The sequence below is a fragment of the Lynx canadensis genome, chromosome E1 (assembly GCF_007474595.2).
Source record: "Lynx canadensis isolate LIC74 chromosome E1, mLynCan4.pri.v2, whole genome shotgun sequence".
Taxonomy (NCBI): Eukaryota; Metazoa; Chordata; class Mammalia; order Carnivora; family Felidae; genus Lynx; species Lynx canadensis.
In genome coordinates, this window is record NC_044316.2 from 23,170,002 (window position 1) to 23,676,218 (window position 506,217).

General features: G+C 39.9%; 6 protein-coding genes and 1 non-coding gene across 30 annotated transcripts; 4 read left to right on the forward strand and 3 right to left on the reverse strand.

Annotated features, from left to right (window-relative positions):
• Window positions 1-2,474: 2,474 nt before the first annotated feature.
• DDX52 (DExD-box helicase 52) lies at window positions 2,475-23,901 on the forward strand. The gene is made up of 15 exons (XM_030296150.2): window positions 2,475-2,586; window positions 3,640-3,835; window positions 8,051-8,178; window positions 9,112-9,297; window positions 11,098-11,241; window positions 11,901-12,012; window positions 12,864-12,936; window positions 13,416-13,619; window positions 15,261-15,351; window positions 17,830-17,952; window positions 18,086-18,236; window positions 18,430-18,505; window positions 19,782-19,853; window positions 20,431-20,523; window positions 23,259-23,901. Exons 1-15 carry the CDS (start codon window positions 2,500-2,502, stop codon window positions 23,314-23,316), a joined length of 1,794 nt encoding a protein of 597 aa, XP_030152010.1. The 5' UTR covers window positions 2,475-2,499; the 3' UTR covers window positions 23,317-23,901.
• Window positions 23,902-26,867: 2,966 nt separating this feature from the next.
• Window positions 26,868-128,320, forward strand: SYNRG (synergin gamma). 15 transcript variants are annotated; one of them, XR_003964506.1, is made up of 25 exons: window positions 26,868-26,980; window positions 33,766-33,806; window positions 37,309-37,430; window positions 51,642-51,772; window positions 52,412-52,517; window positions 53,054-53,165; window positions 60,730-61,032; window positions 61,942-62,175; window positions 63,085-63,162; window positions 66,088-66,284; window positions 66,859-67,107; window positions 68,979-69,112; window positions 74,007-74,125; window positions 74,328-74,390; window positions 78,712-79,659; window positions 89,466-90,059; window positions 91,835-91,998; window positions 92,797-92,850; window positions 93,688-93,784; window positions 95,609-95,757; window positions 110,134-110,244; window positions 110,597-110,632; window positions 111,638-112,785; window positions 117,050-117,210; window positions 127,207-128,320. XR_003964506.1 is itself a non-coding variant. In XM_030294663.1 (23 exons), the coding sequence occupies exons 1-23, from the start codon at window positions 26,904-26,906 to the stop codon at window positions 111,767-111,769; spliced, it is 4,251 nt and encodes a 1,416-aa protein (XP_030150523.1). In that variant the 5' UTR covers window positions 26,868-26,903; the 3' UTR covers window positions 111,770-113,168. The 15 variants fall into 15 exon arrangements, 13 of the variants coding, with proteins under 13 accessions (XP_030150523.1, XP_030150527.1, XP_030150528.1 ...); XR_003964505.1 differs by lacking the exon at window positions 127,207-128,320 and having other exon boundaries at window positions 117,050-117,420; XM_030294663.1 differs by lacking the exons at window positions 117,050-117,210; window positions 127,207-128,320 and having other exon boundaries at window positions 111,638-113,168.
• On the reverse strand, window positions 115,842-141,074 carry DUSP14 (dual specificity phosphatase 14). The gene is made up of 3 exons (XM_030294676.2): window positions 140,957-141,074; window positions 118,595-118,683; window positions 115,842-117,197 (listed from the first exon to the last, which is right to left on the reverse strand). Exon 3 carries the CDS (start codon window positions 117,105-117,107, stop codon window positions 116,511-116,513), a length of 597 nt encoding a protein of 198 aa, XP_030150536.1. The 5' UTR covers window positions 117,108-117,197; window positions 118,595-118,683; window positions 140,957-141,074; the 3' UTR covers window positions 115,842-116,510.
• Window positions 141,075-151,447: 10,373 nt separating this feature from the next.
• On the reverse strand, window positions 151,448-203,556 carry TADA2A (transcriptional adaptor 2A). Of its 3 annotated transcripts, XM_030296968.1 has the most exons (17): window positions 203,510-203,556; window positions 201,228-201,354; window positions 192,872-192,984; window positions 191,749-191,855; window positions 190,674-190,733; window positions 180,958-181,049; window positions 179,076-179,233; window positions 177,734-177,822; window positions 176,239-176,311; window positions 167,377-167,440; window positions 165,283-165,326; window positions 162,122-162,232; window positions 159,930-160,001; window positions 156,568-156,700; window positions 155,972-156,015; window positions 153,834-153,907; window positions 151,448-152,316 (listed from the first exon to the last, which is right to left on the reverse strand). In XM_030296968.1, exons 4-17 carry the CDS (start codon window positions 191,806-191,808, stop codon window positions 152,131-152,133), a joined length of 1,260 nt encoding a protein of 419 aa, XP_030152828.1. In that variant the 5' UTR covers window positions 191,809-191,855; window positions 192,872-192,984; window positions 201,228-201,354; window positions 203,510-203,556; the 3' UTR covers window positions 151,448-152,130. The 3 variants fall into 3 exon arrangements, with proteins under 3 accessions (XP_030152828.1, XP_030152827.1, XP_030152829.1); XM_030296967.1 differs by lacking the exon at window positions 192,872-192,984; XM_030296969.1 differs by lacking the exons at window positions 176,239-176,311; window positions 177,734-177,822; window positions 192,872-192,984.
• Window positions 203,557-203,759: 203 nt separating this feature from the next.
• ACACA (acetyl-CoA carboxylase alpha) lies at window positions 203,760-478,682 on the forward strand. Of its 8 annotated transcripts, none has more exons than XM_030296955.1 (56): window positions 203,760-204,186; window positions 251,063-251,109; window positions 254,136-254,388; window positions 284,322-284,454; window positions 285,982-286,120; window positions 292,712-292,821; window positions 293,645-293,726; window positions 294,953-295,051; window positions 296,366-296,472; window positions 300,439-300,549; window positions 306,075-306,284; window positions 309,703-309,873; window positions 310,770-310,931; window positions 311,257-311,420; window positions 315,476-315,626; window positions 316,811-316,914; window positions 318,898-318,979; window positions 319,378-319,523; window positions 320,372-320,522; window positions 322,232-322,366; window positions 322,721-322,867; window positions 323,205-323,393; window positions 324,314-324,414; window positions 325,106-325,194; window positions 330,250-330,374; window positions 337,662-337,775; window positions 339,283-339,396; window positions 340,388-340,477; window positions 342,255-342,373; window positions 354,366-354,389; window positions 357,034-357,177; window positions 357,963-358,059; window positions 359,207-359,314; window positions 363,593-363,649; window positions 363,883-363,927; window positions 371,267-371,308; window positions 372,137-372,352; window positions 373,464-373,619; window positions 375,761-375,964; window positions 380,540-380,695; window positions 382,456-382,602; window positions 397,875-398,144; window positions 402,291-402,388; window positions 406,421-406,541; window positions 407,373-407,483; window positions 435,870-436,013; window positions 436,604-436,724; window positions 439,927-440,023; window positions 443,140-443,236; window positions 444,341-444,476; window positions 451,307-451,484; window positions 453,236-453,348; window positions 466,245-466,399; window positions 467,068-467,238; window positions 474,592-474,728; window positions 476,304-478,682. In XM_030296955.1, the coding sequence occupies exons 1-56, from the start codon at window positions 204,149-204,151 to the stop codon at window positions 476,425-476,427; spliced, it is 7,152 nt and encodes a 2,383-aa protein (XP_030152815.1). In that variant the 5' UTR covers window positions 203,760-204,148; the 3' UTR covers window positions 476,428-478,682. The 8 variants fall into 8 exon arrangements, with proteins under 8 accessions (XP_030152815.1, XP_030152819.1, XP_030152818.1 ...); XM_030296958.2 differs by lacking the exons at window positions 203,760-204,186; window positions 251,063-251,109 and adding exons at window positions 246,901-247,022; window positions 247,365-247,541; XM_030296964.1 differs by lacking the exon at window positions 203,760-204,186 and adding an exon at window positions 247,434-247,541.
• On the reverse strand, window positions 222,185-235,044 carry CE1H17orf78 (chromosome E1 C17orf78 homolog). The gene is given in 6 exon segments (XM_030296248.1): window positions 222,185-222,427; window positions 225,584-225,802; window positions 226,246-226,364; window positions 227,353-227,555; window positions 232,841-233,007; window positions 234,988-235,044. Coding segments are annotated over 6 exon segments (843 nt in total). The 3' UTR covers window positions 222,185-222,349.
• Window positions 459,216-459,406, forward strand: LOC115501931. The gene has a single exon (XR_003964981.1). It is a non-coding gene; the product is annotated as a U2 spliceosomal RNA (small nuclear RNA).
• Window positions 478,683-506,217: the final 27,535 nt, after the last annotated feature.

The following is a 506,217-nucleotide window of genomic DNA, read 5'->3' on the forward strand; positions in this document are numbered from 1 at the left end:
TGGCAAGATTTCATTCTTTTTATGACTAATATTCCCATATATATATAATGACAAATATGTATCTAGATAGATAGATGATAGATAGATAAATAGACAGATAGTTATCTCACAGTTCCTTTATCCATTCATCTATCAATGAACACTTGGGCTGCTTCCATACTTTTGCTATTATAAATAATGCTGCAATAAACATAGAGTTGTATGTATCCCTTTGAATTAATGTTTTTGTATTTGGGGGGTAAATACTCAGTAGTGCAATTCCTGGATCATATGGTAGTTCTATTTTTAATTTTTTGAGGGACCTCCATACAGTTTCCCACAATGGCTGCACCAATTTGCATTTCCTTTTTCTCTATATCGTTGCCAACACCTGTTGTTTCTTATGGTTTTGATTTTAGCCATTCTGACAGGTGTGAGGTGATATCTCATTGTAGTTTTGATTTGCATTTCCCTGATGATGAGTAATGTTGAGCATCTTTTCATGAGTCTGTTGGCCACATGATTATGCTTTTAGATATGGCTTGTCACCACTTACATAGGGATTGGGTTCTGAAGTCAATTCATGAAGAGAAGAAAATTCATGAAATAGAATTATTCTTGGAAATTCCTTAAATCTCCTATAAAGTATGGTAGTTGTGGTTTCACATGTTGATTTTTTAAATAGTTATGACCATATTTATGTGCCAAATTGAAGGCCAACATTTCACTTCCTAATAAGCTCTACGTCAATTATTTTCCTCCCATGTTGAGATAAACTGTTTTCATGAAGCAACAGATAAAGTACTTCGGGCTTTCACTTATGGGTCAGGTTTCATGAAAAATACTTATTTTTTAAAAGTGGACACAAGTTGAACATCACGATTCTCCTTCTATGAGAGGGAAATGGGGGGGGCTGATTCCATCTGAGAATACAGCAGATTTACATTCCCCATCTCATGCTTACCCCACACTTGCTTTCCTTGAATGTAAAGGAATTACCCACACTATTTAAAGTATTTCTTACACTCTTTGGTTGAATATGTATAACTCAATTTTAATAAGTTAAATGCTTTTTAGATAGTATTCCATTGTACCATTTATATTTTGATGGCTCCTAGATTTATTTCTCCAGCCTTTACCTTTCTCCCTGAGATTCAGACTTAGGGAAACAACTACCTACCCAGACTTCTCCGCTTAAAGTCAATTAGGTATCTTAACATGTCCAAAACATAGCGATTAATTCCTCACCACCACCACCACTCCCATGCCTCATCCTCACCAAAAACCTGTTCTTCCATAGTGGTTCCTAGCTCAGTAAATGGCATACCATCTACCCAGGGGTCTAGGCAAAAAACCTTGGAGTGATTTGTGTGATTCCTCCCTTTCCATTACCTCCACATAAAATCAATCAGGTGCATTTAGCTCTACCTGCAAATAGATCCCAAATCCATCCATTCATCTCTATCCACACAGAGACCCACACTAAACTAAGCCACCATCATCATTTCTACTTTGACTAGCCTTCCTGTTTCCAGTCTTAGCCTTTCTGCATCCATTCTCTAAATAGCCAGAGTAATCTTTTATAAAACATTCACTCATTCAGTCATCAAATATTTATTGAAGAGTGCACAGAAACTGGGAATACAGCAGTGAAGCAAATTAGATTCCTGTGCTCATGGACTTTCATTCTAGAACGGGGAGAGGCAATGCATAAGTGAATAATTTTGTACAGTACCAATACAATGAAGAAAATAAATATAATGTAGTATGCTAAATCATGTTCTCGCAGCAAAAAATAATAATAATAATAATAATTAAATAATTAATACCTTCACAGCAAGTTTAGATTAAAATCCAAACTCCTTACTATGACCTCCTTATACGACTCAATGAGATCTGGTTTCTATTTGTCCCTCCAACCTTATCTGTACTACACTTCCTCATTGCAACTTGGCTCCAGTCACCCTGACCTTTCTATTTCCTCAATGTTTCAAACCTTTTCCCCCCTTCTTCAAATACATGTTTCCTCTACCTGGAATGCTGTTCCCGGATCTGGGAAAGACTGCCTTCTCTTAGCTCAAATATCACTTCTTCAGAATGAACCTGACTAATTTGCCTAGAAGTTGCTCCCGGTGCCTTTCTCTATCAATTACACTGTTACTTGTTTCATTCACAGCCTTTTCACTTTCGAAATTATCTTGCTTAGTTAACAATTATATGTAAGTTTCCTGAGGTGGGGAATCTTATATGTAAGTTTCCTGAGGTGGGGAATCGTAAGGTGTCGTTCACCAAACTACCCATAAAAGTCTAGAACAGTGCCCGGCATAAGAGCATCTTGATAAATAATTTTTTTAATCAACAAAGACAGGCTATACAATCCAGCCTCTCAGAATCGCCAGGCTCCGCCCCCTCCTCCCCGCCCCCCCCCGCAACCACTTCCGCCCATGGCTCGGGCCCCAGACTTTCTAGGAGAAGTTCTCTGCGCAGGCGCCCTGCGGTCGCGGAGCTGTCTGGGTAAAAATGGATGCTCACGATCTCTTTCGCCGGCTTGGCGTGGGGGCCAAATTCGACGTGAGACGTTTCTCGGCGGACGCGGCGCGATTCCAGGTACTGTGCGCAGAGCAACAAGTCTGAGTAACAGAGAAGGCGCAGGAGCCCGAAAATGATCTGGCTACTGGTAGAGCCGGCACGCGGAGGCCGTGGCCTGGTCGTGAGGCATTTCCCTTCTTTTTGCGTTGGGTTCGAGCGCAGACCTATCCGGTCAAGTCCTGCCTTCCGAGTGAACTCTTACTCCTCTTTTATAGTCTTAGGTGGGCCTGGCACGGAAACCCTTGCCCCCTCACCGGTTTCTAGTTTATTCAGAGCACAATTAGAATCCTTTCAAAAGTAGCTATTTCTCCAAAACTGTTGGAAAGGGATTTCAAAAACAGAATTAACCCAAAATGAAGAGAACAGTTTCTTTCACTGTAGTCTACCCAGGTTGGCTTGCCGTGCGTATAGCTTTAATGGGCATGGGTCTTTTTATTCCCACAACCTCATGGCGTGTAAAGTTACCTATGAGAAGAGTGATTTAGAAATGGGGAATCTTACATAGGGAAGTGGCGGGTGAATGATAAGCCAGGAGAAGTTAGTTGGGGCCCGATTATGGAAAATCTTAAGTATCAACCTTGTCATTGGGCGACACGTGTGTTTCACCTTTCTCTGGCCGTATGGTGTTAGTTAAGAGTCTGAACTCGAGACAGATTTTTGGGGTCCAAATACTTTTGAGGCCTTGGTCAAGTTGTTTGACCTCCAAATGCCGAGAATTTTTTCATTGGTAATATCGCTGTTTACCTCTTACCGTTGTTGAAGGCTGAGGTAATTTAATATATACAAACATGCTTAGAAATCTGCCTGACAGCATATAGATGTTATGCTGATAAGCATATATGTGTTAACTGCTATTGTGATTGTTATTACTGTTAAAAGGTCAGGAAAGTTGTCATCTTGTGTTCTATTTGCCCAAAACACACTTGTCAGTTCAACAAACACCTTTCACCCTTGGTGAAAGGGTAAAAAAAAGATGGTGAGTTATTATACCCACATCCTTACTTGCCAATACTGCTTGGGTGAAAGCAATGTCAGTCGGTTAGATTGCTTTTTAATTTTTTTGGGTTTTAGGTAGGAAAAAGGAAATATGACTTTGATTCTTCAGAGGTGCTGCAGGGACTGGACTTCTTTGGAAACAAGAAGTCTGTCCCAGGTGAGTTTGGAGCATCAAGAACTCGTCAGGAGCTTCAAGATGAAGAGAAAAAAGAAAGCCTAACTGAAAGGAAGAGGGAGCAGAACAAAAAAAAGAGGAAGATGATGACTTCAGGTTAGTTCTTGGTTTCTTTTTTTCCTTCTTTATTATTTTTTTTTCAGTTACAAAAATATTAATACAGGCTTAAGGTCAGATAATATACTGTCATTCCATTAGTTAATGGCATTCAGGTTGTTTCCAGGTATTTCCCATTACAGATATTGTTACAATAAAGATACTTGTGGAGGGCCTTAGATATTTGTGGTTCATTGGTTGAGCCTCCGACTCTTGATTTCGGGCTGAGATTATAATCCCAGGGTTGTGGGATTGAGCTCCAAGTTGGACTCCCCACTGAGTGTGGAGCCTGCTTAAGATTCTTTCTCTCTCTGCCCCTTTCCCCCTGCTCACTCACACTCTCTTTCTCTCTCCAAACAAACAAAAAAAAATACTTGTACATATATCCTTTTGTCCTGTTATTTCTTTTTTTTTTTTTAAAGTAAAAATTTAAATAAATGTTTATTTACTTATTTTTGAGGGTGGGGAGGGGCAGAGAGAGAGGGAGAGAGAATCCCAAGCAAGCTCCACACTGTCAGCTGTCAGTGCAGAGCCTGACTTGGGGCTTGAATTAACGAACCTAGAGATCATGACCTGAGCCAAAATCAAGAGTCCTCAAAGGACTGAGCTACCCAGGTGCTCCATAGGTCCTGTTATTTCTGTAATTAGCATCCCAAAAGTGGAATCACTGGCTGAAAGAGTATGCTCACTTCTTTCTCTAAACATATACTGAAAAATGACTTCCCACACCCTTGTCAATGCTGGATACTACTGGTCTTAAATTCTTTGTCAATCTAATGAATTAAACTTTTTTTTGTTTACATTTTCTTGATAACTGGTGAGGTTGAGCATTTTTTTATGCTTTAGTGGATATTTACATTTCAACATTTGTGAACCATCTGTTCTTACTCTTTGCCTATTTTTCATAGGTTTTTTTTTTCTGTACTGTATCTTCTTCGTTATAGCTGTTAAGTTTCCTAGCTATTTACCTTTTTCAATAAAATCCTTATACATGGTTTTTAAAAGTTATACAGTGGTTAGAAGTAAATCTTCTTCTCATTCTTCTATTTCTAGTCCCCTATTTCTCCAGAGGCAACCACTATTAATCATTTTCTTATGTATTTTTGTAAAGATATATATTCATTATAATTATACTTCCTTTTATTACCTGAATAATAGCATACTGTATATGTTATTCTAGTCTGAACCCTTCCTCCTCCTACACTTTGTTAAAACAACAACAACATATTTTGGAGATTGTTTGCAACCAGTAGGAATTGCACTGCCTTTCTCATTTTAACAAAATAGTATCCCATTGTACATTCCATAATCAATTTAACAAATTCCTTTGTGATGGACATTTAGTTTGTTTCCTCACTTTTGCTATTATCGTGTTGGCAATAAATGCCATTCCACTTATCTTTGTGTGTATGTGGGGGTTATATCTGATAAATTCTTAGAAAAGAAATTTCAGGGGCACCTGGGTGGCTCAGTTGGTTAAGCGTTTGACTCTTGATTTCGACTCAGGTCATGATCTCATGTTCCTGAGATGGAGCCCCACGTTGGGCTGTTGGGCTCTGTGCTGAGTGTAGAGCCTGCTTGGAATTCTCTCCCCCAGCCCCTCCCCTGCTTGTATGCACTGGCAATCTCTTTCTTTTTCTCTCTGTCTCTCTCTCTCTCTCAAACTCAAAATAAATAAACATTAAAAGAAAAAGAAATGGAATTTCAAATAGATTAACAAATTTGTTAATCTATTGTTAATTTCAAATAGATTAACAAATTTGTTAGTAGATTAACAAATAGATTTAAATTTAGGTATTTTGGAATTGTCCACCAGAAACATTGTATCAACAGGAAGTCCACTGCTGTGTTCATTGAATCATACTATAGGGTATGCCATTACACATTGTAGGGATGTTATTACATAATTGACTTGACAAGTCCTTGTATAAGGACATTTACTTTGTTTCCACAGTTTTGCTGTTACAGTGTTATAATAAAAGTCATTTTACTTCCCTGGCTGCAAAGCTTCCACCAACATTAGTTAAAAGAAAAAAAAAAAATGACCAGCCACAAATTTGGGAAAAGGATTCAAATGTTAAGCAACCAGAAATATAACTTAGCACATATGTGGCATAGTACAGAGTGGTGTGGCACACCATGTTTTTGTTTTTGTTTTTGTTTGAGAAAGAGAGAAAGCACATGCACACATGTGTGGAAGAGGGACAGAGGTAGAGAGTCTCAATCCTACTACCTTAAGATCATGACCTGAGCCAAAATCAAGAGTCAGACGCTCAACTGACTGAGGCACCTGGGTGCCCCATGGCATATCATGCTTTGATTGTTCAACTAAATATTTTCTCCCTAAAATGATAATGTAGAATCAATGTAAAACAAACTCAGTTAAAATTCCAGTAGGCTTTTTGGGTAGAAATTGACAAAGGAATTAAAAAAAAAAAAAGTTAGACATACACCTACCATATGATGCACGTATTTCACTCCAAGAATTTACCTAAGAGAAAGGAAAGCCTATGTCCTCACGAAGACTTGTACACGCATGTTCACAGCAGCTTTATTTTCAGTAGCTAAAAACTGGAAATGACCCAAATGTCCTTCAATAGGTGAAGGATAAACAATTTGTATATCCATACAATGGAATGCTACGTATAAGTAAAAAAGTTAACTATTGATACATGCTCAACATGGATGAATCTCAAAATAACTATTCTGAGTGAAAGAAGCCAGACTAAATTGAGCATATACTACATGATTCCATTTATATAAAATTCCAGAAAAAGCAAATTATTCTCAGTGCAGGCTCTGCACTGTCAGCACAGAGCCCAACACGGGGCTCAAACCCATGAACCGTGAGATCATGACCTGAGCAGAAATCAAGAGTCGGACATTCAACCGACTAAGCTACCCAGGCGCCTCTCAAATTTATACTTCAAATAAATGCAATTTATTGTATGTCAATTGTGCCTCAGTGAAGTGAAAAAATTTTAAAAGAAATATCAGAAGTGGTCTTGCTTGTTGTTCTTAGAATTTTTAAGGTTATTCTTACATATTTATTTTGCCACGTGAACTTTATTTTTTTTTTACGTTTATTTTTGAGAGGCAGAGAGAGCTCAAGCTGGGGAGGGGCAGAGAGAGCGAGGGAGACACAGAATCCGAAGCAGACTCCAGGGTCTGAGCTGTCAGCACAGAGCCCGACACAGGGCTCGAACTCATGAATCATGAGATCATGACCTGAGCAGAAGTCAGACACTCAACTGACTGAGCCACCCAGGTGTCTGCCACATGAATTTTAAAGTCAGCTAGTCTGGTTTCCAAAACAATCCTGTCATGACTTTTCGTTAAACTAATTTTAGTTATAGTGAGAATTGCTATCTTTATATTACAGTAGTCCTTACTATGCTGTGTTCATTGCTATTATATTTTCTTTCATATTTTCATATGAAATATTTTCTTTCATAGTATTTATTTTCTAACTGGTTACATACAGAAAAACTGGTTGTCTCATTGAAATCTCTCTTAAAATTTTTTAAATGTTTTTATTTATTTGGAGACAGAGCAAGAGGGGGAGGGTCAGAGAGGGGGGCAGGGAGAGAATCCCAAGCAGGCTCCAAGTTGTCAATGCAGAGCCCCATGTGGGGCTCAATCTCAGGGACCATGAGATCATGACTTGGGCTGATATCAAAAGTCAGACACTTAACTGACTGAGCCACAGAGGCGCCCCTGGAATCTGTTATTTAAGTATTTTCAATTTGATCTCTTGTTGTTTTCAAGTATACAGTCATCTACATATTACACAGCTGAAATAACTTCAGAGCTCTGATTTTACCAACAGAGAACTTGCCTCTCCGTTTCCAATTTTTATACCTCTTATTACTTTCTTTTCTCTAGTTGTATTAGCTAGTGCTTTACTTTAGTGTGAAGCTATGGCCTGTTTGCTACACTCAAGAATGTTGCACTTAAGGGGCGCCTAGGTGGCTCAGTTGGTTAAGGATCTGACTTCGACTCAGGTCATGATATCACAGTTCATGGGTTCTAGCCTCACATTGGTCTCTGTGCTGACAGCTCAGAGCCTGGAGCCTGCTTTGGATCCTCTGTCTCCCTCTCTCTCTCTGCCCTTCCCTGCTCATGTTCACTCTCTCTCTCTCAAAAATAAATAAACATTAAGAAAAAAAAGGATGTTGCATTTAAAATCTTTTAATTTTTTGATATATATTTTAGAAATTACTTCTCAAGAAGAAGGTTCTATACAGTGGATATCATCTGTGGAAGCAAAAATTGAAGATAAAAAAATTAAAAGAGAAAATAAACTAACTTCAGGGAAGTTGGAGAATCTCAGAAAAGAAAAGGTTAGAAAAATGTCTTAGCCCCAGTTGATCTTCTGACATAGTGAATTTTCCCTTGTCCTTGGAGTGTTCTGTTGGTAAAAGTGAATACAGTATGTGTGTATACACACATACACACTATTCTTATATAGTATACTATATTTATATACTACATACTATGTAATTTCTTGACCTGTTCAAATTTCAAGATTGATAATGTATTTGGAATGAATCTTTTTAAATTTCATATCCCCTTTGATAAACAAAATTTTCCCCCTTTCTAATCTTTGTTAAGCTGGTTTAGAAAGATTTCCTCTGACAGGGATTTGAGAGTTAGAAATCTTAAGAAACCTATTTTATACCTTGGGACTAGGGGGAGTAGAATACAGAAAAAACAACAAATATATCATTGTCATGTCTGTTGCACGCCTGCCATGTTACAGATGGAGAATATTGTTCAGCTCACTTCAGGAACCCAGAATCCAGAATTTGGCTCTCTATCAGAGAATGGAAAATAAACCAAATCAACACTCTAGACTCTGTTTTTGTCCCAGTTTTAATAAGTAGAGTTTAGAATAAATCATCAAAAAGCATTGGCACTTGTGTGGTTAAGTGGCATATAAAGAAAAATACTAGATGGATTCAATTTCTGCCTTCTAGAAGCTTATATAAAATTACAAGTTAATAATTATCATGGTAGCATATTAATATGAATAACACATTACTCATGGTATTGACACATTAATATGAAGAAAGTGGATGGATGGGTTTTATTGTTATGAAGGTCTTCTGTCTATGAAAGAGCATGAAATATATCTAGTATCTGTATGCTTTAGTGCTTGGAATTTCACCAAAAAGTTTCATGCTACTAAAGCTTATCCTGGAAACTGTTACTGTTGCTTTATAACATAAAGTATATGACCATAGTTATGGTGACCCCTTTCTTTCACTTTTCAGATAAACTTCTTCCGGAATAAACACAAAATTCATGTCCAAGGAACTGATCTTCCTGACCCAATTGCTACATTTCAGCAACTTGACCAGGAATATAAAATCAATTCTCGACTACTTCAGAACATTCTAGATGCAGGCTTCCAGATGCCTACACCAATCCAAATGCAAGCCATTCCAGTTATGCTGCATGTGAGTATGAAGGTCTATGATGCCTCTAACATTCCTTCCTCTGTGTATTAGCTCATTCTCTTCCATATTTGAAGTTTTCCTTTCTACCTTATCTCCCCCTGTTGAAATCCTCCCTTTACTTTTAAGGTCCATCTCAAACGTCTGTGCCACCATATCACTATAATTCGATGTGATCTTTTTCTTTTACCAACCCTGTTTCCTCTACCACCAGTTCTCCAAGGTATTCAGTGTGTTCTTTTTCTTACCACATTTATCTTACACTTTACTCTATGTTTATACTAATTATGTTTACCTTTTGCATTTTTCTAGAGTGTAAACCCTCTGAGGATAAGGACTGTTCTGTTTATTCATCCCTGATTAATTTATAATTCCCAGGAACTATTTGTGAAATATAGAATTCTTGTACAGCCTGACTTTTTTTTTCCCAATACTTTTTGCTATTGAAGTATACTTTATATATTAAAATGCATACATTGTAAGTTCACGGTTCAGTGAATTCCAACAAGGCATACCCTATGTAACTGTCACCCCAGTGGGGATGTGTAACATTTCTGTTGCTCCAGAAAATTCTGTGCCCTTTCCATTCAGTCCTCACTCCTGCCCAGAGGTAACCACTGTTCTAGTTTCTATTGCATGTATATTAGTTTTGCCTCTTTTAGAATGTCATATAGGTGGTATCGTCCATTATTTATTTTTATTTTTTTTATCTCTGGTTTCTTTCACTCTGCATAGATTGTTTTTGAGATTTATCCATGTTGCATTGATCAGTAATTTGTGAGTAGAATTCTGTTGTTTGAAAATACCACAATTTGTTTATCTACTGGTTGATAGAGGTATGGATTAATTTAAGAGTTTTGGAAATGAAATTTTTCTGAGGTTTCTTTTTGTACTAACGAGAGCTGACTTTTCCCCCCGCATGTAGCCAAGATGGCCTTTGGTTCTGGTAGCCAAAAGATATGTGTTACCTTTTCATCCATACTTGTCTTTTCTGTTTTCTTTGGGAACTGAAGTGAGAGTACTTTTGAATGATATAGACTCACATTATAGTAAATTTGCTTCTAATTTTCATTTAAGATTATTTCTGTTGCAACTTAAAGCTTTAAAATCATAGTGACTTTTTGAAGACTGTCACATAAATTACTGTCACTCAGGATATTGCCAGTTTTTATTTATTACCTTCAGCCATTCTGTTATTTATTAAAACCTTCGCTATGGAGGGGCGTCTGGGTGGCTCAGCTGGTTAAGTGTCCGGCTCTTAATTTTCAGGTCAGGTCATGATTTCATGGTTCATGAGATCAAGCCACGAGTTGAGCTCTGTGCTGATGGCATGGAGCCTGCTTAGGATTCTCTCTCTGCCTCTCCCCCCACACTCACTTGCTAACTCGCTCTCTCTTAAAATAAATAAATAAACTTAAAAAAAAAAAAAAAAACCATCTTCCCTAGGGATTGAGCAATACTGATATTGGGAGAAAAGTTGGTTTTAGAATTTTGCTTTGATAAGAGTTTATGCAAAAGAAAAATTGAAGTAATGGAAATACTTGAGGTTTTGAATTATCTTTGGATTTTAGTTATCCATATTCTTTACCCAATTCAAATGGAATTTGGTGGCAATGCTCAGAAACTCCACTGGGGCACTGGTGGATGATGTTAGAAAAGCAAATGTGGGAAAAGTTAGATTAGCAGTGGGAATATGAATGACTGCATTCATTATGATTATTTTATTATTTCTGTGGCTGGTTGCATTACTTAACCACGCTCTGAAAAGTTTATGTACTTATATGTAATATGCCTTGTTTTTAGGGTCGAGAACTTCTGGCTTCTGCTCCTACTGGATCTGGAAAGACTTTGGCTTTTAGCATTCCCATTTTGATGCAACTAAAACAACCCACAAATAAAGGCTTCAGAGCCCTGATTATATCACCAACACGAGAACTTGCCAACCAGGTATGACTTGTAGCTTTGAAAGAGGATGGGTTTGGTGTTTGCTTCAGTCATTTCTTTTATGAGGGTAATAAAAAGATCTCAAAAAGAGTAAGGTCCTTGTTTTTTGGCATGGGCAAGTATTCTGTACAGGCACTCTATTCTGTATCTTACTGTTCATAGGCAAGTTTTTTGTCTTTTTATGATCTAAAACAACGATTTTAACATTAATGATTCTTTGGTAAATACTCTAAGACCTTTTAAGCTTAGGCTACGGTAATATATAGTTCCTCTCTAAAATGTATTTTTCTCACCTAGATGAATGAAACCTCATCTCAGGTTTGAGAGGAAAAAAAAAAAAAAACATACAGTGACCTGTTCTACCCTTCCAATGTGCTTAGTAGAAAATACATGCCAAGCATGAAATAGTTTTATAATAGCACTATGTTCTAAAAACAGTACATAGCAGATTAGAAAATGCCGAGATTCCAGGTTAATGTACATGTTATTATGGGTTTAATTTCCCACATTGAGTATAGGGTTTACTTAAATAAATAAAACTTTAAGATAAATAAATAACTTATTCATGGGTTGGTAATAGATTTATTTTAATAATGTAAACAAGACAATACATCTCATTTAAGTATCTTAGCAGCTAATGTTTTTATCATTTTCCATTTTAGATTCACCGAGAGTTAGTAAAAATCTCTGAGGGAACAGGATTCAGGATACACATGATACACAAAGCAGCAGTGGCAGCCAAGAAATTTGGACCTAAATCATCTAAGAAGTTTGGTAAGGGATTCGTGTTTGAGCTGTAGAGCATGCAAGGGACTTGCAAATTACAGATACTCTGTCACCTAAGAGTTCTTAAAAATGTAGGCATGCACACAATCAGTTTGGTTTTTAGAGAAGCTAAAAGAGATCTCCCCGTTCCCACTCAGTAGTTATATAAATATATACCAGTGATTCTCAACCAGAGGCAATTTTGCCCCCACCCACCTTCCACCCCAGGGACATTTGGCAATATCTGGAGACACTTTAAGTTGTCAGAACTGGGGTGCTACTAACCTGTGGTAGGTAGAGGCCAGGGATGCTGTTAAACATCTTGCAATGCACAAGACTGTCCCCTACAACAAAACATTATCTGGACCATAATGTCAGTAGTGCTAAGGCTGAGAAACCCTGCCTTATATTATTGATTTTTAATCTGCCATGGAAATACTCTGCAGGTAAGAATGGCTCACATCCCTACCCTTGTATCAGTCAGAAAACCAGCTTTTACCTGTCTCTCATCTTGAGCTTCTAAGTAAAATTTCATTTAAAGAAAGGATTTTTCTGAAAAACAAAATGAAGTATTTGAAAATAACACTGTTGGGTTATAGTGTTCTTGCTTCTTAGAAGTTGAGTAGGCAGATCAAATATAAAAGGAGAGTAAGCATAATTTGTGCTATCATGGATTAAAAAAATATATATGTTAGTTTACAAATAAGAAAGAACTTGTGTTGGTGTAGTAAGATAGCGAGTATAACCTCCCCCTCCTCTCCCCTCTTCAGGTTATTCACTGAAATTCAGGAGACTTAATTCCCTAGTTTGAGGGAGATGAATCTTGCTTTCACAATCTGTACTATTTGTTTCTCCTATAGATATTCTTGTGACTACTCCAAATCGACTAATCTACTTATTAAAGCAGGATCCTCCAGGAATAGATTTAACAAGGTACAGATAACATTTTAATCTCTCTTATGTGTATTTTCACTTGGTTGATTATATTTTGTCCTTGATTGCTTGTATTATTGCCTTTTGGAGCTTGCAATCTACCAACTTCTAGTCAGTGTTTGTGCTGAGAACAATGGTTTTTATTAAACACAGGAAAATAACTGTCTGGTCTAGAAGAAAGTTACAGATTCTGATAAGCAGTTAGTACAGAATTCCCTTAGATGTTTTCATAGCTTTCAGCAGTGGTGATGGAGTTTATAAGGTCTATATGAAGCTCTGTTGTTGCTATTGGGACCTCCTTTCTTTGAGGCTAACAGAATAGAACACTACTTTATGTTTATCTTGTTTTTACCTTTTTCTGGTATGATGTGTGGATCTGAGAAGGAGCATAATGGTTTGACTTCTTGTGTCCCCACAATTTAGTGAAGCGTCTTAGATCTTCCAGTTCAATACCCACAAATTGTGTTGTTATTTCTTAGTGTTGAGTGGCTGGTGGTAGATGAATCAGACAAACTGTTTGAAGATGGCAAAACTGGGTTCAGAGACCAGCTGGCTTCCATTTTCCTGGCCTGCACATCCCATAAGGTCAGAAGAGCTATGTTCAGTGCGACTTTTGCATATGATGTGGAGCAGTGGTGCAAACTCAACCTGGACAATGTCATCACTGTATCCATTGGAGCAAGGTAATTGTTCTTCTGTGTTATCCACTGATTTTTGTTTTTTTAATACAAGTCCTTTCTTTTTTAGATTCAAGGAGATAGGTTTGGCCTTAGATTAATAACAGGGAAAGTTTTACTGAATTCTTTAAAGTCAAGATTGATTAAGCATTTTCTATTTTAGAATAATCCAAGGGGAGATTCTCAAGTTGTCATGTTAGTATTTCTGTCATTCAGTTGATTTTTCCCATCCACAAAGCATGACCTGAGTTCTGTAGCCACCCAGGGGATTTAGTTTCTTGGATGGCTTAATTAAGTAGGACGACAGAGGAGAAAGCTGATATTACCTAGCCCCTTGATTTATAATTCCTTTAAAAAAAATACTTGGGGGAGCATTTTATGCTAAGTGAATGTGCACTAGTAGAAAAAAGTTGTAGGAAATTATAGCCACTTGATAGAATATTGTGCAACCTAAGAAATGATAAGTATGAAAATTATTATGAAAAAGTTCTTTATAATACCATATTAAGTAAAAAAAAAAAAAAAAAAAAGCCAAATGGGACAATAAAAAATACCCTGCCTACTTTAAACTTAAAACTTCTGTTATATAAAAAGAAAGTAGGGGCACCTGGGTGGCTCTGTCAGTTGAACGTCCGGCTCTTGGTTTCAGCTCAGGTCATGATCTCACAGTTTGTAGTTCAAGCCCGGCATTGGGCTGTGCAGTGACTTCCCAGAGCCTGCTTGGGATTCTTGGTCTCCCTCTCTCTTTGGCCCTCCCCCACTCTTGCACAAAATAACTCTTTCTCTCTCAAAATAAGTAAACTTGAGAAAAAAAAAGAAAGCAGAACAAATTCACCATAAATATAAAGGCAGACAACAGAAGGGAAAAAATATTTATGACATAGTGTAATGTACTACAGCATCCTACAATGTTTATAAAGCCTTAAGATACCTCCCCCCCAACTGTCTACTAAAAAACTCTTGCTAATCATTAAGAAAAAAAGCTCAGACAAGTAATAACGACCTTAAAATTGTTCTAATTATTTGATCCAGTAATTTTATTTTTAGAATTTTTTTGTAATGAAATGCATGAAAATTTATGACCAGACTACAAAAACATGTCAAAATTTATTCTAAAATGGTAGAATTATGGACAATTGGTTGTTTATTTTTGATTGAGAGAGAGAGACAGAGTGCAAGCAGGGGAGGGGCAGAGAGAGAGAGAGGGAGACACAGAATCTGAAGCAGGTTCCAGGCTCTGAGCTGTCAGCACAGAGCCCAACGCGGGGCTCAAACTCACGAATCATGATATCATGACCTGAGCCAAAGTTGGACGCTTAACTGACTGAGCCACCCAGGTGCCCCAAATTTTCTTTAGATAACATTTATAGTTAGAATAAAACATTTAAAAATAACTTTGGGGCACCTGGATGGCTCAGTTGGAAGATTGTGCGACTCTTGATCTCGGGGTTGTGAGTTCAAGTCCCCCCTTGGGTATAGGGTTTATTTTGTCTTCAGATTAAGGTATAAATAATTAAATGCTTATATTGACAATGGAAAGGTTGATTCTTTGGGGGTTATATGTAAGTTTTTTCATTTATTTAGAATTCACGCTGTGGGGAAACAAAAATTGGTTCTTGCAATCTTCAAGGTATGTTTTCCTTTCAGGAATTCTGCAGTAGAGACTGTAGAACAAGAGCTTCTCTTTGTTGGGTCTGAGACTGGGAAGCTTCTGGCCATGAGAGAACTTGTTAAAAAGGTATATTTGGATTATCTTCTTGAATTTGGACGAAACTCATCAAGTCTTAGATGACTGGTGGGAGGCTGAGCACTATTCCTATATCATATTAGTAATCCAGTGGTAAATTTGTAAGCACATTAGGTCAACTGTTGTCCCAAAGCTGGGAGGCTCACCACTTAGAATATGCTAAGTTTTCTGATCCAGGTCAGGGTGGGCTAGGAAAAGACCTACCTCCTGCCCTGAAAGCCTCTTTTTTCCACATCTTCCACATCTGTATTGGCTCCCTTCATCTCCCGCCATCCTTCTGCTGGTTTCTCATAGAACTGGAGCACTGTAGAACGAGTAGGACACTGAGTACAGTTTTCTGTTTTTATCCCTTCAGTAAGTATTGAGTAGAAGCCATAGTTAAAAAGTTAACTATGAGGGGTCAGGGCAGGGAATAATAAAACAAATAGAAATCCTAAGCCCTGCCCTTAGAATTTGTTCTTTTTTAGGGGATAAAAGAAATATACTTGTGTAAGATAGTTTGCAATAAAAGTGTCATAAAAGGGTTTTTCTTAAAAAAAATTTTTTTTCCTAACGTTTATTTATTATTGAGAGGCAGAGAGAGACAGAGTATGAGCATGGGGGCGCAGAGAGAGGAGGAGACACAGAATCTGAAACAGGCTTCAGGCTCTGAGCCGTCACCACAGAGCCCGATGTGGGGCTTAAACTCACAAACTGCGAGATCCTGACTTGAGCCAAAGTCGGACGCTCAACCGACTGAGCCACCCAGGTGCCCCATAAAAGCATTTTTCTTAAGCATCCCTGTAGTCTTCCTGGGGCCAAGAGGGAGAGTTGAATTGGTTGGGGATAGCCTTATGGAGGAAATGCTACTACTGTGGGCCTTGAAGGATCTGTGAGATAAAAGGGTGGGGGAAGTTAGTGGTTGGAGAAGTAGCTAGAGCAAAGTCTAAGCAGTGCACGTGAACACAGTGGATTTGGGAGACTCATGAAGAGGTCACCTGTCTAAGGCAAAGAGTTTAAGGTGAGAATTGAAGATCAAGTTGGACAGGAAAGTAGGGGTCACCTTAAGAGAAACCACCAGACATTTTAAGGAAATGAATTTTAAGGAAAATTACTTAAACAGTGACTAAAAGTAAGGAAACCAATTAGTACGTTGTTAAATTAGGCTGCTTAGAGATGAGGAGGAAATAAATGAGGGAAATGAGGGTGACAGCCTCAGTGGTGGAAAATTAAGAGTAGTTGGAGGATGAAAGGGAAAGGCGTTTGCAAGTACCTAGTGACTATAGAAGGGGTGAAGAGCTTCAACTTTGGAGCCAGACTACCTGGACTGGAATTCTCACTTTAGGCAAATTAGCCTCATGCCTTTGTCATGTATAAAATGGAAATAATAATATTTCCCTCAGGGAATAGTTTTAGTATTAATGAGTTAATATAAATATAGCGCTTACAATAGTGCTTGGCACATGATGCTTGTGCATTAGTTTCATCAATATTCTTAAAGATATCATTTGGCTCTAGGAAATTTAAGGTTTTCCACATGGATACTCAACCTATAGATTATACATCAGGGATCTCTAGCCATGTCTGGTCCTTAGGAAGTCTGTAAACCCTCTGATGATATGTCAGATTTTGTGTGAATGCATGGTTGCCTATTAGAAAGCTTCATAGCCTCGGTAGATTCCAAAAGGGGAGTTTGTGAACCAAAGTAAAAAGGTTAAGCCCTGGGGCGCCTGGGTGGCTTGGTCGGTTAAGCATCCAACTTTGGCTCAGGTCATGATCTCACGGTCCGTGAGTTCGAACCCCGCATCAGGCTCTGTGCTGACAGCTCAGAGCCTGGAGCCTATTTCAGATTCTGCGTCTCCCTCTCTCTCTGTCCCTCCCCTGTTCATGCTCTGTCTCTCTCTGTCTCAAAAATAAATAAACGTTAAAAAAAAAAATTAAAAAAAAAAAAGGCTAAGCCCTAATACAGCAGTTGAAAATATAGAAAGCTGGTTTGAAAGAGACATGGGGTTTGATGATAGAAATGTAAACATCTGGTTAGAGCTGGTAGTTGATAACAGATTCTGTCTAACATAATAAGATAGCGGTTATATTGAGAGACCGGAGAACCAAAGACTAAGCTTTGGAGGAATACCCACAATTAGGATAAACAATGAATTAAAAAGAGAGTTAATACATTTTAGCAGAATTTAAAAATCTCTGAGGCACAGAAGCCAAGAGATGATTGTTTTAAGGAGTGGGCATCTATCATTGTAAAAGAGTAAAGGGGATTAATTAGATATTATTGGAATTGGCAAGATGAAATAAGAGTTCAAGCTGAGAATGGATGGTGAAGAAGATGGAAGCAGGTGTAGACCACTGATCTGAGAAATTGGCAATAAAAAGTGCATTAAATTGAATTTGGTGCTTTTATGAACTAAAATCATATGAAATACTGTGATTTTATTCTTGATTATGGGTTATATGTGCTGATTTTTGCCTTTCTTTTAGGGTTTCAACCCACCCGTTCTTGTTTTTGTTCAGTCCATTGAAAGGGCTAAAGAACTATTTCATGAGCTCATATATGAAGGTATAAATGTGGATGTTATTCATGCTGAGAGAACACAGCAACAGGTAAAGCCAAATGTGTACTTTGAAAATGATAAAGAACGACTAAATTTTAAAATATTGGCATGAAATTTATGAAGTACTTGTTTTCTGTTCCCAGAGTGGTACTAAAACATATAACACGTGTTTTATTAAACAGAGAGATAACACAGTCCACAGCTTCAGAGCTGGAAAAATCTGGGTTCTTATTTGTACAGCCTTGCTGGCCAGAGGGATTGATTTTAAAGGTGTGAACTTGGTGATCAACTATGACTTTCCAACCAGCTCAGTGGAATATATCCACAGGATCGGTGAGTTGTGTCTCCTGTCCCCACCCCTGCCACCACCGTTGGGCACCACTCATTTTAATGCCTCCTGTTCTCTTCTAATGTGCTTATTTTTTTAGTGCTCATTTTAGTGAAAAGCCAGGGCCTTATATGTAAATCTTGAAGTTCCCTTTCCCCAGAAAAGTGTTTTTATGGTCTGATTTTTTTTTTTCCTTAGGTCGAACTGGAAGAGCAGGGCATAAAGGAAAAGCTGTTACATTTTTCACTGAGGATGATAAGCCATTATTAAGAAGGTAAATTAGGAAAAATAACTTAGTATTAAGATGGCAAGATCACTTCATAAGTATATGCACACACAATTAACAGATAATTACAAGATGGTCAGGTCCCAAATTCTGTTATGGTGTTAGTCAACCAGATTTTAGCCATGACCAAGGGAAAAATGATCAAAGGGCCTTGATTTTGCCTATCCATTATTAGATTTTGGAAGTACTCATAACGGAATGTTCGTTGTTAAATTTCAGACTCAGGATTCTCCCAATAGCCATTGGTTAATATTACTTATAATTTAATAGTGAGGTTTTTGGTTTAGTGAATAAAGTTAACCCCTGAATCTTGTCATCCCAGTCAAAATTATTCCTTAACCATGGTGCATCCTTCCCTTTAATCTTAGGGGCATATGGAATTTTATGTTTAGTCCTAGGAAAAACTATTTTAGTAACATATTCCAGTATTATTCAGTTGCAGCCCCTTGAAGCCTGGGTAACATAAGATATACTTTTAGAACCTTGGGTCTTAATTTAGCCCATCATCATAGATTTTAAAATAAAAGCGGTTTCCTACATTTTAGCTGCCTACAGTGAATTTAGACTCACGATAATTGATAGCACTTCACATTTCTAAGAAATGAGTTATGGCCAAAGGCAGTTTGTACTTTGATCTGTTCAATTTGTGCCTTCTGAACCTTGGCTCTGGCAGCCTTGGATTCACTTTGAGCAGACTTTTCACAAGTTCATGTGTAGAGTAGTATATTCCAACAGCCTAGATTGATCTACAGTCTCCTCAGTAACTCCAAGCATGTGAATATGATGACCTCCATATCAACATAACTATGCCTCTCAGTTTTCCATCTGGGAAATGGGGATAATGATAGTATTTCATTAGTAAAGGGTTGTTGTGTATGTTGAATAAGTTATTATATATGTGAAAAGCCTAAGATAATGCCAAGTGCATAGGTAAGCACTAGTATCTAATAAATTGAAGCTTGTGCCTTCTTTAGTTCGTGCCTCATCCAGGATCGGGTTTAGTAGCTTTTTAGGGCTTGATAAATGTTGAGGAGAAATAGCTGCTAGATAAAATTCCTCATCGTCACATGGATTTCAGTCCTGCAGATAGTTCTAATTCAGTGTGATTACATCTGGTGGTAATTTACAGCAGAACACTATACTACATTAGTTTTTTTTGTGTAGTTTTAGTTCCTCTTGAGTTGCACAGAGGATTTAATGCATAAGCATCACTTTAATGCTTTATGGGTTTATACAGATTTATGCTTATGGGTTCCTTTTTCAGTGTTGCCAATGTTATACAGCAGGCCGGATGTCCTGTACCAGAATACATAAAGGGTTTCCAAAAACTACCAAGGTACAGTCTTGAATTTACCTAGATCTTCTCCCTCTCTTTCTCTCTCTCTGTATGCATTCTTGCTTTCACACTCTTACAATTACAGTTCTAGCAATACTACTACTTTTAGAAATTTTAAAATAAAAGTTAATTCCTTTTTAATATCTGTGAATGTTATATCTTCTTCCCTTGTCAGTTTTTTCATTCTTGAAATATTAAGTATTCAGATTTTTAAAAAATTATTCAATGTAAGTGACGAAATATGCTTAGAATTCATTTTAGTTCATAGCACTAATAGAAAACAGTTGCTCAAAATCAAACTGTAATGCTTGTTGGCACAGGCTATAAGTGTGACACAGGACATATTTTAATCATAATCAGTGGCTTTTTAAGAAATTGAATTTATCATCCCTTTGGGTTACCTCTCTAAATGCTATTAGGTAATTTGGCATTTTAAAGTGGATACAGTGTCATCATAAACCCGTAAGTAGATTAAAAAGTGAATTTTTATGATCAAGAATCAAAACCAGTTTTAGCTTTAGCTATTTTTGATTAAGTTCCACTGAATTTAATTCTTTCCTCTCTTTGTAACTTTCAGCAAACAAAAGAAAAAGATGATTAAGAAGCCATTGGAAAGGGAGAGCATTAGTACAACTCCAAAATATTTCTTAGAAAAAGCTAAGAATAAACAGTAAGTATATGATGAGAAAAGTTGCTGTTCGACTCTGTCATATAGTAGGCGCTATTTTTCCTTAGGATAAATTTTTTGAGGTAGAATTGATAGGTTCAGTCTGTTATATAGAATGTGATGAAAGTAATACATCTTAGGTTGCCTGTGATTTGGGAACTTGGATGATTCAATCTTGGAATTTTTCTGTATTTGTATATTAATAATCGGGTTTTTTCTATCTTTGAAAGTATGATTTCAGTTCACTTTGAATTAGGATTGCACTGCCCACCACCTCCACACAGCCTACACCAGGACATTTTGCTGAGGCAGTTAGGGCTATTGACTCACATTGATGGAGTCGTCCCTGAAGCTCTCTATTCAGGCAGGATTTCAGTATGATCTTAGGCTTATGCTGAAGCATACTGTAACACCTCTAAAAAGTATGCTTTGGGTAAATTTGTAGTGGTTTAGCTGAGTTTTATGAGGATGTTAAAGCATTGATTTTTTTTGGCACACACAAGACTACCTTTTGATAGGGGTAGTCAAAACCATGCTAATCAATCCTACTCTTTATTGAAGGAAAATGACACTTCAAATTCTGCTGGTACCAGTTAATATATAATATATATAAAATGTAGGCATTTACCAAGTACCTTTTCTCCTGCCAGGTGCTTGCGTAAATGAATGATTATAAAATGAGGCTCCTTTCCTAGAGTTAGGGAAAGGAGATTAGTATACATGAAAAAAATTAGAGAATAATTAAAAAAAAAATTTTTTTTAACGTGTATTTATTTTTGAGACAGAGAGAGACAGAGCATGAATGGGGGAGGGTCACAGAGAGAGGGAGACACAGAATCTGAAACAGGCTCCAGGCTCTGAGCTGTCGGCACAGAGCCCAACGCGGGGCTCGAACCCACGGACCGTGAGATCATGACCTGAGCCAAAGTCGGACGCTTAACCGACCGAGCCACCCAGGCGCCCCTAGAGAATAATTTTTAAATAAAAGTTTAGAGATGAGAAATATTTTGAATTGGTGTCATTACAAAAAGCTTCAAGGAGGTAGAACTGTCTTTAAGGACAGGTAACATTTAGGCCATATAAAAGAGACAGGCATGAAAACTGGCATTGCACTTTCCTTCTAAGTCTTACTTGACATTTTGTATTGACTATGAGAAAGTGATGTTTGGTTCAAGTATATAGAGTGAACACAGTGTCCCAAAGTTTTAGTGAAGTTTTAAGCTTTAATAACTTGGTAAAAATAAATGCTACAAACTTACAAAAGTGTCATTTGAAAACTTAAAACATTTTGTTTGTACTTATTTTTGTTAATTCTTAATATGTTTTTAAATTTTTTTGTGACAGCAGTTCTGGGTAACACTTAAACCAGTGGATTGGTAGAAACAGTCACCCTGCTTGGCCACCTTGGTCACCTAACCTGTCTTGTTAGACGTTTTCTTGTGGTGGGCTGTATCATAACTGTTGTGTATGCATCAGAACCTTATTCTTTGAGTGATCTTAAAGCAAGAATTAGAAATGTAATCTCTTCAGGCACTGAGCAGCAGCTGATGAAAGTTTTAACAAGTCAGAAATCAACTGGAGTATAAGATGCTGGCTATGTTGAATGTTAATTAGAAACTTCAGTATTTTAAAGAATTATACTTTGTTGATTTTTTAAGTTTGTAGCATTTACACTTGAGGTGTTAAAGCTTCAAGCTGTGCTTTGAGACTTTGAGGACACTTGGTATAAATCTCATCATTGCAGCCCCCCATGTACAATGCTATGGCTGTCTCCATTGTCCTTACATTTAAAAGCCATCCTTCATAGAGCATGTAAACAACACCTGATCTGACCCTTGCTCACCTTTTTGGTGTTTCTTTAATGACCCTAGACCCAACACTAGATGTTCCTTTAATGACCCTACCCACACCTTGCTGATAACTCTGAAATTCATATCTTCAGGCCCAGCTTTCCATATCAACCTGAATCCTGTTGCCTAGTGGACCTGACTTTAGTCCCTATAAACTCAATCTGGTATAGTGGAGGGAAAAATTGGATTTGGAGTCAGAAGAACTGTCTCTAATACCACCTGTTCTTGGGGTATTAGTGACTTTGGACAAGTCACTTATCCCTATGTCTGATGGAAATAAGTATGTAAATCATTGCCAACTCTGCTACTCAAGGTTGGTTGAGGATTAAATGAGTTAGTATACATCCAGGAGCTTTGCATTACTAAACTATAGTATGAAAACATTGGTTATCTTCTCAAAACTTTTTTCCTTTTTCTTTGTTAAACACCTAATTGATGGGATTCATCAAACTCTAAAATCAGATAGTCAGGGTTCATATTTAACGTTAATTACCAGTGTGTGATAATCAGCAAGTTAACCCCTTTGCCTCATAAAATAAGGGTAATAATCGAATCTTTTTCATAAGTTTGGGAGATTATCTGAGTTGATACATATGAAGCACTTATAGCAGTATCTAGCTCTTAATCAATGTGAACCCTTATTAGGCCACAGTCAGGCTGTCTTTTATACCATGTTGTAGTGTGGTTTCCTGTGATGTTCTGTCTTACTTAGGGGGTTGTGGTTTTCTAAAGGGCAAAAACCACATCTAATGCATCCTTGTGTTCCTAGTGCCTCATGTACTTGATTATACAGTAGGCTTCAGGAAACGTTTATTAAACTGGCAGAGTTTTAGACAGTACGTATATCTGGAATGTTAGATTCAACTTTCTTTAATTTTCTTGTCACAGGAAAAAGGTCACTGGTCAGAACAGCAAGAAGAAAGTAACTCTTGAAGACAAAAGTTAAAAACCAACTTTCTAAAAGACTTTATCAGAAATGGAGTTTAATGATCCCAGCATGAATGTTGTTTTCATGGAATACTTCAAATCCTGTAATCACCTGTAACATTTGAAAGCAACTACAAGAACATGGGACTGATGAAAAATGATCCTAAACTATCAATGCATCATGTCAAATTTCAATCTGTAGGTGACTTTTAACTGATTACACAATGGAAATAACATTCATTGACATTTCTGCGGTTTGAATCCAGAGAGATACTTCTTATAGAAGAACAAAAGCTTATGCTAAAATTAACACCCAAATGTGGTGAACTCTTAAGGATTTTTCCCTTCAAGTATGAAGGAAGGTGTGATGTATGCTGTGGAGAGTCATCTGGAACCAGATTTAAAAGTAAAGCCTTGAGGGGCGCCTGGGTGGCTCAGTCGGTTAAACGTCCGACTTCGGCTCAGGTCATGATCTCACGGTCCGTGAGTTCGAGCCCCGCGTCGGGCTCTGTGCTGACAGCTCAGAGCCTGGAGCCTGCTTCAGATTCTGTGTCTCCCTCTCTCTCTGACCTTCCCCCGTTCATGCTCTGTCTCTCTCTGTCTCAAAAATAAATAAACATTAAAAAAAAAAAAAAGTAAAGCCTTGAGACTGAATGCCCCTTTCTACCACCACCACCCATTCCACCGTCACTTTTTGAGGAGGGGAGGGTGCTGGACAAGAAGCAGCACAGGCTGTCTACCAAGATTAAACCATCTACTGCTCTCTTTATTTTACTATTTCTTACTTTGTTGATGGCCTTTTGTGGCATGAGCCACAACAAACAGCCTCTTCTGTGGCTGATTATTCAAGTTTCCTAGGATTTTAAATTCTTTGGTCTATTAAATATCCTTCTACCTCATTGGTAAAATAGCTTATACCTTACTTGTCATAGTGTTGCAACTGCGAGATTATGGTCAGCCTCTCCCTTTCTTTCTTCCATTTTCTATCACTTAATCATGCCCTTTCCTGTCTCTTTCCATTCAAGATTACTTTGCTCGAAAACTGATAAACACTTTATCCTGATAAGGAAGAATGTTCCTGTTACTTGATATACCTGTGGCTGCATTCTCTTACAGCTTGTCTTTCCTGAGGTTTTATGGCCCTGTATCCATTTAGTAAACAGGTCTCTGCCAAAGCTAAAGAATTAAGGTTATATAGTGATGGAGACTATTCACTCTTAGCAGATTTTTCTTAGTTGCTAGTTTTGTACAGCTGGAATAAAAAATCAACTCCATACATGTGAAGTACTTAGAGTGGCATCTGAGAAGATTGCTAGTTATTATCAGTACTACTACAGTACTATAATTTAAATAATCTTAGCTTAGTAGCATTTGAATTACACTTAATAATTTCCTTTATTGTCAGCCTTTTACTCGAAAGTCAGAACAGGTAGATTCCAACTTGAGTATTTTAAATGAGACAAATTGTTCACCTTCAGAATTTATGTAAATGGAGACCATTTGCTATAAGGTGCAAAAAAATAACTTACAAGCATGTGATTTTTCTCTGTTCTTGCAAACACATCCTTGACACTATATATCCTGGAGGTAGTTGTGATGTGCCACCTCTTTGCCAGCTGTGTGACTTTGAATAGGTTCTTTAATTTCTCAGAGCTTCTGTTTTTTCATGTATGAAATGGGGGTAATACCAACTATGTCTCAACATTGGAAGGACCCAGCTCTGTGCCTGATATGTTACAAACTCCTGCCAAATATTCCTTAAACAAACATGATATATTTGGTGAGGAATACAAAGTTTAATAACACAGTCTGTGCCCTTAGAGTGTAGCAGTGGCTATAAAGTAAGGGAACAAATAGTGTGGCAAATGTTGTGTTAGACGCAAGGCCAAGGTGCTGAAGCAAGGGAGGATTGGCATCTAACATGTCATGGAAGGCTGACATCCTGTGCTGAGTCTAGCAGATGTAGGAATCCACAGGCAAAGGAGAACAAAGTATCCAGGCAGAAACAAGAGATCACATCTTGATCCTTCATATAGTCCCTTCATTTGACTTTATTTCCTTTTTTTTTTTTTTTTTTTTTTTTACTATTTTCTTCTGTGTAACTACCCATCCTTAAATAACAGTGGCGACATCAACTTGTATCAACTTGGTTTGTCAATGGATTCATACTGAATTTAGCATATTTATGTCATTTGGAACTATATGCTACACAAATTTCAGTTTCACCTAAAGAGGAGGAATGAAATTAGTTATGAAAAGAGAACAGGTGATAACAAATAGCTGGTCTAGTGAAATGAGCAAGGACTTTTATGTGAAACGTGGGCTTGAATCCTGGTGCTGCTGCTTTGCAGCTCTATGACCTGGACAAATTACAACTTCTTTTAACCTTGGTTTTCTCATCTGTAAAATTCCAATACTAACTCTTAGGGCCACGGAGGATTTGAAAAAATGCAGTAAGGCTCCCCACCAATGATTTGTGCCCAATAAAGGATAACTATTATAAATGGTTTCCCTGGGGGTACCTGGGTGGCTTAGTTAAGCATCCGTCTTACATTCAGGTCATGATCTCACAGTTCGTGTGTTCCAGACTGGCATCGGGCTCTCTGCTTAGTGAGCAGATCTCGCTTCAGATCCTCTGTCTTCCTCCCGCTGACCCTCCCTAGCTCCGCGTGTGCGCGTGCTCTCTCTCAAAAATAAACCTTAAAAAAAAAGTGGTTTCCTTGTAAAACACCTGAGGCAAGAGTGAAAGATAAAGCCAGTTATAATTAATCCACTACTTGCTAATAAGCAAACTGCTTTAAGACTTGAAAAAGTTTACACTGGACTTTTGTATTTTACTCACAGTAGTTCGCACAGGGGAAAAAAAATACAAGTAAAAATATGCCCAATTGGGTTCAGAATAATGATGACCTGCTTTCCAAACACCGTTGTTTTGCCCTGCTTGCAAGTACAGGGAAAGCGGATTTTGGGTGGCTTGGTGGCAGAACCAAACACAAGCACGTTGGAGGTTTCTACGTGGGTTGGGTTTATGTGCGTTAGGCTGCTTTACTAAGTTAAAATTTAAATACCTGCATCTTCTGGGGTGGGTACCAAATGGAAGCTGCCGGGTTCTGGGGGAGAGAGATGATCACTCATCAGGGCTGTGAAGCTATCAAAGGAGCGTCCAGGATCCATCTATTCTTTACGGGTAAAAATCATAAAGGAATACCCGTGCACTCATCATTGCAGTTTTCAAAGCAGGATTCGATCTTCTCTTTACTAACCAACAAGGTGCTTTTTCAAACTGAGGAACGACAGTGCTTTACCACTGGGCCGCCAGCCGGGCCCTGCAGAGAGCCTTGCCAGACAATGAATCAGCTACCCGAGCCGCCCAGACAGCCTCAGAACTAGAAACACACGTGGAGGACCCCGGGGAGCTGTTGAGTCACGGGGCGAGAGCGCGCGGCCGCCGCTCCTGCCTCCGCCTCTGGGGCGCGGAGGATCACGTGGGCGCAGGCCCCGCCCCGTCGCCGAGTTCGCGGCTTGGTGGGGCTGGCTTTTGCCCCGGAAGTGGCTGTCTTCAGCTGACAGCTGCTTGTAAGGTGGCGACGGCGGGCCCGGAGAAAGATGGCGCTGCGGCCGGGAACGGGAGCTGGGGGCGGCGGCGCCGCGGGAGCCGGCGCGGGGGCCGCCGGGGCAGGCAGGTGGGTGTGAAGAGCCGAGTCGGGTCCCAGGGCTGGCTCCGCAGGGGCGAGGACTGTTTGGAGGTTATGACGGTTTTCGCCCGCTTCGACCCCTTTTTCCTTTGGCACTGGGCTACGGGAGAAAGGGGTCCCCCGGGGATCTAGGCCGAGTGGGTGGAGGAGCCCGACATCCGTGTCCTGTTTCCCAGGCTCAGGGGCACTGGTGCTGGGGCCGAGCAGTGAGCGAGAGCGTCCCAGTGCGGGGAGGAGAAGAGGAGGAGCAGGAGGTGAGGGTCCGCTTGGCAGAGCTGGCACCCAGCCAGGCTGGGGAGAGCAGCAACCCCGACGCCTCGCTCCGAACGACCAGACTTCCCTTTCCCAGGGCTTGCCGGGCTTGAGCAGGGATAGAGTCGGGAAGGCTCTGGTCACAAAGGGAAAGATCGGTCACAAAGCTGAATAGCTGTTTGCAAGAGGTGTGTGTACTATTCGTCTTCCCCCCCCCCCCCCCCCTTTAGAATGTTCTGTCCTTTTTATCTCCTTAACACACGACAAACAGCAGGAAAATCTGAAGACGTTTGAATGGGCTCGTGTAGACGTAACCCTTAAGTCTTGTCTCCTTATTAAAATCAAATCACTATTAAACAGCAGTTATGCAGTTATTAAAACAAAGCTTCCAGGCTTTTACTTAGACCTTAAACAAATCTGCCCTCTGCCATATAAGTAATTGCCTGTGGTTCTCATGTCCAGAATGATAAAGGAGAAGAACGTTTGCAACTTGACAAGTTCATCACTGAAGAAAATAATTTTGTTCTGGGAAGTTTTCACCCCACTTGTATAATGACCTAGGCTGAGTTTGTTTTGTTAGCCAACACATAGTGCATACACATTTGAAGATAAAATTAGCGCTTTATCTTCAGCATCCTAAATTATTTTTGGAAAACAAAGTGTTAGTTTTTTGATAGGCAGTGTTTTAATTTTGGAGTCACAAACACTACTGAAGTGTAGTCTTTAAAATTATCACCTCCTGCAGGTGTTTATATATAGGCTAGGAAAAAAAGGCGGTGGCTGTTGAATAAACCACCTGTGTGCAGCCCCATTTTCCGTTTCCTCTACACATCTTTCACTTTAGATTTAAAACTTTTTCTAATTTACGCTGTTTCATCACAGTCTTTTATGAATACTTGATATAAGTCAGGTTTTGGCTGCAGAAGACACGTGTAATAATGTCTTTTCTATATGTGATAACAGTTTCTAAAATGTTCTCAAGTGGCATTAATTTGATCAAGTATATGATTAATCATACCACGAAGTTCTGGGAAAAATATAAACTTAAAAGAATTTAGTATTTTAGGCCCAGGGGTTTTCTTTTGGTTGTTTGGTTTCGTTTCTGTTTTGGGTGGGTGGGGAAGACCTTAGGTGCAGAAACTTGAGTGGATCATTCTCCTTAGTTTACAGTATTTTAATGTCACCAGTCCATGAACACACATTTTCAAAAATAAGTGTGGCCTGAGTTGTGATAGAAGTTAGAATGATTGATTTTAAAATTTCTTTCATCTATAAAATTTGTTTAGAGTAACATCTGCCTTCTAAAACTAGAGGATATATATGAGAAGGAAAAGGAGTTAAAATGATCCTTGCCTCGAAAAATGTGTGGTGAGCGTTACATGTATTGGAAACTTTCTGGGGCTGAAAAGCTGTATGCTGAATAAAGAAAGGATAGTATGGTTTTTAACATTATGGTAGCCTAAGTATATTTCTAAGGGAAGAGCCAGGCATCATTTCTTAGCTTTTAGTGGAGAAAATCCAGAAGCTGTAAGGTACCATTTTTCTTAGATACTTGTTTCTATTCTGAGAGACTAAACAAAAAGCAGTGGCATTTTCCAGCTTTATTAATGTTAGCCTACTTTTGATAGGTATCCTGATTGGGCTACTTTAAAATAAATGGTAGAGTTACATAAAAAGGGCAAAATTTACCCAAGAGATGTGAAGTAGAAAAAAAAATTTTTTTAAGACAACTACAACAGAAAAAATTGTTGAAAGATCTTGATTAGTCTGTATCCTTCTGGGATATTATCATTTGTCTATTTTTTTCCTGCTCTTTTATAAACTCCTTAAGGGCTTCCTCATCTTTTTCTCTTCCACTTTCTCTTCCACTGCTTCTGGCACATTCTAACATAGAAAACATTCTAGGGGCGCCTGGGTGGCTCAGTCGGTTAAGCGTCCGACTCTGGCTCAGGTCATGATCTCATGGTCCGTGAGTTCGAGCCCGGTGTCGGGCTCTGTGCTGACAGCCTGGAGCCTGCTTCGGATTCTGTGTCTCCCTCTCTCTGACCCTTCCCCGTTCATGCTCTGTCTCTGTCTCTCTCAAAAATAAGCATTAAAAAAATTTTTTTTAAAAAAGAAAACATTCTATAAATATTTGTGGATTCAAGACACATTGAAAGCAAAGGACTATTTTATCTGGGCCTCAGTTGGAGGAAGAGAAAGTGGTCAAGGGATTGTCATAGGAGATGTGAAGGCCTACTGAACGCAAGGGGAATAGCACATAGGCCAGATGGATTGTGACACTAAGTGGGAGATGAGATTTATGAGATAAAACTGAAAAAAAATTGTGCTGAAACAGGGGGCCTTGGATATAAACTAAGGAAATTCCATATAAGGGGGAATTATTGCATAGTTTTAACCCCAGGAATAGCCTTATCAAATGGTCCTTTAGGAAGATGCGCCTCACCTCTGCTATATGAGCTGTATCTTGTAGAGTCTGGAGGTAGGGAGATCCTTGAGGAAGTGTTGCTGGAGTCCATGCCTGAGAAGTGCAGGTTAGTAGCAAAGGTAACTGAAAGGGGGAATGAGTGAGGTACGCATGTGGCAAGTAGACATCAATTCTGCTTTCGTGCTAGGCTATCAGTAAAAATAGTGGGTTTTACCTTTGAAAATAAATTGTTGGTCATCTTGCTGCCCAGTTTTGGGGGGCTTTTGTTTGGTTGGTTTTGGCTTTTTTTTTTTTTTTTTTTTTTTGCCAAACTTATGCTTTCTTATCAGTGTCTTAGCTGCTTGTCCAACCACTCTTGAAGCACGTTGCTGTTAGTCTAAACATTCCAGAGAATCATACGAATGGTACATAGGTCACTAAGGAGTTTGGGTTGCTAAATAATTACTGGAGCAAATCATGTTTGTCAGTAATGTTCTTCATTCAGTTTTTGTTTGTGTTTTCAAGGTAACCTTTATGTGTGTACATTTATTCTTGTCTATTTGATTGTCTTAGTTGGGACCTTGGCAGACTTGCAGTTCTGTGTCCTCATTTGACAGAGGGGAAACAGGACAGGGTGGTGAAGGGGTTTGCATGGAGCTTTACAGTTAATTTATGGCTGAACTGGAAAAAATGTAACTTCAGTTTCCAGTTTTTACTTAGCCACTAAGACATACTGGTAATTGTAAATCTTTAAGATTTGGAAAAGTCTTGACAAGTTGATTATCTAAATGCATTGTTTCTAAGTTTATAAATCTTAGTGTATGTGAGTACCTTTAAAAAAAAACGATACTACTGAATTTCAACTTGCAGTTTAAACATTCTATCCAGTTAACAAATTACTTAGCTAATACATCTTGTGTGCAGTACAGAAAAGTCCTCTCTTTGGGTGCAGGCCTGCTTGTCAGCAGTAGAATTTGCTAACAGTTCAGATCCTCTTCAAAGCTATAAATAACATATAGTCAGATAGATGTCCAACTAGAACTTGGTAAACCACCTGACAACTTTTTTTTTTTTTAATTAAAAATATGTTAGAGCCAAAAGACTGTAAAGTTTGGTTTTTAGCCTTTTTCCTGGGAAGGGGGGGTATTACACACTAGAAAAATGCAAGGACACATAAATTTGGCAAATAATTTCTAGCTTTCACTAGGTTCTAAAGATTGCCTGAAACCCCCTTCAGATCCTTGACTCCCAGATTAAGAATCTTTCCCACTCAGACATTTTCTTCCTTGAATTGTTCCATTTTCTTTCCCTCCATTCTCAAAGAAAGAAGTCCCTCTTCCTTTTCAAAGCAGATCCCTTTTGCTGCCAGGCTGTGTCTAAGCATATCTTTTGTATCCTAAACCTTTCTCCCTACAGATCCAAGAGTTTCTCCTCCTCTTAAAACTGTTTACTCAAAGATCGGCATTTTCGGAAGCAGTGATCTTTTTTTGTTAATCCTCATTCTGATCAGCTTTTCTACAGCATTAAATACTGGTGACTACTTCCTTCTTCCTGAAATATGGTTCTTCCTTAGTTATAACTTGCAGTTATAACCAAGTCCCTTGGTTCTCAATGACCATTCTCTACTCAGTTTCACCATAAGAATTCTCCAAGTTGCTCGTTGTTGTCGTCTCCCTATATATGCACATTCCCTTGGCTATTTCATTCACAACCAGAGCTTAATTTTTTTTTTTAACCTTTATTTAAAAGAGCCTAGCCATGGGCCCCTGGGTGGCTCAGTCTGTTAAGCGTCGGACTTCAGCTCAGGTCATGATTTCGAGGTCCGTGGGTTCAAGCCCCGCCCTGCGTTGGGCTCTGTACTGACAGCTCAGAACCTGGAGCCTGCTTCAGATTCAGTGTCTCCCTTTCTCTCTACCCCTCCCCTGCTCATGTTCTGTCTCTCTCTCTCTCTCTCTCTCAAATAAATAAATGTTAAAATAAAAGAGCCTAGCTAGATTGATCTGGACTCTTCTCCTGAGCTTGAGTTACTTTTCTGATTGCCTGCTAGATCGCTCCTGAGGGATGCACATCTACTGCCCTTCCCCCCAAACCTAGTCAAGGGTTCCTTCTTTTAGGAAACAGTATTACCATCCTTGCCATTTGCTCAGGCTCAGAATCTCAGCAATGTCTTCAGCTCTTTCTGCTGCTTCACTGCTTTTCCGCATTCTGCCAATTGCCAGGTCCTCTTCATTCTTCCTTTTGAATAGCTTTCATTCACCGCCTCTTTTCCAGTATCACTATTCTGGTTATAGCTCTTTTCATCTCTTATTAAGATTATTGTGGTAGAGGGTGCCTGGGTGGCTCAGTTGGTTGAGCGAGCGACTCTTGGTCTCACAGGTCATGCATGATCCCATGGTCTGTGAGATTGAGCCCCACTCTGGGCTCTGCACCGACAGCATGGAACCTGCTTGGGATTCTCTCTCCCTCTCTCTCTGCTCCTCCCCTGCTCACGTGCACATTCTCTCAAAATAAATAGGTTCTCCCAGAGTAAACTTAAAAAAAAAACATTATTGTGCTAGTTTCTTTGCTGATTCTTTTTGCTTCAAAGCTCTGCCTTACCGTGTTTCTAGAAAAACCTAAACTACATTTCTGATCATTTCACTCTCCTGCTTAGAACCTCTCACATCAGGGAAATGCAGATCTATATCATGAGGTAATACTTCATACCCCTTAGCATAACCATTATCAAACAAACAAAAACAAAGTAACTAATGTTGGTGAGGATGTGGAGAAATTGGAACCCCATGCATTGCTGGTGAGAATGTAAAATGGTGCAGCTGTTGTGGAAAACAGTTTGGCAGTTTCTCAGAGAATAAACACAGAATTACTATATGACCCAGCAATTCTACTCCTAGGTATATGCCCAAAATAATTGAAAGAGGGACTTACACAGATACTTGTATACTAATGTTCATAGCATTATTTACAACAGCCGAAAGGTGGAAACAACCCAAGTGTCCATCAGCAGATGAATGGATAAGCAAAAGGTGGTATGTACACACAATGGAGTATTTGTTATTCAGCCATAAAAAGGAATGAAATGCTAATACCTGCTACAACATGGATGCACCTTGAAAATACTATGCTAAGTGAAATAAGCTAGCTATGAAGTATAAAAGTATCATATGATTTCACTTAGTGTGAGGTAGCTAGAATAGCAAATTCATAGAAACAAAAAGTGGTAGCTACCAGGGGTTGGGGGAGGGAGTGATCGCGAGTTCTTGTTTAATTGGTATAGTCTTTGTTAGGGATAATGAAAACATTCTTGAAATGGATCATGGTGATGGTCGTACAACATTGTGAGTGTACTTAATGGTACACACTATACACTTAAAAATGGTTAAAATGGTAAAATTTTGTCATGTGTGTTGTACCACAATTAATAATCTCTGACTTCATACAATATTCAAAGTAAAATCAAACAGCTTAAAGGTCCTCTACTGTCTGCTTGCCTCTCTAATCCTGTATCTTATATTCAATCCTAAATCTCTAAACACAAAGCTCTGGCCTCAGAGCTTTTGCTCAAATTATATAGTATGACTGTCTTCAAGGTTCAGTTTAAAAGATAACTTCACAAAAGTCCCCGAGATATAACCCATCAAATTAATCTTTTTCTTTTCATCTCTATTAGTATTGGGGGCCTCTCATAGCACTTAGCACACTTTATTTGATGCTGCAGTTAGTAGCTTGCGTGCGTGTCTTCAACAAGACTGTGCACTAATTCAGTTCCCTCATGTAGTAGTTACTCAGTAAATGTTCGCCAAATTGAATATAATCCAACCTTCTCAATTTATGGATGGAGAAATTGGAATCCAAGGAAGTCACATAGTGACAGACCAGGACTAGTTTCAACGTCTTGTTTTCTAGTTCACAACTTTTCTCCCTGCACTGACATGCCTGCCGTCATGCATCCTGTGGATGTTCGATCTGTGTTGATATCGGGTAGTTCAGTATCGTACTACAGAACAAATGGCAGGACCCTGTCCACAATTCTTTTGTGTATATAAAGAATTACATGTTTTGTTTGAAATCTTTGCACATAGAAGATCCTGATACGTTTTTCTTCTGTTTTTAGCTTCATGTTTCCGGTTGCAGGTGGAATAAGACCCCCACAAGGTATGTGAAAGCTGAAATTTTAAACTTTTTATTTTTCACTGTTATGTTTCTGAACTTGGGAACTAATTGGATAAAGAAGTCCTACTGCTGCGAAATAGAGTAAAATTTTCCTATAGTCTTGAACCCGTATGCCAGCTATGCTTGAAATTTCTCAAAAATTGTGTAATTCTAGATTGTTAGCTCCATAGGGCAGAGGCTATGTCTGCCTTATGCTAGTCGGTATCTACAGCACCCGGTATGCTGACAGAAAATTATAGGGGCTCTGTGGATGTTTGTTGAGTCGATAAAAGAACCTCTTTAATTGTTTGATACTACCGTGTTTTCTCTGTATGAATTCGGTCTTATGTATAACAAGAGATCACATATTCTGATTCAGTATAAATTATTTTAAGTCTCAGGTTTATTCTCTTCAATTTCTTTAGTGGGTATATTCCTTCTCTCTGTTTCAGACAAGGCCCCACCAAAGTCAGTTCTAGCTGTGTCTTCAGGGAAACCATAGTGAACTGATCTAATCTTGACTCATGGTACTGTGCGACTGGGACACAGTGTTGAAGAAAGAATATGTCTGCCCTTCTCTTCTTTCTGCTCACACCCTCTTCACTGTACCCCCGACACATACCAGTCTGCTTCTGAAAGCTGGCCCTTCTCACAAAGCCAATGTTGATTGCTTATGGTAGAATTGCTGGAGAAACAGAGACTCCCAGATCACCAATAGAGATGAAGGATAACGAGTGGCTCAGTAGCAGGTGGTCAGTGCCTCATACTGACTTTGTCACCGTTTGTAATCAGTGATGGAGGTTGAGTTTCAGGTAAATTTTTCCAGGAGTCAGTTGTATTCCTTTCATTGTGCTCACATTTATGCATTATTTAAGCTATCTGTAATTAGATATGTCCCAGATTTGGATAGAATAGTTTGAGATCTTTTGTTCTTTAGGAAAGCATTACAGTTATTCATTTTCATGGCTCAAGATTTTGCATTTTTATAAACTTTAAAGTAAGACTCTGTATGTAGAGCAAGAAGAGAGCCCCAAAGATTGCCCAAAGATATTTTTTCTGTTGGAATTGTTTTGAGATTTTTTTCTTTTTATGAAGTATGTTAGAGTAGACTTTTCAGTCATTAGAAGACTTTAAATTATGCATGGATTGTTTCTCAAAGCATATACGAGAAGCTGACAGGAAGAGTCGCCAAAAGATCATGAGTAGGTGAACAGGAGATGAGAGAGACCAGAGTTTGCACTGTGCATACTTTTACGCTTTTAAACGTTGTACCAAATACCTAAATTACCCATTCAAGAATTAAATAACAATAATTCAAATGAATAAGACTGTAGGTCCAAAGAGGCGAAAGGGAAAACATGTAAGTTCCATGAGGGTAAGAACCTCTTGGAACTTGTTCACTGCTATGTCCCTAGAATGATGCCTGACAAGGAGTAGGCCCTCAAATATTTGAATAAATGATTGAATGAATAAGTGAATGCCAATACTTCTGTTACTTACAAATGTGGATGTTCATGCTTCTAAAATTAAACTGTGAATAAGTAACCTTTAAGGTACACAGAACCCACAAGATAAGCATGGTTACTTTCTCAGACCTTTAATTTTTTTTTAACTAGTTAGAACCAACATTGATGTAATAAAATGCAAAATTGGATTGAAATTTGTGTTCGGCACGGGTAGGGAGTTTTGTTTTTTAAGTTTATCTGTTTATTTCAAGAAAGAGAGAGAGAGAGAGAGAGAAAATCCCAAGCAGGCTCCGCATTGTGAGCTCAGAGCCTGACATGGGGCTCAATTTCATGAACCATAAGATCATGACCTGAGCTGAAATCAAGAGCCAGATGCTTAACTAACTGAGCCACTCAGGCACCCTGGGATTTTATTTTATTCACAGTTGAATACCAGCTCTCTAGAACTGTGCCTAAAATATAGTAGGCACTTAGTATTTATTAAATTCCCAAAGGGATGTTTCTTCAGTCTCCTCCCCTCTTGGGAATACTAAATTGAAAAAATTTGGGAGATAACTATCCTCATGATCATTTTCCTGCCATTGCATCATTTAATTGTCATGCTGATGGTTATTTGTGGTAAATGTTATATTAACTATTCATATAAGGAAAGACAAGAGGAAGATCATTCCTTCAAGCATATTAGGTATTAAACAGTTATACAGATGAGAAACCGAGGCATAGAAGTTAAGCAAGTTACTCAAAGTCCCAGAGGTACCAAGTGACATTTCTAGTTGGCATCCAGAGTTCATGCTATTTAGTATATGTGTTATTGTATTAGTTATATGCTGCTGTGTAAAAAATACCGCAAAACTTTTTTTTAAAAATCCATTTTATTATTTGACACTGTGTCTGCAGATCAGGTATCTGGAAATGTCTTCACTTGGGTGGTTTTGGCTCAGGGCCAGAGAGATTGCAGTAAAGATGTCAACTAGGGCTGTGGGCATCTTAAGGTTTGTTAGGGCTGGGTCGTCTGTTTCCAAGATGGCTCACTCTCATGGATGACAAATTGTGCTGCCTTTTGGCAAGAGGTTTCAGTTCCATGCCACATGGATTCTCTGTAGGACTGCTTGAGTATTCTTTTTTTTTTTTTTTAATGTTTATCTTTATTTAAAAAAAAAATTTTTTTTAACGTTTATTTATTTTTGAGACAGGGAGAGACAGAGCATGAACGGGGGAGGGTCAGAGAGAGGGAGACACAGAATATGAAGCAGGCTCCAGGCTCTGAGCTGTCAGCACAGAGCCCGACGCGGGGCTAGAACTCACGGACCACGAGATCATGACCTGAGCCGAAGTCGGCTGCCTAACCGACTGAGCCACCCAGGCGCCCCTATCTTTATTTTTGAGACAGAGCATGAGCGGGGGAGAGGCAGAGAGAGAGGGAGACACAGAATCAGAAGCAGCCTCCAGGCTCTGAGCTGTCAGCACAGAGCCCGACACGGGGCTCGAACTCGTCAACTGTGAGATCATGACCCGAGCCGAAGTCGGACGCTCAACCAACTGAGCCACCCAGGCGCCCCTTGAGTATTCTTATGATGTGGCAGTAGCTTTCCTCAGAGCAAGAAGGAAGATACATTGGCTTTTAAGAACTAGCCTTGGAAGTTACACACTGTCATTTCCACCATACCCTATTGGTTATACTGGTGAGCCCTATTCAATGAGGGAGGGAATTATAAAAGGTATGAATATGAAAGGGCAGAGATTGCTGGAGCCCATCTTGAAGGCCAAATGTCACAATTAGGTCATATATTAGTTTTTTTAATATGCACAAAAATTCTGTTATCTTCGCTTTACAGATGAAGTTTTGTAACTTGCCTAAGATCTCATAGCTAAGTAATTAATGGAGTTGGAATTCATATTCAAGTCTGTCCCACTTCACGGCCTGTGCTTTTCCACTAAACTGTGCTGCTTCCCAAGTAACAAGTTGTTTATGTACTTACAGTTTTTGGAAAATAGACTGTAAAATATATTGACTTTAATGATGCCCTTATGTTTTTCAGCAGGACTGATGCCAATGCAGCAACAAGGATTTCCTATGGTCTCTGTCGTGCAGCCTAATATGCAGGGCATGATAGGGATGAGTTACAGCTCTCAGATGCCCCAAGGACCTATGGCCATGCAGGTACTGGCTTCTTTAACCAATAGTTTACACAGTTATTGTTTGTTGGTATGTGTCACATACTAAGAGCTGCATACTAGGAGCCTAATGTTCTATTTGGCAGTAAATGTAGTCTGAATGTTAGGTGGCTTCCTTCAAAATGAAATGAAGATATGTTCATAAGAGTGTGGGGGGAAACCAAGATAAATCATTTAAGGAAAATCTGGTGGCTACTTTATTTGATTAGTGACTTAGAATTATTATTATTATTATTATTATTATTATTAGAAGAAGAAGAAGAAGAAGAAGAAGAAGAAGAAGAAGAAGAAGAAGAAGAAGAAGAATTTTAGAATGACATCTTGGGAAGTTCAGGGACCTAATGCCATGAAGTAGCATTGATAGAAGTAGCATTGCTCTCATGAAAGGAACAGTGTCATTGTTTGGAAGACTTAGGGCCTTCTTTATATTGAATTATGTAATCCCCATAACAACTTTTAAGAGGTAGTGTCTCCATTTTTCTGAGGAGGAATCTGCAGCTTTGTGAGGATGCTCACATTGCATAGGAAGTTGGGATTTGAACCTAAGTCTTGAGTAAGTTTGTATTATCCAAATTATACATTGAATTCTCTCTTAAGAGCATTAGGGAGCCACTGAATAGTTTGAAGCAGTGGAATGACACAATCAGATTTGTATTTCAGAAAGATCATCCTGACTGCTGACTAGAGAATGATTGGAGGGAGAGAGGAGGGCAAAAATGGATGGAAGGAGAATCATTAAAAGGCTGATGTAGTGAGAGCAGGTGAGATGTTGACTGATTAAAGCAAATACTATTACATCTTTATTTTAGAATCGGTAAATGAAATTGATGGTATCAGGATTTAGTAAGCACATCCTAAGATGGGCTGATTCATTTTGGATCTCCATGTCTTTGTAAATTATCTTCTCTAGCTATGATATCCATTTAAACCAAGTAACCAAATAAACTGAATCCAGGAGTCTGATCTTTGAATGGTTGAATGCAAAGTGTTACGGTGTTATTTTTTAAGTAAACATATTCATTCACAAATCAGCCAGAATAAAAAGTTTCCATACTGTTAAAAAATATTTTCATGCCATATATTTTGATTTTACCCAATTATTTAAAATTTTCTATTTCAGTGCGTTTATCATGTATAAACACATATATATGATTTATAAATAAGTAATATTTGGGATTTATAAGCAGAATTTAAGTTGAAACTTGTTATGTTGAAGTTGTATAGGCAAATGAGGCTTCATTTGTATGTAAAGATTTGGGAGGACTTTTGGAATCATTCCTTATTCCTCTCTAATAGAAAGAAATAGGAATAAATTGAGCTTTTGTAGGTTTTTTTTTTTTAACGTTTATTCGTTTTGAGTGGAAGAGAGTGCGCATTCACAAGCAGGGAGGGACAGAGAGAGAGAATCCCAAGCAGGCTCCGCGCTTAGCACAGATGTGGGTCTCGATCTCACCATGACATCATGACCTGAGCCAAAAACAAGATTTGGACGCTTAACCAGCCGAGCCACCCAGGCACCCTGAACTTTTGTAGGTTTTAAATCCGTGTTACTCAGTTTTTGCTAGGTTATGCTGTAGAAAAAGCAATCCCAAAGTCTCTGACTTACAAAAACAAAGGCATGTCCTTTGAAGGTTGGCTATGACCCCGCTCTGTGTTCTCTTTATCCTGAGACTCTTACCTAGGACATCCCAGACTTTTGGCATAGGGCAAAGAGATGGCCAAACGCTGTTATAACTTTTAAAGCTTCTTCTCAGAGGTTGCATTCATTAGTCACTTCTACTTACCAAAGTAGTGTGACCAAAACGAACATCAGTAAGGGGAAGAACATACCAGGAAGAATGCACATCACATAGGAATGTGTAATCTTAGAGTAAAGGCAGCAAATAACTGGAAACAGTTTACCAGAGAATGCAATATTATGTTTTTTATTGAAAAGTGTACAGTATAATGATTAAATAATTCTATATAGGGAGCCTGCTTGGGATTCTCTCCCTTTCTCTCTGCCTCTCCCCCACTTGTGTGCTATCTCTCTCTCTCAAAATAAATAAACTAAAAAGAAAACAATTCTATACATTACTCAGTGCTCATCAAGATAAGTGTACTCTTGATCCCCTTTTTTCCAACCCTCCTCCCAGCCACCTCCATCTAGCAACCACTAGTTCCCTTTATTTATTTAAAATTTTTTTACATTTATTTATTTTTGAGAGAGACAGAAAGACAGAGAGAGGGAGGGAGGGGCAGAGAGAGATGGAGACACAGAACCCGAAGCAGGCTCCAGGCTCTGAGCTGTCAGCACAGAGCCCCGTGCGGGGCTCAAACCCATGAACTGCAAGATCATGACCTGAGCTGAAGTCAGACACTCGACTGACTGAGCCACCCAGGCACCCCTAGTTCTCTTTATTTAAGAGTCTGTTTTGGGCACCTGGCTGGTGCAGTCGGTTAGCGTCTGACTTCGGCTCAGGTCATGATCTCACGGTCTGTGAGTTCAAGCCCCGCGTCCGGCTCTGTGCTGACAGCTCAGAGCCTGGACCCTGTTTCAGATTCTGTGTCTCCCTCTCTCTCTGCCCCTCCCCCACTCATGCTCTGTCTCTCTCTGCCTCTCAAAAATAAAGAAAACTAATAAAAAAATTTTTAAAAACAGACTCTGTTTTTTGGATTGTCTCTCTTTTCTTTCTTTTCTCTTTTTTTTTTTTTCTTGGTTGGGGGTGGTGGAGGGAGCTGTACCTTTGTTCTGTTTCTTAAATTCCACATATGAGTGAAATCATGTAGTATTTGTGTTTCTCTGAGTGACTTGTTTCACTTGGCATCATAATCCCTAGGGTCTTTCTATATCATTACAAATGGCAAGATCTCATTCTTTTTTTTGGCTGAGTAATATTACGTTATATATTTATATATATATATATATATAAAAGATGTCATAAATATGTATATTACGTCTCTATCCATCTATCAGTAGACACTTGGGCTGCTTTCATATCTTGGCTATTGTAAATAATGCAGCACTAAACATAGGAGTGCATAGTGTTTTCATTTTCTTTGGATAAAAAATACCCAGTAGTAGAATTCCTGGATCATATGGTAACTCTATTTTTAATTTTTTGAGGAACCTCCATACTGTTTTCCACAGTGGCTGCACCAATTTGCATTCCCACCAAAGGTGCAGGAAGGTTCCTTTTGCTCCACATCTTATCAACACTTGTTATTTCTTGTATTTTTTATTTCAGCCATTCTGACTGGTGTGAGGTGATGATCTCATTGTAGTTTTGATTTGCATTTCTCTGATGATAAGGGATGTTGAGCATCTTTTCATGTGTCTGTTGGCCATCTGGATGTCTTCCTTGGAAAAATGTCTATTGAGGTCCCATTTTTAATAGCCTTGTTGTTTTTATGGTATTGAAGTATATAAGTTCTTTATGTAGTACTTTGGATATTAACCCCTTATCGGGTATATTATTTGCAAGTATCTTCTTACATTCAGTAGGTTGCCTTTTCATTTTGTTGATGATTTCCTTTGCTTTGCACAAGATTTTTATTTTGGCGTAGTCCCAAAAGTTTAATTTTCCTTTTGTTTCCCTTGCCTGAGGGGACATATCTAGAAAAATGTTTCTGTGGCCAATTTCAAAGAAATTATTGCCTGTGTTTTCTTCTAGGAGTTTTACAGTTTCAGGTCTTAAATTTAGGTCTTCAATCCATTTTGAACTTATTTTTCTGTATGGTGTAAGGAAGTGGCCCAGTTTCATTATTTTGCATGTAGCTGTCTAGTTTCCTAGCACCATTTGTTGGAGAGGCTGTCTTTTCCCTATTGTATGAACTTGCCTCTTTTATTGTAGATTAACTGACTATATAAGCATGGGTTTATTTCTAGGAGCTCTGTCCTGTTCCAGTTGATCTTTACGTCACTTTTTGTACCGGCACCATATTGTTTTGATTACTACAGCTTTGTAATATATCTTGAAATTTGGGATTGTGATACCTCCAACTTTCTCAAGATTGCTTTGGCAAATAGAGCTCTTTCGTGGTTCCATATAAGTACATTTTAGTATATTATTTGTTATAGTTCTCTGAAAAAATGTTGGTATTTTGATAGGGATTGCATTGAATCTGCAGGTTGCTTTGGGTAATATGAATATTTTAACAACATTAATTCTTCCAATCTATGAGCTTGGACTATCTTTCCATTTGTTTGTGTCATCTTCAGTTACTTTTATCAGTATCTTATAGTTTTCAGAGTATGAGTCTTTTGCCTCCTTGTTTAAATTTATTCCTAGGTATTTTATGACTTCTGGTGTAATTGTAAATGAGATTGTTTTCTTCATTTCTTTCTGCTACTTCCATTATTAGTGTGTAGAAAAGCAACGGTTTTCTGTATATTAATTTTGTATCCTGAAACTTTACTGAGTTCATTTATCAGTTATCATAGTTTTTTGGTGGACTCTTTAGGGTTTCCTATTGATAGTATCATGTCATCTGCAAATAGTAGCAGTTTTACTTCTTCCTTATTTTGGATGCTTTTTATTTCTTTTTCTTCTCTGTTTGCTGTGACTAAGACTCCCAATACTATGTTGAATAAAAGTGGTGAGAATGAATACTCTTGTCTTGTTCCTAATGTTAGAGGAAAAGCTCTCAGTTTTTCACTGTTGAATATAGCTGTGGGTTTTGGGTATATGGCCTTTATTATGTTGAGATATGTTCCCTCTAAACACATTTTGTTGAGTTTTTACTAATGAATGGATGTTGTATTTTGTCAAGTGCTTTTTCTGCTTCTACTGAAATTATCATACAGTTTTTATCCTTTCTCTTGTTAATGTGATTTATCAGTGTTGATTGCAGATATTGAGCCACTCTTACATCCCTGGAATAAACCCCATTTGATCATGGTGAATGATTTTTTTAACGTGTTGTTAGATTTGGTTTGCTAATATTTTGTTGAGGATTTTTATATCTATGTTTTGCAGACATATTTGCCTATAGTTTTCTCTCTCTCTCTTTTTTTTTGTTTTGTTTTTGTTTTTGTTTGTTTTTGTTTTTTGGTAGTGACTTTATCTGGTTTTGGTATATGGGTAATCCTGGCCTCATAGAATGAATTTGGAAGCTTTCCTTCCTGTTCTATTTTTTGGAATTGTTTGAGAAGAATAGGCATTAACTCTTCTTTAAATGTTTGGTAGAATTCACCTGTGAAGCTGTCTGGTCCTGGACTTCTGTTTTTTTGGGAGTTTTTGATCACTGATTCGATTTCATTGCAAGTAATCAGTGTTCAAATTTTCTATTTCTTCTTTCTCATTCAGTTTTAGAATGTTACATATCCCTAGGAATTTATCCATTTCTTGTAGGTTGCCCATTTGTTGGTATATAATTTTTCATAGTATTCTCTTATAATCCTTTGTGTGGTTTTTTTCTCCTTCATTTCTGGCTTTATTTATTTAGAGTCTTCCCTTTTTTCTTGGTGAGTCTGGCTAAAGGTTTATCAATTTTGTTTACCTTTTGAAAGAACCAGCTCCTGGTGTCATTAATCTGTTCTATTGGGTTGTTGGGTTTTTTTTTTTTTTTTTTTTTTTCAGTCTCTATTTCACTTATTTCTGCTGTAATCTTTATTATTTCCTTCCTTTTACTGTCTTTGGGCTTTTTTTTTTTCCTAGTTTCTTCAGATGTAAGGTTAGGTTATTTATTTGAGTTTTTCTGGTTTCTTGATGTAAGACTATATTGCTATAATCTTCCCTCTTAGAACAGCTTTTGCTGCATCCCAAAGATTTTGGACAATTGTGTTTTCATTTTCATTTGTCTCCATCTATTTTGAGATTTCCTCTTTGATTACTTGATTGACCCATTCATTGTTAAGTATGTTATTTAGTCTCCATATATTTGTATTTTTTTTTTCAGATTTTTGCTTGTAGTTGATTGTTAGTTTCATACTGTTGTGTTTGGAAAAACTGCATAATATGATTTCAGTTTTTTTAATTTATTGAGATTTGTGGACTAATATGTCATCTGTCCTGGGGAATGTTCCATGTGCACTTGAAAAGAATGTGTAGTCCACTGTCTTGCGGCCAAATGTTCCAAATATGTCTGTTAGATCCCTCTGATCCACGTGTCATTCAGAGCCACTGTTTCCTTGTTGATTTCTCTCTGGATGATCTCTACATGGATGTAAGTGGAGTGTTAAAGTCTCTTACTATTTTTGTATTACTGTCAATTTTTTCCCTTTATGTCTGTTAATATTTGCTTTATGTATTTAGGTACTTCTATGTTGTGTATAGGTATTGGCGATTGTTATATTCCCTTGTTGTCCTTTTGTCTCTTGTTAAAGTCTGTCTTGTACGATGAAAAGAAAGCTAAGTTAACAACATTTACACTTCCATTTGCATGGCAAATGTTTTTACATCCCTTATTACTTTCAGTCTGCATGTATCTTTAGCTCTGAAGTGAGTCTTTTGTAGGCAGCATATAAATGGATCTTGTTTTTTATCCATTCAGTCGCCCTGTGTTTTTTGATTTGAAAGTTTAGTCCATTTACATTTAAAGTAATTACCGAGGGGCTCTTGGCTGGCTCAGTCAGTAAAGCATGCAACTCTTAATCTTAGGGTTGTGAGTTCAAGCTCCCTGTTGGACATAGAGCTTACTTTAAAAAAATAAAACAGGGGCGCCTGAGTGGCTCAGTCGGTTAAGCGTCTGACTCTGGCTCAGGTCATGATCTCACGGTCCGTGAGTTTGAGCCCCACGTCGGGCTCTGTGCTAACAGCTCAGAGCCTGGAGCCTGTTTCAGATTCTGTGTCTCCCTCTCTCTCTGACCCTCCCCCATTCATGCTCTGTCTCTCCCTGTCTCAAAAATAAATATAAACGTTAAAAAAAAATTTTTTTTTAAAATAAAACAGGGGCACCTCGGTGGCTCAGTCGGTTAAGTGTCCGACTTTGGCTGAGGTCATGATCTCGCAGTTTGTGAGTTTGAGCCCCACATTGGGCTCTGTGCTGACAACTCAGAGCCTGGAGCCTGCTTCAGATTCTGTGTCTCCTCCTCTCTGCCCCTCCCATGCTCATGCTCTGTCTCTCAATAATAAACGTTAAAAAATAAATAAATAAAATAAAATAATTATTGATAGGCATGTACTCATTGCCATTTTGTTACTTCTTTATGATTGTTTTTGTCATTCTTTGTTCCTTTTTCTCTTGCTCTTTTTCCTTGTGGTTTGATGGCTTTCTTTAGTGTTATGTTTGGATTCTTCTCTATTTTTTTCTATTATAGGTTTTTGATTTGTGGTTACCATTAGGTTCTTTTATAACATGTTTTGCGTGTAGCAGTCTATATGAAGTTGATGGTCACTTAAGTTTGAGCCCATACTAATAGCACTAGATTTTTACTCCCCACCCCCACTTTTTATGAATATAATGTCATATTTTACATCCTTCTATTTTGCAAATCACTTGACTGATTCGTATAATTCTCTTTACTGCTTTTGAGCTTTAACCTCCATGCTGGTTTTATAAGTGATTAATCTGCTTTTATTATATGTTTGTATTTACCTGTGAAATTGTTTTCCTTTCATAATTTTCTTACTCCTGATTATGGCTTTTTTTTTCTTTCCAAAGAATTCCCTTTAACATTTCTTGTAAGGCTGGTTTAGTGATGAAGTCCTTTAACTTCTGTATGTTTGGGGAACTGTTTATTGCTCCTATTCTGAATAATAACCTTACTGGGTAGAGTATGTTGTTCACAGGATTTTTTCTTTCAGCACTTTGAGTTTGAGTATTTCATGCCACTCACTTCTGGCCTGCAAAGTGTCTGCTGAAAAGTCAGCGGATAGCTTTATGTAAACTGTTTTCTTCTGATGTTTTTAAAATTCTCTCTTTATCACTACTTTTTAAATTATTTTGTGCCTTGGTGTGGACCTTCTTGGGTTCCTCTTATTGGGGGCTCTCTTATTTCTGGATCTGGATGTCTGTTTCCTTCCACAGATTAGGGAAGTTTTCAGGTATTATTTCTTCAAATAAGTTTTCTGACCTCTTCTCTCTGTCTTCTCCTTCTGGGATCCCTGTACAGCGAATGTTACTTCGCTTGATGATGTCACAGAGTTTGCTGAACCTGTTTTTATTTTTTTATTACTCTGTTGTTTTTGCTGTTCAGCTCGGTTGCATTCCATTACTCTGTCTTCCAGGTTGCTGATCCATTCTTCTGCTTCCTCTAATTTGCTGTTGATTTCTCCAAGTGTATGTTTAAATTTCAGTTACTGAATTCTTTAGCCCTGACTAGTTCTTTTTTATATTTTCTATAACTTCATTGATGGTCTCACTTAGATTCTCACTATTTTCTCAAGTCCAGAGAGTATCTTTGTGACCATTACTTTGAATTCTTCATCAGGCATATTGCTTATTTCCATCTCATTTAGCTCCCCTCCTACCCCTTTTGATGTGGTTTTCTCTCTGTAATTCACTGTGGAAGGTCTATTCTGTCAGTCTGCAGGTTGTTTTCAGAATTAGTCGCATAGATGTAGCTCCTGTCTTGATGTGCCCATGGGAGGAGGTGAGCTCAGGATCCTCCTACTCTGCTATCTTTCCCAAACTACTCCCATTCTGGTTTGTTGTTGTTGTTGTTTGTTTGTTTTGTTTTTTCCTTATGCAGGCTCTACACCCAATGTGGGGCTTCAACTTGTGACCCTGAGATCAAGTCGTATGCTCTACCAACCGAGTCAGCCAGGTGTCCCCTGGTGTTTTTGGTTTTGTTTTGTTTTTTGTTTTTTTTATAGTAGCTGTCCTAATGTGCGTGAGGTAGTATATCATTGTAGTTTTGGTTTTCATTTCTCTAGTAAATGATGTTGAGTATCTTTTCATGTGGTTATTGGCCATTTGTATATCTTCACTGGAGAAATGTTTAAGTCTTTTGCCCTTCTTTGAATTGGGTTTTTTGTTGGTGAATTAATTGTGAGAGTTGTGTCTATATTTTGGATATTAATCCCTTATCAGATATATGATTTGCAAATATTTTCTCCCATTCTGTGGGTTTCCCTTTTACTCTGTGGGTAGTGTCTCTTAATGTACAAATTTTTAAAGTTTCATGAAGTCTAAGTTGTTTGTTTTTTCTTTAAACGTTTGGTAGAATTCAGTAGCAAAGCCATTAGGTCCAGGACTTTTCTTGTTGGGAGATTTTGATTACTGACTAAATCTGTGTAGCTGTATAACAAGTTCTCCCATGTTATTCTTCTTTTCAAAATTATTTTAACTCTTCTGGTTTATCTGTCTTTGCATATAAGTTTTAGAATAACGTTGCCTATATCTATCTATGAAAAGTCTGGTTGGAGTTTTGATAGGAATTACGGTAAACCTTTTTATCAATTTGGGGAAAATTGACATCTTTAATATGTAGATTCTTGCAATATATGAGCATGGTATGTCTCTCCATTTGTTTAGATCTTTGATTTCTGTCATCAGCACTGTATAGTTTTTGGCATTTAAGTTCCTTAAATTTTTTGTTAGATTTACATCTAAGTTTTTGAGTAATTATAAATGGCATTGTAGTTTTTATTTCAATGTTCTGTTCATTGCCAGTATATAGAAATGTGGTTGATTTGGGCATACTTGTTTTGTAACCTGCAACCTTGCTGAACTCACTTATTCTAGGAATTTTTTTGTAGATTCCTTGGAATTTTCTATGGAGATAGTCTTGTCCTTTCATCAAATGTTAACATGCTGTATTTGCTTCACATTTTTAAAAGAAATGAACAAAACAGTTATAATTTCTTTCTTCTACTTCCCCAGAGATAGTTATCACTATCATGAATTGAGTGCTTAGTGTTTTCATATGTCTTCTTGTACTTCTCCTGTTTTACATGTTTGAATATTCATGAATATTATATATTGTCCAGGTTTTAAAGGTTTATGTAAGCATGTACCCTTCTGCATTTGAGTTTTTTAGTTAACATTGTTTTGCCCCAGAATTTATCCCTGTTATAGAGTGCTGCCAAATATATTCATATAGCTACTGTGTAGTGTTCCACTGCATGAGTATATATTCTTCTGTTGGTGGACATGTAAGTTGCTTCCAATTTGTTGCTATTTGTTTTGTTTTTATTGATTTCTAAGAGTTCATTATATATTCCAGATTCTTACCTTTGTGGTTATTTGTGTTGCCAATATCTCCTCCTATACTTTGGCTTGTTTTTTAATTTTTTGGTGAGGTCATGTAGAAGTTAAGTCAGATGGATAAATCATTTTTTTTTTTTTTTTTTTTTTTTTTTTTTTTTTAATTTTTTTTTTCAACGTTTATTTATTTTTGGGACAGAGAGAGACAGAGCATGAACGGGGGAGGGGCAGAGAGAGAGGGAGACACAGAATCGGAAACAGGCTCCAGGCTCTGAGCCATCAGCCCAGAGCCCGACGCGGGGCTCGAACTCACGGACCGCGAGATCGTGACCTGGCTGAAGTCGGACGCTTAACCGACTGCGCCACCCAGGCGCCCCTAAATCATTTCTTTTATGGTCTGATCTCTTGTGTGCCTCATTAGACCTAGTCGTACCCTGCGATCATAATATTATTCTTCTTACTAAATCAACCTGGAATTGTTCTGTGCTATCAGATATGTGAGTCTAAAGGTCTAATTTTATTATTTTCCATTTGAGTAGCCAGTTTTCTCCAAATCATTTATCAATATCCCATTCTTTACTCATTGATTTCCAAAATGCTGTACTATCCAATTTCTTGATATGCTTTGGATTAGTTTCTGAGCTCTTCTGTTTGTCCCATTGCTATTTCTGTCTGTCCCTGCATCAATAAGTATCTTAGTCTCCTAATCTAGCCTAAGATAAGCCTTGATATCTGCTAGTGTGGATCCTCCTTGTTCTTCTTTTAAAGAATTATAGCTATTCATGGTTCTTTCCTCTTCATGATAAGTTTTAAGATCAGCTTGTCAAATTCCACATAAAATCTGCTGGGATTTTTATTGAAACTGACATTTTTAACTTTTTTGGTCTGTGATATCTCTCCAGTCACTCAAATCTTCAGTAGCCTTCAATATTCTTCATCTTGGGAGTGAACTTCTTTATCTTGAATGTCTTTAGCAGTTGATTGGATGTATCTCAGATTTCTGAGTTATTTCTTTTGTCCTGTCATTCACCCAGCATATAACTAATGATTAGTATTTCTTAACCTTTAGGTTTATCTAGATTTTAAAAGAATTAGACTGTATGAATGTACAAACTAACTTTTCAGGAATTCGAAAAAGACAAAATGCCATTTAGCAAGTTTGAATCTTCTTGAAGAACAGAATTTTCTAAATAGGAAGGCAAAGTGTATAATACCTTTCCTTCTTTTATTCTTTATTATTTTTGTGGAATATCTGGTCTGTTAGTCTGTATGAGTTGAGTGGTTTCTTTTGCATTTTATGTGCCTTGGGTAAATGAAGTCAATTTAAAAAGGAACTTAATCCCTCACCACAAAAAAGAAATGGTGATTATGTGACATGATGGAGATATTCGTTAATGCTGTGGTGGTAATCATTTTGCAGTATATAAGTGTATCAAATCAATAGGCTGCATACCTTAAAATTACAGTGTTATATCAACTGTAGCTCAGTAAAGCTGGAAAAAGTAAAAAATAAAATAAATTATTTTATTTAAATAAAGCTAGAAAAAAAAATGTAGTCCTAGGACTATGGTGCTAATTTTTAGCACCAGGAGAACCACGCTGTGATTAAACGTAAGTATACATTGCCATCCCCACTCAAGATTTACAATAGAGAGTGTTAGTAATTAAGTAATATGTATTACTTATAACTCCTATTGTAAAGTCCTAAAGCCATTCATAAGGCTTCCAAGCTACTACTATTCATTGAGCAGGTATATGCCTAAGCATATGAATAGACACAAAAACAGATTAAAATTTGTTTTAAGTCTGAATCTGTGGTTGTTGTTGGTAATTGGAGAGGCAGCGTAACATAATGATGGAGAATATGCACTTTGGAACCAGAAGCTGCCTGTTTCTAATCTTGGCTCTGTCACTTACAAGCAGTAAGTAAGGTAGTTAACTCTTTTGTACTTCCGTTTCCTCATCTGTAAAATGAGAATAATAGTAGCACCTACTGCATAGGTTTGTTATAAGGATTAAGTTAATTAATATACATAAAACCCTTAGAAGATCCCTGGGACATAGTAGGGGCTTCATTAGTGTTATTAATAAGACATTCTTATTAATAAGATATTCTTGTTGATCATTATCAGAAATTCTCTAACTCTAAGGATCTTACGTATATTGAGAATAATGTATGTAAATGCCTAATTCTATAGCTGGCATATGGCATGAACACAATAAAATGATACCTATATTATAACTGTTAAGTGTTCATTTTTCTTATCTTAATTCTTAATTCTGTATTTGCTTGCAGAATCTTATTTTGTTCCGGGAAAAAAATGGGATCATTATTGTTTTTGAGAGAGTACTTCTTTGTTGTCAGTAACTTTTAATAATTATAATAGCTGCTATTTACTCATATATGCTACACAGTGCTCTAAGTGCTTTACCTATATTATTTGTAATCTCCAATCCTCTGCTATTACAGGGAGGTGCACTTTTTTCAAGATTCAGTATGAGGTGACATTTTTTAAGTTTTTTTTTCAATGTTTATTTTTGAGAGAGAGAGAGAGAAAGAGAGAGATTATAAGCAGGGGAGGGGCAGAGAGAGAGAGAGAGAGAGAGAGAGAGAGAGAGACATAGAATCCAAAACAGGCTCCAGGCTCTGAGCTGTCAGCACAGAGCACAACGCAGGGCTTGAACCCATGACCTGTGAGATCATGACCTGAGCCAAAGTCAGATGCTTAACTGACTTAGCCACCCAGATACCCCATGGTGGTATTTTTGATAATTTCTAAAATAAATATTTTGAGGGAAACACTTAACAGGATTTCTTCAACAAACATTGTTAGATTAAAATTGATATCTTAGGGGTGCATGGGTGGCTCAGTCGGTTGGGTGGCTGACTTCAGCTCAGGTCATGATCTCGCGGTCTGTGAGTTCAAGCTCCGTGTCGGGCTCTGTGCTGATAGCTCGGAGCCTGGAGCCTGCTTTGGATTCTGTGTCTCCCTCTCTCTCTGCTCCTCCCCTGCTTGTGCTCTATCTCTCTCTGTCTCTCAGAAATAAATAAATGTTAAAAAATTTTTTTAATTTTGATATCTTAGTCTTGTTAAAAAAAAACACTTCACTAAAAATGAATTGATGAAAGTCTGAATATATTAAATCCAATAGTGTGAATATAATCTTTACCTTAAGGTAATTTAACTTTTGGTGGTTTACATTAATTTTATATAAGTAGGGGAGTTGCACTTTATTGCAAACACATTCTTCACTCACTATAACTGAAAGAATCCTGGAATCATAGACTAGGCAATCTGGGCAACTAACATAGCTGGATGCATGCAGTCAGGTTTTTGAAGGAAGAGAGGATAGGTTTAGAAGACACAAGGAGAAATATTCCCCTTTTACAGGAAATGTGGAAGAGAAGCAGCAATCTCCAGATAAGAGGGCTTCCAGGGATAGCCATATTTCAATTAGGGAACAGAAGGGGAGCCTTTCAAGGAGAAGGCTGAGGCATAGGAGAATTTCCACTCAGTATAAATTATTCATTATCATTCTTATCAGTGCCATCATCATTATTATTAGATTTTGTGATTAGCTATAGTGTGATACTATTTTTACTTCCAGACACTTGAGTAAACTTTATACTGTGGTATTAGTATGTAAGTTATTACTGATTAAATATATTTTATTTTCTGTATAAGTTTGGCCATCAGGCCTGTGATACTGAACATCAAAATATTCATTATCCTATCATGCATATCAGAAAAGCATGTTTTAATCTCATTTTTGGATTAACTACTGTATGCCAGCCTCTTACCTATTGCTGGAAAATACAAAGACAGGTAAGATATGATACCTCTTTTCAAAGAGTAGAATATATCTCGTGTGTGCACGTGTGCTTCCGTGCACACACACCCTCAGACTGTTAGCAGTGGTCACATCTCAGACAATGAAGGAAATGAAAGGGGTGAGATAGTAAGGGGAACTTTACATTTTTTGCCTGTGTTTTTTGACTCTATTGTTTAAGAAAGTCCTATAGTTCGTTAATAAAAATATTAAGAAAGAATTTATGGAAGTTATAGTTTTTCTTTGTAATAATTAAGAGGAAGAATTGTATTTTCTAAGCCTTTGTTTCTTTCAGGCAGGGATACCAATGGGGCCAATGCCAGCAGCAGGAATGCCTTACCTTGGACAAACACCGTTCCTGGGAATGCGTCCCCCGGGCCCACAGTACACCCCAGACATGCAGAAGCAGTTCGCTGAAGAGCAGCAGTAAGAGACCTCGGGATTCAAACCTGAGGACACATGATAGCAGTTATTTTAGGAACAGTCCCATGGTTTCTAATGCACATTTGAAGCCCAAACCGTCATGTTACCTTTAAGATTCGTGAAATACTTCATTATATATAAGTTTTAAGCAAGGACAGACGTTAGAGAGCCTCTCATTCTCTAATTTTACATCTAGAGAAAGTGCAGTTCGGAGAAATGAAGCGACTTTGTCAGGCCAGATTACACAATTACTAGCAAATGTAGACTTTCTGATGCCCAAAGCATTGTTCTTTCTCCTGTGAGACACTGCCTTCCCAAGTTGGAGTTTTCTTTTTTGTCTACTTGCCTGTTTTTTGAGATTACATTTGAATGCAAAAGATTTGTCTCTTCCCCTTCCAAATTAGACAAGGAATAAATTCATGTCTATAATTTAAGCATATATTTTTTTGGACACCTTTCATATATTTTGAAATTAACATATTGGGGAAATAGTATTGTCATAAGGAAATTAGATCTAATTAGCGATGAAGTTGTTAGTTCTAGAAATGTAAGGCAATACTGCTGAAACTGTTAGAAGTATGAATAGAACACAATTGATAATGCCCCTGCAGTTAGTTCTTTACTATGTTGCTTTTCCTTCAGAAAACGATTTGAACAGCAACAGAAGCTCTTAGAAGAAGAAAGAAAAAGACGCCAGTTTGAAGAGCAGAAGCAAAAGCTCAGGCTTTTGAGTAGTGTGAAACCCAAGGTAATCTTTTCCACTGCCACAGCGCACACACGCCTTGCATGTGCCTCATGCTCATTCAGTGGATTCTGTCACTGGGGCAGAAGGCCAAGCTTATGCTGTGGTTGGTTGATTTTGCTTTATCTGATTCCACAAGTGAAGAATTCTCCTTTTCTTATAAGACGCTGTATGGTTGAGGAGGGTGGGCTATCAACCATCATCTTCTCAACTCCTTTTTACTACCACTGGTGTTTGTGATCTTTTCTTGGGAAGGTTAATCATGGATCTTGATATTAATTAATTCAGGATACTTAATATCAGTTGTATCCTGAAGTATTTATAAATGGACCTTTTAATATTTTTTGTATTTTATAGTGTTGTTTTATGCCTTTGGTATACTTATAACACGTACCAGCGTTTTTCTGATTCAGAGAATTCCCTATCAGAAGTATGCGGTAAAAATTTTGAAAATAGACCAATCTCTGTACTTTTAATTTGGGAGGATCTAGGATGAAGTGAGACATAAGTGAAGATATATCCATACATTTATTGTCTTCTAGACAGGAGAGAAGAGTAGAGATGATGCTTTGGAAGCCATAAAAGGAAACTTAGATGGGTTTTCCAGAGATGCTAAAATGCATCCTACTCCAGCATCGCACCCTAAGAAACCAGGTAATTTTAATTTAAAATTTTCTTTTGGAGGGGCACCTGGGTGGCTCAATCTGTTGAGCGTCCGATTTCGGCTCAGGTCATAATCTGTGCTGACAGCTCAGAGCCGGGAGCCTGCTTCGGATTCTGTCTCCCTCTCTCTGCCCCTCTCCGGCTCGTGCTCCGTTTCTCTCTGTCTTTCAAAAATGAATAAACGTTAAAAAAAATTTTTTTTTTATTTTATTTTGGAGGCGCTTGGGTGGCCCAGTCAGTTAACCATCTGGCTCTTGGTTTCAGCTCAGGTCATGATCTCAAGGTTCGTGAGTTTGAGTCCCACATCAGGCTTTGCGCTGGCAGTGCAGAGCCTGCTGGGGATTCGCTCTCTCCACCCCTCCCGTTCATGCACACATGTGTTCTCTTTCTCTCTCAAAATAAATAAAACTTAAAAAAACTTTTTTCTTTCATTGGAAGGTGATTTTCTGTGTGTTTAATTGACCAGTATGTGTGGGTATTATGTCAGTGCTCATCTAATCCTTCAAGCTAAGTGAAGATTTGGATGTTTAAAATTTACAGGGGGTTAAGAATAACATATCATTAATAGGTGAAGAGTTGTCAAATCATTCAGCCAACCGAGTACTTTTTTCTACTGGCATATATTACATTAATAAATTTTATCCTAAACCCTTATATTGTAGTACCTTTTATAGATGGGATCAGGAGGGAATAATCTAATATTGGCACAGTAACCAGTTCTTGACTTTCTGGGACAGCTTTAACTCTGTCCTATTAATTTCACTTGTTAGATTATATACTCGGATGCAAAGTAAAATATACAGCAAGATTGAAAAGAGAATGGATATTAGGAATCAGATTGAGTTCAGAGAGGAAAAACATAAGTAAAAATGAAAATTTTAAGCTGAATAAGCCAGTCAAGAAGTAATTTAAAAATAGATTTTGGAATGCTGAAACTGAACCCTGCGTGGAACTTAGAAGAAGGAGAAGACAGGAGTGGTCATTGTTAGGGCATGTTCTGACCATAGAGAATGACCTTTTTGGACAACTAGGTGTAGTTTAACAATCTCATTGTTAAATAATAAATTGGTGTTTTGATATTTAAATAGACTCATGAGTTCAGTCAACATACATGCAGTTAGTTGCTTCTTATCCAAAAAAATAGTTTTCTGAAGCAAACCCAAGAAGTTTCCAGAGTTTCTCCAGTTAGAGACTTTAACCTAGGCCTAAAGTATATAAAAAGAGTTTCCAGCCTTTTACCCACCAAAGTCATCTTTTAATCTCCCCCCCATATCATAAAATATTGACTATACAAATTATCACATAATTTTGTACTTATCACATATATAACTGTGAGAGTTTATAAGCCAAAATATGTACCACGTAGGATTAACATAATTCCAGTCAAATGCAAAGAAACATTTATTTAGCCTTTGCAGCCTTATTGCTTATTAAGTAGGATCCATTTAAAAAATACTCATAGTAGGGCCACCTGGGTGGCTCAGTTGGTTGAGCGTCCGACTTCAGCTCAGGTCATGATCTCACAGTTTGTGAGTTGGAGCCCTGTGTCGGGCTCTGTGCTGACAGCTGAGATCCTGGAGCCTACTTCAGATTCTGTGTCTCCTTCTCTCTCTGACCCTCCCCTGCTTGTACTCTGTCTCTCTGTCCCTCAAAATAAATAAACATAATTTTTTTTTTTTAATACTCATAGTAGCTCTTAGTTTTCCATTACTGCTGTTTTCTACCAGTGCTGCTCTGAGAACCCAAATTGAGAGCTTAAATCCACACTCTCCTAACCATTATTGGGAAGGGTTGGAATTCATTGGATCATAGCTTTTTTTTTTTTTTTAACAAAATTAATTAATTTTGGATACTCATTTTGCATTACCTGGAAGCATTAAAGGTTCTATTTCATGGATCTGAAAGAGAAGCATGTAGTATTCCCATTTTTCAGATAAGAACCTTTTTTTTTTTTTTAATTTACATCCAAGTTAGCATATAGTGCAATGATGATTTAAGGAGTAGATTCCTTAGTGCCCCTTACCCATTTATCTCATCCTCCCTTCCACAGCCTTTCCAGTAACCCTCTGTTTGTTCTCCATATTTAAGAGTCTCGTATGTTTTGTCCCCCTCCCTGTTTTTATATTTTTGCTTTCCTTCCCTTATATTCATCTGTTTTGTATCTTAAAGTCCTCATTTGAGTGAAGCCATATGGTATTTGTCTTTCTCTGACTAATTTCGCTTAGCATAACACCCTCTAGTTCCATCCACATGGTTGCAAATGGCAAGATTTCATTCTTTTTGATTGCCGAGTAAAACTCCACTGTATATATATACCACATTATCTTTATCCATTCATCCATCGATGGACATTTAGGTTCTTTCTATACTTTGGCTATTGTTGATAGTGCTGCTATAAACATTGGGCTGCATGTGCCCCTTTGAAACAGCACACCTGTATCCCTTGGACAAATACCTACTAGTGCAATTGCTAGGTCGTAGGGTAGTTCTATTTTTAATTTTTTGAGGAACCTCCATACTGTTTTCCAGAGTGGCTGCACCAGTTTGCATTCCCATCAGCAGTGCAAAAGAGATCCTCTTTCTCTGTATCCTCACCAACATCTGTTGTTGCCTGAGTTGTTAATGTTAGCCATTCTGACCGGTGTGAGGTGGTATCTCATTGTGGTTTTGATCTGTATTTCCCTGATGATGAGTGACATTGAGCATTTTTTCATGGGTCAGTTGGCCATCTGGATGTCTTCTTTGGAGAAGTGTTTATTCATGTCTTTTGCCCATTTCTTCACTGGATTGGTTTTTGGGTGTTGAGTTTGATCAGTTCTCCATAGATTTTGGATACTAACCCTTTATCTGATATGTCGTTTGCAAATATCTTCTCCCATTCCGTTGATTGCCTTTTAGTTTTGCTGATTGTTTCCTTTGCTGTGCAGCAGCTTTTTGTTTTGATGAGGTCCCAAAATTCATTTTTGCTTTTGTGTCCCTTGCCTCTGGAGATGTGTTGGGTAAGAAGTTGCTGTGGCCAAGGTCAAAGAGGTTTTTGCCTGCTTTCTCCTCAAGGACTTTGGTAGCTTCCTGTCTTACATTTAGGTCTTTCATCCATTTTGAGTTTATTTTTGTGGATGGTATAAGAAAGTGGTCCAGCTTCATTTTTGTGCATGTTGCTGTCCAGTTTTCCCAGCACCACTTGCTGAAGAGACTGTCTTTATTCCATTGGATATTCTTTCCTGCTTTGTCAAAGATTAGTTGGCCATACATTTGTGGGTCCATTTCTGGGTTCTCTATTCTGTTCCACTGATCTGAGTGTCTGTTTTTGTGCCAGTACCATACTGTCTTAATGATTACAGCTTTGTAATACAGCTTGAAGTCTGGCAGATGAGAACCTTTTTAAAAAAAGACTACTTCTGTGACATTAGACTTTCATGAATGTTAAAACAACTTAAAGTAGTTAAAAATGTGAAAAAGCTTTACATATAGAAAACCCTAAAGACTACCAAAAGAATGTTAGAACAGGTAAACGAATTCAATGAAGTTATAGGGTACAAAGTCAACATGCAAAAATCTGTTGCGCTTATATATACTAAGAGCAAACTATCAGAGAAATTAAGAGAACAGTTTCATTTACCCTTGAATCAAATAGAATTAAATAGTAATAAAAATGGTAATAAATTTAACCAACGAGATGAAAGACCTGTATGCTAAAAACTTTAAGACATTGATGAAAGAAATTAAGGAAGACACATACAAAAAAAGGAAAGATGTTTTTGTGCTCATGAATTGGAAGAATTAATTTTGTTAAAAATGTCTCCCAAAGCATTCAACAGATTCAGTGCAATTCCTATCAAATTCCAGTGGCATTTTTCACAAAAATAGAACCATCCTAAAATGTGTATAGAACCACGAAAGACCTTGAATAGCCAAAACAGTCTTAAGAAAGAAAGCTCAAAGCGTGATGTACCCTGATTTCAAACTATATCAAAGAGCTGTGGTAATCAAAACAGTATGATATTGGCATAAAAATGGAAACATAGATCAGTGGAACAGAATAGAGAGCCCAGAGAATTAAATCCAACTGTACATGGTCAATTAATTTATGACAAAGGAAGCAAGAACACACAATGGGGAAAGTACAGTCTGTTCAATAAACAGTGTTGAGAAAACTGAACAGCCCATGCAAAAGAATGAAACTAGAGCACTGTTTCACACCATACACAGAAATTAACTCAACATATATTAAAGACTTGAATGTAAGACCTGAAACCATAGAACTCTTCAATGAAAACATAGGCAATAAGGTCTTTGATGTTGGTTTTGGCCATATTTTTTTGGACCTGATTCCAAAATCAAAGGCAACAAAAGCAAAAATAAACAAGTGACTTGGGGCACCTGGCTGTCTCAGTCAGTGGAGCATATGACTCTTGATCTCGGGATTGTGAGTTTGAGCCCCACATTGGGTGTAGAGATTACTTTAAAAAATCTTTTTTTTTTTTAAATTTTTTTTAATGTTTATTTATTTTTGAGACAGAGAGAGATGGAACATGAATGGGGGAGGGTCAGAGAGAGAGGGAGACACAGAATCTGAAGCAGGCTCCAGGCTCTGAGCTGTCAGCACAGAGCCCAACGTGGGGCTCGAACTCACGGACCGTGAGATCATGACCTGAACCGAAGTCAGACGCTTAACCGACTGAGCCACCCAGGCACCCCAGCTTTAAAAAATCTTTTTAAAGAATGGGACTGTATCAAATTAAAAAGCTTCTGCACAGCAAAGGAAACCATCAACAAAATAAAAAGGCAACCAGCTGGGTGGGAGAAAATAATTTGCAAATCATAGATCCATAAGGGCTGATACCCAAAATATAAAAGAACTACAACTCAATAGCAAAAAAAATCTAATGGAAAAAAATGGACAGAGGATCTGAATAAACATTTTGCCAAAGAAGACATACAGATGTTCAACAGGCACATGAAAAGATGTTCAACATCACTAATCATTAGGGAAATGCAAATCACATTGCAAACCACAATGAGATACCACTTTATACCTGTTAGAATGGCTGGTATCAAAAAGACAAGAAACAACAAGTATTGGCAAGGATGTGGAGAAAAGGGAACCCTCACGCATTGTTGGTGGGGATATAAGTTGGTGCAACCACTGTGGAAAACAGCATGGAGGTTCCTCAAAAACTTAAAAATAGAGCTACCATATGATCCAGCAATTCCACAAGTGGATATTTATCCAAAGAAAATGAAAACACTGACAAAAAAATATACTCACCCCTATGCTCATTGCATCATTATTTAGCCAAGGTATGGGGCCAAGGTGTGGGGGCAACCTATGTGTACCTTGATGAATGAATGGGTAAAGAAGATGTGGTATATGTATACAACGGAATACTACTCAGCCATAAAAAAGAATGGAATCTTGCCATTTGCAACAATGTAGATAGATCTTGAGGGTATTAGACTTAGTAAAATAAGTCAGACAGAGAAAGAAATCCCATATGATTTCACTTGTATGTGGAATCTGAAAAAAAACAAAACAAAACAGAAAAATATAATAGAATGGTAGTTGCCAGGGTGGAGTGGGGAGGTGGGTGAAATGGGTGAAGATAGTCAAGAGGTTCAAACTTCCAATTATAAAATAAGTCATGGGTAAATAAGATGTGGTATGTATATATAATGGAGTATTACTTGGCAATCAAAAAGAATGAAATTTTGCCATTTGCAACTACGTGGATGGAACTGGAGGGTATTATGCTAAGTGAAATTAGAGAAAGACAAATATTATATGACTTCACTCATATGAGAACTTTAAGAGACAAAACACATGAACATAAGGGAAGGGAAACAAAAATAATATAAAAACAAGGAGGGGGATAAAACATAAAAGACTCATAAATATGGAGAACAAACAGGGTTACAGGAGGGGGTGTGGGAGGGGGGATGGGCTAAATGGGTAAGGGGCACTAAGGAATCTACTACTGAAATCATTGTTGCACTATATGCTAACTAATTAGGATGTAAATTTAAAAAATAATAAAAAATTAAAAATTAAACAAAAGAAAAAATAAGTCATGGGGTTGTAAGGTACAGCATGGGAACTGTAGTCAATAATATCGTAATGCATATTTGAAAGTTGGCTTAAAGTTCTCATGAGGGGAAAATTTTTTTGTAACTTTGGTGAAATGGTAATGAGACTGTGGTGATCATCTCACAGTGTGTACTAATATCGAATCACTGTGTTGTGCACCTGAAACTATAATGTTATGTGTTAGCTGTACCTCAACAGTAATAAAAAGGGCAGATTGAGAGGTACTTAGTTCAGTTTGAATCTGGATGTAGATGATGGAAGGACAGAGATGGAGATAGGGATGATGTTACCTTTATCTGCCTATGTGTAACTCTAGTTTTTATGTATTAGTTTTTAAATGTTTATTTATTTATCTTAAGAAAGAGGTAGAGAGAGAGAATCCCAAACAGGCTCCACACTGTCACTGCAGAGCCTGACGGAGGTGGGGAGGGGTGGGGGAGGGGGGATCTCATGGCTGGATCTCATGAACCGCGAGATCGTGACCTGAGCCGAAATCAAGAGTTGGACGCCTAACTGACTGAGCCACCCCAGGCACCCCTCTATGTGACTCTAGTTTTTTAAAGTTGCTTTATTTAAATTTTGTGGATTTTTAAAAAAGAATATGAAGAAGCAAAAATGATATTGTTAAATGATGCCCCTGTAGAGAAGGTTTATTACATAAGTAAATCTCACATTTAACAGTAAAAAGCCCCAATGATGTTGATAGACATTAGAGCCAAAGATCTTTTAAACATAGTCCTCAGTCAGGGTTTACTTTCTTAAAAGGACTGTTGAGTTGTTTGATTTAGCTCTTTATGGCATCCTGATTTTGATGCTTTTTATAATATCACCTTGGTAATGTGTGTAATATTCTTTAGTAATTTTCATTCCTCATGTGGTAACTTCACTGATGTGAACTACATATGCAAAGTGTATGGATTAGTCATGATACATCAAAAAAGACAAGTATGTATCATACATTGTTTCTGACTGGCATAATTAATCATCAGAGTATATATTTGTCCAAAACATATTCAGCAACATATAGGTAGATTTTCTAATATATGGAACATATTGGTTGAGAGGATATTATGCAACAGATCACTTGGGTGTCAAAAGTAATCACCACTTAAAAAAAAAAAAAGTAATCACTACTTTCATGTAAATTATTAGTGGTCTCAGAGGAAAAAAGTGGTATTAACCTAATAAAAGAAGTAAAGAAGTTTTGAGTTTTACATTTTTCTGTTTTTGAACAAAATGCAAAATAGCTATAAAACTGCTTTTTGAAAAGAAATGAATTATGTGTAAATAGCCATCAAAGTGTTTTTCATTCACTTAATAATTCCATTTGGCTGTCATTACATGTTATTTCTTGTTCACTTCTGTTATTCATGTTTCAGTATATTCTTTTGGGATTGTACTGCATCTTAATTTCTTTTTCCTTGTTGATTTTCATTTCCGTGTGTTTCATTGCCATTTTCCGTTTTGCAGATTATCCCACACCATCTCATTCTACTAAAACTGTCTCCCCATCACCTGCCTTTCTTGATGAAGAAGAATTCAGTGACTTTATGCAGGGGCCCGTTGAAGTTCCCACATGTGGTCCTTCTTCCACTTCCCAGCCTTTTCAGTCTTTCCATCCCACCACCCCATTTGGCCAGTTGCATACACAGAAGGCTGGAGCACAGCCTCTCCCTCCAGGTCAGATTCCAGTGTCTTTTGCCTTACATGGTGTCCCTGGGCAAATTCCTTCTTTCTCTACTGCTGCAGCCTCATACAATGTACAGAAAGCAGGTAACTCCTAGAATGTTAATGAAAGTATTCTTAAAATAATCTAGGATAATTTACTTCTCTTATATAAGTAGAGTAATACACTGATGTTGGTAAGGAAATGTGTACTGGAATATATTAGTACTATTGAAATTCACCAAAATAAGAATATCGATTTTTTAATTCTGGGAGCTTCACATTCTGGAAAAATGATTTAAAACTTTGGCTCCTAAATTAGGAGCTATTTAAATCACTTTCGAACTTTAAAAGCAAACTGATTTCTACATGAGATTTCTCTTGTTTGGGAAAATCACCAATATTTTGTTCAGAGTAACGAGCCAAGAAGAGTTGCTTTAGAAAGTGCTCTCTGGTTCAGTGGTAGAACACTTGGGGGTCAGATGCCTGGTTCTCCATTTATTGTCAGTGTGTCCTTGGACAAATTTTGAAACTGAACCTCAGGTGTATCACTTGTGAACTAAAGGGGATGGGAGGCACTAATACACTGCTTCTTGAGACATTGTGCTGAGAAAGATCGTAGCAGATATGGACTTAGTCCGAACTTCCTCAGTTGGCAGACGTAGAAACAGACCCAGAGGTGATGTTACTGGTCAGGGGCCTCCCCAGCCGTGAGGGGAAGTGTCTCTCTCTGGTATAAGTCACCAGATTTCTAAGGTAGTACTCCTTCCACTATACCGTTCGACCTGCTGGCTTACAGAATTCCTGAGAACCAAAGTAGGTAATGATGTTTTAAGTTCTCTAAACTCTCTAAAGCCTTTCAGGTCCTATACAAGTGTGTAGTGATTGGATTATTTCAAAAATCTACATTATGTGTGGCAGGGTCTACCCTTTAGAACCTGGGGGTGGAAATGGATGATTGAAAAAAATCAGAAATTTGCAATTATATACAAATAACCCTTCATGCTGTTTGTTTAGGCCCTTCCTTGGAGGAGAAGCTCCTAGTATCTTGTGATATAAGTTCATCTGGGCAGGAACAAATTAAATTAAATACCTCTGACGTTGGTCACAAAGCCCTAGGCCCAGGTTGCAGTAAGAACCATCCCAGTTTAACGGCCAAAAACGGGGGTGCTATAGATGGACGTGTAAGTGGTACCACCATTGCAGAGGCAGAAAAGACTTCAGACCAAAACCTATCCATTGAAGAGAGTGGTGAGCTCATGAAATATTCAGCCGAAGTTTATTTAACCAAATATCGCTCAAATGCTAACACCTTAAGCATTAATCTTAAAATGAATGCTGCTTGATTTTTGCTAATCAGTATTGTGCTTAAAATATTTTTAATGCATTCCTTTCTCCAATTAACCCCTACGATTTTGCTCTGAATTCTTTCCGCAGTTATTCCTTTTAAAAATGTTTGATAACCAGTTTTTTTAATCAGAATTATTCCTGATTTAAAATTTCTTTTCCTTTTATTTTATAAAAGCTTTTTCCTTTCTTACACTTTCTATTCTTCCATGAGGGTTGAAAGTTAAAATTTAACTGGAAAAGTCACCAATGAGAATATGATTTTGCTTCTGTGAAATAAATCATACACACTGCTGCCTAAAAGGTCCAAATTTTTATAAACTTAGCTTGCAGAGATGAATTAGAATTTGGGCAGCCTAGGAGGCAAACTTTTGGAGGATATTTTACTGAACAGAATAAAAAAATCCTATACATCCAAGGCAGCAGTGTCATATTCAGGTGGAAAAAAGTCAGACTGTACAAAGAAATATTATTAAAAGCTGCAGGTAAAGCTTGAGCAATTACATTTTTTTACATAGGTAATTTTTAAACCACCAGCTGTCATGTTTTCTTCTTTAATTTGTAATACACATGAAATGGTGCAAGCCTTGTATGATTCAGAATATTGATTTGGAACATCTTAGGGGTTTTTTTTTGTTTACTCTTTAGGGCATAGTTAACGTACAAGAGAAATTTAGAAACCAAATATTTTCATTGTATTGGTGACTTTTTTTTAGTATCTCCAGCCAGCGCTCTTATAAAAAACAGTGACTCTGTTTCCCCATCTTCTGCATGGACTGTTATGTACATTAAATAATGTTTCTTATCTTCTAGGTGTGGGAGTATTTCCCTCACAGGATCCTGTTCAGCCCAGAATGCCGCCTTGGATTTACAATGAGAGTTTGGTTCCAGGTAAAAAAGCTACTTTGTCTAGGATTCCCATCTGGATATTTTGCTTCAGATGTTGAAAACGTAGTTGTGAATATTTACTGTTGTGATTACAAAATATGCAGAAGAAATTTTTACTTTTTTCTTGTTTATTCTTTTCTGAAAGAGTACAGAAAATTGAAAAGGATCCAGTATTTAAGACAGCCTTATAGGTGAAATGGTTATATAAATGTAGGAGAAATGTTTTGCTTTAATGTTTTATTGACCATCATAGACTTTTATTTCTAAAAGCTTTACCTAGATTTACCATGCTTTAAAAGATATGGTTATTGGGGTGCCTGGATGGCTCAGTTGGTTGAATGTCCAACTCTTGATATTGGCTCAGGTCATGATCCCTAGGGTCATGGGATCATGCCCTGTGTCAGGCTCCACACTGAGCGTGGAGCCTGCTTGAGATTCTCTCTCTCCCTCTCTCTCTTGCTCATGCATGCACATGCTCTCTTTCATGTATGCGCTCTCTAAAATTAAAAAAAAATTATTATAAATAAAAGATATTATTTATTTCATAGATTATTAATAACTTACCAATAATAGTATTAATACATTTAATGTAATTTTATGAACTCTTGGTGATTATATATTTTAAAAATCTATTCTTTTTTTTTTTTTTTAATTTTTTTTTTTTAATGTTTATTTATTTTTGAGACAGAGAGAGACAGAGCATGAACAGGGGAGGGGCAGAGAGAGGGAGACACAGAATCCGAAATGGGCTCCAGGCTCTGAGCTGTCAGCACAGAGCCCAACGCGGGGCTCGAACCCACAGACCGTGAGATCATGACCTGGGCGAAGTCGGACGCTTAACCGACTGAGCCACCCAGGCGCCCCTAAAAATCTATTCTTATGACTTATCATGTAATATATGAAGTGAAAGACTAAGTGGCATCTTTTTCAGTCAACATTGGGAGGTGATGTTTACTTTTCTCTTTATAGAGATTATTACTGTTGAGCCAATAAAATCACCAAGGTGCATATTTTGTGATAATATTTAGTTGATACCAGAAAATAGTCTAAGCCATGGCTGATGTGAATACAGTAATGACTATTACAGCAGCATATGTTAATCAGTTTTAATATATTGTGTCTTGTTCATTTTGCTCTATTTTGCCAACCCCTTGAAATCTAAAGGTAACTTTCATCAGATCTTTGGTTTTCTAGATTGATCATTAGACTAAAGTTCTATGCTTGATTAAATAAAAGTCATGCAAGGGTCCCTGAAATTCTGTTTGGAAAAAAACCAGTAATATCTACTTTACATCATTATCACATACTCAGTTGAAAGGCTAATTTCCCCAAATCCTGTGAGACTTCAGCTATACATAAAAACAATAGGTTTTCTTCCAAGTGCCCATTAGATAATTTGCATCATCTTCTTCTCTGTCTTCAAGCCAAACAAACAAAAAGCCAGATCTGGTAAATTTTGGAGTTCTGTCCATTTTCTGCCAGCTTATATTCATTTTGTACCCTCCTTGTGAACATACATGCACACATAGTTTCCTAGCCAAAATATGTGTTCTTATGGCCAGCCTACTGACCTATAATCCATATTTAAATATTAGATGTAGAGGCACCTGGGTGGCTCAGTCGGTTGAGCATCTGACTTCAGCTCAGGTCATGATCTCACGATTCATGGGTTCAAGCCCTGCGTGGGGCTCTGTGCTGACAGCTGAGAGCCTGGAGCGTACTTTGGGTTCTGTGTCTCCCTCTCTCTCTGCCCCTTTCCCGCTCACATGCTGATTGTTTCTATCTCTCAAAAATAAACAAACGTTAAAAAATTTAAATTTGAATTTCAGGTAAATAGTAAATTATTAATTAGTACAGAAGTGTGTCCCATGCAGTATTGGCATCCTAAATTTTATATGACAACCTCGTCTCTAATAGCCTTTCCCAACTTGTCCTTTGGAAACCCCATTTTATTGTGGAAAAACTCCCAACAGTCCCTTCCTTTTTTCAAACATATTCTGCTTTCTCACCTTTACTGAAACTGCCTTTCTCTGAAGGCTCTATTCCCATAGCACCTTACCCAGTGATGTTTTCTCTCACAGACTCTGACTGAGGCAGGAGATAGATGGTATAATTCTTGCCTCCCCACCACTGTTTTCAAACTATTCCCACCATCATTATTCTACAACTTGTCTTTTAAAGCATCTAGGGGTGCCTAGGTGGCTCAGTCGGTTGAGCGTCTGACTCTTGATTTCAGCTCAGGTCACAATCTCACGGTTTGTGAGTCTGAGCCTTGTGTTGAGCTCTGCAGTGGCAGCACAGTGCCTACTTGGGATTCTTTCTCCCTCTCCCTCTCTCTCTTCCCCTCACCTGCTTGAGCTATTTTTCTTCTCTCTCTCTCTCAGAATAAATAAATAAACATTAAAAATAAAGTCCAAAGCATCTGTTTATACCACCTCCATTTTAGTGTTGTTACTTTCTCTGACCTTTGGCCCCAGATCTTCATTTTACCACGCTCCATCCTGTCTTCTAAGCTCCAGACCCTAATTATATTGGATATTTCCAATTGAATGATCTTTATAGCAGTTCAAACCCTGACACATTTTCAGTTCTATTAAAGCAGTTTGACCTAAGATTGTTCTTTTTAAAAAAAATTTTTTTAATATTTGTTTATTTTTGAGAGAGACAGAGTGTGAGCAGGGAAGGGACAGAGAGAGACAGAGACACAGAATCCAAAGCAGGCTCTAGGCTGTGAGATGTCAGCACAGAGCCCAACTTGGGGCTTGAACCCACAAGCTATGAGACTATGACCTGACTCAAAGTAGGACACTTAACAAACTGAGCCACCCAGGCACCCCAAGATTATTCTTATATAAGCAACAATGACGACAGAAAATAGCAATCACTTATAATATGTTTACATTTGTAATCTGGTCTTTCCTTTGATAGATGCCTATAAGAAAATTTTAGAAATCACAGTGACTCCAACTGGAATAGATACTGCTAAACTTTATCCCATTCTGATGTCATCTGGACTGCCCAGGGAAACTCTTGGACAGATATGGGCCTTGGCTAATCGAACTACACCTGGCAAACTTACTAAGGAAGAACTTTATACTGTTCTCGCCATGATAGCGGTAACACAGGTAAGAGACTGTTTCTTAAGTTAGATCAAATAACTTTTCAATATAAATCCTTTTGACTACAACCATGTAGAACTCCTTGTATATTAAAGTTTAGATTATTTTTAGGATACAGTACTTCAAAAATGTACAGTTTGCATCATGCACATACTAGTAAAATGTTCCTTTGTTTAAAGACTATTAAATATATTAACATTCTCTGACCTAACTGTATCCTTTATGAACTTGAAAGTTAGTAATAGATGAAATGACTCTTTATGTTTTTGAAGTCCTTGTTTAAAAACAATTTTTGTCATAATACAGAATCACTTTAAATGATTTGATTACAATGAATTAACCAAACGTGTCAGAGAGTGCATTGCCACAATTGTTATATGTCATCCATTTCTTTGCCTAATACTAGGTCTACATTAACCTTGTAAGTTCTTTTCTTATATCAAATTCATGAGTTTTGGGAGTCAAAGTGGAAACATACCAGGATTACAGATTTTACACTTAGGTCTCTCTTTGCTGGATTTAGACTGTATGTGGTTTGCAGTCCCCTAAAATGTTTCCATTTTCCTTCTGCTCTGTGTAGAGAGGTGTTCCTGCCATGAGTCCTGATGCTTTAAACCAATTTCCAGCTGCTCCTGTTCCAACTTTAAGTGGATTTCCTATGACTTTGCCTGCTGCGGTGAGTCAGCCAACTGGGATGTCTTCAGGCCCTGCCGGCTCCATACCCCTCAACCTTGGACAGCCGGTCATGGGCATTAACCTTGTTGGACCAGTTGGGGGAGCTGCAGCCCAGGCTTCCAGTGGCTTCATGCCAACTTACCCTGCAAATCAGGTAAATGCAGAAGCTGTATGTATTCCAAAGAATCCCTGAAAGTGAATCTGGGCAGCTTTTTTCCAAGGATGCAGAGAAGATTGCTGTATTATGATGGACATTGGAGGTGAAAATTAGGCAGTATTAAAATAATACAAAATTTAATTTTTTATTATTTAAAAAAAAATTTCTTAAGCCTTAAGAGATTTGAATTTTGGCTAGAAGTTTATAGTTCCTTATAGTATATACGTTTTAAACATCAAGCTTAATAAGGTTAACTAAATTCCTAGACTGTGTCTTTTGGGGAAGCTACTAAACCTGAAATTTAAATGCTTCCATTTATTTTTCACTTCTCAGATTAGCAAAAAATTTAGAAAACATAATGTTTAGTGAAAATGTGGGGGAAAATAGTTTGTTGGTACAGCCTTTTTGGAAGGCAGGTTTGGTAATAGCGACCTAAATTCTAAATGTCTGTATCTTCTGACCTAGCAGTCACACTATTAAGGATCTATCCTACAGAAATAGTAACTTAAATTAGCAAAAATATGCAAAGATATTTGTTATAGCATTGTTTGTTAGAGTAAACAGTTATAAATAGCTTAATGTCCATCAGAAGAAGGAAGGTTAGGGGCTCCTGGGTGGCTCAGTCGGTTAAGCATCCAACTTCGGCTCAGGTCTTGATCTTGTGGTTTGTGAGTTCAAGACCCTCATCAGGGTCTTGCTATGCTATGCTAACAGCTCAGAGCCTAGAGCCTGCTTCAGATTTTGTGTCTCCCTCTCTCTCTGCCCCTCCCCTGCTTACACTGTCTTTCTCTCTATCCCTTTCCCTCTCTCTCTCTCTCAAAAATTAAATAATAAACATTTTAAAAATTTAAAAAAAAAAAGAAGGAAAGTTATGGGGCACCTGGGTGGCTCAGTTGGTTAAGCGTCCAGCTCTTGATTTTGGCTCAGGTCATGATCTCATGGTTCATGGGTTTGAGCTGAGAGTGTAGAGTCTGGGATTCTCTCTCTGCCCCTCTACCACTCATGCTCTCTCTCTCACACTCTCAAAATAAATAAATAAACATTAACAAAAAGGAAGGTTAGATAAAATTTGCTTCATTAATACAGTGGTAAACATTTGATTATTAAAATGAATGAACTACTACATGTGCAACGTGGAAAAGTCCACTTTATAGATATTATTATATCTTTTTAAAGAGCGGAACAGTGTAGTATAAACTCATTTTTTAATAAAACAAATGAACTATCATGTGATTAGGAGTCAGTGTTCACTGTTGACTTTATACATACACATGATGGATTATAACAAGCTTGCATCACTCATGTAATTTACATCATGTATAAAATGTTTTTTTAAAGATGGCAGTAATCTATTAAATGTAATTTGTCTATTTAAAAATTGTATAGATTAGTTCTTTAAACAGTCTTTTACAATTTGTGCAAGAGAGTATCTAAAAATTCAAGACAGATTCTTGTCCTAGATACTTGAATTGGTATTATATCTAAAGTGCGTTCTTTTTTTTTTTATTTTTTTTAATGTTTATTTATTTTTGAGAGAGAGAGCATGAGCAGGGAAGGGGCAAAAAGAGAAGGAGACACAGAATCTGAAGCAGGCTCCAGACTCCTAGGTATCAGCACATAGCCCGACGCAGAGCTCGAACCCTCGAACTGAGAGATCATGACTTGAGCTGAAGTTGGATGCTTAACCGATTAAGCCACCCAGGCGCCCCTAAAGTGCATTCTTCTAAACTTAGGCAGTCACACCTACCTAATATAGGTACCTAAATGGGGAGATTTAAAAGGTAATTTTTGAGGTTGACAGTTATGAATTTGTTAGTTACTATTTTATCAATTCAGTCTTTCTATTTAAATGTCCTCTACAAACCTAGGTGGTAAAACCAGAAGAAGACGACTTCCAGGATTTTCAAGATGCTTCTAAGTCAGGATCCCTTGATGATTCATTCAGTGATTTCCAAGAGTTGCCTGCTTCTTCAAAAACAAGTAATTCCCAGCATGGAAGCAGGTAGAAAAGAGCTGAATATAGTTAACATTGTATTTAATAATTGAGAAAGAGGCATCAATAGTAAGAAGCCTAAGTAAGAAAAATTAAGACTTCTTACTCTCATGCTTTCCTTGATTATTCCCTCGTTATTCATACTTGTACCTTTGAAACTTTTCTCCCCTTAGTCCACCTAACAATTGAGCACCACCATTTCCTCCCAGTATACAGCTGCTTGCTAATATATATATATATATATTTTTTTAATTTAATTTAATTTTTTTTTTTTTTTTTTTTTTTTGCCTGTCCTAAACCTGATTATAGCAGAGTGCACCTTTGCAGTGATGACTTCATGTACTTGTAGCAAATGCAAGCCTTTGGCTGTTGAAAAACTTTTTAGGCAGGGGAACATAATTTGATATATTTGTAATATAATGTACTGCTGATTCTCCACAGAAATCCTAATTCAGAAATCTAAATATGTCACCAATACCTTTCCATCATTTTTTAAAAGTTTTTAGATAGTACTTCTTCCACAGAGTAGAATATACCAGGCTTTGAGCAAGCAATATGAATTTCTTCAGTTATTTTTGGAACTTGTTTTTGTCAGGATACATGCATCATTTTTCTTATGTTCCTTGTTTGTGCAGTATCATTCATCTTTTCCATTTTAACGAAATGAGTATCTTTTGACGCTTCCTGCATGTACACTGTAACAAGAACCAAGGGATAGGTATTATAGGGAATGACACATAGAAACATTTGAGTGGTGGGACTATAAAGTACTGGGATTTCCAAGCCCACTACACCAGCACACACATGTTGACCTGATAGACACGTAATATTTTTCAGATCTTTTCCTTTGAATAAAATGTGTAAGTTCTGCTATCTATAACATATCTGAATGACCCCAAGGCATCTCACATTACCTGCATAAAATTAGATTCATTATTTTGCTACTCAAAGCTAAATAAAAATTTGTTAAATTAGCATTCCCTCCCTTGGTGAATCATGTCACCATGTCCAGTCACCAAATCAGAAACATGCTATTTATTTTTGGCTCCTCACTCTCTCCTTTAACCACCATCGACTCTGTACTCTCTGCTTGCCGTGGAAAAAGGCTGTGTCTGATCTTGCTCCTGCCTAGTCTCTTGACTGTTGCCCTTTCCCTACAGCTCATGTCCCAACCATGCCAGAACAACTCCAGACTAATGCTCTTTCAGGCTTCTGACCCTTTACCTTCTTCAATCTGAAATTCTCTCTATAGTTAATTCTAGTTCTATTTCAAAAATCAGTTTAACATAGGAGGTTTTTACTAACCCCACCACTTCAGTCCCCACCTCAAAGATGAGGGCCACTTACTGCCCTGGTGCATTTTGGACGTCTGTGCCCTGATTATAATTACTGGTTTATCTGACTCTCTGTCTCACTTGGCTGTCATCCCTGAAGATAGTCTTTCACGGCTACATATGTAGTACTTAGCCATGATATATAATTAATAAAGGTTTGTTGGGTGAGTGTGATGTAGCATGAAGGTTATAAACCAGATTGACCAAATTAGTGGTTTACTCCTCTGGAAAAAAACACTCAGTAGATGGAATTGAAATTTGGGCATAGAAAGTTGTAAGATGGTGGCCAGACCTGAGATATGTGGAATATTAGCAATTTTGTGTGGCATTATCTCCACATAATAGTTTACTTTCATACACAGTCATACTTTGTAGACTTGTTTTTCAGTTCTGACTTGATTACTTCCATGCTTACATGAAAACATTTTGCTCATGTCTAAGAATCCACATTCACTGTTTATTTACTCATTCAAAAACATTTACTTACCATCTGCTGTATGCCAGACATTGGGGTAGGCACTAGAAATACAGAAGCAGAAAGCACAGTTCCTGCTGTAAAGAAGCTTAGTTTTATCTCAGTATTTATATTATCTGATGAAATTCTCTTAGAATTGGTCCCTCAGTGTGTGTGTGTGTGTGTGTGTGTGTGTGTGTGTGTGTGTGTGTACATATATAATGAATTCCCTAGTTTATGATCTGTAATGCATATTATGAGTTTATTTTAAGGGATATTTATTAAATCATGGTATAAATAGCTGAGCTTAAGTGAGACTGCTTTGGGCAGCATTTTAAAGCAAAAAATGGGCATTATTTTTCAGAGAAGATGAAAAGGCAAGTATGGTGTTAGAAGTAGGCTGGAGTAGAGAGTATTGTTAGTCTGTGAAAAAAATCTCATTAGTTAAGGGCAGCACCAATGTGGGATGTCTTAGGATTTGTGACGTAATCTGTCAAGCATTTTAGAAATAAGTGGCATGATGAAAGTGATCTTGGTACTGTGTGGGATAAATTCAGCTGCCATAGTAATCCTGTTGTGAGATGATGAGGTGTACTCTGGGTTTAGAGTTAGGCACTGAAAAGTGTGCGTGTGAGAAATTGGTCAGGCTCAGGGTTGAACTGGATGTCAAAGGAGAAAGAGCACTTGAGCCAGCATGAAAGGGGATCTGGAAGTCAGCAATGTCTTTCATTTATCCATCCAGAAAATACTTACTGTGTGCTGGGCACTGGGGAGCTTAGAACAATAAACATCACAGATATGGGGCACTGATAATAAAACAGTTCACAAAGAATTAAGGTGTAGTAGGGGTTTGAGTTGGTTAGTTTCATTTTACTTTTTAAATGGCTGTATTTAGTGTGGTGTCTGTCCAGTCGGATGGGAGCCCCCAAATGCCAGGCAGTGATCTGGTGGAAGCTGGTGATGTGGGGAGGTGAAAGGATTCACCCAAAGATAGTTTACTGAATGCACTGCAAGGGAGGGGCAGGCAAGACTGCAAAGGAGAGACCATCTGCCAGGAGGCAGTGGGTGGGGGCCGTTTTTAAAGGGGGAAGAGGAGTAGTTATGGCTGGTGAAGAATGGAATTTGCCCTTTTTGGTAACTGTGCCTGCCTGGTTGTAAGTAGCCCATTGGTCCCTTAGGGCCTATAGATAATTTGAGGTGGTCACCCCATGGGCATGTCTATTCAGCCAGGTGGTCGCTGTGGGTCCTTTTGCCTTGATCAAATTTCCATCGGTCACGCCTGTTTTCTAAAATGTCTCTACATTTAGCAGGGTAAGCAACTAAGTAAAAGCATCTACTACAGCCACACGGAGTGGTTGTAAAACAAATGGATTCACTAGAGAAAAAGCAAATACTTTTTTTTTTTTTTGGCCAAATTCTCTTAAGGTTCTTAAATTTTAAAACCGTATGCCTCCTCACTGAGTACCTTTCATTAGTATTAAAGAGTAGAAGTAACAGTTCTCATGTTTGGAATAGATAACTACTTTATATAACTGGCATAAACACTGTCATGGTGATTACGGTTTTTTGGGTTTTTTTAAATAATTTCAGGGAACTAGAATGAATTATTCATTTGTAATATGCATAAAATTACAGTCTGAGTCTGCTTTTTTTTGAGTGGAATTTTATTTTGTTGACTTCCGTCAGTATTTCATTACCTTGGAGTTCCTCTATTTTTTTTCCAATTCTGAAAAGAATTTTAAACAATAATAATCAATTAAATGTCACATTTAGTAGAAGATTTTACCAATGGGCTTTATAAGACCACAACTAAAGTTGGCTATTCATGAAAAACAAATTGATTGTTCAACTTTGTGATGTTTTTTCTCAAATATTAATTACTTTTATTTATATGTAACATGCTGTTCAATGAGTTGTAGTTTAATTACTTATGAAACTTAAAAATCCACCTATGATGTATAGGCAATGACCTGTTTGTCAAGATCAAATATGTAGCAGCTATTTGGTAGTGATGTGAAATTCTAATATTTGATACACTGAGTCCTAAAGCACTGTGGACCTCCATTAGCATGCCTGTGCAAGAGCTGGGTTTTTTACCTTGCTTGTAGGCTCCTGATAAGACGATTTAAATGACTGTGGAAAGATTTTTGCTTCAGGGCAGAGAACTCAATAGAAATCCATTTCTATAACTTGTGTGTGTGGTATTGAATGACACAAACTAGTGGGGGAAGGTAGTCATTCATATGTAAAGTTGTTCTTCCAGGGAGCTGCCTGGGTGTGATAAGAAGGAGAAAAAAGGCAATGCTTTTATAGTATGTGTTTAAGCCATCCAAGAATTACCCACACAGATACTACTCATTACACTATTTTTCCATCCAGCGAGAAATATGTCCACAGGCAAAAGTATCTTTATCTAATTTTGAAGTGATTGTTGTTTTGCTACAAAGATAGCTTCTGGAACCGCTGATGTGATCCTTGTAAAAATGTAAATTGTATTAACTCCACCGCTGCTTATCAGATGTGTGAACTTCTGCCAGTAAGCAATGCAATAAGATCAAATAAGAACAATTTACATCCTGGCTTGAACAACATTTCATAAATAGATTTTTATCTTAACTATTCCACCTCTGCATTCTGAACCCATTTTAAAGAATGATTTGTACTAAGGTTAACATAATTTACTCTAAAATATTGGGTTTACATATTTGGAACAGTTTACTTTTCCAGTGTTACGGACCTTAAGTTAACATTCTAGGAGGTCATCATTCTATGAGAATCTATTTCCAGTGCCATTCCAATTGTTTTTGTGGTTTATAAAGATGATTAGGTGGTCAGCATCGGTCTGACCCATCTTGAAATAATCAAGATTTGATTGAAATCTTGAAATAATCAATAATCAATAATCCCTCTCACATGGAAGGTATTTCAATATATTTTCCCAAGAGAAAGAGTTTAAACCTCTGTGGTGAATATATATAGTTTCTGAGTTTTAAGGCAGGGAACCATGAATTTTAATCAGGTACCTACTTGCCATTTTAATTCTAAGCTCCTACTTGATGATAAGGGAAGGATTCAATGTTCTAGTCATTAAGAAATATTTCATTTTCCCTTTTAGTGCCCCTTCTTTGTTGATGCCCCTTCCTGGCACTAAAGCATCAGCTTCGATGGATAAGTATGCTGTGTTTAAAGGAATTGCAGCTGACAAATCCTCTGAAAGTAACATTCCATTTGGAGGTAAAAACACGTTGTCAGTTCACAAACTTATGAATGTAACCTATGAATGTAAACCTTTTTAATGGTGGCCTTTTATGAGAAATGTATAAAATGCTTACACCACTTGTCAAGTATGTGCGGTTAACCCAGTCCGCCTTACTTATTTCCTTGAGTTTTAATCTCAAGTTTCGTATTCTTAATAGACTCTGTCTTTTCATCATAGAGCCTGGTGATAAATACAGTGCTTTCAGAGAACTTGAACAGACAGCAGAGGGTAAAACTTCAGGTAAGTTTTTGATTCCTTGAATGGATAAATTTCAATTTTTAAAAAATTTTATTCATTTATTTTTAAGTAAACTCTACACCCAACATGGGTCTCAACCTCACGAGCCGGAGATCAAGAGTCATGTGCTCCTCTGACTTAGCCAGCCAGGCGCCCCTCAGTTTTTAATAAAAGATATTTTTGATGATTCTTTCAGGGACATTCCTGAACATGTCTTTATTATATTGTGTGGGTGAGGTTTTTTGGCTTTGTGCCTCTGGAAATTACAAGGAAACAAAATATGGTTCAGTTATTGGAAATTCTTTTCTAAAATTTAGGGCAAACTCCAAATTGAGGCAATTTCTTCTGAAGCTAGTTATGTTCCCTTTCACTGGAAACCTTCAAGCCCGGATAGACTTCTGTATCAAATGGAAGGCTGTGACTGTCCTCAGTTATTTTAATGTTTAACAAGAACTGGAACTGTTGGCAGTGCAGCGATCTGTGGACTGTGCAGAAGTTTTGCAGCAACCAGTCTTTTCAAGATTTTCAAACGTGGCTATAATTTAATAAGATGAAGTAAGCGGGATTTATAGAAGGGCTTAAAGAGAGTAGAAGGGAATACAGAATGATAGTTTAAGAACCGTATGTGTGAAGACCAAAAGTTATGTTTGTGGTTAAATCCTAACCGGATGTGTAGGGTTTAAATAATCATAGGTCAAATCATGTCCTTCAGAGCTTAACTGCGCATGCTACGAAATTTGCATACTCTCATGAGGATTTCTTTGTGTACTGAATGCTCAAATTTAGAATATCCTTCACTCATTTGTTGTCACCCTTCTGTCCAAGGGAGGGGGATGAGAGGAGATTGTAGGAAAGGTAATGTAGGAGTAAAAGTTCAAGGAAAAAGTGTACTACTTAAATATCTCTAAAAAGGAAAAATCCACCTGTCCTAAAAATATTCATTCCTTGGGAATCCTGGGTGGCTCAGTCGGTTAAATGTCCCACTCTTGATTTCAGCTCAGGTCATGGTCTCACGGTTCATGGGATCAAGCCCCATGTGGGCTCTCTGCAGGTAGCCTGCTTGGGATTCTGCCCCCCTTACCCCCCAACGCCAACCCCACATTTTCCCTGCTCATGCACATGCTCTCATGTGTGCGCGCTCGCTCTCTCTCTCTCTCTCTCAAAAATAAATAAAACACTGAAAAAAAAAATATTCAATCCCTTATAGTTGTCAGATTCTAGAAGTATTTCCTTCTGTTGCATTCAAGCCTTTAGGATGTAATAACTTTGTTCCTCAGTGCCTAGATTAGGCACTAGGAGTACAGAGATAAAACCCTACAGGAACTTTTGGCTTGTTAATTGGTCTTTGACTCCTAGCAGTTCTTTCATCACCTCTTGGACCAAACTGAGTTTGGAGTAAAGAGCATGGTTTACAATCAGAGTTTTTTGTGTAGTGTGGTATTAATGATCATATCATAGGGGTGTTATTCCTGGGAAAAAAGGAAATATCACTAAGCTCTGTCACTTAGTAACCTACAAAACGCACAGTTCTGAACACAATACTATATGAATTTTTTGTAAGTTCTAAGACACCAACACACTTGATGCATTCAGGCCGATGTATTTTTAATGAGAATAAAATAAAATATATTCTCCTAAAATGAACAAAAAGTTGGCACCTCTACTGGAAGTCCTTAAAGTTAAGTCAGGAATGAAAGCACATCAACAAAAATGTCAGCAACAATCTGGGGTTCTGTTACTAAAGTACTATAAAAGCAGCACTAAGGTACTGCTTACATTTTGATGACAAATGTGATCTCTTTTGAAATGTTTTTAGGACGTAAAAAGTGACAAGTAGAGAGGGGAACTTATGAGGATTCAGAAGGATTCAGAGGATTAATGTACCCTCTGATATGCAAGCTTCCAATGACTGCAACTAATTTATTTGCTCCCAAATTCATTTTGCTTTTGAACTTGTAAACCCACCCATTTTATCTCTTTTTGACCCTTTCACCCAGCTTACATTTCTTTTTTTTTTTTTTAATTTTTTTTTTCAACGTTTATTTATTTTTGGGACAGAGAGAGACAGAGCATGAACGGGCGAGGGGCAGAGAGAGAGGGAGACACAGAATCAGAAACAGGCTCCAGGCTCTGAGCCATCAGCCCAGAGCCCGACGCGGGGCTCGAACTCACGGACCGCGAGATCGTGACCTGGCTGAAGTCGGACGCTGAACCGACTGCGCCACCCAGGCGCCCCATCACCCAGCTTACATTTCTAATGGAAACGTTTACAATTCCTCAGTAAGTTTAGTTTGCTGTGGTGATTTCTTTTTAAAAATAACAAAACAGGGGCGCCTGGGTGGCGCAGTCGGTTAAGCGTCCGACTTCAGCCAGGTCACGATCTCGCGGTCCGTGAGTTCGAGCCCCGCGTCGGGCTCTGGGCTGATGGCTCAGAGCCTGGAGCCTGTTTCCGATTCTGTGTCTCCCTCTCTCTCTGCCCCTCCCCCGTTCATGCTCTGTCTCTCTCTGTCCCAAAAATAAATAAATGTTGAAAAAAAAAAATTTAAAAAAAAAAAAAATAACAAAACAAAACTTGTCAATTTCACAGATATTTCAAAGTAGCACATCAAAAATTTAGACTGACAAAATCGGCTGCTTATGACGTTTTCATTTAGGGAAATGATACAAATATTATCAGTGATATACTTACCTAAAACAGGGTAATTTTTTTTAAGTTTTACATCTGCTTCTCCTGTCAATTTGTGAAATTGACTTTAGTCTTATTAGTGGTATGTCTTAAAAGCATAAAATACAGAAATTATGAATGCTGTTCCTCTCTTTCTAAAATTTCCCTAATAATATTAAATAGATTTCTCTGTGTTGATAAATTATGCTGGTGAATTAAGCCTCAGATTAAGAGGAAAAATCAGCTTCCATTGTTTCCTATGCTTTTTTCTTATATTAAAGTATTATCGTGTTATAAGCACTAAATATTTAAAGCCTGTTTTATTATAATGACAGTTTTAAGAATCAGATTTTGGTTTGAAGTACACTTTTATGGCTCATATGTCTCTATATCTCATTTTTAGGGACAAATAGAATTTGAAAAATGGATGAAGAATTACAGCCTATGTTTTAGAATAGCATTAATATTTTTAAATAATAAGTGATGTTGGTGTAGCTATATTTATATTTGGTTTAGCTCTGATTTTCACTACCTGGTAAAATCTAGTAGATTTTATGGAAGACCTTCAGACACCATTAGAAAAATTGAGATCATCTGCTTCCTAACCTCATACTTAAGAGTGATAATGTCACTCTCATAATAAAGAAAAGAAACTCTGTTTAGAATCATGGATTCAGATTTTTATCAACATCTTAACTGAGTCTATTTAATTGTTTATTAGAAACACATTAGTACCTATTTTCTCTAAAAAATAATAACAAAACATTTCAGTAACTCCTTTTTCATAGTAGCACAGTATAAAGTTTAAATACTGTCCCTTGAAATTTTTAATAGTGGAGTTGGTATTTATTCAAATCCTTTTGAATTTTAATAAATAAGAGTAATTACTAGTTGGTACAGTGACATGGCTGATTTCGAGATAAACCCAAGTGCTCACAGATTTTTTTTCTGTGAGATTCAACTTATTTGTTATATAGAGAAGCCACTTTAAAATGTGTCCTTAGCTGGAATGAATGCTTTGCAAATAAGTAGATACCTTTTCATAATTTTTCATCAAAGTTAGCTTCAAATTAATGCCTCCACGTACTTGAGCAAGACCACTTAATATCTAACAGTATGCTTGAATGTACCTAGTTGAGCAAGGTGTTTCACATCCTAAATATTAGATGCAGGATTTTTCATAATACTTCACTAGAGCACCCATGATACTTTTTTCCTGATTGATCACCATGTAAAACATTTTATCTTTAAAGGATCATCTTAATGTCTCTCTCTTCAGGAACCTCCAGCACCCATTTCTTCTTCTCTTGTGTGCTTGGCCAGCTGGCTGTAGTGAGAAAAAAGTCCTGAGAGCAGTGCTTTTGGCCACTTGAAGGGTATGGCACTAGGACACGTATCATGTTAAAATGAGCAAACGAAACTGACATGGTTAGGTGCTCTCGGTTTGATTTTTATTTATTTTGGTATCATTAGCCTTTGGCATGGAAACAGATGTGTAGTGTCCAAAGAGCTGTTTTGGTAGGGTGTAAGCTGTGGTTGAATAATGTCAAGCTAGTGAGGGGCAAGTCTTTAAAAGTATGCTTGTAATTTAATATGCTGTGCATCATGTGGTGTTCAGCTCAGCATTCTTATTTATTTTGCCGTGTTTTTCTCTTTCAGGAGAAAACTTTGCAGAATTCAGATCTGCGAGCACTGATGACGGTTTCACCGATTTTAAAACTGCCGATAGTCTATCACCACTAGAGCCACCAACAAAAGACCAAACTTTTCCAGCATCCTTCCCCTCAGGAGCTGTACAACAGAAACAACAAACACAAGTGAAGAATCCTCTGAACTTAGCAGACCTTGATATGTTTTCCTCAGTTAACTGCAGCAGCGAGAAACCATTATCTTTTTCAGCTGCTTTTAGTGCATCCAAATCTGTTTCCACACGGCCACAGCCAACAGGATCTGCTGCAGCTACGACAGCACTGGCATCAACTAAGATGTCTAGTTTGGCTGATGATTTTGGAGAATTCAACCTTTTTGGGGAATATTCGAGTCCAGCATCTGTTGGGGAACAGGATGACTTTGCAGATTTTATGGCTTTCAGTAATAGCTCTGTTTCACCTGAGCAAAAGGCAGATGATAAATATGACGCCCTTAAAGAGGAGGCTAGTCCTGTTCCTCTAAGTGGCAGCTCGAGCAGCACAGTGAAGAGTGGACAAAACTCCGCTGCCACGTCCACCAAATACGATGTCTTCAAACAACTTTCTCTGGAAGGATCTGGACTGGGTATTGAAGAACTGAAGGATAATACCCCTTCAGGAAAAAGTGATGATGATTTTGCTGACTTCCACTCTAGTAAATTTTCTTCCATGAACTCAGACAAATCTCTGGGTGAGAAATCAGTGGCTTTCAGACACACCAAAGAAGACTCTGCTTCAGTGAAGTCCTTGGATCTCCCTTCCATTGGTGGCAGCAGTGTTGGCAAGGAGGACTCTGAAGATGCACTCTCTGTTCAGTTTGACATGAAACTGGCTGATGTGGGAGGAGATCTTAAGCATGTCATGTCTGATAGCTCTTTGGATTTACCAACAGTTAGTGGCCAGCATCCTCCTGCTGCAGGTGAGGAATTGGTGAGACTACTCTGGTAATGGTGATGTAGATTTCAAAGATGGTTCGGTGGGTGTTGACTTATAGTAGAGTAAGGCTCTGGCTCTTAACCTTAATGGATTTCTAATAACCTCTTCATTGCCAGTCCCATTGAAGCAGTGTTTAAATTAGATTCTGTGGGTACTTGGATATATGGATCCCATGAGTACTCTGGAACTTAGACTGGATAGCTAAAATGTTTTTATTTTCAAACTCTAACCCCAACTTGGTGTTAGAGGCACATAAAAATCCACTGCTAAATGAACCCTACATCACCAGGAATTTTATAAAGACTTTTGCAGTGTGGGTACTGTTCCTCCATTTCTGTGAGTGAGGTCAGTGTTTTCCTCTCCTTTTCTCTTCTCTTGGGTCTGTTTGGCAGCAGCCAATATAGTATTCTGTTTGGCTGACAGAACTGATTCTTGTTAGGCCAAGTCTTAGTAAAAATTAGTTTAGCCAGTCGTACTGTGGTTTGCCACATCCCCACAAGAGAGGATGGAAAGAGCTTGTGTGTGGATGTCCTGTGTGCCAGGGTCTGGCAAGGAGGAGGGCATGAGTCGTTAGTGGAGTTCAGGTACGGTTTTCAGCGTTAACTCTATTACTGAAAGTATTAAATTGTAACACATCTGTAGATGGTAGAATAGGGTAACTACTCACTTTCTCATAAAATGTTTGAAAACATCCTATAAGGGAGCCCTCTTTAAATTCTGTATGGATTTACATGTAGCAGTTTATTCTCTAGTCCAACTTCCTGACATAAAATCTAGATTCCCAAGTGTCCTCGTTTTTATTTTGTTTTGTTATTTGCTATGTTATATAGAAAGATAAACCCATTTTGTGGCCTTTAATAATGAGAACTATCTCAATATTACTGTATTATTCTAGAAAACGTATTATGCTTATGAAGGGTTTGTTGTTTTTCTAACTAGAGAGGGACATGTAAGACACTTCCAAGTTTACAGATTCCAGCAGAAATGTTAAAGAGTATTACGGCTTTTGCATAGATCACATTGGTAAGTCAGAAAACAAAATCGCCTCCATCCTTTGGCTATTGAAATGTTGGAGGTATCCTTATAAACGGGGTGCCGAATCGAGAGCAGGTGTTCAGAGACCGTGTGTGTCTCCCGTGGCGGCTTGCTGAGGCTTTGTCTAAGGGCGGTGGGCTGTCTGCGGGGCTCCTTGTGCCCCTGACTGTTGACTTCCTTTTTTTGTACTTTTCCTCAGACGTTTTCCTATTTTTTTGCTGCTCTTTGTTTGATAGGGTGATTTTGTTTCTCTTTTTTGTACGAGCTGCTTGAGCCACCGTGGTTGGTTGCAGAGTGCTCTGTTTTTTTTGAACAATATTTGATTTTTATTTAAAAATCTCATAACATGTATACTAGCCTTCTGGACTCTCAAGTTACTAATTAGAAGCTATTTTTCTGAAAGTGAATCTATATTCTTTCATAGTGCCAAGCTAGATGTCTTTATGAGATGAGTCTAATCAGGTTTGTGATGTCTTTCTTTTTCCTTCTTTTAAAATTTTTCCATTTTATTTGGGGAGGGGAGGTTTTTTGACTGAGCTTGTTCTGATTGACCTGTTAAAATAATCTTCTGTGCACATGTTCTTTTATGTATGTTTGGAACATTCCCAGCTTGGAACCTGTAATGTTCAAGCCAAGTCTCTTCAGTTTGAGGATATCCTTAAAAGCAGATTGTTTCCTCTTTTTGATCTGTAAACCTCCTGTCAGAAAGAGCAGTATCCCTTTAGAGCGGTTGTCACAAGGGGTTGATGTCTGACCAATGGGCTATATTGTTGTTGGACAAAACTGCTGCATAAATGTACTGTAGAAGGTAAATGGCAGGGACTTCTTCAACGCAGTTTGGTTTTTCTTTATCCTCACATTGACTGCAGTATCTCATGCTCTCTTGGTCTGAGGGTTAAAGATAACTTCTCATTGGAGAAATAAAAAGTGGGCTGATGAAAAGAGAATAAAACCTAGCAAATTGCTATCTCTGGACCTTAGTGTTGTTGAGAAACCCTAACTTAACTCTGAAAGGGATACTGTCTCTTTTAACTCTTACAATTATTCTTTGTATGGAAGGTAGATAATACTAATAATAACATTGCCTGATTTCTCTGCGTATTATTACATTTAACCCTTTGGGCCCTTGCTGCAATATAATTTCATCTAGGCTGCTTTATCCCCACCACTAAATTTAATCTGGCCCCAAAGCATCTTGATGTGCAGTCATTACAATCATCTGGTTTTGTTGGCAGCAAGAGCTTACCCTCATTTGTGACACTCTCAAAGGGTTAGTGAGACTTCTGTAGCTCCCTGCCTACCTGTAAAGTAGCTCTTCTTTGACATTGAAAATCGTTGTATTTTAATCAGCGCCTTATTATCAGTATTTTTTTCTTTTTGGCTGCTTTTCTGATGTCTTTTTTTCAATTTAGACATTTTCTGTGTGAATGTGCCTTTTCGAACTTGCTTTGGTATATTCCTCTGCAAATACTGATCTGCATGCTTATTCTGATGACTTCTTTTCCAGCTCTTCTGTACCACTCTCTTTTGTGATCTGTAAGTCCTATGTTAATAAATAATTCTTTGGCATATTTTGAAAGTGTGGGGATGTGTGTAATTTGTACTTTTTCAGGATTAGACCAAAGAAATACCTGGTCCATATCAAGTGTAAAATAATAGCACTTCCTGTGATTAAAGGGTTTTCCCTTTTGTCTCTTCAAATACCTTTCTCCTAAGAAAGTATTGGTTTAGCCCTTTCCCCTAATAATCCCATTGATATAAATTTTTAACATGGCACTGGATTAAAACATAACTTTAAATGTTTAAAAAATAAATGTAAACCTTACACACTGTGTAATAGGGAAAAGTTACTCCTTTCTTCTAGTGAGAAAATGGGAGTCGATTTTATTGCTTAGTAAACCTCACAGAGCCCATCACCACGAGGAGTTAGTTGCACTGTGAAGAGGGGCAGGTGAGACAGATCTAATAGTTGAGTGTTGGGGACAGGGGATACATCTGTTAATAACTAGATGTCTGTAAATTTAAAATAAATCATGAAATGGTGTTGAGATGGGCTTCTGAGCACAGTACATGCAAACTGAATTTCAATTGATAATCTTTGTGATGGAGAGTGTTCAGTGTTAACATCAGGAAGTCTTCAGGTCTGAATTCAGTGTGGGTCTGAAATAGGTGCTCACCCTCTACTTGTAGAGCCTGTTATCTTTCCAACTTCAGAATGTATTATAAAGCTCACAGTCCATAAAGCAAGTTCTTAAAACGATTTTAGGATATCTTCAAAGCAAGCTTTAAATCACTTTCATTTTTTGAGAAAATAATTCTAGAAAGATGCACAAAAGTTAGCAATAAGAGAATGCTAAGTTTGGAAAATATTTTTTCTATCTTAGAGAATATTAATAGCAAAAAACCTTAGGAATACTATTGTTTTTTAGATCATAAACCCAAGACCAATAAAAACCTTGGAAAAAAGGATTGTTTCCATGGTTTCCATTTTTTTCTTATATTTTGAAATTTTAGTTCTTTTTTTAAGAATTTGAGGCAGAAAGAAATTAAACCATTGAAAATGAGGATTTTTCAAGAGGATTCCAGAGAGATCACTTACAGTATCTGCAATAGGCCATTTGGGAAAGAAAAAAGTTGCATGTTGGGGGTTAGATTAATTCAAAGAGGGGTACCCAGGTGGCTCAGTCAGTTAAACGTCCAACTTTAGCTCGGGTCACGATCTCACAGTTCGTGAGTTCGAGCCCTGCATCGGGCTCTGTGCTGACAGCTCCGAGCCTGGAACCTGCTTCAGATTCTTTGTCTCCCTCTCTCTCTGCCCCTTCCCTTCTCATGCTCTGTCTCTCTCACTCTCTCTGTCTCTCAAAAATAAATACATTTAAAAAAAATTTTTTAAAGTAATGTTTAGATTAATGCAAAGAAAAGCTGAATCTGCCATTCAAACTACTGTGTTTTCCAGAAATTAATGCTTTAGAAAGTTGGATAATACTTGGTTTCAGAAACCTTGTGTAAATTATATTACATTTTAATTATGATGTATGCTGCTAACTAATTTGGAAGAAAGAGATCTTGGTGTAGCTTCCATCTAGTGATAATACCAACTGCCCTTTATTTAGAATTTTCTAGGGGCGCCTGGGTGGCGCAGTCGGTTAAGCGTCCGACTTCAGCCAGGTCACGATCTCACGGTCCGGGAGTTCGAGCCCCGCGTCAGGCTCTGGGCTGATGGCTCGGAGCCTGGAGCCTGTTTCCGATTCTGTGTCTCCCTCTCTCTCTGCCCCTCCCCCGTTCATGCTCTGTCTCTCTCTGTCCCAAAAATAAATAAACGTTGAGGGAAAAAAAAAAAAAAAAAATTAAAAAAAAAAAAAAAAGAATTTTCTAGCGCTGTGTATGAGACTAATCTTGTGGTGGCTTTGGCTAAGAAATTGCTTTGTCAATGGAATTATCTAATGCTAAATTGGTCCATCTGGGACTGCTTTATTTTGTCCTTTCTGCATTTATCTGAGCAGGCTGAACTGTGTGTAAAACATAATCACGTTCATAAACTGAACAGTTAATTTTTCTAGAGTAACATTACTTTTCGGGAGGAAGTCTTAATAATATGGTAATATGAACTTGCAACAAAGACTTGAAGAACTCTATGCTACAGGTTCAAGCAAACAAACAAATACTGTTGTGTTTACTCCTGTGCCAAGTAAAGTAATCCAGTTACTGCTGATGTCACACATCAGTGCCTGAGCAAATGTACAAGTGTATTCATATTCTACATTCACTCTGTTGTTCACGTTAAAATCTCTATGGATTTTTAAAAGTAGCAAATGAACAGGAAGGGGATGCTGGCAGTATTGAAGAAGCTGGGCTAAATCCAAAAATGATTCAAAGAATCAAATTATTTTTATTTATTATTTATTTTTAGTCTTTTTAAAATTTTTTTTTAATGTTTATTTTTGAGAGAGAGACAGAGTACGAGTGGGGGAGGAGCAGAGAGAGAGGGAGACACAGAATCTGAAGTAGGCTCCAGGTTCAGCACAGAGCCCAAAATGGGGCTCGAACCCATGAACCGTGAGATCATGACCTGAGTGGAAGTTGGACGCTTAACCGACTGAGCCACCCAGGCACCCCAATTTAAAAAAGAAAAAAAAAAAAGTTTGGGAAAGAGAGAGTACAAGTGGGGGAGGGGCAGAAAAAGAGAGAATCCCACGCAGGCTCTGCACTGACAGTGCAGGGCCCAAACTCATGAACCGGGGAGATCATGACCTGAGCCCAGACCAAGAGTTAGACACTTAATCGACTGAGCCACCCAGGTGCCCCAGAATCAAATTATGTTTAAAGAGCTGCTTCTAGCTTTGTTTTTCCATCAGTTGAACTCTTTTGATAAGTTGTTTTGGAAAATGTTGGCCCAGTGGCTTTGAGAGCATGATAAGATTATGTGCATAAGAGGGTCTTCCGGGTGCTGCTCTCTCCCTTGCATGGCCAAAAGGCCCTAAATGTAATTGCCATCTTCTATGCTCATTTGGTGAGATTGTTAATGGTGACCATGAGCAGTCCTGCTGTACATACAGTTGATCCTTGAACAACATGGGGGTTAGGGACATTGACCCCCAGTGCAGTCCAGAATCCACATACAACTTTTGACTAATAGCCTACCATTGACCAGAAGCCTTACCGTATAAAGTTCGTTAACACATGTATTGTATTATATATTGTATTCCAATAAAGTAAGCTAGCAAAAAGAGTTATTAAGAAAATCACAAGGACAAGAAAATACATTTACAGTACTAAACTGTATTTATTTTTAAAGATCCATGTATAAGTGGACCTATGCAATTCAAACCCATGTTGTTCAAGGGTCAGCTGTATGTCCTGACACCATTCCTTAGCCTTCCAGCCCCCTCTGACTTAAAATACCCACAGAGTAACTGCTTTTCTTTATTGAACTTAAAGCACTGACAGGAACCTGAAGGTGCTTACAGATAGCATGGGTATCATTTAAACCCTGGATGTATGTGAGTCGGTACAAATGAAGAATGGGAGGTATCTGTGCAAATTAGAAAACACTAGAAGGCAATCATACAGCAGCCTTTTGTAGCCTGTCATACTTAACACTGTGATCACTTTCCTCTTTTCTTCAATAACTCTCAGAGTATTTGAGACTTACAGGACACAACCCAGGTTTTATAGTTAATAGAGAATGTAAAGGCAGGATAGGGCCAGGGGTAGAAAGAAGTTGAAATGTACACATATTTCATGGTTTGCGTTGGTAAGTGAAGTTTGGATTAAATCAGCATTGGAAATTAAAAGATATTTCTTCCTCAGTCCAATGTACATTTTTATTGCTATATAAAACACTGGAGAATAGTGGATTTTGCACATGTATCCTTTCTTCTTTTTCTAAACCCCCATCTCAAAAGCCAGTAACGTAATCATCTGGGCATATGCTTACGGCTTTAGAAAAGGTCCATGGGAATTGGTATGGCCTTTGTGTCTTGTGGCAGCTCACATTCTTTGTTCCAAGAAATACCTTGTTTTTGTGTTCAACATCCGTTCAGAAGGGATTTGAATAGAGGTTATGGAAAAGACTGATAGGGTTACTTGCCAGCATAAGCAAGAAATCCATGTCTTGATTTAAGATCCATGATGGAAAGGAGCTAGCATAGTTTATTCTTTTGGCCTCTGTAATAGGACATTCCTGGTTGCAAACAAATATCTGTATTACAGCACACAATTTGGCCTATTATCCGTGTGCAATAGCAGTTCGACTTGGCACAGCCTAAGTAAGAGTTCTCCTGTAGACTTGGAGGTACAGTAGTGATTCTCTGTTCGTTTTATTGCAGCCCTTCTGCTTTCTTTTTCCTTTTTCTTTTGCAATTTTCAAACTTCAGCTATCGAATGGAAGACCCAGCAATAGAAACTTCAGTGATTACAAAGTGTGGGTTATTCCATATCATTTTTGTAGACAGGGCTTCCATCACTTATGTTGTACTTCTCCCAGAATCTTTAATATTTTGAAGACTGTCATACAATAATACATGTAATTTGCTTAGAAAATGTAAAACAGTTATCATGGGCAATGAGAAATTTCCTTGGCTTACCCTACCCTCAGTGAATTGATTTACCACAGTTTTCTTAGAAAATGGTTTACTAATATTCACCATGCCAGGAAATACTACTCAGTTTAATATTATTTATAGATACTAAGATTTAGGAATACCATGTTCTCATATTCCTTATGTAATTCAGTTTTAGTATTTCCTTATGCGTTCAAATGAATTGCACTTCAGTACATTTTTTTTACATAATAATGGCCAATAAATAAGCAAAAGTAAACTTTTAAAATCAGCCTTGATTTTGGTATCCAGCTTGATCAGCTGGATTTTGGCATATCTTATATATTTACACTTCATTTTTTTTATATATAATTTTTTTATATAATTCATTTTTTAAAAATCTTTCGTTTGGTCATTTCTGTGAGTTGCTCTAAAAGGCAAAATGTTATGTCTCTCATTTTTAATAAAAATAAGATTTGTTGAAGATCTGTAGTATTATAAAAATATTTAAAAGCTCTTCAGCTAAGGTAATCCCTTATTGCTCATAATGCCTTTTACCTCATTATATTGCAATCATTTCTGGTTGTTTTTTTAACCCTTTTTTTCTTATTGCATAAGTGCACAAAAGGGTCTTTTTATTACCATAGCAACTGGATTGTGGTTTTCGAACTAGAGCCTAACTTTCTAATAAATTTACCTTCAGTCTTTGGGGAAATTGCTACCCTTTTAGGAGGTGAGATTCTTAAAGCAGTTCATAATACAGCTTCCCCAAAAAGCTTTCTGGTAGGGTCCAATAATAAAAATATCTGTATTCTGAGACATTTTTCTGAACGCACACGTTGAAGACCACTCTCGTGTGTCACTGCGTCTGCCCCTTGATTGAAGTTTCCCTCACTGGAGTCAGGGCACCTTCTGATCCCTTTAAATAATAGTAGCTGGGGGTGGGAGGCACGAAACGCTACAGCCGGAGATTAAGAAAGCATTTTGCCTGAAGCCTTGTTTTATTCATTCTAAACTGTACAGTTTTCACCTGAATCTTTGTCTCCCTCTTGTTCAATAAGCCAAATTTGAAAGGGTACCATTTGCACCACAGAGGTTTAAAATATACTGTTCTATGAAAGCTGGTACCCGCTTTTGGCTGGTTCGCCTTTTGTGTAATCTAGGGTTTTCCACTGTTATTATTCATTTAGTACCCTTTTCCTACTTGAGTTTAAAGCGAGAGAGGTTTGGTTTATACTGTCAGGAGAGCCATGGACATGGCAGGAGCCCCTTAACCTTCAGAGGAAAAAAAGAGAAAATGACTGAGTGTGGTTCACCTGTTGACTTAGTTTGGAAAACCTGGATCACCGAACTCGTGAGCATTTGCCTTGTAAAGTATACTTGTGGCCGTCAGAGAGAGGGAAGCTGCCTTTGGCCCTCCGGCCTCGTAGACAGCGACCAGGATGAAACTCAGCCCGCCAACCAGGCTGCATAGACCGCGCTGCTGAAACCGGGGTGCTCCGCACGAGCGGCTTTCGGCCTCAGCTGGGTGTGCTTTTTGAAAATGGGCAAGAAACTTTCCCTTGTCAGACCATTAAAGTGATGAGTTGGCCCTTCATTTGCACTCTGAGATAACTCCATCGTAGACCCTAAAGCCGCACCTAAATGTCAAATGGAGGCCCGGGGCAACTATGCTGTACAGATGTTGCTATTATGTACTGCTCACCGGGCATCAAGCGGGGCGGCCCTTTCCACACATTACTGGGGAGTCGACACAACACGGGCCCTTCCGTGAGCAAGACAAGGTTAAGAAACGTTAAATAACTTGCCTAGTGTCACACAAGTAGTAGGTGGCAGCACTAGAGTCGAACCCTGATGTGTCTAAATCAAAAACCTACATTTTTTCTGGTGTTTTATGCTACCTCTCAGATGATCTAAATGTGTATTAAGAATGCTTTGTGAAATGAGTCTTCTGCCCCAGCATTTCCTTCTTTTTCTTCTTTATTTATTTATTTTTTTTTAATGAGGGGCTGATACATAGTTGAAGGAGAAACAGGAGCCCACCAGGACCCAGACCTTTGATTCTATTTTTTAGAGGCTAAAGTAGATTAGGTTGATTTTTCTTTCCTCATACTCCATCACAGCAGTATGACATCATATTGACCAAAATAACAACTAGGTAAGTAACTGCTTAATTAAAATCTATCGTTCGATCTTGCGAGACAGAGACTCCTGAGAACTGGCTAAAAGTTAGGTGACATTACTTAGACTTTACTTTTGAGAAATTGTCAGTTTTTCACTAGTTTGTCATGTACATTCTGTCCATCCGTGTGTTAAAGGAACATTTCCCAACCAAGCTGGGGCAAAAGGCACCAGTTGTAGGCAGGGGGTATTGTAAGTACATCTTAAAACTTGTAAGTGAACAGTTTATCAAATAACCCTAATCATGTCATATGTTGGTAGATGATATTCCTGTCTTTTATAGTAATCTTTATATGCAAAGAAAATAACTCTGTAACTAAATATAAATGCCAACTCAAAGCTAATGTGGGTTTTTAAAGATCAGATTTTATAGCCCAATTCCTTTAATTTTAGTACAAGCTCTAAATGTAGTTAACTCCAACATAGCATAAAACTAATCAAATATGCTAGACATTTTGCTTCTGCAGAGTTTAGGGCATTTTGCCTAAATCATGAGCTTGCCTCTAATTGTGGGGTCTTATTTCCCTTTCAGATATAGAGGACTTAAAATATGCTGCTTTTGGAACCTACAGTAGCAATTTTGCAGTGAGCACACTTACGAGCTATGACTGGTCAGACAGGGATGATGCGTCTCAGGGCAGAAAACTCTCTCCATTTGTCCTCTCAGCAGGAAGCGGGTCCTCCTCAGCTGCCTCGGTTCTTCAAAAGAAAGAGACTTCATTCGGCAGTTCCGAAAACATCACCATGACCTCTCTCTCCAGAGTAACAACCTTCACAAATGAAGATGCTCTTCCAGAGGCCACCTTCCCAGCTTTTGCCAGTTTTAAAGATGTGATTCCTCAGACCAGTGAGCAAAAGGAATATGAAAGTGGGGACTATAAAGATTTCACGAGACAGGACTTGCCTACAGCCGAACGGAGCCCGGACGCCACCTGTCCAAGCCCGGCCTCCAGCGGCACTTCTCACGACACTCCCAAAGAATGTGCAGATGACTTTGGAGAGTTTCAAAGTGAAAAGCCCAAAATCAGCAAATTTGACTTTTTGGTGGCCAATTCACAGAGCAAAATGAAATCCAGTGAAGAAATGATCAAAAGTGAGCTGGCGACCTTTGACCTTTCTGTTCAAGGTGAGTTGCTTTCAGTGTCGACTGTACTGTGGTGGTTTCTTCCACTGAGATATTAGATGTTCTTTCTAACAGAAAGTTGGTCTCTGGTTTAGTGGGAAATGGATTTGCAGCCTCTGAAATCAGGGTCTATTATAGATGGCTATACAAAAGGGTTTGCAGCTAAACTGAAGTCAAGGCTGTATCCCTCAGATAATTGCTTTTTGGGCTAAAAACAAGCACAGCATACAGTCTGTTCATTAGCTTGTTGGCTAGAGGGGTACTGTGTTAAAAGAGCCAGAGAAATGGATTTGATGCACTTGGGGACAAGTCAACCCTGCTCTTATTCCCTGGCTATGGACTGTGTTTTTTAATCCAGAGGCTGCAACATGGGTCTGGATCCAGTCTGCAGACTGTTTTGTTTTTTTTTTTTTTTTTTTTTTAAGTTTATTGATTTATTTTGAAAGAGCGAGCACGAGTGAAGGAGGGGCAGAGAGAGAGGGTGACAGAGAATCCCAAGTAAGCTCTGCACTGTCAGCACAGAGCCTGATGAGGGGCTCGAACTCACGAAACCATGTAAACATGGCCTGAACTAAAACCAAGAGTCAGACGCTTAAATGACCGAGCCAGCCAGGTTGCCCCTGCAGACTTGCTTTGATTGAGCCACACAGAAGGTTTTTTTAATGTGCTGCCAGCCAATAAGAATCATGAGATTTCACAATCTGGATTTCTAGCTTTTCTTGAAAAGTAATATCTGGCAATACTAGGCCTGTATCCCCCCTTTTGACAATCAGGTAGAGCTGAATGGCACTGCCCCCTCTAACAGATGGGGTATGCTGTCCTCCTTGTCACAGTCCCCATCACCTCTTCTCTCTGGCTGACCCACTTCAGTTATGCACTTGACCTGCCTGCTCTCTGAAAGCATTTGAGTTTGCCCCTTCTGCTTTAAGCCCATCCTGACAGAAGGCATCATTGATTTCTGTTGGATCGAGAGTATGTAGGAGCTCAGTGCAAATCTGTGACTAATGACTGGAAAGGCAACACGACTCTTACGCACTGATATTTAAAAAGACACTTTGTCCTCCAGACTCCAGTGGCTTTGCACTTGTGCTAGATCAGGGAAGAGTAATGGAGAAAATTAAAGTCAGGGAAACCAAGCAGAAGTGAACAACCAGAAGGATTCAACATAGGGCATACTTCATTTTATTGCGCCTCCTGGGTACTGTGTTTTTTACAGTTTGAAGATTTGTCACAGCCTTAGGTCAAGCAAGTCTGTCAGTGCCCTTGTTGCAACAGCATTTGCTCACTTGTGTCGCCGTGTCACGTTTTGGTGATTCTTGCAACATGTCAAACTTTTTCATTATTACATTGTTATGGTGATCTGTGATCAGTGATTACAACTCACTGAAAGCTCAGATGATGGCTGAGCTTGTGATTTTTTTCAATGAAGTATTTTTTAATCTTTGCACATTGATTTTTTTTTTTGGACATAATGCTATTTATTGCCCACTTAGTAGACTATAGCGTAGGGCAAACATAACTTTTATCTGTACTGGGAAACCCCAAAATTCATTTGACTCACCTTATTGCAATACTCACTTTATTGATGTGGTTGGGAGTCAAACCCGCAACATCTCCGAGATATGCCTGGATAGCTTGCCAGAGGAGAATAAACACGGATTGTGTTTCTGAATGCCTCATGACAGAAGCATCTAAAGAAGAGGGTCATGTTAGCAAGGAAGAGCCTCGGCTTGAATTAAGCTGAGTAATCAGAACCTTTGTGCCATCCACTTCTCCAGGATCACACAAAAGGAGTTTGAGCCTTGGTGATAAAGAAATAAGCCGTTCTTCTCCTTCTCCGGCTTTGGAGCAGCCTTTCAGGGACCGTTCCAACACTCTGAGTGAGAAGCCAGCTCTGCCTGTCATCCGTGACAAATACAAAGATCTGACAGGAGAGGTGGAGGTGAGCAGGGGAGTTTTCTACAGAGGGGCAGGGAAAAGACCAACTGAGCACTGAGGGCCTCAAGAAAAACTGCTTTCAACTTTCTGTGGGGAAGCGAGGGACAGAAAGTCATAAGGCACCAGACACAAAATATTCAATTAAAGTGAGAGAATGGCAGCATTAGCCCTGGATGAAAATACTTCTCAGGTGGGACATCTGCTGAAAGGAGTCAGCGGCCCTAAAATTGAAATTGTTCAGGAGACTTCACGAGGAGGGGTGTTTGGGGGAGTTTTTCTTTGAGCACTTAGACTTTATCACTTTAGAATTAGTGAATGTTAAAACACCAGATAGAGGAGATGAGGAAAGTCTGGATTTGCTGCGTCTTAGTCCCACACTGTCTTCCTCCTACAGCCGATACCCTTATGTCTCCTCTGTGCCCTCCTTGTCGTTCATACATGCTCACACACACACGGCGTCATAACTGTGGAGTGGGAAGCTGGTGGTTTAGTATTAGCTCTTGTACTAGACACCTATGTGGCGAGTGCCTTTGGAGAAGCTTAAACTATTCCTAGAACCAGTGAGCCAACATTTGCAGAGGGAAGCTGCTACAAAACATTCCCCTCAGACTCACAGATCATGTGCTCAGAAGGTGCACTTAGTAATTGTGAAGAGTCATCAGTGGTTTCAAGAGATAAACCATGCTTGAAGTAGAATGTTTTTAATAAAAAGTAAAGCCTTCCAATGCTCTGTACATTGACAGAAATCATAGAGGACTCCAGTCCTGCCTGTTTAACCCCGTTGTTTTTATAAATTTCACAGGAGAATGAGAGATATGCATATGAATGGCAGAGGTGCCTGGGGAGCGCCCTAGATGTGAGTATGTCACTTTTGCGGTGCTTTCACATGTGTGAGTGCTGTCTTGTGCCGTTTTGCCCTCTCCTTGGTGCCTTTGAATGGACAGAGGAAAACTTGAGGAGAGCCCTTCCTCCATGGCCTTGTGCAAAGGGAAGCTGGAGGGAAAGCCACACGGCTTAAGTGAGGCTTCTTTCACGTGTATGATAGCAAAAGTGGCTCATTTGTCCCTTGTGCCCTCACCTGTCACTGTGTTTAAGAAATAACAGTGAGGGGCGCCTGGGTGGCTCAGTTGGTTGAGCATCTGACTCTTGATTTTGGCTCAGGTCGTGATCCCAGGGTCATGGGATTGAGCCCTTTGTCGCAAGGGCTCCATGCTGAGCATGGAGCTTGCTCAAGATATTCTCTCTCTCTCTCTCTCTCTCTCTCTCTCTCTCTCTCTCTCTCTCCCTCCCCTTCCCCCTTTCTCTCTCTCTCTCTGTCTCTCCCTCTCTCCCCCTCCCTCCCTTTCCCTCTCCCTCCCTCTCCCCCCCACCTCTCCCCTTCTCACATGCACACGAGCACATTTTCTCTCTAAAGAAGAAAAAAGAAAATAACAAAATGATATCATTAATGCTGCCTAAATTAAAATAATATTTAAACTTAAAGAACCTCTGTCTTTTCCAAAGAAATGGAGGATGGTTTCTTCAAGGTTAAAATTAAATTCTCACATTTGTTTCAGCATGGTCATATACATATATCAGTCAGTCATGCTTTTTCACACCTCCTGGCTTCTCTGTTGGGTTCTCTACTAATAGTAAATTGATTTGCAATGACTTTTCTCAATTATATAAGGTGATGTGATTTCATTTCTTATAGGTCATTAAGAAGGCAAATGATACCTTAAATGGAATCAGTAGTAGTTCTGTGTGCACAGAAGTAATTCAGTCAGCCCAAGGCATGGAATATTTATTAGGTATGTTCATTTATGTTTTACTTATTCAAAATCCTGACACTTGACAGTATTTTCAGTTTTCCCTTACATTAAGTATTTTAATCTAGATCTTTCAAGTTACATATGACTTCACTAAGTAGTATCTGCGTTTGTGGGTGAGATGCTTAAGTCACAGACAGAAACCACACTATTTGACTTAAGGTATCTGTGGCAAAGTTTTTCAGTCCTTACTATACACATACTAGCAGCAACAATGTAAAATTGCATCTGTGTTACTGGTTTACTAGAATGAAAACATTGGGTCTCTAATTAATGCCTTACCATGCTCTGTTGATTCTTCCTCTCCACCCCTTCACTTCATCACCAATTCCTTACTTCCCTGACTACCTTCAGCTGTTAAATGTCCCAGTCCAGCTTGAAATTCCGGTCTCTGTCCAATCTGGTGTTCTTTGCCTCCTGAAGCTCCCGCTTGGCCCGTAGCCAGAGCCACATGCACTGGACCCTAGTCTTTTTCACATCTCTGCTCAGGTGTCACCCGCTAAGGGAGGCCTTCCCTGGCCTCTCTTTCTCAAAACTGTGCCCTCTCACCCCACCCTCATCCTTCCTCTCCCATTCTCTGCTTGATTTGTCTTTTGTCCCGTCAGCTTTAATATCTTGTATATTTTACCTTTTCTTATTTGTTATCTGTCTCCCTCCCCTGCAAGGAACCTCTAAGAAGGGAGTGATTTGGTCTGTTTTGTCCCCTGGGAATGTCTGTAATACGTACCTGAGCGCCTGGCACGTAGTAGTCCCTCACCAATACCTGCTGGATGAGTGGGTGGTGGGGGGACGTGGTCTCTCCTGCAGTTCCACTGCCGCGCTCTTGTTCCTCCTTCCTGCTCAGACGGCCACGGCTCTACTGCGGGAACACACCAGGTGGTAGGGCACCTGTCTTTCCTTGCACACATCGCCTAGTGTCTGTGAGGGGTTGTCTGAGAAGTCCCCTCACTTGGCGTAGGATAGGCAGTGACTCCTGCCCTTCCTCTGGGGAAAGAAGAGGAAAAGCCACAGTGGGCTGTACACAGGTTGATGAGGTACTGCTCTGCAGACAACTCCTCCAGTCCTCGCTTCTAGAGGCTCAGGTAAAGGTTGGGGATGTGTCTGGTGACCGTCCTTAGAATGTGAAGATACTTGGCACCTGTCCTCCTTGCTTGACGAACTCAGCCGCAATTCAGAGACCACGGGAAAAGAGCCGTCCTGTGTTCTGTTAGGTTTATAAAAGATGAGTGAAGCCACAGGGTTTGTAAATCATTGGGCATTCGGAGAAGTGAGTTGTTTCTTAATTACTTTGTGGTGATACTGACATTCAGATTCTTTTAAGCTTTTGATATTCCCATTTTCAGCCAGTTAAATGGGATTTCCCAAACTTAAACAGATGGGCTTACAAAGAAGCCAGAAAGAAAATGAGCTAATTAATACTGCATAGTGCCTAATGTTCTATGGGCACTCTTCTAAGCCTTTTACAGTATGAACCCATTTAATTCTCTTTGGTGAGGTGCTTTTAGTATCCCCATCTTACAGATGAGGAAAGTGAGGCTCAGAGAAGTTATGTGACTGGCCCAGGGTTACACAGCTAGTAAGCGGCAGAACTGGGATTGGAACCCAGGTAGTGTAGCTATAGGCTGTGCTCTTACCAGTAAGTTACCCTGCAGCACTGGAGGTGGACTGGTCCCAAAGAGTGGTAAGTTCACTTCTGTTGAGAAACAATCCATATTTCCACCTAAGATACCTGCACGTAGTAGTGCCGCCTTGTGCCGCCCACCTCTCTGCACTGCCCGCGCCCAACTCCACTCTCTCACTCTGTAGGTGTTGTTGAGGTGTACAGGGTGACGAAGCGTGTGGAGCTGGGGATAAAAGCCACCGCGGTGTGCAGTGAGAAACTCCAGCAGCTGCTGAAGGACATCGATAAAGTGTGGAATAACCTCATTGGCTTTATGTCCCTGGCCACACTCACGGTAAGTCCGTTAGATGTTCAGCACTTGCTTTCCTTTCCAGAAACCTCAGTGGTAAAGCAAAGTGTACGTTCTTGTGGTGGCCCTGACTGAAGGGTGACGGTGAGGTGCCTGCTGGGTCGTGTTACGTTAAAGGAAGGAGATAATTGTGTGGTTCACTGAGTAGCACCAGCTTGGCTTCTGGATTGCACAAAGGCCTGTGGGCCTCCATAAAATAAGACTGTAGGAGGACATTCACTCTGTCAACATCCTTCTTCTTTTTTCTTCTTTTAGAGATCATTTATTTAGTCATCTCTACACCCAACGTGGGGCTTAAACTCACAACCCCAAGATCAAGAATCACACGCTCTTCCGCCTGAGTCAGCCAGGCTCCCTGTCTGCATCCTTCTTAAGTCACATGCATATATGCACGTTTTGCAAAGCATCGATGTGAGTTCCTCTGTTCGCACTTCTAGTTCTTTATGACCCTGCATGTGTCTTTAGAAACTGTTCAGTGTGACTTTCTTAAACACCTTTTCCGTTTTTTAGGTCTGTGGATTATTTCCACTTCTTCCTGTTCTGAATGGTTCTACTCTGAGTATCGTTAAACAAATGACTGTGTGTCCTTTCAGGGATATAGTTCCTCCAAGACCTAAGAGGTCGGAGTGTGTGTTTGCACACGGATGTGCGTGCGTTCGTATGTAGCTGTTTCTTTTATTGCGTGGCTCTCCACAGAGCTCAGGCTAGTTGGCAGTGCTGCCAGCAACATGCAAGCATACTTTTCTTTACACTGTGTTCTAGCTTTCTTTGTCCGCTTTTTCATTTAGCAAGTGTATATTGAGTCCCTAACGGTGTTTTTATAGGTCTTTCATTTTGTAGGGGCTGTGCAGTATTCCAAATGATAATTTACTCTTTCTGTTTCCTTTACGTGTAAATTGATTACCTGTCTTGGCCATTTGACCATATGTTCAATGAGATATGGTTATTGACCTTACATATTTCACATTTGTAATGGATGTACACACACACACACACACCCACGCACACACATACATCTATGGGAAAGCTTATATCAGTTATTTTCGTCACCTGTTCCCTTCGTTTTCCATTTCATTGGGTAAAACTACTTTATTTTTATATATTCACACCATTCAGTTTGTCTCTCTGATAATATCCTTTATTTCACAAAAGTCAGAAATTTATCTTCCTTCCACAGCTGGAAGAAATACGCTATTCCATTTTCTTTCTTTTTTTCCTTACATATAACTAGGTGGCCCATCTGAGCAGGACTGCGGCCACGTGGTAGGTAGCAGTTGTCCCTGAGCTGTGCCCACAGCCAGGCAGGGAGTAGCTGTCCCAGCACATGTCTCCCCAGTGTTCATTGTTTCTGGTTTGCAGTATTAAGTTCTTAAAGAGTTTAAATCATTGCCAAATTCTCTGTTTTGTTCCCTTGGACTATTTTTCAGTTTCTACAGTTTGGGTCATTATTTGTTAAAAAAAATACAGTTCTGGCCAGTACAATAAGGATATAAATATTTGAAAATAAGAGATAAAATTATGCTTGTTTGGTGATATGAAATATTTATAGAAATCTGAATTCAAGAGGTTAAATTTATTGAGTTTGGCAAAAATTCATAGCATTCTTACATATTAATAATAGCTAGAAAGTGTAATAAAAATGGGAACCTTATTTTGTTAATGCATTCAATCACTCCAGTCCTTATCACTTCTGACCGCATAGCTGGAGTTGCTGGTTCATTTTGTTATCCCCTGTCGTAATCTATTCTGCATGCCCTTCTAGCCCATTCTTTCTGAAATGCAAGTCTGGTCATGTCATTCAAATCCCATTTAAAATCTTGCAGTGGGCTCTCCATAGTCTTCAGGATCAAGTTTCAGCTCCTTAGCTCAGTGTATAAGGCCTCTTCTATCCCCTGGATTGCCTTTGCTTCTCATTCTCTGTTAGACTGCTTTTCCCTCTGGCCTCTGCATCGTTTCCCCAGAAGTCATTCCAGAGAGCCCTTCAGTCTGAATTCAACGCCCTTCCGGTGTGTGTCCACAGCACCTTTCTCTCTGTCCTCGCACTTACTGCGCTTATTGGTAATCCTGTGCTTGCTTCTTGCCTGGTTGTCTGCCCCTTAAAAGCCAGACTGTGTCCTTTTTTTTTTTTTTTAATTTTTTTTTAACGTTTATTCATTTTTTTGATAGAGAGAGACAGAGTGTGAGTGGGGTAGGGGCAGAGAGAGAGGGAGACACAGAATCTGAAGCAGGCTCCAGGCTTTGGACTGACAGCACAGACCCCGACGTGGGGCTCGAACTCACAAACCGTGAGATCATGACCTGAGCCGAAGACAGACGCCTAACCGACTGAGCCACCCAGGCGCCCCCAGACTGTGTCCTTTATTTCTTGGTGTTCTAACACAGTGTTTTGTGGGACTTTGTACTTTTTCTTTTATACCTTTTGACCCTTCCAATTTTTTCAAACTTTTATACCTCATAATGTTAATAACTGGTTTAAATTTTAAAAAAAAATTTTTTTTACATTTATTTATTTTTGAGAGACAGAGCACAAGTGGGGGAGGGGCAGAGATAGAAGGAGACACAGAGGGGCGCCTGGGTGGCGCAGTCGGTTAAGCGTCCGACTTCAGCCAGGTCACGATCTCGCGGTCCGTGAGTTCGAGCCCCGCGTCAGGCTCTGGGCTGATGGCTCAGAGCCTGGAGCCTGTTTCCGATTCTGTGTCTCCCTCTCTCTCTGCCCCTCCCCCGTTCATGCTCTGTCTCTCTCTGTCCCAAAAATAAATAAACATTGAAAAAAAATTAAAAAAAAAAAAAAAAAAGAAGGAGACACAGAATCCGAAGCAGGCTCCAGGCTCTAAGCTGTCAGCACAGAGCCCAATGCGGGGCTCAAACTCACGAGCTGTGAGATCATGACCTGAGCCCAAGTCAGACACTTAACCGACTGAGCCACCCAGTCGCCCCCTGGTTTAAATTTTTTAAATAAATGCATAAGAAAAATGAAATGGGGGAAAAAGAAAGGAAGAGAGTGAAGGTGAAGTGCTTTTAAAGTGCTTTACATTTGCTAGTGGTGAGCGGTAGTTAGTTGACTTTACCCTTTCTAGGAAGGGTAAGGAAGACACGATGAGTTCCATGATTCACTGTGTTCATAACATAAAAATAAACCCACTACTCAGGAGACACATAATTATTCCTGGTACTGATACCAGAAAGAAATTTCTTTTGTGGGCTCTTGTAAAGAGGAAACTAATGTAACCTGTGTTATCCTCAACATCCTTTCAGCAGATGAAGCAATAGATTTCACTGAGTCATTTCTTATGAAATCTCTCAGTATAGGCCAATTTGCAGAGCTCCAAGTACAAATTAGTGAGAGTCATTCAAGTGTGGAAAAATAGACTAAACGGGAAACTAGGAAATAGCACGGCAGTGCATCCTAATGGTGGGCTCACATCTTTGCTCCATAAAGAAAACATAGCAAATCCATGAGAAATACACCAATATCCCAGTAGAAGCTGAGCAAGACCATGAAGTGATTCATACAAGAGGAGGCACAGCTAACCAGTAAACATTAATTCAAATTCAAGCAAGATTTCATTTTTTTACCTAATAGTAAACCCAGTTTTTGTTTGGCTTGTTTATTGGAATCCTAATAGTGTTGATGTGGTAAAATGGGGACTGTTTATTAGAAAACATAAATTGGTACCACCCTATATAAAGGGTATTTAGCAACATACTTCCCACACCCACCCCCACCTGTGAAGTCCTTGAGGACAAGGACCAAGACCACGTTTTATTCTCAGTCTGATCACAGTGCTAGGCACTGCATAAATACCCAATGAAAGTTGAATGAATAAAAGGACTCACATTCTGAGTAGTTAACTCAGCAACTTCACTTACAGAATAACTTCCTGAGGCAGCAGTTCTAATACAAGCTCACAAAAAGAAGCAAGTTAAATGCACAAGTTGTTCTTTGTAAAAGTGAGAACTCGCGAGGGTCAATCAAGTAAATTGTGTGAAGCATCATATATTGGGATGTTGTGCAGCCATTTTTTAAAGGAACACAGAGTTTGAAATAACACAGAATTGTTACTATGGGGCTGGAAGGGAATGTGCCAGAGTGGCAACAGGGTTGTGCTTGGATGATGAAACCATGGGTTTTTTAATATTTCTAAGCTCCAGCTACAAATAAAGTGGGTTGACTAATGACGTATTCAAGGGTGGCTGTGGAATAGAGGAGGCTCTGTTACCAGTTGTTGATCGTAGAGTTCAGTGTGTTGTTACCTTTGCTTCATCAGAGCCTCTGTACCCAGTCTTACAGAGGTCTTACCTCAAAACTCATTCGTGGCATGTTTTTAGGGCAACAAGATGTATAAGACCAAGCATTAGCAGTCTAGAGGTCAGCACGTGTCTGGTTCTCTCCTAATTCATCCATCTTTTGCTTCCTAACTTTGTGCTGGTATGAACCAGGTAAAAGCCTAAATATCTTCATCATCATTAGCCAACTTTTACTGAGTGCTTACCATGTGCTGTACCCTATTCTTAACTCTTTATATTGTATAATTTACTTAATACAGAAGTGTTGAGGGTAGATACTATTATTCTTCACCTTTTACAGATGAAGAAAATGGGGGCACCAAGGTATTAGACCTGGATTCAATGTAAAAGACCTCTGCTTCTCCCCCACTATACTCTGTTGCCTCCTTGAAATGGGCAAGCTGGGTGGGTAAAACCAGAGATGAGCAAAAGCCTTTCTGGGGAAAGAGGGTTGTTACTTACTTAGTCGATGAGGTGAAACGCCAGGCATCTCTCCTGGCAGCAACTTGATAGAAAGAGTCAAGTTCTTTTCTGTACATTTCCTCCCTGTTGTTATAGCCCAGGACTAAAAACCAGTTTAAGATTAGCCTTGCCTTTTCCATTTAGATTTTCAGATTCTTTCTTTCTTTCTTTCTTTCTTTCTTTCTTTCTTTCTTTCTTTCTTTCTTTCTTTCTTTCATAATTAAAGCTTTTAATTTTTTTCATTGTACAATGCTTTGAAAACTAGATTTCTATACAGACCCTCAAATCAGCCACCCATCTCTTCTCTTCTAGCGCTGGTAGAAAAAAAAATGGCCACGATAGCAAAGCTTCTTTCTTTGCCATGAGCTTTTTGAAGAAAAATTATCACAAAAGACCCAGTGCACTAACCAAGCTCATTATGTATTAATCCTTTTCAGTTTGGGGCAAAGGATAATTGAGGAGAATCCTGGCTTGAGTTGCTTGCTATCTTGTGTTTCCTTCTTGAGGTAGCTGCTGCCACTGGGTGAGGTGGAAGCTAGTTTCATCCTTGTACAACTTCTTAGACATCCAAGCTCCGCACAGTGCCACCGCTGCTCATGAGAAAGGCTTGCCTTCTGGACTCTGCCCTTCCAGGCCTTCCTTCCTGCCTTCCTTCCTGTAGGAAAATGCAAAAAGCTCAGTTGTATCATTCAGTAAGTTTTGTTACTTAAATCATTCAGTGCACACCCCAAATAATAACCAACAGTAACCAATGCCCCTATACAAGTTAGAGGATATCCCATCATTCCAGGTTTCCTTGTGCTCCTTCTTCGTCATCATTCCACTCTGAGATGATCCCTATTCTGATTTTTTATACCAAGGGTTAGTTTTGTTCAGACCTTTTTAAAGAAACCATAGAGGGGCACCTGGCTGGCTCAGTCGTTAGAGCCTGCAACTCAATCTCGGGGTCGTAACTTTGAGCCCCGCATGGAGTGTAGAGGTTACTTAAAGATAAAATCTTAAAAAAACAAACAAACAAACATAGAATTTGCTTTTGTGATCTTGGAGAAAGCCTGTTGGGTCTGGTTACCCATCTAACCTGGGAAGTGTTGCTCTGTTCACATATGGTGATTTTAATCCCTCAGTGTGTCAGAACGTGAGGTAAATGGGAAGAGTTGCCAGGCATTCATGCCCTCTCATTCAAACTCCCCTTAAGGAACTTTCATATCTAGCATCAGGGTCTAGTGAGTGATTTTACCTGACATTTTTTTAGACACTGGATTACAGTATAGAGATTAATTAGTCTGCAACTACACAACACAGGAATGCATTCAAATTGTATATGAACACCGCTGAGTATTCATTGTTGTATTTACCCATGCTTTTCCAGTTATAAGTGCCTTTCTTCACCGAATTAGCTGGGACAGAAGAACAACCATTCTCTGCTCAGATATTATTCCTAATTATACCGTGTCATTTTCTCTTGATAACTGATAGGTCTTTGGTCTATAAAACTTACTTGAATTGCCTGCTGCTTGAAGAATAGCATATAGTCTCCAGAGGAAGTCTAAGTCTTGTCACAAAGAAGCTTTTACCCTAAAAATAGATAGATGTGTGAATGTAAATGACACAAACCAACATGTGTGGAGTTCACTTAGTTGCAGCAAAACTGTGCAAGCCCCAGGGACTCTGGGAGCAGAGAAGTCACTAGAGAGGGGTGTGGCTGATGTTGTGGTGGAAGCTTTTAACTCTTTATATCACTGCTTCGTTTTAGGTAGAATTTAAAGTTCCTTAATGAACCAAATTGCCAGTGCCAGGCTCTTTGATTCCAGTAATATAATAGTTTATTTGCACCTGGATCCTGCCGGGCATTGTGCCATATTCTTGACATTCATTCTCATTTAATCCTGGTAACAATCCTGTAAGGTCAGTAGTATAATCCCCATTTTTATGGGTGAAGAAATTGGGGCTCAGAGATGAAACTTGCCCGAAACTGACAGAGCAGGGATTTGAATGTGTATCGTAGTTTTAAAAGTCCATTTTTCCTATTGTGTCAGTGCCAGCTTCGAGGATGCTTTTCCTCCATGAAGACATCATGAAACTGTTCCCATCAAAAAGTGACCGCATTGCCTCTCTTCGGTGAAAAAGTCCTAGACTATTAGTGCTACATCACAGTAGTAATGCTTGGGCTAAGGAAAGCAAAGTACACAATCCTAAACTCCAAACTGTGGCTCCTTGATATTTATTGAAGCTAGAAGTTACAGTGCAAAGTTTCCTGCTTCCCTTTCCCTGCAGCACGCATGTCATTGTGGACCAAAACCCCCCCTTGTGGTACAAGTACATCTCCTCTGGGCACAGACTGAAGGTACTGGTTGTTTCTCGGGAGGTGGGAATCACCAGTTTCAGGGAGATGACTGAATTGTTGCCTAAGGGTTGAAGTTCAGTAGGTTTGGAGCAAAGAGAGATTCATCCCTGGAAAACAAAACTGATCCACTTTTGCCATATAAAATCTCCAAAAAGAGACTGCGATCTTATTCTCCTGACCTCTAGTTGACTGAAAATCACACAGGCTTTGATGTCACTGTTATCCTCAGTATAATATAATCCTTTATTTCCTTTCTTTTTTGTTTTTTGTTTTTATTTATTTATTTTGAGAGAGAGAGAGAGCACTCACAATTGGGCGAGGGGCAGAGAGGGAGGGAGAGGGAGAATCCCAAACAGGCTCCACGCCAGCAGCCCAGAGCTTGACATGGGGCTCGAACTCCCGAACCATGAGATCATGACCTGAGCCAAAACCCAAGAATCAGACACTTAACCTACTCAGTCACCCAGGCCCCCCTGTACTTCTTTTCAACGTGAAATAAGCAGTGAGTTTCAGAGTATATACTTCGTGTTGCTGTGGCATTTTAGGAGATCAGTTTATTTTTAGTAATGATAACATTTTTGTCATCTTGCCAGTGCCACACAATGTTTTAGAGACAGAATCTTTTTTTTTTTTTTTTTTAAGTTTCTTTACTTAGAGAGAGGGTGTGTTTGCAGGGGAGGGGCAGGGGGAGAGAAAAAATCCCAAGCAGGCTCTGCACCACCAGCACAGAGCTCGATACAGGGCTTGAACTCATGAACCATGAGAGCATGACCTGAGCTGAAATCCAGAGTTGGATGCTTAACCAACAGAGCCACCCAGGCACCCCGAGACAGAATCTTCATTGTGTTTCTGCATGGCTGTCCTCGTTGACAGAAGGTGATATGGTAGATGGAATAATGTGCCCCTCCCTTGCCAAAGATAACCATATCCTAATCCCTGGAACCTGAATTTGTTACCTTAGGTAGAAGGGACTTTACAGATGTGATGAAATTAAGGGTCTTTTGATAGGGGATTTATCCTGGATTATCTGGGTGGGCCCAGTGTCTCACAAAGAGGAAGGCAGGAGAGTGAGCATGAGAAATAGAGATATGACAGAGCAAAGAGAAAGACTGGCACATTCTGCGCTATTGGCTTTGAAGATGGAAGGTGGGACCTTGATTCAAGGAATGTACAGGTGGTCTCTAGAAGCTAGACAAGGTAAAGAAACAGATTCTCCCATAGAATTTCCAGAAAGTACACTGTATTTCCAGCCCATTTTAGAATTCTGACCTGCAGAACTCTAAGAGAATGTGTTGTTTTAAGCAGCTAAATTTTTGCTACTTTGTTATAGCAGCTATAGGAAAAATTAGACAAAACATTGCAACTAAGAATCCAGATGGTTACATTGTAACCCAAACCAAAAGTCTAGAATTGCTTGTGGAACCTGTGTCCAGATAGTTTTTTTGTATCAGATTAGGCTGGTTTATGCTGCAGTAACAACTCCCCCCCCCAACCCGTTTTAGTGATGTAACACAGTAGAGCTGTATTGCTCCTGCTACATGTCCATCTCAAATTGGAGGGGTCTCTGTGGACGGGTCCTTCACTCAGGGACCTAGCTGACAAAGCCTCTACCACGTGGATCATAGCTGATCCCTGTGAGAGGGTCAAGGGAACATGACAAAGAGCACATCGGTTTTAAAGGCTTCCTCCCAGAAGTGCCACATGTGACTCACATGTACAAATTATGCAGCTCTGCACAATTTAAGGGGATCGGAAAGGCCCCATCCTACCATTTGTCCAGAAGAATTATAATGAGGATGTTTGTAAAGAACACTAATTACTACCAAATTCTTCTTCTTCAATAATGATTTTCTTGGACACCATTTTAGCAGCTTATTATTGGCTAAAGATTCAGGATTATGTATCCCAGTCTGACTCTGGGACTCAGTGTATGCAGGTCATTTGTAATAGAACTACTTTTAGAAATCTTTACTAAATGCATGAAACACTTGCTAACTGATGTAGATGATGTTCAATTTAAAATGGCCTGTAGAGGGCGTACCTTCTTAAAGAATTATGGCCGAGAATTGGTGTCACTTTGTTACTGTGTACTACGGCAACCTCCCCCAACCCCCTGCTTCCCCCCCTCCCCCCGGGTTATGGCAGTGTATTTATAAAGGTTAATTTTTATCATTTCAAAGATTAATTTGACCACAGGATAGTTTATGCAGAGTCTTATGATTTTTACGGGAGATTACAAAATGACCTTTTCATTCGTTTTCCTTATGCCTTTGGTCAAACAGATACCTAAAGGGCTGGTATTGGATTGATTTCAAGATTCAGAGTTTTCCTAGATTCTAGTTATTTCTCAAATAGTCCTTATTCAGTAACATGATAAATATCTACAACGTAGGTTTATGGAAGTGCTGCTATGTTTTTAACCTCTTAAAAAAGCTTTTTAGATTTTGTCAAAGTGAGTAATTTTTATCATTTAGGGCATTTCAGAGCACTTTTTTTTTAATGTTTATTTTTGAGAAAGAGCAAGAGTGAGAGCGAGCACAAGCAAGCAGGAGAGGGGCAGAGAGAGATGGAGACACAGAATCCGAACAGGCCCAGGCTCTGAGCTGTCAGCACAGAGCCCGACACAGGGCTCGAACTCACAAACCGCGAGATCATGACCTGAGCCAAAGTCAGACGCTTAACTGACTGAGCCATCCAGGTGTCCCTCAGAGCACTTTTTATATATCTCTGAAGGTCCCAACAGCAACTGAGGAAGGCAGGTAAGACAATGAAACTGTTAACCATTTAAAGGTGACAGAATGGGACAGCAAACAAATAATAGCACCAGCTGCCTCTAGGGTTGACCAGACTTGGTCATGATTGCACTAGAGAAGAAAAAAGGGGAAAAAGTGTGTGTGTGGGGGGGGGGGGGGTTGGATTATCATCTGGATTGGTTAAGACCATGTAGATTCACTTCAAGGTCAGAGTCCTCATGCACATAGTTGAAACATCTGCCTCTTCTTTCTTTGAGAACTGTCTGTCCTTCCTTCCCTAGGTGTGATCTGAATGCAGCTCAAGTTAGTTTAAGAAAGGTTTGTGGGGGGGGGTGGGGGCGGGGGGTGGGGCACCAGGGTGGCTCAGTCTTTTGAACATCCAGCTCTTGGGGCGCCTGGGTGGCACAGTCGGTTAAGCGTCCGACTTCAGCCAGGTCACGATCTCACGGTCCGTGAGTTCGAGCCCCGCGTCGGGCTCTGGGCTGATGGCTCAGAGCCTGGAGCCTGTTCCCGATTCTGTGTCTCCCTCTCTCTCTGCCCCTCCCCCGTTCATGCTCTGTCTCTCTCTGTCCCAAAAAAAAAAAATAAATAAATAAATAAACGTTGAACATCCAGCTCTTGATTTTAGCTCAGGTCATGATCCCAGGGTCGTGGGTTCGAGCCCCAAGTGGGGCTCCACACTGAGCATGGAGCCTGCTTAAGATTCCCACCCCCTTTCTAAACAAACAAACAAGTAAACAATATCATCTGTTTCTTAAAAAAAAAAAAGGTTTGTGGACCTAATGCATGGTTTATTATTTCAAATTAGAAAGGGACGGTCAAACATCATATATAATCTATACACTTTTATAGGGAGAATCCCATTTTTTTCTCCTAGGGAAAAAATAATACAATTTTTCAAATACAAAATAATAACTCCTCAGTGGTTCAGCCTCAACTAATTATAGAAAATGTGGCCATTATTTTGGCAGGAATTTGCCATCATCCTGGGTCACATCAGTATCCTTTAGGACAAACCAGCCAACATGCCGGGCTCCCGGATCCTTGACCCCTGGACTCCGGGACCCTTGTCTCCATGGCACTTCCGCCACCCACTCACGTGATCACATCACACCGCAGTACCTGTGCCCTCTTAATTCAGACCTGTTCTGAACCCAGATTGGTAACCCTCTAACTTGCTTATGCTTGGCTTACGCTGCTTTTGTTTCAGGTCCTCAAGATAGGACAGTTGTTTGATCCTTTTACTTCGTTCCTACAGACTCCCATCCTCACTTCCTTTCTACCTGCTTAGTCCTTAGCAGTTCTTTGTGTCTGTCCTTGGACGACCCCTGATGCCAGTTTGCTTAGAGCTGAGGGATTTTCTCAGAGCTGAAATTGGGACGGTCTTGAGCAAACTAGGAAGTTGGTCACCCTGGTCAGCATCCCTTCCCAGTGCCAGGTTCAGTGACCTCACATTGGTGCTTTGACACAGCCGTGGTGGGAGTATTTTTATACCATGGAAATCCGCAACTGCTACAGATCAGTGCTTAATTTGTTGTACTGTTGATTGTCTAGACTTATGAAGGTTATCGAGCAGATGTTAATAATGCAGATCAGACATCAAAGTATACTGTGTCTATAGCCATTGTATTGTGAATACATCACAAAGCTGAGGGAATGTTCTCCAGCGTTTGAGAACAGTTACCCAATTCAACATAGTCACTCACGTATTTGACAGAGGGGGGACATTCTGAAATGTGCTGCCTCATTTCAGTCTTAGCCCTTCACTGAGAAACACCAGCCTGCCCTTACAGCATCCACACTCTGGTGAGAGCAAGCACAGGCTGACTGTGGATCCCAGGATTGGGCAGACATTTTCAGAGAAAGCATTGTGAGAATCAAAGGATTATATGGAATTTTCAGTAAAGATAATTGTATATTTATTATTTGTAAATTATGTGCTACTCAGTCTTTATATCAATAAGAATTTATAATAAGCTCATGTACGCACGTGTGTGTGTGTGTGTGTGTGTGTGTGTGTGTGTGTGTGTGTATATTTGTATGTGTGCACGTTTCTTTCTCTTTGGAAAGTCATTTTTTTTTTTTTTTTTTTTTTTTGGAAAGTGGAAGAAGGGGATGATTTTGCCCCCAAATTGTCCACAGGTCTTGCTAAACATCCTACAGTGCAGAGGACAGGCCCCACAACAAGGAATTATCCAGTTTAGAATGTCAATGGTGCCAAGTGTGAGAAGCCTCTGCTCTAGGGCATATATAAGCAAAACAAATTGGTTTCGGTATATCTAAAACTTAGTACACTAAGAATGTAACTCTTCTGGGGCGCCTGGCTGGCTCTGTTGGTGGAACATGCAATTCTTGAACTCGGGGTTGTGAGTTCCTTGAGCCCCGTGTTGAGTGTAGAGAGATTACTTAAAAAGAAAATCTTGAAAAAATATATACAGCTCTTCTGGAACTTTTTTTTTCCTTTTTTTGTTTTTGTTTTGTAATTCAAGTGCTTTTCGTAATTGAGGGATAACTTACAGTGAAATGCATAGATCTTAAATATATAGTTGGATCAGTTTTGACAAATGTATTTAGCCATGTAAGCCCACACCCCCAGCAATGTATGGAGTATTTTCATCACCTCCTAAAGTTCCCTCTTGTCCTGATCTGATTCCAGAAATAACCACCATTTTCCGTAGACTTCTGTCATCAGAGAGTTGCCTGTTCTAGAACTTTATATAAAATTAATATATATGTGCTTTTCTGTCTGGCTTCTTCACATGTTTTAAAAATTCATCTAAAAAGAAAAAAATTCATTAAAAAAAAAAAAAAGGCGCCCCTGGCCAGCTCAGTTGGTAGAGCATGCGACTCTTGATCTTAAGGGCGTGAGTTCAAAAACCCACGTTGGGCATGGCACTTACTTAAGAAGGGGTGGGGGGGAATTCATCTACATTGTTGCATGTATCAATTTGGTTCCTTTTATCAGTGAGTAATATTCCATTGTACTAATATACCATGAGTTTTTAACCCACTTTCTTATTTATAGATAGGTGCTATTTCCAGTTTGGCTTATGTGAATAGAGCTACCATGAGCACTTTTTGTGCAAACTTTTGTTAACATGTTTTCGTTTCTCTTGGATAAATACCAAGGAGTGGAATTGCGTATAAGTTCATATAGTAGATACGTATTTTAACTTTTAAGAAATGAACAGCTTTCCACAGGTGCCTGGCTGGCTCCATTGGTAGAGCGTGTGACTCTTGATCTCGGGGCTGTGAGTTCGAGCCCCACAGTGGGCGTAGAGATTACTTAAATAAATAAAACTTTTAAAAATTAAAAAAAAAATTGATAGCTTTCCAAAGTTGGGGCCTGCCCTCTTACCCCATATTCCACAGATTTGTTGTAAGGAAGAAATTAGATAATGCACCTGAAGAGCTTAGCGTGGTGCCTGGCAAGTAAGGGCTTCACTGATAATAGCTGTATGTGTATGTACTCTCTAGCTGATAATGCCTCATTCTTCCATCCTTGAGCAGTAGGCCCATGTATCTGTCTTCCTGCTTCTCTGATGTCGGAACTTGGCTGCCCCCACACAACTCCAACTCCGCTTAGACCAAACCGAACTCCTCCCAGCCCTCAGCCCCAAATGTGGGTCTCCTTTCGCATGCCTACTATGCCGAGCCCTCCCAGCTGCCTAAGCCTCACCCCTCCTTGCACATCCCACACATGACCCGGGCTTCTTCAGGTGGCCGGCCCCCGCCATTACTTCCCTAGTTCTAACTTTCCTCACTGTCTCCCGGACCCCTTACAGTGGCGTTGTAACTGAGGTGCATGCCTTGAGGATTGCCATCCACAGTTCATTGCCCACACCTCACCCAGAGGGATCTGTCCATAACACAATCCTGATCCTGTCCCGGTCCAGTCAGAACCCTTAATGGCTTCCCAAGATACAGTCTCTTTTAGTCCTTCCAAGACCTTCATGCTGGAGTTCCATCTCCTCCCTCCTTTCATAAGCACGGCTCCCACACGCTTATGAGTGTTCTTCCCACACTCTATCTTCTGCTTAGAGGCCTTGCCCTTGCCTGTGTTGCTTGTTCTACACAGAATAAATACCGTCCCCTCCCTTACCTCGCCCTTCCCTGTCCCCTCACCTAGCATCTACCTGTCAAGACTCAGGATGTTTGTAAGTGCCAGGAAGCTTTCTCTGTCATCCAGCTCTTTTCCCCTCGGGTTGGAGTAAGTGCCGCCCAGCCCATGTGCTCTGGGGTAGTCCTTGTGGCCCTGTGCTGCCTGCTACCCGCCTGTCCCCACCCTCGACTGTGAGTTCTCAGAGGACGGGTACCGGGTTTTGCTCATGCTAGTGTCCCAAGCACCTAGAACACAGCAACTCTCAGTAAATGTTTGGGAAATTGAACAATTGTATCGATGGTATTAGAAGTTACTTCACTTGCTGCTGGACCTACTGGGGATGAGTGATCAGGGAGTGGAACCAGCAGCATTTGGAATTGCCGAGTCCTTACTTGTTTGTCTTGTTCTCCTAGCCCGATGAGAATTCACTGGATTTTTCCTCTTGTATGCTACGGCCTGGGATTAAAAATGCTCAGGAACTTGCCTGTGGGGTGTGCCTTTTAAATGTGGACTCCAGAAGCCGGGTGAGTGACACACCTTCCCCCTGCAGATGGCACAGCGCTTCCCTGACATGACCCCTGGGGATGACCCCATCCAGCCCACTTCACTGCAAGGTCTACGACCACAGGTGGGGATTTTTATAAAGCCCTGAAGTCTGACACGGAAGTACATGTACTCTTACAAAAGGGCAGTAGGGGAAGCCATTGAGTGAATGGAGGTAGTTCCTCCCTCTCTAACAGAATGCTGTCTGCACTGTGCCCGCGCCCTGTGCACAGTGGGGTGGTAGAGAGAGGTGAAGCCTGTAAGGCTTTGTTTGGGGGCAGGAGGCCCTGTCCTGGGAATTTTGTTGACCTTATGGTTTCAACGTTATTTCAGAAAGAAGAGAAGCCTGCAGAAGAACATCCCAAAAAAGTATGAACCAGTTATACACGATCTTAGCATCTCCATCTTAATTTTGAGTGTGGAAAGCCAATCAGATGATTCCACTGCCATCCTGAACTGTTGTGACCATGAATCCTCCCTTTACTGTCTGTTCCCATAGTCTGTTTGATTTGACCAGCTAGTGTGTCTGCGTGGGTCCACTTGTCTTGTTTGCATGTTCGTAGCTCTTGTAATTGGCTTCTGGTGTTACAAGTCATTTTTCCCTCTGTGATGAACAAGGTAACAGAATGAGCAACTTCTGGAAGACTGGAAGTTGTGACGTGGAGCGAGATCAGAGAGCGTCACGATTTGGCAGTGATCAAAAACAAATTGGGGTTCAGAGTTCTGTGTTACTTGTTTACTTGTAGTGCTTTAGGACACCCTCCAGGGAACTGAGGTGAGGACTGGCTGGCTGTGACTTACCTGTAAGCATTAGTCATCTGGAAGTAATTCTGACCTGTTCAATGTCTTTATTTTTACAAATCCTATACCTATTTGGACTTTTTAATTACGTTGATTCCGTTATCAGGTCCCAGTGGCATTCGACCCTGAGAATTTTTAATCTTTTGTTTTTTCCATGAGAGGACTGTAATCAGCCCCAGAAATGGAAGGGACTGTACGTATCATTCAGTGCCAGCCTGAGGGCAGGGCTCCCTTCGGCACAACGAGGGATAAAAATCCTCCACAGCTATTTTAGTTCCCCGTAACATGAACACCCCCGCACACAACCCCCCGTAGCCTCGGTCTGCCTTTGCTATGAACCATTTGGCCTTCTTTTGCTGAAACTGGGTTTAATGGTAAAGATTTTTTTATGCCTTTAATTAGCAGCAAAAAACTTTCTCACTTGAACCCCTGTAGCCACCTGCTCAGCTTTTGTGTGTGTGCCAGTGTGGCCTCAGCCTCTGTGACCTGGCGAGGGATGCGTGCAGGGTGCCGACCAGCTCTTAGGTGCAGAAGCAGCCTGACTCGCCCCACATATCTGTTTATTTTTGGCAGGCATTCAACTCCGAAACAGACAGCTTCAAGCTGGCATATGGAGGACACCAGTATCACGCCAGCTGTGCCAACTTCTGGATCAACTGTGTTGAACCAAAACCTCCCGGCCTCATCCTGCCTGATTTGCTCTGAAAAGTACCTCTTTGAAGTACCTACTGGGTCTGTTTTCCCATCATACCCCAGGAGGAGACAGGGACCAATGAACAGAATGCAGGACTGTGCAGTTCGCTTCCACGAAGCTATAGGAGGAGTTCCCTGCACGGTCAGGGGCGAGAAAGAAGCTGCGAGCTCCCAGTCGTTCCTGCAGACATTTGTCCCCTAGGTCCCACCGCAAGTCTTAGGGATTTGAGGTAAAATTGCCCTGCCCAAACTGCATGTGGCACCAGAAGTTTGCTAACTTCTCTCTAGTTCTGCTAAGATGTTTTAAAATATGGCACGGTTTTCTTTAAGGAATCATTTGCTGCTGCCGTATATTGAAACTGTGAAGAATTGACATTTTGACGTTTGAAGAAAAATAAATTGTAATAGGATTGGAATTGGCAAGAACGTTTTGAGCCAGTGCTCGCTTCTATCTAGAACCCTGCTGTCCTGTGAAGTAGAATGCATTTACCCACATGTAGCTTGTTGATATCTGAAATGAATAAAAAGGGGACATTGTGACTAAACTGATGTTCTTTTTATCGAAAAACTTCCGCTCATCTCCATCAGACGATGGAAGTGGGTGAGGGCAGATTTACCGACTTTGCGGTCACAGCTGAACCAGTTCTTCTTTTGTTCATTTCTCAAACTATCAGCGTTCAAGAAGGCATTTTCTCAAAACACGCCTGGGCACTTTGCAATGGATTGAATGTTCATTTTGACAGAGGCCCAAATCTTTGTGTATCAGGATGAATAAACACCCTTCCCCTTTCGGAGCCTTCACTGAAAACTTTCTTTTACCTCAAAGACTGTGAACGTGGTATTTTTTGCAGACAAGTTTTGGAAAGGCAGCTGGATGAAACCTCTTGGCAGTGGCCTTTGTCCAAATGTCCAGAAATGACTGACTGCATAGGGACCAGTACTGCCTGACTTCGCAGTATTATGTGAGAGACCTGAAAATTCATTCACAGTTGGAAGGTGGAGTTCCTGGCCTACTGAGGCAAACAGATGTATGTATATTTATGGTTGAGGTATATGACTTAGAAACAGTGGAAGCAAAGTGTTCAAAAACTGCATGGAATTCTGGAAGGAAAAGGCTCATGCTTGCTATCTGGTGTAGGGAGTTTGCCGCTTAGAACTGAATGCATAAAATCAGAAAGAAAGAAAAAAAAAAGCGAAGTGGCTAAGGACTGTGAAGCTGTGAAGCCCTGGGAAGAACAGGCCAACCTAGGACATACACGTCTCTGACTTGTAAATTCTGTGCTTTACAAAGAGATTTTGACTCTTGTGTTTCACAAGTTGTGTGACTTAGGCTCTCTGACCTCGAGTCAGTTTTTATTTGTGAACTGAACAAGGTCGTTTTGGGTATAAAATTGCCGTTTTACATAATTAAGTAGGTGGTTTTCCCTTCCTGGCACTAAACTTGAGGGGATCCTGTTCTATTCCCTTAGTGGTGTCTTCTCCAAGGAAGGTATAGGACGTTTTTGTTAAACAGCTGTTGATGAGGCTTCTGCTTTACCTTGCTGGGCCCCAGAATGCACAGGGAAGTGTTGACGAGATAAATCTGCTTCTCATTTTCTCCAGATTCCCTTCCAGCTGGGTGACTGACACAGCCTGAGTTATTACCCTCAGGGCCTTTGTCCTCCACAGGGCTACCTGACTTAGTACCCACAGCATCAGGCTGGGTCCTCAGGCTTCCCTGAGGCCTCTGTCTCCACTTCAGCCTGAGCAGCACCTAGAGTTTCATCACGGCGCCAGGACTGAAGCGGGCCCCTGACCCGTCTGGTACATTCCATGGTAGAGCAGGATGACCGAATCTGCCTTTGTTTGCAGTTAAGAATGTCTCCCAGTTTGACAGGATTCACAGCGCTGAGACAGTTTCTGGAAATGCCATATGGGCTGCTATTCTGTCGCAATGGCCTGTGTCAATGACATTTTTAACGTGTGCTCACCTGCTAACCAGAATGGTTCCATTCCTAGAGAGGTTGCAGAGCGCAAGGATAATCACTGCCGGCCTCACCAGGTCCGGCAGGTCTGGTCACTCCATGGGAGGCACTAGAGGCATATACAGCAGACGCCAAAAGGCTTTGCTATGAAAAATACTGTTTAGGGGCGCCTGGGTGGCGCAGTCAGTTAAGCGTCCGACTTCAGCCAGGTCACGATCTCGCGGTCAGTGAGTTCCAGCCCCGCGTCGGGCTCTGGGCTGATGGCTCAGAGCCTGGAGCCTGTTTCCGATTCTGTGTCTCCCTCTCTCTCTGCCCCTCCCCCGTTCATGCTCTGTCTCTCTCTGTCCCAAAAATAAATAAACATTCAAAAAAAAAATTTAAAAAAAAAAAAAAAAAGAAAAATACTGTTTAGTAGTGGAAATGTTCACTCACATACCACCAGTAAGGATTTCCAGAGTGTGGAACCATACCCTTGCACTTTCTTTATGTGTGCAAGTTTATTCAGACGACTCAACACTGCGCTCGTCTACATCTCGGCTCTGACGTGCCGAGTCCAGTGTCCTTGGAAACAGTAACCAAGGTTACTTCTTTCCGTACTGTGTGAGGTGCCGACAGCTCCCGCCCCGCTGCCTGAGTGGCGGTGAATAAGCGCTTTTCTCTTTTGGTATTGTGTTTTGCTTTTAGACGTTTTATGGCTTAGTGTGTAACTTAATTTTTGTCTGGACGTGCTCAATGTAGAGGCGGCACAGGGTATGTTATTATCCGTGCCTTATTTGTCCTGTGACTACTAGTTAACACTCTAAATAGGTTGCATATTCTAAATTACTTGAATATTTTGTATGCATGTACCTATGTCTTGTTTAAAGATGCCTTCTACTTGCCTTTTGATAACTTGTGTGATCCTAAGCTTTGGTAAGATTATAGGGCCTCTACATTATAGAAACTTGAAATGCTTGCCCTGCACTGGGGATCACCACAGAAATTCCCCTAACACCTTCTAGGTCACACGCCTTCCTTTTGTGACCAGCTAATAAACTCTGACATTTAGATTAGAAAGGTGTTAGGCTTCTTAAGTACTAAGAATGCTTAGTTACATCCCAGTAGTGGTGTTGGCCGGGATTTCTGCCGGAAATTTTCCTACCAAGAACATCTGTCACCCAGTGTTCTCTTACTGTAGTACAGTGGTTATTTTTGGACTCTTATCCAAAGACTACAGGACTTACAGTTTGCCTTCATACTAGAGAAGCCATAGCCTCCACAGCCACGAATTGCTTTGTTCTTTTGACTGCTTTTCGATCATGTGCTAATTGATGCAGCATTCATTTATGGGTTCCTCTGATTTCCCACACAAACTATTAACCTCATTTTAATTTTCCTAGACTGTAGTACATGTTTATAAAAGTGAATGACTGGGAAGAAACAAGGTAGAATTTGGATGAAACCACTGCCACGGACCAGATAAAAATCTAGAAAATATATAACCACCGGCATATTTATGGCTTCTTGTCAAGACGGGCCAAAAGCCTAGAAAATTATTCCACAGAGAAGCAAGCTACAACCTACGTGGCAAATGAAGAAAGATAAAGCAGCACTGTGAGCAGGGGCAATCTGATGGTTCCCAATAGTTTGTGAGGAGTGTGGAATAGGGAAGAACTAATTACACTTCTCCCAAGTCCCTGATGAGTTATGCTGTCATATTTATTAGGAGCAGTGAACCGGATGACATGGTTCCAAGTTTCAACAAAAGAAGTCGTTGTTTGATGGTCACTTCTATGGAGGTTTGGTTTAGGACATTTTATGTGGAGCAAAGGCATAGCTTTTGTTAAAAAACAATTTCTTTGATGGAGGACTCACTGCTTTGGTGCACTCCAGTTGCCAAAGACATCCGAAAACTGTATCTTTTATCAGAGTGGACACTCTGTGCTGTTTTCCACAGCTTTAGCACTGTGACTGATATTAACGTCTGCCCATCTGCAAGGATGTGAAACGTTGACACAGTTCAGCCGAGAGGTCTATTTTAAGTGGCATAGTTGTCACCGGAGCCGGATTTTAATGCAGTTACTGGAGAGCATCTTTCTTCCAGCATCAACACACACATACACACACCCTGGAGTTCTTAGTAAAAATTCTAATAGGTTATGCAGATATATTTATTAAAAATAATGCTAATGTAGTCCTGGGGCACAATGATTCCAAGAGGGTGTTTGCAGCAGATTTCATTATAATTACTTAACAACTAGATAACAAAGGTTTTTTTTTTGTTTGTTTTTGTTTTTTAACTTACAGAGTCACTAAATAGGAAAGGAAAGAGTAGGGCTAATCCAGTAGAGACTGAAGCTGGTATCAATCTTCCCTAAGCATTTGTGTGGTCAGCAGCCTTGGGCAAAGCTTGTCTCTAAAGGGTTAATCAGGACCCAAAGTGATTTTTGCACTGAGCTCCTCTGGCACCTGCCATGATGCCTAAAGGCATGGGATTCAGAATATAGCAGAACCAAACAGTTTATTAAACTGTTCAAATTGTTAAAAATGATTAAAAGCCAGTTAAAGATTTTCATAAACACTATTCCAAAATGTTAGTTTTAAAAATGTTACTAGCAATGTATGCATTCCCCTTATGTTCCTCCCCCCCACCCCCCATCTTTTAAAATAAACCTGAACACCCAGTGTAAAAAACACTTCAGGGAGAGCCAGGAGTCAACCATTTGAAAAGAAAGGTGAAGAGGGGAACAGACGGTGTGTAGCAGATGCTGGTACTGCTCAAGGGGCTGCTGATGCAGGCTTTGGTGGCATTATATCCCCCAGTAAGGCATCAGGTGTCGGGACTCTTTCTCATAAACGTCTGGAACTATGCCATAAGGTGTCTGTACCATTTTAACTGTCGACTTCCCAAAGAGCTGGCGCTCGTAGTCTATCAACTGCCTCCAGAAACCTACGTTGGGCCTGATGACAGGCCTACGGGCTTTCACCCAGTTGTACGCCTCCAGCAGGCACACACTGTGGAATTTCATCAGGTAAGCGATGCAGAGAGTGGCCGAGCGGCTCACCCCCGCGGCACAGTGCACCAACGTGGCCCCATGCTTCCTGCTCACACTGTGGATCTTGTCGGCCACAGTGTCAAAGTACAGTCCAATGGGGGCATGGGGCATGTCAGCCAGAGGCACTTTAACATATTCAAATTGGGGCCAGTTGAAATTGGGGATCTCAATGGTAGCATTAACGATGCAGGTGATGCCACGAGCTTGGAGGAGGTGCCGGTTGGAGGCCACACTGCCTCTGCCCAGGAAGAGAGAGGAGGTAATTTGAGCGATGCCTCCTATGTCTCCCTCAGAAATCATCCGAGGGGCCATGAGAGTCCGTGGGAGCGTGCTGTGACCTCTGGAGCCCATGAAGATGCCAGCAATCACACTTGCATCGTTGGCAGCAAGACCAGAGGGTTTTGTGTTCCTCCACCAAGGAATCCAAAATCAGTGTCCTTCCTGCAAAACACAGGTATCTGTCAGTACTTTAAATGCTATCGATTCTTGATTCATCACGGCCTTCTATAGTTTTGTGGAATGGGAAGGTGAAAGGATTAGAAGTGGTCATTTTCTATAATAGACTCCATTCTTTCAAGGATGTAGACAAATCATTTCCTATTGATTAACAGGAAAAGTAGCCTAAAATCAAGGTTAAAACTCAGCTCTCTGGTGATTCTAAAAAAAAAAAAAAAAAAGAGGCACTAAATGGAAATAGTCATTCTATTTTAGAAGTAGTCTAAACTCAGAAACATGCCCAACTGGTTCCTGAACAGCAATCCTGCAGGGCCTTGCTCGAACTGAAGGGAGTGGTGTTCCTTGGTAATTAGGAAGAAACGAGAAATTCTGATCACTCCTGTAGCCATGTTCTTTCATACACTTCTTGCCTACTTATGCTGCTATGATTGCTATTATCTTCCTAAACCTAGTTCTAGACATAGCAATCTTATAAAGGTATAAAAATGATCACATTAGGTAATATATTAAAGAAGCTGCCTTTATGAACTAAAAAGATACTGAATTCAGAATGAGTTCCAGAAAAGCCAGGACATTTGGTCACCTTAGCCCTTCGTTATTTAAAAAACAAAATAGCTAAATAGTAACTTGTGCTGTGGTGTCTCCATGGGAATAACCCAAGGCACTTTGAAGGCCATGATCTCAAAAATACAATAGTCTCGGGCCACCTGGGTGTCTCAGTTAAGCGCCCGACTTCAGCAGGGGTCATGATCTCACAGTCCGAGAGTTTGGGCCCCACATCAGGGTCACTGCTATCAAAGCAGAGTCTGCTTTGGATCCTCTGTCCCCATCTCTCTGCCCCTCCCTAGCTTGCGTGCTCTTAGTCAGCAGAGCATGCAACTCTTGATCTCAGGGTTGTGAGTTCGACCCCCCAAGTTGGGTATAGAGATTACTTAGATGAGTTACATAATTAAAAAAAATACATTAGTCTAAGTTCATGAGCAATTTCGGCTGACCTGACCCTGGGTGTGGTTAAATGAGAACGTCACCTTCCTCAGACAATTCTCAGCAGCAAGATGAATCCCACTGGCTTCAGATGCGTGTTGAAATTAAAATGTAGTTTAATATTTGAAAATCTACATTTAAATTAGTAGAGTATTTGATATAAAAGACTTTAATATTATATAATGCCCATAGAGTAAACCAGTAACAAAAGAAATGGAAAATATTGGTTTCCTGAGATTTCAGACACATCACTTTCTCACACTGACTGCTTTATAGTCTGGGCCCACTGGGAAGTGTGTTCATCCCCACCCAGGGTAGGGTAGGGGCACCTAAAGTGATTTCAGGTGAATAAGAACACTTTCAGTTCCACGGACAGAAGTGGTGCTGGAGCCACTCACTTGTGAGGAATCTGGTTACTCTGCAGTCCTGGGTCAGGATCTGGAAAGTCCTAATTCAGAGTGTTGATCACAGTGGATACAAATCAGATCTGCAAAAAGACAAAGAGGCAACAATGTAGCCAATCAGGAAGTTCAAAAGAATTCCTCCTGGGTTTTTACTACTAAATTGGGTTTGACTGGAATAAATCTAGGGAGTGGAAAGCACGCTAAATATATCTAGATGTGCATTTAAAGGATGTGCCAGTTTGGAAGTATCAATCTAAGTCTCAGCTTTTTGTGAATGACATGTAACCCACGGTGTGACAAACATTAACTGCAGTTTGGGCCATAACAAGTTTTTTGAAAGGAAATGTAAGGCACTGCTCAATGGGCCCAGAAGAGAGGCAGAACAAGCTAGAGTCTCTTCCACGTGCCTTCAGCTAAGCCAGGCGCAGGGGGCCAGCTTCACAAATGCTACCTGCAGGAGGTGCTGGTGCTGCGGACAGCATCGGAAATCTCATTCTCTCTTCCAAATTGGACATCTTAGTTTTTTGTTTATGTAACAGTATGATGACCACCAACAAGCATTGTTAAAAATGGGTTCCTCCCTTGGGGCGCCTGGGTGGCGCAGTCGGTTGAGCGTCCGACTTCAGCCAGGTCACGATCTCGCGCTCTGCGAGTTCGAGCCCCGCGTCAGGCTCTGGGCTGATGGCTCAGAGCCTGGAGCCTGCTTCCGATTCTGTGTTTCCCTCTCTCTCTGCCCCTCCCCTGTTCATGCTCTGTCTCTCTCTGTCCCAAAAATAAATAAACATTGAAAAAAAAAAAAAAATGGGTTCCTCCCCTACCTGTCCCTCTGCTTTTCCCAGGTAACCATCACATTTAACTTTTTCCACAGCTCTGTTGAGGTATGACTGACATACAAGTTGATACACAACTTGACCAAGTGTACAATTTGAGGAGTTTTCAATTTTTGAATTCTTTTTTATTTTTGGAGAGAGGAAGAGAGAATGTGTGCAGGGGAGGGAGAGAAGGAGGGAGAGCATCCCAAGCAGGATCCACACTCAGCATGGATCTTGATCCCTTGACTCTGAGATCATGACCTGAGCCGAAATCAAGAGTCAGATGCTTAACTGACCGAGCCACTCAGGCGCCAATGAGTTTTGAATTCTGTGTATATTCGACACACCATGACCTCAACATAATTTGATCCATCACCACCTCCAAATTTCCTCATGCTGCTTTATAATTCATTCCTCCCTCACCCTCTAGCCCCATTTCCAAGCAACCACTGATGTTTTCTGTCATTATTTTTACATTTCCTAGATGTTTATAAAACAGAATGATAATATAGGTTTTTTTGTTTGGCCTGGCTTTCTCACTCGCCATAGTTTGACATTCCTCTATGTTGTTGCATGTATCAACAGTTCATTCCTTTTTACTGCTGAGTAGTATTCCATGGTATAGATGGTTTATTCACTTACTGATGGAAACTGGGTTGTTTGTAGCTTGAGGCTATTACAAGCAAAGCTGATGTATAAAATGGTGTAAAACATTCATATATAGGTATCTGTGGTATGCCTTCCTTTCTCTTGGTTAAATACCTAGGACTAGAAGGGCTGGATCATCTGACATGTTACTATTTAACATTTTTGAAAAGCTTTAAAAATAGTTATAGCATGCGGCTTGAGGGGCAGGCTTCTAATTAAACACACATGGATGTAATAAGCATCCACTGTCATCCTCTCCCTCCTCTCCCAGCGAGGAACTTGGGATTAACTGTTAAGTGCCCAGACATGTGTCTGGTGTCCTGGTTTTGGTGGCTGCCACCAGGGGACCCACTGCCTGCCAGCTCTGGTGGTCAGCAGGGCTTGCGCCTCTGCACCCCATGAGATTGTTGGAACTGAAGAGACTTCAGCTGGCTACCCCCAGGGCACTGCACAGACAGCCAACTGAAACATACCCTCTGCCTTTCTGTGAAAAAGGCTATTGCTTGTTCTGGAGCTTGAGCCTCGGGTGGAGGCCAGGGGATACCGTCTCTGTGCTTTCCCTCTGCCCCACTCTAGGTCTCCAGTATCTCCTGGAAAGGAACTTGTATACCTGTCTGGTGCCCTGATTTTTGTGACTGCTGCCCAGGGGGGCACCTCTAGACCACCTGGCTTGGCTGGCCAGTGGGACAGACAACTTTTGCAGTCCCACAGGGTTATTATGTATATCTGCATATGTTAAAAGCTGCTGACTGAGATCCTCCCCTTTAGAACATGACCTGTCACATGGCCAACTACTAGGGGCCACTAAAAATAAATAGGCTGCTTGGACAATCACAAAGGTTTGAGAGAAAACCAAAACTAAGGCAGTATTGAACAATCAGGTTTATCTCCTGCACGAGGCCACTCCTTCAAGACTGGGAGAGGTGGCTATCTAATGCATAGAAATCAACACAGAGTTGAGGAAAATAAAGAAACAGGAATATGTTCCAAATGAAAGAACAAGATAAAATCTCAGGAAACGAGATTGAAGTGATTTACCTAATAAAGACTTCAAAATAAGAGTCATAAAGATGCTCACTAAACTTGAGAGAAGAGTGAACACAGAGCTTCAACAGATAGATGATATAAGAAAGTACCAAATAGAAATCATAGCACTGAAGAACACACTAACTGAACTGGAAAATATACTAGAAATATATTAGAGGGTTTCAACAGGAGACCTGTATGACACAATCAGAGCAGCAAAAGAATGAGAAAAGTGAAGACAGCTTAAGATACTTATGGGACAACATCAAGTGGACCAACATTCACATTATAAGAGAAAGTAACACAAAATGTATTTGGAGAAATGATGGCTGAAAGCTTCCCTAACCTGGCTGGAGAAGGAAACAGATATCCAGACTGAGGAAGCTCAGAGAATTCCAAAGAAGAACCTAAAGGGACTCACACTAAGATACATTATAATCAAGCTGTTGAATGTTAAAAGACAAGGAGAGAATAAAAGCAGTAAAACAACTTGCTACATAAAAGGGAACCCCCCCCCCCAAAAGAGTATCAGATTTTTTAGCAGAAACTTTGCAGGCCAGAGGGGTGTGGCACAACATACTCAGGGCAGTAAAAAAAAAACTTCCAAGAATACCCAGCAAAGCTGTCATTCAGAAGTAAAGGAGAGAGTTTTCCAGACAAGCAAAAGCAAAGGAAGGAGTTCATCACCACTAAACTAGCCTTCCAAGAAATATTAAAGGACTTCTTTAAGCCAAAAAGAAAGTAATGGGAAAACACGTAAAAGTATAAATCTCACTGGTGAAGGTAAATATAGTAAAATTTAGAATAACAATGTAAAGGTGGTAGATTAATCACAAGCTAGTATAAAGGTTAAAAAAACAAAAGTAATAAAATTGTAAATACAATAATTAGTTAAGGGATATACAAGATAAAAAGATGTAAATGTTGGGGCGCCTGGGTGGCTCAGTCGGTTAAGCGTCCGACTTTGGCTCAGGTCATGATCTCACGGTCCGTGAGTTCGAGCCCCGCGTCGGGCTCTGTGCTGACAGCTCAGAGCCTGGAGCCTGCTTCGGATTCTGTGTCTCCCTCTCTCTCTGACCTTCCCCCGTTCATGCTCTGTCTCTCTCTGTCTCAAAAATAAATAAACTTAAAAAAAAAAAAAAAGATGTAAAATGTGACATCAAAAATATAGAATGGAAAAAATGTATATATAAAGTGGGGGGGGGGGGAGTAAAACCATAGAGCTTTAGCATGTATTCAAACTTAAGTTGTTATCAGCTTAAGACAGACTCTTGTAAGTTGTTATAAATAAGCCACATGGTAGCCACAAAACAAAAGCCTATAATAGGTACACAAAAGGTAAAGGAATCTAAGCATACCACAAAATCATCAAATCACAAAGACAAAAGTAACAGAATTTACAAACAGCCAGGAAACAATTAACAATAATGGCAATAAGTATGTACCTGTCAGTAATTAGATATAAATGAACTAAGTTCTTCAATCAAAAGATAAAATGGCTGAATGAAAAAAGACTCATGTTGCCTACAAAAGACTGACTTCAGATGTAAGGACACAAGCATACTGAAAGTGAAGGGACAGAAAAAGACATTACATGTAAATGGAAACCAAAAGGAGGCTGGGATAACTATATTTACATCAGACAAAAAAACACTTTAAAACAAAGGCTGTAATAAGAGACAAGAAGGGCATGACATAATGATACAGGGGTGCCTGGTGGACTCTGTCGGTGGAGTATGCTTGAACTCAGGGTTTTGAGTTCAAGCCCCATGTTGGGCTTAGAGATTACTTTTTAAAAACATGAAAAGTAGTTATGTACCTAACATAGGGACACCTAAGGATACAAAACAATATTAATAAACCCAAAGGAAGAAATAGACAGCAATATAATAGTAGTAGGGGACTTTAACACCCCACTTTCAATAATGGATAGATCATCCAGTTCAAAAATCAATTCAAAAATCAATAAGGAGGGGCGCCTGGGTGGCGCAGTCGGTTAAGCGTCCGACTTCAGCCAGGTCACGATCTCGCGGTCCGTGAGTTCGAGCCCCGCGTCAGGCTCTGGGCTGATGGCTCGGAGCCTGGAGCCTGTTTCCGATTCTGTGTCTCCCTCTCTCTCTGCCCCTCCCCCGTTCATGCTCTGTCTCTCTCTGTCCCAAAAATAAATAAAAACGTTGAAAAAAAAATTAAAAAAAAAAATCAATAAGGAAACATTGGCCTTAAACAACACCTTAGACCAGATGGACTTAAACCCAAAAGCAAGAGAAAACATATTATCAAGAGCACATGGAACATTCTCCAGGATGGATTATACATTAGGCCATAAAACAAGTCTTAATAAAAGAGGACTGAAGTGATATCTAGCATCTTTTCTGACCACAATGGTATGAAACTAGAAATCAATTACAGGAAGAACACTATAAAATTAACAAATATGTGGAGATTAAACAACATGCTACTGAACTAATGGGTCATAAAAAATAAAAAACTACCTTGAGACAAATGAAAATGGAAATCTAGCATACCAAAACTTATGGAATACAGCAAAAGCAGTTCTGAGAAGGAAGTTCATAATGACAAATACCTACATCAAGAATCAAGAGAGCTCTCAAAAAAAATCTAACTTTACACCTCAAGAAACTAGATTTTAAAAAAAGCCCAAAATTAGTAGAAGGAGGGAAATAACAAAGGTCAAAGCGAAAATAAATGAGACTAAAAAAATAGAGACTAAAAAGACAATAGAAAAGATCAATGAAACTGAAAGCTTGTTCTTTAAAAGGATAATAAAATTGCAAGCCTTCAACTAGGCTAAGAAAAAAAGAGGACTCAAATTAATAAAATCAGAAATGCAAGAAGTTATGACTGATACCACAGAAATACCAAAGATCATAAGAGACTATATTAAATAATTATATCCCAACAAACTGGACAACTTAAATGGACAAATTCCTAGAAACATACAACCTGCCAAGAATGAATCATGAAGAAGTAGAAAATATGAATGGACCAGTAACTAGGAAGGAGATTGAATCAGTAATCAAAAACTTTCCAACAAACAAAAGTCCAGGACCACAGAGCTTCACTGGTGAATTCTACCAAACATTTAAGAATTAATACCACTCTTCTCAAACTCTTCCAAAACATACAAAAGGAAGGAACACTTCCAAACTCATTTTACAAGGTCAGGATTATGTTGATACTAAAACCAGACAAAGACATCACAAGAAAATTACAGGCCAATATCCCTAATGAACATAATACAAAAATCCTCAACAAAGTATCAGCAAACTAAATTCAATACATTAAAAGAACAATACATCACAATCAAGTGGGATTCGTTCCCCAGGGATGCATGGATGGTTCAACATCTGTAAAACAATGTGATATATCACAATGAGATATCATTAGATATCTCATAGTTATAGTTAGAATGACTATTATCAAAAAGACAAGAAACAACAGGTGTTAGCAAGAATGTGGAGAAAAAGGAACCTGTGGACACTGTTGGTGAGAATGGAAACTGGTGCAGCCACCATGGAAAACAGTACGGAGGCACCTCAAGAAATTAAAAATAGAATTCCCAGGGGCAGCTGGCTGGTTCAGTCGGTAGAGCATGTGACTCTTTCTTTTTTTAAAAAATTTTTGTATGTTTATTAATTTTTGAGAGACAGAGCACAAGCAGGGGAGGGGCAGAGAGAGAGGAAGACACAGAATCCGAAGCAGGCTCCAGGCTCTGAGCTGTTAGCACAAAGCCCAACTCAGGGCTCGAACCCACAAGCCGTGAGATTGTGACCTGAGCCAAAGTCAGACATTCAACCAACTGAGGCAACCAGGCGCCCCAGAGCATGTGACTCTTGATCTTGGGGTCATGAGTTTGAGCCCCTCATTGGGGGTAGAGGTTACTTTAAAAAAAAAAGAAAATAGGAGTACCATATGATCCAGCAGTCCACTTCCAGGTATTTATCTTAAGAAAATGAAAACACTCACTTGAAAAAACATATGCACCCCCATGTTCATTGCCAAGACACAGAAACAACCTGAAGATCCACTGACAGATTGAAGAGACAAAGAAAATGTGGTATAAATACACAGTGGAATATTATTCAGCCATAAGGAAAATCTTACATTTGAGATAACATGAGCACATCTTGAGGGAGATTTGCTAAGTGAAATAAGTCAGAAAAAGACAAATACTGTATCAGTTGTATGTGGAATCAAAAAAGAAAACAAAAACTGGAGCTCACAGATACAGAAAGCAGACTGATCATTGCCAGAAGTGGGGGGAAGGGGCACTAGATGGGTGAAGGGCGTTTAAAGATACACTTCCAGGTATAAATAAATCATGGGGATGTAATGTACAAATTAATAATACTGTATAGCATATTTGACAGTTGCTAAGAGTAAATCCTTAAAATTCTCATCACACACAAAAAACTTATAACTATGTATAGTGATGCATATTAACTAGACTTATTGTGATCATCATTTTATACTAATAGAAATATCAAATCAGGGGCGCCTAGATGGCTTGGTTAAGCGTCTAACGTCAGCTCAGGTTATGATCTCGAGGTCTGTGAGTTTGAGCCCCACGTCAGGCTCAGTGCTGACAACTCAGAGCCTGGAGCCTGCTTCAGATTCTGTGTGCCCCTCTCTCTCTGCCCCTCCCCCACTCATACTCTGTCTCTGTCTCCAAAAATGAATAAACATTAAAAAAAATTTTTTTAATAACTTGAAAAAAAAGAAATATCACATTATGTTGGGGGCACCTGGGTGGCTCAGTCAGTTAAGCATCCGACTCTTAATTTCAGCTCAGGTCATGATCTCACGGTTCATGAGTTCGAGCCCCACACGGGGCTCTGCACTGACAGTGTGGAGCCTGCTTGGGATTCTCTCTCTCCCCCCACCTCTTACTCTGCCCTCCCCTGCTCATGCTGTCTCTGTCTCTCTGAAAATAAACTTAAAAACATTTTTTTTAAATCATTATGTTGTACACCTGAAATGTTATATATCAATTATACCTCAATAAAAAAAATAGTAAAAGTTATAGCTTCATAATGGAGTGGTTCTCAAACTTTAACATATTTCAGAATCTTGTTAAAACACAGACTGCTGAACCACACCCCAAGAGTTTCCACTTCAGTAGTTCCAGAGTGGAGCTGGAACTCAGTAACTGGCATTTTGTAGGTGATGCTGCCAGTCAGAGGACACATCCTGTAGAGGTCATCTTGTAGAGGTCAATGCTGGAGTGAGCCACCCAGATTCCCTGCTTCAAGACTGGGGCACTCAGAGTGCTGGAACACAGAGATCCTAAGTCCCTCCCCAGAAAGAGCCCTTGTCTGAAGGGTTCTGCCCCACCCAAGGTTACAACTTTCTTGGGGACCCCTTCTGATGGCAGCATACATGAAGTGTACAGGTGAGATCACATCCTGAAGAGAAACAAGAAATAGTTGCATAAGGAAATGTGTACAGATGTGTGTGTTAGTTGTAAATGGAAATGGGCAGAACTTTTATGAGAACATCCTGTCCTGCCGCAGAACACAGTCTCGTGCCACTTCCAAGTTTTTCCCTGGCACGATCCTAGTGATTTAAAAAGCAAAGTCACTGCAGTAACAAACACAGAATTAGGCTCTCAAACTGCTGGTGATCACTCCCTTCCTGAATGTGGAAAATCTGGAAGATGCTAATCAAATTTCCAACCAGGTTACTTGGTTACTGTCTAATTAATAGTGACTCAGTCTTATGGTCTCCCAAATCATCATTCTGTTTGGGAAGTCACTTGCCCTCCTGAGGAAAGGGTTCCAGACTTGCTGGTCTTTTCATCAAGGATAAGTAATGGGTGGCCTGGAAGCCTAACTTACTCTGTTAACTCTCCTTTGTTGGGCAGTGCTAAGCCACTTGGTACTGCAGAGACAACAGATTGTGAGTCCTCAGGGCAGAATCCAAGTGAGACAGACATGATGCTCCCTCCCTGCTGCTGCTAGTCAGTCTTGTGCCAACAAACCTGCATAAAATGCTAAAGCTAGGTCCAAGGTTTAGAAAAACAACGTCTGCCAAAGAGCACTCAGAGGGCACAAATATAACTGATGCTCCTCTGACAAACACTCCTGACCCGTTTTACAGATCAGAAAATAGAAGGTTCAGAAAGCGTGAGATGATTTCAACTTAGAGAAGATACATAACAGAACCAGGAAGAGAACCAAGGTTCCGGGCTCCTAGCTCAAGCCCACACACCGCCTTTCTGTGAGACTGTGGAGAGTGGCTCAGCACCTGCCTTACAGCACTCCCAACACCACCAGCCGACGCCTTCAGTGTGTCCAAAGGGTCTTGGATCTGCCTACGAAGAATGTGTGTAAGTGCTACTTACAGAAATGCCCAGATGGGCTGAGCTACTCCAGTTTCTCCTATCGCCCAGAAAAGGGACATACTGCTGCAGACCCAGGTAGCCGTCAGGACACAGAAAGCTCCCTGACAGCAGAGGGACCTCACCAAGGAGCAGCTCCACAACAAGAAGCCCTAGTGTCAGTGCCAAGCTCAGGAGAGTCTGATCATGAAGGATACATGTGTATTCCATCATAGCTTTGTCAAAATCAACTTAGTAAATGTGTACTGGAAGACAGAGGAAGGGCATCTATTAGCGGAGTAAGAGACTGAGCCATGGTTGAGGGATCAAAGACTGCAAGGTACTGAGTGAACATACCACTCCCCCTGCAGCACACTTGTCTCTGAGATGACCAGAGGGCTCGCCAAGGAATGGCCACGTCGCTGTCCATGGTGTTCAACTCAGTTCTTCCAAGTTGCTCTGGCAGCTTCATTTACTTCTTGGAGGGAAAAAATGCTTTCCTGGCAAGGGGAACGGGGGTGGGGGGGTGTGTGATGCAAGACAAAAAGGAGGAGCTGTCCTAAGCCAACCTCAGAGAGGTACTTCTTTGTTTACAAGTTACAAGAAACATCTTGCTGGTCTGAATAATAACCATCAAAGCACTAAAGTGCTAAGCAAAATGCAGAATTAGTGTCTGTCCAGGTGGCCTGTAATCTCAGTGCATAAGCTATTAACACCTGATAGCTCCCTGCACTGGAGAACTCCTGGGGCACAAGCCTGGTGTTAGCACTGGGTATCCATACCTGGAGCTACCTGGAGTCACAATCTACTCAGGGCATCCATCCCCAGGCCATAGGGGCTAGTTTTCCTTCTTCTTCTTTTTTTTTTTTTTTTTTTTTTTTTTTTAAGTCATAGCAAATAACCACTAGCATTAGCAATTAAAAACTGAAATTGTATCTACTGCCTTCTCTCTTCTCACATTGAATAAGCAGAAAATGGCCATAATGATGCTAGAAATGACTGTGTTAAATGATCTAAATTATTTTTAACTTTAGGAATTTCAGGAGGGCATAGTATATACTGGAGGCCTGCAGAGTTATTTTTTTAATACCTGAAAAGCGTATGTAATCACATTTTCTCCTTCAGTTAAATGTTCAAGGTTTTTTTTGTTTGTTTTTTAGAACTAGATAAAGTCACCCTTTTTAAAATAGAAGCATGTTAGCCTCCATTGCCATAAATAAATAAATGTTACTTTTCTCATTAATTTTCATGATTAAATTGGAAATGTGTTCCATTGGGGGAAAAATTAAAATACTCTTACAAATAAAAATCATAATGTAGCAATCTTTCAACCCTTCTGATAGCACACTAAGAATAAAATTCAAACAAATGCTGAGTTAAATTTGTATTAAAATAAAATGAGGGGCACCTGGATGGCTCAGTCAGTTAAGCATTCGACTTTGGCTCAGGTCATGATCTCATGGTTCGTGGGTTCAATCCCCCCCGTCGGGCTCTGTGCTGACAGCAAGGAGCCTGGAACCTCCTTCGGATTCTGTGTCTCCCTGTCTCTTCCCCTTCCCCACTTGCACTCTGTCTCTCAAATATAAACATTAAAAAAAATAAATAAATGAAATAAAAGATACTCACAATCTGTTCTTGCTCATCTGTCAAGCTTTAGTAATTTGGCTAAACCACCTCAACATCTTACTTCTGGAGGAAGGGTTGTTTTTGCTTTTCCCACTACATAAATTAACTGATAGGAAGGTGTGCTGGAATGAGGATAAATATCCATAATACATACAAAGCTAACAACAGAGACACCATTCTGGTTTGGCCACAGATATTGCCCCAGTGTGACACACAGAGCACATGTAATGTGCTGTACAGCAACTGCCTGTGTAGTGATCTGACTGGCCATCTCAATGTGCTCATGTGGACCACCATCCCAAGAACTAAAAGGCCAATCATTTTAAGGCTGTAACCAGCTGCTGGATGGAGAATATACCACACTCCAAAGAATGACATGGGCAGTCCACCTGAAGAGAGCAGGTTTATGAAGTTTAGCTCCAGGGGCGCCTGAGTGACTCAGTTAGTTGAACGCCCAACTCTTGATTTCTTGGCTCAGGTCATAATCCCAAGGTCATGGGATCAAGCCCCATGTCAAGCTCTGTGCTGAGCATGGAGCCTGCTTAAAATTCTCTGGTTTTCCCTCTGCCCTCTCCCCCACTTGCACACTCTCTAAAAAAAAAAAAAAAAAAAAAGTTCAGCTCTGTAAATTCAGAGATTATTCCCGTGTATGGAGAAGAGACTGTCAATAACTATAAAAAGTGAGAACACATACTTATTTTGGTATCCTGGGGTAATCTGTTCATATTTGGAACTGAATCTTTTAATTTAGTCTTCATCCACTTAGGTGTTTAAATTACTTGTCACTCATTCACATAACAGTATTTACTGAGTTCAAGTCATGTGTTCAACACTATTCTAAGTGTTGTGAGGATTGTGGCAAGATGTCTTTGCCACAAATGACAATATCTCCCCCATCCCACTTGAACTTCTTACTGTGTGACCAACTCACCCTGAAGAGTACAGCAGGAATAACCCTTCTGAAGCTAGATTATAAACGTGGCACACACTTCTACCTTGTTGTCTTGGGACTTGCTCTTAGGACCCAGCTGCTATGCTCAACAGGGTTACCACGTGCAGAGGTCATACATAGGTCTTCTAGCCAGTGGCCCAGCTGATAGCCAGGATCAGCTATGAAATATGTGAGTAAAGACAAATTGATGATTCTAGCCCCCAGCCACTGAGTCACCTACAGTCTTTGAATATCCCACTAGAGGCCCCAGACATTATGGAGCAAAGACAAGTTGTTCCCACTACATGAGGTCCAAATTCCTGACCTATAGGAATCTGTGAGCAACATAAAAAATGGTTGTTTTTACACCACCGAGTTTTGGAATGGTGTGCTACGCAGCAATAGCTACAACAGGGATAAAAAGGTAATATAAGCCATCACCCTGCGCTAGGATTTTATCATCCTAAAGAGATGATACAAGATACACATATAAAACTGTTGAATAACAATAAAAGATTGACTAACATTAAGTGAGTCAAACGAGCAGTGCAAACAGTGGGTGCCTTGGCAATTCAGAGAAGGCACGGGGTCAAAGCAAAGTAAAACAGTCGATGGGGCTGGAAAGGAAAGCTGTTTCTTGGGGAGGTGCCTCATAGATGATACTATCATCCTTTTTCTCCAATCCATTTAAAACATACTGCCATTCTTGGGGCGCCTGGGTGGCGCAGTCGGTTAAGCGTCCGACTTCAGCCAGGTCACGATCTCACGGTCCGGGAGTTCGAGCCCCGCGTCGGGCTCTGGGCTGATGGCTCAGAGCCTGGAGCCTGTTTCCGATTCTGTGTCTCCCTCTCTCTCTGTCCCTCCCCCGTTCATGCTCTGTCTCTCTCTGTCCCAAAAATAAATAAACGTTGAGGGAAAAAAAATTTAAAAAAAAAAAAAACAAAAAAACATACTGCCATTCTTGCTATTCAAGAGCCTTCTTACTTTCAGATCCCAAATGGAGAACATAAGCCCTTTTCTACAAACCCTCACTACAAGTAAGATCCAAAACCCAGCAGTGCCAACCTGGAGTTTAACAGAAATGCATAATCTCGGGCCCCGTCCCAGACCTACGGAATGGGATTCAACAGCTGATCTATATACACAGTAAAGTGTGAGAAGCATCACTTTCAACCTGCCTTGGTCTGTCCCGCTGGACTTGCTGGAAAAATCTCAAATGCCTGTTTTGCTTAAGCTACATAAACACAATCAGCCTCACGTGGATCAGTATCCTTCTGCTGTCATATGGTTCCCAGACGAGGAATCAGAGGTAAATGGAGGTTAAGAGGCTTTGCCAGACTCTACAGAGAAAAGTAGTAACCCCACTGGGGCCAGAACCCCTTTTCCATGAGTTGTCTGTTGATTAGTCATACAATCTGACCACAACAGGTCAACTGATCTAAAGACTACTAAAATGTCCCCATTTCATTGGGGAAGAAAATAAAAACTACAAAGAAATTAAGGAACATAAGGTCAGTCTGATTGTGCTTTATCTATAATCTGGATATGAATCTAAAAAATCCTAAACTGCTATGTGGTATGAGATAGTCTCAGGGTGTGAAAAAATCTGATAAACCTGAACCAAGAAAATGCTTGCAAAATCCACAATCATATTTAAATTTGTTTGGTGATAACTAGCAACCAATTTGTGGCAAAGCCTGTAAAATCTTCAAGGAGTTAAGTGGTAAAAATTAAATATGACTCATAGATTCTTGGTTAAGCAGTGAACTTTGATTTATATAAGTCAGAACATCAACATGCAGAATACTTAAAAAGAAAAAAAAAAGCATAAACAGCAATTAAACCCAAAATAAGTATAAATGTGCCTCAAAATTGCCAGTCACTACTACCTTCTGAGAGGCAAGACTATGAAATCTCAAAAATGCAGGTTTTTTTTCATAAATAAGATCTCAGTCCTTGAAAGTTCATTATTACTTTAAGGAAGACAAAAAAGAATTTATAAATCAGAATGAAGTTCACAGAACTAAGAGCTCAACATTGAATAGCTGACCTCCCTTTGATCATTTTATTCCCATGTCTTATTGGATGTAACAACATCCTTAAAACCCAATCAGTGAGCTTCAATTTTCTCCCTACAAGGATTTCTTTATCATACCTATGTCCCAATTCCACATTTTGGGGGATTTTATAGCAAATTAACTTCATTTATAAAGTACTGATAAATTAATTTCCCGTTTTTCTTTATAAATTAAAGAAATTAATTACTCACTACAGTTTTGGAGCAGAGTAAGATAACTAGGTAAATCTCTTGAATTAACTAGAAAGAAGGAACCCCATGAAGCTCCATACCCTTTCCCTGTGTAGGGATAACAGGCCTACTGCACTGAGGACAACTGGCTGTCTCCCTATAGCAAAGGGTGGAATCAAGTTTTATTTATGTTTTTTCTTCAATATATGAAATTTATTGTCAAATTGGTTTCCATACAACACCCAGTGCTCATCCCAAAAGGTGCCCAACTCAATACCCCTCACCCACCCTCCCCTCCCTCCCACCCCCCATCAACCCTCAGTTTGTTCTCAGTTTTTAAGTCTCTCTTATGCTTTGGCTCTCTCCCACTCTAACCTCTTTTTTTTTTTTCCTTCCCCTCCCCCATGGGTTTCTGTTAAGTTTCTCAGGATCCACATAAGAGTGAAAACATATGGTATCTGTCCTTCTCTGTATGGCTTATTTCACTTAGCATCACACTCTCCAGTTCCATCCACGTTGCTACAAAGGGCCATATTTCATTCTTTCTCATTGCCACGTAGTATTCCATTGTGTATATAAACCACACTTTCTTTATCCATTCTTCAGTTGATGGACATTTAGGCTCTTTCCATAATTTGGCTATTGTTGAGAGTGCTGCTATAAACATTGGGGTACAAGCGCCCCTATGCATCAGTACTCCTGTATCCCTTGGGTAAATTCCTAGCAGTGCTATTGCTGGGTCATAGGGTAGGTCTATTTTTAATTTTTTGAGGAACCTCCACACTGTTTTCCAGAGTGGCTGCACCAATTTGCATGGAATCAAGTTTTAGCTAAATGGAAGTCCAAAGGCAGAGGACCCTGAAGTTATTCTCTTGTCTTGAATTGTCCCCTGAAAAAATTGTCTAATACAATAAGACAATATATATAAATCTTTTTAGATTATATTACTGTTATTTACATGCTATGAGAGAATGCAATGGCCTTGCAACCTCACTCTACTCTTGTTCAAATCAAGGGTTGGCTAACTGGCAGCCAGATCATGTCTAGCCAGCCACATGCTTTTGTACAGCCCATGAGCTAAGAATGCTAACAAATCAAAAGAACGGTATCTCATGACATATTAAAACAATATGAAACTAAATGACAGTGTTTGTGAATGAAGTTTTACTGTAACACAGATGCATTCATTTGTTACATATTAACTATGGTTGCTTTCTTGCCACAAAGGTGAGTTAAGCAGTTGCTGCAGAAACTGTATGGCCCACAGGCCTAGGATATTTACTACCTGGCCCTTTACAGAAAAGGCTTGGCTGAAATTATGTTATGAAGTCATCAGAGTATGGCAAAGGAATATTTTCAAAGTGTGGTCCCAAGGACTCCTGCATGTGAGCTTCTGGTTACCATCCATGTTCCGAGGCCCCACCTCAGACATAATAATCAGAATTTCTAGGGGTAAAGGTCTGAGAATTTATATTTCTAGCAAGTATCTTTGTAAAAGGAATTTAAAATAAAACTAAGCTATTGTGGAAAAGAGAAACATAATTTACTGTAATTTGTATGAGCATAAATGGAACAAGAAACTCCATAAATATACATGTCTAAAAATTATTTTCAAATAAAGTAATACAGTAGTTATTTGGACTTAAGACATAATCCAGTATGAAACAAGTTGCATTTCACTTATATTTTGGATTCTCTTTAGCTCAAAGTTTAAACCAGGTAGTTGAGACTCCGTCAAACATTGAACTTCTCCAGTTTTTAGCAAGAACCATGTGAAATGAAATACAACTTCTAACCCTGAAAGTTCTGTCCCCTAAACATGACATATGTGATGGTACAAATTAAAGGCTATTGAAGATTTCTGTGTCCTTCTGACATTCACTAAAACTGTACTGTTTTAGGGGCGCCTGGGTGGCTCCATCAGTTAAGCATCTGACTCTTTGATTTCAGCTCAGGTCATGATCTCACAGTTTGTGGGTTCGAGCCCTGCTTTGGGCTCTATACTGACAGTGCAGAGCCTGCTTGGGATTCTCTCTCCCTCTCTCTGCCCCTCCCCACTCATGTGCTCGCTATCTCCCTCTCTCTCTCTCAAAATAAATAAATAAATTAATTAATTAATTAAAAAAAAAAAGGAAAAATGCAGTTTAATTTTAAATAAGCAGATATAAATAAATCAAGTGGGTTGGAGTGAAACCTATCATATTCATGGGGGATGGCCGTCTCAGTGGAGAAGGAAGGGAAGGAGCCCAAGGAAGCTTCAACTTTATAATCCTCACCCCACTTTTTTTTAATAAAATAGAGAAAGTATGACCAATTTGTTCTTTGTAATTTTCTGTATGATTGCAATTTCTAAAAATAAAAATTACTGGGAATAGAAGAAAATTAATTGTAACAAATGGCTGTCAACTCGAACCCACCCCCCCCCCACCCCCTCCAGACTCTGGCCTGCACCTGCTCTTCACATGGGAGCCAGACTAACAGTTGATCTGGTAAGAGAACTTGGCAAGGATACCAGAGTGGCACAATGGCTAAATTAGTGAAATTCTTAATTATAAATTTTGATTTCAGATTTGTATGTAACTTGTATGCTGACAGTACTCTACTGGATTTTATTTTTATCAGTACTTTCTCAAAACTTCAGGCAAGCTCACCTCATAGTCTCTCTCTTCCAAGCAAGGAAGGTTGGTGCTTGGCGTGCTCTCTATCTGCCACATTAAGTGTTTACCAGTCAAAAGAAGCAACATGCTCTACTGGAAGAATTTTCTCATGTGTACCCACAAACTCAAAGACCTAAAGAGTCAAGAAGAGCTGCGCCTAAGGCCTTTGATGCTCAAACTATTCTGAGACAAAGGCAGAAGTTAAGACCAGCAGTTGCATGTGAATTTCAAAAGGACCTTTCGGTCCACTGAGACTTTGAGAAGGCAGGGGGAAAAGCTGGCCAAACTGGACGGGAGGTCACTCTCTGTCAGTGCTAAGAGCAAGAATTCGAAGTGAGCTGCGAGGGCTGTGGGTGGATGTGACATTATGCAGCCAGTATGGCCATGACCTCAGCACCCACACTCCACCCCGTTCCCTGCAACAGGTGAACACAGAGCTCCTCCGCAAATCACTGCCCGCCCAAAGGGACACCAAAAGAACACAAATAGGATTTCTACCCCCATCACTCAAATGAAGAAGCTCTGACACTACTTTTGATCCTTCCTTTAAAACTTTTTTTTAAATTTTTTTTTCCAACGTTTTTTATTTATTTTTGGGACAGAGAGAGACAGAGCATGAACGGGGGAGGGGCAGAGAGAGAGGGAGACACAGAATCGGAAACAGGCTCCAGGCTCTGAGCCATCAGCCCAGAGCCCGACGCGGGGCTCGAACTCACGGACCGCGAGATCGTGACCTGGCTGAAGTCGGACGCTTAACCGACTGCGCCACCCAGGCGCCCCTAAAACTTTTTAACTTATAGTTAAGTAGTTTTTATAATCATGATTATTTTAAAGAATCTGAATAAAAACTTTAATACAAAAGTTAAAAAAGTACTCATGATTTATGTAAAGCCAGAAAATGGAGCATACACAGCCATTTTCTAAGATGCCTTACAGAATAAAAAAGGAACTACAAATCTCACATTCCTTGGGCTATTTATTCATCCTTTATCCCTCCAACTAAGAAAAAGGATATCCCTGAGGGTATTTTCTAAACCTACAGAACTGTAGAACATTCTACTCTAAGGACAGAAACAAACTGTTAGCAGTTAATACTAGGCACTATAGATACTCAAAAAATACCTGAATTTAATCATTTAATAACTGTCCTGACATAACCTCCTTATCTCTCCCTACCCTCTCTTTCTCCCTTCCTTCCCCTTGCTCCCCTCCCCCAGATCTCTCTCAAGCACACTAGCTGCCACCGCTCCCCCCCCCCAGCTTTAAACCCAGCTAGCAACACCAAACACAAGCAATTGAAGTTAACCCGGCAACTGTCTACTCAAAAGCAGAAATTCTCTATTTCAAATCCAGTTTTAATTACCTCTACTATGGTATACCAAGGCAGAGGGGGGGGGGGGGGGGGAGTACATTTTAAAGATCGTAAAAGAGAAACTTACCCCGTAGCCAAGAAGCTGTGGTTCCTTTGGAAATGCCAAGGAAGCATGAGCCTTGGTCTGTTGCTCAATGCCTTTAAAAGGATCTGCACATGCACAAAGCATACTCAGAGGGTCCTTAGAGGATACTTAAACAAGGACTGGCCTGGGTTCCTGCACCCATCCACACCAAAGCCAGCACTGCTGGTCTACACATTCAGGGCTGGGCACATGGCAGGCATTCACCAGCATAATTCAAGTCACCAAGTCACAGCATATAGTGGCCTGAGAGGTAGGATTCACCCAAAGACATCTAGTCAGGATACCTGGCTGGCTCAGTTGGAAAAGCATTCAACTCTTGATCTAGGGGTTGTAAGTTCAAGCCTCACATTGAGGGTGTAGAGATTACTAAAAAAATAATAAACCCCCCAAAAAATGTTTAAAAAAATAAGACTTCTAGGTAACTAGACACTTATTTTTAATACTATATTTAATACTATATTTAAATTTTCCTATAACTACACATCTGTTAAAAAAAAAAAAAAAGAAGGGGGGGCACCTGAGTGACTCAGTCGGTTAAGCATCCAACTTCGGCTCAGGTCATGATCTTATGGTTAGTGAGTTCGAGCCCCGCGTCGGGCTCTGGGCTGACAGCTCTGAGCCTGGAGCCTGCTTCAGATTCTGTGTCTCCCTCTGTCTGCCCCTCCCCTGCTTGCACTCTGTCTCTTGCATGGTCTCAAAAATAAATAAACATTAAAAAAAAAAAAAATGAAGGAATGATTCTCTTGGGTATTTGCCAACTAAATAGAGTAGAAAAACCATCTCTGGCCTTTGGGTGGTATGTCAGTCCAAACCATACAATTAAACACAAGGATATATAAATACACTAGTACACAAAGGGCCAGGGATCAGACCACCTAGGTGACATTCATTCATTCATTCATTCATTCACACTGTGGTTATCCAAACACACTGTGGTTAAACAACAAATACTGCAGATTATAAATTCAAGGCTGACACCACTGGAGGAATGTAAATTGGTACCAACTATTTTGGAAATTAGGCATCAGCTAATAAAGCTGCAGATACACACACGTGTGACCCCTGTTCATAACTGCCCTAGACCAGAAACAACCCAGATATCCACCAACAGATGGATAAATAACTTATGGTATGTTCATATAAAAATGCACCAATCACAGTCACAGGTAACAATGTGAATGAATCATAAAAAGAAACACCATGCTACAAGAATTTTAAAAAATTATGAGTGGGTATATATATTTACATATATACATGTATACAATGTTGATTCCCCCAAAAAAATATTTAAAAGAATACCTACTTTGATTCCATTTGCATAAAAGTAAAAACAGGAAAACTGTAACTTGTTTAGATATTAATATTTAGGGGATGAAAATGACAGACAAGAAAGGAAGTGATTTCTACAAAAAGGCTAGGTTACCTCTGAGGTGAGGTGAGGGGAGATGCTGTCACTGGGAAATTATAGGAGGAAGGTGCTTCTGTGTTGTTGTTTTTTTTTTTAATTTTTTTTTAACGTTTATTTATTTTTGAGACAGAGAGAGACAGCATGAACGGGGGAAGGTCAGAGAGAGGGAGACACAGAATCTGAAACAGGCTCCAGGCTCTGAGCTGTCAGCACAGAGCCCGACGCGGGGCCCGAACTCACAGACTGAGAGATCATGACCTGAGCTGAAGTCGGACGCCCAACCGACTGAGCCACCCAGGCGCCCCGATGCTTCTGTGTTCTTAAAAAAATTCATTAACTTATCCATTTACGTTTTATACATTTTTTTCTGTATTATAATTCACAATAAAAAAGTTAAGTAAATAAAACATTGATGTCCAGGAATTCAGAACCATTACAATTCTGGCCAATGTGGGGAAAGAACATTTCCTCTCTAAATGTCACTCTTGGCCTGTCAGTTTCATGAGGTCAGGGACCTTATTCGCCTGCTACCCCAATATTCAGCACTTAATGATTTTACTTTTGGCATGGCAAAAGTCCTCTAACATATAAACTCTTGATAGGAATTCTGTTTGAACTCACCCATCTCCTGAAACTACTGATTTGAACTGTGCCCACATTAACACTTCCTTTTGTCTCCCAGTGAAGCTTTCATAAATAACTAAAGCTACTACCTTAAATGTTCGCTCTGTAAGTTTATACCCAGGTGCTGTTGCTTTAGCAACACCCCTCCGCCCACCCCACCCCCCACCGCCTTCCGCTCCCTTTTATGCTTCCTTATAAGCAAAGAAAAGATGAATACACTAGTATTCCAAGATACTTTTTTAATGGGAAAATCTTCATTTCAACCGAGAGTAATACCTAGGATCTTAATGATTTAACTGCTTTGAGGTTGTTTAAGAAGGGGCCATTTGCCCATCATCCTGAGAAATACTACCATGCTACAGAAATAATAAATAAGCCTTTACAACCATCTGTACTTAAAACACATGCTACCTATTCTAGACAGAAACCAATTCTCTATGAACAGGACTGGCTAATTTTATAATAATTCATTTCAATTAAAAAATCACTTTGTGCAAACAGACATAAAAATGCTTAGAAAAGTCTAAGAGGATACACACAGACCGATAAAGAAACACACAGCAGTTACTTTTGGGAACGATACTCAGAAGAAGGCTTTAACCTTATCTGTGAAGTTTTAATTTTTACACAGAGAATGATTAATGAATTTCTGGTGATAGTGGGAAAAAGCATTTTTAATCCACCTTGCCTTAAAATCCCAGTTGCAAAGGAATTCACCAAACACACATTCCTCCCCTAAAGACCATCATTTAAAAATGCTAAAGTTTTCATGCTAAAGTTTTAAAAGATTTCCTGGGTTTATACACCTGACCAGTTTATCCATATATATATCCATATATATGTACACAGACACACATTTATGCCATTCTATTAAGGAATATTACAGAAATCGTACCTGCATTCAACCAATATGAAAGGTTTCAGATGAGAACTCAGCATAGACACGTTTGACGCTGACGTTAAAAAGACTTGGAATGAAGGAAACTGTCTCCTGTTTTATGGGGGAAAGCCAAAAATATCAAGCAACTACCTCTCCTCCCCCAAGCGTCAGAAGATGAGTCAGAGCTGGAGGCAGGAATAGGGCCCATGTGTCAAGCCGCCTGTGCAGGGTGCCTTCCTACCTCCAGCCGGCAACCCTCTCCTCCCACCCAGGTCGGGGTCTCTGCCTCAGCCTGTCCCTGACATGAGTTCTCAGGTGTCCCTAGTGAAAAAGAGGCACTTATTTATTCTGGGGGCACCTCGTTCCCTGCATTTCTAAAGGGAGCCCAAGAATGGGAACCTTTATGAGTCCACAACAACTAACAATCACCAAATGCAGCTCAAGGGAGTGAGTGGAACTTCCAGACACACTCACACAACTTTGCAAAGAATACAGCACCTTTGTTCCCCTCATTTTAAACAACAGGAAACACGCAGGGAGCAGCTGTGACTTGTCCAGTATCACTTAACTTCGTGACAGAGCTGAGTCTCTCACAAGGAGCTGCTGATGCCTGTCCCCGCCTCTTTGACTTTTTAATTGATCTATACAATCTCAGGGAAGATGTTCCAACATTCCATTATACTTCTGTGTGGCCTTATGGACTAGGAATTCCAGGAAACTCAGGGTTAAGTTTCTTGGTCCACATTCCTTTAAGATTAGTAGAGAATCAGGATTTGGTTCTTTGCCTCCGTTTTTACATCTGTAAAACGGGATGGTAATGCTCTCTACCTACCTCTCCTATAAAACTACAATGAACAGCTAGATAACACATGCCAAATGCCTTGAGGTCCTGCTGGATGAAAAGTACAAGGTAGTAAAAAAAAAAAAGAAAGAAAAAAATTCCTACACTGTAGAATTGCATTTGTGCCTCTGGGATGCCCAGTTACCATAACACTGGCTGGTACCATTGGCAACATCCACCTAAATAAAATATAGTTATACAATCCACTTAAGGCAGCTCCAGCAGGCGACTCCTCTCGCACACAAACAACTCAACTTCGCTTTGAAGCGAGGGTACTTAGGAGAAACGAAAAGACACGTTAGCACTGTGCACCCCAATCTACCACCGCAGAGAACGCTCAAGTTGAGTACTTGGCATTGCTGAAAGTCAAGTTGCTCCTATCAATGCACCAGAAACCTATGGAAGATGCAAAAAGCCACCGACGGCTCCAGTGGCTCAGAGCGGGTGGATGCTGACGGCGGGTGAGGAGGTGGAGAGACCATGGCGCAGCCGGAGAGCAGAGGGTCAGGAAGGAGGAGGAGGAGGAGGGAAGGGGGGCCGACAGGATGCTGGCGAAAAAGCCCTAGGGCCGGTACGCGGGGCCGGGGCGTCGGCCGCACCGGGGAGCGGCCGGGGGCGCGCGCCCAGATCCGGCGAGGAGGGGGCGCTGCGGAGGGCCCCGGGCCTCACCGCTCCCGGTCGCCCAAAGGATGCGAGAACCGCCGGGGGGGGGCAGGTGTGGGCACCGACACAAAGTTTCCAGAGACTAGGGTCGCGCGGGGCTCCGGCCGCGGGGTCCTGCCAGCCCCCTGGAGCCGCGTTAGCCTCAAGTCCCGCCCGCCCCCGGCCCCGTCCCCTGCCCGGCCCGCGGCCCCCTACCCGCTCGGCCGGGCGGCGGCTGGCGCTCCGTTCTCCTGCGCGGCTCCCGGCTTCTGCGGGCTGCCCGCCGCGCGCGCCCCTCCTTCTCCCCTCCGCCCGCGCCCGGGGCGGGCCGCGCGCACGCTCCCTGCGCCCCGCCGCCCTCTCCCGGGAAGGGGGGGGGGGGCGCTTGGGGCGGGGGAGGGGCCTCGGCGCAAGAGGCGCGCTGCGGGGGGGAAGCCGGCGGGGGACGCGCTGAGCGGCGGGCGGCGCGCGTGCGCACTGCGCCGTCCGCCGCCGAGCGGAGCTGCGGGTCGCGCCCCTCCGCTCGCCTGGACGCCCCTCTGTTCAGGTGTCAGGCGTCCTCTGTGGTCTCAAGTGTTTCACAACATAAGACCCCTATTGTCGCCACTTCAGCGTCTACCTGCAAACCGGGTCTGGGGGGCGGGGGCGCAGGGGTGGTGTACTGGGATACCTTCTGGATGCGAGAGGGTTAAGGACAACAATACAAATATAAAAGGTGTGAAGACTGCAGTAAGTGACTAATCACCGCCTCTCACCCCACCCCCACTTTGTATCCAGCACGAGAGCGCCCAGGAGTTGGGACCAAAGAGTGAAGGGAAAATAAATGGCAACTGTTGGATGAATTTTGCTTGGGCAGGTACAGTTTCTAGTAACTCTGGGAGACTGTTTTGTCCGAGACTCGAAAGTAGCTACAGATTTGAGTCCCGAGACCGGCAACCCACCGCCAGACACCGCAGGTGCGGTCGGAGTCTCAAAACACCAGATCCACAACCCGTGCCTCCCAAGGTAGAGCCATAAGGCGTCCGATACCTGGCTCAACACATGGATTCGCTGAGGGCTTATCTGCTGTGTCACTGTGAGGGTCTTTTTAAACTTAGGTTTGTTCGTCTGTAACATGAGTAGATGCAAACGGACTTTTTCAGCCCAACCTGCCCCGGCAGGTGAGGGGAGGTATGAAGGACTTCCTCAAAGCTCCGCAGTGAGTCATACACCTAAGGGTCCTGACCACGCCCAGCCAGCCCTTTACTCACCAGACCCAGCTCCTCACCGTTGTAAATCGTTGGCATCAGAACTGCTGAACAAACGAGTAGTCCTAGCCTTGGGGGGAGGGGTTGGGGAGGGAAGAAAAAAAAAAAAAAAAAAAGAAAGGAAAGAAAAGAAAAGAAAAAACGCGCTTTGGGTTTACGTCTCCCCGGCATCTTCAACCAAAAGCTGAGGCTTTTTCATGCTCTTTCTGATCTCTGACTGGATTCAGCGTCATCCCGTGGGTGCAGGAATGTCTAAAAGTTCTGTTTCCCAGACAAAAATACAACACGAAGGCATTTTAGTGATAATCTTAGGGGAGCTAAAAAGGCCTGCAATGGAGAGATTTTGTTTATTTTTGCCTTCATAAAAAAGAATTAAAACTTTAAAGTTAGGCAAAATTAATCTTTCTGCAAGAGAACAAACCAGAATCTGATTCAGGATGAAAACACTAGGAGTTCAAATCTTGCCTGGGAAAGGCATCTTCCGAGCACTAAACTTCTCCAACATCAATTCATCTAGTAACTTATTTTGACATGCGAACACCAAAATAGCAAAATCTCTAATAGAAACGATTGTATGCCGCTTCACTGGTGTCTCCGCCCCCCCCCCCCCCCCTTCCTTCAGTCAATTCAATGACTCAGCAACACAAATAGATACATCCCTCTTCAGATTCAAGCTTGTTTGTTACACAGAAGGCAGGTTTCCAGTACAGCTCTAGTTAGCGACAAGGAGCTGGGCATTTTCATGGATTATAGGAACTAAGTCTACCTTAAAGAATCATATCCTCATCAGTAAAAAGGAAGGAGGAGGGCTAAAATAGTGTTCAATGTGATGTATGTGTAAAGATCTAGAGATTAAGGAAAAGTAGGAAGAAGTGCTAAAGTCAGTAAAACCATTTAGTGACTGTATATGCCTGTGGGCAGGGAGGTGCTTTATGTTTTTTTTTACAGAATGTGTGAGTATGCCTCTACAAAAATGCAATTTGAGGGGCGCCTGGGTGGTTTAGTTGGTTGAGCATCCAACTTTTCATTTCAGCTCAAATCATGATGCCAGGATTGTGGGATCAAGCCCAGCGTTGGGCTCCACACTGAGAGTGGAGCCTGCTTAAGCTTCTCTCGCTCTGGGGTGCCTGGGTGGCTCAGGTGGTTAAGCATCCGACTTTGGTGTCAGGTCATGATCTCATGGTACCTGGGTTCAAGCCCATGTTGGACTCTCTGGTGTCAGCACAGAGGCACTTCACATCCTCTGCCCCCTCTCTCTGCCCCTCCCCTGCTCGTTCTTTCTGTCTAAATAACTTAAAAAAAAATAAAGTCTCTCTCTCCACCGTCTCCCCCAACTTGCATTCTCTCTTAAAAACACACACATACAAGGGCGCCTGGGTGGCTCAGTCGGTTGGGCATCTGACTTCAGCCAGGTCACGATCTCGCGGTCCGTGAGTTCGAGCCCTGCGTCGGGCTCTGGGCTGATGGCTCGGAGCCTGGAGCCTGCTTCGGATTCTGTGTCTCCCTCTCTCTCTGCCCCTCCCCCTTTCATGCTCTGTCTCTCTCTGTCTCAAAAATAAATAAACGTTAAAAAAATTAAACACACACACACACACACACACAAAACAAAAATGCAATTTGAAGGTATTCTCTTCTAGATCAGCACTGTCTAATACAACCTGGTATGATAGAAATATCCTGTATCTGCACTGTCCAGTAGAGTAGCCACTAGCCTCATGTGGCATTTGGGCTCTTGAAATGTGGCTCTAGTGTGCCTGAGACACTGAATTTTTGGTTTTAATTAATTTTAATAAATTTAAATAGCCACATGAGCCTGGTGACACATGAGGCTATCTTATTGGACAGCACATTACTAGACTGTAGGTAGGTATTTTTAGAGGTATCAATTATCTTAGATGTAAATACATCTTAGAAGCCATCTGCTACAAAAGTAAGACTTGTCTATGCCCAGGGAAGGGGTGGGTGCTCCCAACTACATCTAAATAAGCAGTGCTTTAGAGCAGTGCAGCTTTGGTGCAGAATGAGAGCTAATCTGATTAGATGCAGTAAGTAGAGGGTGGAAACTTCTACTCTGTTTGGCTACTGAAGTCTGCCTTTCCAAAAATATTCTCCTTAATTGCTTGGGCAATGACTTAAATTAATCAGACCTTTATGAGTCCCTTAGAAAGAATGGTTGCATCTTCCATTCGTATCATTGCTTCTGGTTAACAAACTGGCAGCAGCTTTGCTGTATCTGTCAGCATTGGGGAATAGCTGTGATCAGGGGTCCCCTGTCTACAGAAGTCTGATTTCAGGGTGCCATCAGGGCTCATGGCTCACAGATGTTTTGAACACCTGCTTGCTAATGTTCATAATTCCAGAGTATATGCTATCGATAGCTACAAAGATGCAAATCCCCTAAAGAAGTAAATCTTTGTCTTTTGAACAGTGGATTCCAGACATATGGGAGGACACTCTATAAATATGGAAAAGATAAAAGAACTAGGAGGATAGAAGTCCCCAAACACATTTTATCTACTACAGAAATTTGCCTAAGGCTTGTGCTATTTTGTAAGTTGAAAGATAGCACCTTATATGTAAAATATCCTAAACTGCTACTTTGAGAGTTTTCATAATTCTCATAAAATTTATTTTCCCATTAACAAAGAAATGTCACATTACCGAAAAAGAGAGAAAGAGAAAGCATCACCCATAAACTTACCAGAACAACAAATAGCAACTCTTCTTTCTGGTCTTTTTTCTATGCATGATTTTTTAGTTTTATTTATACAGTTACAATCATAGTGTATATACAGTTTTCTACCCTGACTTCAAACTCCTTGAGCTAGGTATTATATAAGGGAATATTACAACATGCCTGTGATAACTAGGTCATTTAATATCTGTCTCTGAAGTTTTCTGCCCTTAATTCAACCCTGGGGCTGTAGCAATGATACACAGTGCTGAGAATCCCAATATAAACATTCTTGGAAAACACACATCTGCCTGTTTTAGGATTTGCTCTGTGTCTTTCAGATCTGTGAGACTTTAGCATGGTTCTGAATTGTATGGTACAGGAAAATCAAGTGCTTGTTCATACCTGGCTGGAGTTAAATGAAAATATCAAAGTCTTGGGGCGCCTGGGTGGCGCAGTCGGTTAAGCGGCCGACTTCAGCCAGGTCACGATCTCGCGGTCCGTGAGTTCGAGCCCCGCGTCAGGCTCTGGGCTGATGGCTCGGAGCCTGGAGCCTGTTTCCGACTCTGTGTCTCCCTCTCTCTCTGCCCCTCCCCCGTTCATGCTCTGTCTCTCTCTGCCCCCCAAATAAATAAACGTTGAAAAAAAAAATTAAAAAAAAATATCAAAGTCTTGATGGGAAGGAAAAAGAAAGGTGCCAGATGTGTTATCCCATTTCATTTTTATCACACCAGTCAAGTAGATATTATCAACCACACTTTAGACATGAGGGGTTGAGAAACTTGCCCAAGGTTGCATTATTATTAAGTAGCAGAACAAAGATTAGCCAGCCCTCAGGTCTTTCCAATACATTGGGGCAGTAAGCAAGAAAGCATATAAACGTCATTAAAAAAGGAGAAAAGACGGGTTAATTTTTTTTACAACCAGAATATATTCATGTACTTCTTGAAAAACATGTTTTTGAAGAAACCTTTAAGAAACAGTAAATGAAAAAATAAAATTAATTCCCCCCAAGAGACAGTTAATCATCTCTGGTAGTAACAATACCAGAATTGGTAAGAGATACACTTTTAAAGACATCCTAGGTAATTAATGCCATTTTGCATAATCTGACATCAAAGAGAAAAAACCTGGTCCTATTCAAGGGGAGTAAAAGTCCATGTTAACTCAAGAACCTGAAGACTTCTCCTATAGTTACAAATTGCTACTTGAAGTCAAGTCTGACTTTGTAAATGAGAGTGGAATGTGTATGGGGGAGGGGATAGCAGAAGTTCTTACATTGGTTAAAAGGCAGCATCTAACCTATGTTGCTCATCTGCTCTCTGCTTTGCCAAATAGTAGCAAATCTACATTACAGGAAGTTGGCTGCCTCAAATAATTCTTCACCAGACCTAGGATGTATACATTGTTGTTGCAAACATATCTTGGCTGCAAAGTGTATCCCCACTGCCCTGGAGTAACGGCTGGTTACATTCTGGATGCTAATCAGGGGTATCCCATTTCACCAGAGGGCCTCTAAGCTCCTGCCCCCGATATCTTCCCCATCTTGCCACATCTGCTGGAAATCTATGGCTTGCTTTTATCCCTCTCCTAGTTTCCATGGAGACCCAACAGTTTACTTTTTTCCCCCAACTCTAAGCCACAGTTATTTTTAACTGTAAAACTCTGAGCCAGGTCACAGCTGGGATCTGGAAGATGCAATGACGTCTATAGCCACCCTTCTCTCCCACAGACGCCTTCTTTTCTGCAGTTGCTGGGGGCGGAGGCACTCCTGGGAGATTTTGCTCTCAAAAGCATTTTGCTTTGCATCATGAAGTTAAACCTATGCTGACTTAGATCTGACAGGTGTCCTGAATCTGAAACCATGCACGCCCTAAACAAGGCAAAGATTTTCTTTGGGTGGGAGAGGAGGGCTGCCAGGTGAGGTTGCCGTTGTTGTCACAGTATCTGTGGCTAGCGATTAGGTAAATGCCCTTTGGTAAAAATAAATCAAAGTGCTATCTATCCTCTAGGCAAAAAAAAGAAGGGCTCTGGCTCCTGCCCCCAGGAGAGTGACTTTTCCTGCAGCCTGCCCTTGGTTAGAAAGAGGCTCCTAAGCAGGATACTGTGCGAAGCTGTTCTACCTTCTCCAAAGCAGACAGCAAATTCCCAGGGGGTCAGGGCTGGCACATTGCTGCCCCCTTCTCCTCTACGGAGAGTTCAAATCAGTCCACCCATCTCTAAGGCCGCTGGTACTTGGGAGCTAGTGTCTTCACGGCATTTCTAAACTTTTCACTCCTTTTCAGTATTTTGTCGGGGGGAAGTCTATTAAATTACCCTTGAAAACTGCCCTTTTCATCTTAGACAACCTCCTAAGATCGGAAAGGGCAATAAAACATAAAACAGCCCCAATTCAATACCAGTTTTCTCACAGGAGACATTGATTGGGAATATTAAAATTAAGCCCCACAGTGCAGGTTCCATTAATGTTTTATTTCTTAAAATATTAAATGTTGGGTTTTTAAGGAATTCTCTAAATGAAGGGTGCTAAATAGGAGGGGGAAATCCAAATCAGGAGTTATCCATTGTTAAATGGGAGAAAACAGGTTAGGTCATTGCAAACAATTTCAGAAACAGAATACACTTGGCAGACAGCTCTCCAAGAAGAGAGATGTATTAGAAGTGTCACGAGTTGGCACTTGGCTGTCAGTTCACCGAAGACAGGTGATAAGATGACAGCATTTCAGCATTTTTACTTTGATTAATAAAATGTTGGTTTCTTAAAACAACTATGAGGTCTTCTCCTTTCTACACTTCCTAAAATGCTACTTCTGTTCAACATAACCTGCACCAAGGCAGGATTGTCAGCAAGGTACCTGGAAGCTTTCTGTCACATTAAGACCTCAGGGGAAACCAGAGCAAGCTGAAAAAGTGTTGCTTGGTTAAGAATGAGATTAATTCCACCAAATAATTAGTGTGGTGCCACAGAAGTCTGCCTCCTGTGCTCCAAAGTAGAAAATGAGCACACCAGACTTAATTATCCAGTCCTAAAAGACAGGAAACAAGCCTGGGCCGGCAAAGGGTAACTACAGGGCTTGCAAAGACAAAGGGAGGTACATCTATTAAATCAAAAATTTTTGTAGCTCTCAGTTTGGGGTTTTAAACCTTTTGATGGTCACTTTCTGGATTCTTATCTCAACTTCCTTATTATTCTTACTCCTAACCGGGAAGAGGGCCCAGCATACAATACATAACATGCAAGTAACTCATAGTGACAAAGGAATTTTAATGCCAGATGTTAAGACATTCACCATTCCCTTAAATACCTGTCTCTTGACTTGTAAGCCTAGTCAGTCAAATCAAAGAGCATTTGATATTCTTATCAAGGCAGCTGCTGGGGGCGGAGGTACTCCTGACAGAAGCCAAGGCAGTAGGCAAAACTGAACAGGAAAAGAACTCCCTCCCATTAGATTTAGAAACTGGCCTTCCAGACTCCTCAGGAATGACTCACCTGTGTCCCCACCCCCCAGCCCCCAACCACTCAAAAGCAGCAAACTAAGTTCTGATGCATACTTCACGGATAGGCTTCTTTCCAAAACACTCACTAAATAAATGCTCCCTACTGTTCTCCCAAATTAAGTGCCAATATCAGCACGCCCATTACTCCCTAGCCAGGCTGCTCTGACTCTGCTTGCACATGGAGATCCTGCTCAATCTCCCTTACTACGTTGTGCTCTGAAGAGCTGGTTATTGTGTCTGCTTGAAGAGAAATTCTCTTAGCTTCTACACAAGGCCACACAGTGCCCCACTGTACCAGACATGATCCTTTCCAGCAGATCAGGGAGAGGTTAACCACATCTGGCTAGGTATATTGGAAAGGAAAGCAAAACTTCTACATCAGTACCTTCTGAATCAAACTTTAATTTTTATAAATCCAGACAAACGAAACATAGTTGTGGGAAAGCCTTTTGTGTTAACAATAATATAGGGGCGCCTGGGTGGCTCAGTCATTTGAGTATCTGACTCTTGATTTTGGCTGAGGTCACGATCCCAGGGTCATGGGATTGAGCCCCGCATTGGGCTCCACGCTGAGTGTGGAGCATGATTCTCTCTCTCTCTCCCCCCTCCTGCCCTTCGCCCCTACTCATGCTCTGTCTCTAAAAAAATCCCCCAAAAGACCACAACAAAACAAAAATACAGTGTACATCTAGAAGGTACTCACAAAGATATCCTGAAAGATGGACAGTATTCCAGAATGCTGTTTAGAACACAGTACCACTCTCTTGCCCAGAGACAAGTGTTAGAGTATTATGAATGAGTTTTTCCAAGCTTTTCTTTACAATTTGGGCCTCTGATTCTTTACACTGGAAAGTCTAGTTCTCTTATTACATATCTACAGATTTCCTTAAGCTAGAGTGATTTACCACCTGGAATTCTGTTGTTCTTGATGAATGTCATTGGTTTGCTCCCCTTTCCAGCTAACCACAAGCTGGTTTCATTACTGAAAACTGGAAGCTTGTTTTTACCTCTCAACAAGGACTGGTTAACTGACTTCAGATTTAAATGGGGGGTTGGGGAGCAGGGAGAGACTAAAAAGAAGAATAAAAACTGGAACCCAAAAAGAGATAAACCATTGAGTTAGTTGGTCTCAAGAGAGACAGTCTAGATCTTTGAGCATGGGAAGGGTCTTGACATAGGAAGAAATTCTCTATTTCTCACCACTGGCAAAGAAGGATATGCACAGAATTCCAGCAGAAACCTTTAAATTGCAATAAAAATTCCTAACAGTAAAAGATCTTTACTGATGTCATTGAATTTCAGGGTAAACGTTCCCTCTTTGTTTGTTTTTTTTTTTTAATTTTTTTTTTTTTCCAACGTTTATTTATTTTTGGGACAGAGAGAGACAGAGCATGAACGGGGGAGGGGCAGAGAGAGAGGGAGACACAGAATCGGAAACAGGCTCCAGGCTCCGAGCCATCAGCCCAGAGCCTGACGCGGGGCTCGAACTCACGGAACGCGAGATCGTGACCTGGCTGAAGTCGGCCGCTTAACCGACTGCGCCACCCAGGCGCCCCAAACGTTCCCTCTTTGTAATGATATGGCCTAAGAGAGACCTCGATTAGTGTAGCTGGTTTAAGGCCAACTCCATCTAGCAGCAAAGGGGAAGGATGGAATATACTTTGAAGGCCCTTGCTAGCTCTGAATTTTTAAGAACAAGAAAGGCCTTCCTTTGGTGATACGAACATGGAAGAAAATAATGTACTTAAGCCAGCCACATCAAATATCAGCAAGTGCTTTTCTGTTATAAATGCACAAAGATGGTGATGCAGTGACTGAAGAGTAACCTTTACCCCAAATATGGCTTGATCCTTGAGAAACCTTAACCACAGTAATAATCCTACTTTCTAAAATCCAGTCATTTGAAATCACAGCCTTATTTTACTGTCACTGTTTTCAACTCTGCCATTTTCCTCATCAAATCAACTGATTCCCCAGTTTTTTCAGAGTTGACTGGTTCCAAAGTTTCTACGAGACTATCCTCCCATCTCCCACTCCTAACTACTACAGCTGCCCCCATGTCCTAGCCAACTACACCTCTTGGTACCATCTTCCTCACTCCTACTGCTGCCTCCACATCATCCTCCACCCACCATGTCTGGAACAGTCTCCCACTTCCATCTGCCGTTTTCTCTCTTCTCGATTGTTTCATTGCTTCAAGAGCTCACCTCTCTCAGGAAGCCTTCCTGAATCAAGGCTAAGGACTCTTGGGACTACAACAGACATCACTTGACATCCATGTCTAATGCACCCCCCACTTTAGAAGAGGAATTAGTTTTCAGGAACAAGAGGCAATCCCTTTATAACCAAGTAGGGGTGATGGTGGTAGAAGAGTACATTTTCTAAGAGATATGACAATGCAAAGAAAAGAGAGCATTTCCACAAGCCACCCTTTTTCAGATTGAAATCCTTTATTCCAATTCCCTCTGATCCTAAGAGTTTCCTTTTTTTTTTTTTTAAACGTTTATTTATTTTTGAGACAGAGAGAGACAGAGCATGAACGGGGGAGGGTCAGAGAGAGGGAGACACAGAATCTGAAACAGGCTCCAGGCTCTGAGCTGTCAGCACAGAGCCCGACGCGGGGCTCGAACCCACGGACCGCGAGATGACCCGAGCCGAAGTCGGCCGCCTAACCGACTGAGCCACCCAGGTGCCCCAAGAGTTTCCTTTTCATTTATAACCCCCTAGATAAGTCTATCAGCAAGCTGCATGCATATTTGTATCAGTCAAAAAGTTTGAGCAAATACTTCCACCAAAGTATATATTTTAATTAGATATGTTGAATGCTGAAAGAATTAAGGAATCAGTGAGCTACTGAAGGCTATTTGTGCAGATTCTGAAATTCTTTCTATATACAGCTTTGTTTCTAGCAGAAATGGAATAACCATGACTCTGCGTTTGGCTTATTTTGTAGGAAGGTTTGAGGATCGTTTCAGATATGGTGGGGCTACTCACCCTCATATCTAGTGAGTCTCATATATGAAACTGCTTTACTTTTGTTTTAAAAGTAGCTTTTATTGCAGGCTAGCCTGTCACCATTGAGAAATCAGGGCTCAGGTCTCAATCCAAGCAAAGCTGAGGTTAGTTGTGTCATCTCCATCCTCAAGGGCCTGGTATCCTGGGAAACCCACGGTAAGACCAGGGTGACTCCGGGACACACATGTTAGCAGAGACAGTGCAGCGTGATGAGGCAGGCATTCAACACCCTAAGTGTGCTTTAGTTACCAGAATATTTGACACACCCACAAATTAAGTAGCAAAACATTTTAATCCATTAATTCTAAAAATAACAGAGACATTTTAACATCCGGTGCCACCTCCTCAAAAGTCTACTGCAGATTAGACAGTCAGACAGCAATGTACAAAGCCAGACATTAAAGGGAAAGATGTAGTTTGGGACAAGACCATCACGGGGAAATTTTCCTTCCCTTTGCTCATAAACAGAAGTTGTCAGCTTAAGAAATCTTCAGAAGAGAAAGCTTTCTCATGCTCCATAACCTTTCTCTTTATTTTAAATCTTTCTGTAATGTTTGAAGGTGAAACAGACAATCAGAAAACCAACCTCCCAAGTACAAAGATCTGAGCTGGACTCCTGGGACTAAAGACTGGTTCATTTCTATTTCTACCAACACTCTGATGTGAGGTACTATGGTTCTTGTTTTAGCTACAAGAGGTGTTAGGAATAAATGCCCACTCACATTTAATAATAGCTTATCTAGCACATAACTCTGCAGCACAATACCAACAACAGGAGTGTTTTAAAGCAGGGCAGAGAAAAAAGTAGGTATTAATACAACTTAAGGTTTCCTTTGTCCTTCCCCTCTTTTTACAATGAGAATTCAGCTCAGAAATGAAACTCTCCAGAATGCCCGTACTGTCCTTTGGCCCACACATTCCAAACTTGTGATTTCTGATAGCAAGCCCCCAGAGCCTCAGGCTTTAGTGATGTATCCTTCTCGGATGAGGAAATCATAGATTTTCCGCGTTTTGTTCACATCTATCTTGATGAGTGCTCTTGCCTGTGCCAGTCTCAAGCCTCCTTGCTTGTTACATTCGTTCAATAGAGCAGATTTGTATTCTAAATAGGCTCCTGGGACCAACCTCACCATCTGACAGAGCTGCAAGACACGGCAAATTTAATAAACATTAACATCTGTCATTCTCGTAATTTAATCCAGTAGGTATAGCCAAAATAAAATTTAAAAAGTGACATCAACCTCCAACTATTTATAGGAGCTACTGGGTGGCTGGACCACATTCCATTTAGTCTCTTCCTTGGAGAGAATACTCCCTAACGACAGACACTCAGGAAGAGAAAACCAGAGTATGATGCTGGGAGAGCCTTTAGTACCTGTCAGCTGGCTCACCTGGGTTTGTCAAGGAGTCCCAAGTTTGTGTCCAGAGGAGCAGCCTGGGTCCACACAACTCTTGGCCCAGCACATTCCAACACAGCCAGTCAAGGAAGAGCCACAAGGCACAGTAGGGGCGGGGGTGCAGATACTTGGATTCCCAAGTGTGAATCACATTATTTTTAGTATCAGCATAAAGTAGTTGTCCCTGCTTTTGTGATTACATTTCCTACTTTGGAGGAGGAGGAAATACAGAGACCTTGCAAAGAGGCTATTTCAGCTGCTGAAAATCTAGAAAGCTGGCTCCATTCCAGTTCACCTGCCACAGCATCTCATGACAATGAGCAGGGTGAGGTCACCGTTTGTGGGTAAGGATAAAAACTGCTTGAAACCCCAGGCCATTCAATACTTGACTTAGAATGGCCTGTGACCTTCTTCAGCAATACTTAAATATAACATATACTTCTGTCTACTCCCAAACTAATCTTTACTGTTCCTGGGGGATAAATTAAAAGACTAACAGCCCCTACCTACTCCATGACTCTTCCTCACTTGTCTGGAGTGGCAGATGGGGTGACTAATCTTGGGAACTGGAAGAGGAGCACATGAGGAGCAAAAGAGGAACCCCTCTTTTGGAATAGACTTCAGCACTGTGCACATTTTTTTTGAAAATACTAGAGGAGGACTCTTTTGAGGCTGGATTTAAATTTTTAAAACAACCAAAAGTAATATGAAGACGAGTCTGATGATTATAGTGGAAAACAAAAGTAGGACATGGCATTTTTAATCAAAATTTGTATGTGATTATATATGATGATGCAGCCCTTTCTTTACGGCTTATATACACGCTATGGAGACAATTCCAAACATCTTTTAAGTAAGGTTATATTATTTGAATAAGTGTAGGACTTATCTAAGTGACCATTCTAATAGGAAATAAACATTTTCATATAGGAGTTATTTTAGATTTATGAAAAATTAATTTCATTCACATGAAGCACTTAGTAAAGTATTTGGTACATGGTAATGCTCAATAAATGATGGTTGCCTTGATTAGATTTATATATCATATGGTCTTCGAATGGTAGCAGGGTGCTAAGGAAAGGAATTCTCTGAAACTTGCTGAGGATAGCTCTTCAGCTCTTTAAATTGCAGGACAGACTACAGCTATACATGTATGTCACATGAGCAGAGCCAAACGGGTTGGATCCTATAATGTGTTTTCATGACAATTCAATGAATAATCAACTCTACTCTCTTTCCTTTAGCTCCCTTCTTTTTGTTACCTCCTTTTCTTTTTCATTCAGCTTCTCTGTGCCAGGGAGGCCAGTGAGGTTCAAGGGTGGTGCACTTCGTCTACCTACAGACACAGAAAAAGGTATATATTTTATAGGAGTGCCAATTCCTCAAGTGTAAAGTAGCAAAGTCCACTACAGCCAGGCCACTTAGGTACAAGATCACTATGTCCAGCTGTAAGAAATCTCTCCCCATCACCTCCAGCCTCAGTCTGGTGTGCAACGCAGGCACCCCAACGTTCACCTGAAAATATAAATGGTAATTCACATGCCCTTTGCTCTGCTAAAATACACAATTACATATACCTAAACATCAAATATGACTATTCTTCCTAACCCAGTAGGAGATTCTAAAATCTAAAGCCCAGATGTTATCCAGTTAAAAAAGGTCATATGCTGCCTCACTTGACAGCTGATGAGTGGAAATAACAACTCTGCAGGAGAGACATTTCCTAATCCTCACTACTCTGCCAGGAGTACAAGGCAAACATGGTAATTAACCAAGTACCATTTGCCTTCAGATCAAAGGCAGACTGTTAGGCCAGCAAAAGGCCCTTCTTATTTATTATGTGAGGGAATATCTGTTCCTTCCAAAGTAGTCCTGTTTACCTGAAAGATACACACAGAGGAACAATGAGCCATTATATGGCAAACTAGAAGCTGAGGTGAACTCACACACGGGGAAAGAAGCCCAAGTATGAGGTCACTGCTCAGGATGGGAAGTTTGATGGACAAAAGTTTTTGGTTTTGTTTTGAATGTATATTTGGGATTAGTGGGGAGATAGATGGGCTGGGTTAGGCAAAAGAAAAGTTTCATTGGTGTTGACTTTTAAGAGGTGGGGAGAGAGAGGAGGGACTGTTATAGGCTGCTCTGCTAGAAAACAGGCTTCTCTATAGGATCAACAATGGGATAAGGGGTTCTCCATAACCAACAGGTCTAGACTCACCCTAAACACTAAAAAAGGGAGACTAAAATCATTTAGTACCTCAACAAAGTTACCAGAGGCTAGGTTGTAATTAATGATCCAGACTTTCTACTTTGCACTGCCTTAGGACCAACTGAGAACATGAAGAGGAGCAAGGAGTCTCCTCAACCTAAACACAGGGGGTGAGAAAGGCTAACACCAGCCTTGGAAGCAACAAAGAATAAATCAGTACAGAATAAATGGTTCAGAAAACACAAATGCCAAATTATTAATTATTATCATGTCACATTATTGCTGTTTGTATTTCTGTATGTAGATTCAGGGGGCAGGATTAGAAGTATGAAATTTGTAAAAAAAAGTTGGATTCAGCTGTCCTGACTACTCTCTAAAAGGCTCTCTTTTCTAAGTATTAAGAAATAATCACCTGAAACAAAGGAATACATTTTTTAAAAAGTATTCCTAAAGTAGCCTTCTCTGAGCCTGGTCTAGACCCTGAACCTGAGAGACTTTAAATGGGATCAAAGGTCTACTGTTTCAAGCGTGGTAAAAGTGCAGGTGCATCATCTTTCTGACCAGCTCAGGCTCCACAGTAGCATGGTCTGTGTGCTTTAATAAGGGAAAGTGGCAAATACAGCATATGGAGCAGGGGTGAGAATAACCACCAACAGAACTGGCAAACAAACACCACAATTTTGGATCAGAACTCTAGAACTTATTCCACTCCAAATTACCATTCACTGATTACCAAGAACAAAGGATTACCAGATTATCATATGGCTTAATCTTGCTCTGTCAACTAACCCCAAAATAGAGGACACACCCAAAGAGGTAAAGATAACAAACAAATACCTCAAGTCTCCAAATTATTAAGAAATCCTTGAATTTCTGCTCAGGATACAAAGTCTTTAATTTACCCACTGTGGGACAAATCTCAAAAGCTGTGGTAGGTACAACTGCAGCAAATGAACTGCTCATGAGCATTGGTAAAATAAAGAAAACACCTCTCTGGAGCTCTTTCTTCCCTTGTCTCTGTACTCAAACCCTGAAGAGGCTGAAACTTGCTAATGTTTACAAACTGGGATAACACTTACCATTCCTCTGCCTAAGCACACTGCTCACAGAAAGGGGGAAGGGACTACTGGGTGAATCCCTAGAATGAAAACTTCACCATCAAGTCTTGCTCCAGCCTGGAAAAATAATTACCTGAATTCGAAGCCATCGGAATAGAAGGGCTCAGGCCAGAATCACTAGAACAAAGAAGAGGAATTTAACTAATGTCACACCAAAGATGGCAATTTCCAAAAGCCCATGTGGACTGGGTGCCATTTATTAGGTTGGTTACTTTAAAGGGATGTAATGAGACAGACTTCACTGTTTTACAGGATATCCTACTATACTAAACAGGAAGGGAAATCTGTTCCGTGGGGTATAAGAAATTACTTGGATTTGTTAAGAAGACCTCTTAGTCTGGAACATAATGGAGACCAATCACAGGGAAAGGACAAGGACATGATTCACCAAGGGAAATCATTCCAGTAGATATGGGGGAGAGAGGAGGCATGGGTGGAGGAATTTTCTAATTTTTAAAAATAAGATCAAAGTAGCAAAGTGGGCTATGTTCCTCAAAACAGTCAGTACCACAGTTCTGAGACAGACTGCTAAAGTTTTCTGAGTTTTTCTAGCTACCCAATTATTACTCTTCTGCCATGTGGGTGGGGTACCCACGGAAATGTCTGAAACTACAAATAAAAGCCAAAGCATCCAAGAAGATGCTCCTTCTTCCTGGACTAATTACTCACATGTCAGCTTGCCGGCGGAGCCACTGCTGGCAAGCACTACTGTCCTGGATGTACTGGAGAACTTCGGAGAGCATGGTGCGTTTAAGGCGCTCCTCCTCTCGTGTCTTCTTGAGGTGATCATAGGTTCTGGCACCTGAAGGTGTAGATGACACATAATTGCAATGACAATGCAGAACTAACTGAAGGGCTTCCAAACTGACCAGCAAGCAGTTTGCCTTTTTTTGGTTTCCTTTGCAAAACTGCTTCCACAATTATTGTTCTAAGGGCAACGTGATTTCCCTTAGTTTGAAATCCCTTTTTTGACAAGAAATGATTAATATTTTTATTCTTTTTCTAGCTTTAAGAAATCTGTGGACAGGGGGGTGCCTGGGTGGCTCAATTGGTTAAGTGTCTGACTTCAGCTCAGGTCATGATCTTTTGGTTTATAGGTTTGAGTCCCACATTGGGCTCTGTGCTGACAGCTCAGAGTCTTGAGCCTGCTTTGGATTCTGCGTCTCTCTCTATGTCCCTTCTCCACTCATACTCCGTCTCTCTCAAAATCAATAAATAAACATTAAAAAAAGGAAAAGAAAGGAAAAGGAAAGGAAAGAAAAAAGAGAAGAAAAGAGAAGAGAAAAGAAAAGAGAAGAAAAACAAAAGGAAAGGAAAGAAATAGAAGTTTGGGGGCAGGGGCACCTGGCTGGCTCACTCGGTGGAACACGCAACTCTTGATCTTGGGGCTGTAAGTTCCAGCCCCATGTCAGGTGTAGAGATTACTTAAAAATAAAATCTTAAAGAAAAAAAGAAAGAGAAATATGGGGGCAAAAACCTGCAAAACAGAGAAGTACAAAGAAATTAAGAGTCACTCATATATCCCACTTCCAAAGAGTAACTTAAAATACTATCATATTTGCATCCTGTTGTATTTTTTCTATCTATATGTTTTCCGAAGTTACACAAGGGCTATGAGCATACTCTGCTTTAAAAACCAATTAAAATTACAAATAAAAATCAGTCCTCATTGATTAGCACTATTTCTTTCCCTTCTTTCCCAGAGGCAATCAATATTGGGTAATCAAAACCTGGTATCAGTGTCTCTTACGTACATCTTGTCAAACAAAACCTTTGTGGTGTTTTCTACATGTTAACAAAGCTGTACAGATTCCAAAGTTCCAAACCATATTCCATAAAGCCCAGGATATCATGAAAATATTTCTGGGGTTACTGTAAAGAGCAAAGGCACCACCACGTACTGGTGGTCCTGGGTTCCATACATGACCTGTACCACCGGAATTCAAAATAGTTTCACTTTCATCTTATTTATAGACTAGGCTCTACATAAAATTCCAGTTTGAAATGGTTTCTGTTGTTAAAAATAAAGAACCATTACACGAGGCTGAATTTACACCCAATAAGGCTACTTCTTATGGGAAGTGGGCAGTAGCTTTCAACCAACAGGAAGGAGGGAATGTTAAAGATCTTTCCAATAAAACAACAGAAATTGCCATTTATTGAGCATTTGAGCCAGGTACTGTGCTATGTGTTTATGCATTATTTTAATTTAACCTTATTAGCTCTAAGAGACTTGGAAAACTGAAATCTAAACAGAGTTACAAATCTGGTAAACAAGACAGCCAGAATCCAAACCCAACTGGCCCAAGTCTAGACCTCAAGCTCTTAACTACTGTAATCCACTGCCTTCCCTTATGACCTGGGTCTACTACCTCTTTAACCACTTTATTATTTTATTATTTTTTATTTTTTAAAATTTACATCCAAATTAGTTAGCATACAGTGCAACAATGATTTCAGGAGTAGATTCCTTTGTGCCCCTTACCCATTTAGACCATCCCCCCTCCCACAACCCCTCCAGTAACCCTGTTTGTTCTCCATATTTATGAGTCTCTTCTGTTTTGTCCCCCTCCCGTTTTTATATTATTTTTTTCCCTTCCCTTATGTTCATCCGTTTTGTTTCTTAAAGTCCTCATATGAGTGAAGTCATATGATTTTTGTCTTTCTCTAATTTCACTTAGCATAATACCCTCCAGTTCCATCCACGTAGTTGCAAATGGCAAGATTTCATTCTCTTTTATTGCCGAGTAATACTCCATTGTATGTATGTGTGTATATATATATATATATACACCACATCTTCTTTATCCATTCATCCATCGATGGACATTTGGGCTCTTTCCATACTTTGGCTGTTGTTGATAGTGCATGTGTCCCTTCAAAACAGTACACCTGTATCCCGTGGATAAATGCCTAGTACTGCAAATTGCTGGGTTGTAGGGTAGTTCTATTTTTAGTTTTTTTTTTTTTTAATTTTTTTTTTCAATGTTTATTTATTTTTGGGACAGAGAGAGACAGAGCATGAACGGGGGAGGGGCAGAGAGAGAGGGAGACACAGAATCGGAAACAGGCTCCAGGCTCTGAGCCATCAGCCCAGAGCCTGACGCGGGGCTCGAACTCACAGACCGCGAGATCGTGACCTGGCTGAAGTCGGACGCTTAACCGACTGCGCCACCCAGGCGCCCCTCTATTTTTAGTTTTTTGAGGAACTTCCATACTGTTTTCCAGAGTGGCTGCACCAGCTTGCATTCCCATCTTTAACCACTTTAAATCTGTTTCTTCATTACATGGAAATAACAGTGCCGATCTCATAAGTCTGTTATAAGAATCATAGTGTAGGGCCTGGTGCATGGTGAAAGATGCTGGCTGCTATTAATATAAGTATTATTACTACCTCAAAGAACTGGGATGCAAGCATGTAGAACCATTTGAAGCTTGGTTAATACAAATGATCAGACCATGCATTCACAAAATTTTAAAAGGTTGAGGCTAAAATTCAGAATATAAAATCCTTTTCTTAGAGGCCATAGCAGATTCCCACATCTAAAACAGCACCTCTCTTTTGTGTTGTCACTTCTATTTTACCTGAGATAACCATATAAGGGTATTTATAAGGATTATACACATGAAACTTTACTGGAAAGATCAAAAACTCATTTCAAAAAAGGAAAACTTGTTTTAAAAAAATTCACAAAGCCAAAAAAAAAAAAAATCCACAAAGCCTCAGAGACTTCCTTTATGTGTTTAGAAGACACTTGCAGGGAAACCTGGGTGGGTTAGCCGGCTGAGCATCTGACTCTTGACTTCAGCTCAGGTCATGATCTCATGGTTGTAAGATAGAGCCCTGCATTGGGCTCTGCAGTGGACATGGAGCCTGCTTGGCATTCTCTCTTACTCTCCCTCTCTCTCTGCCCCTCCCCCACTCACATTCTCTTTCTTTCCCTCTCTTTTTCTCAAAAAAAAAAAAAAAAAAAAAAAATTCTAAGAAGACACTTGCCCACTGATATAATGTGTAACTTAAGCATACTTACTACAAAAATTGGTAATGCCTGCTGTTCTGTATTCCTGGAGCCTCTTGATCTCCCTTCGGAGTTCAAATTCCACTGTTTATCCCAAAAAGAACCAAGGAGAAAAATTGGAAAGCCAAAATCAACATTAAGAGGAATACTTCTGCTTTTGAGTATTTTCAGTAATTCTGTCTTATATAAAAGACTGGGCAATTACATTTGGGAAATCCTATATAATAATGACATTTCATTAGAAATTTTACTCAAGAGGGGTGCCTGGGTGGCTCAGTTGGTTAAGCATCCAACTCTTGATTTCAGCTCAGGTCATGATCTCATGGTTCATGAGTCTGAGCTCCACATCAGGCTCTGTGCTGACAGTGTGGAGCCTGCTTGGGATTCCCTCTCCCTCTCTCTCTCCCCTCCCCTACTCACACTCTCTCTCCCTCAAAATAAATAAACTTAAAAAAAAAAAAAAAAAAAAGAAATGTTACCCAAGAGCTCAGAAAAACCTACTCTAGCTATCTTTTGGCTACCATCTCCAGCTGGAGAAAGCAGCTGGAAACGTCTCCCAGAAGGTGGTACAATGAACTGGCTGAATTCATTAGCTACAGAAGTAACGAATTAATTTTTTTAAACAACTAAGTTTCCTTGCTCTGTTTATCCTCTATTTATCTATCCAAATAACCAAATTCTTTTATAAAAGCTATCTCTGCTATTACTTGATGTGGCCCTTTTATAAGCAAAGGACAAAAGCTCTGTGCTCAAGTCCCAGATAGCTTCTTTACAGCTTTTCTCCTATAGGAACAAAAGAGCATTGTTTTCCATAAACCAAAGATTTCTGCTTCCTCTGAGTGGACAGATCAGGTTGTATTGCTTGCGTTATTATGTGATAGAACATTCAAATTTGGGTGCTTTGAAACAGAGGATGAAGGAAGAGCCCAGACAATTCATGGGGTGTAGTTCTTTGGAGTGACACATGAACCAGGGATGGCACAAACTGGGACAGGAAGTAAAGGATCAGTCACCTAGTGCAAACCACACAAAGAATGCCAACCAAACAGGGTGTTTGATGAGGACAACCAACCAGGATCAGATAAATGCCTATAATGCCATGCAACAAATAATTGCATGATGAGAACAGGATAAGAGTCTTGGTAAAGCATTTTCCCTAAATTTGAGGGTCAAATACATAAATCTCACAATGAAACATACAGACTAAGCTGCCCAGTCCAGATTATTTTAAAGTGTAGGCCTTACTGCCTTAACAACTTCAATTTTTTTATAGTGAAAAATCAAATAGTAACTGGGCAAAGGTCTCTCAGAAAGATAGGCAAGAGAATGATGGAAGTACTGGGTTGGCTCAGTCAGTAGAGCATGAGACTGAGCTCAGGGCTGTGAGTTCGAGCCCCATGTTGGGCACAGAGATTACTTAAGGAAATAAAAAAACATTGTTTTCAATTAAAAAAGAGAAAGAAAGGGGGAGGGGAGGGGTACCTGGGTGGCTCAGTCGGTTAAGCATCAGACTTCAGCTCAGGTCATGATCTTATAGCTTACGGGTTCGAGCCCCGCACTGGGCTCTGTGCTGACAGCTCGGGTTGTGTGTCTCCCTCTCTCTCTGACCCTCCCCCGCTCATGCTCTGTCTCTCTCTCTCTCTCTCTCAAGACCAAATAAACATTAAAAATAAATACATTAAAAAAAAAAGAGAGAGAGAATGATCGAAGTACTATCTCCATGAGTCATCCAAATCTTGTCCCCATTTTAAGAACTACTTTTAATGCTAACGTATTTATGAATAAAATGATTCGATGTCTTGGATTTGCTTCAAAATAATCCAGTTGAGCGCGGGAGAAGAGGGGGTGATAGAAATGAAACTGGATGTGTTAATTGCTGAAGCTGAGTGATGGATACATGGGGGTTCATTACACTGTCAGACCTACTTTTATATATATTTGAAAACTCCCATAATAAAAAGTCAGGGGAGAAACTATAAAACTACTTTTTATCTGGGGAAAAAAGAAAGCTTCCAGGCTTTTAACCTCTTTTGTCCCACCCCCAAGTCATTTCAAGGTAATAAAGGGGAAGAAAAGATAAAAATATTCATTTAGTTATTATTTATTCATAGAACTTCACCTAAAACATACCATTATCTCTATTTATATAAACACACACATACACAAACACACAAATACTTGCACAAAGTTTAAAAAGCACCTACATGCATGGCTTTCAATGAACTTGTCATGTTCCACTGGCCCCACTATCCTTGCAAATCGCCTCATTGTTTCATAAAGGTCTTGGACTTCCTTGGGATACCGCCGTTCCATTACTACAGAGAAAATAAAACACAACCATGCCATAGAGAATATAAAAATCTCTAAGTTAGAGTCTGTGTTTCTTTTACTAGAAGTCAAATGGAAGGATACTATGCCTAACCTCACATGACTAATTTATCCATGACAGGAAGCAAACAGGAAAGCCAAGAATGCAAAACATTAATCATAATGATAACAGCATCACAGTGACTATCACACAGGGATGCTGTTATCACTGGAGAATTGAAGGTCATCTGCATTACTGAGCACCCAGCTGACCTCCGCACCTCAGTCTGTTAATCTGTACAGGGGCAGGGACTGCTGGCAGTAATGGGAAAGACAATTAAAGGCAGATCATGCATTCTTAGGAACAATGTTGGGCAGAATTTTGGTATGAACTACCACAGGAAAACAAGGGAAGTGCATGTAGAAGAGGTAGGTTAGCCTAGAAAAAAATGTGTGCTCTCTTTCTAATGAAGTTATATTTTGATAATTATCATCTAAGTAAATGGTCATAGCATCCTGTGTATACAGGTTCCTGATCCTCAGGTAGTTAACTCTGAGGATCACTAATGACCAAATTTCTAATAAAAAGAAGTATCAGCGAAGAGGATGGGGAGTAAAACCTACAAACAATTAAGTGGTAGGTTGGAAGTGCCAGGAACTGCTACTTGGTCATTTCCATCAGAAGAACTACACCAAAACCAGGTGATTAGATGAATTAGTAACTACTGATTAGATGAGCTGATCAGTAACTAAACTAATTCTGCGTACTTTTCCACTATAGATACAGGCTTTCAGTTAAGATCGTTATTGAAATTGAGTCTCTTTTCAGCTCCATCTCTTCCCTTGTAGGAGACACTCTTATCCACAAATTCCAGGTGCTGATTTGATGGGCAGCCACAGATTATTTTCACTACCAAAAAACTCCCAAAACCAAAAGCAAAAAAAAAACCCCTGCAGGGATAGTACAGAAAAATTTGGAGTAAAAATTTTAAATTTGATGGAAAAACCCTCTGTCTATGATATGAAGGTCACATACACTCACTATAATGGTAGTTGAAAACTCTGAAATCACATTGCACATGCTGCTTTTTTTCTCAGAAGCAACAGAGCCTCCTCTCAGCTCTACACGTACAGTTAAAAGAATAATCAAGCTAAACTGACCTGTGTTTACCAGCTGAGAACAGAATTTACATGAGTCAAGTTCTACTACGAGTAAAGGTCAAAATCCTATTGACCTGCTATTGAAAACCCAGGCATTCAGACACAGGAACCCACTACTGTAGCTACAAGAATATGACCAATTATTGTCTATAAAAAGGGCAATGGAAATCTGATCGTGAGTTATTTTTGCAAACCCACAGTTCTCAATGAGGTTAAACAGGCAAGGAATATAAATTGATACAACCATTTTTTGGAAAGCAATCTGGCAGCACATGTCAAGCATTTTTAATGATCATATTCTTTGACCTATTAACTCCACTTCTGGGAATCCACCTTAAAAAATTCTATGGGACACGTGAGTGGCTCTGTCGATTAAACTTCCGACTCTTAAAAAAAATTTTTTTTTAATGTTTATTTATTTTTGACAGAGAGAGAGACAGAGCACAAGCGGGGGAGGGGCAGAGAGAGAGAGAGGGAGACACAGAATCCGAAGCAGGCTCTGGGCTCCGAGCTGTCAGCACAGAGCCCAACATGGGGCTCGAACTCACGGACAGTGAGATCATGACCTGGGCCGAAGTCAGACACCCAACCGACGGAGCCACCCAGGCGCCCCTAAACTTCTGACTCATGATTTTGGCTCAGATCATGATCTCACGGTTTGTGAGCTCGAGCCCTGCACTGGGCTCCGTGCTGACAGCAGGGAGCCTGTTTGGGATTCTCTCTCTGTCTCTCTCTTTCTCTCCCTGACCCTCCCTCGCTCACTCTCTCTCTCAAAATAAATAAACATTAAAAAATTCTAAATATATATAAAGCTTTATTCACAAATGCATCAGAGAATTATGTATGATGATTTAAAAAACTAAATATCTAATAATAAAAGATAAGCCTATTATTTAACTATTAAGAGTGACATCCTCAAAACACCACAATCACTTGAAAAAGTGTAACAGAAAGTGAAAAAAAATGTCACATTATGATCACAAAAACATTTAACTCATGACTGGCTGACCTGAACCCTATAATGGCACAGAGTGTCAAGCCCTATAAAATTCTATCAACTAGGATACAAAGCACAATAATCATCAGGTACTTTTACAAAAAAGAATACTGTGACATATGAGTATTATAAACATTTCTATAAAAATGTTGTAATTATGAGATCATAATTCTTATTTGCTGAACAAACTGCAGTGTAGAAGAAGAAAAAGTACAGGGACTCTTTCTGCTCAGCCTAGGTAACTTCAATATTTAAAACAGTAACATCAAAGTGAACATTCACTTAAAAATCATTATAGTTTCACTCTCACCATCATACAGAGCTAAATGTCTTCTGTGTCCACTACCATGCACAATACGGGTTGACTTTTTCCATAAAAATGTTTAACAACCTGATGATCACGGTTGTGTTTAACATATAGTTCCTATCCAGTTCCAGAAAATGACCCATTAATATTCATGCTGTAATTACTATACTACTTGAAAAAAAGGAATTATCATATAAATGTTGATCAGATATTTATTAATGATTCTTAACTCTCACTATGTAACAGAACTGCCTTAAAGATATTTTAAAAATAAAGATGTTCTAGCACTAATCCTCAGAGATTCTGAATTAATAGTCTGAGTTGATACCCAGGCATGAGAATTTTTTAAAGCTTCTTACATGATATGCTGGGGCGCCTGGCTGGCTCAGTCAGTAGGTCATGTGACTCTTGATCTTGGGGTCACGTATTAAGCCCCATGCTAAGTGTGAAGATTGCTTAAAAAAAAAAAAAAAGGCTCCCGATTGATGCTAATATGCAAGTTGAATTAAGAACTACTGCCATAAATGATTTGTTCAAAACTGTTCAATAATGTTGGAAGAAATTTTAAAATAAAGAAAGCAGCTAATACTTACACTGAAACTTTCTAAGGTTGATTAATCCATGGTCTCTTATAATTCTAGGATGAAAACCACAATAATGTTTATTATAATTAGTTTCACATTTAATACTTCTTCCACATGCAGCTTTCACTAGGCATATGAAACACTATGGGGTGGAATATTGCGGTTCAAAGACGTTACTCCTCACAAGTTTCTGAAGGGCAGTGAGTCTGCTAACACAATTTTAGGCTTTCAACCATCATATATTTTTCCTTTCCTTGGACATGGTAGACTCTCAATAACTATTTGCTGGATGAATGAATGAACACTCAAAAATACTGAAAAACACATCTGTAACTTGGCATGAAACAGAAGGGAATCTGTGTCCATGTGATAAGAATTAAACTATTCAATTTAGGGAATTGATAATTGAGAATAGCCATTTAAGGGAAATAGCTAAACCATAAAATGGCACCATGATCATACATTCAACATTTATAACCGTACATGTGTACATTCACATAATGCTTTAAACCTATTTGAAATAAGTATCATGCATGTTTAATGGAAGTATCTCCATAAAACATAAGATCAAACAGCAACCTCAACCACTGAGTTCTACAATACTGTTGAGCTTGAATTATGTGTTTTAAGCAAAACAGAATTTAAGTAAACCATGTGTCTGGAACCTTTCATTTTATATCACATGTATTTATTTATTTTTTTAATGTTTACTATTTTTGAGAAAGAGAGACAGAGAGCAAGCAGGGAAGGGGCAGAGAGAGAGGGAGACACAGAATAGGAAGCAGGCTCCAGGCTCTAAGCTGTCAGCAGAGGCCGATGCGGGGCTCAAACTCACAGACCGTGAGATCATGACCTGAGCTGTAGTCGGCCGCCCAACCGACTGAGCCACCCAGGCGCCCTATCACGCGTATTTATCACTAGTAATGAAGCTTCTCACAACAACTGGATAATTTTCTTCAGCACTTCCCAGAACACACAGAGAATAAGCTTTACTTTAGGTCACATCTTGGTCCCTCAAGAGTGCCCCCCAAGTCCTATTCCTGTTTTTGTTGTTGTGATGTTACTGTGTTTCTACTCTGTAACATCATGACAACACGCATTCACACTCATACCCTCTGCATACCCTTCTCTGAATTGTTAAAAGTCTCTGTAATCTAACTGCTAAAATTGTCTGGGATCCATTAATTTCTCAATCTGAATGTATGCTTTTTGTTCTGCTGCAAAGAGAAGGAAGGACTTGAGAGTGTCTGAAAATTGTTCAGAATTTTTTGAAATCCTCCTAAGACTTCTCAAAAAAATGAGCCATTAGAATGGAGCATTAAAGGAGCACTTAGGTGGCTCTGTTGGGTAAGTGTCTGACTCTTCATTTCAGCTCAGGCCATGATCTCATGGTTTGTGATATCAAGCCCCGTACTGGGCTCTATATTAATAGCATGGAGCCTGCTTAGGATTCATTCTCTCTCTCTCTCTCTCTCTCTCTCTCTCTCTCTCTCTGCCCCAATACCCTGTTTGCACTCTCTCTCAAAATAAATAAATAAACATTAAAAAAAATGAGAGCATTAAAAGAAGCATAACAATTTGATAACAACTTGAATTTAACTGTTCCTGTTTTCTTTAAAATAGTGTACCCATATTAGGGGTGCCTGGGTGGCTCAGTCGGTTAAGGGTCTGACTCTTGGTTTCGGCTCAGGTCATGATCTCATGGTTCATGGGTTTGAGCCCCACATCAGGCTTCATGCTGACAGTGTGGATCCTGCTTGGGTTTCTCTCCCTTTCCTTCTTTCTGCCCCTCCCCTACTTGCTCTGTCTGTCAAAAAAAACAAAAAAAAACCAAAAAACCACAAAACAAACAAAAAAACAGTGTACCCATATTACTCAATGACCATCATAACATCAAGAAAAGGTAAGGAAGGTGGAGGCAAAAAAGCAAAAAAAGGACAAGTATTATTACCTCCATTTGACAGATGGAAAAATTAAGGATCAAGGAATATCATTGTCTTCCTCAAGGTGACAAGATGAGTCACAAGTAGAATGTTCTTATGGGCTATATGTGGTATTCAATACTGCATACCTGAAGAAGGCAGGATGGTTTTCTGTACTTACTTTTTTCGCCTTTGTCTCTCCTTTAACCTGGAATGATAGATATCTACTACAGCCATCTTCAGAGCTATAAACAAACAGACATACGCATAGATATAAAGCCAAGACAAAAATAAGTCTTTTACCCAAACTGTCCTAAACTTTGAACGTCATATTGCTTACTATTCCACACACACTGGTCTAGGCAATTTGTCTCTTGGAAACAAAAATGTCCTAGGATACTGAATTTCTTTATCAGTAAATTACAGTGAAGTTCTTTTTTTCCTGTGTACACATCTTATATGGCATATCCTACAGATAACAACTTGTACTTTTTACTGAATACCTCTTTTGGCCATGCCTTGTCAGGTATATTACTAGCTTTAATATAATAGGAGTCTGAACTTTGGTGACACACAGGCTAGACATTGCATCTATTAGAATAGCCATAAAAATGAATACTGACTGGAGTTATGACCTCACAGGTACAAGTTCAGTAGACAATGTCAAAACAAGACTGATGTAAATATCGTATAGGAGAGACATTTTCCCGGAGTAGCAGTTTTGAGTTGGGGAGCAACAACTATTTACGGGATGGTTTTGCATTCAGTACTAAAAAGTTCCACTAAATAGCCTAACAACCCCAAAGCTATGGCCTGCTTTGCCACCCATGTTCCAATCCTTTCCTGGCTTTAGTCTCATGTTAAGGGCATGGGGAATTAGGAGAAAACAGACAGCAAAAGGTTTCCTCAATATAATAGTTCTGGTTCTCTTTCTTTCCCCAGCCAATTTTTCCATCTTCAGAGTTCTTCAGGGTTCTATTCTCATCTTTCTTTTCACCCCTTACCTTATTCCTATAAACTCAGCCACTCCTATGGTTCTGGGTACCATCAAAAATATAATCTCACACTCAGATATTTATTTTAAGCTCCAGACCCTATCTGGATATCTCTACTCACATGTCTTCAGTTACAAACTTATACTCTACCTCTTCCCCAAACTCTGCTGTCCAAGACAGAAATCAATGGGACTCTCCCTCCTGTCTCTCCATATCTAGTCAGTGAGTCTTATCTATTCTGAATGCTTCAGTCTCTCAAATTTCTCTCTTCCTATTTGTCCCTAATCCTATTCTTTAGCTTAGCCATCTTGTGTCCCCTAGATCACTTCATGTACTGTTTTAATAACTCCATTCCTGCCTTATTCTAATTCAACCCTTCATGTGGTACCAGGGTAATGTTTTTAAGCATAATCCGCAGGTGTATTTCCCTTGTTGATAATTTTTCAGTGGCTTCCCATCTACTCACTGGAGTTCAAACCCTCGCATATTATATAAAACCTCTTACTGTCTTGAATCTGCCTATTTTCCCAGTCTCATGTCCTACCATTCCCTTATATGCCCTATATGCCATGCACGCAAAACACTCTGCCCTAGATCACACAGCTGCTAAGTGCAGAGCAGGTATCCAAACCCAGACAGTCTGGTTCTAAGGCCTCGAGTAGGAAAGACACTGAAACCGCCCAACATGTTTACTTTCTCTGTGTTAGTCTGAAATTCTAAATCTGGCTTATCTAACAATGAAATATGTGTTAAAAAAACACTCAGAAGTAAAAAGTCCCACAAGTTTACAATCTGAAGACCCTCTAAAGTTATGAAATAAAGACCAACCATTAACAGCTCTAGAAGAAAATATGAAGACTACTTAACTTAGCACTATGCTATATTAAACAATTCTTCTTATCCATAATCTACGATTCTGAAGGAAACTTAAAATTTAATGATTTTAGTAGATTCTGGAACTATCTTAAGTTGTTAACTTGTTATCTCCTTAGAATTTGTGTAAGTTGAGAGTTTGGTGGGTTTTACTTTAATTACTGAATGTATTCACAGAAGAAAGAGGTTCTAGAGCAAACATAATGACCTGACACGTGTCCTTTGAAAAATAAAATATGCTATTCAAAGGTCAGGTAGTATAATTCTTAACACACCAAGTCTCACAGCAAAGGATTTATTAGATATGACAATCACATCTTCCAGGATAGGGAGCTTCATTCCAAAATAGAGCCTAGAGCCTCTGTAATACTGATAAACAAAAAAGGTAATAGAATATCATTGCTCATCAGAAGGATGTGTGATACAAATTCAAGTTTAGCCTATGGATGTGTGATACAAATTCAAGTTTACCCTATGGGGGCAATGAATCAACACAGATTTACATGTTATTCTAGAGTAACTTTTAAATCTTATTTTCAAATATGTTCCTATTTGGAACAGACAAGTTAGATCTACTGTAGTTGAACCTCTTCTCCCATTCTATCTCCAGCTACCTTTCCCAGTAGTAGTCCCTGAGGGTACCTCCATGAACAGTCTGAAACCCACACTTCTGCTTCCTTGAAACTAGATTTTCAGGCAGGAAAAAAAATGGAACCAATCAAGTAAAACAGTACACAATGGCTCATTAGAATCATCAATTTCTTTCACCAGTAAAAGCAATAAAAGTTGAACAATGTACAATTCTAATGCACTGTCAATATGGTATCCCTGGATAAGATAATAGAAATAAATTCTGGATACTCCATCCTGACTCATTCCTGTGTATCCCACTGCTACCTGCCCTCAAGATAGTCTCAGATTAGAAGGAAGAAATACCAAAATCTAACAAAATCTAATCTATGAGCAAATGTACTCTATATGTAGATAACTTCAATCACTGGGAAATGACCAGGAATATTTTATATAGGCCATTCTGCCTTGAGTCTGAGATAAAAATAACATAAGTTCTAGCTGGGTGATGTGAAGAGGTGAGTGGATGCATCATTTTTTAAAGTTTATGTATAAAGAAAAAAGTATTAACTACTATGGATTTTTTGTTCATTTCTAGTAAGTTCAAAAATTAAACACTCCTTTATTTTTCCTTACAACTGCCCACAATTAAAACAAATCAATAGTATCAGAATCAAGATTTAAGGCAATGGTTTTCAATTTTTTTTTAGGTAGGGGCACCTGGGCGGTTCAGTTGGTCGAGCATCTGACTCTTGATTTCGGCTCAAGTCATGATCTTACGGTTCCTGAGTTCGAGCCCCACATTGGGCTCTGTGCTGACAGCATGGAGCCTGCTTGGGATTCTCTCTCTCCCTCTCTTTGCCCCTCCTGTGCTCTCTCTAAAAATAAATAAATAAACTTAAAAAAAAAAAAAAAACCTTTTTCACTCTCTCTGTAAGTGAATTCTTGATTTATAGGGCTGTTCCATATAAAAGCCCAAGTACCATGAAATACCCCATATACTGCCATTGCTTTCTAACACACTGCTGTAGAATGATAGGCTCCAGACTGCTATGCTGGTGGAGATGCACTTTACATGCCTGTGTGGTGGAATAGGCAGGTAGGATCAGGGAGAAGGTATGTCTCTAACCAAACACAGGTTTTATATCGGACTCTCTTTTTCAGATGAGAAATGGAATTATGTAGTCAACAGTTCAAGACAGAAAGAGAAACCAAAAACAACAACAACACAAAAAACTAAGTAAACAGCTAACACACCCTGAGTATTTATCACGTTCTAAGCTCTTTGTATATCTTATCTCATTTATCTATCTAATAATAAGATGACTTCAACAGGAAAAACATGACTTGAAGGTCCAGTGAAATTATTGGTAATTCTGAAAAAACATTTCTGTAATTTTTCTAAGATGTTAACATCTTATCACATTGTTTCCTGAGACTTGGGTGGGAATGACTTAATTAAAACAGGAAAAAGGGGTGCCTGGGTGGCTCAGTCGGTTAAGTATCCAACTCTTAATCTCAGCTCGGGTCTTGATTCAGGGTCATGAGTTCAAGCCCCACTTTGGTGGAGCCTACTTAAAAAAAAACCAAAACCCCAAAAAACAGGAAAAAAACAAAGAGACTATGTTACCAAAAAAAATCTGTAAGTACTGATGACTGGTTTCACTGCTGGATCATTTCAGCAGTTTGAACTGTGCAACTGGTTCTGGAGAACAAAGGGAAGGAAAGGCACACACAGAAACAAATGGAGAACTGGAATTCTCCCAGAGGAAAATGCATATTTGAAGCTGTCTCTTTTCTTTATAAAGCACACAGATAGCAGCAACTGATTAGAAAATCTCAACTACATGAATAACCCAGGGAGGACCACAGCACAGCAGGCAGACAGAAATGAGAAGGCAGACAATGAAAGAATGAGAATCACTTGGTTCACATTCTACTTAAAGTGACTGGAAGTTCCAGCAAAGCGGGCAAAGAACCAGAGATCATTAAAAACAAACAAACCCAAACCACCCCTAACCTATTCACTCCTGAAATCTCAGCTTTGGGATAAGAATTGTCTCCCTGTGATTACAATGGGGACTGATAACAAAGTTTCCAAACGGCTAGCCTTAAAATATTTCAAGAAGTGGGCAGAAGTCAGAGGCAGTTCCTTCCCACTGCAGTGTATTTCTAACATTGTTCAAAATAGCTGGCAACATGTCTCTGTTTTCCTGACAGAAGGCACTTACTGCTTGCTTGGCAAGAAAACCAACTCAGAGGCCTTAACTGCAACAAAGCCAATCAAAATCCTGTGCACAAACCTGTGACTCAGGTATTCCCCAGAAGCAAAGCTTTTTAAAAGTCATCTTTCCCAAAACCTTGTGGTCAAGATGTACACAATTAATTCTAGGAGGGAAGGAAGACTATGTGACCTAATGGTTAAAGTCAGGAACTAGGAAGCCTAGGCAAGTTACTTAAAGTCCTTTGTGTACTTTCCTGAATGTAAAATGAGAAAATACCCACCCCTACTTCTGAGCAATGTGGTGAAGCTATAACAAATGTGACATCTCACAAACACAAACACAAAAATCCAGCAACAAAAATGCAAGGTTGTAAAGACAATAAGTATAGAACAGTATTAAGAACATAGGCTCTGGAGATGGCTCTGCCACTAGCAGGCTAAATGACCTTAGGCAAGTTACTTGATATTTCCATTCTTTAATTTCCTCATCTATAAAATGGAGATGATGATGATGATGATGATACTGAACTCACAGAGTTTTGCTAGGATCAAATGAGGTCACATGTGTGAAAGGCTTAGCATGGCAAACAGTAAGGGCTATATGTAATAGCTATCATTAGTAGTAGCATTTATGTCTAAAATATCACAAAACTTTACATGCTTTACATGCCTTTAAAGGAAAGGGCACTGCCAGTAGGTAGGTAAGTAATATGTAGTGACAAGGCTGGACCTCTGATCTACAAACCATTAAGGGATCTAAAGGCTGATGATATGAGCCAAAGAAGTTAAGGGGGGGGGGGGGGAAGGCAGGGGAGTATCCATGCTTAGTCAAGAAATTTTGCTGAAATTAGCTTTCCAAAAAGAGGGAGTGTAAACTGTCCTAATGGGCAACCCTATGAAGTGGTGAAAACACCAACCCAACACATAGCAAGGAGCTCATAACGTCTGTTGCTTGCCTAGGTTATGGGACAGCAATTAGAAGATGCTGCACTCAGGATTTTAGAGCCTGTGAAACCCTGGGAAAGGGGAATCCATAAACCTAGAAGATATTTTCCCAAATGAAAGCAGACTAGGGGGAGATGGCCCCCCAGAAAAAAGGTACAATACTGTGTCATCTGCACTGAGATCCCAAACATACCATGATACAGTAGAGTGCCAAGTTATGTCTTCTGCATCTCTCTTTCTGAACCAATAATTTCTGCTTATTTCAGTAAAATATATGATGGTGTCATTTAGGGATCCCAGAACTTCCTTATTTTCTTCCTTAGACACTGCTTCACCTGCAGTATCCTCTCCAGGCCCAGCCTTCTGGTATGGCTGGAATGCAATTAACCTCCATTGTGTCCCAGGCCTCTATAATGGACCATTCAAACCCATCATATTAGACAAATTCCATGAATCATAGCAAAAGTCTTTGGGTGATGAAAACGGCTTGGTGGCATCAGCTCGGCATAGAATACAAAACCCAGCCAGTCTATTTCCTTGCAGTAGTTATGTAAGTGAGGGAACATAAAAGGAATGTTATTAATGCTCAGTAATATTGAAAATATAATGGTGTAATGGAATGGTAATAATACCAATCTCAATTATGTACCATCTTTCATTGGAGACATTCACACTCTGACTAATCAGTGTTACCCCTTCTTTACAGGCAGTGGACACAAAGAAACAGCAAGCAAGATTGCAAGGACTTGCCCAAGATCACAGTGACTCAGAAGCAAGCCTGAGGTAGAATCACTGCACAAAATATGTGCCCCTCTCTCTGTTCTAAGTATGTTTAAAAAGCTCCTTCTTGTTCCTTCTTGAGTGTTTGTAGGCTCCAGTCCCTCCCCTTCATGGAGTGTTCTGGGAGAAAGCATTCAGCTCAGGGACCATACAAATGTCACACTGGACAGAGGGTCACGCTGCCAGAGAAGAGAATATAAGAACTCTAGAGCCATAAGCAAAGCATTCTTTTGTGATACCAGCATGTCATCCCTCAGATCTCAAGCACTGCCAAACTTCTTTCAAATGTTAACATCTTTTAAAAAGCACCCATCTAGGGGCGCCTGTGTGACTCAGTCAGTCAAGCATCCAACTCTTGATCTTGGCTCAGGTCATGATCTCATGGTTGGTGAGTTTGAGCCCTGTGTCAGGCTCTGTGCTGACAGCACTGAGCCTGCTGGGGATTCTCTCTCTCTCTCTCTCTCTCTCTCTCTCTCTCTCTCTCTCTCTCTCTCTCTCCTCCTCCTCCTCCTCCTCCTCCTCCTCCTCCTCCTCCCCTGCTTGTGCTTTCTCTCTTTCTTAAAATATGTAAATAAACTTAAGAAAAAAAAAAAGCACCCATCTCAACATCTTATAGTTCCCTACTAGGCAGAGGGAAAAAGGAGGCAGGGATTATTATTTACATTGTGTTACAGCTGCTTTATATGTAACAATCAGTAACTGATGTTTCGATTCTAATTCAAATTAACTAGAATCAAATGACTTACAAGGCTGTAGAAATTGTAGGAAGAACACAAATCAAGTATGTTATAGGTCTGAAATGCTAACTGAAATAAGAATTGCTAATCAATAGCTTCTTTCTGATTTTTTCCTGTTGCCCCCACTAATTACAGAAAGGACCACAAAAGCACCAGAAGAAACTGCAAATCTTGCTTCTACAAAGAATGAAGAGTGAAATTAAATACCAACCATTACTACCGTTTTCTTGATAATGTTGAAGCTAAAGAATTTGAAGACCTTGGAGAAGTGACTTGGCAAATCTTTGACATAGCTGAGCCATTATTGGCATAAAAAATTCTGACTTTCAAAAGCAGGTATTTTTGAATAGTATCTCAAAGGCTGATGTTTATGTAGCTTTTTTGTTTTTTGTTTTTGCATTAGGAATAAGAAAGATACAAGCCAGGAAACAATACAATTAATGAAAACTGGTATGTATTAGAAATACTGAATGGCAATTTGCACATTGTGTTCAAAGAGACACCAGATGAGGTGAGAAAGACCATCACATGAGTTACTAGGCTTGAAAAGAAGGCTGACATGGAAGACTGAACAAATACTGTGTTATCATCTAGTGAACGCTCAAGTGGTTTGCTTTCAAGCTTTCCTCTTTTAGTTCCATCCATATCACTTCAACTTTCCTTAAAGTTGTGTGGGAGAAAAGGGGACGAATGAAATTTTGAGAAGAGAACAGCTTAAGAAATATGTAGACAGCAAATCCTGAAGATAAAATTTTTATGAAGACTCTTTCTGGTCCCAGCTCTGGTGTAACAAATAACTAAATAGTTCTTCTATGGAGAGAAGAATCAAATTCCCTTTCTAGTGACAGAGTCCCAGTTAATGCATCATGAAAACCTGATTTACAAGTCAACAAGGATTCTACTTGCCTTTACTGCCTGGGATACAGATTTAAGAGAAACAATGGGGGCACCTGCATGGCTCAGTTGGTTAAGCATCCAACTTTGGCTCAGGTCATGATCTCCCAGTTCAGGAGTTTGAGCCCCCTGTTGGGCTCTGTGCTGACAGCTTGGAGCCTGGAGCTTGCTTCAGATTCTGTGTCTCCCTCTCTCTCTGCCCTTCCCCTGCTTATGTTCTTTCTCTCTCTCTCTCAAAAATTAATAAACATTAAAAAAATCTTAAAAAAAAAGAGAGAGAAACAATGAAGATGCTGTTTGGGAAATACAGAATCCAAGGAAGCATTATTCACCTACTGTACCACATAATTCTGGAACAAAATGAAAGAAGATTGGGGATTATTTTAAATATATAGTTCAATGTACATGGAAAGAGGAAAAAAAAGAGATTCAATGAAAGTCTAACCATCACTTTTAAGAGCCCTGTTGGCATTAAGTACTAACATTTTAACAAAAGAATTGACATAAATCCTTAGACTGACTAATCTTAGATGAGAATTCAGAAGTGCTAAAAATTCAACAGTTCTGAGAAATAAGAAATTCCCAATCTTGGTCTAAAAAACCTCAAGGAAATTCCATTCTTTTTCTCTGCTATGGGAAATTTGGGGTAACAAATTTACAGCGAGCATCTAGCACCATCAGTTGCTACTGAAGTCCCAAGGTGTTCACACTGATTCCTTTCCTCCTAAGGGGGCAGTGAGAGCCATTCAACCTCAGTATAGGTTCGCCTCAGTCAAAAGATCACACAGTCCAAGACTGGGAACCAGCTATCATTACATGATACTCTCATCATTATCACAAATGATCTTTTTTATTGAGGTCAAAAAACAACAACAGGGTAAATTTAGCAACTTAACCACCAGATTTTGACTCCCATAAGGGCAGGGAACATGTTTTATTCATCCTTATATTCCTAGCACCAACACAACACAGTGTCACCATGTACTTTACAATCAATAAAAATATTTGCTAAAATAAAATGTTACCATGTAAAATGTCCGAGTCATCTTCAACAAAATCGATGTCTCTCAAGTCCCATTCTGCATAATTGTCAAACTCCTGTTTGGGGAAAAAAAATTCCCACCCCAAACCCATCAGCACTGAGTAATGGCTTCACAGTAGCCATGCTTTAGAAGCAAACAGAAAATAAATAAACACTTGTTAAAAAGCACTGAATGGAGGGGCGCCTGGGTGGCTCAGTCGGTTGAGCATCCAACTCTTGATTTCAGCTCAGATCATGATCCCGGGGTTGTGGGATCAAGACCTGCATTGGGCTCTGTGCTGAGCATGGAGCCTGCTTGGGATTCTCTCTCTCTCTCTCTCTCCCTCTACCCCTCTCCCTGCTCATGCTCTCTTTCTAAAATAAAAAATATATATTAAAAAAAAAAAAAAAGACTGAATGGAATACGAGGTTAGGATACTACTATAAGAAATAGGAAGTCATGGGAAAAATCTTGAGACTTTCAGGCAGTAGAGACAGCAAAAATATGAGAAAGTTATGAATCCAAGAATAAAGCCAAACCTAGTATACTAAAAATTAAAAGTAGTCTGTTCATAAAATCTAAACTCTGAATGTGTCATCAAGTATTTAGATAAGAAAATTATCTGCATTAATTCATTTACCTTTTTACTACCTTCTGAAGGCTCTATTTATTTGATAATATTACTTACATAGTTTAATGGGTAGATGTTCATATTCTACTCAATGAGTACAATTTGTAGGAGCAGTATTTATGCGGTAGCTCTACAGTAACAGCTGCCATAAACAAAATACTAACCTGGGTAGGGCTAGCAAAATTATTTGTAGTTTGCTAAACTTTCAAATTATCTCCAGCAGCACTGTAACTGTGGCTCAGATTATAAATCAAGAGACTTGTAATTACTTTCACATGGCTTTTAACTCCATGGGTGAACAAGTAACATACAGTTTTTATCTACATTCATCATTCTTTATACACTTGTGAATACAAAACAGAGGTCAGCCCACTGTAGCCTCTGGACCAAATTCAACCCACTGCCTGTTTTTGTAAATAAAACTATATTGGAGTATAGGCATGTTTGTTTGTTTACTTATTATTTATGCCACTTTTACACAATAATGGCAAAGTTTAGTTACAAGAGAGACTTTGTGGTCTACAGAAAATATTTACTATCTGGTCCTTAAAAGAAAAAGTGTACCAACTCTTGATCCTGCACAACTTTGAAACCCCCTAAGAGTGGAATGAGAACCAGGAACCCAATACCTATTAAGGAAGGGAGAGCCAACACCCTGCAACCTAAGAAATAGGTTTTTGGTCTGAAGAACTTTTACATTTTACATGTGAACATGTTTACAAATGAGAAAAGGTACTCAAATGGAAGAAAATGTGGCTGCCTAAGGCCCTACAAATTACAGTGCTTCAAAAATCTCTTTTTCAGTGGTATGGAACCTGTAGGGAAGAGATATACGCCTCATGCAAAACAAAAACAAGTTTCTCCTACCTCGATGAAATCTGCTCGAGCTGGCATGTACCCTGCCATGTCCCGAGAAAGCAAGGAGTCAAAGGTAGGTCGGGGAGGGTCATCTGTAGCTGGAAGAATTTAGGTTTTCTTAGTTACTTAATAAAGTATTGGCATGAAAATGTGACACAGAAATAGTCTTCATTTACACTCTGAAATATTTTTGTTTGGAGAAAAACAGTGTCTGAGAGAATAAATAAAATTCAAAAGATTTTTATAAATGGAAAAGTGAGAAAGATAAAGTATAATGGAAACAGACTGATTCCTTAAAAAGGAAACTAAGACTTAGGGAATTCTCTAAATAAAATGGGGAAATTCCCTCTGATTTGTACTTGCTTAACGTAAGAGAAAACCAAGGATCTTTTCTTTTATATTATAGAACAAAAGTTATTTATCCTGTCTGCTTCAGCTCCCTTACCCTTCAAGAACAATTTCAATTTACAAATCTCACCCAACTGAGAAGCAAAAAAACCCCACAGGATTTGGAATTTAGTTGGAGTTGGGTCCCAGTTCTATCTGCTAGTCCCATGAGGCACAAATTTAACCTTTCTGAATCTCAGTTTCCTCATGTATAAAACAAAAGCACTTGCTCTGCTATCTCACTGGGTTCCTATGAGAACAAATGATCTAATGGATTTGAGAACAAAATGCTAACATCCAAAGTGTTTTCCAAATAGGTATCATCAGGCTTTGAGTCAGTCAGCTATGAAACCATTTCTAGAGTATGAGGAAAGGGGTGGGGGGTCATGGTGGTGGTGAAGAAACATTCAGATCTTATTACTTGTGCTCTGGGAGCCATTTAGGAAGGATGTCCATTTATAATTCAACACAGGTTTAGTTATGTTTTGTTAGAGGACCCATGAGTCCCTTAGCCACATGAGATTTTTTTTTTTTTAATTAGCTATTACTACCACAACTAAATGAAGTAAATAACACATTGCTTCTTGGACTTAACACTGGGATGATTAATAATGAGTTCAATACTGGACTCTCCTAAGTAACTAATATCTATAATCATAAACCCTCCAAAGCTTGGAAGATTGGTTCATTTTGGACATCTCATCTCCAAGAAGCATTAATGTTGACTGACATATTCACAACCCTCAGAGTGGGTGGGACACCACTGCAGATCTGGGCACCATGATTTCCAGTATAGAATTCCAATCCCTCCTTAGCCCATTATAGCCTTGACTCTTAGTAACTGCCATGCCAACTCCTCCCATCTTCCATAAGCTCTTTACTTGCCCAAACCACTATTTATCTGCTACTGCAACAGGGCCCAAGGTGAGCTAAGTATCTCTTACCAATACCGGGAGGCACTTACACAGAAACGGAATGGCTGTATCAGCAGTTTTTGCCTCCTCTGCTTGCTTCAGGTTCAGGAGGGTAGATGCAAACAGAGGGTTATTGATGAAATGCTTCATATAGTGTTTTTCACACTCTTCCTTGGTCTTGGTGCACATCTGATTGGCTACATCCTGCCTACAGGATTGTGAGAAAAAGAGAGGTTTGTTCTTTCCAAATTTTAAGTCCCATCTACATAACGTCTGGAATTTGATACCTCCAAACCAACATCATGGAGATATCAGCAGAACAACGAAAGAAATATAAGCCCAATTTTAGTGTAAACTGACATGCTAAATCTTGCTATTCCAAGATACAGAAACAATATCCGAAAAACCCTTTCCTTTCTACCAAAAAAAAGGAAGATCACTAGAAAATCTGTAGATTTCCATGTGAGCTAGGCCTCAGGAAAAGAATTGCTATCATAAGCCACTTTAGAACATTCATAATGTACATAAGTACAGTTTTATATTTGCATAATGTTTTATATTTTACAAAACACTTCACATCAACAAACATTTCTTTACTAGAGTGCCTATGATAGGCCAAGCACTAAGCTAGAAACACTCACAACATAAGTTAATCCTTGCGTTATCCATGTAGTGTTGAGTACTTCCTATCATCTCACTTTCACAGAGAAAAAATTAGGCCCAAAGAGATTAAAAAACTTGCTCAAGAAAATTAAACACATAAATGCACAAAACCAGAATCTATGCACAAAACCAGAATGCTGACTCCTACGCTCAGATGATGGAGAGGTAGAGGTAAAAGCTCTCCAGTTCCCTCTCAACCCCTTTCTTCTCCAGCACTTAACTTGTCCTTTTCCTATGCTCTGCTTTGTGTACTCCAATCATCTGTATGTATATTTTGATTTTCCTCCTGGACTATAAGCTTCTTGAGGACAGGATACATGTCATAATTTTTAGCTCTACCACCTTCACCACCAGGCTTCGTGTCTTACCCACAGTTGATAGAGAAACAATAGAAATTATTCATGAGAAATTATCTTAACTCCCTAAGCTTCAGATTATTTGTGAACAAAATGAAGTTTTGTTTGGAAGTTAGTTGGAGTTGGGTCCCAGTTCTATCTGCTAGTCCCATGAGGCACAAATTTAACCTTTCTGAATCTCAGTTTCTTCATGTATAAAACAAAAGCACTTGCTCTATCTCATTGGGTTCCTATGAGGAACAAATGAGCTAATGGATTTGAGAACAAAATGCTAACATCCAAAGTGTTTTCCAAATAGATATCATCAGGCTTTGAGTCAGTCAGTGTTATCTACTTCACAAAATGAAATCATCAGTGTGAAAATATTCCCAAAAGGTAAAAATGCAAGTGGTAATATTATTAGGTCACACTGCCTCCTAGGGCAACACCAATTAGGGCTATTCACTTCTACTAGGCTTGGACTGATGTAGGTATTTGCAAGCTAAAAACAGGGAATGTGAATAAGAAGTCTCCCAAACTCAAGTCTCAAGTAAACTATGGCCATCTACTTAAAGTCTGACTCACTTAAATGATAAGGATATCTAGAGTCAAGAAAAATTCATATAAATTAGAAAGGAGAAGTAACTAATGTGTCTCAACTTCCGTACTATTCAGAGAGAAATAACCAACCTTCCCCCTGTTGATATAAACCAAAGTAGCCTTTTAGAACTGCCTAGTTATGGACAACTAAACACACCATGTCCCTGTGAGGCATTTCAGAGTAGATGATAACTTATCTCTAAGTCATGAATCAATAGAAAAGTAACATACGGCTCCCAAACTCCTCTTTCTAAGACTCCTCCCTTTACCCTTCAACAGCACCTTCTACTTGGAGCCCACTAGGGCAGGACAATCCTTAATACCAAGCTCTTACCAATTTCCAAAGCCACAGTCCATCACAGCTTCTAAAAGGGCCATTTCTTCTTGAGCAGTCCAGCTGGGGTCAAGAACAGGAAAATCTGAGGTCTAAGGAGGAAAAAATTTTGCCTAAGAACAGATATAGAAAGGGAACACAGCAAACTGAAATGTAATGCTAATTCATACTCAAATGACTGTCATTCTCATGGTTTTGAGAGGTTCCTAAAGTACATTCTTCTTCTTTTTTTTATATGTTTATTTATTTTCAGAGAGAGAGAGAGAGAGAGACCACGAGCAGGGGAGGGGATAGAGAGGAGAGAGAGAATCCCAAGCAGGCCCTAAGAGCTGTCAGTGCAGAGCCTGACCCAGGGCTTGAACTCATGAATTGGGGCTCGAACTCACAAGTTGTGAGATCATGACCTGAGTGGAAATCAAGAGTTAGCTGCTTAATCTACTGAGCTACCCAAGTGTCCCCTGAAGTACAATCTTATAAGTTGTCCATCTCCCTCACCTCTATTTCCACCATTTGCTAAAAAGTTTCCAAGAAATATTATCACTCATAAATGTCATGTAACTCATGTAGAGATATATATTTTTTAAACTTAGCACAAAGGTAAAGATAAATATTATACTATGCTCCCACTCAGCTACGAAAGAGGGCAACACAAATATGTACGTATTTATATTTTTCTTATAATAGAAGAATAAACCTTACATTAAAAAAATGGTTACCTATGGCAAAGGGAGGGAGAAAACAAGGTGAAAAGGACAAGGATAGAAGCTAAACCTCTCTGAATATTCCTTATTTTGAGATCTGACTGAAATATATACATTGGATGCTAATTACTAAATTTAAAATCCTAAGAATCAGTGGCACCTGGGTGGCTCAGTCGGTAAGCGTCCGACTCAGCTCAGGTCACGATCTCGCGGTTTGTGAGTTCAAGCCCCACGTTGGGATCTGCGCTGACAGCTCGGAGCCTGGAGCCTGAATCAGATTCTGTGTCTCCCTCTCTCTCTCTGCTCCTCCCCCACTCACACTCTGTCTCTCTCTCAAAAATAAATAAACATTAAAAATAAATAAAATAAAATCCTAAGAATCAAAAGCAAAATGTAACAAAGAAACCTATGAATTAATTTCAAGGCATAATCAAAGAAAGAAACTATCCCAAATAACTTTAAAACAGTGATTTCATTATACATCTCTAGTAGAATACACCTTAAAAGTAAAAAGAACTGCCAAAAAAAAATCTTGCGGCACCTGGGTGGCTTAGTTGGCTGACTATTTCGGCTCAGGTCATGATCTCAGGTATAAGATTCAGCCCTGTGTTGGGCTGGGTGCTGGGAGGGAAATGGCTTAAGATTCTCTCTCTCTCTCTCTCTCTCTCTCTCTCTCTCTGCCCCTCCCCCACTCACATGAGCACTCCCACACACTTTCTCTCTCTCTCTCAAAAAAAAAAAAAAAACTGCAATAGCATTGGTCTAGTTTTTCTGAGATTATTGTACGCGGATGTGTTACGGGATAAAGCAAAGCAAGTAAGTAATTGTGCTGTGGGTTAAAAGGATATAAGATCTATGAGATTATGTAAAAACCTTATAATCTTATATTTGAATTGAAAGTTTTAGTATCAACTTACGATATATTTTGTCTCAAAAGAATAACTTCCTAACACTGTTCAATGAAAAAATCCAGAAACAATGACCAACCCAGTAGCAACGAACACCTCTAATGCGCAGTATGCAGCCACTAAATACTATTCCCCACGAAAGGAAACAGGATTCTTTAAAGAAAGACCTGATTCTAAGTTAGAAAATGTACCAGATGAGACCAGAATATTTTGTCATAATGAACAGCAAAGACACTCAAAGACTACAAGAGTCATGTCAAAAAGATTTGCAGGCCAACTTATAGATGCTCCCATTAACCATTTTGAGCATCAATAAGGATAATAACTGCAAAGGAATGAAACACATCAACTCTTCTAAATATCTAGAAGATGCCAGGGAATCAACTCATACTTTCAAACCTAGAACACAAAGGGAAATAATGTTATTTATCCTGCCTTTCTTGTACAAACTTTACCTCAGGGTAACCACATAATGATGAGGTGTTTCTTTTTACAGAATTGCTTTATCTCATAAATTAAGAGTGCTAGGATTAAAAAGATAACTATTTTGCAATCCCTAATGAACAGATCTACACAATGATCATAAATAAACCTGATGTAGCCGCTATATGTAACTACCAATTTATAGGAAACACAGAACACAGAAAAATATGTTAATCAGCAAAATCCAAACTGTACTAATATCTGTAAGACAAAGAACTCATATTTTTAAAAAAATCAAATAAACCAAAAGAAACAAGAGAAAGAGTGAGGGTAGGGGAGAGGGAGAGGGAGCACCCACAGAATAGAAAACAGGTAAGAGGGGTGCCTGGGTAGCTCAGTGGGATAAGTGGCTGATTTCAGTTCAGGTCATGTTCTCTCAGTTCATGAGTTTGAGCCTTGCATTGGGTTCTGTGGTGACAGCTCAGAGCCTGGAGCCTGCTTCGGATTCTGTGTCTCCCTCTCTCTCTGCCTCTCCCCCACTTGTGCTCTCTCTCTTTCTCTCAAAAGTGAATAAACACTAAAAAAGAAAAAGAACATGTAAGAAACAACCAATTGGAATGTATGGACCTCATTTGTAATCCAATGAAAACACACTGCAAAAGTTAAAAACATGTATGATGCCACTACACACTCACAAAACCCACTAAAAAAGCTAAAAGTTGGCAAGCATGTCGGTCGAACAATCAGAATTCTCATTCACTGCTAGCAGAGGTATAAAACACTACAACTACTCAAGAAACTTTCTGACAGTTTCTTAAAAAGTTAAAAATGTACAATCATTTATTCTATGACCCAGAAATTCCAGTCTTAAGCATTTATCCAAGAAAGACAAAAATATATGTCCACAGAAAGCCTTATACAAGAATGTTCATCATCTGCAACTACATGGATGGAACTGGAGGGTATTATGCTAAGTGAAATTAGTCAGAGAAAGACAAAAATCATATGACTTCACTCATATGAGGACTTTAAGAGACAAAACAGATGAACATAAGGGAAGGGAAACAAAAATAATATAAAAATAGGGAGGGGGACAACACATAAGAGACTGTTAAATATGGAGAACAAACAGAGGGTTACTGGAGGGGGTGTGGGAGGGGGGATGGGCTAAATGGGTAAGGGACAGTAAGGAATCTACTCCTGAAATCATTGTTACACTATATGCTAACTAATTTGGATGTAAATTTAAAAGAATAAAATTAAAAAAAAAAAAAAGAATGTCAATAACAGCTTTATTCATAAAAGCCCCAAACTAGGCAAAGCCCAGGTAACCATCAACAGTGTCATATTCATAACAGTGTCATATTCATGGAATATTATTCAGTAATAAAAAGGAATGAACTACTATACACAATATGAACAAATCTCAAAAATATGCTGAAGGAAACCAGAAACAAGAGTACATACAATATGAATCCACTTATATACAGTTCTAGAATATGCATAACTGATCTATGGTGATAAAAACCAGAACAGTAATTATTTCAGGGGCAGAGAAGGGAACAGAGATATTTTTAAAAAGCTTTTATGACATGACTGGGAAACATGAAAAGTGATTGAATTACTTTTAAATTTTAGAGAGATCTAGTAAAACATTTATAGATTAACTGGTATGAAATCTGAGGGATCTGCTTCAAAATAATCTGGAAAAGTGGGAGTTTAGATGAAACAACATAGGCTATGAGTTGACAGTTTAAGAGGTAGTTAACAATCACATCCTGGTGCAGTCCCTTCTCACTTAATATGGGCTGGACCTGTGACTTGCTCAAGGCCTGGCCACTTCCATTTTTGTGGTCTTGGGAGCCCTGAACCACCATGTAAGAAACCTAGCTTCCTTGCTGGAAAGACCAGGTGTATAGGCCACATGGGGAGGAAGAAGCCCCAAGGCTACCTGATGAAGTAACAGTTAAGATGTCCCAGATGACTCCTAACCAAGCCATTCTGAGGTGCCAGCAGTGGTGTGAAAAAAGCCCCGTGGACTTCCAGCCTCAAACACATCATGTGGAACTGAAAGCCACCCTCACTGTGCCCAATCTGAATTCCTGACTCTTAGTTATTTTACACCACAAAGTTTTGAAATAACTATTCGGTAGCAACAGATAACTGAAACATACTCTATTTTAGTATACACATAAAATTTTCTATAAGTTTTTTTAAAAAGGTGACACAAGAGATCTTCAGATTTCATAGGCATTCAGAAATTGTTGTACCTTTTGCTGATGACCAAAAAAAAATTTTCTGTGATTTGTGAAATTACACTGCTATAAGCAATATGTTTTTATCTGAGCACATACTATGAATATGCCCAGCACATGAGGTACCAGAAGATCCAAAAGAGAAGCCTAAATCATACATTCAGAGTCTATGTCTATATTCATAATAATCAATCTGGCAAGTATCATAATAAATACATATGACAATTCATGGTTGAAGAGCCTATGTTATTTCTAAAACAGTATTTAGAATATTAATTAGCCCTCACGAGCTTTACTGTGAGAAAAGACTTTCTATACCAAATAAATAAATAGGCATAAGATAGTTTTCTTAAAGTTGAATCAGTGTTATTCAAATCCTGAACCCAATCTCAGCCTTACTAACCAGAATCTCTTAAGAGCAGGGTCTAGGAATCTATAATTTGAAGAAGCTCCCAGGTGATTCTTAGGCACCAAAGTTTAAGATCACTGGTATAAAGGGTGTGGCAGAAGGAGGTGCCTTGACTTATTCAAGGTTCTAAGAATTATAAGACAAAAATAGGCATAGAACTCAGAAATCTTGATTAATGCACCACCTACCACAGCATGAGTAACTTCCAAAAATACAGCACTGTGAGATGACAAAAGTACTAAAAAACCATTTAAAGTTTTCTGTGGTTTCAAATGAAAAAAAAAAAGGAAAAAATCAGGTTTTTAGTGGCTTCATGTGTAGAAAGCCAAAATTTGGTCATCAATCCTACAGAAGGAAAGATTCTTCTTTTCCTTATCTGGGAATAGATAAGACTGCAGGAAAAAAGGGAGTATTAGGAACCTCCAAAAACTCCCCAAAGGGCAGAATTCTGAAATGTGTTTGTATGGGTGTTGAATATGTGAGAAAAGGATGATGTAATCAGAAGAATTAATTGGACTTAGAGTGAAATTTAGTGCTTTCAGCATTATGCAGAAGGCAAGGTGCCCAGAACAGCTAGAGAGAGCTCATGGTCACTTTTCCTACAGTGGATAACCATCAATCTACCCTGCCTACACTAAATTATCTTTTAAGGAATTGTTTTCACAATTCAAATGAATAAATCTGTTTCGGTTCCAGGCATTTTGGTGTGAATATGAGAAAAATAAACCACCTTTCTAAAGATCTGATGTGTTAGTGAAACGAACTCAAAGTCATAGATAGCTTGACCATATTTTCCCAACCCTTCATTTATTTTGCAATGACAAAAGAGGAAAAAATTTTCATATGAGAAGATGTTTCACATCATATCTTATCAGAGAAATGTCACATCAATTAAAAGAGATGCCACTATATGCCTATTAGAATGGCCAAAATGCATAACAATGACTGGTATGAAATGCAGGCAAAGATGTGGAGCAACAGGAACTCTCATTGTTGCTGGTGGGATGCAAAATGATACTGACACTTCAGAAGACAAGTTTGGAGGTTTTCTTACAAAACTAAACATACTCATACATGTGATCCAGCAATTGCACTCCTTTGTATTTACTCAAAGGAGTTGAAAACTTATGTACACACAAAAACTTGTACATGAATGTTCATAACAGCTTTATTCACAATTGCCAAAACTTGGAAGCAACCAAGATGTCCTTCAGTAGGTGGATGGATAACCTGTGGTATGTCCAGACAATGCAGTATCATTTTTAAATTTTTTTTAACGTTTATTTATTTTTGAGAGAGACAGAATGCGAGTGGGTTAGGGCAGAGAGAGGGAGACACAGAATCTGAAGCAGGCTCCAGGCTCTGAGCTGTCAGCACAGATCCCGACGCAGGGCTCGAGAACTCACGAGCTGTGAGATCATGACCTGAGCCAAAGTCAGATGCTCAACCGACTGAGCCACCCAGGAGTCCCTGACAATGCAGTATTATTTAGTGCTAAAAACAAAAACAAATAATCAAGCCTGAAAAGACATGGAGGAAACTCAAACAAGTATTATCAAGTGAAAGAAGTCAATTTGAAAGACTATATACCATAGGATTCCGATTTTAAGACATTCTGGGAAAAGCAACTCAAAAACCATAGAAACTGTAAAAAGATCAGTGGTTGCCAGAGGTGGGGGTTTGGGGGGATGGATGAACAGGCAGGGCACAGAGGATTTTTAAGGCCATGAAACTACTCTGTAAGACATTATAACGGTGGATATGTGACATTATATATTACATTAGAGAATGTACAACACCAAGTTGTAATATATACATCACAGAATGTACAACACCAAGAGTGAACTCTGATGTAAACAGGCACTCTGGATAACAATGCAGTGTCAATGTAGGTTCATCAGTTATAATAAATGTACTACTCTGATGGGGGATGTTGTTAATGGGAGAGGCTATGCATGGGTGGGGGCAGAAGTATATGGGAAATCCCTATACTTTCTACTCAATTTTGCTGCAAACCTATAAATGCTCCATGAAACAAAGTCTAATATAAAAAAAATTTATTCCAAATCTTACAATGAGTGGAGAAACTATTTAGAAGACTGAAAGTGTTAAGAGAGAGATAGCCGAAGTCTATCCAGTTGGTTGCCAAGAACTCTTACTAAGGAGCATTTCTTTAATTAATTATGGACCAGGCTCTGAGTCTCAGCATTGTAGGCCCAGAAACTCATCTTAAACAGGACCCCACAAATAATCAGACTCAGAGATACTAAAATCCACCCTTTCTAAACTTTTAAGAGACTGAAGTAGATACATTATGGCACTTTGGTAGGCAGAATTCCAAAGATGTGCCCCTTTCCTCCCAAGATTCCTGATCCCTCATTATTCAATCAAATACTAACTAGATACTGCTGATGGGATTATGCTGATGGGATTAAGGCACTAATCAGTTGACCTTAAAATAGGGAGAGCAGCCTGGATAATTCAGGTGGGCCCAATGTAATCACAGGAGCCTTTAAAAGTAAAAGATGGAGGGGCGCCTGGGTGGCTCAGTCGAATAAGCGGGGACTCTTGGTTTTGGCTCATGTCATGGTCTCATGAACTGTGAGCTCTGAATCAAGCCCTGTGTGATGCTCTGTGCTAACAGCACGGAGCCTGCTTGGGATTCTTTCTCTCTCTCTCTCTCTCTCTCTCTCTCTCTCTCTCTCTCTCCCCTCTCTGCTCCTCCCCCACTCACACTCTGATCTCTCTAAATAAACATACTTAAAAAAAAAAAAAAAAAAGTAGAAGAGGGAGACAAGAGAAGGGCACCTGGCTGGCTTAGTTGGAAGAAGATGAGACTCTTAATCTCGAGGTTGTAAATTCAAGCCCCTTGTGTGTAGAGATTACTTATAATCGGGGCGCCTGGATGGCGCAGTCGGTTAAGCATCCGACTTCAGCCAGGTCACGATCTCGCGGTCCTTGAGTTCGAGCCCCACGTCAGGCTCTGGGCTGATGGCTCGGAGCCTGGAGCCTGTTTCCGATTCTGTGTCTCCCTCTCTCTCTGCCCTTCCCCCGTTCATGCTCTGTCTCTCTCTGTCCCAAAAAATAAATAAATGTTGAGATTACTTATAATAAATAAATAAAATTTCCTTTAAAAAAAAAAGAAGAAGGGAGGCAGGAGAGTTGGAGAAATTCAGCAAAGATTGGCAGGAGAGGTCAGAGGGGCTCTAGGCATTTCATCAATAACCCTCAAGAACTCCTGGCCATTGCTAGCTTCAAATATGGAGGAAGTGAGGCCTCTAGAGGCCTAGAGCAAGCCCGGGCCAACAGCCAATTGAGGGAAGAGAGTAGCATCAGTCCTAAAACCTCAAGGCAGTGAATACTGTCAATAACCTGAGTGAGAATGGAAGCAGATTGGAAGCTGACTGGAAGCAGACTTTCTCCCAATGCATCTAGATAAAAGCCCAGGCTGTCAATACCCTCATTTTGACATTATGGGACCTATAGCAAGCTGGGTGAGCTTAATGGCCTACTGACCTACAGAATTGCAAGATGATAAATTTGTGTTGTCTTAGGCCACTTAATTTCTGATAATATGCTATGGCAGCAATAGAAAACTAATACAAATATCAATGGATTAATCCACAGTGTGAAATTATTACTGTTAAGATGCCTAGCCAGTCTTCTTTCTTGTAAGAAAAAGTCAATGGGAGGGCAAATGTAAGAAAACTACTTGGTGAACTAAGAGTGATGTTCTAATAACTGACAAAACTATCTTGACAAAGATACATATACCTGCCAGGTAGACCATATATTCATTTTTGTTTATTAAAGGGCCCATTCCTCTGACTAGAACTTGGAAGGACACTACCAGCATCTGCCTCTCATTCTTTCTTTAGAGGTGGCAATACAACCAATCAAGTTACTGCCAAGTCTTATTCTGGCCTATAAGCCAGTCTGTCTCTTCAAAGTAATTTTGTGTCTTATACCATTCACTCTATGTTCATTTTATAACTTAACTCTCAGAGGGTAACTAATTTCTCCAATGCAAGAGGAGGGAGTGCCAGACATAAACTTCACTACTGCCCACAGGAACCACATGGTATCATTAGCCAAAACACAGCAACAATACATTCACTACATGTTCATCAGTAAACCTAAAATGCCCTATACCTCTTAAACTTATATCAGTAAAACTCAGTATTTTTTTTTCATTTTTAAATTTTATTTATTTATTTTGGGGTAAAGTTTGTTTGTTTATTTATTTATTTTGAGATAGAGTTCAAAAATGGAAAAGGGCAGAGAGAGAGGAGAGAGGGAATCCCAAGCAGGCCCTGTGCTGTTAGTGCAGACCCTGTCTCAGGGTTCAAACCCATGAACTGTGAGATCATGACCTGAGCTAAAACCAAGAGTCAGACGTTTAACTGACTGAACCACCCAGATGCCCCTACTTTTTTTTTTTTTTTATAATCTTTAAAACTATTTAACATAAACTCTACCTTCAACATGGGGCTCGAACTCACAACACCAAGATCAAGAGTCATGCTCTACTAACTGAGCCAGCCAGGTGTCCCTCAATAAGTACTCTTATATTCTTTTTAAATTTGAAACAAAAATCTGAGTATATAAAATGATTTTTTGACTTAAATGCCTTAGTAGATCCATAAGACCCTAAAACACTTACTGGCGGGGAGGGTGCCTGGGTGGCTCAGTCAGTTAAGCCTTCGACTTTTCATTTTGGCTCAGATCATGATCTTGCGGTTCGCTGGATGGAGCCCCCTGTCAAGCTCTGTGCTAACAGTGTGGAGACTGCTTGGGATTCTCTCTCTCTGCCCCTCCCTCCCACATGCACACACACACACACTCTCTCTCTCTTTCAAAATAAGTAACTTAAAAAAAAAAACACTCACTGGGAAATGATTACCTAATTCAGAAGAAGAGGAAAGAAAAGGCAAGGAGATACTTGAAGATGAAGAAAAAAAGACATTCTCAGTACAATACTTGACAAATGAATGGAAATTCCCTGCAACTTCATCATTACCATTATTTCATAAGTATGATCACTTTGATGTTTCTTGTACTCAAATCCTCGAGTGAAACACTGCAAAAGAAAGGAAAATTAAGTTACCAAAAAACTACTTTTTGAAATGCTTTCTTACAAGGTAGAAGATGGTTTGGGGATACTCTACTCTTGTGATGAGTTTTTAAGAATTCATTCAATTTTGTCTACAGCCACAAGAGGATGGCTACGTTCATGACCATAGCTCTTCAGTGGCCCTCACAATCTGGGGGAAAAAACCAGACTTTTTCCTAAGACATCTTCTCTTTTGATTACAGCATAAGCCCTGGAATCAGATGGACTAAATTTGAATCCTGGCTCCATACTTAAAGTATTTAGGCAACTCTGAGACATGTATTTTTTTTATATTTTAAAACTGTGAAATGAGGATTCATCTTGTAATAAAAAGTATATTACAACTTCCATCAGCCATTTAACATTTCTAAAACTGGGATGCTTCATATAATCAACAGTTCCCTGGGTCCAATAAAATACGTATTTGCTGTGTGACCTTGAGTAAATTACTTAACCTCTCTTTGCCTGAGTTTCCTCTATAAAATGGGGATGCTAATCATACCTACTTCATAGGGTTATAGTGATAAACTAAAGGTTAATTCATATAAATTACTCAAAAGAGTGTCTGACAATAGAGTAAGCATTTATAATTACTATTATTATTATCATCAATTACAGAATGATTATTCCCTTGTTTGTCACCTGCCCAAAGACCACTCTGCAGTAAGACAATAAACAATGTCATAGGTGCCATCAAAAGGAATAATCCTCCAATTCTGTTTCCTGTATCTCAATACTTTAAATCTACTGGCAAAAACAGTTTTGAGCATTAGGTTGATACAGAAATGTGGAATATTCAACAGTTTGTGTCATTCATCTGCTCTATTCCCCAACTTTTCACTGATAAAATGTGTAATGAAAGACAAAGTAGAAGGAACTGATTTAAGAAAGTATGATCCTCTGAATAATCTACAGTGATCTCTGAATTTACTATATCCATAAAATTAAGCCAGGAGAAGCAAGCATGTCCTTAATGAGTTACCTGTAAGCAGAGGAAAAAAGGGGGTGGCCCACATTCAGCACACTTGATGTAAGGCTCCATGAGGTAGGAGGAGCAGCCTCGGCAAGGTGGTTTATCAGAGGGATCATCTAGAACAAAAAGAAAAATATACTAGTTTCAAAACATGATTACCTTAAGTGCCAAGAAGGTGAAAATTTGCAAATAACCATACAGGTGGTGAGCTACACGGAAGACTCCATTTGTCTTGGAAACAAGATGAGCTCATTCTAAGTAAGAAAAAACGAAAATTATGTTCCTTTTTCTTCAGTGCAGCTTTGTTTCTTCCTACAGTAGTATCTACTACTATACATAGCATTTAAGTAGATAAGTAATTTCCCCTGCAGAGAAATTTACAAACACAAGCCGCGCCCCCCCCCCCCCCCCCGGTTATTTCTGCAAGGGAGAAAATGTCACATACCTATACAACACATAGGTATTCTTAGGTAAAACAAATCTGACAAAATGTTAATGATTGTTAAATGTAGGTAGCAGCCAACAAGTAATCACTGTAGTGTTCTTTCAACTTTTCCTTAAGTTTGCAAATTTTCATAATGAAAGTTGGAGGGAAAAACTTTAAATGTATGTCTTGAGGGGTGCCTGGGACGCTCAGTCGGTTGAGTGTCCAACTCTTCATTTCATCCTGGGTCATGATCTCAAGGTTCATGAGTTTGAGCTCCACACTGAGCTTGGGATTCTGTCTCTCACTCTCTCTGCCCCTCCCTCTCTCTCTCAAAATGAATGAATAAATGTAACAAACAAATAAATAAATGTCTTGGGATATACAGCTTTATATCTGAGTTGAAATTTAAACCCAGGAAAGCTCCCTTCCTTTCTCTCACAGTAGAGAACAAAGCAGACCTTCCTCCATTTCCAATGACCATATCATCTCTGAAATATTAAGGCAAGAAGTACAATCCAAACTCTTTCAAGTGATTTAAAGGCCGATATGTGTGTCCCTGGTTGCTCCAAACTCTGCCCCTCTAGAGTTAGGGCAACTTAGCCAAGTAGTTCTCTATGATCAACAGCAGAAGTCTTAAGAAAATACAGGCTTTGAAGGAAGATGAAAGGATTTAATTTGCTTATAGCCTAGGGCAGGATTTCTCACATTCTGTAATAGCATTTTCCTTCCTAGAGTCCAAGAAACACTCTTCAAGGCACCTTTCCCTCCTTCAAGTGATGATTATTTATTGTTCTTTTCATTTGTTTCTAAATGAAGACCTGGAGGAAAATAACAGGGGAAAGAAACATAATCCTTCTGGCAATAGCTTCAAAATAAATATAGGGAACAGCAACTACCCCACTTGTCCCATTTTAAATTTTGACATGGAACAACAAAAATTGTTTTATATTAAGTCAGATGACAATTTTTACCAAATTACCTTCTTCCTCACATTCTTTTATTTTAATGATGTAAGCTTGTTTTTCTTTCTTCAGGAAAAAAAGTCAGTCCTGGATCCAAGTAAAAGAGCTTTTAAACCTTTACATCAAGAAGTAATTTTTTATTTTTTTATAGAGAGAGACCACTTGTGAGCAGGAGAGAGGTACAGAGGAAGAGAGAGAATCTTAAACTGGCTCCACACTTAGTGGAGAGCTCGACATGGGGCTCGATCTCACAACCGGGAGACTATGACCTGAGACGAAATCAAGAGTCAGATGCTTAACCTACTGAGCCACCTAGGTGCCCCAAGAAGGGATTATTTAGTAAAAATCCAATTTATAGTTAAAAAATTTTAGACAACAAAGGCATAAAGTCATCCTCTATTAATATTTTGATTTCTAGTCTTTTATGTATGTGTGTATATATATTTAGCAAAAGTGAGATACCATACACGATGTTTTGTAGCCTTTTTTTTTCACTCGACAATATACTGTCAAACATCTTTCATGATAGTACACATACATCGTTCTTTTTAATGGATGAATAATATTCCACTGTAACAACCATCTAACCTTATGGTTTTCCACTGCCCCGTAAGAAGGCATTTTGGAAATCTGAGGAAATGTTTTTTCGTTGGCCACAATGACTAGAGAGCACTACTGGCATCTAGCAGGTTTGGGACCATGGATGCTAGATATCCTACAAGACTCAAGACATACCTACACAACAAAAAAGTGGCCTGTGTCCTACATAACTTTCAAATGTCCCAACAGACATTCAAGGTGGTGGAAAACCTGTTCATAATTACATGACCTAGAACTTAATTCCATATTACATATAAAACAAAATGTTTTTGATAGTTTTAAAATACATTTAATTTTCTAAGAAGGCAACTGCACATACTTCTACAGGAGATTATATCTTGTTTTGTTCAGAACTTTACCAAGAGTTATTCAAGCTTGTGGGGTTTCTGAGTCACCAATACAACACACATGAATCATTGTGCTTTTGTAGTTGTAAGATGCACAATGATTCAAAATATGGGTGTTAAGCATCTGACTACTTGTCATTATTATGTCTTCTACTGAAATCGTGTCTAAGCATATTGAGATACATATTATTTTATTATAAATTACATTAGTTCATTATTCTCTTTTATTTATCCTTTGTATTATAGTTAGGGCATTATTTCTGTTTCTTTAAAATCATGGGTGTAGATGTGCTATGTTATCTGTGTATTTCCTCTTCAAAGAGTGAAGGGGCTCTAAAAATATTCTAAAAAGAAAACATGGGGTCTTGTAAGGCTGAAAACAACAAATCTAACCAGTTCCCTACTGATGGGCATTTATGTTGTTTCCAACTTTTCACTATTACGAAGAATGCTGCTGTATTCCTCAGAAAATATATTTTTCTAGAACTGTCAAGCCTACAGAGGGTTTTTGATACACGTAGCCAAACTCTCCTTCGCAGAGACATTCTACAACTTTTCTATAACCTAGGAGTATGGAAAGACTTTTTTGCCATCATTCAAAATCTAAAGGCAATAAAAGGTCAGTAAGTTTGACTACATAAATAACAGGAACAAAAAACTTCCAGGGCAAAAAATACCATAAGCAAGATAAAAAAGGCAAGTAGCCTAGAAGAAATTATTTGCAAACGTATTACAGATAAAGGGCTAAAGTCCCCGATATACAAAGAACTTTTAAAAACTGAGGGGGAGGGGCGCCTGGGTGGCTCAGTTGGTTAAGCGTCCGACTTAGGCCCAGGTCATGATCTCATGGTTCGAGTTCGAGCCCCACATCCAGCTCTGTGCTGACAGCTCAGAGCCTGGAGGTTGCTTCGGCTTTTGCGTCTCCCTCTCTCTCTCTACCCCCTCCTCAACTCGTGGTCTCTCTCTCTCTCTCTCAAAAGTAAATAAACATTAAAAAAAAATAAAATAAAATAAAAACTGAGGGGGAAAAAAGAACAAAAATCCTATTGCAAAAGAAATGAATAACTAGAAAAAAGGGAGAAAATTTAAAAATGGCCCTCAAACATATGAAATGACACTCAACTGCACTCATAAGAGAAAGCTATAGAGATATAATTTCTCACCCATCAGAATGGCAAAAATTCAAAAGCTTGATAATACTCTCTTACTAAGAATGTAGAGAAATAGGTATTCTCATATACTGCTAATAGGAATGCATTAGAACATTATTTGTAAATTACAAAATACTACCTAGATATCCAACAATGGCCTTTACAATCTAATATAGTATTTCCAAGAAGATACTATTAAGTGAAAAAAACCAAACTGCAAAAAAACTTACATAGGATGCTACCTTTCCTGTAAGAAATGAGAGGGGGGAAAAACCCAAACACATGTATGTCTGCTTTTCTTTGCAAAAAGAAATAAAGGACAGATAAACTAGAAAACAATGAAGTTAGACACCTACAAAGGGGTGGGGAGGTGATGGAATGGAGTGGAAGAGACACAGAAAGGAGTAACAATTCTCTAAATATATATTTTTGTATAGTTTTGATTTTTGGAAGTGTATGTTATACAAATTTACAAAAAACAAATTAATAAATATAAAAAGGGAAAACGAAAAGCAGAATCAACAAATGAACCCGACAGTACTTCAAAAGAATACTATAACCACACTGAAAAGGAAAAAAAAATCCAAGTAACTTATGAACATTTAATCATAAGAATAGGGGATATTCTTGGGTGATGCAGGGGAGAATTGCAAACAAATCCTGAACTTGTTGAAGTAGGTCTGTTACATGTAGCGGTATGTGAAAAGCAATTCTGAAATAATTTTGGATGTATTAAAAAACTGAGCAAATGAGTAAATGTGCTGATGTTGGGAGTCAAGGTTCTCACTGAGGAAAGGACATACAAATAAAGAATGGGAGAAAACAAGAAAAAAGCCTATGAAGATGAATGGGATGTATCAGTGTGAACTCACGATTTCTTAAAAGTGTATGTATGAACAGATATAATGTATATTGGTATATACGTACACAGCATATATACACATATTTCAGAGCTCTGTAGGCCAAAGGACCAAGATAAAGACATGCTAGTAGCAATGAAAAATGACTAGATCTTGGTCTCTAATGTCATTCCCCTCTAAAAGGACCAGGGCTCCTCAGAGAAGTGGCTAATTCCAGGGCTGGGGCAGGGGAGATACAAGATGCACCTGGAACATATAGCCAAAAAGTAAGGAGATGCTCAAAAAAGTGATGGGTGTTATGTCACAAGGATGTAGGAGACAGAATGAAGGAGCTCTCACAGTGGTCAAATGGGGACAATCTGGGAACCAAAATAATTAAGTATAATAATGAATTATAAACTCTTGAAAATAGGAATTCATGCGTCCACACTTAAGTCAAATAAATAAGGGAGATGGGAGGTGTCTTGATTATATAATCAAAAAATTATAAACACATATCATTATATATATTATCTGTAATACATATAATTATATAAACAGATTATTTAAGTGCTAACTAGCAAATTTGGAGAGTGCTGGATTTGGGGGGAAAAAACATCATTTTGCAACCATGACAGTAAAGATTGGATCAGGCAAAAATCATAATGGATGTTAAATCTAAGGAGAAATTTGATGAGGAGCAAGATATTTTACGGCCTGAAAGTGTCTTCCTATGGATTATTTATCATATGCAAGAGAAAAATACAAAGTATACAGTGGAGAAAAACAAACACCATGACTGGGTCTTCAAACCATTATCACCAACGAGGGGTAGAGTAAGACCCAAACAAACCCAAAACGAGAAACCTCTATTTTAAAAAGGGGGAGGGAGGAAGGGTGGGCCTGTATTCTTCAAAAGTATCAACATCATGGGGGCACCTGGGTGGCTCAGTCGGTTGACTGTCTGACTTCAGCACAGGTCATGATCTCATGGTTCGTGGGTTCGAACCCCGCATCAGTGTGCTGACACCTTGGAACTTGGAGACTGTTTCAGATTCTGTGTCTCCCTCTCTCTCAAAAGCAATGTTTTAGATAAACATTTAAAGATAAACATTAAAGATAAACATTTAAGATAAACATTTAAAAAAAAAAAAGTATCAATGTGACTAAAGACAAAGGCTGTGGAAATGTTTCAACTTAAAGAAGGCTAAAGAAACTTAGCAACTTCATGTTAGACCTGACCCCTGACTATATCCTGTACTGGAATGAAAAAAACACCATAAAGGACATTGTTGAGTCAAGCTTACAAAACTGAACAACAGATGGTAGACTGGATAAAAGTATTTTATTGATTATTAAGTTCACTAAAGTTGATTACTGAAGTTATAAAACAGAATATCCCTATTCTTAGGAAATAAGCAATAAAGTACTTAGGGGTAAAGGGACATGATCTATGTCCCTTACCTTTAAATGACTCTGAAGAAAAAATGGGGTATCTCTGTCTACCTATAAGTATATAATACAGTATATAAATACATATATTAAATCTAATATATGTATTTATATTAAATCTAATATATGTATTTATATACTTATAAAGAAAGAGAATACGTGCAAATGAGTAAGAAGTTAACAAGTGTATGGTGATTATTTGTATGATTCTTATTCTTCTAATTTTCCTGTAAGTTTGAAATTATTTCCAGAAAAAAAGTTCCATAAAAGTTTCAAAATTATTTTATTTTATATTTTTTAATTTTTTTAAGTTTATTTATTTTGAGAGACAGAGGACATGAGCAGGGGAGCAGCAGAGAGAGGGAGAGAGAATTTCAAGTAGGGGCTCGAACTCAAACTGTTGAGATCATGACCTGAGCTGAAACCCAGAGTCAGACACTTAACTGATTGCACCACCCAGGTGCCCCTAAAAATTATCTTAAAAAGGGAAACAGGAGTGGTTTCTGTTTACACTTCCAGCATTAGAAAAATTCATTCAGGTTTTTTCTATATGTAAAATGAGAGATTTGAACTAGATGTGTTTGAAGACTTCATTCTGTCTTAATTTTATAGGAGTATGATGACAGAGTAAATAAGAGGCTTTTTAAGAAATTGCTGAGGGCATTCTTCTCGAAGCTAGAACAAGCAATCCTAAAATTCACATGGAACCACAAAAGGCCCCGAATAGCCAAAGTAATTTTGAAGAAGAAGACCAAAGCAGGAGGCATCACAATCCCAGACTTTAGCCTCTACTACAAAGCTGTAATCATCAAGACAGCATGGTATTGGCACAAAAACAGACACATAGACCAATGGAATAGATTAGAAACCCCAGAACTAGTCCCACAAAAGTATGGTCAGCTAATCTTTGACAAAGCAGGAAAGAACATCCAATGGAAAAAAGACAGCCTCTTTAACAAATGGTGCTGGGAGAACTGGACAGCAACATGCAGAAGGCTGAAACTAGACCACTTTCTCACACCATTCACAAAAATAAGCTCAAAATGGATAAAGGACCTGAATGTGAGACAGGAAACCATCAAAACCCTAGAGGAGAAAACAGGAAAAGACCTCTCTGACCTCAGCCATAGCAATTTCTTATTTGACACATCCCCAAAGGCAAGGGAATTAAAAGCAAAAATGAACTATTGGGACCTCATGAAGATAAAAAGCTTCTGCACAGCAAAGGAAACAATCAACAAAACTAAAAGGCAACCAACGGAATGGGAAAAGATAGTTGCTAATGACATATCGGACAAAGGGCTAGTATCCAAAATCTATAAAGAGCTCACCAAATTCCACACCTGAAAGACAAATAATCCAGTGAAGAAATGGGCAGAAAAATGAATAGACGCTTCTCTAACGAAGACATCCGGATGGCCAACAGGCACATGAAAAGATGCTCAACGTCGCTCCTCATCAGGGAAATACAAATCAAAACCACACTCAGATATCACCTCATGCCAGTCAGAGTGGCCAAAATGAACAAATCAGGAGACTATAGATGCTGGAGAGGATGTGGAGAAAAAGGAACCCTCTTGCACTGTTGGTGGGAATGCAAACTGGTGCAGCCACTCTGGAAAACAGTGTGGAGGTTCCTCACAAAATTAAAAAATGACCTACCCTATGACCCAGCAGTAGCACTGCTAGGAATTTACCCAAGGGATACAGGAGTACCGATGCATAGGGGCACTTGTACCCCAATGTTTATAGTAGCACTTTCAACATTAGCCAAATTATGGAAGAGCCTAAATGTCCATCAACTGATGAATGGATAAAGAAATTGTGGTTTATATACACAATGGAACACTACATGGCAATGAGAAAGAATGAAATATAGCCCTTTGTAGCAACGTGGATGGAACTGGAGAGTGTGATGCTAAGTGAAATAAGCCATACAGAGAAAGACAGATACCATATGTTTTCACTCTTATGTGGATCCTGAGAAACTTAACAGGAACCCATGGGGGAGGGGAAGAAAAAAAAAAAGAGAGGTTAGAGTGGGAGAGAGCCAAAGCATAAGAGACTCTTAAAAAATGAGAACAAACTGAGGGCTGATGGGGGGTGGGAGGGAGGGGAGGGTGGGTGATGGGTATTGAAGAGGGCATGTTTGGGATGAGCACTGGGTGTTGTATGGAAACCAATTTGACAATAAATTTCATATATTTAAAAATAAAATAAAATAAAATAAAATAAAATAAAATAAAATAAAGTAAAGTAAAATAAAATAAATTGCTGAGGGGCTCCTGGGTAGCTCGGTTGGTTGAGCATCACTTGATTTTGGCTCAGGTCATGATCTCACAGTTCGTGGGATTGAGCTCCCCCATCAGGTTCTGCGCTGACAGTGTGGAGCCTGTTTGGGATTCCCCCTCTCTCTCAAAACTAAATAAACATTAAAAAAAAAAAAAAAAGAGGGGAGCCTGGGTGGCTCAGTCAGTTGGGCCTCTGACTCAAGGTCATGATCTCATGGTCCGTGGGTTCGAGCCCTCTATCAGGCTCTGTGCTGACAGCTCGGAGCCTGGAGCCTGCTTCAGATTCTGTGTCTCCCTCTCTCCCTGCCTCTCCCCGCCTCTCCCCCACTCACACTCCGTCTCTCAAAAATGAATAAACGTTAAAAAAAAGAAAAAGAAAAAGAAACTGCTGAAGAGGAAACAACACCCAAAAGTGCCTTTTTATTTCTTGTCATTGGGACACTACTAATACCTAACAATAGAATTCCGATTTCTGCCAAATCTCTTATCAGAAACAAAGAAAAGACAGTATATTTTCTTCTCCATAGCTGTAGCTGCCTGAATTTATTTTACACATATACCATAATTCTCTGCATTATTACTATAGTGGTTCACTCATAGAACACAAGTTCCACCTTTTTAAAAGAGAAGGGGGAGAGGAGCATGTCTTTTATCCTACCACTGACGTTTTTTTTTTTTTCTTTTTAATGTTTTTATTTATTTTTGAGAGAGAGAGAGAGAGAGACAGCAAGCAGGTGAGGGGCAGAGAGAGGAGACAGAATCTGAAGCAGGCTCCAGGCTCTGAGCTGTCACAGAGCCCAACGCGGGGCTCAAACTTATGGGCTATGAGATCATGACCTGAGCCAAAGTAGGTCGCTCAACTGACTGAGTCACCCAGGCACCCCGCACTGACATTGTTTCTTATCAAGGCATCTGAAATATGTTCTTGTTCTAAACAGTAATCCAACTGCTTTCTTAAGTCTAATTGCAGGTTAATCATACTATGCCTGAGCACAGTTTTCTTATGAGACCTAGAGTGATATGTTTATGTTATTTGTTTCGTGGACAATCAATAAGTATTGTTAACTTTTTTAAGTTTATTTATTTATTTTGATAGAGCGAATGAGAGAGGGACAGAGAGAGAGAGGGAGAGAGAATCCCAAGTAGGCTCCACTCTATCAGCACAGAACCTGATTCAGGGCTTGATTCCACAAACTGTGAGATCATGACCTGAGCCAAAACAGAGTCAGACATTAACCAACTGAACCTCCCAGGTGCCCCTAAATATTGTTAATTTTATTCTGATTTGATACCGTTATTCCTTTAGGATCAGATTCTCAGGGCTTTGTTTAACTTCAAAGTGCTTATTTTTCTTCTTTGATCAATTCTACTTCAATTTGCTGTTAATATTCGCCTGGGACTTGTTCCCACTATACTTACTGCTGAAGGAACCCAAACGGTCCATTCTCTAATTTGCAAACAATCTTGTTTTGATCTTCCTCAATGCAGTGCTCCTTCAAAAAGAAGTCAGAACTGGCCAAAACATACACCAAAGCTTGATGCCCTCCTATGAACATACAAAGTGGCACACCAATCAGGAAATAATTCAAAGAAATAAGATACAGAGAAGATGATGCAATGTACTCAATTCTGCCACATTCTAGTTTTGTAATGATAAGCAAATTATTTTACCTCTATAAGCCTATTTCCTCGTCTGTAAAGTGGGTATGATAAACAGTATCTACTTCCTAGAGTTATCATGAGGATTAAATACCAAAATCCATATAAATAATGTACCATGGTACCTGGTACATTATCCACAGTAAGCCCTTTATAAAGGTTATATATCTCTAATACACAACTACTATTTTTCTCTACCCGGTATTACTTCTCTCCTTAACACTCTTTCCTTTGGTAACCCCACTAGAACGATATGAAATGTGGATGAGTCAGTTTCCCAATCACAATACTCTATACTTCATCCCCACAGCTAAAGCAACCAGCTATCTTATGGAAATCTGAATCTTCAGTAAGACATGTAAGGAAGAAGGCAGTTGGAGCCCAGTCATTCACTAATCAAAGAATTTGGTCCATGAGCTCTGGCTGTTGAGATCCCCATCCCCAAGGGTGGCCCAACTGTTTAGTTTTTCTTCTCATTTCTCTACCTTTCGAATAATAGTTTAATATGAATGAGTTTCTTTTAGTAGAAACCAAGGAACCCTGTCTATTACAACATACATTTGTTCACTTAGTTACTCTTTGAACAAGTACTTAATGTTTGTACAATGTACAAAGTATTTTCTTGAAGGTAGAAATGAAATCATATTTCACACTAAGCCAAGAAAATATCCACCTTTCTTCTATAGTCACATAGCTCCTTAGCTATCTCCTTTCTGACATTTTTCATTCTACTTTGTGAGGATTACTTCTGGATGCATATTTTTTCCATTTCTAGACTAAATGAAAGCAGGGACTACTATCCAATACACATCTGCATGCTTTGAAGTGCAAACACAGAGAAAGAACTCAATAAAGAAAATGTAATGGACAAATGTTAGTTTTAACTAAATGTTCATCTGTAGTTCTCTTGGAGTGACTTCTTTAACCTGGTATTCTGAGCTTAAGGTATAATTAATCATTAAGTCATAATGACATTCAGATAGCATTGGCTAGCAACAACTTGTCTTTTCTGAAATGGGCTGGGATAGGATGGTTCTCTGCCTGCTCTAGTCCCAGGGAGTTAGTCTCTGAAGAAAAATGGCTTTAGCAAGAGGTACTATGTACTCAGTAATAAAATAATGGCCAACATTTACTGAACTTTTCTTATGTGCCAGGTACCGTTGTACCACTGTATGTGGATTATCTTTGAATCCTCCCAACCTTCTCAGGCATGCTGCTTTTTTAAAGAAGGAAGCTCTGAGACTACTACCTGCACGATGTCTTAAAGATTGTGAACAAAAGGGACATTTCAACAGAGGTTAACAGAAATGATCAAATAAAGGATGTATAAACATTCCACATCACAATCGCAATATCGCAATAAGCGTAATTTTATTTTTTCCCCTCCTTTCTTCTCACGAGAGATATTTCTGACACTAACATCCATGAAAGGATGGGTGGTGGCTCCAGATTAACATCTGCCAAATTCAAAGTCACTGGGAGAAGGAAGGCAGGCACTGTGAAGAACGGCGTTCTGTGTGCAATCTTTGGATTGGTGCAATCTTTGGAATTTTGCAAACAAGGATGAGTTCCTCGCTTCGTTCCTTATTGAACTGTGTGATCTTGGGCAAGTCATTGCACCTGAGCCTCAGTCGGCCTCAGCTCCTACCTAGTGTGCGAGGCCTACTTGCAGACTGGAAAAGTAACGTCGGTCAGGTGCATGGCCCAGAGCTGCTGTTGCTGGCGTAATTAGGCGCGCCACTGTACAGACAGGAATCCCGAAGCTCTAAGCCGCTCACTGCCGCCCAGGGCCGCCCAGGGGGCGGGGCGCGCCAGACTCGCCGCCAGGCGGGGCCGAGGGGTCAGGCCGGGCCCGCGCCGCCCTCCCCCAAGCGCGGCGTAGCCCCACACCTCCCCTCACCAACCACCCGCCTTGTCCCCCAAGCCGCCAGGGCTCAACGCCCGACCCCTCCCCCGCCGCAACTCGCGGCCCCCGTCACCCCCTCGGCCGCCAGAGAGCTAGCGCCCCGTTGCCACCCACCCCACAGCGCCTCGTGCCTCACCTCGTCGCGTCCCTTTCTTCCGCGCCGCGGTGCCGCCTGCCGCGCGCGCCCCCGGGCGTGCGTGCTCGTTCCCGAGCGGCACAGGCGCGAGCGCGCCGCCGCCGCCGCCGCCGCCCTTCCCCTGCCTTCGCGGCCCCGCCGTCGCTGTCGCCGTCGCCGTCGCCGCCGCCGCCCCCGCCGCCCCCTCCACCCCCTCGGCCCGCGCCCAGGCTTCGCCGCGCGCCCGCCGCGGTCCTCTGGCAGAGGCCCGGAGAGGGGTAGGGCTGACTGAGTAGCTTGCCTGACTTGAGTCCGGGCAGCAGTCACTTTTGCGTGTGGCGCGTTGCGGGTCGCCAGAGGCTTACCGGTGCGTGGCGCCGTTCGATCCGCGCCAGAGTGCGGTGAGGTGGAGCGGGCCGGTACCGTCCTGCTTTTGTGTTTCTAACATTCCCACCCCCCGCCCCTGTTGCAGCGAAGGAAACTGGGGCCAGTCGGGTTTTGCAGTGCTGCTCGTGGATTAACCAGACTGACTGAATGGTGTAAGGGTAAACAGGGTACGTTTTATTCAGATGCTTCTGGAACGTCGAAATTCTCTTCTTTGGAAAGAACCATCCCCTCTTTGGGCTTTAGGGGCCCAGATAGAGGCGCAATGATGAGAGGATGTGGTGGTCCACTCTGATGTCAATCTTGAGGGCTAGGTACGTCCCAACATCTTTTTACTACTACTAATTATTATAATAGCTACCATTTGTCGAGTGTTTATTGCATGCCAGGCATTGTACAAAGGCGCTTACATCCATGGTGTCATTTTAATCTTCAACCTTGTGAGGTAGGCACTATTATTATCCCCATTTTCCAGGTGAAGACGTGGAGACTGGCTTATAAATAACTTGGGATCACGGGGCTAGGAAGTGTTGGGAAGGGGATTCAAGCCGTGGTTAATTTCACCGTTATGCGGTTACATCTGTTTAGAAGTCTGTTTCATAAAAATGCCCAACCTCTGTTTGAATTCATTTGCATTTTCTGCCGGTGTAGCCTCTTTATTCATATTTCAGTATATGAATACTACAAATTCATCTGAAAAATAATCAGAAAATTCACACAAGCGAAAATAATGTGAAAACCAGCTTCTACTGGTGTTAAATAAGCAGTTAACATTTTGGTTATAGTCTTCCAGACATTTTCCTATGCATCATGCCAGTAGATACATTATAATGTAGTTTTACATTTGATGTAAATCAGAAAATCTATTCAGTCGTTTATTCAACAAATGTTTAATGAGCAGACACTGTTATAGGTGCTGAGAATTCAGCAGTGAACAAAACAGTCTCTGCCTCATATAATAGTGGGAGAGATTGACAAAACAGTACACGTATTACTAGATAATAGATAATGTCCAGTAATGTGTCAAGTTTATGAGGAAAAATAAATCAGAATGAAGGGATAAGAATGATGTGGGCATGGCCTTTTAGATGAGGTAGACAAGGAAGGCCTCTTAATTGAAAGAGCACATAAGCAGAAACCTAATCATTAAACAAGGAAGGCAGCACGTGGGTTTCCAGAGGGAAACTATTCTAGAAGAGAAGCAGCAAATTGCAGTGGCTCTGAGATAGGGACTTGCTTGACTTGTTGGAGAAGAAGCAAGGAGACCGATGTGGCTGCAGCACAGCAAATTAGGGAAATAAGTTGGGAAAAGGCAGAAACCAGATCATGCATCATCTCGTAAGCCAACATGGTTGGACTTTGCATTTTGGAAGGATGTGGTAGAGTATCATGGAAGGGTTAAGAGCAAAAGAGTAATCGGATTTTTTTTTTTTTTTTGACTGAAGGAAACTTTTATTTAGGGTTTAACAATTCGGAAAACTTATTTTGCCAAGGAGTGTGGATTTGGATTTTATTTATTTTAGAGCAGTTTCTTTGCAGAGATGGCTCATGAAAGACTCCATGATGTGTGGTGTGGGAGGTAATCAGATTTGTTTTGAAAGGATCACTCTGGCAGCTGTGTGGAGAATAGATGGTAGAAACTTTAAAATTACTCTTTAAAACATAAATTTTCCTTTTACACAGCAATCGTTCAACAGATGGTTTATCAACATTGGTGTTTCACCTATGTCTTTACACCTTTGCAACCACTCACATCTTTACAAAGATGAGATAGGGTCAGGCACTTCAGGCCTTTTCTTCATGTCTTTCTCGCCTAAACTGAAGGTTTTTGAGACTGGCTTGGGCATATATCCAGATCTGGACGTCATGATTGTCGAATATGAGTCATCAATGTTGTACTATTGTGGAAAAAACAATCCCCCACATAATCCTGGGATCTATTTGTTAAAAACATAGCACACAAACACCTGAAAATCGTCCTCTGCTTCAATTGATGTTAGGGTCTCATTAGAATTCCAAGTCCCAATTTAGTTATTGTGCTTAAGAAAGATGTGGAAGAATTTAAAATGCACAGTGAGAGAAGGATAACACTGATTCAGGCAATGCTTTTCTGGGGTTTTGCCTTCAGCAATGTAGTGGATAGTGGCATCAATTTTAAGACCAGCTGAAGGGAAGTGAAAGACCAGCTGTGGGAAGAAAAATTAAAATTTCTGTTTTGGATTTGTATTTTGCAATCTCAGTGGAAATGATATATGTAAATTTAGAGCTCAGAGGAGAGGCTAGAACTAAAGTTGTATAACCGTATTAAAATTATTTCTTTACATGTGTGTCTTCTTTAGACAGAGCTTGAGGACAGACACTGTCTTTTCTTCTTTGTAACTTCACTGCCTTTATATATAAGAAGAGAAGAAGATACCTGCTTTCACTGCAGGTCCAAGCACCTGAGCATGACTTAAAAGTAAGGTGACCTGCGATGCTAGGGTGGCTCGGTTGGTTGAGCATGGGACTCTTGATTTTTGCTCAGGTCATGATCCCAGGGTCATCGGATCGAGCCCTGCCTCGCTGAGTGTTGAGTCTGCTTAAGATTCTCTTCTCTCTCCCTCTGCCTCTCCCCAGCGCGCGCGCGCGCGCGCTCTCTCTCTCTCTCTCACACACACACACACACACAAAATAAAAGTTTAAAAAAAAAAGGGGGTGACCGTAAGTCCCAATTTGCTCAGGTCAGTTCTGATTTGTTCTTGTCCTCTTATAATTAGTAATATTGTCCCATTTCACTCTCAGAAACATCTCAGTTTGTACAATAAGTTATATGGCCACTGTTTGTAGAAAGACCTTCAGGGTCTAGAATCTTCCTATTTCTTTGTCAGCACCACCCCATCCTATTCTTCATTTCCCAGCCCAACAGAAATACCTCCATTTCTCCCTCCGTATGCACTCTGATACTTCCAGGCTTCCTTTGCCTGGTTCTTCCACCTCAGCCTAGACATCGCTTCCTCAGGAACATCTCTCCTGACCCCCCTCCCTGCCCCCAAACTCTGGGTTAAGTAGCCGCCTTCTCCTCCTCCTCCTCCTCCTCCTCCTTCTTCTTCTTTTACTTTTTAAAATGTTTTTATTTATTTTGAGAGACACACCATGAGTGAGAGAGGGGCAGAGAGAGAGAGGGAGACACAGATTCTGAGGCAGGCTCCAGGCTCTGAGCTGTCAGCCTAGAGCCTGACTCGTGGCTTGAACTCATAAACTGTGAGATCATGATCTGAGCCAAAGTCAGATACTTAGCCAACTGAGTCACCCAGGTGCCCCATAGGGTAGCCTTCTGAACATGTTTCTAGAGCACCTTGTATTCAACTGGTTACAGCCTTTTCTTCCCTCACTAAATATGTCTGTAAAGGAACCTGAAAAAAACTTAATAAGACAGAAATTTACATTAATAATATCCAAGATCAGTTTATGTTGAAGTAATATTTTTGAAGGTTGAACTTTAGGACAGATCGATATCACATCTTCGAAGCCCTTCCATTCTTAAATTTTTTTTAACGTTTATTTATTTTTGAGAGAGAGACAGGGCATGAGCAGGAGAGGGGCAGAGAGAGAGGGAGACACAGAATCTGAGGCAGGCTCCAGGCTCTGAGCTGTCAGCACAGAGCCCAACGCGAGGCTTGAACTCACAAACTGTGAGATCATGACCTGAACCAAAGTCAGACGCTCAACTGACTGAGCCACCCAAGTGCCCTGAAGCCCTTCCATCCTTAATGGAGGAGGTTGGCTTTGGAACTTGAAATCCAAGAGGGAAAATTGTATCCTACTGCTAGGGTCTGTCTATGATGTAGGTGCCATTGACCAAGTCCACAATATCTCAGCAGCTGCTCTTCAACTGTTAAGCTGGTGTAATTAAAATCAAGTGCAGGTTCTGAGCTTCCCTCTGTATGGAAATGATTCTCCACCATTTCTAGTTACTCACTTGTTCTGAGTGCTGAAAGTCTTTATGAACTTTATCTCATCTAATACTTATTTTTCCTGTAACTGAGGTGGTTCTTTGAAGTTTGGTATACAAGTAGATAAAAACAGAAAATCTAAAAGTCTATGCCTTGTGGGTTTCAACTTCCTACCCTTTAAACTCTAAGGTATACCCAGTAAATGTAAGTTAGCCAGAGATTTAGGTCCTGGGGCAAAGTCCTTTGCCAGTTACAGGGGCTCTTCAAGGCAAGGAATCTTCCATGACATACTTAGTAGAGAGGGTTTCACCCCACAGAAGGCATGAACCTCAAAGATTACAGTTCTTAGCTCTCAGCTCTTTGAGTTCACATGCTGAGTTACTTTCACAGAAGCACAGACTCCTCTGTGGCCCAGCTCAGGACTGGTTCCAGCCTCCTCAGCCTCTGCTGCTGCTTCTTGCATTCAGCAGCATTGCTTTCCTCCTTCCTGCCCATCCTTACTCCTCCCTCCTTATCTTTCTCTTTTTGTGACCACCCTAGTCAAAGGAGTTAAGGGATCAATTATTTTCTTTCCAGAAGGTTCCTAGACTGCTTATTTAACTTGATCCACCCCCGGGCTCTGGGCTGATGGCTCAGAGCCTGGAGCCTGCGTCCGATTCTGTGTCTCCCTCTCTCTCTGCCCCTCCCCCGTTCATGCTCTGTCTGTCTCTGTCTCAAAAATAAATAAAAACGTTAAAAAAAATTTTTTTATAAAAAAAAAAAAAAAATAAGGGGCGCCTGGGTGGCTCAGTCGGTTAAGCATCCGACTTCAGCTCAGGTCATGATCTCCCGGTCCGTGAGTTCGAGCCCCGCGTTGGGCTCTGGGCTGATGGCTCAGAGCCTGGAGCCTGCTTCCAATTCTGTGTCTCCCTCTCTCTCTGCCCCTCCCCTGTTCATGCTCTGGCTCTCTCTGTCTCAAAAATAAATAAAAACGTTAAAAAAAAAATTTATAACTTGATCCACCCCAATTATGACCAGCCTGTAGAGGAAAGATTGAAGCACTTCTGCTAATCTGTTTATAGAAATGTAAGGTCTGTGTAGCCCTTTCTCCACATGGTGGCCTGTCAGGATGCTTCTGCATAAGTAAGAGGGTCCTAAAGATCTCAGAGATGAACAAGAAGGAAAAAAATTTTTCCTACAGGGGCCTACTGCATCCTACTTTACAGATAAGGAAAAATAAGGCTCAGAAAAGTAAAACAAAACAGAACAAAACAAAACAAAAAATGCTTGCCCAAAGTCATTTAGTCAGTGGGTAGCACAGCCAGAATGAAAACCAGACCTGGCCAAATGTAACTAATAAACAGTCCAAATGTAACTTAAAACTGAAGAGTTAGCAGATAATCAGGATTTTCATAATGCCATGGCCATTAAGCAAAGTGTTCATGAATCTGGGCTTTTGCTTCCCACCTCTTCTGCCTCTTCCTCATCACACTGACTTCTTTTGATCTATACAAAGTGCAAAGTATCTGTCTCATTAGTCACCAGGCTTCGGGTAGAATCCAAAAAGGTGAACTAGGAATATATTGGTGCTGAGTGACTTCTGTTTATCAGAAAAATTTTAACTACCAAATTTAACTACTACCCTTTACCACCTTCAAGTATTTAAGCAAGCTGTTATCTTTATGTGCTTTTTTTTCTCACGTATAAAATGAAAATTATAGTACCTAATCCATAAGAGTTTTGTAAGAATATGGCTATATGTATAAAATACCTAGTTCAGGGGCTGGCTCAGTTGGTAGAGTGTGCAACTCTTGATCCCAAGGTTATGAGTTCAAGCCTCATGTTGGGTGTAGAGATTACTTAAAAATAAAAAAATAAATGGGAATGCAAGCTGGTGCAGCCACTCTGGAAAACAGTATGGAGGTTCCTCAAAAAACTAAAAATAGAACTACCTTATGACCCAGCAATTGCACTACTAGGCATTTATCCAGGGGATACAGGTGTGCTGTTTCGAAGGGGCACATGCACCCCAATGTTTATAGCAGCACTGTCAACAATAGCTAAAGTATGGAAAGAGCACAAACGTCTGTGGGCCCAAATTCATCCATCGATGGATGAATGGATAAAGAAGATGTATATATATATGTACACAATGGAGTATTACTCAGCAATCAAAAAGAATGAAATCTTGCCATTTGCAACTACGTGGACGGAACTGGAGGGTATTATGCTAAGTGAAATTAGTTAAAGAAAGACAAAAATCATATGACTTCACTCATATGAGGACTTTAAGAGACAAAACAGATGAACATAAGGGAAGGGAAACAAAAATAATATAAAAATAGGGAGGGAGGGGGACAACACATAAGAGACTCTTAAATATGGAGAACAAACAGAGGGTTACTGGAGGGGTTGTGGGGGGGGGATGGGCTAAATGGGTAAGGGGCATTAAGGAATCTACTCCTGAAATTGTTGCACTATATACTAACTAATTTGGATGTAAATTTAAAAAATAAAATAAAATAATTAAAATAAAAATAAAAATCTGCTGGATTTTAGAAGCCAAAAAAAAGAACATTTTTTTAACTATGATGCTCTGAAGTACCAAATTCTGTATTTATGTTATCAGCACAAACCAAATCATTTTAACTTCATTTTAACTACTGAATCAACTGATATGTCTTCCAGTAATGTCACTTTTGAGAGAATTAACTTGTGAAAGCTTTCTTTTCTTCCATGAATTGGATGAAAAAATGGAATCAGTGTTAAAATTCACTGTTTCCTATTTCGAGGAAGTGACGATATTGACATAAAAGTGACATCACTGAGCAAATGCCTTTTTGCTAATGCATTAATAGCTATCAGTTCATTCTATGTACATACACAAGAAAATATGAAGTCATAACAAGCAAAAGTAGTATTCATGAAGAAGAGTTATTTAATCTAAAAGAAAAGTCATGTCACTAAAGTGATAGGCAAATTGACCTTTGTAGATACAAGTGTTAAATCATTGTCTTTGGTCACCATCCTAAAATAATAAGTTCTGAAATGGGGAAGCTTCTTAAGCAGATTTGTGTTCTCTGCTATCTATATTATCAGTGTTATCACTTTGGTGCCATTGGTGGATGGATGGTAAATGTTCACAAACATTTTAAGTTAAACATGGAATGTCAACAATACTGAATAACAAAAATGCATTCATTTTTTTCGTGAAATATGTGCTTTAGTTTTTTAAACATACTGCTGTCAAAATGACTTAAAAATGAAAATATTACCAAACAATAAAATGAATAGCTATATGTTTACCAAATAAATAAATAAAAATTAAAAGTCTAAAAGTAAAATACCTAGTTCATGGTGGGAGTCAAACAAATTATAATTGTAATTCTAATTCTAGAAGTGCTCCATAGGATGACCGTGGGGCTTGTTTAGAAGTTGAACTAGGCTAGGTTGGCCAGTGCTCAACATTAGAATTTTTTCATTATTTGAATCATATCTACCTACTAGAAACCTATAGGTTTCCAGAGCACCAAACAATTAAATAGAATTTCATTTGCTGCTTGCTTCTTTAGCACCTTACTGTTTACAATAAAGAGGGTGTAAATTATCTCACAGGTCACAGAACCAATACATAGTTGCAATCAAGAATGGATAATCCAGCTTTACCTCTAACGCAGAACAAACTTGAGCTATGTCCCATTACTTAATGTAAATAGTGAACAGACTTATGCATTATGAGCAATTAACTATAAGAATCTTCCTTAGAGTACAGAATGAGTACTTTACTATTATAATCAAGTAAAATTTACAATGAGGTTAATCTGATGTGTATTTAATGATATATGTATTTGTTATTGTGCTGTGTGATAATTAGGCCTTAAATGTTAAGCTGTTTCCATAAATGACTAATTGGTTGTTTTTACATAGCAAAACACATTTTTTTAGTGTTTGTCTCCTCACTTTATTTTCTAGACTCTATAATCATGCCAAGGACAATAGTTTTCCCTGACTCTACTGTTTAATCATGCACACACACACACACAAACACACTTTCAAAATGAAACAGCAAGGTTCTCCTCCCAATTTGGCACTAAAAATAGCTACTGCTCAAGTCTTTCTGTATATATTTTCTCATTTTAGTTCTTAAAAGCCCATTAAGAGAGGTGTTGTTACTCCCATTTTACTGATGCAGAAACTGATGCTCAGAGAGTGGAAGCAGGCAGCATAGTAGAGATTCAAACTTCTACCTCCAACTTGTAAGCACTACTTTTTACAACCTCAGAACGTAAGGTGATGGATCCCAACCAAGATATGTAAAGATTTTTAAGAAGTGGACTGGCTCCTGAGAAATACCGAGTACATATAGCATATCCAAAGGGAGAATGAATCGCCTGAAGGAGGGAGGGGTTAGTTAGTAATGGAAGAGTTGAAGCCTATGGAGGCTGACTTTCTGAGTGTCCATTCAAGGAAAAGAGTCTTGGCCAATGAATTTTATGCATAATCACCCTGTTACAGGCTGCTATATTGTAGAGATACTATACCAGCCTAATGCCAACGAATATTTGAATTTTAGAACTTAACCTGCTAGTTCTGATTCCTTAAGAAAGAATTAGTATAGGGGCTAAACTAGTGTTTCTCAAGATTTTTATCATTATTTTCAGCCAGAAAGAGCCTTCTTAACACTTTTTTCCCTAATTGCTTCTTCCCCCAATGAAGTTCTAATACTACAGATCTGCCCGATAGACACCTGTTTATATATTAAAACATATATATATGTATATATATATATATATATATACACAGTATATAAAAACAGTAAGATTTTTTTTCTGACACTCAAGAATAAGATTTTTTTCTCTTCCATTGAGAGTGCAAACAATTATACATGAATAAATGCAGCTTCCCATACAGGCTTACCTTCAGGTTCAGGATATGCCGGTTATACAGAGGATAGTATTTTTGTACATATGACAATCATATTGCTAGTTGTAATTGATAAATTTACATATGAGCTTGGTTAGGGTAAACCTGCTGCTAAATATTGGGACCATTCTCTGTGTGTGGAAAAGTTGGGTTTCTTGCCTATAAAGCAGCCTGAGAGGCCTTCTGACAGTCTGCTAGTCTTCTACAAGTCAACCTACAGAACATATTTTTTATTTGAAACTTCTAGAACATTCTTATGTGTTCATTTCTCTACTTTGTAAATATTATTTAGCCCTATTCTAGGCCAAGGACTGCACCAGGACTAATAAAATGGTCTCTGTTCTCAAAAAGATGCTCATTGTCCAGTTGGGGAGACAGATATACATAAAAATAATTGCAACATAATACATGCCGTAACAGAGATGTGCTAGGTACACTAAGGGCTCCAAGGAGGGACTCACCAATTATAGGGAAAATTAAGGTGTAAGTCTCTGGGAAGTGGTGAGTTAAGTCTTGGAGAAGAGTGGGAAGGAAATTCCAAGTAGAAGGAATTATTCAAAGGCCACGGCATGAAATAGGGTGGCCAGTTTGGTCTATATGACTGGAGTACAGAGAGCAAGAAGGAGGGCCACTGTACTTGATGTTATATGGGTAGACAGAGGTCAGACTGTAGTGGGCTTTGTACTTTACTCAGAGGCCACGGAAAGCCAGTGAAGCATTTTGAATTGGGAAATAACGTTATCACTCATCTGGGTTTTAGACCTGAATCTCTCTGGCAGTGATGTGGACTGAAAAGTAACAAAATGAAAGGCCAGGGGTTTTAGCAGTCCAAGTAAGGGATGATGAGGGCTTGAACTAGCTCCATTAGAATGGGGATGAAGAAGAAGAAATGGAATGGACTTAAAGTGTTTAAGAAGCAATTAATGGATTAGGGGAGAAAAGTGAGAAGTAATAGAATTAAAGATAATTTTCAAATGTCCAGCATGGTTGACTAGATGGATGATGGTGCTGTTTACCAAGAAAGGGACCATCAGGCAAAGAGCAGACCTGAAGGGGAAAGGGCAGGCTTTGTTCTGGATATGTTGAGTTTGAGGTGTCTGTAGGATGTACAGGTGACCTTCACTAGGCAGATTCAAAAGCTAAAGGAGAAGTCTGGGTCAGATACACAGATTAGGGAGTTAGCACAAATTGCTGGAAATTTTGAAGCCACAGGAGAGGATGAGATTGCTTGAGTTCATTGAATAGAAAAAAGAGAAACTATGGGTAAAGAATAGAAATTTGGATGACAACAGGTAAGACACAGAGGAAGAGCCCACGATCCAGAAAGGGAGAAGTAGATGTAAGAGAAGTGGCAATAAAGATGGGAGGTTGGGGGTAGTCAGCAGAGCATTATTCAGACCCTGTAGGCCCTAAGAACTGAAAACATGGTGCTTCTCATTTAATTTTAAATAAAAATATTGGGGTGCCTGCCTGGCTCAGTTGGTAGAGCATGTGATTCTTTTATTTTTTTATTTTTTATTTTTAATTTTTAGAGAGAGAGCAAGAGAGCCCACGAGCAGGGGAGAGGGGCAGAGGGAGAGTGAGAGAGAATCCCAAGCAGGCTCCATGCTTAGCATGGAGCCTGACGTGGGGCTTGATCCCATTACCCTGGGATTGTGACCTGTGCTAAAATCGAGAATAAGACACTCAACTGACTAAACCACCCAGGCACCCCAAGCATGCAATTCTTGATCTTGGGGTTGTAAGTTGGAACCCCACTTTGGGAATAGAGTTTATTTGAAAAATTTTTTTAATCTTTAAAAGAAAAATGTTGTAAGATATGAAGTGTATGTAAGGAGAGTCCAACAAAGTTCTAATTTTTTCCTTTGGTGACCTCTCTGCTTATATCTTCTTTACTATTATTTTGCTGCCCCTGACTTGTTAGTTCCCTAAGTACATGTTTATTTACCTACTCAGTAATCTAGGAATATAGCACTAAAGTACATCAAAGAAAATGAATTCATCAACAGTGCCAAATATTACAGAGAAGTCAAAGATAAAGGTTAAAAAAATTCTCTTTGGGAAAAAAAAGGTATCAGTTATACAAGCATATGGAAAGACAGATGTAACAGAATAAAATGTATAGAAGTATACCAAAATAAATATAGAAATTTAATATATAATAAAGGTATGCTACTGAATAAATGGTGCAGACAATTGGATAACCATCTGGAAAAAATAAATGCCAGTGTGTACCTCACATCAAGATAAACTCCAAATGGATTAAATATTTAAATAAAAATATAAAAATTAAAAGCAGAAAATATGAGAAAATTCCTTTAGAATCTTGACACAGCTGCAGAACTAGGGACATGATGTAAGTTAAACAGGCATGGTCCCCTGTTCTTAATGTAGCTCACCTATGAGAGAGGCTCCCATCAAATGCCACAGGAAAACAATTACAAACAGATGAATACCATGGAGGAAATTTACACCATAAACCTAATGGAGTTTGGGAGGTCAAGGAAGGCTCTATGAAGTAGGTGGCTGTTAAGCCAATATCTGAGAGATGAGTAGGAGTTAAATAGGCAAACAGTAGTGAAGGGAGGGGAAGGCGGAGGCTAAGGGAGTGGAAACAGTGTATGAGGCACAGAGAACATAGTCTCTGAGACAAGCAGGAAGGAAGCCAGGCCACTGTGGCCAAAGCTAGAGTATGGGGAACAATGCCGGGAGATGAGGCTGGAGAGGAAGACAGGCTAGACTATTTAGGGCCTTAGCTGTCTCGTTAAGGATTTTGGGCTTTGTCCTGATAGCAGTGGGAAGTCACTGGATAGTTTTTAGGGGAAGAGTAACACGATCAAATTTGCATGTTGAAAAGCTCATTCTGGCTACAGGGTGGAGAACCGTGTGCAGATTAAAGAGAGGCAAGAGAGCAACCATGGGGAAATAGAGGCTCTTGTGGTAGTTTAGGCCAGCAATGTGCTCCTTAACCTACTTGTTTTCCTAACCTTACTTTAGCAGAAGACAGAGCCTTTATTCTTATGTAGTAGAGGTGTAGGATGGATGTGGAGGAAATGTTAGCTCTTGCTACTATTTGCAGTTAGAGGATAAGAGGTATCCTTTTAATCCTTAATCCCCCAGGAAGAATAAGTGGGTAGGAGACAAAGGATTTCATTGAAAGTATAGATATGGGAAATTATTTCCTATCTAGGTGGGAAGAAGGGAGCTGAAAGGGTAAACAGTGACAACACAGAAAAGGAGGCCACGCTTCCCTAATGTGATGTTACTCTGGCACATGGACTATGTTCTTTCAAAAGTCCATCTTCCCTGTGCTTAGGCAAATAAAAATGTTGGGCAAAGATACTTTATGGTTTACCCTGGAGAGCTCTGTGCTTTTTAGTGGAAAATAGACCAAAGAGTTTAGCTATTGCTGCTGCATGTTGCAATTCTTTTCAACACTATGGAGTCCTTACAAATGTCTAGGAAAAAAATATCTAAATAAATCATTCTGAAATTAAACCTGTGCATTACTTAGCTGTTTTAATTTCAGAATAAGACAATGACAGGTAGTAGTAGCTTTGTGAGACCTGCTTTTTTTCTCTTCCAGCCATAAAGAATTGAATAGGGTGGGAACATTCTGACAACCCAGCTACCTTATTTTGTCATGTATGGGTTGGCAAAGCAGAGTCCTTCAAGATGGGAGTCCTTGAAATCCTTCTAAGAAATATGTTCAGTTTTGTGGGAGTTTTAAGTGTGTCAGATAGCTTTTTATTTTTTAACTTATTTTTATTTAAGTTTATTTATTTTTGAGTGGGGCAGGGGTGGGGCGAGGCAGATGAAAGAGGATCCCAACTGGGCCCTATGCTGACAGCAGAGAGCCTCAAATGGGGCTCAAACTCATGAACCATAAGATCATGACCTGAGCCGAAGGCAGATGCTTAAGTGAGGCACCCAGGCGCCCCTCAAATAGCTTTTTAAATGCAGTCATAGAAGGCAAAGTCAAAACAAATTCGTGGAGCCAAATGGGATTTCCAGAGCTTCAGAGCCTGACAGTTGTTTGTTTATGTGTAAATCTGCATGTTGAGGAATAACATCTTAGAAATACACTTTTGATCATAGCATGTTTCACAAAGGATTAGTGTCCAAAAATATGGCCAAGAATACAGACTTCTATAACTCAATAAAAATGACTAACTTGGGTGCCTGACTGGCTTAATCAGTAGAGCATGCGACTCAATCTCAGGGTTGTGAGTTCAAGCCCCACGTTGAGTTTAGAGATTCTTAAAAATAAAATCTTAAAAAAAAAAAAAAAGGACTAACAAGGAGAAAACCTGGGGATGAATTCAGTGTCTCTTCTGTTGAATGTTTGATTCTTCTAGGGAGCAATAAGGACTTTATAGTATAGTCTGCACTGTTACTCTTCTTTTCTGGTACATCAGGAAGAAGTAGTGACCTGAATAAATCCTTGGAGAGTCTTCTCAGCATCATCTTATTATGTGGATACCATGACACTATACCTCTAAACATATTCTTCTCCATCCTATTTCATAATAATTTTAGAAAATAGATTTAAAATAGGACAGAATGTGACTGTTAAGAATGCTTTTTCCCCCCTTTAGGCCAGTAATATGTACAGGCTTCACATTTGTTTGCATTTGCTTATTTTACATTTATTTATGCCCACTTTTTTCAGAGGATGAAGTTAGTAACTTCACCCACTGGGTGGCGCAAATTCACAAGTCTGGTAAAAGTTTGTGCATTACAACCCATGGCTCACCCGTTGCTACATGGTACCACATGAAGGAAGTTTAGTTAGAAAAAAAGGCTTTGGAAACCTGAAATTTAACTATAGGTATGGGTCCAAGTTCCCTAGGAATTCAGATTAAAGGAAATTTCTGCTATTAGATGCCTGGTAAGTCAGGTCACTAAATAAGGAAAGGAAAAAGAAAAGTGATAGAATAAGAAACAGAGAAAGAAAGATGAAGAGATAAATATGAGAGAAAAGAATATAAGTTCAGAGAGATGAATTCAAATGTTACCAACAATTCTAGGATGGCCTCTCATTGGTTTGCATCTACCTGGTAACCAAAAGCAGTTTTGATTGAAAATAAAGATACCTCAAAAAAATAAAATAAAGATTACCTTGTTTTCTTCTAGAAAGTTATGCTACCCTCAGCTATCCATTTAGTGGTATGACATTATCAACATTTTTTTTTGAGTGTCTGCTATGAATATAGTACTTTGTTGGTTGGATTCAAAATAATATAGACAAATTAACACAGCAACTACAGGCCTTAAGCATAAGAACTAGACAGTGTGCATAAAAAGATAAATGGTGAAAAAAAAAAAAAAGATAAATGGTGACTCAGGGCAGCATGGGGGCCATCTTGTGAGCTCCAGAAATAGAATCGTTTCTGAGAGGGGAGGGGAAGTATGGATGCAGGAGTGGAGGATCAGAGGGGGAGGGAGGGAGGGGCCATAAGACTGTCAACCTGTGCAAGACAAAGAAAAAAAGAAGGATTCCTAGCTCCTAGTCATAAGTACATACAGCAACTCTTCCTTGGAACATGGCTATTTCTGGACATAAACATAGGAAAAATGCTCAAGGTCAGAATCTGCTAAACACTGCTTAATGAAGCTCTAAAGTAAGAAGGGTGGGGATAGAGAATGATTAGGATATTGCCCTCCTTAAGTCCCTCTCTAATTAGTAACTGAGAAAAGGAGGGGTGCTTAGGGCCTGCTCAAGGCCTTTCTCGGGTCCAGAGAATAGGTCGCTTTGATTTTTGAGATCACAGGTATATAAATGAATCACAGGTTAAAAATGGGGAAACGGGGTGCCTGTGTGGCTCAGTCAGTTAAGCATCCGACTTCTGATATCGGCTCAGGTCATGATCTCACACACAGTTTGTGGATTTGAGCCCATGTTGGGCTCTGCACTGACAGTGCAAAGCCTGCTTGGGATTCTCTCTCTTCTCTCTCTGCCTCTCCCCCGCTTATACTGTCTCTCTCTTTCTCTCAAAATAAACTTAAAAGAAATTTTAAAGTGAAGAAACAGCAAAACAGGGATATAAAATTGTATATTTTAAGTCTTTATATTGAACAAAGTTATGCTTTTAACACACAGTTGCAACTATTAATGTGATTCAGTAATACCTTTAAAAGTTTAAGTTGGAGGTTTCTGTGAATGTGCCTTCTCTGTCCTAAGCAATTACCCACCTTAATCTGTGGGCCTGTCAGAAAGTATTGGGGTTACTTAGGCCCTTCAAAAAGGTAGAATGACTTCCAGCCTTCTCAACTTTAAGACTTGAAAAACAGCATGACTTAATACTTGTGCCAACTAGGGTGCCTGGCTGACTCAGTTGGTAGAGCATGTGACTCTTAATCTCAGAGTTGTGGGTTCAAGCCCTATGTTGGGTATAGAGATTTCTTTAAAAGTAAAGAAAGAAAAATCTAGGGGCTGGCTCAATCAGTAGAACATGTAACTCTTGATCTTGGGGTCATGAGTTTGAGCCACATTTGGGCATAGAGATTACTTAAAAAATAAAAATAAAAAACATGTGCCAACTAGAAACATTCCAGTAATATGTTAGTCAAAAAAGAGGGACAGGTTTAAAAAATATTTTTTTATGTTTATTTACTTTTGAGAGAGAGAGAGAGAGAGAGAGAGAGGGAGAGAGAGAGAGAAGGTGAGCAGGGGAGGGGGAGACACACAGTCTGAAGCAGGCTCCAGGCTCTGAGCTGTTAGCGCAGAGCCCGATGCGGGGCTTGAATTCACGAATGGTGAGATCATGTCCTGAGCCGAAGTCAGACACTTAACCAACTGAGCTACCCAGGTGCCCCAAAAGAAGGACAAGTTGATATTTGTGAATCATGCAGAATAAGATATTTGTGAATCATGTCTTTTATATGTATGTGTATATATTTATAATATCTATAAAGAGATGTGTCAAAGTATTAGCTGGTTATCCCTGGGAGGGAGGATTAGGTATAATTTCTTGTTTTGTTTTTTTTATTCTTTGGCCTTCCAGTATATCCTAAAAATTTTTATAATGAGAATGTACTTTAATAATCAAGAAACAGTGTGTGGTAATGTAATGAGAATGAATTTGCAATAAAAGTCGTGCTTATTTGGGGCACCTGGGTGGCTCAGTTGTTTAAGCGTCCGACTTCGGCTTAGGTCATGATCTCATGGTTTGTGGGTTTGAGCCCCACATGAGGCTCTGTGCTGACAGCTCAGAGCCTGGAGCCTGCTTTGGATTCTGTGTCTCCTTCTTTGATCCTCCCCCATTCACGCTCTGTATCTCAGTCTCTCAAAAATAAATAAATGTTAAAAATCGTGCTGGCTTGTTACTTCCCAGAGGAATAATTGGCATTCCTTAGAAACAGTGTTTTATTAAGTTGAGTCTAACTGAGCCTCTAGTGGTGACAGGGAGAACCGTGCCTTGCTGTGAAAGGATCTACAGACTAAAATTCACATCCCAGAGTCCATGTGAGAGTTCTCCCTTCCCTTCTGTCTCTCCCATCTCTCAGTTGTTTTTTTTTTTTTTAATTTTTAAATGTTTATTTATTTTTGAGAGAAAAACAGAGTGTGAGTGGGGGAGGGGCAGAGAGAGAGAGGGAGACACAGAATCCAAAGCAGGTTTCAGGCTCTTAGATGTCTGCACAGAGCCTGATGTGGGGGCTTAAACTCATGAGTTGTGAGATCATGACCTGAGCTGAAGTCGGACACTCAACCAACTGAGGAGCCACCTTGGCGCCCCACCCACCATCTCTCAGTTTTTAAAGATCCCTACTGGTAATTGGGATTCAAAACTGTTAACTAATTAGGGAGTCAGAAAATCCTCAGAGGAACCTTGCATTGTTGGAGGAAACCAGTTGTTCCCAAAGCAAAATAAACCGTTTTTATTCCATCAGTGAATTTTTTTAAGTTTATTTATTAGAGAGCGAGAGCTTGAGTGGGGGAGGGGCAGATTGAGGGAGAGAGAGAGAATCCCAAGCAGACCCCACACTGTCAGCACAGAGCCTGATATCTGGCTGACCAGGGTAAGATCATGACCTGAGCCAAAATCCAGAGTTGGACGCTTAACCTGCTGAGCCACTCAGGCGCCCTCCCTCAGTGAATTTCTATAAAGTCAGTACAGATGTTACCCAATTATACTCTTGCAGAAGAGTTAAGAAGGGTAAACTTTGCTACAGTTTTTGCCTCCTGGGGAACCTCATGTTTCTGGGTTAAAGGATATTCTGCCGTGGGTGAGTCTGGGAAGGGTGAAGATGAATGTAGGCATCCGTCCTAGACCAAAAGCTTCTTAAGTATAGAATATTTTTTTAATTGTCCTTCCTGGTGGTCTGGGGAAGGAGCAAGCTTCCCCTCCCCTGCCCCCTACCATCTCATGGTTAGACGGAGCCACAGATGGCAGGATAAACTGGAGGCGATGTTATGAATCGGTGGTGGGATGCAAATAACATACTCACTTATCCAAACAGCAGCCCCAGTGCTCTGTCCTCTCTACGTACTGTATTTGCAAAACTTTCATTTTCCATTCTTTGTATCTGTTCCATCTCTTCCAGGATCCGCTTGAATCTCAAATCAGGGCTCAGGGCAAGATATTTTCCCTTGTTGGTATTGTTTTGAGAATCACTTTTTTGGACGGTACTTGAAGTGAAAGAGAGAAGGATACAATTTGTGTGTGGTTTTTACCAGAGAATTAAGAAAACAGAATTAACTTAGAAACACAGGTACATTTCACCAAAGTGAAATGGAATGGTTTCAAGACACTTATAATAAAAGCAAAACAACAGTTTATCCCTTCTGGTGTTCCTTTTTTTTTTTTTTTTTTTTAACCTGTTCCCTTTAACATCAGCTGGTCCTGCTTCCTCACCAGACTCTTACTTGAGCAGGTCAGACTTTCTCAGAGGCTTTGTAAGAAAGATCATCATAGTTGTCTTGCTCTGGAATCCTTGTTCAAAATATACACAGCTCACCGTTACGTGTAGGGTGTAATGTCAGGCCCATTTGGAAGAGTTGTGGATTATCAGGAGACCTCACGTGTGTCCTATTTGTATGCAGTCCCTAAGCCCCTTGGGGATGACTTAGAAGGAGGACTTCTGGAATGCTCAGGGTTATACTCCCCTCACCAGTGTGTGGATAGCTACATGTGGTGGCAGAGGTTAAGGCATAACCCTATGAACATCAGCTTGGGAACACAGGAATCCCCCACCCTAAGCTGGTTGAGAGCCAGTGAGCATGAAATGAACTGTGAGGATAACAGAGGAGTTAGTGAACTGTACCACACTAGTGGCTGCTTTGCCCACTTCCTTGGAGGCTATGTTTAAACCTTTTGTCAAAGAGAGCAATGGGTCCATTCATAGTGCTCAGAGGGAAGACTTTTTGTTCTCATTGGATGGGATGAAAAGATACCCATTTTTGGTGGATGGACAGAGTGAATCTCAGAGGCTTGTGGCTAAGTCAGTAGCAATGGCATGAGAGTAAGTCTGACTGCTAAGCCCAGGCTCCTTCTTCATTGGTCTGGCATTGCTGTTTGCTTGTAATGTCCTCGCTGAAGATACGAGTGTAAAATTCAGAAGAACCTGCCGACATTGGTTAATAATAGGGAGAAGTCAGTGTAGTATCCTCCATTCAATGTGTGAAGCAGAGAAGAACTTTTCAGAAGTATGTCTCATGGATGACAGTGATCCCTGCAGCTCTCTTTGGACTTGATGACTTGGGAGCATCTCATCCAACCTAGAGATTGAAAGGAAATATGAGAGATAAAGAAGGATGCAAATGGGTATTTCTTCATGTACCAACAAAGAGACGGCTTAATACAAAACCCCATTTAATTCCAAGTACACATCATTTTGCCTCTTTGTTAGCCAATAATTCTACGAAAAGTTATTGTATTTACACTGAGAAAGTATCAGCAAGGTGCACTTATGCATGAGAACCTACAATTGGTTGGGCCCTATAACCCTCTAGCAAAGAGCCCATCCACCCCTTGCTTAACCTGTTTGCCTTGAATGGAAAAGGCCCTGAGTGTGCATCTACTTTGGATCCCAGATGTACAGGGATTCTACTTCATTTCTTGAATCAGACCCACAAAATCTCACTGTGTTTGAAAAGAGACAGATCTGAGTCTCTGTGGACCAAATATTTTTTACTAATCCCATTCTACTCTTGGTATATCTGATTCCATGTCCCATCTGATTTTCTGTGTACTTTCTAGATGCTGAGCTATTATGAATATAGACTATGAGCCTCTTAAATGTAGGGAACTTGGCACATAGAAGGCTTTCAGTAAATTTCAGTATAGGACTAAAAGGCCCAGATTTTAGTTCTGTTTCTACCAGCTGTGTGTCATATAAACCTCTTTGAGCCTGAATTTAAGTATCAATAAAATGCTGATACCTACTCTAACTATCACAGTTTTTGTGAGGCTCAAATGAGGTAATGTCTATAAAATTTCTTATTCTTTTTATTAATTCCTTTATCATTTAGTAGCTTATTTTGTTGATGAGAGAAATTCAATCCATGTTGTTACTGCATGGTTACCTCTAACTCTGGACTAGACTTTTGATTACCGTTCAGGCCTATATCTTCCAGTGCTTAATAGAAATGATAATGCAGATTAAATAACTGAATATACGTCATCTGATTAAATCATACTAATTTACACTAGCTCATCATCCAAGATTAGCAGAAACAGAATTATAGAAAATATTAACCTACACCAGAGGTGACAAGTAAGTTGGCATTGGGTAACCTGAAGCACTGTGATAAGAAATACTCTGATACCGGGGTGCCTGGGTGGCTTGTTCGGTTGAGCGTCCAACTTTGGCTCAGGTCATGATCTCACAGTTCGTGAGTTCGAGCTCTGCGTCGGGCACTGTGCTGACAGCTCAGAGCCTGGACCCTGCTTTGGATTCTGTGTCTCCCTCTCTGTCTCTGCCCCTCCCCTGCTCACGCTCTGTCTCTCTCAAAAATGAATAAACTTAAAAAAAATTTTAAAAATATTCTGATAGCATGCCTAGGTGAAAAGAGTGTTGTGCTTGAATTTTATTTTATTTATTTTTTAATGTTTTATTTATTTTTGAGAGACAGACTCAGAGCATGAGCAGGGGAGGGGCAGAGAGAGAGATGGAGACAGAATCTAAAGCAGACTCCAGGCTCTGAGCTGTCAGCACAGAGTCCGATGTAGAGTTCGAACCATGAGGTTATGACCTGAGCCAAAGTCAGATGGTCAACTGACTGAGCCATCCAGGAGCCCCTGCTGTACTTGAATTTTAAAGATTGAGATATAATTTACACATACTATTGTGTAAGTTTGTGTACAACATGTTGACTGCATACCTTTATATACTGCAATATGATTACCATTGTAACAGTTCTATTATGTTATATAATTATTGGTTCTTTTTGTGGTAAGGACATTTAAGAAAGATCTAGTCTCTTTGCAATTTTGAAGTATATAATACATTATTGTTGACTATAATCACTATGCTATGTGTTAGATCTCCAGAACTTATTCAGCTTCTAGTACACTGTGCTGGATTATTTGTTTAAAGTTTTAAAATTTATTTTGAGAGAAAGTGAGCAGGGCAGAGGCAGAGAGAGAGAGAGAGAGAGAGAGAGAGAGAGAGAGAGAGAATGAATGAGCATGGAGCCTGACACAGGCCTCGATCTCACAAACTGTGAGATCATGACCTGACCTTAAATCAAGAGTTGGATGCTTAACTGACTGAGCCACCCTGGAGCCCCCATCTTTAATTTTAAAAGTATCAGAGACCTCATCTTAGCAAGGATTGTGGATGTTGTAGAGAAGACACACATCACTGTCTAGAATTGAAAGGCTGAGTACACTTCTGGCAGGGAAACTGGCTTTAAAGCAGCCATGCTGAAACAGTGGTGTTGTGTCTGTTTTAGACCCCAGAGGGCAATATGAGCTTATGATGCTGTCAGGAAACCCAAGGGCTGGGAGGAAAGAAGCTGCTTTGCTAAGTATTCAAACTTTGCAGTGCGGTGGTTCCTAAACTTTGTTGTATATATGAGTGTTACCTAGGAGCAGGGATGGATACGTATGCTGTGGGTTCTGAACTCATAAAATTTGAGGGTACCCTTTTTAAAGAAAAAGAATACAAATTTTAAAAACACAAAGTTAGATACAAGCTTTATACAAGTCCCATGGGGCCTGAAGTTTAAGCTTCATTAATTTCACAGTAAATCCACTTCTACTTAGGGAGCTTGTTAAAAATCTTAAAAGTAAAGGGGCGCCTGGGTGGTTCAGTCAGTTGAGTGTCTGACTTTGGCTCAGGTCATGATCTCCCGGCTCATGCGTTCGAGTCCCATGTCAAGCTCTGTGCTGACAGCCTGGAGCCTGCTTCGGATTCTGTGTCTCCCTCTGTCTCTGCCTCTCTCTTGCTCTCTGTGTCTCTCTCTCTGTCTCAAAAATAAATAAACATTAAAAAATATATTTAAAAAAAATCTTAAAAGTAAGATTCCTGGCCCCACTCTAGACATTCTGACTGATTATAGCTGAGGCTCAGAAATAATGTATTTTCAATAAGTACCCTATTTTGTTATGGCTGGGCTGATGTCTGTTGTTTTTTTTTTTTAATTTTTTTTTAACATTTGTTTATTTTTGAGAATCAGAGACAGAGCATGAGCATGGGAGGGGCAGAGAGAGAGAGGGAGACACAGAATTCTAAGCAGGCTCCAGGCTTTGAACTGTCAGCACAGAGCCTGACACGGTACTCAAACTCACAGACTGCGAGATCATGACCTGAGCCAAAGCTGAACGCTTAACTGACTGAGCCACCCAGGTGCCCATGGCTGGGCTGATGTTAAGAAAACAAAACAGTAGTACAAATACCTACCTATTTCCTGACACATAAAAGAATTAGCAACATTTGCTTCATAACTGAAACAACTTCCTGTCTCCCAGCATGTGTATATTAACCTCATTTTTTCCCAGCAAAAGACGTAAACCCTACAGAGACCACTTTCCTTCTTGGGTTGAAATTCAAGCTGGGATTCAGCTGCCTCAGGTTCCTGGCCTTCCTTCCTTTGCTTTCTGCACAACCTCTGGCATTGGCATAGCTCTCTGGCTCCTTGGCATTGACCCTGAAGGGAGAAAATGGTGTTAATTTCAGGTGGCTTGTATGCATTTGGTTATCTTCCAAACCTCCTGTCAGGCCATTTAAAGAAAATCATCTTTTTTAAAGAAAATATTCAGTCCCATTGGATCTTTCCTCCTGAGAGAATGTCCAAATACAACAGAGGAAAGGAACTCAAATTTAGCAAGCACCTTCTATGTGCCAGGTGCCTTTCACACAGGATCTTAATTAAAAATGCCATGAGAGGCTAATATCACTAGTCCCATTTTACAGATGAGCCAAATGACATTGGAGAAGTCAAGCAACTTTCTTAAAGCCACCCAGCCTAGTGAGTGTGAGTGGCAGGTCTACTCCAAAGTCCATGCTTTTTTCATTATGCCAACCTGCCTTTGGAACAGAAGAAAGTCTTTATAGATCAAGTCCAGGGACTCCATACATCAACAAACTTACAGGGCATAGGACTTCAAAAACGGCAAACACTATAATGGCGACTCCACTAAACAACAGGGTAACAGCAATCAGAAATTTGGTCACAGTACTCCATTTCTGCCTCTTCTCTAGATTCTCCTCTATGTCTAAAAGGAGAGAGACGAGTAGAAGAGGGAGAAGAGAGAATCTGAGAGAGGGAAGTGATTGACCCTCCGACTTGAAGGTCTTCTGGCTCCTCAGATTACTAGGCCCAGCCTGATTCAGAGGCAATAGACTGGATTTCCAGTTCAGACTCAAGAGTCAGGAGTGGGGTGGGCATCATGGGTGCTGCTCTAACCTTCTTTTCAGCCTCTTCGCAATAAGTCACCTTCTCTGGGATTTGAGATTTATCATAACCAAGTAGGAATGATTCTTGGCATTGCTTTCAGGGGAGGAAGAGGGGTGGGTGCACAGCAGTTCTGAACTTGTCTTTCAACAACTCCCTCTCAGGGTCTCTCCCCTTGTGCTTGACCGACGCACTGTGTGTGATTAGAAAATCACCTTTCCCATGCTCCTCTTGGCTTTAGTAAGGGATGAGGAGGAACAAAGGTGAATTGGCATTGCTTTTGGGTCAAAAGGCAAACTTGGGGCAAGTGGTTCATATGCATTGTTATTATTAATGTTATATTTACGTTTCTCCTGTTGAAACTGGGATGTAACCTAACCTGAAATCTACAGAATTTGTGTCATGGCCAATTTAGGGAGAGCCATTTCCTAAAAACAGTGCAGATGAAAATATGCTCTTGGTTGTTGTCCTCACTGTAATGATGCTTAGTGTTTAAATGTTGTCTGCCTGTACATGCAATTGCTGGAATCACCTACCACACAAATACAATTCATTCTGTCCCTAAATCTGGCTGCAGGCTCACTTGCGTGGAAGTAAAAGCTTATTAATGGTGTCAAACTATTTCTGGGATCTTCTTTATAGAGAAGGTGATTTTTTTCCATAAGAAATGGAGTGATTTTTCTAGTGTAAACTCCATGTAACTTTTCAACCCCCCCAAAAATCCTAGAAGACCCAAACTTATGTTGGGGCTAAAAATGTTTCTTTTCCTTTCTGTTCTTGTCTCACCCCTACTTATTCTGTACCTTGTTTCAAAGGGCTAGAAAAATCGTCAATATTTGTAGTTTTCTCTCCTTCTTTATTCCCAAGAGTTATGGAGGTGGTGGTGGGAAAAGTCTCTGATGCAGCCCCCATCACTTCATAGACCTTACATTGGGAGGTCCCTGGTAAACAAGCTATAAAACAAGAAAGAAGCAATGAAAAGACAACCAAGAAAACTTCATCCTGCCTTTGTTGTACCTGACAAAACCTTATCTCTACCCAGCTGATACTAAACTTCTAATGTGGCCCCATTGATCTGTCCATAGGTTTAGGGTGTGGACACAAAATATGCCAAGAATAAATGAGGACAGAGATACTAGTAAGAGATATGGACTAAATCCCCATGAGGCTTTAACTAACGTAGGATCAGAGTGAGGGAGTAGACCATACCTTGTTTATCATTCTTCAGCCTGTAATAATAACAATGGAGGGTGTAACACTGTTGAAAGTTTTCTCCTTTAAAAAAGTTGGCTCCAAAGTCCAAGGGATGATGTGAAATACCATAATTTGCCTTAATGACTGCTGCAAGTCTGTCTGACTAGAGTCTAAGTCAACTACTTTGAGAGCAGTTTGGGGAAAGCAGAGAGAACTGGAAGAAGGAAAGACCACCCAGCTTCACGCACTCCTCAATTTCATTCTTTCAGAAAGCAAATATTTTTAAATGCTATCTATTCTGTACCAGGGCTGCTTCAGTCCTTTGGCTATATCAGTTGGATGCATTGGAGCAAGGGAACAAGCAACAGGGAGGGAAGGTTGAGGGGAGACTGGGAAACAGATGACAATAAGTACAGTAAACTTTATGGTATGTTAGAAGGGAGTAAGTGCTACTAAAAAGAAAAAAGGCATAGCAAGGTAAGGGAGCAGTCTGGGGGTGGGAGTGGGCAGTGGCTGGGCAACCTGTGATACAGGCTGGTTTCGTTGAAAAAATAAGAAGTAAGCCAAGACTTACAGGAGGTGAGGGATTGGCTAAGCACAGGCCTAGGAAAGCAGTGACCTAGGGGGAGTGATGTGGGCCCTGAGGCAGAATGAGTGTGTCTGACATATTATAGTTTTAGAGTAAAAACAAGGAGGCCAGTGAGATTGGAATGGAGTGAGTACAGAGCACTGTAGTGGGGGACGAAATTTCTAAAGGAAATGGGCCTATATCAGGAGACTTGGAGGCTAGTTTAAGGACTTTGGTTTTTATTCAGATTGAATGGGGATCCATGGCAAGGTTTTGAGCAGAGGAGTGATGGTTGAGTTTGTTTTTAAAAGGATCACTAGACTGCTATGTTAGACTATAGGGGGCAAGGGTCAAAGCAGAGTAACCTGTTAGGAAACTATTGCAGAAATCCAAATGAAAGACGATGGTGACTTAAACCAGTTGTGGAAGTGTTGAGACATGTATGGATTCTGGCTGTTGTCTGGTACTAACTTCACTTGGCTCCAGAATTGACCTACTCCAATTCAAACACTGGTTCATTCCTATTTCATTTTTAATGGTGTCTTATCACTGCTTATTAAATTAAGGTCTGTAAGTCCTACTTGACTTTTCTAAGTTACTTTCCCAAGTCTTGATTAAGTCCATGTGAAAATGATAGTTGTTGACTTCAGAGGCCAGTGGCCAGAGTACTGGACACTGCACATGAAATTACAAAGGAAGGAATACTCCCTGATTTCACTTTAATCAGGAAGACAGTGTTGGCAAAGATAGGCAGAGATGGAGAGCAAACAGGTTCAAAAGGAAAAATGAGGAAATTATATGAAGTATTTTCAGCATGGTGCCAGTCAGTTCTCCGAAGTGATAACGTGGTCATGAGACAGAGGAGATGGAAGATAAACAAATCTCACTTTGGACAAGTCACATAAGTGCTCCATGTTTTGGTTTCCTTTCTCGGTAAGATGGTTATAATAAAGTAATTCTTGGTCTACCTATTTCGGAGTAATGTGAAGATCAGAAACAAAAATGAGGAAGCGGGTGTGAAAACACTTTGCAAACTTTGTGATATTATGACTGAAAGAGAAGGAAAAACCTAGTGATCCTCTAGTAGAACTGTGCCCTCTAGCCACAGGGATAATAGTATTTCAATGTGGCATGTCTTCCTACCTCCTTGGAGTCCCTGTTTCAGAGTCTACTTAAATTAGCTTCATCTGTCAGTGTATTTTCAGTTCTGCCCAAGCTTCGAAATTAACGTCCATCTATGTTGGCAGTTCTTGTAGGTCTCATCTGTTAGGTAATTGAGCATTTAGGTGGAGGACATCTATAAATCCAAGCACTCCATTCCCAGTGATGCTGGAGTTGCAGTATTACTTTTTCTTTAGCTAAGGATATTTGAGCAAGAATGCCCCTTTAAGGGCATACAAACTCCAAATGTGTGAAATGGATAATTTAGGAGATGAGATGATGCTTTACTTTATCATAAAAGAATTTATGTTAAATAGGAACATTAGGTATATATATTTAAATGGAAATCTCTCTTGGAGATTTTTCTGTGATAATATAAAGAGCTTATTTGGCAGGCCTTACATAATTCTGTTGAGTTTGTGCTTCAGACCTGAACCTCCCTTTTTATAGCTAGAAATTATATCATCTGGCCAAATGTATTCTACAGCTGTAGAAACTAAGCACTGGGAGAAATTAAGTAACTTGTCAAAAATGATCATTAATAACAGAATAAACACTCATTTGGTGATATTCCTTCTATACCCCAGTGTCACATGGGGTAAACAATCATTAGGAGTTAGTTCACACTAATCAAATTCCAAAGAGCCAATCGATATACTAAATCTATATACTACATTTAAAAAAAACTTACATAGGAGAGGTGCCTGGGTGGCCCAGTTGGTTAAGTGTCTGACTCTTGGTTTCGGCTCAGGTCATGATCTGAGCGTCATGAGATCCAGCCCCCATTGGGCTCCTCACTGAGCATGGAGCCTGCTTAAGATTCTCTCTCTCCCTCTGCCCCTACCCTGCACTTGTGCACGCCTACTCTTTCTAAAAAAATAATAATAATAAAGTAAAATTTAAAAAATTACATAGGAGAATGTATCTATTAAATGGATCAGGTAGGATTTTTCTCTTCTACATACCCTGTTCTAAATGTATAGGTTCTTTTGAAATCTAATTAGAATTTTTTGACTAATACAGAATCTGAGCAATAAGAACTAGATGGTATAAATTATCAGTGATAAAGACCTAATGAGTCATCTTTCTCCACCAGAAAGAAATTTTAGAATATTTGTAATAGAGGATCTTTTCCTTGGCCAAATTCCATAAACAGTAATAGTCTTCTTCTTAAATTTTTCTACATTTCATGTTGAACCACGTCTTCTGACAACTGTTGTAGTACATTCTTATCCTTACAGTTTCAAATTCCTATTTTGTTCTGTGCACCTGTTCACAAACTGTCTTCTGATTGTTTCTGGGACAGCTTTCTGTGCAGACTGATGTCAGCCATAGTGTTGTAATTTTAGAGGGCATCTCTTTTACGACCTTGTATATTTGACCATTTATTTAATTTTTATTTCTACCCTACTTGGAGTCTGACATCCTGCCATTCAATGTAAGTTTAAATTCAGAATAGGTAGTTTCACATTTTTAAGATTTTTTTTTTTCTCAACGTTTTTATTTATTTTTGGGACAGAGAGAGACAGAGCATGAACGGGGGAGGGGCAGAGAGAGAGGGAGACACAGAATCGGAAACAGGCTCCAGGCTCCGAGCCATCAGCCCAGAGCCTGACGCGGGGCTCGAACTCACGGACCGCGAGATCGTGACCTGGCTGAAGTCGGACGCTTAACCGACTGCGCCACCCAGGCGCCCCGGTAGTTTCACATTTTTAAATGAGTGTTATTTCACAAGTCCATTCATAAGTTGGTTGTTTGGAATTCATCATTGTTCCATAGAAATGTGTTGTGAATAACAATTAGGTCTGCAAACTAATCCATAAACATCCATTTAATCTCTTTGACTGACTCACATAGTGCAGGGTATTAGCTTAAATTCTGCATTCAGGAAGCAATCACCATGCCATGAAGGAAGGAGGAAGAAACATACCCAGGGAAAATTTTTGAATTACATCAGGTTGATCTCTGGCGTCCCTCCACCCCCTTAATCTCCCAGGTTTCCTTGTCCCAAATTTCTAAGAAATAGTTCCCTTAATTGCCTGAGTCCTACAATGCACACTATATCCAAATAAAATCCACCCTGTAGAGAGGGCTCTAGACTCCAGAATGACTTAAATTCACTATTATTGATACCTGCCATTGACTTAAGGGGGCGTGTCAACTGTTAGGAGGAAAACAATCTGGTTGAATTACTTTACATTAATATCAAGTGACCAAAACCCCCAAACACTATCAGAATCTTTAAAAAAATTTTTTTTAATGTTTATTTATTTTTGAGAGGGAGAGACAGAGACAGAATGTAAGTGGGGTAGGGGCAGAGAGAGAGGGAGACACAGAATTTGAAGCAGGTTCCAAGCTCTGAGCTGTTAGCACAGAGCCCGACGCAGGGCTTGAACTCACAGACCACGAGATCATGACCTGAGCTGAAGTTGGACGATTAACCAACTGAGCTAGAATCTTTTAACCTTTTAATAAGAGGGTTCCCCCCTGCCACATTGTTACCATATGAACTTAGAAAGCACAATCAGGGGAATGAAAACATTTATGTCATGTGAGGATATATAATTTACAGTACCTAGGCCACATCCCAATAATCCACTTATTTGCCAATCTCTAGTTCTCTAAACCGATTGTAGTTTTTAAAGTTTTTTTTCCCATTATTCTGCCTGGGAACCCTCAGTTTCTCTAAAGTGTCAAGTTTTATTTTTCCAGCAGTGCAACAGTAGCATTGAGGGGATTGCCTATATGTAAAGGGAAACTGCCAAAACCATAAACTACTTGACAGACAGAAAGAATGGGTAGGGGAAGGAAAGGAGGGCAGAGCAGAGAAACTTAAGGCTGATGTCAAGAACCATTGCCCAGCAGTTGAGAGAGAACAGGTGTTCTCACAGTGTGGGTAGAAATGCAAAATGGAGTGACTGCTATGGAGGGTAATTTAGTAATAGCTATCAAACTTTTTTTTTAAGCTTATTTATTTATTTTGAGAGAGAGAGAGAGAGCTAGCGAGCAGGGAGGGTCAGAGAGAGAGGGAGAGAGAATGTCAAGCAGGCTCCACACTATCAGCACTTTTCACTGTAAATCTGTGCAGTTTAAGTATTTTACGGTCTGCATTCAATATAAATTAAATTCGAACAACCATTCTCAAAAGAAGACCTATCGGGGCGCCTGGGTGGCTCAGTCGATTGAGTGTCTGACAGCTCATGGGTTTGAGCCCAGTGTCAGTCTCTGTGCTGGCAGCTCAGAGCCTGGAACCCGCTTCAGATTCTGTGTCTCTCTCTCTCTTTCTGCCCCTCCCCTGCTTGCACTCTGTCTCTTTCAAAAATAAAACATTAATTTTTTTTTAAAAATAAGATATTTAAGATCTGGGCTGAGAATAGGGGAGATGGGCCTCTTTTAAAGGTACAGAGTATCTGGAATGACAAAATGATTTTTCAGGAAGGGCCCATTCGCTACTTTGCATTAGCACATCCCTTCTCACATCCTTTGGGAAGAGCCCAGGCAGCTGTTCCACATGGCAGCTGCTATCTTTGAGTTCGCCGGGGTGGGGGGTGGGGGGGTGCGCGGGAGGGGAAGAAACAAAAAAAAGGTCAGGATTTACAATTTATTGGGTACTCTTTAGAATTACAAGTATTGGAGAGGGAGATGCAAAGGAATACAGTTCCTTCTCATATAACTTGCAATTGGGGAGATCAAACACTATCAAAAAAGATTTTAGGGGCACCTTGGTGACTCAGTTGGTTAAGTGTCCGACTTTGGCTCAGGTCACGATCTCGCAGTTTGTGAGTTCGAGCCCCACATCAGGCTCTGTGCTGACAGCTCGGAGCCTGGAGCTTGCTTTGGATTCTGTGTCTCCCTCTCTCTCTGCCCCTCCCCTGCTCGCTCGCTCACTCTCTCTCTCAAAAAATAAACATAAAAGATTTTAACAATATACAAGTAGGAGTTAGCCTAGCTCAAAGAAAACTGAGTACCAATCCATTACATTTAGGGGGAAGAAAAGGTGAAATTGATTTAAATGAAATTAATAAGTTAATGAAAAGACGAATCAACCCATTCCTTCAAGCGCTGCTTATCTCTTCTCCTTGCTCTGCCTTCTTATATTAAAATATTTTTTAATTTAATTTATTTATTTGGAGAGAGACAGAGCACAAGCAGGGGAAGGGCAGAGAGAGGGAGGGAGAAAGAATCCGAAGCTGGCTCCACCTGTCAGCACAGAGCCCGACGTGGGGTCGATCTCACAAACTATGAGATTATGACCCAAGCCAAAATCAAAAGTCAGACGTTTAACTAAGTCACCCAGGAGCCCCTGCTTTCTTATATTAAAACTCTTGAGGGACGCCTGCGTGGCTCAGTCAATTGAGCATCCAACTCTTGATTTTGGCTTCAGTCATGATCCCAGGGTTGTGAGATCAAGTGCCACATCTTGCTCCTCACTGAACATGGAGCCTGCTTAAGATTGTCTGTCTCTCTTCTGCTCTGCCCCTCTGTCCTGGCCTCAAAAAAACAAAACAAAAACAAACAAAACAACAAAACCAACAAAACCCAAACCCTTTTGAAAGTTTATTAAATGTAACTTTGAACAAGGTATCTCTTCAGGTTTCCATGAAACCATATAGGTAATAGTTTATGCTTTCGGCACATAACTCACAAGGTGTAGTGAGTTTTCTTCATCTGTTAAATGTACTGAACTGCACTTTGAATGCTGCATCTTGACTGTTTGGTCTTAACTCTGATTAGGTAATTTCAGAGATGAAATGTTTGGACACTTTGAAAAAAACCATGTTTTAAATAAACAGTTATCAGAGAGCAGCAAATGGTACCATTCCACCCTCCCACCCTTACTCGGACCTTTCCTATCCTAAGAGCATCCCCAACTGTTTGGATGTACCACCTTAGAAAAAGAAAGACAGCATCTTATAAGGGTTATGAATTTGGGAGTCTTAGGTGTTGATAATACTGAAACTGTGACAGCACCCTCCAGTAAAGAAAGCCATCTATCACTGAGAGGACTTTCAATGTTAGTTACATGAATAAGACAGAAGGATGCATCACATTCTCTAAAGACTTCTCACCATGAAACAACTGTCTGAGTTAAATAAGTTACAGTCCTGCCTAGAAGCAAGAGAATATGGGGGATGACCGTAAAACATCACCTACTGAGTAGTGGCTTTATTTCTATCTGGTAGAATGGACCCGCAAACACATTCTAGGGCCCTCTGGATTTTCTTAGATACTAGGTTACAGAAATACTTTTCTTCCTTCCTTCCTTTCTTTCTTTCTTTCTTTCTTTCTTTCTTTTAGAGTTTATTTATTTTGAGAGAGACAGAGTGAGTGGGGGAGGGGCAGAGAGAGAGAGAGAGAGAGAGAGGAGAGAGAGGGAAACAGAGGATCCAAGGCTGGCTCAACACTGACAGCAGTGAGCCCAATGCAGGGCTCGAACCCACGAACTGCAAGATCATGACCTGAGCTGAAGTTGGACACTCAACTGACTGATCCACCCAGGCTCCCTGTTCTTACCTTTCTTGCTAACATCACAGAATATAATGATTAGGCTGAAAACCAAGATGGTATCCATGTTAGCTTGAGCACATGCTTCTTTTTTTTTTTTTTTTTTAATTTTTTTTCAACGTTTTTATTTATTTTTGGGACAGAGAGAGACAGAGCATGAACGGGGGAGGGGCAGAGAGAGAGGGAGACACAGAATCGGAAACAGGCTCCAGGCTCCGAGCCATCAGCCCAGAGCCTGACGCGGGGCTCGAACTCACGGACCGCGAGATCGTGACTTGGCTGAAGTCGGACGCTTAACCGACTGCGCCACCCAGGCGCCCCGAGCACATGCTTCTTAAATAGCCCCTTAGTTTTCATGCTAGGTGCTCTTACTGCCCTGGAACCAAGTTTGACCCTGGGAGAGTCTGGTTCCACCCTAACTATTTTGCCCCATTCCCTAAGACCTAGTAATAGAGGTGATTGGAGAGAGGACCAAATGTTCCTATTAATGACTGACTCAAAAAGTCTTCCTCCGACTTCACTGCTGGTGCCAACGTAAGGAACTGTAATTACCTAGAGGTTTCCCTAGAATGAAGGACATAAACACTCAGTAATAAGGTTTGCAAATGCTTGCAGATGGACACATAGACATTCATGTGCATGCTCACTGACACAGGCTTACAGATTTATACACTGACATTAAGAGATGTAGAGATTTCTATTAAGCAAGGTGATTTCAAGAATAGAGCAGGAAACTAGGACTGAATGAGTTAGTGAATTATATGGTAGAGAGCACTGGACTAGGAATTGATAGAATTGGGTTTTAGTGTAAGCCCTGTTATTAACTATGTCACCTTGAGAAACTTGCTTGAGTTCTCTAAATCTCAGTTTTCTCCTCTATAACTAGAGAATTCCAAACAAATAATCCCTAGAATTTATTCAGTTACATGCATAAACTCGCATTAGCACAAACATACCTACCGAGTTTTTCACATTTTTACACCCCTGAATAGTGAAGTGAGTATAGGTAGACCACATTGCACCATGACTATTGCATTGAGAGGTGGTGAGGAAGTGCTAAGAACACTGGGAGAGTGATTCTGTCTGAAGTTTGGGAAGGCTTTCCTAGACAGATGACTGTTGAAGATTTTTCTTTTCTTTTTTTTTTTTTAAGTTTTATTTATTGGGGGGGGGGGGCAGAGAGAGAGAGAGAATCCCAAGCAGGCCCTATGCTGTCAGCACAGAGCCTGACATGGGGCTTGAGCTCATGAACTGTGAGGTCATGACCTGAGCTGAGATCAAGAGTCAGACGCTCAACTGACTGAGCCACCCAGGTGCCCCTGAAAATTTTTCTAAAATTGTATCTTTTAGCAAAGAGTATATATATATCTAGTATACTCTGTAGACTTTGTGATAGCATAGATAGGTGGATCATACAACAGAAGTGAAGATCTACTCAGATCCTCTGCCTAAGTCAAGAGTCTTTGCAGTCTTTCTACTCACTGTAAATTTAATTGATTGAAGCCAACATAGGTTGGACTATGTGTAAGAAGGTCGGGGAGCCTGACACTCTGATAATGGTGTGAAGGGAGCTTGAGTCAAGGGACTTTCCATGAGGGAGTTCATGAGATCCAAGGCAAATCAGAATTTAGATATTACCCTGTTTCCTGGCATTTTAATTCAGGTTGAAATCTTGCTGAATTTAGCTCAAGGGAAATCTTGATGGGGAAACAGAATGGAAAGAGGTGTCACCAAAGGATAGCATGTTGCCTGAAATGTGGAAGAAGTGCTGAGCTTGCAACCATGGTGCCTTTCACTTATTTATTCAACAAGTGCTGTGGCCAGCCACTATTCTAGCAGTGAGCCAGACCAAGTCTGTGTTCAAATGAAATGATGGGAAGCAGACTATAAACACAGTTGAAAACAAACTAGTGCAGAGGGCTAATGATAATATACAAATGCAAATACAAGATAATTAGAGGTTGTGATAGTTGTGAAGTAGCAAACAGGTGATAAGGTGAAGAACTACTAGCAGAGGTTACATTTAGAGTGGTCAGGGCGGACTTCCCTGAGGAGGTGACATCTGAGCTGAGAAAATCGAGAGGGTAGATGGCATAGAAACCAATAAAGGAGAGTCTTTCAAGGAAGGAATCAGCTGGTCAAATGCTGTGTTGAGGTTGTGTATAATAAAGACCATATCGGTGGATTTGACAATTTTGTGACAGCACTTGCAGCAGAGTGGCGGAAGCAGGAAGGGGCTGAGAGGGAATCGGAGGTGAAAACGTGTATGTAACTTTTTTGAGATGTTTTGCTATGTAAAGGAGCAGAGAGGCCACTGAGTGGAGGGAACATAAGTGCCTCAGATCTTTATTGTTCCAGAGCAATACTGGAACCTAGAGCATTACTTTTTTCCCTGCTGCAGTTGCCGGATTCTCTTAGCAGGGCAGGTGGGTAGGGAGAATAAAGGGGCTCCATTGCCTTCCGTGAGTTTCATGATTTTTGCTTACTATTACCTTAACATGATTACGTGATCCTCTGCTCCCTTTTGGTATCAGGCACTCTCCCTGCACTGCCCCCCACCGTCTGTCTATTTGAAGTATTCTATAGATTCATTCTTTCCTAGATGCCACATTAGATGCCAGTGCTGCCCCCTTGGAGCAGCAGTAGGAAAATATCTAGGGCTCGCTATTGTCATTCTGTGTCACAAGGTGGCAGAAGAGCTCACTCTTCCCAGAGGAAACTTCGTGCTTGGACAAAGATAAAGTGGAAGAGTTTTCTTTTACTGATTTTTAGACCCTTCCCTTTTTCGTTTGTGTCTCAAAGGCCCAAAAGTAATCCTGCATGTTGGTGTGGCTATACCGTGGGATACAGAGAAGCAAGAGAGCTGTATTAACAAGGCAAAATACCTGGGTCCCTTTCTGTACTACTAGATACTTTGAGTGGTTTTCAGTGTCTGGACTATATGTGGAGGAGAGGATAATCTCTCTTGATCTCCTTTCCCTACAACAAAGATTTCTAATTTAGGAGGGAAAGAAAGCTATAACATAGGTAAGTTATCTTTTTTTTCCCTTTTCTTCTTTTTTTTTATTGTAGTATAAGTTTCGAAAGTAAGAATAGTATGAAAGCTCTCTTTACAGAGAGGGGGCATTTGAAAGTAAATGCTCTAGGTAAGTTTTCTGATGTGTGCAGGTAAGAGATGTGATTCTGGAAGATAATGGGAAACTAGAACTGGATGGATCAAATGGTGGGTCTGTGGAAGGAGCATTTGTCAAGAAGCCAAGAGGTTTACTAAGTTCTAGATTAGGGTCTGTAATTGACTGAATCACTGTAAGTCACTTAACTTCTCTGGCCTCTGTTTCAGTTTCTTGAGATGGTTAGACAAGATGATTTTGAAACCTCTTACAGCTCTAAAATTACTATTTTAATGCCATGCTCTGCTTCTCTTTCTTTTAAAGGTGCATGCTTTTGTTTGGTTGGTTTGGTTTATTTTAAATTCTTTTATTGTGGAATGTATCATACATATAGAAGAGTATATAGAAAATAAGTGTAATTTTAATTAATAACAACAGTAATAACAATGAGGACAGCATATAGCCATCGCCCAAATTAAGAAATTAAACATTGCCAGTGTCTTAGAAACTGTTTATTTTCTGATCCCACTCATTTCCCTCCTCCCAATCATTTTTCCAAGGTTTTTAAGTCGTCAACTGTATGTGTATCACTAAAAATATACTTTTTTTGCCTGCTTTTGAAGTTATATAAATGGATTCATTCTTTATGTATTTTAAGGTATACTTTTTATTTTGTATAACACAAAATGGATATACCTCTCTTCGTGTCCTCTCTCAGTCATTACCTACCTTCAGAGTAACCATTATTCAGATTTTTACCACCACAAATGAGTTTTGCCTATTTTTGAACTTTATATAACCAGAAACATACTCTTTTGTGTCTGGCTTTTTTTTTGCTCAACATTATGGTTTTTTTAATTTTAAAGTTTATTTATTTATTTTGAGAGAGAGCGAGAGAGTGAGCATGAGCAGAGAAGGGGCAGAGAGAGAGAATTCAAAGTAGGCTCCACACTGTCAGCAGAGAGCCAGACATGGGGCACGAACTCACCAGCCCTGAGATCATGACCTGAACTGAAATCAAGAGTCGGTCACTTAACCGACTGAGCCTCCCAGGCATCCTGCTCAACATTATGTTTGTAAAATTCATCCGTATTTCATTGTAGAATTGTTTGTTTATTCTCATTATTTTATAATATTCCACTGTATTAATATACCACAATTTATGTATCCATTCTACTGCCGAGAGACCTGGGGTTCCCAGTTTTTGACTATAATGAACGATGAACATGGGCACATATGAAAGTTTTCTCTGGTGGCTCAGTCTGACTTCAGCTCGGGTCAGAATCTCACCATTCATGAGTTGGAGCCTCGTGTGGAGCTCTATGCTGACAGCTCAGAGTCTGGAGCCTGCTTTGGATTCTGTGTCCCCCTCTCTGGACCTCCCCCGCTTGCACTCTGTCTCTCAAAAATAAACATTAAAAAAAAAATAAAAAAAGAAGAAAGTTTCTCTGGAGTATAAATTCAGAAATGGAAGGTGGGTTATAGGGTAGACAGGATATGTTCAGCTTTACTAATTAATGCCAAATTGTTTTCTAAGAGGTTGTCCCCATTTACACTTCTGTCTGCAGTACATGAATGTTCCTGTTGTTCCACATCCTTGCCAAAGAGGCCAAAGAGGCTTTTCAGTGTGGTACAACCATGGGACTCAGAGTGCCAGCCTTCCATTGGTTTTCAGAAGCCCAGGCCAGTCACTTCTCCTGTTTGCTTGCTCCCTCCAAATCAGGGTAAAGGATTCAGATTATCCCTAGGTTTCTGATCACATGCTCTATTACACTGGGATATTGGCCTCGGGTGAGTGGGGTGGTGAATTTAATAACATAAAAATTCCTGAATTAAGTGAACATCTGTAGGATATTTTGTTCTTGTACCGAGCACTCATAGGATATAGAAGGGGGCACAGAAGGAAGAGGGAAAGTGATATTTTCAGTGTGCTTGTTATGTTCCAAGCTCTGTGTTGGAAACTTTACATTTTGGTTATAACATTTAATCCAAAACACAACCTTACAAGGTAGCTCTTATACCTCAGTTTTATAGACAAGGAAACTGTGGCTCAGAAAAGGGGTCATTTGCTCAAGGTCACAGAGCTAATTAGTGACAGAGTCAGGATTCAAAGCCTGGTCTATCTGATTAAAGAGCTCAAACTCTTTGCAATACAACACAGAGAAGGCAAAGTCCCTGCTGCTCTTGAGGTATTTTGGCTTAGATTGCCAGTTCCAAGAATCAGTTCTTCTCATTTCTGCTTGCCTGTATTGACCCTCAAAATTATGGTATTCAATTGATTATGGCCAACTCATTCATTGATTTAAACTGTATTTTATTTTCATTCATTTTTGCTTTCCCTTATCTTTCTTTTTGCTGTACACATGAGCACAGCAGATCCACTGATGAACAAGATTTGTGTTGGGGACATGGCCTTCTACCTGCTGGTCTAATGTGTTGACCAGAGGTGAGAGTGAAAAAAGACAGGAAGATTGTGAAATCTTCTGGTCCAAATTATGATATGAGAAAACTTTAAGACTGAAGAAAAGGATGAAAGGAAGTTGAATGATGGCTCACTTTTCCTTAAAAATAGAGGCTCAGTAAAATTTACTAATGTATTATATATCATGTTGCATATATAATAATAATGGAGAGTGAGGGTATCTGGGGTAGATAAGCAGAGATCTAAACATGTAGCAGGAAAAAGCTTAGTCTGATATATAAGGAGTAATGTAGACACTGGAGAAGTCTGAAGAGAAAGTGAGGACAAGAGTAGAAAGTAAACTCACCAGGAACATTTTTATTGATTTGCAGGAGAATGAGTTCAGAGATGAGAAGATAATAAAGCTGATCAATATAAAATGTCAAAATCCCAGCATTGGGCAAGACCTAAATGAACCATCTTGTCCATTTTTCTGCCTCTAGGTAAAAGGGCCCTTTAAACTTTCTTTAGCTGTTGAGTTGTGAGCTATGTTGACTTAGGTTTAAAAAAGAAAAGATATTGGAGGTGTCATGGAAGAAGGAGCTAAGGTTAGGTAACTACCAAATATGGATAGAGACTAGGTGTTCAGGACTAGATGACAAGGAGGGAGGGACAACTGAAATGCCTTTTGAAAACCCATGTACCCATGTGAAAACCCAAGTGTCCATGTGAAAACATCGTGGTGAATCTCTACTATGAACTATGTTCTTTGTTGTGTAATCCTACCTTTCATCATCAGAAGCAGACTTATAAAGTGGCTTCCTTGAGGACATTTTCTGACTTCATGGTGTGAAGTTCCCTCAGGCTCTTAAGTCTGGATGAACCTGAATGGCTGACCAGAACAAAGAAGTGTAGTGTTCCATAGTGTTCAGATAAGGCTTTTATGCCTTTTTCCCTTATCTCACAACTGGAGCTACAATTCTGGTGAAGGCACTGACTTTCTTGATGAAGTCTGTCCATTTATAAAAAAGCCAAGTACCTTACTGGAGTCTTTGCCTCCCAGAGGTGACATGAAGACGGATAAGCAGACAGCCGGAACAAAGCGGCCTCTCAGGTACAGAGCTAATCTTTATTTCAGTCAGTGAAGTACTTACTAATATTTATACCTACACCTACTCTAAGAGCTATAGAGGGGAGTACCAAACTATAAGAAATGCTCTCTGCCTTTAAGATTATTAAAATTCAGTTGGAGAGCTAAAACCAATATACACACACATAGAAAATTATAGCCTAATAAGTGCTGAACCAGGTGGTCGTGACCAGACTGCTACAGGAATTCAGAGGAGAGATCAGTGGAAGCTGGAGAAGTAAAAGAGATCTTAGAGAATATGGGACTTCCAAGGAATAGAAAGATTCAGAAAATAGGAGGTAGGAAGGATGACGTCAGCCAAGGTAAGAATAGGTATGGCAGTCTGGGGCACCTGGGTGGCTCAGTTCATTAAGCATCCAACTTCATGATCTCACAGTTTGTGAGTTCCAGCCCCGCCTCAGGCTCTATGCTGACAGCTCAGAGTCTGGAGCCTGCTTTGGATTCTGTATCTCCCTCTCTTCTCTGCCCCTCCATCACTCACGCTCTGTCTCTCTCTCTAAAATAAAAAAAACATTAAAAACAATTAAAGGGGCACCTGGGTGGCTCAGTTGGTTAAGCTTCTGCAGGTCATGATCTCATGGTTCATAAGTTTGAGCCCTCTCTGTGCTGACAGCTCAGAGCCTGTAGCCTCCTTCTGATTCTGTGTCTCCCTCTCTCTCTGCCTCTCTCCCACTTGTGCTCTGTCTCTCTCTCAAAAATAAATAAACATTTAAAATATTAAAAAAAAAAGAATAGGTATGGCAAGAACTAGAAGCCAGGTTAGAGAATACATTATATAACGGAGGTCAGTGGGAAATAATATCTCAGTGTTTCCTCTATCCTCTGTTCTAAAAGTTGATCACTGACCTTGCTACTTAAGGAATTTGGAACCGTGGCCAACCACCAGGACAGGTGGGCTCTTCACTGTTCAGTTTCCCATTAAGGCACTGTCTTTCCTCCCTTGGTTTAACTCTGGCCTGACCTGATAGACTTTCCTGTCTTAGAAGTGCAGGTGTAGGAGGCATTGCTGTTTAACAGAGACACTGGCAGCAGAGGGGAACAATAATGATAAGCCCTAAACTATTATTCTCAAACTTCAGGTTGAGTAATTACTAATTTTTTAAAAAGTCTTCATTAAAAAAAATAATTAAAAAATAATTTTTTTAATATTTTTGTGAGAGAGCACGCAGGCGTGCATGTGTGGGGGAGGGGCAGAGGGAGAGGGAGACACAGAACCTGAAGCAGTCTCCAGGCTCGGAGCTCTCAGCACAGGTATTCAGGACTGGATAACAAAGCACCCCATGAAATTTTTTTTGAGTGTTTATTTATCTTTGAGAAAAAGAGACAGAGCATGAGCAGAGGAGGAGCAGAAAGAGAGAGGGAGACAGAATCCGAAGCAGGTTCCAGGCTCCAAACCATCAGCACAGAGCCTAATACAGGGCTCAAACCCACAAACCACAAGATCAGGACACGAGCGGAAGTCAGATGCTCAAACGGAACAGAGTGGCCTCTGAGCTACCCAGGCACCTTGGGAATCTGAAGTTTAACAAGCACCTAGTGATTCTATTTCATGCGGTCAGTGGAACATTGAGAAACACTGCCCTAAACTGAAATAGAATTGAAAATAAAGTGCCAAAACGGCTTGGACATTGACACACCTACTGTTTATACATTTCAAGGCTTACTCATTTTATATAATGTTTATTTATTTATTTTTGAGGCAGAGAGAGTACAAGTGGGGGAGTGACAGAGGGAGAAGGAGAGAATCTTAAGCAGGCTCCGTGCTGTCAGTGTGGCACCATACGTGGGGCTCCCAAACTCTGAGATCATTACCTGAGTTGAAATCAAGGGTCGGAAGCTTCACTAACTGAGCCACTCCGGTGCCCCAAGTCTTACTCATTTTTGAAAATTTATCCTCTCCCATCTATGGCTCTTATAAAATTCACATGGCTATCATCTAAGGAGCAAGACATAGACACTGTTTTCGTGTTTAGTTTTGTCTTCCTAACTAGACTGTATCACCTTAAAGACAGGAACTGCTTAGAGTTTTCTTACTTTCCCCAGAATAGGAAGAGAGACCATCTTTAAGGCTGGAAGGTAGTTGGAATGCTCAAGATAAGTCCCTGATACCTTTATGTAACCTTCCTGAAAGACCTGGAAGCCATTTGACACTTGGGAGCTATTAGTTTTCTAGGGCTGCCATAATAAAGTATCACCAACTGGGTGGCTTAAACAACAGAAATTTATTTCTTCACAGTTCTGAAGGCTATTAAGTCCACAATCAAGGTGTCTGCAGGGTTGGTCTCTTCTGAGGCTTCTCTCTTTGGCTTGTAGATAGCCATCTTCTCCAGCATAAAAGCCACAGTTCTGGTAAGTGCTTCATCAGTTGTGATTCACAGATGGTTTTCTCTCTGTCTGTGTGTCCTAATCTCTTTTTCTTTTCAAAGATTTTATTTTTAAGTAATCTCTACACCCAGCGTGGGGCTTGAACCCACAAACCTGAGATCAGATCAAGAATTACATACTCCAGGGCGCCTGGGTGGCTCAGTCGGTTAAGCGTCCGACTTCGGCTCAGGTCATGATCTCATGGTCCGTGAGTTCGAGCCCCGCGTCGGGCTCTGTGCTGACAGCTCAGAGCCTGGAGCCTGTTTCAGATTCTGTGTCTCCCTCTCTCTGACCCTCCCCCATTTATGCTCTGTCTCTTTCTGTCTCAAAAATAAATAAAGGATAAAAAAAATTAAAAAAAAAAAAAAGAATCACATACTCCATTAAGGAATCTACCCCTGAAATCATTGTTGCACTATATGCTAACTTGGATTTAAGTTAAAAAAATAAAAGAAAAAAGAGAAAGAAAAAAAAAAAACATCGCATACTCTACCGACTGAGCTAGCCAGGCACCACTCCTTTCCTCATAAAGACAAAAGTCATTTGGAATTAGGGCTCACCCTAATGACCCCATTTAAAATTTTAATTTCCTCTTTAAAGACCCTATTCCCAATACTCACATTTTGAGGTACTGGGGGTTAGAATTTCAACATACGAATTTTGGAACACAATTTAGCCCATTATAGCTGTCTAGTTTCAGCTTCTAGAAGTATGCCACTCCAGTCACTCTCTTCTCTTCCACCTGTTAGTCTTGTATAGTAAGTTCTCTCTCCACCCTTTGGCTCTCCTCCTCCACTTCTTACAGATTATAATGGCTTGTGTGGCAAGAACTCATGGAACAGCTCTAAAGAGCTTAAACTAGCAGGTTGTGGCATGCACCAAACAACACAACACTGAGGAGCTGTTGAAATTCTAGATGCATTATTTTAAAGACCTAGTTCTCTGCCTACACATCTTAATATTTGATAATAACTAGATTTTATGTAAGTGGTCTTGGTATATATCCTAACTCATCCTTCATTTTCTTCCACTGTGGTTCTTTCATCAGGCCTTTCCTTGTCTGGTTCTTCTCAGAGCTCAGTTACTTCAAATATTCAGTGAGGTGAGAAGCAGGATATGTAAGGACTTGCTGAAGTTTCACAGAAGTTCCTGAGAGTTACCCCTGGTTTTGCAGTGCTCCTAAGGCTGATCTACAGCAACACCACTAAGAAAGAATCTTGGGGGCAGAGTTCCTATTACTTAGAAATAGGAAAGGTATATGAAAAATAAAAGAGGCAGCCTCAAGATTTTTAGTTCTTTCCAGGAGAGGCAAAGCTTCCCTCTTCCTGGGGCCTTTTTCCCCCCCCAGGCAAGTCAAACATCTTGTTAAAACCAGGAAGTTATGCTCATTTACCTTTAAGTTCTAATTTTCCTATCTCTGTTCCTTGACAGATGCATCCAACGACAGACACAGTCATTGTGAAAAATGGCCCACTGCTCTGTAAGGTCCAAATGTTTCCAAATTTCTTTTTCCAGTTCCTATTAAAGTAGGTTGGTAAACTCTTGGAGAAGCTACCACCTAGTGGTATTATGAGGAGTCCTAGGTGAATATTGTCCCTTGTTGACGAACCTTCCCATCTTTCTGCCTCTGCTTCAGCCCAAGAACTGACCTCAGGTGTGTACTCCTATCCTATGTACTTTTTGCCCTCTGGCATAGAGCTTCTTCTCACCAAATCACCATTCACTGTCCTTCTCTTGACATTTAGCACAAGACTGTGTAAAGATCAGGCAAGTACTCTGGGTGCTTCATTAAATTCTTGTAAGGGGTTAAGCTCACCCCTTTTTTTCTGAAGTGCAGTTTTCTCCAATTTTCTTTCTCTCCCATCTGATAGTTGTATTATATACTGAAACTCTTAACTGTTACTTTTCAACACACAGCCACCATGAAAGTGTGGCTATGAAGTAACTGGTAAAGGTAGAGGAACTGGTTGGCTTCTGTTCAATGACTTGGCGGAACCACAATGGAGGTTGGGAGGGTTGCTCTAACCGGAGAAATCCGGAATTTATTGCCCTCTATTTTCCCTGCTCAAGGCAGGCAGAAAGAACTGTTGTCCATTGGCACTCTGCCCTTCTTACTGAGCTTCCTTTACTGAGGCTTTCCCTCAATAATCCAGGACCCTGCACCTCAGTCTTTTGGAGTGGGCTGCTTTGGGGCCGCCTAGCAAGCCAATGGGCTGGTTATGTTGTTCCAGAATAGGGGTTAGCCTGTACTCTGTACTAACTTGGAAACTAGCCTGTGTGATCCTGGGCAATTCATACATGCAATACCCACTTCTTCAAGGGGTTAGTATTGAAAAGGATAAGGTCCTTACGGGCCCGAACACCACCTATTCTGCTCCGTCCTCTTTGGTGCTGGACTTCCTTCCAGTACTGCAAGCTGGCTGGCTTCTCACTTTCTGCGGCCCGTGAGCTTCTCTCCCTCCTGGGAGGTGCACGTGGGGCCGTTTCCCCCACCCGCCTCTCCTCCGCCGGCAGGCGGAAAGGGCCAGCCGGCCCTGCACCCGCCCCCACCAAAGGGGGCGGTGAAGGGTGAGCCTGGCGCGCCACGACCGCCCGGGACCCGCCCGCCCTCTCGCCGCTGGGCCCCGAATGGCAGAGCGGCGCTCGGACCATCGGCATCGCCTCACGTCGCCCCGCCCCGAGCCTTCCTCTCATTGGCTGTCGCCCGGTCCTCGGGGCCCGCGCCTCTCATCGAGGCCGGCCACACCGAGCCGCAGCGGGGAGCGGGGTCGGAGGTGAACGGCCCGGAGTAACCCCGGACGTAGTCGCCTCATGGGGCTCGCCCGCTGAGGTGGGAGGCAGGGGCGGGGCGGGGGCGGGGCCGGCTCCCGTGAAGCCCCGCCCCTCACCGTGTGCCCGGCCGGGCTGGTGCTGCGAGCCTGTCAGCCATCGCCGGGGCTGCCGGCCTCTCCTCCCGTCCACCACCGCCTCTGCGCAGGGTCTTCCCTGGGCCGCCGGACCACCGACGCCTCCGCTTTGAGGTGAGGTGAGAGCCGCTCCAGGGCCGGTGATCCGACCTGGCGAGACTGGGGCCGGGGGAGGGGCGGCGGTAGCCCGGGGCCGCCTCCCGCCAGCACGCGGGCCCGGGCTCCATCCCGTTCGAACCTGTGCTGGGCAGCCCAGCCCTCTCCGCAGCTCTGGGCCCTTGAGTTTCCCTCTGGGGGAGACGCAGAGGGGCCTGGGGTCTCGGGGTGGGTGGTGGGAACGCAGACCCCGGAACTTGGAGTCGTACAGCCCAGGGCCTCTAAGGAGGGACTGGGGTGTCTGCCTGGAGCTCGTCACCATCCTCCTCCCTATCCTTGGCGTGGTTTGATTCCTTCCAGACGCTCTCCAGTCCGACCCAGTGCTCAGGAGAGGGAGAAGACCCACGTGGGAAAGAGATGTTGAGGATTAGGTCCACTTGCGTTGAAAGTCGTCTTTCTCTCGCAGAGTGAGGTGTGGGGTGCAGAGCTTCTTTTGCTCTCGCTGTGTCTTTGTATCGTGGTGGGAGCCGGGGCCAGGTGAGTTGTCCCTTGCCAGCTCCTCCTCCTGAGATTTTATTGTTTTCTGTGAGGGACGTAGTGAAAGTACAAGCCTGTCGTTGCTCTCCTCTCCATTTGCCATACTGACCAAGGGAATCTATCGGAGATGGAACGTAGGAAAGTGGATGTGAAGCTAATGATTTCAGAGGGAAATGTGCGTGGGGGTCCTGCCTGGGTCAGTGCCAACACTATTCTGTGTTTGGAGATGGGACGTAAACACCAGTGAACACTTGGAATCAGCTGTAAATATCAGGGACCTCTCTAGGCCTTATGGGTTTTATATTAGCATATAAGAATACAACTATTTGGGGAAAATACTTTAATTTCAGGTATTTTTGTTTTGTTTTTGTTTTGGGCTCTAAGTTTAGTATGGAAATCAGAAGACCCGAGGACTTCCTGATTTTATCTCTACTTAAGCAGTGTTTCTGTAATTTCCCAGTGTGTGGAGTACACCTAATAACTTGGTCTTCAGTCTGAGAAGTTGGTCCCCTGAATTTCTTTTTTCATTCATTCATTCTTTTTTTTCTTTCTTTAATTTCCCAATCCAAAGCGCAGATTGGGAAGGTTACTGGCTTTGGGTGTGTGGTTTCTTTTCCTCAGGGAGAAGGAGTTCTTTGATTTGTTTATTACTTCTTGGTGGGGATGCCTTGGGTGTCTGTGATGAGAAAGAGTTATGCGCTGACAGGCATTTTTAAGGAAAGGGTTGTAGTCCAATAGAGTAGGACAGCAGCTGCAGTGTCCAGGTGGGTGCCTGCTTGCTACAAAGTAGCAAGTTTCTTTTCACTTCCTTCTCTTGCCTCAGTTTCCTCATTTCTAATAACAGGAGGACTGTTGTGAATCCAAGAATAATTAACAAACATTGTAAAGTGGGCATATGAAAGTTGTCATAGTCTTTATTTACAAATCTGCCTGTGTTTACTTCTGTTGCAGAACTTTTTTTTTTTTTTTTTTAATTTTTTTTCAACGTTTTTTATTTATTTTTGGGACAGAGAGAGACAGAGCATGAACGGGGGAGGGGCAGAGAGAGAGGGAGATACAGAATCAGAAACAGGCTCCAGGCTCCAAGCCATCAGCCCAGAGCCTGACGCGGGGCTCGAACTCACGGACCGCGAGATCGTGACCTGGCTGAAGCCGGACGCTTAACCGACTGCGCCACCCAGGCGCCCCTTTTTTCTACAGATAGTTATTTGGTTTTGATTCCTTCACATTGGAGGTTTCTCTAAGACATCTAGTAATCCTTAATTGCTTAATTTTAAGAGGGGGGAATTGATTAACTTTGTTGTAGGTTGACCTGATGTGACAATTAGTGAACCCCAATATTACTACTTGAGGTTTTTTCCCCCTGGTCTAGTTAGAATCTTCAAAGCAGGATCCTTTCTGTATTTCCCTCCTGATTGGTGAAAATTGGGGCAAGAAGGCTGGGAGCTCTTATTCAATATGCTTGCTTAATTTCTCCATTTTCAACATGATGCTCTCCCCTTTACTGTTTCTGGTATGTCCCTGTCTAGAAATGTCTTGTTTAACCCTCTCCAGAGAATAAGTCTTCAGGCTTTTATCAGGATGATAGAGCAGTAGGCACTGCGCTTTACTAATTGGAAAAAAAAAAAAAAAATCTAAAGATCTGAAGCTTCTGAAACAGAATTTCGATCAGATATTTTATTTTATTTCATTTATTAAATTTTTTTTTTTAATGTTTATATTAGAGAGAGACAGAGGGCAAGGGAGGGGAGGGACAGAGAGAGAGGGAAACAGAATCTGAAGCAGGTCCCAGGCTCTGAGCTGTCAGCACACAGCACAGAGCCTGACATGGGGCTCAAACTCACTGCGAGCTCATGACCTGAGCTGAAGTCGGATGCTTAACTGACTGAGCCACCCAGGTGCCCCTGCTCTGTTTCATTTTTTAAGTTTATCAATTTTGAGAGAGAGAGAGCACACACAAGCAGGGGAGGGGCAGAGAGCGAGGGAGGGAGAGAGAATCCCAAGCTAGCATCGTGCTGCAAGCATGGAGCCCAACACAGGGCTTGAACTAAAGAACCGTGAGATCATGACCCAAGCCGAAAACAAGAGCTGGATGCTTAACCCACTGGGCCACCCAGGCATCCCTGTTCTATTTCATTTTTGATGACTGTGCCCAACTTGGGGTTCAAACTCATGACCCTGAGATCAAGAGTCACATGTTCTGCTGACTCAGCCAGCCAGGTGCCTGTCCCTTTGTTTTTAAAATGTTGATTGTAACCCACTAAATTTATTTCTTAGTATTTTGCTTGGTGGTTGCCCATAGTTTGAAAAACACTAGTCTAGTACATAATAATTTACAGAGTCATTTCATATACTTTTAGTCTTCACAGCAATCCCATGACCTTTTTATTTTTCCAGATGAGGAGGCTCAGAGACATTAAGTGACTTGTTCAAGTTTGCACTGTGAGCATTTGGCAGAGTCAGAATTTGATTTTGAGTCCTAGATTTTGACTCTAGTTCCACCTCTGTACCTCTGGTTACATCTGACCCAAACTACTTTCGTTTTCCTTTCTTTTCGCACTCCCCTTCCCTACACCCAATTGTAGGGAATAATGCTAGTTTAGACTACATAATTGGGCAAATCCAGCTTTCCCAGTTAACATATTTGCACAGTCCCCAATCCTGTCACTTGTCATTCAAGGTCATCCCTTAGAAGTTCTGGATTTCTCCTCCACCATAGACCAGTGGTTCTCAAGCCTGGATATATATCAGTGTCTATCAACTGTGGAACTCTATTCTGATGTCTGGGCCTCCAGCAGTGATTCTGATTCTGTCAATCTGGGGTGGAGTTTAAACATCCATGTTTTTAAAAAGCTTCACAGGCCTGAAACTAATGTAACATTGTGTGTCAATCATATCCAAATAAAAAACAACTTTTTAATTTAAATAAATAAGTAGCTCCACAGATGATTGTTATAATGAAAGTTGAGAGTTTTTACCCTGGATACATTTAAGTCTGTGGCATAGAAGGAAAACCCAGGATTTGGGAAGTAAGTAGAGACTCCTTGGTCCCTTAGAGGTTTAGGAACTTAATTTAATGAGAGATCCGTCCTCTTCCTGGCTTCCAACTTTGTGCATGGGTATAAACCATTTGTAAACATAATCAGAGCCTAACAGAGTTGTAGGGAGTCTAGTGGTTCTCTTCTTCCCAACTGCCTCTTTTTTGATGAAATCTTAGAAATCATAAGGTTGGAATGTGCTCATCGAAGTATGCAATTGGAAAAGGCCACTTGTGAAATGGTAAGCTTGGATTATTGTTCATTATTCTCATGAAAAATAAAGTCTTTGAATGTAATGTTTTTTATTTATAGATTTGAACAAATAATAAACAACTGAACTGTATGTTTTAAGTTAAATAATAGATTTGACTAGAAAAATGATACTTTATCAGTTTTGTATTATGCTGAGCAAAACAGGAATTGCTAAAATTTGGGTTACTTAAAAAAAACACTTCAAATCTCTCTCTGTCTTTCTCTCTTTAGTTCTTTTTGGAGGTGGATATCTGCTCAGACAGTAAGAATTATAAGAGGTCAGTTACAAATAATGCTCTTTCATGTTTACAGTGTCATAAACATTTTATGTTCATGTGCTAAAATATTAAACTGTAAGCTTTTATGTTAAAAGTTGCCTTCTGTGAAAGGACATAGGTAGATTTGGGGGTATAACCTGAAGTGAATGGTCTGACCATGGTAGTATTCCATCCCCTTTTCTCTTTAATTCAGGACTAGAATCAGCGGAAATGGGACGGACTATAGAGTAGCTTCTAGAGTGGCTGGGTAGCTACTCAGTGATTTTCCATACATGACCTCTCTTTTCTGATGGTTTGCAGGCTTGTGGCTGGGAATACCACTCAGTAGAATTGCTGGTTAGTGGATGGGCTCTTTAGCGCTGACAGCTGAGCTGCTTCCAATCCTCAAGAAGGCTGCCTTCCTGTTCTTCTTGGCTAGGAAGGAAAAGTTTGAAGTTGACCTTACAGAGCCTCTCATTTATTAGTTAATCTTGTCTTCTTCTTCTCCCATGAAATCAGAGAATTGTTTCTTTATCCTGAATTTTATTTTTTTTGTGTAGTCATCTAATTTTGGTCACACTAAACTAGAAGAGTGCCTTACTTATTTCTCTTGTGAAGAAGGCAGCCATTATTTTCTGTGTTAGTTGAGATGGAGTTTGGAATTTTGTGGGGGTGGGGGAGGGAGGTCTCCTGTTTTTGTTTTTGTTTTTTTTAAACTTGATTGTTTACGGCTCTAAAATGTGAAAGAAGTAGCCTTTTTTGTTACTGTACCTTTTAGTGTTCTTCAGACTGGTCAGTCTGTTAGAACTTTCTCTCCTTCCTTCCCTCACTTTCTCCTTCTCTCCCTTTTTCCTCTTTTTGGATGATTTGAGTTTTTTTAGAGTTCTGGAAGTGAATGTCTATATAAAATTTGGAGACATTTAAAAACAGTTATTTTAATGAAACCTAATATTCCAAGGGAGAAATGTATAGTAAATTTAGATGTCAAGTTTTTCCTGTTCCATGATATTTTTATATTTGATTCTAGTTTTTAAAATAAAAGTTAGCTTACGTAATCTCTAACTCACTTTTAAGAAATATCTAGCAGTAATATTTTTAGCATTTCTGGCAATTTGTTATTACTGTTTCATTCTTCCAGCAGAGTGGTTCTCAAATTTTAGGACTTGTTAAAGTATAGATTACTGGGCCCCAACCTGTAGATTGTGATACAGTTAGTTGCTCTATGGTAGGCCCAAGAATCTGTACTTTTAACACGTTCTGAGGTGATGCTGCTGCTTCTGGTCTGGAAATTACACTTTTTGAGAACCACTGCTTTATCATTTACGAATACTGTTTTGTCTTTGTAAATGAATAAGCTCTGATTCACAAATTACATAAGAATAATGGTGCACGTGTAATTTTAACAGGTTTAATGGTGATTCCCAAAGATTAAAATCTTGATATTTTGTTACCTAATGTCAAAGAACACTGCTTGCCACCTACTCTTACACTTCAAAGTAGTCTACAACATAAACAATTTATTAATAATAAATTTGTTGGGGCGCCTGGGTGGCGCAGTCGGTTAAGCGTCCGTCTTCAGCCAGGTCACGATCTCGCGGTCTGGGAGTTCGAGCCCCGCGTCGGGCTCTGGGCTGATGGCTCAGAGCCTGGAGCATGCTTCCGATTCTGTGTCTCCCTCTCTCTCTGCCCCTCCCCTGTTCATGCTCTGTCTCTCTCTGTCTCAAAAATAAAATAAACATAAAAAAAAAATAATAATAATAAATTTGTTATTTATTGATATACCATCTCTTAGAGCACCTCGAAATCAGGATTGGGAATATTGTTTTCTGAATTGTTAGGATATAAGCAGTTCAATACTAAGTTGATGTATAGTTCTGAAGGTTTTTTTTAATGGGATCTTTTGAATGACAGAATAAATATTGTTTAGTTTTAGTTTTATTGTTCTTGTGGACTTTCAGCCATGTTTTGGTCTTTTAATTAGTGTGCTAGTTGTTGGAAATATCCAGTTATGACTACTAAGGCCCTATATCTAGAAAACTTATGGTTGAGATGACACCTCCCTTATTTTAAATTTTTTTAATTTTTTAATTTTTTTACTATTTATTTTTAAGAGAGAGAGCAGGAGCAGGAGAGGGGCAGAGAGAGAGGGAGACACAGAATCTGAAGCAGTCTCCAGTCTCTGAGCTGTCAGCATAGAGCCCACTGCGAGACTTGAACTCACAAACTCAGAGACCATGACCTGAGCTGAAGTCGGACGCTTAACCAACTGAGCCACGCAGGCGCCCCAACACCTCCCTTATTTTAATTAGAGATTTTGAATTTGATAGTAGATTCACTTTCTTCCTAGCAAAGCCAGCACATTAGAGCCAAAACCAGACATGCTTGGGTGAATCTTTAACAGATGTAATTTAAGAAAAAACTCATGAGGGGAAGTAAACATTTCTTTTTTTCAGTTAAAAAATACCCATCTGGAGTTTGCTTTAAAGCAAACTATATATATTTATCTGTGTGGATATATATCAATACGAATATATTTTATGTGAATATATTTAACAAAAATACGCTTAAGTAAAATTCATAACCTCTCAAAGTGTAGTGTTTGGAATGAGGTGATAGTTATGTAGTTTAGTGTAAACACCTAGTTTGAAATGACAGCCACTCTCCCCAAATCCTTATACCACATTCTCCCCGGTACTGACAACCGAAATCACAGTATTACAAGCAGCTTTCATCTACTGCAGAGGTTTCTCCACTGTTCATAATTATCTCTTGGGCATTACCAAATTGATAAAGAGATTGGGAATGGCTTATAGTTTTAAAACAGATTTCTTTAAGGAAGAGGGAGCTAATTTTAATTTTTTAGGCATAGTTACATCTGGATTTTCCTCCCTTGTAGAAAACCAAGGCCCTGAAATAGAATAGCCAAAGAAACTAGTGCTCAGACGCTACCCTGCTTTCAAGTGCCAGCCATAGTATATTAGGAATAACCTGTGGCTATCCTCAGGTTATTATCCATAACCTGCTTTTCTCACTCATTTTCTTCATAGCTCTGAGAGCTCATTTTGAAGGAAAAATGGATGAACCATCCCCCTTGGCCAAACCTCTGGAGCTGAACCAGCACTCTCGGTTCATAATTGGTTCTGTATCTGAAGATAACTCAGAGGATGAAATCAGCAACCTGGTGAAGCTGGACCTACTGGAGGAGAAGGAAGGCTCTCTGTCACCAGCTTCTGTTGGCTCAGATACGCTCTCTGATTTGGGGATTTCCAGCCTACAGGATGGCTTGGCCTTGCACATGAGGTAAGACCGAAATTTTACTTGACCTTATTGACCTGTTGGTTTCACTGATTTTGTTCTGGAAAGGGCAAGAATAATTTTAGCCAAGATTGCTCCACCTTTTCCTGTATCACTGGACTTAAAGCTTTGATGAAGAAATGGAAACAATGCATTTTGCCTGGAGTGGAGGCTTTCAAAGTGTCTTTTCCTAAATGTTCCTCTCAACTGTTTCCTGTTCTGTCTATATACCGGGTCTTTTAGTGACATCTAGTAAGTGAGAGTTAGGTTGAGAAATTTTGGCTTCTGTACTACTTTGACTAACACTGTAGTTGTAACTATTTTAATGGCTGATAAGACTTTTGCAGGGTTGGGCAAGTTTGTAGTGATTTTTCTTTGAACTGCTTTCATGTCAGAAAGGTATATTCCATTTCTGGCAGGGCCAGTCCTCAGTAACAATACAAAGGGTTGTTATAGACTTCTCCTTTTTCAATAGAAATGGAATTCTCTATATGTGATTGAGAATGTCAGTAAGTAGTAACATAGGATTATTCTTATTTATTGATGTTTGATTATACAACCAGTATGTGATATACTACCCTTGGGTCATTTGCTTTGCATTTCTTAGATTAAAGGGCCTGGATTAGTGGTTCTTGGTTTTCACTGTACATCAGAGTCACTTTGTGGAGCCTTAAGAAAGGAGCCCCATCTCCAGAGCTCCAGAGATTCTGATTCATTTGATATTGGCTTGGTTTGGAGCTGGGGCATTTTTTTTTAAAGCTATCCAGGTGATTCTAATGTACAGCTAGGGTTGAGATTATAGGTCTAGCCCAGATAAACATTAGGGTGACTATTGCTGTTAGTAAATCTTGATGCTTATATTAATGGATCTTAAAATAATTAAGCCCCTTTTTATATACTAGAGATATAGGCTGTGTAGTAAAATCCCATACTGGGTCTGGCTGAATATGACTGTCCTGCCTTAGTTTCCTGGGACTTTAGGGTCCTTGCTTCTGAAAGATGATGAGGTACTAAGTGTCAGTGGTCACCCCCATTTAGCTATGTGGAGGTCAAAAGAAAAGAGTTAAGTAAGTTAATTGTGTTTTATGTCATGGATTCCTAGAATTGCAAATGAACCAGAGACATAATGTAGCCTAATGCCTTTTATTTAAATAGATGAGAGAGCTGAGGCCTAAAGAGGGGAAATAACTTGCCTAAGCGTGAATAGCCAGAAAACTGGAATTCAGTGTCGGGTGTTCTGATTGCATTTCAGTAACTTTTCTACTCTACTTCCCTGACAATAAAAGTGTCTTAATTATATAGCTAGTTCAGACAAAGTTGGTTTTGAAGGAATTGATGAACAATGGATTTTATCTAATCTCTGGGCTAAAAAGAGGAATAGAGTGCTGTATTTAGTGGCAGATAAGAGGGGTTGAGGTTTTTTTTGGGGGGGGTGGAGGTCAAGTCTTTATGTAAACATTTTTTATTACTTTATAGTTCAATTAATGGTTGACCTAAAGGCTAACACTGGTGGTGGTATCTTACCCTTCAAGGTCATTTGTAAATGTGTGGGGGTTGTAACTGGTGGGACTACAGTAGTTCTCCTCATCTACAGGAGATACCTTCCAAGACCCCTAGTGGATGCCTGAAACCACAGATAGTACTGAACCCTACACATACTATGTTTTTTCATACATACATACTTATGATAAAATTTAATTTATAAATTAGCCACAGTAAAAGATGAACAGTAATAACTAAGAATAGTTATAACAATATTCTGTAATAAAAGTTATGTGAATGTGGTTTCTTTCTCTCAAAATATATTGTACTGTACTCACACTTCTTTTGATGGTGTGAGATGATAAAATGTCTACATGATGAGCTAAAGTGAGGTGAATGATATAGGCATTGTGACATAACTTTAGGCTACTGTTTACCTTCTCACAATATTGTCAGAAGAAGGATCATCTGCTTCCGGTTGGTGGTTGACTGTGGATAACTAAAACCTTGGAACATGAAACCACAGATAAGGGGGAGGACTACTACTGTACCCTTGCATTTAAAGGTCAGAGGACCAATGATTCTAAGCCTTCTTTAATGTACTGGATAATCTCACATAGCCAAGAATTGTCCTCAAAATGTCATAATGCTCCTGTTGAGAAAGACTGGGTTAAATCTAAATCCTTAAAGCCACATAGCACCTTGAGAAATTTGTCCAATTTGAGACCATGTGAAACAATATCCATTCGTTGGATTAGGAAATTGTGAATTTGGCAATGGTAAGATAAATACCATTATAGGAAACTCAGCCAATGATTTGCAACGCAGCTTGCAGTTGCCAAGTCATTCCCAAAGTTGATGGCTCTTATCACAAAGACTGTGTGGTCAGTGGTATGAGTGCCTGGAAATTTTTTTGCATGCCCTACTGTTGCAAAACTCATGCCCATAGCTCGTGGAGGAGCTGTGGATTGAAGTGTGATCAGCAGCCTGGGAAGGAGACAGTGCCAGTTCCCACTTGCTTCTCAGCTAGCTAATGTTCCAAAATAGAACACAGCTTTTCCATTGATACATTTTGTAAGTCATTTGAAGATATGGTGTCCTTGGGGTTAATTTAAATTGAGTCAAATTCACTTGATTTTAGAGAGAACTTTGTTCTTGCATCTGCCACCAATTAGGTATGTGACCACAGAGAATACATGTTACCTCTTTGGACTCATTTTCCTCATCCATGAACATGAAGGTATTGGTTCAAAAACTCTTTTTCACTCTTTGAACCCAGAGTTAGAGACTGGTTGAGTTTAGGATTAGCTTCCTGCATGAATAATCTAATCCTTTCCAGGCCATGTAGATTAAAGGGGCAGGTACATTCCTAAGAGGTGTTTACTAGAGGTCATCTAAAACCAAGTAATGTGACTGTCATAGTATAGGATGAGAGAGTGCCTCTCAAGTTTAGGGCTTGGTTTTTTTGATGCTAACTGAGAAGTCTAATGGGTGTAGTGGATAGGTATTAATACAGAATAGACTTTTCCAGAGATGGAGATGACTTGCATCACTTATTTTCTAGAGCAGCACTGAAAGAGTAGATGGATCACTTTCTAAGCTTTATGACCCAAACATTTGAAAATAATACCCTAAGAAAGTTACAGCCTGATGGGAATATATGTCTTATTGTAAACAACTGTTGTTTGGCTTTATTAATTAATTAATTTAGAGCCAGTGTGGGTGGGGGAGGGGCACAGAGAAGGGGGAGAGAGAATCTCAAGCAGGCTCCACGCAACAGCACAGAACCCAACACAGGGCTCAATCTCACCACCATGAGATCATGACCTGAGCTAAAATCAAGAGTTGGATGCTTAACCGACTAAGCCACCCAGGTGCCCTGGCTTTTTATTTTTAAAGAAGATCAGTTAGGGATTGACGTATCAGCTAGGTTGATTTATTTCTGAACCTTATTATTAATATTTAATTGAATATTTGAGAAGAAAGACCATTGAAGACTGAATGTGGGTGTCTTAATTTTGATAACTTATGTATGATTTAGTGGCATATAATAGAATTATCTAGTTGCATGGATATTGATGTCTGTTCCTCATGGGATGCCACTTGAGTTCAGATTGTTCTGAATATTTGCATTGCAGTGTAAATAAATCCAGATCACCCCACAGTCATGCTATCAACCAAAGATTGTAATCAATTTTGTCAACTAGTATACTGAATTCCTGGTTGAAGTCCAGTTGGAAACAGGTGAGCTCCGCAACTGGATCGCTCTTAGGGTAGTGTGATTTCTTTAAACCTTTTTTATCCTGTAATTCATGTTACAGTGTTTGAAACTCCATCTCAGTTTTCCCTTAAACTTTTTAAATGCCCAAAGAATCAAACATCCAACATTTTGTGCTTGGCAAGCATGTTGTTGGTGACTCCATTTGAGAACAGTCTGTAATTGCTGTTATTTGTGTGTATATAAATCCATCATATGATGTTGTATTGCTGGGTTTAAGACAGTGGTTGCTGCTTTGGTAGGCGAGAGAGATTAAGTTCACTCAGAAAAGGCTCCTTGAAGGTAAGTTGCATTACTGTCTCCTTTCTGGTCTAGAAAGTACTTTGTCAATATCTTAGAAAATTTAGAATTCAGTTATGTGATTGACGATGAGGTGTTTTCGATTATTCAGAAGAATCTCTGTGGAGAGTTTTGAAGCTGTTTTGTAATTAGAAATAATCTGTAAAGTTTGTCCAATGATACTAGAATGCAAACGGATAAAATACTGTGTTGGGGATTAAGACTTAAAAAAATTTTTTTTTAATGTTTATTTATTTTTGAGAGAGAGAGAGACAGAGCACAAGTAGGGGAGAGGCAGAGAGAGAGGGAGACACAGAATCCGAAGCAAGCTCCAGGCTCTGAGCTGTCAGCACAGAGCCCGATGCGAGACTTGAACTCACAGACTGAGAGACCATGACCTGAGCCGAAGTTGGACACTCAATCGACTGAGCCACTCAGGTGCCCCTCCTGGTGATAGACTTTTAAAAAAACACCAAAGAGGGAGGTGGGTGGAGGGTTGGATGAAATAGGTGAAGGGGATTAAGAGCACACTTACCGTGATGAGCACTGAGTAATGTATAAAATTGTTGTTTTATAGATGTATAGAATGTATAGAATTGTTGAGAATTATACTCCTGAAACTAATATAATACTATACATTAGTTATACTGGAATTAAAAAAAATTATCCTAGAGCTGTATGGGATGTATGTATTCCCACTTTTCTTCTTTTTTTTTTTAAATGTTTTTAAATTTAAAATTTTTATTTTTGAGAGACAGAGTGTGAGCGGGGGAGGGGCAGAAGAGAGAAGGGGACACAGAATCCAAAGCAGGCTCCAGGCTTGGAGGTGTCAGTACAGAGCCCAATGTGGGGCTCAAACCCATGAACCACAACATCATGACCTGAACCGAAGTCTGATGTTTAACTGACTGAGCCACCCAGGTGCCCCCAGAATTCCTGCTTTTCTATTTCAGTAAATTTTCATTTCATTTACTATACATACATACCAAATTCAAGTTTGTGCAGTTGACTCCAAAATGCTGGTTAATCCAAACTCATATTCAATCCAAGACCACACGCTGTGTATTGTATCTCTTAAATTTCTTAAACTTTCATATCCCCTCCACCCCACTTTTTTTTTTTTTTTGTGACAGTGTCTAGTGACTTGTTTAAAATGACCTTAGCAAATCATGAAGGTATATGGCTACTGGTAATAGTTTGGTGGTATAGAGAGAAATGGAAGGAAAAACAAAGGATAATTTGCTACTCTATACTTTTTATAGCTATAGCACTTGTAGCAAAACAATTGTTTGTTGCACTAATATTTTAATGAATTTTATAATCAAAATGAAAGTGGACATTATAAAATATGGTGTGATTTGATCAAAAGCTATTAAGGACAGAACTTTTAAGTTTTAGGGGTATATGTTTGTATTTGACCTGGAAAGAGATTCTCTTTCCTATTAGTCTCTCACTTGAAACTCCTGAGATTGAAAAAAATAAAATATAATAAAAAAATAAACTCTTGAGTTTGAAGTGATTTCACTTAAATCTAGTAATGGAGGTAAAATTAAATAGTATCTGCAGAAGCTTTTGGAAAAGTAAAATGTTCCATACTATGTAATATTTATTATGAAAGAGTCCTTTTGTAAAATAAAATTTTTGACTAGAAAAACCTTTTTAAGGCTTTTGCATGTTGGGTTTAAAACTTGGATATTTAGATTGAAAGACTTTAATTATAGTACACATATACTATCAATATTATAATTTAGATGTTGAGAATAACCATTATTGAGAGGGCAGGAAATTTCACTTTTCCTTCCTATCTTTGGCTCAGCTGTCTCAAGCTTTAACATCAAAAATAAGGAAATCTGTAGATGGGCCTGTGAGAGTGTTATGTTTGGCTTTCTTAGCATTTCTCATTCAGCTTCCCTGAGCTTTCTCCCTGCCCCCAGCATTTTCCAAACCCTTTACTCTCAATGTTCCTTCCTTGATATTCTGAGGTTCCCAGTTGCCATGGTGCCTCAGAAGTGAGTAGACAGAGAAGGTCATTATGAGATCTGCAACTTGGTACTCTTTCTGAAGGCAATAGTTTGCTCTGTTTCCCACCCACTCTTTCCATTCAGAAAACAGGAACTGTCTTTGTATGTATTATAATCTCCAGACTTTATTCCATAAATGTAGCTAACTGTAGAAATGAAATTATGAATATTTGTAAGTAGGGCTCAGGACAGCCACTTGGCCGTGTTTATTATTTTTATCACTTCTAGTGTAATGCATACATTTTCCCCCTCCTTCCTGTGAACATAAATTTACAAATGAAGTTTGCATTTACTACTTAAAACTTTAAAATTATTAGATATATGCTTATTGTAAAAAAGTTAGAAATCCAAAAAGTATGAAGAAATAGAAAGAATCCAGAATATGATTGTCCAGTGATAATTTCTGTCAGTATTTAATATTTCTTTTTGTGAATTTTACCCCTTAAGGATAAATTTCTTTAAAAAATACTTAAGTAGATTATATCTTAATGCACGGCTCTATTTTTTGCTTTTTTCCATAGAACAACATTTTCTCATGTCACTAAAAATCTTTTAGCTTAATTTTTTTTAGCTTTTTATTTTGAAATAATTTTTGATTTACAGAAGAGTTACAAAAACAGCAGAGAATTCTTGTGTGTCCTTCACTTACCTTCCCCTACTATTAATATTTTTCATAACCATAGTACATTTATCTAGAGTTGTCAGATGTAGCAAATAAAAATACGTGTTGCCCAGTTAATTTTGAATTTCAGGTAAACAATAATTTTTCATATAAAAATTAAATACTGCAAATACTGCATTAGACATACTTATATAAAAAATTACTTGTGTTTGCCTGAAATGGAAAATTTAAATGGGCATCTTGTATTTTTTCTAGCAACCCTATTTTTATTAAAATTAAGTAGTTAACATTGGTATAGTACTTTTAAGTAAACTATAGATTTTATTTGGTTTTCAGCTCTGTCTCCACCCTTGCTAATAGAGATATACTGGACAATTCTAATTCCTGAGTTTTTCCAGAGTGCTAACATAGAATCATGCTTGTTTCTTTTTTTTCTAATTTTTAATTTAATTTATTTTTTAATTTACATCCAAATTAGTTAGCATATAGTGCAACAATGATTTCAGGAGTAGATTCCTTAGTGCCCCTTACCCATTTAGCCCATCCCCCCCCTCCCACACCCCCTCCAGTAACCCTCAGTTTGTTCTCCGTATTTATGAGTCTCTTCTGTTTTGTCCCCCTCCCTGTTTTTATATTATTTTTGTTTCCCTTCCCTTATGTTCATCTGTTTTGTCTCTTAAAGTCCTCATATGAGTGAAGTCATATTTGTCTTTCTCTGATTGACTAATTTCACTTAGCATAATACCGTCTAGTTCCATCCAAGTAGTTGCAAATGGCAAGATTTCATTCTTTTTGATTGGTGAGTAATACTCCATTGTGTATATATACTACATCTTCTGTATCCATTCATCCATCGATGGACATTTGGGCTCTTTCCATACTTTGGCTATTGTTGATAGTGCTGCTATAAACATTGGGGTGCGTGTGTCCCTTTGAAACAGCATACCAGTATCCCTTGGGTAAATACCTAGTGGTGCAATTGCTGGGTCGTAGGGTAGTTCTATTTTTAGTTTTTTGAGGAACCTCCATACTGTTTTCCAGAGTGGCCGCACCAGCTTGCATTCCCATAGAATCATGCTTGTTTCTAGGATGCTTTCCATACCATAGGCTCTTTGGTTTCTGAGTTACTTCTTGACCATCCATTTTCTATTTCCCAAAATTTTTTGACGTATGTATCTGTTAGGTCCTCCTCTTTCGTTTTCTTTGTTCTTATGTCTTTATGTTTCTTTTATTATTTTGTTGTCATTTTCGTGTGATTTTTGGTAGAGAATAGAAATAAACAAATGTTCCATCTGCTACTGTCGACCGGTAGTTCCATTCACTCTTCAATCTATTGCAGTTGGCTTTTGCTTCTACCACTTCTCTGAAACTACACTTAGAAAACTTACCAGTGACCTCCTGATGAGCAAAATTGGACACTGTTGACTTTTCACTCATTCTTGAAACTACACCTTATATTTTAGTAACATTCTCTCCCAATTCTCCTTTCTGACTCTACCCTGTCAGGTGCTTGAGTAGGCTTGGCTTTTTCCACATGCCTCCTAATTGTTAATTTTCTACAAAGCTTCCTGGCTTTAGCCCTCTTCTCATAGGTCACAACCTCTCTCTTGATCTAACTTAATTAATGGTATTCCCATTTCTCTGGTCTTCTAAGCTAGAAATATGGGTGTTCTATGAGATTCCTCTCTCCTCTACCCCTCTACCCCTACCCCTAACACCTAGTTAGGTATTCTTATTGATGCTATACCCCAATAATTCTTAAATTTTTAAAAAATGTTTATTTTTGGGGTACCTAGGTGGCGCAGTCGGTTAAGCGTCCGACTTCAGCCAGGTCACGATCTCATGGTCCGTGAGTTCGAGCCCCGCGTCGGGCTCTGAGCTGATGGCTCAGAGCCTGGAGCCTGTTTCCGATTCTGTGTCTCCCACTCTCTCTGCCCCTCGCCCGTTCATGCTCTGTCTCTCTCTGTCCCAAAAATAAATAAACGTTGAAAAAAAAAATTAAAAAAAAAATGTTTATTTTTGAAAGAGATAGAAAGAGAGAGAGCACGAGCAGGGGAGGGACCAAGAGAGAGGGAGACACAGAATCCGAAGCAGGCTCCAGGCTCTGAGCTGTCAGCACAGAGTCCGATGCAGGACTTGAACCCACAAACCTGAGATCATGACCTGAGCTGAAGTCAGATGCTTAACTGACTTAGCCACCCAGGTGCCCCAGTATACCCAAATAATTCTTGAATCCATTCCTTTCTTTCCTTTGCTACTGCTATTGTTCTTGCTTTTATATTTTATTTGGATTTGGCAAGAGTATTTTAGTTCTTCTCCAGCCTCTTTCCCCTTTCAGTATAAGCTCCACATGGCCATTGGGATCTTTCTAAAAGGTAAACTGATCATCTTATAGCATTACTTTAGTGAGTCCTTTTTACCAATAGGATATATTAGTGGCTAGCCAAACATTGTGCCAAGTTAACATTATTTCTAATACAAGAGCTTTAATCATTATTATGCTGGGCTTGTTGAGATCTGTAAGGTGTCAGTAATATTTCAGATTTGTTTAAACTCAGTTTTGAAGAAATAAACAGAAAACAGACAAGCAACAGAGATAAGTATATAGCAGGAACACCAGTGATGGTGGGGTTGACAGCATGTACAAAGATACCAGACTGAGACATCTAGCATGTTCAGGCAATTATAAGTCATTGAGTATTATTGAAATGTGAGGGAGACAGGGTGTTTAGTGTCGTGGAGGAAGAGGCTGGTAAGATAAAGGTGAGATCATTAAGCATCTTGTCTGTCATGCTGAGACACATATAACATGGAAAACAGTATTTAGATTTGGCTGTGCAACAACAGAATCATCTGTGGAACTTTCAGAAACTATGCAATCCCTTACAGGAGTACTGATGCATAGGGGCACTTGTACCCCAATGTTTATAGCAGCACTCTCAACAATAGCCAAATTATGAAAGAACCTAAATATCCATCAACTGATGAATGGATAAAGAAATTGTGGTTTATATACACAATGGAGTACTACATGGCAATGAGAAAGAATGAAATATGGCCCTTTGTACCAACGTGGATGGAACTAGAGAGTGTTATGCTAAGTGAAATAAGCCATACAGAGAAAGACAGATACCATATGTTTTCACTCTTATGTGGATCCTGAGAAACTTAACAGAAACCCATGGGGGAGGGGAAGAAAAAAAAAAAAAAAGAGGTTAGAGTGGGAGAGAGCCAAAGCATAAGAGACTCTTAAAAACTGAGAACAAACTGAGCGTTGATGGGGGGTGCGAGGGAGGGGAAGGTGGGTGATGGGTATTGAGGAGGGCACCTTTTGGGATGAGCACTGGGTGTTGTATGGAAACCAATTTGACAATAAATTTCATATATTGAAAAATAAATAAAAAACTATGCATCCCTAAACTGTGTGTCAGACTGCTTAAATTACAGTTTCTGGTTATGGAACCCAGCAGTCTTCATGCTAGTACTTTCCACGTGAATCTGATATGAAACCTGAGCTGAGAACCACTTTTCTAGCGTTTAGAACAATGCCTGGCATATAATACATGCTTAATAAATGTTTGTTGCATTAAAATTAAAGTTGTGCAAGTAGATTAGATTATTATGAGGGAGAGTATATAAGTAGAAGGGAAGTGTGTCTTATGGAAATGTCTACCTTTAGATGGAAGGAAGGGTGAAAAAGGGAGACCGGAAATGATCAGGAAGGTAGAAGGAGCACCAAAAAAAAAAAACAAAAAAAAGAAGGAAAGGATAATTTTAAGGTGGAAGATGTAACATAGTGTTGAAAAGAAATGTCAGATTGAGAAACAACACTGGGGGGCGTCTTGGTGGCTTAGTCGGTTAAGCATCCGACTCTTGATTTTGGCTCAGGTTTTTTTGACTCTTGATTTTGGTTTGTGAGATCGAGCCCCGCATTGGGCTCTGCGCTGAAGCATGGAGCCTGCTTGGGATTTTCTCTCTTCCCCTCTCTGCCCCTTCCCAGGTTGTGCCTGCACCCATACACGCACACACGTGCACACACACACACTCTGTCTCTCTCTCTCTCTCTCTCAAAATAAATAAACATTTAAAAAAAAAAAAAAAAAGAAAAAGCACTGAAGTTCGTGCATAGGAGGCTCTTGGGGTGAACAGCTTTAGTAGATGTCCAGAGATTAAGTAGTAGTAAATGAAGGAACAGCAATGTCAACACTGTGTACCCTTTTAAGAAGTTGATGGCAAGGAAGAAAAAAGAACAGCTACTTGAGAGGATAATAGGATTTCTCTCTTGTCCTCCTCTGCTGTGTTTTCTTACTGGAATGCCCTTCCCCTGACTTTTGGAATTCCATTCATCCTTTTGGGTCATCACTTTGTAAGGTCCTTCTCAAATGCTGCCTGTGCTGTGAAACTTTTCTTCTTTCTCCTATTTTGTTTTTCTCTTCTGGTTATTTGGCCTTTCATTTTTCACAACAACAATTGTGTTCTTTCTCCATTGTCATTAAACCCATCCCTAGCTCCTGTCCCTTCTAGACACACTTTGAATTTTATAACTTTGCCTCATATTTCATTGAGAAAATAGAAACTATCACACCAGAAATTCTTCCTTCCAACATCTAATTTCAAATTTACTTGTATCTATACTCATGTTTTCATTTTTCCTTCTTGTTTTAAGGACTTCTCAAGATCCTCCTTCCTTTAGTGATCCTCTTCTTTACATTTTTTTTTTCAACGTTTATTTATTTTTGGGACAGAGAGAGACAGAGCATGAACGGGGGAGGGGCAGAGAGAGAGGGAGACACAGAATCGGAAACAGGCTCCAGGCTCTGAGCCATCAGCCCAGAGCCTGACGCGGGGCTCGAACTCACGGACCGTGAGATCGTGACCTGGCTGAAGTCGGACGCTTAACCGACTGCGCCACCCAGGCGCCCCATCTTCTTTACATTTTAAATATCCCCTTTTCTACTAAATCACTCATGTTGGCATCCGGACATGCTCAGATGACTCCCATCTTTATAAAATCCTTCTTTGACAGCCATGCTCCCTTTGGACTACTCCCCTAATTCTCTGCCCCACATCGTGGCCAAGATCTTCGGAAGGGTTCTTTCTTCCTCTTCTCTCATTCTGTCTTCCAACCTGTACTAGTGTGTACATGCTATCATGTACTGCTATCATGTACATGCTATCATGCTACTGAAACTGCTTGCATTAAAAATCACCAGTGACTATTGTATTGCTAAATTCATTGGGTCCTTCTCAGTTCTCATCCTTTTAGTCCTCTCAGTAGCTTTATACAGGTACCTACTTTTTTCCTTGAAACACAGCCTTCTCTTTCCTGCTGAAAACTGTGCTTTCTTGTCTTTCCTCCTGTGTCCCTGGTACTCTTTTTAATCTCCTTTGCAAGCTCTTCTTTTTCCTGTTACTTCCAGCATTTAGTCCTGCTTGGTCTTGGACCTTCTAGTCCTTTTACTTGGTATACATTTTCTTTCTACGTAATCTCATCCCTTTGCTACTGTTTGTATGCCAATAACTCCCATTATTTATGATATCCATCCCATACCTATCTTTTGATCCCACTTGCTATGTTCGGCTATTTATGTGAAATCTTCGTTTGAATGTCCTATAGACCCAAACTCCTTTTTTTTTTTTTTTTTTAATAACCTCTTCGTCCAGCCTGTGGCTTGAATTCATGACCCTGAGATCAAGAGTTGCATGCTCTATGGATTAAGCCAGCCAACTGCCTCTAGACCTGAACTTTTGATTTCTCCCTATCCTCTCTAAATTGATCCTTCCATAGTCTTCCACCTCTTATAAATATCACCTCTGGCCACTCTGCTTAAGTCAGAAACCTGGGAAATCATACTTCAGTTCTGTTGATTCTGTCTCCAATATTTACTTCAGTACATTCACTTGCCATCACTTTAGCCTTAGTCTGTCAACTCTTGTTTGGATTAATAGAATGGTCACTCAACTGGATTTTCTGCCCCCTGATTTCCTGTCACACTTAGCATAAGACACTAAAATCTTTTTTTAAAGTTTTTAAAATTTATTTTGAGAGAGAGTGTGTGAGTGAGAGAGCAGGGGAGAGGCAGAGAGAGAGAGGGGGAGAGAGAGAGAATCCCAAGCAGGCCCCATACTGACCAATGCGGGGCTTGAACTCAAGAACCATGAAATCATGACTTGAGCCTAAACCAAGAGTGAGACACTTAACCAGCTGAGCCACCCAGGTGCCCCAGGATACTAAATTCTTACCTTGGCTCCTGAGGCCCTGAATAATCTGACTTCTGTCAGCTTCCAGGTGTTGACAGTGCTTCAGTCATACTGGCCTTTCAGTTCCCCTGGTGTTCCAGTCTTTCCTATCTCAGGGCCATACATACTTGTCCTTTTGCCTGGATTCTCTCTTACTCTCTCAGTGATTACTTAAGGCCCCCTTTTTAAGGTTTCGGATGAAATATCACTTCCTGAGAGAGGCCTGTTATTATTTGTAATCTTTTTGTTTTTCTTTCAAAGGACTCACCACAATTTATAATATTTTCACTTGCTCATTTATTTTTTTGTCTCTGTTACCCTGTCACCAATATGAGAGCAGTGATCATATACATTTTGTTTGCAGTTGTATACCCAGCACTCTCTATAGCACATAGTAGGGCACTCAGTAGATATTTATTGAATTGCTGAGAGAGATATAAAGATTGGCCAGGGACATTCACAAAAGGTGGTAGTATCTTAAATTATATGTATATATTAAAATTTTTAAGTGGATTTAGGCTTGTTCAAATTTTCTGTTTCTTCTTGGGTGGAATAGAAATTTTTTTTTCAGATGATTTACCAATTGAATCTAAATTTTCAGATTTATTGGCATAAACTTCATAATAAACATACTCCTTTCTTTTTCATGTTTTAGGATTTGTAGTGAGTTCCCTCTTCATCATTCCTGATATCAAGTTAGCATTTTCTATTATTTTTTATCAGTCTTATAGAAGTTACTAATTTTGGGGCACTTGGGTGGTTTCAGTCGGTCAAGCCTCTAACTCTTGATTTTGGCTCAGGTCATGATTTTGCTCTCTGTGAAATCCAGCCTCATGTTGGGCTCAGCGCAGAGCAAGGAACTTCCTTGGGATTCTCTCTCTCCCTCCCTCTCTGCCTCTCCCCCACTCATGCACACGCATGCGTGCATTCTCCCTCTCTCTCTCTCTCTGAAATAAATTGATTTAAAAAATAGAAGTAGTAATTTAATTGGACTTTTCAAAGAACCAACTTTTTGTCTTTGTTGATTTTTTTTATTGTACATTTGTTTTCTCTTTTATTGATATCTGCTGTCATCTTCATTCTCTTCTTCATACTTTTTAAGTTTACTTATTTTGAGAGAGAGTGAGCATGAGCATGGGAGGGGCAGAGAGAGAGGGAGAAAGAGAATCCCAAGCAGACTCCACACTGTCAGCGTGAAGCCTGATGTGGGGCTCTGTGGCCTCGATCTCACAAACCACGGGATCATGATGTGGGCTGAAATCAAGAGTTGGTTGCTTAACTGATTGAGCCATCCAGGTGCCCCTTTTCTTTATACTTTCTTTAGGCTTAATATGTTTTTTTCTGACCTTTTGAGATAGATTATTATTTCTTTTCTAAGCTGTGTACTAATAACTACAAATTTCCCCAAGCCCATCTTTGCCTATATTTCAAGGTTTTTTTCAACATTTTATTATGAAAAATTTTAAGCCTACAGCGCAGTTGAGAGATTTTATGAGAACGCCTAGATTTTACTCATTACCTAGATTCTACTATGAACATTTTCCTATACTTGCTTTATTAGTTATCTACCCATTTCTGTATCTTGGTATCCATTTGTTAGTTCATCTTGTATCCCCAAGTTTTGATGTGATATATTTTTATTGTTATTCAGTTTAAGATATGTTTTTCTTTTCATTGTGATTTAATTTTTAAATTTTTTAGTTGAGATATAATTCACATATAACATTGTATTTTAGGTATACAGCATAGTGATTTTATATTTATATATTTATACATATAAATACATACATATACATGTAAAATTTATATATGTGCGTATAACAAAATAATTACCAAAATAAGTTTAGTTAACATCCATCACTATGCATACTTAACAATTTTTTTCTTTCTTCTTGTGATGAAAACTTAAGATCTACTCTCTTAGCAACTTTCAAATGCACAATACAATATTGTTAACTATAGTCACCATATTGTGTATCACATACCTAGGACTTACTTATTAAAATATATATATATATTTTTTTTAATGTTTTATTTATTCTTGAGAGAGAGAGAGACAGAGACAGAGCATGAGCGGGGGAGGAACAGAGCAAGAGAGGGACACAGAATCCGAATCAGGCTCCAGGCTCCGAGCCATCAGCACAGAGCCCTATGTGGGGCTCGAACTCACAGACCATGAGATCGTGACCTGAGCTGAAGTCAGACGCTCAACCGACTGAGCCACCCAGGCACCCCTGGAAGTTTGTACCTTTTGACCACCTTCACCCATCTCACCCACCTTTATTGTGTCTTTTTTTTTGACGCTTAAGTTATTTAGAAGTGAATTCATTAATTTCAAGACACTTGGATATGTATTAAAATCACTTGAATATATTTTAGTATCTTTGCCATTGATTTTTAGTTTAATCCATTGTATTCAGAGGATATACTCTGTGATTTCAAATCTTGGAAGTTTGTTGATACTTTATAGCCTGGCATATGGTTAAATTTTTAAAAAATAAATCTGTTTTTTGTATGTATATGCATATGTATATATTTTTAAGTAAGCTCTGTGTCCAGCGTGGGGCTTGAACTCACAACCCCGGGATCAAGAGTCACATGCTCAACTGACTGAGCCAGCCAGGTGCCCCTAGCATATGTTCAGTTTTGATAAGATTTTATAACACTTTTGAAGGATGTATATTTTGCAGTTGTTGGTAGTAGGATTCTATATTTGTCAGTTAAGTTTTTTAATTGTGTTGTTCTTCAGTATCTTTGATTACCCCCCCCCCCACTTGTTCTGTCAGTTAGTAAAACAGGAAGAAAATACCTTGCTACCAGAATCTTATAAATCAATAAGAAAAAGATATTTCAATGTCTTCTTTTTAAGGGTAGTATGGTTGACATACAATATTACATTAGTTTCACATATGCAACATAGTGATTCAGTGTTCATATACATTATGAAATGATCATAACAATAAGTCTAGTTACTTTCTGTCACTATACAAAGGAATTACAGATTATTGATTATATTCCCTCTGCTGTAGTCAATATAGATTATTGACTACATCCCTGTGACCTATATATTTTTGTAACTGGAAGTTCGTACCTCTTAATCGTTGGCACTTATTTCACCCCCCCTCCCCCCACTCTCCCCTCTGGCCACCACCAGTTTGTTTTCTGCATTTAATTTATGCGTTTGTTTCTGTTTTGTTTGTTTTGTTTCTTAGATTCCACATATAAGTGAAATCATAAGGTATTAGTCTTTCTCTGTCTGACTTATTTCACTTACCATAATACCTGCTAGGTTAGTTCACCCATGTCATTGCAAATGCCAAGATTTCATTCTTCTTTATGTCTGAGTAATACTCCATTGCCTGTGTATACCACATTTTCTTTACCCATTCATCTATTGATGGATACTTAGTTGTTTCCTTATTTCATTGTAAATAACTGCAATGAACATAATAAGGGTGCATATATTTTTAAAATATAAATAAATATATTAGTATTTTGTTTTCTTTGGAGAAATACCCAGAGGTGGAATTGCTGAGTTGTATGGTAGTTCTATTACTAATTTTTTGAGGAAGCTCCACACTGTTTTTCCATTTTCCATTCCTACCAACAGCGCACAAGGGTTCCCTTTTCTCTGCATCCTTGTCAACACTTGTTATTTCTTGTCTTTTTAATAAAAGCCATTCTGACAGATGTGAGGTGATAATTTCAGTGTGGTTTTGATTTGCATTTCCCTGATGATTAGTGATGTTGAGCTTCTTTTCATATCTGTTGGCCATCTGCAGGTCTTCTTTGGAAAAATGTCTATTTCATATCCTCTGCCCATTTTTTAATCAGATTGTTTGGGGTTTTTTGGTGTTGAGTTGTACAATTTCTTATTTTTTAATTTTACTTTTATTTTTGAGAGAGAGAGAGAGAGAATGAGCAGAGGAGGAGCAGAGAGAGGGAAACACAGAATCCGGACCAGGCTCCAGGCTCTCAGCTGTCAGCACAGAGCCCCATGCAGGGCTCAAACTCACAAGCCATGAGATAATGACCTGAGCTGAAGTTGGGCACATAACCCAACTGAGCCATGCAGGCACCCCTGGTATCTTTTAAATTAAACATACACATACTGTATCAATACGCAAGTCCACTCCTGGGTATTTAACCGAAAGAAATGAGTGCATTTGTCACCAAAAACCAAGTATAAGGACAAATCTGGTGAAGATTCATAACAACTCAAATGTCCATCAATAATAGATTAGATAAATTATGAGATAGGCACCCAATGGAATACTACACAGCAATGAAAATGAACGAACTACTGCTATGTCACAATGATGAATTTTTTAAAATTTATTTTTAATTTTTTTTTTATTTTAGAGAGAGAGCATGCAAGTTGGGGAGAGGGGCAAAGAGAGACTCTTAAGCAGGCTCCATGCTCAGCATTGAGCCCAATGCAGGGCTTGATTCCATGACCCTGGGATCATGACCAGAGCCATTAAGGAAGCCCTCTGAGACTCTGGAAATGTTCTGTATCTTAATGGGGTGGTTGGCTATGCAGGTATATACATATGTGAAATTAATTGAGTGTATACTTAAGATTTTTGCACGTTATTGTATGAAGTTATATCTCAAAAAGTAAATAAAACAGGGCTTCCAGCTATAGCTGAGTAAGGATCAATAAATCTTTAACCCAAAAAGCAACTGTAAGGCTTGTCAAAACCATTTCAGTACCCTTGAAATCAACCAAAATACATACAACAATCTGAGAAAGAGTTGTTTGAAAAACTGCTGAAATTCAGTAAGAACAGTAGGAGTCTATGGTGTTCTTGCCTAAGACTCTTCTTGCTCCCTTCCCTAGGCTTGGGTGGTGTGGAGATTTTTCCAGTGTGGGTAGGCCATGAGACTGCCAGTTTTGATGCTGAGATTGAAGGAAGCATACTCATTTTTGAGTGGTGGATGATGCCCATGGCCATTGGTGTTGTCAGTGGAAATGGTTCTCTTGGCATTTGATGTATCGGGTGGGCCATTGGCTCTAATAGACTGAGGTGTGTTTGTAGTTGGAACAAGCATATTGTTAGCTGAGGTTGCTTGTATGCATAGAGTAGACATGATAAGTCCCAATAAGAAGTAAAAGCCAGAGCAGACTTGAAAATGTCCTGAACTTTAAGTGTGCTATCCTTCCCACACACAGACACATGAACAGAATCCAGAAGCCTTTAGTGGCTTTAAACATAATCATTGCCTAATCATTGAGAGACATATAAGCTATGCAGATACAGAGGTAACCACTTAGAAGGCAGGTTTCAACATAAAAACAAGCAATAGAAAGAAAATGAGCTGAGACATCAGTGGCTGCACACTTAGGGGTGGACAGATTTCACAGATTTAGCCGAGGCAAGTTATTAAGCCAAGGAAGGAAGGGGCATAGGGAAGGAGTAGTAGTAACAACAACAACCTTCATAGGTAAAAGAAATCAGAATCTAGACTTGCTACAATAAATTACTTAATATGTTGAGTCTTCAACAAAATCATGAGACATGAAAAGAAATACGAAAGTGTGACCCATATTTAGGAAAAAAAGTCAATAGAAACTGTCTCCAGGTGTTCTTAGATGCTGGATTTAGCAGACAAAATCTTCAAAGCAACTATCATAAATGTGTTCAAAGAACCAAAGGAAAACATGTTTAAATAATTTTTTTAAAGTATGACAACAGCAAATCAATAAATAAAATTCTCAATAAGGAGAGAGAAATTACAAAGAAATAATATCATAAAAAGGATATACAGATGGCAGAAAAGGACATGAAAAGATGTTTAACATAATTAGCTATTAGGAATGTGCAGATTAAAACAACAGTGAGATATTACTATACACCTATCAAAGTGCCTAAAATAAAAACTAGTTAACAACACCAAATGTTAACAAGAGTATGGAAAAATGGGATCACTTGTACACAGTTGGTGGGAATGTAAAATGATGCAACCACTCTGGAAAATAATTTGGAAATTTCCCTTTATTTTTTTTAAGATTTTATTTTTTTAAGTAATATCTGCACCTAACATGGGACTTGAACTTACAATCCCAAGTTCAAGAGTCAAATGTTCTACTGACCAAGCCAAACAGGTGCCCCTGAAAATTTCTTATAAAATGAAGTATTTACCATATGATCCTGCAATTCCACTCCTAGTTACATACCTATGAGAAATGAAAGCCCATCTCCATATAAAAATTTGTGCGTTTATGTTCACAGCAACATTATTCACAATGGGCACGAAGTGGAAACAATTCAATATCTATCAACTGATGAATGGAAGAATAAAATGTGGTATATCCATCCAATGGAGAATTAATTGTCCATAAAAAGAAATTAAGTACTAATACATGCTACAACACTGAAAGCATTATACTAAGTGAAAGAAGCCAGTCACAGAAAACCACATATCCTGTCATTCCATTTATGTGAAATAACCAGAATCTAAAAGGACAGAAAGTAGATTAGAACCGGGGAGGGTTTTGGAGGAAATAAGGAGTGACTGCTACTGGCTGTGGGGTTTCTTTTGGGGTAATGAAAATGTCCTAAAATTGATTGTGATGACGGTTCATAACTACATGAATATAGTAAAAACCATTGAATTATATACTTTAAATAGCTGAAATATGTGGCATGTGAATTATATCTCAATAAAGTTAAAACATTTCAAAGTAAGTTTAGCAAGGTCACAAGCTATATGATCCATATACAAAAATCAATTGTATTTGTATATACTAGGTAGCAATGAACAAGCAAAAAACAAAATTAAATTAATTCCATTCACAGTGGTATCAAAAATAGCAAAATATTTAGGAATAAATTTAACAAAACCAGTGTAAGATTTGAATATTAAAAATTATAAAACGTTGCTAAGAAAAACCAAAGATGTAAATAAATGGAGAGAGAGTCCATGTTCAGAGATTAAGAGGAATCAGTATTGTCAAGATTGCAATTTTCCCTAAATTGATCTGTAAACTCATAATCCTTATCAGAATCCCAGCAGGCTTTTTATTTTCCTTTCTTTTTAGAGTTTGATGAGCTGATCTAAAATTTACATGAGAACCTAAAGGACCTAGAATAGATGAAACAATTTTCAAAAAGGAGAGCAAAGTTGGAAGACTTGTAACTACCTGATTTCAAAACTTATTATAAAACCATAATTTTCAAGGCCCTATAGCATTGCTGCAAAGATAGGCATATAGATCAGAAAAGCAGAATTTAGAGCCCACAACTAAACCTTTATATATATATATATATATATATATATATATATATATATAGTCAGTTGATTTTCAAGAGATCTATCCTTGATCCAAGATTTCTCTGCCTGGAAAAGCCCCAGTGTAAAACAGCCTCTCGCAGTGTGTGCTGCAGTAGGACTGAGACTGCATTGCAATCAAGCCAGCTCATGCATCACTGTCTGCTGGATAAACTGCTACGTCATCCTGGGTGCTGGGCATGTTACAATGCTGGGATCATTGTGGGCTTCTAGTTGGATTTTGTGCCAGGTATGTGTCTACTTTGGACACTCTCTATTCATGGTAGATTAAAGTGGGGATGCTTTGAATTTGGAGGAATGAATGTGGCTTTTTTATTTCTTGTGTTCTAATATTACAGAAGGATTGTGAGCAGCATCCATAAAAGATTAGAAACTCAAGCTTTGTTTTTGGATCTGGGTGTGCTGTGTTTAGTGTTTGGCTGTTTTAGAAAGATCCTTCGGTGAAAGCAGCACAGACTTGATTACTGAGTGTACCTTTTTAGTATATTTTTTGATACAATTGAATGAAAAATAGCCTGTTTTATTCTATACCCAAGGCTTTATTTGTTTTTGAATGTTGACCTTACATAACAAAGGCAGAGAATGATTGTCTTTCGGGACCTGCCTACATCTGGAGACACTTAGATATGTGTAAAACCGAGCTGCTTCTACAGCTGTGGTCACTGTAATTATTCTGAATAAAGACCTCAGTGCTCTATTTTTGAGACATGTTATTCTGAAGAGTCATAAAAATAGGAGGGCTCCTTTGCATCAGCTTGGGTCTTCAAAGGAAAAAGTAAACGACTAAACTTTATTGGACATTGGCATAGCACGTAAGGAATGATGTGAAACGGCCTAAACCAGAAAACAACAAGGATGTACGTTTTCTGTTATGGCTGGTGGTCATGTTGAGTGGCCTGGTTAAGTCTTTTCAGGTTGGGTCATCTGAATGGCCTGAAGATCAGAATTTGTTTGCCTTAATCATTTGTTTTCTATTTGATCATTTATCTTCTGTTTCTTTTCTTTTCTTTTTTTTAGTTTTTTTTTTTAATGTTTATTTATTTTTGAAGGAGAGAGAGAGAGTTTGAGTGGTGGAGGGGCAGAGAGAGAGGGAGACACAGAATCTGAAGCAGGCTCCAGGCTCTGAGCTGTCAGCACAAAGCCCAAAACGGGGCTTGAACTCACAAACTGTGAGATCATGACCTGAACCGAAGTCGGACGCTTAACCGACTGAGCCACCCAAATGCTCCATTTATCTTCTATTTCTGCTCCAGGTTATTTGTGTATTTGTTTTGGAGAGTTTTCTGGAAGATCAATAGGTTCTCAGCATAGTTGGCAACAGATCATTAACTATTTCTATCCAGCATTTTGGTGGGAAAGAATTTTTTTGTGGTACATGAATGAAGTTACCACATGACTCTGGTGAATTATACTTTTCCTGATGACTTATCATAGGAAATTCTGATTTTGCAGATTTTAGCTACTGGAGTCTCTCCCATTACAAGGGAGCAATAGCGTTAACATCTGTTTTATTAAAAGCTAAAGTAGGACTTTGTTACTATATAACATTCAAACTATTTTTTTTAAGAGATCTATCTCTGGCCGATTTGCTTTTATAGCAATATATGTGTTCCAGTAGCCTTTCTAAGCAGGGTTTTTCTCTTCCCTGCTTAATCTGGGTCAGACCTCTGTGTGTAAAATATTTGTCTGGGCCCCTTTTCCTTTCAAGAATTTATCCACATCTTTTCTATATCCCATTTGTCCTAGCTCCATTCTTACTTTCAAGTTTGGGTGAATAAAATCTTAGATTTTGTTGCTTTATTTAAAAAAGGTTTTTGCATGCATGTATCACTAGTTTGGCCTAAAAATTAAAATTGTGGCTCACACTTTATTCAAAGTTCCTCGGTAGTGATATGTCTTGTCCTTTCTACTTGCTTTCTTTACCGCCTGACCTGCTTTTTCCCTTCTTGCAGTCTGATAATCAGTATTATTTGTTTGATTGGATCTCAGAAATTACCCTACTTAGGCTGTGCTGTCCTCCTCCCTCTGGATTTCACGACCTCATTATTCTCTTGGCTCAGTTGTCCTTGTAGACTTGTCTTCTTTTTGCCCCGGGCCCTCCCTGTCATGTGCTCCTGGCAGCCAGGAGAGTCTTGTGGAGCTTTTTCTCTGGTGACTGTCAGAAGAAAGTGACTGTTGTTGAAACATGTTTGCTGCCGCTCATGCAGAGCTAAGATCTGTTTTCTAGTTATACAGGCTTTTCTGTTTCTCCCCCTCTCCTCTTAGTCCCCTTGGGAAATCAACCAATTCTGTGTGTAAACCAAGTTTAGGGAGAAAATACAAAAAGGAGGAAAGTGGGGAAATGTGGAAATTGGGGACAAAGTAGACAAAAAGACTGTAGTTTGAGGCCATCAGGAATACTCTAGTCTGACTGAAGCAGGGCCAAGAAGTAGGCAGAAGGCACAGTATCTCTTGTCCTCCTGGGTTTTAAGCACCTGCAACAGGAGGACGGACTGCAGCTTGTGTTTACAAGACCGAAACCTGAAGAAAAAGCTTCCATTCCTTTGCCATCTTGATATGCAGGGTTCTACAGAGGAAATTAAGGAGATGAGATATTACATGCTTCAAAGGTAAGTTTTTAGGTGCCATATTTGGGCTATATATACCTTTAAAAAACAGTAAGACTTTGACGGCTAAACCCTGGAACTTACGGGAAATTTGGTTTGGTGATTTTTTTGTATCTATAAGAAAATTTTTTATTTTATTTCATTATTATTTTTTAAATTAATAATTTATTTATTTTTAAATTTACATCCAAGTTAGTTAGCATATGGTGCAACAATGATTTCAGGATTCCTTAGATTCCTTAATGCCCCTTACCCATTTAGCCCATCCCCTCTCACACAACCCCTCCAGCAACCCTCTGTTCTCTATATTTAAGAGTCTCTTATGTCTTGTCCCCTTTCCTGTTTTTATATTATTTTTTGCTTCCCTTTCCTTATGTTCATCTTTTTTGTATCTTAACGTCCTCATGAGTGAAGTTATATGATGTTTGTCTTTCTCTGACTGATTAATTTCACTTAGCATAATACCCTCTAGTTCCATCCATGTAATTGCAAATGACAAGATTTCATTCTTTTTGATTGCCGAGTAATACTCCATTGTATATATGTACCACATCTTCTTTATCCATTCTTCCATCAACGGACATTTGGGCTCTTTCCATACTTTGGCTATTGTTGATAGCGTTGCTATAAACATTGGGGTGCATGTGCCCCTTCGAAACAACAAATCTGTCTCCCTTGGATAAATACCTAGTAGTGCAATTGCTGGGTCATAGGGTAGTTCTATTTTTAATTTTTTGAGGAACCTCCATACCGTTTTCCAGAGTGGCTGTACCAGTTTGCATTCCCACCAACAGTGCAAAAGAGATCTTTCTCCGCATCCTTGCCAACATCTGTTGTTGGCCTGAGTTTTTAATGTTAGCCATTCTGACAGGTGTGAGGTGGTATCTCATGTGGTTTTGATTTGTATTTCCCTGATGATGAGTGACGTTGAGCATTTTTTCATGTGCCGGTTGGCCATCTGGATGTCTTCTTTGGAGAAGTGTCTATTCATGTCTTTTGCCCATTTCTTCACTGGATTATTTGTTTTTTGGGTGTTGAGTTTGATAAGTTCTCTAGATTTTGGGTACTAACCCTTTATCTGATACGCTGTTTGCAAATATCTTCTCCCATTCCATCAGTTCCCTTTTAGTTTTGCCAGTTGTTTTCCTTTGCTATGCAGAAGCTTTTTTTGCTTTGGTTTCCCTTGCCTCCAGAGACGTGTTGAGTAAGAAGTTGCTGCGGCCGAGGTCAAAGTTTTTGCTTGCTTTCTCCTCAAGGATTTTGATGGCTTCTTGTCTTACGTTTAGGTCTTTCATCCATTTTGAGTTTATTTTTGTGTATGGTATAAGAAAGTGGTTCAGGTTCATTTTTCTGCATGTCGCTGTCCAGTTTTCCCAGCACCACTTGCTGAAAAGACTGTCTTTATTCCATTGGATATTCTTTCCTGCTTTTTCAAAGATTTATTGGCGATACGTTTGTGGGTCCATTTCTGGGTTCTCTTTTCTGTTCCATTGATCTGAGTGTCTGTTTTTGTGCCAACTTTTAATTTTATTTTTAAATTTTATTATTTTTTAAATGTTTTATTTTTGAGACACAGTGCAAGCAGGGGAGGGGCAGAGAGAAGGGGACTGAGGATCCAAAGCAGGCTCTGCGCTGATAGCAGTGAGCCCAATGCGGGGCTCAAACTCATGAACTGTGAGATCATCACCTGAGCCAAAATTGGACGCTCAACTGACTGAGCCACCCAGGAGCCCCAGAAACATTTTTGTTTAAAAGAAATGAGTAAAATCTCTCATATTTGCTCCTGTTCTAAGCCTTTCTTTTACATTCAGAATTTGAATCAAAGATACCCAGGCACATGTATGCTATTGTAGTCATATTGAAAATAACCACCCCTGCACAGACCTTGTTGTGCTACTCTTTCACTAAGGGATCTCACTCAGTCTGTGCCATATTTGCTCACTGGCTTTGGCTGGTTTTTCAGGAGTGAAGTCTCTTCACTTGTTGCAAACGGAAATATCAATTCTGCGTAGTATGAACATCCTATGGTACCTTCCAAAAAGTTTTGAGAAAACTTTTTAAAAATGTGTCTCTGGGGCTGGGAAAGGTGCCTGCCATCATTGTCATGGAATGTGACAGGGGGCAGTCAGACTGTTGTTGAGGGTGCCAAGCTCTGTTACCCTAGGATCTTTCTTCTTCCTATTTGTAGAACTTGGGGCTGAAGAGGAAATGAGTCAGGCCTCCTTGGCCTTCTTCAGGCCTCTTTGCAGGTCTGTACTTCTCCATCAGAGGATTAACATGAAAGACCTGAATGATGGGCTTGATAGCAGTCATTAAGGGCTCCTCCATTATCTTTTTTTATTTGCTTGTTTTTGCAATCTAGAATTCTTATTCTGAAAAATACTAGCTGAAAATTAAACTTGACCTTGGCGGAAACAGAAAATTAGCAATAAACACCAAGTTGACAAAATTTGCCTATAGAATAGTTATCCTTTCCTTTTCCTTTTCATTTGACCTCTTCCCTTTCCATTTGACCCTTTTGGGGGAAAATCAAGCAAAACTTCCACCGAGTGTCAAGTAAATAAAAAGCCTTTGAGCTATTTTATCTATTTATAGAAATATATATACACACATATATGTATATGTATAATTAAGAATTTTTTTTTTTAAGGTTTATTTATTTTTGAGACAGAGAGAGACAGAGCATGAACGGGGGAGGGGCAGAGAGAGAGGCAGACACAGAATCGGAAGCAGGCTCCAGGCTCTGAGCCATCAGCCCAGAGCCCGACACGGGGCTCGAACCCACAGACCGTGAGATCGTGACCTGAGCGGAAGTTGGACGCTTAACCGACTGAGCCACCCAGGCGCCCCTTAAGAATGTTTTTTAATTGGTTGGTTAAGTGTCCAACTCTTGATATTGTCTCAGGTAATGATCCCAGGGTCATGGGATTGAGCCCCGCTTCAGGCTCTGCATTAAGTGTGGAGTCTGCTGGGGATTCTGTCTCTTTCCCTCCACCCTTCCCTTTCTCTCTCTCTCTCTCTCTCTCTCTCTCTCTCTCAATCTCTCTCTCTCAAATTAAAAAAAATGAGGGGTGCCTGGGTGGCTTGGTTGGTTAAGCGTCTGACTTCCACTCAGGTCATGATCTCACGGTTTGTGAGTTCGAGTCCTGCATCGGGCTCTGTGCTGACAGCTCAGAGCCTGGAGCCTGCTTCAGATTCTGTGTCTGCCTCTTTCTCTGCCCCTCCCCTGCTCACACTCTGTCTCTCTCTGTCTCTCAATAATAAATAAACGTGAAAAAAATTTTTTTATTAAAAAAATGATTTTTATGTATATAAAAGTATTTTTATATAGCATTACTTTACTGTTTATATATACATATAAAACAATCATATATGTACACATATTTAAACAGAACACACACATATATACATATTGTGCAAACACACACACACACAGAATTTTGTTTCTCTGTTGGTAAATATAACAGATGACCTGTCCACTGTTTTCACAGAGGCATCTCTCCTGGAGCAATCTGTCCTCCATTTGAACAGTCATATCTAGGGAATTCCTTTCTCTTTTGTATTGGTTCATCTGTTTCTTGCTTCCCTTCTTTTCCTTTTTCTTGGTTTACTCCATCCTTTTGGAAGACAGCATTCTCTGATAGCTTCCTGAGAAAAGATAGATGAGAGATAAAGGTTTTGAGATCTATTCCATCTTTATACTTGATCCCCTTGTTTTCAGCATGGTGCCTCACTTCAGAATATGGCTATATGAAGGATCCCATTGTTAAAAGTAAGACATAGTTTTGTTTTTCTCCCCTCTTTGATTATAAATGATTCTCAGAACTCACTAAATCATTGATAAAATCTTATGACCAATTCCTTCTCCTCTTTAATTTTATCAATGAAGACTTTGCTTCCTTTCTTGTCTTATACTCAGGTAGCTCCTTGTTGATTCTAAGTTATAACTTACCCATCTTTTCGCTCCCTCCCTAAATAGCTGACAGCTGATCTCTGAGGAGTGCGTGTTTAACTTCAGATGTATAGAATTATGTAACATAATCTTTCATAGCACACTCATTGGTCCATTTATGGGCTAATATTATTTATTTATTTGGTTAGTTATTGCATTATTTTAAAAAATAATATAAAAAGAATTTGAAAACCCACCATCTAAAACAAAGGTAGGTCCTTGACTATCACCTGCATCTAACTATATGGTCTCTCCTCCTTAGTACTTCTCCCTGCCTTCCCCCACCCAGATAATCATTTTCCTTAATCATATGTTCATAACATTCTTTTATCTTCCTGTTTATTGTATCTATATGTATCTCCCCCAAATGTATATATTTTAGTTATTTTAACTTTATGATATGTTCTTAAAATTATAATCTGTGCATAATCTTTATATAATATTTTTGGAGTTCTGAATACTTGACTGAGGTCTCCTGTTATTTCTAATAATATGCAGAATCTTTTGTGTTTTCTTTGTGAATGATTATATCACTCACAAATAATGACAGTTTAACTTCCTCCCTAGCAATCCTAATGCCTCTAATTTATTTTATTTTATTTTTCATTTTATTGCACTTGCTAGGAAATCTAACACAGAGTTTTACATTTATGGATTTTCTAAAATTAAACCATCCTTGCATACCTGGGACACACTCAACTTGGTTATGGAGTAACTTTTTTGTAATATTTTACCCATCCTTGCACCAATACCCTACTATTTAGAATATTTTATGCAGGAATTTTGCATTTGTAGTCATGAATACAGTGGACCTGGACTTTTCCCTTAACGTGACTTATTTGTCTGGTTTGAGTATCAGTGTTACTCTAGCTGAGGAATCTTACTTCTTTTCTCACTGTTTGAAAGTTTGATAGACTACTGCCCTTAAAAGTTGTTTGAGAGCACTTCTCTTTTATTTTTTATTTGTTTTTACTTTTTAACAATTCTTTTCTTTCCACTGCTGAGCACTTAGTATTTTTTTTTTTAATGTTTACCTATTTATTTATTTTGAGAGAGAGCACAGGAGCATGAAGGGGAGAAGGGCAGAGAAAGAGGGCAAGGGAGAATCCCAAACAGGCTCCATACCCAGTGCGGAGCCCAAAGTGGGGCTCAGTCTCACGACTATCAGATCATTTTACTATGAGGTAAAATCAAGAGTCAGACGCTTAACCGACTGAGCCACCCAGGCACCCTGAGAACTTGTTTTTTAAAACTGTCTGGACCTGGTATTTTCTTTGTGGGAAGATTTTAATCATACCCTTTTATTTTGAAAAGAAATTACTGCAGCATCGATGTTAGAGTACAGGATAAAGGAAGGAAAGGTGGGAATAAGAAAAGAGCTGTCCGTTAAACAGTGTGTGTAAGTGCTTAGTTATAGCCATTATCTCATTTAACCCCCAAAACACCTTTTCAAAGAAGGCCTATCAGTCAAGGTCCAGTAAGGGAAAGAGAAACTGCATTAGGTATTATAAACCAGTGGGCATTCAGTAGTGAGAACTGGTAACTTGGGTATTTTCTACAGTAGCTCCAAAATTAATACTTGCAGGAAGCAGCTACCACCCCTAGGGCTGGGAGAAAAAAAGGAAGAGGTAGGGTTACCAGAACCTAGCAGCTTGATGGAGGGCCAATCGGGGCTGATGCTTGCACCTCTGAGAATAAGCTTTGAGTAGCTGGTGCTCAGGACAGGTGAGTAGCTAGCCTGACAGGTACGTGATTGATAGGCCCAGGCAGCACAGCCCAGAGGGTGAGTGAACGTGGCAAGGCTGGTATTCTGCCAAGAAGCCACAACCTGCTGCTTCTGGTACTACTAAGAGATGCAACGAGGCTCCCACTAGGAATATTGAAAGATGGTAGAGGCTGGAATTAACTCTCTGTTACTGTGGAACAATGATGATAAAAGCTGGAAAACAAAAATAAAATCCCTATTCTTACCATTCTGCCTTCCCATTGGCAGAACCGATTAGGTTTGCAGAGTCTTAGCTTTATCGTCACAGGGCAGAACATAAAAGGGTGAGCTTGGAGTTGAGAGACAGTAGGTAAATAACCAGAACAGTCTATACTATGTGTATTTTGCAAAGAGAAAAAGGAAGTTGAACAAGGTTAAATTATTTACTTAAGATCATTGGAAATACTAAGTGGACAGATCTGGATTTAAACCCAGCCCTGTACTTTTCCAGTACCATATTTCATCTATTCTTAAAACACCATTGATTGTTAGAGGCACCATTATTGTATATACCACTGAGAAAAAAAATACTGCCAATTAAATAAAGCACACCATCAGTTGTAAGATACACATCAATTTCAGATATTTTTCTAAGTTTTTTTTTTTTAATTTTTTTAACGTTTATTTATTTTTGAGACAGAGAGAGACAGAGCATGAACGGGGGAGGGTCAGAGAGAGGGAGACACAGAATCTGAAACAGGCTTCAGGCTCCGAGCTGTCAGCACGGGGCCTAACGCGGGGCTCGAACTCACAGACCGCGAGATCATGACCTGAACCGAAGTCGGCCGCTTAACCGACTGAGCCACCCAGGCGCCCCCTAAGTTTTTTTTTTAAAGGAGGAGTGTCTTAAATTTGATGAAATATGATATATTATTATGCTGCCTTGTAAAGTATTTGGTTTTGGAGTTGATTTTGAAATGCCTGTGGAATACACAAGTGAAACGCTTCATCGGCAGTTAAAAGTGTACATTTCATAAGAAAAGTGGAGGCTAGAGATACAGAGGTGAAGGTCATCTGTATTCCAGAATCATGATCTAATGACAGCCTTGCTGTTTTCTTAGCTTTCCCAGTCTCTCTGAGTCTGTTATCTCTACTATCTCATTTCAGTCTGTGCTTTTGCCTGTCGCTTTGTGATGGGATTTGTTGGTAAACCTTAATATTATCTTTTATTATTCAAGAACACTTATATTTTTTTCTTAAATTTCCACAAGCAAATATCTTTTTCCCCCCTTCCTGTCTTCTATTCAAAAAGTGTGTGACCTGTCAGCATACAGTCATCACAAGGGTGCAGTTGGAAGTGCTGTTATAAGTATGGTAGTGAAAAGCAGACCCCTAGGGGAGATAGATGGTGTGAAGAAATCCCATCTAAAGACTTTCATGCTTTCTTTGTTTTTATAGGTCCAGCATGTCTGGCTTGCATCTAGTAAAGCAAGGTCGAGACCGAAAGAAAATAGACTCACAGCGAGATTTCACTGTAGCTTCACCAGCAGAATTTGTTACGCGTTTTGGGGGGAATAAAGTGATTGAGAAGGTAAGTTATAACTTGCTGAATTACTTTTTTTCAAAAGCGCATGAGATTTAATGACTAGACATGTCTAGATTTGCTCAAAACCAACATGTAGTTTTTAGAGACTAACTGCCTTTTTCTGCAGAATTAACCTCTCTGCCTCCGTAGCATCCTGTTAATTTCACTATTTCCTGTGTATTTACCACTGAGGTAATTTAGGCATAGCTAATTAAAAGATGAAGTGGTCAGAAAGTTCTTTTTATTTTTAAAATTTTTTAATGTTTATTTTTGAGAGACAGAGAGAGAGAGAGAGAGCGCGCGTGCACATGCATATGCGCACAAGCGGGGGAGGGGCAGAGAGAGAGAGGGAAACACAGAATCCCAAACAGGCTCCAGGCTCTGAGCTGTCAGCACAGAGCCCAATGCAGGGCTTGAACCCACGAACCACAAGATCATGACCTGAGTCAAAGTTGGACTCTTTTCTGACTGAGCGACCCAGGTGTCCCCAGAAAGTTCTCTTTAAAACAACCTGTGGTTTTATGAGGTTGGGCTTCAGGAATCTGAGAAGGTATGGTAAATTGATTGGCTGGTGGGGTGGTGGTAAGGAGATACTATGTCACATTGGATTGAGAGCTAAGGGAGTGAAGGCTTAAACAGTTTGATATACTGTGAACTGATGGCTTTTCCTGGGTATTTGAGATGTTTAGAGGGAATATGCCATATGAAATACTTAGACATTACAAGTATTTTGAAGTGTTGTGAGCAATTCTATGCCCCTTTTGTCTAAACCATGTCAAACAAACCATGTCTGCTTGCGGTGATTGAAAGATTAAAGGGTGGGAACCTGTATTCCCACTCCTAAAAGTTTTGCTCCAGTGGTGTCCTTCTGTTAGTCTTCCAATAAAGATAGTTTATATTTTAGCCTGTGTTACCCTGGGGCCGTGGTTGCAAGATAGGTCAGGAGGTGAAAGGTTTGTTTACAGTGAAGTCTCAGGATCATTGATTGTTCTATTTTTCTTCTTGTGACTATTCTTTGTAAGGTAGTCTCTACACTTCTAAGGCATTTGCGGTTTAGCATTTTGGAGAGAGGTAGTGGTTGGTACCAGGGTTCTTACACATGTGCAGGCCTCTGTGCCTTGTTTTACTACAACAGAGAATAGTGAAGGACACTACACTGTTTAGTCTTCCTTCATTCCTTAATAATTCATCACCCCTCTGAAGTTTGTCTTCTGTTCCCTAGTAACAGGTATAGTAGAATAATTCACAAATTCACAAGGTTTGAAAATTGTGATTTTCCCCTTCAAGAAATTAAGTAAAAAAGCAGTAAGCTTTAGCTGGCATATATTAAAGTATTTTCTGGGCTAACATTTTAAAATATCCTTTCATCATGGAGCTGGTTCCTAACTGCCTAGACTAGCAACACAAATTCTTAATTGAAAGTCTGGCTCTTCGGAGTAAGATAGGTCTACACAAATGGTCTCATTTCTTTTTGTCCGTCATTGCCTGCCTCTTCTACTTCTCTCTCCAATTCCCATCCCACCACTCTCCCAGGTTCTTATTGCCAACAATGGCATCGCAGCAGTGAAATGCATGCGGTCCATCCGCCGATGGTCTTATGAAATGTTTCGAAATGAACGTGCAATCCGGTTTGTTGTTATGGTCACACCTGAAGACCTGAAAGCCAATGCAGGTGAGTGATTAGCATGAGAAAGCATCACCTTTGAGCATAAAGCATTGAATAGCAAAGTCTGTAGTAGGAGAATGTTAACTTAGGGGGATTCCCAAACCCTAAGATTTCTTTTTTAAAAAGTGTCAATAATAGGCATATATAAGTGATTGTACTATATTTAACCTCAGCATCGATTCTTACGTTCTAAGTAAAAATAAGTAGAAATTTAACCAGTGTTGATTGGGGTTTCTAGGTGTATGCCCTTCCAGTGTCAAGTATTGGCTAATCTGCATAAGTAGATTGGCATGTGTAAGTGGAAAGATTGAAAGAAAATGCTATTTCCCTTATGAGCAAAGCTACATTGAATTTTAGAGAATCTTAGGGTTAAGATTCTTTTTTACCCTCCTCCTGAGGGATCCAAGTGGGTTTCATTCTGTGAGCTCTTCTGCATATTCTCTCTACTCAGATGGTCCTCCATCTGAGAGTTGTAGATAAAGACCATTGGTATAGTTGAGAGGATATGGCTGGTCTTTCCTCTTTTTATCACTAAAGTATAATCTCTAAGGTAGAAAACTCAACAGATAACATTAGCTCTTTGAAGAGCTATCTTTTTAAACCTATTTGGTGTGTATATTCTTTCTCTATTGAGACAATGATGTTAACTATTCCTAAGGAGTAGGGGTTATTATGTTATCTTATTTAGAAATAGATAACATACCAGGTTATTGGAAAGCATATGTTATTATGTGAAATCATTTAGTTTGACCCTTTAATATCTCTGAGTCACAATTTTTGTTATCTGTAAAAGGAAGATCATAATATCTAATTCACTGCATAGTTATAAAGATGAAATTGTCTGTAATAAACATAAAACTACCTTGCATGATTTCTTTTTCCCCCATCTGTTTCTACCTGGTGCTCCTATTAATTCATTTATTCCTTCACTCAGTGAACATGGAGACCCATAGTTGAATAAAATCTGATCTAGCTCTAGGAAACAAATAATTTCAGTACCGTTAGATAAGTGCTATAATAGAAATATGCACAGGGTACTGCAGGAACACAGAGTTGAGGCATCTTAACTTTGCTCTTGGTGACAGGGTTAAGAGAAGGCTCTTTGAAAGAAGTTATGCCTAACCAAGAATCAGTAAGCAATTAGCAGGATGTTCCAGGCAGAGTGTTCCAGGCAGAAAGAACAGTATATGCAAATGTATGAAGGCGTGACACAATGGTTTGGTGGAAACTACAGATGTACTTGTTAAAGTACAAGATGTGATTTAATATTTCTCAAAGAAGGCCTTGATTTTCATCCTCAGGAGCATAGACTTTATCTTTTTAGGAATGTGTGTGTGTGTCTCTGTTGGACATTAAAGGATTGGTATTTTAAATGGATTAGTTGTTGTTTTTAACAACTTAAAAGTAGAAGAGTGTAATGAATCCCTTCCTATTTACCTATCATCTGACATCAACAATTATCAACTCATGGTCAGTCTTATTTCATCTATACTTTCACCTCCTCCCCTGTTCACACAATTTCTAAAGCAAATTCTAGATATATTATCTCATGTGTATCTTAAAGAAACTTTTTTTTTTAACATAAGCAACTAGATGGACAATTCAGATGGTATCTTGGGAGATCCATTTGTGGAAGGCAATACTAGAGAATATGATGAGGCTGAGAAGATAGAAGAAAGAGATGGTTTGGAGATTTAGGAGGTAAAATTGACAAAATTTGATGATAGAAGAGTCAGTGATTACTGTTAGGTTTTTAACAGTAGGTTGACTAGGCAACTAATGCAAAATATCAACCAGAAGAGTAAGGTTTTTCTGGGGGCGGAGGGTAGACAGATTAGGTTTGGAGTACTTCTGGTATAAGTAGATCCTATAAATCCTATAAAAAGTTGGATATATCCTTCCACAACTTAGAAATAATGAGGGCTAGAGACTAAGAGTCTACATTATCAGCAAACATGTGGTAGTTAACACTACCCCCTGAAAGAACAGGTAGAAAATAAAGAGAAGAGGACTGAAGATGAAATTTTATAGAAGAGTAAAATTTTAGTGATAGACTCAGGAAGATAGGCCCATAAACAATGCTGAGAAGAGATGATTGGAGAGAGAGAAGAAACAGAAGAGAGAAAAAAGAATTTCAATAAGGAGGGTCAAATGTGTCAGCGGTCCAATAAGATAGGGATAGAACCTTCCAGTAATTAGGAAACCATCGGTAGTATTGCCAGAATAGTTTCAGTGGAGCAATATGAGTGTGCAGACTAGTATCAGATGTTAAGGAATGAATGGGAAGTGACGATGTAGGTGGGTTTTTTAAAGAATTTTGGATAAGAAGGGAAGAAAAAAAGGTAGTAACTGAAGAGAAATACAGTGCCAAGGGAGGATTTTGATTTTTCAGAGTGAAAGAGACTTGGGAATGTTTATAGTTTGAGAAGAAGGAGTCAAAGAGAAAGAGGGAAAGGGGTGGAAGTACACAAGGGACCTGGAGGAGATGAAAGGGGATGCAGTTAAGAGCACAGGTGGACAAAAATAAGCATATTTCCTAGTATTTAGTCTGAGAAACAAAAATCAGTAATGAGGCAAATGTATTTGTACAAGGATATTCATTGTAGTGTTATTTAAAATAATGAGAAACTACAACAAAACAAAACAAAAAACAAAACAAAAAAAATAAAATAAAATAATGAGAAACTGGGAGTAACTTAAGTGTCCAACATGAGCAGATTAGTTAAGTATAATGCGCAACACCAATTCTGTGAAATACCATGCACACATTAAAAAATATTTTGTAGGGGGCGCCTGGGTGGCGCAGTCGGTTGGGCGTCCGACTTCAGCCAGGTCACGATCTCGCGGTCCGTGAGTTCGAGCCCCGCATCAGGCTCTGGGCTGATGGCTCAGAGCCTGGAGCCTGTTTCCGATTCTGTGTCTCCCTCTCTCTCTCTGCCCCTACCCCGTTCATGCTCTGTCTCTCTCTGTCCCAAAATAAATAAATAAACGTTGAAAAAAAAAATTAAAAAAAAAAAATATTTTGTAGAATAATGTTTATTGGTCTGAAAATGCGTTCTAATAAATTGCTACATTATTTACTATTTTTGTACATAACAATATTACCATAAACTTGGCTGTTTAAAACAACAGACATTATCTTTCAGTAGGTCAGAGCATGGCTTAGCTGGGTCTTCTGCTTCAGGTTATTACAAGACTGCAATTATTTGTCAGCTGGGTCTGTAGTCTCATCTGAGGCTCGATTTGGGATGGACCTGCTTTTAAACTCAGGTGATTGTTGGCAGCATCAGTTTTCTGTGGGCTGTCCGACTGAGGGCCTGAATGTTTAGCTGGTTATTGGCCAAAGACTACTCCTGACTCCTTGTCATGTGGGCCATCCCCAAATGACTGCCTGCTACTTCAGAGCCAGGAAGGGAAAGTCTCCTAGTAAAAGATCAGTTACTTTCTTACGTAACGTAATCATGGAAGTGACAGCTCCCCACCCTTGACATGTTCTCTTGGCTAGCAAGTCATAGATCCTGCTCACACCCAAGGAGAAGGGATTCCTTAAGGTATGGATACCTGGAACTGGGATCATGGGAACAGACTGTCCATCACTATTGCAAAGAAAAAGTTAGTTATAAGGAGATTGGTAGCATGACATGATAGGGAAAAAGACATTGTGTATAGTTAGGAAAAAAGTTATAATGACATATACCAACAGCAGTACTAGTTATCTTTGGGGGTGGTATTTTGGGGTGTTTTTATTTCTGTTTCTTCTTTTTCCAACTTTTTTACAAAGAGTTTATACAGTTTTACAATTTCTTTACAAGTTATTTGAAAAAGAACTCAGAAAGGATTATGATACCAGTGGTATTGAATTATTTTGATTGATTTTTCCTTTTTTCTAACCTTTCTGTTATGTTAATTATTTTAGTAGCTTTACTGAATATAATTTATGTACCATTAAAGTCATCATTTGAAAAATACACAGTTCTGTGAGTTTTGGTAAACTTATACCATTGTGCCATCATCATGGGAATCCAGTGTAAGATAACCATTACTTTTACAATTTAAAAGATTATGGAGAAGGAGCCTTAGATACAAGAGCTGGTTATTACCATAAGGAGAGGACTTTATCCTGAGACCTGGAGGGGAGCGGGCTGACATGACAGGTTAAGGGATGGTAAGGGTGGTAGTAATTGACCCAGTTGCATATTTTTGTGTCATGAAAGGTGGATGATTAATGAAATCCGTAGAAAGAAATGAGTGTTATCCTTGGAGGGGAGTTTTGTTCATTTGTAAATATTCTCTAGAATAGCATCTCTGCTGTAATTATGGCAATTGTGGGAACCAGGAGGTAATGGAGAAATCCAGGCTGTGTGATTAAGATGCAATTTCTTTTTCTACTTACCAGGGCTTCTCATTAGTGTCTATAGTAGTGATAACAGAAGATTGATTGGTGTAGAACTCTGAACTGTTGTTGGTTGGTGACAGCTGTACATTTGCAGACCCTGTGTGCATGCGTGTGCACGTGTGTGTGTATGTAGGTCAGCAATTAAAGTAACTTTTTTTTCCTGTACTTAGGGCTACTGAACTTCAGAAGAGACTAAACCACAGAAGAAAAGTTAGATAGACTTGACTGTATAAAAATTTCTATTTTGCAAATAAAAAAAAGAAAGTTAAAGACAGATTGTAATCTGGAAAAATATACTGGCAGCAAAGAATGTCTAACTATAATAGAGCAAATGACCCTTCAATAGAAAAGGAACAGAGAACATGAATTAGGTAGATAATAAAAGAAGAATGAAAAAGGGACAGTAAACATATAAGAAATTTGATACTAATGGTAATCAAAGAAATGCAAACTGAAACAGTAGTAAACGGGGATTTTTTTTTAAAGTTTATAAGACTGGTAAAATTTAAAAGAGTGATTATACCTAATATAGGTGAGAGTACAGACAATTTGTCATCCATGTTGCTAATGAGAGTCTAACATGGTTCTGTCTTTGAAGATGTGGATACATTTTGACCTAGTTGTTTTACTTCTAGGACTATATCCTGAGGGTATAATTGGACAGCAGTGTAAGGATATTCATCATTCTATTATTTTAATATTTTCCAAATTATTAATGACTTATATGCCCATCAATAAGTTAGTAGTTAAATGAATTATGAATTATTGTTACTTTGTGGAATGGTAGGCATCCATTGAAATGTTGGGTCTATATTAAATATATATAAAATACTAAATATATATTAAATATATCTCTATGTCACATAGGGGAAGGTACCCACAATATATTGTTAAATTGGTTAACAACTGATGATTTCTAGTATATCGGAGCATAGTATATCGGAGTATCTTTGAGTGGTGGGGCAATGGGTGATTTTGACTGTTAAATGGTATTATTTCATCCTGATACATTATAGTTTTTTAAAAATAATTAACATGTTTTTCCTTTTGTAGTCAAAGAGAACAATAAACCTGTTTTTATTTGGAACGAACTATAGGTTTTTGCATCTTACTTTGAATGGAATTTTTTTTAGAAGGATGTAAAACCTTTAAAAATTAAGAATAAGATAGAAGGAATGCTAATAAATAAACTTGAGCAAGTTATTTGACTGCTCCAAGCCAATTTCCTGTAAATTAGGCGCCAATAATACCTATCATATATAGGATTACTGAGTAGTAAATAATATATATAAACTGCTTAATATACTTACTGCACATTGTAGCTGCTCTACCATTATTGCCAGGAATAGGAAGAGAGAGACATCAGGTGACAAATTTGAAAGGGAATACGGAGCAAAAAAAAATGTAAGGAGGGAAAGAAGTTATCTTTTTTTTTTTTTTTTCAACGTTTATTTATTTTTTTTGGGACAGAGAGAGACAGAGCATGAACGGAGGAGGGGCAGAGAGAGAGGGAGACACAGAATCGGAAACAGGCTCCAGGCTCTGAGCCATCAGCCCAGAGCCTGACGTGGGGCTCGAACTCACGGACCGCGAGATCATGACCTGGCTGAAGTCGGACGCTTAACCGACTGCGCCACCCAGGCGCCCCAGAAGTTATCTTTCAAAAGTGTCTTTCAAATACCTATTATCTCCAACATTCCAGATAAAGTCTTGTCAAGCCCTTGGTATATGCCAGTAACTAACCTTTCCTGTCCAGCCAGTCCACAAACCCTTCAGGCTCTGCCCTCTTTCCCAGTTTGTCACAGCTCGACATCAGGAAAAGGGCTTCTCAGAGTACAGTGCAAGTTAAAGATAAAGGATGTTAGGGCTAAAACTTTTTATCAGAATAAATAATTGTACAGGGGTCTCTAAGTGACATATCATCCTTGATAGAGAGGTCTTAAAGGCCCTTCAAAAAGGTTACATAGTGAAATGTTTGAGAGCTGTTGTTTGAGTAGAAGAGCTTCCTGAATACCAGATTAGCATGTTAGTACCCATGACTTAACAAAGTCAGAGCCTCTAACTAAATGTCCTGGGACTTACCTCGTTAATGCAGTTTGTCCAGTCGTTAACTGTGATGGTATCGTCCTTTATGTAGTTGTGCTCTGTTCTATTTCTGGAAATAAAGCATGTATTCTCTATTAATTTGCTTGCATTTTCAGAATACATTAAGATGGCAGATCACTATGTGCCGGTGCCAGGAGGACCAAACAACAACAACTATGCAAACGTGGAATTAATTCTTGATATTGCTAAAAGGATCCCAGTACAAGTAAGAGATGCCAGTGTGTCCTTTCAAACCAGTTTAGCCATTTTACAGTTAGACACAGGGGGCTATCCAGAGAAGAACTTTAAATTTTATATAAAGCATCTTTGTTGAAAATTGATAAAGCTTTTTTTGTGAGGGGTATAACAGATGGGGAAAAGAAAGATGGAAAAAATGAATGAGGCAAAAATAAACATAATACAATCAGAAGGTCTGTAAGGGTCTTTCAGAGATTATTTATACTATCCATTTCACCTTCAAACTATCTCAAGTAAATAAAAGTTCCTATTTCCAATGGAATATTCTTAGCTGAGAATATGGTAGTATAGAAATAGATTATTTCTTCCCTATTGTGTTAGGATGTTTAGGATAAATGTACTTAAGCCCAGAGAGAAAAAAAAAAACAACAAAACTAGAGATTTATATCTCTATATATAGCAGTATAACCACTAAATATAAATGTGGAGTTGGGTGGCCAAAGTAATTGAAACTGTGAAAGAAAACTAGTATTTCTAGAAAAGGCTCTGTATAGTGGAAAGGTTATGAATTGAGTTTCCTAAAGAGTAACAAGACTAGCAGGATCTTAATATCAACCTCAACTTGGTTTTGACCTCTTTACAGAGGTTTTGACACAATGGACTGCTTATTCTTGTTCCATAAAAAGTTTGCCAAGAATCAAGTAATTCAGCTTCTGCCGACTTAAAGCATTAGGCAGCTCTGGAGCTATTGTACCTCATTGTGTGGGGCCAGTCTTGGTAGAGAGTAGTACAGTTTATCATGTTATTTTAGTATGAATTTTAAGAAAGAATCATATTATCTTCCCTTATAGGCAGTGTGGGCTGGCTGGGGTCATGCTTCTGAGAATCCCAAGCTCCCAGAACTTCTTTTGAAAAATGGCATCGCCTTCATGGGTAAACCTTTCTAACATACTCTTCCTGTCTTTCTGGTTCTCTTTGTCAGTTTTGCCCACATTCCACTTTATATTCTGCTTTTCTTCTGTTTAACATGCACTGGGCTCTTATTTTTCATCAATCAGCAGCTCTCAGAGTAACCCTCTTCATTTCTTTTTTTTCTCTTCTTCATTTTGTTAAAAATATAACTTATTGTCAGGTTAGCCAACATCCCTTGTATACAATGTGCTCTTGGCTTCGGGAATGGATTCCCATGATTCATTGCTTACATACATCACCCAGTGCTCATCCCAACAAGTGCCCTCCTCAGTGTCCATCATCCATTTCCTCCTCTCCCCCACCAATCAACCCTCAGTTTGTTTTCTGTATTTAACAGTCTCTTATAGTTTGCCTCCCTGTCTGTTTGAAACTATTTTTCTCCCTTCCCTTCCTCCACTGTCTTCTGTTAAGCTTCTCAAATTCCACATACCTCTTCCTCATTTCTTACATCCTACTTATCTTTCTTCATCTTGATTGTGTTTTCTGTCCTCGGGTTCTTTTCTGTGAGATATGGAGGAGGCTCTGATTTCCAAAACACTGGCTTTTTAAAACTTGGCATTAACCTTAAGAAAATATGTAGAGAAAGGACCTCTTTTTGTGTAGCAGAGATCATTGAATATTAGGATGCCCTAGGACTGTGCCCTTAAATATGAATCAGCACCTTCACATTTAAGCATATAAGTTATATTCCTATAAGTGAGAGCTCTTTCTTCTGACTTTTCTGCTTTCCTTTGGCAGAGAGAAATCTTCTAAAGAGATAAATGTTTACTAATGATAAATCTTCCTTTTGGATTCTCCTAAGACCAAGGAGGGCATATCTCAGACTTGAACCCCAAATTTTATAAGTCCTTTATTTTAAGATTGCTTAAAAAAAAAAAAAAAGGACTTTGATAACCTTGTCAAATTGGATCATAAACAATGATAAAATCAGAGTTAGATTTGTCAGGAATTTAATTCAGCATACATGCTGAACTCTCACTGTATGCTAAAAGCTTATTACATTAAGTCCTATAAAGAGTACAAAGATGAGTCATAACACAGTAATCCCCATAATCAAGTTCACGATCTCCATGATATATGATGTAGGGGAGACCAGACAAATACAAAAATAATTCTATAAAAGATGAAACCTATGTGATGGAAATGAGGCCAAAACGTTACAATCAGGGTTCTTTTCTTATTTTTAGGTCCTCCAAGCCAGGCCATGTGGGCTTTGGGGGATAAGATTGCATCTTCCATAGTGGCTCAAACTGCTGGTATCCCAACTCTTCCCTGGAGTGGGAGTGGTAAGAAAGTATTTCTTGTTTGTGTTTTGAAGTGCAGAAAAGTTCAGTAGGATATTTGGGACTGTGGCTTGGGTCTTAAGGTTATTTAAAATGTTATTTGGATTCTTCAGGATAAGAAATAAAATCCAGGTTGATTTATGGTATTTTATATCTCCTAGGCTAATTTATACACCTGTGATTTTATCATGTCTTAGGAGTATAAATTTTGTACCGGTTACACATGTGCTAAACTGTGATTTAAATGATCTTGAGATTTAATTTGAATTTGAGGAAACTCTGGGAAAACTCATATGGTTCTGTAGATTTGGATTTACTCTGGGCAGGCTAGAATCTTCATCAGAGATGGACTTAGGCAGAGTTAGGTCTTTGAACCTGCCTGGCAGGAGACCTGGTTCACTAAGAAAAACCCACTTACTCAAATGTTTGCCTACTATCATTTTCTTCATGTCAACCTACCATCTATTGATGATTTATTTACTTTGGCTGTTAATTCAAACTCTCATTTGCCCTTGATGCAGCAAATGAGGGCAGTAGTCAACCTTTCTTTTGGGCATACAGAAGAATAAAATTTTTCTTAAAATGATTTATACTAGACAAATCCCTTTAAGAGTGCCATGTGAATCATTATAACTAAAAACAATATAAATTTGCTTAGTACTCAACCACAGGGAACAACAAACTAAAATGTCTTTCAAATGGGAACGACCATTGCCTTGAGGCCCAACAGATTTGAACTCTTGTTACTCTGGCTCTCCAGGGAGATTGCAATATCCTCTCTAGACCTGCTGGGTCAAACAGTTTAAAATAAAAGGTTGAATTTGTTCTCGTTTGAATGGAGAGGCTATAGCATACCCCTTGTGGCTGAGTACAGGGACATTCAGGGAGCATGGAATCATGACTCTGCTGAGGCCAATAAAACCGCCATTTCCATTTCCAAGGGCTCATAAAGATTGAATTATTTCCCAGACCTCTGGCCCCGGAGCAGGCCTGAACACACAAATTGAAGGTATTTTGCCTGCTGAGTTGCTGTGAGAAGTCTGACATGCTTTTTTTTTCAGTCTTGTATATTCTTGCATTTTTATAAGTTTGCTCCCTATTAGCTCTCCTGGCTTCCTCCAAGGTAAGAACCCAAGTTGTCAGGTCTTCTAGAGCTAAATACTGCTAACCCTGAGAATTGAGGGTTTTATGGCATCCTTTTTTCTCACATATCCTTAATTTTGGATAAATATGAGGTCATTTTAAAGAAGGAATAGCAGAACATTTACAAAACAGAAGCTTTTAAAGCAGCTTTTAAGTTACCGTTATCTATTACAGGTCTTCGTGTGGACTGGCAGGAAAATGATTTTTCAAAACGTATCTTAAATGTTCCCCAGGAATTATATCAAAAAGGTTATGTGAAGGATGTGGATGATGGGCTGAAGGTAGGTTACTAACTACAGAGTAATGTCTTTCAACTGACTGATTGTAGTCACAAACGTTAATTTGAAGCCTGGTTCATGATATGCACCCGTGATGGCATTGGGATTGTAAGACCAGGAGATATATAGAGTAAGGAAGTGACCTAAATTTAACAAAAATAAATTTGTTGTGAAGTAAGCCCTCACCTGGACAGAACATTTCTTAGGTGGCTAAATCAGAGCTTTTAGAAAATACTGATTCTCTACTGTACTACCTGTTATTATGTGTATGTGTGTGTTTGTGGGGTGGGGGGCAACAAACAACACACATTTGCCCTGCTTGAATTCAGAACCAAGAAGCCAGGCAGATAGAGAAATGTCAGCTTTATTATGAATAGAGATGTTGGTGAAATGGCTTATGTGTTTAGCAACAATCAGATTTGTAAACCGAACGTCAGAGTTAAATATGCTTACTCACTGGGTACTGGTGGTGCTGAATAACCACAGATGTTCCTCTCCAGAGATAGAGCTTTTACCATTCAGCTTCTTGTATCACTGAGAGCTGACAAAGAGCATATGCTCTGCGCAGTGGGCTGATCCCAAAGGGGAAGAGGCTGAGCTGTGCATGCTCAGTTCCTCCTTCCAAAGTGACCAATCACATAATTTGTTCTTTTTCCCTTGGGGGAAGGGGGTGGGAGCCAAGAGAGGCTGATTACAGTCCATCCTCTTGGAAACATGAACCCAAACAAAAAGAGATCCTTTCTCCAACATTGCCTTTTCTTTCTTTTATAAGTTCTCTTCAGTTTTTTCCCCTTTCACTTTTTAAATAGTTGGAAGTGTCAGTTATGCTTCCGAGTAGATGATGAAAGAGGCTGTTTTAGAAAAACACAATACTTGTGTTTGAATTATATGTTATAAATTCAAGAAAAATGCTGAATGCTCAACTAATTTTCCTCTTTTGTTTGCATTTCACGTTGTCTTTTAATCTCCTTAATAAAATTAATATTTCTAATTGAATTGCCAATCTCATACTCTATTTGCTATAATTTGCAAAAGTAGAAGCCCTTTGTAAAGAACTAGCTATTTTGCTTGTCAATTGAAATTCCTTTTTTTCCTTGTCATAATTTTGTTTTATTTATTTTTTAAGTTTATTTATTTATTTTGAGAGAGAGAGAGCATGAGTGGGGCAGAGGAGAGGGAGAGAGAGGGAGAGAAAGAGAGAGAAAGAGAGAGAATCCCAAGCAGGCTCTGTGCTGACAGCAACACGGGGTTTGAACCCATGAACTTAAGCTGAAATCAAGAGTTGGACACTTAACCAACTGAGCCACATAGGTGCCCCTCCTTGTCTTAATTTTAAACATAAAAATTTCTGGTAGAAAATTTGGAAGGCCAGAAAAGAGATGATGATAAACCCACCATCCAGAGATAGATACATATTCATAACACATTCATATATTTTCTTTTGACCTGTTTTTGATTCGTAGTATATGTTATTATCCTATAGTGATCATCTTTATTAATAGATTCCCATATTTATAATTATTATGATAAGTATAAAATTAAGGTCATTCTCTATATATAGTTTAGTAATCCTTTTTTTCTTTTCCTACTTTATATTATATAAGCATTTTCCTCCTGAGATTAAAATTCTTTATAGGGTGCCTGGGCGGCTCATTCTGTTGAGTGTCCGACTTCAGCTCAGGTCATGATCAAACGGTTCCTGAGTTTGAGCCCCGCGTCAGGCTCTGTGCTGACAGCTCAGGGACTGGAGCCTGCTTCGGATTCTGTGTCTCCCTCTCTCTCTGCTCTTTCCCTGCTCACATTCTGTCTCTCTCTTTCAAAAATAAATGAAGATTTGGGGCACCTGCGTAGCTCGGTTAAAGGTCCAACTTTGGCTCAGGTCATGATCTTGCAGTCGGTGAGTTTGAGCCCCACGTCAGGCTCTGTGCTGACAGCTCAGAGCCTGGAGCCTGCTTCAGATTCTGTGTCTCCCTCTCTCTCTGCCCCTCCCCCACTTGTACTCTGTCTCTCTCTCTCAAAAATAAATAAACATTAAAAAAAATTTTTTTTAATAAATATTAAAAATTTTTCTTTTAATTCTTTGCAAATATTCTAAATAGATGACCTGTGCCTAGAGTTTTCATATTTTCTTAAAAGGCCTGCCTTCTTACTGATATCATGTGGACTACCCTATTTTTTTTTTAAGTCTTTTCCACATTCGTGGCTGTTTCTTTGATCCCTATCACCCAGTGATAGCCCTTTCTTTGCCAACACTATTTCATCATGCTGTTTGTTTTTAAAAAAAATTTTTTTTGTTAATGTTCACTTATTTTTGAGAGAGAGAGAGAGAGAGAGAGAGATAGTGTGAGTGGAGGAGGGGCAGAGAGAGAGGGAGACACAGAATCCAAAGCAGGCTCCAGGCTCTAAGCTATCAGCACAGAGCCTAAAGTGGGGCTCAAACCCACAAACCACAAGATCATGACCTGAGCTGAAGTCAGACGCTTAACTGACTAAGATACCCAGGTGCCCCTGTTGATACAATTTTAGATCTTATTATAATGTAAACCATAAATCACTGGAATGTTTTGACAAAGGAATGACTTAGTTATTTTAAATTTTGGTTAACTTCTACCTACCCCCTTTACTTTTTGCCATAACAATACTGCCTGGACATTTTTCACATCACTATATATAAAAGCCACCTCATCCTTTTTAATAATTGCACTGTATTCTCTTTTTTTAAATTTTTTAATTTTTAATGTTTATTTATATTTGAAAGAGAGAGAGTGGGGGAGGGGCAGAGAGAGAGGGAGACACAGAATCGGAAGCAGGCTTCACGCTCTATGCTGTCAGCACAGAGCCCGACGTGGGGCTCGAACTCACGAACCGCGAGGTCATGACCTGAGCCGAAGTCGGACGCTCAATTGACTGAGCCACCCAGGCGCCCCAATTGCACTGTATTCTAATAGATGGGCATATCTTGATTTAACCAGCTCCCTACTTAATGGATATATAATTAATTTTCAGAAAGTTTAGAATTGCTACCTGATCATTATCCAATGTTGTAAATGTGAAAACCGCATTTAGAGTATGTTTTGAAAATAAATTTTCTAACTAATTTTATTAATATTTGGGCACCTGGGTTGCTCAGTCAGTTAAGTGTCCAACTTAACGCTTGGGTCATGATCTTGCTGTTCATGGGTTTGAGCTCCACATTGGGCTCTGCAGTGGCAGTGTGGAGCCTGCTTGGGATTCTCTCTTTCTCCTCTCTCTCTACCCCTCCCCTGCTTGCACACATTCTTTTTCTCTGTCTGTCTCTCTCAGATAAATAAATAAAACTTAAAAAAAATATTTCAGTGTCTTGTTATTTTTATCTTTTACAAAAAGTTAAGTGAGAAAATAATTTCTGGATATGTGAGAGTTCTGATTTGTTGAATATTTTATGTTGTCAGAAACTGTACTGAGACCATTGACTACCTATACCTTTTTTAAAAATAAAAATTAGAGGTAAAACATGAAGACCTGCATACTATAAGAAATTCCAATAATATAGAAATAAATACAGTAAAAAGTAGAGGTATATCTATTTATCTTCCTTTTATCACCACTGCTGTATATTCTAGCCTTTTTTTTTTTTTGCACCCACATATGCGGGTGTATGAAAGCATACATAATTATATATAAACATACAGTTTTATTTTGCTTTTGGCCTACACAGGATTGTCTTACATTGAACCATATGAAATTGCAAATATTCGACCACTTTTTTACCTACAAAAAAGGCCATTTCTTTTGGTTCAGCCTAATGCTACGAATATTGTTTTACTGCCCCCCCCCCCCCCCCCCCCACCTAATAGTATGTCTTCAGGACCTTTCTATTTTACTACTTTTGGACCTACCAATGGCAGCATTCTTAAAGGGAGAAACTGCCAGTTTTCTCCTTCCCTGTTATTACTACTCTTATTTCCATTTTTCTCTTTCTTCTTGAAGGCAGCAGAGGAAGTTGGATATCCAGTAATGATCAAGGCCTCAGAAGGAGGAGGAGGGAAAGGAATCAGAAAAGTTAACAATGCAGATGACTTCCCTAACCTCTTCAGACAGGTAGAATACAAGTTGTTTTTGTTTGCTTGAATTTACATGTATATCAGAGATACATGATTTAACTCACACTATATCTACAATCTGTTATGTTGTACACCAAAAACTAATGTTGTATGTCACTTATACCTCCATAAAATAAAAGATAATAATCATAATATGATATGGATGTCCAGAAAATATGTAATTTTTTATTTTGTCTGTAAGTACGCTAGTCTTTCTCCTAGCTCCTACCTGCTTATTAGCAATGTTCAATTCAGTGTAAGGTTTTATTCAATAAGGTGATTCAAACAGTAGTTATTCTCCATAATATAAAAGTCTTCCTATATGGGAACACCTATATAATCCCTGTGGCTCAGAGGACCTCATAGTGATACGAAAGAGTCACAATGCCTTTCGACATTTTTGTGTTTCTCTTTTGCTGGCATTGTAGATAAATTATGTGGTTAGCTCCTGATTTGGATGCTCTTGCATGGCTGGGCTCAGACTCTCTGGTTGGCTTTACTTCACTTCAGTTCAAAGTGGCTGCAGGTTCCAGAGTTTATGCTGTATGTCCCATCTACCTGGCCAGCTCAGCAGCCTGCACCCTCGTCTGTGCTGCATGGCCACTGCACCTTGGCACAGGAACCCTATGGCAGGTCTACATTCTATCATTGGGGATTTTCTAGGAAAGCTGAGCTTCAGATCTCTGCCTAACCCTCTGATTTGCAGCCATGTTGGTGTGGCCATACTACAGGTTAGTTGTGGAGGCCAAATAAATGATCTCTTTTCAGAATCTTAAATAATTGGGAGACAGAAGTCTCTTCTTTCCTGCCCGAGGACTACCCTCACATACTTGACTCACTTTCTTTTTCTCCTACCAGAAAAAGATGAGTCAGAAAAAGGAAAATTGGACACCTTCTGGGCTTTCACTTTCCTAGCTTCCCACTGTTCTTATTTTTCCCAGCATTTTTTACTTTCTACTGTCTTTTACTAGTGTCTCTGGCCACCTTCTATTTGCCCTCTTTAAAAAGCAAACAACATTAAACAGCAAACTGATAAAAGTGATAAATCCATTGTTTTACTGCATTATCCTGTTTTGAATGTCAGATTTTGAGTATTACCCTTCTTTTTCCTTTTTACCCTACATTCCTTTTGTAGTTTACCTGAATTTATAGGAAGATCAGTGCCTCACAGGATCTAAAGGAAAGGACTTTCACTCTTAGAGGCAAAAGAAAAAGCATGTTAAGTTTTAAAAGTATAACTCCTTTAGGTATTTTGAAACTGCTTATTACCATGGAATCAAATAGTTCAAGAATCTAGAACACTAAGATTAGGAAGTTTTATGCGAACGTCCTTAAGTTCCAATAATGATTAACCAAATAGCAAACAAATCCTCCCATTGAGAACAAACTAGAATAGCTGGACAAAATTGTTTTACAAATCTATTTCAAGGCATTAGAAACCTTTCAAGTTAGTAAAGAATTATGGGGCTAAGGTATAGGAGAAGAAGGAAACCCAGGGAGGTGGCATTTAAGGCCACTTTTCCCCTGGCGATATCTTTTGGTTTGAGAAGAAGCAGTTGAAAAGCAGATTGCAGTTTTCAACAGTCTTAAAAGACTAAAAGGACAAAACTTAGACTTCAGGGTTTTCTAAGGAGGGTGCCCTGGGAAACTTTCCCGTTTTAGGTTGGGATCTTGAAGGAACTATACCTTAGGAGTAAAAATAAAATGGAAATAGACCAACCCACACAGGCATTAAATCTCAGCTTCAAAATACTCAACCTTTGATTCAAGCAAGGAGTTCTAGGATTGCTGGTGTAACTAACCACCAGAAAGAAGCAAATATAATAATATCCAGGATCTCAAATTATTTCTATTTATTTTTCAAATGTGGTATCAAATAGCCATTTAAAGGTAAGCAGGCATATCAAATTACATGACTGAAAATCAAGAAAAAGGAAAGTCAGTATAAAAGACCCCATAGAGAGTTTAGATAATGGATCTATCAGACAAGGATGTTACAGTAATTATACTTAATGTTTTCAAGGAAATTAAAGACAAGATTGAGAATTTTGTCAGAAAAGTGGAAACTATAAAGAAGAAACAAATTTTAGAGCTGAAAAGACAATAACTATAATTAAGAAGTCAGTAGAGGAATTTAATAGCATATTAGATACAATTGAAGAGAGAATTAGTGACTGGAAGATAGCTCAGAAGAAAATCCAGACTAAAGCATGAAGAGACAAAAGGATGAAAAATACAGAAAAGAGCATGTGAGAGATCATTTGCAAAGATGACCATGATAACTTCTCCTATTTCTCTATACACACCCTGGTATAATATGATTTTTGCCTCTCCTCTCATCAAGAAAGAGAGTCTTTTTCCCACTCTGAATTTTTGCTGGCCTTGTGACTTATTTTAACCAAGAGAATGTAGCAGAAATGCTGTATAAGTTCTGAAGCCTAAACCTCAACTGGTCTTGTAGTTTCTGCCATTGCCCTCTTGAATTGAGCCTCAGACTGACAAGTGAAGAGCCTGGTCTAGCCTTTTGGAGAAAAAGAGGCCACATGAAGTAGAGAGGAGTTGTCCCAGCTGAGACTTCCTAGACCTACATGCTGACAGTCAGCACCACATTTGAGTCATGAATGTGAGACCCTGTTAGGCCATCCAGTCCCAGTTAAATTGTCAGATGACTACAGCTGCATGATTAGTAGCTTCTGGCCAGGATCAACAGAAATACCCAACTGAGCCCCAGTCAATTGCTGTAAACAAATCAAATGCTCAGTGTCCTGTTACTAAATTTTTGGTGGTTTGTTAAGCATCAATGGGTAACTGCCACAGAAATTGATACCTAAAGGTGTGATGCTGCCATAACAAAAAGTAAAATATGTCGCATTGGCTTTAAGACTGGCTCATACATGGAGGCTGGGGAAATGGTGGAGATTGTCAATGAAGACTGGAGGAATGGTGGATAGGCAGTGAGGGAATTATTAGTAGGGTCTGGAAAAAAGGGTAGCATATGTTCTGTAATGATGGAACAAATTGTCTGAGGTAACTTGGAAAATAGAGAATGTATTTAATGAACTCATGGACCTAGTTAAGGAAATCTCTAGACAGAATGTTGAAAGTATCTCGAATCCTTCTGGTTACTTACGCTAAGGAATAATAAGAGAGATGAGCTAAAGACGGTGTTTCAAACTTGTTGAGTTTGAAAACAGAACTTTTTTTCATTCCCAGTCTCTCCATCTGGTAAAAAGATCCTCAAAGTAAAAAGTGACCTCAGGGTAAAGGCCAAGTCATGAATAGCTGTGAGATCCTTTAAGGCTTAGAGATATTTAAGACACTACCTGGTGGATTATCCTCTCAGCTAAAAGGAAAGAGTTTCAAAGAATCTTAAAGGTGTTATCCCACAGCAGCCTGATATGCCCAAAGTATAGAGATATCTGTGCAGAAAAGTTATGGATGTATCTTTTGGGGCAAGGAGTAAATCCCCCAGTGTGATTCATAGGAAGCCCACAAAGTTTTCAATGGACTTGTACTGATAATTACACCAAAGGGCCTAAAAGGGACAGAGGTAGTTCAAACTTCAAAGAGCCTTGTGGGTCTTCAATTTCCTATAAACAGGAAGCAGAGTGAGAAAGCTATTCAGCTGTAAACATCTAATGAAAAGAAATTTGTCAGAGAGCAGAGCCAGGAGCCCAGACAGCATAGCTAAGAACAAAGGAGAGCCATGCACCGTGGATTAGGAAAATCACTGCCAGGGAGCAGAACAAGACCCTGAAAAATTTCCCTGCCCCTAGAGTAAGGGAACCTGACATGTACCCATCTGGACTTCAGAGTTGCTGTGGAACAGTGACCACTGTGTACTTCCCATCCTCTCTTCTTTGAACAGGATTATCCTTTATGGTTATCCTTTCCCCATCTCAACATTAAATAGTGGGGGTGTTGGGGCAGATAACTTGTCTTTTTAGTTCCCAGATCGTTGGATCAAGAGAAACTGCACCTGAGGAGCTGCACCCAAGGAGTCTTATTCGCATCTGGACATGATTCATGAGAAAATGGACGTCAAGCCTGATGCCATGATTGGATGACTTTGGGGGTCTTGGGAGGGGGTGAGTCTATTTTGCATGTGGGAGGTCTATGAATTATTGTGGCCAGAGGGCGGACCATAGTAGATTGTTTGCAGACATGGCCGCAATAACTCCTCCCATCCTTGTATGTATCCTTTTGCAATGTGATTGCCTTTCCTCTCATCAAGAGGTGGCATCTCTTTTTCCACCCCTTGAGTCTTAGCTGGCCCTGTGGCTTGCTTAAACCATTAGAATGTGGCAAAAGTGGTGTTGTGTAAGTTCTAGAGCCTAGGGCTTGTGAAGCCTTGGAGCTTCTGCCCTCACCGTCTTGGAACACTGCATTGAAGAAGCCTGATCTAGCACATTGGAGAATGAGAGGCCACATGCTATAGAAATAAGCTGTTCCAGTCGAGGCACCCTTGACCTACCTGCCAACAGTCACCACAAGTCACCCGACATTTGAGTGAGACCATTCAGCCCCACTTGAACTACTAGATGATGATATGCACAAATGACCCCAGGCAAGAGCAGAAGAACAACTGCCCAGACGAGGACAGTATCGTGAGCAAATGAAACAGTTGCTGTCCTAAGTAACCCACTGAGTTTTGGGGTGACTTGCTACATAGCAAAACAGCATAAAAGACATACGGGATACAGTGAGATGATCTAATATCATGCACTTGGAATCTCAGAAATGAGAGAGAATGGAACAGAAGCAATATTTGAAGAAATCATGGAACAGAAACGATATTTGAAGAGATAATGGTTAAGAAGTATCCTGAAGTTATATAAAAGTTACTAAGCACAGATTAAAAAAATACTATGAGTCCCACAGCACAAATACAGAGAAAACCACATCTAAGATTATCAGAGTATATCTGCTACCTCAATCCCCTAAAAAAAAGAGAGAGAGAAAAAGAGAAAATATTAAAGCAGCCGGAAAAAGATTGCTTTCAGAGGAGTAATGATTGATAGTGGACATCTCAGTAGAAACAGTGGAAGCCAGAAAACATTGGATTGTATTTAAAGTGCTGAAAGAAGGTAACCACCAGTGTAGAATTTTGTATCTAGTGGCATTATGCTTCAAAACTGAAGATCAAAATCCTTCAACTACAACACCCTCTGTGATGTGATGTGAACCAAGAAAGCATCTAGTCTGGAGCCAGTTGTACATTTGGCTGTCTGGAGTTCATGGCAGTATTTTACCCTTTTGTGGGATTTGTGTGTGTGTCTTTTCAGACTATTTTGTTTTTCACTTTTGTAACACATTGGATGTTCATGTTTCATAGTCATCTATTAATATTGGTTATATAACTAAGAATTCAACATCTTAAAAATAGGTGAGGGCATGAACTATATTTTATTCTTTTTTTGTATTCCTGCTAATTAACATGGTCCCTGACACTTCTAGGCATCTGCCTGTTGAAATTGAAGTGCTTACGCTTAAGAATTTGTTTTATTTCCTCTTCTAATATAGGTTCAAGCTGAAGTTCCTGGATCTCCTATATTTGTGATGAGACTAGCCAAACAATCCCGTCATCTGGAGGTACAGATTTTAGCAGATCAGTACGGCAATGCTATCTCTCTGTTTGGTCGTGACTGCTCTGTGCAGCGCAGGCATCAGAAGATTATTGAAGAAGCACCAGCTGCTATTGCTACTCCAGCAGTATTCGAACATATGGAACAGGTGTGTATATGAAAAGCTGTAATTTTTGTTTTCTTACACAGAACTACTACTCATTCAGTTCATAGGACTCATTCAATTCATACACCTGAGAATAGTGGAATTTCAAGTGGTTCTAGATAATTGCTAAGATTATATCCTTGTCCTAGAGGAAAAATAATCCTACTCTTCTCCCTCTAAACATTTCCGGCTCTAAATTAGTTAACACTTTTGATAAAAATGAGTGTACTGTTTCGAGTATGGGTAAAAAAGAGGAATGATTGGGGACAGTGAATTTTTTTTTTTTTTTTTTTTTAAGCAAGCTCATGATAAGCAGGTAGTTCCATTTTCTAGTTGATTATCTTTGAGTCTTCAGATGTCTTTATTCAGATCCATTATCTCTTAAAAGGTCTTCTGAGCATCTTAAAGTTTATATATTCTATATTTTTGTGTAGAAAAGAATTCTCAACAGTCTTGCAAGGTTTCTTGGAAACAGTTTTAGTTTAGGGGTCTGAACATGGTCTTTTCTGGAATAGTGACTGAGTCTTCATCTTATTGGAAATATATTTTCCATCTCTTTTTTCCTGAATTCCAAACAAGCTAAATATATGGTCATCTGTTTTGGAAGTTTAATTCCTACATGTGTATGCATTAATTAAGAATTATTCTTTAACTGCTATGATAAGGAGGCCTCCAAAATACAGTGGCCTTTTTTTGTTTTGTTTTTGAGAGAGAAAGAGGTAGGGGGCAGGTAGGGGCAGAGGGAGAGAGAGAATCCTAAGCAGGGGGCTCAGTCTCATGACTGTGAGATCATGACCCAAGCCGAAATCAAGAGTCTGATGCTTAACCGACTGAGCCACTCAGGTACACTCAAATACAGTGACTTAAACAAGGTGTAAATTGTCTTTCTCTCTCTACCATCATTGAGAGATGAGTTGGTACCAGGGATCCATTCTTACTGCTGTGTTGTTCACTAGGAAAGGGGTGAGCAAACTCCCTTGGTGAGCAAGCCAAATCCAACCTGCCAACTTTTTTTTAATGCATATTTATTTTGAGAGGAGGCAGGGGTGGGAGGAGAGAGAGAACAAATGCGGGAGGGGCAGAGAGAATCCCAAGCAGGCTCCTCACTGTCAGCATGGAGCCAGACATGGGTCTCGATCCCATGAACTGCAAGATCATGACCTGAGCCGAAATCAGGAGTCAGACACTTAAACAATTGAGCCATCCAGGCGTCCCATAACCTGTTAACTATTTTTGTAAATAAAAATTTATTGGATCGCAGCCACATTAATTTATTTATGTTATAGCCCACAAAGCTGAAAATAATTATTATTTGGTCCTTTAATGAAAATGTTTGCCAACACTTGCCCTAGGGTGTCATTATCTTCATGATTAAAGCTTCTTCATAAGATTATGTTCATATTGTAGCTTGTGGGAGGGGGAGAGAAAGGACTTAGAGGGCAGGCACGTAAAAATGTGATTCAGAAGTTACCCATATTCTGCTCATATCCCATTGGACAAAATTCAGTTACACAATCACACCTACCTGTAGGGGGTGTCAAGAAGTGTGGTCACTAACTGGGTGGCCATATACTTGGCTGAAATTCAGGAGATTCTGTTACTAAATGACACAAAGAAAAATCACTGGAGAGCATCTAATAATCTGCCTCAGTCTGCTCCTCTGGCTACCTGTTATCCTTTCACACCCCTTTTCTTACTCTTAGAACATATTTAGTCTTTCCCCAACAAAATCAGCCCAAAGTCCCATCCAGTTACTACATTCAGCCCAGAGTCCAGGATCTCTAAGAAATGTACAGTTCTCGCCATTAAATGTTCATGTGGTTTTTCATGGGCCAATGATCTAAAATTCAAGTTGTGTACCCCTTATTATTCTTCCCTGTAGCATATACCCAATATACAGTGGTGGAATATGAGCAGGATAAGTGCCACTTGGAAAAAAGGTAAAAAATATACATAATCGTTGGTCCATAGCAGTTATCAAATCCTTCTAGACAGGAATTATGATGATTTCCTGCCTTGTATTAGAGTAATACCTCAGTTAGCCCCCTGGCTGCCTCTGGTTCTGCTCTCTGGAAGTAAATCCCTTATCCATCATCCCTGAAATACCTGTCTTTGTTCCCTGCAAAGTTCTCCCTCATTGAGGTTTCTCTGGGATTGGCCTTTGGAGACTATGCCTTCTTTGGCAGAGTTGGTGCAAGAGGAGAGCCACAAATATTACTCTAGTTATCAATCACAGGCTTTTCAAGGCCAGGTTTGTGGTGTGTTCAGAAATACAGTACCTTCAAAATTTAGTTTCTGGACTGTGTGCTTCCAGTCAGCTTCAGGTAAGAGTAACCACACCCTATGATTTCTGGAGATAGTAACTTTTCCTCTAATAGTGAATCTTTGATACCGGGTTGCTTCAGGGTGAGAATCTAATCTGGTTTTGGGATATAAAAGTAGTTGATTTTTTTCACATTCTGACTTTTTCTAACTATTTTTCTTAGACTTCGTGTGTTGTCAGTGTTCCAAGTTGTTGTAGAAGACAGTTTATCAAGTGTTTTGTTATGCCTAACAGTGAGACCACAACCTTTTTAGTCTGAAATATTTGTTTACTTGCTACCCACTACTCTTTTGCTAAGGTAGCATCGCCATGTTTGATTTTTTCTAAATAGTAGCATCTTATCTGAATTTTATAATTTCTGTATGGATTAGTATACAGGTTAAGCTGTTTAAAAAAGAGGTCTAAAAAATACAATGACTTAGATGAGATAGAAGTTTATTTTTCCTTCCTCATAATCTGAGGTAAGCTCTCCAGGGTTAGTAGGACAGTTCTACTTCCTGAGGCCATCTTGCAATTCAGGTTCTTTCTGTTTTGTTCTGCCATTCTTAGTGTGTTCTCATCTGCATGGTGGAAACGGGTGTGAACTATCATGATTACATTCCAGTCCACAGAAGGGGAAAAGCTAGGAATAGAGGACAAATAGTTTCATTTCCAAAACCCGATTCAGTGCTTATGCATATTACTCACTAATGCTGACATTATATATGTCAAAACTGAGTCACTAGCTAAAGAGAGGTTGAAGAGTATAGTCTTTAGCTGGACAGCCATGTTTCTAGGAAGATGACCAGGAATACTACAAACCAGGGCACACTGAATAGTCTGTCACAATGTTTTATTGCCTGTATATACTTATACTGATAGGGTGAGGTTGCCTATGATGCCAGGTGAAAAACAGTTCTCCCCCGACTCTGGATTGAGTTTGGTACCCATGTCTAGGCACCTTGTGTAATAATCAGAGAGAGTGAAATTTACTCTTATGTGGCTAAAGACCTTTGGTGGCTCTTGTAAACAGTGGATATTTGAGTCAGGGAGAGGCTGTAAGGGTCCACCAGCTGGTCAAGGTGAGACACTTATGTTGACTTGTATTTCTTCTTTGAGTGTGCGGTGAAACTTGCCAAAATGGTTGGTTATGTGAGTGCAGGGACTGTCGAATACCTCTACAGCCAGGATGGAAGCTTCTACTTTCTGGAACTGAACCCTCGGCTACAGGTGGAGCACCCTTGTACAGAGATGGTGGCTGATGTCAACCTCCCTGCAGCGCAACTCCAGGTGAGTCACCCTGATCTTGGCTGAGAGAGTTGCCTAGAGAACTTCTGAATGTCAGAGATGCCTGAGAAACTGGTTTAACTGGTGTCTGATAAAGAGAAGCACCTCCTATCTGAGTCTCATCTAATGTTCATCTCGTGCTATATGGGTTGTGATGTGTGGGTTGGCTTTCCTGATGGGGTACAAATCTAGTAATACTATCATATTTTTTAGCCAGACACATGTGATAGAAACTGTCATAGCTTAGAAAGAAACTTTAAAAATAATATGCTTTATTTGATTATTTTAATTGGAAAAAACCCTTGTAATTGTCCTCTACTCCTTATTACTCATGTTCTGTATTAAAGCAGTTCCACATCAGAGTGGTGGTTGTAGTTTCTCCTGGCAAGACTATGGCAGCACATTACTTTTATAATGTTTAAAGTGCTAGCTGTCAATAATGTTTTCTCCACTCATCCCAGGAAACAAGCATGAGGGAAGCAGTAATTAATGGCTAATGATGAGGTCTGATATTATTTGTATCTAATATGTTCTTTACCCACATTGGGAGCTCCTTCTGGGTTTCCATTAAGGACCAAAGATTTATTTACTTTCTCCAGTGGTTTGTATGAAGTAATTATGACACAGTTAGGACTTTTTAGCTGTCTGAACTTCTTGGATAGGCACTTACACGAACTCTTCCCATATATATTTTAATTCTTCTCCTTTAATGGAGAAATGCAATAGACACACACACACAACTTAGAGTTACCTATTTGATTATTGTAGAATACAGGTTACAATAGAAATAGAGTATTTTAGGTGAAGGTTACTAAAATGAAAAATCTTGTAAGTAATCTGATAGCCTCCACATTTTAAGGAAAGGAACTGTGAAAAATGAGTGATATGTTTCCTTTCAGATTGCCATGGGGATCCCTCTGTATAGAATCAAGGATATTCGTATGATGTATGGAGTATCTCCCTGGGGTGATGCTCCCATTGATTTTGAAAATTCTGCTCATGTTCCTTGCCCAAGGGGCCATGTTATTGCTGCTCGGATCACTAGTGAAAATCCAGATGAGGTAACCCATCACTTAAAAGCTTTATACTTTTTTTTTTTTCTATCTTGTGACTTTCTCTGGAGATGGAAATTTATAGAAGTCTCATCAGAGCAGACAAATAAGTGATCACTGCTCCCTTGGCCATTTAATCCAACTTTAGTCATTATGGAGTCCTTATTGGGTGGGTAGCACTGGATGTTGGCTCTCAAGCCTTTCTGATTTTTGTGCATCATTTCTGCTTTTGTGTATGATTAACACAGAGTCTAAACAGTGAATGAAGAGTGAACAGTATGTTCTCTTCCTTGGAAGTATAATATGGTTTCTCATATTCTTCATTCTCTAACAGGGTTTTAAGCCCAGCTCAGGAACAGTTCAGGAACTGAATTTCCGTAGCAATAAGAATGTTTGGGGTTATTTCAGTGTTGCTGCTGCAGGGGGCCTTCACGAATTTGCTGATTCTCAGTTTGGTCACTGCTTCTCCTGGGGAGAAAACAGAGAGGAAGCAATTTCGTGAGTATAATAATATTTAATTGCATTAAAAAAAATAAATTTGTTCTAATCTTCAGTGAATGTGTGATCATGGGAATGGAAATTGTCTGCTACAGAAGTACTGATACTGTTTTGGAGGAAATATATCTTCAGTTGTACTTGCGTTCATGTTTTGTTAAATTATGCAGTGTTTGGCAGATGTTTTTCTGTTTGTTCTGAGTCTTTTCAAGTATTCTTACTTTAAATATTTTTGATAAGTTTATAAAATTGATTGCTTTAAAGAAATCATATTTTTCCACAGAAACATTGTTTTGGTGGGGAGGTAGATTCTTGACCAAGAGTTCGGTATCATATAAAATCATAGGTGGGATCTGCTGTTTGTCATCAAAATAAAGGTATGGCTGTAAATGTCCTACAGTCATTTAAAATAATAAAGTTAAGGGTCCCTGGGTGGCTCAGTCGGTTAAGGGTCTTGATTTTTGGCTCAGGTCTTGATCTCATGGCCAATTGAGCATGAAGCCTGTTTAAGATTCTCTCTTTCTCCCTCTGCCCCTCCCCTGCTCTTTCTCTCTCAAAAAAAATTTTTTTTAATAAACATATATATATTTTACTTTTTAAAAAAGTTTATTCATTTATTTTTGAGAGAGGGAGAAAGTGTGAGCAAGGGAGGGCAGAAAGAGAGAGGGAAAGAGAGAGAATCCCAAGTAGGCTTCCACAGTTAGCACAGAGAGCCTGACACGGGGCTCGAGTCAATGAACCGTGAGATTATGACCTGAACTGAAGTCTGACTTTTAACCGACTAAGCCACCCAGGCACACAGCCCCTGCCAATTTTTTTTTTTTTTTAATAATAAAGTCAAACTGCTTGTTATGTAAAAATTATGTAAGGGAACTATCCACATTGTTTATGAGACCTTAGTGGGCTATGACATATACACATAGCTTATACACATATGACTGCTATGTCATAAGTTATTAATATTCTATTAAACATAAATATTAAACATTAATTTTTATTTCTTATATTGTTAATTAAACATTAAAAAATACTACAAGCAATTCTGCTTTCCTAAAACGTAGGGCTATAGGAAGTAATTGTAACACTTCAGATATTTTAGAGTATCAAAATTGAACTAGTTCTTTCTATTTTTTTTTTAATGTTTATTTTTGAGAGAGAGAGAGACAGAACGTGAGTGGGGGAGGGGCAGAGAGAGATGGAGACACAGAATATGAAACAGGCTCCAGGCTCCACACTATCAGCACAGAGCCTGATATGCGGCTCAGACTCATAAACTGTGAGATCATGACCTGAGCTGAAGTCAGACACTTAACCGTCTGAGCCACCCAGGTGCCTTAGTTCTTTCTATTTTTTAATGGTATATTTTCTTGAACCACCTATGTTTATAACCATTTCCTTGACCTTCGCTCTGTATCCATCCATAGGCTGAGTAGTCAATAGATATTTATTAATAATATCAGCTTTTTAATAATGTGTATACAGAAGTAGGGAACTCTTAATTTTTCTCTATTTTGTCTTCTACAGTTCTTCCCATTTATTCAAAACTATAAGTAAAGTTTTTCAAAATTAAAGCAATACTACCAGAAAAATTGTCTGCTATAAAGATGACTTTTTCTTTTGCAGCTATATTCTGCTTTACCGAAGTAAAGAAAGCTTACATTAGAGCTTGTAAAATTGGTGGCTTTCCAACTAGTCACAGCCACAGATGTGTTTTTATTGGCTTGCAGAGTGTTAATTTTTAAAAAATTGCCAATATTTAAAAATTGGGAAATTGAAATAAATATATGGATTTCTGCCTTCTCTTAAAAATGGGATGATAATGACAACACTGGTTTTATATTCCACTTGGCAAAAGTTTACTGAAGCTTTGTGTGGCTGCTGCTTTTAGAGGAAACATGAACTCTCTCACCCAGCCCCCATCCATTCTGCCTCACTCATTTACATTCCCAGAGTGGCCTCTATTGGTATTTAGGTTTAAAGTCTTGATTACGGAGAGACCACTGAGTATTTTCTATAGCACATGTCCTCTAATCTGGTTCAGAAGCCTTTGCTCCTTACCTCCTGACCTGCTCTGTACATTTCTCTATGGTGTGAAGCTAACTAGGTTAACTTCTAGCATATTAAAAATATGGTCTTTATAATAACCTTGCTTCTTGACAACATGCCAGAAGTTCATTCTTCAGCTCAGTTTGTTTCTTCTTTCTGCATAACATTAGATCTATATTCTTCAGCTTGGTGTTCATATTCTTATTTTCCAGAATAGCCTCAATCCCCATTTCAGCATTATTTCCCATAGATGGTCATCTAAATACCATGAGAACAGGGCCATGTTTATCTTATTGCTGCTATATCCCCTGAACATAGTGTTTAGTAAATATTTGTTGAATAAATGGCTTTGTCACTAGTTCCTGTCCTCATACCTCAATCCTAATGTACCCTGAACACAACCCACGTTTTTGTCCCTCTTTCCCTTTGTTTTTGCCATTTCCTGTGTCCATTCATTCATTCATTACATTTATCAGATATTTTCTTAATATCTGTTGGTGATGGGAATATAATGAAGACACAAATAGAGTCTGTGTTCTAATGGGATGTTACAATCCACAAGAAGACAGTCAATAAGCAACTAAACTCAATGTAGCAAGTGCTGTCTGTAATAGTGGGGTTACATAAATGCGTTATAGGAACATACAGCTGAGTCAGCTAACTCAGTCTGGGGAGACCAGGGACGGTTTCCCAGAAAGAAGTGACATCTAGATGGTTAAGAAGCATATAGGAATAAACCAGGCCAAGAGGGTGTAAAGAGGAGGATGGAGGTGGAAAACAGAAAAATGGTTTAAGCTGAGGGAATGCCTGGACCATTGGGATGATATTCCTATCACTGTCCTAATTCCACCTATACTTTTATCCCGTGTCGGATTCCACGTGCCTCATGAAACCATAGGGAGGTGGATTTTCTCCCTTCTTAAAACTAGTCCAGCATTTTGCTTGTATTTCTACTGGTATTTATGATATTCTGCCATATATTTTGAAAGCAGTTATTGTATCTATATTCTTTCTCCCTTATGAGTCTAGTATGTGTCTTGAGTCTGTGAGATACCTAATTAACAACAAATTAAATATTTGTTGAAGTAAGGACCTGCCCTTTGCGAGATAGGCACTGGGCAGAAAGGTACAGGAAACGACTCACAGTATTTGAAATTTTGTTAAAATTAGATCATTTTTTAGGCCGCCTTGGGTGGCTCAGTCAGTTGAGCGACCGACTTCAGCTCAGGTCATGATCTCACTGTGGGTTCAAGCCCCGCGTCAGGCTCTGTGCTGACAGCTCAGAGCCTGGATCCTGCTTCGGATTCTGTGTCTCCTGCTCTCTCTGCCCCTCCCCCATTCATGCTCTGTTTCTCTCTGTCTCAGAAATAAACAAACATTAAAAAAAATTTTTGTAATTAGATCATTTTGCACCTAATTGGGAAGTAACAAAAGTAATGAGCAATTCCTTCCACAGATGTCTAAAGTGCAGCTTAAAAAAAACCTCTCACATGCAGGGTCAGGCTGTTACCTGACTGTACCCAGCCTATTGTCTCGTTGTATGGAAACCTCATGAAGGTATTAGCATTAGGAAAAATGTATTGAACTATATACTTAAGTATATTTTATTCTGAGTCAAATATACTTTAATAAAATAAATAAGGTATAAGGAGGGGAGAATTATGCCCTAATCCTAGTTAGCTAGCAATAAATGAATAGAATGGTGGAAACTCAGTAAGTGAAAACTGAGGGTGGTTTGCACATAGTTTTTTCTGTACTCTACATAGTGAAAGGTGATATGCTGATGCTTTTATGGTAATATCAGTCCAAACTTTGTAAGTTTACTGACTTACAAAGTCCTGTCTGGAATGCATGTGAATGAACACAAGTAACATGTGCACCATCATTTGTTTGTGGAACTGTCTCTCTCCTCCCTCCTAAGACTGCAGAAGAATTGAAAGAATTCTTTAAAATGATTGAAAAACACTAAAACACTCATTGCTGAAACAGATCTGCTTCTGTTCTTCTCCCAGAAACATGGTGGTGGCTTTGAAGGAGCTATCTATTCGGGGTGACTTTCGAACTACAGTTGAATACCTCATCAAATTGCTGGAGACTGAGAGTTTTCAGCTGAATAGAATTGACACTGGCTGGCTAGACAGACTGATAGCAGAAAAAGTACAGGTGTGTATTTCCCCACTTGCCATACAACTTTTGGGATTGGGTTTTTATAGGGTTGTGGTGTGATCAGTCCATGTCACTAGAGAAAATTTATTTGATTCTAATGTAAATGATTGTTGATCTACTTGGTAAAATCCAGGAGTCAGTGTAATTTCAGCACCATCAGAGTTCTTGTGCTTGTGTTACACAGTCACTTTACGTGTTCTAGTATTATTTCCTAAAATATATTTGAGGAGAAGCATCTAGAGATTGAAATATGTCTGTCCTCATTTGATGTTAAGTCTGCTTCAGAGTTACCCACTTTTATACATCTACCAAGTGCTGATGAGAGGGGTCTCATTTAAATCAGCAGTTACCCTTTGTTCCTGAGTCACTGGGCTATTCTAAATAAGATTTTGTATAGAATCATTAGATGCATCTAAATTATCTGAAGGTCCAAATTTTGATTATACACCATTTTTCTTTGAGATTATCAGTAGCCAGATACTCGTACCTTTTTGAATGGATTTGTTGGTTTATTTTGAGAGAGAGAGAGCAGGAGAGAGAGAATCCCAAGCAGGCTCTGTGTTGTCAGCACAGAGCCGACACGAACTCCATCTCACAAACTGTGAGATCATGACCTGAGCTGACATCAAGAGTTGGATGCTTAACTGACTAAGCCACCCAGGCACCTCTTGAATTTATTTATGACAAAATCTTGTTTTTGAGCTCTTCTTTGATGGGTTCAGTGGAAATCTTAGGGAGAGTATAGAGAAAGATGTTTTTCATCTCTAATTTTTTTTTTTTTTTTTTTTTTTTTTTTTGGGACAGAGAGAGACAGAGCATGAACGGGGGAGGGGCAGAGAGAGGGAGACACAGAATCGGAAACAGGCTCCAGGCTCTGAGCCATCAGCCCAGAGCCTGACGCGGGGCTCGAACTCACGGACCGCGAGATCGTGACCTGGCTGAAGTCGGACGCTTAACCGACTGCGCCACCCAGGCGCCCCTTTCATCTCTAATTAATTGAAGTCTCTATTCAAATTCTAAAAGTAAAACGTGTTTTTATCTCAAATATCAGTTGAACAATAAGGTTGTAGATTCTCAATGCTAGCTGTTTCTTCACAGCAAATTTGGATCTGATTTAAATTGAGGGGCCATGGTGCCAAGTGACTGTGCTTTTGAGCTGCCCTCTTTTTTCTTTCTTTTAGGCAGAGCGACCTGATACCATGTTGGGAGTTGTGTGTGGGGCTCTCCACGTGGCAGATGTGAGCCTACGGAATAGCATCTCTAACTTCCTTCATTCCTTAGAAAGGTAGGCTTTGTTTCTCAAAGGCAAGCCAACCAGTGGTCCTGGTTCAAAAATCCATTTATTCTTCTCTCTATCCCTGGCAGCTCGTGAGTGGTACCTATTATTCAGTGACGATGGAGGCGAGGGCGAGAAAAGTTGTGGGAGTTTTCATGGCAAATTATTTTGGGACTCTAACTTCAGATTTTAGGAATTAACTTATCCAGAGTTAGAATGGGTTGCTTTTTAAAAACAAATCCAGCTGAAGTAAGCATTCTCTCCTGTACAAGTATCAAATGTTTCCAAATCACCCCCCCCCAGGGATGAAAATCTGGTATTTCCCACTAGCATTGAACCCTAAATATTTCATATATTACCTGCAACACCTTTCAGGAATTTGTAATTGAGACTGATATTCAGGATGACCTCATGAGTCTTTCAAGTAGAGAATCAGACTGTATGGAGCTCAACTAATTTCTAACTCTGGCTCTGGACATGAGGCTCTGCCTTTGAGTCCCTGGAGGAATGGTCCAAGGGGCTAATCATTTTAAAGCACTTTAATCATAGGCACTGTGTTTCCTTCTATGTTATTAGACTTCTATCAGCTTTCTTTTAAGGTGTCTGAAAGGGAGAAACAAAATTGTCACAATTGAACTGAGATTGCAGTTATTCAAGTCTTAATGATAAATATCTTTCATTGTGTTGCTTTCATGCACTAAAACCTTCAGCAGCTCACATTACCCTTGTGTATTAAATCTAAAATCCTTCAGTGTGACTTTCAACTCCCTATATACTTTGGCCCCTTTCTACCAGTCCAGTTTTGCAACATGCAATCTCATGTTCCTCAACATGCAGTCTTTAATCTAGTTAAATGGTTTCCTTACTAGTGTACAAATGTGTCACACATAAAATCTCCTCTTCAAGCTTCCCTCCACCTTTTTAATGCTAGTTATTTTTTATTTATTTTTAAAACCTGTATTTTGAAATAATTTGATTTAGAGTGGCATGAATAGTACAAATAACTTCTTTATATTTGCACAGATTCATCAGTTATTTACCTCTTGCCTCACTTGCTTTATCACTCCCTTTTTCTGTTGTCAAAAATCTTTCTTGATAATATTTCCCTCCTTGGCAATGTCCTTCCCTTTCCCCTGAACCCAGCCATGGCCTATTGCCTTTTTTTTTTCTTTTACTACCCCAAATGAAGTCCCAGTTGATAAGAGCAGATGAGGGTTGATTGTAGTGGAGCATTTATCTTTTTTTAAGTTTTAATTTTATTTATTTATAATAACCAGTAATATATTCACATGGTTCAAAACTCAAAAGGCACAAAAAAGGTAGATAGTGAAAATTTTCCTTCTTAGGTCTGTTCTTTGACCACCTAGTTTTTTTCTCTGTAGTCAACCCATGTTACCAGTTTTTTCTGTGATGTTCCAGACATATTATAAATATATGTAAGCATATACACGTAATATTTGTTTCATCCCACCCCCTATTTTTTTTAACGTTTATTTATTTTTGAGAGAGAGAGAGTATGTGTAAGCTGGGGAGGGGCAGAGAAAGGGGGGACAGGATCTGAAGCAGGCTCCGCGCTGTTAGCAGAGCCCAATATGGGGCTCGAACTCACAAACTGTGAGATCATGACCTGAGCCGAAGTCAGATGCTTAACCAACTGAGGCACCCAGGAGCCCCTCAACCCCGTTTTTTAAAAACACAAATAGTAGCATACTCTGAAACTGTTCACAATTTCACTTACCCTTTTCATTTAATGGTATAACTTGGAGGGTAGTTCATATTAGTACATAAATGTTTTCATCTTTTTGATGGCTGTATAATATTTCATTATAAGGCTTTTTCATAATTCATGTATCAGTTGCTTACTGATGGTCCTTTAGGTTGCTTCTGGTGTTGATGTTCTAGGAAGTGCTACAATTAATAACCTTTGAGATTTCCTTATGAACTTCTGGAACTTTCTAGGAGTAGATGTGTCTCACATTGTTGTTCTTTCAGGGGTCAAGTTCTTCCTGCTCATACGCTTCTGAATACAGTAGATGTTGAACTTATCTATGAGGGAGTCAAATATGTACTTAAGGTATGCTGAACCCAATTGAAGACTACACCTTACTTTTTGTCTTTCTTTGTTAGCTTGTTTTCTTTAAAGGTCAAGATATGGGGGAAATGTTTGGTTTACTGCAGGATAGGGTATTAGTGAAATTACAGTCATTTGTGTCAGTGTTTTAGTGCCCTTCAATGTGACATATGCAGCCAAGAGATCAGGAGTCAGAGAATAACCAGACTAGGGAAAAGCATCTAGGGTCACCCTATTAGCTTGCAACAGGGCTGAGTCATGCCCACAGATACTGATGCTAAGAGCACCTTCCTCTCTGACAGAGCTTTTTTACCTATATCTTTAAGGTACTGAAATTTTGTCTGGGGTTCCACCTGGAAGGGACACACTGACTTGTCCCTTCTGGTTCTCATTCCGTACAGGTGACTCGACAGTCCCCCAACTCGTATGTGGTGATCATGAACGGCTCATGCGTAGAAGTAGATGTGCATCGGCTGAGTGATGGAGGGCTGCTCCTGTCCTATGATGGCAGCAGTTATACCACATACATGAAGGAGGAAGTAGATAGGTAAGGGACTGTGTGAGGTCCATTTGCTGGTCATTGTATCAACCTTTCCTCTCAGTAGTCACCAGCTCTGGGGATTTTTCGGGGCCTATTTGGGTGTTCTTTTTTAAATAAAAAGAATAGTACATGTACTTAACAAAGATTTCAAGAGTACAAAAGTGTTTATTTCCAGTTAAAAACACTGTTTCTCTGCCACTCCAATGTGAATAGAGAATGAAAAATAAGTTCTCATCTTTTCAATCAACCACTGTTAACAGTTTATTTTTGCAGAAATTTTATGTGGATATATAATTTTTATATATGTACATACTGTGTTTTTCTTTTGCATACATTCACAAGTAAAAATAACCTTTAGATACTGTTCTGCACTTTCTTTTTTTCCTTTAACAGCTATCATAGACCGTTCAACACCAGTTATTCAACGTTAGTGCGACAGTTTCATGAATTAACACATGTAAAGTGCTTAAAACATTGCCTGGGACATAATAAGCATTCAAGAAATTATTAGTTGTTATTAGTTGTTAGTTATTATATCATCATCATCTTCATGTTCTTTTTTTAAAATAGAGTTGTCTATTCTTTTCAATGGTCATATAATATTCCATCATACAGAGGTACCATAATTTGACCCTTATTGAAGGAGATTTTGTCTATGTGCGTTGTCAGCAAAGATGGGATGAATGTTCTGTTTTCCTGTGTGTATACAGAATAAAGTTTCCAGTTTGAGGAAGGAGGGTTGTGGGTTTTTTGTTGTGTTTTTGTTTTATTTCAGATTGACATTATTCTGACATTCTCCTTTACAACCCAAGGTGCTTTATTTATTGGCTTACATACTCCTACTTACCTCCTAGATATCGTATCACAATTGGCAATAAGACCTGTGTGTTTGAGAAGGAAAATGACCCTTCAGTGATGCGCTCACCTTCTGCTGGGAAGTTAATCCAGTATATTGTGGAGGATGGAGGCCATGTGTTTTCTGGCCAGTGCTATGCTGAGATTGAGGTCAGTGTGGTGGTGGGCCTCTCAGGGCATGGGCGGGTGGGGGGAAGGTGGAGAAAGCATCTGCTGGGATGGACTAGGACTGAAGAGTAACAGAAAAGAAAAAGAAAGTAAAGAGCATCAGTTGGTTTAATTGGCTTATGAACATGATTTTAAAAACAAATAAAAAGCTCACAGTTTTTCTCTGACAGATGAGGAATCTCTTGCTCCAAAGATAGATACTGGGCAACAACAGTGCTTACTGGTTGGTTATAAAGAAAAAAAAAATAAAGATAGGTGGAGTGGAGCCACAAAACAGACAAGTAATGAAATATGAATTCCGAGAGAGTTAAGCACAGAGTGCAGGGGGGTCACTTAACCCAAATTGGGGTGCAGCTGGTGGATGTGGTGGATAGTAGGGGAGGACCTCCTGAAAGAGAGGGGACTTTGAGCTTACTTTTAAAAGATGGATAGTTGGGGCACCTGGGTGGCTCAGTCAGTTGAGCATCCGACTTCGGCTGAGGTCATGATCTTGTGGTTCGTGAGTTCAAGCCCCATGTTGGGCTCCTTGCTGTCAGCACAGAGCCCACTTCATATCCTCTGTCCCTTCTCTCTCTGCGCCTCCCCCACTTATGTTCTCTCTCTCAAAAATAAAGAAACATTAAAAAAATCTTTAGGGGTGCCTGGGTGGCTCCCCTGGGTGGCTTAAGCATCTGACTCTTGATTTCAGCTCAGGTCATGATCTTGCAGTTTGTGGGTTCAAGCCCTGCATCAGGCTTTGTGCTGATGGTGCAGAACCTGCTTGGGATTCCCTCTCTCTCTCTTCTCTCTCTCTCTCAAAATAAATAAACTTAAAATAAATAGAAAATTCTTTAAAAGGTAGATAGTAATATACCAGGTGAAGAAGGGCAGGACAAATGTTTAAAGGGAAGAACGGTGTGTACAAAGGCACAGAAGAGAGTATAGTATATTTAGGGAACTGCAAGTACATCGATATTGCTTGAGAATTGGCTAAGGTTTAATGGGAAGTGCCAAGCAAACATGCCAAGTAAGTCATCATAACTTGAGATCATGAAGGACCTTATGAGACACACTAAGACGTTTAGGCTCCCCTGGAGGCAGTGAGGAGTCATAAAAGGATTTTATATAGACAACGGATACAACGAGATTTGGGCTGTAGAATGATTGTATTTAGTGACCTCGTTGGAGATGTATAGAGGATAGGGAATTCTGTTGGGAGGTTTTTCAAGTACTCTAGAACAGGTACGATGAGGGCCTAAACCAAAGACATGGTTGGAGAGGAAGATTTTTGAGAAGTTTGACAGGGCTTGGTAATTGGTAGATAAGGGAGAAAGAAGAGTAAAGAATGACCCTCGATTTTGGCATGGGTATCTTTGGTTGACAGACCAACACCTAGATCATGGGTATAAGGAGGCTGAACTGTTAATCAAGTCTAAGTATAAAACAAGTAAAACACAAACTATGGCAAAATCAATTTAAACATTAGAAACAAGAAATGTCGGTAGCTGTCATTAATCCCTAAAGCTAGGTCCTGAGATTTTCTAATTGCCCTCCTTCTACTTTGTTGGAGATTTCAAGGTTCTCATTATTCTGGGTGGAATTAGAGATAGTGTTAGATAGGTAGACTTAGATGTTGAAGGGAAAACTAGCTTCTTTAAATCATTCATTGTAAAGAGAGGCTAAGCTGTAATTTTATTTATTTTTTGTTACAGGTGATGAAGATGGTAATGACCTTAACAGCAGCAGAGTCTGGCTGTATCCATTATGTCAAACGGCCTGGAGCAGCTCTTGACCCTGGCTGTGTGATAGCCAAAATGCAGTTAGACAACCCCAGCAAGGTCCAACAGGTAAGTAGGAGGGTACTTTTAATATTGCTCTCTAAGAGTTGATTACATGGTAGGGGTAGTTTGGAGGGGCAGATGATTTCAATGCGTAGTTTGCTAGTTTTTTCTTATGCTTTTTCCCCCCGATCTCATGCCTTGTGTTTGTGCCTATAGCATTATGGAACTAGATTTTGCAGAAATTACTACGATACTAAGATTCTATGATTTCCTCTGATGATTCCTCCATTGATTTCTCTCCTTGTAGCTGGGTATGGTAAAGAGATGTCTTGGTTTTGAATGATGACTCTAAGTTGCAGTGTGTATGTGTAACCTGGCTAAAAGGTAGTGGGTGACTTGATCTCTCATTGGGGTTGACAGGCTGAGCTTCACACGGGTAGTCTGCCACGGATCCAGAGCACAGCACTGAGAGGCGAGAAGCTCCATCGAGTGTTCCATTATGTCCTGGATAATCTGGTCAACGTAATGAATGGATACTGCCTTCCAGATCCTTTTTTTAGTAGCAGGGTATGAATCACTTCTCTTGGGGAAAGGGTGTACAAATAGGGTACTGTTCTCCAAGATAGTTTAAAAATCACACAAGGATTTTTTTAGAGGGAGGAAAAGAAAGCTGTTTGGCCTGAAACTCTCTCACCTTTAGTTGTGGGATGTGGAGTCTTTAAATCCTTGCTGCTTATCTGTGTCATTGACTTCACATTTAATTGGGATTTAAACCAGAGAATGAGGGCAGAGTTAGATGCCTATATTATAGTTTCATAGTAAATACTGCATGATACTGAATCCAGATATATCACTTTATTTTGGAGATGGTTTTAATTTTGTGTGGATCTTATTTCCTTCTCAGGTAAAAGACTGGGTAGAGCGGTTGATGAAGACCCTCAGAGATCCCTCCTTGCCTCTCCTAGAATTGCAAGATATCATGACCAGTGTCTCTGGCCGTATTCCCCCGAATGTGGAGAAGTCTATTAAGAAGGAAATGGCTCAGTATGCCAGCAACATCACATCAGTCCTCTGTCAGTTTCCCAGCCAGCAGGTATTTACAGAGTTACATTTCTCTACTAGCTACCAGTTCTGGAGTTCATGTTGTGGGATTCCTTCCTGCTTGGATCCTCTGTCTGGATGTTGTGCTTTTGCAGTCTTAAGTATTGTGCCCTTCACAAATGTGTCTCAGGATATAAGCCCAATAAAATACTATATGTGAAGTGTAAAAGTATTTGTGATTATAAGAAAAAATCTTTTACTTAATAGAGGTTTATTCTGGGGCGCCTGGGTGGTGCAGTCGGTTGAGCGTCCGACTTCAGCCAGGTCACGATCTCGCGCTCTGCGAGTTCGAGCCCCGCGTCAGGCTCTGGGCTGATGGCTCAGAGCCTGGAGCCTGTTTCTGATTCTGTGTCTCCCTCTCTCTCTGCCCCTCCCCCGTTCATACTCTGTCTCTCTCTGTCCCAAAAATAAATAAACATTGAAAAAAAAAATTAAAAAAAAAAAAATAGAGGTTTATTCTTGGGCCTATGCCCTAATTAGAGGAATTTTGTGAATTTAAAGTGGAGGGATATTTGTAGTTTTATTAGCAGCAACTTCTTACTACCCCAGCAGCATGCTTATTTTTTGCCTGTGAAGCTAATTTACATGTAGAGAGTTAAGGTAGGCAAGTGAGGAATAAAGTTTGAACCTTGACTGTAAACATATCTTGCCTGTTAAGGGCCTCTGGTAGGATGGTAGCTTTTGTGTTACACTCATTAGTTCATCTAGGAAAGTGTGAAAAGAAATAAAAGTTGCTTGCTTGTTTAACACAAGCCTCTAAACTATGCCCAGTAACTTCCAGCTGCTCCCAGCATGTGAAAGATGGAAATTTTTGTGTTATAATTAAGATTATTGGTGGTGATGCTACACAGGCTAATGCTTTAGGTCTCTTTGTTGGGTTTGGCTTCATTTTTTTTCCTCTTTCTTCTTTAGATTGCCAACATCCTAGATAGCCATGCAGCTACATTGAACCGGAAATCTGAACGGGAAGTTTTCTTCATGAACACTCAGAGCATTGTCCAGCTGGTACAGAGGTAAAGTTAATGTGATTCCCAGGATACACAGGATTCCCAGACCTGTTCATACCCATACTTTCCTTTATTCTAAGTACGCACCAAGAGATTTATCTCAGGGTTGACTTATTAGAAAGCACTTGTGTCTTGGGAAGTATAGGTATTTTCTAAATACCTTAGATATCTAAATATCTTAGGACTGTGAGCTAAAATATTTCTGATGACTTTTGTGTTCTCCATCTTTCTGTGAATTATTAAAGCATAGAAATTTCATTGCTTTTTTTTCCTGGTAATTTTGATGAAACTCTTAATTTTTCTTCTGGCACAAGGCTAAGTAAGACATTCATTCTTCTTAGCTTCCATAGCCAACTATTGGACTGAAGGAACATTCACAGAACATTTTCAACTCTAAGATGCTCATAAATTTTTCAGATATCTCTGAGCCATTTCAGGAGTATAATGATCATTTCTACGTAGCAGTGGGAACTGAACCAGGGTGTTGTTCAGTAGGGCTGTCAAGTGGTTTTTGGTTTTGTTTTGTTCTCCTTTTTTTCTTTCCTTTTATATAAAACAAAAAACCCCACAAAAACTCTTGTCTATAGGCAGATTTCTGAGGCTTAGAATTTAAGCTCTGGGCTTATTTAAATAGTCTGTTATTCTAATAGTATTAGCCTGTCAGGTTTTTCAGTGGACATTTTTTCTGCTTGCCTAGGTACCGAAGTGGCATCCGAGGCCACATGAAGGCTGTTGTGATGGATCTGCTACGGCAGTACCTACGAGTAGAGACACAGTTCCAGAATGGTAAACCTCTTCCTGAGGACTCTGTTTCTGAGAAAGCTTCCTTGTAGGACTGTGCAGCAGCAGAGCCAGTTCATCCTGTCACTAACACCTACCATTAACAAACTCTTGCCCTGTCACCACTTTCTTAAAAACGAAACCTCCATTTCCCACTAGTGCCAAAGAAAGAACAACAAAGACAGCTTGATGAGATTGTGAATCTGGTGTGCCTTCTGGGAAAGGGCTGAGATAATTTTTCTAGTAGAGATTAGTATTCCCTGTTGATGTCTTCTTGACCTTGTTTAGTGAGAGTTGGTTGAGTCATGACCAGGCTGAAATTGAAAAACTGTATCTGAAGAGCTTGCCTCTTGGCAGCTAATCCACGGATTGAACCGCAGACATGTGAAAAAGGCTCAGATTTTCCAGTACTATTCAGTGTATCATTTAGGTGGAATTTATCCCTGGCTTTCTCTGAAGAGCTTCATTAAATGATGTATGAAGTCTCTAAATGTGAAATACCTCTAGGTAGGATTTTAAAAGCTACAGACTGCTGATATTGCTTCCTGCCACAAGGTGGCAGTGAAACATCATAATTAGAAATATTACTTAACATCTTACGTATTTTGCTTCCTTTTGCATCTTTTAAAGGACGGCTGTGCCACTCATAACCAGCAAAAATCCTCAAGTAAATATTAGCAAACCAAATCCATCAGTGTATATACAAAATAACACATCACAACCAAATTGTCTTTATCCTACTAATGCAAGCTTGATTAATATTGGAAAAACCAACTAATGTGATTTATTATCTAAGGGATTCAAAGAGGAAAAAACATGGTCACCTAAAGATATGGGGGAAAAATATTTGACAAAATTTAATATTCATTCATGAGAAACTCTTGGCAAATGAAGAATAAGATGGAACTTCTTTAAACATATAAAGTTTCCCCACCAAAAAATCTGTAGGGTACCTCATGCATAATAGTAAAATTGAAAGCATTGTTGAGAGCATTCTCTTTAAGACAGGAATAAGACGAGGGCACCTGCTCTCACTGCTTCTATTCAGCATCATACTGGATGTGATAGCCAGTGCAATAAGATAGAATTAAAAGGTATGAGGACTGGAAAGGAGTAAGGAAATAAATCTGCCACTGTTATATGTATGATTTCTACCTGGAAAAGCTCAAAGAATCCACATATTTATTGTTGGAATTAAAGTCTAAAAAGGTTGTTGAATACAAAATTCAAATGTATATTGAATTTTGTGTGTCTTTATAGTACAATTGTTTAGAAAAGCAGTTTAGAAAAATACGCCATTTAAAATAGCAACCCAAAATATGGAACACTAAAGAATAAGTCTAATAAAAAATGTACAAGCCTTTTTTTGAAGAAAATTATGAGTAAACAGTAATGAAGATCTAAATAAGTATCATGGTCTTAGATTGGAGTGTACACCTGCAAAGTATTGATTCTCCTGGAATTCATCTGCAGATTCACTGATGTTCAGTAAAAATCCTAGTAGGGTATCTTCATGGAATTTTTCAAGCTAATTCTAAAATTTATATGAAAGGAAAGTCTGAAAATAACCAGGATACTTCTTTTTTTTTTAATTTTATTTATTTTTTAATATTTATTCACTTTTGAGAGACAGAAACAGAACATGAGCAGGGGAGAGGCAGAGAGGGAGGGGGACACATAATCTGAAGCAGGCTCCAGGCTCTGAGCTGTCAGCACAGAGCCGATGCAGGGCTTGAACTCACAAACTGTGAGATCATGACCTGAGCGGAAGTCAGACGCTCAACCGACTGAGCCACCCAGGCGCCCCTAACCAGGATACTTCTAAAGAAATACAAGGTGGAGGGATTTTCCAGTGAAATATCAAGGTTTAATCTAAAGCCATATTAATGAAGAGATTGTGATATTGGTATAGGGAAAAATTAATAGACCAATGGAACATAGTAGCCCAGAAACAGATCCATCCACATATATATGAAAGTTTACATTATAACAGAACAGGCATTTAGATCATGAGGAAAGGATAGACTTCTTTCTCATTAAATGATACTACTACAATGGCTTATTTATTTCCAAAACCAAAAAAAGAAATTGGATCTCTGTCTTAAACCGTATGCACAGAAGTCAATTCCAGATGAATTAAAGACTTAAACATGTTCTAAAGAGGCAAAACTACTAAATTTTTAAGAGAATAGCCGTATGACCTCAGGGTAGGGAAGGATTTGTCATGGAAGACACACATCTAGTGTAAACCACACATCTAGTGTAAACTAGAAAGGAAAAGGCTGATGAAAAGATGCCATAAAGAGACTGAAAACATAAGCCACAAAGTGGGAGAAGGTACTTATAAAACCTACGCCTATACGTCCGACTTCAGCCAGGTCACGATCTCGCGGTCCGTGAGTTCGAGCCCCGCGTCGGGCTCTGGGCTGATGGCTTAGAGCCTGGAGCCTGTTTCCGATTCTGTGTCTCCCTCTCTCTCTGCCCCTCCCCTGTTCATGCTCTGTCTCTCTCTGTCCCAAAAATAAATAAAAAACGTTGAAAAAAAAAATAAAAAAAAAAAAAAAAAAAAAAACCTACGCCTATAATGAAAGGGGTTAGTAAATAAGTAAAAAGACAACTTCTTTGAAAAATAGGTAAAAGAAAAAAAATAGGCAAAAGATATAAAAGGATAATTCATAAAAGGAAAGATACAAACGATCCACAAATTGAAAAGATGTGCAATCTCATTGCTAATTAGAGAAAGCCAAAAACACAATAAGATTGGCAAAAATTAAAAAAATCATCTTTCACTACTTCTGTAAGTAACAGTTTGTCAGAACTTAATAGAGTTGAATGTTTTATGTATTCTTCAACCTCACAATTTTACTCTTAGATAATAAACTTTAGAGAAACTCTTACACATGTTTGTAAGGAGACATATGGGACTATTTATTGGCAGCATTGTTCATAACAGCAAAATAGGAAACCATTAGAATTACATAAGTAGAATAAATAATTGAATTCTGGTATATTCCTACAATGGATTACTATACAGCAATGAAAGTTGAGGAACCAAGTTATACATATGAACAGAAGGATGTGTTTCACAAACATAATGTTGAGACATAAATGGAATAAATGTAAAGAAAAGCAAAAGAGTGAGTAACATAAAATTCAGCTTAGTAGGTATTTCTGAGGGGGAGCACATAGGATCCTTCAAAGATAATTAAAAATGTTCTAAGATAGATGGTAGTTATATGGGTATTTATTCTGCTGTATGTATATCTCACAACAAAAGGTTTTTAAAAATGTGGTGTCATTACTTTCTTTCTGCTTAGTGTCTCTGCTGTCTTTTCCCTGGGTAAATATTCTTTTTATCTGTCCTTGTTCTAGTAATTCCCTTTACCAAGATATATTTCTGTTGTGCCTTCAAAGTTAAGTGTTGGTTGGGAAAAGTATGAATTTATATAGGACAACTAATTCTATTTTGTTCTAAATAGGTCTTATATGAAATTGCCAATTCTTAATTCAAATATATCTGAATTAAGTTCTTTATTCAGATATATTTAGTTTCATATTGACAAAAATTCATATTTATCTTTAATATTTAAAACAGAACCGAGTTACCCTGGTTGAATGTACTCAGTATTCTAGGAATCCATAGTAATGCAGTAGAACTGTTCTGGTTTGTAACTTAAAATGGAATCTGAATTGAGATGATAATCCTTTAGTATTTTCATAATTTCATAAAATTCTGACCTTGATTGAGACTATTCAAACACTAATTCTCCTTTGCTTGGAAATTTAATTCTGGAGTAAGCTGTTTTCTGAAAAAGTGAATATTACTTCTATGCTGTGGTAGATATCACTACAGTAAACCTGATCCTTATGTTTCTGTGGCAAAACATAGCTTTCCTAGCCAGAACTAACCTACCCCTGGTGGCCTTATGAAGGGCCAATGAAGATGTACATAATTGTATTCTCCCTGCAGACCTTTTGACTTAATGCAAGGTTCTCCTTGATCTATGCCTTAGTTTGGATTTGGAATGGCTAGGTGTTGTTTAGCTGTTTCATGGATTCACAGGGCAAAATGTTGATTTCAGAGGTAACAACCATCCCCCTTACAGATATTGATAAGTTTGTGTTGCTTTATTTTTGAGCTAAAACTGTTCCATATAGTTAGGGGCACGTGGGTGGCTCAGTCAGTTAAGCATCCAACTCTTGATTTCAGCTCAGGTCATGATCTCACGGTTTGAGATTGAGCCCCCCCACCCCTCATTGGGCTCTGCGTTGGACATGGAGTCTGCTTGGGAGTCTCACCCTCGTTCTGCCCCCTCTTCAAAAACAAAAACAAAAACCTGTTCCTTATAGTTAGGGTGAAACATTTTCAGTGAGTCAGACATGAAGCCAGAATCTCAAGCTGGGGCAGACTTTAAAGATCATCAAATTTAATGGTATTGACATTTCTTTTTAAGCAACAGAATCCTCTCTTCTAAGGAAATCATTTCAGGAAACTAAATGAGAGTTTAGAGTAAGGGTGAGGATTGGAATTACCACCAACAGCTCAGTCTCTAAGACAAACCTTCCCTCTACCTTTTTTGGGGGAGTGGGGGATGCAAATGAGGTTCAGAGAGGGAAAGCGATTTGCCAAGAAGCACATAGGAAATTGGTAATACAGCTAGGCTTTGAGCCCAGATCTTGCACTAGATTGCCTGACTCCTACCGGCATTTCTTTTACTAAACCTCATTACCATTTCTGTACAAATCCATCCAAGAAAATTCTTTTTTTTTAAATTTTTTAATTTTTATTTATTTTGAGAGAGAATTCCCAAGCAGGCCCTGCACCACCAGTGCAAAGCTTGACACAGGTCTCCATTGCACGACCACAAGATCGTGACCTGAGCCCAAATCAAGAGTCGAACGCTTAACTGACTAAGCCACCCAGGTGCCCCTATCCAAGAAAATTCTTACAATGTTTCACTGCTTATCAGGTGAATTATAGACATTAAACAAACAAACAAATGGCATGTAAATGTGAACACTCAACCATAGATGAGGACCAGTTCTTTTTGCTGCTTGCAGGTCACTATGACAAATGTGTGTTTGCCCTTCGAGAAGAGAACAAGAGTGACATGAACACTGTGCTAAACTATATCTTCTCTCATGCTCAAGTCACCAAGAAGAATCTTCTGGTCACAATGCTTATTGTGAGTACCATTTTTCAGAACCTGTAAGGATGGTTGATGTTGTTGAGAAAACATTTCTCCTTCTGAGGTTCTGTGGTCAGAGGAACAGCTTCTTGTCTCCTGTAATTTTGGCATGAATGGCGCTTGAGTTGTAGATGAATGGTTTCTCACCTTTACCTCTGTCCTTGACCTGAAGGAACCTACTCCTGTCAGGAAAGGATTGTTCTGGCTATTATGCATGCAATCATGCACAGGAACTCAAATCTCTTGATTCTGCTGAGAGATGCCTTGTGCTTCCTGGTGTCACTCATGACAGTAGCTTTAAAACTGAGTCTTATTTAGCCAGTATACTTTTTCTTCAGAACTCTTGTTTTTTCCATGAATGTCAGCAGTGGCTATTACGTCCCAAAATGTAAGAATGAAAAACAGTGTTAGAAATCCAGTACTGCCCCTCACACCAAAGAAATTTAAATTTATTCTGCATCTTCTTTGGTCCCTTTCTGTTTTACTTACATAGAACTCCAAGCTCAGATTCTTGTAATGGTAGTGGATGCATGCTTTTGTCCCTATAACCTCGTAATATGAGAGCTAGTAGAAAGTGGGAGTGAAAGGTGAGAATGTGAATAGAATTAATGTACATTTGACCAGTGGGTAGAATTTTTGTGAACTTAAGGATTTTTAAACACAGTATGTAAGTCCTTCATTCCTAGATTCTTCTGATTGAGTTAGTTCTTAGAATCAGAGTTTCATAGGACTATTGTTAGAGTCCCCAACCCATGAACAGCTGCCTTATGGCTGCCTTTTTTGCCTTTTTGGGGGACCAAAGTACCATTTTACTCCTAGAGTTTCCTCTCTTGTCCCTTTGTGGAATTGACATTTTTGGTACCTTAATTCCATTCTTTCTTCTTGGAGGGGGAAAAAGAAAAACTATAAATTGCCACTGCTGTTTTTTTATTCCATAGTTTAGAATAAAGGGAAACTACCTACCTCACATTTGTGTTTAACAACAGTGCCACAACTTCATGTCTGCCTAGCTGGTTAACTCTCAAGGATATAACATTTTTTTTAGAATAGCTACCTTTAAAAACATAATTACAAGGAGAGTTCATTACCTTTGCTACCATAGAATGGCTAGATGGTGGGGAAATCAGAAGATGCATTTGAAAGAAAAAAATATATATCAGCAGTATAAAATATTTCAACTTCCCCAAGTGACAGGTTTCAGCAAAGAAGTGCTATTATCTGTGGTAATTTGATGATTTTTTTTCAATCAAAAGAATGAAGATATCTGTGACTAGTTAGATTTTTTTTTAATTTTAACATAAGGATTGCTAATTCTCATTTGGATAAAACAAGACTTTGCAGCAGAAAAGGGTAATGAGGAGGGAGTGGAAGAATCTCTCAGTTTGGACCTAAAATGGGGTGTATTTGCCTTTTTAGGGAGCTAATGATGGTGAGTTTTCATTTTATTATGATTACCTTTTTAAGGACTTAACAGTTTTCTGCACTAAAAATAGACCAAAGCCCAGAATCCTTGGAGCAGCAGAAGAGTAATGATCGTCCAAGACTGTCGCTGGGTTTCTTAAATTCTAATTTGTAAGATATAGGGGCTCGGCTCGCTCCTTTTGCGGAGTGATTGTAAGTAACGCTTGCCTTAAGAATCTCATTATTGGAACACGGAGCCATATTTCCTCTGAGAATTCTGGAGTAGCTTTGAGCCGGGGCTGTTCATTTCTCAAGTAATCACGCTGGTGTGATGGAGAGAGAAAATGGCAGCTGTTCGGAGCTCAGGCCTTCAATTTTCTTCAGAGTCCAGTCACTCAAGTGTGTAATTACACGGGGGGTGCTGCAGAGGCGTTGGGGCCTGTCAGAGAACTGGTTTGAGGCTTTGCTTTCTGCTTTTGCCAGTCAGGACAGGCAGAAGCCAATGGGACTCTGACTTGCTGCTGTTCTTTTTTCCCCACCTTGTCATCCTGATTACTTCTTACCTGCATGGATAGTGCCCAAACTTTCTTTCCAACAGGCTGAGCTCTTTGGAGAAAAGAGCTGTTATTAGTGTTTGGGTTTGGATGCATAGGACGGTGAGCAGAGGAAGAGTTGGGTGGGGGGGGGGGGGGAGGAGGAGGAGGAGGAGGGGGAGAAGAAGAAAGGTTGAAGATGTGAACCAGAAAGATGGATTTGTCCTTTTCTTTATTTTGGCATTTCACATTTTTCTTTAAAAAAACAAACCAAAACTCAGTAAATATAGTAGGATCTATAGGCTTTCATATCATTGAGTTTCTTTTGAAATACCAGCTGCTTTCACCTCATCTTAGAGACTTGGAAATCAAGAAGTTAATTGATTTCTCAGCTTGAGCTGAGAGAGGTAGCCGTGTCATGTGCAGCCGGAATGAAGGCTTGAGAGGTGCTCCTTTCCAATGTGATATTGCTGGATACCAGGTGTGGGTTTCCTCATTCTTTCTTTGGTAATGGCAGGGTCTCACTGCCATCACTCTATCCTACATCTGCATGAATGTTGGTAGCTGATAAAAGCTATCTTACTGGTTTGGATCACTCTTTCCTTAGGTCTCACTGTCTTTTACAGATACCACCTGGACATGGTAGCATTGGAATTCCACAGCTTGTGTTCTCTGCCACTTCCCCTTTCTTTGCTTACCTTGGCTTCCTGATTGATGGTTATGTGCCCGGCATTTCAATCTTTTGCTTTCTAGAAGCAGGAATGTTGATGGTGTGCTTTGCTGAGCTAGATGATGATTTCTGGGGCTTTTGAACCTAGAGGGAGGGATCAAGACAATCAGGCTTCTGTGAATCAGTGTTATGAAATGTGGGCTGCTTCAAGGAACCCCTCATCCCCTCCAGGTATTAGCATAGCTTGCCTAGTAGTAGCTTGCCTCAGGCAACTTGCCTCTTGAGCAAATTTGTTCTAATCTTTTACCCTATCTGGAAAGCAGAATATCAAGTAAAATGCAAAAGTCCATTTGGAGGAACACGGTGCCTCGATTAAAACCAAAGTCTAGAAGACCAAATGTATTTTTTGAAAACTCTTTTTACTTCTTAAATTCAATTTCATAGGAAAAAGCTTGGAAATACTATTTATGTTTACTTAGAGATAGTTAAAGAGACTCTAGCCAAATTAGGCAATTTGGCGCCAATAAAAATAATCAACATTCTTATAGCTGTCCAGATAACAAAGTACATGTTCCATAGCCATCTTGATGCTGAGTAGTCCTCCCCTCACTACTTATGTGTTATTTCTGGTATGGTCCACATGAATATAATGTAAACCATGCTTCCTAATGAGTAGTGCTATGCCTGTGAACCTTGATTTGGTTTTAACTGGGAGCCTTTTCTTCTTCTTCTTCTTAACATAACTGCAAATAATTTTATCCTATGTGTCTTAGTCCTAGTTTACTGAATACAGGTGATATTAACAATTTCTTGTTAAACCTGTCCTATGACATCCTTGGAATTACAAAAAGTCCAGCTGTGACTGGAAGAAGCTACCAGTCCATTGCTGATTTTGGGATTAGTGCCTCACCTACCTGAACGATTGTTAATGTCTTGAGAGCATTACACATTAGGTCACATTCCATTCTGAATTGTCTTCAAATCATAGGTTGCTAAGATCAAGTTGGATTATTTTGGGCTCTTCTGGCAGTCAGCTGCATAACTTTGGTTATGGTTTTGACACTTAAGCACATTTGTTATATTTCTGTACATCAGAAATATTCCCTGCAGTTAGCCACCATCCAGGTTAAGAATAAATACAAGAAATAAATGTGTGATACCAATCTTAACCATTACTGAATAATTATTTTCACTTTGGCCTGCAGATTTATGCAAGTAACCTGTAATCCCAGACTCGGCAGGTAGGCTCATTAAAAAAACCTCTTTATATTGAGGAAACACATCTGCTGACTGAGTCACCATTTAATGTCATTGTTATAAAATGTTCACCAGAATTAGATGGTGATGTTGGGCCTCCCAAAGGAAGCCTGCTTCTAGTCTAGAGGGCCATAAACTTCCTTTTGGATGTTTGTATCTTCGGATTGTTGGTTCTGATAGGTAGAATTGTCTTCAGTGTCTGGTGGTTTCTTTTAGGACCTGAACATACCTGGTCTTTCTTGTCCAGACCAAGGACAAGAAAGGGATGAGAAGGTTACTCTACATTTAATTTTCTTTTTTTTTTTTTAATTTTTTTTTTTTTAATGTTTATTTATTTTTGAGACAGAGAGAGACAGAGCATGAACGGGGGAGGGTCAGAGAGAGGGAGACACAGAATCTGAAACAGGCTCCAGGCTCTGAGCTGTCAGCACAGAGCCTGACGCGGGGCTCGAATTCACAGATTGTGAGATCATGACCTGAGCTGAAGTCGGCCGCTTAACCGACTGAGCCACCCAGGCGCCCCTACATTTAATTTTCTATTGCCAATCTTTTTCTTGTTTAAAAAAATTTTTTTAAGTTTATTTATTTTGAGAAAGAGCGAATGGTGAAGGGGCAGAGAGAGGTAGTGAGTATCCCAAACAGGCTCCGCACTGTCAGCGCAGAGCCCAATGCGGGGCTTGAACCCACAAAATGTGAGACCATGACCTGAGCTGAAGTCGGACACTTAACTGACTGAGCCACCCAGGCGCCCCGGCCAATCTTTTTCTAAGTGCTCATGATGACAATGGGCAAAATAATATTTGAATGGAAAATATCCAAGTTAGGATAAACTAATGGATGTAGTAGTTTATTGATACTATATTTGCTACTTCACATCCCAGAAAGGCCTGGTTTCTGTACTTTATCACAAGGAGCCCAGAAAAAGGTTGTCGCTTGGTGATTATGAATGAATAATTATTTCCTGATTATTGTTTTAAGTCTCCATAGTTCCCTTTTCTTTCAGATACTGTTTCCTTTTCCCTACCTCTTTTCTCCCTCCTTTTCTCTCATAGTGGAAAGATAAAAGGAAAAAAAATGGTTTTTTAAAAAGTGGTTTTGTGTATTGTTTTAAATTAGAACATGATCTATAGTTAGGCAAGAAGATAGCTCCATTTTTATTTCTTTATTTTAATTTAATCCCAAGAGGTAAACCTGGATTTCCTTTCAAGGGAAAACATTCCAAAGCTGTCATGTCTGATACAAGTAGGTAGCTAGTGTTCTTATTTTGTTATGTTGGTTTTTGTTGTTAGATGTTGAGACTTTAGTCTGGACTTTTGCAGAGTAGCTGAGTTTTACTTCTCAGGACACCTGTTAGGTTTTTAGATCTTTCAATGGGACATTCTGATGGGTGGAGGAAGTACCTCAGAAAGGAATGTTTTTCTCTATTAGGAAAAGAGGGATTTAATAGAAAAACCTTATCTTGGTTTCCTTATTCACTGTGATCTGTCTGTTCTTCTGTCTTCCTGTGGTCTTGTCCCTGGTGATTTTATACATTTCCTTGAAATTCTTTTTCGCTCCTTAGATCTCAACAAAAGATGTAGCTTAGTTGCATTTTCTCCCTCCTTTTTTCTCTTAATACCTAGGGTAGGTTGAACAGGCCCTCTGGTCTATGACCACATGCTCAACCGAACCCTGGATTTATAGTCACTTGATAGGCCACTTTCTCCTCCTCACTCAGATCAGTGACTTCTGTGTGCCAAACAGGTGAATCTTCCCCCTCAGATCAGTGAATTTACTGTGTTCAGCATGTGAAAACAGTACTTGCACTTCCTTAACTATAAATCCCATCGTGTGTTTTATGACTCTGGATATTTGGAGCAGACCTCTGGTGGGTGGATTGGAGACCAGGAGGTATTTCCTGCTTTAAAATGTTTGAGAAGCCTTCTTCCCAGCATAGTGGTGCTGAGTACTCCCAAACCGTTTACCCTGTGGTGTGGAAGGCAGTAGGGGTTGTAGAAGAGGTGTTTTGGGAAATGCCTATCTGCCCCAAAAGCTGAAAGTCTCAAGCTTTTGTTTATACTGTTGTGGTAAAGGGACCATAAAGAGTATCCTTTGAGATGAAGAAAGTTAAATATGAAATGGAGGCTTTTCAGGAAAAAGGCCGATAATCAAGGTAAGGAAGAAAATTAAAAGGCAGAAACAGGAAGCCTTTTGGGATCTGGTCATCTGTCATGTCCTATTTATAGCAGAGGGAGAATAAAAACTCACTACAATATAAAAGCAATTATTTCAAACTCAAAGTAGAGGGAACTATGCCTAAAGGTATATATTTTATGTGGTATTGTTTAAGAATTTTTTTTTTAATGTTTATTTATTTTTGAGAAGAGAGAGAGCCGGGGAGGGATCCAAAGTGGGCTTTGCGCTGACAGCAGAGAGCCCGATGCAGGGCTTGAACTCACGAGCCAGGAGATTGTGACCTGAGCCGAAGTTAGACGCTTAACCAACTGAACCACCCAAGCGCCCCTAGTGTTTAGAATCTCTATAAATAACTCTGTACGTTTCAAAAAAAAAAAAAAAAAAAAAGGACAGCTATTTATAAAATCCACATTTGCAGTTTTTTCAGCTTAGATGAAAATTACATGGATAATGGATGAATTTAGGGAATGAACTAATACTCCACTGGAGAAGTATTTTTCTTAAAATAGATAGAGATTTTTTTTCTTAACTAATTTTAATTTTTAGAAAAAGAAGGACCCAATTGAATAAACCCATGGATTGTATAGTAGTAGCTTGGTTTTTTCCTCTACTCCATCTAAGGATTCACCATGTTTCGTTATTGTGGAATGATTCTTGGTACAGCAAGAGGATAAATGATTTCAGGAATAGAATTGTCAACATATGAGATAGTGTTTTTATATAGTGTGTGTTCATAAATGAATAATTTGCTCTTGTGTTTCTGTTTTGCACCCTCCTGGGATGTTGAACATTTGGTGTTTGGAATGAAAACCACCAGGAGTGGTTCCTTTTGCCTTATTCTGCCTTCTTTCCAAAAGTGGGAGAGGGAACAGGAAAGCCTGACTCAGTCCCTATATTATGTAAAACCTCTTAAAAGTTGGAGGCATCATCTGTTGTTTTTTACTCAGAATCCCTTGGCCCCTTTTAATGGTCCCTGATGATTTCTTCTGCATGTTAAAAGTATAATGTTAATAAAGAAATTCACTAGGAACTTTGAATCTGAATGCCTGAGGAATTTGGGCTTCTCAGCAGTGGCTTCTTCTTGGGTCTTCTGTACACATTGTTTGGGATACAAATAATAGGAAGTTTGCATTTTCTTATTAATCCAGCTCTGTTTGCTTTCTTTTTAGTCCCTTTTCCCATTTCAAATTTCTATCCACAGTTCTTTTTAATGTGGATGTACATATATTTTTTCACATTAACAATTAGGATCAGTTGTGTGGTCGGGACCCTACTCTCACTGATGAGCTGCTGAATATCCTCACAGAGCTAACTCAACTCAGTAAGACCACCAATGCCAAAGTGGCACTTCGAGCACGCCAGGTAAGGACATGTGTTGATTATCTTGAAGGAGAAATGGTTTTCATACAATGAGTTTTTTATTCAATCTCCTGACACAGATCATACAATTTTCTATGTACATCTTCTCACGGCCCTCAAAACAAATGTTTTCACGTAGTATGTCTTTTTTTTTTTTTTTAATGTTTATTTATTTATTTTTCAGAGAGAGAATTTGTAGTTTTAACAGATTGTCTTTTTTTTTTTAATGTTTGTTTCTGTTTTTGAGAGAAAGGGGATGGGCAGAGCATGAGCAGAATGGGCAGAGAGAGGGAGACACAGAATCAGAAGCAGGCTCCAGGCTCTGAGCTGTCAGCACAGAGCCGGATGTGAGGGCTCGAACTCACAAGCTGTGAGATCATGACCTGGGCCAAAGTTGGATGTTTAATGCAAGTGCCCCACGTAGTATGTTTTTTTTAAAGAGAAAGGAAAACATTAATGTTGAGTCTGTTTAAAATAGAAGTCTTTTCCCCCTGATAAAATTCTCTTACTATTCCCTGACTTTCCTAATCACCTTGTGATAGTAAACCAGGGTCATGTGGGGGAAAGGAAACTAAGGGATGGCAATAAACTCAATATTTTTCACTTCCCAAAGGGAGCTTAGAAGCAAGTGAAAACTTTTTTTTAAGTGTGTAGGAAAAAATTAAGTGTGGAAAGCAGAAAGATAATGCAGTGGATCTTAGGTGCTAGCAATCAGAACAACCCCCAGAGAAGTCCAGTTAGTTTCACCCTGTAGTCTTCATTTCCATTCCAAAAGGTTTCAGCAGGGAAGCCAAGAAGTGGCGCTCCCTTTGTGTTTCAGTGCACGGGGCATTGACAAGGAAGCAGCATTTGAAGCTGTTCAGTGACCTTCTGCTTTCTCTACAATTGTATCCATGTCACTGAACTGCTCAAAGTTATTGAACCTCTCAGTGACCTGCTGAGAGTATTCAGGTCCTACCGTGTCCCTGTTTGTTTGTGACACTGCTTTTCACTCTCTCTGCCCCTCACATGCGTTGGTGTTACATCCCAATACCTCCTTGTTGATATTGAGTACTTGGGGCTGTCAGAGCATCTTTTCCTAGTCTTTGTTTCTACTTCAGAGTTGCAAAAGCCCTGCTCTGTGACATCCACCTTCCCCACAGCTGCTCCCTGCCAGACCTGATTCCCAATTAACAGCTAGTCATGCAGTCCCCAGGACTAGAGGCTTTACAATGGTAAATCACATGCACTGAGGGAACTTGATTGAAGCTGTTTTCTCTGCTTTCCCCCTGCCCCCCTGTGGGAAATTGCCCACAACGCAAATCATGGTGAGAGTCAACTGAGATGCAGTATTGGTGGCATTGGCTGTATGTTACAGGACCTAGAAGTTGTTTTACTTGGTCTCTGTTTTATCTTTGATGCCTGCACTTACAGATTTATATTTATTGCTTTTGTATCAGAGCTGCCTAATAGGAGGCTAGAATAATCACTCCCTCAGGAACTTATGCCTCTTATTTTGCTCTCACTCTAGGTTCTTATTGCCTCCCATTTGCCATCATATGAGCTTCGCCATAACCAAGTAGAGTCTATCTTCCTTTCAGCTATTGACATGTATGGACATCAGTTTTGCATTGAGAACCTGCAGGTATACATAAAGCCCTTTTCTACCACTGTGCATTCTTGTCCACTTTATTCCTAAGCCTGGTTCAATTAATCAATCTGAAATGAAGTTTCATGCCTTGACTTTATAAAATGATTTATACTTAATGTTGTTTTTTTCATAAAAATGCTTTTATAATTGTGATTTAGCTTAAAAATGAAGTCTCTACCTCTTGTACTTTTTATCTAGAAAGTATTCTAGGCTAGAATTAAGTGGTAGCACTAGTTGATGTCTGGTATTTGAATCAGATGTATAAACAGGTAGTTGTTAGTCTTCTAGAGACAAAGCCACTTAAGTCATTTAAGTTTTATCTTATTATAATGCTTACTATTAAGCTTTATACAGAACCAGTTTTATAAAGAGTGTTGGCTAATTTTACTACTAATTGAAAGGACCTTGACTATTACTTTTTAGACAGAACCATTTTCTCAGGAATGACTTTGTTTTTCTACCTGTAAATAAGAGTAATATTGTTCTATCTAGCCAAGGGAATCTTCAGGCTTTCTGTCAGATTTCCTTCCGGGGAACCTAGAAAAGGGGAAAGGATATTTTTGTTTATTTGGTTAATAGTTGAAATATAGGGTTTCAACTGGGGTCCAAATCTGTGGCTTACCATAGCGGAGGATTGAGACAGTATTTAAGAAGTTGAGTACAGATATATGTCAGGAAGGCTGTTAATTATGGTCTTTAGCACTAATATTAGCATATGATGCGTCACTATATTATTCTAAGAATTTTACATATTTTCATTCTTCTAATGCTCGCAACAGACCCATGAGGATAGGTGTCCTTCCCCCCCCCCCCCCGCCCCCATTTTGTAGCTGAGGAAGCTGGGGCACAAAGAAGGTGAGTTTATACAGGACATTCCTAGACAGAATTCTTAGGTTACTCTGTCTGCTTCAAAATGCTAAATATTGTCCACTGAAATTGTTCCCTTTTGAATGTAATGGCTTAAGCTTGTCTCTGTACCTTCCAGAAACTCATCTTGTCTGAAACATCTATTTTTGATGTCCTACCAAACTTCTTCTATCACAGCAACCAGGTAGTGAGGATGGCAGCTCTGGAGGTAAGTTTTCAAAGTATTGTGATATCACCTTTTTCTTGGTTTCTAGCTGATCTCTTCTGTCCACTTGGCTAATGTATCAGTCCTTTTTCTTTGGGCTTAAGGTTGGTGCTAAAGAGTAGAGTCTTCTTTTCCTTTGAAACAAATGCTTGCTTTACTCAGGTGTTTTCAGCTGAACTGATCACCACTTGTCCAATCATAGGAAAATAGCTGCCAGCATTTTTCAATAGTCTCTACTTTCCAAGTATTTGAATTCTCTCATTTCAGAATAAATTAGGATTCCATATAAAACAATAAATGAAAAAATATATGGCTGACCAGAACATGTACCATTTGTGATTTGGGCCAAATAAAATGGATTTTTAGTTATATTCTGAATTTTTAAGCAACTCTATTGAAATATTTTGTCATGAGAAAGAAAGTAATAACATATAACGAACTGTGTTTTAGTTGCTTTACTGCTTTTCTCATTTAACCCTACAATTACTTCATGAAGCAAAAGGAAAGTGAGACTCCTGAGAGGTTGACTGTGACTGGTCCACATTTATGTAGATAATAATTGGAAGGGTTTGCATTTGAACCCAGGTCAATCTGGCTCAAAGACTTTTCTGTTTCCAGCACACTACCTCATTAAGCACAAAAATTGCAGGCCCTGAATAATGGCTATAAATTGCCAGGTAGATGTTTTTTGAAGATGGAAGAAGAGTGTTCTAGATGATTTTATGTAATATGACATCACTGCAGTCTGTTGCAAGCTCCTTTGGCTTACTTTTTATTTGTAGTCTGTGGATGGAATGTAATGTATCCTACTCAGTAAATACCAAATTTTAAAAATATCTAAGTATCTTAGAGTGCTTCCGTGTCATTTAATGAGAAATCTCCTTATATACCTCACATGATGATAGAATCGCATGTAGCATTTTATGTGCATGGCAAATTGGCTGTGAAGTGCACAAGGTCACACTTACGGTTTTTGCTGTGATGTAACCTGTTGCTATTTCTTTAACTCTTGAGTCAGGTTAGTGTGTTTGAGATGTTATGTCAAATTATGCCTTACTGCTTTTGCCTAGGGTTTGGCGGGTTATAAATAATCTAAAATAATTTGGAGTAGTGGGACAACAAAACGAAGAGATACAAGATAGTAAATGAGTTGAACTGTACAACAAGTGTTTCTATCTTCTGCCTTCACTCCTCAGGTGGCTCAGATCAGTACCTCTCATTTTTCTCACTGCTTGATTTTACCTTCTACTGAAATAATGCTTTCTTTTACTAATGATCAAACCTTCTCCCTAAGTTTGGGTTCACGTGAAAGGTTTATGGCCCAGCCAGAGGTGTCCAGCAGAGGCAGGTTAATTTTATTTTCATTTATAGTCATGGGTGTAGTTTTAAGACTGCAACTTAAAAAAAAATTTTTTTTTTTAATGTTTATTCATTTTTGAGAGAGAGAGAGAGACAGATTGCAAGCGGGGCAGGAGCAGAGAGAGACGGAAACACAGAATCCGAAGCAGGCTCCAGGCTCTGAGTGGTCAGCACAGAGCCTGATGCGGGGCTCGAACCCACGAGCTGTGAGATCATGATGTGAGCCAAAGTCGGACGCTCAACCAACTGAGCCACCCAGGTGCCCTAAGACTGCAGCTTTATTAATTAAAGCAAGTTATTTATGTACAGAGCCTCCTTCTACATTGCATCCCTCTTCTCAAGACTATCTTTTTCCTGGCTAACCATCTTTTAGTTTCTGTTTTTGAAGGAGTGTATTTATTGAGGGTTACTTTTTAACCAGGTTTATGTTCGAAGGGCTTACATTGCCTATGAACTTAACAGCGTCCAACATCGCCAGCTTAAGGACAATACCTGCGTGGTGGAATTCCAGTTCATGCTGCCCACATCGCATCCAAACAGGTGAGTTTGAGCTGGGATGTGCATCTGAGCCAGCCAGATCTATCACGAGAGTTGAGAGTAATGTATGTGACAGTTCCATGGGTTTTTGGTTTTGGCTAGAAATATAGAGCAGAGAATGAACAAATTTATTTATTCATTCATTTTTAGTGAGAGAGTGCATGCACATTTGTGCAAGCAGGGAAGGAGCAGAGAGGGAGAGAGAGAATCCCAGGCAGGCTCTGTGCTGTTAGCGTGAAGTCCCACATGGGGCTTGATCCCACGAACCGTGAGATCATGACCTGAGCCAAAATCAAGAGTCAGATGCCTAATGGACTGAGCCACCTAGGCGCCCCAAAAATGAACAGATTTAAATCGTGAGAGAAGAGCCTCTTGGTACCCACTTTTTTTTTCTTATCTTTGACCTGGAGAGATGAAATATAATCTAAGTAAGATAAAAATTTTAAGATTACTCCATCATTCATGTTTGCTTGTATTATGTCACTGAGGAAACATAGTTCTTTTCTTTCTTTTTTTTAAGTGATAATTTACTGGCATTTTACTTACTGGAACTTTGCCAGAAAATCGCTTTTTTAGCAGTTTAAGTCAAACAGTTGGAACGTGAAAATATCTTGGGTGGAATGTTTTTCCTTTCTATTTATTTGCTATACATTAAGGCTATACCTGAGCCAATTTTGCTCTCTCCCTAAAAACAGACATCTGAATTTAGCAGCTGAAAATCAAATCAGTTTTTAAAAACCACACTTCAGGTGCAAACTGAAATTTGAATAAACTGTTTAATTAAACCAGGTTAATTCCATTATTTTTTCTTTCCTAAGTCCTTTAAGAAATAAAATGTGCATATGGAAATTTGTTGCAGTTTTGCTTTCGTTTTAAAATAAAAATATGTTATATACTGATTTATTTTTAAAGTATTCTGACGCAGTGAAAACCTACCTACTCCCACCCACAGATTTGTTCATCCCCTCCTGTATTTTCATTCATTTTAGTAATACCACAGGAAATATAAATACCACGGCTAATCTTAAGCTGCCCCCCTGCATTTCTTCTTTATGGCCTTTGGTTCTTCACTTTGTATTACAAAGTACTGTGTCTTTGGGGATCCTTAGTTATAGACAACAGAAATGGTTTTGTTTCTGAATTGCCACTTCACCCAAAGCAATAGAAACCCTTCCTAGAGACAAAGAAGTCTGTGCTGAGACTTTTGGCCACTGGATGCCACTGTTGATCCAGCAGAGGTCAGCAGATGAGCGGACACATCTTCAGAAAAAGTACTTCTCTTCTTTGTCTCAGAAGATCCTTTCACATCTCTACCTCAAAAATACCTTATGGCTGGCAGAGAAAAGCATATATCCTTGATTTAGCAGGCATCTCTCAGTACATTTTTGCCTCCATGGATTTCAGAATCTCATTTTCTAGAAACGAATGGTTGTCCTTCAGTGAGCGGCGAGGTACTCACAGCACACATGGGCTCAGCACTCAGTCTTCTTTCTTCTCCCGCATTCCTTGAATAATTGTAGAGAACTACATGCTATACTTAATGCTCTTTGTAATTCTCAGGACATTCTCCTTTTCTTCCTGCTTTCTACTGCCTCTTCCCTGTGGGCAGTGATTTGTAGTCAGGCTGCAGAGCTGCTTCGGATTTCCTTCCCTCCTCATTGCTCCCCTTGTCTTTTTGAATTGCTCTCCCTGTCCTACTTTGTTATTTGAGGATACGTGTCCAGTTTTGTGAAGGAAAGTAGACTGGAAAATGAGAGAAATGCTTCTTAACTGTTTGTTAAGAAATCTTATTCACCTTTCCATCTCAAGGGTATGAGTCTTGGTTATTCCTGTTATGGCTTCAAAACATGGTTATTTGCCCCTCCCGACATCTAAGGTTTACACATCCCAATAGCCAAAGACCAGACTTGAACAGAACTGTGATCCTGTTTTCTGTCTCAAATCTTCTTTTGGTTATGTGTATATAAAATTATAAACTGTTGGGTTAGTAGCAGCAGCAGCAGCAGTGATGGAAAGGTGCAGGTAAGGACAAGTAAAGGAGGAAAGGTAAAAATAATCTTTGTGAAAACCAGAAAAATGTTAACATTGCTCCAATGCCTTGTTAGATGTAAAGTCCTTTTGTTAGTTTCAGAGTATAAAATGTGCCATCAGATTTAATCACAGAACGATATACTCAATTTTAGAGTACAGCCTTTTCACATATCATAGATTTGCTACTTGAATTTAGTTTTATAAGGTTTTATATTTTCTTACAAATGTTTTTGTTACAGTTTGAAGGTATGACCTTATTCTGACACCAACTGGTGTACTGACATTGAATTCTGACACTAACCACCTTGTGTTAGGTCACATAATACAAGTTAAGGGCTTGGTCCTTTACAAAACTGTCTCTGCTTTAGATGGGGCCACAAGTGGGGCACCTGGCCACCTGCACTTCTGACCAATTGGCTACAAATTTGGGGTTCCCACCATCCTGTCCAGTTTAATAATTCACTAGAACAACTTACAAAAATCAGAAAGCACTATACTTATGAATACAGTTTTATTATAAATAATCTAATTTATTTATTAGCCAGATGAGTAAAGTCTGGGTGTGTCCTGAATACAGAGCTTTCCCATTCTTTCCCTTTGGAATCAGGTACTCATCCTCCTAGCATTATCAGTGTGTTCACCAACCACAAAGTTCCATTGAGCTTCAGTGTCCTGAGTTTTTATCAGGATTTCATTACAGTGGCATGATTGATCAAATCACAGACCGCAGTTAAACTCCATCTCTAACCTCTTTCCCCTCCCCAGAAGTCCAGCTGCCTCAAAGCCTCCAACCCTCTAATCATAAGGTTGGTCTTTCTAGTGAGCAACCCCTATCTTGAGTTATCACATCTCTTAGCATAAACTCAGATGTAATCCAAGGGGCTCGTGAATAATGAAGATACTTCTGTTTCTTTTGAGAAATTCCAAGGACTTAGAATTTCTCTCCCAGGAACCAGGGACAAAGGCTTGTCAAATTCTTTATTATATAATAGGCCTATTCATCTCATAAAAGAATTCCAGGGTCTCTTAATTTTAACTAGTTTTGAGGCAAGTTCCAACTTTTTTTTCCAGCTTTAGTACTATTATTCTTTCCTATTCTTATTGTTTTCAACAAGCAGGCAATGAGCATATTGGTTCTTATTCCACAGAAATAAGTTACAGGAGACAGTCTACCAGTGTTACTTCTACTCCCAAGCTTGTAAAGCTCAAGGACACAATGTCCCGTAACCTCTAAATTAATGAGTCTCAGAATTATTTATTTTTTTAATGTTTATTATTTATTTTTGAGAGAGAGAGAGGGAGACAGACAAACAGGGGAGGGGAAGAGAGAGAGAGGGAGACACAGAATCTGAAGCAGGCTCCAGGCTCTGAGCTGTCAGCACAGAGCCTGATGCCAGGCTTGAACCCACAAACTGTGAGATCATGACCTGAGCCAAAGTTGGGCACTCAACCAACTGAGCCACCCAGGCGCCCCAGGAAATATTTTTGAAATACTGACTACCAAGGTTCTGCTTTATTTTGAACCAGGCTCCAGGGGACCACTTTTTGAAAAAGCTCCTACGATAATTCTGATGAGCACCTGCAGTTAAGAATCACTGCTACTTAGACCAGCACTGTCCAGTAGAAATACAATGCAAGCCACATATGTAAGTTTTTTTGTTGGCCACATTTAAAAGGGCAATAAGAAACAGATAAAATTACCTTGCACAATTTCTTTACCCCATCATATCCAAAATACCATTTCAATATGTAATAAAAAATTATTCATGAGATATTTTTCATTTTTCATACTCGGTCTTTGAAATTTAGAATGTGTTTTACATTTACAGCATGTCTCAATACAGATTAGCCCTATTTCAAGCACTTCCTAGCCACATGGGCAGCTCAGCTCTAGACTAAAAATTAATTAGGACAGTCACACTGAGCCCTCTTTATTTTATGTTAATGGTAGTACCCCTGGGATGGATTAAAAAAAAAAAAACCCAAATACCTCTAATTCTTAGGTTTCTTGTTCTTACTAGTTATAGAAATTATCCACATCTGATAGTGTAGATAGATATTCTACAATATTAAAAAAAATTTTTTTAATGTTTATTCATTTTTGAGAGAGACAGAGTGTGAACAGGGGGACGGGCAGAGAGAGAGGGAGACACAGAATCCAAAGCAGAATCCAGGCTCTGGGCTGTCAGCACAGAGCCCAACACAGGGCTCGAACTCACAAACCTTGAGATCATGACCTGAGCCAAAGCTGGACGCTCAACCGACTGAGCCACCCAGGCGCCCCTACTACAATATTTTATGCATACTTTGAAAATTACTCAATGAGGGGCACCTTGGGTGGCTCAGTCAATTAAACACCTGACTCTTGATTTCAGCTCATGTCATGATCTCACCATTGTGAGATCGAGCCCCGTATCGGGTCTCCATGGTGAAAATGGAACCTGCTTAAGATTCTCTCTCTGCCCCTCCCCTGCTTGCTTGCTCTCTCCCTAAAATAAATAAATAAACATGTAAAGAAATATTTTTTAAAAATTATTCAATGAGGACAGAGAACAGGCATATGAATATACATATTTTACTTATCAATGTAAAACAGAATTTACAATATTTTTACCACCTGGGGTTAACAAACCAAAAATTCTTGGGGGAGAAAACAGATATATTCTTAAACCAGTTTTTGCATTTTCTTTCCTGGTGCTTGTTTTTCACATTCCTAGCTAGGCATTCATTTGAAGTAGATTAACTTTGTCCAGCAATCCTTAGAAGTGAGTATCTTCCTAAGCTATGTTATCAAAGCAAGACCACAGTCTCTTGTTGCATATGGGGTCACCTGGTGAAATTCCATTCTTGCAGTTTATTTTTGACTAGTGATTTAGCCCTCATGAGTTGGGATGAAAGAAACATGGCTGTCTGCAAACTGACAGAAGCAAAGTATTTTTTCTCAAAAACACCTTAGATACTGTTTGAATTGAAGACCTGTCCCATTGGTACATGTTTTGATTTTTAGAGCAGTAGGTAAAACACAAATTCCAATGAAAAGAGCAGCCTCTAAGAAGGGAGAAGACACCCTTTGAACAGGTAGTGTATGGCCACCATGTTTGGTCCTTTTTATTTTTTGTTTAAATTCATCATGGGCCTTTGTATTGCTTGACATTTCAAATACTTTTAGAACTTACTTGATTGTGGAAGAAACACTTAATATGAGATCTGTCCTCTTAACAGATATTTAAGTATACCATGTATTGTTGACTTTGGGCTTATTCATTTTGATTGACTGAAATTTTGCTTGACACTCTGTGTTTCAGTATAATTGGACAGTTATTCCTCTCAATATTAAAAAAAAAAAAACGGGGAGCATCTGGGTAGCTAAGTCGGTTAAGTGTCCAACTCTTGATTTCAGCTCAGGTCATGATCTCACAATTCGTGAGTTCGAGCCCACATCAGGCTCTGTGCTATCAGCCATCAGTGCGGAGCCCGCTTGGTGTTCTCTCCCTCTCTTTCTGCCCCTCTCCTGCTCGTGCTCGCTCGTTCTCTCTCTCTCAAAAATAAATAAACATTTAATAAATAAGTAAATAAATATTTTTTTAAAAAGGAGATGACTGAACAGTTTCTTTCTAATCTCTATGACTTTCTGAATCATCCTTCCTGCTAAGTAGGCTTCAGTCAAGGTAAGGTATGTTATCTGCTTGGAGAGCCTGGGTGACTTAGTTGAGCGTCCAACTTCCACTCAGGTCATGATCTCACAGTTCGTGGGTTCGAGCTTCGCATTCGGCTCTGGGCTGACAGCTCAGAGCCTGGAGCCTGCTTCGGATTCTATGTCTCCTTCTCTCTCTGCCCCTCCCCTGCTTACACTCCTGTCTCTCTCTCAAAATAAACAAACATTAAAAAAAATCTTTCAAGTGTGTTATCTTCTTGATCTTGTACCCAAGACTTCCAAGTTTTTTTCTGGGAGCTGTAGTTGCAATTTTATTTGACATCTGTAGGTCTTACTCACCAGAGGATCCAGTTATTAGAGCTTCACCCAGAGAAGCTTCTGGTATAGATATACCCTTTTCTTCTTAAATTCCCTTTACTTGAACAGAAACTGCAGAGATTTTCTTGACTTAAGCATAATAGGAAACCTATATATGTGGTGTGTGGGTGTGGGTGTGGGTGTGTTTCTTCTGAGATTTAAAGGCTATTTCCAGGGCGCCTGGGTGGTTCAGTTGGTTAAGGGTCGGACTCTTGATTTTGGCTCAGGTTGTAATCCCAAAGTCCTGGGATCTAGCCCCATGTCAGACTCTGCACTGAGAGTTGGAGCCTGCTTAAGATTCTCTCTCTCTCTCCCTCTACACTTCTCCCCCTTCCTCTGTGTGCTCGCTCGCTGTCTCTCTCTCAAAAAAATAAAATAAAAATAAAAAGGCTATTTCTTATTGTATGAGAATTCTTTTGAGGGGAGGGGATTTTGTTGTGTTGGTTTTTTTTAAAGATTTTATTTTTGGGGAGCTTGGGTGGCTGAGTTCATTAAGCGTCCAATTCTTGATTTTGGCTCAGGTGTCATGATCCTCATGGGTTGTGAGTTCAAGCCCTGCATTGGGCTCCCACTGACAGTGTGGAGCCTATTTGGGATCCTCTCTCTCTGCCCCTCCACAACCAAGTGAGTTTTTTCAGTCATTCTCTTGGTGTAGGAATCGTCAGGACAGCTGGTCTTCACTAAAAGAACATTTTATTATTATCTAGACTCAGGATTTATTTCTCTTGTCTGAGATTCCATCAGCCCAGCTCTTTAGTGAATTCAGCCAGTATTTTACATGGATTGATCCTTGAGCTCAGACTAGATCATTCAGCATTCCCTTTTCTCTTCCTTTCTCTAGTGAGAGTCAGCGTTTAGAGCCCTAGGGGTGTGTGTGTATGTGTTTGTCTTTTTTCCCATTCCAAAACCCTAGTTTATCATTCTCTAGTGCTGGTGATGGAAAATCTTGTTAAACTAAGGCATCGTTCTGAATGTCTTTACTTTTGACAATTCATGGAATCATTTGACATTTAGGATTTCACTTAGCTTTGGGCACATTAAGTCAGAATAATCTGTAAACAAATAAGTTCTTTAGTCAGTCTATGTATTTGATCTTTTAAAATATAGCTATATTCATACAAACATATGTAAAGTATTATCCCATAAACTCTGTGGCTGTGCATATTATGATAATCTGGGAGTGTGAAATTTAAAACTCCAAATGATTTTCATAAGTAATACACATTTGTGAACGTAGTTTTGTTTGTTTTTTTTTTTTTAACTTTTAATCTGTGATTCAAATAAGCATCAAAATTGATGCAGGAGATAGAAGTATACTTTGTTGTATGTTTCTGTACATATATAAATGGGTGAGGAGCTATTGGTGTTTATTTCCACCTATTTCTTAGATGGAAATTCATGCTTTAGTTAAGTCATGTTGCACTGCACCTTCTCTGCTGTTTGCTCCTTCTGAACTTGGCTCTCTATGTTATAATGTTTTAATTCACGCACTTTCTGTTTCTTATGTTTCACATCCAGAAGAGGTTGGCTGTGTTCTCTTTCCCCTGAAAGCACATGTTTTGGTCATGACTCGGTTTAGGCTGCTTGGCACCTTCAATGTTTAGCTGTCGGTGGGTGTCTGCTGAGCCTTCTTCTTATAAAGAAGGTTGTGAGGAAGTTTAGAAATCAGAAGCCTTCCATGTGACTAATGAGTAGCCTGCTGCCATTCTTGAGAATTCTGATAATCTCTGACACCCAGAGATTAGAGTATTCTTTGGATCTTACTGAGACACTCAAAAGTCATCCAACTTGTAGCATTTTTTTTTAGCAGTGGGAGCACTTGGTTGTAGTTAGCAGGCCAGAATGAGCTATAAATAAATAAAATCCTACAGTGCTTGCTTCCTTCATTCAGGGTAGTCTGCTGATAAGATGCAAGCATCTGGCAGAAGAGAAGATTCTCAGCAGGTTTAAGTGCTTACCAAAGTGCTTTCCTGTATCCATGGCTCAGCTTCTAGTCTCTGCTGTGTTATTTTGGCACTCTAGACTTGTAAGATTGGAGAGCTGGGTTTAAAACTCTCAATATATCATTAGGGTAGCCCAAGGTCCCTTCTTGTCAAAGAAGACTAGCTGATTCCAGGGGGAAGGAAAAGCAGAATCCAGGGCACCTGTAAATCCCTGTAGTTTTGTGCTGTGGGTTTGTAGCTAATTATACAGCAGGCAACAGTAATATGCTGCAGCTCTGTTGGCATACTTGTTTCAAAAAGAGCAAAATCTTCCAGCAGAGCAAAGAAGGGGCTTTGAAGGAGCTGCAAATGAATGAAGCAATGATCATTTTATTGTAAACTAAAGCTCTACAGTGGAATCAGGGCATCTGAACTGCAAGGAGGTGGTGCAGGAGATGCCAAGTAGAAATACATGGTTCAGATGTGTTTTACACCTCTTGATTTGGATTCTCCTGCAGAAATATAGTCACACAAGGAGACCACCACTGGTCACAGCCAGCCAAATTGCTCTTTCTCCTATGGTAGTGCTGTTAGCGACTGCTAGTAGGTTATTCAGCCGACCTCTTCTGATTCTGCTTTGCTGCCTTACTTCAAAAGATTTGCCCTATACTGGCTTTCAGTCACAGCTTGATGTAACCACTGCTTGTTTGCATGCATCCCCGTCATTTTCATATAGGGTCTTTTTTTTTTTTTTTCAAGTTAGAAGGCAAAAGAATTGGGAGCATTTTTATATGATAAAAGATTTATGTAGGGCTAGCTGGAATCAAGCAAAATGAAATTCAGCTGGAAGGGCTGGTAAAAGGCTGAGAGAACTTGTGACTGCCAGAGAAGTCAGTGTTCCTTAAATAAAGAGGGTTCAGCTAGCAGGCAGCAACTCTGACTTTGCATTCATATTGAAGCAGGCTCTCCAGCCACTCTGTGCAGGCAGATCAATAAAATCAGAGGTGACTTAATGCCAAGAACCTCAGAATTCAAAGGATTTCTCTTGTCCTTCTTTAAATTTAGTCTACATTGAAGTGTAATGCTAGCCTCAGGAACAGGTGAGAAAATGTATAGAATTTGGTTTATGATTGTATATTAAGCAGTGTCCTTGGAAAATATTCCCTTTGCTTTCTCAGTTATCACATCTGTAAAATGGAGCTAATCTGCTGGAAGGAAAATGATTCCAGTATTTATCAAAACACTGTGAATGAAGATTTATTATAAGTGCTTCCAAAAGCTTAAACAGCAAATGTCTAATGAAAAGTGAATTCATGTCCCATTTATGTATTTGAAAATGTAGTTGACTGCCTTATCAGAGATTGAGTAGTTTGACTGCTTTTGCATGATGAGTATGCAGTGAAATGTGGTAGATTTTATCTTATTAAAAGCTATATAAATAGCATATTTGACTCCCATACAGTCTCTCCTTTGGTTGTTCATCTTTATGTTGACCATGGATCTACTTTCTAGTATATCACATTAGTGTGCAGTATCCCACACTGGTCATATTCTTTTTTTTTTTTTTTTTAACGTTTATTCATTTTTGAGAGACAGAGGCAGAGCATGAGTGGGGAAGGGGCAGAGAGGGAGGGAGATACAGAATCCGAAGCAGGCTCCAGGCTCTGAGCTGTCAGCACAGAGCTCGACGCGGGGCTTGAACTCACGAACCGCGAGATCATGACCTGAGCCGAAGTTGGACGCTCAACCAACTGAGCCACCCAGGCGCACCTCACACTGGTCATATTCTTAAATTGAGCAAATATTCCTTATGTAAGGGTAACAGAATATATAAATGATCATTATGGACATGGTTAAGTGTTTACCTGGTGATAGAGTTTATCCTTCTTTCCCTGCTCATCTCATGTACAGCCCTACAGATTCTTATTCTGTCAAAGAGGATAAGCTGCATCTAAACTTACTTCTTGTATGATTGAGTTGAGGCCCTTCTGTTAAAAACTGGAGGTGCTGGGAGTTTTTGTTCTTACCCCATACTGTGTAGATGGTTCATGGTTCCTATAACAAAGCAGCAGGGGGCTCCCTATGAGAGCTTGAGAATTGCTGATGAAAAAGGGCTGGCTTTTGGTTGGTGATGTTCTTTTCATTTCAGGCCCTTTTCTACTAAAAACTTGGTCCTCATTCTGTGAAGACTCCCTAAGGGATTAGAGTGTAGCTGCAGAAGCAGTGGCACCATTTTATTAGTTTAAGAAATTGGTTAACAGTTTAGAGAGATTATACTGGTTTCTAAATTCCAGAAACCTGAATAGATGGACCCTGAGATTGCTTCAGTTGTAGAATTCTTCTCTTTGAATTGAGGTTCATGGTAGGAGACTGTGCAGGTAGCTCCTTTCTTTAGATTCCTTGATGTCTTAAAAGACAGACATTCCTGTATTCTCATTAGCGTTTACTGTTAGTTTTCTGCTTAGCTACAACTCCCTCTGTTCTAGAACCCGTGCATACTTTTTACTGGTTGAGGATGGCTACGTGCATGGTAACTAAGGCTCTCTTGTAAATTGAAACCCCTTCCCCTGAATGAGAGGCTCAAAAGACCCAAACAGCAAAGGCGCAGGATTTTGCACTCAGAGGTTACTCTTGCTGCCTTATGAATTAGCTCTGTGATACAGGTTTGATGCAAAGAGCATTGCTACTCACAAATCACATGAGGTATACAGTTTGTGTGCAGTGATATGTCACAGCATTTTATTTATATGGCCAGCTCAGTCTATTCTGCTCCTTTCACTGCCATGGAAAGTGCATCATTTTCCTCCCTCTCTCCTCCTTCCCACATATCATCAGCACCACCCACAATGTTCTGCCCATTAAGTCCTGTGTGTGCCAGAAAACCCCAACAATGATTAAATGCTGATAAAAGAATGTTAGAAGGTTAAGATATCAACCAATCAATGCCCTTACAGTACTCCTAAATTGTGGGTGGTAAGTATAACTTTGCCCTTTTAACATTGAAAATAAGGATTTTTTATTTTATTATTTTTTTCAGTTGAGGAAATGACTGACATCAAATTAAGGGGGGGGGGAGTGGGGGGAGAAAAAAGCATTGGTGGCAAAGACCAAAGAGAATGCAGGAAACTTGCCTTGCAGTTTCCATTCTTACCCTAATCTTTTTTTCATCGTTTTGACTTGGTCAGGAAATTCTAGAGCTAGCCAAATTCAGGTGTGGTTTTATTTATGAGAGGCCTAGAGTTTTTGAACTTGGAGTACTCTTAAAAAGTCATTATTACCCTAAAATCATTAAAAAGTATAAATTACTTAATTTTAACAAAGTATATCACTCTAGTTACAGAATCATTTATCATTACATTTCTGCATGATTTTCAGTTTTTTAAGCTCCCATAGTACCGAATACCCTCCTTTCCAACACCCCCACCACTCCTCGCCACCTCCCTGGTCTGTGGGAGGAAGACATAGTTAAAAGGGCTTACAAAAGATAGCTGGGAACCTAGATTCCTGGCTACTTTTCTTTGGAGGAGAGTTTATAAGTTCATCTCATATCCTAGGAAAGCAGTTAGGGGGGGGGGGGGGGGGGCTGTGGAATCAACTTCTTTGGACTTCCTTACTAAATTTTCAGTAAAATAGGAACAAGAAAGAAGATTCTATAAGACTTGTCAAGAGTGACATTTCGTGTTGAAGCTTAAGATAATATGCCATGTCCGTAGAGCTTAAATTAATTTTCATGAGGTTGTGTTTTATCACCACTCTGCATTATTTTTTTGTAGTAGACTTATTTTTAAAAATCCATGGTAATCCATTTCAACCCTTTCCAGCAACAGTTGCTCTGGTGAGGTAGGTCAAGAGGTATGCCTCTTTCGAGGCACCCTGGTGTGTGAAGGGTAATGAGCACTTAATTATGTCTGCTGAATGCCAGAGCTGCCAGGCTGGAGCTCTTCATGTCCGGTCTGTGTCTGCTCTGACATTTCTTTTATGATGGCTTTCACTAACCTATCAGTAACTAACTGTGGTTGTTTAATTACAGAGGGAACATCCCCACGCTAAACAGGTACCGTATGTTTAGTTTCTTTTCCAATTAAAAGCACATTTTTTGTAACTTAGAATAGTGAAATCAGGGAAATAAATTAACACTACATTTGACAAGTTATGTTGTCTTCTGCTAGGGAGTCCTGAGCTCCCCTTTGGACATACTAAATTATTCTTTCTGTTTGGAAAACATGTCTGCAGCTTTTCTTCAGCTGTTCAAAAAGCAACACTTGGAAAGCCTCAGTATGGAGAAGCCCCCCATCTAGCTGTATATGATAGGGGAGTTGTCTGCCTGCTGTTCAGCTTTGCTGTAAACGTCTTTTGCTACATTCTCTGTCTAGTTTGGGGCTTTCAGAGGAGAAACCCTTAGGTTACTCCTCCCCTGGCAAATTGTTCTTAATTTTTTAATTTTTAGTTTCTTGAGTTTGCTTCTCCTTTTAGCAGAATGCAAATGCAGAAATAGCTGATCTCATGTTTTATCAGTTTGTTAGCTACTTTTCTAAAGTGTTACAATGATATGAAAACCAAATTTTATTTCAGACTTACAAGATTAACATTTGAAAAGTGTATTTAAGTCTTTGATGTATATAACCCTGTGAAGAAGTTTCCGGACCAATATATAACACATGTGATATTTTGGTAATTTTGATTCCACCTGCTTCTGAGCCAAGCAAGGCAACACAACGCAAGTTTGAGAGGATAGCAGTTCTGATTGGAATTGGATCTACAAAACGCCAAAGTGGAAAGCAATAAGTTGGTGGCAAGTTCTTCGTAGATGATCAGTTCTGTACATTGAAATATTCATAGACTTATGTTTGTTTTGTTCCTCTCCCTTTAAATATTAAGTAATCAAAACTGATTATAGCTTTCAGAGTCCAGTTTGGATGGGGAGAGAAAAGGGAGTGCATTGGTTTGGTCTTTGTGTCTGCCCTTTGAGAGTGGACTTGGTTCATTCCTGCCTGCCAGAAAAGCTATGTCCTGGCCCCTGAGCATAGTAGTGGGGGAAACTGAACAGTGGATTTCCCCTGGGGTTCAGTAGAGTGAAAAAGATACTTAACCCCATGTTTGCCACAAACACAGCCTGTTAGCTTATTCAGCGGCAGTTCCCTTTAAGTGTTATCTGGAACCCTTTTATCTTTCCTGTCTAATGCCAGGCAGGTAGAAAAAGATACAATGCCTCACAAACTTGCTTCTTTATAAATATGTTTGGTGATCCTAGAAAAGAGGATGATAGCATTTCTAAGTTCATACAACTCTGAATCCCAGTTTCTAGTGAGCACCATGTGTAAGACTTGCTTGATGCGTGTTTCATGTGTTTGTTTCATTCATGGTATCAATGGTTTCCTCTCCCACTCTGCCTTTCTACTCTCTGGTACTGTCAAAAGATGAAGTGCCTTTTTCACAGTCCTCATTTGCCAAGGAATAAAAACTTGGAGTGGCAGTCTCTGTAGTCTGTGTGACCAGCACTCCGTCCCCTGAAAAATTCCATTGCCTTTTATAATGACAGTTTGAATAGAGTACAGTATGTATGCAGATCTCTAGCCTGCATTGCTGCCTCTCTTCCCCCTGCAACACTGCAGGTGGTGCACTTCAAGGAGACTTTTGAGCAGCTCCCCAAAGTTTAGGTGCCCCTGCCTTGTTCTGAACTTGCTTCTGATCAGTATGCCGGTAACATGGCAGGCAAGTCCTAAAAGCATCGGTTACTTTGTCTTTCCTAACAGGCCGTCCAGATTGATTGGGCATTTGGAAATACTTCCCAGTATTACTTTTAAGTACATACTGCTGAGGTGCATCAAGGAATATACAGACTCCTTATGTTTTTAGCTTGAACAAACAGTTCTCTTGGAGCATCTCCATTTAACACCTGTTTGTCATGCTTACACATACTTTGAGACCCATGCTCTGCCCTTTTGCATCTTACTAGGATTTCTTAAGGGCTTTTGGTGAGGATATGTTTACTTTGGAATAGGAGTGTTTAAATATAAAAGAGGAAATTTTGCAATTTCGAGTTGAAAAATGTCTCTTTTTCAAAAAGGGAGGAGCTGTAATCCTTACAACTGCTGTCCCCGTCAGCCCAGTAAAGGAAGAAGTAAATACCTCAGTAAAGTTCCTTTTATAAACTGTGACTTGTTTCTGTATGATAAATGCTTTCTGTGATGATTTACTAAACCATTCCAAATGACTTAGTTGTTGTTGTACATGCATATATCTATCTGTGAATACTTAAGGCATTTTTCTCTAGGAATTACAGTAGATTAAGTGTTGCCTAGTTACAGCCCACTTGGCTTGCTTCCTTCCTTTTAAAAAAGGGAATGTTTTAGGGAAGGGGAAGATGCAGGATGGTTTTTAACCCCTGTGTGCTATTCATTCATTAGTCATGCCATGGCGTCCTTGTATTAAAACGGCTACATAGTTCTTCACTATCCTTAGATTTTTATTTGGAGAAATTTGGGGGTGCTAAAAATAGCTTGTGTGGGGTAAAATTGAAATGAAAGGGTTAATGTGAATCCATCAAGACAGGCCTATCGACAGTGGGTAAAAAACCAAATCTGCCCTGCAACCTGACCCTACCTCAGAGTATTCTCTTGCTCCTTTTCTCTATTGTTACTCTCCCAATCCTGCTCCTAACTTCCTTGTCTAATGCACTTGATTGAATTACTGTTTAGAATGTCCTTCTCCTCCAACCTCAACCACTATGGCATGACTCACGTAGCTAGTGTCAGCGATGTGCTGTTGGACAACTCATTTACTCCACCGTGTCAGCGGATGGGCGGAATGGTCTCTTTTCGGACTTTCGAAGATTTTGTCAGGTAAGACACTGTGGAACTGTGTCTGTTCAAGGGGAGCTATAGCCATCTCTGTTTTGGGGTCTCTGATTTCTGCCAAGTGAATAAAGGCCCCCAGAATAGCCATGAGCCAGCTAAAGAGATATAGCCCTTGCTGTATATGTCCTTGGAGAGGTATATGTTCTTCCATTTCTACCTCTTATTCAGACTCCACAAGCCTCTACTTGTTATATGAGCCTGGTCAGAAAAAAAGAAACAAACAAAAACCATCTTTTCCTTAGGAGCTAACAGAAGAAGCTGTCTGCTCTGTGATGAGTGAAATGTCAGGAGAAATTAAACACAACACCAGAGTGAGCCCCACCAGAGACGATACATCTTTTGATTAAATGCATTCAGCATCTATCTCTTGATGTATACTGATGCATTACCCTAGGGGGAGGGGTAATTACATTGGTCTGTCACTGCTCCAGTCCCAGGCTCTTTCTGTTACTTTAAGACCGATGATGACAGCAGTGCTCATAGCTTACATATGAAAAAAACAAAAAAGCTGTAGATCATTCTTTTTTTTTAAAGAAAAAATATATATGGTTTATTAAAGGTTAAACAATCCATTCTCCTAATTTCTGCCACTTGGTGAAATTTTGCATGTCACCTCTAGCCACTGGTGATTCTATTCAGTTGACTATTGAGCACAGAGCAGAATAGATTCTTCTTGTGGACTGGGCTGGCAATGGCAGCGTTAGTTTCCTGCCACTTAGGTTTTCTACCACTTGGGTTTTCATGGTGGGTATTTCTCTGGTATTTTTCAGGATCTTTGATGAAGTGATGGGCTGCTTCTGTGACTCCCCACCCCAAAGCCCCACGTTCCCTGAGGCAGGTCACACATCTCTGTATGATGAAGACAAGGTATAGTGTTCCCTTTGAGAGACTGCTTTGTTACTTCAGACACAGGACTTGTAGTATATGCTATCTTTCTGGCTTTGGAAGAATCCATCTTTTTACCCTACTTTATATTATTTAATTTTATATGCCTCATCAAAGTATTTTTGGGAACAAATGGAATATAAATTCTAATCTAAAAAAAACCAAACTGTATTTATCTTGGAATCCATACTGTGAATAGCAAATGGACTCAGCCATATCCATTGCAGCTGCCTCTGAGTCTCTGAATGTTGTTTTCAAGACTCGAGCTGTGGTTGCTTCAATTCTTAGTGGTGGCTTATATATTTGTAGAATGGTGCTATCATAGTATTCAGGGAATGGCAGACTAGATAGCAGGGGAAAAAAATAGGCATTTTGTTTAGAACTTTGTCCTTTTATTAAATCCCTTCTTTTCATTTCACAGTAAACAGATAATTCTGGCTTTTTCCCGATGAGGTGATTTTCCCATGGTTTGATACTTCCACTGTTTGATAAATTGTTAGGAAATATGTGAGAATATGTTCAGATGGCTTCTTCTACTCGTTTTTCTTCACATTCTGTGAAGAAATGTGACAAATGGTTTCATTCCCATTTTATTCATGAAAAAGTTGACACAGTGGTCTTCAAGTTCATGTCAAGTCAGGATTTGAGTCCCCCTCTGGGTAATGCCTTTGCTGCCTTACCTTTGAAAAGTTAGGTGTTTTACTTTATTTGATCTCTGTTGTGGATGCTGATCAATGGTTTCTTTTCCTTTTTTTTTTTTTTTTAATTTTAATGTTTATTTTTATTTTTGAGACAGAGAAAGAATATGAATGGGGGAGGGTCAGAGAGAGGGAGACACAGAATCTGAAGCAGGCTCCAGGCTGTGAGCTGTCAGCACAGAGCCTGACGCGGGGCTCGAACTCACGGACTGTGAGATCATGACCTGAGCCGAAGTCGGATGCCCAACCGACTGAGCCACTCAGGCGCCCCTGATCAATGGTTTCAATTTGCTTATTCATACTAGTGGGGAAACCAGAATGTCCTGTGAGGCGTATCTCTTTTTCAGGTGTTCTACCAAGTACTGTAACTTCTCTCTGCCTCTATATTAACCAGCCTGCTAATTTCTTTGTGTTGTGTTCTTGAGTTACAGGTCCCCAGGGATGAACCAATTCACATTCTGAATGTGGCTATCAAGACTGACTGTGATATTGAGGATGACAGACTGGCAGCTATGTTCAGAGAGTTTACCCAACAAAATGTAAGTCCTAGGTTGGGTGGAAATTGATGGTGGCCGCTTTCCTGCTGATGTATCCTATCCACCCTTTTATCTTACCACTGATAATGGCTATGTCTTTTACATAGTTCTGCCTGTAGGGGTGAAATTCCAAAGTGACTTAATAGTATGTAATGAATATCTTATGTCAAGAAATATAGACCTCAAGTATTCAAAATGTTTTTAAGGAAAGTAAGTTGTGTTCTTAAATCTTTCCCAGAGCTCTGTCTTGAACTTCCATTCGCCTGCTGAATATTTTCCTTTGGTGACTTAACTCCATAAATCTAGGCCTAGATTCCCCTGAGTTTCCTTCTATATCCTTCCCTTCTGTCCCTTGAAAGTATCAGTTATACTTCCATTCTCCTTTCAATTCTGTGTCTCTTGGATATATTGTGTTGACATCAAACTTCATAGTTTAAACCTAAATTTCCATCATTTTCCTTCACCTCTTATGACCCCCTGCCAACCACCCCCAAGAAACAAAACAAACCCAAGTAACCAAACCCTTTACCCCTAGTCATTTGGAAATCATTGACTTCTTCCTTTCCTTGCCATTCCATTAATCTACTCCTCTACCCACAATCCTTACTTGTTTATTTCCATCAGGTCTGACATCAGGATCTCAGGTTTTTCTTTACAGTGTCTCTTACCCTTTCTTTCTTCTTAGTTTTAAAATTCTCAATGCCACCATTCTAGTGTAAACTCTTACCTCACATCTGAGGCATGGCAACAGGTTTACTTGTGATCCATTTGTGTTCCCCTTGTTCTCCCCCCAGCTTCGGTTCTGCTCACTTCCACAAAGTTAAATGTCCAAAATGCCCCCTTACCAAGGTATTCTCCCACTTAGCGTTGGTTCTCTTACCCTCAAGATACATCTGTAGCTTGATATTTAACATCATCCTATTAACGAAGGCTCACAGTCTAGCCTTTGCTGCTCCTAAGTTTTTGTCTCATTTACCTTTGTTTACTTCATCTCTTCTGTGGTCCTCATCTGAAAGGTTTTCTACTCACACTAACTTCCTTCCAGTCTTTCTCTCTCCCCTTCCTTCCTTCCTTCTTCCCTCCCTCCCTTCTTCTGCTTGTTTTAAGAGCTGTCTCAAATTTCACCGCTTTCATGAGGCCTTCTCTGAGTAGCCCTCACTAAAATGTATTTTTATTCCTTGCATTTCTAATTGGTCATCATATATTTATTAGCAGTAATGATACTTTTTTTTTTTATAAAGAGCTTCAATGTAAACTTTTTTATTTGCACCTTATCACAGTCTCATGGGGCTGGATTAGTCAGGAATTATTCTGTTATACACGTGGGGAAAAGTTCAAGTTCAGAGTAGATTAAGGTCCCTTGATCACCCACTGGTAGATGATATAGCAAAAACCTGAATTTAAGGCTTGTGATGCCGGCTCTAAGGGTCACAGATCTAGGTGCTTTAGTAAATAATACATTCTTAGCCCTGAAGATGCTTATAGTCTTATTGGAGGGAATGGTTAGACATGCTCAAATAATAATCTGCAGTTACATTTCATTGTGACATGTGATAGATGCCAAAGCACCTCTCTTCAGCTGCCCTTAATGACAACTACTCATGTGTTTCCTTTGAATGGAAAGCACCTAACTTATACTGCTTGTTATAATGAGCTCAGTAGATGTTTTTTAAAATTTAATTTAGCAATATAAGCAATTAGTGCCATAGGCATTCACATCATGTAATGCTGATGGTAGATACTCAGGAAAAGATGGTAACTTTGTGTTTCAGATGAGTCTAAAGACTCTCTCCATTACACTCTCAAAGCACACAAATTGACTGTAAAATTATAGTGGCCAAGATGAGGAAAAGGTACTTTCAGAGAAGTGAAGGTACGGGACATGCCTGGGAGTTTTTCTTTAGAAGAGAAATTTACCTTTCTTCTTGACCTGGACTAGTGACCTCATAAAATTAACCTGAGACCAGTGACCAAGGTAACCTTAGCTGTAAGAGACCTACTGTTATGTGTGGCTGCTGACTCTTGCTGCTTGATGAATAACATATGACCATTCTTCCCAGGTGTTGAGGCACTAATTGCCGATATTTGATTGTTTTGACCTCAACTTTAGGCTTTTGTTACCCTCAAATCCAAGTCTTATATATCATCACACATTGGTTTAAAGAAACAGTTTCTTTATTTTTACTGCATATATTTGTAACATTAACTGGCAATAGGAAATTGCCTTTTTCCTTTACTGAACTTGTAAACTGAGGCACAGAGAAATCCAGCATCTTTGTCTAATGCTTTTCGAAAGGCTAAGGGTACACTGTGCTGACATTCTAAGCCTAGAGAAGCTATTAACTGCATTAGGTACTGTGCTTATCCAGGAATACTTGACATTTTCACTTCCTTGTTTTGGGGGGGGGGGAACATAAAAAGAAAGGGAAGGAGAAGCAATTAAAAAAACCTGAAATGATAACTAGTTTTGTTTTTCACTTCATGATCATGCTCCTAGCAGTTTAGAAAAAGTTTTTTTTTTTTTTTAAGCACACATTAAACTATCAAATAGGTTGATCCAAATTGTCCAAATAATCTTCTAGTCCCAGCATGTCTTTTTTTCTCTCATAGAAATTAGGATCATATATTTGTAAATGACTTGTGGAGGAGATTGAAGCAGTCAGTGTAAATGGAGTTTCTCCAGGTGCTGACGCCTAATCGCTGGGTAATAGCTGTGGACTTGCTGTGAGACCGGCATTATTACAATGTAATCAGAATCCTGTTGCTCTGCTGTTATTGTCAGCCACTTGTGGAATTTTAAAAGCAATAACAATTTTGATTTTAAATCATGGCATTATTAAAGTTATTTTCTTCCCTTGCCAGAACATAGCTATTGATGCTTGTCTTTGAAGGACTTGGCTGTAGTGGAATTCTTTGTTGGTGCTGGAAAAAAACGTTTCTGTTCCTAGGCATGCTTAAAGACTGATAACCACGGCAGCCCCCACTACACTGTGTTCTTCTAAAACAGTTTTTTCTTACTGTAGTATCAATACTTGGTTATTTACATTAATGGGTATGATGCCAGTACAGATCCTTTTTAAATGTTAGTAAGCCAAAATTTATTCATGTTTGGTCTGGGGATTTATTATTAGAAAATTAATTTTTCCAGTTATCTTTTGTTTATGCTGTTAGTTAATTTTATTACTAAGCAGTGCCATAGTAGAAATGGAAAAGTAGGAGGAAAATGGCTCAGGAATGTGCCTATTCATAAGGGGAAGCTAATTTGGACTTAAAAAATACATAGTATCATGAAAGTTAAGAATTGGCTTATGAACATAGCTCTTGGTTCGAGTTACAGCAAGGAATGTGATCAAACTAAAGTCTGACTGTAGTTTGTGAAAATCTACATTTTTTTCTTTTCTATTTGTATTATTCATATATCCTCTCAGGGCATTCAACTAGTGGCATTGCGTTTCTCTTTGTTGCGATGTAGCCCCTTTTTGTTAGGGACCTTTAAAAGTATGTCCCTTACTTAATTCATTAACCTGTTTCTTTGTTTCTACTTTTGAGATAAATGAGCAGTACGCTATAGAGAAAGGCTTAGATCCAGAGGCCCAAGACTCCTATGAGAGTCTGTCTTGAAGCTGCTGGTGTCTGTTGCCTTCTAATATGCTGCTCGCCTATGCCAGGTGGAGATGTCAGTAGCCAGTAAATTTAAAAGCCTGTGAAACGTTGCTTTTGCCAATTTTTAAAGAGAATTGAAAAAAAATACCTTCATGTAAAATAGGGGGGAAATATTTTAGAAGAACTAGAAAGGTCAGGACTTGTTCTGCTGAATTCTAGGAATGCAGTATCTGATGATAGGTAGTATCTGTAAGTAACAGTGTAGGACCTGAATTTTCTGTGGTATGGAAATTTCTTCTTTTCCCTCTGATTACATTTAGTTTCTGTATCAGTATGAATCTTCACGTTTGAATACAGGCCCATTAACGTGATTTTTGATAAGCAGAAATTATATTGAGGTCCACCTTGAGGTAAAATAGTCCTTAGAGAATTTAGGTGACTTCATGTGATCTTTTTCCACAGAGTTCTCCTTCAGTTTTGTCCAGATCAATATATGAAACCTATTCCATCAGAGCCAGGTTGAGATATGTTTATTTGCAAGTTTGAAGGTATTGAGGCAAGATGTAGATACACAAAAAAGGGTGTTTGCCCAGTCAGAGCTTTCTGAGGATTAAATGGGGTAAAACTTAGGATGAATGGAGATCTCATCTATCTTCTGTTTACATGTTTTGTTTGTAGAAAGCTACCCTGGTTGAGCATGGGATACGGCGCCTTACTTTCCTGGTCGCACAAAAGGTACTGGCACATGACTGATACTCCCCCAATATGTCCTAACGCTGCTTCTAGAACTTTAAAAAATAAAATATGGAATTATAATCATTTATTTCTTGTAGAATCTAATAAATTTTTTTGCTGTAAATTTAACCAAGAAAAAACATTAACTCATCACCTTTTACTTAATTCGTTTTTAATTTTATTATTAATTGCCAGCTTCTGTTTTTTCTTCTTTTCTGTCTTTCATTTGAAAGGATTTCAGAAAACAGGTCAACTATGAGGTGGATCAGAGATTTCATGTAAGTAAAAGGAACCACAATGAAAGATTACTTACTGTTTTATCTATCTGCCACCAATTATTTAAATATAGAGTATGTGTGAGTTCTTTAGAAGAGCTGGACTGATGTTTGGTTCTTCTTTTAGAAAGTGTTAAAATGAATCTTCCAGTTCTTCTTTAGTGTTCCAGCTAAAGTTTGTTTGTTTGTTTTTTTTTAACCCTGTAATGAACTCTCAGTATAACTCTGAGAAATAGTTAAGAATGAACACAAGCATTTATCCAGATGACTAAGGAAGAAGTGGGAACTAACCACTAATCTCTTCTGTGCAGAGTGAACATAGGGACTTCAGTAATGAAGAACTGTTGATTGTACTTTGGGGTTTTGGCCTCTACCAAAGTTGGATTCAGGTTCTATTATTGAGAATTCTCAATTCTGAAAAACAATCACTTATTATTTAAAATGTCTTAATAGAACCTAAGTTGGTGTTTTTGTCTTATGTTAATTCTAGGAGCAGGAAATAAATAAAATTAAGCATTAAATTGCTTGTTCTCCCATTTAACTGAATTAACTGTTAGTATTTATGAGATTAAAAATTTTGTTGAAAAGAGAACTAAGTTAATAGCCTGGCATCCAAACAATGGTATATCCACAATCATACCCATTGTGGTAGTAAGGTCAAAAATCCAGTTTGCAATCAAGAAGTTATTTTCTAAAATGACTGATTATTGTTAACATATTTCTTTAAAAATTGATCTTATTGTAGCTAAGTAAGATTCCAGAAGATATTAGGAAGTCTTAATTTTCCTGATAAGAACTTTATTTGGGGGGCACCTGGGTGGCCCAGTCAGTTAAGTGATCCACTCTTGGTTTTGGCTCAGTTTACGATCTCATGGTTTGTGGATTCAGGCTCCACACCTGGCAGCTTGGAGCCTGCTTGGGATTCTCTTTCTCTCCCTCTCTCTCTCTGCCCCTACCCCACTTGTGCTGTCTCTGTCTCTCTCAAATAAATAAACTTTAAAAAAAAAAAAAAAGAGTTTCAGGGCACCTGGGTGGCTCAGTCGGGTAAGTGTCCAGCCTCGGCTCAGGTGATGATCTCATGGTTCGTAGGTTCGAGTCCCATGTCAGCTCAGAGCCTGGAGCCTGCTTTGGATTCTGTGTCTACCTCTCTCTCTTCCCCTCCCCCACCCACACTCTGTCTCTCTCTCTCTCTCAAAAATAAATAAACCATTAAAAAAATTAAAAAAAGAATTTTGTTTTAACAATTAAGATAAGTTAGTTTTCAAGCACTGTTCATTTGTAATGAAGATAGCATTTGGGATTCTGGAAAGGACTTTCTAAATTCAAGGACCTATGTGTGACTGCTTTTATTGCCCTTTGTCTATTAGGTCTGTAGCACTTGACATTTTGTTTTCCTTCTCAGAGTTCACCTTGTTGGTCTAGTCTACAGAGAAACAAGACAGACTACCCTCAAGCTAAAGAGCTAAGATTTTCTGAAATGCTTTAGGAAATGTTGTAGACTGTATAACTCCCCTGTGTTATTGATGTCAGGAAATCAAGCAGAGTGCAGATATGTATCAATCAATAACTTTAGATAGGAAACTAGAGGCAGTGGAGAAGTATGAGGAGCTTAAAGAGAACCCTGGGGCTTTAGAGAGAAAAATCAAGAGCTTGAGAATAAAATTGATACTTGGGATAGAATATGGAAGCCCATGAATGAATAGTATGGCTGTTAAATGCTGATCTGAACTAAAGTAGACATGCCAGAGCCAAGACCTGGATTTGGGAAGAAAGAATACTGGACTAGATTCTTAAGTTTTAATGTGATCTTTCATTTCTCACTGACTTTGGAATAATATAATATTCTGGGGAATAATAGTAAACTTGTAAAATTATTTTCCTTTTCCCTAATGATTCAGATGGAGTCTTGATGTTTATAGCACAGTAACCGGTTTCCTATAGTAAGCATTCCACAATGGATTAAAACTCTCCATTAAAATTTTTAAAAAGCCAAAGTGATTCATTTCCATGGGCATTCTTTTTCTTTTCCTTTTTTTTTTTTTTGTAACGTTTTTATTTTTATTTATTTTGAGAGAGAACGTGAGCAGGGGAGGAATAGAGGGAGAGAGAATCTGAAGCAAGCTGCATACTGTCAGTGCAGAGCCTGACACAGGTCTTGAACTCACGAACCACGAGACCATGACCTGAGCTGAAGTCAGATGTTTAACCGACTAAGCCACTCAGGTGCCCCAATAGGCATTATTTCTTTTGTACTTTCTTACCTCTGAATCTTTGTCATGTCCGAGAGTGTATCTACAGCTTTAAAACATTTTTTTTTGTTGTTCTCCCTGCTATCCAGTAGGTTGAATAGGGACGCGTATAGGCAAAATCTGCCAGGAAATGAGCCCAGTAGCTGGTCTTCCCCAGGAATCATTGTCCAGTTCCTATTTATAGTGGCATCAAGTGAGTAATCAGTTAAATTATCAAGTGATTTGTGATGAGTATAGGAAAGGTTGCTTTAGGACGTAGAGAACATTAAGGTTTGGTGTGGACTGGATTTTCTCTGAAGAATTGAATGACAGAGGAATTGGGGTGTTTTTATGTGAGACTCCTTAGAAGTGATTAGTGGTTATGCAGGGGGCAAGGGCAACTATTACTGAGCTCCATCCAGGATCTACAATAGCCAGGAAGCCTTGGCAGGAGTTGTACAAATCCAGGGCTCATTGTCATGGTGCTGCTCTTAGTTCCTCTGCTGGTGGTAGCTTGCCATTCGTGGAGGACGCTTAGCCTCTGTCATGTCATCTGATGTGTGCTTGCCCCATAGTTAGTGTAGTGTGAAAAAGAGGAAGCTTTCTGGGAGTGTTAGAGACGAATCCCTTGATCTCTCTGGCTTTTTGGTAATCCACTGTGATGTATGCAGCCTCCCCTGTTCTACACTGTGAAATCCCTATATTATTGAAGAGAAAATGTGCACATGAGGGGGCAAGGAGAGGAGGAATGTTACCAAGGCTGTTCAAGAACAGCATTGGCTAGTGTGGAATGAAGCAGCTGTGCCATTGTCACATGGTCCTCGTCTCTCATGCTGCTTCAGAACCAGAACAAGGCAAATGAGGGCCAGAGTAATGATTCCTAGAGAGTGTATATCTTGTTAGGTGCTTATTCAGATGCCAATGAAGACTGTAAGCATTTCCAAAACTTTGTTGTCTATCACCACAGTCTCCACAGAGCTGAGCACTGGAATGTCTGCTACTGCCTTAGTCTCTTAGAGAATCCCTTAGAGTATGGAGCCTGTTCCTCCCAGCAGGCAGTATCTACCAGCACTAAGGAGTCTTGATATTGAGGTTCTTTCCATGGCCATCTAATTAAATCAAGTGCCCATAACAGGGCTTGCATAACTGCTTAACATTGATATTTAAACCAATTTTGAGAACAAACAAACCCATCCTTGTAAATACCTCCTTCCTATTTTAAAAAAATTGAAGCTTTAAAAGCAAAAGAACAGGGTCTTTGAATTTCTGCAGCTGTATCAGCTGCAGTTCTCCAGCTTTATGTAGTATTTAAGTCTCTTAGTTTCACTCACATTTCAGATCTAGAATTCCAGAAAGTGTAGCAGAAGGTGCTGTCTGATTGGAGTGTAAGTATTAAGCTTTTTGAAGCTTTCCGTATTTTTTTTCAGCAAAGTTTTGTTAGGGATATGGAAGTGCGAATTTTTAGGATTTCTTCTGATACTTTGCAACCCAAACAAAAGCATTAGGTCCAAACAACTGTGATAAATCAGTTTTATCTAGGTTTCCTTTTGCATCTTGCTTGCACAATTTTAGGCAATTAAAAAAATTCTATAAATCACCTAGGAGATAGTTGTAGTTTTACCAGTTTTATGAGTGATTCCCACTTATTTGGGTCTGAAGGAAGAACCAACTATCAAAAATAGTTATCATGGTGGGGTGCCTGGGTGTCTTAGTCGGTTAAGCATCCGACTCCTGTATTTGAGTCCGGTCATGATCTCACGGTTCTGTGAACTCGAGCCCTGCATCGGGCTCTGCACCGACAGTACTGCAGAGCCTGCTTGGGATTCTCTCTCTCTCCCCCTGTGTCTCTGCCCTTCCCTGACTCATGCTGTCTCTGTCTCTCTCAAAATAAATAAATAAACTTTAAAAAAATGTTTAAAAATAGTTATCATGGTTAGTAGTTCATTTCTTTAAAAAAATTGATATGCCAATTATATCTCAATAAAGTTGGAAAAAATTGGTAGTTTTGTTTGCTAGTGGATCAACTATTAGTTTTTCAGAAGGTTTGGTTTGGGTTTTTGTTTTAATTACAGTCTATATAATTAGTTCTCAGCATGTTGAGGTAAAAGAGAATTGCACCAGCAAGTTTCCAATTTCTTCATCTCATTAGGTTTTTAACACGATTATTAGTATCATAATCATCTATGATGTTTTCTGTTGCAGGTTTTCACATTCTCTGATTTGCAGGGTGTCTTGATTGGCTAATTTAGGCAAATTATTTTGATTGTCTTGATGATGGTTGGCTGATTAGAACACAGCAGGGGTATAATTTCTTCCTGAGAAATGTTGCATTCTTTTGGTTTTTGGTACCAGAACACTAAGAGGGTTTTTCTTTGTGTACATTCAATTATTATATTTGCCCATAACACTAGTAGAATGCCTGGAAAGCAATTACATTAGTGATGGAATAAGCATGAATGCTGTTAGTAGAAAAATTGGAAGTCTCAGGATGAGGTGGGGTGAAGGAATTGACTACAACTGTAGGACCAGACTTCTGCTTTTCTTCTCTGTGTTTTTTGTTTCTGCGATTTTTTTGAGCCCTGAAGAAAGTGACGGCTTGCTATAAAAGTCTTCAGAACTTGTCTGTCTTTCTAAGAATCACTCAATAATCCTGGTTTCTCATTGCACAGAACTTCTGGCCATTTCCTGACCTGAATGCTTCACGCTTAAATTGAGGACCCCACTGTGGAGCTAAAAATTTGCTCAAAAGTTATTTAAAAAAAAGTTTATATTATCTCATAACACTGTTTCTTAGCTAAGCTTAATGAAAGTGGTTTTTTCGATTTTGGTGAGTCTTTGCCCACCCCTGCCAAGAATTAGTTCTCTTTTGTTATTGGTTGTAAAGGTATTTCCATTCAAGATTGTTTGCTTTCCATGTCTTTTGGTTACCACAAATTTTCATAATGGACTGAATGGTAAAGACAGCTTATTTGTTACTATCGTGATGTTTTGGAAGGAATAATGATTTTGATTCTGCATGTATACACACTTAAATAAGTGGTATACTAGGGGCACCTGGGTAGCCCAGTCGGTTGAGGATCCAACTTCGGCTAAGGTCATGATCTCACGGTCTGTGAGTTCGAGCCCCACGTTGGGCTCTGTGCTGACAGCTCAGAGCCTGGAACCTACGTCAGGTTCTGTGTCTCCCTGTTTCTCTGCCCCTCCTTTGCTCATGCTCTCTCTCTGTCTCTCAAAAATAAATTAACAAAAAAATAAAAATAAAAATAAATAAATAAATGTGCTTTTAAGTGGTATACTAAATAAATATATTTTAATTCATAGTTCTGGCAGAATAGAAAGGTATATGCTTAAAAGATCTTATTATCACTTACCTTGACTCTTTCAGAAAATTCCATGGAAGGACTTATTACCTTTCCTTTTGTAACCTGTGTTGCTTTTTTAGCTAATGCTCTGAAAGCCATACCTCTCAAGAATAAAATCAAAACTAGGCTATCTAAAGCCATGAGCATGAAATCTACTGAAAACTCAGCTGAACATCTTCCTGCTTAATCTTGAAGTCATCCCCATGTTCTTCACTATCATTCGGGGGAATTATTTAGAACAAAACATCATCAGTAAAAGATCAGTGCTGTGTAAAACCCACTTTCAAAGGGCTTTTAAAGACCCAAGCCTGAACAAGGGATTTCCTGGGCTTGCTAAACAAGCTCCTAGAAACCTGTTAAATTCAGTTTTACAGTTAAAATGCCAAGGAAATGTAAAAAGATTTATTAACTGTGTAAGCTTAAGGTAAGAGTGAGGTATAATACCTGTGGAAAGTATTCAAGAAGTTCTCAGTAAATTCAAGAACCACAAGTTTTCAGCATGAGTTCTGCTTTGTTTTTTTTCCCTTAAGTCTTAATTTCTGTTTTTCATCTCAACAAAGAGAAGTCGAATAAATAGGGAACTTGGATTATAACAAGAATAGAAAGGTAGTACCCTATACTTGAGAGAGAGTGGTAGAAATGGAAGGGTGTGGGCTCTGGCATTAGACTCAAGTTCACATTCTTGTTTTGTGATCCTGGGCATGTCACTTGGCCCCAGCTTCCTCAGCTGTAAAACAGGGTCATCATAGATACCTGAGAGGTTGTGGAGAGCTCTCGATGGGACAGCATGTGAGAGTACCTGCCACCTAGAAGGCTTTCCGTTCATGTTTCCTTCATGGTTCCTAAAGCTCATTGAGGAATATTTAGGCAGCTAGTCCTGGTCTCTCTGCTTGTACCAATAAGTGTTTGATTATATTGCGCTCATAATGAAGGAGATACCTAATGAAACCTCCTATAGAGGCAAATAGTAATGACTTGATTCCAACACTGCCAGTAGAGCCTCCCATCCGAGAAACGGGTATTTGGTGTTAATAAGTTAAATTTCAGAAACTAATGGACTCTGCTAATTGAATTCATCTTTGTTAATTAATAAGGTTCTAGGAAATTGGCTGCTTTGTTGTGTAATGTCCTGCAAAAGAGCAGTAAGACCTAATGACTACAAGTTCACTAGTTCTGTCCCTCTCTTTCCTATACATGGGGTGGTAGTGACCAAAGTATCATCTTACACTTTTCTTTGTCTTGAAATGTTATTGTTTAAACACTTGGAATGATTGACTTAAGAGTGAATGTGGAAAAAACATGGATTGGGGAATACTGTGCTATCTGGCTAGTTTACATTTGAAGAGTTTCTTAAGGGGAAACTTGGGAAATCAGTCCAGTAACTACTATTGCAGTGCTGCAGCATAAGGGTATATTGGTTTTATTTGCCTGGTTGTGCCAAAAGCAACACCGGGGAAGACTTTTTTTTCCCACTTGGGAGATTAAAAAAAAAAAAAAAACTAATTTTTTTTCCCTAGGAGAGGCTAGCTATTGAAGTTAGGATAATTGTGTGGTGATTTCAGACTTGGAAGTGGGGTCACAGTGGTGGTTACCCAAAGGATTGTTCCTATTCCCTGGCCTAAGCTTAGATAAGGAGCATGTATTCTAGGAGCTGCCTTCTAGATGCTTGACTGCTTCTGTACTTACTACGTGTTTATCCCCAAAGAGCCATATCTATGAAAGACTGACATATTTTCCCCTTCTTTACCACAGAGAGAATTTCCTAAATTTTTCACGTTCCGAGCAAGGGATAAGGTAAGGACTGATTCCCTCCCACCCTTTTTTTTTTTTTTTTTTAAACCCAAGCGTGGCTTATCTTTGCCATGTGCTCTTCTTGCCATTCTCCTTTCTCTAACTGAATTTGCGCTTCCCTTTGCCTTGCATGTGTCTTAGAACCAAGGAAGGCTCCCTTTGGAAAGAGTTTGGTGTAGGAAATAGTCCAGTGTATTGAGCTACCCAAGGAAAGCGATAACTTTCACAATCATCACTATGCTTTAGGCCGGTCCTAATGATATATTAAAGGACTACTGCCCTTAGTAGTATTATATCTTTTTTAATCTATGGATATTAAATATTCCAAAGCCAAATATCTTTATTTTTAAAAATTACATGATGTTTATTTCTTGAGTATTTACTGTGTCCTTTGTACTGTGCCAGAAATAATAAGAGTATAAAACTGGGCCCTGCCTGTAAGCATTTTAGTTGGGTAAACCCAAAACATCAGTATGTGAAGTAGATATTAATGTGAAGCAGTCTGTGGTTAATTGTCAGAAATGAACTGTATAGACAGTAATGCAGTAGGAGTTCTGAGGGAATTGGTATTTTTTGTTTGCTTGTTTTTAATGGAAATCATCACCATTTGTAAAAGCATAAATGATGAAAGCTTGGAAAGTAAATAGGTATTTTAGTCCCTAATCTTACGTAAGCTATAGCATAATTCTTGTATGTAGCTCATTTTTGTTGCTTATTAGCACATCATCGTTTATGTTTCTATTTTCAAGCATCTCTTTTATGTATATGTTCATAATATAATTTTGTTAACTGCCTCTTGTGAGCTCTTTTGTTCTCCAATTTTGTGCTCAGTTTGAGGAGGATCGTATCTATCGTCACCTGGAGCCTGCCCTAGCTTTCCAGTTAGAACTGAACCGGATGAGAAATTTTGACCTTACTGCCATTCCGTGTGCTAATCATAAGATGCACCTGTATCTTGGGGCAGCCAAGGTGGAAGTGGGCACTGAAGTGACAGACTATAGGTTCTTTGTTCGTGCAATCATCAGACATTCTGATCTGGTCACCAAGGTAAGTACCATACTTGGATGGGAAGTTATTCCTGAGGGAAGGGACAGAGAAACAGGCATCGTTCAAAATCAGGTTTTCATTTTTTGTTTTGTTTTTTAATATATTTTTTTTTATCTTAAGTAGCCTCCACACCCAACATGGGGATTGAACTCACAACCCTGAGGTGAAGGGTTGCATGCCCTACTGACTGAGCCAGCCAGGTGCCCCTGGGTTTTTATTTTTTGAATCAAGGCTCTTATTCTCATTCATCCCACTCTCCAGTAGCCATTAGAAGTCTAAGAGTCCTTTCTCTCACAGAAATAAATATTCCATATGATAAAGGGCTTTAAAAAATTTTATTCTTGGTAATGGAAGCATGAAAGCACTCCTTTGAGAAAAGGAAAAGCATCTTAACAGAAAAATCACAGGGATAGTTAGGTGATGATAGAAGATAAAGAGAAAAGTTAGAGATGGCCCCATTGTAAGCCCACCTAGAGGTAGTTTCTGTGCATAGCAAGGTACTTCCTGGTGTCATAATTACTGCATCCTGTACCTATACCCTTTCTTCAACTTTTACTTTCTAAACAGATTTCCTTTCTAAACTCCTCTGTTTGGCATGTGTGAAATGTGATCCTATTGGAGGTATAGCTCTGGGGATGCCCTGCATTTCCACCTATTAGAAAGAAATGTTTCCCTAAGAGGCAGGAGGAAGGGCTGGCAGGAACTCTTTGATAGTTGCCTGCCTCTGCTGCCTATGGTCATTGGGCTGACTCTAGGGAGAAAGGTAGCACCTGTAGCAGGTGCCTTGTGATTCATGACATAGTACTACTTAAGTCATTATAATAGCCATTTCTTTATTGACTCTTTCATTTTTTAATTGTTATTTATTTGTTTTTTTAGAGAGCATGAGTTGGGGATGGGGGGAGAGAGAGAGAGAGAGAGAGAGAGAGTGTGAATCCTAAGCAGGCTCCATGATCAGCGTGGAGCCCATTGGTGGCTTGATCCCACGACCCTGGGATCATGACTTGAGCCAAAATCAAGAATTGGATGCTCAACCGACTGAGCCATCCAGGTGCCCCTACCGATTCTTTTAAAACACACTGATATTGATGGTGATTTTCATTTTGTATAGGAAGCTTCTTTTGAATATCTACAAAATGAAGGGGAGCGGCTGCTCCTGGAGGCCATGGATGAATTGGAAGTTGCTTTTAATAATACAAATGTTCGCACTGACTGCAACCACATCTTCCTCAACTTTGTGCCCACAGTCATTATGGACCCATCAAAGGTACATTTCTCTTTAGCTTCTCTCCCAGCACTACCAAGCACAAGTAGAGAGATTCATCCATATTTATTCTCACTTAAACCTGGAAACAAGTATACTTGGTTAGCTAGTTGAGCCCTTGATCTTTAAAGTTTACAGAATGCTTGTGAGACAGGGTTTCTGGGAGGGAGTCAAAAATTTGAAGCCATTGAAAGCAGACATCAAAACTGAAGGTGGTATAATGTTATCTTGCTGGTCATTTATAAGCAGTGTGAAAACATAAAAGTTTCTTTCTGTTTTTCCATTGGTACCTGCTTTGGATACTTGTCATCATAATGGTCCTGTTTTTATATAATTCCCTAGGATTTCTCATCTGGAATAACTTTGCTATTTTTGGACATTTTGGCAAAATTACTGCTGTTTTGCACTAAATGTTACTTACCTGTGGCCTCAGGGAGGCAGTACAACTTCCTAAAGTGTCTAACCTATTTCCCTTCAGTATTTTTCCACAGGGAGACAATTTGGTTGTTATAGAATTTTCACATGTATTATATATGTTTTCTATCCTGAGGCTCTATTCTAAAATGCATTCCATATAGTTTAAGAAAGGAAAACAGGGTGATTCTATATTTGACCTTTTATCCCAGGTGTAATAAAGACAGACTGCTCTCTATTTGTATTCACTCTAACCTTTTTCTATCTTGGTATTGTGGAATTTGGTTAGGAGAACCAGTATCTCCATTTCTCAAGATCAGTTGTAAGCATGGACTTTAGATTTTTGAACTTAATGTCTAAGACCTAAAAAATCACTTTTGCTTTTTTTTTCCTTCAAGACTCTAAACTACTGATAGGTTGACAAGGATAGGGCTACTCACTGAGTATCAAGTCTCATCATCTAGCTTAAGTGAAGGTTCTCTTAAGCATTCTGGGACTGCTGAGGCTGGAAGAGTGAAAACATGGCCAGGACACTATTTAACTGTATATATTTTTAGACTTGACCTAACCATTTCTCAGTGAGTTTTTTTAATATCTGCCTCTCTACTTCCACTCTAAATACCCATATGTCCTAGCTATGCCTTTCTAATCATAGATAAGATAACTGTCAGCTTCTTGAATGTAGAGATTGTTGACTTTTGTTCTCTCCAGAAAAGAATAGGTAGATACCCTTTGGTTAACAAGCAAGTGTGGGACTAGAGAAGTCAACTCCTTGAAATCCATTAACCTGAGATTCTGTGGTGCTAAAACAAACTGCAAAGGTGGCACATACTTCTAAAGAACCATAAGAGAAGAATGGTAGAAAATATTTTTGATATTTTCTAAGTTGAGAAAGCAATTTAGAAAGACAATTCATTTAAGAGAATGAGTTAATTTTGAGTAGTATGTCCTGGCTGCCTTTAGCCATATTGGGAAAACAAAATTTCATTTGTCAGTAAGGGAAAATCCCATCTAAGGCCATTTGGTTAAAATAACTTGCCTAACCCTGAAAACTAGGAGCACTAAGATGCCTGGGTATAAGCCTTAGAGAAACTATGAAACATCTGCCCCATCTACTTAAATCCCAATTGGACTTGGCAATGACCGAGCTTCAGAGCTCTGTTTAGAGAGAAGATTCTAACACCACCTACAAATTGCCTCTCTTTAATTTGTGCAATTTACCAAGAGGCATATATTATAAAGTTTAATAAAATTGTATAGAAAAAAGCTCATGGTGGTAATTGCTATGATGATTTAAGGTCCTATAAGTGCAATGAAACATAGTTACCATGCATATAAATGCTACTTAATAGCTATTTAACTAGAAATTTTATTCTTATTTGGGGGCTTTCTCTTAAATCCCATGGCTTGTAATTTTAGATATTGCAGATCTTTGATATAGAATATGAATATAATTGGGAAACGGGTAGGGAGTTGCACAGATTTGGGTGTTGTGAGCCAGAGAACCCCACTCAAATGCCAGCCTGGCGTGAAATTGTCCCCAACTTGTTTCTAAGCAAGAGTAGGGTTGGGGAGAAATTATCTTACTTTTTATAAGGAATACATGTAGTGCACATCTCCAGAAACCAGCACCTTTTTCCATTCCTTCTTTCCCAAAGATGGGAAGACCTGAAACAGGTTCTAGGTACAAGGTGTTTTAAATTTTGTGCTTGGTGACGTGTCTGTGACAGATTGAGGAATCTGTGCGGAGCATGGTAATGCGCTATGGAAGTCGGCTGTGGAAATTACGTGTCCTCCAGGCAGAACTGAAAATCAACATTCGCCTGACACCAACTGGAAAAGCAATTCCCATCCGCCTCTTCCTGACAAATGAGTCCGGCTATTACTTGGACATCAGCTTGTACAAGGAAGTGACTGACTCCAGGACAGCACAGGTACAGTAGTCAAGGGCTCCTTAGACTTTTGATTTTGTCCTTAAAGATAAGCCACTTGGCCTTGTTATGGAAAACCCAAACTCACAAGTCCCATTGGTTCATGTAGCGGAGTCATCCTCTGTCAGCTTCAGTGCTCACATGAATTTGAAAAAACTTCATTTACCTTATAAGATGTGCCTGTGTTCTTAATCACGGATGTTATGAAACCCTCAATCTTTGTGACATACTAGTGAGCCCAAACAGATGCCAAGTGAACCTCAATCCAGAGGTAATTCTACAATTTAGCATTCTTTTATAAAGGGCTCTTGAGCTACCTGAACAATCTTGTCTTCTCTGGGCTGATCTGTCTTTCCTGTTTTCAGCCTTGATAGCCCACTCATTGACAAGTAAAGAAAAGAAAATTGTTGAAATATATCACCAACTTTGATCATAAGGAAAATTTCAGCATAATGTAATAGCGAGAGCAATGTCAAGCAGTGACTTTCTCATATTTACCCATTATGTTATTCCATTTACACACATTATTTTCCTTCAAAGAGTTCAGAGTATTATAGATCTATAGAAGAGCAAAGTAGCAAACTTTAACCCCTTTTTCAGGTAGAAAAATCAAGAATGTGAAAATGGAAGATGACTCTTTCAGTAGATTGATTATTTCATAACAGAATTCCTTTTAATCTGTGTTCCCACCTTCATTTCTAAATATTTGTGCCATTTGCTGTGATACTGGATTTGGGTTGGTTTGCCATTGCTCACATCTTCTTAAGAACTGAGATGTTATTTTAGCTTTTTGGCCAGAACTTGGAAAGTGAATTTCTTCTGTTTAAAGGATGACCTTGCTTCAGTACGTATACACAAGGGTTTCAGTTTCTTCTATGCAGTTGGTGCCAGGAAGAGATTATATGTCTCTTGTTTTTATCTATGTCCTTTTAAATCCAGGAACAGAGGCAAGAAAAGACATTTTTGCCAGTATTTTGAAGATGAATTTTAAAAATCTGAGTTTGGATAGTTGTCAGAGTGACCTTTCATTTTGTGCTTTGATTCCCAGTTAGATGGCCAGAGAAATCTATCCAGTGAGAAGTGAACAGTTAAAACAGAGAGAGAGAGAGTGCGCACAAGAGTGCAAGGGGTGAGCAAGAGAAAGAGTATTCAATAATTTTTGCTGCATTTGATGTTTTTCAAGACAGCCTTAAAGACATTTTCAGTCAGAGCTTTCCATGGGCAGGGATATTTTTAATTAACTTCTACAATGGCTTCAAGGCAGTCTATTCTTGTGAAAAATAAGATGGCCACTTGAGATTTTAATGTTTTTGATAAATATGTTTGTTCTTCATAACTATTTTATTTTTCCTTTCTTTTATTAGAAAGCTCTTAGATTTCCTTCATTCTGGCTAGTGGTGACACAGGGGCATGAAAGGCTCAGATGCCTTCAATCATGATTTAGTACTATGCCTGGCACAAAATAAGTACTCAATAAGTATCTGAAAGAATGAATGAGCTACCTTTTGCCTGAGGGACAACCCCTATTACCATGGGTCCTACCTATTTAGGAAGCCCTAAAGGAAGAGGTCTCCTTCAGGCTGTTCAGTTGAGGGAGTTCAGCAGCCACTGCGGAATGTGAATGAACCCAAGAGCCCCTGGCCGGAGGAGGGAACCAGCAAAAGGAACAGTCTTCAAGTCTGCTCTGGTGCTCCTAATGCCTACCTGATGCTTACTGCCAATTTATTTTTTTCCTTTCTTTGTTCTAGGGAGTCATTATGTGAATTCAAAATAATGTAGAACACTGTGTATCATTCATTCGTTAATTGATGTAACATTTACTGACCACCTATATAGTGTGTCAGGCACTATGGATTCAAAGTGATCTCTATTCTTAAGAAATTTACATCAGGGTGGAAGAAGACAGATAATTAGTTTGTCTGTAATATGATTATGATTTGTGCTATCAAAAGATAGGTACAAGGTTCTAAGGGAGCAGACTATGGGATCAGAAATTGTTTTCCAAGAGAAGCCTTTCTGATGGCCACTGATGAAAGGTGTATGATATATAAAATATATGCATATTTTCATAAATTTGTAAGACATACACTTTACCAATTTTTAACTACTATGTCCATTATAGTAGAAAATAAAATTAATGGTAGCTGATCATTCAGTGCTATCCATTACCATCAACCTCTTGTTCAGCACATCGTTTATTCTTTCTGACAACAAGGAGCAGGGTTGACTAGTTTGAGCTTCATTTTGTTTCATTTTCTTTGTAAAGTCTTTGTGGTGTTAGCTGTAATTGAACACTGATGCCAGCCATCACAGCGGGGAGAAGAGATTTGGGTAATCCGTTGCATGAGTCACTTGATTCCCAATGTGTAGTATAAGGGAGAAATATATATTTTTTAAGTTACCTTTATTGAGATACAATTTACATATAATAACATGTACTTATTTTATGTGTATACTTCAGTTCATTCTCAAATCATATAAACCTGTGTGATTCCCATCACAGTCATGATAGAGAACATCTTAAAACCCGTAAGAGTTCTCTTATTCTCTTTTGCAGTCAAAGGTAGAGTCACAGTTCTAGGCACCCAGTGGCCTGCTTTCTATTACAGACGAGTTTTGCCTGTCCTAGAATTTCATATAAATGAAATCAGACATTATGTACAGTGTTTATGTGGCTTCTTTTGCTCAGCATAGTATTTTTGAGATTCATCCGTGCTGCATAGATGTAGACTCTGGCATGTTCCTCTTCATTGCTGAGTGGTATTCCATTTTATGAATGTAACAAATGTTTATAGTTCATTCACCTATTGATGGACATTTGAAGCTTAATTTCCAGTTTGGCTTTATGAATAAAGCTGCTATATGAACATTCATATACAAGTCTTTATGTAGAATATGTTTTCATTTTCTTGGGTGAATATATGAGAATGTAATTACTGGGTCACAGGAGTGTATTTTTAATTTTATAAAAAAAACTGCCAACTATTCACCAAAGTAGTCCTACCATTTCAAGTCCCACCAGCAGCGAGAGTACCTAGAGGGCTTTCTCCACCCCCTTCTCAGTCCACATGGTTATGTTGCTCAACCACTGACCAGCCTGACTTCATTCTACTTGGCAAAAGTGAGTCTCAAACTCTTGTACCCACAGCTCTTGTCTTTCCTAATAGACAGGAATGTAGCTCCCAGAATCTGCTGCTTTTACTCCTTTTCCTTATTTTGATTTGGTTTATCTTCTCTCAGGAGTCCAGTTTTTTTTATTCTAATACCTTGACCATACTTAACACTTTGAATCTCTTAAAACATTACTGTTTCTACCTAAGACATTGCTAATTCTACCTCCCACCCAGTGACTTTCACCATTAGTCATATAGAATAGGACTGGAAGCTCCATTCCATGGGGTTTAAGCAGCCCAGACATTGTGCCCGGTATAGGACCTGACTGACCAGTCAGCAGAACATATTTGTTCCTCTGAGCTAGGCAGCTCCGGATCATTTAGCTAAATGGTATCCAGGTTTGGGAAAGTACTTATTATGTTGTTAGGCCTATATATCAGGTTCACAAATCTATTTCTTAATGGTAGATTTAAGCTTATACATTTTAGACCAGAATAGATACGTGTGTATGCCCACATACCCTTATTTCCCAGGCTTCATTTGTATTCACTGTGTTTGGAGTCTATATTTAAGGTATTCATGCATAAGTGCCTAGTTTAGTGTTATACAACCTCTGGGCACTCAATAATATAACTGAATTGAAGTAATGGCATCCCTTATAAATATTCATAAGCAAATAAAACTAAATATATGAAGTATGAAGTACTCTTCTAGCTATATTTGAGTTGAAATGATTAAAAATGGTGTGTTTTCATTATGTGACAATATAGTATTGCAGGACTATTCGGTAGTTGTAGATGTAGTATACTGGAGGATATAAAATAAATGCATATCTGTATTATATATATATATATAATAACACATTGATTTTACTATGGGCTATGTCTAATGAGCTAACCAGAACTGACTAGCTGGATGGATGGATGGATGAAATCCACTTCTGGCAAAAATCTTTGAAACCTTTGTGTGGCTATGAACACTTATGAAGCACCTTCTAATCATAGACTGAAGCACAGATAATAGGGTAGAGCCTTGACCTGACTTCTGTTAGGGAAAGAGCAGAATTCTCTTCAGCACGTAGCTGTTCCTCAACTTAAATGTGCGGACTGCTTAGATTCATTAGTTGACATACTTCATTTCTGAGTATATGGAATTTTAGTCATTTTAGAAGGCAAGCATTGTCAGTCTGTCTCTGAGATGTGAAATTTACGCTGTGCTTTCTTGTTGATTTCAACTAATCCAAAAGTGAGAGCAACCCATGGAGTATCATTGGTTACATACCATTTTTTAGAGTTGGTTAATCTGTAGAGAATTGAGAACACTACCCAATGTGTAAAGGCATGTCTTAGCTACTCAACCCACCAAAAATGTGTGTCCAGAAATAACATTTATGAAAAAAAGCCCCTCTAGGCAGCTGATTTTCTTCTCTGTCTCTTAACTCCCCCCATTCTCTTTCTCCTGTAGATCATGTTTCAGGCATATGGAGACAAACAGGGACCATTGCATGGAATGTTAATCAACACTCCATATGTCACCAAAGACCTACTTCAATCAAAGAGATTCCAGGCACAATCCTTGGGGACAACATACATATATGATATCCCAGAGATGTTTCGGCAGGTAAAGGTGGCTAACTGGGGGGGTTCTGATATGTTCTAAAGAGGCAGGGTTTTCCTGAATTTCCATTGGATGCAGCTTAGCCTGGAATGGGTCATTCCCAAAGGGCAAGAAGTGTCTTGACACTACTCTCATTTCTGTCTCATTCTGGATTTGGTGACTGCCAACTCCAATATTGGACAGTTCTTTATGAATTAATAGGAGGAATGGTGAGGATAGAAGCTTCTATTGGGAAGAAAGTAAACTGAGATAGCATACCTGTGATGGTAGTTTACAATGACCTGTGTGAGGAGTTACGTTCAGGTATATATTTCCTAAGCTATAATCGAATTATGGGTATTAAAAAAGAGGCTTGAAACTCTACTTCTCTTTTTCCTATTTTCCAAGATAACCCAGGCCATTAGCTGATAGGTTAATATGATGAGGATCAATACTGATAACATATACAAATGGATATAGAGTTCATGATACACAGTTTAAAGTATCAATTCTTTCATGGAAGATTTATTATAGCTGGATAAAAACTAATGTGAGAAAATACATTATGATTCTCATCCTTTATTTGAAAATAAATTCCTTTGATCTGTATGGTGAATCCTCTCTATGCTGCAGATTTTTCTTCCATCAATAGAAGGCAAGAAAAGTACATCCACAGCAGAAAATGCAACAGATAGAGTATCAAAAGAATACTGAATTTGTCCTTAAAAAAAAAAAAAAAATCTATGAATACAGGATTTTTCCAAGTCTTCTAGTCAATACTACTAGTATTACCACATTTGAATTTTAATAAAGTAATATATGTGGCCTTGGTAAATAGTCTACCTGTAAATACAAGAGATTTCCTGTAAGTAGTCATTTGTTTACAAGTCTCTCTCTGGAAACATAGGTATCTTCATTTTGTATTGCCAACATTGTTCCCCTACAAGTTGTGTTGGTTCTGTTCCCCAATGCCAGAACTATAAATAGAAATGACACTCTGTATAATTTTTCCTGTGGAATAGACATAAACACTGTGATTGGAACATGTAGATATGAATATCATATTGCCTTTAAATGTTGTTTTGAGACAACCAAAGAAACAGCTAGTTCCCACTTCATGAGGCATTTGTTCTGGTCATATGAAGTTGGAAATGGAAATCAAAATGGTTTTTAAAATGGATAGGTGTGCCTGTATTCTCAAATTGACCAGAATTGATCCGCACATTACAAATAGTCCATACATCCCTGATGAGCTAATTCCTGCATATGGCCCTATAGATCTGAAAAGACATTAGGAAAGGATGCTTTTCCTGAGCCTCTAGTAGAAACTTTATTCTTGCCGCCTTAGATTTTTTTTGGCATTAGCTGAGTGTCATATCACTTTTCCCGGTTATTTTTCTATTCTTCTGGATTTTTCTCTCCTTTTTTAAAAAGAGGGATTAATGTTACTTATTTAGTTTTTTATTTTAATTTTCCTAGGTATTGTTAGATCTGTTTGTTAGGTCTATTGCATTTGTTAATGCTCTTGTGCTGATTCAGAATCACTCAGTAATTTGACTTTGTTGGAAAAGTGCCTGATTTTGATATGTAAAAAACATTATGTGAAAAATAATTACAAATCTATTTTAACTGAGAATGAGAGCTGCAGAATTTGGTCTAATGCTTTGATGCTCAGCAGAACACTTGGAAAGAGTAAAATCAGCTTGACTGAAACTTAATATTTGTTTTTGTGTATGTTAAAATGCTGATTGTCACTGATTAGTCAAACTTCTCTCCACCACTAGTCTCTGATCAAACTCTGGGAGTCTATGTCTACTCAAGCATTCCTTCCATCACCCCCCCTGCCTTCTGACATGCTGACGTATACTGAGCTTGTGTTGGATGATCAGGGTCAGCTGGTCCACATGAACAGGCTTCCAGGAGGAAATGAGGCAAGTCATTGATTCCCCTTCCCCCTTTTCTTATATCTGTGCCCACTAGTGGCAACTTTCCATGGGGGTGGTCATTAAGTAGCATTAATTTAGATGCTGCATAGGCACATAGTAGTCTTGTTGGTAGAGTTCTTTAGAGAGAAAACATTGACTGGATATCAAGGAATTATTAGTTTTTTATGTGTGATAATGATGTGCTTTTTTAAATGGTATTAAAGTTTTGCTTTCTAAAAAACAGTTATGTTTTCTGTTACACATAACTACTAAAATAGTTACAGATGAAATGATCCAATGTCTAGGATTTGCTTCAGAGTAGTAGAGGGGTGAGTGTGGGAGTATAGAGAAAACAAACTGGCCATGAGTTGTTAATGAAAAGCTAAATGATATATACATAGAAATAGACTATTTTCTCTATTTTTGTATATACCTGAAATTTTGAGATTTTTTTTAATGTTTATTTTTGAGAAGAGAAAGCACATGCACACGAATATGCAGGTGGGGAAGGGCAGACAGATGGGGAGACTGAGGATCCAAAGTGGGTTCCGTGCTGACAGCAGAGATCCTGATGTGGGGCTGGAACTCACAAACCATGAGATCATGACCTGAGCCAAAGTAGGATACTTAACCGACTGAGCCACCCAGGCGCCCCTGAGATTTTTCTATAATAAAAACATTTAAAGTATTGTTTTGCTTGATGTTCTTTCTTATTTGGATACTTACATACTAGTACACCTTTTTTGGTATATTTTCTGTGCTCAGGTAATTTAATCTAGTGCTGTTATGATCATGATAAATATATTCTTAAAGGGGCTCAATCAGAACCAGGGGTTTAAGCATAAAAGAATGTAGCAGAAGGCACATTTCTGATAGTTATCTAAGAATTCATTTTCTGGCATTGGAATCCTCTCTTGTATGGTGCACTGTTAATAATGATATAAAGTCATAATAACCTATCTCCTCCTCTTCCTGATTTTAACTACGCTTCTAATGTACAGTTACAACCAAAACAATAATAAACTTAAAAAGAGACAGTTTTTATTTCAACCTTAGATAGAATCCCTAGATAAATCTCATTGTTTAGAAAGAGTAATCTTTACCCAAGTGTTCTCCATAAACAGGCTAGGTAGACCTTTGGAGATAATACGTGGTATTTTCCATTTTGTGTATCTTTTTCAAAAAATGTTACTGTATATATAAGGTGTATGCTGTTTCAGTAAGTACACCAGTGGATGCCAAAAGTAGATGAATTGGTATTAAGATGGATGCAGGCATTGGACCAGGTGGAGAGTATCAGACTTACAGTTCTTCTAATCTAATGCCTCAACAAATAGCAAAGGCAAGAGGCGAGGAAGAGAAGATGCATAGAATTTTCACAAGAATAGATATGTACTCGTTAACACACCAGGTTGAAGCAGAGGCTTGTGCCACAGTGTGACATCTACATAGTGAGCCCCTCAACAGCAAAGAAAAGCTTCATTGTGCTAGACCTAAATTCTGTTTCATTCAACAGTGTAGTCTTTAGGAATGGAAGGCACCCTTGTGAACATGGGGCTGAGAGAAAAATGGTTTTAACTAATGTAATTAAAACAAAAAATGAGATTTTGGGCCACGTGAAAGCTAGCTGCACTGCTGTGTGAAACCTCTTGCCATGATCTTTCTCTCCTGCTTTCTCTCTGCTCTCATTCTGTGTTTGAGCGAATGGAGACTGGGGGAATAGTGAAGTCCCAGAGGGACAGAGCTCTGTTCTTGCTGAAATTACAAGCACAGAGCTGCCTGGGCATGAACATGTAGTGTTTACTCTGCCAGTATGAATACAAATAGTCTTATTATACGGGACTCTGTACCCAAAGACCACACACACACACACACACACACACACACACACACACACACGAATAAAAAAAAAAATTAAAGGTTTTTTTTAACCCCTTTAAGACTCACCAAACCTGGGTGGAAAAGGGATGTCTTAAACAGCCACATAGTACTGTAGTTACAAGCAGTAGAGTCGGGATGGGGACCATATGTTTCCCTTTGCCCAGTGCTTTAATAACCTTGAAATTGAGAAATCTAATTGTATTTAAATTTTTTATTTCTGTTTTTGTCAGTTCTCACTTTCTTGTTCTACCTTTTATCCTCCTTAAAGGGTTGCCTATTTTCTTTGTTCTCTTTTCCTTTTCTTCAAATGATTGACCGGGATTGAGGCTGAGTTGTTAGCTTGCTGTTTCTGAGTCTTTGAGCTCAGGAGAAGTGAGACCAATGTTGTTTTGTAAGCAGTTAGTGACTAATGCCTGGGATGGTTGGCGAAGTCAGTCCATGGCTGTAGCGAGATTATAGGGTATTGCACAACAGGAATGGGATTGGGGTATAAGTATCAAACTCTGTTACCAATAGCTTGAGCATACAATGGTGTGCGTTCACTGAGAAACCGACCAATCTGAAGATGGAGTTTCAGCAGTCAGAATTCTGAGGGACAGCTGTGCCTAAGAGATGACGAGGCATCAGTGGGATGTATTTCCTCATGCTGAGCCCAGTTTTATCAGAGCAAGTTGACTTTCAGCTATCGCAGTTTAATTTTCTTTGGCAAAAGAGACAAGTTTGTCATGAGCCTGGCACTCTATGCATTACCCCAAGAGTGATGTGAAGGGAACGAGAAGAGCTCATGCTGATGAGATTTGGAGCAAATCTGTCCTGTCCCAAAGAGAATGGGCATCTGAACAGAGCCTTGAGAAATCGTTTTATTAAAAAAGGAATAAAAAATTGACCTGTTAATGTTCTGAGAGCCAAGGCTTGATGTAAATGTATTGATGCTACATAGACATTAAATCATCATAATGTGGTGTTCTCCAAAGGTGACGGCTCTACCAGGTCATCATTGTGGGTGATACTGCATTACCTTGAAGGATTGGAGTTTCTGGGTTTAAAAGCTAGCACATGGATATAAGGAATAAAGGTAAAACAAGAGATTCCTGCAGAGTTTCCCCATGAATCGAGACGCTTTTCCCCTTTTCCCCATAATCAAAGGCAGAAAACCTGTACTTACCAGAGCATCGGCTATATGGGTGGCCAGGCTTTCTTCCCTGTTTTTTTTCCAGGACAGTAAATAGGTAAAATGGTGATGGGACCAGGACTTGGAACAATTCAGTTCCATTTAGTTTTAGGTAACTTGTTTGCCATTTGAGAAAGAATATTGGCTGTTTCAGCAGAGATGTGACCTGCATTTTGAACACTGCCCCACGTTAAAAGCAGGAGAAAGAGAGATTTTTCTGATGTGGTGTTAGCCACTTTCTCCTTTCTATTTTCCTAGTTGTCCCTTCTCCATCAAGAAAGATGTAACTGAAGGAATGCCACCTTATTCATGATGGAAGTGTAGGAGAACACATTTTTCTCATTGTCAGATTTGAATGGCATTGCATTTAGTATGAATTTAGAGTAGGATTAAAAGAGATGTAGACCAAATCTGTGAACTATGTTACTTGCAAATAGTTCCAAAGATGAGTTGCCTAGGATTTTTTTAATAGTTTTGAGTAAAGATGAAAATTGTGGAAAATGTGATTGCAACATAGACTAAACTTATTTCAATTCTAGCTGCTCTGAAGCTACAGTGATGGGCAGTGTATGTAAATATACAGCTAGATGAATGGTGTGCTGCTGAGCCTGGAATCAGAGGAAGTGCAGCCAACTCACAGTTCTACTTTTACTGCTTCTCAATTTTGGAGGAATTGTTTTCATTTTCCTGCCAGTTTGCTAACCTGTTTTGATCATTTGGTGGAAGCTGTAATTGCAGGTGGGAACATTTTGAGTAACAGTTCACAATCCACTGCAGCTACTTTTCACGCTAAATCCTGTTATTAAAAGGCTCAGGCTAAGATCAAGCCAAGGGCGGTAACGGACTTGATAGAGAACAGCTTAACTTTGCTTGGTATAGGACAAAGAAAACCGTAGCCTTCTTGAGACTACATTCTTACTTGTTCTGACATGTTATTAGCATTCTTTTATCATATTTCCTTTAACTCCGTGAAATAAATCATGAATGTCTAAACTGGGCAGCGATGAAAGATATGATAGGCAAGCAACTTTCATAGCACTTTTAGTGTGGACAGAAAGTAGGACCCTGTTTTCCTCTCTCTGTCAGCACATGGGATTTTTAACCATGCAAAACCCTTCCCCACATCTCTCCTGTCATAATGGAAAACTGAGATAAGAGGAAGATTCTCTTTAGAAGCAGCTATAATAATCAGGTACAGGGTGTGTATTCCACAAAGGATCAGCAACTAAAGACTGGAATTCTTGTGTGGTATTAAATTTTTTCCTTAAAATTTTTCTGGGAGATAAGCATATTCCAAATTGAATGCAATTTGATGACTGCCTTCACATGCACACTCACTACCACTCTTTTAAGAATTGCAGTCGCTCCAAGGCTTCATTTCTTCAGATGGGCACTAGGTGTCAGGGTTTTTCCTTCTCAGCAGCTTGGCATTCAGACAAGCCTCTGAATTGCCCGTTTGGTGAGACAGATCCAGTGGTATCCTTCCTCGTTTTTCTTCAGTTGGTGTGGTAGGCTTTGCCTGGTGTTCCTCCAGTATGCAATTGCATTTTTAACTCTTTGGGCGGAGATCTGTTGAACCTTATCACATCCTTGCCCTACACATTTTTTACAAGAAACATCTGTTTAGGAAGAGGATGATTGAGGAGGAAAAAAATAGTGGAAATTAAAGTTTAAAGACTGGTTGCCATCATGACTGGTATCTTTTATGTTCTTGAGGTGAAAGGGTAGGGATGGTGGGAATTAGGAATTCAGTCCTAGAACTGCTCAGCCTTGCCAACATTTAATTGTTGGCAGTGTGTTGATGTCTGGTTTCACCAAGGTATAAGTGTCTGTAATTTTTTAATATAAAATACTTCAAACTTAGAAAAAATTATGGAGAGCGATATATCAAATATCCTTGCATCTACTGACTAGCTTAAACAAATCTTCTCATTTTGACACTCCTCCTCACTTATATGTTGCTATAATCCTTTGAAATCTCTAATTTGAATATAAAAACAAACAAAAATTGGGGATTGGTAAGGAAAGGAAGTTGGTAAGCTTATAGAAGCCTGAAGTATTAGAAGAAATTAATTAGTAGATCCATTTTGACAATTCTTAGGCTAACCCTCTTAGCCCAAAGGACCTCTTATTTTAGAAAAACCACCATAACCCTCTGTCTGAATTTACTTGGTTGACATTTTCTATTCTCTCAAAGGAATTCCTTGTGTTATCCTGGACTCAGATTCTAGTGGAAGCTATTATGCTTTGAAACTCTGACTGGAGAGAGTTTGTGTATGTTTATGGACTTGAGCTCATGCATATAGAAGCCAAATATGTTTCTGGTTTAACATTAGACTTTTGTATATTGCTTTACTCAATTTAATCTCAGAATAGCTCCATGAATGTGAGGCTAATTTGGATGTATTTTACTGTGCTTTTATTTCATTCTTTTGATATCAGTTTACCTTTTCATGCTGGGTGTGGAAATTGAGTCCATGTCAATCTTTTAGATATGTGTTGGAAAAGAGGCATATTTGTATTGTAGTATGCTGAAGGTGAGCTTTGAAATAGACCTGAAGGAGGCAGATCTGAAAAACAGGACCATGGTCTGTGCACTGATTGTTCAGGTTATAAAAAGAGACTAATGGTCCTTGCCATCAATCTATCCCTGAAGATGGGGAAGTGTTTGTAATAAGTGCTTTGAGATCCTCAGCAGAAAAGTATCACACACCACTGATTACATATAAACATTCATAATTTGCGCTTATCTTGTTTTTCAACAACAGCTTCCCCAAGCCCCAATTTTGAATCTTTTTAGGCCTAACAAGGTAGGAATTTCAAGTATAGAAAAAGACATGTTATGAAATATGTGATTAAGATAGTTTTATTTAAAATTACTATGCACTTTTCTTTTATCCTCTGAGTGAGCATGTTTGATTACGAGTCTTTGTCTAAAATGATCCTCAGAACCAAAGTTGAGCCCCTCTTAGAAAAATATTGAGGCTAATTTTGAAAGATAGGTCTTCCTGCCACAGAATTACTTTTAATGAATTTTAACACTATTCTTTTGGGATGCATATACTTTTCTCTTTTTTTTTAATTTTTATTTAAATTCCAGTTAACATATAGTGTAATATTAGTTTCAGATGTAGAATTTAGTGATTCATCACTTACATACAACACACAGTGCTCATTACAACAAGTGCCTTCGTTAATACCTGTCACCTATTTACTTTGCATATACTTTTCTTAGAATTCCTTCTGAATGGCTGTTATTGGTATTGGAGATATTTCAACAGGTGGATTAGTTCGTTTGACTCATTTCATTATTAGCAAACCAAAGCCCAGTGAGCTTGACTGAAAATCCTGATGCATCCATTGGCCCACCAAAGCAGAACTTGTGGAGGGCTCCTCAGTCCCCTTCAGAAGTCAGTCCTAAAGATAAGATAGCCTTTAAACAAAAGGATATACTCGCCAGCATTTTTATACTCCTTGTTTCAAGATTTTGCTGAAAAAGGATGTGATATAGTACCCTATGTCAAGAAACTGTACAGCTCCAGCTAAAGGCAATAACGAACATCAGGACAGCAACAGATGACACCCTAGGATGAGGTGTAGCGTGGAGCATCAGAGTTCAACATTCGTTTGTGTGATTAATGGGCAAAGCTTCTTGAACTGCAGTAGGCCAACTTGGTTAATTTCCATATCATCCAATTACTCCTGTGCCCCATTTCTCAAATACCACTGGCTTGTGTGTGCTCTTTTGCATGTTTTTTTTTTTTTTTAAACTGGTATGTTTACTAAAAGCATTGTGTGTGTATATGCATAAAATTACTGTGGTTTCATGTTTATAAATATTGCAGGGAGATAATTCCCCTGTTCAATTAGAAATTATTATTTCTAGTCTCCAGTAATATTTTTCAAAAAATTACCTCTGGGATGAAATTTTTTTGCTCTAAAAATGGTTTTTTTCTTACTCTTTTATCGCTTTTTGGAAAGGGTGAGGTAAGTTTGTTCAGCCATTTTTGAATTATCCAAGCATGAAAAAGAGAGTTTTTCAGCTGTTAAGAAAATTGTTTTCAGCTCTTTTATGTGATCATATAACACTAGGCAACAGAATATGATATCCAGCAGATAATACAATATGGAAAGGCATTGACATTTTTTTCAGCATGGTTTTTCTGAATGGCACAAATTATGTCAAACATTGTATCGCCTTGTGGTTTAAAAAGGCACATTTTAACACCTATACAGTATTTTTCTACTATTTCATCAAGTACATTTTTTTCATGAAATTCTAACATGAGTGAATGTTGTCATTATTTTTTGATAGTATCTAACTAAAAGTGAAGATGTAACATTTCATACAAGACATAAAAGGGGGGGAGGTGACATTTTATTATGCATCTGTAAAGGAACTCAAGTTCAGATTCTTTCTCACTGGGCCTTCATTTTCTCATCTCCACAATGCAGATAATGCTTAGGTCCGTTTCAGCTCGAACGCTCGAGAATTCTTTGTATTGCTGCTCCAGGGCCTTGCAGAATGGTCATCTTCCTGGGGCATTAGCAATAGTAACACAACAGCTACAGGAGGCTTTGCCAGGAGATTTCAACTATTAGACTTTTAGCATGGAAAATAAAGCTTTAATGTTAAAGCCACAGTCTCACCTCTATTTAAGTCTACATAGAAAAATATTACTACAGCTGAACTCAAAGTGAGGAGATAGAAGAAAGGCAACCATGGCAAAGATATACTTTACCTGCCTCCCACAGCATAGATAGCTACGGTTGATGGATGCTTCTTACATTCTTAAAAACACAGTCCTGTCCTGTTTTGCCCCTTCGCTTTCCCTTCAAATTTATTGGTTGAGCTTAATATTAGTATTTTATTTTGTAGTAACTGCAGCTTTGGGAAGTATCTGTGTGTGTGCACGCGTGTGTACAATCGCACATTCTATTCACACTGATAGTACAATTAATGTTGATGTCAATTTTGGTGTTAATTTTGGGTCATGATTAGTGTTGACACTTTGTGTCAGACTAATGGCATTTATGGGCACCATCGGAATAAATGTTAATATTGTCATGTTTTTAGTATCTGTTATAGTAACATTAAACCAAGGTCCTCCCAGGAGAAAAAAATACATGTATGGATAGATAGATAATGCCTTTCTGTGTCGCTGGTGTTACTCAGCGAGAAAATGACATCTCAGGGCAGAATCCTAATCACTGTTTGGAGCATCAGAAATAATGATCACCTCTGATCGGGGGTTGTGAATAATTCATTCAGTTTGATTTTCACATCCTGTCCAGTGATACTTTTCAAACCAAATGTGTTTCTACAGGAAAATAATGGTCCCACTTCTTATGGAAATACTGTGGCACAAATCATTTTACCCACATAAAAACAGTTAAATAAGACTGTTCTCTTCTGCTTGCTTTCTCCTCCCCGTTCCCTCCTCCCTCACTTGCGTGTGTTTATTCCAGAATCAGACAGTGACCAAGGAAATATTTTCTTCCTTAGAACTTGTATAAAGGAGACATTTATTTCTGCTCATCCTCAGCTTATTCACAGTAACTCTTTTGATCCTCTTCCCTTTTTCCCTCACCTTAGTTTAGGTTGGTAACCCTAAACCTAAGAAGCCTGTATTATCAGAAATAATCTGAAATTACATATTTTTAAACAATTTATGGCTGTATTAATGAACACATAATTGGCAGGAAGTGCCTAAAACTATTTGGTAAGTCAGTGGTCAGAGAGGAAGCTTGTGTACTTCCAGGGCCACGGAGCCTGAGTCTGAACCTCCTTAGACCATAAACCCACCCACACTTGCAAACCCTCTCAGGCTGCTGCCCTTTTGTTGCTTCCTTAGCCCTTAGTCCTGGAATGTCATTTTCACTAGGTTTCACCTGCATGAAAGCACTGGAGGGAGAGAGAAGCCGGAACAAGGGGATTCAGTGGTGGAATTTCCTTTGGTTGTTATTTTTCAGTTCATATACTAGGAAACCTGGGCATAGGTGAAATCAGTGAATGTCACATTCCTAATCACATTGTCACACTTGTGTATGCTTTTGTAGTGATTGCAGAATTTTCAATAAAAAGTCTCCATTGTGTGTATTAATATAGATAGACGCATCTATATAAAGTAATTTGACTGAGAAACTTACGGTGTCCTAATTAAATGGGGGGAAAATATGACTGTCTTCTGAAGTAATGACCCAGTCCTCTGAGATGAAGCTATTCTTAGATAGAATACTTTGAACCATTTTTCCTGAATGTTGTGACCCTTTCTCTCTCTCCCTCTCTCTCTCTCTCTCTAAATGTAACAAGAGCAGGGGGAAGCAGTTTTCAACCTACTTCTCATCATCAGACAGAAAGTATTTTGCATTCAGAAACCATTTCCAGTATCAAATTCAATTTTGTCAAGTGATTAGTTGAGTTTGGTAGAGAATAATTTAAAAACACAAAGCTGGAAATGGCCGGGGTGCTTCTACGCTGGAAGAGAGCAGTTGCTCTTCCCAAGTTGCAAGCCCTCTTCCAGTGACTGTGCACCACAAGGTGGATTATTGTGTTACATGTCTTTGCAGCTGTTACAGAGCTGCATCTGTTGACACTATGTGTCAGTATCCCAGACTGCTGGAAGGAACAGGGGAGTGGTTGAACTGATACCTTGCCTGCCTATCAGTGCGAGCGTCCTTTTATGTACATATGTTTGTAAAGCTCTTTAGCCCCTTCAAGATGAAAGGCTCTGTATAAATATAAGCTTTCGATTTTAGTACATGTTTGTAATACATGTGGTACAGTCCTAAATATGTATTTAGCTGATAGGCACTGTTCTTGTCTATTGTACAAATATTGACTTTAAAAGTATAAATATGTATTTAACCATCAGACCAGAAAAACACTGAAGCAGTTACTTCTCAGGTAGAGATATTAATATTGTATAAACCTATATATACATATGTTTACATTCAGACACATCATTGCAGAACATTTCTTTTTTAAAAATGAAATGATAGCCCCAACAAACTAAGGCAGTTCTTGATATTGTCCCTTCCAGGTGGGTCTTGATTTTTAATTTGCATGTGTTTAGCTCTCTCCTTCTAACTTTATATAAATATGATCTGTTGTAGGAGGACTAAAACCTAGAGTCAGTTTTGTAAAGTATGAAAAATCCTTAGGCTGGTGAGATAGTTTTCCCTTAAAAAATGTTTTTATTATGGAAATGTTCAAATGTACACTAACATAAAAATAATACAATAAGCTACCGTGTGCCTGTCACTCAATAAAGAGCTATTTGGTAGTCTTAGTTATCTTTTAAACTTATATTGCATTGATAATTTTATAAACACATTAAGGAAGATTCGGAAAATGGAAGAAAAAGCACCATCCCATCATTCTAAATAATTATCGTCTCATTTTGCTATGTTCTTTTATTTCATTTCTCCCCCTCCACCCCAGTGTGCCTTTAGATGCAGTATTGTAATACTTACTATGCACTTACTTTGTGCCAAGCACTGTTCTAAGGCTTACCATGAATTTAATCCTCACAACAAACTTAATAGAATAGGGTCCTATTGCCCCATTTTACAGATGAGGAAACTGAAGCACATAGAGGTCAATAGCTTACTTAAAGTGGCTAGAAAACTGTTTTGCCTTTCACAATTACTATGATATACAGACAATTTTGTTATACTATCTCTTCAAATATAGTATTACCTCATGGGTATTTTTTTTTTTAATGTTTATTTATCTTTGAGAGAGAGAGGGAGACAGAGAATCTAAAGCAGGCTCCATGCTGTCAGCGCAAAACTTGACCTGGGGCTTGAACTCAACAAACCATGAGATCATGACCTGAGCCGACGTCAGACACTCAACTGACTGAGCCAACCAGGCGCCCCACATCATGGGTATTTTAAAATGCTGTACCTAGTCTTCATAGCCATCATTTTGCAAGGCTGTACAGGACACTAATGATGACCTTATTAGCCAATTTACTTCCCTCCCAGAAAGTTTTTATCATGACATTTATTTTTTTAACAGTTTATCTTAAAATATTTTAGATTTACAGAAAAGTTACAAAGATAGTACAAAGAGTTCCTATATACCTAATATTAGCATCTTACACTATTCCTGTTGCTCAAATAATCTTTATGCCCACTGAAAGAGGTGTATTAAAATAGATCTAACTGAAACCATTGATATTTCTAATGTTGACGCTTTGTATAACCATGCTATAATTATCAAAACTTAGAACTAATATTGTTATGATACTAATAAGTAAAATACAGACTTCGTTTTGGATTTCACCAGTTTTTCTACAAATGTCCTTTTTCTGTTCCAGAATACCACATTGAATTTAGGGATCAATGACATTTATGTTTGTGTTATAACTGATGTTCATCTTTCTATATTGTTTCTGCTAACGGCAGTGGCACTAGTCTAGAACATACTTCTGTAATTTCTCTGGTAAAGGAAATTATGTGAACGGTATCTTAAAAAATAAACATACTAGCTATAAAACTAGTTATTTAATTTCTCTATACCTTAGTTTTCTCATGGCAATAATAACTGCTGCTTCTGAATTAATACTAATAATAATTTGAGGACTTTTTATAATTGGAAACATTGAGGCTTTATGAGGTTAATCTTGATTGGTCCAAGATTATACAGGTAGAACAAAGCTGAGATTTGGACCAAGGTAGGCTGACACTCCCCAGCTTAACCTCTTTATTATCAGTACTTGTCAATATGTAGTATATAGTACAGCATGTGATAGATGTTCACTTAATGGCAACTGTTACTTTTGTTATTTTTTTAAAATGTAGAAGGACTCCTGGGTGGCTCAGTCAGTTAAGCATCCACCTTCAGCTCAGGTCATGATCTTGTGGTGCATGAGTTTGAGCCCTGTGTCCAGCTCTGTGCTGACAGCTCGGAGCCTGGAGGCTGCTTCAGATTCTGTGTTTCCCTCTCTCTCTCTGCCCCTCCCCTGTTTATACTCTGTCTCTCTCTCTTTCTCAAAAATAAATAAACATTAAAAAACTGTATTAGAAGGGGCGCCTGGGTGGCTTAGTTGGTTAAGTGACTGACTTCAGCTCAGGTCATGATCTCACAGTTCATGAGTTCAAGCCCCATGTTGGGCTCTGTGCAGACAGCTCAGAGCCTAGAGCCTGCTTCGGATTCTGTGTCTCCCTCTCTCTCTGCCCCTTCACCCCTCTTTCTCTCTCTCTCTCTCTCTCAAAAATAAATATTAAAAAAATATTTTTTAAAACCCTATATTTAAAAATAGAAGAGTTGAATGATGTTTAAGACTGTCACCCTGTGATCCCTAGAGATAAGTCATGGACGATGTTCTAAGCCCTTGGTGTTGACTATTTTCTAAGAATCATTTAAAAAGTGAAATTACTATGGAACCAGCAAATATTTATTACTCCCATATTACGTGTAGGGATCCTGCTAGGCACTGGAGGCAATGATATAATGGTTCAGGCTGGCAAGCTAGAAACGGTCCTAGGCAATATATGATTAATTATCAAATGAATTCTCCACATGAAGGTCTTAGTAGGAGATGGAGAAGAAGCTTTAGACTAGGCAAAGCTTTACTAAGGAAATGGAATTTGAATGAATCTTTTTGGATTGGGTAAGATTTGGATAGATTGAGAGGAGAGAAAGGGACAAATTTTGTATGTTGAAGATAATATAATAGATTACTGTTTCGAATAGTTTATTCATCAAACCCATAGGGAGTGTTAATTTTGTATGCGGGGACATTGAAGTTCAATAAAATTATTTTTCTAAGGTCATACAATTGGTAAGTGATAGGGCCTGGATACGGATCCAAGTTAGTTTAACTCCGAAGCCCATCTTTCCCATTATGTGCCCTATTGTTGAATTAGCAATAAAATCTAAATTTCAGGGGCACCTGGGTGGCTCAGTCAGTTAAGGATCCAACTCTTGATTTTGGCTCAGGTCATGATCTGTTAGCTGTTAGCGCAGATCCCGCTTGGGATTCATTCTCTCTCTCTCTCTCTCTCTCTCTCTCTCTCTCTCTCTCATTCACCTGCCCCTGCCTAATGTATGCATACATGAACACATTCTCTCTCCCAAAGATAAATAAACTTTTTAAAAAATCTAAATTTCAGTATAAGTTGAGCAGTGGATGCTTTCTTGGATGTTTATTCATTATGCTTACTCAAAACTTAATCTCTTCTAGTAGGGAATCTCACTATATGAAGACTGGGCTAGCGCTCTCCATTCTGTATTGGTACTTTTTAAAGGTGGGGGGAGGTGGTCGATGAGGAACACACTTTGGAAAGACATTGATAAAGAGTAGTGTGTTCTTGGTGCTGCTGTGTTGACACCTAATTAGAAGTCAATATTGCAAGCATAATGACCTAGCCAATTGCTGAACTGACTGCCCAAGTGACACAGTTAGAGTCCCCAGGTAATAACAGAAGATAAGAGTATTATTTGCCTGTCCAGTGCCACACAGACACAATGTTTGCATTAGCATGCAAATGCTGAAGTAGATTCTTCAAGGCTTGTTTCTAAGCTACTTCTAGCCTAGGTGGCTAAGGTTAATATATCATAAAATTTGGTGTAAAACCAGTCTTCCTAACTACAAATGCATTTAGAGGAAATAGCTTTTCCTTCCTGAAAAACAAAAGAGGTGTTAGGTTAGAGTGCCACGTGAGAAGGCAGGTAAAATATTTCTCCCCACACAGGCATGTATTAGCCAGCTTCTTAAAAACCATGACCAAAGTTATCCTGATATTTGCAGTTTCTCCATGCTGTATTTTGGATGATCTGTTTCTCCTTCCTTTCTGTGTCTTTAATGAGCAGATAGAGTAATACCTTATCTCACAAGGTGATTGGATTTTTTTCCTGTGTATTATATCCATTTTGATTTGTATTTGGCCAATGGTATGATATATTAAATAGCTTATATTTGTCTGTAGGTGTTTCATATATATATTTCTTAATGTGGAGAATCACAAATAGCTATGTGGAAAGCTTCAACCAGCCTGATTACAGTGGATGTGCAATTGGATTGAGGAATGTGTACTCAGAGCTTATGATCACTGGCCCGGTTGAGTCTGGGTGATGCATGTGGCTTTCCAGGGATGCTGCTATTTACATCTGTTAATGGCCCTTCTTGATGGCCGGCTCCCCAATGAGGTGATATGCAGCAGCCTGGGGATGAGGGACCAAGGCTGCAGATGTGGCTGGGCTCCATTAGGCAGGACCAGGAATGCTCATCTGGTAGGCTTTGTGTTTGGGAGCAAGTTGGGGGGGTGAGAGTGCAGTGGGGGGCAGGAGGGAGACAGAAAGAAATAGGGGGAAAAAAGGAATGGAAAACATTACTTATCTGGGTATAGGGAAACAGACAGGCAGGCATGAAAAACTGCAGCTGTAACTGGGGTATGAGTGAATAGAAAAGAAATGGAACTAGCGAATAAACAAGTAGAAGGATTGACTAGATCTCATATAGAAGGGGATTAAAAGAAGAGAGGGCTGTGAGGGTTTGGGAAGAGACGTGTCACCCCTGCCTTTGAAGTCAATATCATTTATTTGTGTGGCTGGTCAGATGCTACTGAACAGAGAGTAGAGATTTACATATATCATTCCTTGCATGCTTTGGTATTGTGGTGCTGGGAGAAAGTGGCAAGAGATGCTCAGAGCGAGGATGCAATGTTGAGCTATAGTGAATTCTTGCAGAGGATACCTGAAGCTAGCCAGTAAAGAATGTTGCTGTTATTCCTATCAAATGCTGGAGAACAGTCAAAGGACCCAGGATCACAGAAGTTGTATAGTCCATGAAAGATGATTCTCCTCTCCTCTCATGTGTAAGAAGTTTCTCAGAAAGAATCTCACTGAAGATGGAACTAGTGTCTTAGTAGATAGGGTAGCAAGCTAGGGAGTTTTGGATGTAATTCCCTGCAGCATAGCATTCTCCCACACGTATCTTGAGTGCATTTAGACTTTGGTTTTTCCATCTTTTTTAAGCAGGTCCAAAGAAGGAATTGAAACAACTGTGAAATACATAGTAAGCCAGCTGTTCTCACCATAACCTAGAGAGGTATGCTAGAATGTTTGTTATAGTTTCCCACAGGAAACTTGGCTCTTTAACAGGGCATATCTTTACATGGAGGCTGTGTCTAGGTATAGTCTGATACCTTCATGGAGCCTGAAAAAAAATTCTACAGGTAAGAGGCTTCTATTTATTTGTTTGTGCCTTTGCAGATTGGCATGGTAGCTTGGAAAATGACCCTTAAAAGTCCTGAATATCCAGAAGGCCGAGATATCATTGTTATTGGCAATGACATCACATACCTAATTGGGTCCTTTGGGCCCCAGGAGGATTTGCTGTTTCTCAGAGCTTCTGAGCTTGCCAGGGCAGAGGGTATCCCACGCATCTTTGTCGCAGCCAACAGCGGAGCACGAATTGGACTGGCAGAGGAAATTCGTCATATGTTTCACGTGGCCTGGGTAGATCCTGAGGATCCTTACAAGGTACAGACTAAGAAAAGATAAAACTTCAAGACAGTATATCGTGTTGTGTATGTGTGTGTGTGTTGTGTGTGTCTACACGTGTGAAGAGGTGGGGGAAAGGGAGAGGTTTAAGTTCAAAAGTCCGCACACACAGTGAGCTATAACCATGTTGGAGACAAATTGTGTCTCAATATATTCACCAGGTTTTTTCTCCAGGTTTGAAACAGATTGCTGTTTCTTGAGTTGAACACCAGAAGAAATAAATACGCATTCATCATGGGACATGTTAAGCCAGAAATGCCTATCTTTAAACTATTCCACTGTGGCTTCCATGACTTAATGGTCATTTACTAAAGCGCTTATATCCTCAGCTTCTTCTCTACTTGAAATCTGACTGTCCTCTAAAGACTCTGCTTTCCCTAGCTGTCTTACAGAGTGATTGATCTCTGTCTTTCTCTTGTACCACTGAACCTAGAGGGGGAAGAGTGTCTTCTTTGTGCCTCATTGCTACTTTCAGACCCTTTTCCCTTCTTTCTCTCTGAAAACCCCCATATATATATATATATTTTTTAGTGTTTATTTATTTTGACAGAGAGCAAGAGAGCGGAAGAGAATCCCAAGTAGGCTGCACACTATCAGCCTACTGTGCTCACAAACCATGAGATCATGACCCAAGCCGAAATCAAGAGTCAGGTACTTAACCAGCTGAGCCACCCAGGCTCCCCTGAAACCCCCATCTTTGAATTTCATGTCATTAGACTGTGCCAAACCACCACTTATTATAGTGGTCCCCAACTCTGGTCACTCCTCATTCTTTGCATCTTTTAGTTGCTGGCACATTGTCATTCTCCAATACAACTAGCCCTGTTATAATTCTTAGTGACTTCTATATCCATATAGATGATCCATTCCATAATCCAGCATCTTAGATCCTTGACTTCCTATCTTTTACTCCAGCTCAGCCTCTTCTTCACCATAATCTTAATTTCAACCATCCCTTTCTTTGCCACCCCTTCATCCTATCTTTCCCACTCATTTTCTGTAGTATACCAAGTCCAGCAATCCTTTGAACCCTCCAGAATCTGCAACTGTTGATCCTACAACCTTTCTTCTGTCCTTCACTCCCTCTTTACATCCTAATTTCATTCCTGTCAGCTTGCATTCCAAGTTCAATCATAGGTTAATCATATTATAATGACCACATTTTCTATACCCTCAACTTTTTTCCCTCTTTCCTCATCCTCATTCTGCTTACTTTATCTCTTTACAAAAACCTTGTGTAAATCCAGTACTCTCCATGTACTCACATACATGAACCTGCATAGCTGAACACTGATGGAGAAAAATACCAACTGCTGTTGACTGGTCTTACTTTCAATTCAAGTTTATGAACTTGAACAACGGACAGTTTCACATCTTCCCCTCTCTCCTTAAAACTCCAAAACCCTCTTGCTCCATCCTCCTTCTTAGCTAACGACCTTGCTCCCCAGTTCACTGAGCAAATGGAAGCAATGAGAAGAGAGCATCCACAAGCTCTCACGTATCTGCATCTGTGCCTTTATTCTCTGCCATCTCCCTGTACTCTGGATGGACAGTCCCTGCCCCTGTCCAAAGCCAGTCACTCCTCTTGGACATTTACCCTTTCCATCTTAAATCATCACTTTTTCCCTGTACCAAATCTACCCCTTTAGCTTACAAATACTTAGCCCCCAATCACTACCTTTATTGACAGCAAAGCTTCTTAAGAGCATTGTCTCTTCTTGCTATCTCCAGACACTCTCCCCTCACCTCAGGTAGGCTTGCACCCTCACCGGCGCACTGTACTGCTTTTGTCAGGGTCACCATGGATTCCATATGGTTAAATTCTGTCATGAATCTTAGTCTTCATTTGAGTTACTCGATGCCATAGCAGCATTTGACACAGTTGGTCACTCCTTCATCCTCGAAATACTTTATCCTCTTGGCTTCTAGGGCCCAGAGTCTCCTTTTTAGCTTCCTGACTGCTTCTTCTCAGTTTTCTTTGCTAAGACATCTTGTCAATGTAATAGTGTTTCAGAGGATAATGGAAATATTCTAATATTTTGATTGTGGTGGTGATTACACAAGTGTATACATTTGTCAAAACTCACCAAACTGCAGTACATAAAATCAAGGAATTTTATTGCACGTAAATTATACTTAAATAAAATTCCTATTAAGAGTGTATGGAAATTATTGATGACTACTCACAGGTACAGTGTTTCTTTTTGGGGTGATAGAAATGGCCTGGAATCAGAGAGTGGTAATGGTTGCACAACATCAGGATATACTAAAAACCCTTTAAAATGGCCAGTTTTGGGGTGTTTGGCTGGCTCAGTTGATGAAGCACTCAACTCTTGATCTCAGGGTTGTGAGTTCAAGCCCCATGTTTGGTTGTAGAGATTACTTAAAAAAAAAAAAAAAAAAAAAAAAAAAAAGGCCAGTATTGTGTGAATTTTAACCCAAGACCCTATATAGATTGGTCTTCCAATACCACCCTGCCCTCATTTCTTTCAGACAGTCTCACTCCACACTGGCTTCAACGACCTCCTTAAATATTTCCGAGGCACACTCATGTCCCTGCACTTCTGCATCTGCAGTTCCTTCTGCTTCGAATACTTCCTCTCCCAGCGCCCCCATATCCTCATGTCTCATTTCCTCCACTCTTCAGTGAAGCCACTTTCAAGGAAGACTTCCCTGGGTTTTTCTTTCTACAAGTTCACGTCTCACAACGCTCTGTCTCCCTCTCGACTCTGTTTTTTTTACTTAAACAGTATTCTCATTAACATTATATGTTTATTTATTTCTGTCTCTCTCGCTAAAGTTCCATAAGGCCAGGAAATTTTGTCTGTTTTGTTCATTCCTGTTTTTCCAGTGCCTAGAACAGTACCTTTCACATAAGAGGCACTCAATAAATCCATGCTGACTGACATACTAAGGACCCTCCACACTACAAGGTTCTTGTCATAAGTCATACAAATTCAGTGACAGATTCATGTCTTCCAGGTTGTGCTCACTGTGGGACAAATTCATTGAGTTAAGTGGTGGCATAATTTCTCACAGTATTTAAAACATCTTCCTCTGTTTACCTTTTTTTTTTTTTTTGCCTGAATGACTAATTCCTTTAAGTTAAACACATGTATCCTGTAACTGTATTTTGTGAGCATGTGTATGTATTTGTAAAAATAATTACAAAAAGCTAGTATAAATTTTTAAATGTAAATGGGAATTATAAGTTGTTTATTTAAAAATGCAAAAGGCAGGGGCACCTGAGTGGCTCAGTCAGTTAAGTATACGGCTTTGGCTCAGGTCATAATCTCATGGTTCTTGAGTTCGAGTCCTGCCTTGGGCTCTGTGCCAACAGCTCGGAGCCTGGAGCCTGCCTCAAATTCTGTGTGTGTCTCTCTCTCTCAAAAATAAACAAGCATTAAAAATTTTCTTAATAAAAAATAATAAAAATGCAAAAGGCATGAATTCAGTATTCATTGATGATTATCACCGTATAGAATTCTGGTTTTAATATTGCCTTCCCATTTTTGTGATCCTCTCAATTATCTCTTACCATTTACTTTCTTTTTTTTAAATCTGTTTATTTATTTTTTGAGAGAGCATGCACACATGCACATGAGTCGGGGAGGGATAGAGAGAGAGGGAGAGACAGAGAATCCCAAGCAAGCTCTGCACTCAGCACAGAGCCCAACGTAGGGCTTGATCCCATGAACTGTGAGATCATAACCTTAGCTGAAATCAAGAGCTGGACACTCAACTGACTGAACCACCCAGAAAACCCCATTGGGTTTGAAAAAGCAAATAATACTAATCCACACATTTCTTTAATTTTGTGTTGATATCATTAATAGAGGTGGCACAAAAGATCAGAAATTACCCTTTAAAAACCTGATGAAAATGAAATGGTTGGAATATATTCGCAGTTGTAGCTACAAGATAGCTTAATTCAAAGACAGTCAGTGACTAGAGAAATAGGCACTTCCATCTTTCAAAGGAGAACTGTCTATGCTAGTATTCTGTTAGAGTGATGTGACAATTTAAAGCTAGCTTTGGAACAAGCTGTGTTATGCATGCTTTGCTATGTCCTCTGGTTATGTGATGATGGCAAATAATGAGTTAAAAACTATTTGTACTTCACAGGGATACAAATACTTATATCTGACCCCTCAGGATTATAAGAGGGTCAGTGCTCTCAACTCTGTCCACTGTGAACATGTAGAAGATGAAGGAGAATCCAGGTAGGTGTATATGTATCAGAATTATTTAGCCATGAATTAAAGAAAGGTGAATATGATCATTTCTTCCTCACTGTCCTGCTGATCATGACCTTGAAAGAGCAATGAAGATTGCTTATTATATAATCTGGAGGTCCGAGGTTTGTATCATAGCTCTACCACTAATTAACTGAAAGACCTTATCTTACTGATTAAGGTTTTTAAATTATATTTATTATATTTATTCATTTTAGAAAAGTTGGAATATCTAAACAATCATGAAGAAATAAAAATTAGCTACAAACCTACTGAGAAAGAACGTTATTAATGTATACTATAGTCTTGCTGTCTTTTCTGTATATATATGACTTTGTTCTATGTAATCAGAATCACAATAGAAAAACTCTTTTGTAATTTGCACTTTTCACTAAAAACTATTTTGGGGAAATTTTGTATATTCTTAAAATATTATTTGAGAATATGTTTAAGGGCTTGATAATATTTTATGATAAAATTTTATTTATTTAATAATAAAATAAATTTTATCTTTTTTGAACATTCAGACTATTCCAACTTTTTACTACTATATTCCTCAGCTGAGTGTTCTTTTAAATAAACTTTTAGGAATATCTATCATTATTCCCTTTGACCTATCTAAAAAGTAGAATTACTGGTCAAAAGATATGTCCATTTTAAAGATATTTTTGATAATTTCAGATTGCCCTCCCAAGATCTATACTCCACCAGCAGTATATGACAGTGCATTCTTCCCCTTTAATTTTTCTCCACTCTTGCCAATATTGATTATTGTCAATTAATAAAATAGGATAAAAATAGCAATTATTTTAACTGGTATTTTTGAATACTAGTGAGGTTTACCATTTTTACAGTCTGTCTGCAAGTACTTTCAGAATGTTAATCAACTATTACAATACCAATTATTGAGTAATTCGTACTTTCCTCACTTTTATAATAATCTTAATTCAGTTACTAGGCTTTGTATCAGTTTTTTGTGCTGTCTATTCTTGGGGTAATGCCACATTATTTTAACTGTTTTAATGGGGCAGATTTCCTCGCATTCTTAATTTTTCCCCCTTTTATTGACTCTTTTTGTCTTTTTGTATTAGTTTCATTGTTTTTAATTACCAAAAACTTTCCATAATGATTTTGATTCAAGTTACATTAAGTTTATTAATTAATTTAGGAAATCTGACATCTTCATAATTATTAACTCTTCCCAAGAAAAAACATGGCATGTTTTTCCTTTTTTCAACTGTATTTTTAAAAATTTTGTGGTTTTCTTCATATAGGTTATGCTGGAAGTTCCCACTCTGTCTTGGTTCATAACACCCTTGCTGTTTCAATAATTTTTTCACAGCAACTTTGAGCTAAAAGATATACCTAATATTTCTGTTTATTAAGTAGTCAGACCCAGAGAACTTCATAAGTATTTATACTCTAATAAATTAATAGTTATTTGAAAATATAATACACATAAATTGAAAGTTTTTTCACTTTTAAATAATTACAGTTACTTACTAATGGGTTATTTGCATCTATATGAACTCTCAAAACTTGGATTTAGCTCGGATGTAGCCACCATTGTTTCTTGTTCTGCATTGATTTTTGTGTAGGACTTGGTTTTTTTGTTTTTGTTTTTATTTTTCCAGAGAAACTGAAAACCCAGCATTGCAAAGATAAAACATTGTCAAAAGGAATGTAGCATTATGTAATGTTTAAAAATGAACCACGTAATGCTGGTAGTTAACATGGGATCCAACAGATATTATATATCAGAGTGTTTCTCTAAAATATTTAAAATATCCTGCAGTGCCCCTGGCAGTTGACTGTGTCACCTGAGGTACTGTGGTGCACAGTGTAGGTACAAAATGGAGTTTGCCGTTTTTAAAATGTTTATGCCTAAATATTTTGCATTTTTAAAATTTATTTTTTTATTTTTAATTTTTTTATTTTAGAGAGAGAGAGTGGGAGCAGGGGAGAGGAACAGAGGAAGAGAGAGAAAGAATCTTAAGCAGCTCCGGGTTCAGCATGGAGCCTAATGTGGGGCTCAGTCCCACAACCCTGGGATCATGACCTGAGCCAAAATTAAGAGTCAGACGTCTCTTCAACCAACTGAGCCACTCAGGCACCCCTATTTTGTATCTTTTCTTGCTATTCTGATTGGGATTCTCCCTCCCCATTATATTTTTTAACTCTTTATTACTGATATTTTAGAAAGCTATTGATTTTACATATTTTTTTGTTAAAGCAAGTCATTTTTCTTCTCTAAGTTTTAGTTTCCCCATCTGTAAGATGAAGATCAAGTAAATTAATATTTGTAAAGTTGTTGGCACAGCACTGAGTACATAGTAAGCAGTCAAAAATCCTGGCTGCTATTATATGTAATAATGGAGAGGATATTACCTATCACACTGGATTGTTGTGAGGATCAAAAATTTTATATATATATAAAATACTATCTATCTGTATATCTATATATACCCTATGCAAAGTGTATACACTATATATGTATTACACTATACAAAGATTTTTATTACAAATAACATTAAAATTTGGTACTACTTTAAGGAATGATAGTCTCAATAGTAGAAGACTCAGATCATAGAGCAGAAAATGGGAAATTTGTATTCTTTTTCATGTAATACAAAGGGAGAAGATGCCACTTAACAAGTCATGAATACCTGTGAAGCAATATGTAATCCTTAGGAGGGAAAAGATCTGCTTTGCAGGGACGGCTGACTATGCCCATGAGTGTTTGTGACTATATAGCATGTGAGCCTTCTGGAAAGGACACATTAACCCTCCCTCCAATTATTGTGGCTCATTAACCCCTTAAGGGAGATTAGCTTTACCTGTAACATAACTCTAGAATTTAGAGCCTAGATACAGAGCAAAAGGAAGAATGGAGAATTCCTGGGAGAGGCTAAAAATAGAAAGGCCAGGGAATCTGAGAAGCAGAAATGCAAAGCCAGAGGCCAACAGCAAGGGCAAAGCAAAAGAATTGGTGGAAGATTAGAAGTAAGGAAAGAAGGGAACAGAGAAATATGGGGGCAAAAAAGTAGTTTAAGAGCCACTATGGGATATTTATTATTTCAATTTATAAAAGTATGCCTGGTGCCAAGCTTTCTGGGTACACACGGAACTGTAAATAATATATGCCCATCTCTGCTTCCAACTTTATATTTTTCCTCTCTTTTATTAGTTCCATTCCCTGTCTCCCACTTCCCATTATCAGCTATCACTCCTAATCCCCTGCCGAGAAGACAGACGAGTGGCTCCCACTGGATCTACAAGATGGTTTCTGGACAACTTGGCCAGCATTTCACTTCCATGCACATTCTACTTGCCCCTCTATTCAAAAGACTAGAGCCAGGATCCCTCTGTGTATGCACTTGATATTCACAAAGAGCAGGAATGGGAGTGCACTGTTTTGATCTTGCCCTTCATCCCTGTCTTGGAAAGAGAAAGGATTTTTTGACTTGAGAAATTGGCCTGAGCATTCTCACTATGCCTCTGGACTTTTTTATTCCTTTGTAACGTGTATCAAAAATTATTGATTTAATGGCTGTTGCTGATTATAGAGAGATAATACAGTCGCCCTGCTTTTAAGAAACTTGTTCTAGAAAGTAAGAGAGGGCATCTAAAATCAGAGCGCCATCTATGTGTCAAGCCCACTCTTTGTTCCTTTAATTTAACTTTCATGTCAACCCTTAGGTAGACACCATTATCTCCATCTTATAGAAGTTACTATTATCTCCAGAGTTACATGGCTATATGTGTCAGAGCAGGGTTTTAAACCTGTCTACTTAATTCCAGATTTTTCTCTTTCCACTATACCATATTGCTTCCAGAAGAAAATAGGCACCAAGCTAAGAAGGAAAGATACATGAATGAAAAGTGTAAGAAGAGTATAGAGCCCTGGCATTAAATAAGCTTTCAGTATGCTTTTAGCAGCCTTTTAATAGTGATTATTCTTTTAGTGGATTGTTGTTCTTGTGTTTAACCTTTATAATTTGGCATGGCTATATCCAATAGGTACAAGATAACTGATATTATTGGGAAGGAAGAGGGACTTGGAGCAGAGAACCTTCGAGGCTCTGGAATGATTGCTGGAGAATCCTCATTGGCCTATAATGAGATTATCACCATCAGCTTGGTAAATCTTATCAGAATGTGAAATTTTTGAAGAACTGACTGTGTGGCTAGGAGTTTTTTTGGTCCGATCTCTGCCATTCAGTCCCAAATGAGAACATTTCTTAAAAATTATCTACAATACGATTTTAATTGTGCATGATAATGTAAATAATTGAATTTCCTAGAAAAACCTAGCACTTCATTTTAGCCTTTAGTTTAACTTCTTATTTCTCTAAATATTCTACGAGAATTTTAATAGCTTGAATTTCTTCTCTTAACTACTTTTCTTGTTCTTACCTCTAGTATAGATGCCAAGCATCTATGAAATGGGAAGAAGTATAAGAGAAATAAACAGCCTATGAACCTTTGTGTCTAATCCCCTTTGGTCCAATTCAGTGAATTCTGTACCTTCTTTTCTTTGACCAGGAAATTGTGGGGCTTTTTTAACATTGTTATTAATCAAGCAAACTTTCTTTTTTTTTCAACGTTTATTTATTTTTGGGGGGACAGAGAGAGACAGAGCATGAACGGGGGAAGGGCAGAGAGAGAGGGAGACACAGAATCAGAAACAGGCTCCAGGCTCTGAGCCATCAGCCCAGAGCCTGATGCGGGGCTCGAACTCACGGACCGCGAGATCGTGACCTGGCTGAAGTCGGACGCTTAACCGACTGCGCCACCCAGGCGCCCCAAGCAAACTTTCTAAAAAGCAATTTTTTTTTTCTATTAATGTAGATTTTATACATTTGTGCCTTAGTTCTTACAGCTTGGGAGGGGACATAAATCTGTGACATGTAGAATTTATTCTCTCTCTCTCTCTTTCTCTCTCTCTCTCTTTAATTTATTCTTTTTTAAGGTTACATGCCGGGCTATTGGGATTGGAGCTTACCTTGTCCGGCTGGGACAGAGAACCATCCAGGTTGAAAATTCTCACTTAATTCTGACCGGAGCTGGAGCTCTCAACAAAGTAAGTTTCTAGAGTCTGAGAGAAGTGTGTGAAGCTGTATGAAGATGATTGTGAATTCTTAATTCAAAATTCTGATTGAGGAGAAGCCTTTCAGTTCATGCCTCCCTGAATCTATTCCCCTCTATCTTCATCTTTCCTGCCCATTGCCTTGCTTACCTAATCATTCATTCATTCATTGTATTCAACAAGTATTTTGAGTACCTACTCTGTGCCAGGCACTGTTCCAAGACCTGTGGATATGTTCATGAACAATCCATGTAGAATTCTTGCTCTGAAGGGCTTACGTTCCAGTGTCTTTCTAGGAAGAGAATTAATTGAATGCTTTTTTTCTACCCTCCTTCCCTTTCTTTCATCTGTGAGTAAGTGAAGAGATCTATTCCCAGATGTGGAGCTGTCTCTGAAACATCTTCTGAACGTGTTGACAATATCATTTTAATGTTCTGAGAAATTTGTGAATGTAGAGGAAATAATTGGTAAATATTGAATGGAAAGATGGGTAGATGGATGCATGGATGGATTTCTGGGAAAGGGTATGACAGAGATTTATCATCCCTTCAAAAGAAATTCTTGTGCCTTTTCAATTCAAGCTCACGGGCTTTTCCAAAGGAAAAAAAAATGGTTGGTGAGGTCACCGCTTGTAAGAGTGAAAACTATCTAAGTATACCTGAATATACGAAAGACAGTGTAGTTCTGACTTCTCTGCAGACATAGGAAAATTATTTTCTCTCCAGAGCCAGGAATGTGTAATAGTCTGGGACTGGTTGGCTGACCTTGTGCAACTCACGTAACCTCTCAGCTCCTCAGCTTTCTTTGTCTGTCAAAGGGGGATAATAACTTACACGCTTAAATGATACAGTGGAGATCAAATGAGAAATCATAAGCAAAAGTACCTAGCACTTGGCACAAAGTGTTGGTCCTCATTACAATTTCAGTTCCCTTTTCTTCTCTCTTATACGATTTGATGATTTATCTTGTGGAGTTATATGCACGCTGAATTGTATCAACTACTGGGTTTACTGGACTTGTGCAAACTTTATCAAGCCTTGACTTTGCAGTGGAAGGATAGGAAGTAAGTGTCCTGTTACCTCATTTTTTAAAAGTGGATATATCCATTGGTCCAATTAGCTTTTGGAGATGTCAGAAATGAGGAGAATCGTCTGATGCAGTTTGCTCTCTGCATTCCTTAAGAGGTCTGTATCCTTCTCTGGGCTTGCTTTTCCCTCTAAGGAAAGGCAGAGCTGTGCTAACAATGGCAAACTTGCATACCCCACTCCCCTTTAGGAGAGTAGCTTAAAAATAGACATTGTGAACTGCCACTACTGAAGGAGATTATTGCAGTGGGAGAAACTGCTGAGAGTCTTAATTTTTTTTTTAAGTTGCTCTTTTGGATACCTTCTTAGGATGAGATATTGATGAATGTCGCAAAGAATTGTAGGTATGATTATCTGTAAAGATGGAATTTAAAAAAGACACGAGTATTCCCATACCTGGACAGAGAGCTAATTTCTGAAGGGTATTTCATTACATTTTCTTATTTTCTCCCTATGAACATGTTATGCACAAAGAATAATACACAAAGCAAAGGTATTGTTACTACTGCTGGGGGGTTTTGTTTGTTTGGTTTTTGTTTTTTGCCTAAAAACTTGCCAGTTGAATTTCATTTGTGTCATAAAGGAAGCATTAGGGAATTTTTCTTAAAATCTAGTTGAATTGTTCTGATGAGATTTATTATGTTCCCCTTCTTCCTAGCCTGCAGGGCTGCTTGTTAAAGGAGAAGTGTGGTTGCAGGGGAAAGGACAAGGAAAGCTGCAGCTGTAACTTACCAAACAATGCTCATTTCCAGAAGGACATGATCATTTGTAGCTGAAGGGAGTGATCAAGTTATAAAGGTTACCTAATCCTGCTCTGCCTGCTTCACTGTCTTCATGTCAGTGCCTCTTAAGTACACAGACGTGTTGTTGGAAGACACCCGATTTCATGCAAATTCATTCAGAACGTCCTATCCGCCCCTTTGCCTATCCAGTATGAAAAAGGAAACTATATGGAAGCTGCAAGCATAGATTGCTCCCTCTGACTCACTCTTTGCGTGTTTCGTCTTTGTGTGTACTAGTATCTTTCAACATCTCTGTGTGCCTTTCTTTCTGTGGTAATGTCTCTTATGGGTGTGCGCAGGTTACTTTGAGTGCGTGTCTCTTCCTGCGTGAGTGCTGGTCTCTCTTGTCTCTTTGTGTCTGTATCTTGTTTCCAGATCCCTCTCTTTCTCTCCGTGTGCCTCCCTGAGTATCCATATGTGAGAAAGTCTTTGTGTGTGTCTGAAAACACTGTAGAACCTCCTTAAGCCTTGACTATTTTGCTCGAGTATGCGTGTACCTGTGCAAAGTGGAAATGTAGGTGGTATATGCACGCTTTTAGACTGTAAACATTTGACCCCCGCCTTTTTGAGTCTTCATCCTTTATGTTAAACATTGGGGTGAAGAATAGGAAAGGAGGGGTGTGCGGAGGTTGTAGGAAAAAAGAAATCTGTGTGTGCAAGTGCCGATCCCGTTGACCCCTTTGAAAATTGAAATAATGATAATGCGCGTCTCCTGACTGCATCAAAGTATCAGCACATCAAAAGCCAGGAGGCATGAAATGCAAATGATAAAGTGAAAGCAGATGGATTGTGCATGATCGCCTGATGCCCAATGAATTTTAAAAGGTGCTGGTTTGCAAGGGGGGGTAGGGTGGGGGGTGGGGGTTGGGGGTGGGGGGACTGAAATAAACACGTTATCCCTGCAATTTTTTTTTTGTTCTTGACGCTCACTCCTGACAATATTTTTTCACACTTGAGTGAACACCCACTCCATCTCTCTCTCCCTTTCTCCCTCTCTCTTTCTCTCTCTTTCTCTCTCCTCTCCAATTCCCCCCCCCCCCCCCCCCCCAACCTCTTACACGTCTCAGGTCATGTCGCTGCAGCTCCGGTGGAAATAATAAGATATAAACCACGAGGTTGTTATTTGCATAGAAATAGCATGGAGCCCCAGGCAGCAAGGGAGAAGGACACAGGGATCATTTGTCTAAAATTTTAATGAAAACTTTTGCTGAGGCAGAGATTTTTTTGAAACTTTCTTTCTCCCTGCTTTTCTCCTCCCCTCCCCACCCCCAACCCCCCCATCACTGATTTGACTTAACATGGTTCAATTTGAAGAGAAAGGGTTGACACACCACATATCATACTTCTGTAATACAGCAACATGTAAATTGTTTGTTCCTTTAATAGATATGAAGCTGGAGAGACACACATTCCCAACTTAATACATTGCATGTATGTGTCAAGCTTTTATGGCTACACTCCATCTCAGTGCACACGTGATGTTGCCTGTCGTTAGCCGACCTGTTTTTAATTAGTTCAGACCTTCCTACCTTTTTGCTTCCAAAGACTCTTACTTTGTAAAGGATTTCTTTTTGTAGCCAACAGTAGTAACCTGCAAATAAAATATAAATGCTCTGGCAGTTTCCTGTTTTTTACTTTCAGTGGTTTTACTGTACATTTACACATTTTATTCACAGGCACTGTCCTTTGCCACTGTGTCTTTTGTTCCAAGTGCTTCCTGCATTCATATTTTTATCCCTTTCCCCCTGTTATCTCAGTATTTGTATATTCTCTTTCCTTGTCTATCTTGTTCTCTGTTGCCTGTAGTTATTTGTAAAACATTCAAAATACTACCAAGTTGAGGAGGGGTGTAGTATCTGGGTTTTCATAAGTGCCGCACAAGATTTGCTATTTGAACAAAAGGCATTGGGCTGGTGATTAGAAGCAGTCTGGATGACTCTATTTGAAACTTAAAATCAACATCAGTCCAGCCCCCTTGCTACCTTCTGGGGTGGGCTAGTGGTGTCAAGGCTGTTTTACAGATGGGAAGACTACAACAGTAAGAGGTAAAGTGACTTGGTTCCATTGGCAAAGACTAAATCTGCATCAGAACATGAACTTCCACATCCTCAAGTTTTATTCAAGATGGGCTCAGTCCTAGGGTTAGGGTTAAGTGGCTCAACTGGTTAAGTGTCTGACTCCTGATTTCAGCTCAGGTCATGATCTCACAGTTCATGAGTTCGAGCCCCACACCGGGCACTGCGCTGACAGTGCAGAGCCTGCTTGGGATTCTCTCTTTCCTCTCTCTCTCTCTCTCTCTCTCTACCTCTACCCCACTTGCTCGCTCTCTCTCTCTCTCTCTCTCTCTCTCTCAAAAATAAATAGAGGCGCCTGGGTGGCTCAGTCAGTTGGGTGTATGACTTCGGCTCAGGTCATGATCTCACACTCGGTTCATGGGTTCAAGCCCCGTGTTGGACTCTGTGCTGAGAGCTCAGAGCCTGGAGCCTGCTTTGGGTTCTGTGTCTCCCTCTCTTTCTGCCCCTCACCCACTCACACTCTGTCTCTCTCTCTCTCTCAAAAATAAATAAACATTAAAAAAAATTTTTTTAATAAAAAAACTTTAAAAAAAAAAAAAGATGAGCTCAGTCCCCTCTGCTTAGTATCCACAAGGCCTGGTCATTTCCCTCTTTGTCCAAATGTCATGGGCATGATGACATAAATAAGAGAAGCTTGTAAGGGTCTGCTATTTCATGCCCCCCCAAGGTAGAAGACCATAGGTTCTTAGCTCTACAAACTGTAGGCTGTAGGTGGCAGATTTCTCAGAATGCCTCATTGAGTGGTAAGGCAGACCTGATGGATGTGATACTAACCTGCTGGAAGAGTGTCACGCTAGCCTGCCAAAGGCAGCAACCAGTGTGCTTGGGGAACTGGTAAGTTAGATCCTTAAGGGGCTGAGACAGTTTGTACAGTCATAAACTTCTGAGTCAAGGTGCCATTGGATATTTCCAGTAACTTTCAGATTTACTTCCCCTATTCCACCATTCCTGTTTCTACGTAATGTCTCTAATACATTAGGTGGTGGATAGGCTGGAAGGACCTAGTGTTGTAAGGTAACACTGATGTAGACCAGAGCCAGCTAGTCCTCACTCCATCCCCCAGACTTGAGGTATACACAGAGAAATCAGGATTTTCAATTTATAGCCTGTCCTAATTGTCTGTGGAGGTAAGGCATGTACCAATGACTGTGAGAAATAGGATTATAGATTCGTTCAGGAGTTGATATGTGACATTTTAAAGCTTCTGCGTGGGGTGCCCAGGTGGCTCAGTCAGTTAAGTGTCCAACTTCAGCTCAAGTCATGATCTTGCAGTTCGAGATCTTGAGTTCAAGCCCTGCATTGGGCTCTGCACTGACAGCTCAGAGCCTGGAGCCTGTTTTCGATTCTGTGTCTCCCTGTCTCTTTGCCCCTCTCCTGTTCATGCTCTGGTCTCTCAAAAATAAGTAAACATTAAAAAAATAAATAAAAGATAAAACTTGTGCTTGGGGGGGTGGGGAATGCCATAATCTCATCTCCCTTACCAAGATCAGGCCCCTGTTTCCACTGAATCTGCCAGGAAAAAAGAAATTATATGATGGTGTGGCTAGGGCTATATATGTTAGGTCCGTAGGGCCCTAATTCTAATCTTGTTTTTGAGACTTGATGCAAGTCCTCTGGATCTCAGTTTGCAAACACATTTTTATGTATTTGTGCAATATGAAATGTGAAGTTGTTGCTCACTCTGTTATGTGCAACATCAGAGCTCCTCCCACAAGCTTGTAGGACTGGGGACCTGCACTGTACATTCTTCATATGCACCCATGACTTTGTGACATGCAACATGAAAGAGTTACAGAGACTCAAGAAGGGAAGAAGAGAGGGGCACCTGGCTGGCTCAGTCGGTGGAGCAGGTGACTCTTGGTCTTGGGGTCATGAGTTTGAGCCTCACATTGGGTGTAGAGATTACTTAAAAAAATAGTAAATAGGGGCGCCTGGGTGGCGCAGTCGGTTAAGCGTCCGACTTCAGCCAGGTCACGATCTCGCGGTCCGTGAGTTCGAGCCCCGCATCAGGCTCTGGGCTGATGGCTCGGAGCCTGGAGCCTGTTTCGGATTCTGTGTCTCCCTCTCTCTCTGCCCCTCCCCCGTTCATGCTCTGTCTCTCTCTGTCCCCCAAAAAATAAAATGTTGAAAAAAATATTTTAAAAAAAAATAGTAGGGGCGCCTGGGTGGCGCAGTCGGTTAAGCGTCCGACTTCAGCCAGGTCACGATCTCGCGGTCCGTGAGTTCGAGCCCCGCGTCGGGCTCTGGGCTGATGGCTCAGAGCCTGGAGCCTGTTTCCGATTCTGTGTTTCCCTCTCTCTCTGCCCCTCCCCCGTTTATGCTCTGTCTCTCTCTGTCCCAAAAATAAATAAACGTTGAAAAAAAAAATTTAAAAAAAAAAATAAAAAAAAATAGTAAATAAATATTTTTTTGAAAAAAGGAGAGATTATTTAGCTCTTGCTGTGAGGCAGCATTGTAACTTCACATAATTTAAAGAGCATGGACACTAAAGCCCAATTGCCTGGGTTTAATTCCTGGTTCTGCCACCTACTAGCTTGTGTGACCTTGGGCAATTTTCTTAGCTTTTCTGGGTCACAGTTGTATTAACTGTAAAATGAGGATAATAATAGTACCTATTTACCAGGTCTTATGAGGATTAAATGAGTTAATATAGGTAAGTCACTGACACTGTTGTAGTATTTCCTAAGCTGAATTTAGGGTTCTTTCTCATTGCAACACATTGTCCAGACCCTGGAAAGGAAATATAAACACAACATCTTTCTGATCCTTTGAAGGCAAAAATTCCTTTAAGAAAATGTGAAATGTCCGTCCTCACCATGGCAGTACATTCATGTATTGACTTTCCCAATAGATGTTATCTAAAGACAATCACTGCACTTTGGAAAGCCATTAACGTCAGAGGCACCCTATTGGGTCCTGATAGGGCAGTATATGTGTCAGTCATCTGTCTACAGTAGTCCCTAAGGACTTGTTGATACAATAGCCCATAATCACTCTAAGGATCAGACCAGCAATTTGCATTTTTAAAAGTCCCTAACTACCTATTTTCACAATAGACAGTCCCTGTACTCCGGAAGCTCCAGATGGGATCGCTCTCCTTTTAAAGAGGGCATTTGAGCTTCCTTTCTGAGTAAGCCTCGCTTTAGCATTATGAATGAGTTCTCAGAAAGGATTGCTATGGGCACATCTTCTTAGTTTTCAAACCCTGGTCCCCTGGACCCCAATACCCACACACAAAATATGGGCAAACCCGCCCCCATTTTGTTTTTTCATTTGATGTTCCTCGGGTTTGGTAGAAAACTGTACTAGGTATGTTTGACTCCATCAGTGAGTCATGATCTACCCTCAGCCTGATCCCCAGCTATCTGGTTTAGAGATCTTGCAGGGTAGAATTTCCCTTCAGAGCTCCGTTAGAGAAGTTGCCTCTGACTAAGAGAGCCCTGTGTGGGTACAGTGGCTTGGAAACTAATGACTTGGGAGAACCTAAAACAAGTATCAGTACTGAACTTCTAGATGGAGTGAGTGCTCTGAGGCCCTGCCTAGGGCATTAAATACAGACTCAGGAATTATTATGTTTGACAACCTATTATAAATGCTCAAACTTTTTGAAGTTAACAAAACTTTTAGATTAAAAAAAAGGCAAACAAAAACTTTTCATCATTCTGCTCCCTGCATTTACTAGGTAAATAACTGGACTTTCTTCTGTTTGGGCCTCAATTTCCTTTTTATAAAATACATTTCCCACCCTAAGGTGAAGACCAGAGGATCTCTTAATCTTAAATTCTCTTGAATTTTTAGTATTCTGTTATGCTATATCTATTGATTTGTAGCCAGGGAACCATGTTAGGCTGGAGCAGAGAGAGAATAGATTGGGAAGGAGGGTAGGTAGGGTCTAAAAGTTGCTACAGGGGCACCTGGGTGGCTCAGTTGGTTAAGTGTCTGACTCTTGGTTTCATTTCAGGTCATGATCTAACAGTTTGTGAATTCAAGCTCTGCATCAGGCTCCGTGCTGACAGTGTGGAGTCTGCTTGGGAATCTCTGTCTCCCTTTCTCTCTGTCCCTCCCCGACTCACACAGTCTCTGTCTCTCTCAAAATAAATAAATAAACTTAAAAATATAAACAAAATAAAATAGTTGCTACATATTAGGGTGTTATATACTAGTGAGATTACATGTTAGTGATATATGAAGTTATTACATTGTAACAAGATTAGGAATAGGAGTTGTAAAGAATAGTAATTAAAAACTTTGTGAATCTCATTTCTTATCCATATTACAGAAAAATAAATGCGATGTGGTAGTGGTGGTGTTAATGATAACTATTGATGACAGCAAGTAGCCATAGAATTATAATTATCAGGAGTGGAAGATCCTCAAAAGTCCAACCACTCAACCATTGTTCAAATTTCCTCTGTAACATGTTACTGCCTAACATTCATTCAGTTATGCTTGAAAACCTCAACTGAAGGGGAGCTCAGTACTTTATGAGCCAATCCCTTTCATCTGTATGAAGTTCACATTTAGCTACAGCCTGTTCGATTGTACAGACCAATTCCTCTTAAAAAGTAGTGTTCAGAATTAACAAAGCAACTCCCAGTATTATGGTGTAACCTGTATGGAATTGAATGGAACCAAAATCTTTCCCATGTACTTTGTTTTCAGAATCTGGCTTTGTCTTTTTTTTTTTTTTTTTTTTTTAATGTTTATTTATTTTTGGGACAGAGAGAGACAGAGCATGAACAGGGGAGGGGCAGAGAGAGAGGGAGACACAGAATCGGAAGTAGGCTCCAGGCTCTGAGCCATCAGCCCAGAGCCCGACGTGGGGCTCGAACTCACAAACCGCGAGATCGTGACCTGAGCCGAAGTCGGACGCTCAACCGACTGAGCCACCCAGGCGCCCCAGAATCTGGCTTTGTCTTAACAGATTAAAGATGAAAATGCTATCCAAAGATAGAAAGGAAACTGGATTCAGAAATAACATTCTTGCCAGCCAAAACGGCAAAATAAGTAGCAATTATAAGAGAACAGCTAAAATGTACACCAGTTGGAAGTACTCTGTAGGTTAGGGGTCTGCTGCAAGGTGTCATGCAAGGTTTTGAGAGCCTTATTATCTCCTGCTTCTCCACCACCTGACTTCTTGGCCCTGTACACAGTTGGAGGTTCTTGGGTGTTGTGTATTCTTTTTTTTTTTTTTTTACGTTTACTTATTTATTTTGAGAGAGGGTGGGGGAGGGGCAGAAGAGACTCCCAAGCAGGCTCTATACTGTCAGCACGAAGCCCGATTTGGGGCTCAAACTCACAAACTATGAGATCATGGCCTGAGCCGAAGTTGGTGCTTAACCAACAGCGGCCCAGGTGCCCCTTGGGTTCTGTGTATTTAGGTAAAACTGTATTTAGTTAAAACTCATTGGGTCCACAGTTAGGTAATACTTATTTCAGGAATCAGTGAAGATGACTGCAGACTGAGATACTCTAAAGCTCTAAGGGCACACAACCAAATCTAAAATGCTAGAATTTATTACCTCTCACCTCAGCAATCTCTGGCTCACTTTCTACGTGTAGCCCTTTGTCATCTCTCTACCCTGTCTCTGGAGTGATCCGTTTCAACTTCTAGCATTGTGCTGCTTCCTGAGTTTTAGAGTGAAGAAATGCCTCTATCTCACAGATTCTGTGCCATGCAGGGTCTCTGCACTTTCTGCCTCTAATAAAACATTGTCCCTAAACTCAAGCTGAGTGCCTTCTTAGGACTGTTAACAGGATCCCTTAAATGGAGCAGTTCAGCTGTTTCATTTTCCAGTCATTCCTATGTTATACCTTCTTACGCTGGATTTTCTTCACCTTTCTCCCTTTCTACAAATGTTTATAGCTCTGTCTTTGCAAATTAGCGTTCACTGGAAGCTTTGCCTATTCCGTTTACCCTTATCTTCTCCCCTTAACCTTTCTTCTCCCCAGCCCAAGCCTGAAACCCAAGGAAATTAGCTTCTCACCTCTGCTCCCCCATAAAAAAAAAAAAAGGAAAAAAAAAAACCCCAACCCATAGTCCTCCAACAGTGTCTTTTTCTTGGATTTGCAGTCAGCAGCCATCTCCAATAACCATCAGGCTGTCAGCTTTGCAGCTCCCCACTACCTCCCACCTCCCCCATCACTCACCAGAGGAAAAAGAGAGCCAGAGCAAGAGCTTGAAATATATCATGCAATAGTGTATCATGAATTTGTTGTGAATCACAGCAGTGAAGCAGGTTTATTTATTTCTGAGACCTTAAATCAATACAAAGTAGGTCTCTTAGTTCTGAAGCTGGGATGGAGTGTGAAAAAATGAGCCCATTGTACTCTTAAAACTTTGGGGAAAGGAGATGACAGCTATATAATTCCATTTACCAGGCACTAGGGGCTTTAATGTGAAGGTGACAGGGAGCTCTTTGTGCATTTAGAGCACCATATCTTCTAAATAAAAGATCTGTAGACTTGATAGTGGAGCATAGCTCCAAGTTTAATAATCTCCAAGCATTAGACCGAACCAATATGTTCCCAAGTCAGAGAGTTCCCCCCTAAACACTCATAAATTAAAAGTGCAAGAGCTGCACACATTGGTAGATTAGGAATGCAAGGACTCCAGCCTTTCCTAGGAGAAAGACAGACCTGGGCTCAGGCTGTGCGCAGACTGCTGTGTGAATATGATAAAGATGCAGGAAACGAGACTGTTTAGAAACCTGGCTCCTGGCTGTTCATCATTCCAGATGTCCCCTGTGCTGGATCCAAATCTAGCTATGTTCCCTCTCAGAGTGGCCACCTTCACATAGTCTAATCAGCTAATGTACACAGTCAGGAGTGTTGAATTATGAAAGGAGAATCTTTAAGAGCTGTTTGGATTGAACTACAGATTACCATGCCCAGGCTTCAAGTTCTTCTGGTTGATTCCTGACTGGTTCCTAATTTTAATAATGTCTCAGTGTCTGGAATTTAAGCCTTTCAAAATCGCATGCACATAAGAGAAATTGAGAAATCAGTGTTATTAAGGAAAAGAACCCACCCAAATTTCACTAACAGTATAAGATGCAAATAGAAGTGAGGACCACTGGAACATATAATCAAGTTTTGAATATCTTCATTTTCTATCTGACCCATTGATAAAATATGCCTTTTCTCAACAGATGAAGCAGGGTTATGCAGCTCAGTAGAGCAACCCTAATATAATATGACTTTATATTAGATAGAGTTGCTAGCTTAATTCTAGCTCAGGTAAGGAATTTTGAAATAAAAACCCAATGTTTCCACTAGGGAAAACTAAAAGGATGGGACAATTGAAAAACATTTTGTTTAAGAAAGCTGCTACACATTATAACACTAATGTGGAAGATTTCTTTTGCTTATGTTAGTTCGACTTGCTGAAAATATAAATCAAAGCTGAGTTTTTGTAGAGCGCCAAGAATTATGGCAGTTCATATGCATTTATTGCATGCCTGTTATGTATAAAGTTCTATCCTTATGCTGTGGTTATGATTTCTGCTTTCATGGAGCTTCAAATTTAGACTTGAAAAACAGTTACAGGCTTTTCATGTGATCTAAAGGTAAAAAGTAAGGGGTGCCTGGGTGGCTCAGTTGGTTGGGCGTCCGACTTTGGCTCAGGTCATTATCTCACGGTTCGAGGGTTTGAGCCCCACATCGGGCTCTGTGCTGACGGCTCGGAACCTGGAGCCTGTTTCCTATTTTGTGTCTCCCTCTCTCTCTCTGCCTCTCCCCTGCTTATGCTCTGACTCTCTCTCTCTCTCAAAAATGAATAAACATTAAATTTTTTTTTTAATTAAAAAAAAAAAAAGTAAAATTGCTGCCCACCAGATGTAAATGAGAAAACAAAACAAACAAACCCAGGCTGCCCAAGGGCGCCTGAGTGGCTCAGTTGGTTAAGCATCCCAACTCTTGATATTGGCTCGGTTCATGGAATCCAGCCCCACATCAGGCCCTGCACTGACAGCATGGAACCTGCTTGGGATTCTCTCTCTCCCTGTCTTTCTCTCTCAAAAATATATAAACCTTAAAAAAAAGAAAAAGGCTGCCAAGATGAACTGTTAAGTGCTACTCCACAAGAAACCAGACCCCAGCGAGCACCAGACTCTTTGCCTAGCCACTGATGGGCACAGACAGTCACACAGCCCTCTGTCTTTCCACACCAACCTCACATCTTCTGTCCTTGTCAGAAAACCATTGGGATTTTTTTTTTTTTAATTTCCATCTTTTGAAAGCATATGATAGAAGATTGTTATTCAGGGGATGCCTGGGTGTCTCAGTCAGTTAAGCTTCTGACTTCGGCTTAGGTCATGATCTCACAGTTCACGGGTTTGAGCCCCACGTCGTGCTCTGTGCCGACAGCTCAGAACCTGGAGCCTGCTTCGGATTCTGTGTCTCCCTCTCTCTCTGTCCCTCCCCTGCTTGTGCTCTGTCTCTGTCTCTCTCTCTCAAAAATAAACATAAAAAATTTTTGAATGGCTTAAATTTAATTAATTTTAAGAAATTTGAACAGAAATTTCAGCAAAAAAGATAGGAGGATGGTAAAAGAGCACACGAAAGGATGCCTATCGTTAGTCATTAGAGAAATGCAAATTAAAAACCACAATTAGGCACCACTAAAATAAAGGAAAAAAATTCTTTTGATAAAATTTTTAACTGACAATACTAAGTATTGGTGAGAGTGCAGAACAACTGGAACTCTTATACATATTAGTAAAAATGTGAAATAGTACAGCCACTTTGAAAAAGTTTACTCCAGCCATAAACAAGAATGAGAACTTAACCATTTACAACAACATGGATGAACCCGGAAGGTATAATGCTAAGTGAAATAAGCCAGTCAGAGAAAGACAAATACCATGTGGTTTCACTCATATTTAAGAAACAAAACAAAGGAACAAAGGAAAAAAGAGTCAAAAACCAGACTCTTAATACAGAAAACAAAATGGTGGTTGCCAGAGGGGAGGTAGAAGGGGGGATGGGTGAAATAGGTGAGGAAGATTAAAAGTACACTTATCTAGATGAGCACTGAGTATTATGTAGAATTGCTTCATTATATTGTATACCTGAAACTAATACAACAATGTGTGTTAATTATACTTCAATAAAAAAATAAAGTTTAGCATTCTTTTTTTAAAAAATAAGCATTTACAGGGGCACCTGGGTGGCTCAGTCAGTTGAGGGTCCACCGACTTCAGCTCAAGTCATGATCTCACAGTTCGTGGGTTCAAGCCCCGCATCAGGCTCTGTGCTGACCGCTTGCTCAGAGCCTGGAGCCTGCTTCAGGTTCTGTGTCTCCTTCTCTCTCTGCCCCTCCCCCGCTCACGCTTTGTCTCACTCTGTTTCTCAAAAATAAATAAATGTAAAAAAAAATTTTTTTTAATAAAAAATAAACATAAACATTTACCGTATAATGTAGCAATCCTATTCCTGGGTATTACCCAAGAGAAATGAAAATATATATCCACACAAAAACCTGTCCACGAATGTCTATAGCAGCTTTATTCATAATTTCCCCGAATTGGAAACTACCCACCTGTCCACCAAGAGGCAAACAGATGAGCAAGTTGTGGTACTTCCATAAAATGGAATACTACTCGGCAGTTGAAAGGAACTACTGACACCTACGTCAGCATGAATGAATCTCAGATGTGTTAAACTAACTGAAAGAAACTAGACTCCAAATAGTATGTAGTATATGACTCCATTTGTAGAACATCCTAGAAACGGCAAAACTGTTGAGGCAGAAAGCCGGGGAGAAGGGAATGGATTATAAAGGAGATAAGAGAAAAAATTTTTTTAATTCAAGTGTACTTGACATATAATATCATACTGGTTTCAGGTATATAAAGTAAGTGCTTCAACAGTTGTATACTACATTATGAAATGATCACTACCATACAACTAGCTACCGTCAGTTACCATACAGAGTTGTTACCATATTGTTAACTATATTCTCTATATTGCACATTACATTCCGATGATTTATTTATTTTGTAACTGGAAATTTGTACCCTATTTTGTCCACCCCCCACCACACACACACACACACTCATCCCTCTGGCAACCACCATTCTGTTTTCTGAGTCTGTTTGTGGCCTGTTCATTTGTTTTTTAGATTCCACATGTAAATAAAATGGTATTTGTCTTTCTCAGATTTATTTCAGTTAGCATAATAACTTTTAGGTCCATCCATATCATCACAGTTGGCAAGACTTTTTTTATGGCTGAGTAATATTCTGTGATACCCACATGCCACACATCTCCACTATCCATTCATCTATTGATAGACACTTAGGCTGCTTCCATACCTTGGCTATTGTAAATAATGCTGCAGTGAACATAGAAGAGCATGTATCTTTTCGAATTAGTGTTTTCATTTTGTTTGGTTAAATACCCAGAAGTGGAATTGCTGGGTCATATGGTAATTCTGTTTTTAATTTTTTCTTTTAATTTTTAAAAAGTAATCTCTACACCCAATACAGTGCTCACACCCACAACCCTGAAATCAAGAGTTGCACACTTTACCTACTGAGCTAGCCAGGTGCCCCATTTTTAATTTTAGGAGAACTTCCATACTGTTTTACACAGTAGCTGCACTGGTTTGTATTCCCACCACCAGTGCATTAGCGTTCCCTTTTTTACTCATCATTGTCCAACACTTGTCTTATTTTCTTGGTACTAGCCATTCTGACAGATGTGGGATGATAATCTTATTGTGGTTTTGGTTTGCATTTCTCTGATGATTAGTGATGTTGAGGATCTTTTCACGTGCTTGTTGGCCACCTGTATGTCTTCTTTGGAGAAATGTCTATTCAGGTCCTTTGTCTGTGTTTTAATTGGATTGTTCATTTTTGTGATACTGAATTGTGTGCATTCTTTATATATTTTGGGTGTGAACCCCTTATTGAATATATCATTTACAAATATCTTCTCCCATTCATTAGATTGCCTTTTTGTGTTGTTGATGGTTTGCTTCACTATGTAGTATCTTTTTGGTTTGATGAAGTCCGATTGGTTTATTTTTGCTTTTATTGCCCTTGCCTAAAGAGACCAATCCAAAAAACATATTGCTAAGGCATGTCAAAAAACTTACTCCCTATGTTTTCTTCGCTTCTGGTCTTACATTTAAGTCTTTAAGCCAATTTGAGTATTTTTTTGTATATGGTGTAAGAAAATAGTCCAATTTTATTCTTTTGCATGTAGTTGTCAAGTTTTTCCAGCACTGTTTATTAAAGAGACTGTCTTTTCCTTATTGTATATTCTTGCACCCTTTGTTGAAAATTAATTGTGTAAGCATGGATTTATTTCTAGACCCTCTATTCTGTTCCATTGATCTATAGGTCTGTTTTTGTGCCAATACCATAATCTTTTGATTACTTATAGCTTTGTAATATAATTTGAAATCAGGAAATGTGATACCTCCAGCTTTGTTCTTCTTTCTCAAGATTGCTTTGGCTATTTGGATCTTTTGTGGTTCCATAGACATTTTAGGATTATGTGTTCTAGTTCTGTGAAAAATGCCATTTTGATAGAGTATTTTGATGGAGAGTCCATTGACTCTTTAGGTAGTGTGGACATTTTAACAACATTAATTCTTCCAGTCCGTGAGTATAGAATATCTTTCCATTTATTTGTGTCTTCTTCAATTTCTTTCATCAGTGTTTCATAGTTTTCAGAGTACAAGTCTTTCACCTCCTTGGTTAAATTTAGTTCTGGGCATTTTACTCTTTTTGTTGCACTTTGCTTAAGTGGGATGGTTTTCTTAATTTCTCTTTCTGCTGCTTCATTATTAGTCTATAGAAATGCAACAGATTTATGCATATTAATTTTATACCCTGGAACTTTACTAAATTCATTTATTCGTTCTAATAGTTTTTTTTTTTTTTTAATGTTTATTTATTTTTGAGAGAGAGCAGAGAGCAAGCATGAGCGAGCGGGGAGGGGCAGACAGAGAGGTTAGACAGAGAATCCTAAGCAGGCTCCAGGTTCTGAGCTGTCAGCACAGAGCCTGACATGGATCTTGAACTCACAAGCCACGAGATCATGACCTGAGCTGAAGTCAGATGCCCAACCAACTGAGCCACCCAGGTACCCCAGTTCTAACAGTTTTTTTGGTGGAGTCTTTGGGATTTTCTGTAAATAGTATCACATCATCTGCAAATCATGACAGTTTTATTTCTTTTCTAACTTAGATGCCTTTTATTTCTTTTTCTTGTCTGATTGTTGTGACTAAGACTTCCTATATTATGTTGAATAAAAGTGGTCATGGGGGCGCCTGGGTGGCTCAGTCGGTTAAGCGTCCAACTTCAGGCCAGGTCATGACCTCGCAGTTCATGAGTTCAAGCCCTGTGTCGGGCTCTGTGCTGGCAGCTCAGAGCCTGGAACCTGCTTCAGATTCTGCGTCTCCCTCTCTCTCTGCCCCTCCCTAGCTTGCTCTCTCTCTCTCTCTCTTTCTCTCAAAACATAAATAAAGCATTAAAAAGTTTGGGTACCACCTTATCTTGTTCCTGACCTTAGAGAAAAAGCTTTCAGCTTTTCATTGTTGGCGTATGGTATTAGCTGTTGCTTTGTCATCTATGCCGTTTATTATGTTGAGGTATGTTCCCTGTGTACCCTTTTTTTTGTTGAGAATTTTTATCATAAATGGACATTGAGTTTTTGCGAAATGCTTTTCTGCATCTGTTGAGACCATATAATTTTTTTAATGTATATTTATTTATTTTGAGCGAGAGAGAGAGAGCTCCAGCAGGGGAGGGGCAGAGAGAGAGGGAGAGAGAGAATCCCAATCAGGCTCCACACTGTCAGCCCAGAGCCTGACACGGGGCTCAAACTCACAAACTGTGAGATCATGACCTGAGCTAAAATCAAGAGTCAGACATTTAACTGACTGAGCCACTCAGGAGCCCCTGATCATGTGATTTTTATACTTCTTTTTGTTAATGTGGGGTATCACATTCATTCATTTGCAGGTATTGAACTATCCTTCCACATGTATTATCCTTTTAACGTATTGTTGAATTCAGTTTGCTAATCGTTTTTTTGAGGATTTTTTGCATTTATGTTCATCAGGGATATTGGTCTATAAATTTTTTTGTGCTTTGGGCTTTGTAGTTTTGTTACCAGGGTAATGCTGGCCTCATAGAATGAGTTCATTTTCAATTATTTTATTTTATTTTATTTTATTTTATTTTATTTTATTTTATTTTATTTTAATTTATTTAAATTTACATCCAAGTTAGCATATAGTACAACAATGATTTCAGGAGTAGATTCCTTAATGTCCCTTACCCATTTAGCCCATCCCTCCTCCCCACACCCCCTCCAGTAACCCTCTGTTTGTTCTCCATTTTTTAAATTTTTTTTTTTCAACTTTTTTTATTTATTTTTGGGACAGAGAGAGACAGAGCATGAACAGGGGAGGGGCAGAGAGAGAGGGAGACACAGAATCGGAAACAGGCTCCAGGCTCCGAGCCATCAGCCCAGAGCCTGACGCGGGGCTCGAACTCACGGACTGCGAGATCGTGACCCGGCTGAAGTCGGACGCTTAACCGACTGCGCCACCCAGGCGCCCCTGTTCTCCATTTTTAAGACTGTCTTATGTTTTGTCCCCCTCCCTGTTTTTATATTATTTTTGCTTCCCTTATGTTCATCTGTTTTGTATCTTAAGGTCGTCATATAAGTGAAGTCATATGATATTTGTCTTTCTCTGACTGACTAATTTCACTTAGCATAATACCCTCTAGTTCCATCCACGTAGTTGAAAATGGCAAGATCTCATTATTTTTGATTGCCGAGTAATACTCCATTGTATATATATACCACATCTTCTTTATCCATTCATCTGTTAATGGACATTTGGGCTCTTTCCATACTTTGGCTATTGTTGGTAGTGCTGCTATAAACATTGGGGTGCATGTGCCCCTTTGAAAAAGTACACCTGTATCCCTTGGATAAATACATAGTAGTGCAATTGCTGGGTTGTAGGGTAGTTCTATTTTTAATTTTTTCAGGAACCTCCATACTGTTTTCCAGAGTGACTGTACCAGTTTATATTCCCACCAACAGTATAAAAGAGATCCTCTGTCTCCACATCCTCTCCAACATCTGTTGTTGCCTACGTTGTGAACGTTTGCAGCTCTGACAGGTGTGAGGTGGTATTTCATTGTGGTTTTGATTTGTATTTCCCTGATGATCAGTGAGGTTGAGCATTTTTTTCATGTGTCGGTTGGCCATCTGGATATCTTCTTTGGAGAAGTGCCTGTTCATGTCTTTTGCCCATTTCTTCACTAGATTATTTGTTTTTTGGGTGTTGAGTTTGATAAGTTCTTTATAGATTTTGGATACTAACCCTTTATCTGATATGTCATTTGCAAATATCTTCTCCCATTCTGTCAGTTACCTTTTAGATTTGCTGATTATTTCCTGCACTGTGCAGAAGCTTTTTATTTTGATGAGGTCCCAGTAGTTCATTTTTGCTTTTGTTTCCCTTGCCTCCAGAGTCATGTTGAGTAAGAAGTTGCTGTGGCCAAAATCAAAGAGGTTTTTGCCTGCTTTCTCCTTGAGGATTTTGATGGCTTCCTGTCTTACATTTAGGTCTTTCATCCATTTTGAGTTTCTTTTTGTATATGGTGTAAGAAAGTGGTCCAGGTTCATTTTTCTGCATGTCGCTGTCCAGTTTTCCCAGCACCACTTGCTGAAGAGACTGTCTTTATTCCATTGAATATTCTTTCCTGATTTGTCAAAGATTAGTTAGCCATATGTTTGTGGGTCCGTTTCTAGGTGCTGTATTCTGTTGCATTGATCTGAGTGTCTTAACTCTTCTTTAAATGTTTGGTAGATTTCACCTGTGAAGCCATCTCGTCCTGGACTTTGTTGGGAGTGTTTTGATTACTGGTTGAATTTAATTAATAGGATTTGGCCTGTTCAGATTTTTTTTAAGTTTATTTACTTAGCACAAGTGAGAGTGTGCCTCAGAATCCCAAGCAGGCTCTGTGCTGTCCATGCAGAGCCCGTCACGGGGGTTGATCTCACAAACCAATACCAAGAGTCAGTTTTGGTTGTAACTTCTCTTTCATTTTCATTTTTATTTGGGCCCTCTCTCTTTTTTTCTTGTTGAGTCTGGCTAACAGTTTATCAATTTTGTTTATCTTTTCTAAGAACCAGCTCTTAGTTTCATTGATCACTTGTGTTGTCTTTTTAGTCTATTTCATTTATTTCCACTCTGATCTTTATTATTTGCCTTCTTTTCACCAATCTTAGGCTTTGTTTGTCCTTTCTAGTTTCAGTAGGTGAAAGATTAGGTTGTTTATCTGAGATTTTTTTGTTTACTGTAGTTAGGCCTTCATTATTATGAACTTCTCTCCTTAGAACTGCTTTTGCTCTATCCTGTAGATTTTTGAACATTGTGTTTCCATTTTCATTTGTTTTCAGTAGCATGATGTTTATCCTTCACATGTTTCTGTTTTTTCCAGTTTTCTTCTTGTAATTGATTTCTAGTTGGTACCATCATGGTCAGAAAAGATGCTTGGTGTGATTTCAGTCTTTTTAAATTTATTGACACTTGTTTTGTGGCCTTACATGTGATCTGTCTTGGAGTATGTTCCATATGAATTTCAAAAGAATGTGTATTCTGCTGATTTTGTACGTGTATATATATATCCATCCATCCATCTGTCCATCTATCCATCTGGTATAATGTATCATTCAAAGCCACTGTTTCTTTGTTGATTTTCTGTTTGGGTGATCTATCCATTGATGTAAGTGGGGTATTACAGTTCCCTGCTATTATTGTATTACTGTCAATTTCTCCCTATATATCTGTTAATATTTGTTTTGTGTATTTTTGTGCCCTTGTGTTGGGTGTATAGATATTTGAAATTGTTATATCCTCTTGTTGGATTGATCCCTTTATCATTATGTAATGCCCTTCTTTGTTTCTTCTTACAGTCTTTGTTTTAATATAATACTTGTCTAATATAAGTATTACTACCTCAGCTTTCTTTTATTTCCATTTGCAGGGAATACCTTTTTCTGTCCTTTTCACTTTCAATCTATGTGTGTATTTAGATCTGAAGTGAGTCTCTTATAGGCAGCATATAGGTAGTCTTGTTGTTGTTTTTTTTAATGTTTATTTTGAGAAAGAGCGCATGGGTCGGGGTGGGGGGCAGAGAGAGAGAGAGAGAGGGAGGGACAGAGAGGGAGAGAGAGAGAATCCCAAACAGGCTCCATGCCCAGCGCAGAGTCCAACATGGGACTCGATCCCACAACCATGAGATCACAACCTAAGCTGAAATCAAGAGTTGGACATTCAACTGACTGAGCCACCGTGGTGCCCTGGTGGTCATTTTTTTATTCATTCAACCACCGTATGTCTTTTGATTAGAGTATTTAGTAGATTTACGTTTCAAGTAATTATTGAGAGACATGTACTTATTGCCATTTTGTTGATTGTTTTCTGGTTGTATCTCTTGACTAATTACTGTAGATCTAGACGATTTTACTACTTTTGTCTTTTAACCTTCATACTATGTAAGTAGTTGATCCACTACCTTTACCGTATGTTTACCTTTACCAGTTAGATTTTTTTTTCTTACATAATTTTCTTCTTTCTAGTTATGGCCTTTTCTTTTCCATTTAAAGAAGTCCCTTGGCACCTGGGTGGCTCAGTTGGTTAAGTGTCCGACTCTTGATCTCAGCTTAGGTTTTGGTCTCAGGATTGTGAGTTCAGGTCCCACATTGAGCTCCATGCTGGGCATGAAGCCTATTTAAAAAACAAAAACAAAAAACAAAAAAAAATAAAAATAAAACAGTCCCTTTAAAATTTCTTGTAAGACTGGTTTGGTGGTGATGAACTCCTTTACCTTTTGCTTGTCTGGGAAACTCCTTATCTCTCCTCCTATTCTGAGTGATAACCTTGCTGAGTGGACTACTCTTGATTATAAGTCCTTTCCTTTCACACTTTGAATATATCATGCCACTCCCTCTGCCCTGCAAAGTTTATGCTAAAAAATCACCTCATAGTCTTATGGGAGTTCCCTTGTACTTAACTGGTTGTTTTTCTCTTGCTTCCCATAAGATTCCCTCTTTATTGACATTTTGATTATAACGTCTTGATGTGAGTCTCTTTGGGTTCATCTTATTTGGTGTTTCCTGGACTTGGATGTCTGCTTCCTTCCCCAGACTAGGGAAGTTTTCAGCCATTATTTCTTCAAATAGGTTTTCTGTCCCTTTCTTCTCCTTCTGGGACCTCTGTAATGTGAATGTTAGTATGCTTGATGTTGTCCCAGAAGTCCCTAAACTAACTTTATTTTTTTTTCTTTCTGCTGTTCTAGTTGTATGTTTTCCACTACTGTCTTCCAAATCACTGATCCATTCTTCTGCATTATCTAATCTGTTGCTGATTCATCCTCTTGTGTATTTTTCATTTAAGTTATTGTATTCTTTACTTCTCATTTGTTCTTTTTTCTGTTTTTTATCTCTCTGTTAAAGTTTTTACTATGTTCTTCCATTCTTTTCCTGAGTTTAATGAGCATCTTTATGATCATTACTCTGAACTCTTAATTTGGTAGATTGCTTATCTCCATTTCATTTAGTTCTTCTCCTGAGATTTTGTCTTACTCTTTCATTTGGAACTTGTTCTTTTGTCTCCTCATTTTCCTTAACTCTCTGTTTGTTTTTGTGTATAGGTAGATCAGTTTTATCTCCCGGTCTTGAAGAAGTGGCTTTATGTAAGAGGGTGTCCTGTGGGGCCAGTAGCACAAAACCACCCTGGTCACTCAGTCCAAGTACCTGCCCCCTCCTCCCCGCCCCAGGGTTTCCCCTGTGGGCTACACACACCTTCCTGTTGAGGCTGGGCCACAGTTAGTGCAGACTTGCTGGTGCGTGAGGCTGGCCCCTTGGAACAGGGGCCACTGGAGGAGAGGGGCTCTGGTGTTGGCAGAGACTACCCCCTGGTGTGATGGTGGGGGGGGAGCCACTTGGGAAGGACTCTGCCAGGGTAGGTGGATGGGGGCTGGGGAGTCCACAGGGCAATGCTGGGGTGTGGTGAGTAGTGCCAGCACAGAAGATGGAGAGTGTCAGAACTGTCTCTCACCACCACCAGGCCAACTAGGTAGAAGAGGGGTGAAGAAAATGGTGCCTGCCAATGCTTCCTTCCCTGGAGAATGTTCCAGCAGATATCTGCCCCTCTAGCACATGCCCTAAAATTAGTGACTCTCTTAGAAGTCTCAGTTTCCTGCTGTTCTCTGGTACGTAAGCCCTACTGGTTTCCAAAGCCACATGTTATGGAGGCTCTGCTTCCTGGTGTAGGTCCCTTGAGCTGGGGAGCCCATGTGGGACTTGGACCCCTCATTCCTCAGGAAAGGCCTTTACAGTGGAGATATCCCTCCCACTTGTGGGTCACCACACCAGGGGTGTAGGTCCTGACTAGACCACATCTTGCCCTGCCTACCCATCTTGGTGTGGCTTTTTCTGTATATTCTTAGTTGTGTAAAATCTTTTCTGCCAGTCTTCACTTCATTTTCAGAGATAGTTCTATATGTAGTTGTAGTTCTGGTTTGTCCATGGAAGGAGGTGAACTCAGGATCTTCCTACTCCACCATCTTGATCCCACCCCCTTGAGGGAAATTTTGGGGTGATTTTGATGGTGGTTACGTATGTATTTGTCAAAATTCATAGAATTCTGTTCCTGAAAGTGGATGATTTTTCTATATATAAATTATACTTCAATAAACTAGACTTTTCAAAAATTTCTGTATTTGGGAGTAATTGATTGTCAGTATCCTCCAGGCTGTAGCTAAATGAGCAGTTGATGGATTCCTAAGATAAGTGATTTCTTTTTGGCAGTCAGTTTTCACTCTGGAAGCCTATGTTTTGGTCATACTTTTCTCATACTTTTGACAAGTAAACTGTTGTGTGGCTCTTCTTACCCCCGTCACACTGAAAATGCGTTTCTGTTCTTCACACAGTCCACCTTCAAATCCTTGTCATCCTTCTGCCATTTAACTCATTCCTCTGTTTTCCTCTCCCCTGCATAAGCAGAGGTCTTCCAGTGTTTTGGGTGGCCTGTATCTCGGCCTCTTTTGGGCCAAATACCTTCTCCCTCCTCTCGTTGCACAGTCCCTTTACTCCAATTTACCCATCCACAGACCTGATCAGTTCATAATATTGCTGTTTGTAGAGCGGTTTTTAGTCTTGTAGTGGATGGTCTTTAATCTGGCTGTGGCTCAGGTCAGAGGCTTTCCCATCCTGTGCTGGCAGTAGGTCACTGTGCCCCTTCTCTACCCCAACTCTGGTCTACCAGCTGCCAACCAGCACTCCAGTTTGCCAGTGACAAGCGCCAGTGAAGAGGGGAGAAGAAGTTGTAACCCTGAGTCTGTGTATTAAGAGGCTATATTTTGGGAACCCCCAGATATTCTTGGTCGCAAAGGCACCAGTTCTGTCTCCCTAGAGATTTAATTCCATTCACCCTTGGATATAGTCCTAGAGAAACATTTGCACAGTAATATGTACTGCACCACTTAAAATTGTTAATTGGAGATTGAATTACTTGTCAGCTTTTAAAAATGTAGTCCTCTCAGGTCAGAGAGGAGGGTGTTAGCAGCATGAGTAGATGAGCTATTGCATTTTTTTTCTTTCCCTTCCTCTTTTCTCCTCCTCCCTTTTCCTCTCTCTCATTCTTCCACCTTTCTTTTGTCTCTGTTTTACCACTTGTTTCCTGCTCCCTCTTATTTTCATTTATATTTATCTCTCTGCCTTAGCCAAACCTTTATCAATAACCTGACAGATCACAGAGTGACTTTAATATCTAGAATCATGAATAAAGTCCAGTGATGATTGGGAAATGTGCAGAACTCCTCAGATCCTCTTGAGAATGGAAATACCCTAATGAGAAGGAGGATTGCAGCAAGGACTCAGTTTGTGTAGCCTAAATTCTTAGATGCAAGAGGAATTATGTACTCCCTTCTTCTTTAAATAGGAGATTGCCCTGGACCAAGAATTGTTTAAAGGAGGAAAGATTGGCTAAAGGGGTTCAGAAAACAGCAAATTTCATTTTTTATTCCATTGATATGCATCATTCTTATTCACATCTTCAGCACATGATTGCAAATATTTGCCTATATGTCTAAAGGCCCCCATCATAATGTATATATCAGGACAAGGGCAGGTTTCTAAAAATTGAGCTGAGTTGCATCTATGAAACTTGGAAATCTTAATGCCTGTGCTGACAAATATCCTGACAAGTAAATACTATACTCATTCAGTATTACATAGTGATTTCATTTGCACAAAACCTCACAATGCTCTGCCACTTCAGTCAAATGTCTAGAGCACTGGGGAAAGGAAGAACGTGTTTATCTTGATCTCCAAAAAGGGATTTAAGGGAGAGAGCAGGCTGTATATTAGACTGTTTTCATTGCCTGTCAGCTATGGTAAACCTGAGCTGTCTGCGGTGTCTCTAGATAAGCAGCAACAGCAGCAGAGGCCTTAGCATGTATGTATGACTGCATTCATTTGTACTTCTTATGTATCTCAAAATTTCTAAAGGCTGTGTAGCATCTTTGGTGGAGCCTTTAACAATTGTGTCTCTGCTAATCACTGGCTTTTATGCAGTGCCCTTAATTCTCAGGTCTGCCAGCTTCAGTGAATGAAGTGTGGGATGAAGCTTAAGTTTATATTGAGTGGATGAAGATTCTCTTTCCTCTCAGAGTCAGCCCTTGTTTAGTTCTGTTGGTGTGGGCACTCTTCAGCAGGGGACTCTGAGGTGGTGCCTGTTCCTAATATTTTATGGTACTTCTCCTCCTCCTAAACTTGGGGGGCAGCAAAATGGGGCCTCAGGAGCCACCTCTGTTTGAATGGCTCCTCCTGTGTTTAAATATGGTTATTGATGCTTGTTGGAAAGAGAAATTAAAAATTTGTATCACGCAGTAGAAAATGTGAGAAAAGTAATTTGGGAAATGGAAAATGGCCAGCAGCTTGATTTGTATAGAAATGTGTATGTCAGAGCTGGAAAACTAATGAATGAAGCTCACCTACTTTGTGAAGATACTATGTTGGTGAGGGTTGTTTGCCCCAGATTTTTCTGTGAAATATTGCTCAGGCAACACCGAATAATAAAACAGTGGTACTGTCTGTGTGGACTCGTTTCTTTGCCTCCCTAGATACTGATCAGGGTTTGCATAACTGTTCCAGCATGATCATTTCAGAGTTAGGCAGAATGGATTTTGTCCTACCCTAGATTCTGCTGCTTTGGTTGGAGCTTTTGTTGTGAAGTATTCTAAAATCATTAAAACCACTTGAGTCAGCAACGACCCCTATAAATCAGGAGCTATTGTGTGCGCACTCATTCTACTGGTGCATGCTCCAAACATACGGTCATTGAAGATGAACTGGAGGGGACTGCTTTCTCTTCACCGATTGTTAAGTAGCTATGATTGTTAGCATTTGTTTGTGATTAGTGAAGCAGGTTTCCTTTCTGTGTGTCCTTCCCTCCCCACCCCCATCTCCTAAGATAAGGCCAGTCACAGCCATTTGGATGCTCTGTTAGTCTATCCTGTAATTTTTCCCTTTAATTACCAAAGTAAATGAATTTTCTCTCACGACAAACATTTCTTTAGTCCAGAAATAGTGTCCTTGGTTATGGTAAGCCCTAGTTAGGTTTCTTTCTGAATCTATAGGAGAAGTGTACAAATACTGCCTTTGAGAACAATGCCAAAGCATCAGAAGCTGCATATTACTTGTAAAGGGAAGATGTGCTAAGTGATTAAATTCTTGCTCCTTCCAAGTTTGTCTCCCATTAATTTATACGAATATGGAGTAGAATGGGCAAGTGGCAGAGCCTCCGAGATGAGCCCAGTCCTGGATGTTCTTCCCTTTTGAAGTGAGGGACAAAGATGTGTGAGGAAGGTGTATTTGGACCGCTGAGCAACTCTTGGTCTGCTTTGGTCCCTTTTTCCAAGATTGTTTCTTCATCAGTTCACCACAAATTTGGGAGGAGTTTGAGGCTCTAAGCAGATGGACATTATCAAGTACTAGTACTGTTTCCCATGAAAGAAAACCATGTTTCTGAGTATAAAATGGCCCCAGCTGTCTTCCAGGCAGCAAGGAGTTCTTGGCGCCTGACATAGATTGTGAATATCAGATACTCAGGGTCAGTGCAGTGTCTCCTTTTTATTTCTTTTCCCCCTTTCCAATTTTATTTTAATAATTAAAAATACTGCTGATCACACTGAATGACTTCTGGCAGAAAGGCGGTCTGTCCCAGAAGGACCAGTTGTGGGCCATCGGGTTTATGACGTCCATAAAACCAGAGCCACATCAGAGCATGGCCTCCCTGAGTGACAGGATTTTTGCTTCCACCAGGGTCCCCCATCAACTGACTGCTTTGGATATTTGTTTTGGGTTGGTTTTTTGTTCTGTTTTGTTTCCTGATGCATGTGTGACTGTACATGTGTGCACACATTTAAAGATATAAATGAAACAGGTATGTAATGCCCTCTGCCTGTTAGAAAGACTAAAGCCATCAAAATAACAAACGGCGTGTATTTGCTAGAATGTCAAAGTTATGAGTTTATTTTGTAATGATGTGCTCCTGCCTTCATGAGGTAAACTGGCCGTGGCGGAGGTGTTATTAGTAATATGGACTCAGTGGAGCAGAAAGCCGAGTGACCGAGAGATCAGTGTATCAGTCAGAGAGAGGGCAAATGGAAAGAGACAGCAGGAGAATGAGAAAGGAGCCACAGTGCCTGGGCTGAGATTAAAGACGGAGGAGGAGGGGAGCCCAGTGGTCAGATATGGTCTCCCCTGTTCCTGGGGCTCCTTCAGAGGAGTCGCTGGCATGTTGTTCAGCCCGGGGCTGTCTGCAAACACTGGTTCTCTGCACTTCCTTACCAAGGAAGGTGGTAATCTGAGAACAATTTTGCTTTGCATATTCCTTTCAGAGAGTCTCTTCGTCCTTCCTAGCTGAAGTTAAATGGGTCTGAGGCCAGCTGGGCCATACTGAGGGGATTACTTTGGTCACCAACTTCCTCATCCTTTGCAACGTCTTGATGTAGGGGCTGACCCAGCATGGAAGGGACCATCTCAAAGCTCCTAACAAGAAGGGGCAAAATGGGAATATACAGGTAGAATTTGCTGGTCTTTCATTTGTTAGAATCTTCCCAGAGACTAAAAATGAGTAAAAGTTATTACTAAGGAAGAAATATTTGTGTTGTTATTTTCTGAAGGAGGAGGGGAGAGGGAAAAGAAAAGGTAAAATACAGTAAGCGCTCTACAACTGTTTAGAGCTCTCCAGGGCTACCCTAGATGACTGGCAATTACTACCCACTCGGCAGTTTGCAGTAGTCAGTGATCAGGCTGCCCGGCTTCCATTGCTGGGTCAGAAAACCTCCCTCCCTGAAAGAAATTATTAACCAGTCTTCAAGGGAAAAAGAAACCCTACAATTTCCAAGTCCACTCATATTTTTTTCTTCCTTTTCTTCTTCTTTGAGGAAAACTTTGTGGTTTCCAGTTGCAGGTACCTTTCAGCCTCACACGGGTTAAACTCCTTCAGGGATACACCAAGGATTGAGGCCTTGTGTACTCCCTGGAACATTGGAAGAGAAAGACAGAGGAGAGGCGGGCTTGGGTATAAATCACTGCCCTCCACCCAGCACACTAAAAGGACTTTAGACTCAAGGGTTTGTGTGTGGGTCATGGGTCGCTTCCGGATTTTGCCAGCTTTAGGACTGTGTGTGGGGACCAACTTCAAAATTCAAATCTAAGGGGAAAGTCTTTAAAAAAAATTAGGAACCTAAACCTCATAGCGTTTAACTGAGACTTGTCATAAAGATTGTCAAAAGGCAGGCATGTTACCTCTTTGTGTAGACGTGTAGCAATTCCTCTGGTCTGCTCACAGTGAGGTAGCCTGCACTTCAGGGTCCCAGCCTCACCCACCACCATGGCTCTAGCTGAGTCGAAGTATGCTACACCTATCTGTGGCAGCTAGAGACAGAGGGTTGCTGGTTTTTAAATTGCAACAATGTATGTGATTGTTCAAAAGCCTTTTTGATTTTTCTAAGCTCTCTTTTTTTTTTTTTTAATTTTTTTTTTTTAACGTTTATTTAACATTGACAGACAGAGCATGAGCAGGGGAGGGGCAGAGAGAGGGGGAGACACAGAATCCGAAGCAGGCTCCAGGCTCTGAGCTGTCAGCACAGAGCCCAACACGGGGCTCGAACTCACAAACTGTGAGATCATGACCTGAGCCAAAGTCGGAGGCTCAACCGACTGAGCCACCCAGGTGCCCCAAGCTCTCTTTTTAAGACAAAGGAACCACAGAAGCTGGAATCTGTGTCTTGTGGAGAAAAGAACCCATTTTAGTGAGAATCGCAAAATAGACTTTGCCTTTATTTCTGTCAAGATGAATGTGTTTTCTCTTGCTTGTTTCTCTAGGTCCTTGGGCGGGAAGTATACACCTCCAATAACCAGCTTGGGGGCATTCAGATCATGCACAACAATGGGGTGACCCACAGCATCGTTTGTGATGACTTTGAAGGGGTTTTCACTGTCCTGCACTGGCTGTCTTACATGCCTAAGGTGAGCCCTTTGTACCCAGCATTGACAAAGCCCACAGAACCAGGCCTCTCCACCAAGGATTACAGGGCCTCTGTGTTTGAGGTCTCCTCCTTATGGGGGAGAAATTGTTTTATGAAATATTCCTCTGGAAGTTGTTGGTTTCTCTTTTCCTTGCAGCTGTCTTTGGGTTTCTACCTTAAAATGCCTTTGGATTTCATTGGTATAGGCCCCTTTCTGATGTTTTCCAGTCACAGAAGCCTTCATGGCCTGTCTGAGCTCAGATCCCAGCATACCAAGGCCTCTTCCTCACTGTGGGTTTTCTCCTTTGCAATAGCCATCCATCCCCCTGGGAAGCTTCCCCTAAAGCATGGAAACACTGAAATCAAGAGTCAGAATGTACCACATTTTGCCAGGCTCCTACATGATACTTGAGACCTGTGTATGTGGTCAGGGCCTGGCATACAGTTGGGATGCCTCTCAGTGATGACTGGGACAGATAGGTGTGATTCCGTATGTGGTCCCTACTGCCTTTGTAATGATTGTGGCTGAGCTGGTACTGCAGGCCTATTGTTCACTGATTGCTATGCTCTTTCCTCCCCACTGCCTTTCAGAATGTGCACAGTTTAGTACCTCTCCTGAACTCCAAGGATCCTATAGATAGAATCATCGAATTTGTTCCTACGAAGGCCCCCTATGATCCTCGATGGATGCTAGCAGGCCGTCCTCACCCAAGTATGTATTTTTTGAGGGTCCTGTGGTACCCTGGCCCTCAGGCTATCCGTCTTCCTTTTATTCACTAACCAATTCCTGCACAACAGTACATGACAAAACAGAGCTACTTTAGTAGTCTGGAAATGAGACACATCTTTAAAACAGCTCTCCAAAGATTAAGGTGGAAAATCCTTCCAGAACACATGAGAAACAAAGGAAATTAGATGTACAAGTCAGTCTCTGAGTCATAAGCAATATAGTCACTAATACATTTCTTCTGTTAATTCTGTTATTAAAGCACTTATTACTTAATGGGTTCAAAGACTTTAAATCTAAGCAATAAAGTCATAGAATCTTCGACCATCTAATCTCTGTAAACAAAGATTAATCAGATCAGTTTTAGAAAAGATATTTGACCTTCAGTGTAGAACATGACTATACTCTTGTCAGCACACTATTTCTGAGCATTCAGCCTGCCTGTGCCCTTTTTTCTTATGATATTGGTAATAGTTGGGACTTGCTGTAGTTATTCATGTAAGATTATTTTGTAAGGTCATTATTCATGAAGAGATTGTCCAGAACTCTTGACTTCATAAATATATTGAGTGAGAACAAGCCCTCCCTCCATGTTTATCTCATATATCCCTGTCTTGTGGCTGATTTTACCTATCTTCAAAACAAAAAACCAGAAAAACAGTGGTGTCTCCATGTAAGGTGAATGTACATTCTCACTTGCCAGTTCATTAGGCTGCTTTAACAAACCTTACTTCTCAGGTGGTTCTTTTGTGAGGCCCCAAATCCCCCTACTACATTTTGAATCTGTGCTTTTCAGGTTATTTGAGAAAGTGTTCTTCTTTGCATGTTTATGGCAACTATTTCAAAGAAAGCCTTATTATCTAAAAGAAGAATGGAATGCAGAAGATAATTCATTAAATTTAAGAGTCATTTTGATTTTGTTGAAAGAAAAGAAGAGGTCTGTGTAAGGAAGACTTACTAAACCTCTGTGGGTACCCACTGTGAGCTAGGTGGGACTGCAAAGCACTTTCATATACATTATCTTCTTTAGGCTTTCTACTTCTCAGAGATAAAAAAAAAAAAAAAAAAAAAAAAAGATCACCACTTTAAAAGCTCAGAGAAGTTAAGTGATTTGTGCAAGGTCACACAGCTATTACTTAGGAATTGGAACTTAATCTGCAGTCCAACTATAGATAGGTTAGAAAAATCACCAGAGGAATTTCAATTTCAATTTTTACCTGTTGTCTTCAGTACCTTTTCTTACTTTTCATAAAATGAAATCGTTTTTCCTACATAGCCAGAAAAAATCACCATAGTAATCTCCCTACCTCTCATATGTGTACCATGATTATGATAAGAACTATGAACCTCTAAGATCTTGTCAGCCTTAAAATCCAGAACTTTTCTGGGGGAATTCAGAACAAGAGTCAGTGAGTCTTCTCCTGGGAATCATGAGGGTGGTGGCAGGGCGGGGGTGGGGAGGGGCATCTTAGTTGACTTATAAGTTCTACATCTGAACTGAACACAACCTGCTCTTTAAGGTTTCGGGGTGGGGGTGAAGTGAAGTCCACCTACACCAGCCATGGCCCACCAATGACCCCCCCCCCTAGTCAAAATACAAGGTGGGAAATTTTTTAAAAAAGAAAGTCTTTCCATTTTGATGAATTTTATAGTTCCAAATCATTATTATTGAAGTAAGAATCATAAAATGATTGAAGCATACAAAGTTAAAATTTCAGTATCCTGATACACTTAGAAGTTTGATTTAGAACCTTCATCAAAATTTGAGCCCTCTTTCATGGGGTGGACAGATGTGTGTGTATGTAGGTGGGCATTATCCTGGCCATTATTAATGAAATCCACAGAATAAAATGAAATTTGTGATAAACTAAGTTTTCTGTTTTTTGGATAATATTTTTTCATCGTCTCCCTAGTAATTCATCCTGCTGTCTATGTGCAGCTAACACTCGCTCCCAAATCGAGTGACTTCAGATTTTAATTTAGTGGAAGCGTTAAAGAAAGCAGATGATTCCCTGTGATAAGTTAAAGCAGATATCTTCTAGGTGAAAAGTTAAAGTCATTTATTAGAGGAGATAGTGCTGTGATATTCTTCAAACTGACGCCCAACACGAGACCAGAATCTAAACGATCGGCTTTGGGCTCACGATAGAGAGATAATTTTGAAATGGATGATCACATTTTACACTGGGGCCATAGAGGCAAGGAATGTAGAACACAGTAATTACAAATTTAGTCTTGATAAAACACTCTCCATCCTGTTTAAGTCAGCAGAGGTTAGCTTGCTCGGATCTCCACTTTTAATTGGTTTTGGACTTGGGTTTTTAGGGGGCGGAGGGCCTTGTTCAAATTAGAAGGATCACTGAGAAACCGTGAGCTGAGGGGCAAGCTAGGAAACCGTTATTTGCAGAAGCTTTTATGGGGCCTTGGTCAAACACGGATACCTGTGGAACAAAAGTTTTTTTCTTAACCTGAGATGTCAAAAGTTACATGTCTTGCCAGTAAGGAAATTCTATGTGCAAGGGTGGTTAATGACATTAAGTGTATGCATCTTAACCGTTACATTTTTGCTACGTGTCAAGAGTATGTGGGCATGGCCCTTCCTTAGAGAAAGATTATAGTTTGTCAGCTGTAAGTAAAGGGGATGTATCATGTATCTTGCTGCTTTTCTAGCAAAGAAGCCATTCCCCTTTTCCTTTCCCCACATTTGGGTCCTCATCTGATCATTAGTACTTATCATTGGCTGTCTTCAGCTTTCCATTACAAAAAAGTCAGTGGAATCAAACAAAATTGTAAGCTAAGTTTTAAAATAGAAATAGACATTTTGAAAACACTTTAATGACTTGGCTGCCTTTTGACAAATGTTTGTGGTGTTTTGAAAAAAGCCAAGTTATTTATTTAAAAGCATGCAAACTCTGCTAGCTGAACCCCATCGTTTAACAATAAATGATGCTTTTGCTGATAAATGATTCTTTTTATGCAGACTAGCAAATGAAATAGGAGATGATGTCTGAAGGCAGATGAACATTCAGCTGCCTAATGCGTGCATCTATTATAATATGGTTAAAAACAACAACAAACTCCCCAAAAAAATCCCCCAAATCCAACCTTAAATTTGCCAGTTCCAGTGCATTTTCAGTGGATTGATGATCTTTATTCTCCCTTTGTTCTCTTTCTTTCCCTTCTGTAGCCCAGAAAGGTCAGTGGTTGAGTGGATTCTTTGACTATGGATCTTTCTCTGAAATCATGCAACCCTGGGCACAGACTGTGGTGGTTGGCAGAGCCAGGTAAGAGCCCTTTTGTTTTGGAAGCTCTTCTTCCTCCCAACTAAAACCAAGAGAGGAAAGGGCTATAGCTATATAGGTTTGTTTTGTTTTGTTTTACCAATAATGCTCTCTTTGTCTAAACTTCCGAAGAATATTGGATTATAGTCATGCCCAACCAAGGCAGCATAACTGAAGTGCTGGTTCCCAGTAGTCATTTACTGTGTCACTCCAATGATGCGTTTAATCCGAAGTCTGGTTTTGACACTTCCTTTTTATAATGCTGAAAGAAAAGCTCTCTGAGGGCTGTAAAGCCCAAATACAATAGCCATAGCCCACCAATGACCTTCCCCTTCCCCTTCCCCAAAGACCATTTTCTTTCAGAGGCAGGTGACAAATGAATCAGACTCATCTACCTTTCCATGTAACCCAAAAGATCTATGTAACCTAGAAGAAGTCCCTTCCTGGCAGTGAGATTATTTAAGTAACAAACGTACTATATTGGTTTATCATCAGATTTGAATTGCAAAAAAATAAAATAAATAAAATAAAAAAGTTTGCCTGAAATAGGAATTAGTAAAATAAACTGGGATAGATTGCTGGACTACCTATACTTTTCAAATGGGAAATTGAAGTTTCTATTAAATTTTAATACCCCCTCTAAGAAGTGCTTCACTCAATAGCAAGCCCTGCACGAAATCATCTGTAGCGCTCGCTATAACGAGCACCTGCCAAGGCTGATCCTAATCTCGTTCTGCACTGCGGAGACATGCTGCCCCAGGGACCCACATCTGGAACTCACCTTCCTCTCGGGGGCAATCAGTTTTCCTTATCTTGGTGAAAAGTGGCACCTGCTCAAGATTCTCAAACATGCCACATTGGGTTGAGATTTAGATTCTAGCCTTGAAAATAATTCTAGGCTTCATGGTATTCTCAGTACAGCAGGTCAGCACGTCTTATGCTGCCAATGACAAGGAGCCATCAGATGGCAGATCCAACAGACAGGGTCTTCCACTGTGACTCTGAATAAGAGTCAGGCCTGGAGTTAGCCCAGACTGAAACTCACAGGGGCTAGCTCCCATTTTCTCTCACGTCTCAGGTCTTCTACCTCACCACGGGCCTCCGGGTCCCAGTGAGAACTATTCTTTGTGCCTGGTAAAATTCCATGGGGGGTTGGGGGTACACTGGAGATAGAACCCTCCTACCAGAGTCTATTGGTTTGTTATGGAGGGTCCTTATATCACAGACCAACTTTTTTGAAAATTTGTCTGTTACCTATTCTGCTTCAGTTTTTTTGTCTGTAAAAATCATGACAGATTTTAAGCCTCAGAAAGTGAAACCTTTGTTTAGGTCTTTAAGATCCTCCCATGGGAAACAGGAAAATGCTTTACACTTATGATTGGAAGAATAAGGATTGTTCTGTGAGCAAGATCAGTCAAGCTTGGCTTTAGTTAGCTCTGCCATTGTTTATTGCAACACCCACTCTGACTTCTTCCTTTCTTTCCATCTGATGAGTTCTGGGCTTCTTACTCCAAACACATACACATGCTCACAAGTATATAAAACACAAATGGAGCTAGCTTCTTTCAAAAGCAATGGTATTTCAAGAAATAAATATAAATGTATTCTTCTGGGATTGTTACTGTAAGTGCTGCCAAAACTCATCTTTGGTATGTATGTTTGGAATATGTGTGCTATTGGCTGTAAATTGTCTTTTATTATTCCATGGCACCTTGTCCAGGGACACACTATAAAACAAGATGTAGCATCTTCATGTGCTAGCCTGATAAAATTTATATGAAGTATAATAGAAAACAGAAGTTGTTCTGAGCTGTTTTCAAGTTCAATAAATAACTGTAATACTCGGATAAAGATGTTCTTTATTAGGTCACATGGGCCCTAATATATAAGTTATAAGTTACCGATTTAGGGTGGCTTTTGCAATTACAAGTTTCCAGTTGGATTGTTAATCATTGTGAACAGAAATATTTCTAAACCCTCCTGTGTACCTCCTGCTCGTTGTCTGGTTGTCTAGAGGGCTTTTGATTCTGATTCAATGCAGGCAAGTGACAAGGGGGTGGGTGGTCCCCACTCAGGCCCCTGTCAGTGATGACAAGAATCCATTTCCAGTAGCCAGTGTAAGACTATCCTTCATGGAAAAGTTTGTTATGGAGATGCTGTGGGGAATGAGAGACTATAACCCATCCCAGCCCTAGCCCCAAGGAACGCAGCTGAGAAAGTACAGCCTGAATCACATTTTCCAGAGTAAGCACTCACGCTGTACCTTACAGCAACCACCATCCCCCTCTTCTCTTTCTTCCTGATTTTTATCAGGAAATCTTTCTGAGGACCAAGTTAGGAGGGTATCATGGAGCATAGATGCAGAGCCTTTTCCTGGAGAGTTTTTTAAAATTAACATATGTTGGAGATTAAATGTATACTTTTAATATAGATCACCTATTTCACCAAGATTACTACTGCAAGCTATCCCTGTTCCCCTGCTCTCTTCCAATGAAATAGAAAGCTAAGGGCTTATTTAACCACCTCTGCACCCTTGGCACTGCTTTTCATCATCTCCATAAACACCTACACATTTCCCATTCATATACTCAGTGTAAGACCGACTATACTCTCAAATAATCTTATCCAGAACTACAGTATTAGTACTCCATAGAAATGACAGCTCTATTCCAGCAACGCCAGCTTAAATTCTCGGGTGCCTCCTACCTTTCAGACCTTTTCTCTCTGTCTTCACCAAAGCAATGCTCTAGAGTGATCTGAGAAATTTCATTTGGCATCCACAGAGATAGGTGTGTGCATGTGTGCATATATGCGCACACACACATCTAGACTGTTGAGTGTAACTCCTGAGGCTCCCCTAGTACAACCCTTGGTTTGAATTTATCATGTGGAGAATAGAAGTGATTCTGAGGGGAGGCTCCCCTGGATTTATAAAAATGTATAGTATTTATCAAATCCAGTCTCACATTTCACCCCGAGAAGCATCAGATTTCCCTCTGTTCTCTGTATTTGCAGTCTCCATTGCCCCCACCGTGATGTTGTGATGTGGGGCTGGAAAATAAATGACTAGCTGTACTGTTTACGTATATCAGATTCTTATTTGGGTCATTTTTTATCAGGCTAGGAGGAATACCTGTAGGAGTAGTTGCTGTAGAAACCCGAACAGTGGAACTAAGTATCCCAGCCGACCCTGCAAACCTGGATTCTGAAGCCAAGGTAGGTGACCTCAAGTACCCTGTGCTACTGTGCTTGGAGCTGGATTTCCCTTCTGCAGAGCCTGTGGATATATCGGGGGCATTGCACACCACCAATTTGGGAGGGAATGGTAGTCAGCATCCTTGAGTAATTTCAGACCATCACGTGCTCACTTTTAAGGTGACTCTAAATGGATTGCAATCTACCTGAAAAATTACTTGGGCCTTTACAATGGTCTTGTTGATGCTAGAAAACAGTCTAGATTCATTGCAGCTGAGGGCTCTTTGGTCTCAGATTCTCTGAAGACACACATGGATAAGAAGTCTGCCCTAACGCCAGAGGTGAACACTGCCACCCATCTACTTTTTTTAAAGGGTAGATTACATCCTGATAAGATCCAGAAAATGAGGGTGGGGGAAACTAGTGACGAGGTTACTCAGCAGTGTCACGTCAAATGTTTGCTGATCAACTCCAGTATGGAGAAAGCTGTACTAAGCACAGAAGTGAGAGGAGTGTAGACTATGTACCGTTAGCTTGCTTTGAGGACTGGTGTAGTTGAGCCATGTACAGTTGCTTTCTGGAAACCTAGAATGAGGATTCCCAAGACTGCATTCATCCATTAGAAGCAGTAAAGTTTCCTTCTTCCGACTGAGGAGTGGTAGTGTACTCAGGAATTAAAAAGAGGAGAATTTGACAAAGTCAAAGATCCAGGATCCTTTCTTCTTTTTTACTTCAAAGATGATCCTTTTTTTTTTTTTTTTTTGAGTTTTATTTATTTATTTTGAGAGAGAGAGAGAGAGCGATCACGTGATTGGGGGAGGGGCAGAGAGAGAGGTAGCAAGAGAATACCAAGCAGGCTCCACACTGTCAACACAGAGCCTGATGTGGAGCTCAAACCCACGAAAATTGTAAGATCATGACCCAAGCTGAAATCAAGAGTCGGACACTTAACCAGCTGAGCCACCCAGGAACCCCAAAAGATGATCCTCTTGATGAACAACAGTTTTTGTGTGTTTGGTTTGGTTGAGTTTTTAAAGTAAACCAGTAAAACTTTGTTCACCTTGGAGAGACTTCCCCTCAAGCTCCATTGTTAATTGTGTCTTCGTCTTTGACTTTCCCCAATAGATAATCCAGCAGGCTGGCCAGGTTTGGTTTCCAGATTCTGCGTTTAAGACCTATCAGGCTATCAAGGACTTCAACCGCGAAGGGCTGCCTCTGATGGTGTTTGCCAACTGGAGAGGCTTCTCCGGTGGGATGAAAGGTGATTGGCTTGGCTCTGGGCTGGAGGGGCATAAACTGATTCCCCAGAACCTCACAGCACAGAGGAGGGTTTATAATGGGCAGAGCCAATGGGTTTCCTGACAACTATCACCCTAGGCTTTTGGGGGATCATACTTCCTCTGAAATATATCTTCTGAGTTGCAGCTTGAGTGGGAAAATTCTGGATGTTTTACAATTCCATACAAAATTTCAGAACCGTCTACTAGTGTTCTCTAGACGGGCTGCTGTTGTGGATTTAGCTTTCCCGGATGAATGATGACTGTTCTGATGGTCCTGGGGAAATGTGATTGTGCTAGTCTCTGTCCCTCTTTTCTGAGCACTTTTTGTTGATGTTATGCTCTAACACTCTATAATGACCAGGGTAGATACTGAAATTAGCCTTCACCAGAAGAAAACGAACAAATTCTGTACCAGAGGCTGTTCTTTGTGGTAATTTGTGGTGTATTTCATTCTTATCCAACAACAGCCCTGGGCCTATGGCTCCAGCATATTAGAACATTATTATACAGGCTCTGTTCTGTGCTATGGGAATTGCTTAGTGATCCAGCAGCTAGTATCACCATTTACTGAGAATCCTCCCTGTGCACAGCTACTGTGGATTGTTCAGGAGAGCCAAAGGTAACACCTTCTACCTCGTAGAGCAGCGAAGCTGTCTCTCCAGCGGCCAGAGATTCATGGCCATGCTGAGGCCAGAGACTACATACCAGGAGGGGATGAGTACACTGATGAGTGTAACTTCATTCATGGGGGGAGACGTCTGGGTTCTGTAGCAGTAGAATGAGTGAGGGGAATGGAAGGAGGGAGGGGTTGGCAATGCTGGAGTAGAGTGGTCAGAGATACGGACATATCAAATGCAAAAGAATGAACCCAGAAATAGCTTAGCACAGGAGCATCTTTGGCTCTGAAGGAGGAAAAACCTGAGGAAGTTAGCCCTTTTATAGGTTATCAGCTGTGTATGGAGAGAGATTAGAGCTTTGTGCCAACAACTTTCCCTTCACCTGGCTAGGAAAAGCCCTGTACAGCCAGGCTTCCCTGGCAAAGTGTAAAAGACTAGTGTGGTTTTTCTTTTCTTTTTTTTCAGTTGTAAAGTTACCCTTTGCCCATATTTGCTGGAAATCTACCACATTTTGCACTTTTCTTGGGGGAGACTTGGACTATACATTCAAATTAATGTTTTTATACTTTGATAGACTCTCAGGTGAATTTTGTGACAAAGATAATAAATCAGTGGAAATGCCGTGAGATACTGAAAGTGTAGGTTCAACAAGTCAATCCTGGACATTGTTAATTGAGTTCCTACGTGCAAGGAACTATGCTAGCTGCTTCCGAGAAAACAAAACTGAGTCAGAAAGAGACACTGCCTCAAGGAGTCGAGAAAAATGTCTGAGGCAAAATGATAAAGCCACAAAGTATAAACAAAATACTACAGTGTTCAAAAGAGTATGATACTATGCTGAAGTGTTTTTCTCTGGGGGAGGAGGCTGAGACTCCTTTCATTCCTTTATATGAGGTTTATTTAGCATCCAGCTTCACTTTATCCCACATTTCTTGGCTATACAATTTGCATTAAGACTTAGAGGAGAGAATGCAATGCCGGTACTCCTTAGTTATCTCTCTTCCCGAGGGCCACTGAGAATTCACTCTTCCTGACCTTCCTTAGGAGTAAGTCAGCCTGGCTCTTTTGTCCTAAGGAGTTCAGAGTTCAACAGCTTGCTGCTTGTAGGAAAAGCTTCAGTTCTACTGCATGTGGCTCAGGCCCAGGTTGGCTGCCAGCCCTGTAACGATAAAAGCAACAACAATTAGGAGTCATTGAGCTCCTTTTGCCAGAAACCGTGCTAACCATTTTATGTGCACTGTCTTACATAATCGTCACAACAAGCACTTCTGAGGGGTAGGCTGTAGTATTTATCTGCCTTTTACATAAATTGAGACTTAGGTTAAGTAAATTTCCCAAGATCATTTAGCTGAAGAATGACAGAGCTGGGAGAGGAACACAGATCTGTTTGACTTCCTCCAGCACAGTTGGCTGAGTTTAGAGCCTAGGACCAAACCAGGTCTACCAGAACATCCCCTGGAATAGACTGTGTAGGTTCCTGAGAAAGTTCTTAGCCACCTGCCTGTCTTCTGCTTTGAAGTTGTCCTTGGTCACTGTGATAAGAAACTTCAAGTGGTCAGATAGGAGTTATTTTTTTTCATATTGCAGGAAAGTACATATAACATAATGTTTATCATTTTAACCATCTGTAAGTGTACTATTCAGTGGCATTAAATATATTCACATGTTATGTAACAATCAGCACTAAATATACCCCAAACCTTTTCATTATCCTTGACACAAATTCTGTACCCATTAAACAATAACTTCCCCCATCCGCCTCTCCCCCCTGCCTCTGGTCAAAAATGAGTTACTGGCCTGATACAGGCCAGGGCCCGTTCTGTCTTCAGAGTTTTGGTGCTGCTGTATCCATTATCACTTAAGATAAATAAGCTTTGGGGAAGATAGAGATCAGTGTAAATGTAGGAAGGGGAAGAACATTGCCTTCCATATTTACATACAGGTCAGGATGTTTTCTACATATTATCTCATGTAAAGGGACCTAAGCTGAGAGTCATTCCATATCCCTTGGGGAGATGTTTGCAGTTTTGGTTTCAATACTGGCTGGGGATTATGCAGGGAGGGAAAATAAACAATTATGCCATCCCTCAGTGCACACAAACACACAGCCAGGAGCCGACTGCACTGTGGGTAAAATGACTCCAAAATTGTGTGTAATGAGTAGGAAAAGATTAGAGACAGCTCTTGCTATGCTGAAAATTGACATTAGTGGAGAGAAAAAAAAACTCTTTACTAGTCAGCCTAGGAGGTCTAATTCGAGCAGTAAAAATATAAATAAATAAATAAAAGTATGTCAAGATGGTATTGGTGCTTTTTTTCCAATGAGTTCTATCTGGCCGGAAGGCTATTCAGCATAATGCAAAATTAAATTATAAAAACTGGCTGAATATTTAGATGGAAGAGCCATTTGGAAGCAGTTTATTTAGGCGAACCGGCAATGACCCACAACAGGGAGACATCAAGCGTGAAATTTACTAGAAATTAGCACCAGGGTCCCAGCCTCAGCATGAATAGCTTGATAGGATGCAAATCCCAGTGATATTAAGCTGCCTCACTGCTGGTGCTACAGGGTCACTCTCAGTTGGCTTTTCATGTTATACTTATTATTTTTTCCTGGGACAGGTTATAAATAACAATAAAAAAACATTTATTGAAAACTTTAACCGGAATGAAAGTCTATTTTAAAGTCTCTGATTACTTGGATGTTGAAAGACTGTGTCAGCCGGCCATAATGAACTGACATTATGTGTATGCAGCTTGTGTATGCCTAATGTTTACCTTCAGCTTCTAACAGATAATCTCGCCCCAAGCCAATAAGATCTGTTCCAGTTTCAAGAGTATGGGGCACTGTGGAAAAACCCTACCACCCTGCTCCCTTGTTTGGTACATGTGGCTGCCACAGTTTATCCATGTTGTATAACAATGAAGGCCCCGGGCAGGGTTGGTGCTTGGTTGCTGAGAAGGCACCAGAAAGGCTCTGTGATTGTATGCAGATGTGCTTTGCTCACAATGCTTAGAAAGTACCAAGCCCCCGCCTCTCCACTGAAGAACCTATCAGTATTGTCCATTCTTAGTTGCTTTTCCCATGGCCTGAGAATTGACAGTCAGCATACGCATAGCTTTACAATTCCCTAGACTGATTTCTCACCTAAAGCCTTGGGAATACACTCTCCCCTGCTACACTTGGCTATGCTTTTGCTCTGTCTCAAATAGGAAGAGATTTCATACAAATATGTATCAGACTATGGCCACACGCTTCAGCGTGCCCTTCAGAATGTACGGTTTGGGGCTGCTGTGATTCAGTGCGAGCGTGTTGTTTGTAGAGTTTGTTTTGTGTGTGTGTCAGTTTATATTTTAATAGCCTTTTGTTGTTTTTTGGGTGTTCTGATGGTTGGATTGTGGGTTTGTTGGTGTTCCAGGTTAGATGGAGGCATTGTTTTTGGTCCTGAGCCTGTCAGCTTTAATGAAGCCTGGGGCCCCTTTTCTACTCCCAGTCATGGGGCCTGAAGGTAATTGCTTGGCAGTCAGATCCAAGCCCTTCACATAGCTGTGTAGTGTCATCAATACAATTTCTTACTTTTATGAACATACAAAAAGTCCAGGCAAAATTTAAAAATATCAGTCATTTTATTTCAGTCTCTTTTCTGGTTTTTATTTTACTCAATCATTGTATCAGATGCTAAAAAGCAGCCTTGGCCTCCCGCTCTTTCCTTCCAGTAAGAATGAGGTCACAGAAAGTGGACTTCAAGAATCAAAAAGATCTGGGTTCGAGTCTCATACTCTGCCACTTATTCACTTATTTAACTAAGCCTCAGTTTACTCATCTATAACTTGGGTTAGAAGAACATGGTTTTCTGATAATTAAGTGAATCATTTGTGTGTGTGTGTGTATGAAATCATGCTGCCTGATATGCAGTAAACTAGCCATGATGATGAAAAAGAGGGACTAAAGTTCATTTCAGAAAGTAAAACATGCACACTCAGCTTCATCCCAAACTACTTGCATATATGAACTTGAGGGTATCTTTTTAAATGTTTTTTTAAATTATGTTTTATTTTTGAGACAGAGACAGAGACAGAGACAGAGGCAGAGTGTGAGCACGGGAGGGGCAGAATCCAAAGCAGGCTCCAGGTTCCAAGCTGTCAGCACAAGAGCCCAGTGCGGGGCTCAAACTCACGAACTGTGAGATCATGACCTGAGCCAAAGTCAGATGCTCAATCGACTGAGCCACCCAGGCATCCCATATGAACTTGAGTTTAAAAAATTAAATAAATGGGCGTGCATTTTAAATAAAGTCCTTTCAAGGGGCTGGGTCTGTTAATCATAGATGGTACAGACAGATTTTGATGTGGGTGTATCTTTAAGAAACAGAAGTGAGTGAGAAGGCTGGACACTGTCTTCGTTTACTTCTAACTTACTTTTTACTCTATCTTTTGTGTGCTTTTTTTCTATTGTTTTAATTTCTCCTTCTATCCATGTCTTCCATTTCTTCTCTGTGCATGACAGCACTGAGGGCTACTCCTTTCTGTTACTTGTTCTGAGGCTGAGACTGTACTCTTGGCAGCACTGAAAAATGTACTGCTAATTACACAATTATTTTATTATGTAGCACTGGTTGAAATATCCACTAAAGAATTAATTTAGTTAAAATAATTTGAACTGAGCAATTATTTTCATAACCACAGAATTAGCGTAAAGCGCTTAAAGTCCTTTATTCCCTGCTCTTCATACAGCAGTTGTGTAATTAGCAGTAAATTTTTTTGGTCTTTGCTTTCCTCCCAAAGGGATAAATGTCTTTGCTCTGATCATATATACAGAGTATATGACCATACACATTCCTCATAGGGTAGGGAGTTTTTCCCGGAGCAACTTCTAAATTTCTGGAGTTTCTGAAGTCTTCACAGAGCAGCCAGGTTGGGCAATGGAGAGAGGCATATACTTTGCAGTTAACTGTGCTCACTGATGGTTTGTATAGAGAGAGCCATTTTTACTTTGGAGAAGGTGGCAGTTTAATTTGCCAGTAACTACAATGAAAGCAATTTCTATTTGGATTTGCTCTTAACTTTCTGAAAAATGCTTTTTTGCTCTGGATTTCCAGAATTGATTTATTCCAAATTGAGATCCTTGCTTTGATAGGAAAGTTTGAACTCAGTTGAACCTGTTATTTGGTGTTTAGAAAGGATCCATTGAGGTTCCGCTGAAGTGCTCATTAAACATCTGGAATCATAAACCTAACACTTTAGACATGCACAGACTTCAGTGAGCTGGGAAATGGGAAGAAGTCCATAAATTGTTGGGAAATAAATAATAACTGATCCTACTTTCCAAGGACTCTATTTATGCACCAGGGTGCCTTTTCTTCAGGTTGCTCCTAGCCTTGTGGGGGATTACAAAGTGTACTCTTTAGCAAAATGAAGAGGTAGCTCTTCTTTTTATGTGGCTGTGTGATGTTTCCAGTAAATACGTATGCATTTTAAATGTTTTCTCATATTGATGCCCTGGTAAAAATGGAACTGTTAAAGAATTAACTTGTTTTTCTTTCTCGTTATGTTCTTTCCAAAGTGCGTATGTGCTCACCCATTCATTCAGCAGATACTTACTCTGAGCACTATGTTCCAGGCACTGGACAAGACACTGGGGATACCAAGAGGAAAGATGCCATTTTGAAGATAAAAATTTTGAAGGCTCCATTTCCATTAGCTATACCTTTTAAGAGCTTATCATATTCTAAGTATCATGAGGAGACTTGAAAAGAGCTTGAATAGTTCCTTCCTTCAGAAAACTTAATGTAGTGAGAGAGATCACATATTGACATGAAAAATACTCAGTGTCTGTAGAGCAAGTGTGAATTAATATAATGAAACCAGAATCTGGCAATTCAGAAAAGCTATAAAATATGGGTATGCAATCCATAGGGCTTGCACACTGTCTTATGAAAGACTGCACTTCTCTTGTGTTTTTGAAGATCCTGTAGAGTCTTGAATAGCATTACAGGTGGAAATCCCCATCCTTCGAATTTTCAGGGTGGCCAGACAGGACCTAGGGTGGCTGAACCCCCAGACCTGTCACCTCTGATCTGAGCAGCCTCCTCATGGAGGCACAGCTCACGATATAAATATTGTTTTCTGTGTATACCATGATGTGAACGATGTTTGGAAGCATTGTTTCATGATTTCTGATTTCTCCTCTATAGATATGTACGACCAGGTGCTGAAGTTTGGTGCTTACATCGTGGATAGCTTACGGGAGTGCTCCCAGCCTGTGCTGGTTTACATTCCTCCTCAAGCTGAGCTCCGGGGTGGCTCCTGGGTTGTGATTGACCCCACCATCAACCCCCGGCACATGGAGATGTACGCTGACCGAGAAAGCAGGTAGCATTTCTTCTTTTTTTCCATTCACTGCCTCTGAAGGTCCTCTAGCTGTTGGTTTCCTCCTGGAGAACATTATAACCAGAGAACTTTATTTGAATCTCTATTTCCAGAGGGTTACAAGGTCAGAAAAATAGATTTCCTAAATAGTGTCTGCTGGGATGAGAAAGAAAGGAGGTGGGGGTCAGGCTTTCCCAGTGTGGTCCCCCACCCCAGATTCTTTTACCAAGAAGTCCTCTATCCCACATATCCCCAGACTCGGAGAGATTGTCTCCTCTGTTTGTGTTTCAGATAGGCCTATTACTGTCTCTTTCTTAGATATGGGGCAGATGGAACTGAAAGCAAGTTGGTGTAGAAGGACTAAAGTGTTAGTCTGGAGTTCTGAAGCCTTAACTGACTGGCGAGCAACTTGAAGCAGTTTTACTCCTCCTGAACTGCTTGTCTGTGGAACAAGCTGGTCGTCACTGAGGTGTACCATAGCACCTGCCTTCTGTGATTCCAAACCGAAGCTGCTCCCTCAGAGTCCAGTGTCGCACTCTGACACTCTAGGACACTTGGAGAACAGTGTTTACAGCATCCAAAGGACTGCAAAAGAAAAAGTCCCAGACCTTTGTCAAGAGGTGGTCCTTGAAACTACTTAAGTAAAACAGACCACATCCAGCTTCCTTTCACAATCAGTTTTCAGCCCTTTCCAAAATAGGGAAATTTCACATTGTATTTCTTTGACATTTTCCGTGCCACTTCCTGCATCTGATCATTTTACTTGAATACCTGCTTCTCTGTTTCTGCAAAAATTTTAGCCTCCTGCTTCAAATGCTGCTTGGGAGAGTCCAGTAGTTTTATCAAATCACTCAGCTAGCAGTCTACACCCAGGGATTTATTATTTTTAAATCCAAATCTAGCCCCTGATCTGATACCAGATCACAGACAGTTCCTCTGCAGACTGTGGAGCAAGACCACCGGGTTTCAGATGCAGCGCTGTCACTTGTTAGGCTCGGACAAGTCTCTTAACGCCCTGTACCTTAGTTTCCTCATCCGTAAAATGGGAGATAATAGTAACTTCCCTCATAGAGGGTGTAGACTGGGTATAGGACTGCTGTGAAGATTCATGTGTAAGCACTTGGAACAGTGCCATGTATGTACTAAGTAGTAGCTGTAATTTTTTTCAATTGAAAAGCTTTTTTTTTTTTTTAAGTTGTATAGGGTAACGTTCCTAGTAATAGAACAAAATTAGTATGCACTAGTAATAACCCTGAGACCTCTCCATAGCAGTAGGCAGAATGTTTTCTTTCCTGCTTGGCCCAGCCCAGTGTGTCATCCTGCCAGCAGACTAACAGCTGTGCGTGGGACCGATCAGCATCGACCTCTCATCGCACAGCCTAAGTGCTGGAGGCTGGTCCCCTGCCACGGTGCCTACATCATCTTTTTTTTTTCTTCCCCCTCCTGGAAAATAATGTGATTCCTGCTACCCTTATCGGCTGTAGATGGTGGAATCTATATTCCTCTTTTGAGATGGAAGTAGACTGGTGTGGTAATGAGAATTATTTTAATTGCTTTTTGCCAGGCCTTTCTCACAGCCCACTTAGACACTTTTTGATGCCTGCCTCTCCCTGGGGTTACTCCTGTGAGCCATGGGTGGCCAAAACCATAATGAAGCTATTTCCTGGTCTGCAAATCGTAACCAGCCTCGTTCAGTTGTCTCCTTCCTTTAAAGTGCCTCTATTTCTGTTTTGTTTTCTTTCTCTCTGATCCAGGGGATCAGTTCTGGAGCCAGAAGGGACAGTAGAAATCAAATTCCGCAGAAAAGATCTGGTGAAAACCATGCGTCGGGTGGACCCAGTCTACATTCGCTTGGCTGAACGACTGGGTATGTCTGCTTGTCCTCCTGGCAAATCAATGAGCCATTCAGCTGATTTGTAATGAGTGCATTCATAGGCCAGGGGAGGAGGCACTGAAGCATTTGATCAAATTCATGATAATCTTTATTTACTGTCCTCTATATGGTTAAGAGCCCTGGTAGAATGAAATAGTGTATGTAATAGGAGGGAAAGAAGGACCTAAAAAAGCAAAAGTCACCCAAGTTTTCTTCTGATATTTTCTTATAATTCACACAGTCCATCTTTCTGGCCTTGTGGATGATATCCTCGTAAAGAACAATTAGCTGGAAGTTGCTGTTGGGGGGCAGGCTAATCAGGCAGAGAATATGCTTAAAAGTCCTCAAAAGTCTTAAGAGTTCCGTTTCTGGTTGTCTCTTTGGACATTTCTGAGGAATGTGAGTCGATGTCATGGGACAGAGAAGCTGGAGACCTACCCAGGTGGAGTTCCAGGGCCATCTCGAGCTAGAGAAACACAAGTAAAGACTACGCACAGCCCTGGGAACATTTGTGCACACTACTCTGTTGCTCATTTGTTTTTGGAGCTTTGGAAGGGCTGCAGCTTGCACATAGGACTAAACTGTGGGAGCCCTGTGTCAAGTCCAGAGACTGAAATGCATTTCAGGTTCTTCTAAAGCACTGATTATCTGCCTAGACCTCCCATCAAGCCCCTCACTAGGTTAGTGAAGATAATTGCTAGGAGTCCTTTTGTTAGTTTGTTTTGGTTTTGTTTTTCTAGGAACAGAGTGATTGTCTTTAAAAGGTAATGAAACTCCGTGAATGGAAGGCATAAAAAGGAGAGGTGCTAGTTCATTTATGTTTCAAATAGTAATTTAATTAATAAAGTACCATTTGTGGACGCTTTATATGCTCACTATCTAGAGACACAAAAACTTCTGAGTGTTTGCCTGCACTCTAGAAGACCGCACATCCTGGCAGTTTGGAGCCCTGAGCCAGGTTGCCTGCCAGACACGGTGACTTGGGTTATAATAAACCCTATGTGCCTCCCATTGTTTGCCATTAGGTAACAACCACCAATAAGTCTAACCCATCTCAGCCTGATCCCTTTATGGGAAGTGCACACATACAATAAGAATTGGCAAAGCTGTTTCTAAAATCTATTGCCACCCAGAATTGTTGAGGTGGTTTTTTTCTGTCTCTTCTCCAAACAGGATAATTACTTCTGACCAACCCCATACACTTTAATTAAAGTAACTGCAGCTCAAGAGCAAGTTCCTCACAACTGTATATAGTGAGAGCTCTAAAAGCTTCAGCCACTGATAAGCATCTCACTTAGATGGCTCATAATTGCTCCCAGCATCAGGCAGTCGTTCTGCTGTTTTTACCACTAATTCTGTACAAAGGCAGCAATGCCACAATTGCAGGACACAGTGAATTGCATAATTTTCTCTCTCTCTCTTTTTTTTTTCTTTTTTTCTTCTTCTTTTTTTTTTTTTTTTTTTTTTTTCTTTTTTCTTTTTTGCTGGTTTTCTTTCTGGCCAATTTAAAATTTGTCAAAGTCGGTCTTCTTCTGGATCACTGCCCTTTGATATTTCGCGCACTCCATTTGCCACAAACAAGCCGCAGGGCCGCAGTTCATGCTGACTCTAGCAGAAGCAGAGAGAGCTCCATTTATCTTACACTGCCTGCTGAATTCCTACTCATTAACTGGGGGTTCACTGCCTCTTTTTAACCCCCCAATGGCTGTTATCATCCCTTCAGAGTAACTGGGTGGTAGGAAGAGGGATCCTCTCTGACATCTGTTTGCAGAGCAACCGGATGGTGAGGGGTGTGGGGCCAAAGCTTCTTTCTCTTGAAGGAAAGTGATATCGCTCCCACCTTCACCCAGCACCTTTTAACTTTTGAAATACAGGAAGGGGAGAGGGAGGAGATTTCCAAGTGATGGCCATTTAATCATTTGTTACAAATCATCTCATTATCAATTTCCTCTCTGCATTGAAGAAAACCATATTTATTTAACCTTGACCAAAATGGCATTGGAGAAAGAATCCTTAGTCTGCTAAATGTGAAGCAGCTCTGGCCCAGGGCAGGTCAGGAACATGAGAGTAGGTCTAGAATAAAAATAGTCATGTATAAGCCTCAGGTTGCTTGTAGGTAAATTGTTTCACTTCTCTGAACATTAGTTTCTTCATCTAGAAAGTGGGGATAATGCCCCAACCTAGCCATTGTGAAGATCAGATGAATGTGCATTCACTTTGAATCTGTGAAGCATTTTTCAAACATAGGGTTTGGCATCATTTCCTGCCTTAATTATCAGAAGAAGGAGACAGCCATGTTTGCTATCTCTGTGGCATAGGTCTACTTTTGTAACAAGTGGTATAGGAAAGGAAATACGAAAGAAGTAGAAAAAGTGGTCTTGTCCCTTAAGCGATTTAAGTTTTTCAGGGAGATCATACATACCCAGGTGTATTTGTGAGGTCACAGGCCAGCAAAGATGTAACAGAACATGCCATGAACTCCACTCCTTTTGGGTTCACGTAGGCTTTTGGCTCTTTTCTCTATGCCTAGAATCAAAAACTGACAAAATACTTTCACACAGAGTGGGTGCAAATGACCTCATTTTCCAGATTGAGAGATTAAGGCAAAAAGAAGACTTCAATAAATCATCCAAGATACAAAATAAATGTATATCAGCACCCAGAATGGAATTCTGGTTCCCTCTGTTCTGCATTTCTCAGGATTTCCTCAGCTGAATACTGAGCCTGATCAAAATTAAACAGGAATTCTTTCCCTTTGTTATCTAAAGCCAATTCCACTGAGAAAAATCTGATTTAGGAGAAAGCCTGTAGAGGTGGATGTTACCTTATGTTCCCAGTCTCTTCCCAGATTGGCCTCTGCACTGGGGAGCACACTGTCAGATCACTTAGAGCACAACTGATTTGACTGTGTTCAAAAACATAATTACTATTTATTCTCTAAGGATAATGAGTAATATTTAATTTCTGAACAGCTAACTTTGTTTCATATTTTTTATTTTTAAAAATTGACCTTTCATCATTTTATATACTTTGGGTAGAAGGTGGTGAATTACTGGTTTGTAGTTCTGTGATTATCATAGCGTATGAAAATAGTACATACCTTGGTTCCCGGTGGAGGTAAAGAGAGAAAGAAATGTGATATAAACCCAAATACCATAGTCTGGAGTCTCAGAACAGGCTTGGTAGAGTCCATGCAGGAAGGATAACTATACTACCAGCCTGGTTGCCTTATGGAAATTCGCTTCCTTCTCTGGAAATAGAGCCCCAGCCTCCATGGCCTCTTTGTGTCTCTCTGACATCCTTCTACCTCCTCAGAGAGCTAGGACCAGGGAGTGGTGTGGGATAGGATGGTCTTCCTAGCCTGGCCTCTTGACACCGGAACCTAAGATTTTCTCCTGGATCCTTACCCTTACAAATCAATTGAGAGAGACAGTCCAAGTGTGAAGCAGTCATATGTTCCCCACTGCCCTCTCCCTCAACACAAATAGTCTCTAGGCAAAGGAGCCACTTAGTGAAACTTTATCCTGCTCCAGACTCACATTTTGAATGTGGCCCTGTTCCCGGGCAGCCTGCCAGGCAGCAGCACCTTGGTGGTGCCCACACAGCACGCCCTGAGAGTGCCAGTCTGACACAGGCAGAGGCCACTCTAGCTGAGCACTGCAGCTGGCCTGCCTTGGCCCTTCCACCAGCATACCTTCTGCCCAGGGCACCCCAGGTGCAGAGGGAGTATTAGGGCTTGCAGATGTCTGTAGACATCTTCCAGAATGCCTTCCCCCCAAGCCTTCTCTTTTAGCAGCCAGATGACAAGAAAAGGACACTTCTTGGGTTAAGGGGATTCAGGGGTTAAGCTGGTCTTCTGGCAGGAGTGATCGAAGTATCTGAGCTGTGTGTGCTTTTCCATCTCTTGTGTCCATCTTCAAGATGTTGTAAGCTGAAAAGAGCTGGAATTGCTTGTGTGGGTCAGAAAGCAGCATCCTTACCTGGAAAGTTGAAAAGGAAAGAAGTTCTGATACCAGTGCCTGGGATGTGGCCTCTTGCCCTGTCATCTGTGGTATACATGGAGCGTCCTCACTGGCACCGTGGCCATTCAAGCACTGGTCTCTGGTAGGCAGGCCCACGAGGAGAGATTATGGCATGGTGCCTCTTCCCTTAGTTAGCAGCTGCTTACAACCCACTTCATCACACTGATTCAGGAGCATTTTGGTTTGATGCAATTTGGTTCAATAGTGACAGCATTTTCTGGGAAGGAGAAGGAGTTGTTTTGATCTGATCTATTAATCTGATTGTATTTATAAAAGCACTTGGGCTTGCCTCTTCCTAGGAAACAGTGATTCACAGTTCTGTCAGGCAGAGAGACCAGGCTGGCATTTTGTTGGACTGAACCTAAGCTTCTGCCTGCCTGCAGGCTGTTGTCAGAATATGTCTGAGAGGCACTGTTCCCACCTGGTCCTAGCTGACCCAGAGCCCTGTCCCTGGTAGATTCAGGGGAGCAACAAAGGAAAGGAAAACTGTAAAGACTTTGAGACTTACTGCCACGAGAATTCAGAGAATTCTGTGCGGCTTCCTGACTCTTTTGTGTGGACTGTTTGCATGGGGGACACGGGGGACAGGGTTGCAGGGGGAATAATAGATTCTTTTATTCCTATTTGGAAATCTCTGGGTTTACTATAATGATTTTTAAAAATATGAACAGCAGAGCACTAACACCATTGCAAGGAACCTAGGGTTAAACATCCCTGAGAGGATAGCTGTTAAAATCAATATGCAAATGCAGCTGTATTTAGATAGGTATGGCCCCCTTTGAAGAAAAGCAGATATATGAAAATGGGATTTTAAAAAAACTAGATACATTGGGAGAAATTATTCCCATTACAAAAGGATTATTTGCTTTACCAAAGGATTCACTGCAGGGTTCCTTCTAAATAGCTCCCTTAAGGCATTTAAAACAGGATCTGATTTACGCAGTTTTTCAAGAATGCTTTTGTGTAAAGAAAGGCACACCTGTGATGGATACAGAAGTAGTTTTGCAAGGTTTTTTTTTTTTTTTTTTTCCCACCCTATCTTACTATCTTTATAGAGAAATTTCTTTCAACATTGAAAATGTGATTACACAGATCTTTTAAACAGCTACTTATGTTTGTACTTCTGAATCTTAATAAGATTCCAGTCTTTTTTATGCTGATTTTTCAGTCTCAAGGTTGAGGTACGGGTGTGTGTTCTTATATCTGAGATATTCTGGAGCTGAGTGAGGGAGGGTGGTCTAGTCCTTTTCTTTAGTTTCATAAGTATTTAACCAATCAAAGCAAATTGCTTTCTTAGGAGAGGAAGAAGGGCCCATAAAAGTTGAAATTGGGTTTAAATTTACATAAAGCTTCTTAGTATAACTAAAAAATGAAAAAAACACTTTAATACCACATTCTTTTATAAAACATTTTCCTTTTTTGCCAGCTTAGGGTTGTTGTTACATAAAAGAGAAACTGAGCACAGAAAAGAGATTTCTGCAAGGTCACCTAGTGTCTTTAGCTGAGCAGAGAATTTTCAACCTACCAGTCTGATTTTCATTCTAAGCTTTGAAAGTCTCACCCCTCCCCCCAAATCCTACACCATAGGATGTGATCTGCTCGTCCATAGGGTAAGGCTCACCTCCTCCTGCCCTCCTTCAGTGTCATGGCTGGGTAAAAAAACACCTCCTGCTGCAGAAATCAGCTCTCTCCTCAGAAGCTTCTCTTCAGCTTTGACCCCATGGAGGAGAGATGTGGCTTTTCATTATGTCCTGGCCCCAGGAACACCTGACAGGCTGCTGCCCTGTGGGCACTTGTGGGTCAATTTAACTTGTTTCATTTAAAGGGCATTGGCTCTATATCGCTTCTCAGCCTTTTGACTAAGATCAAGTATAGTATCTGTTCTTATCAGTTTAATATCTGATATGTCCTCTATCCGAGGACAATATATTAAATGGATTTTTGGAATTAGGAGATGGAATAGAAGCTTGCTCCATCCACCCCACTCGTCGATCTGGTATTGCGATACTTCCAGGAACTGTGCACCTGCTTTGGGGGAAATTTTAAAAATAAAAACTAAATTTAAAAAGAGCATGGCTCTGAAGCCAGACTACTATCTAAGCCTGAATCCCAGCTCCATGGTTTCCTAGCTTTGCAGCCTTGGGCAAGTTACTTCACTTTTTTGTGCCTCCATTTCTTCATCTGTAAGGTAGCCATCTTTTAGGGTATTTGCAAGGATTAAATGAGATGAAAAGTACTTAAACAATTCTAGCACATAGTAACCTCTCAGTAGCGTTAGCTCTTCTTATTGGATCAGAATAGTACAGACTAGTAGTACTCTTCTGTATTTAGTTCTTTACATTGAAATATTTTTTAACTCTTATAGTTATCCAACCTTATGGTGGATTTTTAGGATTTCATGGGGACTTTTTATTTTGGGAAGAAAGAGACGAGAGTAACCTACCTTTCTTCTCCCGTTTCAGCCTTTCCCTAAAGTAGGATTCTAGAAAAGAATGACTTTCCTCCCTGTAGCATATTCTTAAACACACTCACACACGCACACAACGACTTGCTTTCCTAAAAACCCTGAGGCCCTGCAATCTGGCTAGAAAAGAAAGAAAACCATTCCAAGATATTTAATTGTACAGGGAGCTTACAGGATTGATCGAGAGCTTAGCTTTTTACAATAGTCCAGTGAATAAGAAATGCTCCTGACAAACGATCAATGATAGGATAATCACTCTTTATCCCCCTCCTCATTCTTACCTTCTTTCTTTCAGGAGAACAGGGTTCAGAAGTCAAAAATCTTTATAGACGCCGCTTTTAAATTAAGCAGAAAATAGACATTGACATATTTGTTAATCTCCCCTAAATCATTACTAGGGCTGGCTGCTTTGCTGTACAAGGAGAGAGGGGCCCTCCATGTGCTACACAAGGGTCTAACTAGCTTAAAAGCAGCCTTTTATTTTTAGAAAATAAAATGTAGCAAACCTTTTCTTCCCCCCACCCCCACTTAAGGCACACAAGTCCTTGACTTTCTCATGTGCATTTTAAAGTACATACATCCTCTACTTCTGTCTTTTCCTTGCTTTGATGCTTTTTTGAGGTAGGTCTTGAACTGCAATCAGAGGCATTACTAAAGGAATCAAACAAGGCAACCTTTGGGGGAATGTTCTGTGATCTTCCTAGTCTCAGGAGGGCCAGAGCATTGCAGGTGTTTATTTCATTATTCTTTTAAAGCTCTGGAATAGCTTGACTGGGTAGGCAAGACCTTTGTTAGTTCAGGAGCCAGCCTTCTCTGTCCCTCCAGCTTGGTAAAGCCAAGGCCTTGTTTCTAGAATGCTGTGCTCCAAGCCTGGAAGTCCTCTGCCTCTGTACCCAGTGCTGAGCTGTGTGCTCTTAACACTTTTCTAACACAGTGAAACAAACTCTTAAGCTAATTGCAATTCTGTCGCCATTGGTATCATTTCATGTGGAAGAACACAAGCTTTGAAGGTAGCCAGACCCAAGTGTAAATCCTGACTTTGCTACTTTTTTTTTTTTTTAATTTTTTTTTTTTCAACGTTTATTTATTTTTGGGACAGAGAAAGACAGAGCATGAACGGGGGAGGGGCAGAGAGAGGGAGACACAGAATCGGAAACGGGCTCCAGGCTCTGAGCCATCAGCCCAGAGCCTGACGCGGGGCTCGAACTCACGGACCGCGAGATCGTGACCTGGCTGAAGTCGGACGCTTAACCGACGCGCCACCCAGGCGCCCCATGACTTTGCTACTTAAGAGCTAGATACCACTGGACAAATACCTTTACATTTCAGAACTTTGGTTTTCTCATTTGTAAAATAGATGCCCTGTCTATAAGATTGGGTTGTTTTAAGGATTAGAGATGATGTATATGAAGCAACTTGGAAAGCACTCAGCGACATTAAGGCCTGCCGCTTGGCAGCAGTGTTAACAGCTGATCAGACCTAGGTCTGAATTGTGCATGGTGACTTATGAGCTATGTGATCCTGAAAGCATTAAGTGTGGTGCCTGGCACATAGTAACTGCGCAGTAAATGTATGTATATGGTACAGACATGCACATATATGTACATGTACAGATGTACACATATAAAAACACAGTGTTGGTTGTTTAGCCAGATGGAGGATGTTCTGAGGGTCTAGAACTTCTCATTCATTCCATATCCACAGTCCTACCATCCCTTACCCCACCCACACCTCCCCAGCAGGGCTGTGATTTTACCTGCTGTTATGTTAGTTCTTGATCTCACAATAACACAAGGAGCTACCCTTAAATCTTAGGGCTGCCAGAAGGTTTCAGGGACCCTGGCGTTGGAGCATAAGTGGCCCCAGTACCCAGGAGAGGGAAGTAGATGCTGAGGGTGCTCGGGACTGTGACTATTTGCCATCCAGTACAGAAGTATTGTACAACTGTAGTCCCCCTGTACAACCAGTCTCCTGCCTTGAATCACTGTGCCTGAACTATCTCTATAGCACAAGAGTAAATGACTTGCTCCCCCAAGCTAGACTTACGTTTGATTAAGGAGTAAAGTATACAGTCAAGTGACTCACAGAGGATGCCAAGCACTTGCCCTTAGTGAGAAGTGTGCATAATTTATAAGTCATGGGCAGGTTTAGACTGAAGAGTAGAAAACAGGGAAGGTGGCGTTCGAAATAGAAAGACTTAGTGCCTTTCAGGTCCCATGTCCCAGAAGCCATCTACATGAACTTTTAAACACTCCCCAACAGTATCAAAAGGACAAGTTCTTGGATCACTGTAATGAACAAGTCTAGAGTCAGCACTTTCTTGGATGATGTAGAGACCACTGCTTACTTGTAGAGTGAAGTAAACATTTCTATTTCACCCTGGCAACCAAGGAACCAGGTCTGGGCTCATATAAAAACTTTACTTTGGGTGTTCTAAAATTGTGCAACCAAATCCACATAACACTGTGTTCATATCAGTGTGAATGTGGGTGAGTAGAATGTAAAGAAAGTTGGAGGATGGATATTTAGTAATGCTGTGGACGCCTTGGGGTATAAAGAAATGGTTCAACAAACATGCCTGATTCAGGAGGTAATCTCATAAACAGATGTTTGAAATGTAACATGGTAAATTTTATGATCAATATTTACAAAAAATATTACGATAAAGTTTTTAAAAAAAATCTTAGGCCTGCCCAGGAAACCGTTTTAGATCTGCAGAGCAGAAATTATTGAAGAAATTGTCTTGGTCTCAGCTATGGAATGGAACTTCATCTTTATCAGCCAGGAGCCTGCCATCTTTGTTTAGCCTTTTCTGAAATTAAAGAGATTCTGCTACTGATGCACTTACTTGTCCTCTGCCCCAACTAAACAAGAAGAGACAAGGTAACATAGTGCCCCAAATCTTGGGGGCCACACTGCTGCACCTGAGACCTGGCTCTGCCCCTTCCTAGTTTTGAGACCTTGGTGAGTTATATAAACTCTCAGTGCCTCAGTTTGCTCACCTGTAAGATGAGGATAGTAAGAATACCAACTTTAAGGTGGTTGTAAGGGTTAAGTGAGTTAATAGATACAAAGCACTTAGAATAGTGCCCAATACCCTGTAAATATTAACTTTGATTTCTGATTTTAGGCATTGGGGAGCCAAGAAAAACATTTTTTTTAGCTTGGCTTATATTTTAATTTTCCATTTGATAAATTTTACAGAACAGTTACTAGAATAGTACAAAGGACTTCTGATGCCTTCTTCTCAGATTCTCCTTGTTAACATCTTGTCCCATTTGCTTTATCATTTCTATGTGCTCATGTACATGTACTTGCTTGCCCACCCTCTACACACACACACACACACACACACACACACACACATACACTTTCTGTGAACCATTTGACAGTAAGCTGTAGATATCATGCTCCTTTATCCATAAATATTTACTGTGTGTTTCTAAGAACACAGACTTTCTCTTATATAACCAAGACATTTATCTACATCAGGAACTATAACATTGATACAGTACTACTATCTGATTCATGATTCATATCAAGAGTTTACCAATTGTCCCAATTATGTCTTTTACAGACTTTGTTGTTGTTTAGATCAGAGATCTAACCCTAGGCCACACACTGTAATCTGTTTTCAAGCATTTAGTCTGTTTTATTGTATGTATGTATATGTGTATGTATGTATTAGAGAGAGAGAGTGGGTGTGAGTGGGGGGGGGGGGGAATGGCAGAAAGAGAGAGAGAGAGAGAGAGAGAGAATATCCCGAGCAGGCTCCATGCCCAGCACAGAGCCTGAGGTGAGGCTCTGTCTCACAACCCTGAGATCATGACCTGAGCTAAAATCAAGAGCTGGATGCCCAACCAACTGAGCTACCCAGGCACTCATAGTCTGTTTTAATCTTGAATGGTTCTTTGGTTTTACCTTTCATCATCTTGAATTTTTTGAAGACTATAGGCTTGGGGTGGGGGTGGGAGGGGTTGTTTTGTTTTTTAAGTAATCTCCACACCTAACTGGAAAGGCTCAAACTCACAAACCCTGAGATCAAGAGTCACCTCCACTGATCAAGCCAGCCAGGCCCCCCAGGCCACTTTTTTATAGCATGTTCCTCAATCTGGGTTTGTCTTACCTTTCCCTATGGTTAAATTCAGATAATACATTTTTGGCAGGAATATTGCAGAAGTGTTATTTATGATCTTCTCAGAACATCTTCTTAGGAGGCATGTGTCATTTTGTCCAATTCTTGGTGATGGTAATTTTGACTACTTGTTTAAGGTTTTCACTAATAGTAATTTGTGGAGAGATACTTTGAGGCTGTGTAAATATCCTGTTCCTTATCAAACCCTCACCCACTAGTTTTAGTATCCATTGATAATTCTTGGCAGAATCGATTGTTGTGATGGCAGCAAGATGGTGATTTTTCTAATTCCATCATTCCTTCTGTGTCCATTAATTATTATTCTGTTGGAGGAGAGGAGAACTTTCCCTTCTCTCCCCCCCCCCATCTAATTATTTATATCAGGATGCACTCACAGACTTTGATTTCATTCTATAAATATTCTGATAACTAACATCATCATGTTGTTTATGATAAATTTGGTGCTCAGACTGCCCCAGATTTGGCCAGTGGGAACACCTTCAAACTGGCTCCTATGCCCTTTTAACAAGTCTCCATCATTTCTTGAGTGCTTCCTTGATTTTTGTGACAGCATGTTCCAGGCTCATCTTACGTTTTTTCCTGCCCCATCCCTAGAATCAACCATTCCTCCAAGGAGTCTTGGTTCCTCATACTAGAGAAGAAAAATGTTTGCTTCCCTGTCAAAATTACCGTCATCAATGTTACTACTGAGACAGTCTCATCTCAGAAGAAACCAGTTGGCTCTCCTCCCATGGACTGTCTAGGCAGATGCACCCTAGAATGGATGGGCCTTCGTCTCATCCCACAGTCCTGCTCTCTGGCTGGTGCAGAAAGAAGGCTGCTGAAGTGTTAGGGCCCGATTGTGATAGGTCAGTGATTCCCCTCTGTGTGAGAGCCCAAGAAGAGATAGACTTCAGCTCTCTTCCTCATGGTTTTCAAGTAGTGATGGGCTTTAAAAAAAAAAAAAAAAAAAAAAAAGAGGTGGAGGTGGGCATCTAAAAATCTCATAAAAATGAAACTAGGTACTATAGCTACATCCCTGTTCTATTAACATGTGTTTATGTATAGTACTTACGGCTCACTCAGCAGCCCAAGGCTGTTTATGGCATATGATTCATAGTGGCATAAAAAGCAAGGCCTGTTCCCAGACAGACATGCTTGAAATAGAACTTTCTCTTCTGCAACCCATCACATGTGGTCATGTATTTATTTGTCAGCTTTGGTGACAAAGCACTTCAGGTTGTCCCCAACACCAGGGGCTGTTACCTATTGCTCCTTCAGGTAGACTTACTCCTCTTTACTAGGCAGGCAGCTATATTTTCAGTATTGATTGCAAGGCCCATTCTGAGAGTAATTAGGAAGAAAAGCACAACATAGTAGTACCTCTTCTGGGACACCATTGATTGGAGGGGGGCGGGGGCATCCTCCCTGTCATAAGGAATTCCAGATTCCTTATAGGAATCTGTCGATTGAGGATCCTGTGTGCTTATGAGCTCAGTGATCCAAATGGGATTTGTGGAGTGCATTTCTCTTTTTTCCCTGTTCCTTCACTTTTAGCCCAAGAACTTGAATGTCTTTGTCACTATGGTCAGGGGTTGGTTCTGGCAGTAGCAGCCCAGCAGCAGACTAGGAAGCAAGCTAATCTAATCTGCTGAGCTAGCATAAGACACACAGATCTGGCTCTAATTAGGGTGGATTCTACTAATTTCAGGTTAAAAGTTTTCAAACCTGAGACTAGAAGCTATGGAGTAACAGCAGCTTGCAATTTTAGGAATCCTTTGGCGGGTGACTTGTATGGACCTGGGAGAAGAGGCTGCTGATCTGGGCCTGAAGGCATAGGGGTTGCTCCCCTACCGTGTCCCACACTGAGAATAGTCCAGCTGCTCTAATGCTGGTCAGCCAGGCATGGGCATGGTGTCTTGCATGGGGAAGGAGGGGCCTGGCTGTCAGTGAGACGATGAGAGACACAGGCCCCCAGGTGGTTGTTTGCACCTGCTCAGGGAAAGACTTGGGGAGAGGGACTCCCATGGTTGCTTTTATAGTTGTGACCTCCACAGGGAAAGGAGGATATGTGGGCTCCCCATGGCAAGATAAGGACTGGTCTGGCATCTCAGAGTCCTGTTAGTCAGCAAAGAGGTGGTGAAGACAATGGAGAGCCAGGGCACAGAGGGAGGGGGGTGTTTTTGAGCTTCCCATGACTGTGGCTGCTTTTGTGCAGAGAGATTCCTGGTCACCACAGAGTGTGACGGGCAGGTTTATTTAATTGCAGGCACCCCAGAGCTAAGCGCAGCTGAGCGGAAGGAGCTGGAGAACAAGTTGAAGGAGCGGGAGGAATTCCTAATTCCCATTTACCATCAGGTAGCCGTGCAGTTTGCTGACTTGCACGACACACCAGGCCGGATGCAGGAGAAGGGTGTTATTAACGTAAGTACAGTGGTTGCCACTTCTCCTGACTTGTCAAAGACCTGTGAGCAAGAGAGTGTATGTCTCATCTCATCGGCTCACAAGTGAGGATGGATTAAAACAGCTTGTGCAGATCAAATCGTTTTCAGTTTTTTTTGGAGAGACTTTTTCCTTTTTTTGTATATCCATTATCATCCCCAAAACAATTTTATGATTTACCTTCCCTTGGACACCTTGGGAGGCAAACTACTCCATTTTGCTGGTGGGAAACTGAGTCTCATGTGCTTTCACTGGGGGCAGCTGCCCACACTGTGGATTACACCAGTATCAGGGTTCCAGCAGCAGCAAATTCACATGTAATCTGTGTACACGTTGCTTGAGCCATTCTGCTGCAAACCAATTCCACACTGTCCTGTTTATCTGGAAAGTCATAGCCTCCTCCCTAGAACATCTCAGCCATGTGTGGGGTTAGCATTAACGAGGCCCATTGCTGTGCACAGTGCTCTGGAGAGGGCACTGCAACTCTAAACTGGGGAGATAGCTGCAGGTGCTGAAAGTCACGGCCTGCTCTTAAGTCTCTGAAGGGCTTCCTAGAGGATAAGTTTTTGTGCCTGTGGAGTTCCCTGTGGACTGGGCACTGAGCAGGGATTAGGGCTGAGGTGACTAAGCTTATTCTTGTCTGTATGTAGGACATCCTGGATTGGAAAACATCCCGTACCTTCTTCTACTGGCGGCTGAGGCGTCTCCTGCTGGAGGACCTGGTCAAAAAGAAAATCCACAATGCCAACCCAGAGCTCACTGACGGTCAGATCCAGGCCATGTTAAGGCGCTGGTTTGTAGAAGTGGAAGGAACCGTGAAGGTAGGTGGGTGCCCTAGGAGGAGCCTTGGTGCTGTGCTCCTCACCCCCACCTGAGGATCCCCAGGCCTCTGAAGGCAGAAATGGAAGGGAAACATAGAGACCTAAGCCCTGTTTCCTCCCCATACCGTAACATGTCATGATGGGTTGTTAGAAGAGGTCATCGGACATTTTTTGTTGCTCACTGTATCATTCAGCAAACCTTTTTGCGTACTTTACTGTATACCAGACACTGCATTAGGCCCTAAAAGAAAGAGGCAGATACTGTTCCCATCCACACAGAGCTTACCATCTCAAGGGGGAGATGGATTAGCTGAGAGGTCATGTACAACAATGTGGCTGATATTAACCACAGCAGACCCAGCACATCATGGAGCACAGAGAAGGACACCTGAGCCACTCTGGGAAGGAGGAGGAGAGTCTAGAACTTATAGAAGTGGTGTCTCAGCCATCCTGAAAACAAAGTAGGCATGAGCCAGAAGAAAAGGGTGGGGTTAGGGTGGGGACATCAGGGGATCAGGGGAAGGTAGGAGGAATGTTCCAGGAAGAAGGAGTGGCACGTTTCAAGGGCTGATAGCACGTTTCAAGGGCTGATATCACACATCCGAGGCACTGTAGATATTTCAGGATGGCTCAGATCAGAATCTGCAGGGCCATGGAAGCTGTGTTAAGGGTCTGGACTGAGGTCTATGGGAAGCCACTGAGGTAGTTAACGCAGTAGAGTGACATACTCTGATTTGTATTATAGGAAGACCACTCAGGAGGCTGTGTGGAAGGTAGAATTGAAAGGGGTCAGGAGCAAGAAGCCTAATCGAAGGTGATGGTTATTTAGGCAGGAGATGCTAGGGCTTTAGCTAAAGATCTTCTGGTTTCACATCTGAGCTGGAAGGAAATGTCCACTCTGACTGCAAGGAACCATGAATCCCTCATCTTCTTGGGTTGATCTGGTGGAGAGGACACATGCCTTGGACCAGTGACCCCGCTGGGGGGAGAGGTCTGAGACCAGGGTGACCAGGCACTAGCATTTGCCCCTGGAATTATGGGCTGCACAGGACAGTCTGTGGGAGGATGGGAAGAAAGAGTTGGAACTTTTATTTCTCCATGTCCTTTTACTAAGAAAAAGAAACTAACTGTTCTTAGTAGTTATTATATGGGTTAAAAGTAAATCATACGCATCATATATAAATTTTATCAGAATATTGGTAGTGTATGCTGAGAATGTCTTTTCCTGATAGCTGTTTTGATCAAAATATTTGGTGCCTATTAGGTTAGAGTACTGAGGGAGGGCAGGCCCGTCAGCCTCTTCCCGCAAAGTGTTGGCTGATGTCCCTGCTGACTGTTCTCAGGAAGGAACTCCAAGATTTGTCGTCATCGTTAAACCCCGTGAATCTGGGTGCTTCTAAGATTCACCTCTGTGTTAAGCCTACCCATTTCTTTACGACTGAAAAGCTTCTTTAGATAAATATTTCAGATGTGCAGTGGGCGAGCACAGCCTTATGCGACGTCTGGTTCAGGTTAAGGTCAGTTTGTGGCATCATAATTGAGTGAGACAATTTTGTCAGTGGCTACTGGCAGCTTCTAGTGGAAGTTGGCATTGAAAGTCACGCAAGTGTAAAATAAGAGGTTGTTCTCGAGTTAAGAGTGGCCGGCTAGGTAAATGGAGTGTGTGTGTGTGTGGCCAGGAGAGGCCCGCACCGCCTTCCTACCACATTAGTCAGTAATGGACGTGCAGGGCTTCAGTAAGCACAGGGATGAGGAGAAGGAATAGCTTCCCTCCGAGCATGAAGTGAGTGGATAGGCCCTTCCATTGTTCCTTAGCATCCTGTATCCAGGGGACAGTGTGTCTGGAGAAATAGGTCATTGCCATCTTGTAGATATGGAGAGAACTGTTGGCTGTATGTACACAGACTCCATGCTGGAAATCAAGTGTGGGAGACCACCCCAGCCCAATAGGTCAGGAGGAGGCTGCCTGAGACACTGGGAACCAACTATACCCAAGGACTAAGGCTGGTTCCTCCCTCCCGTCTACAAAAGACAGCATTCCCTTGAGCTCTTTAGTCCAGGAGGACAGCTGAGGAGAAGAAAGGAAGGGCAATGATGCTATGATGTGGCTTTGAAACCTCCTTCCATATTCTGCAGGCTCAGCAGGACCTAGTTTAGTGTGGGGTGGGTGATAAAATCTGTAGCGCCCTTGAGAGAAGAAAGTGTTGCAGTGTTCAGAAGCCGTCTGTGCTGCCTTCATAGAATCTGCTCCGTGTTTGGCAATGGCTTAAAACCTTAAAAATGTTGCCAACCTCCCCCCACTCTTTTTTTGGTTCTTCAAACAGTGATAGATAGCGTGCACTGTGTCTCAGGTGCAAACACTGCCTGAGTCTAGACCTTGGCTTTGCACCAGGAAGTGACCCTCTGATCCTCATTGTGGTTACTGGTAGGGAAAGACATTTAGTGATAGGCATCTGCTAGCCATGTGTGTGTTCTTTTGTCTCAGAGAATTTATTTTTTTGTTTTTGTTTTGTTTTGTTTTTGTCTTAATCCTGAAGAAAGAGATCTGGGGACAGAAAATTTGAAGACACTGTGATGTTATGTAACTTAGCAGTGCAATTCTTTTGTTTCCCATAGAGGAATCTGTTACTGTGAGTTACAGGATTTTGTTTGAATCCACTGAGATAGTCCTGTTGTAGGAAATAGTACGGTTTATGGTTCAGAGTTTCACTGCAGAGAGGAGAAAAGCATGGCTGCAGTTGCCTGAAAACAGGGACAAGAACTTGGGTTTAAGTTGGGTCATAAGAACACAGTGCGTGCTTGTATCACGGGTAGGCTTTCTCTCTTGATTCTTAGATCCACAGTTTGAGGCATGTGGTTTTTCAAACAGACTAATTTTTTTCCCCAGCCCCAAAAGGATTAGAACTCTGCCTGGGGCAACGAGAAGTGGTATTGGGAATCTCACAAACTTTTTGCATCCCAGCCTTGCCATTTGCTGGCTCAGACATATTATTGATTTAAGTTTCCATCTCTTCATGTGTAATACAGAGATGATGCTTCTTTCACAGGGTTCAGTGAGTTTGAAATGACATGATAAGTAAGGTATGGGGCACAATGTCTGGCACTCAGTAGACACTCAGAATGTGCCGGTCTGCTCCCCTTCTCCACACAGCATGCCAGAAGGTAAAACATCATAACGTCAGCTAAGAGTTAGATGTATAACTTAATGATCTTGGCAGGAGCCATGAGCATGGTAGATTCTCAGTAAATGTTCTTTGTTTTAAAAAAGATTTTTGTAATGTTTATTTTTGAGAGAGAGACAGAATGTGAGTGGGTTAAGGGCAGAGAGAGAGGGAGACACAGAATCCGAAGCAGGCTCCAGGATCCGAGCTGTCAGCACAAAGCTCAATGCGGGGCTCCAACTCACTAGCTGTGAGATCATGATCTGAGCCGAAGTCAGATGCTCAACCGACTGAGCCACCCAGGCACCCCATGTTCTTTGATTTGGTTTGCTGTAACTTAATCCACGATCTAGGATGCCATAGCACATTGTTACTGTCCAGGTAGCTACCCATACACTCTTACTCTGGATTTCCAAATGAGATGGTCAGTCATTGGAGGCCCTTGCAAGAATGACTGAGGAAAAAGCACTGTTAACAAGGTTGTTTGATTCCCACTTTCCCCAAAGGCTGACCTCATGCTACCCCTGGACAAAACTTTCGATTTAGGGCCAGGGAAGGAGGAGGGAAGGCAGAACCTGGAAAACATTGTTTGGCCCTCTGTGGGTCTGGGGCTGAGATTGGAGTACCTCTGAGGAGACAGGGTCCACAGGCCACCCCAGCCCACATGGCTGTTTGCTCTTTTACTCCAAAGCCTCAGAGAAAATCACATTGCCAGCAATGTCTCCAGGCAGCTCACAAGGTGAGTTATCTACAGGGCATGGTAATCAGGACTCACATCCATCAGACTGTGCCCTGGTCGCTCTCTAGTCCTCCTGTATATTGAATAAGGAGGGCTTAACAGCTATCCAATACTTAGAAATGAAACTTTCTAAACAGGTCATTTAGATTTTGTACGATAGACTAATTACTACATACAATTAGTGAGGCTGTGAATAGTGCCTGAGATACTTATCCACTGATGCAGAGAGAGATAAAGTATCTGCTCAACATTTATTGTAAGACCAGTATTGTAATGTTTAATTATCAATATTTTATTGGTACTGAAATGTTGTGATTGGGATGAGTGTGAGGCAGGTAGTGACTTATGGTCCCAAGCCTATCATGAGATTAGCAGCCCAGCATTTCACACTTGCTTAAAATCCACACTGGAATAGTGGGAATAATCAGTCACATTTTCATAATTTTAAGGAGGGAAATGATAATTACCTTCTTTCTGGGAATAGGGTTGGCCCGTCCTTCTGTATGGCTGGAACAATGAATCTTACAGCTCTGTTCTAGGAGGCAAACACGGGACTGTAGACTCCCTAATCCAGGGGAAGAGAGCCTTGCTCTTCCTGGGTGAAGGAAGTTAGGTCAAAACAGTACATTAAACCCTCCCAGGTCTGTTAAGAAAAACCTGTAGTGCTGTGGGTACGTAAGTTTTATTCTTACTAAAAATGCTATTGACCAAGATTTGCAACCCTTCGCCTTTGTGTACTCTGCTGTGACCTAAACTTTACTGAGGTCCTGCTTGATGGTTGTCATCCAGTTGTATTTTTTTTTTTTTCAACGTTTATTTATTTTTTTTTTGGGACAGAGAGAGACAGAGCATGAACGGGGGAGGGGCAGAGAGAGAGGGAGACACAGAATCGGAAACAGGCTCCAGGCTCTGAGCCATCAGCCCAGAGCCTGACGCGGGGCTCGAACTCACGGACCGCGAGATCGTGACCTGGCTGAAGTCGGACGCTTAACCGACTGCGCCACCCAGGCGCCCCCATCCAGTTGTATTTTGAGTGAACAGCAAATCTTTCATACATGGGGACCATATTTTCAAAGAGGAGACTTTAGAGCAACAACTCCAAAACTTGGAGTGTGTTGCTTTAATCCTGTCTAGGAACTTTTTTAATGTTTAATTTAAACACCTAGCATATTCTGTGGCTGCAGGAGGGGAAGGCAGAAGAGTTTTCTCTAGAGGGTAGCTGGCTTTCCAGCATAGTGTCTGAGCATCGTTAGAAGCAGGCATCTCGTTAGCTAATACATTACACCAATCAAGGAGAGTTATCTTAAGCCACAATTAATCTGCTCCCTGGCATATGTTGATAGGAAAGCATCATGCTGTTTCTTAATTAAAAGCAAACGGATTAAAAATGATTAATAAGAGTATTAAATATTCTCCTAAACTAAAGGCTTTGGGATTCTTGGGTAAATGTAGTTTTTTTTTTTTTTCTTTTTCTTTTTTTTCATTCTGAAACCCAAGAAGCATTCATTGTTTTATTTCTTACACCACCACCACCACCCCTCCCCCGCCAAATCTGCATAAGTAAGGGCAAGCGCATAAGTCCTCAAACCCTGGAGAAGTCTAAATTACTGATGATAGAGATGGAAATGTCCCAAGTTTGGGTGGCAGCAGCTAAGAGTATCCCAGTGTATCCAGTCCACATGTAGGGTGCACAGGCGCTGGGATGCCAGAGTGAAGACCACTGCATTGTGGGGGGAACCTCACCACCCACTCCCTTTGTCAGTAGAGAGTGACACAGCACCTCCCTTCCTTCAGAACAAGACACTTCCCTGTCATTTGCCTCAGAGATGGCAGAGTCCTGACGGAGGCACAAAGAAGTAGGAAGACTCACTCAGGCTTACACTGGCGTGGCCATCCCACCCTAAGAGAGCTGATCTTTGTAGCCATGATTCAGAGACAGGCACCTTGGGCGCCAGAAAAAGAACTGCACAAAAGGACCAGAAAAGGTGCACTGCTGACCCTTAATCCTGGCCTCCTTAATCCTTCAACTGTGAAGAACTCCTTAAGAATTTTTAGAAACGTGGAAGTCAATTACATGACATAATAAATAATCAGTCACAGCTAACTCACCAGCTAAGTTAGAAATGAGGAGGTGAGAGTCTGCAAGGAACCATTACTTTAGAAGGCATGAAATAAAATGTTAGGAAACCACACAGTGCTCAGTTTCTGACTGCGTGCTGCCCTCGAAGGGTGTGAAGAAGACGTTCCCTCTGTGCCTCACAGGTCCTGAAGTTCCAACCATGGCTCCTGCACCTTTGCTTGTATACAAGGTTTCCTGAGCCCATCTCAAGCCTCAAAGCCTCTGAGAGTCCCTGATGCACCCACCTATTAAATTACAGCGCCAAACTCATTGTCATTCTGGCTTTGACTTCGTTAGTGATAACAGAGAAGGATAGCGCACCTTTAAATGACGAGCTTTGTGTTTAATTACCCACACAAAATGACATAAATATGAATGAGCCCTAATGGTGGTACTTGGTTTTCCGGAAACCATTAACAAAACGATTCCTAAATGATTTGTAAAGAAAATGAGAGGAGAGGAGAGGAGAGCAAGGAGAAGGCTATTAGGTTTCTAACACACTTCTGAATTATTATGTAGTCAACTACCTAGGAAATACTCAGCTAAATGATCTCGAAAAAAAGGAAGCACAAGGTGGTTTGTTTAGACTTTCAGGGTTACAGATACCTTGCCCCATTGGAATACTCTCATAGAGAGTAAAATGGGTAGGTTTCTGACCTAGTGGCTCTCTTCTAGTAACAAGACTTCCCACGTCAGTACCCCTCCGTGCCCTGTTGAAAGACTTCCACAACCAGGCAACCCATCTGCCACCCTGGCAGGGGCCAGAGACTTACATTTTAAGAATTGTGTCTTACTTCCTCAGAAAAGACACCTTTCATTTTTTTTTTTTTTTTTAACGTATGTTGACTTTATTTTGTAAGTAAACTCTACGCCCATGTGGGACTTGAACTCACGACTGCAAGATGAAGAGTTGCATGCTGTACTGACTGAGCCATCCAGGTGCCCCTCAGTCAGCACTTTACTGAACAATTTGGGCTTTTGACTGTTTCTCTCAAGTCCATCAGGCAATTACGTTGTCTCATTCAGCCTTTGTGGAATAGGTGGAGACCTAGAATGATAGGACTTGAGTCAGTATGAGCACTAACATCTGTAGGGGCCCATGTGGATGCTTCAAAGATGCATCTTGTACCAAAAGAAGGAAAAGGAGAATGAGGAAAGCTCCTGTCCTGAGACCTCTTTCCTCTTACTATTGTAATGCTAGCAATAGTGGAGAATCATGAACAACTTGTTGTGCGGTGAACAAGCTTTTGGAGTGAACTTTCCAGATAGTGAACAATCTGGGTGTCCAGCCTGGCCTGGCCCCAGGTGTTTGACCAGGAGTCGTCTTTTTGCAGGCCTATGTTTGGGACAATAACAAGGATCTAGTGGAGTGGCTGGAGAAACAGCTGACCGAGGAAGATGGTGTTCGCTCAGTAATCGAGGAAAACATCAAATACATCAGCAGAGACTATGTCCTCAAGCAGATCCGCAGGTGAGACCCTCTGTGGGAGGGCAGGCGGCGGGGGTTATGTAGGAGAAATTGGGCTCGCTTCTTTGGAAGGAGCAAAGATTTAAGGACAAATCATGAAATGATGCCTTACAATCTTTGTGGTTTCTTTCTGTTTGGGACTGCTATAGTTGACCCACAGATAAAAATAGAGCCTTGAAATACAATTCTTTCTCAGCTACTGGTCCCTAGGGGCACTTAGTAATCTCAGCTAGATGAGGGCTTAGTTCATTGTGCCCAACTATTAGCTCCAAGTGCAGATCTTGTGAGAAAAGCTGATTTCATGGCAGTTTCTTGGGGAACTACCTCCTCCCCTCCTTGAGCCAAGAGTTAGCTATATTCTTGAGTCCAGTCTTCTCGATTGAATGGATGGGGAGACTGCTGGGGACATTTTTAAATGTCAGTGCAGAGAACAAATCTGTACCCAGATGGACCTGTTATTTGCATTTTATCCCATTTGCTTTATCATTTGGGAGGGTGCTTGCTCTCATATATATATATATATATATATATATATATATACATATACACATATACATATATATATATATATATATACATACATATACACATATATACACACACACACAAACACACACACGCACACGCACCTTCCTATATGCCTACTAAGGATAAGTTACATAGATCATGGCCCATCATGGCCCTTTACCCCAGGTACAAAAGTGTGCATTTGCTAATGTGGATATTCTCTTACATAACCACATCAATTTTAGTAAATTTAACACCGAGAGAATCTCTTATCTCATCCACCATTTGTAAGATGTTGCTCCTTTTGATTTTGTCTGGTGTTTTCTCATGATTAGATTCAGGTTATACACTCTCCGCTGGAATATTACATACATGAAGTGGCCTTCACAGGGTACCAGATCTGGACACCTGATGCCATCTGTCCCTCCTGACATTATAATCACCTGGCCAGGATGTTACTCAGTTTCTCCACTATGTAATTACTGATTTCCCCCCTTGCACCTAATAAGCAATCTGTGGGTAGACACTTCGAGACCATGAAGATACTCTGTTACCAGGATTTCCCCCTGGATCCCCGGTGACTCTTGTCTGATCCCAGACAAGGTTACAAAAGGGTAACTTTCCAACTCTACAACCTTCACAGTCCCCATTCCAGCTGTCTTGTAAGCAGAAAGTCTTCTCTCCTCCTAGTCATGTATGTATTCATTAGTCTACACCAGTCATGAGTTTCTATTTTTTTTAAATAATTTGCAATTTATTATTTACTTTGATGTCCAAAATGTCCAAGACTTAGCCAGTGGAAGCATCTTTGTGCCAGTTCCACTTTTTTGTGACGTACCCCCATTGTTTGTTTATGTAATTCCTTACTTCCTGACATTTCAAAATGGGTCCAGTCCATCTAGTACCTGCCTTGCTGCTGGGGACTTTTTTCATGTAGGAAAACAAATCAGGTAAGGTGGTGACTGAAGTGTCTGCAGTGGATTCTGTTAGATTATTGGGCAGTTCTTAAGCCACCCTAATCCAGACACTGTTGCCTCTCTTTTCTTTACCATCCCAAATCTTCCTCTCTAGCTTGGTACAGGCCAATCCCGAGGTTGCCATGGATTCCATCGTCCATATGACCCAGCACATCTCACCCACTCAGCGAGCAGAAGTCGTACGGATCCTCTCCACGATGGACTCCCCTTCAACATAGAAAGAGCTTCCTGCCCATCCCTGCCCTGCCTCTGGAGAAAAGGGCTAGAGCTGCCTTTTACGCCTGAAACCACTCTGATGAGAAGGCACAGGAGACCCAGCACTGGAATCAAAGTGGCATTTTGCTTCCCCTTGAACGTTTTCAGGTTATGCATGACATATTGGGACATAGGGTCACAAAGTCCCCACTGGTCACACCCATCCCATTCAGTATTTATTACCCTGTCTGTGACTATAGCTCTTTCTCCCTGCAAGGACCCGAGAAGGCAATGAAGGGTACAAGCATGTACCATGAGGTCTCACTACACAAAGCAGGGCTGCTGCTCCTGTCCATACAGCTACTTGGTCCCAGCCCAGGGAGGTACTCAGCAGCCCTTCCTCACCCCTGGCCCCATGAGCCTGCAGCCACGGGCAGCAGAGGAGGGCTGGAGTGAGGAGGAAGCCTCGAGTCCACGGTTTTTTTTACCCCCACATTCAGCCTGGTACGCACTAGGTACAGGAGAAGAATAGTTCCCAACTTAATCACACCAAGGTACCTATTTATCCTTCATGGAGTATGAAATCTGCAAGCTCCATAGGAACTCGAAGATGAGGGCAAAACCACGATCCAAGAAGCAGAGAAAAAAGGTAGACCAAGTCACTGCTGTTGATTTAGGGACCTCAACTGTGGGTTTGATTCTCTTAGAACAAACAGAAGGACAGTTGACCTACCACTACCTTGCCTGTCGCTGCTCAGTTCTCTGCTGCACCTGCTGGGAGCTGCACAGACAGCACGAGAGCCTGAGCTGGCAGAAGAAGAGCTGGGGGAGTGACCCTTTCTGTCACTACTGGAAAGTTAGTTACTCATGCCACAGGGAGAATGGGCTGGATAGTCTCTCATTTTAGGACTTGTAAGGTTATTACTATTAAGCCTGGAGCTTTGATAGTTATAAAAGGTTAATAGTGCCTACAGAGTCACTCAGCTCTTTTTCCAGGGCAACTCTCCCAGCAGCGGACGTTCCTGCTTCCTTTGGGTCTTGTCTCTCCCTGGAATGTCCACAAGCAGCAGGTGTAGCCAGTCTCCCCACAGCTGCTGAAAGGAACCCTGGTGACATCTCTGTTCTGAGCAGCAGGAACTGGCCTTCCCCAGTGTGAGCAGGCTTCCAGGGAACATGGAATCCACATGACCTTAAGATTACCTACAACTCCGTCATGGTGCTGCTGTCTTCCAGGCTCACCGGTCCCTCCCTGGCCAGCGGCAGGGGCCTCCTCACCAATGGTAGAGTTTATTTTCAACAACCTGTTTATTCAAAGAAAGAGTTTACTGATTCCCCCGTTGGTGTTCCTAAAGCAAGAGTGGCAGGTGGTCAGGGCTGGTGTAGCATGCAGTTCTTACAGTGCAGCTAATTGCATTTGTCACTGATGACCAAGGAGGAAATAAATCACTAAGATGTTTTGGAAGCGGTGGTATGAATACTTTCATACAAGCTACAGTTTTGAGCCTTAACCCTACAGTACACGCACAAGAAAGAGCCCTCTTCTTCAGGAACTGCTTGTGCACATGGGCACTGTGTAGCTGGATACATTACTGACTGCCCTCTGGAACTCGGAGCTTCAGCCAGGCTGCCCTGATGCAAGGTGCAGGTGTTGAGCATCATCAAAGAGGGCAGAAGAAGGTGAGGAACAATGTTCGGTCCAGATAGAAGCATCCACTGTGGCTGGTATCTGCTTAAGTAAAAACTGGATTCATCTTGGACCAGATTATACTTTTCTGCAATTAGTAAAATCTACCTGTAGGTGGTACAAACCCCCTGCACACCCCAGCTGGCCTGTGCTTGCCCTGGCTTTTCTTCAGAGGCAGGGTGGGTTATATTCGTGTTACCAATCCCCCTTCACCAAATTATTATTCAGTAAGTGAATATGGTTCCTCTCTAAAAGTCTGTGATGCCTACTCCCCCATCCCCAGAGCACCTCACTGTAGGTCTTACCCCAGACAGGAATTTTTCATGCAGAGAAGTCAGGGAGAGCCATAGAACGTGAGCAATCTGATATCCCCCAGCCCATTATATAGGCAAGGTTACTGAGCTAGGAGGAGTATAAACGATGTATTGAACAAGACTTACTTGAGCCGAGATCGCCATATTCACTTCATTCACAAAGCAGCCTTCACTTGTCTCGTTGAGCATTCAATGGACACATACCCTGATGAGCAAGGAGCATCAGTCAAATGTATTCTTTCCACATTTTGTTGAAATAAACCTCCACATTTGTAGAAGAGTCCCTGTTTGTCATTTCGACCCACGCCCAGCCACCGCATTCATGTTCTACTTTAAGCGGGGAGCTTTCAGCACTGGTAGGCTGAGCCGCTGCTCTGCTGCTAAAAGCTGAGCCATTATAGTGACAGAACAGCATGCATGCATTGCTTCTGCAAAGTGACATCTTTGAGAGACTTGGAGGCTTTTCAGATACACATACCCTTGATGGCCTGGGCAGTTTCAGGGGTGTTCTTAAAAGGAACATGAAGATTTGAACCTCTTGGTTTACATGATTTCGTGGGATTTTCTGGGTCAAGTGAATAGTGAACCATATTCAGAGCTCACCTCAGGCCAGTTTTATGGAGAGGTAGATTCTCTTAATAATTTAGCTGCCTAATGGATTTTGAATGCTAACTTTGGGCACAAAAAGGCACCAGGAGCAGGAAGCTCATGCTTGTGTACCTTCAACCCTCTGCCTCTGTTTCTCTCTAAATCCATGTGGTTGAAGCAAGAACAAACACCAGTCCCCAAACATTTGCAAAGAAAAGTGGAGGCCACAAGAGATCAGGAAGAGGAAGCACTGGCCTTTGCTAATTATTAAACTCGGCATGCTGTGTCTGTCTCTCTGGGATATTTAGCAAAGCAAAGGGTGTTTTTTTTCTAAAATGAAATGTTTATTTTAAATATACTTTATATATATTTACTTTATACATATATATAATATGTTGTAAATATGCATCCATTTGAATCACCCTAAGGTAGAAGTTCTTAGAGTAAGAAGGGAGATCCAGGAGGAAAATTGCTACTCTTTGCCTCCAGCTGCCGCAGGGAATCCTGGTCAGCACAGAGGCCTTGAGCCTTCTTTCCTCCTCCCTAAGCAGGCAGATCAGAAGCAGACCCCAAGATGTGAACTTTAAGCTGTCCTTGTTCTCAGCTCATATCTGCTGGTGCTTCTGGGGATGGTCAGCAGGAAGAATGGGAAAAGATTCTGCTCCTGCCTCTGGGAACTTGTCTGACACATACAGTGCTTTCTTTTGTAGGGGAGTGCTATTTCTTTCACTGGTCTTTTTCATAAAATTTAAAACCTCCACTGGTACTACTAGAATCATGAGAAAAGCTTGAACAGCAGGGATTCTATGATCTAGTCCCAGGCCCACCTACATTTCCCCAACTGAAAAATAAGGACACAGGGATGAATACAGGTGTCTAATGACCATAACAGAGGACCCTAACAGTGCTCCTTCCAATGTGTAGGGCTTGGTGAGAAGCCTGAAGAGGAACTGAGCTGGGAAGTGAACATTCACACCAATGCTAGACTTGACCTGGGCAGAGGAAGGGCACCAGTTGAGTCTGCCCGATCTACAAAGTAGGGCAGAAAGTAGTAAGGGCCACATGAGTGGTATGGACAATTAAGGGCTGAAGCCTCCTGGTAGAGAGCAGTTTCCAGATGGGAAAGGAAGGCAAGGTGTCTCAAGTCAGGGCACACACATTTGCCAGGTTATGAAGGGACACTTCCTAGTTGGAAAGGAACAGCATTGCTCTGGGGGAGGATGAACAATGATATGTGAAAAAACAAGCAGCTGACAGACCATGGATTTAAATGCTAGGCCAAGGAAGAAGGTACGTCCTGGAGAGAGTGGGAAACTGTTGGTGGTCTGGGGCATGGGAAGACCGGGTACAAAAGTTTAGAAAGCAGCATAACAGTGAAAAGACCACCAGCTTGGATGCCAAGAAATCTAGCTTCAAGCCCAGTCCCATGTGTGTATGTCACTGAGCTGGGGGTCACCTAAGATAGTAAGTCCAGGACACCCCAGGAGGCATAGAGATAATAAACTGTCAGCTATTTTCAATACTCCAGAAATCCCACGTGTCCTTAGGCAGCTAAGGCTCACCATGATCTCTGAAGACAGTTTTGCCAAGCCAGCTAGTACTGGCTACCTCATCCTGGCCAGAAGTTCCAATGGGCAGTTAATGATAAATAATGGGACCAGGACATCATCACAAATGCATGTTTGAGTAGGCAAAATCTTCAAAACCAGGATTCCCTGAGGTTGCAGGGGGTGGAAGGAACTGGGGGGGGGGGACATAATGACACCTCAGCTCTGAAAGGACTCAGAACCACCCAGTGGGCTCTGCTCATTGGGAACTGTAAGGAGAGGAAATAGAGTGTAGTTTAGAGATTGTTGTATGACGGGCTTAATCCCAAACATTCTGATCCTGTCACTGGTTTTCTGGAGTGAGCAGGAAGGACTGGGAGTAAGGAGAGACAGAAATAACGACGTCCAAGCCCTGAATTAGGAAAAAGCTAACAGAGCACTCTTGTCCGTGCTAACACAGAGAGATATTTTCGTAGCCACTTAAAAGAGCATAGACTGGGGGCATCTGGGTGGCTTAGTTGGTTGAGCGTCCAACTCTTGATTTCTGCTCAGGTCATGGTATTGAATCCCACATCAGGCTCTGCACTGAGCGTGGAACCTTAAGATTCTCTCTCTCCCCCTCCCTCCCTCTACCCCTCTCCCCTGCTAAAATAAAATTTTTTAAAGTTCTAAAAATAAAAGCATAGACTTTGGAATAAGCCTGAGCTGTGTTCAAATATCCAGTCCCTCCCTCATTCTTGTTCTTTGGAAAAGTTCCTGCCTCCTTAATGTGTGAAATATGGATAACAAAGAACTCAAAGGGGCTTTTTGAAAAATTATCTTAAGTCAGTTGATATGAACCAAGCAGTGAGCATTAGTAGCAAATTCTCAGCATATGTTAGGGTTCACGCTCTGCCCCTTCCTTGTCCTCACAAGATATGGGGCTTATCATCACTCTGGACTGTCCTCCTAAAGCTTTCAGAGAAACATCTCCCCACTTACCTGAGCAGAATCTAGGGATTTTCTCCAGACACTGAGTTACATGGACACTGAGCAAAAGTGTCATTGAAGAGTAGTATGGTCTGAATGTCCCCCAAAATTGATGTGTTGATATCCAGCCCCTGTATGAGAAGGTGGGACCTTTGGGTGGTGCTCAAGTCATAAGTGTGACGCCTTCATGAATAGGAGTAGTGCCTTATAAGAGGATCCAAAGAGATCCTTCCCTTTTCCATCAAGTGAGGATACAACTTAAAGTCAGGGATCCCAGGAGAGAGCCCTCGCCTGACCATATTGGCATTCTAATCTCAGACTTCCATTTTGTTGTGGCAGCCCAAATGAACTAAGACAAAAAACTGGACCAGGATGGTGCTGCCATTCAAACCTAAAAATGTGGGTAAGGAGAGAAAGTACCTCAACATAATATAAACATATGACAAGCCCACAGCTACCATCAGACTCAACAGTGTAAAACTGAAAGCTTTTCTTCTAAGACCAGGAACAAGATAAGGATGCCCACTCTTAATGCTTTTATTCAATGTAGTATTAATGTACAACATGGTGACTACAGTTGATAACACAGTCTTGTATAATTGAACTTTCGGAAGATGGTAGAACTTAAGTGTCTTCACGTACAAGAAAAGTGAGGCGATGGATGTGTTAATTGATTAAATGGAGTGAACCCTTTCAGAATGTATACGTGTAGCAAATCACTACAATATACACTTTAAATATCTTACAATTTTGTATGTCAATTATGCTTCAATAAAGTTGGATTTTCTTTTTTAAACTGATACCAGGAGTGAGGAGCTGTAATAAACCTAAAAATGTAGAAATGGCTTTGGAAGAGTTTGGAGGTCCATGCTAGAAAAAGCCTACATTGCCATGAAGAGACCTTTAAACATGATTTGGGTGAGGGCTCAGAAGAGGAAGAGAGCTGTAAAGAATGTCTTCATCTTATTAGAGAATCTCTAAGTGATGGTGAACTGAATGTTGATAAAAACATGGATGCTAAAGGCCTTTCTGATGAGGTTTCCAACAGAAATGAGGAACGTGTTACTGGAAACTATAGGAAAGATGATACTTGTTTAAAAAAAAAACAACAAAAAAAAATAAATAAATAAAAATAAAAATGGCAAAGAGGGCACCTGGGTGGCTCAGTCAGAGTCCAACTTCAGCTCAGTTCATGATCTCATGGTTGGTGAGTTCGAGCCCCACATCAGGTTCCACGCTGGCAGTGCAGAGCCTGCTTGGGATTCTCATTCTTGCTCTCTCATCTCTCTGCCCCTCCCCTGCCCTGCCCATCTCAAAACAAAGTGGCAAAGAACTTGGCTGAACTGTGTTCATGTTCCAGTGTTTTGTGGAAGGTAGAACTTGTGAGCCATCAAATTGGCTATTTGGTTGAAGCTGTTCCTTTATTTTTTTTTAATTCTTTTAATGTTTATTTTTTGAAAGAGAGAAAGAGCGAGCAGGGGAGGGGCAGAGAGAGAGGGAGACACAGAATCCAAAGCAGGCCCCAGGCTCTGAGCTGTCAGCACAGAGCCTGACGCTGGGCTCGAACTCACAAACTGCCAGATCATGACCTGAGCCGAAGTCGGACACTTAACCGACCGAGCCACCCAGGCACACCATGGTTGAAGCTGTTTCTAAGCAAAGTATTGAAGGTGTGACTTGGCTTCTCTTGAATGTTGACAGTAAAATGTGAGAAGAGAGAAAGGACTTAAAGACAGAATTGTTAAAAGAGAAGCAGAAATGTAAAATTTGAAAAATTCTGCATCTGTCCATATTGCAAAAAATGAGGAAGCATGTTCTGAAGAGAACACGAAGGGTATGGCCAAACAACCCTTTGGTTAACATGGGCAAGAACCTCAGACTTAACCACGCCAGCAGGAAAACAGCCTGTTTGAACAAAAGGGGAAAGAGGAAGGAAAGAAGGAAGGTTGCTGGACTTAGATTTACAGGATGGGACCATAGAACTATTCTGCTTCTAACATGCTCTTTTCTTTAAGACAAGGTTAGAAGGACCCCAAAGGCAATTCAGAGATCATCAGAGCTGCCTCCTTAGTTTCAAAAGGCAGGGTTTCAATTGGCCAGACGTTGAGCCCCACCCAAAGCTGTGGAGGCCAGACCCTTGCCCATCAGAGCCATGGGGGTGGGACCCCTCCTGAAGACTCCACAGTAGTGCTGGTGACACTATTCTGGCCCAGGAGAGCTGCCATGTGGACTGTGCCCAGCGAAGCCATGGGGGCAGGTATACTGCAGGGGGCCAGTGTGAAAGATGAGCCTCCCACTCAGTATACCTGGAACGTGGCAGGTTGTAAAGAAGGTTGTTTTCAGGGTCACCTGGGTGGCTCGATCAGTTAAGCGTCCAACTCTTGGTTTCGGCTCAGGTCATGATCTCACATTTTGTGAGTTCAAGCCCTGCATCAGGCTTTGTGCTGGCAGGGCAGAGCCTGCTTGGGATTCTCTCTCTCCCTCTCTCTCTGCCCCTCCCTCATACTATCAAAATAAAAAACATTTTTTTTAATATGTGAAATTTATTGTCAAATTGGTTTCTATACAACACCCAGTGCTCATCCCAAAAGGTGCCCTCCTCAATACCCATCACCCACCCTCCCCTCCCTCCCACCCCCCATCAACCCTCAGTTTGTTCTCAGTTTTTAACAGTCTCTTATGCTTTGGCTCTCTCCCACTCTAACCTCTTTTTTTTTTTTTTCCTTCCCCTCCCCCATGGGTTTCTGTTAAGTTTCTCAGGATCCACATAAGAGTGAAACCATATAGTATCTGTCTTTCTCTATATGGCTTATTTCACTTAGCATCACACTCTCCAGTTCCATCCACGTTGCTACAAAAGGCCACATGTCATTTTTTCTCATTGCCACGTAGTATTCCATTGTGTATATAAACCACAATTTCTTTATCCATTCATCAGTTGATGGACATTTAGGCTCTTTCCATCATTTGGCTATTGTTGAGAGTTCTGCTATAAACATTGGGGTACAAGTGCCCCTATGCATCAGTACTCCTGTATCCCTTGGATAAATTCCTAGCAGTGCTATTGCTGGGTCATAGGGTAGGTCTATTTTTAATTTTCTGAGGAACCTCCACACTGTTTTCCAGAGTGGCTGCACCAATTTGCATTCCCACCAACAGTGCAAGAGGGTTCCCGTTTCTCCACATCCTCTCCAGCATCTATAGTCTCCTGATTTGTTCATTTTGGCCACTCTGACTGGCGTGAGGTGATATCTGAGTGTGGTTTTGATTTGTATTTCCCTGATAAGGAGCGACGTTGAACATCTTTTCATGTGCCTGTTGGCCATCCGGATGTCTTCTTTAGAGAAGTGTCTATTCATGTTTTCTGCCCATTTCTTCACTGGGTTATTTGTTTTTCGGGTGTGGAGTTTGGTGAGCTCTTTATAGATTTTGGATACTAGCCCTTTGTCCGATATGTCATTTGCAAATATCTTTTCCCATTCCGTTGGTTGCCTTTTAGTTTTGTTGGTTGTTTCCTTTGCTGTGCAGAAGCTTTTTATCTTCATAAGGTCCCAGTAATTCACTTTTGCTTTTAATTCCCTTGCCTTTGGGGATGTGTCGAGTAAGAGATTGCTACGGCTGAGGTCAGAGAGGTCTTTTCCTGCTTTCTCCTCTAAGGTTTTGATGGTTTCCTGTCTCACATTCAGGTCCTTTATCCATTTTGAGTTTATTTTTGTGAATGGTGTGAGAAAGTGGTCTAGTTTCAACCTTCTGCATGTTGTTGTCCAGTTCTCCCAGCACCATTTGAAAAACATTTTCTTTTAAAAAGACTTCTCAGCCTTAAAATTTAATGTTGTTTGCCTTATTGGGTTTGAGACTAGCTATGGACCTGTCACCTCTTCCTTCTTGATTTATTTTGGAATGAGAGTGTCTATCCTGTGCCTTCCCACCATTGTATTTTGGAAGCACATGATTTGTTTGATTTCACATGTTCATAGCTGGTGGGGAATTTACCTCAGGATGTATCATGCCTTGAGTCTCACAACATATCTGACATAGATCTTACTTAGATGAGACTCTGACTTTTAGACTTTTAAGTTGATGCTGGAATGAGTTAAGGCTTTGGGGGCTGTTGGGATGGAATAACTGTGTTTTACATGTAACAAGGACATAATTTTGGCAGCTAGAGACAGAATGCTATGGTCTGAATGTTTATACTCCTCCCCAAATTTATGCTGAAATCCTAATGCCTACCGGTGATGGTATTAGTAGCTGGGGCCTTTGGGAGGTACTTAAGTCATGAGAACAGAGTCCTCATGAATAGGCTCAGTACCTTATAAAAGAGGATCCAGAGAGATCTCTTCCCCCTTCTGCCATATTGAGGACATAACAAGAAGTCTGTGACCTAGAAGAGGGCCCTCACACAACCATGTGGTACCCTGATCTTGGACTCACAGCCTCCAGAACTGTTAAAAATAAATTTCTATTGTTTGTTTATAAGCAATCCAGTTTGTGGAATTTTGTTATAGCAGCCCAAATGGACTAAGACAGAAAAGGCTGAGCTCTAAGTCTGGCTGTCCTTACAGTAGGGCCTTGAGCAGCTCAAAGGATTTAGGGGGTCTTGGTTTCCCTAGAGTACATAAAGAGAAGACTGAATGAGAATACCCTTAAGATCTCTTCTGTATCTAGAAGGATTCTAATCTGGGATCCTGGATAAAGCTAAAGTCTGGGTAAAAATACCATATCCAGTGGTGTTGTCAGTAACATTATTAATCTCAGTGGGAAACAACAAACCAGCAGCCTGGCCAAAAATTTAACATATATGAGAAATAAGAGCTTATAGGGAGCCTTATAAGCTCTCCATGCCACAAAGACCAGAGAGGATCCAATCTATCCACACATCACTAACTGGCTGCAATCCTATACATACTTATAGAGGAAATGCAAGAGGGCCTATTAGAAAGCAAAAGCCAGAGCAGGCTAAAAAACTGCCGGTTCAATGTGCTCGCTCTCTCTCTCTCTCTCTCTCACACACACACACACACACACCACAAACATGCACACACACACCAACAGAAGGTAGAAGCCTTAATGGTACAAGGTCTTTGAGCACAACATCTACCCAAATCTTTGGCTGACCATTAGGTGATTGGCTAACCATTAGGCACAAGGGTGATACCTATGAAGCTAGGCTTAAAAATAAGAGCAAGTGGGTCACCTGGCTGGCTCAGTCGGAGGAGCATGTGACTCTTGATCTCGGGGCCATGAGTTCGAGCCCCATGTTGGGTGTAGAGATTACTGAAAAATAAAATCTTAAAAAAAAATAAGAATAAGAATTTTTAAAAAGAAAAACTGAGCAGAGATGTCAGCATCTGCACACCATAAGGGAAACAGAATCCACAGATTTAGTCAAGTTATTAAACAAAGGCAAAAACAACCTTTGAGGAGAAAAACTAGAATTTTTGCTATATATACAGCAACCATAGTTGCTATATTATCAAAAATGTCCAATTTTCAACAAAAAGTTATGAGACATTCAAAGAAACAGGAAAGTATAACCCATCCTCATCTCAGGAGAAGAAAAAATGGACAATAGAAACAATTTCTGTGTAGGTCCAGATGTTGAACTTAGCAGACAAAGACTTCAAATCAGCTATTATAGAAAATTTAAAGGAAATTTTGAATAAAATTCTGATATATGCTGTAATAGAGATAAACCTTGAAGACATTTATGCTAAACAACACATTACGCCAGACACAAAACAGGAAATATTGTATGATTCTACTTATATGAAGTACCTAGAATTATCAAATTCACAGAGACAGAAAGAATAGTAGATGCCAGAGGCTGAAGGGAGGAGGAATTGGGAGTTATCATTTAATTGGTGCAGGGTTTTAGTTTGGGATAATGAAAAAGTGCTGGAGATGGATAGCGGGGATGGATGCATAACAATGTGAGTACACTTAATGCCACTGAACTGTACAGTTAAAAACTGTTAAAATGGTAAAGTTTATGTTAGGTATGTTTACCACAGTTTTTTTTTAACTGGAGTTTAAAAGTACAATAACCATGGGGGCGCCTGGGTGGCGCAGTCGGTTAAGCGTCCGACTTCAGCCAGGTCACGATCTCGCGGTCCGTGAGTTCGAGCCCCGCGTCAGGCTCTGGGCTGATGGCTCGGAGCCTGGAGCCTGTTTCCGATTCTGTGTCTCCCTCTCTCTCTGCCCCTCCCCCGTTCATGCTCTGTCTCTCTCTGTCCCAAAAATAAATAAACGTTGAAAAAAAAATTAAAAAAAAAAAAAATAAATAAATAAAAGTACAATAACCAATGAAAACTAGTGGGACTAAATGGTAGATTCAAAGAGGCAGAAGAAAGAATCAGTAAACTTGAAGATAGAGCAATATAAATTGTCCGGAGTGAAGAACAGAGCCTCAGAGACCCATGCAACACCAGGCATGCCAATTTACATGTGATAAGAATGCCAGGAGAGAAGAGAGAAAAAGGGGCAGAAAAAAATATTTGAAGAAATAATGGCTGAAAACTTCCCAAATATGATGGACAACAATCTGTAGGTCCACAAAACTCAATATGTCCCAAGGCACACATTGTAGCCAACCTTTTGAAATACAAAGAGAAAATCTTGAAAGGAGCTAGAGAGAAACAACTCATCACATATAGAGGAGTAACAAAAAGTAAATAATAAATAACAGCAATGGAAGACTAAAGGCAGTTGGCTGATATATGCAAAGTATTACAAGGGAAAAAAAAAAAAACCTGTCAAACAAGAATCCTATATGTGGCAAAGCTATCCTTAAAACAAAGATGAGGGGCACCTGGCTGGCTCAGTCGGTAGAACGTGTGACTTTTGATTTTGGAGTTGTGAGTTCAAGCCTCACATTGGGTGTAGAGATTACTTAAAAAAAAAAAAAATCTTAAAAAAAAAAAGATGACATAAAAACATTTCCAGAAAAAAAGACCACAAGAATTTATTGCTAGAAGACTCACTTTACAACACATATTAAAGGCAATCACTAAGGCTATAAAACAAATTATTCCAGACAGTGACTTAAATCTGCACAAATAAACAGGCATTTGAAAAGGTAAATATATGGATAAGATTGCATAAAACATATTGTATGTTAATTATACTTAGAAAAAAAAGAGGGGCACCTGGGTGGTTCATTTGATTAAGCATCCAACTCTTCATGTTGGCTCAGGTCATGATCCCCCGGTCATGGGATCTAACCCTGTGTCAAGCTCCATGCTGAGCATGGAGCCTGCTTGAGATATTCTCTCTCTCTCTCTCTCTCTCTCTCTGTCCCCTGCTCTGCCTCTCTCCCCCACTTGGTCACATGCTATCTCTCTAAAAGAAAAGAAAAAGAAAAAAATAGTTGAATCAAAAAAAAAGATTGCATAAGACAATAATTATATCTTTATATTTGGGGGCTTATAGCATATATAAATGTAATAAGCGAGACAATCACTCAAGGGAAAGGGAAGAAAAAATCAAGCTATATTAATTTTAAATATCTCTGGTGGTCTGCTGGTTAACATTTGGTGCTCTTAAATAGATTGTAATGTAATCCCTGAACAACCACTAAGAAAATAACTTAAAAATATACAGTAAATGCAATCTAATAAGGGTTAATATGCAGTTATTTATTATATAAATAACATATAATTCAATGACAAAAACCCAAATAATCTGATTTTGAAAAAGTGTATGACTTGAACAGATACTTCTCTGAAGATAATAGACAAATGGCCAACAAGCATATGAAAAGATGCTCAGCATCACTAATGATTAGAGAAATGCAAAGCAAACCACAATGAGATATCACCTCACAACCATTAGGATAACTCCTATCAAAAAATGAAAAACAAAACAGAAAACAGTATTAGTGAGGATGTGGAGAAATTAGAATCCTTGTGCACTGTTGGTGAGATTGCAAATGGTGCAACCACTATTAAAAACAGTATGGCAGTTCCTCAAAAAAATTAAAAATAGAATTATCATATGATCCAACGATCCCAGTTCTAGGTATATATTCAAAAGAAAAGCAGGGTCTTGAAGAGATATCTGCACACTTATATTCATAGCAGCATTATTCACAGTAGTCAAGATGTGGAAGCAACCCAAATATCCATTGACGGATGAATGGATGAACACACACACACACACTGGAGTATTATTCAGCCTTAAAAGGAAAGAAAACCTATTACATGGATCTTGATACATGCTACAACATAGATGAACCTTGAGGACATTATGCTTAGTGAAATAAGCCAGTCACAAAAAGACAAACACTGTATGATTTCATTTATAGGAAATAGCAAAAGAAGTCAAATCCATGGAAAAGAATGTAGGATGATGGTTACCAGGGGCTGGGAGAGGGGGATATGGGGAGTGCTTGCTCAACGTGTATAGGGTTTCAATTTTGCAAGAAGAAAAGTTCTGGTGATCTGTTACACAACAATGGGAATATTCTTTTTTTTTTTAAGTTTATTTTTATTTATTTTGAGAGAGATATAGAGAGCAAGCAGGGGAGGGGCAGAGAGAGAGACAGAGAGACAGAATACCAAGAAGGCTCTGCACTGACGGATAGATGTGGGGCTCAAACTCATGAACCATGAAATCACGACCTGAGCCGAAATCAAGAGTTGGACGCTTAACTGACTGAGCCACCCAGGCACCCCTCTTTTTTTAAAGTTATCCCAATATGGGGCTTAAATTCATGACCCCAAGATCAAGAGTTGCATGCTCTACCAACTGAGCCAGCTAGGCACCCCAGAATAATCTTAGCACTGCTGAAATATACAATTAAAAATAGTATATTAAATTTTATAAGTATTTTTACTGCAATTTAAAAAAAAAGAATGAATATATGGTAAATACAACAACAGTTGAATTAAAATGGCTTATTAACACAAAAGAAGGCAGTGACGGAGGAACAAATGGACAAAAAACCTTAATTACATTAGATTTGGAAGGACTAAACACTCCGATCAAAAGGCAGAAACTCTCAGACTGGAGAAAAAACAAAATCTAACCCTATGTGGCCTACAAGGAACACACTTCATATTCAAAGACATAAATATATTAAAGGTAAAAGTATGGAGGCACCTGGCTGGTTCAGTCAGTAGAGCATGCAACTCCTGATCTTGGGGTTGTGAGTTTGAGTCGCACATTGGGTGTAGAGATTACTTAAAAATAAAATCTTTTTTAAAAAAAAAAGGTAAAATTATGGGAAAACATATATCAAATAAATAGTAACCTAAGAGTGCTAGAGTGGCTATATTAATATTGTTAAAAACACATTGAGATAAATATCACTAAAGACAAAGAGGAACACTTATAATGGTTATAAACTCAGATTGTCAGGAATTTATCTAACAATTATAAAATGTATACATACCTAAAAGCAGCTCCCAGATATGTAAAGCAAAAATGGACAGAAGTAGGGAGGAGGGGGAGGGATGGATAAAATGGGTGAAAGGGATTAAGAGGTACAAACTTCCAGCTGTAAAAGAAGTATGTCACAAGGATAAAAAGCACAACATGGGGAATATAGTCAATAATGTTGTAATACACTTATTATGGTGACCATTTCATAATGTATTTAATTGTTGAATCACTGTGCTGTACACCTGAAACTAATTTAATATACATCTACTATACTTCAATTAGAAACAATTTTTTTTTAATTTCAAAACCATGGAAATGTCCTGGTAAAACCAGACAGGTTGATCATCTTAGCAAGAGAGCAGTTCCTGGAGGCCAGCATCCTGAGCATGATGAAAATTGCAGAGAATGATATAGAGGAGAAACCAGGAAATATACACTATTTTTTTAAATGCTTATTTATTTTTGAGAGAGAGCATGAGCAGGGAAGAGGCAGAGAGAGAGGGAGACACAGAATCCAAAGCAGGCCCCAGGCTCTGAGCTGTCAGCACAGAGCCCGATACAGGACTCGAACTCATGACTTGAAATCATGACCTGATCCAAAGTCAGAAGCTTAACCAACTGAGCCACCCAGGTGTCCTGGGAAATAAGGCCATAGTAAATATTTATAAATTTGGGTAAACAACCATAATTATTTATTTTAAATTTTACAGAGGAGCACTTGCGTGGCTCAGTCGGTTCAGTATCCGACTTCGGCTCAGGTCATGATCTCATAGCTTGTGCCTTCAAGCCCTGCATCAGGTTCTGTGCTGACAGCCTGGAGCCTGCTTCAGATTCTGTTTCTCCCTCTCTCTTTGCCCCACCCCTGCTTGCACTGTGTGTGTGTGTGTGTGTGTGTGTGAAAAATAAACATTAAAAAAATAAAATATTGACAGAAGTAAACAAAAGAAGAAACAGGTAAGTCAACAGTAACAGGTCTGGATCAATAAATAACCTAAACTTCCATCCTAAGAAACTGGAAAAAAAAAAAAAAAAAAAAAAAAAAAAAAGAACTACACCCAAAGCAAGCAGAATGAAGGAAAAAATCAAGAGAAGAGTGATAACTAGCAAAGCAGAAAACAAAAAACAATAAATAAAAATTAATATAACCAAAAGTCAGTTCTTTGAAAAGATCAACAAAATCAGCAAACAAGAAGAAATGAGAGAAGACACAAATTTCTGAAATCAGGAATGAAAGAGGAGACCTTGCTACTGACCCTTCTGAAATTAAAAGAATTATAAAGGAATATTATAAACAACTTTATACCAACAAATAAGACAACTTAAATAAAATGAACAAATTCCTAGAAAGACACCATTTTCTAAAACTGACTTGAGAAGAAACAGAAAATCTAAATAGACCTATAACAAGAGGAGAAATTAAGTTAATAACTAAAACTCTTCCAGCAAAGGAAAGCCGAGTACCGGAAGTCTTCACTGACTAATTTTCTTATCAAACATTTAAAAGAAGAAATACCAGGGTGCGCCTGGGTGGCTTAGTCGGTTGAATGTCTGACTTCGGCTCAGGTCGTGATCTTGCAGTTTGTGGGTTCAAGCCCCACGTCGGGCTCTGTGCTGACAGCTCAGAGCCTGGAGCCTGCTTCAGATTCTGTGTGTGTGTCTCTCTCTCTCTGCCCCTCCCCCACTCATACTCTGTCTCTCTGTCTCTCTCTCTCTGCCCCTCCTCCACTCACACTCTGTCTTTGTCTCCTGTGGAAATAAATAAACATTTTTTTAAAATTATAAAAAAAAGAAGAATAAATACCAGTCTTTCACAAACTCTTTTGGAAAACATAAAACATTTTCCAGTTCATTTTCTGAAGCCAATATTATCCTGATACCAAAGCAAACAAAGACATCACTACAAACTAATATCTCTCATGAAAATGGATGTAAAAATCCTTAGCAAATATTAGCAAACAAAATCCAGCAACATATTAAAAAAATTATACATCAGAGTCAAGTGGGATTTGTCCCAGGAGTGCAAAGTTAGTTTAATATCCAAATCAATTAATGTAATATACCATATTCATATAACAAAGGATAAAAGCCACATGATCATCTCAAATAGATGCAGAAAAAGCACTTGGTAAAATCCAACACCCATTCTAAATAAAAATTCTCAATAAACTAGGGTGCCTGGGTGGCTCAGTCAGTTAAGCAACAGACTCTTGATATCCACTCAGGTCATGATCTCATAGTCTTGGGATGGAGCTCTACGTTGGGCTCCATGTTCAGCCTGGAGCCTGCTTGGGATTCTCTCTCTCCCTCTCTCTGTTATGTGTGCACCGTCCCTCTCAAAATAAATAAATAAACTTAAAAATATCCTCAACAAAACTATGAAAAGAAAGTCATTTTCTTACCCTGATAAAGGGCATCTATAAAAATCCTAAACTAATATAATTCTTAATGGTGAAAGAAAGGTTGAATACTTTTCCCTCCTAAGATAAGGAACAAAGCAAGAAGAATGTTGATTTTTGCCACTTCTACTCAGCATAATGCTGGGGGTTCTAGCCAGTGCAACAGGCTAAATAAATAAATAAACATTATAGGTTTGTATGTTATAAAGAAAGAATTAAAATTATCTTGGAGCACCTGGGGCTCATTCAGTTAAGCATCCAACTCTTTTTTTTTTTTTAACTTTTTAATTTTTTAAAATTTACATCCATATTAGTCAGCATATAGTGAAGCAATGATTTCAGGAGTAGATTCCTTAATGCCCCTTACCCATTTAGCCCATCCCCCCTCCCACAACCCCTCCAACAATCCTCAGTTTGTTCTCCATATTTATGAGTCTCTTCTGTTTTGTCCCCCTCCCTGTTTTTATATTATTTTTTTGTTTCTCTTCCCTTATGTTCATCTGTTTTGTCTCTTAAAATCCTCATATGAGTGAAGTTTTATGATTTTTGTCTTTCTCTGACTAATTTCACTTAGCATAACACCCTCCAGTTCCATCCACATAGTTGCAACTCTTGATTTCAGCTCAGTTCACGATTTCGTGGTTCTGTGAGTTCAAGCCCCACATCAGACTCTCTGCTCTCAGTTAGGAACCTGCTTCAAATCATCTGTCTCCCTCTCTCTGTCCTTCCCCTGCTTGCGGGTGCATTCTCCCTCTCTCAAAAATAAATAAACAAAAACTTTTCTAAACTATCTTTATTCACAAATGGCATGATCCTATGTGAGGAACGTATTTTTAAAAACTAGAACTAATAGATATATTCAGCAAAGTCACAGGGTACAAGATCAATATACCAAAAACTCAACTGTCCATCTGTATACCAGCAAGGAGTGATCCAAAAGTGAAATTATAGAAATATGCATTGACAATAGCATCAAAAATGATAGAATACCAAACAAGAACAAGAACTTTAACAAAAGAAGTGCAAGATTTGTACACTGAAGATTATAAAACAACACTGAGAGAAATTGAATATGAATAAATGAAGAGACATTCCATGTTCATGGATTGGAAGACTCACTGTTGTTAAGATTGCAGTTCTCCCTGGGGCATTCACTTTCGAATGTCCCCTCTCTGTAAAGAGAACTTTCCTACTATCCTTCCTTTCTAATCTTATATTCTAATAAACTTCTGCCTGCTGCTCAAAAAAAAAAAAAAAAAAAAAAAAAAAAAAAAAGATGGCAGTTCTCCCTAACTTAATCTATGGATAATGTAATCCTCATCAACATCCCATCAGTCATTTTTATAGAAATTAACAAATTTATACTAGAATTTATATGGAAATGCAAAGAACCCAGAATAGCCAAAACAATTTTGATAAATATTTGGTGGACTTAAACTATCTACTTTCAAAACTTCCACCAGTATAAAAATAGGCAAATAGAACGAAACAAAAGAGCCTAGAAATAAATCCTCACATTTATGATCAATTGATTTTTTTTATTTTTTTATTATATGAAATTTATTGTCAAATTAGTTTCCATACAACACCCAGTGCTCATCCCAAAAGATGCCCTCTTCAATGCGCATCACCTACTTCCCCTCCCTCCCACCCCGCATCAACCCTCAGTTTGTTCTCAGTTTTTAAGTCTCTTATGCTTTGGCTCTCTCTCCCTATGATCAATTGATTTTTGACAAAAGAGTCAAGGCAATTCAATTGGGAAAGAATAGTCTTTTCAGCCAATGGTACTGGGACAACTGGATATGCAAATGCAAAATTATATTTTTAGACCCTCACACTATCGGCAAAAACTAACTCTAAATAAAATCTCTGAAAGAAAACATAGGAGAAAATCTTTGTGACTTTGGCTGGGCAAAGATTTCCTAGATATGAGACCAAAACCACAACCCATAAAAGAAAAAAAATTGATAAATTACACCATCAAAATTAAAAACATTTATGATTAAAAAAGATAGCATTAATAAGAAGACTAGCAAAACTAGTCTGGAAGAAAATATTTGCAAGTATTTTATCTGATAAAGGATTTATATTTAGAATATATAAAGTATTCTTATAATGCAATCAGGCAAGCAAGTCAATTAAAAATGAGCAAAAGAGGGGTGCCTGGCTGGCTCAGTCAGTAGAGCATTCAACTCTTAATCTCAGGTTCGTGAGTTTGAGCCCCACGTTGGGCTTGGAGTCCACTTAAAAAAAAAAAAGAGCAAAAGATTTGAAGAGACATTTTATCAAAGAAGGTAGATATATGAACACATAAAAAGCTGTTCCACATCATTAGTCATTAGGGAAATACAAATTAAAGCCACATTGAGAGTCAGAGGAAGACAAATACCATACAATTTTGCTCATATGTTGAATATAAGAAACAAAACAGATGAACATATGAGGAGGGGGGAAAGAAAGAGAGAGGGAAATAAGCCAAAAGAGACTCTTCATGATAGAGAACAAACTGAGGGCTGATGGAGGGAGGTGGGCAGGGATGGGCTAGATGAGTGATGAGCATTAAGGAGGACACTTGTTGGGATGAGCACTGGGTGTTGTATGTAGGTGATGAATCACTGAACTCTATTCCTGAGACCAATATTACACTATAAGTTAACTGACTAAAATTTAAATAAAAGTTTGGGGAAAAATAAAAAAAAATAAAGCCACACAACAATCTATTAGAATGGCTAGATCCCTAAGACAGACAAGAACAAACATTAGCAGGGGTGTGGAGTAACTGGAACGCTCACCCATTACTGTTGGGAACAGAAAGTGGTGCAGCCTTTGGAAAGCAGTTTGGCAATTTCTTAAAATGTTAAACATGAACCTACCACATGACCTTGCAATTCTGTGCCTAGGTATCTATCCAAGATAAATGAAAACATGTCCCACAAAGACTTGTATTTGTTTTTATCAACTTTATACATGATAGCTAAAATCTGGAAATCAAACATTCATAAATGCATGAACAGATATGCAAAATGTGGTGCAGCCATGTAACAGGCCTGCAGCAAGAACAAATTAACTACCGACATGCGCTGTGGCATGGATGAACCTTAGTGACAGAAGCCAACCGCAAACACTGCACTGTGCAAGATTCTTTTACTTTTTTTTTTTTTTTCAATGTTTATTTATTTTTGGGACAGAGAGAGACAGAGCATGAACGGGGGAGGGGCAGAGAGAGAGGGAGACACAGAATCGGAAACAGGCTCCAGGCTCTGAGCCATCAGCCCAGAGCCTGACGCGGGGCTCGAACTCACGGACCGCGAGATCGTGACCTGGCTGAAGTCGGACGCTTAACCGACTGCGCCACCCAGGCGCCCCCAAGATTCTTTTTCTATGAAACACTCCAAAAAGACAACTCCATAGCCACAGAAAGCAGATCCATTACTGGGTGAGACTGCAAACCAGCATAGAGTTATTTGTTGGGTTGATGAAAATGTTCTAGAAGTATATTGATGGTAGCACAACTCTACAACTTTGCTAGAAATCACTGAGTTGTACATTTACAATGGTGAACCTTATGGTATGTAAATCACACCCCATATGAAAACTGTAGAAGTCTATAACTGGCAAGGGGTAGGGGTGCTCAAACCTTATCGTCAACACCCAGGGCCTGCCTCCCACCTTTGCACCTGTGTCTACATACTCCTCCCCTGTCACCCACGGTTCTCCCTGCAGAGATCCTTCCAGACGCCTCAGGGCACTGCTTGAAATATGACTGTCTTCCTTCCTGTCCTCACACAAGACCCAGTTCCTCCTCAAACCAGACTTGCGTCCTCTAGCTGTTCTCTCCCAGTATGGGGGAATCTTGTGACTAGGAGCACAATCCCCTGTCTGAAGTTCCTCCTATAGCCCCCAGGTGATCTCCCACATACGAACAGTGCAGGTTTTTTTTTTAATCAGATCCTACTTTTCCCCCCAATAGTTTCTTTATATATATATATATAAACTTATATATATATTTTATATTTATATATTAAGTATATATTAAGTAAATATTAATATTATATATTATATACAAAATATATTAAATATATATTATATATAATATATTATATTTATTTATATATTAAATATATATTATATAATATATTATATTTATTTATATATTTATATTTGTATAATATATATTATATAATATTTATATTTATTTGATTTTATTTATATATAAAGTTGAATATAAATATTTGAAAAGTTGAATATATAAAAAATATATAAAAGTTGAATATAAAGAAATATTTATATTTATATTTAATATATTTATGTTATATATTAAATATATATTTAAATATATTATATATAAATATTTTATATTTATATTATATATAAACATATATGTTATATGTATATAACATATATATATAAACAATATATATTTATAAACTTTTTTTTAAGTTTATTTATTTGTTTTGAGAGAGAGAGAGCACAAGCAGGGGAGGGGCAAAGAGAGAGGGAGACAGAATCTGAAGCAGGTTCCAGGCTCTGAGCTGTCAGCACAGAGCCCAACACAGGGCTCAAACTCAAGAATTGTGAGACCATGACTTGAACCAAAGTAGGAAGCTGAGCCACCCAGGCACCCCACGAATTGTGCAGTTCAAACTTCTATTCAGCAGCTAAGCACAGAAATGGACCCTGGCACCTTTCTAGGTTAATTGAGTTACAAGATGATCCTTTTAGGATCAAAGTCATTTTAACAGCTGCTTCTATGACCCATTTTATTATTGACCTTTCCTCAAAATCTACTCTGGTCTGCTACCCTCCAATCCAGCCCAAGCAAACCCTCCCCTGGGCCTGAGAAAGCCTGACCCTGAGGGGAGGGGCTCTGTCACCGGCAAGTGTCCTAGACTGCACCAATACCCGGTACTCACCCACAAATTTCACAATAACAGGGCAGAGGACACCTTGCTTTGGGGTCCTGCAAGTTTTCTGGGACCTCAATTCCCTGCAGAGCCCCGTTGTTCTTCCCAACAAGCCACAGCCCCGCCCAAGGGCCCGGCTGGACTGATTTACTCAGCAGGCATGTGAGCAATATTACATCACAGATTCTCCCTCTGGTTCAGAGGCTGGCTGAGTGGCAGGGAGACCCTGAAGAAGCAAGACTGAGCTTGGCCATCAAGGAGCTCCACCTGGAGTCACCGCCCGGTAGTAACGGAACCTCATGCCTAACCCTGGTCACAACTGCACAGGCTCAACCTTGCAGCAGCAGGGCACTGGGCACCTGCCGCCTGGGTGGGGCTCCTGGTCACCGACCCCTGGAGGGGCGCTGCCTGCAGGCAGTAGATTTCTGCCCAGGAACTAGAAGGACTTTGCACTGTTTGCCACAGGCACTACCTCCACTCCTTTATTCACTATTCAAAAGTCAAACACCCAAACCACTGCTAGGCACACACAGAAACGCAATTATGGGAGGAGGAAACCACTCAACTCCAGAAACGCATCTAAAACTCTACCCTAAAATATCTGCATATTAAACTACCAAGGACAGTTAAGCTTTCAAAGGGAGAAGATCAAAGTGCTGTCATCTTTTAATTTAATCCTTTTGTTGCATCAATGGTCTTAAGAGGGATGAGAGAGATCAAAATAAAAATGGAAACAAACTATATCTTTGTGGCTGTTGTGTTTTAGTCTTTTTTTTTTTCTCAATTTGGGCCACAAAATAGGTCAGCTCCATTACTGATCAGCCTTCCCACAAATATTTAAAACAAATTGAATTGCACACCCAATACCCATCACAATTACACCAGGCACAATAACTAAATTAGCAATTCAACAAAATAATTGGAAATGCGATTCTCTCTCTTCCACCAGTCTCCCTCGAGGGTTTAGCCGATCTATGGGGGAAAACTCAGCTTTCCTAATTCTGCAGCTAATTAGAGACACACTTGTAAATGAAGTTGTTTGTCTTAAAGTTGAAATTCTCATCTGGGGGTGGGGGAGAGGGAAGGAGAGAGGAGAAAGTCCTTTCACTATGGAACAAGTGTATAAACAGGTAGAACACACGTGTAGGTTCTAATTAGCAGCCATCTCTGCGATTAATAAAGCATCACTATTTTATTTTTTACCATCACTTACATGGAAAGGAACACCTTCAGAAAAGCCAGCCTGGCTAGAGAGAGGTATACACTGTCGATGGCCCTTGAGACCAGTTCTAAGGGTCTTGCCGGGAGGAGACCCACCAGGACGTCAGGAGGGCCAGGGACGGAGCCAGCTCCGGTATGGGCTCCCCTGTGTGGGCCAGGGAACCCGGGGCCCCTCCTAAAAGGGGAGGCTCCCAGGCCAAACAGGCCATCTCCTCCCGTGGGGGGCAGTCAGGGCACACCAGGGACCAGGGACCTGCTGGCTCAGGCCCCCCGCCAGCCAGAGGTGACAATCTACCTTGGCCCACTTGCTCAGGCCACTGTTGGAGAAGCAATCTTGAGGTTTCAATTAGGCTGTCCTTGGCCTCTTTTTGCTCCTTCAGGAAGGAAAATCTCCATTTAATTATATAACGAAGAACTAGGGCTTCCTTTTGTCTCCTCTTACCCTCCTTCAGGAAGATCAGGATGTGACTTTTAAAATGCACCCGTTCCGCAGGGCTCCAAAGGCTTGAGGCACCGGCCACGGGGGTGGCAGGGACTCCTCTCCCACTGCACACACCTGGGCTGCGCACCCCCGCCGGGAACAAAGGCCTGACCTTACCAGCAAGGTCAACACATGAAACGGTGGCCCCTGGGCCTGGGGAAGCCTCCGTTCCCAAGATCCTCAGAGAACATCACAGCACCCAGGTGGGGGGTGAGGCCCGAGAGGAGCCTGCCAAAACGCTGATAAGTAAATTCAAAAGCACCTGCTCCTTACTGCTTATCTCTTCGAACAATGTGAACTCGGAGTTATCACATTTAAAGTGTTCCGTATTAGCCTTACATTTAGCTCTTAAAACCAAGTGCAGCATGCTACAACTTTAAAGGACACAAGAGTCAAACCAGAAAATAAGTTGAAGGCCCCAGGGAGTCAGTTCCTGGCCTGATCCCTCAGGAAGGAGGAGTGGGGCTGGTTAGCCTCCCGGTCACCCCCTCTGGCCACTCTGGGCAACCAGGCAGGAAACCACTGCCTCCCCACCCCCTCTTTGTACCCCAGCTCACATCCCAGTCACCCCAAAGTCTAAAGCAGGGCCTTCTGGCAGCCTGCACACAAACCTGATGTGGGAAGACACTGTGCGCCTCAGCCCTGGGCGTGCTGGAGCGCTCGCTGCCCCGTCGGTTGACCGCTCACTCCATTTCCAATTTTGGTGTTGGCTGTGAGTTGCAAACGGTTGGGAAGTATTTGTCTAGACCGAGCTATCCAATATGGTAGCCATTAGCCACACTGCAAGTGCCCAAAGCTACATGTGGCTGGTAACTAGTGTATGAAACAGCACAGAATGGTAAGATCATATTCCCAACATCCCAGAAAGTTCTATCGGACAGCACTGGTGTAGATGTTCTGGACACTGCTAGGGTTAGAAGAGGCTTTTCCTGGACTCCCCACAGGGGAGTGGAAGGGACCACTGTGGATGGGCAGGCCTCAGAGCCCAACAGCTTTGGGCTCCGTATCAGCCACACCTGCCTGCTGACGCGCCTGGCCTTCTGCAGGCAGGACTCTGAGGCCAGCGGCAGAGCCCCAGGAGGCAGTGCCCACCAGCTGCAATCCGCTGCCTTCCTGCCCGTCTCACCCGGGAGAACCAGAACCTAGGAAAGTAGTGCCACGCCTGGAAAGGGGCTGGGAGCCTGGCCTCCCAGGAGTGCCCTCCAGCCTGTAAGGGGTTTCATCAGACCCAAGTTGGAGCACGCGGAGTCTACAGCAGAGGGGAATGAACATGCACCTCGTGGCTGGGTCACCTGCCCAAACAGCCCTTTGCTCAGCCTCCACCAGGGCCTGGCACACAGCGGGCGGTCAACGACATCTGAATAAACGGACACCAACAACATGCCTGCGCTAAATAAACCCCAGTCTTTGAAGCTGCCTTTACTTAGGCATAGCTGTCTTGGAAGTGTTCAGCTGACTTCGTCTTACTAAGTAGGAGCCTGAGGCCCAGGGGTCAAACGACTTCCTCAAGGTCAAACCCTAGCCGGTTTCATTTCTAGTCCAGGATTCTTTCCGCTCCACCTTTCATTCATATCTGTCCTTTACTCCGAACTCTACATAAACCCATTCCCAGACTAAGTCTGTGTCCCCAGGTCTCTGCCAGAGCCCAGTAACACGGCCCTGAAGAAAGCCAGCACCCCCTACCTTGGGGAAGGGCAGGCCAGAGCAGAGGAGACAGCCAGCCACGTGCCGGGAGCCTGGTGGCTGGAGTGCACGGAGCTCGTCTTTCCAATCCGCCCATAAAGGGGAAGGTGGGGTGGGAAGAGGGGGGGCAGGGACCTTTATGTGTTACTGTCACGGTGCCTCCTGGGGACCTTATATTTTTCTTTCCACCCTATCAGTGCGGTGAGATTGGTGGTGGTGGTGGTGGTGGGTGGTTTTTTTGTTTTGTTTTGTTTTTTTAACACTCTTAAATTTTCTTTCCTGAGGATTCAGTGTCCTTGACCTCGACAAATGAACTGAGAACCCTGAACCCGGGGAGATAAACGAAGCAGACTTGTCAGGAATATAAATGTGGCTGCACCAGTACCCTATCGGCAGACCCCACTCGACGGGCAAGAAAGACGCGGCAAAGGCAACCTACGTGTGTCCAAGAGAAAGCAAAATTGGACAAGCACACTCCTTCCGCCGTGCACTGTCCCCTCCCGCCCAGGCCAGGAGCAGGTGACCAGGACTTCATCACTAGATGATGAAGGTGATATGGATCCCCTGGACTTAGGGGAGATAGTTAATGCACTTACCAAGTGGCTGGCAACTATTTTTGAGATGTTATGAAGGAAGAGAAAGGAAAGAAAGACGGAAAGAAAATGAAGTAGATAACTTAAAAAAAAAAAAATGACCAAGGCAAGCTTAATTCCTAACACAACTTCCCCCACTACACAAGCACAGACATAACTTTAAAAAGTATAAGCACAGACTCAGATGTAGAAAACAAGGTTCATTCGCTTGAGACAAGGCTCGCTGCTTGTGTTTGCCTTTATTAAACACAAGTACACACAGGGCAACACTATCAGGGTGTCAGCAGAGGGGCAGGGGGCCGCCCTAGAGTGAAACACTCACGCTTCTGCATCCACAGCCTTGGGCTTCTCTGGGGCATCCTTTACCTCTGCCTATATGCAAAGTTTTGCTGAGACAGGTGACTGCCTCATTTGTGAGTCTGGCCCAGGGAGACATGGATCTTGGCATCACCACATTCCATATACAGTGGCTGCTGTGTCCTGGGGAGTGGTTCCAAGGTTTATGACAAACATCACATTTGGACTCATTCTGTGCCTCGAACTCAGCTCCCTCTGGATGAAACGGTAAGGGGTAAAGAGGCAGTAATCTTGGAGAGGTCTTTGCAATGTACATGCGGACCAAGGAACTCGACCTCTAAAAGGAAGCTTCTTCCAAGCTGGGGATGGCAGAGTCTGGCGCCGAACTGCTTGGAGCTGACTTCCTTCAGTGTTGTTGGGTCTCAGGGTTCCTGAATGATGCCCAACCAGAGGTCTTGGATGGCGACCCCTGGAGAGAATGGCTACACACTAAAGGTTGTACGGAGAAGCCGGGAGTAATGCACACCCACACGAGGCAAGGGAAACCCATCTGAGGGATCCCCAGGATGAGAGCTGTGAAAGCAGCAAGAGCCTGAAAACTGGAGGGGAGAGTGGAGAGCAACTGGCAGGCGATCTAGCAGCAGAAAAAAAGATATTAGAGTGGGATGAGCACTAGGTGTTGTATGTAAGTGATGAACCACGGGAATCTACCCCCAAACCGAGAGCACACTTTACACATGGTATATTAGCCACTTTGACAATAAATTATATTAAAAAACAATTCTGAAAATATCACAACTAGCTGTTCATACCATAAGCATGAGAGGAAAAAAAAAGATATGGGGGCCGAGGAGGGACATGATGGTGTCACTATTTATCCGCCATCTTTCATGTAGCATCTCCAAGCACATTGAAGGCAGCAGCTCTTTAATTCTCCCAGAGGAGGATGCCGATTTGAAGCGTTCCCTGAGGAGCAGGAAATAAACCAAGATTCCTGGGCCGGTCTCCTATTTTCCCGTCCACACCCTTTATTGTGAAATGGTCCAGCCTAAGGCAAGTGAGGAGTGAGGGTGCAAATACGAACCAAGAGCCTTCAAAATAGTTGGACTCTTTCCCTTGCTTCACTTGACTCCTAAAAATACATGCCAAGAAAAAAATTATTTTGAAAGACAATAAAAAAGCTGTTGTACACTGTCCAGTAACATTATTCATTATAGTAAATAGTTATTTTTTTTTTTAATTTTTTTTTTCAACGTTTATTTATTTTTGGGACAGAGAGAGACAGAGCATGAACGGGGGAGGGGCAGAGAGAGAGGGAGACACAGAATCAGAAGCAGGCTCCAGGCTCTGAGCCATCAGCCCAGAGCCTGACGCGGGGCTCGAACTCACGGACCGCGAGATCGTGACCTGGCTGAAGTCGGACGCTTAACCGACTGCGCCACCCAGGCGCCCCTTTAGTAAATAGTTATTAATAAATGTTCAATTATGGGGGATTTGGCTAAGTGCTGAAGATACAAGCCTAACATGGGATTATTAGTTAGCAAATTACTTAAATGATATCTGTAAAAACATGGAAATGATATATATCTGTAAAACCTGTACTATTTTTTGAAGATTTCATTTATTTATTTAAAATATTTATTTTTTTAAGGTGTTTTTTTTTTTTTTAAAGCATTTCTTCATTTTTGAAAGGCAGAGAGAGACAGAGCACAAATGGGGGAGGGGCAGAGAGAGAGGGAGACACAGAATCTGAAGCAGGCTCCAGGCTCCGAGCTGTCAGCACAGAGCCTGACACGGGGCTCAAACTCATGGACCGCGAGATCATGACCTGAGCCGCAGTCGGCTGCTTAACTGACTGAGCTACCCTGGCACCGCTAAAATATTTATTTTTGAGAGAGAAAGCAAGCAAGCAGGGGAGAGGCAGAGAGGGAGACAGGGAATCAAAGCAGGCTCCAGCCTCCAAGTTGTCAGCACAGAGCCCGATGTGGGGCTCGAACCCACAAACCGTGAGATCATGACCAGAGCCAAAGTTGGACCCTCAACCGACTGAGCCATCCAGGCATCCCTAAAGATCTTATTTTTAAGAAATTTCTATACCCAACATGGGGCTTGAACTCATGACCCTGAGATCAAGAGTTGCATCCTCCACCTACTCAGCCAGGCACCCCTCTCTTACTGTACCATGAATATTAAAATGCAGAACACTGGTGGTGTATGTGAGTTATGTGGATGGGGCAGGGGTATGGCCGCATGCCTGGGTATTTTGTTTTCCTTGTTTTTAAAAGGTGAGTAGAAAATTTCAAATAGTCTGAAGTAAAAACCAAGTCTTCCACCCCAGCTGCCCCTGGGAGAAGAGACGGGGCTACTCCACATCATGGCGCCTGTACAGGCAAGATGGCTCTGAAGCACCACTTGGTGAGTAATGAGAAGTGGCTATTTCTGGGTGGTAGGGTTACAGCCAAGACTTATTTTCCCCTTTGCGTTTTCCGTAATTAGTTGTTAATGTAAAATCATCTCAGACAAGAAACCAGCCTTCTATCCTCTGTCCCCAGGGGAGGGGCCCACCACCCACAGGCCGCGGCCAGTGGGCACTGGGGAGCCCCACTGTGACCAGCTCCCTGCCTCGCCCGTTCCAGTGAGGTCTTTAAGCTCTGTGGCTCGTGAGTGTCGTGCATGAAGTAGTCAGCTGGGCAAAAAGAAAATAAGCAAACTTCACACAAAAGGGAGGAATGCTTCAGTCAACACTGAAAAAGGGCCCTGGATTGAAACTCTTGATAACTATTCTCACCTCATTTGAAAATCAGCATTAGCTACCAAAATGTAAAGTATTAGTTTTATTAAAATGCAAATCAATCAACTAATCTGTCTTTCTAGTAACAGTTGAATTGCAGTATCCGTGTCAATTAAAATAGTTTCCAATTTATTCTTGGCTGGAAGGAGGGTGGTCTTCTGAATTTTAAAATGCAAGCCTCTCTTTACTGAAAATTCTGTTTTCTCATCTCTCCTGATTTTAATTCATTTTAATTAAGCACGTTGGGTTCCAAATATTTTGGAGTACCTGTTTAAATCTTTTCCTTCATCAGGTCAAGAATGACTGTGACAAAGATTCCATCTCTTCAGGAAATGGAGGTTAGCAACCGGCTCACCGGAAGCACGGTGTTAAGAGGTCATTTATTGCTGTTCTAATGTGCATGATCCAGACTCCTCAGGCTAGAGGGACAGGATTGGATGTTCTCTATTTTAAAAAGTGATCATTTTGAAGGGAGTAACTGTGGGGGAACTCTATTCCTGTTGATCTTTTGGGTAACTAGAGGCACACTGAAAATTAAACATTTCCCTGACAGTCAAGCCCAAGAGGTAACTAGCAGACAAGAGAAACACATCACCATGTACCAAGGTCCAATTAATGTGAGATGGAAAAACCCTCCTCCCCGCAATCTGCCCCATCCTGAGCTCAGCAGACACTCTGATGTTAATACTAAACTGTGATGCAGATTCCAATGAGGACTCACTTCATTTGGAGCCCAGCCTTTAGTGGTCCCGACACCACGGCAGTGATACGTGGGGATTCCCAGGCACCGAGATCGGTCACCTGCTTTTGACATTTCAAAACAGTATCAAAACCTGACATTACCAACAGTGACCACTCACGCACCACAACTGAATGCACGCTTCTTCTCAATTTCATAGCGTGACATGAAGATGTGGGCCCAGGAGCCAGGAGGTGGTCAGTTGCGGATGCCGGCACACAC

Bases quoted from the DNA above. Each gene is read 5' to 3' on its own strand.
- DDX52 (XM_030296150.2), top strand. From the start codon at position 2,500: ATGGATGCTCACGATCTCTTTCGCCGGCTTGGCGTGGGGGCCAAATTC. The intron at 17,953-18,085 runs GTAAAGCCAAAT...TTTATTAAACAG, and splicing joins CTGAGAGAACACAGCAACAG to AGAGATAACACAGTCCACAG. The intron at 18,506-19,781 runs GTAAATTAGGAA...TTCCTTTTTCAG, and splicing joins GATAAGCCATTATTAAGAAG to TGTTGCCAATGTTATACAGC.
- SYNRG (XM_030294663.1), top strand. From the start codon at position 26,904: ATGGCGCTGCGGCCGGGAACGGGAGCTGGGGGCGGCGGCGCCGCGGGA. The intron at 52,518-53,053 runs GTAATCTTTTCC...ATTGTCTTCTAG, and splicing joins TGAGTAGTGTGAAACCCAAG to ACAGGAGAGAAGAGTAGAGA. The intron at 63,163-66,087 runs GTAAAAAAGCTA...TTCCTTTGATAG, and splicing joins CAATGAGAGTTTGGTTCCAG to ATGCCTATAAGAAAATTTTA.
- DUSP14 (XM_030294676.2), bottom strand. From the start codon at position 117,107: ATGGGCTCCAGAGGTCACAGCACGCTCCCACGGACTCTCATGGCCCCT.
- TADA2A (XM_030296967.1), bottom strand. From the start codon at position 201,252: ATGGACCGTTTGGGTTCCTTCAGCA. The intron at 190,734-191,748 runs GTAACTCATTAA...TTTCTTTTGCAG, and splicing joins CTTTTTTCCTCTGCTTACAG to TGTTTCACTCGAGGATTTGA. The intron at 160,002-162,121 runs GTAGGTGCTTTT...TGGGATAAACAG, and splicing joins GTTCATTGAAAGCCATGCAT to TGGAATTTGAACTCCGAAGG.
- ACACA (XM_030296955.1), top strand. From the start codon at position 204,149: ATGTGGTGGTCCACTCTGATGTCAATCTTGAGGGCTAG. The intron at 319,524-320,371 runs GTAAGGGACTGT...CTTACCTCCTAG, and splicing joins ATGAAGGAGGAAGTAGATAG to ATATCGTATCACAATTGGCA. The intron at 339,397-340,387 runs GTATACATAAAG...TGTACCTTCCAG, and splicing joins TTTGCATTGAGAACCTGCAG to AAACTCATCTTGTCTGAAAC.